Source organism: Erpetoichthys calabaricus, chromosome 2, assembly GCF_900747795.2.
Source record: "Erpetoichthys calabaricus chromosome 2, fErpCal1.3, whole genome shotgun sequence".
NCBI lineage: Eukaryota > Metazoa > Chordata > Cladistia > Polypteriformes > Polypteridae > Erpetoichthys > Erpetoichthys calabaricus.
Genome location: NC_041395.2, coordinates 317,504,394 through 318,019,913, shown reverse-complemented (window position 1 = coordinate 318,019,913; position 515,520 = coordinate 317,504,394). Strand labels below are relative to the sequence as shown.

The 515,520-nt window shown below is 39.9% G+C and overlaps 3 protein-coding genes across 7 annotated transcripts; 1 reads left to right on the top strand and 2 right to left on the bottom strand.

Moving 5' to 3' along the window:
• Window positions 1-32,300: 32,300 nt before the first annotated feature.
• On the bottom strand, window positions 32,301-33,236 carry LOC114645631 (transcription factor atoh7-like). Its single transcript, XM_028793459.2, has one exon. It carries the CDS (start codon window positions 33,054-33,056, stop codon window positions 32,676-32,678), a length of 381 nt encoding a protein of 126 aa, XP_028649292.1. The 5' UTR covers window positions 33,057-33,236; the 3' UTR covers window positions 32,301-32,675.
• Window positions 33,237-103,937: 70,701 nt separating this feature from the next.
• Window positions 103,938-104,760, top strand: LOC114645630 (transcription factor ATOH7-like). Its single transcript, XM_028793458.2, has one exon. The coding sequence runs from the start codon at window positions 104,019-104,021 to the stop codon at window positions 104,472-104,474; it is 456 nt and encodes a 151-aa protein (XP_028649291.1). The 5' UTR covers window positions 103,938-104,018; the 3' UTR covers window positions 104,475-104,760.
• Window positions 104,761-118,674: 13,914 nt separating this feature from the next.
• mypn (myopalladin) lies at window positions 118,675-482,842 on the bottom strand. 5 transcript variants are annotated; one of them, XM_051923393.1, is made up of 23 exons: window positions 482,670-482,842; window positions 475,368-475,449; window positions 471,355-472,275; window positions 340,022-340,197; window positions 330,577-330,628; window positions 325,962-326,091; window positions 315,816-315,887; window positions 312,194-312,335; window positions 296,433-296,456; window positions 295,378-295,494; window positions 291,395-291,713; window positions 197,601-198,194; window positions 189,495-189,639; window positions 177,629-177,730; window positions 165,750-165,800; window positions 158,347-158,568; window positions 151,619-151,768; window positions 150,248-150,330; window positions 137,094-137,223; window positions 133,623-133,830; window positions 130,212-130,377; window positions 123,679-123,812; window positions 118,675-122,390 (listed from the first exon to the last, which is right to left on the bottom strand). In XM_051923393.1, exons 3-23 carry the CDS (start codon window positions 472,272-472,274, stop codon window positions 122,215-122,217), a joined length of 4,113 nt encoding a protein of 1,370 aa, XP_051779353.1. In that variant the 5' UTR covers window position 472,275; window positions 475,368-475,449; window positions 482,670-482,842; the 3' UTR covers window positions 118,675-122,214. The 5 variants fall into 5 exon arrangements, with proteins under 5 accessions (XP_051779353.1, XP_051779356.1, XP_051779354.1 ...); XM_051923396.1 differs by lacking the exon at window positions 165,750-165,800; XM_051923394.1 differs by lacking the exon at window positions 475,368-475,449.
• Between the last annotated feature and the right edge of the window lie 32,678 nt (window positions 482,843-515,520).

Here is a 515,520-nt window from a genome sequence, read left to right as displayed (position 1 = left end):
ATATAAAAATAAACTGAAAGTGAAGAAAAACAATGCAGGCTGAAATCTTTTTGTCACTCACTAGTGCATCTCTGCAGACTAGGCTTTATAGTACCTAGCGCCTTTAATGTAGAATACCCTGCAATAGCATCTCTGGAGTGCACAAGCTCTTTAGTGTACAGGCAGGTTATTTAATTTTCATGCAGAGAAGAGTGGGACTGGAAACTACACGCTGTCACTTGTGATAAGACAGCCACCAGGCACAGACAGACAGACACCGAATGTCCCAAAACACACACTATTTATTTATAAAATGTTCTGCACACAACACAGTGCTCTAATCCGCCCAAACTCAGTCCCTTCTTTCTCCACTCTTCTTCTTCTACTACTGCCTTTACTCCTCCACACACAAGCTTCGTCTTCCTCCTCACGACTCTGGCTTCCGAGCGGACAAAGGCGGCCTCTTTTATAAGCACCCGGATGTTTTCCAGGTGCTCCTTGGCGATCTTCCGGCGGCACTTCCTGGTGTGGCAGATGTGCCGCATGTGTACCCGGAAGCAGTGGCGTAGCTAGGGGTGGGCGGAGGGGGCGGTCCGCCCCGGGTGGCACATTTTTGGGGGCGGCATTATTGGCCAAAAGGCTCAGAACACTTCACGTGTAAGCAGCAGGGTTCGGAAAAATATCACTCATGAATGAAAAAAGTCAAATTCTCTGATTTTCATCCACAAATGCGTCAAAAATCATTTTCAGACGGTCCTTCTGTGACGGCATCAGACACGGCAGTTGATATTTATGAGGCAATAACAAAAATAAACAGAAACATTATACCAATAATAATTTCTAGGAAGATAAACAATTAATTCACAATGTACAATTTCGTTTCGTTAACAATCCGAATGCGTTCTTGCTCATCCCCACCTATTGCTTGTACACTACACTGGTTCTGGTTTTCGCAGCGTAATTATATTACGCTTTATAAATACATTGAAATTAACCACATATTGTTTATTAGTTTAATATATCTGATTGTAATTAACCTGTAACAATATAATGGTCCACAGAATGATCAGACTATTCCAAATACCATAACTGCTTTAGCGTTGTTACTCTCACTGCACCTTCTTCTTCTTCTTCTTCTTTCAGCTGCTCCCGTTAGGGGTTGCCATAGCGGATCATCTTTTTCCATATTACTCTCACTGCACCACTCGGAGTATTTATATCACTGTATCTGAGTATGAATCACAGCTGTACAGCAGCTGATCGGAAAGAGAATTATCAGTATACAGCATCAAGCACATGCTGCCTCAGCCATGCTGTCTATTTGAACTGCTCTCACATGGCAAACGCTTCAGAGCCTTTCCTGTACTGACTTCGCAGTTCAGAAACAGTTTCATCCCAAGAACTCTAAACGCACTCAATCAGTCCATCAAGTGCTCCTTGTAGAACTGTTTGTACTTATAAGTACAATTACCTCACTGTAAACTTGCACTACAGTTATAATATTGCACAATCTTCTGTGATGTGGACAAAGAGATATCTAGAAATGTCCACCCTTACTATGTGTGTCTCATTAATAGTGAGGAGGTGGGAGTGTCTCTGCTGCTTTCTCCCAAAGTCCACATCCTTGATTTAAGGACCCCGAAGCTTTGCGGTATGAACAGTGGTCACTGAGTGTCCCAATCTCATTGTTTTAACATATCTATAGCATATAGCTGAATTAAAACTAAAGTGACACTTTATTAACATTTTTCCATTTCTGGATTTCAGGCAGCTCACTCTTTTGTGCTTGGCTGTGTAATTGAGACTTCAAAGGAGATGCTCACTGGTACGTATGTTTCTTGCCTTACAATCAGTGCTGCTAGGATAATAATAATTCAGGTATTTTTACTTCAATAAAGTAAGTTTTGCATTAGGTTAGTCACCACTTTAAAAAGTATTCAGTATTCCTGTAATGCAAGATACATTTAATGCATGTCACACACATGCACTCTTAGGAGGAAGCTGAATGGGTCAAATGAAGGTAATTCCATGCCAGGCCAGGGGGTGGCAGGGTGCATTAAACCTTCCTCTGTTATTTCTGCAGACCAAATACGGGAAATTCTACCTGATTCAATCTTGACGACGCCAATTCCTGTTCTGTCGCTCAAGAGTGACGTCACTTCCAGTTCCGGCCCTCAAGAGTGATGTCACTTCCGTTTCTGGCCCTCAAGAGCAACATCACTTCCAGTTCCAAAATTAATGACATCACTTAATGCAAAGTCCTTTAAAGTCACCATCTTTGACTTAACAGTTCAGTTCAATATGGTGCACATCAGTGCCAATTTTCATACCGTTTTGCAGCCAGGGACAATATACGGGTGGCTGCCCCAAACCTTTTGGTGTGTCTCGATGGCTGGTTCTTTCACACACGTTACCGCCAACCCTGCTGCTGAGATTGTGCTGCTGACCTTAGCACTGTACGCTCAACTCCCAAATCTGAAATACTAAGATGGATTAATTCAACCAGGAAAAGCAATAATGCAATCACCTGAGCATTTGCTTCAGGAAATTTATTTTGTGGATGCTGAAAGTGTGTGCAAAGCTAAGCAGGTGAACAGAGTGCAATGGACATGTGCAGACTACAAAATCCTTAAAATGTTGGGACCTACATGGCCAAAGAGCTGGTTACTTGTGTAGAAATCTACGCACGTTAACGAGGTTTCTCTGAGACCCCTAATCCAGTTTCTCTAACTGGAACAACAGTTTACATGGTATTTAAAAAACTGTGTTTCTGTGAATAACCAGCACATGTAAACACACTCAGTGTGCATTTTATTTTTGACATTGTATCACCTGCAGAGACATGGACCATACTTTTGTAGTTATTTAACACTTCCAATGCCCAGCGAATTCTGCCAGGTAGTGATTCTAAATGCTTATTTGTGTGCATATGCATGTGGTAGTCCCCTCTTGTGGGCTGGCATGCAGCCTGGTGTGAGAGTAGAGCCCTAAGTTCCACCAGTGACAATTGTTGCTGATGCTATGATACAATATTTATCTAGTTTTTGTACTAACAGCATAGAAAAATTTGATCAAGTTTAGTAAAAACTTCATCAGACAAGGTTACACCCCGAAAACAACAGACATTCAAATAAGAAGAGCTACTGCCATACCCAGAGACAACCTTCTGGAATATAAAAACAAAGACAACAAGGATCGCATCCCCCTTGTTGTCACCTACAACCCACATCTTGAAACACTTCGAAAAATTATAAAAGAACTTCAGCCAATACTAAACAATGACCAAACACTGAAAAATGTATTTCCTGAACCTCCCCTCCTGGCATACAGACAACCACCAAACCTTCAACAATTAATTGTCCGAGGCTCCCTAAGTGAACCAACAGAAAATGGCACATCTCCATGCCTACAGAAAAGATGCAAAACATGTGCCCACATCTATGATACAGACCGTATAGTTATACCACACTGCCGACTTGAACATCACATCAAGGGATCATTTTCCTGCAGATCATCTAATGTAGTCTACCTAATTCTCTACATGAAATGTCCTGACACTGCACTCTATGTGGGAGAAACTGGACAAACACTTTGCCAGAGAATGAATTTACACAGGTTCCACATTAAACATGGCAACACAGATGTTCCTGTGGCGGCCCACTTCAACAGCCAAGGACACTGTGAGAAGGACTTTAAAGTCACAGTGCTTATGGGCAACTTTAAAACACAGAAAGAGAGAAAAGAATGGGAAGTTAAACTCATGCTAAAATTTAATACTTTACAACATGGATTGAATAAAGACAAGAGTTTTATGGCCAGATATGAGGATTGTTTACATCTCTCAGAATGACAGACAACCTGTCTACAGACCCACATTGTTTTGAAAAACTCATTACAAACTTCAAAAGACTTTGTTGGACAGTTATCTTATCCAGAGATCTTGACAATACATTGTTCTTTTCTCTCTTGTTAAATTAACCCTCTGCGGTGGGTTGGCACCCTGCCCGGGATTGTTTCCTGCCTTGTGCCCTGTGTTGGCTGGGATTGGCTCCAGCAGACCCCCGTGACCCTGTGTTCGGATTCAGCGGGTTGGAAAATGGATGGATGGATGGATAAATTAACCCTAGCCTGAATGAATCTATTAATTTTTTACATTTAAAATTTCTCATTTAAATATTTACCAATGTTGTTTCTTGTCCTAGAGTGTGTATATAAACATAGGAAACTTCAGTTTCTGTATTACATTTTGCCTGAAGAAGGGGCCTGAGTTGCCTCGAAAGCTTGCATATTGTAATCTTTTTAGTTAGCCAATTAAAGGTGTCATTTTGCTTGGCTTTTCTGTAAAAACCAGAGAAAATTCTAGAGGGTTGACAAACTTTCTATCACCGCTGTGTGCCCTTTAACCCAAATCTAGATGAAGTAGGTCATACCTGACTAAATAATTGTGTAATTATCACTTATATTTGCCATAAATAGCTATGACATAATAAGAGGGACCGTGGAGACAGTAAGCAATGAAACTCTAGTGTACAAGGTTAGCCTAGAAGTGGGAGTGAGTGAGTTTGGATACGAGCTTCAGCACGAATAGGTGGGCTTTGACTTGACTTTAGACACCCATGTCTACCTGTAATTTGAAAGAGTCAGTCTGTCCAGTTAGAGCTGGCTGCGGTGCAGGAGTAACTCTTACACAGGCTTAGGGTAGCCGGCGAGATACAAACACAGGAACAGCTTCCTAGGCTGCTGTGTGACTCTGAGTGACTGGCTGCAGTTCAAAATTAATATCCGTGCAATTCTCCACAGTCACTAGTGCTGCACGTCTCAAAGGATGGAAGTGGCAAAGCAGGTTGCCGAGGAGGTGATAGAGCTGAACGTGGTGAGGGTTACTGAGCTATTTTAACAACCCTTGGTCAGACCCCACAGGTCTTGTCAGGGAAAATGAATTAAATGCAAGGGTATATTATAGATGTACATTTATTATATTATCAAGGGGTAGCCATTTTAACAACCTCTTGGCCATCCCCTGAAGCTCTTGTCAGGAAAAAGAATTAAATACAAGGGTATAATATAAATTTACATTTACATTATTATCAAGGGATAGTCTTAAGAGAGTATCTATATTAAAATTAATGAGAAGCTTAATAGAATATTTTGATTTTGTTTAAAAGTGTGTGTGTGAAGGTTGGAACAATGCTTAGTGCTGCAGCCTCACAGCTCTAAAGTATTGGACTCAAATGTCAGCACAGTCCTGCCTGTTTATGTTTCGCACATTTTTCAATTTTCTGCCTGAGTTATTCTCCAGTCCCCCTGTTTTGTTGTAGTGGGGTCCTAGGGGGATTTTGGACTCTTTGCTGTGTAGCTCTGAGCCTAATTCCCTAAATCTCTAGCCCTTGTAGGTTTGCTCTTATCAGACTGGTCACTGTCAGGATTGACAGCTACTGTAGTTCAATAGCTCCCCCTTTCTTTTACATTTAAACACTTAGATGGAGAACCAGAACAGGGAGGAGAAAAAAAAGGACTTGCAATTTAATGATTAAGTTAGAGGTTTCACTTGTTTCCAAAATATTAGCAGAGTAAAATGATTGCAAACTAATACTACTTTGTCGTAGTATGTTGATTAGTTTCGGGTCTCTTGGATGGAATGTTAGAAATAGACAGCATGCTGTCTGCATAGGGCATCATCGAGAGACACCATATCCCTGTGTACCTCAACTTTATCCATTTCTAATGATCCTTGACATGCCTTTTGCACCAGAGGTGGTGTAGTAGTGATGAGCGAACTCCATGATGTTTTTTTTTACCTCTAGTTAGGAGAAATCACAGAAATATTTGTGAATATCGCCAAGCTTGTTGAAATGCATTGAAGTCAATGGGGAAGGACTAACAAAATTAGATATGATTGGATTATAATTGTGTGATCATCTTTAAAGTGTCCCTGAGGGCTAGGGAAACATTGTCATAGCAAAAGCAATTCTAACGGGAAACTGTTAACGTTTTAATATGAATGGCATATTAAGATCTTCTTTGGTGTCTAATGTTATCCTTGGAAGATGTACTTCATTTGCTTTCTTCTTTTTATTGCCCACCCGGAAGTGCTCCAGGTGTTTGATCACCTGTTTCTGATTGCACTTCCGGGCAGGGCTGTATAGTTGTCCAGGCCGCCTCAGGGACCTATGCAGCACCCCCTGGCAACCACCCCAGATCCCAACAGGGCTGTGGAGAACTCCATCTCCCATGGAGCCCTGCGGAAAACTGAGGCACCAATGTCAGCCATGGAGGCTGCCACCAAGCATCCTGGGGGAGGTATTGAGACGCTCATGGTTGCTCCCCCGGAATATATGTAGAAGGGGCGCCACAGATGCCACATTCCTTTTGTTTCTGCCACATGTAATGTTGAGGAATTAGTGCATACAAATAGATAGATAGATAGATAGATAGATAGATAGATAGATAGATAGATAGATAGATAGATAGATAGATAGATAGATAGATAGATAGATAGATAGATAGATAGATAGATAGATAGATAGATAGATAGATAGATAGATAGATAGATAGATAGATAGATAGATAGATAGATAGATAGATAGATAGATAGATAGATAGATAGATACTTTATTAATCCTAAGGGGAAATTCACATACTCCAGCAGCAGCATACTGATAAAGAACAATATTAAATTAAAGAGTGATAACAATGCAGGTATAACAGACAGACAATATCTTTGTATAATGTAAACGTTTACTCCCCAGGGGTGGAACTGAAAAGTCACATAGTATGGGGGAGGAAAGATCTCATCAGTCTGTCAGTGGAGCAGGACGGTGACAGCAGTCTGTCGCTGAAGCTGCTCCTCTGTCTGGAGATGATACTGTTTAGTAGATGCAGTAGATTCTCCATGATTGACAGTAAAAAGCAATATGCTTTTGCATTTACATCAGTTTTATTATGTTCAAAATAAGTCAGTAATTTTGTATTTCGGCAGCACGGTGGCGCAGTGGGTAGCGCTGCTGCCTCGCAGTTGAGAGATCTGGGGACCTGGGTTCGCTTCCCGGGTCCTCCCCGTGTGGAGTTTGCATGTTCTCCCCGTGTCTGCGTGGGTTTTCTCCGGGCGCTCCGGTTTCCTCCTACAGTCCAAAGACATGCAGGTTAGGTGGATTGGCGATTCTAAATTGGCCCTAGTGTGTGCTTGGTGTGTTTGTGTGTGTCCTGCGGTGGGTTGGCACCCTGCCCAGGATTGGTTCCTGCCTTGTGCCCTGTGTTGGCTGGGATTGGCTCCAGCAGACCCCCGTGACCCTGTGTTCGGATTCAGCGGGTTGGAAAATGGATGGATGGATGGAATTTGTATTTCTGGTATTCACTACCTGTAAAGCTTCTGCTTCTTCACCTTTTTTAAATTGTTTCATATTCTGACCTGGTAAATGAATAGGTAATTATTCAACAGAATGACTTCGAGCGTGCATTGGCAATTCCATTAAATGCCACGTGCTTTCCATTGCACTGACGTACCGAGTATCTAAATATGCTTGAACTTCATCCTGAGACTGTTCTTTGGATAACGTTACACGTACTCTATCATGCCCTTTATGAATGTACTTGTAGATGAACTTAATACTCATAACCGATGCACAATACTCGACATTAATATGACAATTGAATCGTTTGAGCAAATACGTGTTATACGGTACAATCATTGAATTATTGATCACCACAATTTTACCATCTTTCTTTCCATGATAAGTGTGTTGTTCGTGACATTTATCTCTACGGCGATAATCAGGAAAGCCAGCCTTAGTCATATCTGTTGAATTAACGAAAGCTTTAGGAAATTTCTTTAAACACAACATACTGAATCTTTTAAATGAGGTCCGTGAGACATGTGTTTAATGACTTTGTACCATAATTCAGGATAGCTTTCTATGTTTGGAATTTCAGCACAGACAAACAGATCTACATCATCTGCAGTTAATAATTTATTTTTCAAAGTAACCAATAAATGCATGTGAGGCAAACTCCGTTTTTGTTATTCAATCATTCAACCGTTTCGAGTTCTTTCAATAAAACGAAGACCTTCAGATAAAACAATCTACTTACTAAAGTCGGAATATCCAGAGTCGATGTGGCCGGTGGCATTGTTCTCAAGTGTCGGTGAATTTCTGGCCCCGGTGGATTGCAAGTCATTATAATAAATACATCTGGCCTACCGATAGTTCGGGATATTGCCATTGCATCATGATATAACTGTTGCAATGATCTTGGACTACCTTGATATTACTGCTTTTCCTACAATTGAATTTGTCTGAACTATTGATATTTGAATTTTGAACATGATCAATGAGACATTTTCATATGTTCTGTTCTAAGTTTTGTTTGATTCGATTTAATAAAGAAGAGATGGTTAGCTTCGACTTTTAGATACGCATTAATAATGTAATGTTGCGATAGACGTTGAGATGATGGTTGAGAGTAGGATGTGAGTTGAAAAAATGTCATGGCGTACTAAACAGGACTTGAGAAGATCTTCCAAAACGTCTTGTCTCATTGGAGGATTTTTTTTTATAATAGAGAGATACATACATATATTTATGTAGATATATATTGTGAGGGCGGCATGGTGGCACAGTGGTAGCGCTGCTGCCTCACAGTAAGGAGACCTGGGTTCACTTTTTGGGTCCTCTCTGCGTGGAGTTTGCATGTTCTCCCCGTGTCTGCGTGGGTTTCCTCCGGGTGCTCCGGTTTCCTCCCACAGTCCAAAGTCATGCAGGTTAGGTGCATTGGTGATTCTAAATTGTCCCTAGTGTGTGCTTGATGTGTGGGTGTGTGTGTGTGTGTGTGTGTGTGTGTGTGTGTGTGTGTGCACCCTGTGTGGGGTTTGTTTCCTGCCTTGCGCCCTGTGTTGGATGGGATTGGCTCCAGCAGACTCCCGTGACCCTGTAGTTAGGATATAGCAGTTTGGATAAAGGATGGATGGATGGATATATATTGTGGCAGATAGCTGGGACTCCTGCCCAGCCAGCACGCCTAGAGGATAGAAGGTCTGGGAGAGAGACAGTACCTCCCCCAGGACATGAGAGGACAGCCCCCCTAGTTTGCAGTGGGGCCACGGGATTGGAGCTTAGACTGGAGCTTAGATTCTGGAGCCATAGACTGCAGCACTTCCACCACACCAGGAAGTGCTGGTGTAACAGGAACCAGGTACACCCAGAGTTCTTCCAGGAAGTGTTGAGCACCTGGAGCACATCCAGATACAACATATAAGGGGCCGCCTCACTCCATTCAGTAAGCCGGAGTCGGGAGGCAGAGGACAGAGCTTGTGAGTGAAGGAAAAGAGAAGAAAAGTAAAGAAAGGACTGAGTAATTGTGACTGTTTGGGGGCTCTGTGCTGTGTGCTAAGAGGGAAATAAAAACAGCGTGTGTTTTGGACTTCTGTGTGTCCTGGTGTCTGTCTGTGGTCCGGGCTGATCTTCACAATATATATTGTGAGAAGCAGCCCAGACACAGACAGACGGATATCGTATTTTCACCCAACACACGTTTATTATACATATTTACAAGGTTCAGTGCACAAACCCAGTGCCTCCTGCACCAATCCCCCAAAGTCTAGGCCTCTCTTTCCAGTGCCTCTTTCCTTCAGGCCGCCTCCACTCCTCTCCAACACAACTCTTGTCCACTTCCACCCGACTCCAGCCATCGTCTGCAGGGACGCGGCCCCTTCCCCTGTGTGGCGGAAGTGCCGGTTGTGCTCCCAGAAGCCCTCCGGGTGTCCCCAGTTTTCTTCCCCCCAGCACTTCCGGGTGTGGCAGAAGTGCTGAGGTCCAGGGCTCTCCAGGCCCTGGGGCGCCCCCTGGCGGTGACCACGGGCCCTTACAGGGTTGAGCTTCCCAGCTCTGTACCCGTGGTCCCAAAAGGAACCAGGGCGGTCGCCCCATCGTGATCTGGAGGAGGCATGAGCTCTCCTCCTGTCTTCCTGGGCGTCCCGGCTGGGTGCCACCCCCAGCTGCATGCCACAATATATATGCATTTTTGTTTTCACAATAAACTTTGTTGGGCACCTTTCCATCCTGAAATCCATTCCAAGGCACTTTAAAGGCATAACACAGTTGTTTTCATATTTTTACTAAGTGAGCTCTGGCGAGTGAAATGACTCTTGTAATAACACAGGCAGTCATTGAACTTACAGCCCTGTGGTCACTAGGGGGCCACGCAGCCTGCTTTATCTATCATCATCTGCATTAAATATCAAATAATTTTTAAATTATAAAAATATCAGTAATGATTTATAATTAGAATATATTATATCTGATAGAAGTAGTTATTTTCTCTGTATATTTATTAATTTAATAAAAATATGAAAGTGTAGGTTAACAAGGAGTCTAACAGAAGTCCTAAGAATTTTCCTGTTCTAACCTTAGCTTGAATGTTTCAATTCAATCTCACTAATTGCCCTTCCATCTCTCATTAAATCATAATTCCAAATATAGCATTCTCAAACCATCTAAATGCAATTCAGAGGTAGCAGAGCTCTGAAATAAAGCATCACAGACAAAGAAATCTGTGCCACTGAAATAAAAAAGTGAAACTGTGGTGAAGAAGATGTCCAAAATATTGCTGCGCATACTGTACAGTAAAGATATGTTCACAGAAGTGTCACAAAATGGTTTCTAAAACATTACATATTTTCAAGCTTGTTTAACCCACTTTAGTGTTGGGGAAGCAGAAGCCTATTTAGGCAGCATAAAGTGTGAGGAAGGAAACAGACCTGGAAGGGTGGCAGTCCATCAAAAGGTTAGCTCCTCCATACATTTGCATTAAATGGGACCAATCTGGAGATTTCCGTTTACCTAACTTGCACATCCTTATGGAGGTGGAATGGAACCTGAGGCACATGGGAGTAAAACTCATGAAGACACGGAGAGAACATGCAAACTCTGCATAGATCAGCGGTTCTCAAACTGTGGGGCTCGCCCCCTCAGCTGTACAAGGGGAGCGTCGAATAAATGAACAAGACATCAAAATTAATTTTTTACTTTTTTATTTCAAATTTATATTTGCAAGCATATAATCACAACGAATGCATTATAACTAAAATTAAAATAAAACATTTCTAAGGCATAGATCTAATGACTAATATGTGCCTGCTTTAAAGTTCGAGACGTATCGGTATCTATCGCGAACATTCGGGTAACAGTAGATCAGGTGATAATGCGGCGCGACTGCACCACATTGGCAGCGTAGCCAATATTGCCAAATTAAGTTAAATAATTTACTGCGTATTGGGTAATTTTCATGATACAACTAACGGCGGTATAATATGTCGGACGAAAATAAATTCGTCTCGCGCAGATTGACTTCATCGGTGTCCTTGCTTCCGAGATTTTTAAAAATTAAAACATATTTTATTTTTCTTTACATAAAAAATAATTAAATAAGAATAAATAATTTATTCTTTGTTTTGGGGATTAGAATTACTGTCAAAAACCACACAGGGCATTTTAACAGTTATTAAAGCACTTAAAAAAAAAATAAATTGCAAATATTTCATCAAAGTTAGCCGAACACATGCAAATCTTATGGAAGTAAAAATGATAGGATAGCGCGACACCGCACGAGTACCTTTGTTAGTTGTATCATGGGTTACTCTCATCTATCTTATATTATGTAGGGGGCGCAGAATTATTCCAGGTAGAAAAGCGCCTGGGGGGGTTGGAGGGCCTTTGCTAGGAACCGCTGGCAAAGATAATATGCAGGTGTGGGGCTGAAACCCAGAATGCAGGTTATATGAACTACTGTGCTAGCCATGCAGTCTAACTACAAATAGTATATGGGGAAAAATGAAATGCAAACATACAACAGCACATAATGTCGAAACATAACAGAAGCCGTTGTGCAATATATATATATATATATATATATATATATATATATATATATATATATATATATATATATATATATATATATATTGTAGCATCTCGGTCCAGGAGGAAAGTGACTATTGGGTCGAGTGGGTGAAGATGGGGAACGGCACGGAGGACTGACATCAGGGGTAGGATGGACAGAAAAAGGGAAGAAAAGGGGTGGGACCCTGAACAGAGGGGCGGGGAATGCAGGCAGGGATTTTCTGGATGGTTCGAGAGCGAGCTCAGAGGAGCGGAAGGTGGGCTGCGCACGTGGAATCAGCGGTTTTGTTTTTCATAACAATGAGAGATTCATAGACAATTGTAAATAGTTCAAGTTCAAAGTTGTTCATTTTGCTTTTACAATCGTGTATTTTTTTTTATTTTTTTATGGTTCCAGTAAATTAGTTTTGGGATCTCTACTGTGTCCTTTTGCTTTTCTTCCTTTTTGAACCTGACACTTAGAGGTCGCTACAGTTTACACGCCTATACGCGGGGAGGTTTAAGGTCCAAATTCTCTTAGGGCAGACACAATCTGAAAAGAATCATTTACTGTGTGAATTGTGACGACGCATCGAGACCAAGGAAGACCAAATGCCAGCACAGACACTGACAGCAGAAAGAAAATGGTAAAGACTTACTGTACAAAGGGGCAAATAAAAAAAAAATAAAGAGCAGAATAACAAAACATCTTCAGTTGCCACTCTAACGTGAGCATTCTACACTAAAATAATGCTTTTTTTATCTTGGATTTAAATGTTGCAAATTCCAGTCCGGTTTGTGTTTTCTGCACAGGCAGGCAGGCAGTGTGGTGTAGTGGTTAAAGCTTTAGACCTCAAAGCCTGAGGTGGTGGCTGCCACAGTGTGACCATGAGCAGGTCTCTTCAGCTCCCTGTGCTCTAATTAGAGAAACAAAAGAAATGTGACTTATTATGTCTCAGGTGTTGAAAGTTGCCTTGGATGAAGGGGTCAGTCAAGTGATAATAATTCTTTAAAGCTTTGTCTGGGACTCTCTCTGGGTGTTCCTCTTTCCTGTCCGGAGCCAGAAGATCTGAGCATTTGGTTTACTGTTGACTCCAAATTATATTAGCCGGTTATCCTTCCTTAGAAGGCTGACGTCCTTCAACATCTGCAATAAGATGCTGCAGATGTTTTATCAGATGGTTGTGGCGAGTGCCCTCTTCTACACAGTGGTGTGCTGGGGAGGCAGCATTAAGAAGAAGGACGCCTCACGCCTGGACAAACTGGTGAGGAAGGCAGGCTCTATTGTTGGCATGGAGCTGGACAGCTTGACATCTGTGGCAGAGCGACGGGCGCTGAGCAGGCTCCTATCAATTATAGAGAATCCACTGCATCCACTAAACAGTGTCATCTCCAGACAGAGGAGCAGCTTCAGCGACAGACTGCTGTCAATGTCCTGCTCCACTGACAGACTAAGGAGATCGCTCCTCCCCACACTATGCGACTCTTCAATTCCACCCAGGGGGGTAAACGTTAACATTATACAAAGTTATTGTCTGTTTTTACCTGCATTTTTATTACTCTTTAATATTGTTTTTTTGTATCAGTATGCTGCTGCTGGAGTATGTGAATTTCCCCTTGGGATTAATAAAGTATCTATCTATCTATCTATCTATCTATCTATCTATCTATCTATCTATCTATCTATCTATCTATCTATCTATCTATCTATCTATCTATCTATCTATCTATCTATCTATCTATCTATCTATCTAAATTGTCAATCTTTCATTGTTTTTCACTTTGATGGAGGGATGATCAAAGGGAGTTACTGCAAGGTGGTTTATGTTGCTGCCTCATAGTGTAGCCTCAGTATCTGTGTACAGTTGGGATTGGGTCCGCATGGGTTTAATCTGTTTAAATTCATTAGATACCTTGATGTTTGCAGGTTAATGCAACCCACAGCCCATTTCAAGTATATTGCTGTTGAATTATTTCACAATCTAAATTGTCACCTTTTATCCCATTGTTTTGTGTTCTAGTTTATGTTTAAATTGCACCGTGATGATTCAAACTGCCAAAGGTACTATACGAAATAATCCTGTAAAAAACTGTGCCATAACTCCCATAGAATCAAATTCTGAGAAGTGGAGCGCAGGCAGCTTAGGGTCACTTTCAAGTCCAACTCCCTAAGCACTAGGCTACAACTGTGAGCCATCTTTTGAAAAGTGATAAATTAGAGGGACGCAGCTCATTACCAGGCTTTGTTTATGCTAAAAAAATCATTTAGCAGCTAAGGCAAATTGGACCTTGAAGTTTAACTCATTAATTAGCCGCGCTTCAACCACCAAATAAACACGTTTCCAACATGCAGGCATTGTGATGCTTACTTCATCTGTTACTTCTTCTCTCTTCCTTATTTATTGCTTTGTTCACTCTGTTGCAATTCCTTTGTAAAATAATGCAAAAAAGAGATGGATCTTAATTCTAAATGTTAAAATTGAACATACACAATGCTGATCAGTGCAAAAAGTATACTAATAATTACAGTATATAACCAAACAAACAAGCAGTCATAGTGGAGAGAAGGTAAATACACTTCAATGACAAACATTTCCAGGTCTTTGTTTTAATTTCCAGATAAAGTGTTTTAGGTAAATTGAAGGAGTCTGTCTCATTATAGCAGCTCATTCAGGGGGGCTCTGCCCTCAGCAAGGAGAAGATACAGTCATATGAAAAAGTTTGGGAACTCCTCTTAATTCTTTGGATTTTTGTTTATCGTTGGCTGAGCTTTCAAAGTAGCAACTTCCTTTTAATATATGACATACCTTATGGAAACAGTAGTATTTCAGCAGTGACATTAAGTTTATTGGATTAACAGAAAATATGCAATATGCATCATAACAAAATTAGACAGGTGCATAAATTTGGGCACCCCAACAGAAATATTACATCAATACTTAGTTGAGCCTCCTTTTACAAATATAACAGCCTCTAGACGCCTCCTATAGCCTTTGATGAGTGTCTGGATTCTGGATAGAGGTATTTTTGACAATTTTTCCATATAAAATCTATCCAGTTCAGTTATATTTGATGGCTGCCGAGTATGGACAGCCTGCTTCAAATCATCTCATAGATTTCCGATGATATTCAAGTCAGGGGACTGTGACGGCCATTCCAGAACATTGTACTTCTCCCTCTGCATGAATGCCTTTGTAGATTTCGAACTGTGTTTTGGGTCATTGTCTTGTTGGAATATCCAACCCCAGTGTAACTGCAACTTTGTGACTGATTCTTGAACATTATCCTGAAGAATTTGTTGATATTGGGTTGAATTCATCCGACCCTCAACTTTAACAAGGTCCCCAGTCCCTGAACTAGCCACACAGCCCCACAGCATGATGGAACCTTACACCAAATTTGACAGTAGGTAGCAGGTGTTTTTCTTGGTTCTTCTTCCGCCTTGCAAAGCGCTTTTTGTTATGACCAAATAACTCAATTTTTGTCTCAACAGTCCAAAGCACTTTGTTCCAAAATGAATCTGGCTTGTTAATATGAGCATTTGCATACAACAAGCGACTCTGTTTGTGGCGTGAGTGCAGAAAGGGCTTCTTTCTCATCACCCTGCCATACAGATGTTCTTTGTGCAAATTTGTAGAACAATGTACAGATGCACCATCTGCAGAAAGATGTTCTTACAGGTCTTTGAAGGTGATCTGTAGGTTGTCTATAACCATTCTCACAATCCTGCGCATATGCCACTCCTGTATTTTTCTTGGCCTGCCAGACCTGCTGGGTTTAACAGCAACTGTGCCTGTGGCCTTCCATTTCCTGATTCCATTCCTTACAGTTGAAACTGACAGTTTAAACCTCTGAGATAGCTTTTTGTAGCCTTCCCCTAAACCATGAGACTGAACAATCTTTGTTTTCAGATGTTTTGAGAGTTGCTTTGATGATCCGATGCTGTCACTCTTCAGAGGAGAGTCAAAGGGAAGCACAACTTGCAATTGACCACCTTAAATACCTTTTGTCATGATTGGACACACCTGTCTATGAAGTTCAAGGCTTAACGAGCTAATCCAACCAATTTGGTGTTGCAAGTAATCAGCATTGAGCAGTGACAGGCATTCAAATCAGCACAATTACAGTTTTTCACATTTGATTTACAGTAATCCCTTGCTATATCGTGCTTCAACTTTCGCGGCTTCACTCTATCACGGATTTTATATGTAAGCACATCTAAATATATTACATGGATTTTTCACTGGTTCACGGATTTCTGCGGACAATGGGTCTTTTTATTTCTGGTACATGTTTCCTCAGTTGGTTTTCCCAGTTGATTTCATACAAGGGACGCTATTGGCGGATGGCTTAGAAGCTACCCAATCAGAGCACATGGTTAAGTTCCTGTGTGTTGATTGGCTCAGCGGGGAGCGCCGAATTCGATTCCGCTTTGCGTTAACCAGGAAGTCTCGTCTCACTCATTCAGCATCAATGTGTTTCGCTGTGTAAAGAGTTAACTTTGTGCTCTTTTGTGTTTATCTTTGTGCATAGTCAAGCCCTTCGTTATGGCTCCAAAAAGATCTGCTCCTGCTATTGCTTCAGGGGCCGTGCCGAAGAGCCAACGGAAGTTGCTAACGATTGTCAAAAAGGTAAAAGTTTTGGATATGTTGATGGAAGGGAACAGCTATGCCGCTGTAGGATGCCATTACGGCATCAATGAGTCCACGGTTCTTTTTATTTAAAAAGGAGGAAAAGAATATAAGATCTACGGCCGCAGTGTCCTTTAACCAGGGTGCGAAATGAGTAGTAAGTGGACATAATAAGGCGGTAGTCCGGATGGAATCTGCTTTAGGGATTTAGATTGAAGACTGCCGGAAGAAGAACAATGGCAGTGCTACACAGTCGCCTTAAGAGACTCCTTTAGAAGAGTTGTAATGCTCTCCTTTGTTGTGCAATAAAATTAAACTCATCATTATCGGACAAGTCGTCATGTCACTGTTGGTGAGTAACCATAATTAATTTTCTACATACAGTACTTAGTACATGTACGTATGTTTAGTGTCACTGTACACACATTTTACTGTATACAATTTTTCTTGCATTGTACGTATTTATTGCTGGTGGCCTGTCTGTCGTAATAGCTGTAACATAACATGCAACATATGTGATATCGGAGACGCTCGATATCTTTAAAATAACATTTAGGTTTTACTGTATATAAACAGTGTGTTTACATACATAATTTCAACAAATCTTACCTAATATCTAAGAGAATACAAAGGGTTTATGCTGTATAACTGTGCGGGAAATGTTTATAAGAGTGTGGGAGAGTTTATAAGGGCTTAAAATATATAATAATAACCATGTTTTTTACTTTGCGGATTTTCACCTTTCGTGGGGGGTTCTGGAACGCAACCCCCGCGATCGAGGAGGGATCACTGAAATTTCATACAACTAAATACTGCTTCACTAAAAATCTTTGTTCGGAAAATGCCCCAGTACTCAGATGTTCCTAGGAAATGAAATACATACCACTGTTATCTTTTTTGTTGAAAGTCGAGTAAATTATTATACAGGCTGAGAGGGGTTCCCAAACTTTTTCATATGACTGTAACTACTGGAAAGGCTAAGAGATGCTTCAGATGCTTCAAAACATTTTTAGAGTATGTGAAGAAGGCAACCATAAAGTAGAAGAAGAGCCTTTGTGTTTCAGGGCTCACCGTTTCTTCAGACTGAGCAGTGAGGTGCTGCATTTGTCAAAGAACCATGTACAAACAGAAAACAACAAAATAAATTACACAATAAATAATGATGATTTGACCTGAAGTACTGAGTAATTAGTTATAACAAAGTAAATTTTTACAATTTATCACATTCATATCTTTCTTGTAGAAAAGAGAAAATGGATCACTGGAAATATCATGGACAATCATGGATTGTTTAAACACCTATAGTTATAACACCTAATATACATATATTGTGACGGATACCCAGGTGCCAGCAAGCCCAAACCCCAACATGAACACACAAGCACATGCCCGGGATCAAGTAAAGGTAGATTTATTAATCAAATCACCTCAAATATGTCACACAAACACAAAACACAGGTTTTCTCTCCACAATACTTTCTTCTCACCGCACTGCCTTCCTCCACTCAAGTGTTGCTCCACTACCTTCCAGCTCCGACTCGCCTGGATAAGGGAGTACAGTCCCTCTTATTACAGGAGTACTTCCGGTGCCAGGGCAATTGCCCAATTTTAAGCAGTTCCGGGTCTCATGGAAGTCCATTATAACAGGGAGCTTGTCTCCCTGCAATGCTCTCTCATGGCCCCCAGTGACTCCAGCAGGTCTGCTCTGCCAAACTACATCTCCCAGCATGCCTTGCTGGTTTCCTAGGGGGCACTGATATCCGGGGCTGCTGCCATAAAGCGTGCTAGGGGAACTAAAAGCTTCCAGCGACATCTCTCTTTGCTAGTGAGCTGTCCATCCATCCTTTTCGGTCCTCCCATCTGGGTAAGGAACCATCCCATCTCCTGGCCAGGATGTCCGTCCAGCCCATGTCGCATCTACATAATATACTCTTAACCATTTTATATATATATATATTGCAAAGTTTTACTGTCAAATAATGCAAAGAGTACGCGACACATATTTCGCCCTAATTCTGGGCTCATCAGGTGTACACACTCACTGCACCCCCGCTCGGGGAATCGAATCTCAGACGTCAGCGCTAGAAGCGAAGCAGCTGAAGATCCACAAAAGGAGAAAATGAATCACGTATCATAAAGTAGTTTTTATTCCTGAGCATATATATATATATATATATATATATATATATATATATATATATATATATATATATATATATATATATATGCTAGCGGTGTAAGCCCACCCTGTAAAAAGCCCGGGCCCCTAGAAACCATGGATTCTGTCACATCAATCAATCAATCAATCGCATCGGTAGTGCATTAGTGGCTAAGTGTGGTTCTCATCCCTTGGTGGTTTCGTTTTGCCGATGTGCTTACCTCCGTTGTCTATCAGCAGCTAAACAAGTTTCTCTCTCCTCTGAGGTTTTGTTTTGCTGATGTGCTCTCCTCCATTGTCTATTAGCGGCTAAGCAAGTTTCTCTCTCCTCTGAGGTTTTGTTTTGCTGATATGCTCTCTTCCATTGTCTATTAGCGGCTAAGCGAGTTTCTCTCTCCTCTGAGGTTTTGTTTTGCCCATGTGCTCGCCTCCATTGTCTAGCAGCGGCTAAGCGAGTTTCTCTCTCCTCTGAGGTTTTGTTTTGCCGATGTGCTCGCCTCCATTGTCTATCAGCGGCTAAGCGAGTTTCTCTCTCCTCTGAGGTTTTGTTTTGCCGATGTGCTCTCCTCCATTGTCTATTAGCGGCTAAGCAAGTTTCTCTCTCCTCTGAGGTTTTGTTTTGCCGATATGCTCTCTTCCATTGTCTATTAGCGGCTAAGCGAGTTTCTCTCTCCTCTGAGGTTTTGTTTTGCCCATGTGCTCGCCTCCATTGTCTAGCAGCGGCTAAGCGAGTTTCTCTCTCCTCTGAGGTTTTGTTTTGCCCATGTGCTCACCTCGCTTGTGTATTAGCGGCTAAGCAAGTTTCTCTTTTCTCGGTGATTTCACTTTGGCTACAGAGTCGCTTTCTTTGAGCTTCGTGCTGTAGCCTCACACCTCTGGGCTGGACAGACAGACACACACACTTCCACGTGTAGATGTTTACATATAAGATATATATATATGACACAGTATCTGTCAAATAATACAAAGAGTAAATGACACGTGTTTCGCCCTTATTGGGGATCGTCAGGTGTACACGCTTTTGCATCCCCTTATAGGGATCGAACCTTGGACAGGGTTTGAATTCAGAGCCACTGGGTTTCAGCCCAACACTTTAGCCACTACACCCCACTGCCTACAAATAATATAAAAAAAAAAAACAAAACTAAACATTACATACAGAAACAGACTCAGTTAGTTACAGAGTACTTCTGATACACACAATGAACCAATAGCTCTATAATTGAAACCCATTATCTTATGGAATGTCTCAGGTGAAGTCAGGTAACACAGCTAGTAGTCTGTGATAGTAAAGAAAAATTAAATAAAGAAAAGGATTTAGGGCCACATGTTCTAGGCGTGTACCAAACTAACAACATTTTGTACAAAAATCTTTGCATGCCTATCAGACAGCCTTATCTTGCTCAACTGGAAGAATCCCACTCCACCCCTCTTAAGTCAGTGGGTAACCGATGTTCTATACTACTTGAAATTGGAAAAAATCTAATTCTGTTCAAAACTTTGTTTAAAATTTGACAGAATTTAATCAAAAACATTTTAGAATAAGCTTCCATTTCAGGGACAAGGATACCCTTCTTTTCTTGCTCCTTTCACAGAGTAACTTCAGTTGCTGGCTCTTCTCTCTTTCTGTTTGGGGGGGGGGGGCAAATTTTGCTTTGATTTGTTAAATTTGACTTGACTGAATGGGATGTTATCTGTTTCTAATTAAAATTAATTAACATAAAAAAGAGAGAAAAAAATGTATATCAGGTGGTACACAAAAGACAACAGGCAAGCTAAAGGCCACATTATTTTATAATGTTTGGGCGTAGATGTTCTTTAACTAAGAGGCCATATTTGTGGATGTAATTCTTTGGTAATCAATTTGAAAGACACTACATAGATGTACTGTATATATTTTTCAGTTTGTTTTATTTTTTTTACATTTCTCTAGGTTCACTAGCAAGTTGGAGTTTGTTGTGATGGCAGTAGGGGCTACCTTCGGTGGGATGCCACTTCCTCCACGTTCACACAGTCACTGTGAGAAAACCAAACTCAGCAGGATCAAGACAACCACAAAAAAACCTGCATGGACACAGAGAGAACATGCTAACTCAACAAAAACAGGGAGCAGCCCGGGAGTCGACCCCAGATCTCAGGAGCTATAAAGCAGCAGCACCAGCCAAAGTTGCCCCTAGGATACTGGTATTTGAATTTTCAGAAACAATTTAGAAATGCAACAAATTGGAGTGTGCTATATACCTTGTCTAGAAAGTAGCCCTTGAGTCAGATGGTCAGAATGTTACCCTTAAGCTCCAGTTCAAAATCCTGAAGTCAAATGAAGTGAAGCCATCAAAATCCACCAAAGAGAGACTGAGCAGACAGGCAAACTTGGCCTTACTTGAGGAGTTGCTGTCTTCTCGTCTATGGAGCACTCACTCTCTCACTCTCTCCTGCACCAGACTGCTGTTGTCACCATTTATTACAATTGTTCTTTTGTTTGTCCTTGTCCCTATTTAGTTTTTTCACATTTGTTCAGTTATTTGTTTCCAGTGTCACAATGCTGCCATTTTGGAACAGGATTTACCATATTAATGTGCCTGTGATGTCATGGGAATTTGGTCACACGGTCATGGTCTATCTTTAGAAGAATGAGTTACATGCTTAGAAAGTGTTGGCACATTTTTTCCAAAGAAAGAAAAGATGCTGGCACAGGAAGGTTAGTTTATTAAGCATTTTCTTTTCAATATATTTTACTTTTGATTTTGATTCAATTTTGTCTTGACTTTAAGCTGTTTTTGATTTGGTGACCCCATATTAGGCTTTTAGCAATGGTTCTCTCCTGACTTTTAGTTTTCTTTGTCCTTGACTATTTAAAGAATACTCGGGTCTCATTAACTCTTTTTACAACTAATTAATTTTGCACCTTCTTTTCTAGAGAGGCCCTTTCTTGTCACCAGCCTCTGCTGGATGTCTTGCACTTTCTTTATGAGCCCATTTATACTTTCTTATTCCATAGTCATTTCAAACAGTCCCTCAGCTTTCACCGTAAAAGACTTAGTGGTGGCACTTTCTAACAGTGTGTGTCTGAACCTAAAGCATTTTTAAAAGTCAGGAGGACTTTTTGTATCCATATTGAAGGCTGCAGCTGGACAGGGATTAAACATTTTCAGGTATTCAGCAAACTATATGGCAGGTAGTGGTGTAGTAGTTAAGGCTTTGGGCTTCAGATCCAGAGGTTGTGGGTTTGAATCCTTACCTCTGACACTATGTGTCCCTGAGCAGGTCACTTCACCCATCTGTTGTCCAACTGGAAAAAAGAAATGTATTTGATTGTATCTCAAATGTTCTAAGCTAAATAAATGTAATGTAAATCTTATGTCGTTTTATAGTGGACACTCTGTGAAGGCCTGTTGCAGGTATGGTACAGGAAAAAGTGCTTCCATAGCTGGGCTGGCATTTCTCCTTTAAGCACAACAGTGACCTGAAGCATACAATGAAGACAACCCTGGAGTGGTTTTGGGACAAGACTCTGAACATCCTTGAGAGGCCCAGCTAAAACTCAGACTTAAACCCCATAGAACATCTGTGGAGAGACCTGAAGTTGGCAGTTTACAGACGATTCTCATCCGGTCTAATGGAGCTTAAGAGGATTGGCTAGGAAGAATGGAATAAACTGCTCATATCTAGGTGTGCAAAGCTTGTAGGCAAGCATTGCAGATGTAATTGCTGTCAAAAGGGCTTCAACATAGCATTGAGTTAAGGGTTTTAATCCCTAAATAAATTAAACATTTCTGCTTTTGATTTTTAATAAATCTGCAAACCTTTCTTAAAACATATTTTCACTTTGTCATTACGAGCTATGAAGTGTAGATTTATAGGCAAAAATAGCAAATCTACAAAACAACAACATGTGCAGAAAATGAAGAGGTTTGAATACTTTCTGAATCCACAGTAAGCCCTGCCGTGTTCAATGACCGTCATGTTCAATCAGGGGGGTGGTGATGGAGACAGAATGTAAAATATTTAGTTTTGCAGTCTTACATTTTGCCCACTGGATAGACACACACTTTTAAGATATGGCAGCATATCTGATGCTGCCTAGGCTTCTTATGAATATGGGTCAGTCCATTATAGAGGTTTCATAAAAAGAGAAGTACATGGCATAGTAATGGCTGTAAATCACAATTATATACTGTAGTGTCTTATCTATCTATCTATTGTAATAAAAACACAGACCAGCCATCATAAAAAGGTTTGGGGCAGCCACCCATATAATATCCCTGGCTGCAAAACAGTCCAAAACAGAACTGATTTTCTTGGTGGTAAGATGGCGGCTTTAAAGGCCCACACAGGAAGTGACATCATCGAGGGGCCCGGACCCAGAAGTGACGTCATCGTTGGGCCCAGAAGTGACATTCCCTCGATGACGTCACTTCTGGGAGGATTTCTTGGGAACGGTCTGCAGGGAACTGAGAAAGACAGTTAGTGCATCCCACCACCCCCTGGTCAGATATCTATCTATCTATCTATCTATCTATCTATCTATCTATCTATCTATCTATCTATCTATCTATCTATCTATCTATCTATCTATCTATCTATCTATCTATCTATCTATTATACAGTATAGTGCCTTACCTATCTATCTATCTATCTATCTATCTATCTATCTATCTATCTATCTATCTATCTATCTATCTATCTATCTATCTATCTATCTATCTATCTATCTATCTATCTATTATACAGTATGGTGCCTTATCTATCTATCTATCTATCTATCTATCTATCTATCTATCTATCTATCTATCTATCTATCTAAAAGCTCACCAGTTTTTTGTTTTTTTTCACATGGACTGAAAGGAATCTTACAATTCTACAGTATTAGCATATTTAACTAATGTGTAAATGAAAACTAACAAAAGTGTTACAGTCCTCTGTAGACCTGTTCGTTTTTCGCTTTGCTTGACCTCCTGTCTTTCTTGCGGCTCTCAGCAGCCTGCCTCATTTTGCATATGTTTGCATGTTTAATTAACGCGCCTTCTGTAAGTGTCTGCAATTAGCACTGTGATGATTAATAAAAAAAACCTTTAAGGTTCTGTTTTAGCTGGCAAAACTGCACAATAAGGTATAATTAATGCATCATTAATAAATCATAGCTGATTAACTAAGCATCAAGCCCCCAATACATTAATTTTCAGCCACCTGAGCTTTAGTGATTTTTTTTTCTTCTGAATTGAAAACTAAAAAACGGAGCAGAAGAACACAGCGGCTGCCATGCATTTGAATTTTGGGACTGAGTTTGGCTGGATGCAATGTATCCATGAACAATGCAAATAAAGGCAAATAAAGGATGCTAAATAGTAAGACTGGACTGTATTTCTGTTGAAGGCTCTTGTAGGGTGTCATCACATGTATTAAGTCATCTGACCCATTCAGTTACTTCTGCTCTTTTTAAACTCCATGACACTTTATTCAAAGCTAATTTTGTCAGCCCCCTCCAATCTACCTGTCTGTTGTGATGTAAAGGGAGTTACATGAAAAGCTGTCTGAACTACTAAGAGCTCAATGGCTGTGGTTATTGTAAAAGGCGCTATGTAAAATAAAAGTTGATCAACAGCTTTTTTGATTCTTTTATTGAAATGTTCATAATGAAAGGCAACTTTGTTTTGTAAATAAGTTCCACATTAGAGGTGATCAAAATTAAAATTTGGTGAAATCTGTATGCACTTTGTAGCATTGCTATCTTTTAAAGTTATCATTTAAGAAGTAAACAGAAATGGCCCACTTCTCATCATCGAGGGTTTTTTTTAAGGTCAATCAACTTTTAGTCACCTTTCGTGATTTGGGTTAGGGATGGTGACCTTATTCTAACACCTGGTCATAGGGGCAAGCAATTTTCTTTTTGATTAACAATAAAAATATACACATCACAAATATTACCACATTCTGTTGTTTAGCCCTTCTTAGCAGTTCTTACTAGTAAAACAAATTAAACAACTCAAAATTGCTGTGCTGTCAATATGAATGTGCCTTCCTTCACTAATGGGCCTTTTTTGCTATTAGGTGGCTTCATTCTTTCATGTTTCTTTGTCTTATTAATTGACTTTTTCATTTTCTCAAAAGCATTTCAGAGTTTTTAGAGTCCTGGGAGTATTTTTATTTTTTGAAATTTAATTTACAACATTTGTGTTTGCCTGTTGTTTTATCGCCATTTTGTGACACGAGTCAGTAGCTGAAGATGTGGTCACACAGGTCACAACCTCAATCCCAAATACAAAGAGGGGTTAAAAGATACTGCGGTGGGTTGGCACCCTGCCCAGGATTGTTTCCTGCCTTGTGCCCTGTGTTGGCTGGGATTGGCTCCAGCAGACCCCCGTGACCCTGTGTTCGGATTCAGCGGGTTGGAAAATGGATGGATGGATGGTTAAAAGATAATTTTTTTTAGTTTTACATATATGTATATTGTGGACAACAGGGGGCGTACAGCTCCCTAAATCCCGGACACAACAGACACAGAGGCCAAGAGATGCACACAACACACCTTTATTCAATGGTGGGAAATGCTTTTGACAGTACAGTATAGCACCAAGCACCAATACACTGGTCCTTGTCTCTCTTTTTTCTCTTCTTCTCCTCCACTCCTCTTCGCAAGCTCGTTCACCTCTTCCCAACTCTGGCCCTTTGAGTTGTTGCAGCTGACCCCTTTTAGAGAGCACCCAGAAGTGCTCCAGATGTTCCACGATCTCCTTCCGGAGGGCTCAGCTATTCTTCATGTGCCCTCTGGGGGTGACCACGGGCCTCAGCAAGGGTTGAGCTTCCATTCTCCAAACCCATGACATTGTAGCAAGCCAGGGGAGCTGCCCTCTGTTGTCCCAGGGGAGGTATCACTCCGTCCAAGCTCTCTCCCCCGCTCCTTCCGTCCGGCTGCCCGTTACAATATATATATATATATATATATATATATATATATATATATATATATATATATATATATATATATATATATATCACGGCATTCGTAGTCTGTGTCACAATCTGATTGTATGGGTGGTTACCTACCAGGTAATGCTTGTGGTTGGCCAGCAATCTGCTAACATCCGCCACGGTGCCCTCCGTTTGTGAGGAGCAGATCATAGAATGGTTGAAATAGTTTACTGTCAAATAAATGCAAAGAGTACACGACACGTGTTTCTCCCTCATTCTGGGCTCATCAGGTGTACACACTCCACTGCACTCCCTCTCGGGAATCGAACCTCGGACGTCAGTGCCAGAGGCGATGCCCCTAACGTTGCGCCACGGCGTGTGGTTCGTTTATTTGACAGCATGTAGATCGGGGTAATTACATTCACGGCATTCGTAGTCTGTGTCACAATCTACATGCTGTCAAATAAATGAACCACACGACGTTAGGGGCATTACCTCTGGAGCTGACGTCCGAGGTTCGATTCCCGAGAGGGAGTGCAGTGGAGTGTGTACACCTGATGAGCCCAGAATGAGGGCGAAACACGTGTCGTGTACTCTTTGCATTTATTTGACAGTAAACTATTTCAACCATATATATATATATATATATAGTGGAGATTCAGCCTTGAACACAGACATACAGACACCAGATATCCAAAAACAGTGTATACAGCACCTCACAATGCCCTTCTTGATGAATACTCAGTCTCTTTCTTTTTCTTTCTTCTTCTTCTTCTTCTTCTTCTTCTTCTTCTTCTTCTTTCTCTCGCACCCTCACTCTTCCTCTCACAAGCTCTGTCTTCTTCCTCCCAACTCCGGCTCATCTATTGGAGTGAGGCGTCCCCTTTTATAGTGCCCTGGATGTCCTCCATGATGATCTTCCGGCAGCACTTCCTGGTGTGGAGGAAGTGCCCCCCTTGCACATGGAACCACTCCTGGTGTACTTAGTTTCTGTTCTGGCAGTGCTTCCTGTTGTGGCAGAAGTGCTGCAATCCAATGCTCTGTAGCCATCTTCTAGGCGCCCTCTTGGCGGTGGCTACAGGCTGCAACAGGGTTGAGCTTCCAAGGTCTGCTCCCATGGCCCCCATGTGAACCAGGGTGGCTGCTCTTTCATGGCCCAGGGGTGGTATTGTCTCTCTCCCAGTCCTTCCCGGCGTCCCAGCTGGGTAGGGTCCCCAGCCATCTGCCACTATATATGCAATTTTTTCAAAAAACGTCTTGCTTCCTGAAAAAGTTTTTGCTGATTGTGACAGGTACCTACTGGGTATGCACACATATAGTTTTGGTTTTACTGCATCACGTAGGAACTCTGAGAAATAGACATTTATATGTTTACTGACAATAATGTATTTAGTCATGTTTATGTTTCGCATAAGCTATTAAATTCAACAGAATTAAAAGTGTTTTGCTCCTGATTTTCTTTTGTATTCAATGTCTGGTGCATCACGTTGCAGTGTCCAACAGTAGTCAGCAAGCATTGACGAATTCCAGTTGCCCTGGTATTGTTTCTCCATTGTAGCAATGTCCTGATGAAACCTTTCACCGTGTTCTTCATTGACAGCACCGAGATTTGTGGGGAAGAAATCCAATTGTGAATGGAGGAAATGAACCTTGAGTGACATGTGGCACTTCATTGTCTTGTATGCTTTGAGAAATTTGTCTACCAGCTGATTGTAGTTTGGGGCTCTGTAATTGCCCAGAAAATTGTCAACAACATCTTTGAAGGCTTTCCAGGCAATTTTTTCCGGCCCAACTAACAGATGTTCAAACCGCTTGTCACTCATAACATGTCTGATCTGGGGGCTAACAAAAATGCCCCCTTTGATCTTGGCGTCAGTTATTCTTGGGAACATCAGTCTTAAATAACGAAAACTTTCGCCTTCCTTGTTCAGTGCTTTCACGAAATTCTTCATGAGTCCCAGTTTTATGTAAAGAGAAGGAAAAAATATCTTTGCCGGGTCGACAAGCGATTGCATGTGCCACATTTTTCTGTCCTGGAACTAACTTTTTACGGAGTGGCCAGTTCTGTCAAGAATAGTGTGACTCTTTGGCACGGCTGTCCCATTCACAGATGAAACAACAGCACTTTGTAGAGACGAGCTGCAGTCCTAGTAACAGCAGCATAAACTGGTCACTAATTTAGAAGATGGTTAGAATGAAAACCTGCAGCCACTGCAGCCCACCAGGACCGGAGGTGGACACCCCTTCTTTAGATTAAAGCATCTGCTAAGCAAATAAATGTCAATGTAGGTTTTAATTATGATAAAAATCTTCTGGTGATTCATTTCAGCCAGGGTTAATGTCCAATACTCATCCTGCAATTCCAAATTGGATTAGGCCGGCTTTCATAATGGAGAGATCAGGGCTTGAAATTCAGTGTGGGATTTCTAGAATTATTAATTTTATTTGAAAATCTAGGACAGTTTTACCTAATGAAACAAAAAAATGTTTCTAGTCTTTCAAGACATACATAGAAAAAAGAAATTAAATTATTAGGTGAGTTAAATAAAGAATAAAATATCCATGCATGCTCTTAAGAGTGGTATTAGGTGACCTGCCAGATCTGAGTTGCAACTCTGCTAACTGCAGTTGAATGAGAAAATTAGAAATGATAGTGAGATGAAGCTCTTGGTGATAAAAAGACACACAAACACACACACACAATCAGAGTCCCACCAAGGAAACTGAGTCTTTGCCAATGTAATGAATGTATCCACCATTCAGGGTTGGCAGGTCCCTAAAAAAAGTATAGCCTAAGAACAGCTTAAAAATAATGAATTTGCCCCCAAAAAATAGCCCAATGCCTGAAGTAGACAAAATGACACAGAGAGCAGGGCACAGTGTCAGAGTGAGAGGATTAGTCTGAGGATGAGATGGGGGTCCCCTCAGAGAGATATTTTAGAATAATAGATTAGATATACGGTAGATGTAGATATTATAGCAGTAAAGGATATATACAAGTGTGAATAGCAGGGAGGGGAGGGCCAGATGGATGAAGTACATGGTTAAGATACAGTGAAGATGGGAAGTTGAAAAATAGCCCAAAATACTGCATTGTTTTTTTTAAAAATTAGCCCAATAAAGTAACCCTTTTAAATATCTCATTTTTTCCCACAGGTGACAATCTAAAAAATAGCCCAACTGGGTAACAAAATGATGGATATGGTAACACTGCTTTGTGCCCATTCATTCATTTTTTTGTCACGCTCTTAGCCACAGAGAGTCAGTGCCTATCCTGGCTGCAGAGCACACTATGCAAGAACCAACTTTGGTGGTGCAGCACTCCATCTTAGGGCCCACTAACATGCACACATGCACACTAACATGCAGGCAATTTGGAAATGCTGACTAATGGGACACACACACACACACACGCACACGCACACACAAACACACACACACACACACACAATGATGAGTTATGTAAACTTTAACCGACAGCACAGATCTGCTAAAACATGTTGGTGTGAGCATATAATCTGTTAAAATGTTCAGGTGTCAACTTGGAACACATTTGTTCGGACTGGCATTTGGGTAGCGCTGTCATCTGTGGGTGTTTTTTGTATCATCATTGCTCTGTATTTTTGTTTTAATATTTAATTTTACCAAGAGTGGTATTTGTGGGTGGCAAGTGGGGCAACCGGCCCAGGCCCCACGCCTAAGGGAGCCCCGCCTTTGAGGTTAATTTCACACTTCCTGTCGAAACACTGAAATTCACATTTTATTTGTAGGCCAAAAACATGTCAGAATATTATTGCACAAAAACATGGTAACCGGCTGACATGACATCAACGTGAGTTATGACTATGACATCCTGCATATCGAGAGGCAATTTTGGTACTTTTTTTGGTAGAAGAGGCCCTGCTAATTTCCACATGACACTGCATTGCATTTCACACAGTCGTGGTATTGTCATGAATTATGAATTGTACTTTTTAAATAGATTATATCGTTATGTTTTGATAAAGTATGCATGTTATCTTGCAAAATATTTAGCTGAATACTGTAATGAGAAAATCCGTTGTATGTTAACATTATTTTTTATTAAACTTGCACGCAAGTTTAGACAATCCACACATACCGGTAACAGCGTTTGACGTAACCGGCCCCACGTGGAGTTGGTCAGCCCTAGGCTCCGCACACCCCTAAGGCTGCCTCTGCATTTTATTCTATGTTTTATTGTTCAGTGTTTTGTGACTTTTATCAGTGATAGGTGCATTATAAAAACATTTTCACTTACTTACTTAAAAAACATACCTCATTGCTAAGAATGAATAAGCTAACACGACATATGTGGAGCTTGTTGAGTTTGTGAGGCCAACGGAGTGTCCATCAGTAGAAATGAAATGTGACGAAAGCAATGAAAGCAAAAATGGGCAAATATTTTAACACTTGGGCAGGCAGTGTGATGAAGTGTTTAAGGTTTTGGACTTCAGACCCTGAGGTTGTGGGTTCAAATCCTGGTACTGACACTATGTGACCCTGAGCAAGTCACTTGACCTGCCTGTGCTCCAATTGGAAAACCAAAAAAAAAAGAAATGTAACCAATTGTATCATAAATGTTGTTAGTCACCCTGGAGAAAAGTCTCAGCCATATAAGTAAACTAGCTGTCCCTCGCGGCTCCACCATTTGTAATTCTGGCCAAGTGGATGGTAGGCACACTCCAACGTCAAACATTGGCATTATATCTGATCGTGTTCAGCTCTAACGGGAGAGCGTCCCCAGCATGGGTAGAAAAGCGCGTGGCCATGATATCTCAAGCAATCAGCAGCAACCCTCTAAAACACACGTAGCTCTGATCTCTCTCTCTCTCAAAAATGTTAAACGTTACTTGTTAACAATCTGTAGATGATAATGTCTGCTTAACAAACATGTATCACTAGCTAAGTGGAGGTACACTCGAATACGTGGCGAGAGGTAGAGCAACTCAAACGGAGGCTGGCATGTGAGTGAGGAGGGCCCCGCCCAGCTCCCTACTCCTGAGGTCCCACTTCCCCCTCAACTTCAGCCTGCTGCATGTCTTTCGGATTCGAGCAAATAAATTGGTAGCGCAAGCGATCTATGATACTTGAGAATGTGGGAGAAGTCACAAAATCAACCGGAATGTTCAATCGAATTATAGAAAAAAAACAATCTAAATCCGTTAAGTAGTTCTCTCGTTTGCTAACTAAGCAGAGTTAAGGTTATGCCCTGAGGCTGGTGCGTGAGTGAGGAGGTAATCCCATATCACACTGCATGTTTCTCGGATTCGCGCAAATAAATCGGTACCACAAGCGGACTATAGTACTTAGCACGATGAGTGAAGTCATAAAATTAACCAGAATGTTCAAGCAAATTATAGAAAAAACCTGATCTAAATCCGTTAAGTAGTTCTCTCGTGAAAAGTGGACAGACAGACAGACGTTGGATTAAACAATATATATATATATATATATATATATATATATGTAAGTGTCGCCTTGTGTCTTTGGAGCGAGGTAAGCCACTAGTGCCATTCGTGGTGCCGATTCTTCATGAGCTAAGGTCTAAGTGATAGTAAACTAATCAGTTGTGTGTAATGCTACATAAAAAAAAACCTGGACTATTTAACACGTAGCAGGGAACAACGTAAGATTGAAAGGAGAGATCAGGAAAATTAAATTATCACAAGTTTTTAAAATCTAAATAAACTTTCAGGGCGGCACGGTGGCGCAGTGGTAGCGCTGCTGCCTCGCAGTTAGGAGACCCGGGTTCGCTTCCCGGGTCCACCCTGCGTGGAGTTTGCATGTTCTCCCCGTGTCTGCGTGGGTTTCCTCTGGGCGCTCCGGTTTCCTCCCACTGTCCAAAGACATGCAGGTTAGGTGGATTGGTGATTCTAAAATTGGCCCTAGTGTGTGCTTGGTGTGTGGGTGTGTTTGTGTGTGTCCTGCGGTGGGTTGGCACCCTGCCCGGGATTGGTTCCCTGCCTTGTGCCCTGTGTTGGCTGGGATTGGCTCCAGCAGACCCCCGTGACCCTGTGTTCGGATTCAGCGGGTTGGAAAATGGATGGATGGATGGATAAACTTTCAACAAATGTTACTATTCAGCAGTTGCTATGAACAGAATAATGTTTACTGCATATACTGAAGCAGACATAATCCTGTCGACAGCAAATGTCCCGAATCTGTCAAATTGAGGACATGACATGGATTCAGCATATCCAAGCTCAAGTCAAAAACGCAAGGCAGTATCTCTACCATCTGAGGCAGCTGCAGAAATTTTAATTCCTAATCCTAACCCCAGGTTTTTCCAAGAGCATTAATAAGTTTTGCTCAGATTCCTGCAGTCCAACAATTACCGCCATTAGTTAGAGAGAATTTACACCGAGTTAATGATTTGACTGTACAACTTCCTAATGCTTTGACAAACCCAACTTTGATTTGGCCAAGAAACCCAAAACATCTAACCCTACAATCAGCAAAAGATTTAGTGCATTGGTGGCTCTCTAGTTTTTAATGTACCCTTCCCCATTCCACATTCCTTAACTTAACCCCACTGTTTTAATAACGTCTTTCCCTTCCCTAACCCTTATCTTAACCTTTGTAACTGTGTCCTTATCCTAATTTTTTAATATACCCCCAGTGGTTCCTAAACTTTTTCTGTTCACGGCGCACTTAATATTTCAAGATTTTTCCTCAGAATGAGGATAGAAAGCCATCATCCCAGATCATCATATTATCACAACATTTTTATTAAATTCAAAAAACAGAACAATGACAGGGAACACGTTAATAGTTGAAAATAAATACTGACTGCAGTCTTAACAGCTAAGAATGCCCACATTACATAGAGTTCCCCAAGACTGTTTTGTATACAGTTTCTGAGCCTTGTACAAGTAACAAAGATCTGCAAAAACAGCATGCATATTCATCCCCCAGATAAAGTCGGCACGTTTGAATCATGTAATAAAAACATTGTATCAAAGAATGTTAGGATTATCATGTCCAAAATTCAGATTGTCTGTCTCTTTTTAGTCATTTAGTTAGTATAGCACCTCTCCCATTGTAGTGCACTGTCCATAATTTGTAATTGGAGTTTCCCGTGGACTCACCACAACTCATTAAAGTTCAGTAGCTCTCTGCACTGTATGAGAACTCCTCTAGATCAGCTGAGGAGTCACACGCTAGAAAGGCGTAGCCCTCCGACTGCACACACCAGTCCCGCTGCGATGTGCTGTAGTGCTCGGCCTCACTCAGAATGCTGCTCAGGGCCATGATGTAGCTCAGGGCCATCTGTAGGGTCTCGTACTTGGACAACTTCTTGTCCTGGCCCCATTGAGGCACTACTCTGCGCAGGCAGTCAAACGCCGTGTTCAGGCCTTGCATTCGTTTTCTTTCCCGGGCATTGGCCGCCATCCTCCTTCGGGTTACCCTCTCCATGGTTTCTGGAATGGACTGGCTCTTAGACTCACTTTCAGATCCTGTGCTGGAATCGGTAAAGGATTTCATCTTCTAAGATGGACAGGAGTATTCCAGGATATACAGCAGGAGCTATGAAAGAAAATTAATAACATGAAGAATGCCTCATTGATTATGTCTGGTGAGCATGTGTGTAATAATTTACATGAATCTGGTATCTATTGTATGTTAGTCAGGATGTATCATACACACAAAACAACATATTTGTAAATTACATATTATAAAACTGTGTTTATGGGCATAAATAAATCGAGCTGTCCCAGGCTTTGGGAGTCCCTGTACCGGAGAAAATCCCCCAACTGCACAATCCACAATTTTACTTCACACATATAAAAACACATTCAAAAATGAAAATATAAACATGTCTAAATATTTTAATATTTAAATATTGTAATAAAGTGACATACAAAACTTTTATTTTTTTCTCACAATGAAATCTGTGTTCCATCCTCCAAGCCCTCTGCCCACTTCTTAACTCTTTTCTCGTCCTTTATGCTTACAAAAACACACGCACACACACCTGCACACAAACACACACCCAAACACACACACATGCACACGCACACACAAACATGCACACACAAACACACACACACATACAGATACTGTTTATGTATACAAATGAGTTGCTCATTTCACTCTACAATAAACTTGCTCATCAACCATTCACAAGTGGATATTAGAATATCTACTATATATATATATATATATATATATAAAATCGTAAGCCTAAAAGTGCAACGGTGACATTTTTATGTCACGTTTTTTGTCACGCTTTAAATCGGGCTTATTTTAAAACCTACATATATGTGTTCGGTATCATTCTTTTCAGAATTTATCAGGCTTTAATGTGACGTTGTTAGATTTTCAGATTCTTATTCTGTTTTTAAATTATAAACTAAAAAATATCAATAACTCACTTCCCTTGAGATGGGACTTTGTGCCAAAAGATTTAACCACACCCGGGGCCGGAAATAAAAGACAAAGAGTAGGACAGCTGTTGTACAGGCTTTTAAATGTTCGAAGTGCCGCACGAGATGCAGATCACACGGCACAGCAGCAGCAGCAAGCCAGCAGCTGATCGAGCAAAGAGGAGGTAAAAAAAAAAACAATTTGTTTCCCATTGTATCACCGTTTAAGAGAGGGTTTTGGAGCAGTGATCGTGTCTCCTTGGGGTGTGTTCAGCCCCCTCTTCACAATGCGAGTGTCAGAAACGTGAAGTAGCTGGCAAGCGAAGCGAGCAGGGGGGAACCCCCTAGTTGAGAATATAATATTATAGAATATACAGTAGAGAATAGAATTGGAATATCAGCTTTGGTGTTAAACTCCACCAAAGTATAACTGAGAACATACCTGAGCATGCGAAAGGCGCTATATAAATAAAATGTATTATTATTATTATTATTATTAACATGTTAAAAACAGTGAATGGATGTCAGGTTATATCCCAGACTCAAGCTTTTCATTGGCGCAAGGGGCCATCTTTGACCTGAAATTGCCATAAATTGGATCCTCCACCATGACAAATTACCCACTGACTGTTCATTGTCCTTTATGGTATTTCTGGCCTCCAAACCCATTCACAAGATCTGTCACCTTGTGACATTTGTCCTCTTCCATAATTTAAAGAGTCTCCTGAAAAGAACCAATTTTCAGCGTACTGAAAGCCTTCACAGAAGAATAATTCCAAGAAGGCTTCCAGCTTGGAGGGAGCGGTGGATTTGGTGTGCTGCTCCTGAAAGGAGTTATTTTGATGGTGACACATTTAATGTATAATGAGTGTTTCAATAAAATCATCTTTAAAAATATTTTTAATGTATTTCATAACAGATCTCATGGATCTTTATATACAGTATATGTGAGAACATTTGTAGACAGCAAGTGTGGTGTGGTGGTGAAGACAGTGGGCTGTCAACAACAAGGTTATCAGTTCAATTCCCACCTCTGGCTGTCTGTGTGACTCTGAATGAGTCACTTAATCTGGTTGTGCTCCTAAAGAATATTTACAGAAATGTGTCCTGATCTTATAGGTCACCTTTGACTAAAGTGTTAACAAGAAATATGTCAGGATGAGAAGCTTTGGCAGATGGATGGATGTACAATTTTCATTAGTGTGGTGTAGTGGTCAAGACTTGCCCTTTGTTCTCTTAGAGTGATCTTTATAGGAGGTCCATCTCAGTAGCTGCAGTCCTGAATTTTCTCCTTTTGTAGACAATCTTTCTTACCATGGATTGATGAAGACCCAGGTATGTCTTTACAAATGCTTTTGTAGCCTTTTCCAGTTTGTGACAGTTGTTTGGATAAAGACAGTTCACACTAACCAGTTTTTCTTGAGGGGAACAGATTTGTCATTCACCAGGCTTTGTGTGTCTTTACTTAAAGGCTGAGGTACCTGAGTGACCCCCACTTCCAATGTCATCTGCTTCATTGAAACCCCTTTCTCCAGTTAGCTTTTATGAGAAGTCACTAACATAAAGGGTTGCGTACTTTGTCCAACGGGGGCTGTGACTGATGGCTCAGTGATATAATGATTAAGGTTTTAGACTGCAAGCCCTAAGGTTGTGGGTTCAAATCCTGATACTGTGTGACCGTGAGCATGTCACTTCACCTGCCTGTGCTCCACTTGGAAAAACAAAAGAAATTAAATCAATTTTATCTTGAATGTTGTAAGTCACCTTGGATAAATGTGTATAATAAAAATATATTTGTGTGTACATACAGAGACACCTACTGTATATGTGCAGTATAGAACAGAAGCTAGCAGACAGTATATTATTTGTCCAAAGGGGAAAATTTGGCATTTTAAAGAAACTGAATAAATACATTAAATAATAAACAAATGAAACAAACAAATACACACCAATAAAACTAAAAAGAAAGAAAAAATCTGATTTGACTAAAGATTAAAGGAGCAGTCACAGTTAAAATGAGCCATAATACAGGCATGTTGGAGTGTTTCCTGAAACACTTCTGCTGAATAACATTTGGCTAAAAGTCCCTAATACTAGTGTGTTATAAAAAGAATACATACAGTACATACATTCACATACACAACATTATCTAATGATATTTAGAATGTTCATAATATACATATGTGGTGGCATGGTGGTGAAGTGTTAGCCTTGCTGCCTCTTAATAAGGAGACTGGAGTTCACATCCTGAGTCCTCCATGCGTTGAGTTTGCATGTTCTCTGTAGCCACATGGGTTTCTACCTGGAGTTCTGGTTTCCTCCTGCAGTCCAAAGACGTGCAGGTGAGGTGGATTGGTGTTGTTACATTGGCTCTAGTGTCTGTTTATTATGTGTTCCCCCTACGATAGACTGGTGCACAGTGCTGGTGTTATTCCTACCTTGAGCCCAGTGATTGCTGGGATAGGCTCCAGCTGCCCTGCAACCCTGCCCTGGATAAGCAGAATAAGAAAATTTTATAAAATAAGCCTGTGTATCTGCATGTGCTCTACATGGGTGTACTGTATATATCCTCTTTAATATGTGTGTAAAATATAAAATGTGAATGCATGCGTGTGAATGTAATATTTATATATATTTTTTCTAATGAAGAAAAAATATGTAAGTTTGTTTTTAATGAACATAGTATAAATACACCTGTGTGTATATTCATGTATACACACGTAAATACAGTATCTGTTTGTGTATGTATATATACGTATTTCTGAGTACAGCCACACAGTCACCCCTACTCACTTACTGTAGATAGATAGATAGATAGATAGATAGATAGATAGATAGATAGATAGATAGATAAGGCACTATATAATAGATAGATAGATAGATAGATAGATAGATAGATAGATAGATAGATAGATAGATAGATAGATAGATAGATAGATAGATAGATCAAAATAAAAGGCAATAAGATAGATAGATAGATAGATAGATAGATAGATAGATAGATAGATAGATAGATAGATAGATAGATAGATAGATAGATAGATAGATAGATAGATAGATAGATAGATAGATAGATAGATAGATAGATAGATAGATAGATAGATAGATAGATAGATAGATAGATAGATAGATAGATAGATAGATAGATCAAAATAAAAGGCAATATGATAGATAGATAGATAGATAGATAGATAGATAGATAGATAGATAGATAGATAGATAGATAGATCAAAATAAAAGGCAATAAGATAGATAGATAGATAGATAGATAGATAGATAGATAGATAGATAGATAGATAGATAGATAGATAGATAGATAGATAGATAGATAGATAGATAGATAGATCAAAATAAAAGGAAATATGATAGATAGATAGATAGATAGATAGATAGATAGATAGATAGATAGATAGATAGATAGATAGATAGATAGATAGATAGATAGATCAAAATAAAAGGAAATAAAATAGATAGATAGATAGATAGATAGATAGATAGATAGATAGATAGATAGATAGATAGATAGATAGATAAACTTTGTAGTAATGTACAGTATATACAATATACTGTATACTGTAATACTGTAATGTACTTGGCACCAATGTACTGTATATGTTTTGAGTTTTTTTCCAATGTATAATCTGTGAGTGTAAATTTGAATAATATTTACACCATTCAAATTCATATTGATTTTAATAAAAAAATAATTAATGATAATAATAATAATGACATTTTTATGGTACTTTTCTGACTACTCAAAGTGCTCTACATAGACAGTGTGGAGCCCCATCAGCCACCAGCATATACCACATGCCACATACCTACTTATGTGCCTAACTTAGGCTGACATATACATGCAAGCTTGAAATTTGTAATAACTGTGTTAATATATGGAAGCATTCCCACTCACACCTGAACATATGCCTTTATTAAAATACTAAAATAGATGCAAATTTCCACATACAAACAAACAATTGAAACTGAAAATGTCTTAATAAATTAGATTCCTTGTTGTTATTTACACTCCAAGCGTTATTGCAATTATTGATCTCGTGGGATTCTTTCTAAACTCTTTATAGATGTGTGGAGTTACGCAGGTAACGCCATATAATTAATGCAATACATTATATCCTTGTGTGTGTGCAGCACTCGATGTTATAAAACAAACCCAAAAAGCATTGTTATACAGTTAGAAGCACTATAATTAGAAAGTTATATTTAGCCTGACTGTAAGGAACATGAAAAGAGTTAAGATGCGATCTCTCACTCGAGGCATTTGAGCAGATTCCTCATCTCCCTTTGATTTTTCGCTGATGGATGCTCCTGTTATAAACGTCTCCCATGGAGCTCCGACTGCCAGCTTAGACCTTTTCCAGCCGGCTGGGCTTTGCAGGTCCTGCTTTGTCTTTTTTCACATATCAATTGGACACGACTCTCTGTGGCACATCAAGCATCTTTCAATGACAGTAAGTGGCCGGAGTGAGGGGTTTTAATTTGACCTCTTTGCTGTTTAATAAACAATGGCTTAAAGTAAGTCATTTTCTATAAAAAGTATATTTTAGGATTTGGCAAACTATAAAAAGGATACTTAAAAATAAAATAAAATCATACTTACCAGTGATTTGACGAGAATGTCCAGCTTTCTTTTGATATTCAGTTTTAGAGCACGCGTTGAAAGCCACTTCTGAAAAACACAAGTTTTAGGAAAATGTCCATAGGTTTAGTCAAAATGTTCTTTTCAAAGTTCCAAATGCCCTTAGGTGATCCAGTATGAAATGTTATTTATTCATAGATAATTCAGTATTTTACTCCATGGAGTCAATTAAAAGTCCAAATGTCACATGCAGCTCTTCTTTTCTTTTTCTCTTTGCGTCTGATGTCTGCCTCCAGTCTTCCTTCAGTAGCTGGCAGCCACCAACTACTTTGTCTCCCTTTCCCTGCAGGAGGCATTTAGAGCTGGGAAGACGCAGGGCTGAACAGGTGGCAGCAGGTGGGACGGCTTCCCCTCCGCCTCAGCCCAAGCGAGCTCACTCGGAGGCATATGCACACACACAAAACACGTCTGAGTGAAATCAATTTGCCAGCTCACACAAGCCCCTAGGCCAAGCCAGGCATTTCCAGTAAGTGGAACGCGGCACCATCTGGAGTCGTATTTGGGCTGAGGAGGAGACCCCCTCATTCCTCCATCATTGCTATCAGCAATTCCATGAACGGAGTGAAGGGGATTAATAGGAAATGTTGGAGTGGGACTTGTCTTGTGCAGCGGTATGTGACACTCACGACTCTGAGCCGTGATTAAGTGACCTGCCAGGCAGTGTGTGACATCATTGTCAGTGTTCACCGGTGGCTTTTGCCCTCCATGACTGTCCATTTTAATCTCCATTTTAATTGTCCACCTATTTTTTTGGTATTTGTGAATTTTAAATACATTTGAATGCCATACCATTACTAGGTGGTGCTACTTTATATACATTTGTGTGTTCAATACTAGACACTTGACATACTAAAATATACAGAATAACAATACTTAAAATTAAATATATACTTAAACGAAGAAGGAAGGAGAAAATATGCCACATTTTGCCAAACTAGTAAATAAACAATGCATTCCCATTGTCTCCAGAAATAAAAAGTAAGTGCTGGGGGATATTAGGACAGTCAGTCATTTTCCAACCCGCTATGTCCTAACACAGGGTCATGGGGGTCTGCTGGAGCCAATCCCAGCCAACATGTGCGCAAGACAGGAACAAACCCTGGTCAGGGCGCCAGCCTACACACACTAGGGACAATTTAGTGTCACCAATGCACCAAACCTGCACGTCTTTGGACTGTGGAAGGAAACTGGAGCACCCGGAGGAAACCCACACAGACACGGGGAGAACATGCAAACTCCACGCAGGGAGGACCCGGGAAGTGAACCCAGGTCTCCTAACAGCGAGGCAGAAGCGTTACCACTGCACCACCCATAATAGGACAGTAATACTTTAAAACAAATGCTTAATTAAATTTATTTAAAGAGTTGAGCAACCTAGGGTTCTTCTATTTTTTTTAAGAAAAGCAGAAGAACCAGAAAAAAGCATTCTAATTCATGGGACACAGTCAACAGAGCTTTATTTCACAAAAATACAAATAAAAAATACTAATAAAATAATAAGCTACCACAAACTAAGAAAGAATATTATATTACAAAAGCTGATTAGACCGTGAAATGGTTCAAACAAAGACATAAATAACGACACCATCAGGACTGCTCCATAGGACCAAATGTTAAAAGGCCTAAAGGAGTCAATGAAGTGTCACAAATTAATAAATCTTAATGGAGAATAATGTAGACTTCTGTCTCTGGTTGAACTTTAGGACTTCACACACCCATTTAGGTCAAGAGCTCCCTCCGTCCACCGTTTCCTCTGTGTTAACTGAGCACGCTGGGACAGTAAAGGTCACCAGTGGCACCGCGGAGACTAAATAGGCCAATGAAGACAAATCAGTTAGTTCATCTCCACGCCTTTCTAAGATTTGTTCACCAGAGGTTTAGTGACTTGCAACTCTTGTAGCAGTGGCACCACAAACTGAATAATTACCGCCCGGCACTATTAAATAAGCAGTAATTAGGGATGTAATACACGGTTTGCTTAACATGCAATTGGGGCACAGAATAAATTGGTTATTTGTCTGCCTTCTGCTCCCAGGAGAGACTCCAAGACAGCTCAGAATCATCTCGGTAACTGGCGCTTATTAGCTACTGTCACACGTGCTTGCCGCTAGCCAACGGTTCTTGTACACAGCAATGCCTCCTGGTATTGCAAAGTAACAAAAAGTGACCTTTTAGAAGCAAGGCAGGTAAAGAACAGGGAAACATTGCATTTATCAGAAAAAATATTTATTTTTCATGGTAAGCATTGCAGCATGTAATAGGAAACATTTCTATAGTTTAGAGAAGAAGTAGGCAAAATGACTCAATCGGTGTCATTCAATAATTCAAGCTAGAATCTGAACCCCTGACTTTTTATAGTCACTTTTATTCCTGCATACCGTGGGGGCATATAGTAAATAAGACAAGATGATCCCAGTAAGGTATACCTGTTTGATGCTGATTTTGTTGGTTGGGCTTATGCTTTTTGATCATACCTCTTTACAAAAATGTTTTGTTAGCTTCATTACAGTGCTAAGATGTAAAGTGACCACCAGGTCGTCACCAGCTTCTTTAGCAATTTATTTATCTATGAGAAAAGCCTGAATGTTGGGAAGCATTATACGCTTCCAATTGAGAATGAAGCAGTCATTGCAAATAGAGACTTCATGGTTTAACAGTACTCCCCTAAATAAGATAGCAACATATTTGTAACCTCTCTTATGTACAGCACTTTACATACTGTATAATATACACAGACATGTAAGAGGTATTGTTAATATACGTGCAGTCATTTTATCATAGCTTATGTCACTCTGGCTGTATGACACTTTGCTTTAGTATGAAAGCCCTGACTGTCTATAGCAGATTGGCCATATTGCCCACAAGGTTTATTATAATTCCTCAGCTGCTTAATCTTCTACAGGAATACACCACAGAAGAGAGTCAGGGAAACAGAAGAGGACATAGACTCCATGCATAATGTCTCACTGTGACTGTGATGGCCAAGTCAGAACTTTTATTTCTTTTTAATTTTCTTGCTTTATTGTCATTCTGGTGTGTGTGCATATTTATTTATTTACTTACTTACCTATCTATGTGTATATTTATTTATTTAAAGAGCTTTTTTAAAAAGCCAAATTTACCCCGGGAACAAATAAAATTCTGTCTAACATGAGTCACAAGCTGCATCATACCCTTGGGTGCATATTAGTCAGTTTTAGATGAGATATCCCAGCTGAAGACTCACTACTTCAGTTTAGCATACCCTGACTAGAGCTGCTGATTAACTGTACAGACTACATCTCTGTTGTTAGTCATTAGCACTAAAACATAAGTAATATGATAGTTAGAATTTGTAACTAACCCTCACCTATTCTGTTTCTCTTCTCGTTACTCAAATGTGGCATTTGGTGTCACGGTCCTCAAGTCAAGTTGATTTGCCTGCCTAAGGTAAAGTCATCCCTGATGGAGGATTGCAGGAATCGTCAGGTAGTGGGGTCCTTTCATCAGATTAGCTGTCCCAGTGCTGACTCAGCTGTGGAATGCTAATTGGGGGAGGCAGCTTGATGGCCGAGGTCTCCAGGACTCTAAACAAATCCAAATCGTATCATGTGATATCATCTACTGTTGAATTCTGCTCTGTACTTGTAAGATTTCTATTGTATTCTGTTGAGGGTTACTTGTGTTCTGTTCTGTGTATTGTGTTGTATTGACCCCCTTCTCTTTTGACACCCACTGCATGCACAACCTACCTGAAAAGGGGTCTCTCTTTGAACTGCCTTTCTCAAGGTTTCTTCCATCTTTTCGCTACAAGGGTTTTTTAGGGGGTTTTCTCTTGTCTTCTTAGGGAGTCGAGGCTGGGGGGCTGTCAAGAGGCAGGGCCTGTTAAAGCCCATTGCGGCACTTCCTGTGTGATTTTGGGCTTTACAAAAATAAATTGTATTGTATTGTATTGTATATGTTTGATCAGTGAGCACATTTTAGTGGAATGTTTGGTGCATATTAGAGTGTCTTCTATGAATGGTTGAACTCCATTCCTTCCGTGAATTTTTAATTGAGAGATTCCCTTCCCATCATTCTCTAAGAACATCAAGTGGCAAGTTCCTTTAAGATTTATTGATATATTCTGGAGATTCTGTCTGAATATTCATTTACAGTAGCAAGTATCTCCTGGGACAGATACAGGTGGAAGATGAGTGACACTGAGTAGGTTGCTTTTATAAAATTCCTAATTTCTATACAAAAGAAAAAGTGTGCCACTGGAAGATAATAATAATAATAATTCATTACATTTATATAGCGCTTTTCTCAGTACTCAAAGCACTATCCACACAGGGAGGAACTGGGAAGCACACCCACAATCTTCCACAGTTTCCTTACTGCAAAGCAGCAGCACTACCACTGCACCACCTGTGAGGATTAAATATGGAGCTTAATTAGTTAATTGCAGAAAATTAAACCCAGTGATTTAATGAGACAATATTTAAACACACAAAGAAACTGATTATGGATGACGATGACAAGTGTTAGGGCAAAGGATGACGCCTACAGCATGTCCTTTCATTCAAACATTGACTTCTTCCATTGTAATTTAATATTGGGCCAGTAGAAAGATTAACATTATAAGAGCTACAGATCTTCCATGCCTCACCTCTGGCTTCTAGATGGAAATAACCTTATTTTTCTCAAGAGTGAAATTTAGCTCAAAAAGTATTATAGCATAGAATAACAACATCGCCCTCCCAACCCCCTTAAGTATGCACAAAGAAGTACCAAAATAAGAAAACTTTTAACTTGGCTAAAGATGAAAGAGCAGTCCCAAACCCAGTGAGGCATTATATAAACATATTGCTGTTGTTATGAAAGGAGCCCCCGTAGTGTTTCTTGAAACACTTCTGCTGAATGATTCATTGGCAGAATGTTCTCAGTGTTGGTGTGACAGAGAGAGGATGTGTAGCATTGTTCATAATGGCACTCAGTTCGGCTTTAATTCTCTCCTTTACTACAATCTCCAGGGAGTCCAGAGTGCGTTCTATAATTGAATCTGCCCTTTAAATTAGCTTGTTGATTCGGTGGGCTTCTTAACAGCCCAGCACACCACAGCGTATAAAATCACACACCGGCCATCACCGAGTTGTAGAAGATGTGAAGGATGTCACTTTCCACATGAAAGGAACGCAGTCTCCTAAGGAAAAAGAGTTTCCTCTGCCCTTTAAGTGAGATTAACCCTGTCACAAGAATGGATAGGAGACATAAAAAGGTTTGAAGCAGCCACTCGTATATTATGCCCTGGCTGAAAAAGGGTTGGGTTTTGTGGAGTTGTGTCTGATTCAAAGTCCAAAACAGAATTGATGAAATGTGGCAAAGATGATGGCTTTAAAGGGCTGGACAGGAAGTGACATCATAATGGGTGCCAGAACTGGAAGTGACATCATCATGGGGTGATAGAACTGGAAGTGACATCATCACAGGCGCCAGAACCGGAAGTGATTTCATCAGATGCGCTGGAAACCTGTGGAATTTCCAGTGAATGGCTTGCAGATGATTGAGAGAAAAGTCAGTGCACCTCACCACCCCCTGGTCAGACATGGAATTGTCACTATTCAAGCCCTTTAGCTGGCTCCCATGTGACACCCCTTTTAGTCTGTTCTCATTGGGTGTAACTAATGAAATTTATTTACTGATACAGTAAATTCATACCTACATACCAACTTGAATTGATACCAGTGCCCACAGAGTTCCCAAAGTCACAGAGCATTTGGTAGGCAAGTGAGTTGACTCATGTCCTCTTTTAGGGTTTCTGCAATTATTATTAGATATTTAGGAACAGAGGAAGAGTGTAAAAAAGAGAAGATGTTGCTATGAAACAGAAGGTTCTGTGCATCAGTGGCTGTACTACTTACAACTGCCTAGAATGTCCAACTAAAAGCAAGTGTCCTAGGAATGGGCCTGCTCTGTGACTAACCATTTTGGTCAATCATATGATATTATAGTCCAGCATATCAAATCTCTGTGTTAGCCATCGCCTGTGATGTGTTGTTTCAGGTTCTGACTCTAAACCTCTTGGTGTGGTTCTGGATCCTCCATCATTGGATAGAAGGGCTAAAAGTGAAGGGGACCTCAACACCTCAGTTCTGTTTGGGCAGCAGCAAGTTTGTGATTGGAATGATTAAGAGTGACTAATGAAGTAAATGGATATGAAAGACCATATAAAACACAGAATGGCACTGTGTATAAATTATGGATAAAGTTCTAATATTTTATTGATTTTTCTATGACATCATGTACGTAACAGATGAACACATATAGAAGGTACCTATACTATATACAACAGGGGAGGTCTGTTTAAATGTGCATTCATGTCACTGGATTGTTTGTGTCCTTTCTTTTATGACATGTACTTCGATTTTCCAATGAAAAGTTCAAAACATTTCATCACCAAGTAATCCCCAAAAAGCAACAAGCATGCTATGGATTCATCAGGACAAACTTGGCTACACAAAGAAATCTGCTTGCTGGGTCCCAAAACTGGTATTGATGGATGATAAATGGGCCCTTGTCGATTTCACCAAACGATTCCCCAGGGAATTTCACTGATGAATTCAGGTCACTGGCGACAAAGCTTTGTTTTACAAAATGGACACAAAAACCTAGCAACAAACTATGGCTTGGACCAGAAATGGATGGGTGCCACCAGTGAAAGCTCAGCGGTTCAAATTACACATCAAGGTGACACATCTGCGATTTTCTTCTCCATGAATGGAATTGTGTCAGCCATCCAATTCAATGAAGGACAGACTGACTTCCAAGCTCTACGTGGAGAAGCGCCTATAAGACGTTTTTGAAAGTCTCCATAGAGGTGGCTGCAGTCACTCACTGAAGATGATCAAGTCTGTCTTGTTCCAGCTCAAAAATGCACCAGCACACCGAGTCATCAACACCTCCCACTTAAGTGGTGCCTCTGGAATAAATCTAATTGAGCCCCCATCTGAGGATTTTGCCTCTTGTAATTTTTGGCTTTTTCCCAAAACTTAGGCTCATGAGGGAGAAAACTTTCCAAGATTGAGCAGAAGTCATTAGTGCTGTTCAAAATGAAAACTTGAAAAATAAGATTTTGAGGACAGTTTCAAAAGGTGGATGTGCTGCTTGAAGAAGTGCATCGGAATTGTTAGCAATTATGCTGAGTAGTGTTCAAATAATCATTTAAGTGAATAAAAATTCAGCCTATACTCCAACAAAAAGAAGAAAATACCAAATTATAGGAACGATGTTGCACTAAAAAGATGACGAAACCACCTCAGCCTGCTGTGGTTCTTCTATTGTCACTTACCCTAGCAGTCCTGTTGTGCTCTTCTCTGTTCCTGATCAGGAAGAAGTCACCACCTTTCTGGCTCATTTCTCTATTTATAGCAGGGCGAGCAGGAGGGGTGGGACTCATTAGTGACATCGGTTGTGTGAGCTCTCATTGGGTGTCTTCTCTGAGCTATGGAGTAAGATGAGGATACTGATGAAGACAGTTCCCCCTCTTGTTTCAGAGTGGTATTGCTTACTTTGAGCTGGTCAGGAGACACTGGGCACATATAGATACAGATAAATCTATAAATATCTACAGTATATCAGTATATTGTGAATGCTATGTTGGATGGAATGGTGTCTTGAGCAGGGCGGAGGTAGTTTCCTTTCCAGAGCAGGACTCCTTAATGGTTGGACAGAAGGTTTATGTTCCCTGGAGTTATGTTCTCCCCTCATGTACACAATGGTAGAATCCCACTGCTGGTACTCTCATATGGATACCTGCAGGGCAAGCTGAGAATTGTAGTCAGATGGAACAACCCTGTTGGGGATCTTAGATAGCACCTCTTTGAAGGGCTTCCATCCTATCCAGAAGTGCTGTGTGACTGGAAGTACTTCAGGGTCCGCTAGAAAAGAAGCCGAGTGATGGGAGGAGAGTTGATGAGACTACATGGGAGGTGTGAAGGAGGCAAGAGGATTTTATATTATACTGTTGTGGAAAGGATTAGATGGTATTATAAAATGAAAAAATGTTTTCTTCTGTTCGAACCCAGGACTGTACTGTATAGTCATGTCCAGGGATTGGGGGTTTACATCTTCTGCTGGTCACAATATATACAGTGCATCCGGAAAGTATTCACAGCACATCACTTTTTCCACATTTTGTTATGTTACAGCCTTATTCCAAAATGGATTAAATTCATTTTTTTCCTCAGAATTCTACACACAACACCCCATAATGACAACATGAAAAAAGTTTACTTGAGGTTTGCTGTGAAGCTCGAAATTGAGCTCAGGTGCATCCTATTTCCCCTGATCATCCTTGAGATGTTTCTGCAGTTTAATTGGAGTCCACCTGTGGTAAATTCAGTTGACTGGACATGATTTGGAAAGGCACACACCTGTCTATATAAGGTCCCACAACTGACAGTTCATGTCAAAGCACAAACCAAGCATGAAGTCAAAGGAATTGTCTGTAGACCTCCGAGACAGGATTGTCTCAAGGCACATATCTGAAGAAGGTTAAAGAAAAATTTATGCTGCTTTGAAGGTCCCAATGAGCACAGTGGCCTCCATCATCCGTAAGTGGAAGAAGTTCAAAACCGCCAGGACTCTTCCTAGAGCTGGCTGGCCATCTAAACTGAGCGATCAGGGCAGAAGGGCCTTAGTCAGGGAGGTGACCAAGAACCCGATGGTCACTCTGTCAGAGCTCCAGAGGTCCTCTGTGGAGAGAGGAGAACCTTCCAGAAGGACAACCATCTCTGCAGCAATCCACCAATCAGGCCTGTATGGTAGAGTGGCCAGACAGAAGCCACTCTTTAGTAAAAGGCACATGGCAGCCCTCCTGGATTTTGCCAAAAGGCACCTGAAGGACTCTCAGACCATGAGAAAGAAAATTCTCTGGTCTGATGAGATGAAGATTGAACTCTTTAGTGTGAATGCCAGGCGTCACGTTTGGAGGAAACCAGACACCATCCCTACAGTGAAGCATGGTGGTGGCAGCATCATGCTGTGGGAATGTTTTTCAGTGGCAGGGACTGGGAGACTAGTCAGGATAAAGGGAAAGATGACTGCAGCAATGTACAGAGACATCCTGGATGAAAACCTGCTCCAGAGCGCTCTTGACCTCAGACTGGGGCGACGGTTCATCTTTCAGCAGGACAACGACCCTAAGCACACAGCCAAGATATCAAAGGAGTGGCTTCAGGACAACTCTGTGAATGTCCTTGAGTGGCCCAGCCAGAGCCCAGACTTGAATCCGATTGAACATCTCTGGAGAGATCTTAAAATGGCTGTGCACCGATGCTTCCCATCCAACCTGATGGAGCTTGAGAGGTGCTGCAAAGAGGAATGGGAGAAACTGGCCAAGGATAGGTGTGCCAAGCTTGTGGCATCATATTCAAAAAGACTTGAGGCTGTAATTGCTGCCAAAGGTGCATTGACAGAGTATTGAGCAAAGGCTGTGAATACTTATGTACATGGGATTTCTCAGTTTTTTTATTTTTAATAAAATTGCAAAAACCTCAAGTAAACTTATTTCACGTTGTCATTATGAGGTGTTGTGTGCAGAATTCTGAGGTGAAAAATGAATTTAATCCATTTTGGAATAAGGCTGTAACATAACAAAATGTGGAAAAAGTGATGTGCTGTGAATACTTTCTGGATGCACTGTATATATATATATATATATATATATATATATATATATATATATATATATATATATATATATATATATATGTACTGTATTGTCAGTCACGTGACAGTTTGAGTAAGTGTGCTTATCTGCCAGACCGAGGGTTGACACAGTCAGATAACACTTTCTCTCTTTCCTCCTCCACAGACATCAGAAGGAAGTCCCGCCTGACAACCCCACTTCTTGTCCCGACTCTGATGACCTCACTTCCTTCCTCAAACCTTTATAAACAGCATTTTGTATCATGTTATACACTTCTGTATTGAGCTTGGTCTGAGAATGCATTTTTTTTCTTCAAATTATTCACATATTTTTGTTTATATGCGTGGCTACCTAAAAACTTTTTTGTTGTTCTTATATTAACTAGCTGTGCTACCCATCTAAGCCAGGTTTAAATCTAAGTAGTCAATGTACAGTAGTCCAAAATGTTAATGTTTGTGGGGCACAGTCTATTGGAATGTATTTTGTAATGTATAGAGTAATCAAATGCATTTGTCATTTTAACAGGTGGCATTCACAAAGATTTGTCTAATAAACTGTATTTCTGAAATTGTGATGTGCCATCTGTTGGAATGACAGAGACCTAGCATGGAGACACACATACACCTATTCTTTAATTGAGGTGGACACACACACACACATATATATATTGAGAAACAGCTGAAGGACTAGAACAAAAGTAATTCCACAGCAGACCAGAGGGTGGCAGAGTGCACTAATTTTTTTCTCCCTTTCCTGCAGACTGTTCAAGGGAAATTCCGCCTGACCTCGATAACGTCACTTCCCGTTCCGGGCCCGATGACGTCACTCAAAGTCTCGAACCCATGGATGAAGACCCTTCTAGTTCCGGCCCTTTTGATGATGTCACATCTGGGTCCGAGCCTATGGAGGAGGACCCTTCTGGTTCCGCCCTAGATGACCTCATTTCCTGTTCTGGCCTTTAAAGCCGCCATCTTACCTCCATACCATCAGTTCTGTGCTGAACTCAAATCTATGCACATTAGTGACATAACTTATACCCTGTTGCAGCCAGGGAACAATATATGGGTGGCTGCCCCAAACCTTTTGTCGACTTCTGTGTCTACTTATTGTGAGAATATATATATATATATATATATATATACGGTATATATTGTATGTACATACACTCATATATACTGTACATACATACATTCACCTACATATACATACATACCTAACACTCTTGTCACTAAATATTAAATATACAGTACATATCGACACTTTGGATTTGTTGAAGTGTTTCTCAACAAACCTGCCCTTTCATTTTCTAATTTTACGCCTGATCTACAATAAACATGTTTTTAAACCTGAATCATATGGTGTTGTTCTTGGATGCTTTTTTGACAGCCCACCTTCCCTGTGCATCTTTGAGCTTATCTTTGCCATGAAGAGCCCTGTGGCATTCAGTATACATTCACACAATTGTGAAAACTCACATGCATGTCTGGCATGTGTATATTATATGTAGCCTTTAATGTGTATTTTTCATACATTCTGTCAATAATTAACAAGGGCATGATTTTTCTTTCTTTCAACTGTTGAAAATTATTTATTTTATAAGGTCATCTCCCAAAAAGTGGTCAGCTGGTGACAGCCTTATCATTTTGTCTCTGTTGTGTCTAAACACTGAGCTGCAGGTCATTAGTTCACATTAAAGGGCAATCTTCTTGTGCAACAAAGCATGTGATTCCTTCCACCTTTCGTGACCCATCAACTGCAGACTGACTCAGTTTGCCAGATGCTCTCTGCTGTATTGACATGGAAGAGTCAATCTGCCCGTCCCAAAGCAGGATGCACTGGTTCTTCCCCCGTTCTTGTTTATGGCGTTAGGCTTGCTGAGTCCACTTCCCCCTCATTTACCCTGAGCCATCCCAGCTTCCTAGAGTCGCATTATCCATATGTCACAGGGGCCTGTTTGGCGTCAGAGTGCCAGTCGGACCAGCAAGACCTCCAGACAGTTCACAACTAATTAGGTAACGGGAGTCTACATGCTAGACAAAATGAAAACAAGTGGAAATCGAATGCTTCATTTGGTCTCAGTGGTTGGAAATGGCACCCGATGGGCACTCATGCATACGCTGCTGCATGGTGTGTCATAATGATTTGCAAGGCCGAAATCCCCTGCTCACTCAGAAGTCCCCAGAGTGACACATTCCCTTTCATAAAATCATTTTATCCCATTTAATAATCTCTGTCATAATCCAAGTTATTAAAACATGATAAAGTACTTTCAAGTCAATCAAATGTGATTTTAACAAAGAGGCACCTTTATAGGTCTTCTTTTTTATGAACTTGCAGGCTTCGTTCACATACCAATCATTTGCTGTTGCACCATGAAAAAGATAACTGAAAAATTCTGAAAGCCACCATGATTTTTATTACTTTTCAGCAGAATGCCACCAACAACAACACAGGATGCCAGACAAGGACCATTTGTTTGATTGGACGTCAGAGCATCTCAGGGCACTTTCACTTCCACACTTCCATTCACTCAGCTTAGAAGTGCCAGCAGTAAAAAAGGTGGAAACTCAAAATGAAGTACCTTAGGAAGGGTTTAAACCAGCTGAGCAATGCATAGGCAATGTGCCTTAGAATTAACTGGCATTTATAATTCTGTATAAGAACGTTTCATGCTTTGTTGATTCTTCTGGAAAAGGCTGTCTCAGATGCTGCTCCAAGATTTTACATAAATCTTTTGTGGCCAGCAGGGGTTGCTCTTACAGACCTTGAAGCCAAAAAACACTAAATAGACCATAAAATTTAAAGAAAAGAAAAGGGCTTATTATTACAAACAGGTAATAATACAGAACAGTAAAGAGTCATGGAGGTAGAGATACAAAAATAAGAATAAATCTATCATGTCTTCATGTGTCTACTGCTTCCAACATTCCTCTTTCCTTGGACTGTCTTCCTCCAGTGAGCTGAACTCTTATCAGCTCTCCTCCCAACTCAAAATTCAATTGGCATATGATGGGAAGACCCTCTCTGACTGGACACTAATCCTTTTATTGAGGTAGACATATATATATGTATATATATATTTATATATGGACGTGAAGGACCGTGATACGGTTTGCATATTTTAAGCTGGAGATCCACAAAGGGAGAAAATGAATCACATATCATAAAGTAGTTTTTATTCCTGAGCTTTCAGCTCCTGCCAGGAGCCGTCACCAGAGGATAATGATTAGACATACAAGAACCAAAGGCAATATATAGCAAAATAAGGCTGGGGTGGGGGGTGCAGGTTGAGTGTTGGATGGGGGGGGGATTGGATGTGGGGGGGCAGGGTTATTGGTCATAAAGTTTTATTTATTATGAGGGTGTTCTTCTTAAGTTTGCATATGCTGGGTTTATGTCCAAATGTCTGTTAATGGCGTTTTCATTTCATAGCCAAGATTCAGCCAATATATTTATATTCTAGCCGTCCCCCGTGACTCCACCTGCGTATTATTGAAACAGGACAGTGAGGAGGGCCCGGCCCAGCTCCCTACTCCTGACGTCGTGCTTCCCCTCCCCTCGGCCTGCAGCCACTGACTCGGATTAGTGTGGATATATCGCTCCTGTAAGTAAACTATGATTCTTAGCGTGATGAGAGCAGTTGAAAAATCAACTGGAATGTTGAAGCAAATTCTAGAAAAAAACCCGATCTAAATCTGTTAAGTAGTTCTCTCGTTCGCTAGCTAAGCAGATGTAAGATACAGTATGCCCAGAGGCTGGTGCGTGAGTGAGTGAGGAGGTCACCGCCACCCTCCCCTCGGTCTTCCTCATGTCTCTCAGATTCACGCAAATAAATCAGTACCGCAAGCAAACTATGATACATAGCGCAATGAGAGAAGTTGCAAAATCAACCGGAATGTTCAAGCAAATTATAGATAAAAGCCCGATCTAAATCCGGAATGTTCAAGCAATGTCCCAATATACATATATATATATATATATATATATATATATATATATATATATATATATACATATATTGTATATATCGTATATACTGGTGGATAAGTTGGGACTTGATTTTACCATATAATTTCTGGTATTTTATAATGTAAGTTGTATAAGTGGAATGCCGAAAACTCATGCTATTGGTCCAAGAGATTATGATATGCTAACACCTACCTGAGAGAGGAACCATGGAGCACACGGCCTTTTTTTTCTATGTATTGTGCCTACGTGACCACACGGTGATACGTGAACTATTCCAAAGCGTTTCCACTGTTTTGTGTTTTTTTGTATCTCACAATCTCATACACCTTTTTCGTAAGAGCATCCCTTATCTATGATGGAGCGTTCAATGAGAAGAAAACATGAAGCTGGTTGTAAATTAAACGTCATCAAAGTAGCAAAAGAAATTGGTAACCGCGCTGCTGCAACAAAATTCAAAGTGTCTGAGAAACTGATGCAAGATTGGAAGAGGCAAGAAGATGTAAAAAAAAATGTACATTTTTAATAAAACATAAGTCGGGTCTGATTTTATGATTGATTTTTCAGGTTTCAAGACCCGACTTATACGTGAGTATATACAGCACATATATACTGTAGATGCATACTGTACATACATACATTCAGCTACATATATAGATGTTGTGCATGCTTCTGGGGTAAGCTCAGCTACCACGTCCAGGATCAGGAAAGATTGAGAGAAGTCCTGGGCTCATCTTGACAGAACTCAGCCTACCAGTCCCTCATGTCCCTGTATTCTGGGATCCCAGCCTTCTAGTAAAGTGCTAGGCAACCACCGGGACATTTGTCTATCACCCTAAGCAACAGAAAGACTCATATTAGTTAGAAAAGATCTTGCTGCTGCCAACTATTGATATGGAGGACTTCAGAAATGTTTTCCACCATCTACCAGTGTCCTGGATTTACATTTCTGTCCTAGGAGACACTTCTGAAACTCCAATGACAATATAGAAGCATAATATCCCTTGGCAATGATGGCCTATTGTCACCAGCAATGACAGTATTGCCAGTGGTGTGCTTGTGACCTGGGCACCTTACCGACTGACTCCTGTCCTTCGCTACAGCAGTGTCATGAAACCCTTGTTGGTACCTTCTGTATATATGGCAATCCCTGCCAGACCCCTTTTGCAGCTGGTTTGCCTTCATATCAGTTTATTGAGAAAGCTCCAAACCTGGTAGACCTTATTTATGTTCTATCACGTTCATGCACCTGCTTTCATCATTTACCTCTGTGGTCCTAGGCTTTGGCCCATATCTACATGTCTGCAGGCTTTTTCAAATGTAAGATGTGTGAAACTCCTAACAGAACCACCACAGCACATTTACACATTTCAGGACTACCCGGTAAGTGCTGGGAGCTGTGAAAGGTGAAGAACATATCTATGACCACGCTCCTCATGTATTGCTGGTAAGCAGCAATGGCTGATTGCCGTGTTTACTCCATGTCTTTAGTTTTTTACGCAGTGTACTTGACCTCAGAGATGCTTTGCAGACTTATAATGAGAAACTGTTAAAGGAAGAGCCTCTGTGTTTGCAGATAAAAAACAACCTCTGTGAAGATGACAGAACATGACTCTGTTTTTGGATAATTGTCCTCAATGATTCCATCTTTGGTGTGAATGTAAGCATGGACCCAGCCATTGTTTCAGGATTTACATTGCATCTTCCTCTGGGATATTATCAGTCCAAGTCTCCTCGGTTCTATGATCCAAACCTTGGAGTTTAACAGTAAATCCTGTATTTCTTAAAGGCACGACACTCGTTCATCATGGCTCTTCATAATTGCTCTTGGTAGTCACTTTGGGAAGTGGAATTACCCAGAAAACAATAAGAGTCTAAGAATGAAAGGTAATGATCCCAGTTTGGAGGTCGCTGGAGGCCATTTTTTTATTCTTCATCAAGCTCCAAAGTTTCTAAACTAAAGAAACTGATGTATTAAGTTGAAAAGAAAAAACAAAACAAGCAGATTACTTATGTATTTGTCAATTGTGATGGAAGGCAAATATGGGTGGGTGTCCCAGCCAGGATGAAGCATTGTTCTTTAATTGGACAAAAGGCCAGCCTGAGGATGTCAAAAGAAACATGATGAAGACCATCTTGTTTCATGAAGAAGATAGGCAGAAGATGTCAATGTGACAGTAGGTACACTGGAGAGGTTGGACCCAGGAACAATACCCGGTTGTGAGGACAGTATAATGGACAGATGGGGTGAACAACCTGACAGGACCAAGGGTTCCCCTGACACAACTGGAGGCACCCTTTTTGGACAGTTGTACCTGCATAGATACCCTACCCGCAAAGTACGCTGTATGTTGCAGTCCTCAAGAACAGCCTTGTTGGGTTCAGTGGAATCTGCTAGATTCCTCACCCCTGCTTTTTGGGACTTCAGTTTGACCAGAAAGTACCTTAGCTATGCCCTAGTGACAGAAAACCTGAGGCCCAGGATAAAAGAAGCCACTCAACCTCATCCAGGCAAGTCAGAGTTGGGTGTCAGTGGACAAAGGTCACCTAGGAGGTGTAAAGGAGGAGAAAAGAAAGAGAAAAAGTGAAGAGAATTGTGTTTATTGCACTATTAGAACCTTTGTGGAAGGTAGTTGTAAAAATAAACCATTTTATTTAAACAGGACTTGTGTCTGTGAGGTTGTGTCTGGGGTTGAACGCTCTCTGGTGCCCTCTAGTGTTCACATAGTCTAATTTTTACCAAAGTAGTTCCTGTTTGCAGTTCCACTACTTGTCAGTACATTACAAGTCACTGTACTTATTTCAAATTCTTAACAAATAACTGACTTGTGAAACCAACTAGGGTGTGAATGCAGATTTAAAAAGGTTGTGGTGTAAGTGGCAGAGATTGATTAATGAAAGTTTCAAATATGACAAATATGTAAGTCTAAAAGTTGTTACTCAAAACATTAGATCGCTAGTAACAGTTCAAAATGCATCAATAAAATGAAGCCAACATAAAAGTCAAAAAGCTTTCACTATGTATAACTTAAGTATTATTCACAAGTTAATGAATGTGACATTTTTTTCTGATATGCTATACAATTTTAATTAATCAAGTTAAGTAAGTAAGTTCATTGGTGCCATAGTCAACACAACGCATACTAAACAGAGTGTGGCAGCACCCATGAAAAACTAACTTGCAAAATAGCAATGTAATAATGTAATCAAATAAGCAGCCTACCAATAAGTTGCTAACTTTAGTCTTTTCAGGCTCACAAAACATATGATCATGAAGAAGATCACAGAAAAACTACTTATTAACAGTGCCCTCCTAAGAACTTAATTTGTATTTCAAGTACAATACAATACAATATAATTTATTTTTTGTAAAGCCCAAAATCACACAAAAAGTGCCACAATGGGCTTTAACAGGCCCTGCCTCTTGACAGCCCCCCAGCCTTGACTCTCTAAGAAGACAAAGTAAAACTCCCAAAAAAACCCTTGTAGGGAAAAATGGAAGAAACCTTGGGAAAGGCAGTTCAAAGAGAGACCCCTTTCCAGGTAGGTTGGGCATGCAGTGGGTGTCAAAAAGAAGGGGGTCAATACAATACAATACACAGAACAGAACAAATCCTCAATACAGTATAAAAATCTAAATTTTACAAGTACGGAGCAGAATTTAACAGTAGATGATATCACATAATATGATTTGGATTTGTTTAGAGTCCTGGAGACCTCAGCCACCAAGCTGCCTCCCCCATTTGGCCATTCCACAGCTGAAACAGCGCTGGGCCAGCCAATCCGATGAAAGGACCCCTCTTTCCCAGGATTCCTGCGATCCTTCATCAGGGATGACAAACAACTTGGCAGGTGGGCAGTGGCACCAAGTGCCACATTTGAGTACCAAGAAGAGAAACAGAATAGGCGAGGGTTAGTAACAAATTCTAACTATCATGTTACTTATGTTTTAGTGCTAATGACTAACAACAGAGATGTAGTCTGTACAGTTAATCAGCAGCTCTAGTCAGGGTGTGCTAAACTGAAGTAGTGAGTCTTCAGCCAGGATTTAAAAGCTGAGACCAAAGGGAGTAGCAGGCAGACCATTCCACAGTTTAGGGGCCCTGTAACTAAAAGCTCGACCTCCCACTGTTATTTTATTAATCCTTGGAATTATAAGCAGACCGGCATTTTGAGATCTTAATGTGCCCTCTGGTTTGTAAGTCATGAAAAGTTCAGACAAGTAAGCCGGACATTAGCCAATTAAGGCTTTATATGTTAAAAGGAGGATTTTGAAATCTGCCCACAGAGCAGAAACATGAGGAGAACAGCCCTGCTAACAAGAGAAATTATCTGAAGTTGTGGAGGTAGAAGTAGGTGACAATGTTAGTGAAAGTGCTCTCTCTTGCTTTGGGGTGGTACTACATACCTCAAGAGAGCCTGGAAGGCAACCTGTAAATGTGCATGCATGTGTGTGTGCATGGGAGACAGTTTATGGGCTAAAATATTGTTGTTCCTCAGTCCGACCTGGGGTCGACACTGTCATCTGACCTTTTTCTCCTCCTGCTCCTCTGCAGACCACCTGAAGACCAAGCCCTCAACTACATCACCTCTGATCCACCCACTTGATGACATAACTTCCAGCACCCTCTGATGATTCAGAACATATCAACAGACAACATCACTTCCTATTCTGGATTCCCTGATCCCACCTATTCCTGTTTCGGCCATGTTTATAGACCAGACTCAGCCTGTTAGCTCAGTCCTGTTTTGGGCTCCTATCTGTTAAGACGTGTTTCTTTTATCCATATGCCATATTGTCTACTGCCTCTATAACCATCCATCCATCCATTGTCTCCCGCTTATCTGAGGTCGGGTCGCGGGGGCAGCAGCTTGAGCAGAGATGCCCAGACTTCCCTCTCCCCGGCCACTTCTTCTAGCTCTTCCGGGAGAATCCCAAGGCGTTCCCAGGCCAGTCAAGAGACATAGTCCCTCCAGCGTGTCCTGGGTCTTCTCCGGGGCCTCCTCCCGGTTAGACGTGCCCAGAACACCTCACCAGGGAGGCGTCCAGGAGGCATCCTGATCAGATGCCCGAGCCACCTCATCTGACTCCTCTCGATGCGGAGGAGCAGCGGCTCTACTCTGAGCCCCTCCCGGATGACTGAGCTTCTCACCCTATCTTTAAGGGAAAGCCCAGACACCCTGCGGAGGAAACTCATTTCAGCCGCTTGTATTCGCGATCTCGTTCTTTCGGTCACTACCCATAGCTCATGACCATAGGTGAGGGTAGGAACATAGATCGACTGGTAAATTGAGAGCTTCGCCTTGCGGCTCAGCTCCTTTCTTACCACGACAGACGAATGCAGAGCCCGCATTACTGCGGATGACGCACCGATCCGCCTGTCGATCTCACGCTCCATTCTTCCCTCACTTGTGAACAAGACCCTGAGATACTTGAACTCCTCCACTTGGGGCAGGATCTCGCTACCAACCCTGAGAGGGCACTCCACCCTTTTCCGGCTGAGGACCATGGTCTCGGATTTGGAGGTGCTGATTCTCATCCCAGCCGCTTCACACTCAGCTGCGAACCGATCCAGAGAGAGCTGGAGATCACGGCTTGATGAAGCAAACAGGACAACATCATCTGCAAAAAGCAGTGACCCAATCCTGTGCCCACCAAACCGGACCCCCTCAACGCCCTGGCTGCGCCTAGAAATTCTGTCCATAAAAGTTATGAACAGAATCGGTGACAAAGGGCAGCCCTGGCGGAGTCCAACTCTCACTGGAAACGGGTTTGACTTACTGCCGGCAATGCGGACCAAGCTCTGGCACCGATCGTACAGGGACCGAACAGCCCTTATCAGGGGGGGCCGGTACCCCATACTCTCGGAGTACCCCCACAGGATTCCCCGAGGGACACGGTCGAATGCCTTTTCCAAGTCCACAAAACACATGTAGACTGGTTGGGCAAACTCCCATGCACCCTCCAGGACCCTGCTAAGGGTACAGAGCTGGTCCACTGTTCCGCGACCAGGACGAAAACCACACTGTTCCTCCTGAATCTGAGGCTCGACTATCCGACGGACCCTCCTCTCCAGGACCCCTGAATAGACTTTTCCAGGGAGGCTGAGGAGTGTGATCCCTCTGTAGTTGGAACACACCCTCCGATCCCCCTTCTTAAAGAGGGGGACCACCACCCCGGTCTGCCAATCCAGAGGCACTGTCCCTGATGTCCATGCGATGTTGCAGAGGCATGTCAACCAAGACAGTCCTACAACATCCAGAGCCTTGAGGAACTCCGGGCGTATCTCATCCACCCCCGGGGCCCTGCCACCAAGGAGTTTTTTGACCACCTCGGTGACCTCAGTCCCAGAGATGGGGGAGCCCACCCCTGAGTCCCCAGGCTCTGCTTCCTCATTGGAAGGCATGTTAATGGGATTGAGGAGGTCTTCAAAGTACTCCCCCCCACCGACCCACAACGTCCCGAGTCGAGGTCAGCAGCGCACCATCCCCACCATATACAGTGTTGACACTGCACTGCTTCCCCTTCCTGAGACGCCGGATGGTGGACCAGAATCTCCTCGAAGCCGTCCGAAAGTCGTTCTCCATGGCCTCCCCAAACTCCTCCCACGCCCGAGTTTTTGCCTCAGCAACCACCAAAGCCGCATTCCGCTTGGCCTGCCGGTACCTATCAGCTGCTTCCAGGGTCCCACAGGACAAAAGGGTCCTGTAGGACTCCTTCTTCAGCTTGACGGCATCCTTCACCGCCGGTGTCCACCAACGGGTTCGGGGATTGCCACCACGACAGGCACCGACCACCTTACGGCCACAGCTCCGGTCAGCTGCCTCAACAATAGAGGCACGGAACATGGCCCATTCGGACTCAATGTCCCCCACCTCCCTCGGGATGTGGTCGAAGTTCTGCCGGAGGTGGGAGTTGAAGCTACTTCTGACAGGGGGCTCTGCCAGACGTTCCCAGCAGACCCTCACAACACGTTTGGGCCTACCACGCCTGACCGGCATCCTCCCCCACCATCGAAGCCAACTCACCACCAGGTGGTGATCAGTTGACAGCTCCGCCCCTCTCTTCACCCGAGTGTCCAAGACATGTGGCCGCAAGTCCGACGACACGACCACAAAGTCGATCATCGAACTCAGGCCTAGGGTGTCCTGGTGCCCAGTGCACATATGAACACCCCTATGCTTGAACATGGCGTTCGTTATGGACAATCCGTGACGAGCACAAAAGTCCAATAACAAAACACCGCTCGGGTTCAGATCGGGGGGGCCATTCCTCCCAATCACGCCCTTCCAGGTCTCACTGTCATTGCCCACGTGAGCATTGAAGTCTCCCAGTAGAACGAGGGAGTCCCCAGAAGGTATGCCCTCTAGCACCCCCTCCAGGGACTCCAAAAAGGGTGGGTACTCCGAACTGCTGTTCGGTGCATACGCACAAGCAACAGTTAGGACCCGTCCCCCCACCTGAAGGCGAAGGGAGGCTACCCTCTCGTCAACTGGGGTAAACCCCAATGTACAGGCTCCAAGTCGGGGGGTAATAAGTATACCCACACCCACTCGGCGCCTCTCACCGGGGGCAACTCCAGAGTGGTACAGAGTCCAGCCCCTCTCAAGGAGATTGGTTCCAGAGTCCAAGCTGTGCGTCAAGGTGAGTCTGACTATATCTAGCCGGAACCTCTCAACTTCGTGCACTAGCTCAGGCTCCTTCCCCTTCAGAGAGGTGACATTCCACGTCCCAAGAGCCAGCTTCTGTAGCCGAGGATCGGACCGCCAAGGTCCCTGCCTTCGGCCACCACCCAACTCACACTGCACCCGACCTCCTTGGCCCCTCCCATAGGTGGTGAGCCCATGGGAAGGGGGACCCACGTTGCCTCTTCGGGCTGTGCCCGGCCGAGCCCCATGGGTGCAGGCCCGGCCACCAGGCGCTCGCCATCAAGCCCCACCTCCAGGCCTGCCTCCAGAGTGGTGACCCCTCCTTTAACCGCCACCTTATCGTGGTGGAGGGGTTTGCGTGTCCCAATGATCCTAGGAGCTCTATTGTCTGGGGCTTTATGCCCCTGGTAGGGCCACCCAAGGCAAACTGGTCCTAGGTGAGGGATGAGACAAAGAGCGGTTAAACAAACCTCCTATGAAGAAAAACAATTTTGGATGGCGTTTTCCCTTGCCTCTATAACCACCTTTGGTTTAATAAACACTGCAATCTATGATGAACATATTCCCAGGTAGCATACGCTCCTTTGGTGGATTCAGAAGTGCTGGTGATGGATGCTTTGAAATGATCTTTTAACTGGAGATAAAGAAGATAAAAGCTACAGTGTTCCTATTGTGAAGTCAGCAGCAACAACAACAACAACAACAACATGGTATTTTTATAGCACATATTCATACATGAAAATAGCTCAAAGTTCTGGTTAAATGGAGTTAAAAATAAAGATAAAGGCACAAGAATAGAACTTTAAAGAGCATAACACTTGTGGTAAAAGGCGTTATATATGCGCCCGACCCAGCACAGACTGACAACGGAGGCATGCTAAAATCAAAAAAATGCTTTTTATTTTCTTCAGCTGAGGTCCACATCGTCCCCATGTCCCTCAGCCCTAACACAGTCCCAAAAATAAAGTAAAGCACCACACAAAGTAAAGCACACTCTTCTTCTTCCACCACTCCTCCCAGGCAACCTTATCCTCCTTCTCCAAACTCTGGCCCCGAGTGGTGGCTGCTGGCTCCTTTTATTAGGCACCCGGAAGTGCTCCAGGCGCTTGATTGCCGAGTCCCGGCTGCAGTTCCGGGTGTGGTGAAAATACTGCCCACAAGGGCCCAGCAGTTCCCGCTGCAGCACCCCACCCCTGGAAGCGCCTGTGGAACCCAACAGGGCTGCACCAAACTCCAACTCCCATGAAGCCCTGCGGGAGTCCGAGTCACCGCTGCAACCCAGGGAGGCTGCCATCTACTGTCCAGGGGGAGGTATTGGGTCTCCCATGCTTGCTCCCCTGGAACATATGCTGAAGGGGTGTCCGCCCTGGCCGTCCGCCACACACTAAAGAAAGAATATTTGAAATTAAATCTTAATATCAGTGCTGGTGATTGAACCAGCAGGTTTTCAAGCTTGACGTCCAGTGCCTCAGCAGGTTTCCTCACGCCACCTACCGCTCTCGCATGATATATTTAGAAAACAGTCCTGTTAGCCATTTAACAAGGATCCATGAACTGGAAGGCCTCTCACTGCATCATCATGTCACTCTGTCATTTGAAATTTAATAAAGCCTCCTGCAATTGCTCAGTGAGACAGCAATACTCTCCACTGTGGCATCCCACAAAATATTTATCTAGTGTATATAGTGTATATGTATTGTACTGTATTTATTTATTGCATGGATAGTCACAAAGAAGGACACAGAGTTTAATCATTTTATTTGGACTGGATTCATTTTCCCACACATGCATTTATGTATGTAATGAAATGAGCGAAGTACATTTAGAATTCACATTCACAAACTTCACTTTGTCCTTAATTTGCAGTAACACATCCCATTGTGAGACAATGACTAAGGTTAAGAAAAACACCAAAAGATTTTCCAAAAACCCACACTCAGCTAGACGAAAGAAACGCTTGCACTCTTATCGTCCGCACTTTTTACTGCCATTTTATGCGGGATCCATAAACAACTCAAAACAAATGTTCAGATGAGAAAAATGACCATTGCTCAGGTGGCCGAGATATAAAATAGCGATTCACTGTGAAATTAATCAGGTATGATTTGTGAATGATTAATGGCTTATACCTGATGGTGCAGTTTTGCTGGCTAAATGGGACTTTAAATGGGTTATTTTATTAATCATCAGTGTGCTAATTGCAGACAGGCGGTTTTGCTAATTAAACATGCAAACATATGCAAAAGAAGCGAAGGCTGCTGAGAAATGCAAGAAAAGGACAACGAGTCAACATAAACAAAACAATGGCATTGTGATGAGAGGGACTTCTTAGGATAAGATCTGCTGGTGCCTTTCTTTAAGGTTTAGGAATTATTTTTTCTCATCCGATCAAGCTCTTTCAAGTTTATTATTATAAAAAATCATCAAGCTGTGTAATAATTCAATGGTGTTAATTTTAGGAATTTTCTAATTAGTTTTGCTAAATATGGAAAACTGTCTTTGATTTGTTACTACAGTGAATGCTGGGAGGCTGAGAGTGATGAGACATGTTTGAATCTTGGTGGGTACTCTTGTGGTCATCCTGGTAAAGCTCTTGAATGCCATCTGTCCACCTAATTGCTGCCTAGCTGCTCTTGATTGTGAAGGAAGGACATGGAAGTCGGTAGATTTTTCCACATTTAAATATTCCTATTCGGAGTGAAGTAGCTTGTTTGTAGCTTTGATGACGTCCAAAATTAAGCTAAAGTTGTCCTGGCATTTAAAAAACAACGTACAGACACTCTAATACCTGTTTTCATTAGATGTCAATATTTGGTAAAAATCTAATTTTTCACTTGTGTGCTATCATGAGGGCCCTTTTGAATCAGTAATGTCATCCTACTCCTTGTTTTAATTCTCTGATTTGGTTTATTGCCCTTTTTCATGCGACTTCTGCTTTTAATGTCCTTGGTGGTGTTTAAAGGAAGGTGTCATTATGTTCTAAACCTACATCTTGCTGATTCCTTCTTCAAAACATCTAATTGTGTACCACAGCTCCTGCTTGTGTTGTCCCGACTATAATTCTCAATTCAAATTGTTGTTCTTTGTTTCAAATGAATTGACTTTACCTAAACTGATCTTCAGTGCGTTTACACACACACACATAAACGGGATAAGGTGAGCAACCTGGTAAAGGTAGAAATTACAAGTTCAAGTACGCTCTGGAGTTCTCCTTTGGCAAAATGCTGCAATATCTTTAAATTGTGCAAAAAAAGAGTTCAATGTCATCATTGGCTACCGTGAATTCAAAAACAAGCATGGAGCGATATGTAATAATTTTATTGTGTTTTATAAACATTGTCACACACGTGCGAGTAGGAGACAGCTGAAGGGCTTAAGTAATGGTATTACCACAGGGTGCACTAGCTATCTTTCTCAGTTCCCTGCAGACCTTTTCTGAGAAATCCTGCCAGGTTCCGGTACCTCAGAAGATGTCACTTCTGGGTCCGGCCCCTTCGATGACATCACTTTCCGGTCCAGATGATGTCACTTCCGGGTCCCGCCCCTTCGATGATGACACTTCCAGTCCAGACGACATCACATCTGGGTCTGTCCCCTTTGATGACATCACTTCCTATATGGGCCTTTAAAGCCGCCATCTTACCACGAAGGAATCACTTCTGTTTTGTACTCAATATTGTGAACATCTGTCAATCTCAAAACCTTTTGCAGCCAGGGATATTATACGGGTGGCTGCCCCATACCTTTTTATGATGTCTGGTCTGTGTTTTTATCACAACATGTTTAGTCTTACCTGTGCGCTGAAGTAAATAACGTTCACCATCATTTTACACCCTTGACCTGAACCTCAAAAAGAAGTGCAGTATGAGCAATGGCCTCTGCGTCACCCGCTCACACTATTTTAACATATCTATTGCAGATAGCTGGATTAAAACTAAACCGACACTTCATTAATATGTTTCTTTTTCCAGATTGCATGCAGTACACTTTACACTGCTTGGATGTGTGACTGAGCCCTGCAAAGGATTGGCATACCGGTACGTGTACATCTTGCTTAACACCCAATGCTGCTGAGATAATAACAACAACAGTACTTTTTAAATTGATTTTAATTAAAAGCAATAACAATCCATAAAATCAAATCAAACTTGACAAAACCAAAATTCAACCCCCAGACAAAAGAACAAGAGGAGAGCCAGCCACCAAAGCAAATCTTTGAAAGTAGCAAGGAAGGAAAAGTATCGTTTTCCCCAATGCAGAAAAAAATGTTTTTATAAATTGTACAGATACTATGTGAGTCTTCAAGACTAATCGGTATTTCTTCAGGAAGAGAAATAGGTAGGAGATGAGGAAAACTGGGCAAGTTTAACAAAGTTTCAAGCTTGAAAGTAGTGAAAAAATTGTGTTGATGAGAAGTTAAATTTGAAGCTTAATTGCTTACAGGATGCAAAAACATTATGTATGTACAAGTCTCTAAATGTTTTATTCCCAGACATTTTCCAAACATTAAACACTGATTATGTTTGAGAGGATGTAAAAAATTGGTTGTCATGTAGAGGTGCAACAGACAAGAGATAACAGATAAGCACTGTCTTAAAGTGCTTCCGACATTGGTTCTATATTCTGAGTGCATGAAGAGCAATTGGATTATTAGTGTATTGACAATAGTTTGTATTAACTGGAGCACAGAGGATGGAATATAAAGAAGTGCTGCAAGATTTTAATTCTATTGCAGAGTAGGCTTATGTATGTTCAACAATTTGTATCGATGTCCAGGTCTTTATGGCTTGACTATTTGCCGCCCAGTAATAAAATTGATAGTTAGGTAGTGCCATGCCACCTTCCGCTGTTTTTCAATCAAGAGAAAGAATAATGCGATCACCTGAACATTTACCTCAGGAAATTTACCTTGTGGATGCTTCTGCCTAAGGCTGCTGGATGCGTGTGTGACATTAACACAAGCACACACTAACAGAGTGAAACAGACATACGCAAACTACAAAATCCTCAAATGCAACCTGGTTAAGGGTTTACATGGCCAAATAACTGAGTTATTCATGGAGAAAGCTATATGTGTTAAGCTGGTTTCTCAAAGACCAATAACCTGGTTTTTCTATTCAGAGATAAGGTTTACATGGCATTTTAGAAACCATGTTTCTGTGAATAACCGGGTTATTAAAGTGCATGAAAACACACTGAATGTCCATATCTTGCTCTTTAATAGGCCAGCCTAGCTGTGTTTAATGAACTTCCGCTCCTTGTTACTTACTGTGGATTTTAGAAAATATTCAGACCCCTTCACTTTCTGCATACTTTATTGTGATGTAGATTTAATTTTAAATGGATACATTTGGCATTTCTGTTTATCAATCTACTTTCAATAACCCATAATGACAGAGTGAAAGCTTGTTTTCAGAAAGGCTTGCAAATTTATTAAAATGAGCAGGATAAATGTATTCTTACGCATCACAGTGTCAGGCTTGTACTAACTAACTGGGCCCTGATCAACTCGGTGTGACCTTCTGTGGAAGAAAATTATGAATACAGACACCCCCCAGTGGAATGCCCCAATTTAAGCAATAAAACACAGGCAGGAGAAAGCGTCAATCGTTACTCTTTATCTAAATCTCCGAAGAGGCAAAAAGCATCATATCAGTGTTTTTGCAAAGAAAAAAGTGTCCTCTGCTCTATATTTATACAATCCATTGATTAGGTCACTATTCTTTAAAAGGAATTCATTACAAATTCAGAAACCTTTTAACATGATTGGTTACATCTAGTTGCTAGCAGGACATGGCAGATGTTGATACCTTAGATGACCACAATTTGATTGATAGTCCTGTTTGTTTAGGATGTACGTGACTTTTTGAATGTATATTTTTCATTCTTATTTTTATTTTAGGAGATGTGTGAACTTCGCCCCATACATCTTGTTTTTTCAAAAAGTAAAGAACAACGGCTTCATCAATTTAATGATCCAGCTTGGCACAAAAAACAGTAAATTTAGTACTATAGAAGAAAGATTATGCCATAAATATAACATTTTCTCTTAAGGAGTTATATAAAGTAACAAGAAATACATTTATCATAGTGAATAATAAAATAACAGCGTCAGCTTTTAAGCATAAGCTCAGAAGTATATGAGACTCAGACACATGCCAGGTGCACACATAGAGCAGGGTTCAAATTTAACTCTTACACTTCACGCCCCCAATATGACCCTCATGCCCCCAACGTGTCATGTATGCAGAGGCGGGTAGTAACGAGTTACATTTACTCCGTTACATACTTCTAAGAGTAGTTTTACTGCACCATACTTATTACTTTTACTTGAGTACATTTGTGAAGAAGAAACGCTACTCTTACTCCGCTACATTAGGCAACACTCAACTCGTTACTTTTTTCCATTATGTACGCTATATTTTTGCCAGAGGGAAGTCACCAGTGGATCTACTGCATGACTGTTTCACCAATCAGACATAGCAACAATAATCACATGACTACGTTTCACCAATCAGACTTAGCCATGCAATCACGTGACCACACTCAAACTTCCAGCGTCTGCAGCCTGTGATATCACTGGTATTCTCATAAGTATCTCCCTTTAAGTTTTAGCAAAGTCACACAGTAGGTTTAGAATTTCCAGGTAGTGTCTTGACATTTTTTTGCAGTTTTAAAGTATTTGCATTGTGTGCTCAGTAATATATGGTGAAATGTATGGACGGTAGTAATAAAATGCTTTACTCGGATTACAAAAATGTAGTCCTTGCTACTGCATAATGTTATTAGTTGCTCGAATGTATACTGCTGTGCTCCAATGAGATCAAACTCAGTCTAGAAATAAAGGCAGGCAGAATGGCCTAGTGGTTAACTCTTTGGACCTGAAGTTGAGCTCAAATCCCACTGCTCACACTATGTGACCATGAGAAATTCACTTAATCTGCCTCTGCTGCAATTTGAAAAACAAAAGAAATGTAACATCATATAATAATAATACATAATAATAAGTAAAAAATATAACCCACCCACAGGGGATGCACAAACCAGTGTGTTTCTTTGTGCTGGTCCCAAGCCCGGATAAATGCATAGGGTTATGTCAGGAAGGGCATCCTGTGTAAAATTTTGCCAAATCAATATGCGGACAACAATACAAATTTCCATTCTGGATCGGTCGAGCCACGGGTTAACAACAACTGCCACCAGTACTGTTAGTCAACAGGGTGCTGAGGGAAATTGGGCTACTGTTGGCCGAAGAAGAAGAGGGGGGAGATGTGTCCAGAGGCAGGAGGAGAGGAGGAAGGTAAAGAGAGTGGAACTGAGGGTAGAAACTTTGAATGTTGGCACTATGACTGGTAAAGAGAGAGAGTTAGCAGATATGATGGAGAGAAGGAAGGTTGATATATTGTGCATGCAAGAGACTAAATGGAAGGGGAGTAACGGCAATTGGATCAGAGGTGGATTCAAATTGTTCTATCATGATGTGAATAGGAGGAGAAATAGCGTAGGGGTTATTCTGAAGGAACAGAATGAGTGTTCAAGAGGAATCAAGAGTGTTCTGGAGGTGAAAAGAGTGTCAGACAGAGTAATGATTATGAAACTGGAAATTGGAGGTGTGATGATGAATGTAGTTAGCACATATGCACCGCATGTTGGGTGTGCAATGGGTAAGAAAGAAGATTTTTGGAGTGAGTTGGATGAAGTGATGAACAGTGTACCCAAGGGACAGAAAGTGGTGACTGGAGCGGATTTCAATGTATATGTTGGTAAAGGCAACAGAGGAGACAAGAAGGTGATGAGTATGTATGGTGTTCAAAGAGAGGAATGATGAAGGTCAGAGGATAGTAGATTTTGCCAAAAGGATGGACATGACTGTGGTGAATACATATTTTAAGAAGTGGGAGGAACATAGGGTGACATACGAGAGTGGAGGAAGATGCACACAGGTAGATTACATCCTATGCAGAAGAGTCAATCTGAAGGAGATTGAAGACTGCAAAGTGGGAAAGCAGGGGAAAGTGTAGTTAAGCAGCATAGGATGGTGGTCTGTAGGATGACGTTGGAGATCAAGAAGAGGAAGAGAGTGAGGGCAGAGCCAAGGATCAAATGGTGGAAGTTGAAAAAGGAAGACTGCAAGGTTGAGTTTAGGGAGAAGGTGAGACGGGCACTGGGTGGCAGTGAGGAGTTACCAGACAGCTGGGCAAATGCAGCAGATGTAGTAAGGGTGGCAGCAAGAAGGGTGCTTGGTGTGACATCTGGACAGAGGAAGGAGGAAAAGGAAACCTGGTGGTGGAATGGAGAAGTACAAGAGAGTATACAGAGGAAGAGGATGACAAAGAAGAAGTGGGATAGTCAGAAAGATGCAGAAAGTAGACAAGAGTACAAGGAGATAAGGCGCAAGGTGAAGAGAGAGGTGGGGAAAGCTAAAGAAAAAGCGTATGATGAATTGTATGAGAGGCTGGACACTAAGGAGGGAGAAAAGAACCTGTACCGATTGGCTAGACAGAGGGACCAGGCTGGGAAAGATGTGCAGCAGGTTAGGGTAATAAAGGATAAAGATGGAAACATACTCACAAGCGAGGAGAGTGTGTTGAACAGATGGAAAGAGTACTTTGAGAGGCTTATAAATGAAGAGAATGAGAGAGAGAGAGGTTGGATGATGTGGAGATAGTGAATCAGGAAGTGCAACAGATTAGCAAGGAGAAAGTAAGGACAGCTATGAAGAGGATGAAGAATGGAAAAGCCATTGGTCCAGAAGACATACCTGTGGAAGCATGGAGGTGTTTAGGAAAGATGGCAGTGGAGTTTTTAACCAGATTGTTTAATGGAATCTTGGAAAGTGAGTAGATGCCTGAGGAGTGGAGAAGAAGTGTACTGGTGCCGATATTTAAGAATAAGGGGGATGTGCAGGACTGTAGTAACTACAGGGGGATAATATTGATGAGCCACATCAGGATGTTATGGGAAAGAGCAGTGGAAGCTATGTTAAGAAGTGAGGTGATGATTAGTGAGCAGCAGTATGGTTTCATGCCAAGAAAGAGCACCACAGATGCAATGTTTGCTCTGAGGATGTTGATGGAGAAGTTTAGAGAAGCCCAGAAGGAGTTGCATTGCGTCTTTGTGGACCTGGAGAAAGCAAATGACAAGGTGCCGCGAGAGGAGCTGTGGTATTGTATGAGGAAGTCATGAACTATGATGTTTGCTGATGACATTGTGATCTGTAGCGAGAGTACAGGTTAAGGAGACCCTGAAGAGGTGGAGATATGCTCTAGTGAGGAGAGGAATAAAGGTCAGTAGGAGCAAGACAGAATACATGTGTGTGAATGAGAGGGAGGTCAGTGGAATGGTGAGGATGCAGGGAGTAGAGTTGGCGAAGGTGGATGAGTTTAAATACTTGGGATCAACAATACAGAGTAATGGGGATTGTAGAAAAGAAGTGAAAAGGAGAGTGCAGGCAGGGTGGAATGGGTAGAGAAGAGTGTCAGGAGTGATTTGTGACAGACGAATATCAGCAAGAGTGAAAGGGAAGGTCTACAGGATGGTAGTGAGACCAGCTATGTTATAAGGATTGGAAGCGGTGGCACTGACCAGAAAGCAAGAGACCGAGCTGGAGGTAGCAGAGTTAAAGATGCTAAGATTTGCATTGGGTGTGACGAGGATGGACAGGATTAGAAATGAAGACATTAGAGGGTCAGCTCAGGTTGGACGGTTGGGAGACAAAGTCAGAGAGGCGAAATTGCGTTGGTTTGGACATGTGCAGTGGAGAGATGCTGGGTATATTGGGAGAAGGATGCTAAGGATAGAGCTGCCAGGGAAGAGAAAAAGAGGAAGGCCTAAGTGAAGGTTTATGGATGTGGTGAGAGAGGACATGCAGGTGATGGGTGTAACAGAACAAGATGCAGAGGACAGGAAGATATGGAAGAAGATGATGCGCTGTGGCGACCCCTAATGGGAGCAGCTGAAAGAAGAAGAAGATTAAGTAAAAAATATAAAGCATTGAAAGAGATTCAAACAAGATTTGAAAGAGATTTCACAAAATGTGACATGCTTTTCAAAGCAAACTCAATTTTATCTCATGCCTCCTTTTTATCTAAAGCTATTTTTTCTAAGGAATTTTAGGAGAAACATCTGTGACAAAGTTGATTCTTAAATGAAACATAAATGGGAATCTCTTTTAAGTCCATCTTAGATCAACCTTTAAGCAGTATAATTTTCCTATGGGGGACTATCACATTATGCCAATGCTGATGCATGGAGTCAAACTAAGTCAGAAAATAAACTTGGGGGGCCAGGAAAAGCTCCATCTAAAATGAAACATGTGGAGTCACCTTGAAATAGATGTCATGCTCTAGATGTCATGGCCGGCCTGTACACTGGTACTGTGAATGCTATGCAGCGTGGAGACAGAATCCCTACATTTTTTCCCAGTCAGGAGTGTGTTTTTGCTCCTGCTCTGTTCAATGCTTGCATGGACTGGGTGTTGGGTAGGGTTGTGGGGTCCAGTGGCTGTGGGGCATCTTTTGGTGAAGAGAGATTCACTGATCTTGACTTTGCAGATGATGCTGTGATCTTTGCAGAGTCAATCAGGGTGCTCGAAAGACTGAGCGAGGAGTCTGAGTGTCTGGGCTTGTGAGTGTCCTGGATAAAAACCAAGATGCAGGCCTTTAATGACCTCTTGGGCACAGCCATCAGCAGTGGGTCTGTCTGCGGAGAGAGTGTTTCTTACCTTGGCAGCAACATTCATGTTTCTGATGACTTTTCCTATGTAGTCAGTAGATGAATTGGGAGAGCATAGGAGGTCATGGGGTTGCATGAAAGGGGTGTGTAGCACTCCCGATATCTATGAAAAAGGATGAAGGTCCAAGTCTTTAGAGTTCTGGTGCTTCCTGTTTTTCTGTATGGTTACGAGACATGGATAATATGCACTGATCTGAGATCACTTTGGAGTATCCTTGAGTACCACCGGATTGACTTTGTGACATTACCTGCATTGTGGGGGAGTGTCAGTTAGGGCAGTATGGCCATGTGGCATGAGTCCTCAAGGGAGATCCTGCTCACAGGATCCTCGTGGTTGAGGACCCAAGCAGCAGGACTATGCCAAGGAGATGCCCACGTAATACCTGGCTGCGGCAGATAGATGGTCATTTCCGGAGTGTGAGACTGGACTACATGTCTGCTTGGGTAATGCCAACAGGGATTCTGAGCTGTTTCATTGTGTGTTGGGTGCTACATCACGGTGTACTAGTACATGCTCACCGACATGACCTGACCTCAGCTGTTGAACACTGTAGTTAAAGAACTTTACTCTGGAGCAACTCTCTCTTGACCATGATGGCTATTACAATATAACATGGTGGAGCTACTAAAGCATAAAAAGTCAATTTCCTGGGCTTTCTTCATTATACTATAGTCATGGAGATATAATCTGACATAGGTGTCCTGACCATGGTTGTCTTCTTATCACAGTACCATGCTCTCTTGGAAGGTCTGTTCATGATCACACAATTCCAATATCCCTTATAAAACTAAATAAGATGAACCCAAATCACTCTTTCTAAGTAACTGGAACTCTATAAGGAAAATGAGCATGCATGTTTCAAGGATCCATCTGCAGCCCTTGGAGTCAGTAGTGTTGCTGCAAAAGTTCAACAGCAGCTGGCTTTCTTTCACCCTACATTCTGCTGAATGCATCAGATTATAGAATAGAAAGCTTGCATTGTAGCCATGCTGGGCCATGATGCTTATTTTTAGTTTTTGCCTTTTGCTTTAAAGTAACAACTCTTGAGGGGAAATACAGATTTGGATAATGCTGACAGAAGCCAGTCAGGGCTGTAACAGCCAGCTTTACGGCCTACTCTTAGTAAAACAGAGAAAGCAAAACATGATTTTCCAGTTCTGGCCATCTGTCATGAAGGGGAGCCCAGATGGCAAGGAGTTGTTAGGAGAAAGGCCACCCCGATGATGACGAAGAGCAGAGGAATGATCCACCGAAGACATCAAGTAATGAGAGGCAACCTTACAAGCTAAAGGAAAGGCCCTTTATACCATATGCCACTGTAAGAAGACAAGAGCCCCTAGAGGCCAATGTGTAGAGTGTCCTGGAAGAAAAACCTATAAGGATACAAAACTGGGAGAGGTATAGGGCTGACGGTACTGTTCAGTCACTAGAGGTTAGGTTTTAAGTTAGTGGCGCCTGATGTCTGACCAGAAAGAGCAAGAGGGAAAGTTGCACCCTGAAGCAAAACATTCACTCCTGGCACCTCCTGGGCTGCCTTTCAACTCTTTATTTTCTGGTAGATCTACAATTCTTTGTGTTACATGGCAAGCTAAAGCTAGCTAAAGAAGTGGGGCTGTGGTGTCTGGTTTGGTGTAATTCGACATATTCATCGTGACAGAAAGGTGAGGCAAATGGGATATTTATATGTATTATTTAGTAGAGGAAGAACAAGGAAATTTTTTAAACAGATAAAATTTTGTTCGAACCCATAAAATAATGTTACTGAGCAATGAGTTAACTTGGGCTGCCCATGCCTTTTTGTTATTAACAGATAGCACAGTGGTGAGCCTTCTTTATTAGCCATGTTGATACCGATGTGTCCACTATGACTCCCAGGCCCTACTCTTAAGGCGTATCTCCAAGTTTCAGGCCTCCTATTGTACTGTAGTTTCAAACCAAACATTTCTACTTCCTACATGTTATACTTTACATTTACTTACATTCAATTTCATTTGCCACAAATCTGCCCAAGACTGAGGCCTGTATGCTGACCAAGTATTCAATGGATTCAAGATTATCTGCTAACCACCTGGTTTGCTATCATCTACAAATATAACCAGCCTGTATTCCTACCCAGATTTTTAATACATTAAAAACAGCAACAACCCCAGCACTGACCCCTGAATGACATGACTTTTAACATCATAACATATATGACATTATCCAAGTCACTGAGTGCTATGAAATCATGCATCTCTGATGATGCTGCAGTTGCTGACATATTCTTTACAATTGCTGGAAAACTTCAACAGTGGGGCAGGTGTGCATAGTGCCACAGAAGAATCTTAAAATAATGAAAAGGAGAACAACTGATTAATGAATGGAAATGCTAACCATCGCATATTTGTGCGGGTTTTCCCTACAATTTTCCAGCTAGACTGCCAAAAAAGACATGCAGTTTGGTTAATTAATGATTTAAAGGTGCCCAGAATGAGCGATTGTGTGTCTTTAGAACATTAGAACAGTCTAGATGAGAACAGGCTCTTCATTCCAGCAAAGCTCATATCTGCTTAATTCTTCCAAAAATAACACCAAGTCAAGTTTTGAAAGTCCCTCAAGTCCTTCTCGCTACATGCTGCTTGGTAACTTATTCCATGTGTCTAGAGTTCTCTTTTAAAAAAATAAAAGTCATTCAGTAACCTGCTATATCCTAACTACAGGGTCATGGGGGTCTGCTGGAGTCAATCCCAGCCAACACAGGGTGCAAGGCAGGAACAAACCCCGAGCAGGGCGCCAGCCCACACACCAAACACAATTTAGGATCGCCAATGCACCTAACCTGCATGTCTTTAGGAGTAAACCAGAACACCCTGAGGAAACCCATGCAGACATGGGGAGAACATGCAAACTCCACACAGGGAGGACGCGGGAAGCGAACCCAGGTCTCCTTACTGTGAGGCAGCAGCACTACCACTGCACCACCCAAAAAAATAACATCTTCCTAATATTTGTATCTCTTGATGTATGTTCTTGATGAAATTCATTTTGAAATAACAGTCTCCATCCATCCCTTCATAATTTTAAACACTTCAATCATGTCATCTCTTAATCTTCTTTTGCTTAAACTGAAAAGGCTCATCTATTTTAATCTTACCCTCATAATTCATCCCCTTTAGCCCCGGAATCAGCCTAGTCACTCTTCTTTGGACTTTTTCTAGCACTGCTATGTCCTTTTTGTAGGTCTCTCATTTAGGGTTAGTCACTGCCCTGTGCCCAGTGCTGCCTGAATAGGCTCCAGCCCATCAGAAACTATAGGCACATTAAACAGGTGGATATTTAAAGCAAACACGTCTCCAGATTAAATATACCTGCACACACACCTTGTCCACATACCTCATATTCATATCTGTGTACTCTTGGGCTATTATGCACTGATGTGTTTGATACATGCTTTAATAAAGGCTCATTAAAACTGTCCCAAATACATAGAAGCGTCTCTAACGTCTTAATAAATCTGTAGTTGTGATAAATAAATCTCGTTATTCTCAAATAGCAATTGCAATGTCAAGCAAAGAGGGCAGCATGTGTTCAGCTCAGACTATTGTTTAAAGTTAGAAGGGCACGTTAATGGCTATTCATCAGAGATGTCTGGATCTAATGTCTGCATTTGGAGCAGGCGAAGCGTGAAAAACATCTCTTCATTGACAGGCCCCTATCATGCCGTGCTCTAATCTCCCAACTCTCAGGGAAGGCCTCCAAACAGTTTAACATACACACCAAGAAATGGTTGATGACGCGTCCTCTTTGTGAGTGGCAGAGTGCTGGGACTGAAGTTGTGCTTTTAGCTAACTGAAGTCATAAAAGGCACTGGGAGATTTGATGTTGGATTAACAAGCAAGAGATGGCAGCAGCTGTGATTGTCATGGGCAATAGCGAAGAGATGGCATCATCGTCATGGCAAACTTGAGCAGAAGTAATATCTGACAAATAGCCAGCAAAAGGCACACTCCATCATAAAATAAAGGAAATAATTGACAGGGGCTTCTGCAGCTTCACAAAGCTAACCCATTCTTGAAAACCCCTTCTCATGATGACACAAACATAAATTTAGTGCAACATTGCTTAAGTGTTTCTTGACATCACAATGTTAACCCTCTTTCTAGATAGATGAAACCAAATATGAGATAACTGAACTGAATTCAGCTTTCCTTCACTAAGTACATTGAAAAGGTCTCTTAAATTTGGTTTCTCCGTTCAGGTTTCCCATTCTAATGACCTTTTTATCTTTCTTGTGCTTTTCTAATTCTTTCGCTGCATCTTTTTGGTCAAAGATGCTCAAGATAATACAAGATGACTCCTGAGCAGAAGACGTGACAACCCAGCATTGACTTTGAGAATGACTGACACGGTGATTGTGCTTCTCCACCTCAAACATCTATCCACTCCACAGGCTGCGGCGAGGTACACTTGGAAAGATGGCGAGAATGATTAGGATTTGCTTTAGCGGTGTACATTAGGAAACTGTTCCAGACTTGGTCTTTGTAATCCAAAATATTCAGCTTTATTGTGAATAAGAAGATTAAAAAGGTTATTAAAAGGCTTTCTTTGTATACCCAAATTTTTGTTCCTCCTTTGGCTTAGTTTTCATTCTGCCTTTGACAACAGTACATTGCATTCTGAAATAGCCAGAGTTTCACCTCTGTCTCAATTGCTTTCTTTTTATGTATGTTTAAGACATTGTTTTGTACATTTTTTAGATTTAAAAGAGTGTGATCCAGCTTTAGGGGTATCTCACTCCTCAGCCTCCTTGGCCAGGGTTCTGTAAAGGAGGATCTGTCTTTTTGTCAAGTCTCGGATTTAGGAGGAACAAAGCTAATATATCCCAGGGACAGAATGTTGGACCATCTTTATACCCTCTCAAAGATTCTGGAGTATGTCCAATCAGTCTACTTGTGTTTTATAGACTTGGAAAAGGCATATGACTGCGTCCCTTGGGGTATCTTGTTGGGGGGTGCTTTTAGGAGTATGGGATACTGGGCCAGCTGTTGCAGACTATTTGGTCCCTATATAATAGGAGTGAAAGCTTTGGTTTCATTGATCACAGTAAGTTAGACTCATTCCCAGTGGGTGTGAGACTTGGCCAGGGTTGCCCTTTGTCATCAATTCTGTTCATAATTTTAAGGGAACGGAATTTCTAGGCACAGCCAGGGAGAGGAGGGCATCCAGGACGGTGACCTTAAGATTGCAACTCTGCTGTCATGGATAATGTGGTCCTCCTGGCTTCATCAGGCTGTGACTTTACACAAGCACTGGGGTAGTTTGCAGCCAAGTGTGAAGTGGCCGAGATGAGGATCAGCACCTCTGAGTCTGAGGTCATGGTTCTCTGCCAGAAAAGGGTGGAGTGTCCTCTTCTGGTAGGAGTTTACGTATTTTGGGATCTTGTTCATAAGTGGAAAAAGGGAATGTGATATCAACACACAACAGGTGGATTGGAGTAGTGCCCATAGTCATGCGGATGTTAATAATAATAATAATAATACATTTTGTTTATATAGCGCCTTTCCCATGCTCAAGGCACTTACAGAATATAAGAAAGAACAGCAGGGTATACAGTATATAGCATTGTACAAAACAGATAAATAAATAAAGAAGATTATGACAGTGAATTCAGAGAAAAAACAACAGATATCATAATTGATGGTCTCTCACACACACACAGGTTACATGAGCATCTTGACAGAGAAGTAAACTGAGAGAAGGGTAATAAAGTCAAGTAGAGCTAAAAGCCTTCCTGAACAGATGAGTTTTGAGTTGTTTTTTAAAACAATTCATGGAGTCAGCTGACCTGATTAATTTCCGTAGGTCATTCCAGAGTCTGGGCGCTATACAGTTGAAGGCCCTGTCACCCATGGAGTGTAGATTAGTGAGGGGTACAACAAGATTGCCAGAATCAGAGGACCTTAGTGGGCGGGCAGGCACATAGTGATGGAGAAGGTCACTGATGTAGTTTGGCGAGAGGTTATTTAAGGCTTTGTAGGTTATTAGTAGGATTTTATATTCGATTCTGTAGGACACAGGGAGCCAGTGGAGACGGAGCAGGATGGGTGTGATGTGCTCGCTGCTGCTGGTTCGAGTAAGGACTCTTGCAGCTGAGTTTTGAATAAGCTGGAGCTGTGATAGAAGATTAGAAGGGGCACCTGCCAGTAGGGAAATACAATAATCGATGCGGGATGTTATAAAAGCATGGACAAGTTTCTCAGCATTAGAGAAGGAGAGGAAGGAGCGAACACGGGATATGTTACGGAGGTGAAAGTAAGAAAGTTTCTTGATGTGATTTATGTGGGCGGAATAAGAGAGGGAGGAATCAAAAATGACACCAAGATTTTTTACAGTAGAGGCAGGTCTGATGAGATCACCGCCAAGATAGACTGGGAAGGAGCTCATTTTATTAAGTTGCATTTTAGTCCCAATTTGCAGGAGTTCTGTTTTATGTTGTACCGGTCAGTCATGGTGAAGAGTCTGGTAAAGCTCTCAATTTACTAGTTGATCTGCGCTCCTACCCTTACCTATGCTCATTAGCTATGGGTAGTAACTAAAAGAACTAGATCATGGATACAAGTGGCAGAAATTAGTTTCCTTCGCAGGATGTCTGGGCTCAGCCTTAGAGATAGGGTGAGAAGCACAGACATTTGGGAGAAGCTTAAAATAGAGCCCTGCGGTGGGCTGGTGCCCTGCCCGGGATTTGTTTCTGCCTTGCACCCTGTGCTGGCTGGGATTGGCTCCAGCAGACCCCGTGACCCTGTGTTAGGAAACAGCAGGTTGGACAATAACTGACTGACTGACTTAAAGTAGAGCCACTGTTTCTCCGCATTAAAAGAAGCCAGTTGAGGTGGTTCGGGCAGCTGAGTAGGATGCTTCCTTGAAGCCTCCCTGGGGAGGTGTTTTGGGCATTATTCAACCAGAAGGAGACATCAGGTCAGACCCAGAACATGCTGAAAAGATGGGAATGCATCTGTATCCCCCAGGAGGAGTTGTAGGAGGCTGCAGGGAAGAGGAAATCTTTGCTTAGACTGTATCCTCTCATCCTGGACCCAGATTTTATTAATTAATGAGCAAATGTTTGTATTACATTAATTGTGTATTTCTTAGTTTTGTGTAGTATGTATGTTGTCTTCTTTATGGAAGTGGAGTGCTGTGGGGGGTCCACTGCCATTGCAGCTACGATACAAATAGTTGCATGGATAAGCTGGTGAAAGCTTCAGCCTGGCATGCAAGCATCAGTATGTTTACTATCCATCCATCCATTTTCCAACCCACTGAATCCGAACACAGGGTCACGAGGGGTCTGCTGGAGCCAATCCCAGCCAACACAGGGCACAAGGCAGGAACCAATCCCGGGCAGGGTGCCAACCCACCGCAGGACACACACAAACACACCAAACACACTAAAGCCAATTTAGAATCGTCAATCCACCTCACCTGCATGACTTTGGACTGTGGGAGGAAACCAGAGCACCCGGAGGAAACCCACGCAGGGAGGACCCGGGAAGCGAACCCAGGTCCCCAGGTCTCCCAACTGCGAGGCAGCAGCGCTACCCACTGCGCCACCGTGCCGCCCTATGTTTACTACTTATGTTCAAATTACCTTCTGCATTTCAGATAACATTTTTGGATTTCACTTTTGTAAGTTCTTTTCTGATTTTTCTTTTATGTTTGGACTTTAGAATCTGTTTTGTTTTTTGATTTCAAAATTATAAACTGGTTTTAATTGTTTTCAGGTTTGTATTTAGGCTTTCCTTTTTGATAACTTTTTTCTTCTCCTTTGTTCTTGTCTTTTTAATATATGTTAAATATATAATATAATATAAAGCTACATTGTTTTGTTGTAGAGGGCCAGGTGTTTTTTATGGAGCCCCCGAGGGGACATTGTGTAATTTTTTTTTCTGAGGATTTTTCTGGTGTGCACCAGATAGTTTCAAGTGAGCACCAGATAGTAATAAGTGCTCACCAGATATTTTCAGCTGCACAGTAACTGAAAAGGGGATCCATACCTATATATAATTTCTGATGCATATTAGTTCTGTTTTATAGTTGCACTTAGGAAATATGGAAATTGGAGACTTTATAGAAGTATACTTTCAGCTTGATCTTAAACACAAAGACATAGCATTTGTTCTTACAGTTTGTCATGGATACATTATCACTGAAAGGCATTTAAAACATATATTGAACTCTAAAGGCCTATTTCGTCATAAGGTAGGAAATGCAGGAAATTATTGTGTTTATACAACAACATTTGCAAAGCTCAGGTCAGCTTCATGGCTACCGATGGATGCACACAACATGTCAAAAAAATGGTTTGCATGTGAAGAAGAAAGATTTTTGTCTGATATTGAAGGCGCTAGATGTGTTTTTCCTAAGTGCAACTATAAAACAGAACTAATATGCATCAGAAATTATGTATAGGTAGCCCCTTTTCAGTTACTGTGCGGTTCTGGTGCGCACTTGTTACTATCTGGTATGCACCAGAAAAATCCCTGGCAAAAACAAAATACACAATGTCACCTCAGGGGCTCCGTAGTTTTTTAAACTTCTCTTTTTCATTTTTCAGCCTTGGCTTCATTTTGGACTGTGCAGGCCGTGAAGCCTGTTTCTTGAGTCTGGGGCCCTGGTGAATTTGTGTCTAAGCCTATTTTACATACTGAAGCCTTTTTTGAGTTTCATGAGCCAGGCAGCTCATAATACTTTTGGGCCCTAAAACCCTCTAAACTCTACCTCTAGTTCTGAACATTTGTTGCTACTTTGACTTTACTGATTATAACTTCTTTGTACATCACTCAATATTGACGTTGCATATATTAAAGTAATGGGAAGACTGACATTTCTCTTTCAGAATTTTTACATTTGGAGTTACATTTGTGAGTTACAGCACAATAACTAATAAAGCTAAATGATGTTTTTATCAAAAATACAGTTTTAAAAATGTATTTTTGTTGTTTTAAGTGTGTCACACACATGCGATTAGGAGACAACTAAAGGGCCTGAATAATAGTAATTCTATGCCTAACCAGGGGGTAGTGAGGTGCACTAACTAGATAGATAGATAGATAGATAGATAGATAGATAGATAGATAGATAGATAGATAGATAGATAGATAGATAGATAGATAGATAGATAGATAGATAGATAGATAGATAGATAGATAGATAGATAGATAGATAGATAGATAGATAGATAGATAGATAGATAGATAGATAGATAGATAGATAGATAGATAGATAGATAGATAGATAGATAGATACTTTATTAATCCCAAGAGGAAATTCACATACTCCAGCAGCAGCATACTGATACAAAAAAACAATATTAAATTAAACAGTGATAACAATACTGATAACAATGCAGGTATACAGACAGACAATAACTTTGTATAATTTTAACGTTTACCCCCTCGGGTGGAATTGAAGAGTCGCATAGTGTGGGGGAGGAGCGATCTCCTCAGTCTGTCAGTGGGGCAGGACGGTGACAGCAGTCTGTCGCTGAAGCTGCTCCTCTGTCTGGAGATGACACTGTTTAGTGGATGCAGTGGATTCTCTGTGCCTACAATAGAGCCTGCCTTCCTCACCAGTTTGTTCAGGCGTGAGGCGTCCCTCTTCTTTATGCTGCTTCCCCAGCACACCACCGCGTAGAAGAGGGCGCTCACCACAACCGTCTGATAGTCAAGTCAAGTCAAGTCAACTTTATTTATAAAGCACTTTACATACAACAGCCGCTGACCAAAGTGCTGAACATAGGCTAAAATAAATTTTAAACAAAAACAAAATAATAAATAAGTAAAATAAAATACAATAAATGAAACTAATTAAAACATAGTAAACACAACTAAACAGAGTTAAAACAGAGTAAAATCAACTGCTCACACAGGATCAAACGCCAAACCAAAGAGGTAAGTCTTAAGAGCAGACTTAAAAATGGGCAGTGAGGAGGCCTGTCTAATGTGGATCGGCAGTGAATTCCAGAGCCTTGGAGTCACAACGGAAAAAGCCGTATCCCCCCTGAGCTTTCGCTGAGTCCTAGGCACATCCAGAAGCAGCTGACCAGCTGATCTGAGTGAGCGGGAAGGAGAGTGCATATGCAGCAGCTCAGCGAGGTAGGGCGGAGCAAGACCATTTAAGGACTTAAAAACAAATAAAAGAATCTTAAAATGAACTCTAAACTGAACAGGCAGCCAGTGCAGTGAGGATAACACAGGTGTAATGTGCTCATTTTTTCGCGTGCCAGTTAAAAGGCGTGCAGCAGCATTTTGCACCAGCTGGAGCCGAGACAGGGTGGACTGGCTAACACCAACATACAACGAATTACAACAGTCCAACCGGTTTGTAATGATGGCGTGGATTACTGTTGTAAATTGATCTTTGGAAAGAATGTTTTTTATCTTCGCCAAACGTCTCAGCTGAAAAAAATAAGATTTCACCACCGCGCTGATAGAACATCTGCAGCATCTTATTTCAGATGTTGAAGGACGCCAGCCTTCTAAGGAAGTATAGTCGGCTCTGTCCTTTCTTACACAGAGCATCAGTATTGGCAGTCCAGTCCAATTTATCATCCAGCTGCACTCCCAGGTATTTATAGGTCTGCATCCTCTGCACACAGTCATCTCTAATGATCACGGGGTCCATGAGGGGCCTGGTCCTCCTAAAATCCACCACCAGCTCCTTGGTTTTGCTGGTGTTCAGTTGTAGGTGGTTTGAGTCGCACCATTTAACAAAGTCCTTGATTAAGATTTAATCTTAAAATTAACTGTCTCTCTCAATCCCTTAAAGATCATTCTCGTGAAATCCCGCCCAGTTCCACCACCACTGATGACGTCACTTCCAGTTCTGGTGTTGCCAATAACATCACTTCTGGTCCCGGTGGTGCCAATGATGTCACTTCCAGTTCTGGCTCTGATGACATCACTTCCTTTGCTTGTACTTAAAAGCTGCCATTTTAAGGCAGCAATTCGGTTCTGTTTTGGACTCATACCTGTGAACATTTCTGTTCCAATTTACCAATTTTGAAGCCAGGAAACATTATACGGGCGGCTGCTCCAAACCTTTGCGATGACTCTTTGTCATTCTTGTGACAAGTGTTAAAATACAAGCAAGACAAAAGTAATGCAGAATTTCTTAGCAAAATTTTAAAAAGGTTATAAAAAGTTAAAAACTAATATAGTGTAGTAGTACTAATGTATAGTGTAATATATTAAAGCAATATATACTAATAGTATAGTATAACAATATAGTAATAGTAATAGATAGTGTAATGCTTTGAAGTAATAATAAAAGAATTCTTTTCTTCCAGATTTATCAATTTCAAAAGATTAACCATACCATCAATATTTATATGTTTAAGTGAAGGACAGGTATTGTTTTTTCAAAATATATACATCTACTTAGTGATTGACATGGTATACAAAGACTCCAACACAGAAAGTTGCAAAGTCTCTACCCAAACCAAAAATGCAGTTTGCAAAATTAAATCAAACATTTGACAAGATTTGTAATTTCCCTTACCAGGGAATATCTAGAAAAACAGCGAAAATGAGAAATATTATTTTTGAGAAAAAGAAAAAATGCACATACATTTGTATGCAAAGATGAATACGTGAAAGAAACTTGTTGAACACCAGAATTATTTATTACGTTTGGGGACCTAACCTAGACTCAGCATGTAACTGTAAGTTGTTTTGGTGGTTTGTTTATCTATTTGACCTTCACTAACATGGTGAAGTACCGTGAGATAAGTGGTGACGTCTGTTTGACAGATTTTCTCACAGACTTACACAGGGTTACCTGACGAAGTCATAAAATACATAGAATGTCCAGATATATACATTTATAATTGAAAACTTTAAGGAGGTCTCATTTATATTACAGGTGATCTAATCACTCCTGAGTAACGTGTAAGTAAGGGTTCTTTGGATAGCTGACAGACTATGGATTTCGGTTATCCTCCTGGAAAAAAACGTTCCCATCACTTTGATATGAAAACACATTGTAGAACTGAAAAGAAGCCCTGGCTGATATCCATGTATTGACTACATGATCTATCAAGCAATTGTTGTAACTTACAGGTGTTTGAAAGCTAAACCTTTACCTTTTGTGTTGTGTAAAAGAATCCACTGAAAAGGAAAGTGTCTACTAAAAGAATTTTGATCTTAGTTGTCAAGCTCAAACTAACCCCAACTCAAAGTGACAAAAAGGTGATGTGGTTAAACCCAAAAAGAAACCGCTGAACATATCAAACAGTCAAAATGGCTCAAAGCAGCAAAATTGATCACAGTTATCAAAATCAAACCGCACCCAGACTCCCCACCACTGGCGATCAATTCTCACTGCTACACGGGTGAGTCTGTCACCTATAACAAGAGATCAGCTTGCACCAGAGTAACATGTGAGGGCTATTTTCAAAAGGCCGGGGATTTCAGAAATCTGACAGAATAACAACATGTTCCTAAGTTTAGGCAGTTTGTCTTCAGGAACCTGTTGGCCCATGGGCCAGTTGTGGGCCGTGGCTACTTTCATGTGTTGCGTTCCCACCTCAAAACTTAATGAAAAATTTGCAACTTGCAAAGAAAAGTAATGTGGTGCAAAGTGCAGCCCCATTGGGAGTTCAGGACTTCACAAGCGAGCTCTCCTGCTTGTTGCTTTGACATGATCGCAACTTCACAGGGGGAGATTATTGCTTCAATGTGGTGAGACAGCTATGAAAAATGATGCAATGAGAAGTACGGCATCACAGATAACGCTCCAAAGTCCAAGCTACTAACAGTTTTGTAAGATGCTGCCAATACTTGTGGTCAACAAATCACATAACTACACAATTTGGGGCGGAGTGGTGGTTCTGAGGCTAAGGATCTGTGCTGGTATCCCGAAGGTTGCTGGTTCGAATCTCTGTCACTGCCAAAAGAGATCCTACTCTGCTGGGCCCTTGAGCAAGACCCTTAACCTGTAATTGCTCCAGGGGCGCTGTACAATGGCTGACCCTGCGCTCTGACCCCAGGGGTATGCAAAAACTAAGAAATTCCTAATACAAGAAATTGTATAAGGTGAAAAAAAGAACAAAAAAAAATTCACCTCCCAAATCCTCCCATGAAAATTCCTGGTTAAATGAAAAATGCTGTTGCTGTGTGAAATTGTGTATGTAAGTTGATAAATATTTTGTATGTCTTTATTTGTGAGTCAGACAAAGCAAGTGTAGTGTTAGTGTTTCAGGATTTCATTAATGAGAACAGCAATGTTTTCATGTCTAACTAAATAACCAACCCCTAGTCTTTAGGACAGACTCAGGATGTGGAATTTTATTGCAGGTTGGGGGGGGGAAGTGCCTCAAACCGGTTTGGGAAGTGATTCTCTATAGGACAGGAAGCCCCCCTAGTTGGAAAGCTTCAGCTTATCAAATGATCTTGGGGTGCAGGTATGAAAGCATCAGACCAGCTTGGTAAGAGTGACTGTGTTTGGACTTGCAAGAACCTATAAGCAAGCAACTTATGGATGAGTTGTACCAGAATTGTGTTGGTTGTTTGGGATTGGTTTTAAATCAGAGGCCATTCTGTACCACAACACCCTATTGGTGTAAGGATTTGGACAGAGAATGTATAAATTTGGTCACTTTATCCCTCCCTCTCTCTCACACACACACCATGGCCATGAAGGAGCACAACTCAGCAGCACAACAATGAAGAGCACAGCCCAGCAGCCATATTGACACAGGCATGTGGCCTGTCCTGAAGAATACTGACTAAAAATGATGACCTACGTAGAGATATTTAAGTCTGTGTGCCACCTCAAACTAGACATCAGCATTTATCAGGTTGTATGACTGTCAATATTCTCATGTACTTTGCTTATTGTTGCAATTTTATGAATATTATCAATAATACATCATTTAAAGTTGTAACTTAACTCTTGCATGTCTTCTACTCTATGTAATTGCCTGCGGATATAGATGTAGAAGAGTAGGTGGGGAGACATTATAAAATACAATTATAATACCTTAGAAACAGTGGTAAGTCTATGAGATTTGAGGCATTCTGATAAAGTCTGCACAATAAAGAATACAAAAAGGGTAAGTAGAGTAATATAGAACTCTACCAAGACAAAACAGAGTAGGAGCAAAAGATAGGACCTAGAATTACAAATGATACTTGTAATATCATGTAATACTCTGATTTCTGTGCTGGGAATGCTACAAGAGATCCTGAAAAAAAGTTCCTGCAGTGGGAAGGCATTCCCTGATGTGAAGCCAGCTACTACACATGTGAATTTCCCCTTGGGATTAATAAACTAGGGGGCGGCACGGTGGCGCAGTGGGTAGCGCTGCTGCCTCGCAGTTGGGAGACCTGGGGACCCGGGTTCGCTTCCCGGGTCCTCCCTGCGTGGAGTTTGCATGTTCTCCCCGTGTCTGCGTGGGTTTCCTCCGGGCGCTCTGGTTTCCTCCCACAGTCCAAAGACATGCTGGTTAGGTGGATTGGCGATCCTAAATTGGCCCTAGTGTGTGCTTGGTGTGTGGGTGTGTTTGTGTGTGTCCTGCAGTGGGTTGGCACCCTGCCCGGGATGGGTTCCTGCCTTGTGCCCTGTGTTGGCTGGGATTGGCTCCAGCAGACCCCTGTGACCCTGTGTTCGGATTCAGTGGGTTGGAAAATGGATGGATGGATGGATGGATTAATAAAGTATCTATCTATCTATCTATCTATCTATCTATCTATCTATCTATCTATCTATCTATCTATCTAATCAAAGGAAGAACAGACGAGCAAAGATCTGCTTGTGCTCACAATCCAAGTACCTATCAAGTAATCACAGAGTACATCCGTTTGAAATCTTGCCTTTTTTACTGCATAAATATTTGCCCTGTGAAGCAAAGACAATCTTAGTTATCAAGTCTGCCCTACCGAACCCCATTAAATGTTGGTCTCAACCTGTGCTGCAACCGTGTTGGCAGACTGTGAAGATTCATGGGAAAGCATGAGGTACATAATTTTTTACTGGAAATTATTGAAGTTCAATTGTAATCATAAGTAAGTATATTGTATATATTGTATATTTTAAAAATTGGACTTATTGTCAAGTAGTGCACATGATACCAAATGAATAGGGTTGAGCTTAGATAGGTAATACAAATAAATGTAACCACTGTAAAATAATTGAAAAATGGCTGTCCATTCATTTTCTAAATGCACTGTAGCATCCAGCAGCATGGCAATGGGAGCTGACGTCTGTAGCACTGCATGCCACACCACTATCAATCCAAGATAGGGGGTCTCTCTCCCATACTTACAGCATGGTAGCTCAGATTTGCCAGTAAACATAACTGTGTCATGGACATTACTAAGAACCTCCTGCCACAAGCCAAATTATGACAAGTAGTCAGTACCCACTAGAAGGTCGACTTAGTGAATTAGTAATTTAGGAAGCTGGAGAGCAAAAAGACATAATCAGGTGTCAAACATGCAAGCAAATGGTGTTTCCCACAGGTGTTGGGTTGCCTAACATTACAGGAAAGGATTTGTATGTAATACCACCACTAACCTATTTTCCATTTGCTTTAAATGGAGGAGGACCTTCCACAGGACTAGTGACATCATTTTCACCCGTGACGATGATCGCTCCACTCCCGTTCTGCTTTTCCCCCGCTACATTTTCCATCTGACCCCTGAAGCCAATGTCACTTTGGACCCAGCCCCTCTGAGGAGAACTAACAACGTTATGCTCATGTGTAATACTTTTTCTTCTACTGTATTTTGTTCACCCTCTAACAATAGGCATTAAACACCCACTGATGTGCCAGCCCTTCTTTTTGTCTCCTTTTATTCTGGTTAACAAAGTGCAGTTCTAAGATTTTTTAAAACAATTATCAAAACATTTAGGAGCATGCAAAAATAATAGAAGAGCTTAGTAGAGAAGAAGGAATTGGCTCTGTGATCTAATAAGAAATTAGTGAGTGGAGTCTGTTCATATAGTCCACTCTGGTCCTGGAGGGCCACAGTGGCTGTAGGTTTTCCTAATAACCAACTTCTTAATTAGTGCATAGCTGCTGCTAATTAAATTCTTTTGCCTTAATTTTAATTGACTTGACTCAGAACCCTGAATTGTTTCTTTTTTCATTAATTAGCAGCTAAATAAAAATGAGACACAAAATGAGCCAACACATGACCAGCAAACCTGTGCCAAACACACAATATCTGAAAATGAAGTAAGACTGATCTGCTCAGGTCACCAAAACATCTTGACGGTGTTCTTAGAAAAAAAAGATAATCCACAGTTTTGGAAATGTCTGCTGTGGCAGAATGAGAACACCAATAAGCCACAGAATTAAATAATAAGTTTAATTAATAACACGAATCATCTTCTAATTAAGAAGTTAGTTGGAGTCTGATGCCCCAATTGCTTGTTTCACGTCTCATTTCTATTTGGTTGCCATTTAATGAAGAAAAGAATAAATTCAGGACTGAATCTTTAAAAAACAGGGCTATGAAATGAAGGGAAAAGGAGTTCATTAGCAGTGAAAACTGGTCACTGATTAGGTAAAGCGTTAGAATGAAAACCTGCAGCCACTGCGGCCCTCCAGGACTGGAGTTGGACAACCCTGATGTAGCCCATGATAAGCATGCAAACCACTAGAGGTAATCTGCTGTAATAGTTGTTGTCAGGAAACAGCAAATGATATTTTTCAATAGCAAACAATATGTACAATAACAATCAAGTTAAGGAAAAAATCCTAAACGGAAAGGCCCACACCAAACGTATGAGCCACCCATCTCTAATGACAGTATCCATAATGACAAATGGGACTGCTTTGTCTTTTTTTTGTTTGAATGTTACTATGGGAACATAGACTTAGAGTCACACAGTGAGCTGGAGACTGGCCGTGAAGCTGATACATGATGGCAGGGGTGACAAGAGGCAGCCTACAGCATACTGACTGCCTGTTTGGTCTTTCAATTGGATTTCAGGGTTTCTGAATGGCCAAGCGTCAAGAGGAGGAGGACAGACAAAGTGTTTGAAAGGTCATTCTGAAGAAATGCAGCTTTATTGTGACCTTTTGGTACTCTTCAGCTTGTCTGTATTCAGATGGAGAGTGTGAGGAAAAGGGCAAACGAAGCGGGCATGATGAGCTTCCCGACATTTATAACAGTCACATATTGCCTATTCCTGCTCAGCTTGTAAAAGACCTCAAGAAGGCCTCATCAGCTCTCTGCAAATCCACAGATCACACTTTGTATAATAACCATCGTGGCCCATGGGAGATATCAGTGGTGACATACTTTGCATTATATAGAAGAAGGGCTTGGGTGTTTGGCCCCATGATCAGATTGGCTAATGAATCTCGTTACTGCACAATGGATGTAGTAATGGATGCACCTTGGGAATGATCAGATCTCCCCGCCATTCCTCACTTTGACCAATACGCAGAATTACATCTTCACCTGTAAACTGACTATCACTAAAATTTATTCTTGCTGTTTTCAACACCATGTTTGAATTTTGTTATTTCTTCAGGAGTAAAAGCCTAAATGTTTAACGGTATTGCAGCTCCATTAGGGGTGTTTGTGCTTCTACAACTGCCCCCCATTTACAGACTGTGGGTAAAGATAGTGAGATGACTTAAAGAAGAACCCAGTGGCCTAATAGTCACTCATGACAGCTGTTGCTAAAATGATTTGTAGTCTGTCTCCATCAAAATTCCCCAGAGTACAAACCAGACAGATACATTATTTATTTGGAGTAGTGATTGGATGGGAAAGCCAGGGTGTCCAGATCACTAATTAATACCCCATAGTGGGCCGAGGAAACGAAGAGCAGACAAGCTTTAATAAGACAGGGCCATCCTGCGTTTTCATTCACAGCTTATGAGATACGAGGGATCAGCGAGCTTGGTGAGCCGTCAGTCGTGGGTGTTTGTGGAAAACGTTTGTAAATGCAAGTTTTAGGCCTAAATTAGCAAGCAGTGTAGGAAAAGCAAATTTGATCTGATGGTTCCTAGATTTTATGACAAAGAGTAGGGTGTTACGCTTGTTGTGTATGATTTTTTGTTTTAGCTACACTATATTGTATTTATAATAGCATTCACCATGCTGGAATTATAAATACAAATACATACAAGAATCAAATGAATTGATTTAAATACCCTGAATCCTTGACTGAAACATCAAATAACATTTGGTTAATTTCTCACTTACTCATTCATTAATCTGTTCACTCACATATTTGTTTGTCCTCCCCCAACTAACTCATTCATTCATTCATTCAATCATTTATTCAAAATATTGGTTTAATATAAGTCACGTATTGAAATAATAGTGTACATTTAGATTTCAATATACAGTAGATTAAATGTATCTGTCCCCAAAGGAATAGTTGGATGTTTACAGAATCTCTTTAAATGACACCAGAAAGACTAAAAAGGAAAAAATTAAAAATAATAAAAACTTCTGACTTTGCTGTGAGGTGCTATTGTTGTTGGTATAAAAGAGCCCCCCCCCCCCCAGTGTTTCCTGACACACTTCTGAATGATTTGATGTGTTAGTGTGTCAGAGACAGGAGAGGATGGGAGCAGGCGCTGATAGCACATTGCTGCACCCACCACACAGCGAACCACCTGGTTTGGGACCCAAGTGCAGTGGGTGACACCTCAGCACCACACTGGAACAGTGCAAGGTGTTTTACATCTTGGAAGACTTAGCAACAGAAATGATCATCCTCAACGTTAGTGACAAACAAGGAAACAAACATCTATCAGCATGTTCCATTCATGGACAGTACAAGCTGTACTTGCTCTCCTCAGATATTAATGACTTTGAAGACAGAAGCTCTTATGTGTGTTTATGGTTTAGGGTTGTTGTTTATTTTTATTATAAGTTTGCACATATATTTTTGATCTTCTGTAAAATTTTAATTTCCCCTTGGTGAGAAATAGAGTATCTATCTATCTATCTATCTATCTATCTATCTATCTATCTATCTATCTATCTATCTATCTATCTATCTATCTATCTATCTATCTACAGTGCATCCGGAAAGTATTCACAGCGCATCACTTTTTCCACATTTTGTTATGTTACAGCCTTATTCCAAAATGGATTAAATTCATTTTTTTCCTCAGAATTCTACACACAACACCCCATAATGACAACGTGAAAAAAGTTTACTTGAAGTTTTTGCAAATTTATTAAAACTAAAATAATTGAGAAAGCACATGTACATAAGTATTCACAGCCTTTGCCATGAAGCTCAAAATTGAGCTCAGGTGCATCCTGTTTCCCCTGATCATCCTTGAGATGTTTCTGCAGCTTAACTGGAGTCCACCTGTGGTAAATTCAGTTGACTGGACATGATTTGGAAAGGCACACACCTGTCTATATAAGGTCCCACAGTTGACAGTTCATGTCAGCGCACAAACCAAGTATGAAGTCAAAGGAATTGTCTGTAGACCTCCGAGACAGGATTGCCTCAAGGCACAAATCTGGGGAATGTTACAGAAAAATTTCTGTTGCTTTGAAGGTCCCAATGAGCACAGTGGCCTCCATCAGTAAGTGAAAGAAGTTCGAAACCACCAGGACTCATCCTAGAGCTGGCCGGCCATCTAAAGTGAGCGATCGGGGGAAAACCCGATGGTCACTCTGTCAGAGCTCCAGACGTCCTCTGTGGAGAGAGGAGAACCTTCCAGAAGGACAACCATCTCTGCAACAATCCACAATCAGGCCTGTATGGTAGAGTGGCCAGACGGAAGCCACTCCTTAGTAAAAGGCACATGGCAGCCCGCCTGGAGTTTGCCAAAAGGCACCTGAAGGACTCTCAGACCATGAGAAAGAACATTCTCTGGTCTGATGAGACAAAGATTGAACTCTTTGGTGTGAATGCCAGGCGTCACATTTGGAGGAAACCAGGCACCGCTCATCACCAGGCCAATACCATCCCTACAGTGAAGCATGGTGGTGGCAGCATCATGCCGTGGGGATGTTTTTCAGCGGCAGGGACTGGGAGACTAGTCAGGATAAAGGGAAAGATGACTGCAGCAATGTACAGAGACATCCTGGATGAAAACCTGCTCCAGAGCACTCTTGACCTCAGACTGGGGCGACGGTTCATCTTTCAGCAGGACAACGACCCTAAGCACACAGCCAAGATATCAAAGGAGTGGCTTCAGGACAACTCTGTGAATGTCCTTGAGTGGTCCAGCCAGAGCCCAGACTTGAATCCAATTGAACATCTCTGGAGAGATCTTAAAATGGCTGTGCACCGACACTTCCCATCCAACCTGATGGAGCTTGAGAGGTGCTGCAAAGAGCAATGGACGAAACTGGCCAAGGATAGGTGTGCCAAGCTTGTGGCATCATATTCAACAAGACTTGAGGCTGTAATTGCTGCCAAAGGTGTATCGACAAAGTATTGAGCAAAGGCTGTGAATACTTATGTACATGGGATTTCTCAGTTTTTTTATTTTTAATAAATTTGCAAAAACCTGAAATAAACTTTTTTCACGTTGTCATTATGGGGTGTTGTGTGTAGAATTCTGAGGAAAAAAAATGAATTTAATCCATTTTGGAATAAGGCTGTAACATAACAAAATGTGGAAAAAGTGATGTGCTGTTAATACTTTCCGGATGCACTGTATGTATCTCAGGGGTCTCCAACATCAGTCCTGGAAAGCTACTGTGGCTGCAGGTTTTTATTCTAACTCTTTTCTTAATTAGTGACCAGTTTTTGTTGCTAATTAATTATTGGCTTTTCTTGAGACCCTGACTGCTGAATTGATTCTTTTTTCCTTAAACGGCACCTAACATAATTTGATGTGAAGTAAGCCAACAGATAACCAACTAAGTTGGAGCCTCAAACTACAACCAAACTTCACTTCATTCAGTTTCTTAATTTGAAGCCCATTCTCATTGCTAATTAAACCTGTTATTTCATTCCATGACGTTCATTCTGCCATGGCAGACATTTCCAAAACTGTCGATTTTCTTTTTTAAGAGCGCTGTCAAAATGTTTTTTGGACCTGAGCAGATCAACATTACTGAGGCCTTCACCTTTCTTTATTTTCAGTTATTGCGTGATGGACACAGGTTGTTGTTTATGTGTTGGTTCATTTTGTGTCTTAATATTGTTTGGTTGCTAATTAAGGAAAAAATAAATAGTTAAGGGGCCTGAGTCTTAAGTTGTGCATCAATTAAAATTAAGGCAAAGTGTCAATTAGAGGAAAAATCTGGTCACTAATTAAAGAAAGGGTTAAAATGAAAACCTGCAGCCACAGTAGCTCTCCAGGAGTGGAGTTGGAGACCCCTGATCTATCTAGTCCAGTGGTTCTCAATCTGTGGGGCGGGCCCCACTAGGGGGGCGCGAAGTAACAAAAAGGGGGGCGCGAACATGTGAAAAAAAGAAAACAAGAATCAAAACTATGAAAAATAAATCTATTGAAACCAAAACAAATTAACTTAAACTACATTCTGATACTAGAAAAATAAATATAGAGTTAGATAAATGTCAATAAAAGTTAAGTAGGTTTAATAAAATATGCATCTATGATATATCATTAATTAAAAAAGAACAAATTTGTATTAGTGGGCTCCTTTCAAAAAAACATTAGGGGGGGGGTGCGATTAAAACCGTTATGAAAACTCGGGTCACAAATACTTAAAGGCTGAGAAACGCTGATCTAGTCCATGGTGCTGACCTTTATTTTCTTGACCTGATTGCATTAGAACATTAGAAAATTGTAACGAGAATAGGTCATTCAACCCAACAAGCTTGTCCATGCTATTCACCCAGATTGTTCAAGATGGTTACTTTAAAATGAGTTCAACAAGAACAAGCGGAGACAGTTGGAAGCTTGTTAAAGGCCAATTTTGTACAAATGTTAGAAAGAGTTTCTTCCTACAGAGAACCACAGATATATAGAATAACTTAGTAATTAATCCAGTGTGGTAAAGAGTACGACTGTTGGTACCTTCATATTTTAATGTGATGTTAATTTTAGACAAGCTAAATGAACAGGATGGAGAATCCCACAACTTCTGGATTCTAATGTCCCTTTGAATCAGCCTCATTGTCAGCGTAAGCTAAAGTAGTAACTCCCTTATCTTTAGGCACAAGGACAGGCTGTAAACAGAGCACTTCTTGGTGATGTCAGCTGGACTCTCTCTCTCACCAAGCCCTCACTTTACTGCGTACCTCCAAACTGACACCACACTCCATCCTCAACACAGTGAAAAGGCTGCTGACTATGTCAATTGTTCTGTCGTGGGCTTACATACACATTCACAAAACCTGGGCCCTCTCACTTTGTAGTTTTGCATTGTGGTAACTGCCAGTGGCCAGCCGCAAATCCTTAACCTCTAAGTTCTAATGGTCCTCAACAGACATGAACCTAGACACTGGCGAAAGTCACAGCTAACCTTGTCTTGTCCCTTGTCTTGTCGCTTTTCAGATGCACATGTCACGGTTCCCCTTGTATTCTCTTAACAGTTATAGATATGTAGCCAAACCCTTGTAATGTCCTGACACTCTTGCTACCTCTCTCCAGCAAACAGACAATCTTAGCTGCTAAACTTCTCCCATCTGCTGGGGGCTTCCTTACATGGGCTCTCATCATTCCCTCTTTCTGTCGAGACAATAGACCCATCTGGTAATTGCAGTGCTCCTAACACACAAGGTTGCAAGGCCCCCTGAAAAGAACTTTAAAGAAGCTGTGAAAAATATGTGGACCATCTGTTAAGCCAGCTATAGTAAGTGTAGTAATTAGCTGGACCCACCAAATCTGTGGAATCCATCCACTACAAACATCTATACACAGGTAATGCTTTTCGAAGACTGATAGAATAAATTTGTGTTGTGTTCATGTACATATTAGGTATACAAATGTGGAACATTTAGCAGTAATCTAACACAGAATAGTGTGTGCACAATGCTACCAGCTTCTTGTGAAATGGCTTGAAGTGGTGCTCTGCTATTATTCCAAGTAGAGAGCTGGGAAACTAGGGTCCTGTTAATTCATTCCATAAGGTCACTGCCATGAGGGTGTAATAGAGTGGTGTGAAGCTTGTGGATTCAGAGGAGCTGACATTCCTCCTTCATTGCCTTTCATTCAAAGTTCAAACTCTTCTTTGTTCCAAAATGGCAGAACATCTCCTGGGTAAGTATCTTAGTTCTATCTGGCCCAGGCCTTGGGTCATTTAGTAAATTAATCCATGGTTGCAAAGTCATAATAATTTCCAGCATCTTCCATTGGAAGTGTACTCAAGATTTCCACAGCCTCCTAGTGGCTTCTGGCTGCAGGGATTATAGAAGAACATGCGCTTGAGGAGTGGGGTGGTTGCAAGCATCACAGTTGTTTCAGCAATGGACAAACAACTCAATTTCCTGTCTTTAGATTGCCCAGTGAAACAGTTATCTCAGTCGCCACAGTGTTTTCATAGCTCCATAGTTGTCAACCACCTAGTAGTCTGTGCATTTCATAATGGACTTAGTGACAGAGATGCTGAGACACCATCCTGAAGCTAGCTTTACCATCTCTGATAGAGCACATTGTCCCTTAGCTCCAGACTATCCCAAAGTGAAAGTGTGTCCTTCGCCTGCAGTGGGCATCACCCACTTGCCATTCATCTTTGGACTGCCACCAGGTATGATCCCCTGACAGACAGTGTTGAGAAGTGATTAAGAAGGCTAACAAAATGTCAGGTTACATGGCACCCTGATGTGTAGAGTACAAGTCCAAGGAGGTTCTGTTCAACCTTTATAACACACTGGTGAGGCCTCATCTGGAGTATTGTGTGCAGTTTTGGTCTCCCGACTACAAAAATACCATAGCAGTGCTTGAAAAGTACCAGAGAAAAGCAACTAGACTGAGTCCAGGGCTACAGGGGATGAATTATGAGGAAAGATTAAAAGAGCTGAGTCTTTACAGTTTAAGCAAAAGAAGATTAACTTGAGACACGACTGAAGTTTTCAAATTATGAAGTGAATTTTTACAGTGGATCGAGACTATTATTTCAAAATGAATTCATCAAGAACACAGTCACACTTGTTCAGGGTAAATTTCACACAAACATTATGAAGTTTATCTTCACACAGAGAACCACAGACACATGGAATTACCGACCAAGTTATGTGTAGTAGACAGTAGCACATTAGGGACTTTCAAAACTTGTCTTGATGTTATTTTAGAAGAAATCAGTGGATAGGACTGGCACGAGCTTTGTTGGTCTGAATGGACTGTTCTCGTCTACATTGTTCTAAAATTCTAAATATGCTAGAATTTTGCACTCAGTGATACAAGACCAGATGTTACCTGGCCACAGTGCAGTGGCTGCATTTTTAAAGAAGACAGGGACTGAGGGAGAGGGCATTAGAACTCATTAGGTGATATGCTGAATGATGAAGATGTACCACTGAAGGTCTTCTACCTACCTTGTCTTCTGTCTCTAAACCAGCATGACATTGAGTAGCCATATCACAAGACATGGTCCATCCACAGAGTGATCTTATAATTATAGTGGTAGGGCTGGAAGTGCAGCAGACTGGAGACCATCACCAGGAGGTCCCTACATGAGATGCAGTAATTAAACTCTGGTGTACTCAAGCAATGGCTATATTAGCTGACCACTCTTCCATCTCTCCCTCCATTTGGTGGAGGAACTCTCTGATGGCCTGGTTGCTACAAGTAGTGTGGGCATCCTGGACAAACTGCCTCTTAGGATCTGAGCGTGAAAAGAGAGGTGCCACTTACAGGGTCTCTTTCAACTGGTAGATTACACTTTGGTGTCTATGGTCTTTCTCATTTGGTCAGAACATGTAGAGATGTTGCTCTGCACATACATGAACCACTGACAGTAAGACGCCAAACCCAGGAAAATTGTGAAGCTTCTGTAGATTACTGGGTTGTGGCCAGACACGTAGGGAGGAAATCTCCTCAGGATCTTTTGTTACTCCTGTTTTACTAACCACATAACCCAAAAACTCTCTGCAGCAGGTGGCTAGTTTGCTTAAGTCCAGCAGCTCAGATGGCTGTGAACACTTTCTTCAGGACTTCAAGGGCTCTTTTAAGATCGGGGATGTACATGCAGTCCTCATAGTGGTTTGGTGTAATGTCATCCAATACTCACTGTGTGAGGGTTTGAAGGTGGCAGGATAATTGCACATTCCAAAAGGTATAACCTTGAAATGCCACACACACTCTACTCGATGGGAAAGACAGACTTCTCATTTGCGTTATTAGTAAAAGAAACTGGCTAGCAGCTGCTTGGAGTTGGATCAGATGAAGCAGCTCTCATTGTACAGAACATCATCAGTTCGAGGCACTGGCTAGTATAATTTTGGCTTCATGACACCATTCTGTAGTAGATGTTCAAGCGGTAACTCTGTTTCTTTTTTTATTCCTCGACTAGCACTACTCAAATTGCTCGCAATCTTGAAAAGGGTTCAATCATGCATGTCCCTGGTGTTTGCCAGACTTGTTCCTTTCACTTTTTGACATTTAGTGAGTGGCAGGCAGTTTGGATGCAAGTGAATTGGGCCATCACTGCGAATGTTAATGTGTTGTTGGACTGGTTTAAATTTACTGCAGTCCTCTTTACAAGCACTAAATATGTCTAAATTCTCCTCTGAGTGTCCTACCCTTGCACCATGTTCCAACTGACTTGTCACTCACTGTATTTCTGCTTTGTTACTGGGAGGTGATGGTAATGTACTGTATGTCTATCATACAGGAGAGGAATTAGGGCATGATTACCTTTCCATGGCCAACGGAGCAGGCAGGAATTAATTTCTGTGTGATTCTATCCATAATCTCCTAGCTGGATATATTCCCAGGCCAGTATTAGAAGAGCTATTGGATTATTGCTGGGCAGAGTTATGTTTGTTGCTCTTGAACACGTCTAACTTTATCCCAAATTAAGCATCTGCAACAGTTTCAAATCGCACTAATACAGTAATTCGGTGAAAAATGGAATGCCTTTCTTTTTGTGCATAACAAATGGCTTGCAGTGATCAAGCTAAAAGAAGTTAATTGCACTTGAAATTGCCCTGCCTGGGTACGCATTGACAGTGTGTTAATTGGACAAAGCCCGTCTTGGTCTGCATTTGACATCTGCCACTGCTGAGCAGAGCAAAGCTCAATAACCATTCATTGTTTTCATAATTTTTACTCCTCATTGCTTTAAGAGTGGCTAATACACTGCTAAAATTGATTAACATAACTGCCAATAAAGGAACATAAAAAAACCCAAAACAATAAGAATTAGAAAATATTAATTAAAAATGTCCCAAAAACAGAACAGAGTAAGAGAAATGTGTTATATCTCATAGCATCCACAAGTACTCTATAGAATGGAGACTTCACTCTACTTGACTTTTATTTCATTTTCTACCACTGCAGGCAAAACCTTAAAATTTAAAAGAATATACAGATTAGTTTTTTTTTGCTAATCTTTTTTAGCTAAATTTAATGCCACAGATTATATAAGATAACAGAAATATAAAGTAATTGAATACATTTGGATAGCCATAGACTTCATTCAGTTAATGCTGTTTGGTAAGCTGATTTTATGCTAATTAAAGTACTGTATATGCTTGTGATGTAATGTTTTTTTAAAATGGATTTTTGTCCTCCAGCATTTAATTGTCAGATACGTTTTGCGCAGACTCAAAAAAGAACATAAGTGCACTCACCCGCTCTGATACGAGCATTTCTGCTTGTTCATTTAAATAAATAAATTCAGCAACAAATGGTGACGTTCATCTTCTGTCAGTAAGCAGCACTTTTCACGTTTTTCATAATGTTATTGTATGATCTGTGATGAACTGGAGTACAATACAATACAATACAATTTATTTTTGCATAGCCCAAAATCACACAAGAAGTGCCGCAATGGGCTTTAATAGGCCTTGCCCTTTGGCAGCCCCCAGCCTTGACTCTCTAAGACAGGGGTGCCCAGCTCCAGTCCTGGAGGGCTGCAGTGCCTGCAGGTTTTCATTGTAACCCTTTTCTTAATTAATGACCTGTTTTTGCTGCTAATTACCTTTTTTAAATGAATTTTAATTGGCTTGTTTTTTTAAGATTTGTTCCTCTGAATTTCTTCATCGTTCCTCTGAATTGCTTCATTTCTTTCCTTAAATGGCACCCAAACAGAAATAAATGTGAAGTGAGTGAGCCAGCAGAAGACCAACTAAGTCAGGGCCTCAAACTCCAACCAATTTCACTCCAACCAGTTGCTTAATGAGGCGCTGAGTCTTGTCATAAATTAAACCCGTTCTTTAATTCCATGGCTTGTTGCTGCTCTCATTGTGCAATAGTAGATATTTCTGAAATTATGGATTTTCTCTTTTCTAGGAGCAGATCAGAATTCCTGAGACCTTCACCTTTCTTTATTTTCAGATATTGTATGATGGTCACAGTTTGCTGTTCCTGTTTTGGCTCATTTTGTATCTCATTATTGTTTGGCTGCTAATCAAGGATAAAGAAACAATAGAGAGGTCTGAGTCTTCAAGATCAAGTCAAATAAAATTAATTCAAAAGAAGTTAATTAGCAGCAAAATAAGTCACTAATTAAGAAAAGGGTTAGAATGAAAACCTGCAGCCACTGCAGCCCTCTAGGACTGGAGTTGGGTACCCCTGCTCTAAGAAGACAAGGAAAAACTCCCAAAAAAACCTAGTAGGGAAAAAAATGGAAGAAACTTTGGGAAAGGCAGTTCAAAGAGAGACCCCTTTCCATGTAGGTTGGACGTGCAGTGGGTGTCAAAGAGAAGGTGGTCAAAACAATACAATACACAGAACAGAACACAAGTAATCCTCAATACAGTATAACAGTACAATAAAAATATTACAAGTACAGAGCAGAAATTAACAGTAGATGACATCACATAATAGAATTTGGATTTGTTCAGAGTCCTGGGGTCCTCAGCCATCAAGCTGCCTCCCCCATTTGGCCATTTCTCAGCTGGGATAGCACTGGGCCAGCCAATCTGATGAAAGGACCCCTCTACCCGATGATTCCTGTGATCATCCATCAGGGATGACTTTACCTTAGGCAGGCAAAACCACTTGGCAGATGGGCAGTGGCACCAAGTGCCACATTTGAGTACCAAGAAAATAAACAGTACTGTCCAGAGATTGTTCCTTGCTTACTGGGATGGCCTCCAGCTGTCCTGTGAAGTTGCTCAGTTTAAATGGGCTTGGATAATGGATGGATGGGTGATATTGTATGACATTCATCAAATTAGCCTTATTAGCCAACAGTAGGGATGGGAATCGAAAACCGGTTCCCACTGTTTCAATTCCTTGGAATTGTTTGCCATTTTTGCAAACGATTCCCCTATCGATTCCAGTCGCCTCGAATGACGTCACCACGTTGCGTAGCGTCATTTACCCTGCAGGAAACATGGGGCGCCTAAGCGGCACAAATGCTCAAAAGTTTGGTTAAACTTTACGAGAAAGGATGACAACAGGGCAACTTGCAATACTTGCAAAGTAGGTATTTCATCAAAGGGAGGAAACACTACGAATATGCAAAAGCTTTTGCTCACAAAACACGCGATAACCTTAAATGAATGTCGTGTTTTTGATCCGCTCCGGACTAGTGAATCTCAACCCAGCAGCAGCGGTAACGTTTGCACGTCCTCTCCCGTTAATACGGCAGGTAACTAATCAACTAACATTGCATATTATGTTAGCGCGATTTGCCTTATTGCAAAATCTGCTATTACTGTGCATTGCATTTAGATGACCATGACGAGAGAGACAGACAGAGTCTGGCTGTCTCAGATGCTGGCAGTTCTCGCTGCAGTCTACCGGTAGCTTCTCCTTTCACAGAGGCGGGGAAAAGTAAAATGACACAGGCCAGGATAGACGAATGTCACTGAGCAGTGACTAAGTTTGTGGTAAAAGGCTTGCACCCATTTGCCACAGTAGATGCCCCCGATTTTCGGGGTGTGTTTAATTGTAGGCTAAGTCAGGGAATGCCAAAGTTGCATGTTCTCCTCTTACCAGATGTTTCATCCGTTTCCATTTCTGAGCTGAAACATGTGTTGAAGGCAGCCGTCACTGCAGATGGATGGACAAGTTTTAGTCAAGATCATTACCTCACAGTAACGCTGCATTATGTCAGGAATGGCCAGGCTCAAGAAAAAGTCCTCAAAACCAAACCAGTGTACCAGGCACAGACAGGGACAGCTGTAGCAGAGGAGATTGATGAGATCTTGGAGGAGTATGGTATCAAAAACAAGGTTGTGGCAGCCACTGTTGATAATGCGGCCAACATGGATGTAGCTGTCAAAATAGTTGATGCTTGCAGAATTGCACTGTGCACAGTTCCATTGGACTTGAGTTGATTGTATTTGTTGCTGGCTGATGTAGTTTTATTTTTGAGTGCTCAGCTCATATATACTTTTAAAAAGGAGAGTGTAAATGTTACTGGACATTCTTGTGTAATTGCCACAGAATAATTTATGTTATACTTTGTTATTGCTATAGAAGAATATTTATTTTATTATTATTTTACATTTACAAATTTTTTTCTGGGGACCCTGTGGCACCCCATCGAGGAGCCGTAAGCTGTGAATCTCTTAAGATCTCACTGTTGGGTTTGTAAGGTTATCTTGTTCAAAGATAAGATATAAAACAAAGTTCTAAGCTAAGAGACCTGTGTGTTCTCCTTTTTTAAAAATAAGAATCGATAGGAGAATCGATAAAGAATCGAATTGTTAAACAGAATCGAAAATGGAATCAGAATCGTGAAAATCTTATCAATTCCCATCCCTAGCCAACAGATGCATTTTATGTTATGAATTACAGTGGAAGGGGTGGATATAAACATTTAAAATAAAAATCAACCCAATTTCACATTTCTGACAGCTAATAACCTGCTGCCTGATGGAGCCGGTGCTGTATAAATGCTTTCCAGGTATGGCAAGTTTAGCTGCAATCTCGGTTCTTTTTTTCTTTTTTCTGTTCTGTCATGGTACGTAAAACATCAGACAGATGAGTTTGTCTTCTGTTTCTGAGGTTCAAAGCAGCCATATTCCAAATTTCTAGTTGCTGCATTCTATGCATGAACATTCATGGGTTGTCAGCACACAGAACCTCACCCCTTACATATGAAAACAAAATTAAAATCTGTTTGATTTTGTCAGGAGAGTCATGGACTCCTCGGATTGAGGCACTCCAGATATCAGACTACACAGCTGATGGTTGCAGAAGCACACCGCGACTGCACCCAACTTTCTATGATTATGTAAAATGAAATGAAAATAATTGGAAATGTTGTATAATGTGACATGGTCCTTAGTAGTGACATTCCACACGGCAAAGCAGAACCAGCATCATGACCTGAGTTAACATTCGCACTGCTTGATCCCAGATTACATGTGTCTATGGCTCCTGAAGAAAAACTTTATGATTCTCAGTTAGACAAAGCAGATACAAATAATGGAAGAATGGTTTGAAATAGCAAAGTCAGAGTATACCCTATTTATACACTCCCTGCTTAATTAATCCATTTAAAGATTGTGGTGTTATAATAATACTGTATTTAAATGATTAATTAACTTACACATATTATTATTAAGTCTGTTTAATCCTATTCAACTAGACTGAATATTAAAAAAAGTGGATGAAAGTTCTGTCATTTATCATCGTCGCCACCAGTCTGATGATCACTTTCTGGGTTTACACAGGCTGGTGAGTTGCTCCACTGGCCTATGAAATGATACCGCTTTACTCTTGTAATATGCTGCCACCTCCGATCACATCTGATTTCGTCTCTTTCAAGGCCAGTCAGCCTGTTTCAATAGGAAAATAAATTATTTAAAAATGAATAAACAAAATAATAAATAGGTCATGTCCAAGGTTGGTTTCTGCCTCGTTCAGATTTGATAATGGACAGGTGGATAAGTGTGTGCTGTGAATATTTAAAAAGTTGGGACTCAAAGACAAATAAAAAGAGTTCAATAGTAAAAGAATGAAACAGTAAGAAAAAAATTATTAAAAGTATGAGTTAAATAATGAAATAATAAGAGTTAAATCCCTAAATAGTAAGAGTTAAAAATCCTTTGACTTAAATTATTAAATAGTAAAAGTTAAATAATGAACAAGAGAGAGATAAATAGTTAATAGTGTTAAAAATCATAAGAATTAAATAACTAAACAGTAAGAACTGAATACTTAATAGTAAGACTTAAATCATTAAATAATAAGAGTTAAAATCATATGACTTAAATAACTAAACTGTAAAATGTAAACATAGTTAATAGTAAGAGGTAAAATAATAAGACTTAAATAACTAAAACTAAAAATAATAAGAGTTAAACAATAATATAGTAACAGTGAAATAATGAAATAGTAACAAGTAAACAGTTAATAGCAAAGAGTTAAAATCATTAAATAGCAAGATTTAAATAATGAAATAGTAAGAGTTATAAAATAATAAGAATTAAATAATAAAATAGTGAGTGTTAAATACTAAAGTTAAATAGTAGACTTAAAAACATGTGATTTAAACAATTAGTAAGAGTTAAACAGTCAGAGGTGGCGCAGTGGGTAGCGCTGCTGCCTCGCAGTTGGGAGACCTGGGGACCTGGGTTTGCTTCCCGGGTCCTCCCTGCGTGGAGTTTGCATGTTCTCCCCGTGTCTGCGTGGGTTTCCTCCGGGCGCTCCGGTTTCCTCCCACAGTCCAAAGACATGCAGGTTAGGTGGATTGGCGATTCTAAATTGGCCCTAGTGTGTGCTTGGTGTGTGGGTGTGTTTGTGTGTGTCTTGCGGTGGGTTGGCACCCTGCCTGGGATTGGTTCCTGCCTTGTGCCCTGTGTTGGCTGGGATTGGCTCCAGCAGACCCCCGTGACCCTGTGTTCGGATTCAGCGGGTTGGATAATGGATGGATGGATGGATAAACAGTCAGAGTTAAAAACATTTGAGTTAAATAGTTAAGCAGTAAGTGTTAAATTCTGTCATGCATGTGCGACCGGGGCTGGACTGAGGCATGTGGTACCACAGTGGGCGCTGTTATTAATGGTATCTTCACACAACCCAGAGAAGATGCCCAACCTGGATTGTGGCATCCTGAACAAGCCCCGCCCCTTCTGGTTGGGATGCCATAAAAGGAAGGTGGCTTCTTAATTGCGACTCAGATTCAAGTCCAAAAAGTGATCCCGTGCGAGAAGATGACAGTATCAAAGAACTCCATATTGGCTAATTTTGTATCAGCATCTCTTTTACTGTGCCCAGTGCACCCTTTTTGTTTCTTTTGATGTAATTTAATAGAGATTACCTGGTTGGTACCCTAACGATTCTGGCAGTTCTCAACTGGTTCCATACCGCCAGTAACAACTGTAAAACAGTATGAGTTAAACAGTAATGTTACATAATTTAACAGTTATTAGTAATTCTGTTATACTTCCTATGCATTATAAAAACAAAACAAATGTCTGTGGACACTTTAGAAAGACAAATCTAAAGGTGATATACAGTATCACATCTCAATATGCAGATAGATATGAAAGAGGCTAAATTAAAAAGAGATAAGGAACTATATGATAGATAAGCAGACTAGAAAGGTCCATGTAATTGTTAATGAACTGTTTTTGGTTTCTGTCCAGTATATTTATCCTGTAGACAATGCAGGTGCTGCTGTTTCACTCCTTATCAACGTCACTAACACTCTACAGCTCCACTATTTTGCTAGTACCATTTAAATGTTTTAGCCAGTTTGTACTTTCCACACGTGCACCACATTTCATTTTTCTACAAATTACTTTTAGACTTTGTTGCTTTCCCTAAAGAGTGCAGAGCAGAGCTTCAGATTACTGGGCTCTCGCATTGGCCTTTGCTGTTCCCAGCCATGATGCCATTCTAAATTGTAATATTTTGCTACAGAAAAGGATTATACCGCCCGAACCATAGTGAGAAATCAAGGTAGAGACAAGTGTTATGGGAACAGGACGGACGCGCCATTCACAGTGTGGAGGATTTTTCGCAGGATTATCTGTCTGACGACTAAGTGGGACTGCGCACTGGTCCAGATGGCAGGTTGTCAGAGTCAGGGCTTTGTGGTTGTGAGTGCAGTTCTGGCCAAACGAAGACTGTGCAATGTGCCCAGATTGTGATGCTGCTGAGAGGAGGAGGAGGAGGAGGAGGCTAGGGAAGCATCCCCACCTGCTGCCACCTGTTCAACTCCAACTCCTTGTCTATAAAAGAGCGACAGTGCACTGTGGCAGCAGCAGAGGAGCAGATGCTCTCAGGGCCTGATGTATTCTTCTCGAGTGGAGAAGCTAGTGAAATTGTAACTAGAGTGTCAAAATAAATATATATATATTTTTTTATAAAACAAGAAGATCAGAACATCTCCTTAGAAACCAAAAAGGAGGGCTTTTCTAGGTACCTGTGTGTGACAATTTTAAGATGAAGACCTGTAAATCAAATATCACTGATTCTGTGTCGGGTCCAGCTTCTTCATTTGGACTGGGATCCCCTAAGGTGGAGAACACTGCCAAGAGGAGACTGGCTGCAAACGCCCGTGAGAGGAGGAGAATGCAAGGTCTAAATGTTGCCTTCGACCGTTTGCGCCGAGTGGTCCCTCAGTGGGGACAAGACAAGAAGCTATCCAAGTATGAGACCTTGCAGATGGCTCTCAGCTACATCGGCGCACTGAACCGGATCTTGACAGACGCGGAAAAGTATGGAAGTTCACATACAGACTGGCTTAACGTGCATGTGGAGCACTTCCAGCCAGAGGACTTTTACTACACAGGCCAAGAAAATCCACAAGAAGATGATGACTACAATCAGGCAATCTTCTCATATACACAAGAGAACCTACACATGTTTAATGAGCTCGCCAGCCATGTTGGATCCTGAGAAGATCATAGAAAGAAAGAAAGAAAGAAAGAAAGAAAGAAAGAAAGAAAGAAAGAAAGAAAGAAAGAAAGAAAGAAAGAAAGAAAGACTAACTAGAGTTGATGTGGAACTGGACTTGTTTGTACTGTAGGGGACACCTCATGTTTACAAGAATCAGCAGTTCGGGTTTAATAAGAAATATCCGAACCTGAGGCATCCACCATGAACTTTAGCAGATTTCATTACGCATATGCCTTGCACATCATATTTTAATCAACCAATTCCTGAACAAGTCTAGCAGGTTTTGCAGAAATGTCACTAATTCTTCATTTCTGTTTCTAGGTATGTATATAATTCAGATTATATGTTTAGAATATCTAACATATGTGTGTAGCAGGCACTAAATGAAAGGGTGGCAGAAATAAAAGATGCTACAGCAACGTAGGAAATGTTTTCCTCTGTTAGCATGTTACTAGTCTTTTAATTTCTTTTTAATTAACGGGTTATACATAATGTGGTAATTAACCATTGTTAGCAAAAATATCAATCCATCTATCCATTTTCTCCATCTGTCTATCCACTTCAGAGTTTTAGAGCAGCAGTGTTGCATTTAACCTTGAACAGGGAGGTGGTGGCACCTCACCTGGGGTGCTCACCAGCCCGAATGCCAACATTCATTCACAACAGGGCAAAATGATTAGTCGAACCTATAAGCATCAGTTTGTGGTAGGAAACAGAGGCACATGGAGCTGTAGAGATGGGCAGAGCACTCAGAGACCAGGACATAAAGTAAAAAAGCCATGTTGACAGTCATGCCATTCAATTTACAGATATAAACTCATACGTTCTGTGTTTGTAAATAACGCTTATTTCACTTTACGCCTGTTATATTTTTTAATTTTATTTCTTCTGGCAGTTGTCTCGTTTGCCTTGAGTGTGCTGCGGCTTGTTCCAGTTGCCAGAGTAACCTTTCCTGTCAAGATGTAGGGCTTGTCCCCTACGTGTAATTGCAGCTTTGGGTTTAAATAGCTGTCCCCTTTGTCGTGTCTTTATCTGAGTTGTGCGTAAAAAAAAAATACCATTGCTAAACCTATTTAGAATATCTCTTGAATTGATCTCTTCATGTGCTGGTTTTCATTTTGCCTTTCTGACCTCAATTTGCAGCTTGCTCTATGGTTTGCTGTTGTGGCACTTATCGATCTCCTGGTTTTGGCCCTTTTCAGTTTCATATCATTCTCTTGGTTTGTGTTTTAAAAATCTCGTTGGTTTGGTTGATATGGAGAACAAATGACATATCAGAAATTTACAATAGAGGCTGTCAAAGGCAACTTTAATGTCATATTAACTAGGCTGACCAGACATCCCATTTTTATGCGTTGCACCTACTTTCATTATTGAAATATAACAAAATGCTCTGTTTTTAACAGGCTTATTAATACACATCTAACAACAGGCACAAAACTGTTAGATTTCATAGATGTCTAAATTACTTGCTGACCCATACTTGATCACTTCATTAATAAGTTGCGCCTTGTTTTGCAATTATGATAATCAGCTCAGCTTATCTTTACCATATACAAATATACATGGAGATGAAATGACAAAGCTCAGGGCTCACAGTGAGCAATTAGAGCACATAAGACAAGGGCGGCACGAACAGGCAAAACCAAGTAACATACATACAAACATACTGCTTAAAAAAGGCAATATGGCAATACAATTAACTGCCACAATTACATAAAAACCCACTGAATGAAAGTTCCACCGATCAATGTGGTGACTGATCTGATCTGCATACACTTTAAAGACATGGCATGACCTGAACTGATGATTGTAAATTGTCATAGTATGACTGCCACCCAACCTTACGCTGGGACAACATGCTTGAAGAGCGCAGGTCTGGAAAATGGATGGACAGACTTTACTCATACAAACTGTAGCCATCTCTCCATGCCCTGCTCGTAGTGAGGTGGCGCAATGCCAGTCTCATCCCATCTCTTCTGTTTTATAATCAGTATTTGAGTTATACATCAAGGATGATCAACTCGATGCCATGACATCAGTGCATCCTTCAGTGACTTGATTAACTTGAACTTTATAAGTTTGCAGATTTTATAGGTTTGATTTTAAAACTGTCAGACTGTGCTTATTTTTTCTTTTTACTGTGTAAATGACACTTTATTTGAAACAGAATGTTGTCAACCAAAATGTGTTTATGACTGTCTAATGTATCTATTGGCTAAGTTTATTAAATGCATTTTAAACAATCAGGTTTGAATGGGTGTCAAGGAGTTGAAATTATTAAACAGTAAGAACTGCGTTTCACATACAATTAACAGGTGTGAAAACGACCACATTTATCTTGTTTAAATATGTCCAAAATAGGAAAGACCTCACCTGCGAGTGCAGCAATCTAATTCCAGCATCACTAGATAGATAGATAGATAGATAGATAGATAGATAGATAGATAGATAGATAGATAGATAGATAGATAGATAGATAGATAGATAGATAGATAGATAGATAGATAGATAATGAACTAAAATAATAGATAGATAGATAGATAGATAGATAGATAGATAGATAGATAGATAGATAGATAGATAGATAGATAGATAGATAGATAATGAACTAAAATAATAGATAGATAGATAGATAGATAGATAGATAGATAGATAGATAGATAGATAGATAGATAGATAGATAGATAGATAGATAATGAACTAAAATAATAGATAGATAGATAGATAGATAGATAGATAGATAGATAGATAGATAGATAGATAGATAGATAGATAGATAGATAGATAGATAATGAACTAAAATAATAGATAGATAGATAGATAGATAGATAGATAGATAGATAGATAATGAACTAAAATGATAGATAGATAGATAGATAGATAGATAGATAGATAGATAGATAGATAGATAGATAGATAGATAGATAGATAGATAGATAGATAGATAGATAGATAATCACATAAATCGGGAGGAGGAGGAAAAGAGAAATTTCGAGTAAACAACTTATAGACATCAAGATTGTTAACTGGAAGAGAAGAGCAGATGAATGGAAAGTTTGTTGGGAATTTACATTTGATGCATTTGACCAAACAGTATACAGTAGAACAAATCAGCTCTTGTAACACAAGGGAGACATTGACAGTAATTAAAAGGACAAGAATTGATTGAGACAAAGAAGGCATTTAAGTTGACAGATCAATTTTGTGGTTTTTGCATATGTGGTCTGCCACACAAATTGCATTTCAATTTTTAAAGAGGAAAAAGTAGAACATTTGACAAACTCAAACCTACAACAGAGAGCTCCAGGGAAAAGGAATTCTGCCCTGCTTTGTTGGTTGCAATGTAAGTGTAGGTCCCAGCGTCACTCTGCATCAGTGGGTCAATGAGGAGAGAGTGGACACCATTTTCCCTTACTAGCATTTTGTGGTTGTTGTCCGTGTAAATGGGTGTGCCATTCAGAAGCCACATCAGATCAGGATTTGGCAATCCACTCACCTGGAAAGAACGAAAAGGAAAAGTGATAAGAGTGACAATGCCTAATTACACCATTATAAAAGTAGTGAAGTGAAGTACAGTACAGACTGGGTGTTTATCCCTATCAGGTGTTTGTTTCCTATGGTTGTTCAACTATGGATTTACACTCAGTAAGTCAAACAGCTGGAGGAAGTAAAGAAGATCACCCCTGAAATAAGGGTGGTAGGGATAGATAGATAGATAGATAGATAGATAGATAGATAGATAGATAGATAGATAGATAGATAGATAGATAGATAGATAGATAGATAGATAGATAGATAGATAGATAGATAGATAGATAGATAGATAGATAGATAGATAGATAGATAGATAGATAGATAGATAGTGAATTTCTTTGCTCTGATAGGGTTTCCTTTCCAGTGCAAAAAGAACTAAGTAGATGCATCCATTTATGAAAGTGTTTGTATCCTGAAGCGAATGAGTGCCTTATGATCTCGCTTGTCAATAATAAATCAGCAATTCCTTTTGGTTTTAAGTACTTCAAAAACGCTGCTGTCTAATTTTGTACCCAGTACTGAATGGAAATCTCTCTCCAGCTCTTCCACTGCTGTATTCACTCACTTTTGATCATGGGTGCCCGCATAGTAGGGGCAAGGTGGTGGGCACACCCAAGTCGGAAAACCAAGTGATTTTTTTTTCTTTTTTTCAATATTGCTGTCTTGGCTTTAATGGAGTTGAAATGAAACTACTGTAGCAAAAGCATTAATTAAATTGAGCTTGCAGCTTTTATTTTTGCTTTAGGTACTTAACTGTACACCAATCCTTTCGATTTGAAATCCTTTAAGTAGCATTGGCTGCCACTAGCTCGTCGTCAACTGTGAGTTGCCATTTATAAAAGTTAAGGGGCGTGCGCTCTGGACACCTTGGGGGACTCCCACCCCGGTCGTCGAACTGATAGTAAGTGGACGCTGTAACCAGTCGGTTTTGAAAGTGCGCGTGCTCCTTATAGTCTGCGGTACACACACAAAGGGGCGGGGTTTTGGATAGTATTGGACGGGCGCGCACCGGGCACCTAGGGGGACCAATCACAGGTTGTCAAAGTCCAATTGTACCAACTACCCAGTATGGATAACGAAAGGTGACGTCTTTCCACCCCATCCAGTGCTTCAAATGGGCTATGACCGGCACTGATCTCTATCCACTTCGAAACCTTCATATTATGAATCTGCACCAAATAATAAAAAATTAGGAAAAAGTGTGCGCCGGCTAAAATTTTGTTATGTTATACAGCCTTATTCCAAAATGGATTAAATTCATTTTTTTCCTCAGAATTCTATACACAACACCCCATAATGACAACGTGAAAAAAGTTTACTTGAGGTTTTTGCAAATTTATTAAAAATAAAAAAACTGAGAAATCCCATGTACATAAGTATTCACAGCCTTTGCTCAATACTTTGTCGATGCACCTTTGGCATCAATTACAGCCTCAAGTCTTTTTGAATATGATGCCACAAGCTTGGCACACCTATCCTTGGCCAGTTTCGCCCATTCCTCTTTGCAGCACCTCTCAAGCGCCATCAGGTTGGATGGGAAGCGTCGGTGCACAGCCATTTTAAGATCTCTCCAGAGATGTTCAATCGGATTCAAGTCTGGGCTCTGGCTGGGCCACTCAAGGACATTCACATAGTTGTCCTGATGCCACTCCTTTGATATCTTGGCTGTGTGCTTAGGGTCGTTGTCCTGCTGAAAGATGAACCGTCGCCCCAGTCTGAGGTCAAGAGCGCTCTGGAGCAGGTTTTCATCCAGGATGTCTCTGTACATTGCTGCAGTCATCTTTCCCTTTATCCTGACTAGTCTCCCAGTTCCTGCCACTGAAAAACATCACCACAGCATGATGCTGCCACCACCATGCTTCACTGTAGGGATGGTATTAGCCTGGTGATGAGCGGTGCCTGGTTTCCTCCAAACGTGACGCCTGGCATTCACACCAAAGAGTTCAATCTTTGTCTCATCAGACCAAAGAATTTTCTTTCTCATAATCTGAGAGTCCTTCAGGTGCCTTTTGGCAAACTCCAGGCGGGCTGCCATGTGCCTTTTACTAAGGAGTGGCTTCCGTCTGGCCACTCTACCATACAGGCCTGATTGGTGGATTGCTACAGAGATGGTTGTCCTTCTGGAAGGTTCTTCTCTCTCCACAGAGGACCTCTGGAAGTTTGACAGAGTGACCATCGGGTTCTTGGTCACCTCCCTGACTAAGGCCCTTCTCCCCCGATCGCTCAGTTTAGATGGCTGGCCAGCTCTAGGAAGAGTCCTGGTGGTTTCGAACTTCTTCTACTTATGGATGATGGAGGCCACTGTGCTCATTGGGACCTTCAAAGCAGCAGAAATTTTTCTGTAACCTTCCCCAGATTTGTGCCTCGAGACAATCCTGTCTCGGAGGTCTACAGACAATTCCTTTGACTTCATGCTTGGTTTGTGCTCTGACATGAACTGTCAACTGTGGGACCTTATATAGACAGGTGTGTGCCTTTCCAAATCATGTCCAATCAACTGAATTTACCACAGGTGGACTCCTATTAAGCTGCAGAAACATCTCAAAGATGATCAGGGGAAACAGGATGTACCTGAGCTCAATTTTGAGCTTCATGGCAAAGGCTGTGAATACTTATGTACATGTGCTTTCTCAGTTTTTTTATTTTTAATAAATTTGCAAAAACCTCAAGTAAACTTGTCATTATGGGGTGTTGTGTGTAGAATTCTGAGGGAAAAAATGAATTTAATCCATTTTGGAATAAGGCTGTAACATAACAAAATGTGCAAAAAGTGATGCACTGTGAATACTTTCCGGATGCACTGTATGTGCAATTTGTATTTCTTCATATCATATTATTAACAAATGGCACATTCAGCCTATGTTTAGGATGGAAAATAAAAATGAAAGATTTGCATAAGAAAAGTTTGTGTATTTTGAGAAAGAATGAATAATGTAGAATAAATGAAAAATATTTTTAAAAGTTATCTGCACATTCCCACATGCTGTTAGGGTGGTTTGAAAATGAAATACAAAATGAGCTTTTTGTATTTGAGAGGTCTGCTGTTCAAACCCTGATATACAGTGATCCCTCGCTATATCGCGCTTCGCCTTTCGCAGCTTCACTCCATCGCGGATTTTATATGTACGCATATTTAAATATATATCGCGGATTTTTTGCTGGTTCGCGGATTTCTGCGGACAATGGGTCTTTTAATTTCTGGTACATGCTTCCTCAGTTGGTTTGCCCAGTTGATTTCATACAAGGGACGCTATTGGCAGATGGCTGAGAAGCTACCCAACTTACTTTTCTCTGTCTCTCTTGCGCTGACTTTCTCTGATCCTGACGTAGGGGGTGTGAGCAGGGGGGCTGTTCGCACACCTAGACGATACGGACGCTCGTCTAAAAATGCTGAAAGATTATCTTCACGTTGCTGTCTTTTGTGCAGCTGCTTCCTGACATGCTGCACGGTGCTTCGCATACTTAAAAGCTCGAAGGGCACGTATTGATTTTTGACTGAAAAACAAACTCTCTCTCTCTGTCTCTCTCTCTCTCTCTCTTTGTCTGCTCCTGACGGAGGGGGTGTGAGCTGCTGCCTTCAACAGCTTTGTGCCGCGGTGCTTCGCATACTTAAAAGCCAAACAGCCCTATTGATTTGTTTGCTAGAGATTGTTTTCTCTATCTATGTGACATTCTGTGCTCCTGACACGCACTCGTTTGAAGAGGAAGATATGTTTGCATTCTTTTAATTGTGAGATGGAACTGTCATCTCTGTCTTGTCATGGAGCACAGTTTAAACTTTTGAAAAAGAGACAAATGTGTGTTTGAATAACGTTCCTGTCTCTCTACAACCTCCTGTGTTTCTGCGCAAATCTGTGACCCAAGCATGACAATATAAAAACAACCCTATAAACATATGGTTTCTACTTCGCGGATTTTCTTATTTCGCGGGTGGCTCTAGAACGCAACCCCCGCGATGGAGGAGGGATTACTGTAGTTATTTTTCTGTTTAGTGCTTTTTCGGAAAGCCTACACAGTGGAACCTCGGTTTGCGAGCATAATTCGTTCCGGATATGTGCTTGTAATCCAAAGCACTCGCATATCAAAGCAAATTTCCCCTTAAGAAATAATGGAAACTCAGATACAGTAGAGTCTCGCTTATCCGACATAAACGGGCCGGCCGAACGTCGGATAAGCGAAAATGTCGGATAATGGGAGGTGTTAAGAAAAAGCCTATTAAATGTCAAACTATGTTATAATTTTACACATTATGAACCTAATATAGTGGAACCTCGGTTCACGAACGTCTCTGAACATGTACAAATCGGGTTATGACCAAAAAGTTCGTCAAACATTTGCATCTGTGCACGACCACACTCTCGGTATAGGAACAAGCCAGTTTCCCTTTCGGTTTGTGCGCGCCGATGATTTCCGCACGTGTTCAGTCTCTCCCTGTGCATTAACTGTGCAGCAAGAGAGAGAGAGAGAGCGGGAGAGAGAGACACAGACAGACACGTGTGCGTTAGTAAGAGACACACACAAGCGCGTGAGAGAGACACACACGAGAGAGACACATGCACAAACGTGCAAGAGAGTGACACACGCACACATGCGCGAGAGAAAGAGAGACACAGGTGCGCACACACACGCGTGAGAGAGACACAGGCACACACATGAGCGAGCGAGACAGACACAGGCACGTGCGCACACACGCGAGCGAGAGAGAGACACACACGCACACATGCCAGAGAGGGCTGGCCACATAATCCACTGTAACATGTTTTACAACAAAACAACAGAAAAATTTAACTGAAAAAATGAACTTGGCAACAAAATATAGACTACGCTCACACTCGCAACTTGCAGTTCTTGTTGCCGATTGATGCATTTTTTTGGGGTTTTTTTTGCGGTGGGACGTCAGATAATACAGAATGTTGGATAAGCGAAGGTCAAATAAGCGAGACTCTACTTTTAATTTGTTTCACAACCCACAAATATTTATATAAAAATGATTAATACAAAATCTTCTCTCTAACTAACGGAATCACTGCTATCTATTAACTCACTGGAATCTTTTTCTTTTTTTGTGACTTTAACAAGGAAACCTATCCAATGACAGTTGCTTTTGCCTGAAGAGTCACTACACTTGGACACAAAATAAAAAAAATGCTTTATGCACTGTAAGGTTTCTAAACTCTTTATGATTTCCCCCAAACAGGATAACATGCGAGCGTCCCAAAGCAAGGAACCGCAGGCTCCCAGAGCTGTAGCAGTTCGCTGTAAAAGAGAATCGGAAAAGATTGCGGTCAAGCTATAAGCACCTGCCGTCAATAGGTGATGCAAGGAACATTATAAATGCAAGAGTACAGTATTACTTAGCCACTAACCTGGTCACGACCCTGCCTGATTGCTGTGTCTCTGTATAAGTGAGCGTGCTGTTCCTATTTCACACTGAATGAAGCTGGTTCTGCTAAAGTACTGAGACCCAGCCTCATGTTTTGGGGTGCAAGACAGGGACTCGCACGTGGTCACCATGCTGTAGTAAACAGTATAAGCGCATACGGATGTTGACTATATGAGTGAGGCATGCCGACTGAGAATGAGTATGGGAGACGATTACCCACAATCCCCACGTGATGCTCGGTGGACAAAGTGTACACGTACTATTCATATTGCAAGACTTCGCTCGTTTATCAAGTTAAAGTTTATTAAAAATTTTAGCTCGTCTTGCAAAACACTTGCAAACCAAGTTACTCGCAATCCAAGGTTTCACTGTATAGTTATATGAATAAGAAAAAAGATCAAAAGTCCGTGTTGGTTACAAATATGTGTTTCTGCGACCTAAACATAGCTAAGCCAAAAACTCAGATTACATTTTGGTCAATTTCGAGGAGCTGCTCTGACCATGCAGGTTCATCTGGAGCAAATGCTTTAATTTCATCACATACAGTACTATACCAATTAATGTACCAGCGTGCAAAGTCTGAGCCTACTCGGTGGTTTAGTTCTTGAGCTAAGGACTTGTGAAATTTGATGAAAAAATGAGGCCAGATAAAATCGACAACCTCTTCCCCTCTGTAAACTGGCTTTATCTTGGGAAGTACTGATCTTACATCAAATCAGTTTTACTGGGTGTCTGCTAGGACTAACATGGGCACACCCTGTAATTATTACACAAGTTTGAGTTCAAAGTGCGTCAGCCATTGGTTCATTTGACATGGAATGACCCTGACGTGATTCTGTGATTCATCAATAATCTGAAAAACATTGTTATATTTGCATTAAAATTGTTTTCTTTTTCCCAATCTGATGCCCATGTTAATTTTATGTACTCCAGGCTAATAAGTTTTTTTTGTTTTATTTTTTACACATTCTTGTATTTCTACCTAGAAGCTTACAGCAGTATCACTTAAAAGATGAAAGGTATCACATAAAAATTTCAACAGCTATAATTGCACTTATTTCAAAGCTCTTTAGCATGATTTAGTACAGCTTCATTGAGAAGCCCTAATATACAGTAGCTGGTTTTGGTTTACCAATCTGTTTTTTAAGAAGTAGGTTCAGTTTGAGCAAACATCACCATACATGTTGTAAATATTCAAGACAACCTAGTTTGTAAACACATTTGTTTTTTGCTTTTTGTGTTGCTTGTTTATGAGTTGCTGAGATTGTAATGGTCTTGCTGCATATCAGTCGCACAACGTATACCTAAAAAGGTGATCTATAAGCAATCATGGCAAAAACAAACTTTTTTTTCTTTTTCTTGGAATAAATAGAACTTTATTCACAGAAGAACAGTCCAACATTTTCTTATGGTTGATACAGTTGAAAATAACACAGCGAAAATTCATCCTAGCTTGTGTGTACTGAAAATAAAGTACTGTATACACACGTTACAATGTAGCATAAATTGGCAGAAAGCATATCTGAAAAATGTTTTAATATACATCCTATATGAAGCCTGAATTAAAGAAGACATTGTTCTTGAATGAAAGTTTTAACATTCTTACACTCGTCATTCTGTGCATTACCTGGTTTAGATCACAGCAGCCATATTTGCCAACAACTGAGTTTTTAAAATCCTGTTAAGAAGAAACTGACCTGCACAGGTGACCTCTTTTCATCAGCCATGTCATTGTGAGGCTTTGCATGTTGGAACGTTACTTTCACCCAACATCCTGTGACTGACTTATTGAAGCATGGTTGAATAACCAGAACTATGAGCTCCGTATTCTTATTGCATAAAATAGATTTTCCATCTAAATTTTATACTACTACAGCAAAAAAGTATCATAATTACAGAATATTTTTGTATTCATAATTTTTTGTAATATTCTGTTTATTCTTATATAGAAAACAGACTCAGAGTGCATACACAAACTTACAAATATAAAATACTAATATGTTAATTCACATATAAATCCATTTAAACATAAACTTCAATTCAGTTATGCAGATTACCCAACCTTTTTGTAAAGAAGGGATCAATATGTATGAGTTGCTTGTATGAAAAGTGACAGAAACCTTCTGACCTACAAGAACAATCCTTCATTTCAGCTGGCAAAATTGGAGGAAGCAGGCTGTGGGAGTGAGACCAGATTATGGAGCAGCTTAGAGAGGAATCCATTACCCATTGAAACTTCTTGGTTGGAGAGACAAGTTGGCAAAGGGGTGGCTGCTTCTGGTCAGTATGTGAAGAAAAGGTGGAAGATGGATTGCTTAAAATACAACGTTCATGGAGAATTTGGTTGGATTGTTTGTTGGTTTGTCTATTTTAATAAATGTCTCTCCTGCACTGTGCCTACTGGAGCTTGTTTCAAACTAATAACGACAATCATTGAAATCATGGAGAGCACATTTTTATGATGTAACCAGATCTGTTTTTCTTTTCTTTGTTTCAGTTCTTGATTCTCTGTTAATTTCATCATTGTGTCTAGCCTCACTGTTTGATCTGTGCAGAGAACCTCAGGGTCTTAGAAGTGTAGATCATAAACCCATGTGGATGCATCTATACATGTTCAGGTATAGTAGACTAACTAAGGTTATTCAGATGAAAACCACATAATGATGGCAAGACAAATACTTGTGGTCAAAAAAATCTGGAGATCAGTGTCAGAATTCTCATCTACATACATCTACAGAATTGATTTGACAATACATCTTTAAGACATAAGCTTGCCTAAATAGAGCTTAGTGGCAGGGAGTTAAAGGGTTTAGTAAGAAGTCTTGTTAGAGAAACAGGCAAACATCTAAGCACAGTGTAGTGACTGCACAAAGCAAGTCACTTTGACTAGTGAGGCAATCAGAAAATGGATCTTAAAAAAATTTCCAGCTAAGGTAATGGTAAGAGAAGATTTAGTAACACAGTCCATGATGTGAGATGAGAATCCCAAGTACAGAATCAGAGTGAGAATGTCAGAAACCAAAAAATGTTCATCGAGCCAAAGTCGCGGAGCACAAAAAAGTTAAAAACCAGAGATTCTTTTAAATGCTCAAGCAAAAACAGTAGTCATTTAGGTAGTATCCGCAAACTTGGACAATGAACGCTCCATGCTGATGAGTCGGCATGTTGATGATGTCACTCAGTGTGACTTATGGGAGATTGTCACTTAGTAATCCGTGAATGTATCTCTAACTACGGATTGTCAATGGTTTTCAACATGAGCACCACTGCGGTAGAACTTAGTTTTAAACACCATTAAATATGTGTCAGATTCCAAAAAACAATGTGATAACAAAATGCCTTGACCACTAAAACCTCCCAAAGCAAAGTTTCATTTATTTTTGGGCTGTAACAAAATTAAAAGTAAACTCCAGACCATGACACACAGGGAATCACCATGTTATTATTCCAGCAGAAGAACCAAGATAACAACTGAAACTTGTGGTCAAAACTAAAGGAGAGTCAAAGGCAAACAAACCAATAATAATACTTTGAATTAGTCTTAAGTTTTTCGACGGGTCTTTACTATGGTTTGATTAAAAGACAGGATGACTTCCTTAGTGCATAGTTGTTAAAAAATATGGCTACACTTGTCATGAATCAAAGAAAATGACATCACAATCATGTCATCAAAGTAACGATAAAATGTAATAACAAAACAAATAACAGTGATGAAAAAAGTAAGTAAAGTACAGTTCCTGACAAACAGGTCTATATGATTTGATTAATTAGCTGATAAGACGGCAAATTATTTGCATAAATGTTAAAAACAAAGAGTAAATGCACTGAAACCTAATAATGCTGAACATTTAAATAGCTAGGCACTTGTAGTTTCCAATCTAGGATTCCATCTATCACTATCAGGAGGCAAACACACCAAAGAACATTTTGTGAATCTTTTTTCAAATTTCCTGTACTTTTGTAATATTTTTAAATCTCTTACAATGTCTGCCAGATACTTGACAAGAGCTTTCTCTACCATTTTATCCTGCAGTTATTGTCTGCCTGAAATTAATGAATCGTGTGGATAAAGCTGGAGGGTGCAAAGTCCTTTCAGTGCTCACATAAATATGGTATTGCATAGGGCCAGCTATAAATCTCGGTAAAGAGCTAGACATAGTGGTACATCTTTCTAAGATGGGACACTGATAGTGGACAGGGCAGGTGCTTACACCTGAATATTAAAGAATGTTTTGGCACAAGGTGCAATGTCTTAGTCTGCACTGAACACCACTGCACCATACTTGTTACTCAAGCAGTAAATCCAGACTGCCAGTGATATTTTGTCGCTAATTAATAAAATGCAGTTTGGCTTAAACTCACTCCTTTGATCTTACAGACAGGTAAAATAATAAAAAAAATTGAATTTTTAAAACCTATGGTTGGTACTTAGTATTTAATTAGCCAAGCTTAGACTAAACTGCTTAAGCTGAACCGACTCAAGAACAGAAAAATACCAAGCCTAACACTAAAGAAACTTTCCTTAAATCCTGCGACAAAACAACCATAAGAAAAACAAAGAAAGTTTTTCTACTTTGGTTTCAAAAACTTGCAGTGGGTCTTATACTTTTAAATAAAACCTGTTTCACCAGCAGAGTGTCTCCTTCATTATACAAATAAGCTCTGTTTGTCACCCATTTTTATATAAAATGGTATGATGTCATTCATTAACAGGTATTTGCAAAGCAATAATACTTGTGCTGTGCTGACACTGACATCATAAATATGCAATACCATAAACTCCAAAAAGTTAACAAAACAGAGGGACCAAACATCTCCGGATTCAAAACATCAGTTAGGTTAGATTTGTAATTTTTATGGCCAAGGAGTTCAGACCCCATGGGGAGGGTAATTGGCAGAGTGTTTTGTTTGGCAGTTAAATGCAGGAGGCCAAAACTGTCCAACAACAATGGAAATTTGAGGAACTGTCATGAGCCATCAGTTACATTTATCCATCCATCCCTCCATTTTCCAACCCGCTGAATCCGAACACAGGGTCACGGGGGTCCGCTGGAGCCAATCCCAGCCAACACAGGGCACAAGGCAGGAAACAATCCTGGGCAGGGTGCCAACCCACCACAGCAGTTACATTTATCTATCCACAAACCATCATTTACGTCCTTAAACACCTCAGGCACAAACTAGTCAGTGATACTAAGATAATTGTGCAATGTTTTGCATAATATGTTGTATTAAATTAGTAACCACAAGGGTAAAATGAAGATCAAGATAGACCTAAAATATTCACGTACCATTTTTTATTAGGATGGTGGGGAAAATCAAACTTTCCTTTATGACTTTGTCATAAAGCAATCTTATAATGGAAAAGAAGAAATCTCCACTTTTCATGTCCATAGATGTTTATGACCCACATAGTGTATCATGTGAACAAAACATTGAAGACGCCAGCCTTGGTTCTCCCTCTTTGAATAAGTGGCTGCCTGAACTGTGCTGTATTCTACATATCAAGTGCTTTTGTGTTATGCAATGAAGGAGGTGGGATGCAGGTGCAGTTAACATTTGTTTTCTAAATTCTTACCTTTCCCTTATTTCTCATTTTAATGTACACCTTTGTTTTCAGTTGAACAGTGAACTGTACTAAAACCTAAGTAGCTAAATTTTAAATTGAAAAAGTGTTTGTCTGGAGGTTAATGTTTTAAACAGCGATAAGCTAAGTACACACTGTTGATCACTTCTAAGCATGTCCAACTTAATTCCTTTACCTTTGGTAAGGTTACCATTTAAAAAAATTGAAACAACCATTACATTCTGAAAAAAAGCAGACAGACAAACAGGCACATCCAGCCCAATATACTTCAATATTAATCATCTTCATTATTATGACATTCTTTTAGTGGTAGGCATTTGGTTATTCTATTGAAGGTGTTATAACTGATATTCTTTTTGAGCACTGGAAGACTTTTCTCTATGCGCCATTAAACAAACAACACCAAGAAATGGCAGTCACAGGTATATGGTGACATCTATGGCAGGAATAACAGATTACTTATTTTTAAATGATCTATTTTTTATGAACTAAAGAGTATTACAATTTTAAGGGGTGGTCGTCTTTTTCTTCTTTTATCACATTTTTATAACAAAGGGTTAGCGTTCTTGATAAATGGCACCATATAAAACAATGAGTGATTGACTGACATCACTCACTCCACTGTAAACCAGTCACTGGAAGAGGGAATTGAAGAGAAAAGGAGAGACATCAGTTTTTAACACCCACTAGCCAAAGCATTGCTGCTGTAAAAATGATATTTACTGTACACTCCAAAAAAATTTACTTCATTATCACATTCATGGTACTAAAAGGCAGGCAAGTATTTTAACACCTGCAGTGGGGTGCCTGTCACATCTGAATAATTAAAATAAGTCTTAATCCTAAAAAAGTGCACCAGTATAAATCTGCAAGCTGTTAAAATACTCCACATGGTGGCCTTCTCTGTTTTGTTATTCATTGAAAGCACTGTAAAAGATCTAAGGCCACAAATGGCAAAACTAAATGAAAGTGATCTTCAGTAAAAAAAAATGTCATTCATCACAGGGACTTTGCACAAACCCTGAACATGATGCTGTAGCCAGCAGAGTGGTAGGATAAATCCAACAATTCTCAAATAAATATAACAAACCATTCAGACAAAGTATTGTTGGATTGCAACTCTCCACATTCATAATATTCTCTCAGACACCTTGTATATATATTTCATTTTTGAATAAACACACTTTGAATTATACAGTATATGGGATACCTAATATGAAAATTAACTATCAAAAATAAAATTATTTCAGAGGTTATAATCGTGCTTGTCTGCTCTTATTATTTCATGTGTTTGTAACTTCTTTGTTATAGGTGAGAATGAAGGAAAACTGTATTGTCTTCATCAGGTTCAAAAAGTCAGATAGGTGGTATCCATGTTGTCTAATGTTTTTCACACATATGTACATGTAATAAATGCTGTTCATATAGTCTGCTTATTTGAGTTAATACTGTAGATAGTGTATTTGTATGTTTATAATGGAGGTCATTGGGTTACCTGATCTTTACGATTCTTTGCATAGTATTCAGCATGTATTGCCTAACGGTGCCACTCATACACATTAATGAATGACCGAGCACACTAGTCATCCCACGTTAACATTAGTAACATGTTGTTGATTTGTAGGTTTGTATTTTGTGTGTCCTTCATCAATAATAAAGCTGTGGATGGCAAATATATGGAATATCTAATTAAAAAAGCTGTCAGTGTAAACTTTGTATATACTGATTGCTACAATCAAGTATATGTCTTATGTTTACATATGTGGTTTCAATGCGCACATAAAATAAAGATACACAAAGTTACCTGGAACAGCAACCCTTCATACTGCAACTTGAGAGCTGTCCTCTTTATATGTACATGTAATATGGTGTAAAAGTAAGTATTTTTGTGTATATTTAAACATTTAGATTGCCTATTCCATTTTTCATGTAACATTTGTTCATGTGCCAATGCAATGCAGTAGTACACAATACTGAGTGAACAAGTGCACCCAGCACTCTACATCTGTCCTCTTGTTTGGACTTATAATCGGTGACTTGTTAGTGATTTGTAAACTTGTGTTTTATGTATAAAAATTATGACTGCCATGTCTGCCAAAAACACAGTGTATTAAAGGAAATGTGGTATTGTTATAATGCACGGCATATACTGAGGTGCTATGTTCACAAATGCTGACCACACAGAAATGAAGATAGGAATAAGTTCCAAAAATGGCCACCATATACAATGTGTGTCAATGACTGTATATATATATATTATATATATATATATATTTATATATATATGTATATTTATGAAGGTGTCTATAAAAACGGTGTGTGTATGTTGTGTATGAATATGCTTATACTGGCAGTCAATTAATTAATTGTCACAATTCTGTAGGCAGCATGATTATAGCATTCAGATCTGCTCTGTCATGTACCAGTGTAGTGGGATGGCACATATTACTAAGTAAACAAGTGGATGTACCACTGTATGTCTGCCCCATTTAACTTTCAAATTCAAGTTGGTAAATTGTCTATTATTGGAATCACTGCATTTTATATGTGCTGTATGGTTAATGTAGACATGTTGGCAGAAAAAAACCCAATTTGAAACAATATGGTAAGAGTAATGGTATGTTATGTTAAGAGTGCTGTTTGTATACCAGTAAAGTTATGTATACTAATGTGTTATTTACACATACCAACTCAACACAAAGAATTTAAGAACTGTCTATAAATTTGCTGTGTGTGTACGCATACACTACTTTAGCCCTCTTTCTATGTATGAATTTAAAATACCTGTCAAACCAACCGTCTGATAAGATGCAATGCGAGTGAATTATTGGCTAAAGCTTTTTTAACACAATTGCTGCTTGTACTTACATGAAAATGAAATACAAACATTTTGGGGGAACAACCCCTACCAAACCAGTATTCGCCATTGATGTTTGGGATATCAAGTACCACAAGACGTGTTTTGACATATTGTGTCTACCAGTTATGATCCAGCATTTTGAAGGCGATACTAAACTGTTCATTTCAGTTGCAGCATGGTACTAGAGGAAAGTAAAAGGTTTCACAAACAGAAGGAAAGCTTCAAGCTCTAGCTGTTTTAGTGTTGATTGCATGTGACTGAGCAAATGCTCTGAGAACTGGCTCTTGGCAAACCACAGTCTCCAAGTTCATTTGTTTTCCCTCCACAATCTCTCTTTCCCATGCCATGTTCAGAGAGCTTAGAATGGATATCTTCACAGCTCTTCACTCTCGACAGTCCCTTCTGCTGAAGGGGAGAATGGTGAAGGGCTGCTGTCTGTTGAAGGGAAGGCAGACAAAATGTCCAGCCCCTGACCGGTGAGGGCAGCATAGCGGCTACCCGATGACCGAACCTTCTTCATTGGCTGGGGAATCTGCTGATGCCACTGGGCTGTGGAAAACAAAGAAAAAAGTCAAATGTTTACCTTAAGATAAATTGTAATGGCACACTGGAAGTCAACTCTTTATGCATCACTGTAAACTTGTGCTCCAAGTGGTGTTGCTAGCAGGAAAGAGGCTGAGGCAAGATACAAAGGCAGAGAATTTTATTACTTCAGTTCAGCTTTAGCAGAAATGATAGTGAAAATGAAGAATAATGAAGCAGCTACAGAGTTAGTCTAAGGCAACATGAGACACAAGGATATGTGCAAAGTGGCAAATGTATCTTAGCTGTTTTGCTTAAAACTGAAAAATATTAGACACCCAGGAACACATTAGGATTACTCTGTTGTTGTTTTTTTTATAATTTCTGACTTATTGTTGTTTGTGTTGCTAATAATGTTTAATCATTATTTTGTGATGTCATAAAATTACCATTTTGTTTGGATGTTTTTTTTCTGTTGTACGTTAAATGGGAGTTGTCATATTGTTTATGGCATTGACTCCTGATTACTAGCCATATGGTTCCCAGAATTTTGACGTTATCACTCCACTCCTATCAAAGGGGGTGGTGTGCACGTTCACTCAGATCCAAACGTTATAATAAACAGAGATACTTGTGTATTTCCTTAGTGCTTTGTTAATAGAGTGAAAAATAATTAAAAAAAAGATGTAGTGGGCACTTTGTGCACCATGAACAAATGTCTCTGACACTAGTAGGAAAAGAAGGATCGTCTGTCTGAAAAGGTGACATACCACCCAAACAACACTTTCCAGATTTCAACTTTGTTAATAAGACAATTTCCCAAAAAAGCTAAATTTCAGCATCTGACATGTTTTTTTTTTTTGCACTGGCATGACTTTCAGTACGAACTGAAAATTGTCAAACTGTGGGATCTGTTTAACTGGTTGTAAGGGTCAGTGTTGAATTTTAACATGCAGTGTATTCAGCTTTGAAGAGTTCCCAGGGAATTTAACAAAAATAGTAGCAATAATGTTTATTTTTTAAAGTATTACCAGTATCTTTTTTTTCTTGTAATTTCATATCGTTAGCTTCATGCTATTTTTCTCCATGCTTTTGAAGCCGCATTAATGAGTAAATACATATAGCATTTTCATTAATTGTCCAAATTTATCAGTACATTTTGTTAATATTTAAGGTGTCACAATTAGTATAAAACCATAAATTAATAAAAATAATGCTGTAAAAGGGAAATGAACAGTGTAGAAATGTAAGCATAGGTAAGCAGTTAGACAAGAACAGGCATTTAAAAGAAATCCCTAATCTGTCAGTTTCTTACCATATATATCTAGCCTGGCTGTGCAGGATACTATCCCTGCTTCATTTTTAGCTGATACTGTATACCAACCAGCATCCTCTTTTCTGGTTGGCTGAATCAGCAGACAAACATATCCTGTGGCATCCTGGTGCATGCTGGGATTAAAACATAAATTTGCAGTATTAGAAAATCTGCACACTAGGCAGAGACACTAAAATACATACAAAAACTCCCAGTTTAAAACACAACACAGGACACGCAATAATGCATATTACATCTGTTGTTTACCTTTACAATTTATAACAAAATTCAATCTTTAGGCAATCAAAAATATTTTATAATAATTGACAAACATTAAAGAATTTAAAGAAAATAAGGTGCTTAGCACATTAGAACACTCTAATCGAGAACAGGTCATTTAGCCCAACAAAGCTTATCAGCACTATCCACCTAATTCTTCCAAACTAACCATGAGTCGAGTTTTGAAAGTCCCTAAAGTTCTACTATCTACTACATAACCTGGTAACTCTTTCCATATGTCTGTGATTGTCTGCGTGAACAGAATCTTTCTAATATTTGTTTTAAACGTACCCTTAACAAGCTTCTAACTGTATCCCCGTGCTTTGTTAAATTCATTTTAAAGTCACAGTCTAGATCAACTGGAATAATTTCCTTCACAATTTTAAACACTTCAATAATTCCTCCTCTTAATCTCTTTTAGCTGAAGCTGAAAAGGCTCAGATCTTTAATTCTTTTCACATAACTCATCTTGTGTAGCTCTGGAATTGGCCTAGTTGCTATTTTGTGCACTTTTTCTAGCACTTCTATGTCTTTTTGTATCCTGGACACCAAAAAATGCACACAGTACTCCAGGAGTCTCATGTATAACGCCGCGCGTAGAACTCACACTATAACATGGCGTAAGCACAAAAGCGGGATTGTGCGTATGCACAGAAAAATCCAGATGCAGGAATCTGTACATACGCAAACTTTCACGTTCTTCCACTACATAAATCCCAATCAGCGTGAAAAGTAACGTACGTGCACGCGCCTTCTGTCCCGCCCCAACTCCTCCCAGAATTACGCCTCTTTGAATATGCAAATCAATATAAATAGCCTTCTGTGAAAAGACAATGGGAAAAGCACAGGGGGAAATATAAGAATTTCAGCGAATACCAAGTGGAGGCAAAGGAAAAACGTACTATTTGTTGGTTTAAACAGTGGTATAATCAACAAAAGGAAGTTGATCGAGTGACAGAGTGTCGGAGAAACTCGAAGGCTCAAGTTCACAAAGTCGTACAGTGCCCAAAATAAAAAAGAAATCACATATCAAAGTCGCCGTGAAAAGGCGAGTCATAGCCCACCGTCTGAGTGTCATATGAAAGCTTATTAGGGTACAGACAAAAAAAATAGGCACACAGTGGGAAAAAAGCACGAAATGTCAACTTTAATCTTGAAATTTCCACTTTAATCACGTAGTTTATTTTGCCATTAAAGTAAAACATCATAAACTTCACCTTAAAATCATTTAATTTACTAGTTTCTCAAATCCCATTGTAACTAAAGTGGCACATTAAATGCTTTGTTCTGTATTTGATCTTCTATGTGTTCTACATGTGTGAATCACTACCTGCTTCTTAAACGGGCTTTCTCTTTCTCCAACAGGACACATAATCCATTACATTCGTGATATTACAGCTCTCTGAATAATTAAAATGCTGAGATGTATACGTGATATCTTTTTCATGATGATAGGAAGCATGTTATTAAACATGGGGACACGGTGGCGCAGTGCTTGTTCATGTCTCACACAAGAGGCTTGCGGTGCCATGCGCGACCTTCGATGAAATAATTTACTACAGAAGTACTGTCTCTTTCAAACGTACTAACCTCCAATTCCTGTCCTTATTTTTCTTTCTCCAAAAACCAAATCGCCACACAATCAGCTATATAGACGTGAAGCCATCTGTAAGCTTAAAACGCTGATTCTTCAAAACTTTTAAGGAACATTGAAATATCTTCGTAGTACATGTTTAATTATTATATCTGTCTATCTTTCCAGTGTCGCGTCAGCACCAGCAAGAATACAGTGCAATGCAGGAACAATCCCTGAACTAGCTAGCGCTGCGGCACCGTGTCCTCACATGTTTAATTATTAATAATACAGATTATTTAAATGAAGTTAAAGTTTTATCTGTATAATATAATCAACATATTTTGCTGCATTTCATCTTAAAAATGATATCGTCATCATATGTAAATACGCACTTTATAAAGTGGCGCAGGTTGTGCAATATTATAACTTTAGTGCAAGTTTACAGTGAGGTAATTGTACTTATAAGTAAACAGTTCTACAAGGAGCACTTGATGGACTGATTGAGTGCGTTTATAGTTCTTGGGATGAAACCTTTTCTAAACTGCGAAGTCCGTACTGGGAAGTCTCTAAAGCGTTTTGCCGTGGCTCAGGCAGCATCTGCTTCATGCTGTCTACCGATATTTCTCTTTCCGATCAGCTGCTGCTGTGATTCCTCACTCAGATACAGTGATATAAATACTCCGAGTGGTACAGTGAGAGTAATATGGAAAAAGATGATCTGCTGTAGCAACCCTTAATGGGAGCAGCTGACAGAAGAAGCAGATGCAGTGAGAGTAACAACGCTAAAGCAGTTATGGTATTTGGAATACTATGGCTATATTGTTTGCTACAGGTTAATTACAATCAGATGCATTACACTAATAAACAATATGCAGTTAGTTTCAGTGTATTTATAAAGCCGCGTCAGGAATGTGGAGCTAAGAAAGAAAGGGTGACCACACAGGAACAATAGCACTGCTTTGACGCTGGGTGCCACCAGTCTGCAAAACCGAGCGGAGAAATTGCGTACGCCAAGGTATGAGTTACCGTGGAAATGTGTATGGCTTTACGCCAAGTTTAGGTTTTATACATCGCAATTTGAGCGTGGAAATGGGAGTACGCAACATTTCTGTGCGTACGCACCGTTTATACATGAGGCCCCAGATGAGGTATAACCAGTGTGTTATATAACTTAAGCATAACCCCCTTGGACTTGCAATCTATATATTGTGCTGTTTAACCTTACATTCTTTTAGCCCTCTTAATGGCTTCTGAATTTCAAATCACATGTGTTGTACCATTGTCCCTCACCATGTGGGGTTGGCATTTTAGCAGAGATTCTGTCCATCCCCAGGTGCAGAGTTCAGACTGGCCCCCAGTTCTCTAAAAAAAGTGCCTAACTTGTAGCATAAATTGTACAACTCCTTAGAATCATTCTGAATGTTAAAAATGAAAATGTGTGACAGCTTCTGTCAAACTAACATTGATCAGAGCTTGGACTAACTCAGCCAGTTCTCTCTTTTTCCTTTTTATTGTTGATAATATAAAAAAAAATAACATAACAATCTGAAGTGTGTTTCGGAGAGCTGGAGCCAATCAAACAGAACTTACTGCAAGTCAGGAAATGGCCATAGATGGGGTTCCAGTACATCGCAGAGCCACACAGACTCATATTGGGACAATTTGGAATCACCAATTAATAGGATGTAGTGAGGAAACAAAGACAGACATGGGAAGAAGGTACAAAGTCCACAAAGACAAGGACCAGGCATGTGTCTTGAATCCAGGAACCTTGATCACTAAGGCAGCAGTGCTACCCACTGGCCCACGTTGCCACCATTGTTAAAAAATGGTCTGGTAAAATCATACCAAAGCAATTAAATATTCACATGAATGACTTAATGATATTCACTTTGCATGTTTTTATGAATCCAGGAGGAGCACAAAACACTTGAGTGAAGATGCTTCATCTGCATAAAATAAAGTATTATTTTTGTTATTACCATCCATCCATTATCCAACCCGCTATATCCTAACTACAGGGTCACGGGGGCCTGCTGGAGCCAATCCCAGCCAACACAGAGCGCAAGGCAGGAAACAAACCCCAGGCAGGGTGCCAGCCCACCGCAGGACACACAGGCACACACACCAAGTACAATTTAGGATCGCCAATGCACTTAACTTGCATGTCTTTGGACTGAGGGAGGAAACCCACGCAGACACGGGGAGAACATGCAAACTCCACGCAGGGAGGAACCAGGAAGTGAACCCAGGTGTCCTAACTGCAAGGCAGCTGTGCTACCACTGCGCCACCGTGTTGTTATTACCAGTAAAGAAAATATACCAGTTTTAAGCCACCTATTTAATAGTCCATCCATCCATTTTCCAACCTGCTGAATCCAAACACAGGGTCACGGGGGTCTGCTGGAGCCAATCCCAGCCAACACAGGGCACAAGGCAGGAACCAATCCAGGGCAGGGTGCCAACCCACCGCAGGACACACACAAACACACCCACACACCAAACACACACTAGGGCCAATTTAGAATCGCCAATCCACCTAATCTGCATGTCTTTGGACTGTGGGAGGAAACCGGAGCGCCCGGAGGAAACCCACACAGACACGGGGAGAACATGCAAACTCCACACAGGGAGGACCCGGGAAGCGAACCCAGGTCCCCAGATATTCCAACTCCAAGGCAGCAGTGCTACCCACTGCGCCACCGTGCCACCCCTATTTAATAGTCACATTTTAAAACTTGAGACAATGCACTATAGTTTGCAACACGTCAAATTAGTTAAATAAAATGAAGTGGCTTCCACACATTTTTCTAGAGCCATAACCTCAGTTCTGGGGATGCCATGTGACAGTATTTGCTCAGTATCTGCTGATGGTTGAACTCACTTAAATTAGATAGTATCTCTTTTAACTCTCTGGCTGCAAACTCAGAAATCGTCAGTAATGTAGGATTTACTTTTCTCTGAATGAAAGAAATTTATTTCATGCCGTCACAGCTTTTAGAACACAGAAGTTGATTTAAACTTTACAAGCTGTCTTTCCACTTAAGACCATGAACCATGTTTTTCAATTACTTGTTAATTTCCAAAGATCTAAAAATACCAAACTGGATCAGCTAACCAAGCTCCATTTGCACCTGTATGTGTTTAAATAAATAAACAGGCAGAGAGAGAACTATAACAGAGATAAAAGTAGAGGATTTGCACCATACATACTGGTGTAAAAATAATCTTGTTGATAATCTCAGAAAAAGTAAAGTTTAAGTTGATAACAACAGACCCAGTAATTAATTCAGTTTAATAACATGTTCCTTTAAGAGCAAAAATGTTCTAATTAAGGAAGTGGCCAGAATAAAAGCCTGTAGCCAAAGAACAATGATTAGGCATTAATAATAATAATACATTGTATTTATATAGTACCTTTCCCAAATTTAAAACACTTCACAGAAATTCAGAAAGAATGGGAGAAATAAAAAGTGACACCATGATTCCTAGCAGAAAAGAAGGTCTGTTGATATCATCACCAACAGTGATTGAAAAGGATCTAATTTTCCTGAGCTTTAGTGCCAATTAGCAGTTTTATTGTAGTTTAGTTTTACAGAGTTATATTCCACCCAGGCTTTAATTTCACAGAGACAAGTTGTGAGCTGTGCAAACTCTGAAATATATCTGTATATCATCTGCATTAAAGTCATAACCCAAACCAAAGCCATGAATAATAAGGCAAAAGAGAAGCATGTATATATAGAGCAGCAGAGGGCCAAGGACAGAGCCATATGGAGTTCCATGTGCGACTAACGCTCAGCTGTACCTGCTGTGGCTGAGACTAACCAAATGCTTGCCTATTAGATAGGACTTTAACCATGGGGGAGCGGTGCTGGAGATATCCAGCATGTTCTCCATTCTTGGCAGTAGAATATCCTGCTTTAAGAACATCACTACTTTGGAAGCTGTGAGTCTCATTATGGATAGTGGTTCATATGCATTTTTTTAGGTGGATGTCACCAAAAATGCTTTAAACTTTATGGACACAGTAACACAATACAGTATAAGGCCTGGCCAACTGGTATTAATGGGAGTTCAAATGATCTACATAGGTAAATTCAAAACTCATTAATTAGCAGTTACTGTGTTGACTTGTGATTTTTTATATACAGTGCATTTTTAGCATGAGGAAAATGTTCACATTAAAGCTTACATTATGTGAACTGAGGGAAATGTGTAACTAGTTAACTTACATAATTGAAATGGGATTATAAATAAATGCATGCTAATAACAGTTTTTTTAGATCTTAGTGTAACGATTATTAATGAATAAATAGCCATTCACAAAAGCACAGCCAAATCCTGTTCTCCTTTTCTTTAACAAGGCAGTCAGACAATTTTTTGGCACTACTAACATCTGAAGAGAGAACCTTCAAAATTAGTATTTTAAATGATGAGGGACCATGAGTTTTAAAATAAAAATAATGGCAGCATTATTGTTTTAATATTACTCATACTTATGTATTACAATTCATAACTTCAATGTAGCTCAAAGTGAATAACAAAAATTGCAAAGCCATCTACGTTTAGACACATATAAAGGATTGCTCATACTTTAACCCGACAGTTCCAGAACTTTGACATCATCATATGCTCCAGAGGTATTTTGATTCTGCCTCCTCTGAAATCTCCTTACCTCATTCTCTCCTTGACTACTGGGATGGTGTCATTGTCTTTCTTCCAGAAGATCAGAGGAGGTGGCATACCCACCACTCGGCACTCTAGCCTCACCGGAGTCCCTTCAGGTATCCCTGTGTTTTGCAGCTTTTCCAGAAAAACTGGGGCCTTTTTAACCTCTTTTGCTGTTTCAGCAGAGAAGACATTTTAGGTCAATATCATGTTTTACAGAAGAATATCACTACTGTTTTTTCAATCATGTACAGTGCATCCGGAAAGTATTCATAGCACATCACTTTTTCCACATTTTGTTATGTTACAGCCTTATTCCAAAATGGATTAAATTCATTTTTTTCCTCAGAATTCTACACACAACACCCCATAATGACAATGTGAAAAAAGTTTACTTGAGATTTCTGCAAATTTATTAAAAATAAAAAAACTGAGAAATCCCATGTACATAAGTATTCACAGCCTTTGCCATGAAGCTCAAAATTGAGCTCGGGTGCATCCTGTTTCCCCTGATCATCCTTGAGATGTTTCTGCAGCTTCATTGGAGTCCAACTGTGGTAAATTCAGTTGACTGGACATGATTTGGAAAGGCACACACCTGTCTATATAAGGTCCCACAGCTGACAGTTCATGTCAGAGCACAAACCAAGCATGAAGTCAAAGGAATTGTCTGTAGACCTCTGAGACAGGATTGTCTCGAGGCACAAATCTGGGGAAGGTTACACAAAAATTTCTGCTGCTTTGAAGGTCCCAATGAGCACAATGGCCTCCATCATCCGTAAGTGGAAGAAGTTTGAAACCACCAGGACTCTTCCTAGAGCTGGCCGGCCATCTAAACTGAGCGATCGGGGGAGAAGGGCCTTAGTCAGGGAGGTGACCAAGAACCCGATGGTCACTCTGTCAGAGCTCCAGAGGTCCTCTGTGGACAGAGGAGAACCTTCCAGAAGGACAACCATCTCTGCAGAAATCCACCAATCAGGCCTGTATGGTAGAGTGGCCAGACGGAAGCCACTCCTTAGTAAAAGGCACATGGCAGCCCGCCTGGAGTTTGACAAAAGGCACCTGAAGGACTCTCAGACCATGAGAATGAAAATTCTCTGGTCTGATGAGACAAAGATTGAACTCTTTGGTGTGAATGCCAGGCGTCACGTTTGGAGGAAACCAGGCACCGCTCATCACCAGGCCAATACCATCCCTACAGTGAAGCATGGTGGTTGCAGCATCATGCTGTGGGGATGTTTTTCAGCGGCAGGGACTGGGAGACTAGTCAGGATAAAGTGAAAGATGACTGCAGCAATGTACCGAGACATCCTGGATGAAAACCTGCTCCAGAGCGCTCTTGACCTCAGACTGGGGCGACGGTTCATCTTTCAGCAGGACAACGACCCTAAGCACACAGCCAAAATATCAAAGGAGTGGCTTCAGGACAACTCTGTGAATGTCCTTGAGTGGCCCAGCCAGAGCCCAGACTTGAATCTGATTGAACATCTCTGGAGAGATCTTAAAATGGCTGTGCACCGACGCTTCCCATCCAACCTGATGGAGCTTGAGAGGTGCTGCAAAGAGGAATGGGCGAAACTGGCCAAGGATAGGTGTGCCAAGCTTGTGGCATCATATTCAAAAAGACTTGAGGTTGTAATTGCTGCCAAAGGTGCATCGACAAAGTATTGAGCAAAGGCTGTGAATACTTATGTACATGGGATTTCTCAGTTTTTTTATTTTTAGTAAATTTGCAAAAACTTCAAGTAAACTTTTTTCACATTGTCATTATGGGGTGTTGTGTGTAGAATTCTGAGGAAAAAAACGAATTTAATCCATTTTGGAATAAGGCTGCACCATAACAAAATGTGGAAAAAGTGATGCGCTGTGAATACTTTCTGGATGCACTGTATTTGCCCAGAAAGCTTGTGTTGTTCATTAAGACACAAAAGCTAATGAATAGACCTTAAAAATATTTGCAATTCAAAAAGGTAAATATTCTGATTTCAGAAACATATCTTCTGCATGTCTGAGGTATGTTGATAACAACAAAATTAAGATGGAAGAAATTTTGTTTTGCAGATTCATGTTACTATGAGTGTATTAAGCGTCTGCACACTTTATTGTGTTGTAGATGTATTTTGAAATGGATATATTTACTATTTTTGCCCATCAATCTACACATAGTTACCCATAATGACAGAGTAAAAACATATTTTCAGGAAGATTTCCAACTTTGTTTTATATGCAGAAACTGAAGGGGTCTGAATACTTTCTGAATCTACTGTACATATTTGTTTTGCTAATAAGAGTAAACGTCATACAGCATGTAGAGATTTCATGTTGGTCTAAACAAACAAAGGTATATCTCAATTGTGAAAAATAGTTGTGAAAAATCTGCAACACACATTAACATCCATCCATTTTCCAACCCGCTGAATCTGAACACAGGGTCACGGGGGTCTGCTGGAGCCAATCCCAGCCAACACAGGGCACAAGGCAGGAACCAATCCACCGCAGAACACACATTAACAATATATTAATTATTTTTTCTGTGAAAAATAGCCTTATTATCATTTGTTATTTCACTATAGGTTGCACTTTGCTCCATATTAGCATTTTAAAATGGGTTTGGGTTATATCAATAAATGGTATTACGTCAAAATTTCTATAAACGGTGCAAAAACAAATACTGATACTAATCCTCAGTGTATGAATGATCAATCACAACAGAACTATATTTATGAAAACCTCCACTCCAACTGGTATCAAAGACCAGGCTCCACAAACACTTCATTTAATTAGAGAATTCAGCTGCTGCATCTTTGGAAGCCAATGATCAGTCTCTGTCATTGCATGTAGGATACTGAATGCAGCCAAACTGAATTGTTATTATTTATGTTGTGGCCTATGATTTTTTGACCAACCATCTCCACCCTAAACAGCGTGTTTATGACAAGCTGGCAGGAATGGTTACATATATTATGTGTTTGCTAGCTTTACTCAGACCAACTAAAGAATGACAAACCACAAATACATCAACTAAACTAATATAGGTTAGTTCTTTAGTGTAGTGGGATTGTATCTTACAGGTTATATATACACAATCACATATCTCAGGAGGAGGAGGAAAAGAGAAATTTCGAGAAAACAACTTATAGACATCAAGATTGTTAACTGGAAGAGAAGAGCAGATGAATGGAAAGTTTGTTGGGAATTTACATTTGATGCATTTGACCAAACAGTATACAGTAGAACAAATCAGCTCTTGTAACACAGGGGAGATATTGACAGTAATTAAAAGGACAAGAATTGAGTGAGACAAAGAAGGCACTTAAGTTGACAGATCAGTTTTGTGCTTTTTGCATATGTGGTCTGCCACACAAATTGCATTTCAGTTTTTAAAGAGGAAAAAGTAGAACATTTGACAAACTCATACCTACAACAGAGAGCTCCAGGGAAAAGGAATTCTGCCCTGCTTTGTTGGTTGCAATGCAAGTGTAGGTCCCAGCATCACTCTGCATCAGTGGGTCAATGAGGAGAGAGTGGACACCATTTTCCCTTACTAGCATTTTGTGGTTGTTGTCCGTGTAAATGGGTGTGCCATTCAGAAGCCACATCAGATCAGGATTTGGCAATCCACTCACCTGGAAAGAACAAAAAGGAAAAGTGATAAGAATAACAATGCCTAATTACACCATTATAAAAGTAGTGATGTGAAGTACAGTACAGACTGGGTGTTTATCCCTGTCAGGTGTTTGTTTCCTATGGTTGTTCAACTATGGATTTACACTCAGTAAATGAAACAGCTGGAGGAAGTAAAGAAGATTACCCCTGAACTAAGAGTGGTAGGGATAGATAGATAGATAGATAGATAGATAGATAGATAGATAGATAGATAGATAGATAGATAGATAGATAGATAGATAGATAGATAGATAGATAGATAGATAGATAGATAGATAGATAGATAGATAGATAGATAGATAGATAGATAGATAGATAGATAGATAGATAGAAACTGGGTTACAGCAGCAGACAAAAAGACACACATATACTTAGAACAAGACATAATAATCTTGGGTATTCTAACAAGGTAAGAAATGCACATATAACATTATTCATCTATAAGTATATTAACAAAATATAAATTAGGTATTTACTAAGTGTAAAGTGATTAGAATTGAACATATGTACAGTATAAATTACAATTTTATAATACAGGATGACAGTCATTGGCACAGTATATTGACCATAGTTTCATTGTTTGTTAAGATGTCTGCGAGACCAGCTCAGTACCTTTCAGCAAACAGGTCACAAGACCTCATTGGCTATGGAGTAGCTCATTATAGATCCTGATAGTTGAGGGTATGTATGTCCTCACATAGCGTTCCTTGGAGAAACACAGTTGTCTCAGTCTGTTAATAAATGTGCTCCTCGGTTTAGCCAAATCATTGTATAGCTTCCTAGGTAACCTCTATTTTAACATTCTCTCCAGTGAATTCAACCTGACTCTGAAGATTGAACTAGCTCATTTGATCAGTACAGTGGGCTGCCAGTAAGTTAATTCACAATAAATGACTTATCAAGGAGTCAGTTTTAAGAACGACCAACACTTGGCAGACCATAAGCACCACAGAATTTAGGCCAGGCAATAATTCAGAGAGTGTGCTGCTAGAAGGAAGTACTGTTTTGGAGGTACCACTAGAGTACAGTAGCTGTTGACCAGTAGGAGAACTGTGTAATGGCAAAAGGCTGAGGGGAATGGCATATGGCATGTGAACCATCACTAGATGGTACTGCTCAGTATTTTTAAATGCTTTGTTGGAGCAGCTGTGGGCCAAAACTGTATAGCATTGCATTTTTTGGTGGAATGTTGTAAATACTATTTTAAAGGAGCTATGATTTTTATTGTTTAATGTATTACAGCATAACTTGTCATGTTACTGGAACCCAAAGAGTGGGTTTTAGATCAGAAGGAGAAGTAGGTACTACCCAATTAGGGGAGACAGAAGGACCGGGACACCATTAAGTAGCTTATCTGGAGATATGCTGTTGTGACGTTCAGCATTTTTCCATACAAGTCCTCCTAACTGACATGTTAACATTATCACAATGTCAGAGATTTTTAGATTTATGGCAAAGGATAATCTACTGTAGCCAAACTCTATACAATGAAAAATTAGATGAAACATCACATGCAAGGACTATTATGTAAATTTCAAAAACAAACTAGAGGTGAAACCAAAATTTTTCTTAACATTTTCTTTCCCTTATATGACTGTTTAATCCATGCAGCCCTTTTTTTTTTATAAAACTGTGTGCCTGGCAATGATGTAGCATCATAAAGACTCAAGGCTTTAAAATGGCAGTGTCCATGAAAGCAAATATACGAAGTGGGAGCACCTTGGAAATATCAAAACAAAAGATGATGGTGCCTATGAACAAATAAACACAGAAAATGCAAATGAAATGACATCATCGAAATACTGGTAAAATAATAAATAAATAAAAAGTAACATTAATTGTGCAATCCTGGCATGTGTTAGCTAGAGGTGAGATTTTGGTGTCAAGTGGGTCTCAGGCCAGATAACAGTAGTCTTCTGTATTTTGTTAGCATTGTATATTTATCAGTGCTCTGAAGATGGGTGCTAAAGATGCACTACACAAAGGCCACAAAGGAGCTGTGTCCCCTAAGACAGGGGTCCCCAACTCCGGTCCTGAAGGACCACAGTGGCTGCAGGTTTACATTCTAACCCTTTTCTTAATTGGTGACTTATTTTTGCTGCTAATTAACTTCATTTCAATTAATTTTAATTGACTTGCTGTTAAAGACTGAGACCCTTTAATTGTTTCAGTTTCCTTAATTAGCAGCCAAACAATAACAAGACAAAAAATGAGCCAAAGCAGGACCAGCAAATTGTGTCCATCATACAATATCTAAAAAATAAAGAAAGATGAAGGTCTCAGGAATGCTGATCTGCTCAGGTCCCCGAAACATTTTAACAGTACTCTTAGAAAAGAGAAAATCAACAATTTCAGAAATGTATGCCATTGCACAATGAGAGCAGCAAAAGCCATGGAATTAAGAACGGGTTTAATAAACAACAAGAGTCGGCGCCCCAATTAAGCAACTCGTTGGGGTGAAATTGGTTGGAGTTCGAGTCTCTGATTTAGTTGGTTTTCTGTTGGCTCACTCACTTCACATTTCATTTCTGTTTGGGTTGCATTTAAGGGAGGAAATTAAACAATGCAGAGGAATGATGAAGAAATTCAAATTAGCAAAGGCTGGCAGCAGAGGAAGTCCTCTTCATGTATCAGGGTTGCAAAGATGCCAGCACAGTGCTATTAAGTGATGGACCTAACAACTCCAGGTGCCTCCCAGAAGTGAACCAGGCCACTTCCTGTAAGAGTTAAAGTAAATGAGCTAAGAGTTAGGAGGGAGAGGACAAAAATACTTTTGCAAAGCAAAGAGAATGGCCAAAATGTTGGAAGCATGAGACATATTAGTGAGACAGACCTAGAGGAGTGGAATTTTAGAGATAAAGGAGAAAAAAAATTGTCCAATTATTTGTTAAGAAATTTAGCCTCAATTTAGTCAGCTAGGGATTTAGCTAATTTGTTTATAGATATAGTCTCACCTTCCATACCTTGTTATTATTTAAAATAACCCAATTGTTTAATATCTGTTATTGCTTGTTAAGATTAAGTTTATGTGGTGGATTATCTTGAATGGTAAGTACTGTATGTTGGTAATTCTGTTATTTATTCTTGTTTATTTTTGTTCTCTATTCTTGCACATAATTTGATCTGGAGATTAAATTTTTTTCTGTTGTGCATTGCAGAGTGTGGTGAATGATAAATAAAGTCCTTGAACTTGAAGAATGAAATGAAATTCCTAATAAATCACCTTGCAGTCAAGTCGGCAAAGTCGGCCTTCGTGGGCTACTAGGTCTCCTGGAGCTTGAAGAAAGTGAGGTCTAAAGAATCGCTCCTGGATCGGCTCTCCTTCATCCCCTTCCTGTGATCGTGATCGGACCCTGCAATTAACAGCAGATAATGCTGGTTTTAAAACCAGAATGTCACATTTACACCATTGCATGTGCCAAAATTTCAAGTACATGTTTATCTTCTAAACCAAAACATGCAGCTCCTACAGAGTATCATTATAATTCAATTTCATCTTAAAGTGAGTGTTGAAGAATTTTTCAACCACATACTATTCAACATAACATAACAAACCAATTCCTCTTCATGTATTGCATCCAAAATTAACATAAAGTAAAGATTTGACCTTTCTGGTATACTCTTAAATTCACAGTCTAATTTTTGAAGAAACAAATAACCATTTGTAAAAAAAAAAATACTATCTTTAACCAACTTCCTCTGATGCCCTCTGTGTTCTATTTAAACAACTAGATTAAAAATATTGGAGGTCAATCTATTTAGTTTCCGTATGAGGCCTTTCTGGGAATCTGTAGGCTTGGGGACTTGTATGATGCTTCTTTGCTTAATTTTTTCCATTTTTCCTCACAGTTTCTTATTTTTTCTGCAGCTGAAATCTTTCTTCATGATGTGTGAAATGTGTTTTTCAACTCTATTAACTTTACTGCTTCTTCTGCCTGTTCTGTTAAGCCTGTTTTTTGTTATGTGTGTCTTTCTTTATGATGTGGGCAAGGTGCCTATCCCTATAATGGAGAAATGGGTTTTGATCCTTTCCTCATCCTCATCTGACAGGGTATAGTATAGTATAGTATAGTATAGTATAGTATAGTATAGTATAGTATAGTATAGTATAGTATTGTGAATTTCCCATTGGGATTAATAAAGTATCTATCTATCTATCTATCTATCTATCTATCTATCTATCTATCTATCTATCTATCTATCTATCTATCTATCTATCTATAGAGTAATTGTTACATAGTTTACCCTTTTCTTATCATGTTACCTTTCTTATATCCTTTAACAATTGGGCACCTAAGTATTCATTTCAAATTTAATAAAAATTACCTTTTAAATGTTCCCAACACTTTATTAAAGACAAATCACCTCCTCTGGTTTTGCCTGAAAATTCAATGAGGTCCATACACAGAACAGAAAACCACCTACCATACCTGGACCGCAGTTAATTGTGCAGCAGTGGTCTTTAAACAGTACTCCAGTACAGAAGTGTTTATTTCTCAAGATCTTATAGCCAGAATCTTAGACCCATCTTATAACTGCTTGACGCATCAACTCCAGATCTGTTCTTCTTTGTGCTTTTGATCTTTTAACTTAATTCTGTACATTGTCATATAGTCAATTAGCATCCCCAGGTCCTTTTAAAATATTTACTTTCTAGATCTAAAGCTTTGTATTTTTTCATTTCTGCTTGTACAGTAAGATATGATGCTCCATGCCCAAAGCCATGGGCACCATCCATTGTCAGGGGCATTGGAAATTCATCAACAAGGTTGGACTAATGCATGGGAACACAGCAAAATGTTTATGGTGCAAAGTGCGTTTTTATTCACAAGAAAAAGGAAAACAGTGTCCAAAAGTGCAGTACAGAAAACAAAGTCTTTACTAAATAATTGTCCTTAAAATCAGTGCAGTGAAGAGAAAACCAACACATAAACTTCAATAAATAGGTAAAACCAGGAATTATTGACAGAACATGAATGAGTTTTTTCCCATCTTGTCCCCAGCACTTCTCTTTCACTCTGTCCCCACTACTCACCCTCCAGGTCTGTTCAGTAGGCAGAGACCTCAACGAACCTGGTTCTCATTCTGGCTCCCATCCTGGCCACCTCTGTCGGTACTCACTGAGACCCAAAGATACCAGCTCCCTTTTCCAGAGATTATTCACTATCCTTGATCAATCCAGCACCTTTCAGGTTTGATTCACCCTTGAGTGATACTACCTTCACTCCATCATGGGGTATCTCTGACCAGTTCATCAGCCTTCTCACACATTTTACAGTACGATTCTGCTCTTTAATTTCTCTCATTTTCTCTTCTTGCTTTTTCTCTCTTCACTGCTAAAGAGGTATTGCTGCCCCAATCGCACTCATGTACCCAAGTAATGAACTGGACAATTCCCTCATTAGGCACTCTGTGGCCACACATCTTTCCTTACTCATGCTCAACTATACTTCAGTGTCTGAGTTGTGCCATTTTTAAAAGCCTGCACCAACCCTAAATCGCTACAGACCTCTGAAACACTGTACAGTCCTAGGAGACTGCTGTTTATTCCACAGGACTGGGTGCATGGCAGGAACCAGTTGTGACAATTTAGAATGAAGGATTTACCTAACACACACATTGCCATCAGAAGACAATACATGACAAATACAGAGTAATTCTATTGGGCAGGGCCCTAGTTATGATGTATTACTGTCTTAATAATGAAGTAATGCAAATCTAAATAAAGATCACAGTATTCTTGGATAAATGTACGAATAAGAGAGGCGTGGCGCTCTTCTGTCGAGACTGGTTTCATCTGTCAGGCTATGTGAATTTAAAAAATATATGAATATGGGGAAGCAGTAATCCGTATGCAATTCACAAGCAGCCACTCCATGATGAAAAGGTTGATGTGTGGCGCACGATATCTCAGTTGCACATAATAGGCCCCATTTTTTTTACCACCACCATCAATACTGATGTGTACCTGAATATTTCTGACTTATTTGTGAGTGACCTGGATGACCGTTAGATCAGTGAAGGTTATTTCCAGCAAGATAGGCCAACCTGTAACATGTCAGCTCGTAACATGGCACAAATTGAATTGTTTTTTGGCAATTGGGTCATTTCAGAGGTTACTATGGCCACCACGTTGCCAGACCTGTCACCTCTGAATTTCTTCCTTTGGGGAGTGGTGACAGGAAAAGAGTGCAAGAACAAGCCTTGTACAATGTATCAATTATAGTGAAACACTGAACAGGAAATTGCTGCCATCAGCCCTACAATGCTTGCAGATACCTTTGCCAATATGGAGCAGCGTGTCAATCTGTGCTTACAAGAAGAAGGCAACCATTTCCAACATCGAATGTGATTGGATTGTATACATAGCCATCAAGGTATGCACTGTATTTATTTCATTATTACATGAGTAGCACATCATAACCCATTAGAATCTCCCTGTAGTACTGAAATGTTAAGAATATTTAAAGGATTACTTTAATACTTGAACAATAATGTTTAAATACTTAATCATATACTCAAAGTTGTCATGGGATAAAAGGCCAATTCCCCCTGGTATAGCCTTTTTGCTGATGACATTGTGTTGTGAGGCACCAGAAAAGAGGAAGTGTAGAGGAAGTTGGAAGATTGAAGAAGGGCTTTGGAAGATAGAGGGATGAATAAAAATAGGAAGGAGATGGAATATACGAGGTTTAATCAGGATTCAAAAGATAGTCCGCAGGAAGAGCTACTGAAAAGAATGGATAAATTTAAATATCTAGGATCAGTGATAGCCTTAGATGGAAACTTGGATGCAGAGCTAACCAATCAAAAGCACTGTGAATGCAACAACTGGAGGAAGGTATCAGAAGTATTGTGTTATCAAAGAATGAAGGCAAAGGTTAAAGGTGGTGTTTTTATGATGGAGGTAAGACCAGCAATGAGCTGAGACATGGCTAGTAAACTGAGCGCAGGAGAAGAAGTTGGAAGTGGTAGAAATGAAAATAGGAATGTTGACGTGGATGTTCAGTTATAATGAAGGTCAGAATAAGATATGAGACAATCAGAGGTACAGAAAAAGTGGGGGAGATAGCTAAGATAGCACAAGAAAGTAGTTTCAAGTGGTATGGATGGACACGTGATGAGGAGAGATAAGGAATATGTTGGCAAAAGAGTGATGGGAATGGAAGTACAAGGGAAGAGAAAACAAGGGAGGCCAAAGTAGAGGTAGATGGATAAAATAAAAGAAGATCTGAAGGAAGAGATCTTGACTGGCTAGGAGGAGCCGGACCGAGCCATTTGGAGGAGGTTGATCAAACACACCAACCCCACGTAGAAGTTGGGAAAGAAGAAGAAAAAGGTAGGAATACTTAAAGTATCACTCAGTTTGTTCTGTACCATAACTATAACATTTTACCTTCATTAAAGTGAATTAAGTAACAACCCCAATTGCAAGTGTACTGTGTAATTTGCCTATTTCTATAACTGAAACTGATTAATAAAGTGACGTGCTAGTTGTCACCCTAGAACTTGGCAATGTGTACTGAACCAGTGCCTTTATAATTTTGCATTCAAAGACGCTCTACAGATACAGTATAGTTGACTCCGTACTTCTACAGTATGGCAAATGAAGTGACTGCCTCAGTCACAAAGGGAGTTAGACACCAAGACTTTGATTTTATATAGTACTTTCCATAATTAAGCTAATAACAAAGTACTATGTGGCTATAGTCAAATTTCTAGAATATGGTAGCTTTGGATTACAAAAGAAAGGTGCCAGTATTTTTAAAGCACAATTGAGCTATTTGTGTTTATCTACTGTATAGTAGTCAGTCAGCAGTGGCAGGACCTTTAAGAGTGAGCTAGTGGTATATATTACCTTTCACAGTGAACCCCATTACAAAGATGGAACGGTATGGTAACTCACTCGAAGTCACACAGAGCCAGTGTCAGAGACTGTACAGGCATGTATGTGCTTTATAGTGTAACGCCTCAACCACTGGGATGGCACTATCTGCCATTTTAAAGTTTGTTTCATGTTTGTACTTTTATTATGTTGTAATTAATTTTACTTTGTAAGCCAAATTCTGCTCTTTATGATAAAGTCTAATTGATTTTCAATGCAATGAAACATAACAAGTTACCTTTTATTAAAAGACAATCAAGTCCATCTGTTACATTTATTGCTCCTCCACATTGCTGGAACCCCAGTACGATTACCAGCTGAACCAACTTCTGTGTGGAGTTTGAATGTCAGTGTGCCGTACCGTGGATTCATGCGCTATGCAAGGATTTCCTTTCTTCCCCCGTCTGGGAGAGGAACTATATAATATGGTTTTTAAAATGGATTGATATATAATTTTGGCATGTGCTGGAGTAACCTATTATTATTATGACTTGATATTAGGCCGATGCCTCTTTTCAAGGTCACTTACACCATTTGAGACACAATTGGTTACATTTCTTTTGCTTTTCAGAGAACAAGTAAGTTGCTCATAGTAGCAGGATATGCACCCAAAGTCTTAACCACTATGCCATACTACCTTAAGTTTGAATGCAACTTGTGTGTGTGTGTGTTTGTGCAGAAAGGTGTGTGTGTTTGTGCAGAAAGCTGCCAGCAGGGGCTACCAGAGGATAGCACAGCCTGAATTGATTTTTCAGATACGTTGTTTCAACATAAGAACTGAGTGATTCATCATTTCTGTTGCAGTGGGTTCTTATTTGTTTTTCTTCACTGTGCCTAATGGAATCCTGAGCTTTGGAAGAATTGGGAGGAGGAGGATTAAATGTGGCAAATGCCATTCCTTAAATAGAGATCTACCACAGCACTCGGCCTCATTTAGGATAAATCCTTTTCCTTCTTGTACATGAGCCGTCTTTCTCTGGTTTCTGAGCGACATCAGTAATAACAACACCCAAGTAAATCTTCCCAATCAATCAGCTGTTGACATCATAAAGAAAGCCTTGTGCTACATTTAGATCTCTGTTACTGAGTGGTATGAAAATAACTTGGCATTTAAGCAGCAGTGTGTAAACATGTGGTCTGCTGTCCCTAGTTCACAACGGCCCCTAAACTACCTGCAAAAAAAGAAAAGTTCATAAAGTTTTATTGTTTGGGAATGGGCTAGAAGGCTTATGCTTTAGTTTATTTTTAGGTCAAATCTTTCTTTTAATGCCCTCTTTAAGTAAACATCAAGAATTTACTTTCTTGTACTTTCAAAACCAACAAACTGTCATACTGAGTTGGTAACAGAAAAAAAACTGATGTGATCATATTTAGCCAAACTGAATACTACAATGATTTACATTCTGCCAAATATTCTTCAAATATGAGCTTGTCACACTTCACTTAAGTGAAACTGCAGCAGCAGCAATGTTATTCATAATAACAATTATGATGTCTTCTATACTCAAGGCCAAGTCGTTCACCTTGTAAACCTGTGAATGACTTTTGGCAATTTTATTTTGTTAAACATCTTACTGAATAAATCTTTCATAGACTATAGTGTCTTTCATTGATAACATTATTAAAATGCACTTTAAAAATAACAAGAATAAAACCTAAAGCAGAACAAATCAGAAAACTTATAATGTGTGATCTTTCAAATATTGAACAAACCTTGCATTTAGGTGATTTCCAGTCCAGCTTTTCCTAAAATTTCTACATTGAATTTTATTCAAATTGACTCTACTGAATCTAAAGGACTGTTAATGACTTTATGTGTTCTATCTTGTGGAAAATTGAAATTTGAAGGTATTTTGATCAGAAAATGAGAGTCTGAATGAAGTTAAAATGAGCAGTGATCAGAAGCCAGCAAAACAAAAAGGTGCACCAAAGTCAAATCAGTAAGTTGGACAAAACTCCCAATCAGCGCACTGTGTTCTGTATCGATGTCTGTGGTACAAGCCACAGCCCAGTCCCTAAAGTCATTCTCCAGTGATGCCAAAGCAGATGAACATTGTACCTTTATATTTACCTGTCATTTTATTTATTTAAATTATTTTGCGATCTTCATATCTAAAATTACTTAGTATTTTATTTGTGTTTGTTTTGTAAAAAAACAAAAAGAGTGAAAGGCACTATATAAAGTAGAAATTGATTAACTGTTTTTTTACAGAAAACCTTCCCAAAGGTATACAGCTGGGTCCATAAATATTTGGACAGAGACAACTTTTTCTAATTTTGGTTCTGTACATTACCACAATGAATTTTAAATGAAACAACTCCGATGCAGTTGAAGTGCAGACTTTCAGCTTTAATTCAGTGGGGTGAACAAAATGATTGCATAAAATGTGAGGCATCTAAAGCATTTTTTGAACACAATCCCTTCATTTCAGGGGCTCAAAAGTAATTGGACAAATTAAATAACTGGAAATAAAATGTTCATTTCTAATACTTGGTTGAAAACCCTTTGCTGGCAATGACAGCCTGAAGTCTTGAACTCATGGACATCACCAGATGCTGGGTTTCCTCCTTTTTAATGCTCTGCCAGGCCTTTACTGCAGCGACTTTCAGTTGCTGTTTGTTTGTGGGCCTTTCTGTCTGAAGTTTAGTCTTCAACAAGTGAAATGCATGCTCAATTGGGTTAAGATCAGGTGACTGACTTGGCCATTCAAGAATTTTCCACTTCTTTACTTTAATAAATTCCTGGGTTGCTTTGGCTGTATAATAATAATAATTCTTTGCACTGTATGTTTTGGGTCATTGTCCATTCGTATCATGAAACACCGCCCAATCAATTTGACTGCATTTAGCTGGATTTGAGCAGACAGTATGTCTCTGAACACCTCAGAATTCATTCGGTTGCTTCTGTCCTGTGTCACATCATCAATAAACACTAGTGTCCCAGTGCCACTGGCAGCCATGCACACCCAAGCCATCATCACTCTGCCTCCACCGTGTTTTACAGATGATGTGGTATGCTTTGGATAATGAGCTGTTCCACACGTTCTCCATACTTTTTTCTTGCCATCATTCTGGTAGAGGTTGATCTTGGTTTCATCTGTCCAAAGAATGTTTTTCCAGAACTGTGCTGGCTTTTTTAGATGTTCTTTAGCAAAGTCCAATCCAGCCTTTCTATTCTTGAGGCTTATGAGTGGCTTGCACCTTGCAGTGCACCCCTCTGTATTTACTTTCATGCAGTCTTCTCTTTATGGTAGACTTGGATATCGATACGCCTACCCCCTGGAGCGTGTTGTTCACTTGGCTGGCTGTTGTGAAGGGGTTTCTTTTCACCATGGAAATGATTCTGCAATCATCCACCACTGTTGTATTCCGTGGACGTCCAGGTCTTTTTGCGTTGCTGAGTTCACCAGTGCTTGCTTTCTTTCTCAGGATGTACCAAACTGTAGATTTTGCCACTCGTAATATTGTAGCAATTTCTCGGATGGGTTTTTTCTGTTTTCACAGCTTAAGGATGGCTTCTTTCACCTGCATGGAGAGCTCCTTTGACCGCATGTTGTCTGTTCACAGCAAAATCTTCCACATGCAAGCACCACACCTCAAATCAACTCCAGGCCTTTTATCTGCTTAATTGATAATGACATAACGACGGACTTGCCCACACCTGCCCATGAAATAGTCTTTGAGTCAATTGTCCAATTACTTTTGAGCCCCTGAAATGAAGGGATTATGTTAAAAAAATGCTTTAGTTGCCTCACATTTTTATGCAATCGTTTTGTTCACCCCACTGAATTAAAGCTGAAAGTCTGCACTTCAACTGCATCTGAGTTGTTTCATTTAAAATTCATTGTGGTAATGTACAGAACCAAAATTAGAAAAAGGTTGTCTCTGTCCAAATATTTATAGACCTAACTGTATGTGTATGTACTGTATGTGGTGCAGTGCTTGGGCTTAAATGTCCAGAAGGCTGGTGTTTATAAGAACCTGTGGAACATGGGCAAGTAACTGTAACGTTTAACTTGACAAATAGAGGTGTGCTAGTGCAATAGTTAGCTACAGTTAGAAGGTTAGGTGTTACCTGAGTTTGAATTTCCTGTCGGTGTGGAGTTCACACACTTGCCCGCTCTGTGTTTGTGTGGATTCTTCTCACGGTTCTGTACGTTTTCATCCCAAATACTAAACACATGTGTGTTGAATTAATTCGGAAGTTTAAATTGGCCCAATGTGGGAATGTGTGCAGTGGCGGTTCATCCAGTTTTGGGTACAAATTACAGATAGCATGATAAAAATAACTAGGGGGAGCTATCCAATGTAGCAAAGCAATCAGTCATTAAATTATTAAAATAAATGTATAAAAAAGAAACAATAGTACAGGCATTCTATAATTTATTAATGAAATACTGTATTTAAAATATTTTTTGCCAATTATAACAACATGCAGTAGTGCTTTCACATTGTAGCCCTAACCACATTACTATGTTATTATCAAAAAATGCATACATTTGTCTTTTTTCATTTTTTGTCCATATTAACCCATCGTTTTCAACCTCTAAAGACTTTTAAAAATGCTGTACAGAGCTGTATACGTAAACCGAGTGTTCCAAAAACATTATTCTAATCGTGCTCTGACTGGTTTGTGTTTATTTTGTTGCCCTTCACTGATTGGATCCTGCTGATTACAAAGGCTCATTCCCTGACTGGTCACCATTCACGGAAGAAAATCATGGCAGATTGCAAGTGTGCCATACCGTACCATCTTCATATGGCGGGCATTAAAGAGTTGCTTTCTTTGTTGGGTTGCTTACTTGTATGCGTCTAAATTGCGTTTTGTAAAGTCTGAATACTGCAGACATGCTTAAAATGCAAATTACTTACTGGTCACTACAGTTTTGCGATAAATCCAGTGGCGGGTGAATTACTGTTGTAGTGAAAAATCAGATTGTAAATAAATGGGTTGATAGCCTCTAATCAGCATTCATTACATAAACTTAATCTGTCTAATCAGTAAAGAGGAGCACATTCTGCAGCAAAATCAATAACAAGGTGCTTAAGAAAGTGTATGAGTGTAGAATGCATCTGAGCTCACAATATGACAGGACAGAGAGAAACAAGAAAGCACAGTGCAGTAAAGCAACGATATAGATGCACACATTTTCATTTATTTATTGAGTTACTTTTACAAATGTTCTTTGGTACAAGATGCGCTCCGATTGCTGTGGATTCCTTATAATCAATCATTTCATGAATGAACATATAGCTAAACACATTTTTTAAGTGTTGTTTTAACATTTGCAGTGTTTTTATTTAAAGACAAGATGAACGTTGTCAGTTCTGAAGACTGTTACTTTAAAATGTAATCAGTGCATTAACATGACACGCCAGCAATTTCCGGCTGTTTAAAGAGTTTATTTTTCTGTGAATGCGCTAGTAGAGCTATGTGCATGCTGATAGTTTTGAAAGCACATAAAGCACAAGGGAATGTGATTTTAACAGGGATCTGAAATTTTCACTGCACAATCCCTTCAAGGAGTTTACCACCGATGTGTGCATGCCCAGTGTAGGTGAAGGTCACCATCATATGCGTTTTTGGGTGTTTTAAGTATAAACAGGGATACTTCTGAAAGCGATAAGAAAACGCTGGTGTAGAGGGAGTTTGTTTTAGTTTAAAAACGCCATTTGTAAATGAAAACGTGGTAGTGTGAACGTAGCCTTAGTAGAACGTATAGTTTAAAGAAGGTGCATTTCAAGTGGTCCACTTTCATTTACTGTATTGCTTATCACACTGTATGTAAATCCACAAAGAAGGCTCCATTGTTCATTGTCAACCATTAAAAGTACACCATCTAATGTACGCCACGCAGATGTGGACTTATCCCTTGGAAGTTGCTATTAAGACAGTTATAGCAAAATCCTTTTCTTTTTTTCCCAAACTGTAACATTTTTGTAAAGACTGTACTTCCTTTTCACCCGTTGTGTCTCTGTCTTGACCCTCTTCGTCTTTGTACATGCAGTTTTCACACAGGTGTCCGTGCAGATATGTATGTGAGAAAGGATAGAGTTTACTTGTGGTGCAAGTGCAACTTGGAAAAGTGATCATAGTTATGTTATGTTTTTATTTAATTGCCTCCCACTGTGTTTATTTAATTGGAGAACTTTCAACTAATTTCCTAAACTGTTTCTGAGCTCAGTTTTCAGCAAGAGAATGTGACAGTCATGCTTTTAATTTAAAAATCCACCCATTTTATTCTATCAAGGCAAAACATTTAAATAAAAGGCTACTGTTATTGCTAATTTTATCCAGTTGTAGTGTGACTTCAAAAATTTAAATGTTTTATTCATGATTTTAAAGAGAGATATCAAGTGATCGATCGTTCACTCAGCTGTGAGTGCTAACCAGTAACCCCACACATTTTATTGTGTGAGCACAAAAACTTCAAGTTGTGCCAATTTTTCCCAAGTGATACAAACTTGTGTGCACTAAATTGACTGTATGTAAAATTCTATACCTGAAATAATTTATTTTCTAACATTATATATTCCATAGCTGCTAAAAAATGTATTAACTAACTGGAATAACTAAGAAAGATATCAAACAGTTGCATTTAGTTCAAAATTCAGCAGCAACAATTATAACCAGAAAAAGAACATTTGAGCACATCTCACCAGTTTTATTGTTACATAGGTTACTGTGTCCTTTAGAATTGACTTTAAAATAGTATTAATGGTATAGAAAGCTTTAATAGTCTCGCTCTCTCCTATATCTTGTAGTGCCTGTTCCCCTTCATTTCAAGCCGTAACCTTAGATCTTCTAATGGTGGTCTGCTTATTATTCCAAGAGCTGAGCATAAAAGAAGTGGTGATGCAGCCTTTTGCTGTTATGCACCAAAAATCTAAAATACTTTATCAATACCAACCTGTAATATAAATCATAAAAAAACTCCTAAAAACGCATTTTTTTAATTTGGCATTTTCATAGCTACATTTTAGTTGTACTCCTAGTTGACTATATATGTATAGCATTATCATTTTCCTCAATGAATTTGCAATCATTATTATTGTATACTTTTCTGTTTTTTATGTAGTGGTGTTTTGCACCACAACTACTTGATGAAAAGGAGTTGTGCAGCTTCCTGTGATGTTTGAATGAAAACAGATACCCCAACTACTCACAAAACCCACTGCATTGAATCCTCTAAGACAAAGCCAAATAAAATAAGGAAGGACGTGAGGCCATTTATGTTAGTTAGAATGCCCAGAGAGAGCTGAGTGGTCTTTTGGCCTTGGAACCCCTTCAGATTTTGTTTCTTTCTACAACTTCTTGCTTCTGGAGATTGCTTTTATTCTTTGTGTTCTCCCTGGCCATCTTACTTTATCATCAAACTTATCTTACAGAGACTTGTATATCGATTCTATATATCCATCCAGCCATTATCCAACCCGCTATATCCTAACTACAGGGTCATGGGGGTCTGCTGGAGCCAATCCCAGCCAACACAGGGTGCAAGGCAGGAAACAAACCCCGGGCAGAGCGCCAGCCCACCGCAGGATTCTATATACAAGGATGTTAATTCTCTATTAATTACATGTCTATGTTAACTGTGCATTGACATATTTTTAGTATGTTATTTAGCATTCTTATAATATTTAATTTATTTTTTCTTTTCTTGTAACATTTTCTTTGAGCTGCATCCTACTTATGACAATGTGTTATAGAAACAAATCTACTTTAATAAAATGACAAGTGTCTCTGTTGTCTGTCCATTTGCTGTGTTGCTGTCATTCCAATAGATAGCGCATAACAAACATTTCTAATAATAAAATGCATTACATTTGTCATTGCAACAGATGACACTTCACAAACATTTGTAGTAATGCATTTTATTTTTTTTTTTATTGTTATTTGCATCTAATGATGTATATGCACTGTTATTCCTGCTGCATTTCTGTGAAGAGATTTGAGCATGGGAAAGGAGCTCTATAAATAAAATGTATTATTATTATTATTATTTGGGTAGGACTGAGATGCAGTCTTCAGTTGTGCGGATGACATCAACTTTAAGGCATTTTGTAAAAGGTCAGGAATTACAAGAAGGTGAGGAAAAATAAATAAATAAAAGCTAAAAAAAGAGGACTATTCAGAAGATGGCCTACCATGTAGCTGAGATATTTCACAACCTTGCAATGTGCAATAAATCAGTGCATGGATAAAATATTATAAGCAAGTTCACACTTGGTATACCAAGATAGGATTAAACCCTAATGCTCAAAGTCAACATCCTGCTGTGGACTCAGCAAACACTGTCTGTCACAGAGTATCTATGTTGTGCTCATTGTACCAGGCTTGCATGTTGAAATTCTGTTATAGTACACATTTTTTATTTATCACTGATAGCAACAAGAGGTGAATTATTTGGTAAAAACTGACATTCTTACATTAAGCAGACTAAGTAAAGTCGATATTCTTTGAAGTCAAGTGCAGTAGCACTAAAACTTACCTTTGCGAATGAATAGTTGGAGTTAGCCTGCGTCGTATTGGTCCAGTCTGTACAAGCAAATGCCCAGAGCAGCTGATTCTGCCCTGTAAGCACAAAACAAAATGATACATGAGATGTATACATGGGGCATGGTGTCCTTTTAATGCCATGCAACATTTCTGATCTATACTCGCATGCCTTTCCTGGAATGGTAACAAATCTGTTATGTACTGTTGGCGTGAATGGTAGTTTAAGAAAGGCTGTTATTGAACATGGAAGTAAGAACTTCACTGTACGTTTTGCATGTGACAATCCTCCGTTTCCCTCCTCCAGCTAATCTTACAAGCAATGCAGTGGCTAAGTGGTTTCACTACCAATCTTGGCTCTTGATGTGATATGGAAATATTGATTAACCTACATGAACACTGCTGCTAAAATATGCATATCATAATTTAAACATCAATGATCTATCAGTTACCATGAAAGGTGCTACATAAAAATAAGACTGACAGCCTGAGTGGAGATTTAATCCTTCAATAGTTTGTAGATATTTGTGATTAAAAATAAAAGTTTTTTTTTTTTTTTGTTACCTTAAGATAGAGAAATGGGAGTTTGCAAATAGCCCGACAGTATTACGTGAAAGAAAACAGACACGTCTCCATGTTTGTAGAAATTAATAAAAAGATACTGGCTCCAAATAACTAATATGCCATACAAGCAAAATTAGCTTTTCTTAAATTCTGGAGTTAAGAAAATTAAGAATTATACGTATTTGGGTTCTCCTTCTTCAGGGAGCATTCCCCATACAGGTTACCCCAGTGGGCACCCAGGATGCCGAAAGTAACTGCCTAGCCAGTCGAGCCAAAGAAGAAGTCCACCAGCTCGAAGGACTAATTAGGCTTCTGACTAATGTTAAAATGTTAAATGATCCAACACTTTATTAATAAACCATTGGTGAAAATTCTAACTAAATTACTACAACCAAATATCTCCAGCTTGACTTCATCTTTTGGCTTTCAGTTTTAGAGGATAAAGAATATGGATGAATGTGCAAGTTTGAAGAAGAAAACTGCAGCACATTTGTAGGATAACTGACACTTTGAAGGCAGATCTCCAACAAAATAAATGGAGAAAATGAAGGCGGTAATCTCTGCTTTTCTCATCTTATTGTTTTTCTTTCATTAGTTTGCATTTCTGTATTTATTAGCAGAATTGTAATACTTTTTAAATAAATCTTTAACATAAATATGTTTTTAAATTTGTTTTCCAAAAGCAATGAATATATAATAATGTTGAAAAAGAAATGTGTAAGCCCTTTCCCTTTAAAAGCATGAGTGACTGTAGACCTGCAACAGCTATATAAGGACACTGACAAAAATATCCAGGAGGCACCTGTGGGTTTGCTGCCATGATAGTGTAGTTGCCGTCATCATCGTTTGTCGTTGCTTCAATGACCAGGCAGCAGGTGCCGTCTCCTTCCCTCTTCATTTTGTAATGCTCGTTTTTCTTGGAGATTTGTTTTCCATCTTTGAACCAGTACACCTGTGGAAGGCATGCAGACTGAACTTAAAGTACTTATCTGTTACACTTGACTTTTCTGCATTTTAATGTGCTTTGGACTAAAGCTTTAAATCTTCTGTAAACCTTACAATTGTAGCACAAAGATTTAAAAATTGACTTCTAAATCAAAATTATACAGTATGACTGTTTTTATATTTTTACAACAGGAGTCTTAAGTAAGTAAAAATGTATTTATAAAGTACCTATCTTAAACAAAAGTCACCATCCACAGAACAATAAAATAGAGAATAAAATGAAATATCAAAACAACATAAAATACAAGGACAATATAAAAGTCACCCACAGTCTGCAAAGCTACCCTAATGCCTGTCAGAACAAATGTGCCTTAAGTTAACACTTGAACAGATCTCAGTGTCAGTGGAAGACTGTGCCATAACCTTGGAGCAATGGACTGGAATACACAGGCCCCAAGTGTCTTAAGGCAGGTACGAGGAACCAGAAGGAGATCTGACTGAGCAGATCTCAGAGTGCGGCTTGTGCTGTAATGTTGAAGAAGGTTTGTGATATATTTGGGACCTTGACCAAATATAAAACCTAAATTACATAGGTATGCATGCGAAGAAGCAGAGATGACAGAAAGTTCTTGAGTGACTGCTGGGTGCAGATCTGGGGGCAGGGATGTGGGGGAATTAAAACCTCAGAAAACCTCTCGTGTAAAAACCTCTCAAGTAGTTGGCTAGTAGCCATGTATTAACATCCTTCAGACAGTCAACTAAAGAAGACAACTTGTGTAGTCGTTTTGGCTTAAAAGAACAATAAAAGCATAACAGTATGGGTTTCATTCAGAGTTACATCAAGTCAGTCACATGGAATGAACCAAAAAGTATAAATATATGTAACAGAAAATAAAATAAAAATAACATTGTAAAACACAATTAATTCAGTTTTGGGTGCTGGAGCTTATCTTGGCAGCACAGGGTACAGTAATAAAACCGAGAAGGTGTTAAATAAAAGAATCAATGAAAGTAAGGATGAGAAAATCCAAAACTGAAATGGGATATATGTCAGCTATCTACAGGAGCTTTTTTACAATATGTCACTCAGTTGTGAGGAGCATGAGGAGATGTGGGTAGCAAAAGGCACAAATTAGTCCACCACACATAACACTGAGGCAGAAGTGCTCAGGCCATCATACTAAAAGTCATCCTTCTGCCCAAATGTACTGCTGTGGTATGTGACAGAAGTGCAACGATGAAACACATGGTAAAATATCAAGAGCATGCAAACTCCACACAGAACACACTCCTTGTGATACTCTAAAAACAGAGCCTGGTCTCAAATAGCAATGTATTTAAAGTGGGCGACACTATTTTGGCTGCGTGTTCTTTTAACATGAATGAAATACTGCATGTCCTGTTGGGCGAAGTGTATGTTATACTATCTCATTACGATCATAGCAAATTAAAGGTTTGTATCTGCAGACTTGTCACTAGCGAGAAATTGCACAGGACCCCGTCCCTCTCCATTTCACATCCTCATACACAGAGAGGCTGTCTGCAAACCCAGGACCTCATAATCACACAGCACTTGAGTACACAATTGAGAAAAAGGGAACTCCTTGCCACTCAAGTGAACAAGTGAGCTTCTGACTTCCAAATTGCAAGTGTGAAGGTGTCAATTACGCAGCAGACTCGGGCTCTTTCTCTCACTCGCTCTTGTTTAAGAATCACTGCCCCACAATACAAGGCTCCTTCTTTTTCTCTCTTCTAAAGGAGTTTTCTTTACAGGTATTCAAGCATTCATGTTTCTTCATCCACTTGCAATGTGTGAATGTTTTATGTATGAGCTGACTGTAAACTGTAAAACCGTAGGTATTAATCAGAGTATGAAAATACTTACCTAACCGACTACAAGAATGAGGAGTTGGTGGCTTGATGATATTACAAGACGTACTGTGAGGGTGCCTTCAAATGGGAGCCACTGTGTGTTATACCAAATGGAAAGTGCAGGATGTGACCCCTTATCGGCTAAAGTGTTGAAATGTGATCCATAAAAGCTGTTGATTGCCACACCTGAGAGACTAAAACCCCTTGAGCAAACACCTTCAAGATTTGCATATGAGAAATACGAGGACAGCCCTACTGCATCAATAAAATTATTGGCATGGATTTTATTATGGAAATGCTCTATATTAGATTATAAGGACCCTAGATATTACTCACTGTGTGATGACAAGAGAGATATGTCACTAATGAGGACATTTATTGTAGAATTATTTCTAGACATTTAAGATAAATAGCAACAAAAAGCCTTGTTGTAACATCTATTTAGAATTTAGCCTAAATCAGCATGGTTTATTGTGTCATTTTTTTCCTGTTTGTACACGGTTATTTCATAATTTGTAGAACCACATTGCTAGGCCCTGAAGAAGTGACAGTTGGCCTGAAAACATGCAGCCTGTTATACTTTGTGGTTGCCTTCTTCACTGAATGGTCTTTGAGTGGCCATCCCCTATGGTCTTTGAGTGGCCATCCCCTACTTGCCCAGGATTAAGTACCTCTTTCATGAGATGGACTTATTCTATTTACTGATAGTTCCCTTCTTGGAAATTAAAGACAAGGAACCGTTTGTAAATTAAGTATATTGTACTGTTCTCTAATATGACAGTTTATTTGTTGGTTTATATTTACATTTGCTCAGCAGATGCTTTTATCCAAAGTGACTTACAAAGGAGGTAAACAATCAAGTAACATTAGGCTAGGACCTGTTTGTTCAGCAAGTGTATATAATGGTTGCACTGCATAGATTTTGTATTTTGCTTTGATAATTTAGCATTAAGCTCATTTAATTATCTCTTTGCATCTTAGCATATAGTAGGAAACAAAGTAGATCAACTTGGATGAACTCTAAGCATCACAATGATAAATACTGTACTTGTAAGCAGTGATCTGATATGTTTGTTAGAAACAGATACATTTCTTATGCAGGACTAAAAGCAGTGCTAATTAATAATCACAGACATATTTGTTGGTACTCCTCCATGAAAAAAGAAGAACCCATGATTGTCTTTGAAATAACTTAAAACTTGCAAAAGTATTTGGCACCTATTATCGTTTATTCCATATTTAACAAAAATGTGATTTTTGATTCAACGGAATATTTCATATTATAACAGAAAGGAAAATTGCATGGACAAAAATAGTGGAACCCTTATCTTATTATTTTGTTACTTAACCTTTAGAGGCAATCACTGCAAACAAGTGATTCCTGGAGCTCCCCATGAGACTTCTGCAAATGTCCACAAGTAGTTTGACCCACTCTTCCTGAGCAAACTGCTCCATCTTTGTCAGGTTTGGGGGGGTCTTCTCCAGACTGCATGTTTCAGTTTTTTTCTTAGATGTTTGATGGGAAAGGACACATCAGAATAGGCCAATGTTTTATTCTTAGCCATTTTCGGTGCTTTTAGCTTTGTGTTTTGGCTAATTACCCTGTTGGAGGATCCATGACCTGCAACTGAGACACAGCTTTCTGACACTGGGCAGTACGTATCACTCCAGAATGTCTTGATAACCTTAAGATTTCATTGTTCCCTGAACAGACTCAAGACACTCCCAGCCAGACGAAGCAAACTAGCCTCAAAACATAACAAACATCCTTCATGTTTCATAGCAGGTATGGTGTTCTTTTCTTTGACAGCTTAATTTTTTGACTGTAGACATAGAGTTGATGTGACTTGCCAAAAGCTCCCATTTTGATTCATCTGTCCAATGGACATTCTGTCAGAAGCATTGTGGCTTGTCAGTATGCATTTTAGCAAATTCCAGTCTTGTCTCTTTATGTGAAGTCCTCCTTTCATTGATCCCACTGTCACTCAAAAAGTGATGGATGGTGCACTCATACATTAATGGATTTTGACCTTGGAGTTCAACTTGTATGTCTTTGGAAGTTGTCCTTGGCTTTTTGTCTGCCATTCTCAATATCATTCTGTCCTTTCTGAGGTTGATTTTACTCATGTGGTCTCATCCAGGGAGGTTGGCTACAGTCTCATGGACATTAAATGTTTTAATAATATTTGTAACTTTTATCATAGGAACATCAAGATGCTTGGAGATGTTCTTCTAGCATTTGCCTTTCACATGCTTGTCTATCATTTTATCTGTCTATCTGATCTCCTCGACTCTCTCTTTTGCTTTCTCTGGTTCATGTTCAGTGTCGGACACAAATGGCAGATTGACGGCTTTTCTACTTTTAAATAGTTTGAATGACTGATTGGACGACTGGAGACATGTGTGATACTAATGAAAGAAACATCAAGTTTGAAAAATCCTTCTTATCCATTTATTTACGATCTTTTCTAGGGGTACCAACATATGTGCAAAAGCCATTTTGGAATATCTGGAGAAGGAGCAACACTTGATCTGTTTTCACACTTGCTTTGCTTTACTCTATGACATATCAAAGGCAGGCAGGTATACGTGGGGCAATCACTTCCATTTTATCACTTTTCAGGGGGCATATAGCACTTTTTCAATGAGCTGTAAAGGTACCTACACATCTGTCCACATTAAAGAGGGCACAGAGGGCGAGGTTCATGCTACATAATTTGCCATGGTACGGAATGACTTTCTATCCTTGCTGGATCTTAAAGTAAAGTGGCTTAACTCTTTCCAAATATTTCCTGTAGTAAGACGTCAAGCAAAATGACACCTTTTATTGACTAACTAAAAAGATCGTAATATGCAAGCTTTTGAAGCAACTCAGGCCCCTTCTTCAGGCAAGATGTAAGTATAATTAAGCAATAAAAGGTGTCATTTTGCTTGACTTAATACTACATCCATAATGGCCAACATGGTACAACACCCTAGTACTACAAAGTTTTCCTTTAACATTATGAGGACAGAAGTGCAATCTGTGGCCATTTCTGTTACCACATATGGACTGGTATTTAGAAAAGCACTTTTTCACATGAAGGTCATAACAATCTGTGATAAACTACTTGTGGAAAAGGGCTGTTCTTAATATGAGGGAAAATCACAAAGTAAAGCCAATTTGAAAATGATATGGTAACCACAATGGATAGAAGCTGATCCAATACAACATGTTTGCGATGTCTTATGGGTAGTTCAAACATGCACAGCACAACATTCTGCAGTTAGTCTTGTTGAAGCCAAGCTCAAATGAATACGAATGATCTGCTGTGCTGTAATGAGATTTTTTTGGGCAGGGTGTGTTGAACCTGAAATTGACCAAAGGATGTTAGCTTTATAAATCAGTAAGCTGTTTGGGTACCATCTTGCCCAATCTTTGTGATCATCATGCATTATGGCATGTGCACATTCATAGCTGATATCTAAATGTTCAGCAACAGTGGACAAGGTAATCCATCGGTCCTCTCTGATGAAGGCTTTCACCATATTGATGTGGGCTTATGTGCACAGTGTTGACAGTCGGCCAGATCAAGCTTTGTTGGTTATACTTGTTCTTCCCACTTTAAAACTTTCTGTTCATTCGTAAACTTTTCATTAAGTCATGCCGTTTTGACTTCTGTAATGAGCCAACATCCTTTGGTGAATTTCAGCAGGTTTTACTTCATCTGCCCAAAGAAATCTCACTCTGGCACAATGTTCAGCAATGGTGCGATCCCACAGCAGTTGGCTTCAACTAAATTAATGGCTGAGCACTGCACTGTGGTTGTTTTGAACTACTTCTAAGCCATTGGAAACATGTTATATATCGTCAGCTTCTATCCGTTGTGCGTACTGTGTAATTTTCAAATTGCATTTGTTTTTTGATTCACCCTTGTAAATAACCATGTGAGATACCATTTCAAATAAATTAAACAGTCAAATGTTCTTTATAAAATGAGCCGTAAAGGTCTGGCCCTCATGATTTTGGTTAATTTCCTGTTGATATAAAACAAACTAATATTGCATCTTTTTGCTATCATTTTGCCATCTTCAGCATCTCGTAGATATTGTTTGCCAAACATACAAAGTTTATTACGCTGTCTACACAATGCATAATATAACTACACATTTAAAAGAATCTCATCTTTTACTGGTCTGAAGCTCCTCATGTTAGAAAGTGTCAAACATTAAATATTAATTTAGCTGCTTATTCATTTAGATAATCATTAATAAACTACTGGCCGTGGATTATGCACATGCTTAGCACATTAATACTACCTCTTTAAGAAAGAATATTCTGCCAAATGACAGTATTATACAGTCGCTGTGATAAATAAAAAAACAACTGTTATAAAACTTAAAACATAAAACACTTCCTTCAGAACTGCCATGCTCTGAGGGGAGTTTTAAATCCAAGGAAGAGAATACAACTGTAAAATGTCTAGGTGCCATATAAAAGGCATATAAAGTATTCAGATTTTGTACATATGCAGCATGCATATTATTAACACATTTTATAAACTCACTTCTTCTATTTCCTGGGCCTTGAGGAGACAGCCTGTCCTTATATAAAACATCTACTCCAGGGATACCAGACTCCCTCTAGTGGACCCTAGTGGCCTTGCTCCTCTGAGCCATTAATTGTTCTTAAAAAGCTGAGTCTCCAGAACATAAACAGATAAAATTTATTACCTTCGGGACAGGAATTCCCACCACTTTACAGGTGAATGTAACAGCAGTTCCTTCAACCACTCGGAAATGCTTCAGCTTTTTGTCAAATATTGGGGCAATGCACTTCCCAGTAGGGATTTCATCATGCTGAATTTCATCATCTGATTCTTCCACAGGAGTGCGCTCAAGACGAAACTCAATTTCACTCATCAGTCTTTGCTCAAAATTGGAAACTTTGTATTCCTATAAGAGAATACATAAACAAAAGAGTATTTTCTCAAATTTCTAAAATATAGATACATATATATACTGTATATACAGTACCTAGTAAGTATATTATGAAAAATATGTGTACATATATAACAAAGTATACATACACACACCTAAACAGACATAAGTACAGTATATAAACTGAAACAAAAAAAGATGACCTAAGACCAGGACTACTAAGAAGCACATGCAGTAGCTGAATACATACTGTACATTACATACAAACTGATCTCCCTTTTCTGACTTTTGTTTCTCCCGGTCTTTTTATTTTTTTTCACGTGGCCTGTCACGTTCTGTTGTGTGATACAACAAATGTCATCTTATTTTTTCAATAGGCTCCTTCGTTTTAAGGGTCCACTGCATTGACACAACAGTTTGCTGTCATGGGACACTGTCCTAGAAGTCGGTGCAATACTGTTTAAGTGGGATTTAGGAATAGCTTCTTTGATCGAGTTTGCTGGTACTCTAAAAGAAATTTTCAGAGAGCAATTCCTTTAGATTAAATGGTTTTATGACTTATAAATAGCCTGTTACTTTAACACGAGCCTTGAACATGATTCTAAATGTGATGCCAGCTTTGTCCAGGAGGACAGGCAGGCATGCTGGCTAGGATGATATAGGATTTCTTGCCCGACTAGGAGGCCAAAATGGAAGGATGGCCAGATTGTGGACACTAATATAATTCCCATTCTGGCTGGGATGCTGGAAGGAAGAAAGGACTGGTGAGATATGGAAGCCAGGAGCAGTTCATCTCACAAATGAATAGGTGGTAGTGTTCCTTACAAGTAGTCCCAGTTTGGACACCCACAGGGCTTCATGGGAATTGGAGTCCAGAACGGCAGTCCTTGGGTGACGGTAGAGGGCACAGCCATAGGAGGACCTCCCTGGTTTCTGTATGACCCAGAAGTGCTTCCAACAAGCCTTCACATGCCACCTGAAATACTACCGGGTCCAGCTTAAAAGGTGCCTGCCTCCATAACTCAGAGAGTCAGAGTCGGGAGGCTCTGGGTGAAACTCATTGGAGGAGAGGACAGAGAAAAGAGATGGAGGGCGAAAGAGTCTGTATATTGGCTGTATTAACTTATATTTGAGCTGTATGGATTACTTGAACCCAGAATGGTGTTGGGTCTCGTAGGTATGGGGTTTGGGAGCTCAGTGGTGCCCCTTGCTGGTGACAATATGTATCAACTACATGAGCAAGGCAGACAGACTGCAGAGGACCAAAATGTTCTTTAACCAGGGGTTGGAGTTATTTCAGGGCTAGCCTGTCAGAGGTGTTCATACTGTATGAAGTGAGAGCAACTGGTCTAAAGTCCCTAAGAGCACTGGAGTGCCCCTTCTTTGGCACTGAGACCACAGTAGATGTTTACCACAGCAGATTAACTTTTTGCAAACTCGGGGAAAAGGGAAAACAGGTGCTGAAAGACCCCACAGAGCTGGCTGGCACATGTTTTCGTCAACCTGGGGCTGATTCCATCGGGCCCTGCAGTTTTGTTTATGTAGAGTTTCCCCAGGTCTCTCCTCACCTGCTTAGCATAGATAGACAGACAGATTGGGTAGTGAGTGGTGTGTGGAGACCACAAGTGTAGTGTTATCAGAAGCGAGGTCCCTGGGGTTGCGGTACACAGGTTGTAATAGATGGAGGTGACAGCAGGGAGCCCGAAACCTCCTTAGTTTGCATAGAATGGCTGGCAATGCTGGGGAAAGGCTGGTCCTACAAGTGTGCGTCAAACCAGGTTCAGTTCATTTGCCCTGCCACTGTTCTCTTCTTCCAAAGATATTATGGCCTGCTTGTAGTCAGTGACCTTTTTCATCTTGTTCCATACCTCTTTTAAGCTGTTCTGTTGTAACTTGCACTCTAGCTTGTCCCAGTAATTAACTTTCCCCTGCAGAAGTTGCTTCATCAATTCTTACTGCACCAGCTTCATCCTCTCCTTATCACAAGACTTGAAGGCCCATTTTATTCAGTAGAACCCTTCAAGTGCTTTCTAATCCATGGTTTGTTGTTCAGAAAACAGCACACTGTCTTTGTGGGAACTGTGTTATCTACACAAAACTTAATGTAGTCTGTGATGCTGTGGCAGAGTCCCTCAATTTCACCGCCATGTGACTTTTATTCCAGTCAGTGTCCTCAAATCTATCCTGCAAAGCCTCCTCTGCCTCCTAGTGATGACTGGCAGCCTCTGGACAATGAATTTGCATGTAGTTACAAGTTGAGGTTCTATTTTCACACAACTGGCTAAGATGGTTCCTTTCTAAGCTTCATGTGGATTCACATTGTAGGAAGTGAACAGCTTATGACCAGGGCTGGCTCTAGGCCATGGCATCAGTCTAAGGGCACCATGACTTGAGGGGTGGCAATGGTCATCCAAGAATCCAACCCCCAATGACATGTAACAACAGTGTGTTGTGCTTATCATTCATATATGAATGCGTGCTGTCACAGGCAGCTGGGGGTGGAACCCAGCCGGGATGCCTGGAAGGACCGGAGGAGGGATTACGCCTCCTCCAGACCGTGAGGGGGTGACCGCCATGGTGGCTTTAGGGACCATGGGAACTGAGCTTGGAAGCTCAACCCTATAGGGGCCTGTGGTTACCACCAGGGGGCTCCCCGATGCCTGAGGAGCCCTGTCCCTCAGCACTTCCGCCACACCCGGAAGTGCTGGGGGGAAGTAGACCAGGGACAGCCGGAGTGCTTCCGGGTGCGCAGCCGGTACTTCTGCCACACTGGGGAGTACCGGCGGAAGCTAATTGGGAGGCACCTGGAGCACGTTCGGGTGGGAATAAAAGGGGCTGCCTCCCTACATTCAATGGCTGGAGTTGGGAGTGCAGAGGACAAAGTCTTGGAGGAGAAGAGTGAAGGCGGACCTGAGAGAGAGGCACTATTGTGTGAGGGCCTGGACTTTTGGGGAGTTTTAGGGGTTGTGTGTCCGGGCTGGTTTCCACAGTGCTCATCCTCAAGGTGTTCCAGGGTGAATTTCTTTGCTTTCACACACATACACCAATCAGCCACAACATTAAAACCACCTGCCTAATATTGTGTATGGTTCCCCTCGTGCCACCAAAATAGTTCTTCATCAAGTCATGGACTCCACAAAGCTTTTGAAAGTGTCTTTTGGTATCTGGTACCTAGACATTAGTAGCAGATTCTTTAAGTCCTATAAGATGTGATGTGGGGTCTCCAAGGGCAGACTTGTTTTTCCAGCACATTTCACAAATGCTCGATTTGACTGAGATTTGGGGAATTTGAAGGCTAAGTCAACACCTTGAACTCTGAAGTTTTTTCAGTGTGGCAAGGTGCATTATTTTGCTGAAATAGGCCGCTGCCATCAGGGAATACCGTTGCTATGAAGCGATGTATGTGGTCTGCAGCAATCTTTAGGTAGGTATTACATAGCAAAGTAACATCCATATGAATGCCAGTATCCAATGCTTCCTGGCACAACATTGCCCAGAGCATCAAACTGCCTATTCTAGCTTATCTTCTTCTCATAGTGCATCCTGCTGTCATCTCTACCCCATGTAAACAATGCCATTCACTTGATTTAAAGGAAAAGGTGATTCTTCAGATCAGGCCACCTTCTTCCAATGCTCCATGGTCCAGTTCATGTTCCCATTGTAGGCACTTTAAGTAGGGCAGGGATCAGCATGCACACTCTGACTGGTCTTCAGTTGTGCAGCCCCAAGCGCAGCAAGCTGCTATGCACTGTGTGTCCTGACTTCTTTCTCTCATGGCTACCATGAAGTTTTTCAGCAATTTGTGCTACAGTGGTGTTTCTGTGGGATCAGACCAGACAGTTTAGGCTTCGCTACCCACACGCATCCATGAGTCTTGGGCATTCATGACCCTGTCACTGGTTCAATAGTTGTCCTTCCTTGGATCACTTTTAGTAGGTACTAGCCACTGCATACCAGGAACACATCATAAGATCTGCCATTTTGGAGATGCTCTGACCCAGTCATCTAGCCATCACGATTTGGCCCTTGTCAAAGTCGCTTTGATCCTTATGCTTGCCCATTTTTCCTGCATCCAATGCATCACCTTCAAGAACTGACTGTTCACTTTCTGTCTAATTTATCCTACACACCTTGACAGGTGGCGGCATGGTAGCGCAGTGGGTAGCGCTGCTGCCTTGCAGTTAGGAGACCCGGGTTCACTTCCCGGGTCCTCCCTGCGTGGAGTTTACATGTTCTCCCCGTGTCTGCGTGGGTTTCCTCTGGGTGCTCCGGTTTCCTCCCGCAGTCCAAAGACATGCAGGTTAGGTGGATTGGCGATTCTAAATTGTCCCTAGTGTGTGCTTGGTGTGTTTGTGTGTGTCCTGCGGTGGGTTGGCACCCTGCCCAAGATTAGTTCCTGCCCTGTGTTGGCTGGGATTGGCTCCAGCAAATCCCCGTGACCCTGTGTTCGGATTCAGCGGGTTAGATAATGGATGGATGGATGGATCTTGACAGGTGCCACTGTAATGAGATAAATCAATGTTACTTGCTTCACATGTAAATGATTTTAATATTGTGGCTGCTCGTTGTAAGATCATAAGATTGCATTCTGATCTCAAAGGAGGGAAAGGGTGGAACATCCACCCACCACTGCTTAGGGGCCTCATGTACCAGCCATGGTTAAGAGGGGACTGTACTTTGTGTGGGGAAAGAATCCAAGGTCAGTGGGGATGGTTAACAACAGGAATGTTGACTGTGCAAAACCTGTCAACATATGCATTCATTTTTTATTCAAACTAGACAAGCTTGAACTTACAGTCATGCTTAGTCTTAATTTCTAGCAAAAAATAGTGTAAACATTTTCTGTCTTGGTTTTAGCTGCAAGCTGAAGATTGTGATATTATTATTACAGGCACAAGCTTTTCACTCTTGAAGTTTATTTTTGTGCATTATTTTCTTCTGGTAGGATTCAGTTTGGAGTGAGAAGTTAAAGGAGAAGGACAAAAGATCTTCTGTCTGTAGTTTCCTGTCTGACTGAGATGCAGCACTTGAAGATATCATGAGATAATAAACCAGCCGGCCAGCAATGTGACGTAAAACTTGGACACACGTAGTGTGGTAAACGGTGGGACTCTATGGACATTTAAAGTTCGACTTGATGTTATTTTGTAGAAATTCGGTGGACAGAATTGGCAAGCTTTGTTGGGCTAAATGGCCTGTTCTCGTCAAAATGTTTCTAATGCCCTAATTAATACAGATCTCAAAATAAATGCTTCTACAAAATGAGGTGGTTAACAACAGTGGCCCTGAGGACTGGATGTCCTACACTCATCATTAAACCTCTCAGTAAACAAGGAATATTTTAAAATAAGTAGAAAGCCTTCAGAACAGTCTTTAAAGTCCAAACCACTGCCTAAAATGGCTAATGAAAAAGATGGATAACTCCTGTCAAGACAGTTGTCCATTGGAATTTGCTGGAATGTGTGTAATTCTGGCCATGCAGGACATTAGGTGAACAAATGAAGGGGGAAAAGCTAACAATGTAGCATATCTTAACATAATACTTAGGTGCAGAAAACAAAAAAGAAGAAGTTTCCATATTTAAAAAACAACAAAATAGATAAAGAACTGAAGCTACTGCAATTAACATGTAACATCATGTGCATGTTTTTATCCTTAGCCACTCATCTATTATCAATCATTATCTGCTAACCAACTGGTAATGCAGCATGTATTTAAATAATCTTTTAACACTTTTCAAATGAAGTACAGCAAATCTTGTGTTTCTCTTGTTTTCTTCGTAGCTTGTGCTTGCTCGCACTTGTCCATGACAGTTTCCCTTAGCCCATGCTCTACAGGTTGTTATGTTTTTCAGGTACTATACAAGCTGCTCCCATTTATCATTAGATTTTATTTGTCTGTGTTTGTCACCAGTTGTGACTCAGCTGTCTATCTCGTTCTTATTTACACTTATTTACCAAAAGCTCAGCTCAGGACTTATGTGGAGTTGTTGCAGAGAGACGATTATGTCTATAGAGGAGACTGGCATCACTCAAAGCTTTATTTAATTACATGGTAAGAGTCTGTAATGGATTTGTAGTTTGAGATTCTAACTTTTTACCAGTAAGGACAGAGAATCTCTATTAATATTGTCGGATGAACTTGGACTAATGACGTGGATGCTTTGATTCAGAATGGCAGATGTGAATGTTTTAGAAATGTGCTTTTTTGAAAAGTGTTCATAACCACCATGCAAATTCACTGATGGTATATTTATACTTGTCTTGTCTGTTGGAGAAGAAGGGCTTACGGTTTCTGAATTAACTTCGAGCATGGTGTTTACCTTGGGTCATTTTTGATACTGTTTAGCATCGGGTTTTATAACAAGATTTTATAATGACAAGACAGAAAATTAGATATGTGACTTTTAGCAAAAGCGTGATGAATGAAAGGTGGATAGTGGATGTTTTTCACTATGCTGTATACTCTGTCTAAAAGGAAGTAATCTAAACATACTTGGGCAGTCACAATTTTCTAATGTCAATCTTTGATTTAACTTCATTTCTCTTTTTCATACTAAATGTCCTAAATATGAACTAATTATCAGTGCACTGTATACATTGCATGACATGCTTCAGTTTAACCTTGGCTCCAGAAAATGTGCAGTAATATTAAAAAGATTACTTCTAGATGGCATGATAATTGATTGATACTTTGAGTCAAATCTATGCCAATTCAATTTCCTAAACAGGGTATTGAATAAATATTATTATTGTGATAAATTAGCAATTAATCATTGTCAATTAATTCAAAAATGAGATATCATTATTTTTGATGGTTAAACTGTCATGACATCTAGATACAATCCACATTGTACTTAAATCGGAAATACAATGCTTGAGCAAACTGGTACCATTTAGAATGAATCTTTTACTGCATAATGCAGGCATTATAATATAACATGGAGCCTGGCATGCAAATTCACATACTGAAGTGCAAGAGAATACACTTTAAAATATAAACAATTACATACATAGAAACATGACAACATATTTTTAAAAAGGAAGAGTGAGACACAAAAGAACACTGCTTCCAAATGTCCATCATGCAGATATCTCAAAAGCTTCCCTCGTGCTACATTCAAAAATAAAAAAAAGAAGTCAGGAAATGAAGAGGAGAACAAACATAGAAAACAAAATATAAGGTTAAGACTTAACCTGTTGTTTACCAAGAGTGTTGCGGGTTGACTCTATCATATATTTAAAGTCCTGCAAAGAAAGGTTTACAATGATAAAGAATGTAAGGGGTCTTTAATCTAGAGAGCTATCTATATGTTATATAGTGCTTTCCATATCTATTTATTATCTAATGGCTTCCCTATAGTATCTTAATACTTACTTATCTCATTTTTTTCTTTTTTTGATTTTATTGTAATCATTCCATACAAATAGTCAATTTTTACAAAAAATAGAACTGAAAACAAATCAACCCCCACCCCTGAGAAAGAGAGCATGGCCAACGGAGTAAAACTTAAATCTAGTAAAAATAAATAAATTGATGAGGATAAATAATAATAGGTGGATAAAGATAAATGGAGAAGAAAAAGAAATGGGAAGAGAATCTACTTCCTTAGTGCTATAAATGCTTATTCTAAAATATCGTTGATTAGATCCTGCCAGGTTTTGAAAAAGTTCTGCACAGATCCTCTAACTGAGAATTTGATTTTTTCCAGTTTCAAATAGTATATAACATCAGTTACCGACTGACATACAATACGAGAGTTAGGATTCTTCCAGTTTAGCAAAATAAGTCTACGTGCCAATAATGTAGTGAAGGTGATCACAGTTTGTTTGTCCTTCTCCACTTTAAGCCCATCTGGGAGTCCACCAAACACAACTGTTAGTGGATTAGGAGGGATTGTGACACCAAGGCTGTCTGAAAGGCACTTCAAAATTTTTGTCCAGAATGATGTTAATTTGGTGCAGGCCCAAAACATGTGACCCAGTGAGGCTGGAGCTTGATTGCAGCGTTCGCAGGTTGGATCTTGCCCTGGAAACATTTTGGACAGTTTTAAGCGAGACAGATGTGCTCGATATATAATTTTGAGTTGAATAATTATATGCTTTGCACATATGGAGCTCGAGTGGATTCTCTGCATTGCTACCTTCCACTCCTTTTCTGATATGTTGAGTGAGAGATCCTTTTCCCATTGTCCTCTTGGATCTTTGAAAGGGAGAGACTGTAAAATAATTTTATATATTGCAGAAATGCTGTCTGAGTCCTCGAAACTGAGCAATATTTTTTCCAGCATAGAAGAAGATGGGAGATGAGGAAAATCGGGCAGGTTCTGATTAACAAAGTTTCTAATTTGAAGATAGTGAAAGAAATGTGTAGCTGGAAAGTTAAATTTGGAATGTAATTGTTTGTAGGATGCAAAGATGTTGTCTATGTAAAGATCTCTAAGCAATTTAATCCGAAATGTTTTCCAGATATTAAAAAGTGCATATGTTTGCAAGGGTTGAAAAAGGTGGTTCTCATGCAGAGGTGCCACAGATAAAATATTCTCCATCTTAAAATGCTTTCTACATTGGTTCCATATTCTGAGTGAGTGAAGCACAATTGGGTTATTAGTATATTGCCGATAACTTGCATTTATTATTTCATCTTTTTTGTGTCCAGGTTTTTATAGATTGTATGTTTGCTGCCCAGTAATAAAACTGAAAGTTAGGTAGAGCCATGCCACCTTCTGTCTTAGGTCTTTGTAGAGTCACTCTTTGGATACGTGGATGTTTTAGGTTCCAAATAAATGAGGTTATGGTTGAATCTAATTGCTTAAAAAATGATTTACTGATGTATATTGGAATGTTTTGAAATAAAAATAGAAGCTTAGGAAGGATATTCATCTTAACAACGTTAATTCTTCCAGCTAGAGTGAGATGGAGGGTTGACTATCTGTACAAGTCTTGCTTAATTTTTTCCATAAAGGCGGTGAAATTTTGTTGATAAAGAGATTTATGTTTACTTGTGATATTTACCCCTAGGTATTTAAACTGCTCTGCGATGATAAAAGGGAAGGTGTTCAATCTAATATTGTGTGCTTGAGAATTCACTGGAAAGAGCACAGTTTTATTTAAATTAATTCTGAGACCAGAGATCTTTGGAAATTCTGTAAGTGCTGTTAGGACTGCAGGCACAGTATTTTGTGGGTCTGATATATACAGTACCATATCATCTGCATATAGAGAAAATTTCTGTTCAAGTCCTTCTCTGATAATCCCCTTTATCTGTGCTTACTTATCTCATATATTGATTATTTAACCTACTGTATTTGGCATAAAATGCCGTATATATATTAAACTGTATGTTATGTCATAACTGTCGTATCTATCTCTATATTTATACTGTATAGTCCTACTTATCTCAATATTCAGTTCACACTGAGGCTTATCTATCTATCTATCTATCTATCTATCTATCTATCTATCTATCTATCTATCTATCTATCTATCTATCTATCTATCTATCTATCTATCTATCAATAGTGTTTAAATAATATAGCATCTTTTATATCTGCTTAAATATTTAAAAAAAATTCTTTTCTTTCTGTATCTCTCACTCCATCTCTCATTATACATGCTCATCCATCTTTGATATAAAGTCAATTTATCTCAAACCTGTCTATCTTTTTGATGTCTTTCCTATCTTTCCCATTACATTAGTCATGTTTTTCTATCTATCCATCACATAATGCCTTTTTCTGTCTATGTCAATATTTATTTCATATCTGTGTAACACTTTTCATACCAATTGATCCATTTGTCTTTGTGTTGCTTTAATCTTAAATTGCTATATTCATATTTATTTTATACTTGAACTTGCACTTCTTTTGTCCCACTATATATACATCTAACACACACAATCCAATATATATAGAAATGTAATTTGCCCCAGTAGTAATCCTATAAAAACTTCACATTTGGTTCTCAGGCACTACATACTAACATTATAACAAAGCTAATCTTACAGACTTACTCGGGCTTGGTGTTCCAGGAACTCCACACCACTTATTACAGTTAGTGTTTGTGAAACCTTCAGAGATTGATTTGTAGATTCTCTGCTTGCATACATCCAGGATACACTTGAGACCCTTTGACACCAGGCTTCTCATCATGCCAGTGTTGCTTGGTGAAGTCTTAGTTTTTTTGATCTTTCCCCATGAGTTATGAGGAAAGGTGAAACAATCTGAGCCTTTTCCGTTTAAGCAAAAGGAGATTAAGAGGAGACATGACTAAAGTGTTTAAAATTATGAAGGGAATTAGACCAGTCATTTGAGACTGTGACTTTAAAATGTGTTCATCAAGAACACGAGGACACAGTTTGTTAAAGGTAAATTTCGCACAAACATTAAGAGACTTTTCTGTACACAGAGAATCATGGACACTTGAAATAAGCTACTAAGTAGTGAGGTAGACAGTAGGACTTTAGGGACCATCAAAACTAGACTTGATGTTATTTTGGAAGAATTAAGTGGATGGAACTGGAGAGCTTTGTTGGGCTGAATGGCCTGTTCTTGTCTAAATCTTTCTAATATTCTAATTTGTATGGCATTTCCTAACTGACATATTCTTATAGAACTTTCTCTGTCCAACATCCTAGATCCCTGTATTTATTGGACTTTACAATGATAAAAAAAATGTACCAGGTTCTGTTGTTTTTGCAGTAATACCTATCCCCCGCATGTGGCAAGGCCTTATCTTATATGCTGACTTGCCATTTCTCATGTTATGCATATCTGATGCATTGGTTGATGCCTTTCAAAAGACAATTAGATTGTAAAACAAAGGTTACTGATAAAACAAATGCACTGTTGTCAAGGGTATTTTATCAATTGAATGCTAAAATGTAACTGCATACAATAAAATCTTTCATATATTGTATGTTCTCATATTGAATGTTCTTGGCGGTCACATTTGTCAAGCTGATCCGATCTTGAACACAGTTTGAATTGCTATAGCTTTTGTTTCCAATTAAAATGTGCATTTTTGGAATGTGTTGCACACATAAATATTTTGGCAAAACTGCCGTCCAAAGAAAAAATAATGCTTGGACTGCAAGTTAAAAGCAAAATACAAAGAGCAGTTCTTTAAATGTAAGCCAAGGCAACCACAGGGAAGGGGTTGCAAGGAAATGTATAAGGAAACAGTTTGACTATTTGACTAGACTCTGTAGGAAGCTACCTGGGCTTTCTGCCTGCCACCTCCCAGTGTCTCCATCAACAGGTGTGAATGAGCTCTTCTGTTTCATGACTAGGCTAAATTTGGGCACTTGTGGACATCTGGATTGTGGGGTGGGTGTTTCAGCACACAAAACAGATGACTAAAAATGTCTTTTAGTATGTGTATGCTGCATGTGTTCTTTTTAATTTAGAAATAATGGCATTTTTATAAAAAGAGAAGGAATTGATGCTCTAAAAAGGATGCACTTCTAAAAACAGGCAAAGCAGAAGGCATAATGTCTTCCAACCCCCTTTTTTTAGTTATGAAATATCATCACACAATACCAAAGACCATCACAGCGGATAATGTTTAGTAGCACTGCCTCACTGCTCCAGAGACCTGGGCTCAAAGCTCAACTGCTTAGTGCATGGCTGGGTAATCTGTATTTGCCATACAAAAGATTTACATTTAGTAATTTAAGTGAGTTTGCCCTGGGATAGGCTGCCATCCTGTTCAGACTTGATTCCTGCCATGTACCCACTTCTACTAGTATACATGTTGGCTCCCACAACCCTGTAATGTTTAAAGTATGTTTAGGAATTAAAAGGATGAAGTGTCACAACTAATGGTGATGCGGCATACACCCAAGTATTACTTCAGTTTATTTAAATTGGGAAAAAAAACAATCTAGTTTAGGTACTGCAAAAATGCATCTATTACGCATCAAGTCTTATGTAGCAAGACACTAACAAAGGATTCTTTTCATTTTAATTATATTTAAAATCAGTAAATAGGATCTTCATCTCTTTGCACTGTGGCACATTAAGAGCCTCTGATATGCTGGTAAAATAACATATTGATATGAAGGATTCCCAGGTCTTATTAGGTCTTTTCTTCTTCTTCTTTTGGCTGCTCCCGTTAGGGGTTGCCACAGCAGATCATCTTGTTCTATATCTTCCTGTCCTCTTCATCTTGCTCTGTCATGCCCATCACCTGCATGTCCTCTCTCACCACATCCATAAATCTCCCGTTATGCCTTCATCTTTTCCTCTTATCTGGCAGATCTATCCTTAACATCCTTCTCCCAATATACCCAACATCTCTCCTCTGCACATGTCCAATTCAACGCAATCTTGCCTCTCTAACTTTGTCTCCATACTGTCCAACCTGAGGTGACCCTCTAATGTACTCATTTCTAATTCTGATCACACCCAATACAAGTCTTAACATCTTTAACTGTGCTACATCCTGCTCTGTCTCCTGTCTTTTTGTTGGTACCATTGTCTGCAACCCATATAATATAGCTGGTCTCACTACCATCTTGTCACTTTTTCTGGTACCCATTTGTCACAAATCACTCCTAACACTCTTCTCCACCCACTCCACCCTGCCTGCACTCTTTTCTTCACCTCTCTTCCACAATCCCCATTACTCTGTACTGTTGTATTTAAACTCATCTATCCTCGCCAAATCTACTCCCTGCATCCTCAACATTACTGTGACTTCCCTCTCATTCACACACTTTTATTCTATCTTGGTCCTACTGACCTTCAATCCTCTCCTCTCTAGGGCATATCTCCACCTCTCCAGGGTCTCCTCGATCTGCTCCCTACTCTCGTGACAGATCACAATGTCATCAGCAAACATCATAGTCCACGGGGACTCCTGTCTAATCTCATCTGTCAACCTGTCCATCAACATTGCAATTAAGAAAGGGCTCAGAGCTGATCCCTGATGTAATCTCACATCCATCACTCCTACTGCAGTCCTCACCACTGTCATACTTCACTTATACATATCCTGTACAATTCTTACATACTTCTCTGCCACTCCCGATTTCCACATACAATACCACAATTCCTGTCATATGCTTTCTCCAGGTCCAACAAGACACAATGCAGCTCCTACTGGTCTTCTCTATACTTCTCCATCAACACTCTCAGAGCAAATATAGCATCAGTGATGCTCTTTCCTGGCATGAGACCATAGTGTTGCTCACTAATCACCACCTCCCTTCTTAACTTAGCTTCCACTACTCTTTCCCAGAACTTCATACTGTGGCTCATCAATTTTATCGCTCTGTACTTATGACAGTTCTGCACATCCCCCTTATTCTCCATGTCTTATTACTGAAGTATGCAATATCAAGTGAAATATGTCTCACTTAAACAGCTACTTTTAACTCCAAAGTGAAGTTATTTTATTAGTCCACATTGCACAGATGAATAAACAATTTACTGATGCTTTGTGTTATTACCACCAAAACAAGCCTTTGCCAAGGTCTTGTTACCAGTATATGAGTAATAGATGTATTTCTGCAGTACCAAAATTAAAAGGTTACTGGAAAAAGTAACATTTTTATTTGAAATGCATAACATTAAAGGCACCATCTGGCATCCACCCAATGGCCACTTCAGGTCATGGCAGCATCATCTGTTTGCCATTTTCTCTTGGATGAGTATTAGAAAAAAGATGTCTAACTGTTTTGTGAGGAAACATACAACACAGCAAGCAGTTGTTAGGAGGGACATTGTAAGAAAAGAAGAACAGTGGGGGAGCTGCAATAATCTCTTTTCCCTGGCCTTAGAAAGATTTCAGATCATCTTGAGTGTGAAATGTAGTGTGCCCTGTGCAACTTGGCCGCTTTCAGTAACAAATTGTTAGGAACACTGAGGCATATTAAAAACAAAATTATAAAGCAAATAAAAACATTCCTCCCAGTGGAGGTCTGAGTGCCAAAAAAATATGAGAGTGCAAGTTGGTCTTGGCATGTTAGAAGACAGCCATAAAATATAAAAGGCTTATTATACCGGACTGGCTAGATTAAAACAAAAAAGAAGAAGAAATCACAAGAGACACCAGGAACGTGTGGTTACAACATTATCATGTTGTCTTATACAATTCCAGCATTTTTGTAGATTTTTACTCATATATAGCCCAAAAGGAAACTTCCAAGTCCATCACATGTGCCCCTATATACTGTACATGTGGACATTCTTGTGAGGGATGAGTTACCAGAAGGGTGTCCAAAGAATGTAAGGAACTGCAACTCCTTGAGGTTAGTTAACTGGATGTTCTAGTAGAGTGAATCACACAAACCCCAAATCTAGGAATTCTTCCATTACAAGTGGGTGCACAGCAGATTTGGGCTACCAGATGTCTAACAGGGAATGTGGCAATGCAGGTCACAGAAGTAATATCAGAGGCATTTTGAGAAGTTTAGTGTAAATGTAAAGTGCAAAGATAGCTGGCCTTTTTTCTAAGTACTTGGGGCTTCTAACAGTTGTGAGGGACAGCCGAGGCCCTCACCTGGCCAGGACACCTCCGTAGTGCACAGGGTATTATCTCTTCCGGAATGTTAGATGGCAGCCCCACTGGGGTGCCTTGGATTCCAACATCATGGGACTTGGAATTCTTGGATTCAGCCCTATTGGGTGCTGTGAGTACTCCAGGGGGTGCTACAGAAACTTGGGAGCCCTTCTTCATGGGGCTTCTGCCTCACCCAGAGGTGCTTTCGGAACACATGTACGGGAGAATAGGAGCCCGCTGCCATTGCTCTAGGAAGTGGAGGACGAGGCTTGCCATAGGAGGTGTGGAGGAGAAGGAGAGAGGAAGAGAGAAAGAAAGAGAGACGTCTGAAGACAAAGGGCCTTTTATATTGAGCTTGGTGGTGTTTTGTAGTATGCTGTGCAGGAGGAAACTTGGGAAATGTTTCCCACACCTGAATAAAAGACTTGTGTATTTCAGGGACTTCTGCCTGTGTATGTCTGTGTAGCGTTTGGGGAGCTGGTGCACCCTCTGGTGGCCACACAGTCAAGTATTAGAAGCATAGGAAAAATTGGTGGATCCTGTATACAATGTAAATCAAAGAGTTAAGATTGAATACATTAGGCTTACTGGCAGTTTCTTAATATCAGCATACTGTACATGAGCAGCATGTTTTTAAGCAAATAAATTATATTAAAATAAAACTTAAAAGTATTTCCTTATCAACAAATTTCATCTGGTTTATATTTGTTAGAGCTCACTGGTAGACTCCTTAGCGTTATGTTTCCCGTCAGAAAAATAAGAAATGCTATTATGCAAGAAGAAATGCTATTATGTGTAACAGAAGTATGTAAATACTAAAACATGAACATAAATCTGTACTGATGCAGACTTTGTGAAACGCCCACCAATGCACAGCAGAAGGTCACAATCAGGACAACAGAAGCGTATTAGTTTGCATACTTTCCTTATAATACTTTTATGTTTTGCACATGAGAAGGTAGAATGTCAGTGCCCAATCTGCACAATTGATGTAACGCACAGCGCAAGGCATAGTGATTTCCACATTTCCTCTGGCATGAACATTGACAGTTGCTGCATTGTGTGTTAAAACCTTTCTTGTCCTTCTACGCGATTGCAACCATTTTGCCTTTTTCGCCACAAAGCTACATGGAGCTTCACATGACCAAATTCACCAGGGGGTTTGGTCATACAGTGTTATATGCATCAGTTTCACTATTCATGTCAATGTCTGATGACCAATACACATCATCATCACATTTAATTCAACTAATGGTTCAGCTTCAGTTTGTTCTAATATTGGCTTCACAGCTTCTAGTTTATATACTATTGTGTTTTGAAGACTCCACCCACTCATGAATATCGATAAGTTAACTCAGAACAGCAAAATGCATAGAAATATTCCTGTTTTTTTCAGCATTATTTTATTAACAGGATGGAAGCAAAATACTGTCCCAAGAGTTATTTGAGCTTTACACTGTAATGCAGACCATTAAACGTCACCCCTAGCCTAACTTAAGACGTACCATATTTATACTCATGGTTAAGGGTAAATAAGATGGGTGCTGTAATAACGTGTACCCCAACAACACACAGATAACAAAAAAGTAATGGCAGTGCATTTCTTATATGACCCAAAGTAATAACCAAAAAAAACAAAAATATTATCTTATATCCTGTAACATACCCAGCCACTGTGGATAAGACCAATGTAAGTGTAAGGGAGAAAAACTCTTTGTTTTCTAAGTCATTGTGACTACTTAAAGTAAAGTAATAGAAACAGAAATGGTTATTCAAATCAGAATCCAACTATCAAAGATAAGGTTAATACAAATAAACAGTGGAAATATCATTGCACACAGGAAGTTCTTTTGGTGTATAAAGGTACAATCATACAGGCAAACAACACTTCCACACATGGACGAGGCTGAAGTAAGTGAAATAATCTTCATCCGCACTACTCAGTGTCATCTCAGGGATAGGTATAGGTCAAAGATGAGAGAAGGAACCCAGATTGCTTTCAACAAAGTTTCTAGTTTGTATAAAGAGTAAAACGTGCATCTCTGGAAGATTACATTTGGAAGGTAATAGTGTAAAATATACAAATACATTATATATAGAGACCTCTAAATGTCATAATCCTTAGCCTTTTCCATTGACTGATTACTGCATAGTATAAAGAAGGCTGAAATGGCTGATTATTAGGTATGGGGCAACAGACAGAAACGTCTCTACCTTAAAATGTGTTTGTTTCCTTATGTTTAACAAATTTTGAATCACTGGGTTGTTAGTGAAATGATAGTTATTATTGGTTTATAGATTATTACTGTTACGTGTACAGAAAATAGTAAAAAAATCCATCCATCCATCCATTTTCCAACCCACTGAATCCGAACACAGGGTCACGGGGGTCTGCTGGAGCCAATCCCAGCCAACAAAGGGCACAAGGCAGGAAACAATCCTGGGCAGGGTGCCAACCCACCGCAGGACACACACAAACACACCCACACACCAAGCACACACTAGGGCCAATTTAGAATCGCCAATCCACCTAACCCGCATGTCTTTGGAATGTGGGAGGAAACCGGAGCGCCCGGAGGAAACCCACGCAGACACGGGGAGAACATGCAAACTCCACGCAGGGAGGACCCGGGAATCGAACCCAGGTCCAACAGATCTCCCAACTGCGAGGCAGCAGCGCTACTCACTGCGCCACCGTGCCGCCCTAGTAAAAAAATGAAAATTGAAATTAAATGTAATTCTTAGCTGTTTTCCATTATTTAAATACCAAGATATCACACTCAGTATGAAGTATTTCAGTAAACAAGTGATGAAGTTTCAGTTTGTGTCTGTCTTTGGCATCAGGAACCCTTGAGTAACAAGGACATAAACAGGGAGTCCTTCCTGCCAATGCTTACTTAAATTCCAGACTTGTGTTGCTTTGTTTTGGTCCCTTAGTGCCCTCTGTTGACTACGCACAGATTTGCTATTAGCCTTGCCATCACATGGTGTTATTAAAGTGATTCATTGATGAGGTAAAAACATTTTGCAATACTGCTGCACAAGAACTGCATTTTTGTGTGCAGTGTAAACATGTTGTGCATTCTATAACATGCTTACATGAAAGAAAAATTGGCAACAGTGTTTCTTCAGCAGAGTGCCATGCCAAACAGTTAAATGTATAGAGAAATGAACCAGAAGGGAGTCGGTTGCTCATCATGCTTTGGTCTGAACTGCTAAACACATATAAGGACAGAAAGCCGAAAGTGCACTGTGATAATCCTCTAACTGCACTGATATAATCGCCACAGAGGGGAATACAGAGACAATCAAAGGAAATAAATAAACTGACAGACTGGATTGAACAATTGCTCACTGTACTCAAAAGAAGTTTCTTTACAATTTGGTTGCATGAGGTTTTGATAACCTTCATGGACACGTACACAGTTTCTGAACTGCTCATCTATACAATGAGACTGAACACTTGTGTGCTCTGTAATGTATTTAACTCTTTAATTGGAGCAAACCAATCCTGACGAAAGATAATGCAATACTTAAAAAATTACATTCATACAGCACTTTTCTCACTTCTCAAAGTACTTTACATAAACAGAGAAGAACCATGCCAATCACCGCCAATGTGTAGCACCTATCTGGATGATGCAACAACAGCCAGTATTACGCCAGTACACTCACCACACATTAGCTCTTAGGTGATGAAGGGGTGACAGAGATAGCTAATTACAGACAGGGGATGATTAGGGGTGCAGAATGGATAAGGCCATAATGGGCAATTTAGCCAAGTCATCAAAATAAACACTATACTTTTCAAAAGATGTTCAGGAGTCTTTAATGAGTGCAGACAGTCAAGATCCCCATATTTACAGCACAGTTCCCTGTCACTGCAGTGGGGCATTGGGATCCACACACAGGCAACAAGGTAAGCGCCCCCTGCTGGCCTCGCCAACATCTCTCCCAGCAGCAACCCAAGCTTTTTTCCTAGATGGTCTATCATCCAGGTACTGGCCAGGCCCAAACATGCTTAGCTTCAGGTGGATAGACAGCTAATAGATAGGCATGTGCTACCAACTGTGTTTAAATCAAAACTAAAAGGCTAATAAGGCGATAAAAGTTCTCAAGAAAATTCTTTGCAAATGTTAAATAAAATTTTATAATAGAGAGATTTGAAAATCTATGGGATTATATTTTTAATTAACAATGGATTCTTATGTTTACAGCTCCCCTAATATTTGAAAAACAGTAGTGATGTCTCCAATTTGCCATCGTTTTGTAGGACCACACATTTTTCTTCACTTCTGTTTCATGAAGACTACTAATCCTAGTTGGCAGAATGGAATAATAGAAAATGGAACAAGCACAGGTACTCCTATAACACATAAAGCATAACAAATAAAGATGTACCCTAAAGTATGTTTTGTGAATCAATTTATAATAAAGTACTGCCAATTTAATATTATTAGTAGTATTAATTATGAATAGTTATTATTATCATAATCATACTTTGTTTTATTAGAATGAACATCTTATTTTAAAAAAAAAAAACAATTGTGGAAAATGAAGTTGTACCATACCTGTGAAGGAGGACTTTCTTGCACCTCTTCAAAGTTGAAAACCGTTGGTGAGTTATTTGGTCCAAGCAGTCTGCGGGCCATTTTTTCCTCATAAGTGAATCTCTAATAATGGAAAAGGCACAAGAGAATTTGTTACTTCTTAAACAGAAAATAGAGGTTGAGAGCATGCACTAATTTTACAGTGTGCTGTCACACAAACTAAACCATCCATATTGGGACCCAAGTACAGCCATGCAACAGGTGACACCTCAGCACCCAGGCCCGGTCTTAGGTATTATGGGGCCCTAGGCGAAAGGGGGGTCCAGGGGCCCCCTGGAAGCTCTGTGAAATGCGTGAAAATTAGACCAAGGAGTCGATCCGGGGCCCCCTGGACGCCGGGGCCCTAGGCGGTCGCCTACTTCGCCTATGCCTAAGGCCGGGCCTGATTGGGACAAATAATGCTGTAGTATATTTAAGTATATATGACAATTGCTCACTCGGACAATTTGTTTTGGGGGCCCCCAAGAAGGCGGGGGCCCTAAGCTATAGCTTGTGTAGCTTATACGTAAATCCTGCACTGTCAGCACCACATGGAATAGTCTTTGAGTTTTGTTTTATGGTGGCTGGAGTGCCAATTCTGCCACCAACCCCCACATTTTCCCTGTAAATTAGAGGACCTCCTTGCTTGGCTGGATGCAGATTAACGTCATACCCGGGATGAAGCAATTGTAGGTTAAGGGTCTTGCTCAAGGGCTCAATGGAGTAGAGTCACTTCTGGTGGATTTGAACCAGCAAGCTTCTGATTGCCAGCACAGATCCCTAGCCTCAGAGCCAATACTCAGTCCAAACAGAAAATAACACACCTGAACTTGCAAAGCACAGTTTATGGCCATTACACTTCTTTGTATTTGTCCAGTGCAGTTCTAGTTGGCCACTTGTTGCTGAGACCATAATGCCAAGCTGTTTGGTTGGTGTCAGCCAATTGCTGGTGCAGAAGATTAGTGTTATAAAACTGGAAACCTGTGCCCTTCACTTGGCATGTGTTATCGTATGCTAGAGAGGAAGACTAGATCGAAGAATGTAAATATTCATAGTCAGACATGCTAGATGTGTGATTGTGGAAGTGCTTGTGACTACGTCTTGTAAAGGACTGGTATTATGTGCTGGGCTGGTTCCTTCCCAATAATGCAAGGCCAATAACAAGTCTAATCCAACCTTTGGAGATCACGTTAGTAAAGTTTGTCTGTGCAGATGGACCTGGCTACATGCTGAGTCAATGTTTCAAGGCCGATTCACACTTGAGTGTTGTAAATTTTCAGTCATCTTTTGTGCATTTTAATGTTGTTTCAAATTTTTTACAGGGAAAATATAATTGGCCCTAGTGTGTGCTTGGTGTGTGGGTGTGTTTGTGTGTGTCCTGCAGTGGGTTGGCACCCTGCCCAGGATTGGTTCCTGCCTTGTGCCCTGTGTTGGCTGAGATTGGCTCCAGCAGACCCCTGTGACCCTGTGTTCGGATTCAGCGGGTTGGAAAATGGATGGATGGATGGAAATATAATTGACCTAATTTCCATTTTGTAGGTTGTGAAGTGTGGTCGGGTTGTGAAGTGATTATTTTGTTTTCAGAATGTCTTCTAATGTGATCTGGTGGCGCAGCCGTCAGTGTTCACCCAGTGGCTCTGATTTGGGATGGAATGCATTTTCTTAATTGAGAAGTATCACTGACATATTAAGTATTCAGTTTTATAACAGTTAATAATACTCAGTTCAATAATACTGATCAATCCAGAAATACATGGGTATATGCAAATCCCAAGTTTAGGTGTCCTAAACTATAACTTGAAGAAAACTAAATGTATACCTATAACTTTTGTTGAATTCTTCACACTTGATTGCATGCTACATACCTTAATCTGTCTCTCAATAGCTGTCACTAGCAGACTGGTGCACATGTGTGCAGGAGTTTATAAATTGCTCACTGTTAAAATACTTAGGTGTGAATAGTGTCCTTGAAAGTAATGGTAAATAATGTTTCAAGCAGTTTAGAAGCGTTCTGGTCTAGCGCTAGAGCAAAAAAAGTGAATGTGCCCTTAGTGGATGGGTGAAGTCTAACCTCTACTTCTCATGTTCTCACTAGCAGGGAGCTTTGCCCCAACTCCATAAGTGGTTCTTTATCTAAAAGGCTAGCCTCGCTGTTGAACTCTCCTGCTACCCTCCGACATTCTAAAGGAATATTGCAGGCATTCTCGAGTCCATTATGATTTCACTATTGCTGTTGCACTTATTGAACTTCCAGCCGTGGCACACTCTAATATTTCTAGGTAGACAATTCTCTGTGGCCCTGAGAGTTGTAATCTGGCATATGTACAAAGGCACTCTGAGTTATCTCCCTTTACATATGTTGCCTCATCTTCTGCAGTTTCTTTGTCATCATTAATCATAGTAATTCCACACCAGGTAGAAAAGTTAAGCAGTAAATGTTATGTTATATAAGGCAGCATGATTAAAAAAGTACATTATTACCTACCTTAAACAATAAATTACCCAAAAACTATTACATAATATAGAGACACATCTTTAATTATTACTTGCTTAAACCATCTCCTGAATTTCGTCAGTAATATCTATGTGAACAGCTGTTTCATCAGAAATCCCTCCCGTTGTATTCCATTTGTAACCACACACCCCCTCAAATTAATTTTATCTTACAAACGCTAACTTATCTTGAAAATACCTGAGTGAATTGTCAAATTAAAATAAAGTCCAGTTAAAGAACACTTAAACTTGACAGGCTTGAGCAAATAACTCTTTAAAATAAAGGTCAGGTGGTCCTGCAGTAGGTTATATGCTAGAAACAAAGACTGTGGGGTGAGTTCTTAGTGGAGACCACTTAAGTACAGGGACAGCAGGCGGTCTCCATAAATATGGCAAGCCACCTGCAAATCAGAGGAGGTGGCACTCCAGTCTTCTGCGCCACTGTGGCACTTGTGAATTTCACTTTACCCTCCACATGGGACAACAGCTTCAATTTAATTCAGTATTCAGCATGATAGCAATTATTTTGCAAATTACTTTGTACTATTGCTTACTATAAAAGACACTATATAATAATATATGTTTATATTGTAAAGCTTTGAAAGGTTGTGTACATTTCTAAAGCACAATCTGTTCATTTTTCAAACCTGCTTATAGGAGCAGGTAGTTGTGAGATCTGGCAGCATCATTTTCAAAGCAGGAATTAACATTTGATGTGTTTGAGGCTCTGATTGGAGGTCTCGAGAGACTGAGCGAAGAGTCGGACTGTCTGGGCTTGCGAGTGGCCTGGATTAAAACCAAGATTCAAGCCTTTAATGACTTCCTGGGCACAGCCAACAGCAGTGTGTCCTTCTGCGGATGTCGAGAGGTTTACTTACCTTGGCAGTGTCATTCATGTTTCTGGTGACTCTTCCTATGAACTCTGAAGACAGATTGGGAGAGCTTGTGGGGCATGAGGTTGCTGGAAAGGGTGTGTGGCACTCCTGATATTAATGAAAACGGACGATAGTCCAAGTCTTTAGAGTCCTGCTGCTTCCTGTTTTGTTATATGGTTGTGAGCCATGGATTCAGTGATCTTAGACAAAGACTGAACACCTTTGGTACTGTGTCTCTTCAGAGAATCCTTGGGTACGGCTGGTTTGACTTTGTGTCCAATGAGCGGTTGTTCATGGATTCCTGAAAGAGGCACATTACCTGCATTGTGAGGGAGCATCGGTTATGGCACGACGGCCACGTGGCACAATTCCCCAAGGGTGAGCCGGCTTGCAGGATCCTTATTGTTGAGGACCCAAGTGGCTGGACCAGGCCAAGGGGATGCCCATGTAACACCTGGCTGTGGCAGATAAAGGAACATTTCCAGAGGGTGGGACTGGACCCAGGATCCTAGCCAGGATCCCAAGCTGTTTCGTTATGTGGAGGGTGCAGCAACGTGCTGTACCAGTGCATGCTTCCCAACCTGACCTGACCTACCTGGTTGCCAGTCCACTTCAGGGTAACTCACTGACATTTTACATGTTGTTCACATCAGACCAGTTTAGAGGACACACAAGAAAATCCAGACATACATAAATGTAAGTGTTATTGGAATGCCATGAAAAACAGCCTCTTGTCTCTTTCCCTTTGGTAAGGACCAGATTCCACTTGTGTTGTCTAGCTAAATCTCCCTATGGGCTATAAATGTAATGTGATCTATAAGTAACATCATAAAAAATATGAATATAAGAAAGACAGCATTATTGGTTAAGATGCTTATTGCATTTATCTCATACTAGGAGGATAAAACTTTTAAAAAATCCCAGTTTTTAACCTAAACCATTACCGAGACGATGTTTTAGGTGTGCCATGATGTAAAATACTAAACATTTTTTAAATTGTTTTACCAAATTGTTTTAAATTTGTTTTCACCAAAAATATTGGAATTAAATTGGCATATTCTGTTTTTATTTTAACTTGGGAAAATGAGTTTATGCTCACTGTTTCACTTACTCAAGATGATCTCTGTCTTTCTAAGAACTGTGACCTTTATTTTTTTAAAATACAATGTGTGCTGATTTTTGTAAATCTTTCAGTAAAATTTCAAAGTCAGGATATGAGCCTTGAGCACTGGTGCAACATAAGTACTGTATTTAAGGTACTGCGATGATGGATATGTGTCTCTCAAGGCCCATACCAGATGTTACTAAAATGTGGCAAGAGTGGAAGGCCTCAAAAGCACACATTGCATCTTGGTTGTTTATCACAGCACTCTAGTTTTGTGCATTATGTGGCTGTGATTTACTTTAAGTAGAAGGTTCTGTAAAGCTGACTCTTAAAATGAGGGTTAAAACCTAGTCAGCTGCATGTGACATATATTATAAGAGGGAATAAAGTTTAAACTAATTTTTCTTAAAAGCAGAAAACATAAATGGTGCGGGCACAATGCAAATAGAACCAAACAGCATCACCAAGACCTTATGATTAAATAACACCTATGCCAATGCAGTTGCCCTCCAGGTCAAAGAAAGCACAGGACTTATCTCTTCTGGCCCTGGGCAGGACGTGATAAGTGATAGTCTGTAGGTAATGCTAACAATACCAACACTGTCTAGCCCTCAATCTATAATAATGAGCCATTTATGCACAATCTGTATGTTATAAAGCATCATACCTGTATTTCAGTTATAGAGTAAAATGGCTCATTTCTGGTATATCTCAAAATGTATTTTATAAAGGACCTTTCCTCTCTGTTTCATCGCTGTCTTTATATACTACCTACCTATATGATAAGGCATGGCAGTACTTGGGTTAGTATGACCAATATCTACATGTAGGCTACTCAATCACTGATGTTGGGTTTTGTTTGGATTCTACATTTGTCCTCCCATATCCCAGACATATACAGGTTATGGTCAATGGCTGCTCTGTATTGGACTATATATGAATAACTGGGTGTACAACCAACTGTGCTCTTTGATAAACTGATGTTCTGTCATGTTTGGCTACCTGCCTTGCACTCTGTACTGCTGGAACAATCTCTCACTCCTCGATCCTGAACTGGGTTTATGAAGTTAATGGTGCAATAAATCTACCAATCTATTGAAGAACATCTTACCTTTCTTTCTCAAGAACATCATTACTATATAGTTATATTTTATAGAATGTTTTCTTATCTCTCTATATATAAAAGAAAATCATGGAATGGAAAGCAAATGCAAGGCTACGATACGTGATCTTCTCGGAAGACATTTTAAAGACCAGCGAGATCAAAGACACGCCCTACTTACAATCTATCAAATAGGACAATAGGCAGCAAAACATTCAGTCTTGTGAAGGACTTGAGCACACACAGATCCAGGGCTCTCAGCGCATATAAAGCGTATAAGGACAGTACGTTATAAATTAAATGTCGACATCTAAACGAAGAAGAAAGCAGCGCGGAGAAAAGAGACTCAAATGCGTTGGACAGAAAAAAGAGCAAAGAAGAATAATCGAGGTGCAAATTCAGAAAATAAGGAAAGTAATTATCAGTCCGGAACAAGTGGAATTGAAAAAAAAGCACGTCCAATCCGGCTCAGAATTAAAAGACAATGAGTAAAAGACAAAGTACAACTTCATAAAGACGTTGGCACTAAACACATGCAGAGCAGGTTAGAGACTATGAAACCAGTGAAATTAGAAAGGCTAAAAGAAAAAAAACAAAAAAAAACTGCGCTATACACATGTGGAGAAAATTAAAGAATATGAAAATATAAAAAAAAAAAAAGTAAAGATTGCAGTGGTGCAAACAAACAAACTGCCTCATTTAACTATGCACCAGTCTAACTTTGGTTTTGCACAATAATTACTACACTATTGCACCTTAACACTTACTGTAATTCTACTTTATTCACATAATTGTACTTATTTATTATGTTCTACTATACTGTTACCTTTCAATCTATGACTTTTTGTTAATCTAACTGATATTCTTCTAACTTTGCACAGTTTTTGATAAGCGGATCAGGATGCATTTCACTGCGTGTTGTCCTGTGTAACTATGCATGTGACAAATAAAGAATCTTGAGAATTTCAAAAACGGAGTTTACCGCACATGCATTTATTGGTTACTTTGTTCATGTATATATATTTATCTGTCTGCTTATTTAAAAAGCTATATTTACCCCAGGAGTCAAAAACATTCTGTCTAGCCCTTGTACAAAAACCTAGACAAAAGCTGGGGTATCACCTTGGTAACCCCATGTACTTTTGGAACTGTGAGAGGAAAATATCACGACTTTACAGACAGGAGTCCAATGCAGACAGAACTCTACTTACTTTTTTACTTTGTAAAAAAAAATTATTAACTGCTGATGATGAAGATCGTTTTGTCTGTGCTGAAATTCCAAACAGAGAAACCTATCCTGACCTCATTAAAAAGATTCAGCATCTTGGGACTCGCAAGATTACAAATATTGTTTTTACAGAAGTTCTGAAATAAAAGTGAAACTAATGAAATAGCAACAATTCAAAGAAAAGAAAATGTTAAAAGTGTGTATCCGGAAAACCAAACATGGGGGTTGGTGAGCGAAGCGAGCAGGGGGTGAAGCCCCCTAGTGTGTATATAGCAGCATATGGTCTTCTGGACAAAAAACGACTCAAAGACTCCCTAGCAGTTTTACTATATTGGTGAACTTTCAGTGGTGTCAGCTAAATGGGCTGGGACAGGTCGTATCTTGTCCGAGACGGACATGTAGTCGAGTGCAGCTGTGGTGCAAATTGAGCAGCACAGGCTGGAACCTGTCTCATGCAACTGTATGGTAGCCCATTGTGTGAACATATAATGTGTATGTACCACAAAGATGAGTTTGTCTGTTAGGGCTGAATGAGCGGTGAGGTTAAAGCAAGAGGCGAAAAAATTTAAAAGTGCATGCATGCACCATCTCACCAAGGGCAAGTCACATTTTTACATGTCCCATTGAAAACACACAAACTCCCATGGCTGTGTTTGAGCATGAGGAGTGCAGACACACACAAACATACATCTTTCATAGTGACAACTGAAAAAAATGAAAAGTGCATGCATGCGTCATCTAGTGGCTGTGGTTGAGCGTGAACAGAGTGGACTGCCGACACACACACAGGTCTTTCATTTATATATGTCTACTATATTGTGGCACATGGCTGGGGGTGGTACCCAGCCGGGACGCCCAGAAGGACAGAAGGAGGGCTCATGCCTCCTCCGGACCGCCAGGGGGCATCCTTATGCCTGGAGGACTTGGGACCCTGGCACTTCCGCCACACCAGGAAGTGCTGGGGGGAAGAAGAAAATGAGACATCCGGAGTGTTTCCGGAAAGACAGCCGGCACTTCTGCTACACAGGGGCGTGTCAGGGGAAGATTGCCGGGAACCACCTGGAGCACATCTGGGTGATTATAAAAGGGGCCGCCTCCCTTCATTGAAGGCTGGAGTCGGGTGGAAGAGGACAAGGTCGGAGACTGAGTGAGAGAGGAGAAAAGGAGGCGGCCTGAAGGCTTACCGTGGACAGAGGCCTGGACTATTGGGGTGACTGTTGTGGAGGCACTGGATTGTGTGCATATTTGGACATTGTACTTAGGGTGAATAAACGTGTGTTGGGACATTAAAATGATGTCTGTCTGTCTGTGTCCGGGCTATTTCCCACAATATGCTTGGTACTTTTCATTTATGTCTATAATATAATGCCTTTTCTATCTATCTATCTATCTATCTATCTATCTATCTATCTATCTATCTATCTATCTATCTATCTATCTATCTATCTATCTATCTATCTATCTATCTATCTATCAGTGTCTTTCCTTTTTATTTTTTTATCCATCCATCAATCATATAATGCCTTTCATATCATTTCAAGATTAATTTCATATAACACATCTTCAAGTAATTTCATGTGTTTTCCTGGCAGTACCTTCTTTTGCTGCATAATCCCTGTTTCACACAAGAAAGGAACAAACTAAATCTGCCTTCAGTTCAGTTTTCTGTCAATCTTGATTACAAGATGTGAACATATTACCCAAATTATTCAATACTACTTTTTTATTTAAAAAACTGTATTGTAACATAATGCAACATCTAGCTTAAAATGTCAAAACTAAAGCTGTAGTAAAGGCGCTGTTGGTTTCAATAATACTTTTTCTGTTTTGCTTTGTCTTTCACAGGAATCAGCCCTTTTAAAGGAATGTACACCTGCACAGAAGATAATATTTTTTTCATTTGTCGGTGTCAGGTAGGAGCGCTTGATCCAAGCTTTGTACAAGAAATTGTTTTAACTTGGACTTGTACATTTTTGTGGTTCTTTTGAAGTACAACTGTGTTTGAAATAGATATACAGAGAGTCAAAGAGTTTCAAAAGAGAATGTGTGTCTACACGCAGGGTTTTGCCAGCAGTTTGTATCTGAATTCAGGATTCCAAGATAAACCCATATAAACCTGATGCTCTGAGCCTCAGACATGGTTTACAATAAATCTAACATTTTGCATTCCACCCTGAAAGCCAGCCTTTCTGTCAGCATGCCATACTGCATTCAGTAGGGCTAAAGCTAATACAGCTGTGGATAACCAGCACACACACACAAAATAAAAGGGAGAGGAGTTATGTGAGCCATCTTTAATTTTGTTCTAGTTGGACTTCAAATAGCAGATGATAACGATCAAAGCTGGGTGGGCCCAGTGACCACCACCAACTTTGATGCGGATCTCTAAATTCTTTAGTGTAAAAGCATTTATCTGTGTAGGAATACCAGCTATTGCAAAAGTGGGATTTATAACAGCAATGTATTTAAATTCAAGTTGAAATGTTAGCATTTAATTTAACACAATGCAGGATTTAACACAATGTTATCCTTCTCCAGGAAAAGTATCCATTCAAAAGGTAATAAAATGTCAGGCTATACTGTTACCTCAGAATCAATAATATAACTACTCAAACTCTGCAGAATGCTAATGAGGGCACAGATGAAGTGTTCTGAACAATTTGGATGGGTCTCCACAAAAAAGAAACAGAGGCACTTGAAGTGTATGGAGAAAAGGATGTGTGCAAATCCTTTAGGTTATCCTTGGACCTCACTATCACATGCTAAGAAAGGAACAACAGGCTACATGGGGACTTGTTACAGTTTTGTAATAACCAGAGTCACTAACAAAGTACGTTAAGCAGACATGAATCTCTAAGCTATGGAAAAAGTAGTGGCTTATACAAAAAAACACCCTTTTTATTAAGTATAAGTGGACAAGCTGACCAGGTGAGATCCTGGGATAGCTCACTGAATAGCCTCCTTTCATTTATAATCTTTGACTTTGACATACATGTTGTGGATATCAGGTGCTCCTGTCGTTATCTCAGTTGCCGGACAGTTCCTAGAACCAGGTTTTGATTCACAGTTCTGTCTATGCAGAGCTGGATTTAGCTCACAGTAATTTGGTTTCTGCCAGTACGTTAAAGACAAACACGTCAAGCTGATTGGCAATTTACAATCAACAAAAACCTGAGTGGTTGTGGTTGTTTGAAGTGAGTTTGACCTGAAAAAGGAATCCCATTCAGAAGTTAGCTCCTGCTTTGCACACACATTAGGCTCTGAGCCCCAACAACACTGTAGTGGAGTTAGCAGATTCACAAATTGATGGATGGATATTATAGATACAGGCAATAAATGCGTGACCCTGAACAGAATTTAGTGTTGTGTTATAGGAAGAAAAAATATGAGAGATGCATACAGAATGCAGTAGATATTAACTAGAGTAATAGAAAAAGACTTGGCAGTCCTTGTATTTTAGTTTACTTAAAATTACTAGTTATGTACATTACACAAGAGAAGGTTAGGATTGTTTCAAAGAACTATGAACACAAGTCAAGTCAGTGTCTGTTCACTGCAGCCTTTTAGTTTGTATAATATAGTGAAGAGCGTGGTGTTGTGACTAAGGCACAGGACTTAGTTCAAGTTCAAGTTGACATTTATTCTCAAATGTACATAGTACTTACCTGTGACACTCTGTGACTCTGACTAATGCTGGACATACATGGTGCAATTTTTAGAAATTGCAATCAAGTGATTACTCAAACTACGTGCTACAGCAACTAGTGGTATATGTGCTCAAACTGGACAAACACGTTTGGTCGAATTGAAATGCCACAATTTAGATGCTCAGACTATATGTGTACATTGCCCCAATGAAGAGTCTAGTATCTATTCGAAAAACATGATGGCCACAGGCTTCTCAAAATGTTAACAAAGAAAAGAGCTGTGTTCCTGATTCTTACCACACTGTGTTCTGAAAGCACAAAGAAAAGAAAAAGGTCTAACTAGGTACACATATGGTTGAGGTACGGACAACACGGTCTGTCTATTTTTCAGAATTAGAGGTACATAGTTGAAAGTAATTTGCCATGTTGTGTGTTGTAGCCACCAGGGGGCACACCAGCTTCCCAAACCTGACACAGACAGACCCAGGCACAAGTCTCTGCAATACAAAAGGCTTTATTTAGTTGGAAACGCTTCTTTCCCGTTTCCCACAAGCACCGAGCACAGTAAATTAAACAGCACATTGCACTTTTGTTCTCTCCTTCTCTTTCTCTCTCTGTCTTTCTGTATCCACTCCTCCTTTGCCAAGCGTTGTTCCTCTTCCTCTTGACTCGGCTCTCCAAGTAGTCTTTTATGTGATTCCTGGAAGTACTTCCGGCGTCCTGACGGCTTGACCCAGAAGCACTTCTCGTAAGTAGGGCTCCCCAGTTCCTGCAGCACCCCCTAGCGGCACCCACTGCACCCAACACCGAACTGCAATTCCCATGAAGACCTGTGGGAGACTGTGGTGCTGCTGCAACCCAGGGGGACTGCCATCTATTGCTCCAGGAGAGATAATGCCCTGTGAATGTTCTCTCCCCAGGTCCCACGGCCATTCACCACACTGTTTATTTTGGATTCTTCCAGTAAAGGCTTCTTAAGATGGTTTTGTCATTGGCCATTTACAGGAATGTGTCTTTTCCATATATCTTCTACACTGAGCTTTGTGGAAGTAGGTATAAATAATATTTTAGCAAAAAATGCACACATTTTACAAGTTTTCAGCTTAATGGACATGTGAATTTTGCAACACATTAGACACGTGAGTTGGATGAAATTTTTTAAATTGTTTGCAGTTGGACAGGCTCGATCACCATTACATTTCGTTACATCATAAACTGTTTTCTCTCTATTTGCATAAAAACATGGAATAATACATTTTTCTCTGCCACAACTATAAACTACTTGGGTAAGTAATAAATTAAAAAAATATATATCCTTTTTGGGTGGAATATTCCTTTAAAACAACATTGAATAAATAACAATGAAGTATGGAAGGTAGAAAGAAGCTGAACACCTACATGCTGTCCATTATGTGCTGGTTCTTCTTTAAATCTCAGCTTCTTCTCCAAGTCATGAAGGACTGCATCTTTCGAGTCACGGATCTCATCATCGGTTGTAGATCTAGAAGGCTTTAGATTTTTCTTCATTAGCAATTGGGAGGAGCTGTCAAAGGAAAGAAAAAGTAAGTTTGTGCATAAATATCCTTCAGGAAGTAGATGCATTTAAAAACATCTATCTATCCAGTCATTCTGTCTATTTATTAAACTTAGTTAATGCAATTCAGGGTCGTGGAGAGCTGGAGCTTACCCAAAAACATCAGACACAAGGCAGCAACTAGAGTTACACTCATTCACATTTACATTCAAACACATAATCATTCATAATGGGCCTGTTTGTATTCTCCAGTCAATCTAAATTGTTCTTTTTGGGATATGGGAGGAAAATGGTGCATCCAGAAGAAAATCCATATGCACAGTAGGTGCATGTACAAATGTCCCTCAGAGAGTAACCAGAATGGAAATCAAGCCAAAGTGTCATTGAATACACAGAATTCTTTAAACCTGTGTTCTCAATTAAAACATCTCAAAAAGTCAGAGCATATGACAATGGCAGTGGGTTGAAGCTAGGATCACATTGTGGCATATTGACACATATCCATTTATGACAAAACACAAGTGCATTGTGTGGCACATTGACACATATCCATTCATGACAGGTATATTTAAAATCGTCAGTGTAATCTGTACATCTGGAGAACATGCAAATTCCATGCAGAATATAACTGGCCTAAGGTTTGAAGCTGCAATGTTAATTACTGTGTCCACAACACAGTTACTACAAGTTTTTTGCAGGGGTTTAATTTACAAAGTTAATTTTAATCTTGAAAGGATGCATCCGATGTACAATTTAAATTTAATAACACAATGCTTTGCACAGATTTATAAAAAAAAGTATTATGGATAATCAAATTTCATTACTCATCTGAGATATTAATTAACAAAAGTATATTAAAGGCTGGACTGAGTAAACAATTCCATTAAGCACCAGGCCTGCCAGGTAATAACCATTTTAAAGTCACTTATATGTCAGATAGAGTGGGATTTACATTTATTTTTAATCTGTTAATAGCATTGTTCAAAGTAACATTGGATGGGATAAGGTTAGGGTTAAGATAAACTCACTGTGATTTCCTACTGTGCATTGCTTAACTTATTTTGCTCAACTGGGAGAATTGGAACCCTCCATAACTTAATGTGAAAGCAACATCTTACAGTACAGTTTACTATCGTCAGTCATTATCCAACCCGCTATATCCTAACACAAGGTCACAGGGGTCTGCTGGAGCCAATCCCAGCCAGCACAGGGCACAAGGCAGGAACAAACCCTGGGCAGGGCACCAGCCCACCGCAGGACACACACACACACACACGCACACACACACACACACAGCACAATTTAGGATCGCCAATGCACCTAACCTGCATGTCTTTGTACTGTAGGAGGAAACTGGAGCACCCGGAGGAAACCCACGCAGACACAGAGAGAACATGCAAACTCCATGCAGGGAGGACCCGGGAAGCGAACCCAGGTCTCCTTACTGCGAGGCAGCAGCACTACCACTGCGCCACCGTGCCGCCCAGTTTACTATCATAATACTGTAAAAAGCAAATGTTCTTAATGAGGAACAGTGCAAAGGTTTCTAAGAATTTCCTAAATGTTTATTGATGTTGTAACAAAATAAGCTTGTGTCTCTATTTTATTTTATTTTTGATATTGTAAAATATAAACTACAGTATTTTATAATGGATATTTATTCACTTACAGTAGTGTAGCTCTCCAAACAAGGTGAAATTAAGGGTTTAGGTGTTCATTTTGGCTTAATGTATCTTCATACCTTTTTGGAAGTACTGTATTGATTGTATTTTTAATATTGTAAAATGATTTTTAACATAACATAAAAGAAATTGCCTACATCTTAGCCAAACAAACAAAGTTGCAGCATCTTGCCTGATTAAACTATCAAGCTGCCCTGAAAGCTTGCATATTGTAATCTGATCAGCTAGTCAATAAAAGGTGTAATTTGTCTTGACGTCTCATTACATCCATAATGGCTAGCATGGTACAACACTACTACTATTACTGCAATAAAAAGTTAGAAATTGTACACATATGGCATAACATTCAGATGTATTCGAGGGCTGTTTAGGCACTGTAGCTGTCAATGGACAGCAAATAGGTTCTATTACATTCTCACTCCATTTTAGGGTTGCAGGGGGCCTGCAGCAACCCAAAGGGACAGGACAAAAGGCTGAAAACAGGCATAGCCAGGACTCTAGTCCACTGAGGAAGCACTGTCATTCATATACACACCCATATTTATATATGGTGACAATTTTCATGTGCCAATTAACATAACCTAAATAAATAAATAAAAAAGTTTTGTAATTAATTCCTTCTGTGCTTGAGCATGTCTGTAATATAATTATTTTCTTAAAGCTATTCAGTTATCACAAATGTTTGGGAATAACAGATGTGAAATTTTATTACGATAAATGAACATTATAAACTATCAGGTGAATGTGGCACTCTGATGGTAAATTATAGGGTGATTTTTAAAATCCCAAACCAGGACACTCGTGTAACATGTATGCCCATGTATTAAGCTCATCCTCATAATGCATCGTCATCAGAAGGGGATCAGGGCACAAGAAAAAAAGACACTTTCACAAATGAACACATAGGATTTCACAAAGTGCTTGAAGTATAAACAAAAAAATACCAGCACTATGTTTTTGTTTGTTTTTTTGTCCCTCATTGCAATGCTGTTTAAATACAACACAGTTGTTAATCAAGCAAGATTCCCTCTTGGAGTTTGATATACGCTGTTGTAAATATATTGTTAAAATGTTTGTTTTGGTGAAGTAATGTTTGTGGCACTGAAAAATTTTATTAGATGGGCAGCCTGTTAAAACCAATACATTTTGATATTCTTCATTTATTTATCGGGATGCATAGCCTGAAATTGGGACTGTCCCTGTCAGCGGGACATCTATTCACCCTAGTAAATTAAAGTGTCAGTGAAATAGCCACACCACAGGGTAATTCTTTCATATTTGGATATCTTTTCGTTTTCTTTGTTTGAATTTTATACTTTTACTGTTAGGAAGATCATTGAATTTACAGTAGTGTTCAACCTTTTAGACAAGTGGATCATTTTTAGTTAGTGAATGTCTTTGTGGGCCGGCAGAGTGGTTCCCCAGGGAGTATCATGTAGCTCGATTGATTAACAGTCAGTTCAAGAGTGGGGGTCCCCATGGGGTTTTTGAGTGACTTCATCAATTAACAATAGATAGATAAGCAAGTTGCTCCTGGGTTTACTAGTAGTGGAGATCCACAAACCAGCAACAATTCTTAGCCAGCTTTTTGTACACCAGCAGTAGGCACAACAGCATTAATATATTTGCCATGCCTTCCTTTTTCATGGACTGGCACAAAATTTCTATGGGCCAGTGTTGGTCCATGGGAAACACTCATTTAAAGCTTTGGGAGGAGGGAAATGATGGTGCACTGGTTCTCTTCTGCCACTGGGAAGACTTCATAAAGTAGAAACAACTTGCTGATGGAATGGTTTCTGTGCAAACCCAGCTGGACTTGCAGATGTTGTATTGACTGCCTGCCCAGATGCCTGTGCAAGCAGGCAGTAACAGTGAGTAACTTTCATCCCACACATATAGTCTGCTGGTATTTCTTTTAACTTGTACTGGGGATCTGTTTGCCATCACTAGTGGCTCTCGAAATGAAAAATAGGAAAGTATGCAAAATATACAAGTTTAGACATTATACAAGCACAAGCTTATTCACCACTGGTTGTAAAAAGGTAATTTTAGATCTTATCATATGATTGTCCTTATAATTTGCTTTTGTAGCACTTACGTTGCCCTAATGCCAGGGTTGGATATTCACGCGGAGTAAAAATCAAAGACACATGTAAGTAATGTGCACGAGAAGGCCTGTCACAGTCTAGACTGAAATAAGGTGTTCATTAACATTATATAAAATGTTAATGTCTCTTTAACGTTCACACTTTTTTGGCTACTGTTTTATCATGGAAGGGTTTTGATATGACCCTTTCCTAAACCATTTCATATTTTTTCTCATGCCCAGATTCTTTTTGAAGTAGACCCATGCATATGTCCTCCACCCCAACTATTGTTCTCTTATCTTTGCACTCACCTGGCCTGGAAGGAGGGACAGCCCAGCATTTGCAATGCACTTGCACCTGGAACTACGGATCCAAACTAAACCCAGGACTGTCTGCTACTGTGCTTTATTTCTCCTATTAGAGGATGTCTCCTCTTTATTCATTTATACTCCAGAGAGCAGGGTAGAGTAAATACTAAATGCAAGCAAGGGGAGCAGGTAATAAACTTTTATTCAGTCATTATAGATTTTACATTCTTAATGTGCCAAAAAATGGAAACAAAATAAATGGGTGTGATGAATCAAGTAATACAGCCTGGAATATTTCAGGAGCTGCAATGCATGATGTAGTACAAGTTTATTTTAAACTGATGAATTTTTAAAGTTTGTCAGGGACAAGGTGACCGTCCCTCGTTCCTCTCAGACCAATGTCATTTTGACAGACCATATCAGTACGTGTCCACAAAGTGAACATACATGAAGATAACCAGTGGTGTGAGAGTTTCACTTTTATGCATTTGGAAAGTCAAACTTTAACCTTTCATATTGCTAGAATGCCCTTTTTACACTGGTGAATTTATTTTTTGCTAATTTAGTCTTCTGTCTCTGCTAACACTTCCTCTTTGTATGTTTAGACAAGCTGCTTTCAAATCAAAGGAAGTGTGCTTACAATTAAACAATACCACTATAATAACAAAGCAATTGTCTAAAATTCTTTTAACAATTTAAAGATTATGAAATACTCACTTAAACTACCTAGCGTTGCCCTGGCTCCTTATATCTAGAATATCATCATTTGTAGAAATGGGAAAAAGAAACAATAACATATTCATTTGGTGACATTTAATTTACACATTCATAAAGTGTATCATATTGTTCTCCTATACTAAGTATATATATGTACTATTGCAATATGGCTAATTAATTAATCTAATGCTGTGTGATATACAATATTTTTTGTGACCAGAGCATAAATATGTAAATGTTTTGGCGTGCCCACTCTGAAGGAAGCAACATATGGGAAAGGGGGACTGTGGGAAAGCATGGACCTTCTAAGTTAATGCCTACTTCCCTGAGTGACTGCCCTTGAGCCTTATTTATAGTCATAGCAAATAAATGTCTCATTTCATTTTACAGTTACTTAAAATCAAAAGGCATGCCAGTGGATATCACAGGAATGCATGGAATGAACACATCTTCTCATTTAGCACTGCCAACTAAAACTGTCACTTCTAACAAAAAATAAGTAATGACTCTGATACAGTACCAACTTTTTTAATGTGGAAAAATTCTGGTCTACCTTATTGGGTCCGCTATTTTGAATTTTGAAAAAAAAGTCAGATTCATAATCTGCGACCCTCAGGAAAATCCCCAGGTACCAGTTTAGGTTGAAATCAGTTAATAAAGAAACAGTAACTACATTTTTCATGTGTCAAGGGAATGAAATCTGGGGGAAGGGGTGGGGTGTCTAGATTTAGTGGTAGACTTTCTTGTCCATATGGTCCTAGAGATAACTATGCAAAATCTGGTCCAGATTGGTCAAAGGCTTTAGGACTGTATAGGAGACAGACAGACAGACAGACAGACAGACAGACAGACAGACAGACAGACAGACAGACAGACAGACAGACAGACAGACAGATAGATAGATAGATAGATAGATAGATAGATAGATAGATAGATAGATAGATAGATAGATAGATATTTATTTGTCCCCTTAAGAAAATTTGGCTTTTTACATAAATAGGTAGATATGCAGGTAAATGAGTACATTAATAAATATATGCACACACTTTGATCTAAACACATGCCAGAATGACTATAAAGCAGAAAACTTCCTATTTGGCTTTGACAATCGCAGTGATGCATAATGCAGACGTATTGCTGTTGGTATAAAGGAGGCTCAGTAGTGTCACTTGATACACTTTTGCAGAATAACTTGTTGGCTGAAAGTCCTCAGGGTTGAGGTATCAAAGAGAAAATGTGCGGCATTGTTCATAATAGCACTCGGTTTTAATTCTCTCATTTGCTGTGACCTCCAGGTGGTCTAGAGTGTGCCCCATAACTAAGCCTGCCCTTTTTAACTAGCTTGTTGATTCAGTGGGCCTCTCCTGAAGTGATGTCACCAGCTCATTACACTGCAGCTTAGAAAATCACACTGGACATCACAGTGTTAACACGAATTTAACATGCATTTACTTATTTTGTTGAGGCCTTTATCCAAGGCAACTTACAACATTTATGATACATTTGGTTACATTTCTTTTGGTGACTTGGTCAGGTGACTTGCTTATGGTTACACGGTTTCAGTAGCGAGGTTTAAAGCAGGTGTAGAAGATGTGAAGCATGTCACTTCCCACATTAAAGGAATACAGTCTCCTAATGAAAAAGAACATGCTCTGCCTTTTTTTACACAGTTCCTCTGTGTTCTGAGATCAGCCCAACCTGTCATTAGTGGAAGTACTTGTAGAAATGGAAAACCTATACATCCACTCCCTGAACAGTGACCGGACATAGAGGCTCTTTGGTGCAGCGAAATAACCAATAACGAGTTTGTTGCTTTTGCTAATGTTAAGATGCAGACAATTCTCTTTGCACCAAGAAGAAAAGTTCTTCACCTGACTCCTCTCTTTTTGTCTTATCCCCCTTATCAATACACGGCATAAGTGCAGAATCGTCTCAGAATTTCCGCCGGTGACATGGCTTGGTGTTATATTTGTAGTCAGAGGTGTACAGAGTGAAGAGAAAAGGAGACAGGACTGTTCCTTGTGGTGCACCAGTGCTGCTCTCACAGTCCATGAGCCTCACAAACTGTGGTCTGCCTGACAGAGAGTACATTATCAGGACATCATATTCTCATCCACCTGCACATCTCTGAGTTTACTACATAAGAGAAATGTGTGGATGGTATTGAATGTAGTACATAGATAATATAATAAAATTACCTCTGCAGCTACCAATACTCACTTTACTAAATGGCTGCAACAATAAAGAATTTACATTTTTCCATAAATTCAAACTTTTACTGATAAATGAAATGACAAGTGGCACAGTGGCTCAGTATTTAGTGCTGCCTCACAGATTTAGAACTCTATGTTTCAGTCTCACACCTGGCAGTTGTCTGTTTGGTGTCTGAAAAATCTTTCCATGGTTTTTGGGTTTTTCTACCAGTATTCTAGATTTTTCTCCCACATCTCTGAGATGATAGCCTACAAGTAAATTTACCCACCATGAATTCAAAGTATGTGTATGCGTGTGTGTGCGTGTGTGTGTGTGTGTGTGTGAATGGGCTAATACAACAGACTGGCTCCCCATCCAGGGCCATTTTCGGCATTGTACCAAGTGCTGATCCTGAACTGGACTAGGCATCTTTGGGAATGTTGTTGTTGAATCATTAGTAAAATTATGTAGTATGGATATTTTCATTTCTATTTTACATGAATTTACCTAAATTTTAAGTCAAATAATGAGAAAGGCTTACCCTCTAACTTAAATAATTGGCATATTATATCCCAGCTTTCATATGAACCTTCCCCTTGTATCTTACACTATAACATATGACACAAGTAGCCAAAATGAGCACCGCTATCTAATACTTTTGGGGATGCAACTTGTGAGGTCCTACAAGTAAAATCTTGATTAAATTTACCATTCCCGTGGGTGTTTGTAGACGTGCCTGGTGTGAAACTCTTATGCTTTTTGTCATCTTTATACTATTTATTTGCTCCATGAAGAAATTAAACTAAATAAAATCCGAAACTGAACCTTATAGAAGTTGATATTGTTTGGTTCAAAAAATCACTATATAAACTGTAGTTTTCTGTTACCGTGTTGGAAACTGTAATGCATCTCACCATCTTCGCCATCATTTTCATGACATTAAATCCACTTGAAAAAAATAAAAAAGGAACAAAACAACTTACACAGCAGGAGCACTCCGGGGAAGCCCCATGGCGTTCGTTGGTGGGGATGTTGGAAGAGATGGCAGAACAGAACTGAGAAAGGCCACAGGATCCTGGATAGGGCTTGGTGTTGAGCTGCTGAGAGTGGGAGAGGCCGCCTGCAAGGGGGACTGAGGTCGTATAGTGAAAGGAGAGAACACCGATGGAGCGGGCGGCGGGGAGCTGACAAATCTGGTGGGACTGGTGGGAGACTGCAGCACCCTGGGCTGGGAGAATCCCGAGTAGGGGGATCCTATGTAGCAGGTTTCACTCCTTGAAGTCTGAGACACTGGGGGTGTGAAATTTGGTGACAGGACTGGGGATTCAGTCGAGGGCAGATTGGTAACTGGTGTGGCACTTTGGGCAGCAATAAACTGCTTTGGCCTTGCATAGTTGAAGGTCTGTGGGAGGCCACTGCTGGGGGGTGAGGTGGGAGGCTGCTGAAAGGTGGCAGGGCCAGAGTTAACTGGCCCTACACTCATGGTGAATGAAGGGTTCATCTGTGAGTGTGTCCCACTCTCTTGTTGTTGCTCAAGCAACACCTGGTTGTGAAGAAGCTGGAGTTGTACAGGATCACTGAAAAAGAGAAATAAAAAGAAAAAAAATATTAAAAATTTCAGTCAATGAAGTTAGGCCAGCAGCAGTGATGATCAATAAAGTATCCGTCCAACCATTGAGTGCTTAGTTTAATTTTAGTCTTCCCTTAATACTAGAATTAACAGAGCCTACGAAAAAACTCGTAGATCTGGCCCACCTTAAATCCATTCGCACGTCTCCCTCAGGGTCTTTTGTCCTGTAAATGTGCCGAATTAAGACAAGCAGCAAGCAGCCTGCTATTCCATCCCCCACCGCTGCAGACCGTGCACAAACTTCTCCCAGCTCATGCCTTGATTGATTACCTGGGAGTGAAGTCCTGGAGTTTTAGAGTGGAAATAATAGATCGTTATTTGGAACACATGCATTTCATGTGTGTTCCGTTTCTGTAATAATCTGTGTAAACACATTGTTAAAACAGAAACGTTTGTCATATTTTAGTAGTAAATGACAAAATGTTGGCATACACTATATAATGTGTGAAGCCTGACATCCAAAGATCAAATAAACACTTTCACAAAAGGTTCAAGGATGATACAACTGCTTCCGTGGCGTAGCAGTAAGATTTGCTGACTTGTAATCTAGAGTCCCCGGTTCGATCCCGTCTGCCTCTTGTATTTGCCGTTTTCAGTAGTGCGCTGCTTTTATTGTTAATATTATACAGTACACACATACATTTGGTTTGCATCTGTAAGAGACGGTGTACATTTATAGGACTTGTGAAAGTTACCGTTTTTTTTTCACTTTTATTCTCTCAGTCACGATCGCGATACATACTTCCGCCCCAGGGATCTGACGCTGTTAGTTCTTATTAGAAACTGGGAGTAACTATAGATGTGAGTGGTGTTTTGAGGCAATGGAACTGGACATTCTCTGATCTGGAGGGATAAAAGCTGACACACAAACGCTGGTGAATCTGCCTTCTTCGTATCTCACCGTCACTTGATTTTTTTTTATTCACTTTTATTGAGTGTTCCTGCTCACGCTGAATTAGTATGCACCTTATGGTCTATGATGTCAAAAAAAAAAAAAACAACAGAGACATAGGTATATATGATATTTGAAATTATTCATTTTATGACCTGTATAGTACATTTCGGAAAACATTGTGGCATGGATGCAACATTATTTATATTATTCATATTCATTCGCATAACACTGTGTGTTTTTTTCCCAATCTTGCCAGTTCCAACATGTTGCTGTTTCTTTTGTACTCCAGGACATGCAGAGGCAACAATAGTACAAAGAGGTCAGTTCTGCACTATATACAATCATCACATTCAAATGTTAACAGTTCAAACACACGCAAGGACCCATCCTTCCTACATTTATGACATGTATACCTGTTGCAATGGGCACACTTCTCTCTATGCTGTGGTTCCTATTACATTAAAAGGGCACCTGACACTGACTCAGTTTACTTTCCTGGGGAAAGCAGCTGTCTTGGAACAGAAGCTTGTTGATGTTGCATCCTCCTTTTCTTTTTCCATCGCCTTTTCTACTAAGATGCAACGACGAAGTTCCTCTACAAAGTGAGCCATGAACACTCTTCTTTTCTCAGTGGCCTCCGTGCATGCCTTGCACAGTACATGTGCGTTGATCACTGCCAGGTCAAGCATGTTATAACACAAGCAACTGGCCACCTGCGTGTTCCTGCATGCACTGAATAAGCTCACGCCTTCTGGTGCATGATGTTAACGCAGCATGGAGAAAAAAAGAAAGAGAGAAATACTGTATATGGGACATTGGGTATAAATTTATTGTACTTGTAAAAATTAGCTTTTTTCAGTTTTATTCTCTGAATCACAATCACGCTGTACCCCCCCACCCCCACCCCTCCTGATCTGACTAACAGCACAAGCATAAATTCACACCCGATCTGACGCTGTTCGTTTTCAAATAATATTGCATTAGTGCGATGATGTTTTCTGATTGGTACTATTCAGTTCATAAAATGATTTCTTCAAAATGTCACATATATTGTCTCTCTTTCAGGTGTGCAATAGAAACCACAGTATAGAGAGAAGTGTGCGCATTGCAACAGGTACACATGTAAATGTAGGAAGGACGGGTCCTTGTGTGTGTTTGAACTGTTAACATTTGAATGTGATGATTGCGTATAGCGCTGAACTGACGCGGTGTTATGCGAGTGAATATCAATAATATGAATAATGTTTCATCCGTGCCACAATGTTTTCAGCAAATCGTACCACTACGTCATGGAAGCAGTTGTATCATCCTTGAACCTTTTGTGAAAGTGTTTATTTGATCTTTGGACTTCAGGCTTCACACATTATATAGTTTATGCCAACATTTTGTCATTTACTACTAAAATATGACAAACGTTTCTGTTTTAACAATGTGTTTTCACAGATTATTACAGAAATGGAACACACATGAAATGCATGTGCTCCAAATAATGATCTATTATTTCCACTCTAAAACTCCAGAACTTCACTCCCAGGTAATCAATCAAGGCATGACAGAAGTTTGTGCACGGTCTACAGCGGTAGGGGATGGAATAGCAGGCTGCTTGCTGCTTGTCTTAATCGGCACATTTACAGGACAAAAGACGCTGAGGGAGAGGTGCGAAAGGATTTAAGGTGGGCCGGATCTACAAGTTTTTTCGTAGACGCTGGTAATTCTAGTGTTAAAGGCCTCAGGCACATGGCAGGGTCAGGTAAAAGCCCTGAAAAAAAACACTATCCACACACATCCACAGTTATTGGAACAGAGTCTATAGAGAGTTACCATTCCCACCTATCTGTGTGTCTTTGGGATACAGAAAGAGATTGGAGCACTAAATTAAATCAAGTCAAGTTTATTCTCAGTGTATTCAGTATAATGAAATTCTGACTTAGACATTTTCCCAGAACAGCTGACAAAATACATATATAGGTATATGAAATACCTATGAGGGGACCCTGTAGTTAGGATTCAGCAGGTTGGAAAATGGATGGATGGATACCTGTGAGGACAAACATGCAGCTCGTCGCCATATCTGGCACCATGAGTCATTAAGGAAAAAACTTGTTAGATAGATAGATAGATAGATAGATAGATAGATAGATACTTTATTAATCCCAATGGGAAATTCACATTCTTCAGCAGCAGCATACTGATACAATAAATAATATTAAATTAAAGAATGATAATAATACAGGTGAAAAAAACAGACAATAACTAAGTATAATGTTAAATATTAACGTTTACCCCCCCTGGTGGAATTAAAGAGTCGCATAGTTTGGGGGAGGAACGATCTCCTCAATCTGTCTGTGGAGCAGGACAGTGACAGCAGTCTGTCGCTGAAGCTGCTCTTCTGTCTGGAGATGACATTATTTAATGGATGCAGTGGATTCTCCATAATTGATAGGAGCCTGCTGAGCGCCCTTCGCTCTGCCACAGATGTTAAACTGTCCAGCTCCATGCCAACAATAGAGCCTGCCTTCCTCACCAGTTTGTCCAGGCGTGAGGCGTCTTTCCTCTTAATGCTGCCTCCCCAGCACACCACTGCGTAGAAGAGGGCGCTCGCCACAACTGTTTGATAGAACATCTGCAGCATCTTATTGCAGATGTTGAAGGAAGCCAGCCTTCTAAGGAAGTATAACCGGCTTTGTCCTTTCTTGCACAGCGCATCAGTATTGGCAGTCCAGTCTAATTTATCATCCAGCTGCACTCCCAGATATTTATAGGTCTGCACCATCTGCACACAGTCACCTTTGATGATCACTGGGTCTATGAGGGGTCTGGGCCTCCTAAAATCCACCACCAGCTCCTTGGTTTTGCTGGTGTTCAGGTGTAGGTGGTTTGAGTCGGACCATTTAACAAAGTCATTGATTAGGTCCCTATACTCCTCCTCCAGCCCATTCCTGATACAGCCCACGATAGCAGTGTCATCAGCGAACTTTTGCACATGGCAGGACTCCGAGTTGTATTGGAAGTCCGATGTATATAGGCTGAACAGGACCGGAGAAAGTACAGTCCCTTGTGGCGCTCCTGTGTTGCTGACCACAATGTCAGACGTGCAGTTCCCAAGACGCACATACTGAGGTCTGTCTTTAAGATAGTCCACGATCCATGCCACTAGGTATGAATCTAATCCCATCTCTGTCAGCTTGTCCCTAAGGAGCAGAGGTTGGATTGTGTTGAAGGCGCTAGAGAAGTCTAGAAACATAATTCTTACAGCACCACTGCCTCTGTCCAAGTGAGAGAGGGATCGGTGTAGCATATAGATGATGGCATCTTCCGCTCCCACCTTCTCCTGATATGCAAACTGCAGAGGGTCAAGGGCGTGTTGAACCTGTGGCCTAAGGTGGTGAAGCAGCAGCCTCTCCATGGTCTTCATCACATGTGATGTCAGAGCAACAGGCCGAAAGTCATTCAGCTCACTAGGACGTGATACCTTTGGGACTGGGGTGATACAAGATGTTTTCCAAAGCCTCGGGACTCTCCCCCGTTCCAGGCTCAGGTTGAAGATGCGCTGTAGAGGACCCCCCAGCTCCGACGCACAGACCTTCAGCAGTCGTGGCGATACTCCATCTGGACCCGCTGCTTTGCTGGCACGAAGTCTCCTCAGCTCTCTGCTCACTTGCGCTGTTGTAATTATGGGTGGGGATGTTTTTCCTATGCTGGTATCAGCAGAAGGATGTGTGGAGGGTGCAGTACTCCGAGGTGAGAGTGAGAGTGGGTTAGGGTGGTCAAACCTGTTAAAAAAGTTGTTCATTTGGTTTGCTCTCTTCACGTCTCTCTCAATGGTGGTACCCCGCTTCGAGCTGCAGCCAGTGATGATCTTCATCCCATCCCACACTTCCTTCATGCTGTTATTCTGCAACTTCTGCTCCAGCTTTCTCCTGTACTGCTCCTTCGCCGCCCTGAGTTGGACTCGGAGTTCCTTCTGCACGCGCTTGAGCTCATGCTGATCACCGTCTTTAAAAGCCCTTTTCTTCTGATTCAAAAGGCCCTTGATGTCACTTGTAATCCATGGCTTGTTGTTAGCATAGCAGCGTACTGTTCTTACTGGAACTACAATGTCCATACAGAAGTTGATGTAGTCAGTAGTGCAGTCAACAACTTCCTCAATGTTCTCATTATGAGATCCCTGCAGGATATCCCAGTCTGTAGTTCCAAAAAGTTCTCTCAGAGTATTCTCAGCCTCCAGGGTCCACTTCCTGAATGATCGTGTGGTTGTAGGTAGGACTCTAACTTTTGGTTTATAGTGAGGCTGAAGCTGAACCAGGTTATGATCTCCTTTCCCAAGCGCAGGCAGCGGGGTGGCGCTGTATGCGTCTTTAACGTTTGCATATATATAAAAGAGGTTTATTAGAAAAAGCAGCCCCCACCTGAAGCCTGTCATTATAATCTTAGAGTTTAGTTTAAAGTTGCATAACATGTACGTTCTTCTCAAGCTCTGCTTGATTCAGTCTAAGTGGTATTGAATCAAATGCAATCCTTCAATTTTGTAGTGCCTTGTCACGTATGCTTTTTCTGTCTCTTGATTCTTCCATGAAGCTCCATTGACCTAAACTTCAAGTCCATATTCTTACACATTACACCCTGAAACTGCCAGCTCAATCTGTAACATTTCATCTTCTGAAAAGGAACAGGGATTGTTCACTGTGAAAGGTGCTACATGAAAGCTATTGTGACTCTCAACAAAAGGTCCAAAATAAAAGATTCATGGATGACTTGATATGTTTAGTGTTATATATACAATCTGTATCCAAAGCACATATTATTACTTCTGCCAGTATAGTCATGTTTGTAGATGGGTAGAAGATTTGTCTTTTACAGCATTGACTATGAAAGTTACAATATGTAGGAAGGGTAAATGACTTACAATGAAAAGTGCAATATAACACAAGGATCAACTGTTCTGTTATTTATATTCTGACTACGTTGTCAATTAAACATTTACATAACTCATGCATATACATACGTTCTCCAATCCACTTGGGGCCAGGTAGCAAGCACTGGCAACAAAGTAGGAATGAGCCAAGGACTGGGCACCAGTTCAATACAGGGATCGCATACCCACACCCAATTTAGAATCACCAGTTAACTTCCCCTGCATGTGTTTGGGGATGTGGGAGGAAAACCCTCAAGGACATGGGTAGAACATGCAAACTCCACACTGACAACAATTAGTCATGGAATTCAAACACAGGATACTGATGAGGTGACTGCATTAACCACTGTGTCACCACGGATGGATTATTTCACAGTGCGTTCTTTTAGCATACAATAAAAGTCTGCATGCAAAAGAAGATTTTGTAGATGGACACACTTTGCAGTGATGCTGTACATTTACTTTATTTTCCAACTGACCCTGATTTACTTTCTAACAATCTTTTCCATCAATCTACATCTGCATTCTTTCAGATTTCATAGCGTTAATTGATTTCCTGTAATTTAGTATGATAGTGAATGACCTTCAAATTGCTTTGCATTCCTGCGCGCTTTCCTTCTTGTGATTCTTTGTGAACACTATATAAAATCTAAGACTGATTGATCGATTGATATATAAGGAGGAAGAAGAATGCCTGAGTATGGAAGGTGCTATATAAAATTAAGATATACTGTGGTTTCAATTATGATTTTATTGCAACATGTGATAAAGAAGATGGCCTGCACTGTCATGTAAGACTGGCTGATATATGAAAGGAAAATGAATGGCTCACTATGAAATCTTCTATATAAAATTGAGATAGACTGCTTATTAAAGTAGTGTGAAATAAAGCTCTGTACAAAATGTACTATAAAAAGATAGCCTGTTCTGTCATGTCCATGACCTGGCAATCAACTAGATTAATACTCTTTGTAATGCAATGTACTGTTGCCCTTAACGTACATCCCTGTTTCATGTCTTTAAGCTAGTTGATGTTGTTTACTTACATAGAAAGCTGCAAGTGTTTCTTTTTTTCAGAGCACCCAAAACAGTGAGTGTTTTAAGGCCACTTTTAGTTTGGCGACAGAGCAACATGTTATAAATGTCAATAAATATAGATAGATAGATAGATAGATAGATAGATAGATAGATAGATAGATAGATAGATAGATAGATAGATAGATAGATAGATAGATAGATAGATAGATAGACTGTACTGTATTGGTCCACAAAGGGAAATTCACTTTGCTGTAACAGACTTAGAAAACATTAAAAATAACACAGTGCCAAAAAGCACTTACTTTGGTGCAAGAGCCAGACACACAGTGTACAGTAATGATATAAAAAGCTATTTTGTACCTATGCCAATGTGCCTGTCAAAACTGGGTAAGGCAAAGATTGGCATTACTGTATGAAATAGTGCTCACAATGAAAGGTATTAAATAAGATAAAGATGGATTGCCTTGTAAAGCACTTTATTATATACTCCTGACTAATAAATTATATATTTAAAATGAAGCTGGATTTGTCTGTGCTAGTACACAAAATGAATGCTGCTTTTTAAAGTGAAGGCTAGATGCCTTGTAAAACCTTTCTTGATGAAATAAAACAAAGATGAATTGCTTTATAAAACACTTTATGAATTGCTTTATAAAACACTGAAACTACATAAAGTAAAGATGGATTGCTTGGTAAACTGATTTGTTAAAACACTACATAAAAATGTACAAACATTAGATGCAGCTAGACTTTAAACTCATTAAGAGACCACTGAGCTGTTTTTTAAAGCCACATCTGCTTAAACATATTTTAAAGACCCTGAAATGACACGGTACATCTGTTGTTCGTTTAACCAGGATTGATTACTCAGTCATTTTCACATTTAGAGCTAACTCAAACACTAAATAACCACATCAATTAGCTTTACCCCTGCCATCCAAGTCATTTACCAAATGAAGTAGCAGTTGCTAAACTTACCCCAGTATTCCAAAAATGTAACAGGCTACATCTTTCAATTTCTAAAGGCATTTGTCAATCAGTCTGTACAGGACTCTGCATTTTGTAAATGGGATTTATTAAGGAGAAGTATATTGTTTTCAGAAAATGTGAAAGAATTGACTTTCCACATGGCTAATTAACCTAAAACACAAATGTTTGGGGAAATTAGATGAAAACCCTAGTGCCTGTAAGAACAGTCACCCAGATTTGAGGAGAACATGTAATCTGAAACACAAAGTGATAAGGAAGTGATAGGAGGGCATGGGATGTCTGGGGCAGCAGTGCTAATCACTCCATCATCGTGCTGCCCCTCATATATGTTGTGTAACTCAAATTACCTCTATTTTTTGGGGTTCTTATTTTTATGTGAACATCATAACAATGCACTTTACTTTTTTCTTATTTCATATTGTGCCAGCTGGTAGTTGAAGTCACTCAGCACATCAATGGTAGGGATTGAATTGATAGATAGATAGATAGATAGATAGATAGATAGATAGATAGATAGATAGATAGATAGATAGATAGATAGATAGATAGATAGATAGATAGATAGATAGATAGATAGATAGATAGATAGATAGATAGATAGATAGATAGATAATCTACTCCATTGATCTAATAGCATCCCAGAAAATAAAAACATGGGGCTCTTCTCCCTAATGTGTCTATTTTTGAGCTGATGTTAATTTTTTTTAATTTACATTTTTTTTACATTTTTAACAAACTCATTACATCTACACTTTGCATGAAATAACACAACTTCTTGGGCGCATTCTAAAATCTGCACTATTTAAGCAGGGTCACATTTTTTCTAGCTATTCAGACATTCCACTTTAAAATTCTTACTGACTGCATCTGTGATTGCGCTATATACACATCAAATTTTTTATTTTTTCTTTGTACTGTAACATGAGTTGTTTAAAAGTTGATTTGTGTAAACCATTAAAAACATTAGAATTTTAAATGCTGATGGACTGATTAGTGCAGTGACCTTTATATTACTGTATATTATAAGATGAATCACTTATCTTCATGTTTTGGACCAGGGTGAATCACTGAGTGGCCATTTTGTTGTGAGTTCAGCCCATTCAGTGCACTACATAGATTAAGTGGATTAGAGACATGGAGAATGGAAATCCTGCCTTCATGCCATAATCCCAATTGTTACAACAATAATAAACTCATCCCTTGACACTGGCTCTGTGCTGCTCACTTTTAAAATCGCTTCTGTAACCCCAATGTTAAAAAAGTCTGGTCTTGATGCTGACAATCTTAACAATTTCCGGCCTATTTCCCACTTACCTTTCCTGTCAAAAGTTCTCGAGTGTGTTGTAGCTTCTCAACTCACCAATTACCTAACCTCTAATAATTTGATGGAACCCTTTCAGTCTGGCTTCAGGGCGTGGCACAGCTGTGAAACTGCTCTGCTATGGGTAACCAATGATTTGCTTATGGCAGCAGACTCTGGACAAACCAGCATATTAATTCTATTAGACCTCAGTGCAGCATTTGACACTGTCAGACATGACATCCTACTGTCCAGAATGGAGAACATGCTGGGTATCTCTGGCACTGCCCTCCAGTGGTTCAAGTCCTATCTGACTGATAGGCAAGAGTTTGTTAGTCTTGGCAACAGCAGATCCAGCTCAGCGCCAGTCACACAAGGAGTCCCTCAAGGCTCTGTCCTCGGTCCTCTGCTTTTCTGTGTTTATATGCTTCCCCTTGGCCATATTATCCGTAGCTATGGATTGGGTTATCATTTTTATGCAGATGATGCTCAACTCTATTTCAATGTTAAAAGTGGAACTTCATCAGAGCTTTCTCAGCTCACAACCTGCCTTAGTGAAATTAAAACCTGGATGGAGCAGAACTCTTTAAAATTAAATTGCAATAAAACTGAACTCCTGCAAATTGGGACTAAAATGCAACTTAATAAAATGAGCTCCTTCCCAGTCTATCTTGGCAGTGATCTTATCAGACCTGCCTCTACTGTAAAAAATCTTGGTGTCATTTTTGATTCCTCCCTCTCTTATTCCGCCCACATAAATCACATTAAGAAACTTTCTTACTTTCACCTCCGTAACATATCCCGTGTTCGCTCCTTCCTCTCCTTCTCTAATGCTGAGAAACTTGTCCATGCTTTTATCACATCCCGCATCGATTACTGTTATTCCCTACTGGCAGGTGCCCCTTCTAATCTTATATCACAGCTCCAGCTTATTCAAAACTCAGCTGCAAGAGTCCTTACACAGACCAGTAGCAGCGAGCACATCACACCCATCCTGCTCCGTCTCCACTGGCTCCCTGTGTCTTACAGAATCGAATATATAATCCTACTAATAACTTACAAAGCCTTAAATAACCTCGCGCCAAACTACATCAGTGACCTTCTCCATCACTATGTGCCTGCCCGCCCACTAAGGTCCTCTGATTCTGGCAATCTTGTTGTGCCCCTCACTAATCTACACTCCATGGGTGACAGGGCCTTCAGCTGTATAGCGCCCAGACTCTGTAATGACCTACCGAAATTAATCAGGTCAGCTGACTCCATGAATTCTTTTAAAAAACAACTCAAGACTCATCTGTTCAGGAAGGCTTTTAGCTCTACTTGACTTTATTACCTTTCTCTCAGTTTACTTCTCTGTCAAGATGCTAATGTAACCTGTATGTGTGTGTGCGAGACCATCAATTATGTGGTCTGTTTCTTTTTTTTCAGAATTCACTGTCGTAATCTTCTTTATTTATTTGTCTGGTTTGTACAATGCTATATACTGTATACGCTGCCGTTCTTTATTATATTCTGTAAGTGCCTTGAGCATGGGAAAGGCGCTATATAAATAAAATGTATTATTATTATTATTATTAAAGGAAGTAAGAAAAAGGTAAGATGGCACATAACAATAACTACAAAAATGTGAAATCCAGCAACGTAATTTAAATAAATTAGAATTAAAAGTAAAGCTTAATGAAAAAAATAGTAGCCTTACTATTTTTTAAAAGCTCAAAAGAAATAAGGAAAATAAGCACTAAGACAGCAACAGCATCTTTTATTACTATGGTCTCAATGAGAAATGGTAAACACCATTTTTTTCCTTCATTATATTACCTCACTAATGCTGCTGAGTTTAAATTGACTTTATTTTTCTTTTTCAGTGTTTCTAAACATCAGTGAGTCTTCCTGATTTTGTATCAGTAGAAAGGCTCCTCAGTTTGCTGGAGCTGACATTTTACAGACACAGTAGTTAAGAGTGTGCCCTCTAGTGGCTATAAACACTACACTGTAATGCTCTACAAATGACATGCTGTATGACCCTCATGGAGATGTCAGTATTGCCTGTGGTCACCTTGTTGAAAGTCAGAAGGCAGTTCTCTGTATGGTCTTAATAAATTACCTTGGGAAGACGTTTAGTTTTAAAATGTGCTCTATAAAATATAAAAGTTGCTGGTTCAGTCAATCAGTCCTGACTTGTTTATATCCATCCATTATCCAACCCGCTATATCCTAAGTATAGAGTCACGGGGGTCTGCTGGAGCCAATCCCAGCCAATACAGGGCGCAAGGCAGAAAACAAACCCCGGGCAGGGCGCCAGCCCACCGCAGGGTACACACACCCACACACCAAGCACACACTAGGGACAATTTAGGATCGCCAATTCACCTAACCAGCATGTGTTTGGACTGCGGGAGGAACCCAGAGCACCTGGAGGAAACTGACTTTTTATATGAGTCTTGTAAGTCTTTTCAATTTTTCAGGACTTAAAGACCAAGGAATAATAAACCTCCAGAATTCCTGACACCACCTCAAGCCACTGCTTATCCACAGAATTTCAAACAGTTACAAAACCCAGTGAAAAAAATTAGGCAGACATTTTTCATTTTGTCCCATGGACACACAGCACTATATTGTATTCTTGTGCACTTTAGAAACCACACTGTAAAGCTTCCTACTTATAAAAGATGATTAAGTAAAATTAAGACTGACTGATTTCTGTAGCATTTAAATGTGTTCTTTTGCAAAAAGAATTCCCTACTTTGTGAAGCAATTTATAAGGGTGTTAAGTGTGAATGAAACTATACTACCTTAGAATTTTAACTGACTATAATAACCATTATATACAGGTAAATAACTTTAGTGTTGAGTAATAATGGCCATCCTCATTATGCTCTTCATAAACACTTTTCTGAATGTGTATTTTGGCCTTAGGCATGACCATTCACAGCATGATTCAAGAGGAAAAATATAACAGACGGGAACAATTTTCTGCCCTTTTTTTACCTCAAGAACCCGAAAAGGAAATACACAAATGAAATCCAAAAAAAATAAAAACAAAAACAAAAAATGCACACAAACACAAACAAACAGCCTGATTTAAATCCAAGGCTAGTAATTGTGATACAATAAATCCAACTATTTTCTAAACTCAGGAAGAGGCATGTGGAAAATGAAGAACATTACATATCGGTTAACCTCTCAGAAAGGTAAACTGCATGTGGTAAAGAAAGGAAATAAAATGCTGTAAGGAGTGTCTGTCAGGTATAAACTATCAGCATCGTAGCAGGAAGTGTGCTACCTAGTGGATGACGTCAGCAAAACCAAAGGAGCTGGTGGCTAACTTCATAACAATGAGACTCTCTGTCTGGTCACCATTCAAGGTGTGGATGTGGAGGTGGAAGTTCTGTTATAAATGCTTCGGGGACCACACCAATGGCAGGCTGGACTGGTCTCATAACATAGGAGAACTACAGAAGAAAGAACAGAGCAGATTCTTCTGTCTTAAGAGACTGTGCTACTTTAATGTGGGTAGTGCCATCCTTTCAACCAACAAATTATTCAGCAGAAATATGTCAAGAAACACTACTGGAGCTCCTTCATACTTACAACAGTACATCTGTATAGTGCCACACTGAGACTGGAACTGCCAAATCAGACATTTTCTTTCTTACTTTATAGTCATTCTAGTGTGGTTTGTTATTTGTCACATTATAGATAGATAGATAGATAGATAGATAGATAGATAGATAGATAGATAGATAGATAGATAGATAGATAGATAGATAGATAGATAGATAGATAGATAGATAGATAGATAGATAGATAGATAGATAGATAGATAGATAGATAGATAGATAGATAGATACTTTATTAATCCCAAGGGGAAATTCACATCACATTATAATAATATTACTTATTATTTGAACTTCTGTAAAAAGTCATACTTCCCAAATAAAGTTTCTATCTATCTATCTATCTATCTATCTATCTATCTATCTATCTATCTATCTATCTATCTATCTATCTATCTATCTATCTATCTATCTATCTATCTATCTATCTATCTATGGCCATCATATATAAGCTACAAGATTATCATTCCACACCATCTCACATAAGTCACTTAAACTGGCTGTGGTCCAACTGTAAAATTAATTTTAAAAATGTAATTTTGTTCTATGCCTGCAAAGCTCTTTGAAGTGGTGTTTAATACAGAAAAGCACTATATACGAGAGTGAGTCAAGCTAAAGTTAGAAAATGGGATTTATTAGAAAATGGAACAAACCTTAACAAAACTGATGTCATTTCTCAATGGAGTCTCCACCCTTCTCAATGCACTTGCGCCACCTGCCTGGAAGTGCCCGGTTTCCAGCAGAATAAAAGGTTTTGTCTTGTCCTCGCAACCACTCGTGCACCCGAGTTATTGTCAAACATTACATGTTGAGGGGGTACTACAGTCACTAGTGCATTTTCTAATAAATCCCATTTTCTAACTTTAGCTTGACTCTCCCTCGTAAAAAGGTCTGCTATTAATAAAATTGTTTGCTTGTTAAATATTTCTGTTGACACTTTGTGGATCCAATGTGATTCATTTAAATGTAAGACTTATTAAGTGCCTTAGAAATGGGTAAATCATGGAAAGATGTTACAGATTCGTTCAACATTCGCTTCACTGACTTAGATTATCCTGCCATTGTTTCAGCTTTCAGAATATGAAAACAAATTTATATTGGAGAAATGTATATTAACTATGCATTAAAGTATTTGCTGCTTTTGATAGAAAATATTAAATAAGTAATTTTAATGAAAATTATTGTTATTTTAAATATCATATCTTAAACCCATTTCATGCAGTTCAAGGTTGTTGGGGGCAGCAGCAGCTGCAAGCCTATCTTGGCAGCACAGGGCACAAACCTTAAAGATGATGCCACACACATGTACTGTACATAGTATACAATTCATAACTGACAATCTAACCTGCACATCTTTGAGAATGTGGGAGGAAAACCTGAGTACAACGAGAAAAAGCCTTGCAGACATGGAGAGAATGTGCAAATGCCACAGGAATGTCATCCAAGCATAGGACTCAAACCCAAGACACTACCCCACATGCCTTGAAACTTCATTTCTACATCCATATCATTGCAGAGAAAAAAAGTTAGGCTAGTTTTTAAATTTTAAAGGTAATCAGATTTGAAAAGGAGACTTCCAGTTTAAAAAAAGGATTTCCTGCACACACGACAAAGAGGATAATAAATACATAGATCCAATAAATAAATACATATTCCAATGATATTTTCAGTTCTTGTCTTCAGTTTTCTATTCTGTAGCTTTCAAAGCAGTGATGGAGCAGCTGCAAGCAGGGACACAATAGGCAAAGCCTAAATAATTCAGTGTTTTTTTTTCTGATGGGTGCAGCTATTTTAAAATGCCATTTCAAACTCCTGGCCTGCTTCATGACAGCCGTCACTTGCTTTGAACAGGCTTTAGAGAATGGCATCTGGCCATTTTGGATTTTTTTTCATATCCACACTTTAAAACTGCATAGAGCAACAAATAATGTATTTAAGGCGTTGTAGGATTTTAACAAGTTATGTAGAGTTTTGCTTAACAACTTTGTATGTTGGAATTTGCTAAACAGTGTCTGAAGTAAGTTTTTCAATTCTTTCCTTTATTTTTCAGTCTCACTCATGCCTATATTTGGAGCATTGAGTACATGGCAACTATCTACAACAACAGGTCAATTTTAAGCCTGCATGCCTATAAGGTATGGAAAGAAGCAGAGGTACCAAGTTTAAAGAACTGTGGATCATAAACTTACAGTGGAAGATTTACTATATCTTCCAAAATACTTAAACAAGGCTGAAAGCAGAATCAAAGGCTAGGGACTAAGAGTCACACATACAGACCATAAGCTTGGGATGACGCTTCGTGGTTGAAACGTACCTCTGTAGTTTCATGAATCAAAGCAGGCTGTATCACAGAGAAGGTAACAGCACATCCCATTCAACTCACCTAACATACAATTCCACAGTCACCCTCATTGTCCATAAAGTGTCCTGAGTTTTCTTCCAAAATATATCACAGCCTGTTACTCGTCACCCTATTGTGTCTTGTGTTAAAGTAACACCTAACATCCACTTTATTTATTCCTTTTCAAAGGGCTTGTCACTCGTGTTTTGGAGGATCACCTTCCAGGCTTATCAGAGGGATGTAATACCACTCCAGGACAAGGGGGAGTGCTGTTGCTAAAGGTATTGTCTCTTTTCACATTTAAAGCATAGAGAAGTGCCCAATGACGGCAACTGACCCCACCCCTTCTGGTTAGAGTCCTAGAAAAGACAAGCATCCCCAGAAGGAGGTGCCTCATTTTTAACTGTGCTTGCTGCAGGACGGAGCTCCTCCAAGACAGACCCACTCCACTGAGCCATATTGAATTAAAAACCTGACCCAAGGCAATGACTCCCTATTATTTGTGTTCTTTTGCATTATCGTGCACCTGTTTCTTCTGCTATTTGTCAGCATCAGCTTAAATGGGGCGACCCCCAACAATTCTTTGGATTCCCTAATTCACAGGATGTGATCTAAAGTGACTTCTAGTCATTGGGAATGGTCAGGCTTGCTGACTGACGTTGTCGATCTTGTCAACTAAAATGACAAAAAATTGCTAAGCACATCACATTTAGTGCCTTAATAACACCCTTCCAGCACAGTCATGCTTGCCCATTTTTGTATTAGCCATTAATATGCTGCCTGATGGAGCTGGTGCTGTACAAAGGGTCTTTTTTCATTTCTGCCATGGAACGTGAAACATAAGACATAAGACAGGTGAATTTCGCTTCTGTTTGTGAGGTCCACAACATCTGCATTCCTCATTGCCGCATTATACAAGTACCATTAACGGTGCACTGCAGTGAATACACTTGACTTGAGCATTCATAGTTTTCATCCTCTTTCTTTCTCTGTACGTTTAGCATTCGTTTGCTCAGCGGTTGATGCGCTTGCTGCTTCCTGAGCAACCCTAGCGGCCTACTTCTTCTCTTCTTTCGCCAGTATCTTTTCACGTTAAAACTGATTAAGTCAGTGTTTGTGTTGCAATTACTTAGTACAATTTCTTCAATTTTTCACTTAAGCTGGCACTTAAGTCTTCAATCTGCCTCAAGAATGATTTAAAATATGAAGAGATAGGGAAAGTGACGGTGAAGGTGGTAGGGATGAGAATGGAGCCCGTACACATGTGCCGCATGGCCACCCTGCTGGCTGCTGCCGAGTGTTGATCCTACAGTAAAATAAAATAAAAATAAAACGAGGAATAACCTTGGAGCTCAATCATCATCCCGAAAGTGGATAGTAGAAGTCACGTAGCATATGTGTACCACATTTCAGGTCAATAGATCAAACAGTTTACGAGCCACAGGTGATTTAAAATCCTGGACAGACAAACGGACAGCCACGATAGCGTATTATATATAAAGAATCATTAGTTGTTAGTTCTCATGGCCACAGAGCCACTACTATGACTAAAGACAAAATCAAGCCTGTTTAAGGGGAGACCAGTTAGACTTAGTTACTGGGTATGTCACATTAAGCAATTGTGGACACAGACTGCCACCCACTCACTAAGATTATGTGAATTAAGGCTATGACTGAAAACTGTTCAAAGAGATGTGACATGGTATGGTCACATGGCCTTGAGCCCCTCCTGATCTCTATATGTTCCTTAATTTCTCTTCATGACTCTGCACTCATCATGCAGTCTGGGATTCTCTGCACTATTTCCCTAGAATTGTCAGCATCTCATTCTTATAGTATGGACAACCAAAGTGGACACAGCTTAAGCACAACATCTCTTGACTTGTTCTCTAAGCCCAATAGCCTAACACTATTGGTAATGGCCAATTATTACACCACAAGTCTCTCTAACATTTTCTAGACTGTGGCAATACATCTAATAGTGTTATTTCTAAATGTGTAAAACTATTTACATTAAAGTTCATCTGTCCAAATCTGAATTCTGGGCTGCCTCTGATAAAAGTTTCTGAGGATGGATCAAGAGATGACAAGTAACTAGTAAACTGGCAAAGGGTTAAAACCAAAAAAACCAAGCCAGTCTTTCATCTGAGTCTATATGAGTCAAAAACACAATAAGCCTTAGTCCACTGCCAGAAAACTAAGCACTTGCGAGAAAGGTTTTGAGAATAACCGCAATCTTGGACACTGATGTACTTGCAGCTTCTGTTTATATATTAGAACACCTAAGACTTCATGTGGTGCAACTTCTGGACCCATGTCTTCTAGCAATCATTGTCATGCCATAGCAACTATGTTACAAAATGTTGGCATTCACAAGAAAACAAATCGGCATCATGGTAATTTCATGCAAATGATGAAATTAATTACCAAGCGACTGGACGGACACATGGATACACTGATATTCATGCAGACACTTGTCTTTTTATTAAGATGGATGAGCTCATTTCTGTCCGTCCATCAGTTGCTCTCTTTTGGAAGTATTCCATGTTAACATTTGTAGTGTACCATTGATTTGGAATGTATTTTTTAATGCATGTAGTAATTAAATGAACTGCATTTTTCATTCCAACAGATGATGCATCACAAACATTAGCACTGATTTTATGAATCCCATATCAAATGGCATACAACCAGTAGCAACCAGACAGATACACACATGCACACGTAGACCCATGCCCTTTGATTAAAGTGGATGGGTGATGCAGCCGTGCTGTGGTTTGAGCTGCTGTTTCACAGCCCAGTGTTCCAATGCTGACAAAGTCAGTGTCCATTTACAGGTTCTCCCCATGCCTGTGTGTTTTTCTTCAGGGACTCCTGTTTCCATTCGCATTCCAAAGACTAATTGGCAACTCCAAATTCACCAGTGCAGGTGTACCCTGCGATGGACTACGGTTCCATTGGGCTCCTACCATCTTTGTGTTACTGGGATAGGCTTAGACTCCCTGAGGTCTTACATTGAAGTAAAAGGATTTTAAAAATGAATTGATGGGTCAAAAACTATTTGGCTTGCTGCCTACATAATAATAATAATAATAATAATAATACATTTTATTTATACATAATATCACCCACACACTCAATGAATTGAACCATTCTTATTGGAACCTTTCATTGTTCCCAGTGATGAATTTTGGGATTGGGTCAAGGTATAAGGTCCACCCATCTAACCAGCCACCATTATTTTGATTCAGTTCAGTTATGATTCTAAACTGCTTCAATTGTTTGTTGAAGATTCTGCAGCCTATTCTATCAGCGGTGGGTCCAAGTCAGGAAACAGCCCTAGCTGGAGCACGTGATGGGTAAAGATGCTATATAAAATAAAAAAAATGAATTGTTCTCCTACCTTTAACTTATTACACACAAATAACCATTAGATATTTTATATGTGGCCTTTGATGGCTTTGTGAAGACCTCTACAGCAATGCTAACTCTGCAAGGCACTATATAATGCTAGCACATATTACTTTGCTATATCTTGCAAACTTACTGCATGCATTTTCTGCAATTGTCACTTTTCCCAGCCACTAAGGTCATATTAGAAGATGAGATTCACTGACATAGCCGTTGAGCTTGTTGTGAAAAGTTACTTCTGTATATTTTCTGAAAAATATTTTCTTCTGTGATTTCTGTTAAAGGTATCAACAGAACATCTTTTTAAAAAGTTTGTGCTGTAGTCTTTAATTTGCCTTTGTATGTGCTAAGTAAATGCCAGTACGGAAACAAAAACAGTAGCATAGCCGTGCATAGGGTGGTACAGCTGTATCACAACCCAAGAGATCGAGGTTCAAACCCAGTCCTGCTCTTTCTCTGCACATTCTTTCTGTTCCTAATGCCTTGTTCTGTTTCACAAATGGACTGGGAGTCTAAAGTATATGGCTGCACATTCAATTCTTAAATTTGAGCCACTGTGTAAGCCTAAGCAACTGACTTACTGTAACCTGCAAGTACTCCAGCTATACACAAATACAGGCTGTATTGGTCAGATAGTGTTGGTTATGGTAAGATGCTGTATAAAATAAAATTGGCTGTTTGAACGACTATTACTATTATGTCTAGTTCCACTCCATATTAGCTAAACTGGTGACTCTAAACATCCTATGTGTGATCGTGTCTCATGCTGTTTACTTTATGGGTACCTTATGCCTTTTGCTCCACACAAGCCAGAAATACCCAGTAGGGTGAGTTTAAGAAAAAGATGGGCAGATCAAGTATAGGAAATAAAAAATTCACTGTAGAAAAGAACTGATTCAGCATTCTTGAATGCATAGGAACTGTACATTTTTCCAAGGCTGTATGATCCATTTTGGGTGCAGTTTTGACTTTTCACAGAACTGCAAAGGCTTTGTTTTTGAACACAGACTGTACAAGGTCAGCCTTACTGACTGCGAATTCTGCAGTGCAGCATATTTTGGTCTTATTTGGTAAAATGCACAAACTGCTTGGCATGATCCTCTAAACTGCTTGAAGAAAAAAAGCTGGCCAAGAGATGAAAGCGTCACTACATTGTCTGCACAAAGACATACATCTGCTGGCTCGGCAAGTGACAATGGGAGTAGCGACAATGCACAGCGTGTGCACAAAACACACACACAAGCTAGTTTGAGAGGTGATTATTTAAAAAGGACAGCAATAAAATCACTGAAGTGACTGAGCTACAGCATGTGTGCATGAATGATTCTTAAGTGTGCTTTATCACCCCTTGTTTACATCCCAAGGACTACTTTACACACTGTGATGTGAGATCCATAACTGCTTCTCAATAAAAGGAAATTTCAACATAGCAGAAGTAGAAAGTCGTGCTCAAAAATCACTGCATACAATAAAACGCTCTCAAGTGAGCCATCGGGAGAGGAATGTGTCTGTTAAAGGTCGGATTGCCATGTATGTGTGCCGGTCACAGATACAGTGAATCTTTCAGCCAGTTTTCATTTAATATAGTGACTTCTACTCTCTACTCAAAGACGTCAGACAAGTGGGCTCAGGTTGATCTTTAACACCTTAGGAAAGTGAATAATGAGATCACTTATTTATTATTGTATACAGCAATTTTCACACACATACCACACTTTTATGCAGATGAAGGGTAAAACTATCCATTTTCATTTATATGGAATCCTTCACTCTCTGGGCAGAGTTCAGAAAGGTTAGTAAAATACAAATGAACGCAGCAGGACTTCTCATCCATAAAAGACAAGATCAAGGCCTTTAATGACCTCTTAGGCACAGCCATCAGCAGTGTGTCTGTCTGCAGAGAGTGTCAGTCACGTTGAGAAGTTTACTGACCTCAGCAGTGACATTCATGTGTCTGGTGACTCCTTCTATGAAGTCAGTAGATGGTTTGGGAGAGCATGGGGGGTCATGAGGTCGCTGGAAAGGGGTGTGTGGCACTCCCGATATCTGTGCAAAAGGATGAAGGTCCAAATCTTTAGAGTCCTGGTACTTGCTGTTTTGCTATATGGTTGCGAGACATGGACCCTTATCCAGCGACCTGAGATGAAGACTGGACTCCCTTGGTACTGTGTCTATCCAGAATATCCTTGGGTATCGCTGGTTTGACTTTGTGTCAACATGTGGTTGCTCATGGAGTCCCAAATGAGGCACATTACCAGCATTGTGAGGGAGCGTCAGTTAAGACACTATGGCCATGAGGCACGATTCCCCAAGGGTGATCTAGCTGACCGAATACTCCAGACCAGGACCAGGCCAAGGGGACGCCCACATAACACCTGGCTGCTGCAGATAGATGGTCATCTCCGGATGGTGAGATTGGACCACGTGTCTGACTGGGGGGTTGCCAACCGAGATCCTGAGCTGTTTCATCATGTGTTGGGTGCGGCAACGTGCTGTACCAGTGCGTGCTCCCCAACCTGACCTGACCTGAAGACAATTACTTACTTTATATAGTGCCTTACATCCCATGTGAGAATTCAAAGTTGTCTATCAACATTTATTTTATGTAGTGTTTTTCAATCCATTCTAAAGTTCAAAGAAGTGATTGGTCAATATTAATTTTATATAGTGCCTGTCACCCATAGATCAGTGCTCAATGCATTCATCCATGATCCTTTTACATAGCTGCCTGAAGCCAATTAGTCAATGATTATTTTATATAGCTTGGTTCATGTTCAAGCCAAATTTCAATGATATCAGTTAACTTCATTTTGCACTGCATCTCTTGTCCGCAAGTCAATCAATTATCATCTTATATAGTGGTCTTCAACCATTAGCCAGCATACAATGTATTCACACAGACTCATTTTACATAGTGAGTTTAGTCACTAAAAAATTATTCCACCTTCATTTGATGTAGCACCTACTAACCAACACACCAGAGTTCAAAAATATCCATCCAGCCATCCATTTTCCAACCCGCTGAATCCGAACACAGGGTCACGGGGGTCTGCTGGAGCCAATCCCAGCCAACACAGGGCACAAGGCAGGGAACCAATCCTGGGCAGGGTGCCAACCCACCGCAGGACACACACAAACACACCCACTCACCAAACATACACTAGGGCCAATTTAGAATCGCCAATCCACCTAACCTGCATGTCTTTGGACTGTGGGAGGAAACCGGAGCGCCCGGAGGAAACCCACGCAGACACAGGGAGAACATGCAAACTCCACGCAGGGAGGACCCGGGAAGCAAACCCAGGTCTCCTAACTGCGAGGCAGCAGCGCTACCACTGCGCCACCGTGCCGCCCGTTCAAAAATATCAGCTACTTTATTTTACATTGCTTGTTATGTCAAAGTGCCAATATCAATAGATCTCCATATTACACTTTTCACCCATAAGCCTGAAAGCACAGAATTCAGTCACCTTCCTTTATTTGGGAAAATTTCACATAAAAGCCTGCCAGCCAGCGTTTATTTTATATAGCAATTTTCAACTAACAATTCAGAGATTAAAGGGGGCATTAGGTCAGTCTTCATTTTTCAAGTGCCTTTCACCTATAAACAAGAGTTCAAAGAATCAAACCAATTTCATTTTATACATCTAATTTACTTCATAGGCCAATTAGTCGACCTTCATTTTACTTGGCAACTTTTAATCATAAGCGAGAGTTCACACAGCATCTTTAATCACACACTTTATTTTTCATTCAAATATCAAGAGTTTAAAGCAGTCAGTCACTCAATAAATTTTCCCCTTGAATAGCATCTGTCACTCAGAAGCTAGAGTTCAACGTAGTCAAGGAGTCATCTTCATTTTATACTGTACCCTGTACAAAAAAGTCAAAGTTCAAAACTTTCAACCAGAATTTGTTTAGTATAGTACACTTCAGACCCAAGTCATCCATCCATCCATCCATCCATTTTCCAACCCGCTGAATCCGAACACAGGGTCACGGGGGTCTGCTGGAGCCAATCCCAGCCAACACAGGGCGCAAGGCAGGAACCAATCCCTGGGCAGGGTGCCAACCCACTGCAGCCAAGTCATCCATCTGATTATAATGGAGATCCACATTAATAACAGGTTGGATGGTCTCGGTAAACAGAGAAATTATATAAGAAAGGGCACAGCAGGTTCTTTTTCCTTAAGAGACTGCATTCTTTTAATGTGGGTCCTGACATCCTTCACATCTTCTATAACACTGTAATGGTCAGTGTGATTTTCTATGCTGTGGCGTGCTGGGCTGGTAACATAACTTCTAGAGAGACCCACCGAATCAACAGGCTTATTAAAAGGGCAGGCTTAGTTACAGTATAGGACACACTCTAGACCCCCTGAAAGTAGTAGAGCGCCATTATGACCAATGCTGCATGTCCTCTCTCTGACACACAAACACTGTGGACTTTCAGCCGACAAGTCGTCTATCTATCTATCTATCTATCTATCTATCTATCTATCTATCTATCTATCTATCTATCTATCTATCTATCTATCTATCTATCTATCTATCTATCTATCTATCTATCTATCTATCATCAGTTTTGCGTAATTTATTTTAATTTTATATATAACGTCTTGGTCACTGTATTGCACTACATGCTGCCAAAATAGACACTGGTGAGCCACAGATCTGAACTGGAGTAAGTGTGTTCAGGCAGTCTTTAATCTATATCTATGTATATATAAAAAATCCAATGTCTATCTGTATGTCCACTTTTCACAAGAGAACTACTTAACTGAGTTAGATTGGGCTTTTTTCTATAATTTGCTTAAACATTCCGGTTGATTTTGTGACTTCTCTCATCACACTAAGTATCATAGTTCACTTGCGGTACCAATTTATTTGCCTAAGCTAAGGGGAGGGGAGCAGTGCCCTCCTCACTCATGCGCCAGCCTCTGTTCGAGTCGCTCTACATCTCACCACGTTTTGGAGTGTAACTTGCCTCTGCTTAGCTAGCTACACCTGTTTATTCACCAGACATTATTATCTACAGATTGTTAAAGAGTAACACTTGACGTTTTTGAGAGAGAGATCAGAGTTACGTGTGTTTTAGAGGGTAGCTCCTCATTGGCAGAGATATCAAGGCCACGTGCTCTTCTCCCCATGCTGGGGACGCTCTCCTGTCAGAGCTGAACGCGATCAGATACAGTGCCAACATTTGACATGGGAGCATACCTACCTTCCGCTTGGCCAGAATTATTATTTTTTTTTTTTATTGATTTTTAAAGTTTGTGGGGGACAGCTAGTCCATAATAAAGAGATATTTTATTCATTATTGTCTATAGTTTATCACATTTCCGTGTTTTTCTGATCAGTTTTTATTGATTTAGTAAAAGTATTTAAACATCTTTCCCCAATTTAAATAAAGAGCCAAGAGACTGTCAGTTGAAAGCAAATTGTTGACAGGCAGTTGAAAACAAAGGACCTGGGCACAGATGCAGAATGATAATCCCAGAACACTGAGAAGAAATGTTCCCGGGGCATTGACAGTGCAATGATGACAAAAAAGGACCACTGGATGTGTGTTAAGATGTGAAAATAAACTGGAAAATTTGCACAGATTTTCTAAAAATGATATGAGCTTTAGATGGAATATGCACTGCCAGAGGCTACTTTATTAGGTACAACTACTTGTTAAGACACATAGCCTGCTCCTTCAAGCAGTCAGTCATATGACTGCATTCAATATATACTGTATATACAATGTGTGTATATATACACTGATCAGCCACAACATTAAACCCACTGAAATGTGAAATGAACAACATTGGTTATCTCATTACAGTGGTGTTTTTCAAGGGCTGAGATATATTAGGTAGCAAGTGAAAGAAGGTAAAATGGGCCATCGTAAGGATCTGAGTGACTCTGACAAGGGCCAAATTGTGATGGCTAGATGACTGGGTCACAGCATCTCCAAAATGGAAGGTCTTGTGGGGTGTTCCCAGTATGCAGTGGTTAGTATCTACTAAAAGTAGTCCAAGGAAGGACAATTAGTGAACCAGTGACACAGTCATAGGCGTCCAAAGCTCATGGATGCATGTGGGGAGTGTAGGCTAGTCAGTCTGGTCCAATCCCACAGAACAGCTACTGTAGCTCAAATTACTGAAAAAACATAATGCTGGCCATGAAAGAAATGTGCCACAACACAAAGTGGATTGCAGCTGGCTGTGTATGGGGCTGCGTAGCTGCAGACCGATCAGTGTGCCCCTACAGACTCCTGTCCTCCTCCAAAAGCAACTGCAATGGGCACACAAATGTTAGAACTGGATGATGGAGTAATGGAAGAAGGTGGTTTGGTCTGATGAATCACATGTCCTTTTAGATCAAGTGGATGCCCGGGTGCGTGTGTGTCATTTACCTGGGGAAGAGAAGGCAGCTGCATGTAAAATGGGAAGAAGGCAAGCAAGCAGAGGCAGTGTAATGCCCTGGGAAATGCCCTCCTGGGAAACCTTCGGTCCTAACACTCATGTGAATGTTTTTTTGACACCCACCACCTTGTAGACCATACACACCCCTTCATGGCAATGGTATTTCTTTCGGTAATGGCTTATTTCAACAGGATAATGTGCCCTGCCATACTGCAAACATTGTTAAGGAATGGTTTGAGGAACATAACAAAGAGTTCAAGGTTTTGACTTGGCCTCCAAATTCCCTAGATCTCAGTCCGATCAAGTATCATGTAATGTGCTGGAAAAACAAGTCTGATCCATGGAGGGCCCACCTTACAGGACATAAAGGATCTGCTGCTAATGTCTTGGCAGTAGATACCATAGGACACCTTCAGAGGTCTTGTGGAGTCCAAACCTTGACAAGTCTAAGCAACATATATTATGTAGATGCCATAGCAGATGGACAGTTGTCCCGACTGGGATGGAGTGCAATGCCTTACCTTTCTGGGAGGCCATAATGGATGCATCACATGGAAGGAGATGCAGCCCAGCCTGGATGGCTACTAGTTCTAATTTCAATTGAGAAGAAGAAATAATGGATGGATTGGGGAAGTCTTGATATCGGGGACAATTCATCCATTAGCACGAGAGGTGTCAGTGCTTCTCTTGCTTGGCCTGGTTTGGAAACCCGCAGGGATACCTGGGACTTGTACTTCGGATGGGAGGCACTGTCAGGTTCCTTGGGTGCCTCCAGCGAGACACTGCTTAGAGAGTACCTCCCTGTTGTCTCAAGCTTTCGTGTGACTTGGAAGTATTTCTGCAGTGTAATAATGTGGCACCAGAAGTACTCTCACCTCTCTGTGGGAGTCAGGGTCGAGAGAGGAGATGGAAGACACTTGCCTGGGAGGAGTACAGGAGAAATAGGAAGTAAGGAGTCTATTGTTGTGCTGTTCTGTACTGTGCTCAGTAAAAGAGTTATATTAAGGCTTACTACAGTATTGTGTTAACTTGGAACTGTGTGTGTGGGTAGTTGTGCCAGGGGTTTGGGGATCTGATAAGCCCCCTGGTGGGCACTATTTATATACACGTATATACTGTATATATATGTAGATCTGATGAGCTCCAAATAGGGTGAAACAGGTGTCGTGTACTCTTTGTATTATTTTACTGGTACTATATAACATGTTTATGATCTGCTTCTTGCAACTAAGAGGACTGGCGGACCAACTATAAAAGCATTACATGGTAGGTAATCACCCAAATATCAGATTGTGATCAGACCTACACATGAAATATTTAATCTACACCTCGTCAGATAAGCGTACCAGCTACAGTGGCACAACATCTGAGGTTTGATCCCTGCAAGGGGAAGTAAAAAATGTGTACACCTGATGAGCCCCAAATAAGGCGAAACACGTGTCATGTACTCTTTGCATTCTTTGACAGGTATTATATAACACACACATATATATACAGTATATACAGTATAGGTGGGCAAAAGTAGGTTCACAATTGTGAGTATGTGATGGTGGCAATTTGAGCACTTACAAGATTGTACCTAAGTGCACTGTGCTGTTGTATTGTAATAATCATAACCTGCATGTCTTTTTTCATATGAACAACTGTAAACCTAATTTTGCCCACCTCTGTATATATATATATATATATATATATATATATATATATATATATATATACTAGGGGGTTGCCCCCTTCATGCTTTGCTCACCAACCCTCCTGGCCTGCGCTATGCGGCAGCCACTTCACGTCTCTGCTGCTCACATTGTAAAGAGGGGGGCTGAACGCACCCCAAGGAGACGCGGTCACTCCTCTAAAAACCCCTCATAAACAGTGATACAATGGGAAACAAATATTTTTTTTTTACCTCCTCTTTGCTCAATCAGCTGCTGGCTTGCTGCTGCTGCCGTGTCATATGATCTGCATCTTGCACAGTGTTTCAAACATTTAAAAGCCTGTACAGCAGCTGTCCTACTCTTTGTCTTTTATTTCCGGCCCCAGGCCTGGTTAAATCTTTTGGTACAAAGTCACATCTCGCGGGACGTGAGTTCTTGATATTTTTTAGTTTATAATTTAAAAATGGAATAAGAATCTGAAAATCTAACAACATCACATTAAAGTTTGATAAATCCTGAAAAGAATGATATCAAACATTTATATGTAGGTTTTAAAATAAGCCCAAATTAAATCGTAACAAATAACATGATATAAAATCATTGCACAAAATTGTTGCACTTTCTGGCTATCACTGCTTGAAGTGACTGATTTTTAATTTATTATCCTTCTATGATTGCAAAGTAGCATTGTCAGCAGCCATTCCTTTAGTGTTCTGATGGTCACATCCCTTAGCTTATCCTTAATTATTCACTTTTAAATGCTAATTGGTTATTAGAGAACAATTTTTATTTACATTAGCAATGCTAACACGTGTTATTCTGTTCAATTAATCAAGAAAATTGTTTACACTTTGGTTGCAAGTTCTGGCATACCTAAAGTTCAGCTCTGGGTATAAAATGACTAAAATGAAGCAGCTTTCTCAAGAGACTATTTGAGCCCCCCTCAACTGTCATCTTCCCCTTCCTTAATAATAATAATAATAATAGGAATACATTTTATTTATATACATACTGCCTTTCCCATGCTCTTCAATTTTACTGCTTTCTCTGGTGGTACCTGAATCTGCTGGGATGGACTTCCCAATGAGCCTCTTTTGGAATAAGCAGGTTTGTAAATTGAATAAACTAGATGGATAGTAAATTAGAAATCAAAGAGAATGTCACTAGTGTTCAAATTGCCACAAAGAAAACAAACTTTAGAACACTTTGTAGACATGCCACAGTTCTCCTTGACCCTAACAAGAATGGCACAGTTTATCAAAAAAGGTCAGCAAGAGCCTAATAAGCTTCAAAGAATGCTGTGTGAACAAGTTTTCAAAAGTTTATGTGGAAAGAGGCTATCAAATAATTTTTATAGCCCCAGTTTAGCTGTTGACTAGAGCCTGGAGAAATATAGTGAAAATTCCCTTCTGACAAAATTCAGAGCTTTATTTAACATAAAAGAAGAAGGGGCAATGAGGATTGACAAAGAGGGACAAACAAAATTCAACACATCCTTCATGCCCTCTTTTTTCTGAACCATCGTCATTCAGTACAGGGGGCCAGAGAGCTGGAACTAACTGATACAGCAAAGGGTGGAAGGCATGAGCCACCTCTACACTTGATGCCAGTCCGTTTAGTGCTCACACACAGTTACTACTAAACCCCGAACCAGGGAGATTTGCTAAATAACCTAACCACATGTCTGTAGTGTATGGATGGAAATTCAGACAAACAAGAAGTGGGTATGAAAACTCCACACAGAACACAGACAAGTTCAGAATATAACATAAGACAACAGAAAAATAAACTGAAAAGGAAGAGAGAAAACAGAAATATTTTACTAAGGGATTATCACACTTTCGAAATGAGTGTAATCTGTCATGTACATACTTTTTTATTTATTACTTTTACACTGACACCAAATAATCCATGCATTTCAATTTCAGACAAGCCAGTGACTATTATGCTGCAACCCTCAACAAGCAAAGTATTATAAAAATAGAGGATGCATTACTAATAAAACAGTGAAGAGCACAAACCCTTAATCTTTAGTTATACCTAGTAAACCATTAACATTTCTTTTAACAAAAACCTACTGTTGCTTCCAGCCATGTAACATACCAAGGAATTAGACGTATGGGAACTGCTGTCATCCTTCATAAAGAGCTAAATTGAGTCAGCTACTGGAATTCTCCAGAAAGCACTTGAAACAATCTTAAAACATTATAAATCTCTTAGTAGGTATCAGTCTATCATTGTTACATTTGTCATATGACAATACCACTTAAAACAATACATTAAATAACACACTGTAGGTTAGATACAAAGCAGGTGAAGATGACAACATTTCTAAAGATAGGAAATACCTACCCGGCTACCTGTTTTCCAGACATATTTTTCCAGTACAGAGCCATTTGAAGCTGGAGATTTGTTATCTTAACAAATCTAACAGTGAAATAAAATATTAATGAAATATTACAATGTAAATGTTAAGAAGGAAGTAAATGAACTTTATTGCTACATAATCTTTCCCAGCATTAATCTTTATACATTCCACAGTGATAAGAGATGGCTCTGATGCAGCAGAGTAAATACCCAGTTACTGTATTATTTTGTAGACATTTACAAACACTTGCATATTGTGATAACTCTCTAAAGAAGTCACTCTTAAAATGAAAAATATTTCTATTATCCCAATGACATACCTTATATGAACTTGTACATAGGCTCACTGTCATATGGCCGTTTCAAGCATCTATTGTTCTCTTGCTGCCCTTCTTCCAGTTTATAATTCACCCAACTGGACACACTTAATCTTAGCTCATATTACGGACGATCATAATGCCAATTAAGATCATTCAAAAGTGCCTCACAGCTGGCATCCAAAATTTTTGAAAGGTTTCTGTTCATGACTGTAATACAGCGGCTATCCGGTGGAAAATCTAAGATCCAGAGGATTCTCTGACATGACGTCTAATTATAGCAGGTTTACTCGTATCTGAGGTTGTTAAAGGATAATTTATACGGTAGATTTCTGTACATATTTTAGTTATACATATCACTTTAGATAGATAGATAGATAGATAGATAGATAGATAGATAGATAGATAGATAGATAGATAGATAGATAGATAGATAGATAGATAGATAGATAGATAGATAGATAGATAGATAGAATGTGAGTAAACAAATAACTATACCAAAGTATTTAGAGAATTATTTTCTTGAAATTGAAAAATCCCAGCACTTCAGCACAAAGCTACAGAAAGATTGCTGATACACAAACACACATACTGTATATATATCCACATATACCCTGTCTATATATTCACTATACATATATAAAGAGTGTAGCTTTTGTCAAAAGGAATATATTTATGTGAGACAATGAAGGGGGGCAGAGACATGAGAGAACTGAATGATGTGACACATAAAAAGAAAGAGGGAGACAGAGAATGAAGGAGGAACCTCCAAGACCAACTCAATTTGCCAGATCAGATAGATAAGAAAGGCACTATATATCAGATATACAAAGAGATAATAAAAATACTACGAGACAGCTATAGTAGATAGTATTTTGAGGCGGAGTAGGTAAATCCATCTCTATCTGTATGTAACTTTTACATAAGGCGTATTTAACAAAGATACTGTACACAACTCTGTGCTGCATATCTGACAATGTTGTGAATGTCTGCATGAGGTACAGAACATAATCAGACAGAAAACGTCCGAAGTTACCCCTTGTTCTCCCTGCCTGGTGCTACAGTTAAAAAAATCTGTGTCATTATTATCAAAATATGATGTTATTATGTAACCAGAGAAATCTAGACTAATATACTTTGTTTCAGGCTTATGTATAACAAACTCCCTAATAATTCACGGTGGCACTGAGCTAGTTATTGGACACAGACATATCTACAGAACATTTAAGATATATTTTATATTGATTTTTTTTCTTCACAGTTGAGATTTGATTGATGTTTTTTTCTTCACAATTGGGATTCTTCAAACATCTCCCTCCACAAAGACTACAACGTGCACATGACAATAATCTTGAAATGAAACTTCAGCCTGGATGAGAATTAAACACACTCCTCTTGAACACTGTGCCATAAGTGCTAACACCTGTGCCATCCATGTTTGTCTTAAACATATTTAAAATTCGGTGGATTATTAAAGTTTTGGTGACAGAAAATGTCCACATTTTCAAACACTCTCGCTGTAATGCAGTTGTTTCAATTTCTATGTAGTATAGATTAATTACATAGATCAGTTTTTACTAATAATTGTTTAACCATAAAACGTAGACAATTCCTTAATATTGTTCTCTCTGCCTACTTTTGCCCTTTAATAATTTGTTACAGAATAGTTCGTGCACTGTGACAGAAAATGTGTTGGCATGCTGCAAACGCCAATAATGAGAGATAGAATAGTTGGCATGTTAAATTATGTTCCTACATTAGTAATCTTGATGTCTGTTTAAATAGTATGGATATACTGAGCAATCTTCTGTACAGTTATTTATTCAGAATATAGACACTGCTTTAAAATGGTCATCACTTTTATGCCTTATCTTCTTCTTTACAATCTGTTACGTGACAGTTCCTAAAGTGCACATACTATCTCGCCATTAATTTCGTCCGATGTTAAAGGAGAACTTACGTTAGTAAAGTGGATCATAAAGACCGCAGAAGCGAAGTGCGCCGAATTCCCTCCGATCCATGCAGCACAGTGCCACCGACGAGAACCAAGCGAGGCGCTACGCTTCCTCCGTTTTCTCCGAGACTGGCTTGTGCGGCGCTCGACTACACCGAGGTATGGAGTGCTTTTCAAATTAAGAGCTTACTATCTACAATGAGAACCCCCACTCCAGAATAATAGCACTAATGATTTGAAACGAGAGGCACTGCCGCAGTAGCAGTCTAACTTCTCAGCTACTGAATCTCGTGGTAACCTGTCTGTTATATAAAGAATGTATACAACTATGCATAGTAATTACAGTGTCAGAATGCACGCCTTTTTCATAATCTGAAATTGTAGCTCGTCTAGCGGCCCTGCTTTACCCTAGGAGGCTGACACTTCTGTCCATTCTAAAAGATTATTCGGACTTGACGTGTTAAAGCCAGCGATTGTCAGCTATTTAGATCTGAACCAAAGCGGACTGAATGCTTTTTAAAGTCACTTAATTAGCGTTTAACTAGAGTTTTCACCTGTCATGTAAGCCATTGAGAATATTAAAATCAAAAAGCTAGAGACTGTAAAAAGCAATGTGCCCCTAAAGGTGAAATAAATACATCACCAGAACTGGAAAATACTCAGAATGTAAGTCTTCATGTAAAGTACTGATTATATACACAAACTCTTAAGAAGTATTTTTCAGACGTCAATGCAAACTGGCTGAATTCCTAAGGACAAGCAGCTGGCCAAGATTGTGTCATTACATAAAAAGGAGCCTGCGCTGACCTTGGTAACCATATTGAACTATACTTTGAACTAGTAGTGACTTTCAGTATATCCTGGCCTGATGAAATAAAAACATTATAAAAGGCAGCAGGCATCTTAGTGGACAGTCAGATTGTCTGTCATCCACAAAACCTCATCTTTAGTCTGCATCACTGTAAGCCTGACTTCCAGGACAACGAAAACACCAATTGTTTTTCTAATATCCCTTGCTGGTTGTCACTTCTCCACACGTGTGTACATACGTAGTTCTAATCTGGGCAGCGTGGGTTGGACCCTTCTCCTGTAAAACGCCAGGCAGTTCCTTAGCAGCCAAGTGAACCTCCTCACCTGCAACCCCCAAGTTCAGCAGAATCGCAACAGAAGAACCAAAGACTGAAACTTATATGAAAATGTAGTATGCAGTACAAAGGATAGATAGATAGATAGATAGATAGATAGATAGATAGATAGATAGATAGATAGATAGATAGATAGATAGATAGATAGATAGATAGATAGATAGATAGATAGATAGATAGATAGATAGATAGATAGATAGATAGATAGATAGATAGATAGATAGATAGATAGAACGAACAACTCTTCACACCAAGAATTGGAATAAGGGATTGAGTAGTGAAGCTGAGAAGAGCTACTTGGAGAGCCTTGTGCTCAGTGCTAGTTTGGAAACATTAGGCGAATGAGAACTGATGAGCTATACTGGGGTTGAAAAGCCTCCTGGCCAGAAACAGCATGCCGGCTCCGTGGGATGATTCTGAGTCAGTAATATAAAAACCCATGGGTCTCTGTGAGCTGCTAAGAGTTAATGAGAACTGCTCATTTTACCTCCAAAACTAAAAAGCCTGTGTTATGGTTAGGGCTCTGCTCTGTTTATATATGTTTAGAGCGATGCCTTGGCCACCAGGACGAGAAACCAATTTGCAGATCTATTGGCAACCACCTCTGCTTATATTTAAATGCCGGCACTGTAAACCGTCCCCAGTTACCTGTTTACGTTAACATTCTTTTTCCTTTTTCACTGCAGCAAAGCAATATTTCCATAACAGATGGTATGCTTGCATTCTGCTTTGACTCCGACACACAATAGAAAAACACGGCTAAAATGCAAGTCAAAAGGTTTGAAAATTTAAAAATATACTCTGCATGCTGAAATAAAGAACAAGTCAGTTACTGTGTGTTTACATAATCGAGACTCCCTTTTAAAATGAAGGGACTGATTAATCACTAAATCAGTCAATCTTCATTTCAGAGAGCACTGCTAAGGGTAAGCACTTTCAAAATGTACTTAAGAACTTGATCAGACAGGTACCTTCCAAATTGAGCTTTTTACAAAGCAGTCAATATTATCAGTTAATCTATTTTATATCGCACCTTTCGTAAGCAGTAACATAACATCTTCATTTAATAAATGTGTACCATTTAATATCTGTCATTGTGACAATTATCATAATTTCATTATTGATACTGCTGTTTAATTAAAATGTCCAAAATAGTCTTGGAATAGTGCAAACCCCCTTAAAGAGGACCTTATTAGAAAGCGTATTACACAACACTGTCACCTATTGAATCAGTCATATGAAGTGTCATTTACAGTGAAAACTGTGACAGGGCAAATAAAAAAGTGATTAACAAAATCACTTAATTAGTTAGTTTACTCAGAATCAGTCACAGTTTGCTCTTTGACAGGGTACATTTCAAAATAAATAGTATACTCCTTAAATCAATCTATAATAGACCCTGAACAGAATATGGCAGTTTAGATGCAGGATGAATAGATGTATGGAAATAATCAGTCTGTTTAATAGAGCAGCATGTGTAGTGTGAGGCATTTTATACCAATTACCAATTTTATGTACTTGGTTTGAATTATAAAAGTGCTATTTAAACTGAGAGCAGGACAGGATCTATCTATCTATCTATCTATCTATCTATCTATCTATCTATCTATCTATCTATCTATCTATCTATCTATCTATCTATCTATCTATCTATCTATCTATCTATCTATCACTAAAATGCTCCTTCTCTAATCCTGACAAAACACTTTATGACACAATCATTGACTTCCTCATTATTCTCACAATGTCTCATGAAATTAAGCCATATGCAACCTTCAAATGTGAAAATTGTGTATTAGGTGAGTAATCATTTAAATGATGTGGACGGTAAAAAAAAGCATAAATAAAAGTATGGAGTAAGAAAGGTATTAAAAACTGCATACAAACAAACTTTTATTACCTGCAAGGCAGAAGCTTCAAAGTTTAAGAGTAAACAATGATTACTACTCTCCTGAGAATTGATATGAAAGAAATTGATATTGTAATAGTTTATTTTTTATAATGTTTATATTTTTTTTGCTGTATGGATGTTGTGTGATGATGATGATGATGATGATGATGATGATGATGATGATGATGATGATGATGATGATGATGATGATTGTATCATCCCTCCATTTTATGTATTGTTTGGTACGAGGACCACATGCACTGCTAATGGGTCAGGTGGTTTTGGCAGCCAAATGCCCTGTTATTGTGCTTTGTTTACAATGGAAAGACCTTTTGTTAGCTAGAATGAAGTGTCCCCTCTGACAATTATTTTTGGATGATTTCTGACTTTTGGTTTTGACCAAGTTTTGTTTAGATTTCAAGTCCTCTGGTTCTTGATGCTGATTTCATTGGCACTAGTAAATGGATTTGTGATCTGCCCAGATGACCATGGTGCCCCAAAATAAGACCTCCACTTGTATTGAGTTGTATAATTATTTTGATACTAGTCATTTAGCCCGTTACAATAACGGGCGCTAGAACAGTAGTGCATAAACATTAGTAGGAACAGTCTATATTAAATGGCAAGAGACGTTGACCTCATTCTTTTTGTTGGTTGTATTTTTCTTTCTTTCAGCCTTTCTTTTGTTGATGTTTACTTGCTGAGCTGACCGTTCTTCATGGGCTGCCGCCGTGTATTGTGTGTCTAATGTTATGTGACAGTAATACTGTCTTGTATGGCTCTGTTCAATAAGGGCGCGCACAAAAAGGCGAGCCTCAAAAGGGCGACCGCAATCGCCTTTTTGTGCGCGCCCTTATTGAAGGATACCGTCTTGTACGTCCGCTGGCTTGTACGTCCGTAATATACCTTTAATCTCCTCTGAAAGTAATACTGGCTTGTATGTGGCTGTAATATGCGTCACTGTATTGTGTACCTTTAATTTCCTCTCGCAGTAATACTGGTTTGTATTTCCATAAAACGCCTCTAACTTTCTCTGACAGTAATATCGCGAGTCGCACCGTGCCCCGCGCATGCGCACTTCATCAGAAGACACCCACACATGGACACCTGGACGCACATAGGGATTTTATATATATAGATAAATTTGATCATGTTTTGATAAATTTTGACATAAGTCTTCATAATGAAAAGACCAGTTGCAAAAAAGTAAATGCAAGAATTAATAAAATGTAAGTAACATGGCATCTGATTACTGTCAGAGAGATTCAAGATGGTTTCTGTATTTGCCCCGAGTGCAATAAGCTATCCTGGTACATGTTCAAGTAAGCACAGGTCTTGACTCCGGAGTTCTTGGTCAATCCATTATCTTTCTTTCACTCTCTGAAATTCAAATGTAACAGAAATCTATGCACATCCAACCAAAAACAGAACATCTTGAGATGCCCATTTTTAAATGAGGTAGACAGTGTAATTACAGGCATGCACATTTAACTAATACACATCTTACATTTAGCATTTGAAATTCTTGGCCTTTGTCATGTTCAGAAGGCAAACTGAATGATGCGGAAATGTTAACATTTATGTAATATGCTACAGGTAAGATACATAGCGCTCACTTAACACCTCTAGGATGTTTCTCCTGTCACATGAAGTCTTTAATTTGACAGCAATATTTCTTCTAAATTAGAAGGTTAAATGACATTTAAACCAAGGCAGATCCATTCTAAGTACAACCCTTTACGTCAGATACAGGATGCCAATGCCAAGGAATGTAACAACAATATTTTAACATACACGCTATCAGCACTGAATTTCAAATGTACCGTATCCTGCAAAACGAATACACTCACAACAGCCTGATAACAATCCCAGTCACGTCAGAAATGTCTGTTTCATGTTTAAAATAGTTACTTAATTATAAAATGCGCAGGCCTAACCCAACATTATACATACCTTCCACTGTAAAACTATCACAATAGTTACAAGTACTGCAGGACTTTCCAGTAGCCTTAATATAACAATAAGATGTACGGTAGTTTTCTGTTATAATTAAGTATACGTACAAAAATCACCATGAGAAGGTGCTATAAAATTATACATTATTGATTGTAAACAAGAAGCCTTTAAATTAAAGTTCAGCAATCAAGTATTTGCTTTTTTACATTTATTGACTCTTATATTTTTCTGTTGCCTGAGTTGCCTCGAAAGCTTGCATATTGTAATCTTTTTAGTTAGCCAATAAAAGGTGTCATTTCGTTTGACTTCTCACTACTGTTGTCAAATCCTAATTCTCATTTAAGGGAACTGGAATGAAAAAATGCCAAACTTACACATATTTATTTTATTTCATTAGCCTCCCAAATTTAATGTCATCACTATGGTGGATCATAAAGAGGGTCAGTCCCGCTTAGAGACTTTCCATCGATAACTGGAAAATGATCTTGGGTGAAGGATTTCATCTGAGGGGGCAAAATGTGGGAAAGTAGATTCCCGTTAGATCTGGGCTAGTGGCGTGAAGGACACAAATCACTGTGGCCCACAAGCATAGGTTCAGCCTAAGAACCCATTTGGGTTAGAGATGGATGGGTGATTCTCAAGGCCTAAAAACAAAAGTTAACAAATGAACTTTTCGGAGTTCAGTTAACGAGTTTAGAACTCTACAAGAACCACATCATTGAGAAATTCTGGACAGTTGACCTGTGCAAAGTCATAAATCCTCAAGAGTATGTTCTTCCTAGGGCAATAGTTTAAGTAAGGTCTCTACCATACATGTATCATGACCCCCCTACCTGCTCCGTTATGTCATGAAATGCTCTCTCAATTGTGAACCACTAGGGCACATTGCAGCACATAAACCTCAGACACAATAGCACAGAAACAGTTCCAGATGCCAATGAAGAGATTTATTGCCACAAATGCCTTCTACCCACTCTTCTTCTCTAACAATATGACTCTTCCCTTCCCTACTCTTCCCAGGTGCGCTTCGTACATCTACTGTCCTGACTCTGACTCCCTGGATGAAGCAGAGCAGCTTCCTTTATACTGGACCTGGGAGTACTTCCAGTGTTATCACATTGCATTCATGGAGCACTTCCAGGTTGGGCAGAACCCCCCCTGTGACAGGCTGCCCACCAAAATTACTACTCCCATGCAACTCTGAACGAGGTGCACTCCAGAAGGTTGTCACCACCGAGTGTACTCAGGAAGCACATGGACCTGGGAATGCAGTCTCCCCCTTACCATTTATTATAATGGCCTCCCAACCGGTAATGGTACCACTAAACAATCTGGTCGGGATGTGGGTCCACCAACATCCTTCCATTAAAAAGGCCTCCCCATCAGGAAAGGAACCATCCATCACGGATGCCAGTCTATTACAGAGTATCATTTAGTGTAATAAATTGGTATATGTGATAAAGAATTGCTGTTATTTGTGGTTGGTCGTGGGGGATAAATGGCTAATTGTAGTTCGTATTTTTTTAAATATGAAATGTTTGAAAGAACCCTCACCCCACATGGAAATTTAAAATTGATGGTATGTTGAAATCCACCAGCGTGCACACAAGCAGCTGAAGCAATGGCAAATTCCTGACAGCACGTGCAGCTCTGCTGGAGTTTTAATAACTTGCATTGCTGTCAGGAGCAGCTATTTGACGTATAAAGGAGGATAATCTACAACCGAAAATGAGGTAAATTCTGAAGAGCAATCCTAATCCGTTGATGAGATCACATAGAATGTTTCTCTGGTATAAAACAGAACATTTTGAAAATTTGGTTTTTAAATGGAAGTTTTTGAAATTTTAAGAATGTTTGTAGCACAGTTTATTCAAGATATCTCACCAAAAATCCTTAAAGATTCAGCGTACCAAATTATATTGAAATTAGACCAGTGGGAGTCAAGGCATTTCAAGTGGATGGAAAGACAGATGAACAACTGGATGGACAGGCGGATGGGTGGACAGACAGGCAGACAAACATGAAACAGTAGTAGGTGCTTTGGTATTTTATGTAAACACATCTGCATAAAAGATTGCAGAGTTGCCATAATAATAGTCCTAAAAATGGATGTCTTTTTAACAATAAAAATTAACCCCTCTCTCAGTATATGCTAAAAAAAAGATTCAATTAACAGAAAAGATGGACAGAATCACTGTAACAGTAATATGGAACTGTAAGATCAATTTTCTTTATTACTTATTTTTATCTGTATTGTTGGGACTTTATACAGAACACAGTATACTGTATATTAGATACTGTAGAAGTTAGATTATTGTATTTGATATTATACTCATATAATATTCTTTTGTCTGATTTTGTTTTGAGTTTAAATAAATAAGGTACACAGATTTTGTCTGGCCTCAGAGGTTGGGGATGACAACATAGGGGTCTCATTGAAGGGTAAAGCAGGCTTACAGACATAAAGTACAGGACAGCAGGGGCTTCAGGCTTACAATGGGAAACCAAAGCCGTTAAAGCCCAAGCACCAGGTGTTACGTCCAGACGTCTGAGTTAATGTTATTATAACTAAAATGTCCAAAAAAGCTTCTTGTAAAAATAATTAAAAAAATAAATAAATTAAACCTAAACTGAAATTTTAAGCCACATACTCAAAATCAGATTAAAAATTGTTTCTGTGTTGTTAAATAAAACAATTACCTGCACCCTCCTGGTGACCAATAAGTCCTCTGAGGTGTGCATATGTGGGCACACAAAACATATTTAAGTTTCAGTACACAATCTTTCCATCCTTCAGGTAATTAATAAAACTTGTCATTAAAGCCTGTTGGTGAATACTTTAAAAATTCGGACGTGAACATCAGTGGGCTTTGTGCCCCGAACTATTGTATAACATTTCAGGAATTATTTTACTGCTCTGATGCTGTTCTTTCTAATCATACTGTAGGTCATTACGATAGCAATTGACGTGAAGAATTCATAATTAATTGCAGAATGATGGTACTTGAGGGTTCCTCTAGAGTGCCTCTTTCTCTTGAACGATTTGGCTCAAAAACGAATCAGCCCATCGTCATCTCATAACAGGCTTCAGTTTCGAGTTTGGTATTTTTCCATCCTGCCGTTTTAGCTCCGTCCTCAAGAAACTGTGACACACACCCATCATTGAGATATCGATGTTTTATCGAGGACCCTAAAATGTCGAGATCTGTTGAAAACCAGAAATAGAAATTTTGGATGAATCTAAAGCTTTCATTTCTCCCTCATAGACGATAGGTTATGGTGGGGTATGGGGCAAAGCGAAAACTGACATTAAAATGACCCCTGTCAGTTTTTCTTATGCCCATTCATTGCTACAGTTATTCAAGCACAGTTGACAGCTTTTCACTTTGAATTAACTGGTTTATGAAAGATGGTGAAGCAAAGCTTGGGGTTCAGTGACCAAATATTTCAACAAATAATCCAGAAGAAGGCCCCAATGTCTGATCTGAGTTCAAGCCATCGAATCAAAGAAAAGCCCAAGAAATACCAGTTTCGGACAAATTAGGCCACCATGAAGTTAAAATAATTTGTAACACTTAGAATATTCTGAAAAATCATACTGAGTTTCTTTGCAATGATACACAAAGTTGCAATGATACACACATGGTTTGAAGACAGAATAGCAGGAGTGTGTAAAATGTGAACGCAGGCGTGCAAAGCCTGTAAAATTATGTGAACCGTGCAGTTCTCTGGATTATGACATAGCGATCAACTCGATCTTTAATGTGGAGATGCCCCCAATCTGGCTCTGTTCACTATAAACCTAAACATTTTCTTTTCCTTGCTCTCTGTTGTTAGCTTATTTAAAGGTGGCAATAATAGGCGATACAGAATTTTAATTTCATTCTCAGTTTCTCATATTTTTTTTGAGCCCTGAGTTTTTCGCATCAGGCTTGAGATTTTTACCTTGCACCTCATGCTGTCAGATTAGGCATTAGTGGATTGGACAAATTTAGTCACGAATGAATGGATGGGTGGAAAACATTATTTGTTAAAAATGAAATATGTTTCTGGCTGGTAGTCGTTTTTTCAAGTCTGGAATGTGGCTCTGCTTTTAGACTCTGCTGAAAATACAGAACTGGGATTTGTAGCAGTTTTAATCAAGTTTGAATGATTTTTGATAATTTAGTTGTATCTAATACTACATCTTTTGAGACAGGTGCAAGTTTAAGTTGTCAGCACAATTTTTTTTAAACTTTCATTAATCAGTAACATTTGGTATGTCTGTTCAGTTTGATGAATGAATAAATTGTATGTGTCTGAATAGTTTAAACAAGCATATCACTGTAATAAATGCAGTATGTTCTGTAATGCATAAGAATTTCATATGTTTGGTATACGAATAGACAGTTATATTACGTAATAGTCAACAGTACGTAATGGGTAGGATAGCTGCAATTTTTTGCTCGTGAAGAAAATCATTTGCTCATACTAAACCAGTCTTTGGAGAGAACTTTGCTGTTGACTGTCTCTCCTTTTTCACTAAATGGCTATGTGGTGTATTGAACATGATGACTGTGTTTAGACAGAACATGAACATGGACACAGCAGTAAAATAGTGTCAGCCTCAAGCACAAAGACACAATACAGTCCCATGTTCAAATGAATGGATGATTTATTGCACAATACCTCAATGTGCAGCACAAAGCACATGTTATCTCTCCACAATCACTTCTCCTCTCTCCACCAAACTGCCTTCCTCCAGTTGAGTGTTGCTCGTCTTCCTCCCAGCTCTGACTTGCCTGGACAAGGGAGTGCAGTCCCTTTTATTGAATACCCAGAAGTACTTCCATTGCCAGGGCTTTTGCCCGTTTGAAGTACTTCTGGATCATATGGACGTTCCCAATCACAGACAGTGGAACTCCCTGCAAAGCCCTCTTGCAGCACCCACAGACCTCAGCAGGAGTATGTTACCGGACTACATTTCCCAGCATGCCTTACTGGTTTTCAAATGGGCACTGATTTCCAGGGCCACTCCCATCTAGTGTCCTGGGGAAATAAACATTCGCCAGAGACAGTCCTTCCCTGTCATCCTTTTCTATACCAGCCAGAGAAGGTGTCACACATATGTCTAGTTGGGACACCTGTCCATTTGCTTGGGGCTTCCCACCCGGGTAAGGAATCGTCTTCTTCCAATGGGCTGTCCATCTATCCATTTAGGCAGTCTTTCAGGTCTGGTACCTTTCTGTCCCTTGGCTGGGATGCCTGTCTGCCTACTACGAGCCTCCTGTCCAGGTAAAGAACCATCCCTTTCCTGGTCGGGATGCCCATCCAAACTGTATGGTAATTACATTAATAACAATCACACACTTTACAATATATTTTAATTTGTGACAGAAAAGTTATGCATAAAACCAGAAGTAAAACATTAGTATAACTGTGATGAGAACAGGCCATTCAGCCTAACTATCTCACCCCTCCTAATCACCTAGATTCTAAAAAAAAACATGAGATCTCAAGATTTAAAAATCCCTAAAGTTCTGCTCTCTACTATACTTCTTGATCATTTATTCTATTTGTCTATAAGGATTTTCCCACCACAGGAACTTTTTCAGGAACCAGGGACATTTTAGAAACTCAGACGCTTTTGTATCAATTCCCACTGCAGGAACTTTCGCCATTTGTAGTTGCTGTTTGGTAGTTTGACTCCACAAGGTAGGACATTGCACTATATTTAACAAGGCACTTGGACAGTGAGAGCCTTAGTTTGTCTTCTTGTAGTTAATGCTGGATATCACAGAAGGATAACAGCAGGTGGAAACGTAATTACTGTATACCCACCTCAATATGTCAGAAGACTGGTGACATGGCAAGTGCCAGGAATGAATGACCCTCTATGAAGAGAGAGGATAAGGCAACAGAGGATCGGTTCTGGCTCTGGTAGAATGCTTTCTGACCAATACAAGCAGCACCTGACCCCTGACCAAGAGAGATGGGATCATATCAAACTTCATCCTACAGGATAATCACTCAACAATCCTGCAATGCAACCACATGGCCCCTCTAATGCTCTCACCTAATTAGGTGCATTGGAGACCTGGTCCGTTAAGGTCAGCTGAAGTCTCGAGGGTGAATGATATCAGAAGCCACTAGAGAGCGTTCTAGCCTGATGTCCCAGTAGCAAAAGTCAGCTGAAGTGGTTTTAAGGCTGGTCTAAAGAGATCTCACCAGGGTCCCCTTTAGTTTCAACTTTATACAATTGGCAATAATGGCACAAAGAGGAAAATGGATAGAAAAAAAACTACTTTAAATGGTGAGAAAGTAGGAATGTTCTTCTACTCAATAGATGCCAGATTGGGAGTTTCAGAGTAGAAGCAGGGTTATGTTTCTAATCTGTTTAATTTTGTTCTTTGTGTTCTGTCTTTTGTCTTTGCTTCAATAAAGTCAACATTTTTGATATGCTTGGCCTCTGGCTAAATGCTGGGGGTCATCACAAATACTCTCTTTCTTTGTATTGGACAGAATGGCAATACAGTGGTGAGTCCTGCTGTCTCACAGCTCAAGTGGCTTAGGTTCAGTTCAAGGGACATATAAAGGTAAAATACGTCAGTAATTGAACCCAGTTTTCTCATCAAGAAGTACCTCTTGGAGTCTTTTCTGTCTGCTGCTATCAGGCAATTTCGTCCCAACATCCCAGGTTAAATGTTGATGCTTTTAAAGTTCATTTTGCAATTTTTATACAATTTGCCTTTTTATTGATTGATTGATTGATTGACTGGTTCATTGATTGATTGTGTTATGTGTCCTGTTTTTATGTATCTCCTGCTGTTTGCATCAAAATTTCCCTTTTGGATTAATAAAGTGTATGTAATCTAATCTAACCTAATCTAATTACAAATGAATTTAGACTATAACACCAGTCAGTCACAATCTGTACATAAACTGCATCAACATGCAAACTCCAAACTGTAAGAGAGCCAGAACTCAAACCCAGGCACTTGCATGGGTGTAGCAGCATCTCCAACAAGTGTGTCTGTGTGCTTCCCTACATATCTATTATTGGAAATGTTTACTGTCAAAGAAAAAGAATGAGAAGGGAATCTCAGCCTTATTCTACAAACAAGTCAGCATTCATTCCTACCCAGTGGCTACTTTAAAAATGCACGAATGGAAACAACAGGCAGGGCTTTCTCTCATGTGAGTTTGTACCACTTCTATTTTTAGGTCACTGCTCATCTTCATGTGTGCATAGAAACAGTAAATAGATAGACAGATAGACATATATGTAAGGCACTATATGATAGATAGATAGATAGATAGATAGATAGATAGATAGATAGATAGATAGATAGATAGATAGATAGATAGATAGATAGATAGATAGATAGATAGATAGATAGATAGATAGATATGTAAGGCACTATATGATAGATAGATAGATAGATAGATAGATAGATAGATAGATAGATAGATAGATAGATAGATAGATAGATAGATAGATAGATAGATAGATAGATAGATAGATAGATAGATATGTAAGGCACTATATGATAGATAGATAGATAGATAGATAGATAGATAGATAGATAGATAGATAGATAGATAGATAGATAGATAGATAGATAGATATGTAAGGCACTATATGATAGATAGATAGATAGATAGATAGATAGATAGATAGATAGATAGATAGATATGTAAGGCACTACATGATAGATAGATAGATAGATAGATAGATAGATAGATAGATAGATAGATAGATAGATAGATAGATAGATAGATAGATATGTAAGGCACTACATGATAGATAGATAGATAGATAGATAGATAGATAGATAGATAGATAGATAGATAGATAGATAGATAGATAGATAGATAGATATGTAAGGAACTATATGATAGATAGATAGATAGATAGATAGATAGATAGATAGATAGATAGATAGATAGATAGATAGATAGATAGATAGATAGATATGTAAGGCACTATATGATAGATAGATAGATAGATAGATAGATAGATAGATAGATAGATAGATAGATAGATAGATAGATAGATAGATAGATAGATATGTAAGGCACTATATGATAGATAGATAGATAGATAGATAGATAGATAGATAGATAGATAGATAGATAGATAGATAGATAGATAGATAGATAGATATGTAAGGCACTATATGATAGATAGATAGATAGATAGATAGATAGATAGATAGATAGATAGATAGATAGATAGATAGATAGATAGATAGATAGATAGATAGATAGATAGATAGATATGTAAGGCACTACATGATAGATAGATAGATAGATAGATAGATAGATAGATAGATAGATAGATAGATAGATAGATAGATAGATAGATAGATAGATAGATATGTAAGGCACTACATGATAGATAGATAGATAGATAGATAGATAGATAGATAGATAGATAGATAGATAGATAGATAGATAGATAGATAGATAGATAGATATGTAAGGCACTATATGATAGATAGATAGATAGATAGATAGATAGATAGATAGATAGATAGATAGATAGATAGATAGATAGATAGATAGATAGATAGATAGATAGATAGATAGATAGATATGAAGGGCACTATATGATAGATAGATAGATAGATAGATAGATAGATAGATAGATAGATAGATAGATAGATAGATAGATAGATAGATAGATAGATAGATAGATAGATAGATAGATAGATATGAAGGGCACTATATGATAGATAGATAGATAGATAGATAGATAGATAGATAGATAGATAGATAGATAGATAGATAGATAGATAGATAGATAGATAGATAGATAGATAGATAGATAGATATGTAAGGCACTACATGATAGATAGATAGATAGATAGATAGATAGATAGATAGATAGATAGATAGATAGATAGATAGATAGATAGATAGATAGATAGATAGATAGATTATTCATCCCTTCAGAGAAATTCAGACATCCAATTGCTCAAACATATCAGTAAAAATTGTTAAAAATGATTATAAAAGCAAGGTAAACAAGCATAAATAATTAAATAGCAAAAACTACAAATGGGTCAATTGTTTCAATGTCGGATGGTAAAGTGGTAACCAGGTCATGAATCAGTAGTATTGCCAACAGCAATATAAAATCTCACAGCAATAGGAAGAAATGATTCTCTAAAGCATTCTGTTCTACAGCACAGTGAGGGAAGGTGACAGCTATATTTACTTCTCTGACCCACCACAATGTTGTGGAGAGTGTGATTGCTGTTGTCAAGGATGGCCTGTACCTTCTTCCAAATATATCTTTTCACCACAATTTCCAGTGAATCCATAGTCCTGCCCAGCACCAAGCCAGAGTTCTTCACCAGCTTGTCCTGCCTATTTGTGTTCTCATGTCATACTGCCTCCCCAACAAATGGCAGCAAAGAAAAGGAAATTGATAACAACTGTCTGATAGAACAAAGACAGCATTTCACTGCGTACACTGAATGATCTGAGTCTTCTGAGGACAAACAGCCTGCTCTGCCCCTTCTCATAGAGGACATCCGTGTTCACAGACCGGTCCAGTCTGTCATCAAGTTGGACACCGAAATTTCGTAAGTCTGCACCACCTCAATGCCCTTCCCTTGGATATTAACAGGCTGAAAGGGGAATTTAGACCTGAGGAAATCCACAATCATCTCCTTGGTCTTCACTGTGTTCAGAACCAGGCAGTTCTTATTGCTCCAGTCACTAAAAGCTCCAATCAGATCCCTATATTCACCTTCCTGCCCATTCCTTATACACACTACAATAGTCATATCATCAGAGTACTTCTGAATGTGGCAAAAGTCCAACTTATATTTAAAATCTGTTGTGTTTAATCAATTATTTGCTCAAGATCCATTGATTCCATCACTAAAACAAAAATTACATTTTAAATGAAAGCCGCTATCCAATTAGGAGAAGAAACTGGTGGCCCAGAATTGTTCATCAAGCCAGCAGTAAAAGCTTTGATGCGAGTTTAGCAAATCAGCAAAAGGCACAGATTGAACTGAATGACTTCACCTGCAACAATACTTCAGAAACAATCACAGTGTGCATGTCAAACACAGTGGTAAGTTGTAGAGAACTTGTAATGTGAATTAAGTATGCCCATGCATACAGATGAAGTTACTTACAGTAGCAGAGGAAAATAGCTGATAACCTATCTGGAGTGAGAAAGTAACTGATTCCATTAGTAAAACATCAGTGGAATGAAAGTCGACATCCAACTAGGAGAAGAAACTAATGGACCAAAGGCGTTGAATGCAAGTTTAACAAACCAGTGAATGGCACAGAAGGAACTGATAACAACTAGACAAAGATGAAGTCAACACTAAATGTAAATTGAATTTGTTCTTTGCCAGCCAAGGGCACGTTTATAGAATGTGTTGTGTGCCCTGCAAAATGTACACGTTAAGTGCTCCAGGCGGCACTACAGATAGCTTCATGTAGCAAAAATACATAGTTAACTTAGAGTAAATGTGTGTTTAGGAACTGAGACAGCCCCTTAAGTGACAAGGGTGAAATAAATTTAGATGGAAAATAATTGATCGGTCAATTTGATTTTTATGTTTATGTGTTGTGTTTTAGTTTACTTGACATTTGGTTGTGTTGTGCAAATAACCAAGTCTGTTAGAATTGCACTGCATCTCCGCCTGACTCTTCCTATCCCTCAGTGCGTTTACATGTGCACACATAATTGGGTTGAGGTGAATAATCCTGTTTCTCAATAATCCGTCTTTACATGTGCAAATACTCTTCTAGAGTTCTCCTTTGGCAAAACTCATTAAACTGCACAAAAAAGAATGAAACGTCATCATTGGCCACCGTGAATCTGAAAACAGGCATGACCCTTGTGATAATTTTCTAGTGTTTTATAAATATGCTTATTCAAATTGACACTTTATTTATAGGTTTCTGTTACCAGAATGCACATAACACTGTTGTTTCTGTTTTGGCTGTGCAATTGAGCCCTGCAAAGGACACGGTAAGTGTGCTTCCTGCGTCGCACCTAGTGCCGCTGCGATAATAATAACACCGGTATTTGTACTTCAGTAAGATAAGTATTGTGGTGGGTTACTCATTACTTTAAAAATTAATTGGACTACTTTACGCAGGTTACTTTTAATGTGTTCCCCTACTGCTCGTGAAGATTGTGTGGTTTAGTTTAGAACTGTACACTCAGTTTATCACATAAATTAAGCAGTTTCTGAAATACTGAGAGAGATTATTTCAGCCAGGAGATGGAATAATGCAATCACCCAAACATTTCTCGCCTCTACCTATGGCTGCTGAAAGGGTGCATGAAACAAATACATGCACAGGCTGACAGAGTGCAAAAGACATGCATAGACTACAACATCTTTAAATGTAACCTAGTGAAGAGTTTAACATGGCCACATAATCAGATTATTCCCAGAGAAATCTATTTCTGTTAATCACGTTTTTTAGAGGCCATTAACCCGATTTCTCTAATCAGGGGTTCACATGGCATTTTAGAAATCAGGTTTCTTTCAGTAATTGTAAAGACGCTAACTGTTGCCCCTGGTGAGTGAAGTTTTTTTTTTTTAATCTTTATAGCTGATTAAATTTTACTTGTGATCTACTACTGGGAGAGGCTTTCAGCCCTAGCTCTAATTTCAACAGAGCACAGAGTTCGAAGGTGTTTGGGCCTGGGAGACACAATGGCTGCCTTAGCTGTTGCCAAGTCCTTTACAAACCATTTTTTAATTTTCTATTATGTGCGCTTTTAATTTATTCTTTTAAATATTATGATGTGCAATTTGTATTTATCTTTAATTACCATGTGTACATTACATTTATTCAGTTTTTTAGTTACTATTTTACTTATTTAGAATTTTAAATTTGACTTTAGGCATAATTATTTATTATGTTTATTTAGTCAGTTTCACATAAAAATAAAATAAACTAATTTCCGTTTATTAAATTCTGCCTGTTGATCTTGTTAATTTAGATATTTCACTACAATAATGGTGATGTATTTTACCAAGTTGGAGGGTCATATGGAGTTTTTTTGCCGGGGTCCCCAGAGTCCCTAGAATCGGGGAATGAGTTCATTATGGAACATGCTTCATAAAGGAGTGATTTGTTATTTTTAAATAATGCTATTTGCTCTCTAAGACCGTCCTTATTTTATTTGATGGACTAACACTGGTGCTGTGCAGTTCAAGACACTCTGGAGTGTTAGCTCAACATGCCAGCTGTAGCCATCTTGTTTCCTGGAGTTTCAGTGACAATCGAGCTGTAAGAAAGCTGCAGTAAAGCAACTGAAGTAACTCTCCATGGAAATTCTTATCTGAGCTGTCAAGGTTTTATAGGAGTGTAAGATGCCCCACGAATTAGAGGAAACCGTTTAGCCCATCAAGTACATCTTGCTGTAGTTTGTGGCAGTTTCCCACAGTCCTTTAAATAACTCGACTGTACTTTAAACTATTCATTGTTAGTTCATTTTTCAGAATGAGGAGCCATACCCATTTCTCAGTCTTCAAAATGTTCTGTCCTACTGACACTGAGAAGCCTGCCCCTGCAGCAGACATTTGTCCTAGATGAGGAGCTGAAGAGTTATTTTACATGATATAACATTCTCAAATCTGCTGAATCCAAGTCAAGTTTGCAGCGATAATGTTTTTCTTGGACAGGCTTCCAGTCTACCGCAGGGCTGATACAGACACTCTCACCCACATTCACATGGTCAATTTAGAGTCAGAAATTTACCTAACCTACAGAAGAAATGAGGTAAACCCCATAGAATCAGGAGTAAAACCCATGTAGACACAATGAGAATGTACAAACTCCATGTGGAACACAAGTAGGTAATTTCATGTCATTTTTAATTTGCTTAATCCAGACCAGGGTCTCAATGAGGACTGGACCCTATCCCAGCTAGCATAGGGCACAAGGCAGGAACAAACCCTGGACAGGGCATCAGTCCATCACAAGACAAACAGACACTAGAGACAATTTAGCATCGGCGATACACCTCACATGCATGTCCTTGGACAGGAAACCAGAGAACCCAGAGGAAACCCACACAGGCACGTGGTAAACATGCAAACTCCACGCTGGGAGGACATAAAACGGGAACCCTGGTCTCCTTGCTGCTATGCACCACCATGCAGGTGAAAGCAAGTAGGTGCAAGAATACATTTTATGGATCAGTGAGGCAGCACACCTTACCTCTATGCCACCATACCACCTGAATAATTACAGATGTTAGGGGATTGTCCTGCCTTGTGCCCTGTGCTTGCTGGTATAGGATCCAGTACCCCAGCAACCCTGCTCAGGATTATGCAAGCTTAAAAATATGGTATGGTATGGTGTGATAATAAAAAAATGCAGGCATTTAACATTCTATGACTTTTTATTTCCTTGATTAGTACTGCGTATTTGCATAATATTTGTTTTACGTTAACAATCAAACTGGAAAGATGTTTTACAATACATTTTTCATAAGTTGGTTCATTCAGTCATTAAGATAACAGTGCATGAACTCCAACTACCCTAATCAGACAGAGAGAGAATGTAACCGAAATACACAAATACATGTAAACTTTGTAGCTGAAACAGGTAATTTAGAGTCTAACAAGTAACCGGTTTTAAATAAATTGAATAAATGATGATAAAATAGCCTATTTCTGGTTAAAGTTAACATGTGCCTCATGAAGACTCCTCTTTTACTTCATTTGTCAATATGAATTTCCATCCATCCATCCATTTTCCAACCCCCTGAATCCGAACACAGGGTCACGGGGGTCTGCTGGAGCCAATCCCAACCAACACAGGGCACAAGGCAGGAACCAATCCTGGGCAGGGTGCCAACCCACCGCAGGACACACACAAACACCAAGCACACACTAGGGCCAATTTAGAATCGCCAATCCACCTAACCTGCATGTCTTTGGACTGTGGGAGGAAACCGGAGCGCCTGGAGGAAACCCACGCAGACACGGGGAGAACATGCAAACTCCACGCAGGGAGGACCCGGGAAGCGAACCCAGTTCCCCAGATCTCCCAACTGCGAGGCAGCAGCGCTACCCACTGCGCCACCGTGCCACCCCAATATGAATTTCCAAAATAAAATCAAATTACTTCATAATTACGTATGTGAACTATTTTAATAAACATTAATTTCAAAAGAGTTTAAATTAAACAGATAAAAATGATACACTAAATTGAAGAGTTGGTTTGTAACAAGAAGTCAGTGCCAGACAAACTACACTCCACCAGATGAACTAATAGACAAATGGAATAGATCAATGGAATAGATAAACTAATAGACCAGAGGAACAGATCAACAGACTCAACAGAAGAGATCAATGGAATCAATGGAACACAGCACCTAAAAAACCAATGAAACAGATTAACAGAATCAATGGAATAGATAAACAGAATCAACTGAACAGATCAATGGAATAAATGGAAATATATCAACTAATAGACCAACACAATACATCAATGGAATCAACAGAATATATCAATTAATAGAGCAATGGATTAGATCAACAGAATCAATGAAGCAGATCAACGGAATCGATGAAATATATCAACTAATAGAATAACAGAATATATCAATGGAATCAACAGAATATATCAACTTATAGACCAACAGAATAGATCAATGGAATCAATGGAATATATCACCCGAAAGACCAACAGAATCAATGGAATATATCAACAGAATCTACAGAACATATCAACTAATAGACTAACAGAATAGATTGTCAAGCTTGGGTCACAAAGTTGCAAAGGAGAGTTCAACAGGTTTTCCAAGGACTAGAAACTTTATTGCTGTTCTGGCAAATACAAACACAAGTCTCTTTCAGAGATGATCCGGCCTCACAAGGAACAGCTGTCAAACTTGACACATTGGCCCCAACTCCTGTTCAAAAGAACACAGTCAAGGGGGTACAGCGGCTCGGAAGCAGCAGCCGGAGCAGAGCGAGTCTGGGGAAAGAGAGACAGGAGAGTGAGACCTTAGGATGGCTGAGGCTCAGTCTTATAAATGTTTGAAGGCCCGCACAAGGAGGACGTCATGCGGCAAGCCAGGAGCTGATCCCGCAAAGATGAGCTATAAGAGTGTTTGTTTCCCATTGAAAAACTGTTTAAGAGGGGGTTTCTGAAGGGCGGTCGTCTACCCCTGCAGAAGCGGTCACAAGATCAACAGTATCAACTAAATATATCAACCAACAGACCAATGGAATAGATCAACAGAATATATCAATGGAAACAAGAGAACAAATCAACTAACTGGTCCACGGTAGACAAACTTGACTTAACCAAAGAACAGCACAAAAATACAAGCAGACAATAAAGGCATCAGTGCTTTGAAAACCACAGTGCTTGCTATAGTTGTAATGTAAATGTAAACGGTAACTCACAGCTTGTACCATTCCCTCCTTATGTGTTCAGTAAATTTGGTTTAGGATGGTGTGACGTGGCATCCACAGTGAACAAACTTGGCACTTTCATCTCTGCTTGGCACCTCCTTTGCAGCTAAGCCTAGTAGTGCAAGGCCTGTTCCTATCACTTTGCTATTCTATCTTTTCCAAACTTGCCTATAACAAAAGTTGCAGGAGTGATTTAATGCGTTTTCTAATATACATATTGTCATTTTTTAAAAAATGATGCTGTCATTTAATTATCACTATACTATATACACTAACAACTTTGCACACATGACCACCTAATGTAACACTGAGGTACTACCAGCCATGAAAAAAAATGGAGGCAAAGCACATAATTATGGTCAATCAGAAAAAAATCCTGTTGAATTCTTTGCTACATTATATGTATATGTATATTTTCTATACAGATTTTTAACTTTGTTTTTTAAATGCAAAAGAGTACTGGTAATTTTTCTCATTACAAATCATTACTAAATGAGCAAAGTAATCTAACAGGGTGGGCACAGCCTACTGAGGCCTACCCAAAATTACTGGTCTGGTTGAAATATTAACGTGAAATGAGCTGTACCAAAATATATATATATATATATTTTCTAAGATTGTTGGCTGATGTCAATGTCTTTTAAAATTAATACATAAAACAGCAGCAGCCCTGCCACTGACTTGTTTGAGAACTCCAAAGTTGAAACATGTTCTGATAATGAATACACAAATATGTTTAACTTCTTATGTGGTTCACCAAAGAAAAAGTTTTTGACATTGGCCGGGTCTCAATAAAGTAACCACAGGCTTGCAAACTGCTTCCCGGACTAATATATGGAAGGTCTCCCTCGGGGCATCTCAAGATTTATTTGCCTATATCCTTTGAAAATTTAATTGTCACCATCAGCTGGTTGACCAGGCACTGGAGCTATGCCAGCAAAATTAGGCAGGAATGGCTGGGAAAGATCTACTTTCAGCTCAGATATTCTATTCTTAAAGTATTTTTCTCATTTAAGTTGAGCTTCATCCAAAAATGTTGTGACTCAGCCAAGTGAAACTGTTTGCCACTGACAAAGCAGAACAAGAAGTGACATGATATAATTACATTTAATGGTAGACTTGAGATGGCTGAAAAATGAGACAAATGTACAGCTTGTTATTGTATTGTAAATTTGAGAAATAATCCCCTCTAATAAGATAGAAAAGTGTTGTTTTCCAAAGAATAAGGCTGGCAATTTACCAAGGAGCAGAAATGTAAACTATTTTGTCAGCAAAGCAGTTACAGGTGACAAAGTGTGTAGCACTTTCTTGTAACTGCATGGACCTCAGTTCAACTCCTAATGATTCGCTTTTGTGTTAAATTTGTGTCTGTTATAGGGTAAGATCTCAAACTGTGGCGAAGCTTTACAAATGCTTACTGATTCTTTTATTTTCCAACCCAAAACTATTCATATAAAAATGATTAATGCAAAATATAAAGTAAAAATACATAAAACAAATTAACTTGCACTTTACCTTTGAAAAGAATCATGGCTGGTATGAGTGAGTTTCTAAACTGTTGTGGGATTGCACCCAACGGGATGACATGATGAAGAGCGTCCCAAAGCAATCGCAGTCTCCCAGTGCTGTAGCAGTTCTCTGTAAAAGCGAATCCGAAAAGATCACGGACATGCTATAAGCGCCTGCCGTCAGGCCCGGTCTTAGGTATTATGTGGCCCTAGGCGAAAGGGGGGTCCAGGGGCCCCCTGGAAGCTCTGTGAAATGCATAAAAATTAGACCAAGGAGTCGATCCGGGGCCCCCCGGACGCCGGGGCCTTAGGCGGTCGCCTACTTCGCCTATGCCTAAGGCCGGGCCTGATTGGGACAAATAATGCTGTAGTATATTTAAGTATATATGACAATTGCTCACTCTGACAATTTGTTTTGGGGGCCCCCAAGAAGGCGGGGGCCCTAAGCTATAGCTTGTGTAGCTTATACGTAAATCCTGTACTGATTATAAATGTGCAGTGCCCTGCCTGACTGCTGTGTCTGTGTATAAATAACCGCACTGTTGCTGTTTCAAGCTGAATAAAGCTTGTGTTGCTAAAGTACTGAGACTCAGCTTCGTGTTTTAGGGTGCAAGACGGGGACTCGCACGTCACAGCACACACAAGCGCGCGCGCGAGCACACACACACACACACACACACACACGAGCGCGCGCACACACAGTCACAATGCTAATGCTGTAGTAAACACTATACGCTCATACGGATGTTGACTTTATGAGTGAGGCACGCTGACTCAGACGGAGAATAGGAGACGATTGACCACAATCCCGCAGTGAGAGAGAGAGAGAAGAACCATCAGCTCAGTTGTGATCACATGACGCTCAGCAGACAAACTACTCGTACTACAAGACATCGCTCGTTTATCAAGTGAAAATTTATTAAAAATTTTTGCTCGTCTTGCAAAACACTCGTAAACCAAGTTACTCGCAAACCGAGGTTCCACTGTATTCTCAATTGTAATTGAAGTATGTAATTTTTCACCCTTCCTCTGAAACAGGTTTATAGAGGGTAATATCTATATGAAAGGATCAAAAGTAACATCATATTCATAATCACTGACCTTGAAATATGCTAAAACGATACCCCACATGCTTATGTTTGAAATTTTTCATTTTCAAACTTCTGGAATTGGATCTTAGAGGGTTTGACCGGCAGTAAAGAATCAAATATCAAAAGTATAATCATATTTATGATCAACTCCCTCAAAAAAGCATCAAATGACACCCCACTTGCATATATTACCAATCCCTATTTCTTCACATTTTGCTAAAAGGTGTTACTTTGACTCCTCATACCCCTTTATCTGCCCCTCTAGGGTTGGTGGATGTGGCATATACAGCTTCTAGTTCTTTTATTGGTTTACTCTTTATCATAAGTGTGCACAAAGTATGTTAAAGAAATGACCTAAAAATAGAGTCTTATGGGCCAAGAGTCGTCGGTTAGGAATAGGGGGCATTCCCAAAAAGCTTGATGTCTTACATAACTAGAAATCAAGGCAAGTCAAGTGGTATATCATCTGTGGAGATTCTTTCATACCAATGAGTCAGGAGGTGGTGGATATTAAGAACAAGGAGTTTATAAGTATTTCTTATAAACACAAGGGTGTTGTACTGTGTTAGCCATTATGAATGTAGTGAAATGTCAAGCAAAATGACACCTTTTATTGGCTAACTAAAAAGATTACAATATGCAAGCTTTCGAGGCAACTCAGGCCCCTTCTTCAGGCAAGATGTAATCATTGTTTACATCTAGTCTGAAGAAGGGGCCTGAGTTGCCTCGAAAGCTTTCATATTATAATCTTTTTAGTTAGCCAATAAAAGGTGTCATTTTGCTTGACATTTCATTATAAACAAAATAAATTGTATTACAAAAATGTTTAATCCTGACAATTGTCAACAAGTTGAACCTCAAAATGAAATCTTGCCTTTCTTTAAAAAACACAGAAAAAAATTCTCGAAAATGAAAATCCAGGACCTGAACTATAACTAACCTTGTACAGCCCCATTTTCTGCACCTTACAATTTCAAATATATTGAGAGATTTTTCATGGTAACAATGGCATAAATTTCAAGGTAAGATCATTGTACTCACTAATCACGGCACATGAGAGTAGAGATGTGTTGCTTGTTAGTACCTGCAAGTAAGATTTTTAAATGCACTCTGCAAATGAGGCAGTAATGACCCTGTAAAAGTATACACCATAAATATACACATACACATATGATATCAGACAGTACATGCATTAAGCAGCTTTGAGAATGTTACGTTATTTATACAGCATATTATGGCACAAAAGGTATGTGGCCAGAACCCAGAGACGAGGTTTTTGGCCAGTCTCTGCATACGAATTTCAGCCTAGTCTCCGATTCTGCCATGTGTGCATGTATTAGGCATTTCTGTTTGGTTGTTTACTTGGTAACCATGGAAACTAAGGATTCTATACAGTAAAATGCTGCCAGATGAGCGAGTGGCTGCTGATGAAGGGAGTTAGAGGTTGGCGGAGGTTAAGGGTTGGAGCAGTAGGAGGTTCAGCTTCTGTTTGCCATCAATACATCATTGACAGGAAATGTGAAGGTCCTAACATCTAGAAACGAAAGTACTGGGCGAGAATAAGCACAAATCTCATTTTATAAAGCTTCAACTTTGTACAGATATGTAATCATCACTCTGAACGCTTCAAGATCTCACAGGATGTAAATTTCACTCTGAAGACTGCAAGTTTTCCAGGAGGACCTTACCAGCTTTTAACATTTGATATGAAAAACAGAGCAGCTTGCATAACTCACCAGTTTAACCCATAACAATCCGATCATCCTTCTCAGCATCATAAACAGAATATCTATTAATACAGAAAGTGCACATATGGATCCCAGTTAACCGTAAATAGTTTGCTCCAGAGGCCATGGATTACAGAACATAATTCCTGTGCAGACAGATTTGGCTTTCAAAAACAAAGTATATTACATAGCATATAGGCAAAAAAAATTCTTTAATGCTTAGGTTTTACTATAGTTTCTTGATTGTGTATAAAAGTATTTTCTGTATTTATTTATTCAGGATCTAAAGTGTGACCCAAACACTTATAAAGCATTTAGAGTAGGTTATTTACTAACTGCATTCCTCTTGTGTTTATTTCCCTTTGATCATTTCCTCAGAATACTTTACAAATACTCTATAATGCACATCAATTGTTGCAATTTTATTTTATGTAGTGCTTTGCACAGTGATTAGTTTAGAAAACTCCTTTTAGTGGAAAAGTACTGTAGAATAAGCCTAAGCTGTGTTTATTAAGCATTATTCACTGAAAACATCACAGTACAGATCAACATAATGTAAACGATCAATCTTTATTATTTAAAGTGTCATTCACTGTATATACTACAATAAGACAAATGATGGCAGCTTGTAATGCAGTTGATTAACATTTCTGTATAATGTGTGTTATTATGAACTCCTTTTTGCAGCATACAATAGCAGAGCCTAAAGCAGTTGATTAGCCTGCATTTTGTTTAATGTCTTTCACTACCAATACCCTAAAAAACTCCTTAAGCGTATTTGTATCTATGTAACATCTCTCATTGTGAAGACCTTCCTTTAACACAATACGATATGCACAACTGATAAGCATTTTTTGTATAGAGCTATTCATGTGAGCGCTTTTGTAAAGTACATGACAACATAGAGGTATTGCAATTAATCACTCCTTAATCTATATAAAGGTTTCCATACTGTACACCTTCAAAAATAAATTTACATTAAATTTTTTTTTTGATATAGGGCTTTTCGTAACATTTTCTTCATGGGGTTTTAGGAAATAATGACTGCCCTAAGAGTGGCTCAGTTGTAGCACTGCTACCTTGCAACAAGAAGGCCAGGGTTCGGCCCCAGGTGCTCCCTACAAGAAGTTTACTTGTTCTTCTTGTGTCTGCCTGGGATTCCTCGAGGTGCTCCTGTTTCCTCCCACAGCCCAAAGAAAAGACGGTTAGGAGGACTGGCGATTATCACTTGACAAGTGTGTTCAGCCTGTGATGGCCTGGGGCCCTGTCATGGGATTGTTCCTGCATTGTGCCCTATGCTTACTAGACTAGGCTTCAGCTTCCCTGCAATTCTGCACAGGGTTAGGTAGGTTTAGAAAATGAATGGATGACTCTCTTAACAATAACATGATATTAATAGCTGGCATTTTTGTAGTAAACAGGTTAAGTAACCTAGCATTGGTATAAGATGCTGTAATACCAGGGGTTCAAGCTAAGAACCATTTTCAGCCTGTTATTGCAAGGGAATGACCTTATAAATGCTGCAGTCAAGATAATATTTTTAAATGAATAGTATGTCTTTTTTTCAGTTGATGAAATTCATATATACAGTATTTTAGTAGGCAGTATTTTCTAATTTTATAATGATATTGTCAATACAAGAGATTCATGACCTGTTTGATAATCTACCTTCCAACACTGTAATAATTGACCCATTTTGTACTTTTTACTGTTTATTTATTTATGTATATTCTCCTTGTTTTTATAATAATTTTTTACAATTTCTACTGATGTGTTTGAGCTACTGGATGCTTGAATTTCACTAAGTGGATGAATAAAGTATCTATCTATCTATCTATCTATCTATCTATCTATCTATCTATCTATCTATCTATCTATCTATCTATCTATCTATTGCATATTTATAATTCTGTTAATGATTTTTGTAACCTTGATATTCGTGTCATAAGAGTTAAATAACAATGCATTTCACTGCATATTGTACTGTATGTATAATTTGTATGTGACAAATAAAATATGATTTGATTTGACTTAATATTATTGTAACACCACATCAAAACTCTGCTTTTCCATGAAATATCCTTATAGTCATTAATTTCTGTGATTTTGGTGCAACATCTTCTTCTTCTCCTAGGACAGTTGGAGCTGACCTTGTGAGTAGGTGAGCAGCTCAAAATCCGTCACTATTTAAAACATATGCTATATTAATGTTGGTTAATGTTGCTGCCTCATAGCTCCAGTCTTTGGGTCACACTCTGTGGCTTGTTCAGTTCTTTCTTTGCTTGTGTGGGTTTTTCCTTCAGAAATTCCTTTAACCGGTGACTCTTGACTGGGTATGAATGAACACAAGTGTGTGTATGTGTGTCTTGTAGCAGACTCTGCCCTGTCTAGTGATTGTTTTACATTCTATCTGATGGTGTCAAAGTTATTGTTTAGTTTCCTATATTACAATGAGTAGGTTTGGAAATGTAATGAAAGAATCAACAAATTCAATTAGGTAGCCAGTCTTGATCACAGTGTCTAGTTTGTTTGCTTGAAATTCCTCCATGAATTATTTAATGATCTTTATTAAGGCCTTAACTTTGGTTTCTGCACTCTTACAGTATTGCTGTTTAAGGCCATAACACCCTGTATTTGTTCTACACCTTCAACTTGTACCATCTGTAAAGTTATCTGTTATTTTGAATGTGGACCTGAAGGACTGACTGCATGTTACAGGATGAAATGTCTATTGTGGGATATATGAAAAAAGTAAACTGCACATGTGACAGGCTATCATATTGTTCTGAGTCTTATTAGTCGAATAAAGGAGTAAAACATATAACATGGTGTCAGACTGGAAGTCTTCTGCTCATCAGAACTTGTGCTGGTGATTTAAAATTATCTAAAGGTTGTGGCCACTATTGTGGCCTGCTGTCCAAACCCCGACACAGACAGACGTGGACACAAGTTCAGCACATACACTTTTATTTTTCCACGTGGGAAACGCTTTCCTTCGTTTCTCACCTTCTCAGCACAATTCTTAGCACAAACCCAGTACACAAAGCACACTTGTCTTCTTCTTTTCCTTCTCTCTCTTGCTCACTCGTCTTCTCCTCTGTCCATCTCCACTCCTCCTGGCAAGCTTCGTCGTCCACCTTCCGACTCTGGTTCTCCAAGTAGTGGCAGATGGCTTCCTTTATAAGGCACCCAGAAAATCTCCAGGAGCTTGATGACCTTCTTCCGGCAGCTCTTCCAGGTGTAGCTGAAATGCTGCAACCAAGGGCTCAGCAATCCACCAGGCTCCCTCTTGGCACTTGCCATGGGCTCCAGCACGGTTGAGCTTCCATGCTGCAAGTCGTGGCACCGCTGCAAGTGAGGGTATGGGTTGCCCTCTAGCATTCTTAAGGAGATAATGCCCTGGATAAGCTCTTTTCTCATGTCCTTTCAGTATAGAGGTGTCCCGGCCAGGCAAGGGCCTCAGCTGTATGCCACAAGATGTACTTCACTACTCTAGCAGATTGATATAAGGATCATTCTTACCAGCATTTGCTTCATCTAGCAGGGATTTGGTGATCTGGCAAGGCTGTGGCTCTGTGGACAATGATGACTTATATTGTCACGTACTAAAAATCCCACGTTTGTGCAAAGATTCTGAACTCTTCTGAGCTGCACTCTGACCCACTGTCTGCTGCCATCTACTGATAAACAACTACAACCAGAAGTAATTAATCAGATATTTGTTGAGGCACAATGCACTCAGAAACAACACGGACAGAAAGAACGCTATGACAAGTTGACAGAGCTGTTACCATCACTAAATGAAGGTGACTTTGTTAGAGTTCAAGAACAGGGAAAATGTGGAAATCAGCAATCGTCATCCAGCCAGATGATACAAATATGTCCTACCATATCCGACCAAGCTCACCATGGAAACTGTCGACATGTCCGTTCGACTAAGGAAAAGCTGAACACGTTGCAAGATGTAGACTACCCTTGTTATGACGATGACAAGAGCAAAGCAAACCTTTACCACCACAGCCTTCACTTGTGAAGCATGCACCCCAGTTACAAAATGTGCACAATGACATACCGTCATTATACCACACAAGATCAGGACATGCTGTTTAAACATAGAAATATCTTTCATTTATGAAAGTAAAACATGTAGGTGGATCGCTGCCCCATGTTTAAGAACAGCAATGATAAATCTGTCATATACATTTCTTTGAGAAGAGATACAGCCATCTGTTAATTTTAAAGTGGGATTGATGGGGGTGACTATGTTACAGGACAGAATACATATTATGGAATATATGAAGGAAGTAAACTGCACATGTAACGGTCTATCCTGTTGTTCTGAGTCTTATTAATAGAATAAAGAGCAGCACATACAATACAACCCATTCAAAATGTTACACTAAACACATTACTGACATCTGTAACATCTGCTAACAAAACCTGCTGTCACAGCAGGGCGTATGCTCCGAGGGTCTGTGTCGGAGGAGTCGTACACACCTGGCACACATTTAAATGGACAGCAGCCATGACTCTACAATTATGGTAATTGCTCTTTGTCAAATGAAAAAAAAAATTAATTCTTTCAGAAGACAAATGGGAAAACCCTGAAGGTTGTAAGAACATTTTAAAGGGATGTTGTAGATTTCCAATCAGACATCTAAGAATATATTGAAATATACTGAAAAAAAATTGCTTGTGGTACTAAATTTGACACAAGTAGGCATAATGTTATTTTTAATGTTGTTAACTATATAATAATTTCAAACACAAATAATTTTATAAATCAAGTCATACCAATGTAAATGTGGATATCATTTCTTGGTGCTGTTCTATCTAGTTTCAATGTAGTTTTGTTTGGTTACAAACAAATCCAAATCATATTATGTGATATCATTTACTGTTAAATTCCGTGCTCCGTACTTGTAATACTTTTATTTTTATACTATATTGAGGATTGGTTCTGTTCTGTTTATTGTATTGTATTGACCCCCTTTTTTTGACACCCACTGCATTCCCAACCTACCTGGAAAGGGGTCTCTCTTTGAACTGCCTTTCCCAAGGTTCCTTCCATTTTTTTCCCTAAAAGTGTTTTTTTGGGAGTTTTTCCTTGTCTTCTTAGAGAGTCAAGGCTGGGGGGCTGTCAAGAGGCAGTGCCTGTTAAATTGCGGCATTTCTTGTGTGATTTTGGGCTATACAAAAATAAATTGTATAAAATGTATCAAATTACGAATGGTTGCTGAGTGGAAATAAACTGACTGCCTACATTTTGCTGGTTTTCACAGAGGCTTCAAGTCTCTGAATCCACAAGTCCGTCCATCCACATTTACATTATACTATAAAAGAGAATGGGCAGGAGAGCAAGCTAGGTGGGCCGAAGACCCACCAGGGCCACAGCTGCCAATAGAACAAGCAACAAGACACCTCAGCTGAATCCCTTCACTTCTGAATGATTCTCCTCGACTGTGAATCTCCTTATCTTAATTCAGACAATGAGCACCACAACCCTATGAAGAAAACCCTTTTGAGCGCTTGTGCCTGTGATCTCCTCTTTCAGTCACTGGCTGTGTATAAAGATTGCAATGTACAAGACTAAGTTTTGCTTTACCAACACCATCCAATATAAAGCACACTGAGGGAACATCGATGTAATGGGGAGCATTTCTACACTATTTTTTTAAAATAGCCTTTTTTGCCCCCAGCATATTTCAATATGTAATTAAGTAATTAAAAACGAAAAAACATAACTGGCCATAGTCCAGAATCGACACCAACTACCATTCTTTCCCATTTAATCTTGAAAAGTAGGGCAGATGTGACACCACTCTGTCACTTGGTGCCCTTACCCACAGCATGACAATTTAGATTCTCCCATCAACCACATGTACACATCATTTCTGGAAAAAAAAAGAAGAAACCTCGAGGAGAATGTGCAAATTTCATACTTTATATGAAAGTATGTGGGCTGGGATTTGAACCCAGGAGGCTAGAGCTATGTGGCAGCTGCACTAATTACTTGTAAAAGATCATCATGAGATCAGTTAACTGGTGGATGGATGCATTTTGTAGCCATTCATTATTGGGAAACATGAAAAATTGAAAGGCCCTATCAAATTCTAGACACCTCTTGGTCGGCATTTCAACTCAAGATCTTCATGATCACACTTTCACCATGACTATAATAGAGCTAACGTGACACAAACCCTTAAATAGAAAAAAAAATCTGTACATTTACATTGTAGACGGCAACATGCGATGATGAGTCTTCAACAGATGGAGCACAGCTGGTGTCCTGGCTGGGCAGTGAGGTTCCCTAGTGGCTTAAACATTGGCCTGTAAAGTGTGACTCTTCTTATTCCAGAATAGTAACTCCCTGTGTAACTCCGAACAAGTTAGTAAAGTCTTAGTGATTCAGTTCTTCAAATATGGAAACCTCTGTAATTTATAAGGCCGTGAATCTGGAAACATTTATGTAAAATTTGCAAATGGTAAAATTCTGAATCGGCACTGTGGTTAGTACTGCTGAGTGTGAATCCTACACCTGGTCATTTTTGTGTTGAGTTTGTGCATTCTATCAATGTCTGTGTATGCTATTCTCTGGCTACTATGTTTTTTTCCTCAACAACATAGATATGTGTGTTAGATTGATTGGTGATTCCAGATCAGCTCCATATCAGTGTGACTGTGGACAGGTGTCCTCTCCAGGGTTAGTTCCTACCTTGTACTTAGTTCTGCTAGGATAGGCACCATTCCTGTGAAGAGGATTAAGCAGGTTTCAAAATGTTACATATGTTAACATAAAGGCTGGCTATAAAAGGCAAGCTTCTGTACTCTGAACACCACCAGTCAATCTGTTTTGTTCTTTATATAAACCATTTAAGAGTTCCACCCTCCTGTGTGCCATTATGTCTTAAATTGAGCTCAGCTTTAATCCAATCAAAATAAAAAACAAACTAAATAAATACGGTGGCACAGTGGTAGCACTGCAGTCTTGCAGTCTTGCAGTAAGGAGATCAAGGTTCGTCTCCTGGGTCCTCCCTGCATGAAGTTTGCATGTTCTGTCTGTGTCTGTGTGGGTTTCCTCTGAGTACTCTGCTTTCTTCACACAGTCCAAAGACACGGAGGTTAGGTAAACTGGCAATCCTAAATTGGCCCTCATGTGTGGTTGGGTGTGTATAAGTGTATTTGCCCTGTGATGGATTAGCAGCCTGTCCAGGGTTTGTTCCTGCCTTGCTCCTTATGCTAGCTGGGATAGGCTCCAGCAGACCATCACGACCATGTTCAGGACTAAGTGGGTTAGAAAATGACTGACTGAAATAAACAAAAATCCAAATCAAACACTTAAAATGTCATTAATGAAAACTGTTCCATGATTAAGTATGATTCTGCAAAATTTATCCTTAACAAGTTTCCAATTGTGCCCCCGTGTTCTTGATGAACTCATTTTAAAATAACAGTCTCGATCCACTGGACTAATTCCCTTCATAATTTTAAACACTTCAATCGTGTCACCTCTTAATCTTCTTTTGCTTAAACTGTAAAGGCTCAGCTCTTTTAATCTTTCCTACTCATACACCTCCCCAATATATTGGTGCCCCTCCAGTTCAGATGTAACCCATCACGGTGGAACAGGTCCCATCTGTTCCAAAAGGAATCCCAATGCCCCATAAACCTACACCTTTCTACCCTGCACCAAAATTTGAGCCACGCGTTACGCCATCTGATCTCCTCATTCTGAGCTGTACTGCCGCGTAGCACATGCTGAATTTCAGAGAAAACTACCTTGTCAGTTCTGCACCTCAGTCTGGCACCTGTCTATCTATCTATCTATCTATCTATCTATCTATCTATCTATCTATCTATCTATCTATCTATCTATCTATCTATCTATCTATCTATCTATCTATCTATCTATCTATCTATCTATCTATCTATCTATCTATCTATCTATCTATCATATAGTGCCCTTCATATCTATCTATCTATCTATCTATCTATCTATCTATCTATCTATCTATCTATCTATCTATCTATCTATCTATCTATCTATCTATCTATCTATAAGAAGTTGTGAGTGATGCATTATTAACAAGTTAAAAAAATATTCTTGCAGATTTTTTATGCTAGGTGATGAAAGCTTTAATGTATCGATAACCTACACTATGAACATAACAGAAGAGATGCACACTGATGCAGGAGTAGTTAGAGTTACTGCCTCAACAATCCAGCACCTTGAATTGGATTCACGTGCCTGGTCTCTGGATACTTTGGCCTTCCTCTCAGATATATTGGTGTTAGGATAAGTGGTGATGCTAAACTGACCCCATTGTGAGTGTGATGGGCACATCAGCAGACGCTGCAATGGAGACTCTCCTGGTCCAGATTGGATTAACTCATGCTCCGTAATTATGAAATGGATTGAGTGAATCTGAGAATGTTATGTTACCCAACAGGTATGTGTTGGATATTTTCTATTTACTGTATTATAATTTATTCATTCATTTTGCATAACCACTTCTTTAATTTCAAATTTGCAGTATATAGTTATATACAGACTTACTCCCAGGGTATATGTTCCTAAACTGCAGCCCATCTACTCCATTGCTGTCTGTCCTGTGCATTAATGAACTGAACTTTTTTTAAATACAGGAAGTCTTTTGCATTGAATTCAATTTATTTATAAATCAGGATGCCTTTCTATTTCAATAAACACTTGACCATTCTCAATTGTAATTCTTTTCCCTGTTCTGGTAGATATATTACTGTTAATATATGTACAACCTGCACTGAATTTGATTGTAAATCTTTCCAGTGTACTGCCCCTAATGACTGGAACGAATTACTAAGACCCCTTAAGCCTTCCAACCATAAATCATTCCTATGTGAGAGTGGCTTCCTGCATAGGATTAGGTCTTGCATTTCACCTGGGATACCCCTTAGCCCCCCATTTCCCTGAACTGGGAAGAGTTGATTTGGATGAAAAATAAATGGATGAATGAATGAATGGACTGCATTTTTTTGTCTTATTACAGCAACTTTATCACTTGTTAACCTGAAATGTATTGCATTGTTTTTTTTACATAATATTCTGAAGCTCATTACTTTTGTTCAATGTTTGAGCCTCTTCAGGCTGCTTTGAGACAAGGTGGGAACCATCCATGGACATGGTGTCAATCCATGGCAGTCCTTCACTTACACACTGAGTCCCACATGGGACCAGTATATACAGTAGTTTCCTATTATATGTATACACACATCTGTATGGTTGTGTTCATAAAAATTAGTTATGAACGCTTTGAAATCACTTTTGTCTGACACCTTCTGACTCTTCGGTATGAAAAAACTCCCACATATGATATATTGTTTGACTGACCTTAATGTCTAGTTACAGGAGATCCCCAGTCCCTCTAGTCCTGAAAAATACTCATTTTGACCATATATTATGCAGGAAATTATGGAAGAAGATGATCCGCTGTGGAAACCCCTAACGGGAGCAGCCAACAGAAGAAGAAGAAGATATTGTGCAGGAAAGTACGCCCTTATGATAAAGAATAAACTATTAGGTATCTCCAGAAAAAGTAATTAAAAGCATGTGAAGCTGTGCGTGCCACGTCTACCAACCCCAGGGGTTCAGTGAGAGATTAAAGTTGCTCCTTTTCACAAAACTTTGTTAAAATGGGGGTTGGTAATATAAGCCTGTGCCATGTTATTTTATGCTGTTTCAATAATTGTGATTTTTCATTCTTTACCGGTAATCCTTCGCATTCCAATTTTCAATCCCAGAAGGTTAAAAATGACCATTTTCAAGGTCAGCAATTATGTATATTATCTTATTTTTGAGTTTTGATCCTTTACTAAAGATCTAGCCCTCTATGGACCTCTCACAGAGGGTGAAAAATGACAAACGTCTATAATAATTCAGAATATTTACACTTTAAATGTTTAAATTTAAATACACATTTTAATATTTCAAATGTTTGATACAACTATTCTTGTTTAATGTGAACTTCTATTTCATGAAGTAAATCATTACATTTTTATGAACACCTGTGAATTAGGGGTGTCCATAATTCAGACTTTTTTATATTTTTATGTCTATTTTGGTAATGTCATGTGATCAAAAGTTTGTCATTTTTTTTGGGTGCCACCATTTAGTGTTTCTAGTTTTAAAGGGTAACACCAGGTTTTGTATCTGGTCACTATGATGCCAAATGGTTTTAGGCATGTGATGCATGTGCCACCTGACTTAATTTCTGCCATGATATAAAAGATAACTGTGCACATTAAACAGCGTCTGCTCTCTGTTATACAAATGAAGGAAACAATTAATCCCTCTGCAAACAAAATTAGCTTTACACCAGGAGATGGAGTGAAGGTAATTGTTACTGGTGAACCTCTGTAATTTTAGTCAGTCAGTCAGTCATTGTCCAACCCTCTATATCCTAACACAGGGTCGTGGGGGTCTGCTGGAGCCAATCCCAGCCAACACAGGGTGCAAGGCACAGGAACAAATCCCGGGTAGGGTGCCAGCCCACACACACCAAGCACTAGGGACAATTTAGAATTGCCAATGCACCTAACTTGCATGTCTTTGGACTGTGGGAGGAAACCAGAGGACCTGGAGGAAACCCACACAGACATGGGGAGAACATGCAAACTCCACGCAGGGAGGACCGGGAAGCAAACCCAGGTCTCCTTACTGTGAGGCAGCAGCGCTACCACTGCGCCACTGTGCCACCTGTTCTGTAATTTTAGTTCCATCCAAATTGCTCACATCAGTAGCTGCTTACAGAGTACACATTCATGTCTCAGTAAAGATAACATTTAAATTGAAACAAACATTTTAATATTTCAAATATTTGACAGAACTATTCTTGTTTTTTATGTGCTTCTACCTGATAAAGTGAAATTTTAAATACTGTATCTTATGAACAACCTGAATTAACACTACTTTAGACTTTTGTTATTTTTATTGTACTGTTTGTTGTGTCCTCTGACCTTTTTTCCAAACAAGACCTCAAAGTTCTTAATCACATCCAGCTACTTCCTGTTCATTTGCAAAGGTCAAGCCACTCTTTGTTCAGGAGAACTCCACCACCATTCTGAAGCTACTGAGCATCACCCAAATCATGAAACACTCAGCTATAACTTGGCCTAGACTGTTCTGTGCTGGTCCGCTGAGGAAAAGGGGGCCATATCCAAAAAAAAAAAACACAAATAATTCCATGATAGAAACTAACCTAAATATTCTTCGAGCCTTGACTGTGACTGGACAAACTATTAGTGAAGGTCAAAATAAAGAGCTGATCAGAAACACTACTATATACTGTATTAGGTCACAGTAGTAACCTGTCCTGGGTTGGATCAATGCTGACCTTAAATTGAAACAAGTAGGTGAAGGAAATAAATAGACATATTATTATTTAATATATTTATTTGCACAATTAAAAAAAATGTATGTTCTGTCTTTACTTACTCACCTAGGAGGTGGTGGTTCTCAAGGGTTTTTATGCCAAAAACATACGCAGCAGACCTTTTAGGTAACAAAAATAACTTTTATTTCTTTCAGACCTCAGAGATGCTTACTCTTCCATTTTCTTATTTCTACCCCACAATAAGCACCCAGGATGTATTGTATGTAAAAAAAAACAAAGTTCCCATCTTACTTTTCAGACCAATCACAAAATGACCATTTGCATTCTGGGGTTCTGTGCTCAGACACCACAACGTATATTGCTTTTTTATTTATTTAATTACTAGCATGGATAAAACATTCCTCTACTTTCCAAGAAGGCAGTCATGGATACCAGGTGAGAATGCAGACTATGTCTTTATTTGCACAGATTTATGCACAAAAATGTTCAAGTTCATGGAGTAAGCAATTAATTAAACAATTCATCTGCTTTAATTCTTTTTATGATTACTTCACCACATCTAATACATCGCGTCATCTGACTTTTAATATGCAGAATGTTATTATTTCCTCCAATCAACTAATGCCACCAGTAATTTTGGGCTCATGTTGTTTCTCCCATTATTCTGAACATCACTTCATGAAGAGGTGAGTTTTGCAGATTGTCCTATTAATCTTAGCACCACTTCATAGGAGGGGTATATGGGATTTCCCATCAGTTTATCTCCGCTTTCTAGAGGGGTGTTCTTTTCTCATTTACCACATTCTAACCTTGGAAAATCACATCGGTAGCTTCTCCAAGATAAAACAGAGACCTCTTCCACTTTCAGCTTTAAGATACATTTAGTTAACACTTCACATTCAGTCCTTTTCCTTTATGTTTAAGAATTCATTCTGCTATGGCTTCATATGTCTATATATATATATACTTGTAATAAATTATGAAAGGTAAGGTTATTACTAGTATAAGATGTAATGATCTGTCTTTCTCATTTTTATTTTCATAACACATTTTTTGTCAGATCTCTTTTTACTATTTACTAATATTTGTTGCCATTATTTTATTTTACGTAATATGGATTAGCACAATGATACATTTTCAAAAAAGTTTAACCAGAGTTACTATTTAATGCATGTCTGCAATCATTATTTAAATGAAATATTAATATTACTTTTGGGGTTCGTGGGTAAAGCTGCTGTCTCGTAGTGCTTGTGCCCCAGTTCTGTTCCTTACCACCGGTGTTCACTCTGTGTGCCACTTTCATGTCCTCCCTTTATTTACTTGGGCTTATACTTCTCAGTAGTAGAGACTTTCTCATACATTTACTGAATGTTCATACTTGTTAAGGCTGCTCATGCAAGACAATGCCAAGTTCTGTTTCAAGTAAATTATATTAAAAAGGGAAAGAAATCCCCTAGAGTTTACCCTAGAGCAATATAATGTTGTGCATTAGTTTGTGGTATCTTGTTCAACTTAAGTTTATTACTGTTATAAATCATGGCTTGAATAATACTGTAATCATTTCTTTGAATGTCAATGAAGATGTACTAAAGAGTACAGTGGGTGGTAGAGCCATGGGAGTGACAACACATTTCTCTACACATTTCAGCATAGAAAGCTTTTTAATTCTGAGATTCCTTTCATTGATTTGTTTTAGTTAAGCTAACCTAATTTGATGAAGAAATTGATTTTCTTTTTAGTTATTGTCTTAACTGTACCCCATAACACTCAGAAATTATCTTCAAGTAGACTGAATATCAAGGTGCCACCAAGATTTGGAGGGCATCCAGTTGGAGAACCAAAGGGCTACATTTGTGGTGTTTGCAGATGATGTTGTTGTACTCTTGGTCTCATCAGATTGATCTCTGACCTGACTGGAGCAGTTCACAGCTGAAGACAATGAAGCTCGAATGAAAATCAGCACCTCTAAATCTGAGGTTAGGCATCTCTGTGAGAGAAGAGTGGCTTGTTCACTGTAAATAAAGGGATTGCAGCTGCCCCACATCTGGCAGCATTCAAGGACAGCACAGGAGACAACAGCATAGCTTTGGTTTCACGTGGTGGATGGTAATCATTTACTGTAAAAAGATTAAGTGTTCTTTATAGATTTGGAAGTGTCAAATGGTTTTCAGGTCCTTGTGGAGCTGGACAGCACTCTAAAGATTCTGAGATGGTAGGCAGGGCCACCTCAAAACCAATTCCCAAAAAGAGAGAGGTACTGATGATTTGGGTCTCAATCATTAGGTCGGATTGAAGCACAGATTTGCTCCAGAGACAGAGAGTCTTGCTTGGCATGTGTGGGAGACCTCCCTGAAAGGGTGGATAGGATTTTGGCCAGAGTGGTGGGGAGGTCCAGTTGTCATTGTCCATAAGAGTAGTCTGTCAGTTCTGCCATACACAATTAAAGAGATAGATAGATAGATAGATAGATAGATAGATAGATAGATAGATAGATAGATAGATTATTCACCCACTCAGGGAAATTCAAGCATCCAGTAGCTCAAATACATCAGTAAAAATTGTAAAAAATTATTATAAAAGCAAGGAGAATAAACATAAATAAATAAACAGTAAAAAGTACAAATGGGTCAATTGTTACAGCGTTGGCAACTAGGTCATGAATCAGTTGTATTGACAACAACATTATAAAATTAGAAAATGATGCCTACTAAAATACTGCATATATGAAAAAAAGACATACTATTGATTTAAAAATATTCTCTTGACTGCAGCATTAAGCTCATTCCCTTGCAATAACAGAAACAAATCTGTTTTGGAAAAGTGAGATCAAAGATTGAGTCATCCCTAAAAGAAAGTCTTATCTTTGTTTTATTTAACAGTGATGAATAATAGCTGGTATTTAAACTGAGTAATTAGAGTATGTATTTAGAGATGGTAATTTTAGATAATGAGTGATTGTTTCCACTCCTGCTTTGGGTGTGCTGTGTTTCACATGCACTGTTGCGCTTTTTTTATTTTATACACACCAGGAGAAGAAGAAGAAGAAGCTAACTGTGACTTTTTAGGATTGCTTTATATAACAAATTTGTGTGCTTTAAGATTTTAAGAAGTTTAAAGTTAATGGCTGCTCCAAATTATCACTGTTTACAATATAATAAGCACGTCTCTAACTGTAGACATTTCTATGGTAATCAGTGGTATTAGGCATGTATAGTAAGGCAGCTCAGGATACAGAAGTGCAATATCACTTACAGAGAGGTTAGCACAGCAGCCTCAGGGCTCTGGGTTCAAATTCCATTCTTGGTTACTATCTGTGTGGAGTTGGCATGTTCTCCCTATCTCCCCATGAGTTTTCCTCTAAGCTCCCTAATTTATTCCCACAACCCAAAACAGGTTAGGTTCATTGGTTAGTCTAAGTTGTGCCAGTAAAAGGAAATGCTGATGGAATCGTTTCTACCTCAATGTGACCCAGTGTTGAAGTAAATGGATTTACAGATGAATAGTAGTGTTTAGCTGTTCTCATTTGTAATATGTCATAACATTCACAAACCAGATAAATCCAGTTCAGGTTTTCAAGGGGCAGGAGTCTATTCTGGGAGTTCTGGGATCAAGTCTGTTTAACCCTTAAAGCAAACTTGTAATGGAATTTTTTTAGTGTTCAGCTTCAGCTTCAGAATTTTAGTCTGTTTGATTTGATTGTGTGTATTGGGGTAATGACAGCATACCGTTTTCTGATTGTTCATGTATCACATGTGCAAGTTTGATGTATGAACATGTATGTTATCCAATGATCTTACAAGAGAAACTCAAAGAAACATAACAAGATATACACGACTTGAACAGCAAGATCTCAGATAAGAACTTTTCTTTTGTATTATCAGTTTTTCTCTTTATCTGGGTGCACACTGTTTTGCTTTGGAATTTTACTTTTAAAACGAAGACACTTGAACTATGCAATTATTTGCATACATATTGACAAGTCACACTCATTGCCTGAACCCCGTTAGAAAGCAGAAGCTGCAGACATTTTGGCAGCCAGGTGAATGTAGCTACAGGGCCCATTCACACATACATTCATATCACTTTGGACCACCATATAGTATAACCTAAACAGCACTTCTCTTGGTATCCATCCATCCATCCATCCATCCATTATCCAACCTGCTATATCCTAACCACAGGGTCACGGGGGTCTGCTGAAGCCAATCCCAGTCAAGGCAGGAAACAAACCCGGGCAGGGTGCCAGCCCACCGCAGGGCACCTACACACCAAGGACAATTTAGGATCGCCAATGCACCTAACCTGCTTGTCTTTGGACTGTGGGAGGAAACCGGAGTACCGGAGGAAACCCACACAGACACGAAGGAGAACATGCAAACCCCACGCAGCGAGGACCCGGGAAGTGAACCCAGGTCTCCTACAGGAACTGTGAGGCAGCAGCGCTACCCACTGCACCACCATGCTGCATCTTCTTTGGGTATACAGGGGAAAAACAGGAGTACCAGGAGGAAGACCCACAAGACATCGTGAGAATACACAAACTCCACAAGGACAATTTGTGAGTTGGCCGCACTAACCACTGTGCCACCATGTCACCCTTGTGGTATGGTGGCTGGCTATCTAAGACCGAGCTGCATATTAAAGGCTGGTCAAACTCTGTTTATAATAAAAAAAAGACTTTGATTGACAAGTCATTTTGAAAGTTCAAATGTATTTTTATTGAGAATTAGAGTATGTTTAGGTTTTGGCCTATCATGTCAACTTTGAGTTTGATTTGCCATTTGCTAAATTCAGATCTTTAAGTCAGGACAATTTTATTCATAAAGCACATTTAAAACAACAGTTGAGACCAAAGTGCTGTGCAGCTTCCATAAATACACAACTACATATATACTGTAGATGAAGTAAATACTCCAAAAACTGATTAAATAAATAGTATAAATAGTAGTATAAAAAAATATAAATTTTGAAAAGCTAAGGCAAAAAGATAGGCTTTTAGGCAAGATTTAAAAGTGAACAAAGTTGGTGCTGACCTAATATATACGTAAAGGATGAATGTTCCAAAGCTTAGGGGTAGCTACTGTAAAAGCATGATCATCTGTACGCTTAAGTCTAGAACTCAGCACAACCAGTAACTTCTGGTCAGAGGACTTCAGGGATCGTGAAGTAAAGTAAGGGTGTAAGAGGTCATTAGGATTAAAGGGGGCTAAACCATTCAGGGCCTTAAAAACAAACAATAAAATGTCAAACTCCTTTAGCAAGCAGGAAGTCAGTGAAGAGACGTTACGACTGGTGTGATGTGATTCTGTGTTTCATGTGCCTGTTAGAAGCCTGGCTGCAGCTTTCTGGACTATCTGAAGACAAGCGAGGGATGGCTGATTAACTCCAGTATATAAGGAGTTGCAATAATCAAGCCGAGAAGAGATAAACCCATGATTTAGTGCTTCAAAATCATCAACAGCTGATAGAAACAGGCTTTAACAATGAAGTTTGTTTAGAAAATTTAATGGTATTATCAAAAATCACACCAAGATATTTTAGGAAGGGTTTACAGTGTGTTGTCAAACAGCCAAGATTACTTGGAGGAGCCCAATTCAATTCAGAAGGTCCAAAACAAACAATGTCTTTTTTTTTTTTTGTCATTTAAACTAAATGACTTTGTGACATGGGGCGGCACGGTGGCGCAGTGGTAGCGCTGCTGCCTCGCTGTTAGGAGACCTGGGTTCGCTTCCCGGGTCCTCCCTGCATGGAGTTTGCTTGTTCTCCCCATGTCTGCATGGGTTTCCTCCCACAGTCTAAAGACATGCAGGTTAGGTGCATTGGCGATCCTAAATTGTCCTTGGTGTGTGAGTGCCCTGCGGTGGGCTGGCACCCCGCCCGGGTTTGTTTCCTGCCTTGACTGGGATTGGCTCCAGCAGACCCCCGTGACTCTGTAGTTAGGATATAGCAGGTTGGATAATGGATGGACTTTGTGACATATGTATTTGAATGTCTTCCAGACGTTACAATTAAAGTCAAAGAGAATTTGATTTGATGTTTTTCAGTGGAAGATATAACTGCGTATCATCTGCATAACAAGGAAAAGAAATATGTTTTTTTAAAAAACGGATCCTAAGGGCAACATGTACAGTGAAACAAGAATAGGCCTCAGTATAGATCCTTGTGGGACCCCACAGGTGACAGGGTCAGAAGAAGAGGGGAGAGATGGCCCAGGCTGACTGAAAAGCTTCTCCCTGTGAGGCATGACCTGAACAAATCCAAATCAGTTCCTTGAATACCCACGGACTGCTCAAGATGGAGAATGAGGATACCATAGTCAACTATATCAAATGCTGTAGTCAGATCTAAAAGCAACAGGAGAGCAGTATCCCCAGAGTCACTTATTAGTAAGAGATTGATTAAAACCCTTCAGTGTTCAGACCCTCGTATTGCCTGACTACTCTTTTTTTAGTTTGCCCATAAATCTCTGCCATTCAGATTTCATGTTTGTCTCAATTATTTATTTGAGATTGAGCAGACTTGACAGTAAAGTGATGGGTTTTCATTATAATGTAGCCCCGCGCTGGAGTAAATAGTAAAGACTTACAGATGGAGATTTGCACTGTCTGTTATAAAATTAGCTGTTTAGTGTATTAAGAGACATTAAAAATAAAAGAAAATTACTTGGATTTAAGATTTGAACTAGCCAGAGAATGAGATTTATTTAACATCACTATCCTACATTCTGGCAAGTGTTTGAAAAAACATTTCTAGATAAACTAGTTATTTACAGTTTTGAAAATTTTCTGAAAATTGAGGGGATAGGCTAATCTGCCTCTAGTCATCTAGGTGGGTTGAGAAAATGAATGGGTGATGTAATTGATTTAATTTGTTCCCATAGAAATCATCATTTCCATCAATTACCAACACTCCACTTATTGCCATTGAAGTAGTTTCTTCTGCCGTATTTGAGAATGAATGATAGCACACACTACCATCCATGTGGAGTATAATATAACTTACACACATATACAAGTATGACAGCTCTGACCGCCACTTTCCAAAATAGTTCAATCCCCCAAGGTGGATGTGTTATAAATAGTGAACTGCCTAACTGTCATCCCTTAACTAAGGGGGTGACAAACATCAGATTGTTTCTGAAATGCTGTGCATACTTTTAAATGCTTCAAAGTTTTAGAACATGCCTTCTTGGAAAAGCAAAAGGGTTTTTGTTACCATCATTGTCCATCACATTTGTCTCTGTATATCCATCCATCCATTAATTATTCCACCCGCTATATCCTAACTACAGGGTCACGGGGATCTGCTGGAGCCAATCCCAGCCAACACAGGGTGCAAGGCAGGAAACAAAACCCCGGGCAGGGTGCCAGCCCACCACAGTGTCTCTGTATATGATACCCCTAAATCCAGTGAGCCGATTTTGATTATTGTTTTGGCACATACTGCACATAAATTAAGGTGTTCGCTGTTCAGTTCTTAAACTGGTGTGATACATGTGATGCAAAAAGCCAATCAAAGCAAACAAACAAACACATACAGGTCATCTCCATAACCCCACCAACCAATGAAGATATGTAATAGGTCAACCTTTTTTTATTTTTAAAGTATACACTTTGTTGGTTGAAGCACTGCATACAGTAGAGATGCATAGTGCACAGTGATACAGTGGTAGCGCTGCTGCCTCACAGTATGGAGACCAAGGCCCGTATCCCGGGTCCTCCCTGAGTGGGGTTTGTACGTTCTCCCCATGTCTGAGTGGGTTTCCTCCGGGTGCTCCAGTTTTTTCCGACTGTCCAAAGACATGTAAGTGAATTGGCGATTATAAATTGACCCTAGTGTGTGTGTGTGTTCACCCTGTGATGGACTGGCACTCTGTCAAGGGTTTGTTCCTGCCCTATGCTAGCTGGGATAGGCTCCAGAACTCCCCTTGCCCTGGGACCCTGGTCTGGATTCTGCAGGTTAGAAAAATGGCAGCTGAAAGACATGGAGAGGCAGCAGTGTCATCTAAAGTGCCACCTTGTATTGCCAATGCTGGGTCCTTAGCCAGTACGCCGAAATGCCTATAGATACTGCATATGTGTTTCTGTAAGTCTTTTGTCTATGGGTTATGTAAAAATAAAACTTAATTATAAAGTAAAATTTTATAAAAAAAATATATAAGATGAGGTTAGCTTTTAAAATTTCAACTGTGTACTGTTCTTAAATATACATAAATGGCACAGTGATTACTAGTGCATGATAAGCAGCAATTTGGAACTTGACTGGCAATACACATCAGGGTCCAGCACCAATAGCGGGTCTTGTATATTACAACAAGATATCTATCTATCTAAATATCTTTGTAAAATATGTCTTTCCTATGTATCTGTCTACCACTCCCTTGCAGCACTACATGTGCCAGTTTTTACATCAGGTTATAATCAGCGCTGTATATCTATCATCTCATATTACATTTAATGTATGGGGTCTGGACAGGCACCCTGTCCCAGGATTGGGATAGGCTCCAGCTTCTGCCCAAGAACATGCTTGGGATAAAGCGGGTTTGTAAGATGGATGGATGAATGTGTGGTGGTCTATTTACAGTCTGTGTTGCATTCGTTTCCTTTTGGTGGTGTTGGGATACTGTTGGCATTCACTTTTCTGTGGGAAATATGCAAGTAGTAATTTCATTTTATAATGGACATGTGGCGAAAACCTTGAATTTGAGCTTTAATATCAAAGTTACAGTGAGCCTTTCAGTCTTTCAATGCTATCTGTACTGCTGCGTGGCACAGGCCGAACTTCAGAGAAGACTACCTTGTCAGTTCTGCACCACAGTCTGGCACCTATCTATCTATCTATCTATCTATCTATCTATCTATCTATCTATCTATCTATCTATCTATCTATCTATCTATCTATCTATCTATCTATCTATCTATCTATCTATCTATCTATCTATCTATCTATCTAAGTGCCATGGAGGATGGAGGGTGATTCTTTGTCCAGCCGAGAGTCTGTAATGGGAGAACAACATAGATTGAGGCACAACCCAGCTGCGATACCTTTTGATCCTCATCCCCAAGGGGATAAAAGAATAATGGATGGACTAGGTGAACTTCGGTAACAGGAGCATTTCATTCCACCACACATAAGGTGGCAGTGGTACTCACAGCTGATCCCAGTTAAGATATCCACAGGGTTGCATGGGACTTGGATTGCAGAAGCGCAATCCTGTTAGCGTCATTGGGTGCCACCAGAGAGCACTGCCAGGGGAGGACAGCCCTGATTTCCATCTAACTTGGAAGTGCCTGCCACTTCACCTCATGGAGTCAGAGTTAGGAGGCAGTGGGCAAAAACACACCAGTAGAAGCAAAGAATTTTTTTTGGCTGTGCTTCACTTGGAAAGTAATCTTTTTATTTTAACCCAGAGTAGGGTTGGGTGACATTGTGTCAGAGATTCGGGGCTCAGTGGTGCCCCCCTCTGGTTACATTATCTTTCTAAATTATCTATTATTACACCACCATGTTTATGGCATATGGTGTCAATCCAGTCTATCTACCTTTCTGTACATCTATCATCACAGTGTGTACCACTACTATATAAATTAATCAGGAACATAATATAAAGATTCAAATGGTAACATAATTGAATAAAGAACATAAGCACAGTGCTGTAGTTGCTCAGCAGTGTTAAAGAAGCCATTGTAACAGTGCAGACAACAGACTAGTAGTATCCCTATCTGGCAAGGCGCACTTAAACACATTTGGTCTGGCCCATTAGTGCCATAAATCTTGATAAACCTTTTTCTCTTTTATTTTATCCATAGAGGTTTTTCTATTCTAATTTTGCGACCACAGTTTCCAGGATGGCTACAACATGACGCAATATAGTAGAACAGGCTAACCTTTGTTTTAACTCCTGCACATGTCTACGATCTGCTCATTGCTTTTGGGAATTCTCTGAGGCGTGATGATTAGGAAGCTCTCAGTTAACCTTAATATTTCATGGTGCATCTAACAGCAGGCATCATCATAACAACTTGATTTGGAAAGCAAGATAACTAAGTAGATTAAAATATAATATAAATGCAACATGTACTGAGACTATTGGAAGAACATGCAGACATCCTGGCATCAGGCTCTAAATAAACACTGGAACACAACAGGAAAAAATTAAAAAGACATTAAAACAGTGAAAAGACATCAATAAAAACATAGAAGGGTGAGGTTTCTACTAATATATAGTATGTTATGACTCCAGAAGTCAATTAATTATCAAATTTGCTTAACAGCATACTGTTGCAGCAAAAAGGAAGGAAGATGTTCTACTGTTGAAACAATTAAATGCAAAAATACTAATGTAAAATACAACAGAGAAGAAAAGTGGGCCCTTCAGTAATAATTTGGAAATTATGAGTCCGCTAAATTGAATGTAAATTGCTGAAATGAAAATAATACAATAAATGTCATATTTAAAAGTATAAAATATGCATAGAATATCAGAAATGTAAAAAAAAGAATGTGGGTATGGCTTCAAAGCTGAATATTAGGTCTCCTTAAGATTTCACTAAGATTCAGAGACGATAGCAGCACACACTAGTAAGGCCAAAGGGTTCTACTCGAAACATCAGAGAAAATATGTACAGTATACTGCATAACAAGGACATTAAAAACAAACTAGGACTCTAGAACTGTGAAACACCCATCCTTTTCATTAAACCACTGTGTCGTCTCTAAGATGACCTAAAATGTGAAACAGAAAAGAAACACAAATTCAATCATCACCATACCATTAGATTAGATATACTGAAGCAACAAATAAATTACGGTATTTGACAGAGTGGAGAGACACACAGGTGACTGCAGGCGTGATGAAGTCTCAATAAGAGTCGATTGACTCTAACAGTTTATAAGATGGTAGGTGAGATCTCCTTTAGTTCGACTTATTTCTATATATATAAAATCCAATGTCTGTATGTCTGGCCGCTATTCACGAGAGAACTACTTGACAGATTTAGATCGGGTTTTTTTCTCTAATTTGCTTGAACATTCCGGTTGATTTTGTGAGTTCTCTCATCGCGCTGAGTATCATAGTTCACTTGTGGTAACGATTTATTTGTGCAAATCTGAGAGAGACGCAGCAGACCAAGTAGAGGGGGACAGGGCCCTCGTCATCCATGCTCCAGCCTCAGGGTGTACCTTATCTCCATTTAGCTAGTGAACGAGAGAACTACTTAACGGATTTAGATCAGGTTTTTTGCTATAATTTTCTTGAACATTCCCGTTGATTTTGCGACTTCTGTCATCAAGCTAAGAATCATAGTTCACTTGCAGGATCGCAATATTTGTGCTAATCCAAGACAGAGGCTGTGGCCCGAGGGGAGGGGGAAGCGTGATGTCAGGAGTAGGGAGCCAGGCAGGGCCCTCCTCACTCACGCGCCAGCCTCCGGTCAAGTCGGTCTTCCTCTTTGTTTTGGAGCGTATCTTGCCTCCGTTTAACTAGCAATACCTGTTTGTTTATTGATTTTTAAAGTTTGTCCTGTTTCACTACTATGCAGGCAGAGACGCTGGGGATGGCCACTTTTTAAATAAAAAGGAGATGAGTGTCTAGCCTATTTAAAAACTGTGCTGACTATAACTTTTGGCTTTAATATTGTTAATTGAGGTCACAGACTTTTTATTTTCTTTCACAGTTTTAAAATCTAACCTCTGTAAGTATGGTTTGAGCTATGATCTTCAAAGTTGTGAGTTATATATTGCCACGCGTGTGCACATGGGAGACAGCTTAAAGGCTTGGGTGATGGTTATTCTCCACCAAGACAGGAGATGGCACTTATATACAAGCCATGGATTACAAGTGACATCAAGGACCTTTTGAACCAGAAGAAAAGGGCTTTTAAAGGCGGTGATCAGCATGCGCTCAAGCGTGTGCAGAAGGAACTCCGAGTCCAGTTCAGGGTGCAAAGGAGCAGTTCAGGAGAAAGCTGGAGCAGAAGTTGCAGAATAACAGCATGAAAGAAGTGTGGGATGGGATGAAGATCATCACTGGCTGCAGCTCGAAGCGTGGTGCCACCATCGAGAGAGACGTGGAGAGAGCAAACCAGATGAACAACTTCTTTAACAGGTTTGACCATCCTAATCCACTCTCACCTTGGAGTACTGCATCCTCCACTCATCCTTCTGCTGATACCAGCAAAGGAGAGAGTTCTATCTACAGTGCATCCGGAAAGTATTAACAGCGCATCACTTTTTCCACATTGTTATGTTACAGCCTTATTCCAAAATGGATTAAATTCATTTTTTTCCTCAGAATTCTACACACAACACCCCATAATGACAATGTGAAAAAAGTTTACTTGAGGTTTTTGCAAATTTATTAAAAATAAAAAAACTGAGAAATCACATGTACATAAGTATTCACAGCCTTTGCTCAATACTTTGTCGATGCACCTTTGGCAGCAATTACAGCCTCAAGTCTTTTTGAATATGATGCCACAAGCTTGGCACACCTATCCTTGGCCAGTTTCGCCCATTCCTCTTTGCAGCACCTCTCAAGCTCCATCAGGTTGGATGGGAAGCGTCGGTGCACAGCCATTTTGAGATCTCTCCAAAGATGTTCAATCGGATTCAAGTCTGGGATCTGGCTGGGCCACTCAAGGACATTCACAGAGTTGTCCTGAAGCCACTCCTTTGATATCTTGGCTGTGTGCTTAGGGTCGTTGTCCTGCTGAAAGATGAACCGTCACCCCAGTCTGAGGTCAAGAGCGCTCTGGAACAGGTTTTCATCCAGGATGTCTCTGTACATTGCTGCAGTCATCTTTCCCTTTATCCTGACTAGTCTCCCAGTCCCTGCCGCTTAAAAACATCCCCACAGCATGATGCTGCCACCACCGTGCTTCACTGTAGGGATGGTATTGGCCTGGTGATGAGCGGTGCCTGGTTTCCTCCAAATGTGATGCCTGGCATTCACGCCAAAGAGTTCAATCTTTGTCTCATCAGACCAGAGAATTTTCTTTCTCATGGTCTGAGAGTCCTTCAGGTGCCTTTTGGCAAACTCCAGGCGGGCTGCCATGTGCCTTTTTACTAAGGAGTGGCTTCCGTCTGGCCACTCTACCATACACGCCTGATTGGTGGATTGCTGCAGAGATGGTTGTCCTTCTGGAAGGTTCTCCTCTCTCCGCAGAGGACCTGTGGAGCTCTGACAGAGTGACCATCGGGTTCTTGGTCACCTCCCTGACTAAGGGCCTTCTCCCCCGATCGCTCAGTTTAGATGGCCGGCCAGCTCTAGGAAGAGTCCTGGTGGTTTCAAACTTCTTCCACTTATGGATGATGGAGGCCACTGTGCTCATTGGGACCTTCAAAGCAGCAGAAATTTTTCTGTAACCTTCTCCAGATTTGTGCCTCGAGATAATCCTGTCTCGGAGGTCTACAGACAATTCCTTTGACTTCATGCTTGGTTTGTGCTCTGACATGAACTGTCAACTGTGGGACCTTATATAGACAGGTGTGTGCCTTTCCAAATCATGTCCAATCAACTGAATTTACCACAGGTGGACTCCAATGAAGCTGCAGAAACATCTCAAGGATGATCAGGGGAAACAGGATGCACCTGAGCTCAGTTTTGAGCTTCATGGCAAAGGCTGTGAATACTTATGTACACATGCTTTCTCAGTTTTTTTATTTTTAATAAATTTGCAAAAATCTCAAGTACTGTAAACTTTTTTCACGTTGTCATTATGGGGTGTTATGTGTAGAATTCTGAGGAAAAAAATGAATTTAATCCATTTTGGAATAAGGCTGTAACATAACAAAATGTGGAAAAAGTGATGCACTGTGAATACTTTCCGGATGCACTCTATCTATCTATCTATCTATCTATCTATCTATCTATCTATCTATCTATCTATCTATCTATCTATCTATCTATCTATCTATCTATCTATCTATCTATCTATGCATATACTCATTCATGTTTTGCTTATTGTCATTTTTTATTACACCTTGAAGTTAACTTCACCCATTAATGTTTAATTGTATACCTTTAGGTTTAGCACTAGCAGCTTAATTTAGAGGTTGTGCCCTCTCTCATTTGGCCTTGTGTGAAACAGGAGATCCACTCGTAATCCACTCTATCTATCTATCTATCTATCTATCTATCTATCTATCTATCTATCTATCTATCTATCTATCTATCTATCTATCTATCTATCTATCTATCTATCTACTAATGGCCTCCCTTTTTCTCCCTCTGCAGAAAGGTGGATTAACAGCTTTTCATGTCTGACAACACTTCTGGGGTCTGTCCACCTGGACCTGCTTCTTCCTTCCAGAATGCCTGAAAACTGGAAGAACCACCATCTTGGGCAGTTAACCCGAATTGAATGGAAGACTCATTTTGCATCTTACTCGTGTTTTCTGTAAAATCATTTCTTCAGTTATATGGGGTTGACCGTAAAGTTTACTAGAACTCTTGCATTCTCTAGCTTTCACATTTCAGTGTAATCCTCTGAATATTATGAAGAAAGAAATTGAAGTACTGGGTCATTGAAGATATGTGTTTGATGAATGAAAGTGAGGAGTCCAGATTCACGCCAAGATTCCTGACAATGACTGATGGTGAAATGGTGACATCTTCTAGGGTGATGTTTAGAGACAAATCTGAGGAAGGAGAATCAGAGGGCAAATACAAGATATCTGACTTTGAAAGGTTAAGTTTAAGGTAATGATCATTCATCCTCAATGAGACAGCAGAGAGACAACTAGAGATCTGGGCTGAAATCTGTGGAGAAGCCATGAGAAGAAATGACATTGCCTGAGGAATGAATGTACAGAGAAAAGAGAAGTGGACCTAGTACTTATCTTTGAGGCACACCTGTAGAAAGTTTCTGTGGAGAAGAGCTGATGAAGGGTCAAGAAGGATAAGGACAGAGGAGAGAGAAACAGCCCAAGCAGATCTACAGTAAGAGTATTAGTGACTGAAAGCAGTGCAGTCTTGGAAGAGTGACCCTTGCAGAATCCAGACTGAAGTGAATGTAGTAGATTGTTGTCAGAGAGAAATGAAGAGAGTTGTTTATGGGCTATGCATTCTAGGATCTTGGACACGAATGGCTGATGGGAGGTATGATGGTAGTTCTCAATGGCAGGTTGGTTGAGAGAGAGTTTATTTAGAACAGGATCATGTGAGATGTCTTGAACTAAGTGTCCCCATCTGTCCCCAGATACCAGAGGACAGTGCTGCATTGAAAAGAGAAGTAATGTAGGGGATCAAGGAAGGAAAGATGGACTGTAGAAGGTGAGAGGAATGGGGTCCAGAGAACAGGGGGTGGGTATGTGGTTACAGAGCAAGTGAGAAATATCTGAGTCATTTACATTAAAGAAGGAGGAAAGAGAAAAAGAACACAGAGAAGAGTCACCAGATATTGTTGGGGTCTTAAACTATTTTTGGATATTTGTGACATTGGAAGAGAAGAAGGAAGCAAAATCATTAGGAATATTCTAATAAATCGCTTTAGTCAATGGGTGGATCTCTCCGTCAGTGTCTTAAATTGGTGTCAGTCCTATTTAACAGTTAGAAAATTCTTTGTTAGTTGTGATTGTACTTAAGAGGTTCATGATATTGTATATGGTGTACCACAAGGATCCATTCTGGGTCTGCTGCTTCTTTTAATCGACATGCTTCCATTAGGCCTGATTTATCAAAACACAAAGTGAACTACCAGAGCTGTGCAGATGACATGTAGATTTGTGTATCTATAATGCCTGATGACCCTGATGCTCTTGGTTCTGTGATCCAATGTCTTACTAGCATTCCTGAATGGATGAGTAGCAACATTCTCAAACTAAATAAAGAAAAAGCAGAAATCTTAGTGTTGGCAGAAATGGAAACAATGAGGGTGTTAGAAATATACTTGATCCCTTAAAATTAAAAGTCAAGGCAGAGGTAAAGCATTTACAGTGGAACCTTGGTTTGTGAGTAACTTGGTTTACGAGTGTTTTGCAAGACGAGCAAAAATTTTTAATAAATTTTCACTTGATAAACGAGCGAGGTCTTGCAGTACGAGTAGTTTGTCTGCTGAGCGTCATGTGATCACAACTGAGCTGATGGTTCTTCTCTCTCTCTCGCTGCGGAATTGTGGGCAATCGTCTCCTATTCTCCTTCTGAGTCGGCGTGCCTCACTCATATAGTCAACATCCGTATGAGCGTATAGTGTTTACTACAGCATTAGCATTGTGACTGTGTGCGCGTGTGTGTGTATGTATGCTCATGCGCGCTCGTGTGTGTGTATGTGTGCTCGCGCGCTTGTGTGTGTGTGCTCACATGTGCGTGTGTGTTGTGACTTGCGAGTCCCCGTCTTACACCCTAAAACACGAAGCTGAGTCTCAGTACTTTAGCAACACAAGCTTTATTCAGCTTGAAACAGCAACAGTGCGGTTATTTATACACAGACACAGCAGTCAGGCAGGGCACTGCACATTTATAATGCTCCTTGTATCACCCATTGACGGCAGGCGCTTATAGCATGTCCGTGATCGTTTCGGATTCGCTTTTACAGAGAACTGCTACAGCGCTGGGAGACTGCGATTGCTTTGGGACGCTCTTCAGCATGTCATCCCGTTGGGTGCAACCCCACAACAGTTTAGAAACTCACTCATACCAGTCATGATTCTTTTCAAAGGTAAAGTGCAAGTTAATTTGTTTTATGTATTTTTACTTTATATTTTGCATTAATCATTTTTATATGAATAGTTTTGGGTTGTGGAACAAATCATCTGAGTTTCCATTATTTCTTATGGGGAAATTCATTTTGATATCCGAGTGCTTTGGACTACGAGCACGTTTCCGGAACGAATTATGCTCGCAAACCGAGGTTCCACTGTACATGTAATCATGGACTCTGACCTAAACTTTAGCCCATTAATCAGATTACTGCTAGCATTGCCTAAATTATTTTTTCCCATATTTAAACAACATCCACTTCCCTAGAATGATGAATTGAAAGTTTTACAATTTAATTAAAAATAAAACACAAATGAAATGTTACATTGGCATATGTATTCAGATCCTTTGGTATGACACTTGAAATTTGGCTCAGGTGCGTCCCATTCTATTGATCATGATTGAGATGTTTGTGTGCCCTTTATGAAGTCCATCTGTAGTCAATTCAGGAAAGGAACACCACTGTCTATATTAGGTCCCACAACTGGCAATGTGTGTCAGAGCAAAAACTAAGCCATGAGGTTTAAGACAGATCTGGGGAAAACCACAAAAAACAATCTGAAGCATTGAAAGCTGCCAAGAACATTGGGGTCCCCATAACTCTTAAATGGAGTAAGTCTGAAACAACTACACCTCTTCCCACAGTTGACAGCCCAAGTAAACTGAGCAATCAGGGGAGAGAGACTTTGGTAAGAGAGGTGACCGAGAAGTCATTGGTCATTTTAACTGAGCTTCTTAGAACCTGTGTGGAGACAGGAGAAACTTCCACATGATCAACCACCAATGCAAGACTCTTCCAATCTGGGCTTTATGGCATAGCGGCTAGATGGCACAAGTAAGTCTTTTTGGTGTTTGCAAAACAAGGTTCTTTGGTCTAATGAAATCAATGATTGACCTGTGTGGCATCAATTGTAAGCGTCACATCTGGGGGAAACCCATGCAGCAATACAATACAATACAATTTATTTTTGTATAGCCCAAAATCACACAAGAAGTGCCGCAATGGGCTTTAACAGGCCCTGCCTCTTGACAGACCCCCAGCCTTGACACTCTAAGAAGACAAGGAAAAACTCCCAAAAATTGAAAGATTGTAGGGAAAACTGGAAGAAACCTTGGGAAAGGCAGTTCAAAGAGAGACCCCTTACCAGGGAGGTTGAGTGTGCAGTGGGTGTCAAAAAGAAGAAGGCCAATACAATACAATATACAGAACAGAACAAATCCTCAATAAAGTATAAAAATAAAAATTTTACAAGTACGGACCAGAATTTAACAGTAGATGATATCACATAATATGATTTGGATTTGTGTAGACCACTCATCACATGTGCAATGCCATTCCAATAGTAAAGCTTGGTGGTGGAAGCTTCATGTTGTGGAGTTGTTTTTCAGTGGCAGGGACTAGCAGACTAGCCAGGGTTGGGGTTAAAGATGAACAGAGCAAAGTACAGAGATACTGTACTGTATCCTTAGTGAAAACCTGGCCCAAAGTCATCTGGACCTCAGATTGGACCCAAAGGTTCACCTTCCAACAGGACAACGACTCCAAATACAAAGCAAAGAAAACTCAGGAGTGGCTTAAAGTCAACTGTGTGAATGTCCTTGAGTGGCTCAGCTAGAACACAGACTTGTACCCAAATGAACATCTCTGAAGAGACATGAAAATAGCTGTCCAATGACCGTCTCCATCTAACCTGACAGGGCTTGAAAGGATCTGTAAGAAAGAATTGCAGAAAATCCCAAAATCCACATATGCAAAGCTTGCTGCTTCATACCTAACCAGGCTGTAACTGCTGCCATAGGTCCTTCAACAAAGTACTGAGTTAAGGGTCCAAATACTTGTGTCAATGTGATATTTGTGTGAATGTGTTTATATTTTATAAATTTGCAAAAATTTCTAAAATTCTGTTTTAGTTTTACCATTCTGGAGTACAAAGTGTTGCTTGAAGAGGGAAAAAATTATTTAAAAGATTTTAGCTTAAGGATGCAACATAACAAAATGTGCAAAGAGTGAAAGGGTATGAATACTTTCCGAAGGCACTGTATGCTGTTTATTACTCAATCTTTTTTTGCATGAGTTTTGTTTAACAATCCCAAGACATGCTGTTACGGTAATTTGTGATTTTCAACTGGCATTGTGCATGTACAATAGTGATTTCACCCTGCAATGAACTGGCGCCCACTACAGGGCTGCTTCTGTCATTGTTAATGGAATAAGCTCCTCTATCCTCCATGACTTTCAAAAAAAAGGTAAGGATGGAACAGCGAATATGACTACTGTATATTGTATTTGAAAGCCACTTGATTCAATTTTAAGATTCTTTAACCTACAAATAAAATAAATGAAAAACCAACACTATTTCGAGACAAATTGACCTCATAATCTAAACTGAGAAAAAAGGTTAATAGCATATCTCTCTTATCTTCTAGGGGTTTAGCAAGCAGCTGCTAGCAGCAATGTTGGTTTTGGAACCACATTAAATAAAATGGACTTTTTTCCGTTGATGCAGCGGTGAACTGAATAGAATGTATGAGCTAATGCATGGCACTTTCATTAATGCGATGCTTTGAATAATAAACATCCAGGCATTTACCTCCGGACTGTATTTCACACAGGATAATTTATGTTATGAATACGATGATAAATGATCAGGTACAAAAATTACACCTTAAATGTCTTGGCATTAAGAAACATAAAAGGAGAAGAGTAAGGTGGAGAAAGTTTATTGTGCAATAAGCCACAGGCAAACTTTAACAGCAAGAAGCTGACTCTGTTACATTCCGGTATGCTATTGTTCATATCAGCACAGGTGAGCCACTGCTTTTGAAGTTTTTAAGTCTTACTTTTATTTTAATTTATTTTAAACTAATTTCTTTTCTTGACATGAATGTTATGTTAATTGATTATTCTAAATCTCCATTATGTGTGTGGAGCTGAGTGCACAAGTGAATGACTGGCCAACAGATATGCATGTTAATCAGGATTTTAAATTGATTCGGAGAAAATTATGTACATAATTGAATATGATTATACCTTGTGATGGACCTCTTCCAAGACTAGTTCCTGCTTGGACAGGCTCTGTGCCATCACAACTCTAATTAGTTTTATTAACGGGTGTTCAGAAAGTGACACTATTCACTGTACAGAGGAGGAGTGCATGATGGGGGATTAGTTATTGCCTGTGTCTAATAACTTGAGGAATCTGCATTCATTTTCCAGCCTGTCTATCTGGAATTTGTTAGTCGAGTGTATTCTGTATTACTCCTGGTCTTCTTTCCAGAATTTGTTTTTCTATATGGAATTTTCTTATAGTCTTTAATGGACTGGCCATATTGGTTCCTTCCTTGAATCCAGTGCTGTTCAGCTAGACTCTAATGCCTGTGACACTACAGTGGACTAAACTGGTAGGATAATGGAGAAATCAATTAATTACCGTAATATTTCTAATAATAATTTCTACAGTGAGCACCACTGCAAAGTGCCTTTTAAATAACTACAAATAGTAGGACACACTTGGAAACTATTGTCTATAACTGTGGAAATTGTAAAGATTTTTTAGTATTAAGCAAGTACCACATTTACATTTACCCTTCATTTATTGTCCTCCAAAATTTGTTGCCTTGTTTATTCATACATTTTGGGATTTATTATTTGTAACAATAACTAGCTATGACAATTTTCTAGTAGTAGGTGACTTCAACTTTCATGTAAATAATTGTTGGGATCCCAGAACTACAGAATTTATGGATCTCTTAAATTCTCAGACAATATGTACCCCAATCAACACATACGGACGTCACATGTTTGAACGACTTATTTTGAGGGGGCTTAACTTTGATGTGGCTCGTATCCTGGATATCACCATGTTAGATCCTTACTGTTTTTTATTTAGCACAGCAAAAAAAACTATTAGGGTTAAAGAAAAGAGCCCTTTTTGAATGGACGTTATTGAAATATATTACAACCAGAAATGTAAATTGACAAAGATTGACAATTGTGAAAATGCGGGCTGTGGAGAACATAGTAGTCCTGGAAAAACCTGTTGAAAAATCAGCAATAGCTGCAGTGTTCTTTATTTCATGGTGGTGACAAAGGGTTGGTTGAAGGTGATGGGCTCTTATTATAAAATGCAACAATTTCATAGATGGTCTCTAATCACTAATCTAGTGGGTTTTCTTTTTTTTGGTATTAGGTGGTAGCGCTCTGTGTAGCCTCCTGGTTAAAGCATGTTGAAGACACCTATAATGCTGGGAAAAATGAAGAAATGTACAAAAGGCAATTTGATTACTGTTGTAATCAGTAATTATTAATATATTTACAGTATGTTTGATAAAATGCCAGAAGGGGACTGGGCAGTATTTTAGCCTTTGCTTTCTCCAGTATTCTTGACAACTAGAACGTGTCACATTCATGTGCTTGGGAGACAGCTTAAGGGCTCTGATGATGGTAGTTACCTGCCAGACCAGAGGCTGGCGCTGTTTGCTAATGTCTCATCTCTTCCTCGTTCTCCACCTCTGATGTCACTTCTGGAAGCCTTATGAGCAGCAGTTTGGCTGCCTTGGAGTCAGTTCTACTCTGAACTCCAGTCTGAAGAGTCTTTTCTTTCTTTATTTTTGCTTCTTATTATATGGGGTCACCTTGAGGTGCCTCAACTCTTTCACATTGCCGAGTCTCCTTTTAAAAGTATTTGCTTTCTTATCCTCCCTGGTGATCTGATTGTATCATTTTTTCATTAAGCTGAACTTTTACTTTTAATTTTTACAGTCTTATATATACAGTGCTCAGCATAAATGAGTACACCCCACTACATTTGTCAGAAAACCTTTAGTTTCCTTTCAGTATCAACATTGTCTATGAGATACTGTACTACAAAATACTCCCACAAATGTGGGCCATTGATTGCAAACAAGATTTGTTAATTTGCACACACAGAAAAGTGATTATCCTAACAAATTCATTCAAGCCCATGAGTACACACCAATTATAGTCTTAGGAGAAAAACCACACTTAAGACTACAAAAGTCCAATTAACAGGCATTCAACCACAGGTGAGCCTAATGATTCATTTAAGAGGTGTCCAGCAGACAGGTGACTATAAAAGGGCATTACTTAACAAAGAAAAGCCCTTCCCATTTCATGCTATCAGCAATGGCTCCACATGGAAGAGAAATGTCAAAAAATCTGAGAAAGGAAATCATTACTTTACACAAAAAAGGTGAGGGCTACAAGAAGATCAGCAAAGCTTTACATATCAGTCAAAATACTGTAGCAAAAGTGATCCAAAAATTTAAGAAAGATGGAAGTGCAACCATCTTACAGAGACGTCCAGGCTGTCCACGGAAGTTAACATCTTGACAGGAGCGTCTTCTGATGAGAAGGATTGAAGAAAATCGCCATGCAAGGTCACTGCAGTTAGCTAAAGCAGTAGAAAGCCAAACTGGAGTGACCGTTTCCCGTGACACAATACGGTCCACACTGCAGAGGAATGGCATGCATGGGTATCGTCCACGAAGGAAGCCTCTCCTAAAGCCCATGCACAAAAAAGCACACCTAGAATTTGCTAAGGCCCATGTTGAAAAAGATGAAGACTACTGGGACTCTATACTCTGGAGTGATGAGACAAAGATCACTGTTTACTGGAACTAATGGTTTCAAAACTGTATGGGGTCGTAAAGGTGAGGATTTCAAAGAAAAATGCATGGTGCCTACAGTGAAACATGGTGGTGGCAGTGTCCTTATGTGGGGCTGCATGAGTGCTGCTGGTGTTGGGGAGCTGCATTTCATTGATGGTATCATGAACTCAACAATGTACTGCTCTATACTGAAGGAGAAGATGCTGCCATCACTCCGTGCACTTGGTCATCGTGCACTTTTCTAACACGACAATGATCCAAACAAAACACACATCTAAAGCTACTGTTGCATTTCTGAAGAAGAACAGGGTGAAGGTGATTGAATGGCCAAGTATGTCTCCTGATCTGAACCCAATCGAACACCTGTGGGGAATTCTGAAGCGACAAGTTGAGCATCACTCTCCATCCAGCATCCAGGCTCTAAAAGAGGTTATTCTTGAAGAATGGAAAAAGACAGACGTTGCAATATGTCGCCAACTTGTTCATTCCATGCCTAGAAGACTTGGTGCTGTCCTTAAGAATCACGGTGGTCATTCAAAATACTAGATGTAGTAGTTTTTGTTGCGGGGTGTATTCATTTTTGCTTCAACCAATTTGAGTGAAACTGAAGATTTTGTGATCTAAGTTATATTATTAACCTTAATTTCATGTTATGGAGTTTAACAAGTGTTCAATAAAACTCAGCCTTGTGAAAATTTTGGACATTGTTCTTTTGTTCATTGAGCTACTGATTAAATTCGTACTTTTTAAAGGGGGTGTACTCATTTATGCTGAGCACTGTAAATAATTACTCTTTAACCCTCTTGACTTATCTATTATTATTATTATTATAATATGAAGAAGAATATTGATTCCATCAAGTGTCACGCACGTGCGCTTGGGGAGCCGCAGAACGACTCAGGGAGTAGCGGAAAACCCGGAAGCCATAAGGGATTGGCGGGCAACTAACCATTCTCTCCTTATTTCCCCTAGAAAGAAGGAAACGCCGACACCCTGAGCAAGCTCCCGTTCATCCTTCCCCTCCTATCTGAAGACATCATGATTACTGGATCCACCTGCAACTCATTACCCACACTCCCTCTGCTTATTCCGGCCCTCCCTATAAAGGTTCCCCCATCACACCAGCATGTGTTCAGTGATAGTCGAATGTACTTTCTGGACTGTTGTAACTATTTTTTGCATACTGTACAGTATACGGGGCCGGAAAACCCCAAACCTTTCTGTGCTGTATTCTCTTTATTTTACACAAGACAAAAGTTTGACCAGTGGCCCTCTGCTGCATTGAATGTTGGCCGGCCACAGCACAACAAAAACAGGCACACCATATGATGGAAATGAAGATGTCTCAGACTCACAAGGTTGGATCATGCCATGAACGTGGACATTAGGAGAAGAATGGAAGTGGCGCAGATCACCAAGATGATGCAAGAGGCTTGATTGAGGTGGTATGGACATGTCCTGTGTAGTGAAGGAGAGACAGTGGCCAAGATCACCCTTTGACTGAGCCCAGATAGCAAACAACCATGTGGAATACCCAAAAAGCAATGGCTCAACGGAATCAAGGAGGGCATGCAACAGATTGATGTTGACCCGGAAGACACCCTATATCGGAAGAAGTGGAGGAAGGCATCGAAAGCAGCAGATCCTGCATTAGTGCTAGGAAAGAAGATTAGCTGTGGTGTCCCCTAAATGGGAGCAGCCAAAAAAAGAAGATCATTATTGTTATTAAACATTTTCAGCTATTTTTATGTATGTAAATGCTCAGTATAAATAAAAGTGGCTGTTGTAGTATAATCACCCACATATATTTTTATAGTTGGAGCACAAGCTTATTAAATTACTGCTTGTAGCCTTTGTCATTTGTTGGTGTACCCTGGAGTGCTTGTTATGCTGGAATGGACACTTCTTCCAGAAGCTTAACAGATTTCCAAGTTTATTATAAATTTGTATTTTTGGAGTCAGGGAGTTTTGTTCTTTTTGCATTATTGGAAATCTGAAGTCAGATAAAATAATTCTTCTTCTTCTTCTTCTTCTTTCAGCAGCTCCCATTAGGGGTTGCCACAGCCGATCATCTTCTTCCATATCTTTCAATCTTGGAAATACAGTTTCCCTGGTTCTCTAAAACCTTGTGTTAGATTCAGATGATTTGAAAATAAGGCGCTAAAAAACTAAAATTTATGATCAAAATTGCTGAGAAATTAAGATCATAAAATGGACGGGAACAGCAAAATGGGAGTTGTTTGCTGGTTAACCCACAGTGGACTTCTCTAAGAGGGTTTCATACGTTACCTCTCCAGTATAGTTTTTCCAGAGCTGGAATCCAAAGAATTATAGTTTTTAGTAGATCAACAGCATTTATCATATGAGCCCATAAACATTTAATATGCTCATAACGTACATTAACCACACATCCCAAGAAGTAAACTCAAGTAATTTAAAGTGGCAAAGCAGCAGAAAATTCCACTGAGACGGGAGGTGCTGAGTACTTCATTTAGTTCCTAATTTCTGTTACCATTAGCCCCTCTATGAAGCCCAGCATTCTAAAGTGATGTTGTTCAATTCGGTTAGCGACTCTGAATGTCCTCCTTTTCAATAAACCGCCGTTTGGTGTCTTTATGTTTTTATTATGTGTAAATACAGTGCATTATTTCATTAGGATATATATTATTCTCTTACCCTGAATTGGACAAAGTGGGTTTGAGAATGTTTTATGATATGTTTTGCATTAAGCACAATGTAAACACTGAATAAATGAAAGATTACAATAATGCTTGGACAGGTGAGGCAATCTCCACAATGAAAGGTGCCATATAAAATAAAATACTGTTCTTAATGACAGTTTCTACTATTAGAACTGCTACACCATATATATTTTATATGGTGACTTTCTACTATTATATCCCACCATGGTGCTGTATAAGTGCAGAGCTTTAGTACTCTTATAATTGGAGCACACTTGATTTTTTGAGGGTTATAATGTGAGTTGAAACCAAAAAGGGAATGAAAATCCTTGTGTTATAAAACACCTTGCAGCCATATCTTCTTGAAGCACAGCTAAGGCTAAGGCAAAATATGGATAAAATTGACAAAAGCTGCAGAAAGGCTCTGTGTTTTCTTCTTTTCCAGACTCACCTATTCATTGTCAATGACATAATCCCCATAGTGTTTAGCTGGCTGAATTTAGAGCACAGCCACAGACTACCCATAAAACCGTTTACTTGCCCTTCATTTAAGATACATGTTTGCACTAAACAGTGAAAGAAAAGCCACTTGCTAATTATGACAAATCTTGCCTGGACATAATATTATGTTATCTTAGATAAACAGGTCATCCTAGATACTTGAAAAGGAGTGATAATTGAATCAACACCCAGATTTCAATGAGCAAGTGGAAGACACCCCACCGGGGTTTTTCTTCATGCATGTCAATATTTGTGAGTCAGAAAGCCCTCTTAAGTTTTTGTTCTACCACATCCCATGCAACTTATTAGACTTACTGGTACTCACAGTTTGGGCTTTGCAAGAACTGGCGGGGGCTCTTTCCCAGATAGCTGTCCATTTGCATTTCTCAAGTCTGACTTTTGCTGCTTGAGGAAAATAATTCCTTCCTCAGACGAATCTTCACTCTCCTTGTCGTCTTCTGGTAGTTTAAAATGCACGCGAAGGCCAGCTTTGGAGCTAGAGCGGGGCTCATTGTGGTTCACCAGTTTGGTTTTCAAACAGCCAGGGGGGTCAGTTGTTGCTGCTCGGGATGTTTTCTGATGAGATGATTCCACCATTAGGCTAGTGTGAGTCACCTGGAAGGTGGAACTATTATTCTGATTGCCTGTGAGATAAAAAAAAACACAATGGTTACTTGCAAGTGGCTGGACTGGGTAATCTTATTCCCATCCATCCATTTTCCAACCCGCTGAATCCGAACACAGGGTCACGGGGGTCTGCTGGAGTCAATCCCAGCCAACACAGGGCACAAGGCAGGAACCAATCCAGGGCAGGGTGCCAACCCACCGCAGGACACACACAAACACACCCACCAAGCACACACTAGGGCCAATTTAGAATCGCCAATCCACCTAACCAGCATGTCTTTGGACTGTGGGAGGAAACCGGAGCACCCGGAGGAAACCCACGCAGACACGGGGAGAACATGCAAACTCCACACAGGGAGGACCCGGGAAGCGAACCCAGGTCCCCAGAGCACCCAACTGTGAGGCAGCAGCACTACCCACTGCACCACCGTGCCTAATCATATTCCCCTCTCAGCTTAATCCTTGTTTGTTTCTTGACAGTGAATTAAAGAGTGCAACGGTTTAAGTGATTCTTTTGACAAGGCAGATGCTCATTTATGTATCACAAAAAATTAAGTCCTGGACTCTTATGACAATGACCAAGGACCTTTCCCATTAAAATGAATGAGATGGACTATGCTAACAGCCATTCATATTAATCAATGTTGAGTAAAAAAGGTCATAAACTTATAATCAGAATTACAGTTTTGACAGATTGAAAAATACTTCTTGGCTTCCAAATCATTATGACAGGTGTGACGGACGGCTGTGGTCCCGATATACCAGCAGGACTGGGGGAGCAGATGTGCACAGGATTGCTATGGCTCCACAGATTCTTGCAAGATTTCATGGGAGTAAGAGTTCGGGACAACCCTGTTGAGTTCCATGGGGAGCCGCCAAGGGGAGCTGCAGAGCCCTACATTGGGCTTCCACCACACCTGGGAGTGCTACCAGACCTGGCTAATAAGCCACCTAGGGTACCCCCAGGAGCAGCATAAAAGAAGCCACCTCACTTCACTTGGGGAGCCAGAGTCGGGAGGAGGAGAACGAAGCTTGCCAGAGAAGGAGTGGAGGCGGAACGAGGAAGAGGAAAGGAAAAAGGAAGGACTGTGTTGCATTGTGCTTTGGAGCTTGGGAACTGTGCTACTGTGGGGAGCGAAAGAAAAGCACTTTCCCACTACAATAAAGGTGTGCTGTGTGGCAAGACTTGTGTCTGTGTCGGGGTCTGGGTGGCTGGAGCACCCTCTGGTGGCCACACAGGCAACATGAATGCTAAACCTGCACTCAAGTTGTGCCACTTATAATGTTTACTCTTTATTTTCTGACTCCTGACAATGCAGGGTGAGGTTAAAGATTAGATTGGTAGAATCATTAAGGTTTTTACAGTCGGATGCCCTTTCTAACACTATTTCACTCTGGCACCAGGTTGGGCTGGTTTGTCCCTATGGTGACTAGATTAATAATATTAATAATAATAATGTAAAAAATGTCATGAGACAATCACATTGTCAGTGCTTGTGAAACACTGGCTAATCCATCCTATCTATGGCACCAAAACAATTTGGTAAAATATGTCCACTGGATTCTAGATAAGAATAACAAGGTCCAAGTGCCATGGCAATGGTGGAGATGGAGTTTGGAGTAGCATAAAACCCTGGAAATACTACATCTAAGATTCTCTGAGAGCTCCCTGTTCAAACAGATGTCACATTCAATGTCAACCAATCAGACACCATTTATATGAATCTATCAACCAATAAAATTTTTTTAATAGATATCTCGGTGCCATCGGACCATAACATCAGTCCAAACAAAGGGAAAAAATTAGAACACTACCATCAGCTCTGAAACAAGATTTGAAAGGATTTGGAAAACAGACGCAGAATTAGTCCCTGTCATCATAGGTGCTGCTGGGGTTATCACTAAATCCACCAAATGATATCCTGAAAAAGATCTCGCCCAATATCAACATCTCTATTCTACAAAAACAAGCGGTGAAATGCATGCCATCCATACTCAGCTGAGTCCTTGGCACGGTTAGCAGTAATTAATACCCGACATTTTTCTTTGAGATGACCCTGACTGGGCACCCTAACCCTAACTGGACCTAAATTTTGCAATTTACGCATACCCAAGACTTTCAACTATTCCCTCTCTCAAGAGGTCCCTTGAGATAGAGCATAGTTTTCATACAAGCTGAAATACTGCGACATCCAAAGAAATATAATAATAATAATAATAATAATAATAATAATAATAATAATAGTGTATTGAAGAAATATGCAACCTTTCTCATGCTTACAGTCCTTCTTTTCAGAAGGCTCTACTTAAGACAATTCACATTGCATTATAGTCCGGTATTCAAGGTTTTGAACATCCCTTTATTTTCCTTCATCCATATACCAGTTTTTCAAATCTGCTCGATCCAATTAAAGTTCACTGAGGCCAGAGCTGATCCCAATAGCATTGAGTACCAGGCATGATAAAACTCAGAATAAAGCATCATCAGTCATGCTTTCATTTTCAAGACTGCTGATCTGATCCACTCGGGTGAGGCTCTCAGTCCACCACAGGGCCCACTCTCTCATCACTGAGCCATGTTTACAACTGCTATAGTCAACCTACTCGGTACATGTTTGGAATCTGTTGGCAGTCGCACTTACTATTGCATCACACTGCTGCCCACTTTTTAATCTGAATTTGTTAAAATTGTAAAGAAACTGTTCCCAAAGAGTTTTCTTAATATCGCACCTTTCTTGATATGCAATATAATTAATTTATTGCATTTCAAACTGGGCAAGCCGCATGGACGTGCTCAAGTTGTGCATTGTAGTTAGTTCAAAGCTGGCTTAGGTGATCTGTTGACTTGGAGATGTGCAGGTTAATTGGAGGAACAAAACTTGGCCAGTGTCAGTGTGTGTGGGTGTTAATGTTAGTTTGAATGTGCTCAGATGTTTAATTTTCTTTCCAAGTTTGCTAGCATTACTTTTTGCTGCCCTTCCATCCATTGACAACTTGCTCTAAGCAATGTAATCATATGGCATATACATCCACTCATATACTGAACCAAAGCCACAGCCTGTTCCATCAGTATATGATGCAAGACGCTAACCAATTCAGTCCAGCACCGGATACACTCGTTCACATCCAGCTCAGGTTCACTCACCAGTTATCCCAATATATTCAATTTGTAGAAGGATATAAGACTGTGGGGAAGCTCACTGGATAAAGGAATCACATTCACACCATGCATTGACAGTGACCAGAGCGGCCTCAAAGTTAAGAGTGAAGACTCGGTGCTCACCATAGTGCTGCTTCATTTGGCACACAATATAATAGAATACATTCATTTACTGTTATATTACTTTATCTCCACACACAAACTGAACCATTCTGTCTTGAGGGTGCTATACAAAAATTAATTGTGCCCACAGCCTTGGAGTTTGCTACATCAGAAGCAATGACTCATAGCTGAAATAAAAAGCTTAATTAAGGCATTAAAGGCTTTGTGAAATTTTTCACATGAATGCCATAACACGTGCAATATACAATCACAATTAGTATTTTTCACATACTAAAAACTGATGGTCCCGATGTTTAGTCTGAAATATCTGCAGACTGCCTTCCTGATTTCAATTTGATTCAAAATGCGGATATTAGATATGAACTTTATATGCTCCAAGTGCTAAAGCATTTTCTTACCTTTTACATTTAAGGAGGCAATACTTGAAACTGTGCCATATTTGTTGCTTGCAGTGCACGTGAATGTCCCAGAGTCTTCTGGAAATACTTCTGCAATGACTAAGGTGCAAATCTCTTCTGAAAGTGCAAAAAAAGAAAAACAAATCAAAGCCCTGAGAGAATATTGGTGGTGAAGCTGATTTATTTACTATCATTGTGTGAAAGAGAAGACACAATTGCAGAGCTAATTACAGTAAAACGTTTTAACTTGAGATTAACCTTCATATCCAAGCATGGACATGAGGGTTATAAATCCAGGAGCTGGTAGAAAAAATACTCTTTAAAGATAGCAGCAAGAAAATGAGGGGATTCACATCACTGTGACTCTTTCACCTCTTCATTTGACTCCTTCCTGCTGTGTGGTTGCTTTTAAGTACTCTGTTATTTTCCTTTCTTTTGGTTGAAAGTAAATGTAGCAAAGCAGTTACATTGGTCACCTAAGTACAAGGCTTTGGTGCATTACTAGCCTCTGAGGGGCACGTGTGACCCACCAGCCCATTCATTCTAAGGATATGTCTGCAGCTCATGTGTATGTAAACCAGTCTGGGCAGGTGTTTACAAAGGAAGGCGCTTTATGAAGCAAAGACACTTTCAGTATTAAACTAAAAAACTTAAGGTAAGTTGTGTTCATCATGAAAGGTCTTGTTTAAAACAAGATATCATCAACTACTGTACATTACAGGGTGATTAATGGAGCCAATTATCTTTGACAGTGACACAAGTTTGAGTAATTTAATGCAAGATGAAGGTACTGGGATATATGGGACAAACGTTACAAAAAATAGTTACAGAAAAGACAGACAGATAGATAGATAGATAGATAGATAGATAGATAGATAGATAGATAGATAGATAGATAGATAGATAGATAGATAGATAGATAGATAGATAGATAGATAGATAGATAGATAGATAGATAGATAGATAGATAGATAGATAGATAGATAGATAGATAGATAGATAGATAGATAGATAGATAGATAGATAGATAGATAGATAAGATTGTTTCTGTTTACCTTGTTCAGCCAAGGTCCTGGGCTCTGAAAAAGATAAAATATATAGATAAGAAACTCTGACATTGTATTACACAAATCAAACATTTCTGTTTGTTCACTTATTGCCTCCACCCCAAACTGTCTATATGCCAATATTAAAAAAAAAACATATATGGGAAAGTTGTGTTATACATAGTATGTGCATTCTAAAGTGCCTTCTTATAGTGTATACTATAGAAGAGCAATTCTAAAAAGAATTTTTTTTTCTAATGTTAATATGTATAGAACCAGTGTTATACTTCTGTATAGTTACATACATTGCTATTATAGAACAAAGGATTTCTTTTAGCCTTACTTAAAGATGGTGTGGATTTAGTCATGTGGTAGGCTGTACACTGTGCGTTTCTAACCTTCCTAGGATGATTTATTACTTCTTAGCTGTCTTTTTTTATCTATGTATATATAAGCTTAGGAATCTGTTTTGTCTACTAAGAATGGCTCTGGTAGAACAGAGAGTTCACTTGTTCACTTGCTATTCTCCAATATATATACTGAATAAGAATATACTATATATATATATATATAGTTCGATTCCCGAGAGGGAGTGCAGTGGAGTGTGTACACCTGATGAGCCCAAAATGAGGGCGAAACACGTGTTGTGTACTCTTTGCATTTATTTGACAGTAAACTATTTCAACCATTCTATGATCTGCTCCTCACAAACTGAGGGCACCGTGGCGGATGTTAGCAGATTGCTGGCCAACCACAAGCGGTAACCACCCATACAATCAGATTGTGACACAGACTTCGAATGCCGTGAATATATATATATATATACAGTGCATCCAGAAAGTATTCACAGCGCATCACTTTTTCCACATTTTGTTATGTTACAGCCTTATTCCAAAATGGATTAAATTCATTTTTTTCCTCAGAATTCTACACACAACACCCCATAATGACAACGTGAAAAAAGTTTACTTGAGATTTTTGCAAAATTTATTAAAAATAAAAAAATTGAGAAAGCACATGTACATAAGTATTCACAGCCTTTGTCATGAAGCTCGAAATTGAGCTCAGGTACATCCTGTTTCCCCTGATCATCCTTGAGATGTTTCTGCAGCGTAATTGGAGTCCACCTGTGGTAAATTCAGTTGGTTGGACAGGATTTGGAAAGGCACACAGCTGTCTATATAAGGTCCCACAGTTGACAGTTCATGTCAGAGCACAAACCAAGCATGAAGTCAAAGAAATTGTCTGTAGACCTCCAAGACAGGATTGTCTCGAGGCACAAATCTGGGGAAGGTTACAGAAAAATTTCTGCTGCTTTGAAGGTCCCAATGAGCACAGTGGCCTCCATCATCTGTAAGTGCAAGAAGTTCAAAACCACCAGGACTCTTCCTAGAGCTGGCCAGCCATCTAAACTGAGCGATCGGAGGAGAAGGGCCTTAGTCAGGGAGGTGACCAAGAACCCGATGGTCACTCTGTCAGAGCTCCAGAGGTTCTCTGTGGAGAGAGGAGAACCTTCCAGAAGGACAACCATCTCTGCAGCAATCCACCAATCAGGCCTGTATGGTAGAGTGGCTAGACGGAAGCCACTCCTTAGTAAAAGGCACATGGCAGCCCGCCTGGAGTTTGCCAAAAGGCACCTGAAGGACTCTCAGACAATGAGAAAGAAAACTCTCTGGTCTGATGAACTCTTTGGTGTGAATGCCAGGAGTCATGTTTGGAGGAAACCAGGCACCGCTCATCACCAGGCCAATACCATCCCTATAGTGAAGCATGGTGGTGGCAGCATCATGCTGTGGGGATGTTTTTCAGCGGCAGGAACTGGGAGAGTAGTCAGGATAAAGGGAAAGATGACTGCAGCAATGTACAGAGACATCCTGGATGAAAACCTGCTCCAGAGTGCTCTTGACCTCAGACTGGGGCGACGGTTCATCTTTCAGCAGGACAACGACCCTAAGCACACAGCCAAGATATCAAAGGAGTGGCTTCAGGACAACTCTGTGAATGTCCTTGAGTGGCCCAGCCAGAGCCCAGACTTGAATCCGATTGAACATCTCTGGAGAGATCTTAAAATGGCTGTGCACCAACGCCTCCCATCCAACCTGATGGAGCTTGAAAGGTGCTGCAAAGAGGAATGGGCGAAACTGGCCAAGGATAGGTGTGCCAAGCTTGTGGCATCATATTCAAAAAGACTTGAGGCTGTAATTGCTGCCAAAGGTGCATCGACAAAGTATTGAGCAAAGGCTGTGAATACTTATGTACATGGGATTTCTCAGTTTTTTTATTTTTAATAAATTTGCAAAAACCTCAAACTTTTTTCATGTTGTCATTATGGGGTGTTGTGTGCAGAATTCTGAGGAAAAAATGAATTTAATCCATTTTGGAATAAGGCTGTAACATAACAAAATGTGGAAAAAGTGATGCGCTGTGAATACTTTCTGGATGCACTGTATATATATATGTATATTGTGGTGGATGGCCAGCTTCATATTCCGGCCCTCACCCCCAAGCCGCCAGGAGGAGCTCTCCTGACAGCATGGACGGGCCCCGAATTCCAGCAGGGCCTCATGGACTATGTAGTTTTTACACACAGCCCTGCTGGATACCTTGGAGACCACTGGGAGTTGCTGTAGGGAGGCCCGTGGACTCATACATGCCCTATAACACGGAAGTGCGTCATAATCCAGTGACGGGAAGAAATGACGTGCTTCCGGGGTGAAGATAAGGACTGTTTACCCTGACCCGGAAGGAATAAGGACTTGTGGACTGTTGGGCAGGAACACCTCCGGGTCAGGGAGTATAAAGGACTCTGGGAAAGCCCAGTACACTGAGCTGAGCTGGGAGGAAGGGTGGCGAAATGTCTGGGAGTGTGGAGGATTGATTATTGTATTTTTTATTGATTAGTTTATGAGTATTGCGGAGTGGAGGGTGCTTTGTGCACGTTATTGTCTAAATAAAAATAATATTTGGACTTTTACCTGGTGTCTGGAGTCGAGTCAGAGGGTTCAAGAGGTGGATCGATACCTCTACTGCTACAATATATATATATATATATATATATATATATATATATATATATATATATATATATATATATGTCTTTATATATAATATGCTACCATAGCTGTCTGTTTGTCTGTCCAGGGTTTTAAATCATCTGTAGCTCGCACACCGTTTGACCTATTGACCTGAAATTTGGTACACATATACTATGTGATGTCTACTATCCACTTTCAGGGTGATGATTGACCTCCAAGGTTATTCCTCTTTTTATTTTTATTTTATTGTAGAATAAACTCTCGACAGTGACCAGCAGGGCGTACGTGTACCGCTCTCATCCCTACCACCTTCACCGTCTCTTCCCCTACCTCTTCATATCTTAAATCATTCTTGAGGCAGATTGAAGACTTAAGTGCCAGCTTAAGTGAAAAATGAAGGAAAACATACTAAGCAATTGCAACACAAACACTGACTTAATCAGCTTTAACGTGAAAAGATGCCGACAAAAGAAGAGAAGCAGCGGTCCACTAGGGTAGAGAAAAGAAGATCTGCTCAGGAAGCAGCAAGTACATCAACCTCTGAACAAACAAATGCTAAACGTACAGAGAAAGAGGATGAAAACTAGGAATGCTCAAGTCAAGTGTATTCCGTGCAGTGCACTGTTACTGGTATATATATATATATATATATATATATATATATATATATATATATATATATATATATATATATATATATATATATAGTGGAAGTTCAGCCCTCGAACACAGAAGGACAGACACCAGATGTCCAAAAACACACACATTTATTATTCTTCTGTAATGTACAACACCACACAATGCTCAAACCAGACAAGTACTCAGTCCCTTCTTTTTTTATCTCTCTCCTTCTCTTTCTGGCGCCCTCACTCTTCCACCCGACTCCTGCTCCCGGAGTGGTGACTGCTGGCTCCTTTTTTAACGCCCTCGGAGATGCTTCAGATGCTCATTCGCCTACTTCCGGTAGCACTTCTGGGTGTGGTGGAAAAAAACCCACCCAAGAGGGCTCAGCAACTGTTGCTGCACCCTCTGGCGGCACCCCCAGATTCCAACAGGGCTGTGGATAACTCCAACTTCCATGAAGCCCTGCGGGAATCTGAGGCACCACTGCAACCCATGGAGTCTGCCATCTACTATTCTGCCCATGCTTGCTTCCCCGGTCCTCTCTGTGAAGAGGCATCCTGGCTGCACAAGGACCCCAGCCATCTGTGACACTATATATATATATAATGAATATAGTACTCTTCAGTGGGCGGCTGTACATAATATGCTATGTTATTAACATTTTATTCTTGAACCACCATAAACCAATTTAGGGTCACCACCACTCCTGGCAGGATTGGGCTCAAGGCAGAATGTAACCCCAGACAGGGTGCTAGATCCTAACAAGGCCCATTCACATACACACCCATAGTCTTATGAGACCAGTTACTGATTAACCAAACCACGTGTGTTTGAGCATTTGAAGGATAATCATAGGACTTGAGGAAAGGCCATGGAGATACAAGAAGAACATGCAGACTCCACACAGACAATGACAGGACACCAGATATGAACTGAGTGCCATTGTAGTGCCCACAGAATTGATAATTGTTTTTTTGTACATTTTAGAACTTATTGCACACACACACACATACTTTAGGTAAAGAAGCAGAGGTTAACTTTGCATGAAAAACAGGAGATCAGCTTGTGCAGGTTAAAATCATTTACATTTTTTCTTGTGTAACTCATTTTTCTGACTGTAGGCTCACAGAGCTGCACAATTTTTTTTTGTCAAAAAAGGTAACAGGAAAGTATTTTTGCTTATATTTGGCAGATGCCCTTACTCAGACCGGCACTCAAGATAAGGATACATTATTCTAGTTTACATATCCTTCTTTATTTACAACATGAAGTTAAGTGGCATTCTTAGAGTTAAGCATTAATACTGCATTGTGAATTGAACAAACACTCTATGTAACCGTGGAAAATTTACACATACTGTAGTGTATATACGGTAAGTACATATTCAAACTGCATCATTCTGCATTAATATACTAAGGCAAAGGCAAAGGTTGGCTGAATTTATTAAACATGCAAAGAATTTAGCAAATTAGAACATTGCATTGCCACAAGTTTGACATTCAGTAAAATAATACTAACACTTCTAATTAGAACAAAAATCTATGCGTGTAAGTATTCAAATACATGTCAATACACAGATTTCTAAACTTTGTCTTTACAGTTCCAAAGAGAGGAATGCAAGAAAAATCAATCCAGTAAATAAAGCAAATTTTAGGTGTGCAGTAAAATAAAACTTTAAGTAGACATGGATTAGGCTTCAATAAGTGCTATCCTCACTATTACCACCAGAGGGCCACACATCATTAAAATGCAAGAATTAGACATAACGTAAAATTGTCTGACAGAGCCGCGTAATCCAATTCAGGGTCACAGGGCTGAAATCTATCCTGGCAACACGCTGAAAATGCCTCAAGAATGTGTTAAGCAGTCTGTTTATTAGTGTTTAGTCCATGGTGCCTCCATTAATCTAGTGTTCTAAGAGAATGTGCTTCTACATTGAAGAGTGATTCAGCCTGCTTAATGACATTTAATTTTTTAAAATCATCAAAATAGAGATTTCATTTTATTCGACATCTTTTAAGATGTTACTCATCACATTATCTGTACCAGCAACACCTTGATCTGTATGTCAAAACATATTTTAAACGATAAGTGCATTTTTCAAGTTTACTGTATTTCTTCACAACCATGCTATACTGTATATAATTTGCAAAAATGAAATTGCATTCTAAAGTGAAGCATATTTAATAACATTTTTAAAAATAACTAGCCCACAGTTGCATTTTATAATGGAGGTTAGGGGTGCCAGGGTCCCACTGTGAAAAACAAACCTCTAAACTTTCTGAATGCATCCATTTTCCAAGCTGAAATTGTTATTGGGTATTGTTCTGCATCTGGAAATCTATATATATAAAATTCTTTTCGCGTTTGAAACGGAAATTACATATGACCACTTGATATGGAAATTACCTATGACCACAGAACATATTATAATACAGGAACTAGCCAGGTGCGTTCTGACAGAGAAGTTTTATTTATTTGTCCACATGACTGTCGCTGAAACTGCCACATTGTAACTTTTTTTTAGTTGGCAGCACTTGATAGTAGAAGAGATGAGGAAAACAGCTTTGCATCTTTCTACTTTCTAACTGCGCCGAGCTGTAAACAATGTGAAGACGAGACGAGACCGCCTTCAGCTGCGAGGGGTTGTGAGAACAAAGTGGACGCTGGGAGGCGCGGAATGTCGGGCTGCTCCGCCAAGTCGAGAGCTTCGCAGTTTCGGGCATCGCCCTCTCTTCTCGCACTGTTTGTGACACTTCAAGTCCCCTGTCGGCTCCTGGGAGAGTGGAAATATTTGCAAATGAGTGTAATCGGCGCCATCGAAGCAGGACTCTGTTTGTAAATTGCCCTGCACAACTACTTACTGTCCCTTAAGGTAAGTTCGGGTCACTAAAACCCCATAACATTCAAGCTTGCTTTTGTGATTAATTATTTTTAATAAGTAAATCACAGGCATGTAGTGCAAGGTTGTCAGGCAAAAATTTGGACGATCACATAGAAAATGTAATTTCTATACCACAGCGGTCGTGTAGCGCCTTTCACAAGGGATTTGCTACTTACCTGTTGTGTTATAGCGCCTTTAAAATGTAGTTTACCTGAAACCACTCCAATAGTGCAAAATGTATCTTTACTTCTTAAATGTTAATGCTTTACTGTTTAATAACTTACAGACTACATTTTATTTTTTTCCCTTGCACTCAGTGAGCGAAGCCACTGGGTAATCAACTAGATATCCATCCATCCATCCATTTTCCAACCCGCTGAATCCGAACACAGGGTCACGGGGGTCTGCTGGAGCCAATCCCAGCCAACACAGGGCACAAGGCAGGGAACCAATCCTGGGCAGGGCGCCAACCCACCGCAGCTAGATATACATATATTGCAAAATAGTATAATCATGACATTTTAAGAAGACAAAATAAAGCAAAAAACAAAACATTGTTGTGAGATTCAGTCATTTTAAGAGGAGGCTGGCTATGTACTTCACTTGACATTACCCTTTCAGGTTCAGTAGAATGGATTTTTCCGTGTGAAGCCTGTAAACCATAAGAACTGATTTAGACCCTGTAGGTTAAGTAGAATGTCAGAATGTCCAATGGGGCCTGGACGGTGTTTTGGCATTGGAACCCCTGCAGATTTTGGTTTGTTCTCCAGCCTATCGTGAGTTGTTTTCTGTTTATTCTGTTCTTCTGGCCATCCGACCTTACCATTTTCTTTGGTACATACTGTATAATATTATTGCCTAATCTTGTTTATGTTTTATATATTAACTTCCTTTTTATTTCATCCGGTAAAGCACTTTGAGCTACATTGTTTGTATGACAATGTGCCATAGAAATAAAAGTTAAATGTTGTTGCTGTTGGATTCACCTCAGAAGTCACCACCAAGTGCCATTATTGACGTTGAATGATGATACCCAGATGTGAACTGCTGTCTCTTTTCTGTAGACAACTAGACAGTAACAACTGCAAAAGTCACACTAACAATCGCTTACACTGTTTCACTATACAAAAGCATATTTTGTTATTTCATAAAGATATTGCCTGCTGCCGTTTGAGTGGTAATGAATGAGTGTGCTTCGGTAAGACAGAATATTGAGCACAAGTTGCAGGAACTAAACAGTCCATCTATCCATTTGTCTTCCTAAACCACCAATCCAGGGCAGACTCACAGGAAAGCTGGAGCATATCCCAGCAAGCACTGGGCACAAGGCAGGAACAATCCATGGACATGTGCCTCTCTATCTCAGGGTGAACACACACGCACACACACACACACACACACACACACTAGGGCTAATCTAACCAGGTTTAACCAGGGTGAAGTCTAATAAGTTCAGTACAGATGTTTTAGCATAAGCAGAACGGTAACACGGAGCTGTCATTCCTGCTTCACAGGACCTGGTTCTGCAGGGAGTTTGCATGTGCCCTCCGTGTATTTACGGATTGATTGGTATCAGTGAGTGGCAGTGAGTCCTTAGTTATTTTATTACCAAGTCCTCAGCAGGAGAAAATAATCATTCATTAAGAAATACAACAACTGGTGTGTGGCACTTCAATCTGCTTTATCGCACACTTTCATGCTTTTTTCATTTTCTGAGTAATTTTTTTTTGGTGCACACACAGCACATAATGGAAAGTGAGGTGTGCAGGTGGCTTGGCTCTTTCAAAAGTTTAAGGCTATTCTGTTCTCGTCTTTGGTGTTTGAACCAGAAACTAAACAGCAGCCAAACTCTACTTCACAAAAGATTAATAGAGTCAGGAGATAGCGCCTTGCTCCAATTTTAATTCGATTTTATGAAGTTAAAGTGAAACTGAAAAGAAGCAAATTACATTACCAATTTAACTAAACAATATAACTTCGCTGTATACTTATCCAATTAACTTGTTGTTGAAACATAACAAACACTGTGGCTCAGCAACATGCAAGTGAAACACCATAGCAATGGAGGGCAAGGTTTTGTTTTCACTAAAAACATTGTCTATTGGTGGTGCAGTGGTAGAGTTCATACAGAGTGGCAGTGCGGAGAAAAGGGCAAACAGGAGTTTCATTGTACTTTGTACAAATAACAATAAATCTGAACCAAAATGATTCCACTGGATTCTATTTTTAATAAAAGCCTTTGTTCTGCCTTGCAGAATAGCTCTTTGTTGTTCAAACGAATATTAATATAACCTTATGAATATTCATGTAAATAGTTGTAAGGAAGCGGAAATAGAATTACAGGAAGTCAGAAGTTAGACAGCATGTTTCACGATTAGTCAGTGTTAGTCCCATCGAAGCAAAGCCTGTAAGTATTATTTTAAGTTTAAGGCACGGTGGCGCAGTGGGTAGCGCTGCTGCCTTGCAGTAAGGAGACCTGGGTTCACTTCCCGGGTCCTCCCTGTGTGAAGTTTGCATGTTCTCCCCGTGTCTGTGTAGGTTTCCTCCGGGTGCTCCGATTTCCTCCCACAGTCCAAAGACATGCAGGTTTGGTGCATTGGTGATCCTAAATTGTCCCTAGTGTGTGTGTGTGTGCCCTGCAGTGGGCTGGCGCCCTGCCCGGGGATTTGTTCCTGCCTTGTTCCCTATGTTGGCTGGGATTGGCTCCAGCAGACCCCTGTGTTAGGATATAGCAAGATGGATAATGACTGACTGACAATTAAGGGAGCTTGTCACCCATGATGTCCCCACACTTCCCTAAAAAATGTCAATTGTACACTCCTGGGCTTACAGAATGTTATGTTATTTTAGGTGAGCAAACTAAGTTGTGTTCTGTAGAAGGGTCTAGAGTGGTCAGGTCATGGGATCATGTTAAAGAGGAGGACTGCACCCTGCGGTAGCCATACTCATACACTCATAAACTCCCCTAAGCCCAAAGAAATCTCAGCAGTGCAGCGTGTTGTTCAACAATGGAGCAATCCCACAGCGGAGTGTACAAGTTCATTTGACCTCGGCTTCAACTAGACTAATGGCAGAGCTCTGCGCTGTGCGTCTTGAACTACCCATGAGCCGACACAAACATGTTGTATTGTGTAAGCTTCTATCCAATTGGTTACCACGTAATTTTCCAATAGCCTTTACTTTTTAATTTGCCCTCATAATAAATTAAAATGTGTTTGTCTAATGTAACATGAAAGATAAATTCTTCAAATGAGAAATTAAACAAAGTCACAGTATAGTATTACAAATTGATACAGACTTGGGAAAAAAATGTGGCGGTGTAGTGATATCACTGCTGTCTTACAATTTGGAGACCCGGGTTTGTGTCCCAGGTGTTTTCTGCACAGAGTTTACGTGTCTGTGTGGGCTCCACCTTGTACCCTGTGCTTACCGTGATAAGCTCCTCTACTCATGTGGGTTTGCAAAATGGATGGATAGAGATGATAAGGGGCATTCTGTAATATTTTTACAATTTTTGGAAGTAGTGTTACATGATTAAACCCTCTTTTTATCCAAAATAAATATGTAGAATTATAAATGGGTTCTGTAGATATAAATGTATTCTTGAAATGTTTACAGAGATGCACTATAAATTTACATTAATAGACTGATAATTTTACAAAAGACCTGTATTCTTTTAGGACTTCAATACTGATTTGAAATAATTAAAACTTTTTAATATGTGAAAAACATATTTTTAACAGACGTTTACTTTGAGAATCCTACCACCTTCCAACATCTGGTGGATAAAGTGCCACAGCCCCACACATCCTATAGCGTCGCCTACCTGGATAACCTGTTCATCTTTTCCAACACATGGAAGGATGTACAGCACGTTCAAGCAGTCCTTCTCATACTTTGTGATGCTGCAGATAAACCCTAAAAATGTTATTTTGGACTAACATAAGCTAAATATTTAAGCTACATCATTGAGGGGAGGGACTGTCTGACAACTGTAGCAGTAGAGGCTTTTATCGACCTCTTGAACCCTCAGGTACCACGCCAAACACCAGTCCAAGACTCTTTATTTTTATAATAATACAGTGCACAAAGCACCCTCCACTCCACACTACTCATATAATCAATAAACACTCTACAAATACCAATCCTCATCTCCCAGACACTTCGCCACCCTTCCTCCCAGCTCAGCTCAATGTCTGGGCTTTCCCCACGTCCTTTTATACCCCCTGACCCGGAAGTGGTTCCTGTCCAATCATCCACAAGTCCTCATTACTTCCGGGTCAGAGTGAAAACCCTTCTCTTCAACCTGGAAGCACGTCGTTTCTCCTGTTCATGTGACCAGGACGTACTTCCAGGTTATAGGGCACATAACCGTCTGTCAGCCTCCCTACAGCGACTCCCGGTGGCCCCCATGGTATCCAGTAGGGCTGTGCATACAAACTACAAGGTCCATGAGGCCCTGCTGGAATTCGGCAGACCTCCATGCTGTCGGGAGAGCTCCACCTGGCGGCCTGGGGGTGAGGGCCGGAATATTTAGCCAGCCATCCATCACACCACATTGTTCTAAAGTCTCTGCTATCTTGCATTGATCCCAGCCGAAAAACAAGCAGCATGTTCAGGCTTTCTTGGAGTTACATAGTAGGGTAGTACTGCCAATCTGTGCCCCATTTCTCGGAAGGAGCCCTCCCCTTGATTAATCTAAAGAGAAAGTGTGCGCCTAATAAGGTGGTGTGGGATGACAAAACGGAAACTGCATTTTGTGACCTTAAGCAGGCCCTCACTTCAGCACCTATGTTGATGGCTCCTGACTTTTCTCTCCCCCTTTCATCCTCCAGGCCGATACTTCGGACACAGGTCTTAGTGCTGTGCTTAGCCAAAGTGTTGATGATGTTGAACACCCCATAATGTACCTGAGCCAGAAACTATTCAACTGGGAAGACCAGATATGCAGAAGTAGAACAGGAAGTCCTGGTGATTAAATGAGCCATGAAACACCTAAAGTGCTACTTTCTTGGCTGTGAGTTTACTCTGGTGATGGACCATGAACCATTATAGTGGAAGGCCCTACACAAAGAGTCGAATCCGCATATCTTGAGATGGTTCTTAGACCTTCAGCCCTATAACATCACCAGGGATTTCTCCAAGCCAACGCAGATGCTCTTTCTTGGGTGTATGACCTGTCAGTTCGGGTCTGGGCTAAGGTGGGTGAAGAGGCCATGTCACGTACAGTCCATGCACTTGAAAGACAACTGGAAGGCTTATCTAATGGTAATTTCACCCCAAGCCAAGGGCTGCCACTGTTGCCTGATACTTCTTTCTCTTCTACAGACTAGATGACTGGTATTCCCAGTGATATCACTTCCAGGTCATGGTTTGCTGATCCATGCCTTCTAGTCTGACTTCCACTTAAGGGCTTGACATCATGTTTGATACAGTCTGTATTTTGACTCCTGTCTGAAAAGATGTCCCAACACGTTATCTTTATCTTGTCTTATCTTACAACGTACATTTTTTAAATCTGTTTATCTAAGTTTCACAAGGGGCTGAAGCCTTTCACAGTCAAGGCCTTGTGCACACTCACACTCACTCATAGAGGGACAGTTGTCTGTGGGATGTAAGAGGAAGCTACAGTAGTCAGTGAAAACAGAGACAGAATCTGAACTTGGATGATAAAGAATTTATAATTGAAATTTTTGCATTAATTCTTAATATAAGATATCATAAGATTATAATGGCAGGTAATTTTAATTCAGTATTAAACGCTGATTTAGACAAACCACTAACAGCTGTGATTGTATTGTTTAAAACTGTGGCAATAATCTCACATTTATATAAAATATCATAACCTTTTGAAGCTGTGGTGATATCTCTACCCATATGGTATTGTGGCAACATCACCATATGTGATGGCATTCCTTTTTTAAAGTACATCATAGGTATTGTGATGGGTGGCCATGGTCATTACCTGGCCGGGACGGAAACAGAATGGAAAGACCAGGGGAGAGAACATCGGTGAGGCAGTACCTCCCCTGGGATGCTAGAGGGAAGCCCTCCTGGGCAGCTGTGGCAGAAAACCTAATGTAAAAGTTTCTTGTGGCCAACCCTGATACACAGCGCAGCGGCACACACATAAAAAGGCACTGAAATGCACCGAAGCATGGAGAAGTGCTGTGACACGCCACCCCGTTCGTGATGGGATGAAGAAGAGCCAGAGTCAGGAGGAAGAGGATGAAGTTTGCCAGAGGGGGAGTCGAGGCGGAACAAGGAAGAGAGAAGAAAGAAAGGGTGCTGTACCATATTGTGCTTGGGAACTCTGATACTGTGGGAAATTAAACAAAAGCGTTTCCCACAGCGAAATAAACATGTCTTGTGTGCTGAACTTAGCCTCTGTGTCTGTTGTGTCCGGGGTTTGGGGAGCTGTACACCCCCTGGTGTCCACACTATTCATGAATTGACATTTGTTTCTGAAAACAATGTTTTGTCTTCTCTTAAGTCTTGTAAATATGATGCAATCATGATCTTAGACCATTTCCCTCCTATTTTGAAAATTAAAACACTATGCTCTACTGGAATCACTATAAGAAAAATCTGGATGAGATATTGGGACATCTTAGTTATTAGTTAAACAAATGGGTTTGATGGGTTGAATGTTTTTCTCTCATTTGTCAAATTTCTTATTTTTGTATGTATCATATGTGATTAACTACATTAATTTGAGCAGATTAAGACTTCTTTACATTAATTTCATTCATAGCTGATATTTTCATAGAGACTAACACCACTCCCGTAAAATCTGCAGGAGCACTTTGGGATCGATAGTCAGTGCTTACTTTTACATGCAGATTATTTCAAGTGACTCATAAAAATAAACTGCAAATAGAAAGACTTCAGAACTAATTACCGACATTTCTAAGACTTATAAAGCTCACCTCAGGATATGAGATACAAAAATGGTTGTTTCTAGAAATAGAATTAAAATTTTTGAATACAAGGGGAACGTAGCACTTTTTCTGTGTAAGCACTATACAGGTCTGCTAGAATGATTTTATTGTTTTCGTGGTGGGAGCAGTAAATGTGACTATATGACTCAACTTGGGACACACTGTGGTTGAGAATGAACCAATATCCTGGTGGATTACAGTCCAACACCTGTAATTAATTTAAACTTTCTAGAAATCAGCTTGTCTGAAATTGTACAACAGGATGAACTTTAATTTGTACCCTGGATTACGGAAACACCTAAGTAATTTGCCTTTCATACCAAAACATGTATTTAAGCATCAAACAAGTGAGTGGCGAATGTGATAATTATCTGTAATTAAATTAAACAGTAAATTGGAAGCACATGTGAACAACCCCTCTGGAAAACTATTGTCAGTTTTCACATGCTTAAAAATGATGGCATCTTGCAGCAAAAAATGTTTTTGAGTTTCAGCCTGCAACTGCAAACTGGGTGACAAAGTCACAGGGGGAATCAGACAGGATTTTGCGATATTAACTAAAACAATGTATTTACTATAGAAATAATACAGCTCACTTGAGCATTATTTTTTGATATATTAACACACTTAGTCTAATGGTCATATGACCGTTGTCACATATATGTGTCTGAGGGACACCTCAACGATTAATCCCAGGTTTGTAATACCCTGCCGGGGCGAGAGGGGGTGCTGCTGCTAGCAGACTTGTCTCTTACTTCTTCTTCAGCCCAGAGAAAACTGAGGGGAACCAACCACACCCCTTTCGGCAGGACTGGTATCAAAAGGAGACGCCCCCAAATCTTGGCGATTCTATTGGTCCTGAACCTTTGAGGAGGATGGAATTCCCCAGACCTTTCGACAGTATTTATCATTGTCACCATTGAGGTGATTTTTGAACATTTCAGTGCCTGTTTGCTTTGTACACTACAAGAATAAAGGGGGTCACCCAGTTGGTACCCCAACACTTCGCAAGGGCTAAGAATCTTTCTTCCACCCGTTCACAACGTATACCAGAACAATGTGATGGGCACGTTCAATATTGTCAGCAGTAGTGAACAAATGCCAGTACTTAGGAATGAAACTTTATTGATTTGTACTATGGCAACAAAGAGAACAAACACATTTATTATTTTTTTAACTGAAAACAGATTCATGATTTACTCTTATATTTGAAAAATTTGAACATCTGTAGCCATGTATTACTTGTAAATGTGCTCTGCATTATTTGCTACATCTGAACCTTTATTTTAACAAACAAATGATGCATTGTCAGTGTTTGCTTGGAGACGTACTCTTTACCTACTATATCACCCAGATGAGTCTGTGGCACAGCAGATATACCTGGACTGAGATGGACAATGTGATTCCATGTCAATTTGACATATCCTAGACACAGCTCAGGGGGCAATAAAATAACATTTTAGAAGGGCGTCAAGCTGTGACCAAAATTGTGAGTTGCAGAGGCAGTGGTTCGAGTGTGAAGGTGCAAGAATGTGAATTTCCCCTTGGGATTAATAAAGTATCTATCTATCTATCTATCTATCTATCTATCTATCTATCTATCTATCTATCTATCTATCTATCTATCTATCTATCTATCTATCTATCTATCTATCTAAGAACACCTGGGACCTCTAGAGGGCACTATAAGCATATTAACTAAAGGCTTCTAGTGAACATCCAGGACTCCAAAAGTGATTCCTTCAGGATTCTGGGAAGCAGTTTATGGCTGGGGCTTACATGCTCCTTCAGGTCATAGGGCCATTAAACTTAGGGTTGTGGGGTGAGACAGGACAAGAGTTGACCTGCATTTTTTTTTTCATGGCAACATGAAGTCACAGAGATGATGTTGTGCTCCAATAGTTGCAATCATCATGTTGGCACAGCAGTCAGCACTGCAGCATTGCAAATTCAACACCCACTCCCCATGTCCTCCCCATGTCTGTGCAGGTTTTCCTCATTGTACCCTGATTTCACCCCATATGCCAAAGACGTGTGTTGACAGTTCTAACGTTTTCCCCATTGTGAATGAAAGTAGGTGTGTTTATGAATGGGCACAGCACTGGACTGGCACTCTTTACAAGGTTTGTTCCCGTTTCACATTCAACAGTGCCAAGATAGCCTCAGGCCCCTGGCACCCAGAACTGAGAATGTATAATGTTCATTTAGGTAGACAGTGAAAAGCAGCAGTCCAGGTCTATCACCAGGAACAGGGCCGAGAAACATGAAATGGTGAGCTTTACTTACTTTTTTGTAAAATTCTAAAATCAGGAGAATCTTCAATTAATGTTCCTTCTCTGTACCACTCCACTTTAGGAGATGGAGCTCCTTTCACTCGGCATTCAAGTACTACCAGCTGTCCTTCGTATGCCATCAAATCCTGAAGCATCTATTGGTCAATAAAGCCACAGTCAGTAAAGTATAACCTTTAACAAAATTAAAGTGTTTTACTTCATGGGTTTAAGAAATGAATTCATGTTTAAATTCAGAAACTGGTCAGTCAATCTTTATCTTTCATACCATCATGCAGCAGGCATCATAACAAATAAGCAAGACTATAATACAGCATCAGAGAGGAACCTATGCTTACAAGATAATCAGAAAGTTTAATTTCAAAGAAAAAAATTAAGTTAATGCAATAAAAAGGAAGCTCCTTTAAATTTTGTACAAGAGAGCAACAAATGACTTTTTTCCTCTTTTTTTGCCTTTAGTTGCTCACTAAAAAGTTCACAAAGTGAAACTCAGAAGGCAATGAGAGGACAAACATGTGAAATGAAAGACGCTTATTGTATAACAAAGTCTTTTCTCATAGAAATAATGTTAGGAATGTTCCATGTATTTCACGTAGCAGGTCAATATAGAACAGATAAAGCATTCTGACGAACATTGGTCCACAATGGTGCAGCAGACAGCAGTGACAGAAGCTTAGCATGAACAACATACTCTCTGGGCATCTTTTATGAAAAATAAGGCAATGAGTACAAGACGTTCTTTATGTAAGATCTCTCCTGGACCCAACACTTTCTGCCCAACATGTAGAACTGCTCTCTTGACTAGAGGGTTTCTTCACTTGCCCTCACGCTCTGTAATCGTGCCACATTTCACGATTCCTTGCAAATTCAAATGGCTTAACTCTCGGTTCTCATAGCTTCAGTCCCATGTCTGTCAATTAATAAACCTGCCAATGTGGTGCACAATCACTAACCTCTACTTCAGTGATCTCAAACTCTGGTCCTGGGGGGCCGCAGTGGCTGCAGATTTTCATTCTAACCCTTTTCTTAATTGGTGACCAGTTTTTGCTATTAATCAACTCCTTTTCCTTTCATTTTAAATGACTTGTTTTTTAAGATTTGCTCCCCTGAATTTCTTTATCACTCCTCTGAATTACTTCATTTCTTTCCTTAAACAGCACCCAAACAGAAATGAAATGTGAAGTGAGTGAGCCAACAGAAGAACAACTAAGTCGGGGCCTCAAACTCCAACCAATTTCACTCCAGCCAGTTGCTTAATGAGGCGCCGATTCTTGTCGTTAATTAAACCCGTTCTTTAATTCCATGGCTTGTTGCTGCTCTCATTGTGTAATAGTAGACATTTCTGTAATTGTTGATTTTCTCTTTTCTAAGAGCGCTGATAAAATGTTTTGTGGATCTGAGCATTCCTGAGACCTTCATTTTTCTTTATTTTCAGATATTGTATGATGGACACCAGTTGTTTTCGCTCATTTTGTATCTCATTATTGTTTGACTGCTAATTAAGGAACAAGAAACAATTGAGGGATCTGAGTCTTCAAGAACAATTCGATTAAAATTAATTCAAAACACGTTAATAAGCAGCAAAAACAGGTCACTAATTAAGAAAAGGGTTAGAATGAAAACCTGCAGCCACTGCGGCCCTCCAGGACTGGAGTTTGAGACCACCGCCCTACTTCATTAAGGAGTCCTCAATGGTAGTCACTCTTGGTCCTGTGTTCTAATTAAAATTCTGTTAAAATGATGCTTCTTATTTCTCTCCTTCATTGGTGTTAAATTGTCCCCATCATTCGAACCACACTTTAAGATAAACGATACATTTGTTGGATGCGCTGGAACACATCATCAGTGATGTAACCTGAGGGTCATTGGGTGTTTCGGGTCTTTCAACATCAGACTCCCTCTCCCTGGCGACTCCACCGAGGTTGATCAGACCCCAGCTTGTGTCCCAGAAGCATTCACCCACGGATCCATTCTCTTGGTCCAAAGTCCAAAGCCACCTAGCGGCTTTCTCTGAGGCTTCAGTTGCCAGTCTAATGGCTCTTCTCTTCACTTTCCCAGTTATGCCCAGAACTGTAAATGCTTTGCACAGTGAACGCCCTGCAAAACCCCAGCAGCCAACCTCCTTAGGTTCACACCACGTATGCCAGCCGCTCCTTCGACGTACATCTACAAGCTCTTGATACTGGGCATGCTTTCTCCCGCTGGGCTTATCCATATGCTCTTCTCTTGGCACTGTCAACTCTAGCATAATCAGTTGCTTGGTGAAATTTTAAATGACAACCACTCCTGGCCACAGCCATGTTGATGTTATCAAGGCTGGGAATGTTAGCATAAAAGAGGCTTTTTAATGCTGTTAGTGAAACATCTTGATTCATTAGGTCCTCACTTTACAGATGTTTATGGGTTCATAAGTACTCGTCATCTTTGTGGGAGTTGCTCTAGTCGTGATTCTTGCCTACTGTCTATGCTCTTTATTCTCAGCATTCATTTCCAGGCTGACTGTTCTCCTCTTTATCCATAACATTAAAAAAGTGAAATATGCTTAAGCCTTGCCTAAAATAATATTTTCTGATTTTTTTGATTGTACAATGCAGTGCTCAGTTCACTTTAGTAAACTGTCAAGGCTTATTAATTTCAGCATTATTTCAAAATCTAAAATAATACAGTAATCCCTCCTCCATCGCGGGGGTTGCGTTCCAGAGCCACCCGCGAAATAAGAAAATCCGCGAAGTAGAAACCATATGTTTATATGGTTATTTTTATATTGTCATGCTTGGGTCACAGATTTGCGCAGAAACACAGGAGGTTGTAGAGAGACAGGAACGTTATTCAAACACTGCAAACAAACATTTGTCTCTTTTTCAAAAGTTTAAACTGTGCTCCATGACAAGACAGAGATGACAGTTCTGTCTCACAATTAAAAGAATGCAAACATATCTTCCTCTTCAAAGGAGTGCGCGTCAGGAGAGAGAGAACAAAGCAAGCAGTCAAAAAAAAAATCAATAGGGCTGTTTGGCTTTTAAGTATGCGAAGCACCGCTGGTACAAAGCTGTTGAAGGCGGCAGCTCACACCCCCTCCGTCAGGAGCAGGAAGAGAGAGAGAGACAGAGAAAAACAAAGTCAAAACTCAATACGTGCCCTTTGAGCTTTTAAGTATGCGAAGCACCGTGCAGCATGTCCTTCAGGAAGCAGCTGCACACAGAAGGTAGCAACATCCCTATCGTCTAGGTGTGCGAACAGCCCCCCTGCTCACACCCCCCTACGTCAGTGCAAGAGAGAGAGAGAGAGAGAGAGAGAGAGAAAGTAAGTTGGGTTGCTTCTCAGCCATCTGCCAATAGCGTCCCTTGTATGAAATCAACTGGGCAAACCAACTGAGGAAGCATATACCAGAAATTAAAAGACCCATTGTCCGCAGAAACCCGCGAAGCAGCGAAAAATCCACGATATATATTTAAATATGCTTACATATAAAATCCGCGATGGAGTGAAGCCGCGAAAGGCGAAGCGCAATATAGCGAGGGATCACTGTAGATTGCTTTTGCTAACAGTTTTGAGAAAATACTAAATATAAAACGTGTTGCATACATACTGACCAGAAAAGACTGATAGCAACGTACCTTTGTGAACACTGGAGCAGCCATTAACGGTCTTCCATCTAACCCCTTTGGATAGTTGCTGGGGCTTTGGCACTGTAAATAGATGAAAAAGTCTTAGTAATAAATGTTTCAATTAAGATTTCAATTTCAGATTTCAGGTTATATTATGATATAAAGTGAAGTTAGAGTTTGTGTATAGACAGTTTTTCTTCAGGGGGTGCTCCCTCCATTGTGCATAACCACTGAACTCCAGACACACAGACTGAGGTTGACGTTCCTAACACAGTATGGAGGAAACAACCTTCTAAACCAGCTGAGCCAAAGGAGAGACACTTAGACTCAAGTGACTAATCGGGCTTTCATTTCAAAGATATGTCCTGCTCACAGTGAGTCATTGCTTCTGAGCTCTGCTACATATGCAAAGCTAAAAATACAACTTCCATGTAAATAAGAGTGACTTCTTAGAGTGGGTGACCAGAAGGAGGTGCCAAGGAGTTTATTAATAACTAACCATGCTACCTGTTAAAGACAGTTAATGGAATCTTTTAAAAATGTTTGCTATTTCTTGCCCTACTTGTACCTTCAGCACCTTTCCTCTCTGTCTGAACCTCTCTTGACCAGCACTCTGTCTCCTCAGTGCATTCCTGTAAAGCTTGACTCTGTCATTATTTTCGAGGTTCATTTATCACCTGTTATCTGGTTTTATAGTTCCCACCTTTGAAAGCCGACTCTCTCAGCGTGCCTCTTATGACATTTCTCCCCCTTGTGTATCTAACACTTGCAATTCCTCTTTGGATCACGTCACCAACACACAACTGACCAATCAGACTGCACTGATGGACTGGACATGCACACAGAACTTAGCGCTTAATTGTGAAGTAGATAGAAATGTTACCTTGATCTGAACTTGCACTATTTGGCTATCTGTGACATCAGGCTGGTTAAATAAAATTTGGCTATAAAGTTTGACTTCTGTTCTTCAACAGCACAAACACAAGGATGGTTTGAGTAGAAGTGAACAATCTGATGAGTTTAATTTTATACTCTACATGGAATGAATGCATCAAGAGTTTTTTCAACATGTTCCTCCTATTCCATGAGTGATCTACAGTTTGGAGAATGACACAAGTATTGGTTTTCACAAACTTTGCTGCTTCAGTGTTTTTAGATCTTTTTGCCAGATGTTTCTATGGTATACTGAAGGATAATTACAAGAATTGCATAAGTTTCAAAGACTTTTATTGACAATTACATTAAGTTTATGCAAAGAGTCAATATTTGCAGTGGTGGCCCTTCTTTCTTTTTCAAGACCTCTGCAATTCACCCTGGCAGGCTGTCAGTGAATTTCTGGGCCAAATCCTGACTGATGGCAGCCCATTCTTACAGAATCTGTGCTTAGAGTTTGTCAGAATGTGTGGGTTTTTGTTTGTCCATCCGACTCTTGAGGACTGACCACATGTTCTCAATGAAATTCGATGTTTTGTTCCCCGAGCCAATTAGTCATCACTTTTGCCTTAAAGCCAAGTGCTCCATCATGCTGAAAAACTGATTGTTTGTCATCAAACTGTTCTTGGATGGTTTGGAGCAGTTGCTCTTGGAGGATATTTTGGTACCATTCTGACAAAAAGATCTAAAAACACTGAAGCAGCAAACTTAGTGAAAACCAATACTTGTCTCATTCTCAAAACTTTTGGCCACGGCTGTAGTTTTGGATCTCATAAGGAAATATGGTATCTATCTCCTGTTTGATTATGTTGGTGGGACTACAGGTTGTGGATCCTGCACTGGTAAAGCCCGTTGTCACATACACCACACAGCAAAACAGCTCAGGATCCAAGTTGGCAACCCCCAAGTCAGACACGTGGTCCAGTCCGACCCTCTGGAAATGACCATCTATCTGTCGCAGCCAGGTGTTACGTGGGCATCCCCTTGGCCTGGTCCAGCCACTCAGATCCTCAACAATAAGGACTCTGTAAGCCGGATCACCCTCGGGGAATCACACCACATGGCCGTAGTACCATAATTGACACTCCCTCAAATGCAGGTAATGTGCCATCATTCAGGACTCCGTGAGCAACCACGCATTTGACATAAAGTCAAACCAGGAGTAATTCTCCAAAGAGACACAGTACTGAACAATATAACTACTTCTATCTATCTATCTATCTATCTATCTATCTATCTATCTATCTATCTATCTATCTATCTATCTATCTATCTATCTATCTATCTATCTATCTATCTATCTATCTGTCTGTCTGTCTATCTATCTATCTATCTATCTATCTATCTATCTATCTATCTATCTATCTATCCATCTATCCATCCACTTCCTTCCTGTTTTCGCTGTGCATGCTCGGTGTTTGCTCTGGTGCGAGTGGCTGTGGTGGACTCTGAGTGCGGTGAGTGTTTTTTTCCTAATCTTTATCTCTCTTTTTCATTCCTTTTTCCATTATTCTGTCATGCTTTTGAACTATTATTGAAAGGTTTTGAGCGTTGTTTGTACTGAGTGGCGTTTTGGCCACTGCAGCCGGTATGGCTCCGAATTTAGAGACCTTGAGCCGCCGCCACCGGATAAAACTTCTGTAGGAGGAGTTTGTCCCGTTGGAGATGGCAGTCTTAGCAGTCGGTCAGGTCGGCTTCCAGAATGAGCAGCTTGATTGTTTTATTCTTAAGTTCAGTAGATCTGGTCTCAATAGTGGTGGAAAGAGGTGTAGTTATTGATGGATCTTTTGTTCAGGTAACTCCCTTGGGCACCCCAGCATGCAAAGTAATTATTTCAAATGTACTGCTGTTTATAAAGAATGAAACTATTGAAAAAGAGCTGGAGCGCCATGGCAGACTTGTTTCTAAAATTCGTTTTATTCCATTGGGGTGTAAATCCCCAGCATGTGGATGTGGAAGAGGAGGACGGAAATATTAATATTGAGAAAGACGGCAAGTTTAGATGCCCAGGGCGGAAAAGACATGGAATAGAAGATGGTGGTACAATAAAAAAGCGGATGAACATGAGTCGGGGATCGGGCGTAGACCTAGAGGGCGGAGATGCTACTGATCCTCTGTTTAATGCTAAGGGGGCTTTTGTAGTTCTCGCAGAGACAGTTGATGACGGTTCTGCCGTGGTGAGCGCAAGGGAGGAGGGTGATGGAGAAATGTCAGACTGTTCAACCATTTCGGACTCCCGGGATTTAAGTGACAGGGGCAGTTACAGCGCCCAGAGCGTTAAACAGTTTTTACAGGCGACGGAGGGCAGAAGAAGGGTGAATGTGGCAGATTTTTTTCCCGATGTGAATCTTTTTATATCGTCAGTGGGTAGTTTGAGAAAAGACCCGACCATGGCCAAAATGTTTAACATCAAAGAGCTAGTGAGATCAAAGAATATCACGAAACGATTGAGGAAACAGGCTAAAAAATTAAAAGTGTAATGGATAACATTTTTAGGAATTTTCCGCCGTTGTATCTGTGGTGGTCACTTGGTTTGGTGCTAAGTTGCTGTTTACATTTAATCAGTATGGCGAACTTGAAATTGGGAAGTTTAAATATTAACGGTGGGAGGAATCCAAGTAAGAGGCTGACGCTCTTTGAGTTTCTAACCCAGAAAAATCTGACAGTCACCTTTTTACAGGAAACCCACATAGACGAGATGAACCAGTGGGAGTGGAGCAGGGACTGGAAGGGGGACTGCTTCTTTAGTGATGGGACACATGTCAGTGCAGGGGTGGCGGTCTTGTTTTGCAGCGGTTTTCGAACAGAGGATCATAATATGCATGCGGTAGTGAAAGGGAGGCTACTGAAAGTAAAAACAAAAGTAAATGGCTGTTGGTTCACTTTTCTTAATGTATATGCTCCAAATGATGGAAATGAAAAACTTGATTTTTATAAAGTATTGGCAGATGTTTAAAGTCAGTATGACCCTGAGGAAGTGGTGATATTGGGTGGGGATTTTAATTGTACCCTTGACCCTCAGAGGGACAGAAATAACAGCCTGGAGCCACACCCCCAATCTGCACGGGAATGGGGAAGGATAGTGGGAGAGATGGGGCTGGTGGATGTGTGGAGGAGTAAACATGGAGGTAGCAGCAGGCAGTACACATGGGGAAAGATAACTAGTGAGATCCTTTCAATGGCGAGGCTCGATAGATTTTACACCTCTAAGCACTTATTGGGTCTATTTAAGGAATGCTCCATTGTCCCCACTGGTTTCGCAGACCATAGCCTAGTGGTCTGTATAGTTCTATCAAGCACCTACAGGCCCTGCAGCGCATACTGGCATTTTAATGTATTCTTACTACAGGATCAGCGATTTAAAGACATTTTTTAATTATATTTGGAGAAGTTGAAGGGGTTCGAGGAAGGAGTTCACCAGCTTACAGCAGTGGTGGGAAATTGGGAAGAACCACATTCGATCATTGTGTCAGCAATATACCAGAAATATCACACAGTTGATACAGTCAGAAATGACACAACTGGAAGGCAGAATATCTCAGATTGAACAGCTATTAGGGAATGGCTCAGATGAAACACTTACAGAGAGTCTCAAAGCAACAAAGAGGGGGCTCTCACATTTAATAGATACAAAAGCTCAGGGGCCTCTAGTAAGGGCTCAGTTCCAGCAGTTAACTCAAATGGATGCACCGACACAATATTTTTTTTGGTCTGGAAACAAAGAATTCTCAAAGTAAAATTCTGCACTGTGTGAGTAAAGCTAATGGTGAAAAGACACAGGACTTGGGTGAGATAAGAACAGAGGTCTGAGTGTTTTACGAAAATCTGTTTTCTGCTGAAGGATGTGGTAGTGATGAAGACTTAAAGTCCCTTTTAGAGGACTTACCACAGCTTCCTGTAACAGATGCCACCGAGCTGAACAAAGAGCTCAATATGGCAGACATCTCAGCAGCAGTGAACAAACTTCATAATGGAAAAGTCCCTGGGATTGATGGCATTCCAACTGAATTTTATAAAGAATTTTGGGATGTCATTGGCCAGGATTTGTTAGAAGTGTTCAAACACAGTGTTAAATCAGGTGTGCTACCTCAGAGCTGTAGAAGGGCAGTGATCACGCTTCTGCCTAAAAAAGGTGACTTGTGCCATATTAAGAACTGGAGGCCTGTGTCTTTACTTTACGCAGATTATAAAATCCTGTCAAAAGCCTTGGCTAACAGAATGCGCACAGTGTTAGTGAAAATGGTGCATCCTGACCAGAGCTATTACATCCCTGATAGATCCATTTTTAATAACATTTTTTTAATCAGAGATATTATTGCTGCAGCAAAACTGTTCAATTTTAGAACAGGATTTATTTCAATTGACCAAGAAAAAGCCTTTGATACAGTCAGACACTCATATCTATGGAACACTCTCAAGGCCTTTGGATTTGGGGAACAATTTATAAAGTACATTCGGCTGTTGTATTGTGACATTTCTGGTATAGTTAAGGTCAATGGTGGTTTATGTGCGCCTTTCAGCGTCCAAAGAGGAGTCCGACAAGGCTGTTCATTATCAGGGATGCTGTACGCCCTCGCCTTAGTGCCATTCTTAGTGAACCTGAGAAAAGTGCTGACTGGTCTCTCCATTCCTCACTGTACTGGGAATCCTGTAAAGGTCACGGCCTGCGCAGATGACATTGTTGTTTTTATCACAAATCAAGAAGACTTTGATAATCTCACTGATTGCCAAAGGAAATATGAACTGATTTCCAATGCTAAAATAAGCTGGAGTAAAAGCAGTGCTTTGTTAGTTGGAGACTGGGCTGGATATAAGACACTGAGTTTACAAGGAGAGATGCAATGGAGCACAGGAGGTATTCTCTACCTGGGAGTACATCTAGGAGATGATCACTATGTCCAGAAGAACTGGGATGGACTCTTGGAGAAAGTGGTAGCTCAGTTGGCCAGATGGAAATGGATACTATCCCAAATGTCGTACAGAGGTCGGATGTTAGTAATTAACAATCTGGTGACTTCGAGTGTGTGGCACTGGTGTATCTGTCTGGAGCCTCCACCGCAGATAATTCGAAAGATTCAAGAGAATGTTGTTAAGTTTTTTTGGGATGGTCTTCACTGGTTGAGGAGGGGAGTATTATACTTGCTACTTGATGAAGGTGGACAAGGAATTATGGACATTGAAAGCAGAATTATTGCCTTCAGACAGTGCAAAAACTGTTATACTCCACAACGCCCAAGCCCTGCTCTTTTTTAACCATGTGGGACAAATGGGATTGGGGAAAAGCCTAATATGGTGCCATCTTGAGAAACCTGAGACCCTACAAGTACCAGACTTTTACAGGAGTCTTTTTAAAGCTTGGCAATTTTTATCAATTCAAAGAGACTGTGATGACCTCTCATTGTTTTGGATTCTAGGAGAGCCCATTGTATTTAATCCAAATATCTGCACCACAATAGGACAGTCTGCAAGTTTTATTCATAGTCTACATAGAAATAACATTACACAATTAAAACATTTAATCAACTGGGATGATTTTAATTGGAAAAGTGCAGAAACAGTAGCAGCAGAGACAGAAGTGCACTCAGTGCGGCTTGTGGGGAATTTCCAAACACAAGTTAAAGCATCTCTAGGAAGTGAAGTAAGGACACTCCTGCAGACCACCTTTAAAGACCAGCTGAAGCCACCAGTAGGAGATTGGGACAATAGTGACACCAACAGATTACTTTCGATAAAAGATCTGAGAGACTTGCCCTTACACACCATCAAAGGAAACTAGCTCTACAGGATCTGCGTAAAAGTAAAGAATCAGGATCAACTGAAAGCACTGAAGGCCAACACACCCTGAAGAAATACTGCCAGACTGGAGAGCGCTATATAGACCACCATTGACCAATAGGGCAGGAGATTTACAGTGGAGGATATTGCATGGTATAGTTGCTGTGAACTCCTTTCTATCAATTATTTGTCCAGGGGTTTCAGATACCTGCCCTTTCTGAGGGTTGAGGGAGACTGTATTTCACTGTTTAATGTTTTGTGAAAGATTGTTTTTTTTTTAAATGGCAAAGCAGCTGATTGAGGGTCTGGGGGTCATTATAATAGGATGGTGTTTGTGTTTGGGGTAAAGAGCTCAAAAAAAAAAACAAATACAAATATTAACCTGGTTTACTTTATTTTAGGACAAGTAAAACTGGGAATATGGAAAACCTGGAAAAATAAGGTTAAGGGAGCAGGCAGCAGAGACCCTACAGCATTATTTAAAATGACTTGTAAAAGTAGAATAGAAGTGGATCTGAATTTTTATAAATCTACTAGAAATCTTTCACAGTTTAAGGGTAAGTGGTGTGTAAATAATGTATTGTGTAATTATGACAATGATGAACTTTACTTTGTATTCTAATTCTAATTTTATTATTAATAGAATATGTATGAGCAGAAATATATAGAGTTTTATAATAAATGAGTGGAATTGTGGGAATGGAAGGGATGAATGAAGGGGCAAGGGTTTGGGTTGGTATTTATGAAAAGAAGAAGGGATGGACTGGGGGCATTTAGAAGTTCAAAATGTGATTTTATTTTTTTTTCTGTGGTTAGATTTTGTGTTTTTAATGAATTTCATACTGAATTTAAGAAAGTTGTTTTAAAAAAATAGCAATAATATAGTGTCATTTGTTATCTATCTATCTATCTACAGCTAGGTCCATAAATATTTGGACAGAGACAACTTTTTTCTAATTTTGGTTCTGTACATTACCACAATGAATTTTAAATGAAACAACTCAGATGCAGTTGACGTGCAGACTTTCAGCTTTAATTCAGTGGGGTGAACAAAACAATTGCATAAAAATGTGAGGCAACTAAAGCATTTTTTTAACACAATCCCTTCATTTCAGGGGCACAAAAGTAATTGGACAATTGACTCAAAGACTATTTCATGGGCAGGTGCGGGCAAGTCCGTCGTTATGTCATTATCAATTAAGTAGATAATAGGCCTGGAGTTGATTTGAGGTGTGGTGCTTGCATGTGGAAGATTTTGCTGTGAACAGACAACATGCGGTCAAAGGAGCGCTCCATGCAGGTGAAAGAAGCCATCCTTAAGTTACGAAAACAGAAAAATCCCATCCGAGAAATTGCTACAATATTACGAGTGGCAAAATCTACAGTTTGGTACATCCTGAGAAGGAAAGCAAGCACTGGTGAACTCAGCAACGCAAAAAGACCTGGACGTCCACGGAAGACAACAGTCGTGGATAATCGCAGAATCATTTCCATGGTGAAGAGAAACCCCTTCACAACAGCCAACCAAGTGAACAACACTCTCCAGGGGGTAAGCGTATTGATATCCAAGTCTACCATAAAGAGAAGACTGCATGAAAGTAAATACAAAGGGTGCACTGCAAGGTGCAAGCCACTCATAAGCCTCAAGAATAGAAAGGCTAGATTGGACTTTGCTAAAGAACATCTAAAAAAGCCAGCACAGTTCTGGAAAAACATTCTTTGGACAGATGAAACCAAGATCAACCTCTACCAGAATGATGGCAAGAAAAAAGTATGGAGAAGGCGTGGAATAGCTCATTATCCAAAGCATACCACATCATCTGTAAAACACGGTAGAGGCAGTGTGATGGCTTGGGCATGCATGGCTGCCAGTGGCACTGGGACACTAGTGTTTATTGATGATGTGACACAGGACAGAAGCAGCCGAATGAATTCTGAGGTGTTCAGAGACATACTGTCTGCTCAAATCCAGCTAAATGCAGTCAAATTGATTGGGTGGCGTTTCATGATACAGATGGACAATGACCCAAAACATACAGCCAAAGCAACCCAGGAGTTTATTAAAGCAAAGAAGTGGAAAATTCTTGAATGGCCAAGTCAGTCACCTGATCTTAACCCAATTGAGCATGCATTTCACTTGTTGAAGGCTGAACTTCAGACAGAAAGGCCCACAAACAAACGGCAACTGAAAGCCGCTGCAGTAAAGGCCATTAAAAAGGAGGAAACCCAGCATTTGGTGATGTCCATGAGTTCAAGACTTCAGGCTGTCATTGCCAGCAAAGGGTTTTCAACCAAGTATTAGAAATGAACATTTTATTTCCAGTTCTTTAATTTGTCCAATTACTTTTGAGCCCCTGAAATGAAGGGATTGTGTTAAAAAAATGCTTTAGTTGCCTCACATTTTTATGCAATCGTTTTGTTCACCCCACTGAATTAAAGCTGAAAGTCTGCACTGCAGCTGCATCTGAGTTGTTTCATTTAAAATTCATTGTGGTAATGTACAGAACCAAAATTAGAAAAAAGTTGTCTCTGTCCAAATATTTATGGACCTAACTGTATCTATCTATCTATCTATCTATCTATCTATCTATCTATCTATCTATCTATCTATCTATCTATCTATGTTCACATCTGCTGAACAGATTCACACCTGATTCTCTTGATCACTGCTAGCCTCACGTGTGATCTAGACCCTAAGGTAATTCTATTTATAGAGTTTTACCAGTTGCAAGTACAAATCATGGAACTTATATCTTGTGATGCTTTTGAAAAGATAGGCTGGCTTTTACCAATAAAAACAATCTTTCAGTATTTAAATCACTCACATTAAGTTGAGTGCCATGTATATTTACGTCATTCACATGGTAGCTTTCCTGGGTACTTTAACATTGATAGGAAAAATAATTAAAGTATATTGAAACACATTTCCGCATTAACATGATTCAAGACATAATGCGTCTCAGTAATGTTGAGGTTTGGATTTCTAAGTCATTTCTGAAATTAGATATAATTAAAACAGGGTGTCTAGCACAACTCAAAAGTATTAGAGCATCCCGACTATACCAAGCCCATTCTGTCAGTAATCTAAGAATCCTTTGCTTTTGTTATAATTTACTGTCTTGCCAGCAATGAAAACTTCATAACCAGAGTGCTTTTCTACCTCTCTATCCCAAAAGTTGAAATAGCTATCAAGAGTTAGCATATGATTGTCAGTCTCTTTTCTATCTACACAAATGTAACTGATTAGAATTGATTCTGTTACAGGTAGGTAGTTGATAAAGTAATCTTCAGAAGCATTCAATAAGAAAACAAGGATCTGGCCAAGAAAAGTCATGTGTCTGTAGCATGTTTGACACCAGGTTATGTAATGATCTGTCTCTCGCTACCCTTCAGAGATTTACACTGACATTCACTACATGGTACATCCATTCATGAAGGGACTTTCACCTTCTCTGCTGGCAGCTGAGTCACAGGCTGAGTTCTGGCCGCTCGGACAGTGCTAGTCTCTTGATAAGTAGCTTCCGATCCAGATGTAGTGCTGGTGATAGTTGTAGATACTGAAGTTTTCTTCTGAATTCTTCTCATTTAATTGAATAAAATATAAGAAAGGGAGTGTTACAGAAGTATCAGACATGATATGCATTTACTTTAAAAGCTTCAATCTCATACAAAATGAACTCACTTCAAGCTGCATCTTACAAACTTCTACAGTCTGGAAAGATGTTAAGGAAACTACAAACATCCCATGCTGTTTTTAGAAGAATGAATTGTAGTGGCTGAAGGATTTCATAACAAATGAGTGCTCAATAAGACAAACATAAAAACACTCTAAGTAGCACCTTTCCAAGTCAAATATTTTTGCCTCACCAGAGATACAAGTAGGCATCCAAAAAGGTTAATTGATTCACACTGAGCCATAAAGTGTGGACAGGGATTTAATCTGAAAATGTGTGGCTTCCAATCCACACTAAATCTCTATTTTACTGCAGTTCTTACTTTTAGTATTAGGCATTTGGGGGTAATCTGGAACACTTGCTCTTGGCGTGACTTTGGCCTATTAAAGTTTTACTACACTCGCTATACTATCTGTACAGCAGTGTGGTCAAGTGCCTATGGCGCTGGACTGCATACCATAAGATTACTGGCTTGATTCTCTTCCACTAACCTGCCTTTTCTTCCTTTACAAAAAAATGGAAAAGGCTGCTCAATTTTGGACTAAAGCAGACACTAAGAAACTGAATGTGGATGAGATATGCCTCAAGTATTTTTGACATTGAAAGAGTGATTGATTGAAAAATTGATTGTGTTATTGTTTTCTGCAAAAAGAAATATGTAACAAGTTAGTCAGTGCATGCATGACGTAACATTCAGGTGCATTCAGCAACTAAGTTAACGGATACAAACGTTTTTGGATCATCCAAGAGTCAGTTATTACAATTTTGCTTATTAAACAGTTTTGCAACAATGAGTCATATTCAAAAGTAAAAGTGATGTGTTAGCAGACTCCATTAAATATGTCATTTTTAACAGCACTTTAAAATGGAGTTAAAAGCGGAGCACAAATAGGCTTACAGTGGCTCAATGGCATTCAAACACAGCAGATTCAAAGTGAAGTTATATGAAAATGGCATTCATTGACGTGTGTTTGTGTTGGATGGTCTGCAGCTAACTGATCTTCAAATTTCTTTTTTGAAATAAATAACCAATAGAATGGGAATCCAAAATGAAAAGTAATAATAATTCTTTGCATTTATATAACACTTTTCTCACTACTCAAAGTGCTCAGCAATTGCAGGTTAAGGGCCTTGCTCAAGGGCCCAACAGAGCAGAGTCCCTATTGGCATTTACAGGATTCGAACCGGCAACCTTCCGATTGCCAGTGCAGATCCCTAGCCTCAGAGCCACCACTCCGCAAAAAAAAAAAGTAGCAAAAATTATTATCATAATTACCCTATACTCTTAAAAATACTGGTTTTTAACAGCACTTCATAGTTCTTTACTGGGCTGTGTGGTTCTTTGTAGAACTATTGCTTGACAAAGCACCATTTCATTCTGGTGTTAATTGCATATGAAGCTGGTTCTTTGTGCTTTGAAAAACTTCTTAATATGTAGACAAAACATAAAATATGGTATGGTAGATTTAGAAGACAGAAAGATATGGAAGAAGATGATCTGCTGTGGCAACTCCTAACGGGAGCAGCCGAAAGAAGAAGAAGGTTACTTAGTAGGATATTAACAGATTAAAAAAATCTGAATTTAGCCTGTGTTATTGTATGCAGCGAGAGTCCTTTTCAGGTCATGACCTATTGAAATTTCACAATTCTGTTACCATCTATTCACTGTTTTCTGCTGTATGGTTATCTGCCTGTTACCTGGAACCTTCATGCGGGTGGGTCTTTTGGGAACCAAAAATGATTCTCCTATGGCATCACTCTGAAGAACCGCTGTGACACTTACTGTATATTTTTAAGAGTGTAGGCCATCAAATAAAACAATGGGTGAGTGCCAACCATCAGGAGAAATTGGTGGCAGGTATCACTTGGACATGGGGACTAGTAGATAATGCTAATCATATCCAGCAATTTGTACCTAATTCAAATTGCCAAATTACAAATGAAAACCAATGTGTAGTGGCAGTCAGATATGAATCTCTAATGGCCACTGAATATGTGGCTCAATAAATGCAGTGCAAGAGTCCAATACTATCCAGCCAAAGAAACCAGAACCTCGTGCTAATCACTCATAGGAAGCAATGCCTATTACTAAACCTACATAGGAACTTGCAGAAAAGGCTAAGGAGACCTAGGAACCAGTGAGACAAGAACGTGAAATAAGTTCTCCATCTAGCTATTGATTTTTCTTAAAACACGGTAATTTGTTAAAAAATATGTAAATAAATAAAAAGTTGGAAAGAACTGATTTATTGTATAATGGGTAGATGATCAGGGGCTGGATGTGATTGTTTGTGTAAATCTGGGACTGAAAGATGAGGACTGGGTGCCAAAGATCTGGGGCTTAAGTGATTGGAGTCTCCCACCTCCTGATGCCACTGTCCATTTTTAAACCTGCCGTATATTTTTATCAGTTAGGGCAGCTTCACCTTTCCCATATTAGTAATTAGTTCAAACACCATTTAGCTGCAGGTTGATAACATCGGTTCTTTACAATAATAATCTGCAGATAATATTGTTCAGTCAGTTCAGTTGTATAAATGCTTACATAATTGCTTTCCCCTCCATTTATTTCCAGAGAAGTGACTTTTTTTTGGAGTTTATTAGTTAAAGCACCAGGAGAGGGCGCTGCTGTGTGAGCTGTTCATGCATGTGCACGCTCTTGTATTGGGCATTCGAGCAACTGTCAGATGAGTCAAAGAGAAAAATATACAAAAAATACAAATTCAAGCAACGACTCTCAAGTTAAAGTTGAGAATGTAAATAAATTCCTAGTTGAATTTGTACAGAGCATTTCTCTGATTTTTAAGATGGTTGTGTTTTCAAATAGACAATGCTTTTCAAAGGGAAATTTTGAAATTTTAAAACTTTGTACAGCACGATGTGTTTGAGCTTTCTAAACAAAAATTGAACAGTCTTTACAAATTTCTTTGAAGAATAAGTGTTGCAACATTTCAGGAACATTTATCCACAAGGGGCAGAGATGTTTCATGTGGACAGACAGATAGACATGACTGTCGCGATAGGTGCACTGCACATTGTATATGAAGGCACCTTAAGAAATGACTGTGTGATGGACTGAGTGACATGTGCATTGTAGTCAGGTGACTAAGGAGCCGAATTATGAACTACCTTCATTGTGAACATTGTTGGTTCTTAAATATTTCATTTAATCTTCCAGTGTAAAAAGTTTACAAATATTGTTTTCCAGTACAACAAGTAAATTTGTAAATCAATTGTAAATGATATTCACTACAAAAGGGTGTTACATACAATAAATTTTTTTAATTTTGTAGTGTTCAGCACTTGCTTTATGAAGAGTCTAGTTGGAAAGGCACTTATAATAATAAATATCTCAATGATTGAATAGCTTCTGTCACACACGAGCGAAAGGGAGGCAGTCAATGGGCTTAATTGAGGGTAAGACACGGAGTCAGGGGTTGACGAAGTCTTTTCTCTCTCCTCTGCAGATCATCTAAAGGGAAGACCTACTAAAACCCTACCAACTTCCTCATCCCCCTCCAGACCATGCCCTCCTGCTGACCTCACTTCAGCCAGTTCCCTCTCGGGCCCACCTCTTCCTGCCCACCGCCTATAAAGACTAGACATATCAACATTTTCTATCAGTTCCATTTTGGACACAGTCTTTTAAGACTACTCGTTTGTTATAATATACGGGGTAGATCTCCAAACCTTCTCTGCTTTTTGGCTCTCTTATTTACATTGCGTAATATGAGGTGCAATATGGAGTATCAGCTAATGCCATGACCTTCACACTCATACTTATTATCATAAAATAATGCTTCAAGGGTAGTCAAAAATGTTTAACAAGCAAAGCAAAGGTGGCCAAAATTTTGATTTCAAAGTTGCTGAAAGGCAACAGTCAAGTTAGAAATAAAATTTCAAAATTGCACACATTGCTCATAATGAAAATCTTTAAACTTTGCTTTCCTCCAGAATCACGGTGCTCCAGTCATTGGCCCATCATTGTGACGTAATGCTGTTAACTTCTTGTTTCACAGGAATGTCAGGCATGGTGGCACACATGACGAAAAATGTCCTGCCACAAGCTGGACAGTACGTTCACACTCAGGTCATGGTGACTCCTCTATGTATTTATATTCTTTGAATTTGTTCCAACATTATAAATTTGCCACAATCACCTAGTAAATTGCACTCTTTCGGTTGAGCCACCTGCTGATTAGTCTGATCATGTCTGTGCCCCTATGTAAAATCTGAACATATGAAGCCCCCTACATTTTACTTACTGTACATTTGGGTGTCATTTTTGACAATAATTTATAGAATGTGTTTTACTCCAGAAATCAAGCTTTTAAAACATGCACAAAGACATGTAAGCATGTATTTTTTCTTATAAGGCTCACTCTTACTGTGGCATGTTGTCGATGTTTTGCTCTCCTTCAGATTCTGATGATGAGGCACCTAGGAGCAAAAAAATGCACACTTTAGACAAAACACTTTCCCCTAATCAGTCAAACTGCAAGACAGGAGATTCTCCTAGTGTTTGAAATGCTTTGTCACTTTTGTCCTTTGGAGTCAGACTGAAGAGACACAGAAATAAATACAAAGGAAGAGTTGAAGAATTGTAGTTATCCATCCATTTTTCAGGCCTATATAAAGTAATGGGGAGCCATAGCCTATCCCCAGCAGCATTCATAAATAAGTCAAGAATCAGACATGGACTGGGCACCAATCCATCAAAGCACTCTAGAATCATACATCAACTACCAGTGTACCTGAAGAAAACCTGCTGTAGAGGGTGTGGCCATTCATGTGAGCTTGTCAGGATTAAGCAAATGGTGTCATGGGAGAGGTGTCTGTTAACCAGAGAGCTCATTTACAGTATTTGTATGTTTCATCCCTTCTTTGGAAGAAATCGATCCATATAAAGATCTAAGATTCCCTGCCAGCTTCTCCTACCTGTTTATCAGTTCTACGTTACCCATTTTTAAAAGAGGCTCCTAGAGATATGCAGTGTCCAGGGGCCTCATGTATAAAAGGTGCGTATGCACAAAAATGTTGTGTAAGCCCGTTTCCAAGCTCAAATCGCGACGTATAAAACCTAAACTTGGTGTAGAGCCACGCACATTTTCACGGTAGGTCCAACCCTGGCGTACGCAAGTTCTCTGCTCGGTTTTGCAAACTGGCAGCACCCAGCGTCAAAGCAGTGCTTTTGTTCCAGTGTGGTTTCCCTTTCTTTTTTACATCCACAATGCCGGCTTTATCAAATACACTGAAATTAACCGTATATTGTTCATTAGTTTAAGGCATCTGATTGTAATTAACCTGTAACAATATAATGGTCCACAGAATTGTCAAACTATTCTAAATACCATATCTGCTTTAGCGTTGTTACTCTCACTGCACCTTCTTCTTCTACTTTTTGCTCCCATTAGGGGTTGCCATAGTAGATCATCTTTTTCCATGTTACTCTCACTGCACCACTCAGAGCAGCTGATCAGAAAGAGAATTACCGGTATACAGAATCAAGCACATGCTGCTTCTGCCATTCACTACTTGAACTGCTCTCAAATGACAAACGCTTCAGAGCCTTTTCTGTACGGACCTCGCAGTTCAGAAACAGTTTAATCAAAAGAACTATAAACGCACTCAATCAGTCCATCAAGTGCTCCTTGTAGAACTGTTTGTACTTATAAGTACAATCACCTCACTGTAAACTTGCGATACAATTATAATATTGCACAACCTGCACCACTTTATAAAGCGCGTATTTACATATGAAGACGATATAATTTTTAAGATGAAATGCAGCAAAATATGTTGATTACATTATACAGATAAAATGTTAACATCATTTAAATAATCTATATTGTTAATAATTAAACATGTGAGGACACGGTGCTGCAGCGCTAGCGAGGAGCTGGCGGTTCAGGGATTGTTCCTGCCTAACGCTGTATTCTTGCTGGGGCTGGTGCGACATTTTAAGGATAGATGGATAGAATAATTAACCACATACTACGAAGATATTTCAATGTTCCTTAAAAGTTTTGAAGAATCAGAGTTCTAAGCTTACAGATGGCTTAACGTCTATTAAAGAGCTGATTGTGTGGCGATTGGTTACTTGGAGAAAGAAAAGGAAGGACAGGAATTGGAGGTTAGTACATTTGAAAGAGACAGTACTGCTGCAATAAAGTATTTAATCGAAGGTCACGCACAGCACATTTTGCGGGAGGCAGGAACAATCTCTGGACAGGGCACCAGCTCGTCGCTATCACTGTGCCACCGTGTTCCCATGTTTAATAACATGCTTTAAGTCCTATTATCATGAAAATGACATCAAGTATACATCTCAGTATTGTAATTATTCAGAGAGCTGTAATATCACGAATGTAATGGATTCTGTGTCTTGTCGGAGGAAGAGAAAGTCTGTTTAAGAAGCACGTAGTGATTCACACACATAGAGCACATAGAAGAACAAATACAAAACAAAGCATTTATCATGCTACTAAAGTTACGATGGTATTTGAGAAACTAGTAAATTAAACGATTTAAAAATGAAGTTTATGATGCTCTACTTTAATGACAAAATAAACTACGTGATGTGGGGAACAGCCCAGACACAGACAGGTAGACATGATGGTTTCACCACACACACGTTTATTTACAATATTTGGTGCTGCAGCACTGGGTATGTGCACTGTAATCACCCCTTAAGTCCTTGGCCACACAACACAATGCCTTCAGTCTCTGGTTCACCTCCACTACTCTCCTCTGAGCTCCGTTCTTCTTCCACCCGACTCTTGCCAATGACTGGAGGGAGGCGGCCCCTTTTATACACCCCAGATGGACTCCAGGTGCATCCTGAGGAGCTTCTGTAGCCACACCCCTGTGTGGCGGAAGCTCTGGCGGTGTATCTGGAAGTCCTCCGGGTGTCCCCAATCCTCTTCCCCCCAGCACTTCCTGGTGTGGCGGAAGTGCTGAGGTCAGGGCTCCCAAGGCATCGGGGCGCCCCCTGGTGGTGACCATGGGCCCCTACAGGGTAGAGCTTCCAAGCTCTGTACCCGTGGCCCCCAAAGCAACCAGGGAGGACGCCCCCTCGTGTTCTGGAGGAGGCACAAGCCCTCCTCCGGTCCTCCTGGGCATCCCGGCCGGGCATGAACCCCAGCTGGGTACCACAGTAATTAAAGTGGAAATTTCAAGATTAAAGTTGACATTTCGAGCATTTTTCCCACTGTGTGCCTATTTTTTTTTTGTCTGTACCCTAATAAGTTTCATATGACACTCAGATGGTGGGCTACAACTCACCTTTTCACGGCGACTTTGATATCTGACAACTTCTTTTTTATTTCGGGCACTGTGCGACTTTGTTAGCTTGAGCTTTTGCGTTTCTCCATACTCTGTCACTCGATCAACTTCCTTTTGTTGATTATATCACTGTTTAAACCAACAAATAGTACGTTTTTCCTTGCCTCCACTTGGTATTTGCTGAAATTTTTCTATTTTCCCCCGTACTTTTGTCATTGTCTTTTCACAGAAGGCTGAGCTTAAGGGCTATTTATATTGATTTGCATATTCAAAGAGGTGTAATTCTGGGAGGAGTTGGGGCGGGACAGCAGGTGCGTGCACTTGCGTTACTTTTCACGCTGACCGGAATTTATGTAGCGGAAGAACGAGGAAGTTGGCGAACACACAGATTTACGCATCTGGATCTTTTTGTGTGTACAAACATTTTGGCTTTTGTCCGTATGCCATGTTATAGTGTGAATTCTATGCACGCCGTCATACATGAGGCCCCAAGGGTGCAAAAAGACTCCATTACTTACTAAGTATGTGTTTTGGCAGATGTTGGCAGCATCTTGCACACACTTTACAGAAATTATTAATCATTAGAATCTTTACAACAATCATTAATCAGAAACCTTGATAACCTTCAAGAATAATCTGGATGAGATTCTGGGACAATTTAGCTATTAGCTTAACAAACGGGCTTGATGGACTGAATGGTCTCCTCCAGTCAACTTTCTTATGTGCTTATTAGTTAATCAGTATCTCTAGGAGCCTCTTTTAACTCTTTTGGGGTGTTAACACATGGGGTTGAGGCGGATGTTGACATTAATCGACATCCAGAGGTAGAGGGCAGTAATGAGCTGTAAATGTCGACAAAACCCCACGTTATGTTATAGGCTCTGTTTGCTAGCAGTGTGCCAAGTGCAGTCTGTGTGATCAGGCGCCTGTTGCTGCGTATGGTGACTGGCACCTGAAACTGTGGCACCAGTGTCACACGTACCACATGCCACTGGCTGCTTCAAAAGCTGCCGTATCTCACAGGACTAACAGGTATGTGAATTCAAGGAGTGGAAAGGCTCATGGAACATAAAACACTGCAACATTTGTCATTCATAAAAATTTTATGTTGATTTATATGTGAAACCATCGCTTTGTCTGCTTTTCAGAAAACTCAGCTTTCTGGAAAAAAAAAAATATTCAGCCTTGGGCCAAAACAAACAAAAAAAAAAAGTAATAATAATAAATAACCCTGAAAGAGTTAAAGATGGGTAATGTGGCACTGATGAACAAGTAGCAGGAGCTGGCAGGGAATCATAGATCTTTATCTGGGTCAATAGTTTCCCCATTCTTGCCACATTCTACAGGGGCACCGTCAAGAACATTCTGACCAGCTTCATCACTGTCTGATTAGGGAACTGCAGTGTCTCTGACGGTAAAGTCCTATAATGGATAATGCACACTGCAGAAAAGATTGCTGGGTCCTCTCTGCCTTCCATTGAAGACATCTTTATAAAATGTTGTATCCACAAACCTTACAGAATTAAGGAAGTTCACTCCCACTCCTCCCAACATCCCAAGGTGTAGCATCCAAACCAGTTCTGCCAGGTACTACAACAGCTTCTACCCCTTGGATGTCCAGACTCTGAACTCTGTGTTGCCCCCCTGTCCTCAGGAATATATCTCAGGTCATTGAAGATGTGAGGCATTCCCATGTCTATAATTGGCAGGCATTGTCTACCCTGTGACAACAATGACAATTGACGGGGTTTAAATATGAATAAGTTGCTTTTTTATCTATTATCTATAGTTGTTTATACTATTGTAAAAATATATTTATATAGAGTGGCGACTGGTTACTAAGATGGTAAAGTGTAACCAACAGCAGAGAAGGTGAGCAAAGGGAGAGGGAAAGGACTTAAAACAGGATACACTTTAAACAGACGCACATTGATGAAAGAAGGCAGAAATCCCATTGTAATCATTTGTCCAGAAGTATTGTAAATTTCGGAGGGCACTCAATGAGCTGATGACACCATGGAGCCCTGATGGCAGATACTGAACCTCTGATCATTATAGTATGGAGTAGACAACCTGAAGGGTAGTGCGCCATTGATGTAAACCAATAACTTTATGACATGTCCTGTGACACTAGATGAAACATTGGAACTCTGGGTAGATTAAACTGTGGATGACCACCTCCTGCTAAAGATGACTGAGGCTCTTTGAAAGACTCTGTACAGAATAAACACCTAAAGGCAACCAACTCCGGTAAAAAAAACAACCCATCCAAATGCTACAAAGGGACAACCATTCTAAACACGTTAAGGTGGTGTTTCAAAGGAGAGTTTTCTGGATATCAGGCTTGAAAATGTACATTTCGAGGACTGGCACTAGCTTTATTCTGCAGAGCTGCTTAATGGCCCTAGAGGGTCCTAGTGAAGGAAGCTTATAAATTCATTATCAACTATGAAATGCGGGCTGTATGTTAGGTTCTCATGTTTACTGAGAATTGATTAAATACAATTTTTTTTATTAATTTTGAGCCCTTTTTGTCATTTTCTGTTCTAATTCTAACATAACATAACAAGTCACTCAAATTGACTTCAGGCAATATCAGATCACTAGAAACCATCCTGACAGCATCAAGCACATGGCAGGAAGCAACCCAGAATGGTGTGCCAGTCCATCAACAGGTTGATTTACACGTATTCCCACATTTAAATTAGCAAAAAATGTTTCGACATGAAAAAAATTAAAGGTTTAAGTTTGCAGTTTGTTATGCCCCCTTATGACCTATTTTTTATTAATGTCATTTACTGTGTATATTTGTAAGGTTTTCCTGTATGTATTGGGAAGAATGTCCTCAACCAAGAAGAAGTGAGGGAGATGGCATACACTGGGTTTCTTTTCCAGGCAACCAGATGTCAGCTCTCCTGGGTTGCGTCAGTGCCACAGACTCCAACAGGGCATTGTGGGATTTAAAGTTGTTTGACTCAACCCTGTTGAGTCCCATGGGTGCCACCAGGGGGTGCTGCGGGGACTAACAAGCCCTATTTCATGGGGTCTCGCCTTACCCAGAAGTGCTTCCAGGCCAAGCCTTTGCAACACCGGGAGTACTTCCGGGGATTACTTAAAATGGGCTGCCTATCACTGCTCAGGGAAAGATAGTCGGGAGGAAGGAAGACAAAGCTTGCCAGGAGGAGCGGAGGAGGCAGAGAGGTGCTGAAGACAGAGAGAAGAAGAGACAAAGACTTGCTGTGGGTTGACTGTATTGTGTTTGTGCTACAGTGTTTGTACTTGTGGCTATGGTGGGAAACACTTACAGAGGAAGTGTTTCCCACAATAAAAACTCTTTATTCATTTTATACTAAGCCTGTCTGTGTCGGGTTTGAGGAACTGCAGGCCACATTATATATTCTCCACAACCCTGAAATAAGACAAGAAGCTTAGAAAATAAATATGTTATCATGTGTGCAATCATAACACAGGCTTTACAGGGAAGTTGTGTTTTGCCCTTTATAACCAGAAACTCAGGGACACAGAAGAACAACAGCCTGTCTGTGCTTCACCTCTCCCAGTCTCCAGGACATATAAACCCTTTACACACCAATATGGCACTGCTATTGTGGATGCCTGCTAAAGACTTATCTGCTTACTGCGACAGCATTGCATACCTGATGAACTTTTATTTTCCCTTTGATCTGCCAACTTTGCTTTAAAAGGAATAAACAGGGCTTTCTTTCTGGGACTCCCACCTTTTTCATATCTCGGTTTGTTGTTTTTTTCTCAACAGTATATATGTATGTGTTTGTTTATAGTGGTATCACCAGAGCTTTTGTTTCAAATCCTGGCCTCATCACTACCTCCATGGACTGCAGGTTTTATTGGTTGTCGATTGCACGCTGGCCAGATGTCTTCTCTGCACTGGACTGATGTTCATTGCAGGGCTGGTCCCTGTCTTACATCTGATCCTGCCAAGATAAGCTTCACTTTGATACAGTGATGGAATAGGTGGGATCACAAACTGAATGAATTTACATATGCATACATTTTTAACTGCCCTAATCAAAATCAGGTTTGTGGGAGATGGGAGTCTATCCTAGTAGCACTGAGTGCCAGGCAGAGAATAGGGCAGCGTTCCAGTCTGACACAGGGCACACTTGCAAACCCACTCACACTGGGGTCAATTTATAGTTGTCAATTAGCCTAATTTGCATACATTTATTTATACTAAAGTGTTATTTTATTTTTAATTAATAATATACCAGGGGGGGGGCGGCACGGTGGCGCAGTGAGTAGCGCTGCTGCCTCGCAGTTGGGAGATCTGGGGACCTGGGTTCGATTCCCGGGTCCTCCCTGCGTGGAGTTTGCATGTTCTCCCCGTGTCTGCGTGGGTTTCCTCCGGGCGCTCCGGTTTCCTCCCACAGTCCAAAGACATGCAGGTTAGGTGGATTGGCGATTCTAAATTGTCCCTAGTGTGTGCTTGGTGTGTGGCTGTGTTTGTGTGTGTCCTGTGGTGGGTTGGCACCCTGCCCAGGATTGTTTCCTGCCTTGTGCCCTGTGTTGGCTGGGATTGGCTCCAGCAGACCCCCGTGACCCTGTGTTCGGATTCAGCGGGTTGGAAAATGGATGGATGGAATATACCAGGGGGGGCTTTGCCCCCTGCTCACTTCGCTCGCCAAGGAGACGCGATCACTTTTCCAAAACACCCTCTTAAACGGTGATACAATGGGAAACAAATACAGTTTTTTTTAACCTCCTCTTTGCTTGATCAGCTGCTGGATTGCAGCTGCTGCCGTGTCGCATTATCTGCATCTCGCACGCCGCACTTCTGTCATATCACCCATGTCCATATATTCGATCTCTCTTCGCTTTTACCTTTTCATCAATATCGCATTGCATTTTGATTCCGTGTTTGAAATTGCATCGTGACAATGCAACATATAACTGCCTGTGAGTGAATATCGTTTCTTTCTCTCTACAAGCAATGTTTCTAGACAATAGCATTCACACACATGAGAAATGATTTCTCTAACGGGATTTCACTTTCACCAAACAACAAACCTTTTCATTCTCGCAGATACACCTCTTCATTGGGCAGAAACACTACCTTTTTCTCCCTGATGGCAAAATGAATTAGACAACCTACAAGTCTCCAACTTAAAGTTTAAATCTGAACAATATATTTGATCTCTTTTCGCTGTTCCGTTATTTCACTGAGTAATAATTTCCGTTTGCACTAATGCGATTTTTACTATCCTTTTTTTGAGACTTTCGAATTTTCGTACTTCCATTATCTCAAGCCTGCTCTGCATGTGTATCGTACCAACATTTTTGAATTCTTTACGACGTTCTACTTTGTCATGTACTCTTTGTTTTATTTTCGGTCCCAGGCGTGGTTAAATCTCTTGGCCTAAAAACTCGTCTTGCAGGACGTGAAAGTGTCTCTCTGAGAAAATCACATCTCGTCTCCTTCCAGCCTTCCAAGATTTTTTTTATAATAGAGAGATTTTATAAGTAAATTTACCAATCACAATATGTTAGTGTCACTGTTGTCACATGCGTTCACATGCATAGGGGACAGCGAAAGGACTCTTGCAATGGTAATTCCCTGTTGCTCCAGGGGTTGGCACTGTGTAATAATGTCTCTTCTTTCCTCCCTCTGCAGATCAGAAGCTTGATAGCTTTACCACCACCAGTGTCATGTCTAGTGTCCATCCACCATGAACTTGCTGACTTGACTTCTGCTGAAAGTCCACAAAGCAAGAAGATCCACCGTCTTAGATCAGTTCTGTTATGAACTTGTGTCTGTGAAGATGTTTCCATGATTGCTGTGTGTTTTCATTACTTTAAACCACCGAATTATATGGGGTTACTAAAGTGGTACCCCAAATCTTTATCATGGTCTTGTCTGTTCTCTTACACTGTGTATAAGCAGTTCTGAGTAAATTACATTTCTATTATTAAAATATCATTAAAGAAACAGTAGATTTTGAAATATTTTCTCTGGCATTGCACGTTGTTGCATGCTGGGAGTCTGAACCCACCCAAGCTTCTGTTGTGTTTCTTGAAATGTTTTGAACAACCTGTTTATTCTGCAATTACAACTGCTGCTACCACCAGTTAAGCATCTGCTGGAGTGAGCAGATTTAAATTTAGATTTTCATCTTGGCCTCTTGCAGCCTTTGGCAATTTTGTTTAGTTGCATTATAGAGCATATTGCTCCCACCCCCACTCTCCACTCCCCCCATACTTTCTGTATTGCATTATGACACAAACCCTGGAAGATAATAAAGAATTTCACAGAAATTTCAGTTCTCTTGTGGGTTCCTACCAATATGCTCTGACGGCACTCTATCATACAGCAACACTCAAAACATAAGCAGGGCCAGTCATGATGAAAACAAGATTAATAAGCTGGGGATCTAGGGACATCTCAAAGAGCCCAGGAGAAAAGAAAAGAAAGAAAGAAAGAAAGAAAGAAAGAAAGAAAGAAAGAAAGAAAGAAAGAAAGAAAGAAAGAAAGAAAGAAAGAAAGAAAGAAAGAAAGAAAGAAAGAAAGGTCACCTTCAATGTAAATCTCAGCAGAGGTGGAGTCAGTCCCGTAGAAATTAGAAGCAAAGCAAGAGTAGCGTCCAGTGTCCTCCTCAAATGCCTCAGTGATGATCAGGGAATGCAGCTCCCCAACATTGAGAATCTGAATATCTGGGCTGTTCTCCAACTCCTTCCCCTCACAGAACCATCTGCATGACAAAAGCACATTTCATGAGGCAGACAGATTAATAACAAAAACCAGATGGCTTTGGAGCAAGATTCCTTGGGGCAGGATATGATAAGTTACCACAGGGGAACATGCAGTTCTTGTACAGCACAAGCGTTATGGTTATCAACTATGTCCCTTGGGAGGAGGTACTAGATGTAAATCTTTGGCAGATACTTGAGCTCTTTAGGTCAAAGAAAAAATGAGGTCAAGAATGCTACCTTGTTTCCATTGCTTGTTACATATCCTTCTCATTTGGGACCACAAAGAAGAACTCACCAAACACTCTGTGCTTCAACTGTGTGCAGGACCCCCACAGTGAAAACTGAGCAAACATACCAAAGCAAACCCTAACTTGTCATCCCAATTTGAAACTGTCCACAAAAACTGGTGGCTAGATGGCCTAATGATTAAGGTGTTGGACTGCCATCTGGTGTTCAGTCATCGGCACCGACTCCGAGTGAGCATAACATAATCTGGTATTACTTTACAGAAAAAATACAAAAGCATTTGCTACATTTTAATTTATAAATTATTAAAAGTAGTAGTATCAGTTAAACAGTTTGAGAAATGACCCTCTATCTGCCGGAGCCAGGTGTTACGTGGGTGGCCCCTTGGCCTGGTCCAGCCACTTGAGTCCCCAACAATGAGGATCATGCGAGCCGGATCACCCTCTTGGAAACGCGCCACATAGCTGTAGTGCCATAACTGATGCTCCCTCACAATGTGACTCCATGAGAAACCGCTCACTCGATACAAAGTCAGACCAACGGTACCCAAGGATTCTCTGAAGAGACACAGTACCAAAGGAGTCCAGTCTTCATCTCAGGTCACTGGATAGCGTCCATGTCTCACAACCATATAGCAAGGCAGGAAGCACCAGAACTTTAAACACTTGGACCTTCGTCCTTTTGCATAGATCTCGGGAGTGCCACACACCCCTTTTCAGTGACCTTATGACCCCCCATGCTCTCTCAATCCATGTACTGACTTCATAGGCAGAGTCACCATTTTCTGAACATCCTTCCTTTTATAGAGTCAGAGAGAATTAAAGCCAGTAATGGCAGCAATGTGTTATGTCAAAAGAATGAAGTAAAGCAAGAAAGAATGTCAAGTATGATAGGTTAAAAGATGAAACATTAAAATAAACGATAAGGGTCAAAACCGGAGAATCAGTCCCATCTTTCGACAAAACCAGAAAGCAAAAGAACAATAATCGTTAGATAAAACACAGGCAATGAATCATAAGCCTTGTATTAAACAATCTGAAACAATTAGAAAATTGGTTAGAGGGTCAGCTCTTGGATGCAGTTTGACTGGAGCTCATGGCTACTGCATATATCAGTCAGATTAATGGTGTCACCTGACACGATCACAACTCCGGCAACCACATAGTGCTTAGCAGCCACAAGAACACAAAATGGTGGTGCCAGCAATGAAAACAACATGGTAAAATAACAACTTCCTAAACAGATAATTGATAAATTAACAATCTTCCCATAAACAATATTAATAAAGTTACACATTCACAACACAATAAGTGCAAGGCAGGAACCATCTCTGAATGGCATATCAGTCCATTCTAGAGTACAATCACACTCATTCACATATCGCCAATTTATATTTTCTATCAGTCTAACAGCATTTCTTTGAACTTTAGGAAAACTGAGCATTGTTTGAAAACTCGGGCTCTTTATAATAGAAAGAGTTAATGAGCATAACGTCAGACTTTGAATATTCCATTTTACTGAGATTATGAAATGTCCCTTTTTTATGTACTTACAGTATATTTGAAAAGATCCCATCTACTACATTGGAGAAACCGAGTGTCATTAGACTACTGCTGCTTTAGCTCGTCCCCTGTCTGCCTTTCAGATTATACAAATATCACAGAGAGGTGCTCTTTCTCCATGGCAGAACCTTTCTAATGGAAAAAGCAAGTGTCGTGTTTTTGAAAGTCCATTCATGATTTTTTTTGAATGAGAGATATTTCAGAAACAGAAGTTCATGAATTGCAGATTGCTGAGGGTAAGCATCTTGCAAAATATTAACAACAGTTCTGCATGGAGTGTAAAATCAATCTTTTTGAAACAAAACCAAATGACAAATGAGATGAAGGTTTCTTTTTATAGTTATCATCAGCAGAAATGACTAGAATTAAGAACATGTGGTCGTATACCCAAACAGTTCTCAAAGTGTATGTTGATAGCATTTAATGAAGTCACTTTCCGTAGGCATTTGTTCATACACTCACACACTGATGTCAAGACATGGCACACTCAAATGCCTTTATCAGCTCTGGACATATGGAGGGGAAACATATCACAAGCTTTGAAATTTTACATGACGTAATAGCATGATCAAACCTCACAGCTGTCAGGATAACACAAATAACTTACCATTGTTGTTTTTATTTACTTGTTCATTATTCCAATGTGTTTAATGACATTCCTTCATTGTGATTTTATGTTTCAGGAATTCATGGGCACTGCCATTTTGTGTGTTCAGTTACTATTGTACTACATGGTTGCTAGGAAAATGATAAGCATATCACATGCATCTTGATGTTACAGCAGCCATGCTGAGTAAGATGGCCGCATACATTTAGAAGTACTCTAAATACAAACTTTATTTTTCAGTTGTATCTGTTTTTTTAATATAGTTTTGTTTTTAATGACTTTGAATTTGATTCACAAACTCTTAACTTATATGATAACTTGTATGATTGCCATATTCCCACAGGGTTAGCAGCTGAGGTGGGATGCATCCAATAAAAAGCAGTGTAGTGAGTGGGCACCTGTTTTGGTGATTGGCACAGGTGTTGCCTAATCATGTGCTCTGTTAGTGCCGAGAAAATAAGTCACTTTGCTTAAAGCAGCTGTGCATGTGCAGATCAGGCTGTACACGTGGGGCACTATAAAGCAGCTATTATTAACATACTGTAGTACATGGCAGTTGACTTCCTTCCATTTCCTCCCTTAAATACAGAGAGCTCCTCTCAGACCTTGGTTTGCCCAATAGATGTCCTGAATAGAATGTTGAGATCATTCTCTCCACAAAGCTCTTCCTGCATCATAACCTTTCCTTCACTCAAGTAGCAATCCGCTTGCCTCCCAAATGACAACCTGCAGCAACACCACCTTGACACAGAGCGCTCCCGCACCCTCCGAACAACGCTGTTTATATTTTAAAACTCCTAACACACCTGTCATGACAAGCAAACCGATGGCATAATGGTCTATGACATGCAGAATATCACATCTGTTTGCTGGTGAAATGTTGACAAGAGATGCGGCATTAAACCTGCTTGTGCTGGCTCTGTTCAGCATACATCCTTGTCCTATGCAACAGATTTTTTATTAGAGTTTCACTCATTCAGCTTGCCTGGCCCACATTTACCAAACACTTTACTGCCTACAAGTAGTGTTCCTCTGAAGACCGGACGGTGTGAACAGTTATAGATATTCTATGGGATATTGTAAGTTGATGTTTTCATCTTCCGCACCGTCACCACCAACTGTTTCAGCATAGTCTATTGATACGCATTTAACCGATTTGCCGTGTAACCGATTGACAATTTTCATGTTAATTTTCAATGTTTTTTCATAATAGAGAGATTAAAAATAACTGAAAATCTCTCTTTATATAATACAAAGTTGATTCACTCACTTAATCACTCAGCAACAAAAACACAACTTTCTATTTAGCTAAATTGCTGAAATCTGACAGGGTGGTACATCTGGGGCAGTAGGTATCTGCTAAGAAACTACATTTCAATATGTCGATATATCATATACAATATTGCCTCTGATCATATGAACATGCACAAAAACCCAAAGGGAACACCCCCCAGACTCCCTGCTCCATTCTACAAATGTATATATTTGTAAAGCCACATGTGACAATCACAGAAGGGGTTAAGACCCTAATACCTACAAATCCTAGAAACATCCTGGAATGACAGCATCAGTTTATCCTTGACTGGTTGGCCACAGGCTACTCCAGTGTAACATACATTTGCACCAGTGGACTTTGTAAAGGGGTGGCACGGTGGCGCAGTGTGTAGCGCTGCTGCCTCGCAGTTGGGAGATCTGGGGACCTGGGTTCGCTTCCCGGGTCCTCCCTGCATGGAGTTTGCATGTTCTCCCCATGTCTGCGTGGGTTTCCTCCGGGCGCTCCGGTTTCCTCCCACAGTCCAAAGACATGCAGGTTAGGTGGTTTGGCGATTCTAAATTGGCCCTAGTGTGTGCTTGGTGTGTGGGTGTGCTTGTGTGTGTCCTGCGGTGGGTTGGCACCCTGCCCTGGATTGGTTACTGCCTTGTGCCTTGTGTTGGCTGAGATTGGCTCCAGCAGACCCCCGTGACCCTGTGTTCGGATTCAGCGGGTTGGAAAATGGATGGATGGATGGACTTTGTAAAGGGATCCCCATCTCCCAAACTCTGAAACTGATCACATTTACATGTGCGTCTGCTTACTTTGAATGTGGATGCCTTACTCCCCTGCTCTCTGAAATTCTGTGCATCGGTGCTTGAGATGGGCTGTTCTCCGTTTTTTTGCTTTTGATTACACTCTTAGATGCATACTGGCTGTTTTTTTTAGTGTACCAGTTCTCATCATGGTTATTTATCCCGCTCTGTCTACCTCCAACCCCTGGACACGAGATTCCCCCATCCATCCCCCTTATCCCCTGCTAACTGATTGTGGCACTTAAATTTCATGATACCCCAGTTCCAGTCTTAGACTGTGGAGCTTGAATTTCTAATGGGGAAGCCACAGAAATGATGTTGCAGTGCTTGAAGCTACTGCGGTCTTTGCCCTTCATGTTAATACGACAGCGTAACACATAAGGTATCAACGCTTATAGATTGCCACTTCAAGCACTGCTTTGCATGCCCATTTGCATCTGCTGACTTTAAAGGGAGTCCACATACAAATAATGAAAAACATGAAAAGAAATACTGTGCTTGAGTTAACAGCGCAAAGAAATGAAAATCACAATAGCGATAATGATATTTGCTCTAATTTTACATAACTCCTACCGATTACCCATTTGAATTGTAAAGAATACAGTTTCCTGTAAAATCCATTCAATGACCATCAAAAAAAGCCAAATACAACAAGAAAAGCAGGAATTGATCTAAGACAGGAATGTTTTACTCATGGACAATTGTGTGCAGCATGTTCAAGGGTAAGCCACTCCAGTGACCTAATAATATTACTATTTCTTACTAATTAGTTGGTTGATACATTTATCCAAGGTGGCTTAAAACATCTGAGATGTAATTGGTTGCATTTCTTTTGTTTTTGAAGCTGAATCACAGGCAGGTGAAGTGACTTGTTCATGGTCACACAGTGTCAATAGCAAGATTTGAACCTAAAACATCAGAGTCTGAGGTCCTGAGTGGCCAAAGCCGTAACCTCTACACTATACTGCCTGCTAATACAGTTAGCCCCTGGTAAAATGAAAAACAAATACTGAATACATTAAATTATTTAGTTAGTTATATACTACTTCTGATGCACCTGATTAACAGACAGAACTATAACTGGGATCATTGTCTTATGGAATTTCCCCAGCAATGCCAGGTAGCACAGCTATTTAAATATAAATGTATAATTATTTAAATGCATACTTTTTTATTTAAAACCAATAAAAAACTTGCTGTGCAGCTGTTCATGACAGCCACCATGATCAAAGCACCACAAGTTGGTGAATACCAGAACAAAATGGCTTTGGTAAAACTGCAAACAATAACATGAAATCATAAATCTCTCTCTATATAAAATCCAACACCTGTCTGTCTGTCTGTATATCTGTCTTCTTTTCAGAGGACTAATTAACTGATTTAGATTGGGTTTTCTTCTATAATTTGTTTGAACATTCCGGTTGATTTTGCGACTTCTCTTATCGCGCTAAGTATCATAGTTCGCTTGCAGGAGTGATATAACCACGCTAATCCGAGAGAGAGTAGAAAGCATGACGTCAGGAGTAGGGAGCCAGGCGGGGCCCTCCTCACTCACGCACCAGAATCCATTTGAGTCGGTCTTCATCTCGCCACCTGTTGGAGCGTTCTTTGCCTCTGCTTAGCTAGAGATTTTTAAAGTTTGTCCTGTTTCACTGCTGCGGGGGACAGCTAGTAAATAATAAATATCCCTGAGAATCTATGACAACAGTAAGCCTTAGAACTTATTTTAATTGTTTTAATGCTTTGTTGTACTTATGATTTTTACCTAGGTTACACAGTACCTTGTTGACTGGAATTTGAAAAACAATAGTGCTTATGTGATTGTTGTTGTTTTATATACTGTAGATATAAAGTATTACAGTATATGGAATATTTTAATAAAACATAAGAAATCTGGCAATGAAATCTTGGGATATAATTAGTATTTTAATTTAACTACCTCCAAAAGTGGGCAAAAATAGTTTACAGGACAAAAGGGATTTGAAGGTGAATAGAAAAACAGAGTGTGTGTGTGCGTGTGTGTGTTTGTGTCTGTACAAGTCAATCACTTGGCCTAAGCATCATTAAGAGCTGTGGCAAAGACAAGGACAGCAGCATCAAGTGGAGTCATCAATATGGAAGGTTATTATCACATTGCAAGTGATCACTCTTAATGTTATATAAAGCCTTTTACAGTAGACAGATCCTAATTACAATACATAATACACACTTACCTTAAGTGGCTAGCCTGTACTCATCAAATAAGTAAGAGCTGCCATTTCCAAGTTCAAAACAATCGATAAAGATTCCTTTTTATACAGTTCCTTTCACTGAATATCCCTCTTTCAGTATATATATATATAGTCACACGTGTACATTGGAGGAATTATCTTCCAGGCTGGTTGAGGGTATATACTGTACTTCCTCTCCGGGACACGAGGGAGTTCTGTTGCCAACAGCACCATCTCTTTTCTCACCCACAGAGCCAAGAACATGCCTCATAAGGACAACTGAGTCCACCCCTACTGGTCAGAGTCCTATAAAAGACAACTATCCCTGGAAAAAGGCGTCTCACTTAGACCGGAGCTGACCACAGGAAAGAGGCCCACTCTCCTGAGCAATCAGAGTTGTTCTGAGGTAGCCCTTGCCTATTGTTTTCAGTTGCTTTGAGCTGTCATGCTCCTGTTTTCTTTTGTGTTTAGAAGAGTGTATTAAACAGGGCGACCTAGCTGACACTCCAACAGTTGTTGGGCTTTCCAGTGTCTTCTCTTGACCATAATATGCATGCACAGTGACTCTTGGAGCAATCTGAATTTTGCATCATTATATTTCAGTGTTGCCCACCCTAATCACACACAATACATCCATTTTTGGAATTTTTTATATCCTGTAATGTATTGTAAGTAATAGATTAAATGAGGCAAACAAGCTGGCTTCCCTGTGTTTTCCCTTGACCACAATATGTACAATGCACAGGAATGCTCAACCAGATTCTTGGAGCTATCTAAATTTTGTAGTATTACAGTTCAACATTGACCACCTTAATCACCCACAAATACATCTGTTTGTGGAACCCGTTTTTATACTGTAAAGCATTGTAAGGAACAAATCAGTGTCCCAAATGTGAATACTCACTCAAACAGCTGCACTCTCCTTCATGCCAAGTCAAACTAAACTCTAAATTAAGCTGACAAGAGCACGGGAAGAAAGTGCAAACTACAGACAGTAAACAGACTACAAACTAATCCCAAGAAAGTCAGCTGCAATGGTCTCTGTGCTATCATGTTGCCCTGAGTAAAAGTATCTTCTAAATACATATGCAAATTAAAATGGAAAATAAACTAAACTAACAGCATTTCATCATTAAACACAAGGAAAGGAAAAACCTAATGAAGAAGAATCCTTGTGTTAGGAAGACATGGGGCCACATATATAAATGGTGCGTACGCACTAAAATGTTGCTTACACCCATTTCCTTGCTCACTTCGAGATGTATAAAAACTTGGCCTAAAACCACATATATTTTCACAGCAATCACATACCATGCGTACACACTTTTTTGCTCAGTTTTGCAAACGGGTGCCACCCAGCGTCAAAGCAGTGCTACTGTTTCTGCATCATTTTCCTTTCTTTGTTAAATTCACATCCATGACACAGGCCTTATTAAATACATCGAAATTAATTGCATATCGGTTACAAATTTAAGGCACTTAAATATAACATAACGGTGCACATAATAGCCAAACTATTCCAGATACCACTGCTGCTTTAGTGTTGTTATTCTCAGTGCAGAGTATTTTAACCTGTTTATTTTATTTGTGTGTTGATATCATAGCTGCACAGATTGTGTCGAGAGTGCAGAGGATTACAACTGGAGGACATTTATAGTACAAACTGTCTCGGGAAAACCAGCAGCATCTACATGGATTCCATTAAGTCTATTTCAACTTCTCCCATCCAACAGATGCTTCAGAGCGGACCTTTCCTGCACGGACCTTGAGGCTCAGAAATAGTTTCATCCCAAAATCTGTAACCGCACTCAATCAGTCCATCAAGTGCTCCCGGTAGAACTGTTCGTACTGTAAACTTGCACTATGCCCCTCCTTTAACCGTCACCTTATCGTGGTGGAGGGGTTTGCGTGTCCCAATGATCCTAGGAGCTCTGTTGTCCGGGGCTTTATGCCCCTGGTAGGGCCACCCAAGGCAAACTGGTCCTAGGTGAGGGATGAGACAAAGAGCGGTTAAACAAACCTCCTATGAAGAAAAACCATTTTGGACGGCGTTTTCCCTTGCCCGGACGCGGGTCACCGGGGCCCCACTCTGGAGCCAGGCCTGGAGGTGGGGCTCGATGGCGAGCGCCTGGTGGCCGGGCCTGCACCCATGGGGCTCGGCCGGGCACAGCCCGAAGAGGCAATGTGGGTCCCCCTTCCCATGGGCTCACCACCTATGGGAGGGGCCAAGGAGGTCGGGTGCAGTGTGAGTTGGGTGGTGGCCGAAGGCGGGGACCTTGGCGGTCCGATCCTCGGCTACAGAAGCTGGCTCTTGGGACGTGGAATGTCACCTCTCTGAAGGGGAAGGAGCCTGAGCTAGTGCGCGAAGTTGAGAGGTTCCGGCTAGATATAGTCGGACTCACCTCGACGCACAGCTTGGACTCTGGAACCAATCTCCTTGAGAGGGGCTGGACTCTCTACCACTCTGGAGTTGCCCCCGGTGAGAGGCGCCGAGCAGGTGTGGGTATACTTATTGCCCCCCAACTTGGAGCCTGTACATTGGGGTTTACCCCGGTGGACGAGAGGGTAGCCTCCCTTCGCCTTCGGGTGGGGGGACGGGTCCTAACTGTTGTTTGTGCGTATGCACCGAACAGCAGTTCGGAGTACCCACCCTTTTTGGAGTCCCTGGAGGGGGTGCTAGAGGGCATACCTTCTGGGGACTCCCTCGTTCTGCTGGGAGACTTCAATGCTCACGTGGGCAATGACAGTGAGACCTGGAAGGGCGTGATTGGGAGGAATGGCCCCCCTGATCTGAACCCGAGCGGTGTTTTGTTATTGGACTTCTGTGCTCGTCACGGATTGTCCATAACGAACACCATGTTCAAGCATAGGGGTGTTCATATGTGCACTTGGCACCAGGACACCCTAGGCCTCAGTTCGATGATCGACTTTGTGGTCGTGTCGTCGGACTTGCGGCCACATGTCTTGGACACTCGGGTGAAGAGAGGGGCGGAGCTGTCAACTGATCACCACCTGGTGGTGAGTTGGCTTCGATGGTGGGGGAGGATGCCAGTCAGGCGTGGTAGGCCCAAACGTGTTGTGAGGGTCTGCTGGGAACGTCTGGCAGAGCCCCCTGTCAGAAGTAGCTTCAACTCCCACCTCCGGCAGAACTTCGACCACATCCCGAGGGAGGTGGGGGACATTGAGTCCGAATGGGCCATGTTCCGTGCCTCTATTGTTGAGGCAGCTGACCGGAGCTGTGGCCGTAAGGTGGTCGGTGCCTGTCGTGGCGGCAATCCCCGAACCCGCTGGTGGACACCGGCGGTGAAGGATGCCGTCAAGCTGAAGAAGGAGTCCTACGGGACCCTTTTGTCCTGTGGGACCCCGGAGGCAGCTGATAGGTACCGGCAGGCCAAGCGGAATGCGGCTTTGGTGGTTGCTGAGGCAAAAACTCGGGCGTGGGAGGAGTTTGGGGAGGCCGTGGAGAATGACTTTCGGACGGCTTCGAGGAGATTCTGGTCCACCATCCGGCGTCTCAGGAAGGGGAAGCAGTGCAGTGTCAACACTGTATATGGTGGGGATGGTGCGCTGCTGACCTCGACTCGGGACGTTGTGGGTCGGTGGGGGGAATACTTCGAAGACCTCCTCAATCCCATTAACATGCCTTCCAATGAGGAAGCAGAGCCTGGGGACTCAGAGGTGGGCTCCCCCATTTCTGGGACTGAGGTCACCGAGGTGGTCAAAAAACTCCTTGGTGGCAGGGCCCCGGGGGTGGATGAGATACGCCCGGAGTTCCTCAAGGCGCTGGATGTTGTAGGACTGTCTTGGCTGACACGCCTCTGCAACATCGCATGGACATCAGGGACAGTGCCTCTGGATTGGCAGACCGGGGTGGTGGTCCCCCTCTTTAAGAAGGGGGATCGGAGGGTGTGTTCCAACTACAGAGGGATCACACTCCTCAGCCTCCCTGGAAAAGTCTATTCAGGGGTCCTGGAGAGGAGGGTCCGTCGGATAGTCGAGCCTCGGATTCAGGAGGAACAGTGTGGTTTTCGTCCTGGTCGCGGAACAGTGGACCAGCTCTATACCCTTAGCAGGGTCCTGGAGGGTGCATGGGAGTTTGCCCAACCAGTCTACATGTGTTTTGTGGACTTAGAAAAGGCATTCGACCGTGTCCCTCGGGGAATCCTGTGGGGGGTACTCCAAGAGTATGGGGTACCGGCCCCCCTGATAAGGGCTGTTCAGTCCCTGTACGATCAGTGCCAGAGTTTGGTCCGCATTGCCGGCAGTAAGTCGAACCCGTTTCCAGTGAGAGTTGGACTCCGCCAGGGCTGCCCTTTGTCACCGATTCTGTTCATAACTTTTATGGACAGAATTTCTAGGCGCAGCCAGGGTGTTGAGGGGGTCCGGTTTGGTGGGCTCAGGATTGGGTCACTGCTTTTTGCAGATGATGTTGTCCTGTTTGCTTCATCAGGCCGTGATCTTCAGCTCTCTCTGGATCGGTTCGCAGCCGAGTGTGAAACGGCTGGGATGAGAATCAGCACCTCCAAATCCGAGACCATGGTCCTCAACCGGAAAAGGGTGGAGTGCCCTCTCAGGGTTGGTAGCGAGATCCTGCCCCAAGTGGAGGAGTTCAAGTATCTCGGGGTCTTGTTCACGAGTGAGGGAAGAATGGAGCGTGAGATCGACAGGCGGATCGGTGCGGCATCCGCAGTAATGCGGGCGCTGCATCGGTCTGTCGTGGTGAAAAAGGAGCTGAGCCGCAAGGCGAAGCTCTCAATTTACCAGTCGATCTATGTTCCTACCCTCACCTATGGTCATGAGCTATGGGTAGTGACCGAAAGAACGAGATCGCGAATACAAGCGGCTGAAATGAGTTTCCTCCGCAGGGTGTCTGGGCTTTCCCTTAAAGATAGGGTGAGAAGCTCAGTCATCCGGGAGGGGCTCAGAGTAGAGCCGCTGCTCCTCCGCATCGAGAGGAGTCAGATGAGGTGGCTCGGGCATCTGATCAGGATGCCTCCTGGACGCCTCCCTGGTGAGGTGTTCTGGGCACGTCTAACCAGGAGGAGGCCCCGGGGAAGACCCAGGACACGCTGGAGGGACTATGTCTCTCGACTGGCCTGGGAACGCCTTGGGATTCTCCCGGAAGAGCTAGAAGAAGTGGCCGGGGAGAGGGAAGTCTGGGCATCTCTGCTCAAGCTGCTGCCCCCGCGACCCGACCTCGGATAAGCGGGAGACAATGGATGGATGGATGGACTTGCACTATGACAGTAATATTGCACAACTTGAGCCACTTTATGAACCATTTGCACTATCTGCACTATATGTACATGTATATTGTATTTAGGGTTTCATATTGTATATTTTCATTTTTTATCATATTATTATTATTATTATTTATTTTATAGGAAAATATGTTTATGGAGGAGTTGCATATTGAATCTCATTGTACCATGCATTGACAATAAAGGAATTCAATTCAATAGAAGAGAGCGTATTTACAAATGATAATGACTGGCTTCTATGTCGATTTATATTTAAAAGAGCTATCCTCTTGGAGCTGTGTGCTGTCAGTATACTAGGATGCATACTTGATATCATTTTTTTGATGAAATACATTAAAATATGTATATTACATTTTACAGATAAATTGTTAACTTCATTTAAATAATGTATACTGTTATTAGTTAAACATGTGGGGGCATGGTGGTGCAGCGGTACTGATGAGCTGGCGACCCATCCAGGGACTATTCCTGCCTTCCGCTCTATGCTTGCTGGGACTGGCATGACCCTGTATGGATGGATGGATGGAATAATTAAACATATACTGAAGATTTCCCCATGTTCCTTAAAGGTTCTGAAGAATCTGCATTCTAAGGTGGCAGCTAGTTTTACATTTATTACAGAGCTCATTGTGTGGCAATTAGTTATGTGGAGAAAGAAAATGGAAGGACAGGAATTGGGGGTTGGTATGTATGGCAGACACAGTACTGCTGCAATAAATTCTTCCATTATCCCTCATTGTGCATCGCTAGCAATGCGCCACCATGGCCCCACATGTTTAACACATCCTTTAATGCATTTCATCATGAAAACAATATCAAGTATACATCTTAGTATTCTAAAACATTCACAGAGCAATAAAATCATGAATGCAATGTATCCTATGTGGCAATCACATTTCTTGTCGGAGTAAGAGAAAGCCCGTTTATGAAGCAGCGTACTGATTAACGACTGGGTTGGGAACACTTAGAAAATGAAGCATTTAACATGCTACTTAAGTTACGATGGGATTTGAGAAACTCTAGTAAATTAAACAACATTTTAAGTTGAAGTTTATGGCGTTCTACTTTAATGACAAAATCAACTACGAGATTAAAGTGGACATAGACATTTTTCTTCAGTGTGTCCCTATTTTTCTTTTCTTTTCTGTGGCCCTAATATGCTCCCGTATGACACTCAGACACTCGCATTTTCACATCGACTTTGACATTTGTCCACTTCTTTTTATTTTGCACACTGTGCAACTTTCTGAACTTGAACTTTCGAGTGCCTTTTAATCAATTTCATTTTGTTGCTGATACCACTGCCTAAGCCACCAAACTATGTTTTTTCTTGCCTCCACTTCACTGAGTTGGACTTCTTTTTTACTCGTGCTTTTACCGTTGTCTTTTATCAACAACCTGAACAGCTCGGGCAATTAGTATTAATTTGCAGATTCAAATACGCATAATTGTGAAAGGAGTCAGGGTGGGGCTGTAGGCGCGTGCATGTGAGTTAAAGTTCACAATGATTAGGATTTATAAAGGGGAAGTGCGTGGAACTTTGGTTACAGACAGTTTAATGCATCTACATTTTTTTATGCATATGCATATTTCTGTTTTTGTCCGTATGCCATGTTTTAGTGTATATTCTACACACAAGGTTATACATGAGGCCCAAGGACTGAAAAAAATAAAGGAGAGAAAGGGTAATTTCCTGAAAAGAGACATAGAATAAGCATTCTGGTCACCCTAAATCTGTAGATTGTAAAGAATGTTAATAGTGGCTAAGGCACTGAACTGAAAGTGCCAGGTTGCCGGTCCAGTTCTTGCCTTACAGTGTGACTCTGAGCAAGTGACTTAACCCGCCTGTACAAAAGAATTGAAAAAAATAAATCTATAAACATTTTCTAAGTGTTAGATAAAGGTATCAGCCAGTTATAGGATAAAAACAAATGACTCATTGACTGTGAATCATCTAAAGGCCAAATGAGCAACATAAATGGTGTGGATGCTATTGTACATGATGTTATGATGTTGGCACTGCTAACAAAAACAGGGATCTCATCAGCCACGGTTAAACTGTCATTCCATTATTAGTACATTTGTATTTGTATTAATCTAATGACAAATATGGGATTAGCAAATTTAGTGTATACCAGCACAGATATATAAGTATGCATATATAACCCCTGAAATATAATATTAGCATGCCTCAGTGTGGAGCTATACAAAAATGCAGTTTGAAAAGGAGGTACACTGCAGTTTAGAAAGTGTGCAAGGCCTTCTTATTTTCATCATCGAGAAACCACTCAAGTTTACATCACTGGCAGCCTTGCTGCCAATAGTTTCCATCAACAGAATTTCTTTCATTCCTTCCCACGTCATTGGATTAAGCAATGGCATCAGCACCCTGCACACAGCAAAAAAAAAGATAATCTCATAAGTCAAAGGCCAGGGCCATTTAATGGGGGGTTGAGAGGAGAAACAAACATACCAGAAACAAGTCATATTCACGTCTTTAGGAAGAATCTAAGATGGATCCAAAGTAAGCAGCATTATTAGATGGATGAGCAGGTTAAGTGCAGGGGACAGCTGAAAACATGAGTAGCATGTAATATTGGTATGTTTGTTCAGATTAATTCAAGAGATGAGCAGACTTGGGAGTGCCTGAGGAAAGTTGGAAAGTAAGTGAAGTTAGTAGGACAGCCAGGCACAACTCTTATCTCCGGCCTCACATGTTGCTTAATTGTGTCCCTTGTGATGGGCAACCTTGGCCATTACCCGACCGGGACACCAGCAGGATGGAAGGACCAGGGAAGAGAGCATCTCTGAGGCACTACCTCCCCTGAGCCACTAGAGGGCAGCCCTCCTGGGTGGCTGTGACACCACGGATTCCTGCAGTTGGAGTCTGGTACAGCCCTGTTGGGTTCAGTGTGGGCTGCCAGGGGGAGCTGTGTTGCCCTTCAGTGGATTTCCACCACACCTGGGAGTCATTCCAGGTAATACTAATGAGGCACCCAGAGCACTCCCAGGAACAGAATAAAAAGAGCCACCTCACTCCATTTGAAGAGCCAGAGTCGGAAGGTGGAGGACAAACCTTGCTGGGAGTGGAGTGGAGGCAGCAGAGAAAAAGAAAGAAGAAGAAGAGGACAAAGAAAGAAAGGACTGACTGTGCTGTGCTTTGTTGTTATGTGCTGTGGGAGCAAAGAAACAGTGCTCTACCACTGAAATAAAGTGTGCCGTGTGCTGGAACTCGTGTCTCTGCCTGTCTATGTCAGGTTAGGGTTGCTGTATGTGCCCCGGTGGTCCACACCCTGTCCATTTTATTACATTTCTTTGTAATGCTGACTATGCTACTGTCATATAATAGGTAGACTGGTTTAATCAAAAATGAAGTGAGCTGTTCAGATCACCTTCTTTATGGTCAGCTGTCCATCTACGAGAACGGCTATGTGATGTTGTGGTAAGGAAACCAAGCCTTGAGGGCAAATGGTGATATCAGTATCCCACTATGTGCCCCTAGTGATATCAGACATGGTTTACATTCACTGTTTCAACCATTCTTTTATTATCTGATCTCACATATTCCAATGAAGAGATAAGGAGGTGAAGCCAACCCTTGAAGTACTGGGAACAAAGCAGAAACCAATACAAAACGGGACACTAGTTTGTGTCATGACACACTCACAGTCATTAACATTGTCCAGTTTTGAGTGACCAATGATCCTAAATCTATACAACTTATCGTTATTAACTGTATTTTAATAGAAAAGCTCTGTACTTCTTTCTCATTTTCAACTAGCTTCTAACAGGCACACGAAAAGAGAATCACATCTCACCTGTTATAGCTTCTCTCCACTGGCTTCCTGTTCACGACAGGACTGAGTTTCAAATTTTATCGTTTGTTTTTTAAGTATCTGAATGATTTAACCCCCTCTTACCTTACTGATGTCTTACACCTTTACTCTCCCTCGTGATACGTAAATTTCAGGTGGTGCTGAGTTCCAGACTTAGTCTTAGAGGGAGCCGTGCCTTTGCAGTAGCTGCCCATAAGCTTTGGTCTTTTAGTCTTCCTTATTTATAGGAGGTCAGCACCAACTTTGGTCACTTTTAAATCAAGTCTGAAAAAAACCTAGCTTTTTAAACTCGCATGAGAGTACCGGTACTGTTTGTAATGTATTTATATATTGTGGTGTATTACTCTTATGTAACAAAACCTTAAAAAACATAACATAACACTTGTTGTGAAGACCAAAAGTGGAGCATGTTGATCGAACATGAAAGTAACAATTTTACTGTACTCTATACATGTAACAATACAGTTACTTATACTATATGTAGGGGCAAGTGTGGACAAAAGAGCAAAAATGATAATACTTTGATTAGAGATGCAAAATAAAACTCTGTCCTTGCGACTGTAAATGTCAATTTAAGGATAAAGTTGGAATTTTAATCAGGGATTGTTACAATGGGCTTACTGTGTTCCACATGCATATTATTAGATAGATAGATAGATAGATAGATAGATAGATAGATAGATAGATAGATAGATAGATAGATAGATAGATAGATAGATAGATAGATTACACCTAAAATGCACTTTAATATAGAAATATTACTAAAGTGAAGCAGATTTCCTTTATTGGTTTATAGCAGGGATTTTCACTCACAGTCCTGGAGGGCTGCAGTGGTTTCTTGCAATTAGAACCACTCTACTTGCTGCTAAAGCAATATGTTTTTGGGCCTAAATTTAGTTAACTAATTTGTTATGATTCAGAACCCTTAATAACACTGGTCTACAAAAAAATATTTTTTGTTTGCTCCTGGAAACTTCAGAGCAGCTCTTTATTAAGTTTTTTACACTTATTTCATATACATATGTATGAAATCGGAATTAAGCTAGCACGTCAGGTTTTTGAGATACACATCATTGACGTTTTGACACTTTTGAATATCAATATAATATCTGGAGTTTGGACTATGTCCCACCAAAGATGTTTTGATGTGTTTATTCTGAAAACAAATCAGAAGACGATACCAGAGACACATTACAGCATATTTATGTCAATTTACCTCAATATAAAAGTGAGGTCAGTGTGTCCAAAAATGTTGGAGGCACTCGCTTTTGCGCTTGTACTGCACATCCGTCTCTCTTTGCAAGAACCAACAGTAGTCGCCCATCAAACTCGGAGTGAATTTTCCCCGATATCAGTTTTCCATCACCTTTATATCTTGATGAAATCTTTCCCTGTGCTCATCTCTGACATCGCTCAGATTTGGTGGAAAAACATCGAGATGAGAATGTAAAAAATGCATCTTTACTGACATTCTGGTTCCTGTAAGCTAATGTACTTTCAGCAGGTTCTCCACAAGCTCAGCATTATTCTCTGCTCTGTGACTGCCAAGTAAATTCTGGACAATCCGCATGAATGCTTCCCATGCTGCTGATTCAGTGGGCTTCAGTTTCCTTTTGAACTCATCGTCAAGCATCAGTTCACGGATTTCAGAAACAACAAAAACACCTTCCTTAATTTTGGCTTCACTTTTCTCGAGACCAAACTTATTTCTTAAACGCTGTAAAGCTTCGCCGTTTCTGTCCATTGTCTTGACAAAATTTTCAAAGTAATGGTGAATCTAACGAACAAAATGTCCTGAAATGCAATGTTATGTTTAACAGTAAAACCTCGACCTACTGCACCGTCATGTCTGAGTTGTGTCATTATGCTTTAGAGTCATATAAGACCTGGTAATCAGTAACAAATATTTTTTCTGCTAATTAAAAATAATTTTTAAATAAAATTAATAATGACAAGGTAAACAGCTCACAGCTGTTAGTAACATGTGGCGAATTCTTTTATCTTAATGGCATCCCTAGTGGAATTACTGGGATTTATCAAAATGGTTATCCACTTTTACTGTCCAGTCACCCTAGTTGTCCAAGAGCTGGAACATCATAACTAAAAAACAGGACGTGCTGGACGAAAACAGTTTTCAGATTTGGAGTCAGCAAGTGAAACCTGTTAAAGTACAGGTGAAAGACTCCCAGTAGCAAAATGCTTGTTGACCAGTGTAATGAGATGTAAATGATAAAGGAGCCACCAGCTCTCCAGATAAATTGGTCCATTTACAGTGGTAAATGTGCATAATGAAGTATCTATGGTAATAAAATGCTTAGAAATAAACAAGTGAAAGAAGGAGTGGATCATAAAGTGCAGATCAGTTCTGGTCCACAAAAACGCAAGGATAATGTTCACAGTAAAGGAAAGAAAGTCGACAATGTAATTAAAATTTGTCTTGGATGAATGAAAGCAGGGCAGCACGGTGGTGCAGTGGTAGCACTGCTACATTGTAGTAAGGAGACCTGGGTTCGCTTCCTGGGTCCTCCCTGCGTGGAGTTTGCATGTTCTCCCCGTGTCTGCATGGGTTTCCTCCGGGTGCTCCGGTTTCCTCCCACAGTCCAAAGACATGCAGGTTAGGTGCATTGGCGATTCTAAATTGTCCCTAGTGTGTGCTTGGTGTGTGGGTGTGTGGGGGGGGGGGGAGCCCTGCCCGGGATTTGTTCCTGCCTTGCGCCCTGCGCTGGCTTGGATTGGATCCCTTGTGACCCTGTGTTAGGATATAGCAGGTTGGAGGATGGATGGATGGATGGATGGATGGATGGATGGATGGATGGATGGATGGATGGATGGATGGATGGATGGAAGCACTAACAAGCAATTAGGAAACAAGTTGGAGTGAAAACCTGCACTCACTGCAGCCCTTCAGGACCATGAGTGAAGAATCCTGGTTCATTGGGTCATTATCATCATTTGTACTGTTTAGGGGGGTAAAACAGGAACACAGTCTGAGGAGAGCAGGAGGCAATTACAAAAAGTACTAGAAATTAGTAACAAAAACAAAAAAACTAGACAAGTTCTGAGTAGCCAAAGGTTAAAGTAAAAACAAAAACTGCGAGAGAAACCAAATTTCACAACCTAAACGGAAAAGTCTTTCTCAAAGTTTAGACAAGGATTGTACAAGGGTCTTGCTCTTATAGAGAGGGCCACCGTGATATCACATGTGATGCATGGCTCCATAGCAAACAAAAACTAAAATGGTGGCATGATGAAGTCATCAACATAAGAAGGAGAAAAAAATAACAAATAGTAAATCATTTTTAAATTAACGCATTATAATGGGCAAGTGCTGCAAAGAATATTATCAATGGTGTACAAAGTATTATTTTGTCAGCTGATCTATGTTTAGGCGGCACGGTGGCGCAGTGGTAGCTCTGCTGCCTCGCAGTTAGGAGACCCGGGTTCACTTCCCGGGTCCTCCCTGTGTGGAGTTTGCATGTTCTCCCCGTGTCTGCGTGGGTTTCCTCCGGGCGCTCCGGTTTCCTCCCACATTCCAAAGACATGCAGGTTAGGTGGATTGGTGATTCTAAATTGGCCGTAGTGTGTGCTTGGTGTGTGTGTGTGTGTGTGTGTGTGTCCTGCGGTGGGTTGGCACCCTGCCCGGGATTAGTTCCCTGCCTTGTGCCCTGTGTTGGCCTCGACTGGCTCCAGCAGACCCCCGTGACCCTGTGTTCGGATTCAGCAGGTTGGAAAATGGATGGATGGATGGATTTATGTTTATAATATACAGTATATCAAAAATGTGTGATACACCTCAAAAAATGTCTATGGCCTCTGCAGAACTGTTATGGACTGGGGTAGATGCTCTGTGTCACACACGGCAGTCGATGGGCTTGACTAAATTTACCAATTTGCCGGACCAGGTGTTGGCGATACACATGAACACATTTTCACCTTCCTCTGCAGACCCACAGAAGGAAATCCCATCTGACCTCACTTCTGGCTCCAACCCTCAAAGCACACCCCTTCCTGCCTACTCTCTGTAAATCCGCCATACTGTCTGCAATTGTTCGTTCAGTTGTGGACTCAGTCTGTTAAGATAACTCAGAGTATACGCAACATTTACCCTTTTTTTCAAGCATTGGGCTGGAAGCCCCAAACCATTTTTCTTGGTTTTGCTGTCTTTCTTACATCCTGGTTTGATTCAGGTGCAGTAAAAAACAATACATAAAAATTCATTCTGAGTGATCTCATTAATCTTGTAGAAAAGCATTTTTGTACTGATGGTATTAAAATTGCTCAGGCCTACAGTAGCCAAATGGTCAAATAAAAGCTGAAGAGCTGAAATCTGAATACCAAGGGATTTCAGTTCCCTGATTCCAACCCACTTGAGGTTTTAAAAAGTTTAAAATCCTACTTTGAGTACAATCATTTCTTATATCACGGACTTCCACAGTGTCTCTTCCCGAGTTTCCATTGCTGGGTCTACCAAATCTGGATCTGTCCTATACATGCCTGTCAAAACAAATGGCTCCTCATTAGAGTCAACCCTTCATTTTGCCAGATATGTGCCAGAGAAGTGGTAGATTATGAATGGTGCTACAAGGATATGGCATTTAGTGTCCTTTGCTGAGTGCAGTTTGGTCCGTACATTTGTAGAACAGGAGCTTTTTGTGAATTTTTGGTGGGTTTAAAATTAAGTGGGTAAAGGACTTAATTACTTTACGTTTCATTCGTTATTTTCATAGGTAGAGTTTAAAGTAACGCTAAGGCTTGGAGCATAACTAATTTGAGGACCTGAGGGTCATGCTTCTAAACTTTGCAAATGCTGTTATCTTTCTTGACCTCATCTGACTCCTCTCTGGCACATTCAAGAGTTTAGGAGAAGAAATAAAATTTCTCCTGGAAAAAAAGTATCTTGCACTCTTTGGATGGCTTTCCAAAGTGGAGGAGTTCAAAGAGCCTGCTATCTTGTTCTTGAGTGAGGGCAGGAACAATTATAAGAAGATCAACAGATTAGAATATGGACATGGTTTGGGATGAAAAAACATACTAAAATGGAAGTACAGTCATCATTATAATGATAAAATGAAATAACTACCAGAAAGAACAAAATATTTATGTAAAATTAATCACAGCAGTAAAGAAATAAGTATCATGATAGGAACGTGGGAGGAAATCAGAACACCTGAAGAAAATCAGCAAAAACATATAAACTAGCGCTGGTAACCAAACATCCATCCATCCATCCATCCATTTTCCAACCCGCTGAATCCGAACACAGGGTCACGGGGGTCTGCTGGAGCCAATCCCAGCCAACACAGGGCACAAGGCAGGGAACCAATCCCGGGCAGGGTGCCAACCCACAGCAGGACACACACAAACACACCTACACACCAAGCACACACTAGGGCCAATTAAGAATCGCCAATCCACCTAACCTGCATGTCTTTGGACTGTGGGAGGAAACCGGAGCACCCGGAGGAAACCCACGCAGACATGGGGAGAACATGCAAACTCCACACAGGGAGGACCCAGGAAGTGAACCCAGATCCACAGATCTCCCAACTGCGAGGCAGCAGCGCTACCCACTGCGCCACCATGCCGCCCTAACCAAACATCCTCCATATCAAAATTCATTACTAATTGATTGAAATAGGACAAAGTTATAATAATTAGAGCAGGTCAATCAATTAGGAACATAGGTGGCTGTCTAAGGCACCATCATCTAAGGAGTTCCATTTATGAAAGTTAATGGGCATGCGCTCCAGGCAGCAAGGAGAACCCCACTCCCTTAAGGGTTGTTGAAGTATGACAATAATGTCCACAGTATGTACACAAAAGAGCGGACACCGGAGGGAGAATGGGTTGTTGGACTCTGATGATACTAAAGTAAAAGTGTGCACGTTCTGAACACCAAGAGGTGTATGTTCCTTATAATCCTCTGGATATACACAAAAGGTCACTGTCTGTGATATTGAGGGGGTGTGTGGGGGGAGATTCCCTTTCCAGGATTCACAGATCATCAAATTCTAATAATACTGACTGCCTGCTAAAGACTATGAGGGGTAACATCCTTCAACCCCACCTAGGACTCCAAATGGCCTCCGACTGGCACTGATAATAGTTTATGGAAATTGCTTGCATCCAAGAAAGGAATTGTTATCTTTATCAGTGAAAAGACACAAATATAAAAAATAAGATGGACAGAAGACTTAACCACTCATTCAGTGTTCATTCTAGGACTGTATATTTGTTTGTCAGTTGCAATGCCTGGTGAAACGCTTCATTGGTTTACCCTAAGCACCTTTTCTTGATAATGGTAGACTTTTGCAAAGTCCCATTGAGAAAGTGTTTAATCGGTGCTTGAACCTGGATATTAACTGTGTCTAGGATCCCTGGAAATCCGAGCTGTGGTGTGTTTCTTAGTACTTCTCTACTGCTTGATGTTTTTGACCTCATGTTTGCTGATTTTGAAATATGTTTTTTTTTTTACATTTTACACATTCGGTTAACACCTTTACCCAAGGTGACTTACAACATTTATGATACAATTGGTTACATTTCTTTTGGTTTTCCAATTAGAGTGCATACAGGTGAGGGGACCTGCTCAGGGCCACACAATGTCAGTAGCAGGATTTGAACCCACAAGCTCAGGATTTGAAGTCCAAAGCCTTAACCACTACACCACACTGCCTGCCTAAGACCTTTTTTTTAACACTGCAGTGTTAGGTCCTACTTCTTCATGTACCAACTTCTGCCTACTGCAGCCATTTTCTTATTTTTGAGAGTTATCCATCACCTGTTCCCCATAATGAACCTTTCTTTAAATGTTAGAATTAGTTTTGTAAGCCCCTTTTTCATATTTTCTCCTAATTACATTCAATTATTTTTTTATAAAGATTTTTCTACAAGGTTTAATGATCTAGGAGCATATTTGAAAGTCCGATAAGCTGATTTGTGTTTTCTGTTCCATAAAAACTTTATCGTGGCCGAGAGTGCTAACAAGTAAGAATTTCACTGTACCCTGTACATATGACAATGCTACTATTTCTTCTACTACTGTCTGCTATGTAAAAAAACATGACGTCTGTGTGTCCACTGGGCGGCATGGTGGCGTAGTGGTAGCGCTGCTGCCTCGCTATTAGGAGACCTGGGTTTGCTTCCCGGGTCCTCCCGGCATGGAGTTTGCATGTTCTCCCCATGTCTGCGTGGGTTTCCTCCGGGCGCTCCGGTTTCCTCCCACAGTCCAAAGACATGCAGGTTAGGTGCATTGGCGATTCTAAATTGTCCCTAGTGTGTGCTTGGTGTGTGTGTGTGTGTGCCCTGCGGTGGGCAGGCACCCGTGACCCTGTAGTTAGGATATAACGGGTTGGATAATGGATAGATGGATGTCCAGTTTCTCGGGGCAATCTGATTGGTCTGTTTGCCTTTGGTGTGATTGGTCATTTTGGCTTTTGGTGACATGATGATAGAGGAAGTGCGAGAGAGCCGCCTTCGAAGATGGAAAGAATAAAGCTGGACAGTACATGAGAAAGGCACCTTGAAAATAATGTCAGAGTTTGAGAAGGATGCTTTATGAGAACACATTTGAGAGGGAGAGTGCTGTTGTAGAGACATTTAGACCCATGTGAAAACTAAGGAAAGACGCTGAAAGGACATGTAGGGCAAGAGTTGGTAAATATTTTTAAATTATTCTATTACCTGTCTTTGACAGGTAGTGTGGCTGGTTTCTCATAAAAGCACATCACTACTGATTTGAGATTTCTTTTAGTGTCCATGGTTCAACCCAAAGATGTTTGTTGAATGGACTGAAGCGTACGACATTGTAATAAGGTAGCTTTGCACTGTAGGAAGATTTAAATAATACTTAACAAGAAATGAAAAAATTATTAGGCCTGAAATTTCCAGAGAAGTACTTTAGTTCATCTTCTAAGATACAACTTCTATATGCACTAGAATGTATCATTGGTGAAGGTCCTGGGGTCTTCAGGTTTTTCGGGTCTATCAACATGCATGCACCCTCACCCAGGTGACCCAGCCAGGGTTGATCACGTGCTGCCTCACATCCTAACAACAGCCTCCCAAGGATCACTTCTTGATCGATAGCCACCTAGTGGCTTTCTCCATGGCTTCAGTCACTTTTCTTGTAGCCCTCCTCCTTGCAGTTCCCATTATCCCCAGTCGAGATAAAACCCTGCAAAGCAAATGCCTTATGATGCTCTAAGAACCCACCTTGACTGGCTTACAGACAGTCCACCAAACACTAATCCAGGACTTCTCCTCGGGCCCCTGGACTTTCTTTCTTGCATTCATCCCAGGGCACTATCAACTGTGAAATGATGCCCATGTCTGGCCAGAGTGATGTGGTGTGTAAATTTTAGCTGCTTGCCCAGATCTATTCTGCATCTTTGCAAAAAAACCCACCCAATTTAGGGTACAAATTTATCCTGGCAGAACTGAGAGCAAGGCAGGTATCAACCCTGGACAGGGTGCCACAACAATCACAGGGGCTATCTGAAGCACTACCTAAACTCATTCCAGGCCGATCTGGGAACACCAGTTAACCAAACCTGCACATCCTTTATAGCAGGAGGAAAAGTGGAATACATGGAGGAAAAACGCACATACTGCAGACAAGGGAAGAATTCCATAAAGTAAACGAGCAGACACTTGGGAATTAAACTCAGGAATTTGAATCTGTGAGGCTGCAGCACTTACAACTCTGTGGAAAGCACATCTGTTCTTTTAAAATTTGTCAAAGTTCAAATGTTTGCGTTTGCGATCTGACAGAGCAAGAGCAGACACCAGAAGCAACACTGCCCAAGACCACCACCGAGAACTGCTTGTAAAGACTTCCAAATCCTTCATTAATCTTTTTAATTGACAGAATTTAAGGTGCTACTAAAATAACAAATAAATTTTACCGAACCTAATAAGAAATCTGTTTGTCTGCATCAAATAAAAAAGTCAAATTCAAAGTAATAAATGAATAATTACCACAAGTAATTAAAACACTGAAGGTTTTCCGAATGGTTCCAGCCTCCCTGAAGCTTTCCTTATTGTGTCAGTTGTCCACCCAGTCCTCTCAGACACTGAGCAGCTCCTTCTCCCTGTGCTTTGTATGGCTCTTCAGCCTCTCAGTGACGATCACAAGACAGCACTTGGGAGAGATTCCTATTCTGGTGTTGTAAGCAGCTCAAAACTTGAATCAGCCCTGACCTATGTACACAATGACAAAATGATATTTGTGTGTGGCTTTATTTTTTAAAATGTGTCTTAATCCAATTAAGGTGTAAAGTATATTTGTCCCTTACATCAAAGACAATTTACTATAGCAATGGATTTGGTCAAATTTAACAAACATTGAAAACTGGAACCTAATTTGGCAGTAAACTGTGCAATATAGGATATTAGTGGCAGGCCACATTTCAGTACAGCCAGATGGGAGACACTTATAAACACCACTTGACTGGGCTGCATATATTTGGAATGGTGGAGGAAATCGGAGTCCCTAGAGGATACCAAGAAAGCCCCTTAACCTTTGGGCCAAATGCAATGAGGAGGCAACACTATCTGCTGCATTGCCATGCTATACACAATAAAAACAAATCAAACAAATGGTTGCTAAGTGATTAATAATGAAGGACCAGAATGCATGTTATAAAAGTGGCTGGGCATTCCATTAACTGGTACATGATAGCTTTTTGCTGTAAAAATTTCAAACTGCCTGGAAACGGTTATCAGTCATGAAGGTCTGTAGCAAAACACTGACATTTTTTTAAACAGCAATGATCAACACCATCCCAAGACATTTCATAAATCCTAAGCTTAAATATAATTAGAACATGCCTAATTAAGGTGATAGGTGCATCCACCAAGAAGAAGGATCAAACCAGCAGTCTTGAGGTTTGAAGTCCAAAGCCTCAACCGAAGCACCTGAAATTCAATTCCTGGAAGCCCACAGTGAAGATTTTTATTCCGGCCACATTCTTCACAACTAGACGATTATTGCTCCTAATCAATGGGGCATACATTGATGCATGGATTTTAATATACTTGGTTTTTAAGATTCCTCAGCCTATGTCACAGTTTTGTTTTTCCTTAAGAAGCTGCCAGTTTTCAATAATTTCTGTTCTGCTGCAGGTCAAAAAACATTTGGATAACATTCTCAGAAAAGAAACACCTAATGCCTCAGATTGCCAAACATACAGTGCATCCGGACAGTATTAACAGCGCATCACTTTTTCCACATTTTGTTATGTTACAGCCTTATTCCAAAATGGATTAAATTCATTTTTTTCCTCAGAATTCTACACACAACACCCCATAATGACAACGTGAAAAAAGTTTACCTGAGATTTTTGCAAATTTATTAAAAATAAAAAAACTGATAAATCCCATGTACATAAGTATTCACAGCCTTTGCTCAATACTTTGTCGATGCACCTTTGGCAGCAATTACAGCCTCAAGTCTTTTTGAGTATGATGCCACAAGCTTGGCACACCTATCCTTGGCCAGTTTCGCCCATTCCTCTTTGCAGCACCTCTCAAGCTCCATCAGGTTGGATGGGAAGTGTCGGTGCACAGCCATTTTAAGATCTCTCCAGAGATGTTCAATTGGATTCAACTCTGGGCTCTGTCTGGGCCACTCAAGGACATTCACAGAGTTGTCCTGAAGCCACTCCTTTGATATCTTGGCTGTGTGCTTAGGGTCGTTGTCCTGCTGAAAGATGAACCGTCGCCCCAGTCTGAAGTCAAGAGTGCTCTGGAGCAGATTTTCATCCAGGATGTCTCTGTACATTGCTGCAGTCATCTTTCCCTTTATCCTGACTAGTCTCCCAGTTCCTGCCGCTGAAAAACATCCCCACAGCATGATACTGCCACCACCATGCTTCACTGTAGGGATGGTGCCAGGTTTCCTCCAAATGTGACGCCTGGCATTCACACCAAAGAGCTCTATCTTTGTCTCATCACACCAGAGAATTTTCTTTCTCATGGTCTGAGAGTCCTTCAGGTGCCTTTTGGCAAACTCCAGGTGGGCTGCCATGTGCCTTTTACTAAAGAGTGGCTTCCGTCTGGCCACTCAACCATACAGGCCTGATTGGTGGATTGCTGCAGAGATGGTTGTCCTTCTGGAAGGTTCTCCTCTCTCCACAGAGGACCTCTGGAATTCTGACAGAGTGACCATCGGGTTCTTGGTCACCTCCCTGACTAAGGCCCTTCTCCCCCGATCGCTCAGTTTAGATGGCTGGCCAGCTCTAGGAAGAGTCCTGGTGGTTTCGAACTTCTTCCACGTACGGATGATGGAGGTAACTGTGCTCATTGGGACCTTCAAAGCAGCAGAAATGTTTCTGTAACCTTCCCCAGATTTGTGCCTCGAGACAATCCTGTCTCGGAGGTCTACAGACAATTCCTTTGACTTCATGCTTGGTTTGTGCTCTGACATGAACTGTCAATTGTGGGACCTTATATAGACAGGTGTGTGCCTTTCCAAATCATGTCCAATCAACTGAATTTACCACAGGTGGACTCCAATTAAGCTACAGAAACATCTCAAGGATGATCAGGGGAAACAGGATGCACCTGAGCTCAATTCTGAGCTTCATGGCAAAGGCTGTGAATACTTATGTACATGTGCTTTCTCAATTTTTTTATTTTTAATAAATTTGCAAAAACCTCAAGTAAACTTTTTTCATGTTGTCATTATGGGGTGTTGTGTGTAGAATTCTGAGGAAAAAAAATGAATTTAATCCATTTTGGAATAAGGCTGTAACATAACAAAATGTGGAAAATGTGATGCGCTGTGAATACTTTCCGGATGCACTGTAAACCAGATGCTGCAGTGGTTATTACTATTAACATATTTACAACATTTGAGATATAATTGGTTTTATTTCTTTTCTTTTACCAATTGGAGCACAAGCAGGTGAAGTGACTTGCTCAAGCAGAGTCAGTGGCAGGATTTGAACTCACCACCTAAACATTTGAATTTTAAAGCCTTAACCACTACACCACACTGCTTTCCCCACTTACAGCTCAAGCAACATCTGCGTGCTTCATTTTCATTAAGTTGCTTGTTAAAATTTCCCACCCTTAATTGCATCTTTTAATCTAAAACAAGCTTCATTCTCTATTTTTCATTGCTTATTGTTTTCTAAACCGGCTGCCAATTGACAATAACATGTAAATGACAAAGACAACAACAATAACAACATTTAGCACATTTTCATACAAATGATGTAGCTCAATGTGCTTTACATAATGAAGAAAGATAAAAAAGACAAAATAAAATTAGGGAACACTAATTAACATAAGGTCTGATGGCCAGGGAGGACAGAAAAAACAAATAAAAAATCCAGATGGCTGGAGAATAAAATAAAATGTGCAGGGGTTCTGAGACCACGAGACCACCCAGCCCCCTCCAGGCATTCTACCTAACAGAAATGACCCCACAATCAGTCCTCATGTTATTCAGGGTTCACATGGAAGAACTTGATGATGATGGTCACGCCAGTAGTTCACTATTTAACTTGGTCCCATTTATACCTGAGAGTATTTTGTCATGAAGTATAAACCTTAATAAACAGACAAGTGTCTGTGTACCTGTGTGCCTGTCTGGCTGCTAGGGGTTAGAGAAAAAATGTAAAAATGGGCAAAACATATAGAAGAAGGGTTTACAAAATTAAAAGTGCTAATAAAATATTAAATATTGTTCTAAAAATAAGAAAATTGGTCTTATCAGCATATTCTATTCTCTGACGTTATAAACTGACAACGACAGTGTGAATCCGACTTCCTTGTACTTGCTAATGATTGATAGCTTCATGTAATGGGCAATGGATGAGTGAAAATTTCTTGTCCATCCACTGGTCATCTTAATTAGGCATGTTCTAATTATATTTAAGCATAGGATTTATGAAATGTCTTGGGATGGTGTTGATCACTGCTGTTTAAAAAAATGTCAGTGTTTTGCTACAGACCTTCATGACTGATAACCTTTTCCAGGCAGTTTGAAATTTTTACAGCAAAAAGCTATCATGTACCACACGTCCTGGGAGTGTGAGTGAACAGGAGGCAATGTGTCCTTTAAGGTTTTGTATTTTGAATGTGCTGTATCACTATGACATCTGAGTCTGGCGTTGTGCTCAACCATGGAGAGGAGTGAGATTGAATGGACCGTTTCACTGAGAAAGATCAAGCAGGCAACATAACTTCCATGCCAACTTTGATAATACTCATCACCATTCACTTTGACAGCCACCTTTCTTGACAAGGATAAGGATAAAACTTTTTTTTAAGAAATTTGTCATATTCTAATTAAAATCACCTTTAAATTTACCTCAAAGACAGGTAATAGAATGCATAGTTTGCCATCTATCACCCTACGTGTATCTTGAGCCCCTTTCCTCGGTATTCATGTGTGTTTGAACATCTCTTCAACACGTTCCTGTAAAGCCTGCTTCTCAGACTCTGTCATTATTTTCAAGGTGTCTTTCTTGAATCCTGTTCAGTTGTATATTTTGTGTCTTTGAAGGCGACTCTGTCAACGCCCGCCATTACTTCTCCTCATGTGTCTCACACTAACACTTCCTCTTTTACTGCTTAACCAAAGCCAAACTGACCAGTCAGATAGCTGTGATGGATGGTACATAAAGACTTTAGTGTTTTATTATATGGTATACTAGGGGGCCAAGCTCCCCTGGTGCCTTTGGCGCCCAATCCCCAGTTACGGCCATAATATTTGTAAAATCTCTAAATGTACAAAAGAAATATTATTATTTATTAGAGTCAAAATCACAAAATTCTATAAGTATGTAAAAGAAAAAGTCATCATTATTTATCCATCCATCCATCCATTTTCCAACCCGCTGAATCCGAACACAGGGTTACGGGGGTCAGCTGGAGCCAATCCCAGCCAACACAGGGCACAAGGCAGGAACCAATCCCGGGCAGGGTGCCAACCCACCGCAAGACACACACAAACACACCCACACACCAAGCACACACTAGGGCCAATTCAGAATCGCCAATCCACCTAACCTGCATGTCTTTGGACTGTGGGAGGAAATCGGAGCGCCCGGGGGAAACCCACGCAGACACGGGGAGAACATGCAAACTCCACGCAGGGAGGACCCGGGAAGTGAACCCAGGTCTCCTAACTGCGAGGCAGCAGCGCTACCCACTGCGCCACCCAGTAAAAATCATGAAATGAGAATAAAATATTTACTTTCTTATCGATTGGAGTATTCCCATTAAACTGAGGTCCACTATTCTCGATGAGTATTTACAAGAGACTAAATAAACGATCCATTCGTTTTAACTGACATTCTTATAGATAAAAAAAAAACTTTTTTTTAAAAAATGATTCATTTAATAACAGGAAAAATCACATGAAAACTAAAGTGGTATGCAATGGGTCATCGTAACTTGACCTTCAGCTAACTAAATCACATAAATACAACCATTAGTGTTATGAATAGATCTTTTTTTTTTAATAGTTTGTTCCTCTGAAAGAAAGTTTACTCGATCAAAAATAAAACCACGACTTTCTTGATATTAAAAACCAAGACTTTCTTGATATTTTAGTTTATAATTTAAAAACGGAATAAGAATCTGAAAATCTAACAACATTTCATTAACGTTCGATAAATTCTGAAAATAATTATACTAAACATATATATGTAGGTTTTAAAATAAGCCCAAAAAACATCACATAAAATTGTTGCACAAAATCGTTGCACTTTTAGGCTTAGGATTTTATATAGAGAGAGTAGATATATTTATATATCTTCTTCTATAATACACTACCATGGCTGTTCGTTTGTCTGTCCAGAATTTTAAATCACCTGTAGCTCACAAACCGTTTCACATATTGACTTGAAATTTAGTACACAATATATATTGTAGAATCAACCGTGTGGCGCATGCGTATGTGTGCCGTTCTCATTCCCTACCACCTTCGCTAATCATTCTTGAGGCAGATTGAAGACTTAAGTGCCAGATTAAGTGAACAATTAAAGAAAACGTACTAAGTAATTGCAACACAAAAACTAACTTAATCAGTTTTAACGCGAAAAAATGCAGACGAAAGAAGAGAAGCAGCGGGCCGCTAGGGTGGAGTAAAGAAGAGCTGCTCAGGAAGCAGCAAGCACATCAACCTCTGAGCAAACAAATGCTAAACATACAGAGAAAGAGGATGAATACTGTGAATGCTTAAGTCAAGTGTATTCACTGCACGTTATCGTGAAGTGCGCCATTACTGGTATATATACAGTATACTCTGCACAAAGCAGGAGGTCCAGTCCAAAATCAGAAAAAAAGATTAGGGTTGGGTGAGGGTTATCTGATTCAAGTCAAGTAAACCAGGTGACAAAAATCTGCAATCCAATTGGCTCTCCAGTGGAGCTACTGAATCGCGGAGCTGCGGAGGTCGGCAGCTGGACCCATCTCAGTAATTCACTGTTATTAAAGTGACAAATGAAGGAAAACATTACTTGATAGATGTTGGAAAAAATATGAAAAGGAACTTCCAGGTTTATGACAGGTTGTATAATCATTGTCAGATTGATTGATTAAGAGTTGGGAACCGTGACTTGATTTTTAGCCCACTGTAATACCCTCAGGAACTATACATTGCATTACATGTGCTTAAAGGAGTGAGAAATGCTTTGGAAAGAAGTGATATTTTGGACTCGTAGTGACCTTGGGGAACAATAGCTCTATAATTCAGTGATATCTTTCACTGTGAAGCTGGTAAGGTTAGCCTCATTGATGTTAATGTCCATTTTTCTTGCACTCTGTCTCCCACCTGTACATCATCATTTTCTTTGATGAACATTTTAATTTCAAACTGTGGATGATTACAGTTTACAGCTAGCTCTGATTTGCTTTAAAAGTAAGTGATTATGTTGATTTTACAGCCAAATTAAATGGCAACAAAAGAAATGATTTTCTTGATATCAGTAACGAACAAACTATCTCCTTTGTGGCTCGTGCTACAATGCTACTTAAAGGTGGTAAGTCTATGCATTCAGCGTTTGGCATTGCAGACATTTAACCAGACAACAATATGTTGGAACATCATTTAAAAGTTACTGGATAATATTAACTGAGATGGAAAAACGTGGATATATAATTTGTTGTGGGCTTACAGTTTCTTTGTATCAAGTGTACTCTGAGAAACTGGGACTCAAAATGCGATATTCAAAATAAGGGAGTAGAACCCATGAATGCTTCTATATTGTATCACCATTATTAGCCAATCATCAAAGGCATTAAAATTTGTGCTCCACAGGCAGCCATTGTCGCTTTAATCTGACAATCTTAATTGTCACTTCGGGGAGAGCAGACGGCTATGGCTTCCTGGATTTGCTATCTGTTTGGGCAGCTCAAGAAAAAGTTTAGCCTTCATTTCTCATCTTTGTTAAATGTTAAGAAACTTGACTGCTTAGGCACTTATTGTCACACAGCATGCATGTGAAGGAGTTGTCTGGTTTATTTCTCCATTCACAATGACATAGTTGAGTCCTGTGAAGTGATGAAATCCCAAATGCTGGGAACTCATGTTCCACTTTGAGTCTTTGAGTGCAGATGAAGAGTAGAAGAAGAAGAATACAGTACATTTATATGGAGTTTTTCTCACTATTCAAAGCACTTTCTATAGAGAGTGAGGAGCCACTTCAGCCACCGCCAATGTGCAGCATCCACCTGGATGATGCGACGGCAGCCATTTTATGACAGTACGCTCACCACACATAAGCTTTCAGGTGGTGAAGGAGTGAGTGATAGTTAGACAGTTATGGGCTAGGTTATGATTAGGGGTCCAGAATGACCAGGCCATGGTGTGCAATTTAGCCTGGACGTTGGGAACCCCGCTCCTCCTTACAAAGGATGCCTTGGGATATTTTATGACCACAGAGAGTCAGGAACTCAGTTTTATGTATCACCCAAGGGATGGTGCCATTTTACAGAATGGTTTCCCCATCAATGCACTGGGGCATTGGGATCCACACACCGACCGCAGAGTAAGTGCCCCCTGCTGGCCTCATCAATTCACCAAATTTGGCTGAGCTTCAGGTGGATTACGTGTTCTGAAGTGCATGTGGTGCAGCTGCATAAATTGCAGTCATACTGTACCACATGCAGTTGATAATGAGTTGGTGCTGCCATGTCTGTCTTCAAACTGATTTTTCTAAAATCAGATCAGACAGCTAATAGTTTGTAAACAATCATTCCAACAGGCTTTTCAAATATGATGTATTTAAGTATTCTACATAGAATGTGTCAAAAATGATGCTGCATTCACACGCTCTCAGACAGACATTAAAGTTGTCAAGTCAGAAATACCACGTGATTGCTCAACAGACTCGGAATTACAGCTCAGACAATTCAGACAAAACAAAGTTGTTACGTAATGCTTTCCTTTCACTATAGTCTATTGTAGTGTCTTGATTTTTAGTGAAGAATTAAGAATTAAGTGGGTAGCACAGGCGAGCATTGTTAGGCTGAATGGCCTGTTCATGTCTAAATTGTTCTAATGTTCTAATGTTCAAACATGCCGTTTTTTGGTCAAAATGCATTTGGAGTGAAGCAATACTTATGAAGTACATTTATTTTGCTTGTTATTTCCACAAAAAAAATCTTTAATTGCTTTTTTGGCAGACCGATTAAGAAACCAACAGCGATCTCGCATTTTTCCAAGTAGTCTGACCAGAAGGCCACATGAACGTACTGAAGGAGGAAGGTGAAATGTTACAACTTGGAGCTCAGAATAGTCTGAGAGCACGTGAACACAGCTGCACCACCACAAGTCCTGAGTTCAATTAATAATTTATTTTAACAAATACTTTCAGGTAGGTTAATTTTAAGCATAATCCCGTGTTCTTCCTCTTCCTTCCTCTCCTTCTTCCTCTCCTTCCACTCCTTTAGGTTTGCTTTGTCCAATGCCTCCCAACTCTGTCTGTCAGAATGGATGTGAGGTGACTCCTTTTATACATGATCCAGGAGTACTTCTGGTTTCAGGTGGAAGCTCCCTAAAAATAGGGAAAGCTTCTTTCAGTACCGTCTTATGGTGGTACCCATGGACCCTGCAGGTATCTAAATTTGTTGCTTACCAGAGAAGCATTTCCAACTCCCATGTTTTGAAATAAACTGTCCCAGTCCATCCATCTACGCCCCAGCTACCACAACTGGGTTAGGAATCATTACCCATCATGGCTGTGTTGCTTCTTCCATTACACTGTCCATCCATTATGGCCTCCTGATCGGGTAAGACAACATTCTCCAACCAGGTCACCATTCACAATATATACAGAGAACACTGTGCTGCCTGTAACATCGTTCAGCATGAGCGGTTTGGTGGTGGGTCAGTGATAGTCTGGGGAGGCACAGGGACCTCTACAGGCCTGACAACGGCACCTTGACTGCCATTAGGTATCAGGATTAAATCCTTGGACCCACTGTCAAACCCTATGATGGTGCTGTGGGTCCTGGGTTCCTCCTGATGCATGACAATGCCCAGCCTCATGTGGCGAGAGTATGCAGGCAGTTCCTAGAGGATGAAAGAATTGACACCACTGACTGGCCCCCACGCTCGCCTGACCTCAATCCAATAGAACACCTCTGGGTGTGACATTATGTTTCAGTTCATCTGACACCTCCAGGTTGCAACTCAGACTGTCCCAGGAGCTCAGTGATGCCCTGGTCCAGATCTAGGAGGAGATCCCCCAGGACACCATCCGTTGTCTCATTAGAAGCATGCCCCCCCGACGTTGTCAGGCATGCATACAAGCAAGTGGGGGCTATACAAACCACTGAGTACAATTTTGAGTTGCTGCAATGACATTTCGGTAAAATGGACTAGCCTGCCTGCCACATCATTTGATTTTCAGGGTGTCTTTGAATTCAGCCCTCTGTAGGTTAATAATTTAAATTTCCATCAAACAATGTGGCTACCTTTCATTCCTAACACATTACCATATCAGTCCATATCAGTAGAGATATCCAGCAAGGTTTGTTTTTCCCATTGAGATCTGATGTGTTTTCAAAGTGTTCCTCTGATTTTTTTAGCAGTTTATATTTATACATTTAGTTTCTTTGCAAATTCACTTTTTCCTTGTACATCTTGTAGAGCCTGCGGTGGGTTGGCACCCTGCCCAGGATTGTTTCCTGCCTTGTGCCCTGTGTTGGCTGGGATTGGCTCCAGCAGACCCCCGTGAGCCTGTGTTTGGATTCAGCGGGTTGGAAAATGGATGGATGGATGGATCTTTTAGAGCATTTTGAGCTACACATATTGTATAAAAATGTGCTATATACCGCATTACCACAATGAAATGCTTGCAGAATAATGACATTCCGTCTGTTTGAGGATGACAATATACAGTAAATCCAAAGGTGTTAGACAGACAAGTAAAGACAGTAATCCAATAGACCATAAGTCGAGGGTCAGGCCATTGTGGCTAAAGCATAGCGTTGCTTGAAGGCATTTCTCACACATAATAGATTGTTGTCAGTCATTAGGGTTGCATTAAATGTAGTACTTTAAACTAAATTAAATCTTGAGTGGCATAGATTGAACAGGTATATGAAAATCTGTTGTCAAGGTTCCATTTCCATCTTGTTTCAGGTTATCTAAAGTTGTATTTGTTACTAAAGCAATTTCTCTAGATTCCATTATCAGTGGTATGAGTTTATAGTAGTATCTCTGTGGTAGGTAAAGGATGAGGGGTAGGAAACTCAGTCTTGTTGCTTCTATTAAATCATTCAAAGCCTAGGTTAACTTATAAAAAGTTCTTTAAGAAGCTGGTCATAGTGCTAGGAATTAATATCTTATAAGTGGCCCCAGAAAGCATTAGATGAGGTTTTGTTAAATTAATGTGCCATGAGTTCAATGGGAATTACATTTTTCCTGGGAAGAATAAATTTTACTAGATTAGATTAGCTAACCTTTATTGATCCCAGGGGAAAATTCAGATACATAGAGCAGCAGAAACATAAAAAACAAAAATAGATAGATAGATAGATAGATAGATAGATAGATAGATAGATAGATAGATAGATAGATAGATAGATAGATAGATAGATAGATAGATAGATAGATAGATAGATAGATAGATAGATAGATAGATAGATACTTTATTAATCCCAAGGGGAAATTCACATTACAGACTCACAGGAAAAATAATACAACCAATCAATCAATCAATCAATCAATCAATCAAAAAGCAAATAAAGAAAAATAGATAAATAAATAAATAAATCAATCAATAAATGAATGTATATTGTGTGGATATTTCAAAATTAACTTAATAATTACATTGGGAGGAAACATTGAATAGCCTGATACAAGTGGGCAGAAAAGAACCCCCAGAGGAGCTTCTTAGCACACCATGAAGGAAAGAGCCTGCGGCCTCCTGGAGGGGATGGAAGGGATTCTGCATGATGGCATGCAATTTTGCCTCCATCCTCTTTTACACAACAGCTTCCAGTCTGTCCTGGGTTTGTCCTGTGATGATGCAGGCTTTTCTGAAATGTTTGTTCAGGCACTGTGCTTCGTTTTGAGCTCAGGTTGCTTCCCCAAGAGACCACAGCCTAGAACGCCACACTGGCTACTATGGACTGGTAGAACATTTCCAGTAGTTTGCTGCACAAATCACAAGACCTAAGTCTCCTTATCAATTCTAGTCTGCTCTGGTCCTTCTTGTGCAGCACCACTGTGTTGTCAGACCAGTCCAGTTTACTATTCATATGGACATCCAGGTACTTGTAGCTCTGCACCACTTCCACTTCCTCCCCCTGGATGGTGACTGGTTTTACAGGCCCCTTGGCACACCAAAAGTCCACCAGCAGCTCTTTGTCGTGTTGATGTTGAGTTGCAATTTGTTGTCCCTGAAAAAAAATGAAGTCCTCCACAACTTTTCTCTACTCTGACTCATCTCCATTATTAATGCAGCCAATGATGAACAAGTCATCTGATATTTTCTGTAGATGGCAATGTTTATTTTAACAAGGAGAACATAATGGCATGCTTTATATTTGCCAAGGAGGCTGTGTTAAGTTTATTATTTAACATTGTTATTTATATTTTACAGTGACACCATCTTGTGGCTCAGTTACTAGAGGTGCTAGCCTGAAAATTGCAAATACCCTCATCATTCCATGACAGTATAAAAGATCTCAGTTGTGAAGGAAACATGGCCCAACCTTGTAGATAATTTAAAGAAAAAGCCTTGGGAGTGTTCCTGTATGTATTCCGATTTAGAGATCTGTGTGTCTTACTACTTTGATTTGTCTTCTCCATTTGGTTTTGGTTGAAGTCTTCTTCCCTGTTTGCTGTAGTGGGCATTCACTTTACTCCTGCTTCCTTGTCCTCTCTTTCTTTCTAGGCACCTTGTAGTGTCATAAAACAAATTATTAAACCAACCTTACATCTATCCATTTGTATGTTAATTAGTATCCCACGTATCAGTACAACTTGGATAATCAAAAGACGGATATCAGAAGAGTTATAATACTTTTCTGTACAGTGTCACAGCACAATATCAATGAACAAAAATCCTACCAGCCAAATTAATACTTGAACATACCATCAAAAGCAACAATCATAATTGATTATCACAAAACTAGCACTTTACTGCCAAATAAATCTCTGACCATCACAAAACAGTTAGTCACAGCCTTGTGAGAGAATCGCTACAGAAAACAAATACAATATCCAGCTAGTAAGTCTCAAGTGCTATTATCTCAAATAAATTGAAAGAATCGGTACAATGCAGAGATGGAGGAAAAGATCTGAAATACCAGGAAACTCAAACCAAAGTCAAAGAAACAAATATGGAAGAGGCCTAAGTCTAAAGTCTTCTTGGAAGTGGCTTTAAGCTCCAACTAATGGTAAGAAAAATGCCAAATGGCAATACAGATAGAGGCAAAAAGTCTGGATAGTGAAAAAAAGAACAGGGAATTAAATGGCAAAATGAGAAACCAAATGACATAGACTAGAATCAAGACATAGTTCCTATCAATAATTGTTCATCCTTAGCCATCACTAACACCAAATATCAACAAGTTTTCTTTCTTTTTAATGCCTCCTATACATTAGTAAAGTCTTTGCTGCACCACCATCTTAAATTGGTAAAATAAAATGATCAAACCTGTAACGGTGGTGTTTGATCACATGACTAGCAATGGGTATCACTGGCATATACAACATGGTCGTGCCCACTTGTAAGGAACAAAAGATACAAGAGGTTGCAAGAAAAAACAAATGACAACATGACAGAAAGGTGACGTCCCTGTCAAAACAGTTTTTAAAGGATACAAAAATAATCCATAAAGACACAGAAAGTGCAAAAATGGGACACAAGGGACTTAAAACTGAAATTACTGAATAGCAGGAGGAGTGAGCTATGAAGTCTGTTTCTTGCATTCTGATTTCAGCTTCTGGTTCACATTGCATGCTGGTTCAAATATTTGGTGATTTTTCTGGTAAGCATTGGTGTCTTGGCCTAATTTTCTTTGCAATGTGTTCTTTTCACCACAGATTGTAGTATCCATATGATTCTGCGTTTCGGTATCCAATTCTACTGACATAATGCTCTAATTCCCATTTCTGAGACTGAGGTGGGACACTGGTTCCTGGGTCTCTTCAGCTTTTCTGCTAATTCCTATGTATGTGTAGTAATAGGCATTGGTTCCTATGTGTGATTAGCACAAGCTTATGGTTTCTTTGTCTGGATAGTATTGAGCCACATATTCAATATCCATTAGAGTTCCATATCTGACAGGCACTAGATATTGGTTTTCAATTGTAATTTTCATTAAGTACAAATTCCTGGTTGTGATTAGCATTTTCTACTAAGTACCATGTCTAATTAATACCACCTGATGGTGGGCACTCAGTATTTGTTTTATTTGATCGCCTACACTCTTGATAGAGAGGTTCTTCAGATTGATGCTATAGGGAACAATTTTGGTTCCAAAAAGACCCATCCATGGGAAGGTTCCAAGAAGAACTTTGATTTATTTAGATCTGTAACAGGCTCCATAGCATAAATAACGATGAATAGATGGTAACAGATTTATGAAATACCAATGGCTCATGATTTTAGGACATCCAGTAACCCTAAGTTCAGATATTTTTACTATATCAGAGTCCTGCAGTCTACAATAAATGAAAGATTTCATTGTTTTCTTCATATTAGGAAGTTTTTCAAAGCACACCGAACTGACTTCATATGCAAAGAGCCCTTCCCAGAATGAAATGGTGCTTAGTCAATAGTTTTACAAGGAACCACACAACCCAGTAAAGAACCATATAGTACCATTAAAGAATGATTATTTTTAACAGTGTACATACACTGTTTAGTTCACATTGGTTTCCATATCTGATTAGCATTAGGCACTGGCTCCTGGTCCAGCTAACATTTTCAGTTAGTTTTCTTGGCTAGTTAACACAGGCACTGATTTTATTACATTTGGTTGATACTTCCATGTCTGTCATTTTGAACAGGTTCATGTCTGCTTTAACTAACTCCTCTGACACCCACTTGGCAAAAGGTTTTATAATTTGGGTAGCACTATAAACTATTCAAAACATTTAACTGGCAATACACAGTGGTTTCCATGCCTGCTTAGCACTGCATACTGGGATCAGGATCAAGTTGGCATTTCGTACTAACCCCCCTGTTAACACTAGATATTGATTGCTATATCCAGTTGGTTCTTTGCTTTAATTTCTCTATTTATTTGGCAATATGACCTGTTTATAAGTTGCCTTCAATGTCTTCTTGGTACTGGTTAATTAACACATGATAGATAGATAGATAGATAGATAGATAGATAGATAGATAGATAGATAGATAGATAGATAGATAGATAGATAGATAGATAGATAGATAGATAGATAGATAGATACATACATACATACATACATACATACATACATACATACATACATACATACAGTATTTTATTTGTCCAAAGGGGAAAATTTAGTTTTTTTTATACTAGACACTAATATCTATATATGATTGGCATTAGTATTTCATTTTCTTATATGATTGGCAAAATATACTGCTCAAAAATATTTGGCAGGAACAACACATTAGTTAAAAGGTTTGCCTGGCAGCACTTGCTTATTGTATCTGACGTTACGGAGGGCACTCATGGACAATCATCCTAGCCTGGGTAGGCTAAAGTTCCTTAACTGGATTGGTGGCCAACCCTTCAGAAGCAAGAAAAAGAAGGCAAGGATGATCCTGCCAACTGCACAACCCAGCATGATCTGCGGGAGTCCATATGTAAATCTTAGCCCCGAAATGCTGCCATCTAGCGTATTGGGGCAGCAAAATGGTCCCCAAGCAGGTTAACTCTCCCATTTCCTCCATTAAATTGGCCTGCCAGCCAGATGAGGAACCTGAACCTGTCCTAACTGGGTGGCCCACATGCCCACTTCCGCTTTGCTTGTCTCCTGGCCAAGGTAGGATGATTCTTAACTCCTCTTTCTTGCTACGGAAGGGATGTCCTCTCATCCAGGTGTGGAACCTTACCCCATTTTAGCCAGGATGCCGGCCCACATGCTTCATCCATTACATTTATTAGGTTTTCATCCATTTAGAGTTAGCGCTAGGCACTAACATATACAGTAATCCCTCGCTATATCGTGCTTTGACTTTCGTGGCTTCACTCTATCGCAGATTTTATATGTAAGCATATTTAAATATATATCGCAGATTTTTCGCTGGTTCGTGGGTTTCAGTGGACAATGGGTCTTTAAATTTCTGGTACATGCTTCCTTAGTTGGTTTGCCCAGTTGATTTCATACAAGGGACGCTATTGGCAGATGGCTGGGAAGCTACCCAACCAGAGTGCTTATTACGTATTAAATAAAACTCCTCAAATATATTGTGAGTACGGGGGCTGTTCGCACCCCTAGAGGATACGGCCTCTCCTCAAACAACGCTGAAAGACTACCTTCACATTGCTCCCTTCCTTGCTGGGCTTACTTGTGGCTGCTTTGTCAAGCGATATGCTTCTTACACGGTGCTTCACATACTTAAAAGCCCAAACAGCCCTATTGATTTTTGATTGTTCGTTTGTCTCTCTCTATCTCTCTGACATTCTCTGCTCCTGACGCGCACTCCTTTGAAAAGGAAGATATGTTTGCATTCTTTTAATTGTGAGACGGAACTGTCATCTCTTTCTTGTCATGGAGCACAGTTTAAACTTTTGAAAAAGAGACAAATGTTTGTTTGCAGTGTTTGAATAAAATTCCTGTCTCTCTACAACCTCCTGTGGTTCTGTGCAAATCTGTGACCCAAGCGTGACAATATAAAAATAACCATATAAACATATGGTTTCTACTTCGTGGATTTTCACCTTTCGCGGGGGTGTTCTGGAACACAACCCCCACAATCGAGGAGGGATCACTGTATATTCACTTGACATTAGCTCCTCATTCAATTTTCATTACATTGAAAATGTGCACTTTTCATAAAAATATCAGGTTAGAACTGCACATTAGTTTCCATTCCTGTCTGGCAATGTTTTCTGCCTCCTGCAAGTTCCCCTGTACTGTTAACATTGGGCACTGATTCCTGTATCTGTTGGCACTGGACCGTACCTTCGTTGCTTTAACTGATTGGCAGTACATACTGTTCACATGTCTGCTTAGCACTACATATCCCTCCTTGACATAGCATATTTTTCCCTGGATCTAGTAATTTTATTTTTTACAAGGTTTGGGTAACACTATTCACCATTTTCCATGCATGATAAACATTTGCCATCGGTCCTAATGTTTAATTTATTATAGTTACTACATCAAGAATCTCTCAGTGTCCCAGGGTAGCTCTGGTTTGATTCCCTGGTGTGAAATTTGAGTGTTCTTTCCATGTTAATGAGGATTGTCTATGGAGACTCCGATGTGCCATTTTCACTTCAGCATTCTTACTATGTGACACTACTGATTGCTTTCCAATCTGAAAGATTTTCTCAGTAATATTATAATGTATACTTCACGTCAAGGCAGAATTTCACTCAATAGAGAAATACAATGAACTGAATAACTTCCACAAAACACCTCAAAACTAATAAGTGTTCCTAACAGATCAAGTGTCCAATCAAATAATTACAACTACTCTGCAGCAACAAACTTTTAGACTCATGTTTGTTTTGGGTAGCAGGGCCCTGATATGGGTTGCCTACCCCTTCAGTGAGGAGGGGTTTCCTGCGGTTTTCCTGAATTTACCTCCCTGTTAACTAAGAAGAGGCTGAACACAATTCCCTGTGTGAGAAGCTAAAAATAAAAGTGAAACTTTTTTTGAACCATTACAGTAATGCCAAAGGACAGTGGAAAACAGTATAATTCAGGCAAGCTCTGGCTCAATATTTTAGAGATTAAGGCTTGATTACCTTTCCAATAAGTATGTCCTAACTACAATTACCCATGACTTGACATATTCCAGCTCATTAAACACTCATATTATGCATGTCTGATAGTTGCTGTACAACTGCCACATCACATTCTCATACTGATCATTGTGATCACAGAATGCTGGCACTTCACCCTAATAACAAGCATTACTCAAACACCGGGGGTGAAGCGCTCCTGTGACAGCAAACAGACAAATGTAAGATCTGCTAAAGCCAGACTGCTCATATTTTACACATCATAAGATTAAATATCAATACTGTTCACGGGCAACAAGAAAACACGCTACATGTCATTAACAGCTTACTATGCAGAGCAAAATGAAACATGAGCAAAGTTTACATGAAAGGAAATGCACTTACCACACTCATCGTATGGTCACTCCCCTCCTTCTCTCACTGAATTGAGTTTCATTTTAAAATCCACTGTGTCTCAGTTTGCCTTCAGATCCACACTTGCACTTAAAGCTTGTCTCACGACACAATTATTTTTTATTTGTTTATTTAAATTTGCAGCTGATCTCGGAGTCTGTTCTTTGCCTTGCTGAGATTCAGTGGGGGGCGGAACGTATTTCAAGGTTTCCCAAGCTTACCCATTATGACCTTTCCTAGCAACTACTGTTCTTGTCCATCATTTACAGCCAGCGTCACGTCTATATTTCAAGAGATGATCCTTTACATGAGAAAATAGCCATTCACATCACAGAGGGTATAGGAAGAGACTTATTGCAGCATTCTGAACGTAACATTTTAACACACAGGCACAAAAATACAAATGTATCGACCTTTAAATATAGCTACTGTATAACCGGTAATATATAATGCCATAATATTAGACAAATAATACATGTATTTATAACAGGGTATTTTTATTTCATTTAAAAAGTTGTATGTACAGTAATCCTATCTATTAATGTATGTGTATAAATCAACATACAAATGGTTTGAATCACATGCAATGTACTGTATAATATTACAGTACTCATAAAAATTTAATTGTAGCATGAATTTATAGTAAATAAAAGTTTTAATGATAGAATTAATATATCAAGCACGATAGATAGATAGATAGATAGATAGATAGATAGATAGATAGATAGATAGATAGATAGATAGATAGATAGATAGATAGATACGCACATGTGCACCTAACGAAGGCTATAAAGCTAAATTATGTCTTTAAACTTCTTTCCATTTCAAAGTAGAAATAACGTTTAAATTATTTCCAAATATAAATATTTATATAATACTGTATATATATATATATATATATATATATATATATATATATATATATATATATATATATATATATATATATACAGTATATAAATATATATATTTATACATATAAAGTATACAAATGATACAAATGTGGAGTTTGCTTGTTCTCCCCGTGTCTGCGTGGGTTTCCTCCGGGTACTCCGGTTTCTTCCCACAGTCCAAAGACATGCAGGTTAGGTGCATTGGCGATCCTAAATTTTCCCTAGTGTGTGCTTGATGTGCTTGGTGTGTGTGTGTGTGTGTGTACCCTGCCGTGGGCTGGCGCCATACCCAGGGTTTGTTTCCTGCCTTGCACCCTGTGTTGGCTGGGGTTGGCTCCAGCAGACCCCCGTTACCCTGTAGTTAGGATATAGCAGGTTGGATAATGGATGGATGAAAGTATACAAATATATTGTAATAGATGGACCAGTGTTCCAACCTGGATGGACTCCCTTTCCTTACTTAGCCAGGATGCCGACATAATGAATGGTACAGAAGAGAGGAGCAACAACAGTGGCATCCCATCAGCCATGAATGGGAATTACATGTCCAGCTGGGATGCCAAAGAACCAAATGGATGGAACATCCTGAAATGGGATAAGTAATGGAATCTTTCCCAGTCAGGAGACCACATATATTGTACAACGGGAGACTGCTTCTCACACACATGCAGGTTGTTCCCCCATACACTGGGTGGCAGCATTTCTTATGGTGAACCCCTGTCAGGTTGCACACAGGGCAGCATGGGGACTTGTAGTCCAATAAAACTTCCCTTTTGGGTTCCATGGAGGCAGACAGGGAGGGATTTGTCAGGAAGTGAAGCTTGGGTTCAGCCTGACCCTGAAGTGGTTTCCTGAGACAAGCAGTTGGCACCGGAAGTACTGTACTTCTAGGTTGGGGCTTAAAAGGACACCGTCCACTTCAGAATTGGAAGGGAGAGATGGATATCACTTGGGAGGAGTTGAAGTGAGAAAGAGAAAAAAGGATTGTGCTGTGTGAAAAGAAGCATGTCAGAGATACACTGCTGAATATATAGTTGTTTGAACCCAGGAACTTGTGTCTGTTGAGTTGTGCCTGTTTGGAATGGGGCTTGGTGGCACCCCTTGGTGGTCAATATATATATTTATATCACACTAACGCACATATGTATAAATGAGAGCATGGTGGTGCAGTGTTTACCACTGCTGCTTCTTTGACTCAGCATACTATGATCAAATTTTCAGTCCAGACCTTGTCTCTATGGCATCTGCACAATCATCCCTTTTCTGCTTAGATTTTCTCTGGGTATCCTATCTTTCCTCCCACACTCCCAAATACATACCAATTAGGTTGGTTTGCCATTCTGTATGTAAAATGTACCCTGTGTTGGACTGACACATTGTCCAGAACCGTTCCCACCTTTTGTCTACTGGGATAAGCCTTGGAGACTCAAGATCGCAGAAAAGGATTAATTGGTTTGCTTAGTGGCTAAAGCATTTCTTGAAAAACACCACAAAATTAAGTACTGGCTTGACACGGGCAATATGGAAATCAATGACAGAAGTGTTCTTTGGTTAGTATGGGCTCTACAGAATGAGCAGGAACCAAATGGCTTTTGAAATTTTAACAATGGTTTCATGAACCTAAAACATAATGGAAATAAATCTTGATCCTGGTGGAAGTGAATAAAGAGTCATAATTAACCTCATGCACAATTGCCCTACAGATACAGAAGGAAGCCTGCATATTTGCACAGTCATGAGAAGGACAACGATGTTAACCACTGCAACATCGTCATGCTTAACAAAACTCTTTTTATGTGCATGTTGCATTCTAGGATATATATATATATATATATATATATATATATATATATATATATATATATATACATACACCTTAATAATACGTGTCTGTGTGTATGTCTATCCGTCTCTGTCCAATTTCTATATGTACATCATTCCAACAGATGGCGCATGACAAACATTAACACTGTTTTAGTAATCACATACCAAAAGGCATATAACAGAAACAAATGCACTACATTTGTCATTACAGCAGATTTCTTACTTCTAATGTTTGTGATGCCCCTTCTGTTGGAATGACAAATGCAATGCATTTAATTACCTCATGCGATATAAAATATATTCCAATAGATGGACCACTGCAAACATTAACTGGGAGGACTATGTTGATAACTTAGATTTCAGCTCATCTTAGATGGGTAGCATAGCTAATATACAGTATATACAGGACATATATATATGTAAATGTATGTATATATATATATATATATATATATATATGTAAATATAAAAATAAATATAAATACACACTTCAATTTATAAATATCTATCCACAAATTTTTAAACCCGTTTAAGCAGGGCCATGGGTAAGCTAGAGCCTAGCAAGCATTGGGCAAAGGCAGAAACAATCCCTGGGCAGTCCATTGCAGGTTAACCACACACACACACACACACACACACGCACACACACACACAGAAACACACACTAGGGTCAATTTAGCAATGTCAGATTATCCAACCTTCATGTTTTTGGACTGTGAAAGGAAACTGGAGCACCCAGAGGAAATCATAAGGAGAACATGCAAACTCCATGCAGGGAGTACATGGGACAGGAACCCCAGTCTCCTTGGAGCGAGGCAACAGCACTACCATTTCACCACCTTGCTACCTTAATACTTGAATATAATACTTTATAATTTATATATCTGGAGGAAGAAAAACATGTGAAAGTTGATACTTCACTCAGAATAAATCACAAATACAATTTATTTATTGAGCTGCCAGCTAGTGTGTTCATTTACTGAGAGTACAAACCAAGAACTGGACTAGGGAGGTTCAAAAAATGCCTGAATGGAGTTTACATTACAGCACTCTGGTTTCCTCCTACAATAGCACACTGCTTTGATATAAGAGGCTGTATGTACTGCGTGTGTGTGTGTGTGTGTGTGAGGGTGCGTGTGTGTGTGTGTGCTCAGTAATAAACACGTCCCACCCAAAGATGATTTTTTTTCTTGTGATTCATTTTGCCAAGATAGACTCCATTTCCCAACAATGCTTTAATGGAGTAAAGCAGGCTGATAAAATGGATGGATACAAACTAACATATGACCATAATACTCATCAAGGCCTTAAGTGGTCTTCACATATTTTAAACATAAAACTGTTTGTCTTTTATGGTCATGTTATGGTTGTGTATAAATGTAGGTGAAAATATGCTACTACCTTTCATACAAAAATCAAAGTTGCCATTTTACCTCTTGTAGAAGAAACTAAGAAAAATAAGCCCATTGATATATTAGATGCACATACAATCGAGCTGAGTTCACTGATCTTTTATAGAAAGTCACTGACACTGCCAGCTTGCCAATTACACTGCAAATGTTGCAGCTGTTGTGGCCTTCACGTCCCTCGTCAGCTAGTTTTTCTTTGACAGTGTGCATATCAGATAAGGAAGCAGAATAGCGACCACCTCAAAGCTCAAAAGCTCACTGGAGTAATCTTGTCCAGGGTCACTTGAATGCGACCCTCATCTTATAGACATTTACCCTGGCCATATACTTTAGTTCAATCTAACAATACTGAATATTATACTATATGTCTTTTATTTTCCTCAGTTTTCAAAAATACAAAATGACTGATTTGTGTCTCTGGCTACAGTTTCATTTTGGATGGATGAATGAACTTTATGAATATTGCCCTGATGCTCCACTTTTGTCGCTCAGTATATGGTCCATTTTTGTATGTTTTAGTTGCTAGACATAATCACACAGCTGATGTTACTCATTGTGGGTGCTGTCAAGCACTTGAATTGCCTGTGATTACTGGCATCTAACTGACTGGCATCTTCATATATTTTAGATCAGTCATTCTCACGATTCATATATATATATATATATATATATATATATAATGAAATGGTCACTTGTGTTGCCTGTCTTTTACAACTTCAGGTCATTTCAAGAATTCTTTGACAGCTCTATTTTAACTTTGTGGGCAGGATAGGGAAAGGTTACGAGTGGATCTCCTGTTTCACACAAGGCCAAATGAGAGTGTGCACAACCTCTAAATTAAGCTGCTAGTGCTAAACCTAATGGGTTTATTAATGAGTGAAGTTAACTTCAAGGCGTAATAAAAAATGACAATAAGCAAAAGATGAATGAGTATATGCATAGATAGATAGATAGATAGATAGATAGATAGATAGATAGATAGATAGATAGATAGATAGATAGATAGATAGATAGATAGATAGATAGATAGATAGATAGATAGATAAGGCACTATATGATAGATAGATAGATAGATAGATAGATAGATAGATAGATAGATAGATAGATAGATAGATAGATAGATAGATAGATAGATAGATAGATAGATAGATAGATAGATAGATAGATAGATTAAGCTTCTGATGATTGCCTGTGATTTGTTATGGAGATTTTTATTCATTCTAATATTATTTCTGAACCAACTGCAATTACAAAAAGATCAGCTCCAAGGTGGAAGGCATTCATAGTAAACATTTCTCGGCAGTGTCTGAACTGCTGATGTCCATGCTGATCTGTTTTTATCCATTCATTTACTAAATCCACTTAATCTAATTTTAAGGCTGCCAATGCCTGTCCCTGAGAGTGAAGGCAGGTAACAACTGCAGCAGTACATGATGGGGCACACATACTCACACACTCGCTTATGTTCAGGGATACCAGTTAACATATGTTTTGTGTCTTTGGCCTTTATGAGAAAAAGTTGAACACATTGTAAAGCCCAAAGAGCAAATGCGCAAACTCCATTTTTGGCACTGAGCAGCAGCCTGTTAGTAAAATCCCCTCTCTAGGTGCTGTGATGGTGGAACACCAACCACACCACTAGTCAATTTCATAAGGAACCTGACCTGACAGAACTCTCTTGTAATTAATTCTGCTAGTTCTTTTTGTCCTGCATAAGCATTAAATATCATAACAGCATGGTGCCTCATTGTTATTAGGGAATCTAGAGATTAGGTGAGATTACAATGGGTCCAACAAAACTGTAGTGTAGCTATACAAGAACAAAATACATGCCAAACATGCTGATGTAAAAATTCTAATCCCAAGTGCATGGCCTGAATATCTAGCATTAAAACAAAAGAACAAGAATATAAAAATAGAATTCTCAGTATCTGCACAAATAGAAATGATCTTATGCAGAAAGAAGGTACTGTAAGTCAAAAGAAAGATCCGTTCTCCATTCAAACCATTTTCTAAAAGTCTTAAACACATTTGATGCTGTAATTCTGAGTGTAAAAGTATAAATAAAATGCCTTATGATCATGTAACAGGATCAAGTAAAGCCAGAATTTATCCAAGCAACAAGAAATCAGGATGTTAAGCATGCTCATAACCAGCAAGGCAATTTAAAGTTACAATTTAATTTAATATTCCCATCACTGATTTTAAATGGAGAGCCTGGAAAAAAAAACTTCAGAGACATAAAGATCATACAAACTGCAGTGTCCACACCGGATGCGAACATGTGTGTGCTGCCAAATGCTGTATATTATAAAATGTGTGAACAAGTATGGTGCCAACTTCATGCAAAGACTTGGCAAAAAAGTCCAGAAAAGAGTGACTAGATAGATAGATAGATAGATAGATAGATAGATAGATAGATAGATAGATAGATAGATAGATAGATAGATAGATAGATAGATAGATAGATAGATAGATAGATAGATAGATAGATAGATAGAAATATATAATAGGTCAATAGATATTTATATAGAGAGTGTAATTGCAGTTTGGCTGAGCTGGCATCCTTTCGGGGTTGGGAATGACAAAAAAAAAGCGTATTTATCCCTAAACTGTGTTTAGTGGAATTGTGTCTGGTGTTCAGGGCTCAGTGGCGACACCTTGTGGTCACAACTGGTGTACTCGGTAGGATTTCTTGGCCATCTGGTTGACAGAGACTTGCAAAATAAATATTGCTTGTGACTGAACATTCAGAATAACTAATCATTAACCCTAACAGGGCAAAAGACATTTTACAAATGGATAAAAAAATCAGTCCAGAAAGTTAGAGAGTCAGGAGGCAGAAAGTGACAGCCCATAATGGAGATGTGAAAGTAGATGGAAGAGGAAAAGGTGGCTTTATTAACCACACATACAGTGTTGGACTGTTAAAGAAAGCATGTGGGTAGTAAAGCTTTAATGTATCCCTAAACTGTGTTTGGTGGAGTTGTGTCTGGTGTTCAGGGCTCCGTGGTGCCCCCTTGTGGTTACAATAGATAGATAGATAGATAGATAGATAGATAGATAGATAGATAGATAGATAGATAGATAGATAGATAGATAGATAGATAGATAGATAGATAGATATCAAACAAGGGTTAACAGTAGACCAAAAAGAAGTGAGGGAATTAAAGGTGGTGAAAGGTGGCATAGTGGTGCAACGGTAGACATGCAAGTTAAGTGGATTTGGTAGACTAAGCTGGCCCTGATGGATGTGTATGTGTTTGTATGTGTGTTCACCCTCCTGATGTCCTGTCCAGCATTTTTTCCTGCTTTGTGCCGGATGCTTGCTGTGATAGATTCCAGTGACCCAGCTCCAATGGGTATAAAAAATGGTTGGATGTGGCCCATTGGTAGCACTACTGCCTCACTGTAAGCAGATCATGGGTTTGTGTCCTGGGTCCTCATGTGTGGTAGCACTTTGAGTACTGAGAAAACCGCTATATAAATGTCCATCCATCCTTCCATTTTCCAACCTGCTGAATCCAAACACAGGGATACAGGGCTCTGCTGAAGCCAATCCCAGCCAACACAGGGCGCAAGGCAGGAACCAATCCCGGGCAGGGCGCCAGCCCACCGCAGGCTATATAAATGTAATAAGTTATTATTATTAGGGGTGGATAGCATGGTGAATGCCAGCTATGATTTTAAGAAGAGTTCTTCAACATGGGTGCACAAACAGATGCTGGTTAAGGGTGAATTTTGCATTAATATTATAAAGTATTTCTTTACTTAACATGGAATAAATCACAAAGTAGTGTAGTAGATACAAATTATGTTTTTGAAAGAGCTTATGAATATTGGTTGATGAACTAGACTGGGTTGAACGGCCTGTTCTTGGAAAAATCACTCATGTTTTTGTTGAAAGCACAAGTCCTGGCTTGAGTTATCAAGTGATCTACTTTCATCACCTTGTATTATTACATGCTGTTGTAATTTTGCTTGCTGGTAATTTCATTGTGAAAACACAGGTATAAAATAAAGAGCACCAATTAAAATGGTGAGTATTACAAAGAGCAGACAGTATCTTTTGTATCTTTTCATTTCAACTTTAATAACATCAAACTGTTTTTACACAATGGGTTTGCTATGCACATACAGTGCATCTGGAAAGTATTCACAGCGCATCACTTTTTCCACCTTTTGTTATGTTACAGCCTTATTCCAAAATGGATTAAATTCATTTTTTCCCCCTCAGAATTCTACACACAACACCCCATAATGACAACGTGAAAAACGTTTACTTGAGGTTTTTGCAAATTTATTAAAAATAAAAAAACTGAGAAATCCCATGTACATAAGTATTCACAGCCTTTGCTCAATACTTTGTCGATGCACCTTTGGCAGCAATTACAGCCTCAAGTCTTTTAAAATATGATGCCACAAGCTTGGCACACCTATCCTTGGCCAGTTTCGCCCATTCCTCTTTGCAGCACCTCTCAAGCTCCATCAGATTAGATGGGAAGCATCAGTGCACAGCCATTTTAAGATCTCTCCAGAGATGTTCAATCGGATTCAAGTCTGGGCTCTGGCTGGGCCACTCAAGGACATTCACAGAGTTGTCCTGAAGCTACTCCTTTGATATCTTGGTTGTGTGCTTAGGGTCGTTGTCCTGCTGAAAGATGAACCGAGCGCTCTGGAGCAGGTTTTCATCCAGGATGTCTCTGTACATTGCTGCAGTCATCTTTCCCTTTATCCTGACTAGTCTCCCAGTCCCTGCTGCTGAAAAACATCCCCACAGCATGATGCTGCCACCACCATGCTTCACTGTAGGGATGGTGCCAGGTTTCCTCCAAACGTGACGCCTGGCATTCACACCAAAGAGTTCAATCTTTGTCTCATCAGACCAGAGAATTTTCTTTCTCATGGTCTGAGAGTCCTTCAGGTGCCTTTTGGCAAACTCCAGGCGGGCTGCCATGTGCCTTTTACTAAGGAATGGCTTCCGTCTGGCCACTCTACCATACAGGCCTGATTGGTGGATTGCTGCAGAGATGGTTGTCCTTCTGGAAGGTTCTCCTCTCTCCACAGAGGACATCTGGAGCTCTGACAGAGTGACCATCGGGTTCTTGGTCACCTCCCTGACTAAGGCCTTTCTCCCCCGATCGCTCAGTTTAGATGGCCGGCCAGCTCTAGGAAGAGTCCTGGTGGTTTCGAACTTCTTCCATTTATGGATGATGGAGGCCACTGTGCTCATTGGGACCTTCAAAGCAGCAGAAATTTTTCTGTAACCTTCCCCAGATCTGTGCCTCGAGACAATCCTGTCTCTGGGGTCTACAGACAATTCCTTTGACTTCATGCTTGGTTTGTGCTCTGACATGAACTGTCAACTGTGGGACCTTATATAGACAGGTGTGTTCCTTTCCAAATCATGTCCAACCAACTGAATTTACCACAGGTGGACTCCAATTAAGCTGCAGAAACATCTCAAGGATGATCAGGGGAAACAGGATGCACCTGAGCTCAATTTTGAGCTTCATGGCAAAGGCTGTGAATACTTATGTACATGTGCTTTCTCAATTTATTTATTTTTAATAAATTTGCAAAAATCTCAAGTAAACTTTTTTCACGTTGTCATTATGGGGTGTTGTGTGTAGAATTCTGAGGAAAAAAATGAATTTAATCCATTTTGGAATAAGGCTGTAACATAACAAAATGTGGAAAAAGTGATGCGCTGTGAATACTTTCCGGATGCACTGTATGCTTAAGTAAAATGTAGATATATACTGTAATTTTTTTTATATATTAATTAGATCTTGTCAACCTTAATGTAAAAATATTTTAATTAGAAAACCTTTTTTCTATTAAGAGTGAAGGTTTCTTTTGCGCTTTAGTGGTTACATTTTGCTTAACATCACCTGGTTGATTTTGTATTTGGCAGACTTACAGTACATGTATTAGAAGTTAACACAGCATTAAATAATGCTAATAATGCAGGTAAATGTAGTACATCTTTGTTTTCATTGATTAATCTGCGGAAAGCACATAGAGTTGCAGGTAAATGTATGATAAGTACTATATAAATAAAGTTATTACTATTATTATTTTTATCCCTACAGTAGGGTCTGGCCTTTGGGAGCCCCCAAGGAGTTTACAGTGGGTTGCTTTCTCTGTGGGTGGTGCTGTCAGACCACAGACTGTGAGAAAGTGGTAGTAATTGAGTAAACAAATGAGAAAGATGGAGAGAGAGAGAAAGAAAGAGAGACAGAGGGAGAGGGACGGAGAAAGAGACATGACGTGATCAGCTCACACAGCATCCTCAGTGCACCTCTGTAGTTGATTGAGAGGCACAGATGACAGGGAATTCTTAACAAAGCAGAAAATGGGAGGTGGGATAAAAATAAGATAAAAAAATTAAATCACTCTATCAAGGGACACCAACATGGAGGAAAAGTAACCATTTAGGAGTGAAGGGCTTCTGTGGGGTCAGAGCGTTGAAGTGGTCAGCTCAATGGCCTGGCTACTGCAACTACATGCAAAGCTGTGCAAGAGAAGAAAGGTAATCAGAACACTCAGATTAAAGGAAATTTTCCTGAAGAATTTGCTGATATTGGGTTGAATTTATCCGACCCTCAACTTTAACAAGGGCCCCAGTTCCTGAACTAGCCACACAGCCCCACAGCATGATGGAACCTCCACCAAATTTGACAGTAGGTAGCAGGTGTTTTTCTTGGAATGCAGTGTTCTTCTTTCGCCATGCAAAGCGCTTTTTGTTATCACCAAATAACTCAATTTTTGTCTCATCAGTCCAAAGCACTTTGTTCCAAAATGAATCTGACTTGTCTAAATGAGCATTTACATACAACATGCGACTCTGTTTGTGGTGTGAGTGCAGAAAGGGCTTCTTTCTCATCACCCAGCCATACAGATGTTCTTTGTGCAAATTGCGCTGAATTGTAGAACGATGTACAGATACACCATCTGCAGCAAGATGTTCTTGCAGGTCTTTGGAGGTGATCTGTAGGTTGTCTCTAACCATTCTCACAATCCTGCACATATGCCGCTCATGTATTTTTTTTGGCCTGCCAGACCTGCTGGTTTTAACAGTTACTGTGCCTGTGGCCTTCCATTTCCTGATTCCATTCCTTACAGTTGAAACTGACAGTTTAAACCTCTGAGATGGCTTTTTGTAGCCTTTCCCTAAACCATGAGACTCAACAATCTTTGTTTTCAGATCTTTTGAGAGTTGCTTTGAGGATCCCACGCTGTCACTCTTCAGAGGAGAGTCAAAGGGAAGCACAACTTCCAACTGACCACCTTAAATACCTTTATATCTCATGATTGGACACACCTGTCTATGAAGTTCAAGGCTTAACGAGCTCATCCAACCAATTTGGTGTTGCAAGTAATCAGCATTGAGCAGTGACATGCATTCAAATCAGCAAAATTACAAGGGGACCCACATTTTTGCACAGCTTGTTATTCACATTTGATTTAATTTCATATAAATAAATACTGCTTCACTAAAAATTTTTGTTCGGAAAACACCCCAATACTCAGATGTTCCTAGGAAATGAAAGACATACCACTGTTATCTTTTTTGTTGAAAGTAGAGTCAATTATTATGCAGGCAGAGAGGGGTTCCCAAACTTTTTCATATGTATCTACAGCACTAGGGCAGCACGATGGCGCAGTGGGTAGCGCTGCTGCCTCTCAGTTAACCCAGTTAACTCCCTGCGTGAAGTTTGCATGTTCTCCCCGTGTCTGCGTGGGTTTCCTCCGGGTACTCCAGTTTCCTCCCACAGTCCAAAGACATGCAGGTTAGGTGGATTAGCGATTCTAAATTGTCCCTAGTGTGTGCTTGGTGTGTGTGTGTGTGTGTGTGTGTGTGTGTGTGTGTGTGTGTGTGTGTGTGTGTGTGCACCCTGCGGTTGGCTGGCACCCTGCCTGGGGTTTGTTTCCTGCCTTGCGCTCAGTGTTGACTGGGATTGGCTCCAGTAGACCCCCGTGACCCTGTGTTAGGATATTGTGGGTTGAAAAATGACTGACTGACTGAGTAAATGTATTGTCATTTACATATTGTACAACTGGTGAATTATCTGCACAGTTTGCATGTTCACACCAGCCTCTGCGAAGGGTCTTCTTCCCACATTGCAAAAATATGCATTTTTGGGGAATTTCTAATTATAAATTACATATATTGTGAGATGGCATATTGGAGTGCCGTATGTGTGAGCTGGCCCTGCATTGAACTAGCGCCCCTCAAGTGTTGGTTCTGGTCTTGACACTCATGCAGTTAGGATAGGCACTGAGAGGATGATAGCTGCTTTTAGCATGCTATGCTGTGTTACTCTGAAGTTTTGCCCGCAGACATACACCTGAAGTTGTGGTTAACTTGGAACTCCACATTCCCACTTCCTTTAATGATATCACCAAGCCTGTTTCAGCTATTACTCCATTAGCTTCTTTTTTGAAACTAATTTGCACTTCAGGGCAAACAGACGGGTGAAAAATGCTTGTGATTCATTCTGTTGAACTCAGTCTGTTTTCTTAAATGTGTGCTGCTCCTATAATCGGTGTCCCTCTGTGTTTATTACCCTGCTAATGTTAGGTTTTTAAAGGGTGGAGTTGCAAGCTGCGATTTCTGCAGTCAATCCTTTTAAGATGGAGACACCTATTGGTCAATTTGAAAATTCTCTTTCAGACCTCAGTACTAGGGTGTTGTACCGTGTTAGCCATTATGGATGTAGTGAGAAGTCAAGTAAAATGACGTCTTTTGTTGGTTAACTAGAAAGATTACAATATGCAAGCTTTCGAGGCCCCTTCATCAGGCAAGATGTAGCCAATAAAAGGTGTCATTTTGCTTGACTTCTCATTACTTTCAGACCTCAAGAAGGGAGCTTCACACAAAGGCAGAAATTCTGATGATAGGGGATGATTCAAATGTTCACTTCAGTCAAATTCCACTTACATCATAACACTTCAATATGTTCCCATCATGTTGAGTTTAACAGCAGAATAAAGGAAGGAGTATTATAAAGACAAGTGGGGAGAAGTGACGATAAAAGCAGTGCTTAGAAGACAACTTTCGTACAGCAAGGATATACACGCATAAAATGCAAATTTATAGATAACATTTGAACTTTTAAATAAAATAAATCAAAAAAGTAAAGGCCATAGATTGCCTCCAACAAAAGTAAATTAGCGTCAGACACTCACCTACACCCACACGGTGATTCAGAATTCATGATGCTGATAATGGTGGGAATTAAAGCATCTTAAACCTATTAATCTTTAACAATCTAAGCACTGAGACGGCGAACAACATCTATAGACTTAATATATAAAAGCTTTGCTTCACAAAAAACTAAAAGGCTATTCAAAGATTCAAGGATTTTTAAGTACGTGTACGTGATTAAGCTCTTTATATCATAAAAGCAAACATAATGCAAAATACTTTCAATGAGAATAATTATAAAAATAAAGAAAGGTACAAAACCAGAACAAAACATGAATTGCATGAAAGTAAATTTAACCATTTCAAATTCCTAAATAGAATTTACAACTCCAATGAAAAAGCCTTAAGCCTTGTGTAAACGATTAAGGCATAGGGACACCACAAACAACCTGCAGGGGGCGCTACCATCATAAAGCTGGTCACAAATATGTTGTGGAGGAAAGGTGATGGGAATGTGCAAGGGCTTGTGTTCCCACCAGGGTCCCTGGAAGTAGTTGTCTTCCATGAGGTCCTCCTTCCCTTGGGCAAATGACTTTGGAGTTGGGAACTAAATAGAGACAAAGGATCAGAAAACAAAAGGGAGGAATGGAGGATGGAAGGCCAGAGTGGTGGAGAACATTTTTTGAAGGAAGGTATGCAGGGAGAAGTAACTGTACTTGTGGGAATTTACTTCTGTGCAGATAATGCCTTGGAGGCGTGTCTGATATTTCATAGATAGATAGATAGATAGATAGATAGATAGATAGATAGATAGATAGATAGATAGATAGATAGATAGATAGATAGATAGATAGATAGATAGATAGATACTTTATTAATCCTAAGGGGAAATTCACATCTCCACGTTGTAAAAGTAAGAGTGTCCAGGGAACGAATCCACATAAAAGAAAGTTATAGGAGTGATCAATAAAAAATAATAAAAAAGATAAAAATAAAAGGTAGCAAAATAAAGTCGTACACGGAGCTGCTGAAAAGGCTGCCACTCTCGGCGGCGCCTGAGTCTTCTCTCATTGTTTGTAATTTTTCCACCCTCTGTTGTTATTAAATCCCATCTTCCTTTTACTTTTATTTTTCCTGTGTCTGTGTTAGGGTTGACAGTGGGCTTATAAATGCCCCTTATAGTTCACACTTGATTTAGCCACATCTAAAGACAGCTGTTGTCTAATCCTGAACGGTAGTAAGTACCAAAGTATAGGAGCAAAAAAGCTTCGACCAAGAGCTCCAAAACTTTAAAATGCGTATGTTGGAACAAAAAGAAACAGGTCATCAGTGGCACAAAGAGCTCTATTCATCACAAGGCACTTTATCAAGACAGAGAAATATGAAGGTGTAGTAATGCTTTAAACGTTAAAAGTACAGTACATGCTGATACAGCACATTGCCACGACCACCACATGACAAACCAACTCAGCATCCCAGATTAGGACAAGAGTGTAGCCATGCAACGGGTGACACCTCAGCACCACACTGGTTCAGATGGAATGGAACCAGTGTGAGGTTTTTTAATGGTGGCTGGAGTGCCAATTCTGCCACCAACCCCCAGGTTTTTCCCTGCAGATTGGAGGGCCTACATGTAGGGCTGGATGCAGATTAATGTCATACCCAGGACGGAGAAATTACAGGTTAAGGGCCTTGCTCAAGGGCCCAACGAAGCAGAGTTACTTTTGGTGTTTATGGGACGATTGCCAGTGCAAATCCGTAGCCTCAGAGCCACCACTCTGCTATATTAAAGATATCATTTTAAACAAATATACTGTTTAATGAGCTGGTACAAATAACACAAAACCAGAGAGGAACTTGATTGCAACATTGTACATGTTGTGACCAGTAGGGGGCACCACGGAGCACCAAACCAATCACAATCACACCCGATACAATCACAGGTTCAAATATTGTCCCTTTTATTTATAAGGTTAACTTGACAAACAGATAAGCACTATCAAAGTATGACAAAACACAGAAGTACTATTCCTCCTCTCTCCTTCCACTCCTCCAAAGAGTTGTTCTCTGCGTCCCGACTCTGACTCCTTAGGTATATCAGTGTGGCTCATTCCAAGCCGAACCCAGGAGTACTTCTGTTGCCAAGGTGTAGCCCATTGGCAGCACTTCTGGCTCAAGCGGAAGTCTGCAAGAGTTGGGACCATGAACCCCCATAGCATCCTCAGGTGACACCCACAGAACCAAACAGGGCTGCTGTACGGCATTACAGTTGGTGTCTGTAATGGTGCTGAAGCCCAGAGATGCTGTCATTTACTTAATTGGAGGAGCAGATAGTCCAAGCCAATTGTCTTACCCTGTTCCTCTCCTCCCTGCCTGGTAAGGATCTTTAGTCCATCCCAGCCAGGACACCAGTGAAACCAGTTCCACATGGGCATCTTTTGCCTTTCCTCTTGCATCTGTGATGGGTTGGCCTCCAATCCAGTTAAAGGACTTTGCCTCCTCCTGAACAGAACACGTGTCCACGCACAGTGTCCTTTACACTATCATAAAATGAGAAGATTAGACATGAATTCTGTTGGATCCAGCAGTAGCCGGATTAAGAAAGGAACAAACCTGTGTGATGTTACTTAAATGTGTGCATCTAGATTGCAGGAGGAGAATGAGCATCACAGATGAGACAGTGAAAAATTACATTACCTGGACGGGAGGCTAGCACAACGATGAAAGCAAATTGGCCAGCGGATTGGAAAAATAACTTTGTGCCCAGACGACCAGAAATAATGGACGGACCAGTGGAAGCTGAGATTCGGGAGCGGTTCCATCCCCCATATGCCAAGTGACATTGGTCCTCATATGGTAACCCAGCTGGGAGACCCGCCGGAGTGCTTGGGAAGTGCAGCCCTTTTAGGGTGCTTGGGTCTCTTTAGAGGGCGCTGTCAGAGGAGGACCTTCCTACTTTCTTTAAGGTCCGGAAGTGCTTCCCGAAAGAAATGGAGTGGCACCAGAAGCATTTCCAAGTCCGACATGAAAGGAGTCTGCTTCCTCAGTTCCAGGAGTCGGAGCCGGAAGTGCAGACAGGCAACACTCACTTGGAATAGTAGCAGTGTGGAGAGAAATAGGAAGAGAAAAAGAAAGAAGAAGAGGCAGCTTGTATATTTTGTAGATTTTTGTAATAAAAAAACCCCATTTATTTGTACCCGGGACTGTTTTGTATGTTCATGTTTGGGATTTGGGACTCTGTGGTGCCGCCTGGAATTCACAAGATTTACAGGTGGCTTTTATCCATCCATTTTCCAAACCGCTGAATCCAAATACAGGGTCACGGGGGTCTGCTGGAGCCAATCCCAGCCAACACAGGGCACAAGGCAGGAAACAATCCTGGGCAGGGTGCCAACCCACCGCAGAGGTGGCTTTTACTTGTGCATTAAAACTGCCTTTAAAATCAAACAAAACACCCAGAATACTGTATGCTCAATGGAACTAATGCCGAGCTTATTATTTGCAGAACTGAACTGATAGAACCAGTAGCGTAGCGTGGGTGTCAGCCGCCCGGGGCGGAGGAAAATTCCGCTGTCCCCTTATTTAGGTATGGTTCAAATTTTTACAAGATATTATTATTATTTATTGTGAAATTTTGCTTCCCCCTAAAAGTGCCGCCCGGGATGGGCCGCCCCTGCCACCCCCACTACGCTATGCCACTGGATAGAACATTTTCTTACTGGATAGATTGTACATACTGTATTTTATCCACATCTAGATCCACAAAACTAGAGTTCACCTAAGACGGAAGCTTGGTTAAAAAAATAAATAAATTCTCAAAATGGAGGTATGGAATCATCTTGATGAAGGTTTTGATTGTTGTACCTGTTAACCCTGAGCACGTCGCCACTCTCTGGTGTCGTGGTTAATGATTATGACAGCCGTCAAATGAACATTTATAAGAGTTTACCCTTTCTCTGTTTCCATTTGCTGTCACTGTGCTTTCCTTGATGGTGACATGAGATCATGTAGATTTTATTTTTCCCTTTCTTTGTTACTTATTCTTTAACCAGTAACGGGCGCCCTGCACTATAACATGCAATGAATACACTTGACTTGAGCGTTTATAGTTTTCATCCTCTTTCTCTGTACGTTTAACATTTGTTTGCTCAGAGGTTGATGCGCTTGCTGCTTCCTGAGCTCTTCTTTTTTTCTTTTTTCCTAGCGGACCACTTCTTCGCTTCTTTTGTCGGCATCTTATCGCATTAAAACTGATTAAGTCAGTGTCAGTCAGTCATCATCCAACCCGCTATATCCTAACACAGGGTCACGGGGGTCTGCTGTAGCCAATCCCAGCCAGCACAGGGCACAAGACAGGAACAAACCCCGGGCAGGGCGCCAGCCCACCGCAGAGCCCACACACCAAGGACAATTTTGGATCGCCAATGCACCTAACCTGCATGTCTTTGGACTGTGGGAGGAAACACACGCAGACACGGGGAGAACATGCAAACTCCATGCGGGGGGGACCCAGAAAGCGAACCCAGGTCTCCTTACTGCGAGGCAGCGCTACCACTGCACCACCATGCCACCCCTTAAGTCAGTGTTTGCATTGCAATTACTTAGTATGTTTTCCTTAATTTTTCACTTAAGCTGTCACTTAAGTCTTCAATCTGCCTCAAGAATGATTTAAGATATGAAGAGGTAGGGGAAGTGACAGCAAAGGTGGTAGGGATGAGAACGACGCCCGTACGCATGCGCTGCACGGCCTCTCTGCTGCCCACTGCCGAGAGTTGATTCTACAATAAAATAAAATAAAAAGAGGCATAACCTTGGAAGTTAATCATCACCCCGAAAGTGGATAGTAGATGTCACGTAGCATATGTGTACCAAATTTCAGGTCAATCGTTCAAACGGTTTGCGAGTTACAGGTGATTCAAAATCCTGGACAGACAAACAGACAGCCATGGTAGCGTATTATATAGAAAGAAGATATTTTTACCTAATCTTATTTGTTTTTTTCTTTTCATGTTACTTTCTCCCCGTGACCCTGTGTTCGGATTCAGCGGGTTGGAAAATGGATGGATGGATGGATGTTACTTTCTCTTTGAAATCTTGTAAAGCACTTTGAGCTACATATATGCGCTATATAAATAAATGTTGTTATTGTGTGGACAGAAAATACATTTTCATTTCCACTCATGTTAAGTGTGGCTATCACTAATGGATTCTTTATTTGCTGAGTGCTAAATTGGCCTCAGAATGCCATCAGCATAAATACAAAATTGTAAGCCTGCTTTAAGCATACAGACATATTACCTAAAGGAAGTCAATATCTGATAAACAAAACGGGGCCTAAAATAAAGCATTGCGGGAACACCAGAACAGGGAACAACAGTAGCAGAGTTAAACTATTTACAGCAATGAACTCAACACAGTTTGACAGATACAGTATGCATTAAACTGTTTCAAAACAATACCTGACATCTATAACAACGTAACAGAATACAAAAATAGTTGGTATAAAATGCTGCTAAGAGATCCAGAATCAGAATTCAACAGCAAATTTAGATCTCAGTGCTGTGAGCTTCTAGGAAACTGGACTTGAACTGCTCAAAAATCATTAGTTGACAAGTGATACTGTAATTAGTTTGAAATATTTTTCTTTAAACGTTTAGAGGGGAATGAAAGATGAGAGGCAAGGCAGCAATTCATTACATGACAAAAAAATTGTCTAACCTCTTAACCTTCATCCTGAGGAGACGTCCTTCTGACAGGCATAGCCGACCCTTTAACTGGGCTTAGGCCCCATCACAGGCTTCCAGCAGGGCTCCACGCCAAGCCTCGCTCCTCTGATTCCACTGACACCCCTCGGCTTAACTGAGGAGAGCCTCCTGGAGCGGTCAGTCACTCCTGCACGCAATGATCAGTCCCCTCTAGTGTGGCAGCCACACACTCCTCTCAGGGGACTCTTCCCTGCTGCCTGCCTCCATTCCTCCTTACACCAGCTCTTCTACCAGTCCTGTCTTTTTTCGAACATCCCTGTAACCTCTGACTTTTTCCCTTTTTCTTTCTTTCTCATTTTTCAACTCCTGATTTCACCGTGGACGCTCCATTTATAGAATCAATGCTATAGGACACGGGTGTCGAACTCCAGTCCTGGTGGGCTGCAGTGGCTACAGGTTTTCATTCTGACCATCTTCTTCATTGGTGACCAGTTTTTGCTGCTAATTAACTTCTTTTGCCTTAGTTATAATTAACTTGTCTAAGACCCCTTAGTTGTTTCTTTTTCTTTAATTAGCAGCCAAACAATAATTAGACACAAAACAAGCCGCCACATGACCAGTTCACCTTCGCCCATCACACAATATTTGAAAATAAAGAAAGGTGAAGGTCACTAAAACATCTTGATGGTGTTCTTAGAAAAAAACGAAAGATCAACAGTTTTGTAAATGTCTGCTGTGGCAGAATGAGAGCAGCAACAAGCCATGGAATTAAATAACGAGTTTAATTAACACAGAGAATTGGCTTCTCATTAAGAAACTGGTTGGAGTGAAGTTAGTTGGAGTTTGAAATCCCAGTTTAGCTGGTCAGCTCATTTCTGTTTGGCTGCCATTTAATGAAGAAACGAATCAATTCAGAGAACTGAATCCTTAAAAACAGGGCTATTAAAATGAATGGAAAAAGGAGTGAATTAGCAGTGGAAACTGGTCACTGATTAGAAAAAGAGTCAGAATGAAAACCTGCATCCACTGCGGCCCTCCAGGCCTGGAGTTCGACACCCCTGCTATAGGAGGTGCTGTCCTCCACCTGCTCAGAGGTATGAATGAAGCACTTGACCAAACCACTCGCATTTGCACATTAATGAGCGATCAGCCAAGCACCCCAGTCATCCCCGGAGTGGCGCATGCACGTTCACACATGCCGACTCCCGAATATTTATTTAAAACTGTACTTCTCCATGGACCACTCTTATTGCAGACATTATCAAGGTCTTTAAAATTCTCAAAGGGACTGATACATTCTTCCAATTAAACATTGAATCAGAAATTCAAGGACATCGGTGAAAGATAACGTGAAGTACAATTAAGCCTGAAGGCAGACAGAAAGTGTCATGGGAATCTGGAACATGACTCGGTTATGACTTTTATGCATGTGGTGGCACAGCTCCAAGATGGGATAGGAAGGTGACAGCATGATCTGGCTATAGAAATGAGGCCCACCAGTAAGAGTGATGGGCAGGGTGTGAACATAAACCAATGAGCAAAGAGAGAAGACCACTCAGAAATGGTTGAGAGAAAAGGAGGGTGTGGTGAAATGGAACCAGGACTGTGGTAGCATGTCACATGAGAGAGTGGACAAGAAAGTGTTTCGGTTTTGTCCACAATGTAATAATGGCACTTCCAGTGAGAACTAACAGCAGCCAGCACAGCTCAGTAAAGGACTTTCCCTCACCCAGAACAGTAGGGAAGGCAGTACATGCTGTAGTTCAGTTGTGTCCCGCACCATCCTTGTCTTTCTTGTTTTGAATCTGCCGCCCTAATAAACTGTTCGTTTGTTTGTTTATCTTCATCCTCTGACTCATGTGTCTTTCTTTCCTTTACCCGTAAAGAAATCACTAGAATACTACTGAGTCATGTAGTTGAAATAAACACCTTGACAACTTTTTAAAGAGCATCTCAGTAAGATATTGGGACAACTTTGTTGTTAGCTAACCAAGCAAAATTTATGGACTGAACAGTTTTCTCCCAGCTATCAAATCTCTTACGTTCTCAATCATTTCCACACAGGGAGATCATGCAAACTCCACCCTGACAGTGACTAGGCCAAGATATAAACTTACGTCCTTAATACGTGAAGATGCTGTGCTAACTGCTTTCCACTGAGTAATCGTATTATTCTGTTTTATTTTATCTTATACTGATTACCTGTAGACTTGAATCCCAACCAGGTCACCCAAGGTGCTGACCCAAGGTAAATAGTCAGCCTGAGCTCTGTTTGAAAGAGAAGACTATATTGTATTGCTAAAGTGTACTTTTAGGTAGTGTTCATCATGAAAGAAATTATGTAAAAATAAAGAATGAAAGAGTTAGCCCAGCTGAGATAGACAGCTGCCATTTTCATTAGCATGTTAAAATGAGTTTGGTTTCAAAGTGCTGAGGGAAGCAATAACTGAGGAACATTTAAAGGGGCTCTGCCACCAAATCACAGAGACTTCAAACAAATGCAAAATGACCGTGAATCCTGGTGAAAGGGGTTTCAAAATAAATATGATAAAGATATCATCCAATCCGTGCTAGTGCACTCGTGCTGACTGATGGGAATTGTAGTTCCCACATTAGGCACTTGTTTTAGGGTTGCTCCCCCATTAAAGCCCCCCACTTTGATACACCAAAGAGCCTACTTTGGACAAGATAGATAGATAGATAGATAGATAGATAGATAGATAGATAGATAGATAGATAGATAGATAGATAGATAGATAGATAGATAGATAGATAGATAGATAGATAGATAGATAGAACTGTTGCCTGGCCAGGACGCCCTTGTATCATAAGGACCAGAGGAAAGACTGTGTTCTGGGCATTACCTGCCTCGGGACACTAGACGGCAGCTGCCCTGGCTTGCTGTACAGCCACGGGTTGAGAGTTTGGAGGCTTCACCCTCCTGGTGCTCGTGGCCACGGCCGGAGGGTGGTTGGATTTGGTTGGAGCCCTGTGTTACAGCACTTCTGCCACACCCGGAAGTGCTGTCAGATGCTGGTCAAAGAGCACTGGAGCACTTCCAGGTGCCTTATAAAAGGGGTCAGCAGCCACTACTCCGGAGACCAGAGTCAGGTGGAAGAGGACGAAACTTGTGGAGTGGCGATGCGTAAATGCAGAAGGAAGAAAAGAACCTGAGGTTCTGTAATGAAGAGCTGTACTCTAACGGTGGGAAGAAGGGGGAAGCTGTTCCCACATCAAAATGAAAATAAAAGTGTGTTGCATCTGCACTTGTTTCTGTGCCTGTTGGTGTCAGGTAGGGTGGCTGGTACGCCCCCTGGTGGTCCACAATTGCAGGTTCAAAACACCTTTATTTCCTCTGGTCATTCCACTACAGGGGCGTCCTGGCCGGGCAAGGAGCTCTGGCCATCCGTCAAAATAGATAGATAGATAGATAGATAGATAGATAGATAGATAGATAGATAGATAGATAGATAGATAGATAGATAGATAGATAGATAGATAGATAGATAGATAGATAGATAGATAGATAGATAGATAGATAGATAGATAGATAGATAGACTACTTTTCCTAATCTGCACACGGCAGTTGAATGGACATTCATGAGATTTTGTATATAAGTTGCTATCTGTCAAAATGAAATATAGGCTATTTGGTGTATCAGTGAGTGGTGACCCTAAAAGCAGTGCCAATGTAGGGACTACAACACCCATCAGGTGGCACGAGTGCACTGGCGCTGACAGGAGGAAGTCGTTATCAAAGTGCTCAAAGATTTGTATTGGCAAAACAGGGTGCTCATTTCAAACTAAAGCTACTATAGAGAATTTAAATTTATGGATCAATCAATCTCGGTCATTAGCTCTGGAATTATTAAAAGCACATATTTTCATTTTTAGAGTAGCTTAATAGCCACCAATTATTTGTCAGCATAAAGGCTGCTGTTTTTTTACTTACAAGCGCCCTGTTTTTCTTTTTTTACTTGCTAAGCTTAAAACTTCAGCAAGGTAATGAAAAGTCAAGGACACTCTGAGAGAGCTGAACAGGCCATTGTCTTAGAAATACAGCTGCTGAGATTTTATCTTTGAGAGGCCTAAACAGGCCATTATTTTAGAAAATATATAGAGAGTTAAAATCTATGTATTGGTGTTTTCTTATGAATGCAATGCTTTTTAATCAAGTTAAAGTAAATCAATGTTGTATTAGCTATCTTTAGGTAATCTAAGAGTTGATTATTAAAAACTTGTGCCTGTTTTTTTATTTATGGAAAACTGCCCGTGCTTATCAGCTCAATGCCACGTGCCTTTACCTCTAGCAGCTTGGCCCCTGCCTGCCTGTCTGCTTAATCGGACAGCAGCATGAGGTGATGACAAGCCAAGAAAAGTGTGTTCTATAAGAAAACTAAGCCCCCCTGCTTTAGAAATGCAGCTGCCTAAAACCGCAGCCTTGAGGGGAGCTTGTACAACAACTAATTATTCATTTCTGCGGCCTGGTATTTCATGTTTGGGTCCTCCTGATTGTAACTTAATGGTGGGTACTGATTGATAAACAAGTCTCAGACATCTGAACAGGGTAAGGAGTGATGTTGGCAAGTTTTGGTCAGATTGTGGACACTAGTTGAAGGATATTAGTGGGTGTGGACATTAGGTAATGGTGAGAAGAGCTAGAAGGAAGACAGTATATACCATAGATGATAAGAAACGTAATATAAACTGATGCACTTACTAGTTTAAGCACTTGCTCTGTGGTCAAGTCTCTTTGTTAAATTTCTGTGTAATAAAGATTTTTTTCAGCATTCCCATGTGGATTCTGAGACTGCTTTCTTTAAAGAGAGAGAAAACCTTTCTCCATGACATTACTGTGTTTTCTTTCCAATCAATTTGGATAACAATTTCATTACCTTGTTGGATTACATCTTTTGCCTAAGTGTATAGAATGTCTTTTTGTCTAATAGTAGGGTGTGTTTAGCCATGTTAAATTTCCAAACATTTTTCCCCATTAAGTAGTTTGATGAGTTATTGAGTTATTCACAATTATGGAGTCCAGTCATAAACAAAGGAATTTTATATTCTCAACTCCTGAGAGCAGAGAAATTGATAGAGATGTAGTATCGATGATGGATAATAAACTTCAGTGAGCAATGATAAAAGGGTCACATTTTATTAGGATCATTTTTTTATAAAATAAAGACAAAATGACTGGATATAAAACCTCCTCATGTTCCAATGATCCTAGGAGCTCTGTTGTCTGGGGCCTTATGCCCCTGGTAGGGCCACCCAAGGCAAACTGGTCCTAGGTGAGGGATGAGACAAAGTGCAGTTCAGCAGACCTTCTATGATGAATAAAAAATTTGGATGGCGTTTTCCCTCACCTGGACGTGGGTCTCCGGGACCCCCCTCAGGAGCCAGGCCTGGAGGTGGGGCCCGATGGCGAGCGCCTGGTGGCCGGGCCTGCACCCATGGGGCTCGGCCAGGCACAGCCCGAAGAGGCAACATGGGTCCCCCTTCCCATGGGCTCACCACCTATGGGAGGGGTCAAGGAGGTCGGGTGCAGTGTGAGTTGGGTGGTGGCCGAAGGCGGGGACCTTGGCGGTCTGATCCTCGGTTACAGAAGCTGGCTCTTGGGACGTGGAATGTCACCTCTCTGAAGGGGAAGGAGCCTGAGCTAGTGCGTGAGATCGATAGGTTCCAGCTAGATATAGTCGGGTTCACCTCGACGCACAGCTTGGACTCTGGAACCAATCTCCTTGAGAGGGGCTGGACTCTCTACCACTCTGGAGTTGCCCCCGGTGAGAGGCGCCGAGTGGGTGTGAGCATACTTATTGCCCCCCAACTTGGAGCCTGTACATTTGGGTTTACACCAGTTGATGAGAGGGTAGCTTCCCTCCACCTTCGGGTGAGGGCACAGGTCCTAACTGTTGTTTGTGCGTATGCACCAAACAGCAGTTTGGAGTACCTACCCTTTTTGGAGTCTCTGGAGGGGGTGCTAGACGGCATACCTTCTGGGGACTCCCTCGTACTGCTGGGAGACTTCAATGCTCACGTGGGCAATGACAGTGAGACCTGGAAGGGCGTGATTGGTAGGAATGGCCCCCATTGTGGTGTTTTGTTATTGGACTTCTGTGCTCGTCACGGATTGTTCATAACGAACACCATGTTCAAGCATAGGGGTGTTCATATGTGCACTTGGCACCAGGACACCCTTTGTGGTCATGTCGTCGGACTTGCGGCCGCATGTCTTGGACACTCGGGTGAAGAGAGGGGCGGAGCTGTCAGCTGATCATCACCTGGTGGTGAGTTGGCTTCGATGGTGGGGGAGGATGCCGGTCAAGCCTGGTAGGTCCAAATGTGTTGTGAGGGTCTGCTGGGAACGTCTGGCAGAGTCCCCTGTCAGAAGTAGCTTCAACTCCCACCTCCGGCAGAACTTCGACCATGTCCCGAGGGAGGTGAGGGATATTGAGTCCGAATGGGCCATGTTCCATGCCTCTATTGTTGAGGCGGCTGACCGGAGCTGTGGCCGTAAGGTGGTCGGTGCCTGTCGTGGCGACAATCCCCGAACCCGTTGGTGGACACCGGCGGTGAGGGATGCCATCAAGCTGAAGAAGGTGTCCTACCAGTCCCTTTTGTCCTGTGGGACTCTGGAGGCAGCTAATAAGTACTGGCAGGCCAAGCGGAATGCGGCTTTGGTGGTTGCTGAGGCAAAAACTCAGGCATGGGAGGAGTTTGGGGAGGCCATGGAGAACGACTTTCGGACGGCTTTGAGGAGATTCTGGTCTACCGTCCGGAGTCTCAGGAAGGGGAAGCAGTGCAGTATCAACACTGTTTATGGTGGAGATGGTGCGCTGCTAACCTCGACTCGGGACTTTGTGGGTCGGTGGGGGGAGTACTTCGAAGACCTCCTCTATCCCAATAACATGCCTTCCAATGAGGAAGCAGAGCCTGGGGACTCGGAGGTGGGCTCTCCCATCTCTGGAACTGAGGTCACCGAAGTGGTCAAAAAACTCCTTGGTGGCAGGGCCCCGGGGGTGGATGAGATACGCCTGGAGTTCCTCAAGGCTCTGGATGTTGTAGGACTGTCTTGGTTGACACGTCTCTGCAACATCGCATGGACATTGGGGACAGTGCCACTGGATTGGCAGACCAGGGTGGTGGTCCCCCTCTTTAAGAAGGGGGACTGGAGGGTGTGTTCCAACTACAGAGGGATCACACTCCTCAGCCTCCCTGGAAAAGTCTGTTCGGGGGTTCTGGAGAGGAGGGTCTGTCGGATAGTCGAACCTCGGATTCAGGAGGAATAGTGTGGTTTTCGTCCTGGTCGCAGAACAGTGGACCAGCTCTACACCTTTGGCAGGGTCCTGGAGGGTGCATGGGAGTTTGCCCAACCAGTCTACATGTGTTTTGTGGACTTGGAAAAGGCGTTTGACCATGTCCCTCAGGGAATCCAGTGGGGGTTGCTCTGGGAGTATGGGGTACCGGACCCCCTGATAAGGGCTGCTCGGTCCCTGTACAACCGGTGTCAGCGCTTGGTCCGCATTGCCGGCAGTAAGTCGAACCTGTTTCCAGTGAGAGATGGACTCCGCCAGGGCTGCCCTTTGTCACCGATTCTCTTCATAACTTTTATGGACAGAATTTCTAGGCGCAGCCAGGGTGTTGAGGGGGTCCGGTTTGGTGGACTCAGGATTGGGCCACTGCTTTTTGCAGATGATGTTGTCCTGTTTGCTTCATCAGGCCGTGATCTTCAGCTCTCTCTGGATCGGTTTGCAGCTGAGTGTAAAGCGACTGGGATGGGATTGAGCACCTCCAAATCTGAGACCATGGTTCTCAGCCGGAAAAGGGTGGAGTGCCCTCTCAGGGTGGGAGGCGAGATCCTGCCTCAAGTGGAGGAGTTCAAGTATCTCTGGGCCTTGTTCACGAGTGAGGCTCTGCATCGGTCTGTTGTGGTGAAAAAAGAGCTGAGCCATAAGGCAAAGCTCTCAGTTTACCAGCCGATCTATGTTCCTACCCTCACCTATGGTCATGAGCTATGGGTAGTGACCGAAAGAACGAGATCGTGAATACAAGCAGCTGAAATGAGTTTCCTCCGCAGGGTGTCTGGGCTCTCCCTTAAAGATAGGGTGAGAAGCTCAATCATCCGGGAGGGGCTCAGAGTAGAGCCGCTGCTCCTCCACATCGAGAGGAGTCAGATGAGGTGGCTCGGGCATCTGATCAGGATGCCCCCTGGACACCTCCCTGGTGAGGTGTTCCGGGCACGTCCAACTGGGAGGAGGCCCCGGGGAAGACCCAGGACACACTGGAGGGACTATGTCTCCCCCCTGGCCTGGGAACGCCTTGGGATTCTCCCAGAAGAGCTAGAAGAAGTGGCCGGGGAGAGGGAAGTCTGGGCATCTCTGCTCAAGCTGCTGCCCCCGTGACCCGACCTCAGATAAGCAGAAGAGGATGGATGGATGGATGGATGACAGGATATAAACAATAAACAAACATACAATACAAAAGAACCCAAACCTCCCTCTAACACCATCTCCTATAAGGCCTGAGCCAAGGGGTAAAAAACAAAAAAAAAAAAAAACTGTCAGAAAAACAAAGTCAAGGAGTTACAAACCAAAATTTACACCATTATGCAGTGGCACATTACATCTCAGATGCTGGTTACAGGGAGAAGGATAAAGTCTGTGTAGAATTCTGAACTGGTTGTGCTGGTAGTTTGGGTTTCTACAACAAAACCTCACATTGGAGAAAAAAGGGTCCCATGAGAGGGGTGAAGAGAAAGGAGAAAGGTCTCTGGACCAAAGAGAAGTCAAGGGCAGAGGTTTATAAGATGCTTTGTAAAGTAAAGAGTAGAGGGTAGAGACAGGATCAAATTTGAAAAAACAAAACTTAAATATTTGCTTTCTTACAGCAATCCTTTATACAAATATACCCAGGCAATCCTGGGCACTTCAGCTAGTAGAATATAAAACTTACAAACATGCCAGATAGACAGATGTTTTGAAGGGTGCCATACAAAAGGGACATCTTGAAACTATGTGAAATACATCAAGAGGAAATGTGGTATTCAACACAGATATGAAGTATTCTGTTTAAGAGCTGTATAACAGACAAAAATGATATAAAATGTGCTCTTTTAAATAGACAAGAGTGTACAAAACATATAAATAGATTTAAAAAGTGCTGTATAAAATAGGCAGATATACTGTATGTAAAATATGTCAAAAAAGTAAGTAAAAATTAAAGCAACTGATTTTTAATTTTATTTGTTGCTTAACTTACTTAGAGAATATAAATTGTCCTCCCAATCCATCACAGTGCATATGAAAATTTCATTTTTACTTCACATATTCTGTGTTGGTGGGCGGCACGGTGGCGCAGTGGTAGCGCTGCTGCCACGCTGTTGGGTGACCTGGGTTCGCTTCCGGGGTCTTCCCTGCGTGGAGTTTGCATGTTCTCCCCGTGTCTGCATGGGTTTCCTCCGGGCACTCCGGTTTCCTCCCACAGTCCAAAGACATGCAGGTTAGGTGGATTGGCGATTCTACATTGGCCCTAGTGTGTGCTTGGTGTGTGGGTGTGTTTGTGTGTGTCCTGCGGTGGGTTGGCACCCTGCCCGGGATTGGTTCCTGCCTTGTGCCCTGTGTTGGCTGGGATTGACTCCAGCAGACCCCCGTGACCCTGTGTTCAGATTCAGCAGGTTGGAAAATGGATGGATGGATGGATATTCTGTGTTCATATCACGGGGCCTCCCTGAACAGAGTTTGCATGTTCTCCCCTAACCCTAACCCTAACCTTGAGTAGATTTCCTTTTGGCACTCCGGTTTCCTCCCACAGACCAAAGACAGGCATGTTAGGTGGACTGGCGACATTAAATTGGCCTTAGAGGGTGTGCGGTTTGTGCATGTGTGAGAGTGTATGAGTGTGGACTGGTGCCCTGTCCAGGGAATTGTTTCTGTCTTTTGTCTTATGCTTGATGGGATAGGCTTCAGCCCCCATGACCCTGATCAACATTAGGCAGGCTTAACTCTTTGAGGGCTGAATATTTTTTTCCAAAAAACTCAGTTTTCCGAAAAGCACACCAAGCAATGGTCTCACACATAAATCAACATAAAACATCTGTTGCTTCGTGCTGTGGCTGCTGTTACCACAAGTTTGGCATCTCTGGAGGCAGTGGCTGTGGGGGCACCTCGATGGCCAGCAGGAATGCACGTTGGCCGGCTGCCTTTGCACAGGTGGGCAGAGGTGGCAGTCGCAGTGTGACACAATTGATGGTTTGTACCTTTTGTCATCATAAGTTTAGGGTCACCCAGGCGAGCGCTTCGTGGGCATATCAGCTACACAAACGTGTTCAACAACATCATCATCTGGGGACTGATCAGCTATGCTGGTGCCTCACTTTCATATTCGATGTCCATCTCCTGATCACTTGCATCAAATTCTAAGTGCAACAAGTCAGAGTCCGATTCAGCGATAATATGTAAAACGTCCATGGCGTATTTAGTCTCTTGCCAGATGTCGATGCCATTATAGAGGTTCTTCGCTACTCACGCAGGGAATCGAGTTCAAATCAACAAAGCTACTTAACTTTCCTTCTAGCAAAGAGAGTCAAACTTAAATGTAAGGGTGAGTTTTGTTGCAGTTTACAGCTGATTAGCGTGCTCTACCCCTGAATTTCGACAAAAGTCGACATCAGCCCTGAAAGAGTTAAAATTGGCATGGTATGTTCTGTATAAATCCAAAAGGTTTGTTGGGAAACACCTCTAATATTCAAAGGTGTGCAGATCGCAATGAAAGAAGAAGCATAATAGCTCTCCTGTTTGTAAATGATCACAAAATGCTGCATTTAAATTTTGAGAAACAGTGATGTAGAAAGAGTCTCAATCAAGAGTTGAATGCTGTATATTATATATTTTTATAAATGATATATTCTGCTGTTCTTGGTGTTTAGTACTCTTTCATTTAAGAATGTGATAAACAGCACCTCCATTATAGCACGTATCTAACGTGACAACAATGATGCCATCTAAAATATAAAGTCGAATGTGTGTGTGTGTGTTTGTGTAGTTGTCCTGTGTTGCAGATCCACACTGTTGAACCTGTATCTCCAGCAAATTTTGCACAGATTGCTTGTTATTTGTACAGAGGAACACCACAGACTATGTTTTGTTCTGAAATTTATTTGGTGACCACACTCTGGAAGCAGCAGTTGGTGACCGCAATCTGGGCAGCACCACTTGACGCTCTCAACCAGTGCCTGTGCTGGGCACCCCTGTGAATAAACCTATAAATCCATATAACAGGACACTTTCAATCAATTAAAATCTTCTAAACTTCCAAATATAAGCATCGAAATAGTCCATAAATCATATATTTTTGCATATAATATATTGGTTAACACATTGGTGTGCATTAACAATCAGTCTGTATGCATATAACATTGTACAATATTAGTTTATACACATGAAGTATACTGGATTATGTGTGTATATTATTTGTTGTGTGTGTGTACCTGACTGATTTTTTGCACACATCAAACAGACTTTTTAAATGTCTTGTACCGGTTTTATGTGTATACTGCAATATATTGGTTTTACATGTGTATTGTATTGGTTAATGAGATGATCTTGAGCATTAATGGGCAGGGAAAACAAATCAGCTCTCTGGCTAATAGAGGCCCTAGTGGACATGAATGAGGAAATGGGTGCCAGTATGTGAACAGGTTTAGCACTTCAGTCTCAGTACTTCAGAAAATGACTGGGTTAAAGCAAACTCTGAACATCCACTCAATTTTTAACCTGCTCATCTAGTTCAGAGATGCAGGGATTGTGGAGGGGAGCAGCCTGGACCGAACACCAGTCCACTTCAGGGCACTCGCTCCCAAGGGGCCACATAATCCAACACTGCTTCCTCACACCTGCAGAGTCCTGAGGTCTAATTCCAACTTGCACACTGTCTTTGAGTGGTGTTCACATTTTCTCCGTGTGTGCATGCAATCAAATCAAATCAAAATCTTTATTGTCATTGTAGTAATGAGACATTGTACAATGAAATTTAGGTGCAATTTTCCAATGCAAAAATAAAATAAAAAATAAAAACAAAACACAATTACTCAAGTTAAAACTAAAATTATCTATTCATACATACGTCATATTGCACTTGTCCCATAGCCAATGTTGACTTAGGGCTGTATTGTAAACATGAAGGTGCACTTGGTCAGACTGACCACTCAGCATTCAGCATGGTGATGGCTGATGGATAGAAACTGTTTCTCAGTCTATTTGTCTTAGTCTTTATGGATCTGATGTGTCTGCCTGAAGGCAGGCGTTCAAACAATGCATGTCCAGGGTGTGATGGTTCCTGAAGAATTTTGTTGACGTTCCTGAGACAACAGGAACTATATAGTTCTTCTAGTGAGGGGAGAGGACAGCCGACTATCTGCTGGGCAACCATAATGACCCTGTGGAGGTCTTTCCTCTGTGCTACTGTGCAGCTGGAGAACCACACACAGAGACAGTAGGCCAGGATGCTCTCTACCGTGCAGCGGTAAAAGGACACCAACAGTTTCTCAGGGATAGATAGATAGATAGATAGATAGATAGATAGATAGATAGATAGATAGATAGATAGATAGATAGATAGATAGATAGATAGATAGATAGATAGATAGATAGATAGATAGATAGATAGATAGATAGATAGATAGATAGATACTTTATTAATTCCAAGGGGGGAAATTCATGTTTCAAATTCATGGATGTTGTTCTTCCTGAGAACCCTCAGGAAGTAGAGTCTCTTTTGGGCCTTCTTCACTACTTCGGTAGTGTGTGTTCCCCAGGTCAAGTCCTCCCTAATGGTGACGCCCAAGAAGCGGAAGTCTGAGACCCTCTCCACACAGTCCCCGTTGATGATGAGTGGCTGGATGCTGTCTGCCTTCTTCCTGAAGTCCACGATGAGCTCCTTGGTCTTGGCTATATTTAGGAGCAAGTTGTTATTCCTACACCATGTTGTCAGCCGCAGTTGATATCCTCCCACATACCAAAGACATCCATGTTTGATTAATCAGTGCCTCTAAACTGGCACTGTGAGAGTGACAGTAGGTGGGTATGTGAATGTATCCTGCAATAGACTGGCACCCCATGCAGGTAACGGGTTCTTACCTTCCGCTCAACAATACTGGGACATACTCTGAATCCTGGTTCAGTTGCCAAATTCTAATGCAGTTTGAGCATATTTATTAAAATGCCCATAAGGTGGGATGGGAACAGTTCCTGGTTACCTCCTGGTTAAAGGCAGACAATATGGTGCAGTGGTTACGGCTTTGGACCTCAAACATTGAGGATGTTGTTTCAAATCCCACCGCTGACACTGTGTGAGCCTGAGAAAGTCACTTTACCTATCTGTGATACAATTAAAAAAAGAAATGTAACAAATCGTATCACAAATGTTGTAAGTTTGGGTGAAAGCATTGGCCAAATAAATAAATGTAAATCCATTTGCTTTTATAGTCAACAGAATGAGATACTAGAAATTAAACAGGTTCCAGGGAACATTCTTCTCCACACCCATGCCACATTTATTATTTGAGAAAATTCACCAGGATCCTTAGTGATTAGACAGAATGGAAGTTGATTTAATGTCTTATCTCAAAGATTGCTTCTACTGTACCTCAGGGTATATTATGTGGGGTCTAGTGAAAAATAAAATGCTCCCCTACTGACCCACCAGCACCACTTACAACAGGCTACAACATTTTATAGTTCCAATTAGCTAAAGACTGGGTGTGCAGTGAAAAGTGTCTTAACCCCCCTCCCCCTCACCACCCCACCACCCATCAACATGCCGAGTCAGGTTGTGCACTTCTCCCAGCTGGATGTAATGCTGAATGCAAGGAAATGTAATATTCTGCAACATAAGCGAGGTGGGAAACGAGGCTTTGACAACTCTGGCAATGGTTCATCAGTCACACAGTTTCACCCAAGGCAACTGGAGAAAGCAGAACTTTAATCCCGAGCAAGATTATGAGCATGTGTGCAATAAAAGTGTCAGTAAACTCTAAAGCATCACATGTCTGCCTTCTAAACATGACACTGACTGAGAAAAACAAACCTTCTGCAGGAGCATCAGCAACTGCAAAGTAAGTCATGATGGCATCAATATATGTCAATGTTTGAATAACGAGCACCATCATGAGGCATTTTAAAAAAAACTTTGCTTACTATAGCATCTCTCATAGTATCTATAAGTACCTTCCAAACGAGTCAGCCTAGACTGGTATCTCAAACAGCTCTTGTGTAGCACTCATGATTTTCTACATATTTCTTATGAATACATTTGTTAGTAAATACTATCACAAGGCACTATAATTATAACTTCACATACACAAAGACTAGATAAAAAACTGGAAATCAGAGTTGTTTTGTTTTAATTTAGAAAAAAAGGCCAATTTTGGTGTGTCCCTGAATCAACTCCAGGCCTTTTATCTGCTTAATTGATAATGACATAATGACGGACTTGCCCACACCTGCCCATGAAATAGCCTTTGAGTCAATTGTCCAATTACTTTTGAGCCCCTGAAATGAAGGGATTGTGTTCAAAAAATGCTTTAGTTGCCTGACATTTTTATGCAATCGTTTTGTTCACCCCACTGAATTAAAGCTGAAAGTCTGCACTTTAACTGCATCTGAGTTGTTTCATTTAAAATTCATTGTGGTAATGTACAGAACCAAAATTAGAAAAAAGTTGTCTCTGTCCAAATATTTATGGACTTAACTGTACATTAATATAAATTAATACAACAATTAAACCAATAATGCATTGAAGGTGGAAAATGTAAATACTAAAACAGTGGAGTAGTTCCATTTTACAGTGATTGCAATGAGTCTCTGAGATGTTGCACTTTTGTCCTACTGGTGAGAGTGAAAGACCTAAGATTAAAAGCACTTTGATGTAGTAAACAGTTTTGAAACAAAAATGTAGTTCTCTAATAGTGCTCTGGTACAAGTTTTTCAGTAGTCTTAATAGAACTACAATGCCTTCCAAGAGGCAACAGAGTAAGACAGTGGTGTAATTGAATTTTTTCGATAGGTCAATAATTCTTACAATAAGAGAAATTTTTCTTGCTAAGATTTCATTTTTTGCAGCGTAGGACTTTCCTAAAGGACTTGACACTGAGCTTTGAAAAACTCTTTCTGTTTAGGTTGTGTACCATGTTTCATTTCAGTTAATTCTTTTTAGAACACTTCCTCCACCAAGACTGGAACACTGTGTACGCAGTGTGACACTAGGAGTTGCTGTTGCCCCATGAAACCCACAGACAACACGTCCAAAAACCAGGTAAAAGTCCCAGTAATATTTTTAATTATTATAATAATGTGCACAAAGCACCTCCACCTCCACAATACTAAATACAAAAATCAATAATCACAATAATAATACAATAAATCCTCCTCTCCACCCAGCAGCTCTGTCACACTTCCTGCCAACTCCGGCTCTCTCGCTGGGTTTCCCACAGTCCTTCAAATTGTCCTTGACCCAGAAGTGCTCCTGTCCTTCAGTCCACGTGATTCCATAGCACTTCCGGGTCAGATAAAGAGTTATATTTTTCTTCACCCCGGAAGTACTTCAGTTCTTCCATCGCCATGACTTGGGAGTACTTCCAGGCTATAAGGGAAATAAAAATCCCCTTGTCTTCCTGCAGTGTCCCACGGTGGCCCCCAGGGTCCCCAACAGGGCTGTGAAACTGAACTCCATCTCCCATGGTGTCCTGTGGGAATCCTGGGCACTTCTAAGCTGCAGGGGAGACGCCATCTAGCAGCCTGGATGTGTCGGCTGGGATGACTTGCCAGCTGTCCATCACAGCAGTCAGGTCCATGAGTATTTGGACAGTGACACAGTTTTCATAATTTTGGCTCTGTATGCCACCACAACGGATTTGAAACAAAGCAATCAAGATGTGATTGAAATGTAGACTTTCAGCTTTAATTCAAGGGGTTTAACTAAGATATTGTTTGAGCTGTTTAGAAAAGACAGACATTTTTATATATGGTCCCCCTATTTTCAGGGGCTCAAAAGTTTAGACAAACTTAACATAATCATAAATCTAATGATCATTTTCAATACAGTGATCCCTCGCTATATCGCGCTTCGCCTTTCGCGGCTTCACTCTATCGCGGATTTTATATGTAAGCATATTTAAATATATATCGCGGATTTTTTGCTGGTTCGCGGATTTCTGAAGACAATGGGTCTTTTAATTTCTGGTACATGCTTCCTCAGTTGGTTTGCCCAGTTGATTTCATACAAGGGACGCTATTGGCAGATGGCTGAGAAGCTACCCAGCTTACTTTTCTTTCTCTCTCTCTTGCGCTGACTATCTGTGATCCTGACGTAGGGGCTGTTCGCACACCTAGACGATACAGACGCTCGTCTAAAAATGCTGAAAGATTATCTTCACGTTGCTACCTTCTGTGTGCAGCTTTTAAGTATGCTGCACGGTGCTTGCATACTTAAAAGCTCAAAGGGCACGTATTGATTTTTGACTTTGTTTTTCTCTGTCTCTCTCTCTCTCTCTCTGCTCCTGATTGAGGGGGTGTGAGCTGCCGCCTTCAACAGCTTTGTACCGGCGGTGCTTCGCATACTTAAGCCAAACAGCACTATTGATTTGTTTGCTTTCCTCTCTGTTTCCTTTGAAGAGGAAGATATGTTTGCATTCTTTTAATTGTGAGACAGAACTGTCATCTCTGTCTTGTCATGGAGCACAGTTTAAACTTTTGAAAAAGAGACAAATGTTTGTTTGCAGTGTTTGAATAACGTTCCTGTCTCTCTACAACCTCCTGTGTTTCTGCGCAAATCTGTGACCCAAGCATGACAATATAAAAATAACCATATAAACATATGGTTTCTACTTCGCGGATTTTCTTATTTCGCGGATGGCTCTGGAACGCAACCCCCGCGATGGAGGAGGGATTACTGTATTTGGTTGAAAATCCTTTACAGTCAATGACTGCCTGAAGTCTGAACCCATGGCGATCTCCAAGTGCTTTGTTTTCACCCTACTGTTGCTTTGCCAGCCCTTTACTTCAGCTGTCTTCTGGTGCTGCTTGTTTTTTGGACTTTCTGCCATCAGTTTTGTCTTCAGCAAGTGAAATGCATGTTCATTTGGGTTGAGGTTAGTTGACTGACTTGGCCATTGAAGAATATTCCCCTTCTTTTCCATAAAAAGCACTTGGTTTGCTGTCACAGCATGTTTGGCTCATTGTTCATCTGTACTGTAAGGCGTCAACGTATCTGTTTTGCAGCATTTGTCTGAATCTGAGCACACAGTATAGCCGCCATGTACACTTCAGAGATTATCCTGCTACTTCTGTCTGCAGTCATATCATCAATAAACACCAGTGACCCACTTCCATTGACAGACACTCATGCCCATGCCATAACAGTGCCTCCACCATGTTTTACATGAGCATTTTCATCTCTTCTCCATAGTTTTCTTTGTCCAAAATAAAATTCTTCCAGAATTGGACAGATTTTTTAAAAATGTTTTCTGACAAAGTCTAATCTGTCCTTCTTAAGATTGAGGTTTACCAGTGGTTTGCACCTTTTGTAAACCTTCTGTCTTTACTTACATAATGTCTTCCTTTGCTTTTAGACTTTGGCAATGATAGGCCTGCCTCCTGTGGAGTGTTCTTGGTTTGCCTAAATGTTGTGAGGAGGTTCTTCTTACAAGGACAGAATTCTGTGATCATCCAGCACAGTTGTCTTCTGTGGTTTTCCGGACCTTTAGGTGTTGCTGAGCTCACCAGTGTGTTCCATCTTTTTAAGAATGTACCAAATGGTTGATTTAACCAGTACCAGTGTTTCTGCTCTCTCTTTAAAGGGTTTGTTTTGTTTTTCTCTGCCTAATGATGGCATGTTTTTACTTGCATGGACAGATCTATGGATATCATAATGACAGTTCACAGTGACAGCTTCCAAATGTAAATTCTGGAACTTCTACCTGCTAAATAGTTAATGACATAATGAGGGACCTGCTCCAACCTAGCTATGGAACAGCTTGTCAGTCCATATACTTCTTGAGCCCCTGGAAATGAGAGAGCTATGTAGAAAAATGGCCATCATTCCTAAAAAGCTCATACAATACTTTTGGCAAACCCCTTAAATTAAAGCCTACACTTCAGTCACATCCTGCGGTGGGTTGGCACCCTGCCCAGGATTGTTTCCTGCCTTGTGCCCTGTGTTGGCTGGGATTGGCTCCAGCAGACCCCCGTGACCCTGTGTTCGGATTCAGCGGGTTGGAAAATGGATGGATGGATGGATGGATGGACTTCAGTCACATAATGATTTCTTTATTTCAAATCCATTGTGGTGGTGTACAGCAAAAAATGATCAAAAATTGTGTCACTGTCATAATACTTATGGACCTGATCACAGTTTACAAATACAATAAGCATATTTCATAAACATAGAAACAACATGCAATAATAATTCATTTTCTCAGACTGCTTACTGCAATACAGAAACACAGGAAGCTGGTCTGGGAACACTGCAGGTTTTTGTTCCAGCCCAACTGCTTCATCAGAATTATTGCTGATAAAGCATTTATTGCTCAAATTACATTTTTCTGCTTTAGTTTAGTTGTCTCACTTGTTACGATTTAGAATCTTTATTTGCTTATTTTAGTCTTAAACAGATGCACTCACTGTTTTTAATTGCTCCTTATTAGCAGTAAGATGCTTCATCTAGCTTGTTTCCATTTATACATGGGCACGGTGGTGCAGTGGTAGTGCTGCTGTCTCACAGTTAGGAGACCCAGGTTCGCTTCCTGAGTCCTCCCTGCGTGGAGAGTGCTTTGAGTAGTAAGAAAAGCACTATATAAATGTAAAGAATTATTATTACTTGTGTGTATTCATCATGTACTTTTTGGTTTAGTAAAACACTGAAGAGATAGTGAAGGACTGAAAATTATTCATCCATTTTCAGCTTCAAATCATTTGGATGATAAAACAACTCTATGATATAAGACCATATATGATATAGGACCAGGCCCCTCATGGACCCCGTGATCATCAGAGGTGACTGTGTGCAGAGGCTGCAAACCTATAAACACCTGGGAGTGCAGCTGGATGATAAATTAGACTGGACTGCGAATACTGATGCTCTGTGTAAGAAAGGACAAAGCTGACTATACTTCCTTAGAAGGCTGGCATCCTTCAACATCTGCAATAAGATGCTGCAGATGTTCTATCAGACGGTTGTGGCGAGCGCCCTCTTCTACGCAGTGGTGTGCTGGGGAAGCAGCATAAAGAAGAGGGATGCCTCACGCCTGGACAAACTGGTGAGGAAGGCAGGCTCTATTGTTAGCATGGAGCTGGACAGTTTGACATCCGTGGCAGAGCGACGGGCACTGAGCAGGCTCCTGTCAATCTTGGAGAATCCACTGCATCCATTGAACAGGATCATCTCCAGACAGAGGAGCAGCTTCAGCGACAGACTGCTGTCAATGTCCTGCTCCACTGACAGACTGAGGAGATCGTTCCTCCCCCAAACTATGCGACTCTTCAATTCCACCCAGTGGTAAATGTTAACATTATACAAAGTTATTGTCTGTCTGTATACCTGCATTGTAATCACTCTTTAATATTGTTCTTTATCAGTATGCTGCTGCTGGAGTATGTGAATTTCCCCTTTGGATTAATAAAGTATCTATCTATCTATCTATCTATCTATCTATCTATCTATCTATCTATCTATCTATCTATCTATCTATCTATCTATCTATCTAAGATGACTTGACATGGCAGAGTTAAAACACCATTATGTGTGACCACTAGGGGGCGCTGCAGCACCTCAAACCCCAGACATAATCACCATGACACAAGTTCCAGTATAATAAAAGGGTTTATTTGCACAAAATACCTTACAAAAGGCTTTGCAAATCACAATAGTACTTGTTTTCTTCACCTTCAACTCCTCCAGGTAAGCTTCGTTCTCTTCCATCCAACTCCTGCCTGGATGAGGTCGAGTGGCTTCTTTAATCTTGAACTCTTCAGAACTTCCAGTGCTAGGCCATACCCCATTGGAAGTACTTCTGTGTCAAACAGAAGCCCCACAAAGTAGGGATCATTAAACCTGGCAGCTTCCCTGGGCAGTGCCCAAAGAACCCAACAGGGCTGCTCCACAGGACTACAGGTTCTAGCATGCCCTGCAGGTGCCCGTGTGAGAATTCTGACCCAGGGATGCTGCCATCTAGTGTATAGGGGAGCAAGACAAGTTATCTCTCCTGTATTTCTGTCAGACTGGCCTCCTGGTTGGGTGTTATTCTTCAGCCCAACCCTGCTGGGACAACAGTATTTCTACTCCTGCGCTGGCATCTTCTGCCACCCATCTGGCTAAGGCAGGGAACTCCCAGACATTCTTTTTCCCCATCTGCCACTTGGGCTTTCCAGCCAGGTAAGAGAGCTTTGCCCATCCTGGCAGGAATCCCAGTCCCTGCATGCCATCCACTACACAAGCCATGAAATTAAATAAGATCTGCTTGGCAAGGATTCTTTTTCAATTAAGCAGCTGGGTTGGAACAAAAACCTGCAACCACTGTAGCCATCCAGGACCAACTTTACTCACCCTTGCTGTAGACTATCACAGCAACACTGGGAGCAAGACAGAAATGAACCCAGATGGGGAGCCATTCAGTACTATCTATCTATCTATCTATCTATCTATCTATCTATCTATCTATCTATCTATCTATCTATCTATCTACTGGGTACAGTTTTATTGCCACCAACCAACCAAATCTGTATTGCTTTCTGATATGGGAGAGACCCAAAGTATGCAGGGGAGAACTTGTCATCTCTATAGAGATAATGCAGAGGCTGGCGTATGTATTTTGTTGAGAAGCCTAGTTATCAAGGGGTGTGTAAGCAGAAAAGGATGACCTCAGGACAGGAACAGGGTTCAACAAGACCCTATTAAGGCAAAGAATGTGTATGCTGCATGTCTGAAGGTATAGCAAGCATGGGCACCAGCATGAGGTAGAGAGTGATAGAGTAAAGACCTGGACTGAAATACAGTAGGTTGTGCTTCTCCAGGACATGGGACAGCAGGTGATCCAACTCCTATGGAGGCCTGAGCCTCTTTTAAATGAGACAGCGAGTGACAAGGAGGCAAAAACTTCTGGCCACAAGAAGGCACACAGAGACATGCTGTCCCTATTACAGAGTGGGCAGTCTGGCCGTTTAAAGGTGGTGTAAGGTACAGGTATACAGATGTTACAAAGACCCCCAGAGGGCACTGAAGCATGATGGCTAAAGGAATTTATAGACCCACTGCTGTTCACTGTTCTGAGAAATAACTGCAGGTATGGCTAGAGCTGGGAGGTATACTGGTTCATACCGAAAACCGTTTTTTATTTTTATTATGATATGGATTTTTCTTATACTGCAACACTGGTTTAAATTGTCTAAACAACGTTCGGAACGTGGCGCAGCGGGAAACTGTTTAAGGGGGGACCTTTTTCATTGCTAGACCGCTAAACACGCATGCAACGGAGTACATGCATTAGTGGAGGTATAGAGTGGTGAAAATGGACAGAGAACATTTTGAAAGTGAAGCTGTAACAGACGATAAAGTTGAACATGATGACACAGAAGAACTTTTGCCAAAAAAAGGAGCCGTGTCTGTGGTCTGAAGATACTTTGGTTTTAAAAGGTCGGATGTAGACCAAACAACTATTTACTGCAAATGCTGTCGAGCTAAAGTTGTCTCTGGAGGCGGCAACATGAGCAATTTGCTGCACCACCTTAGCCGCAAACATGCTTTGGAGTACCAGTGCTTTGGACACAGGCTTCACACAGCCATAGGTAACTAATAGTTATTAAAATAATAAACTATTTTAAGTAATGGTAGTAAAAACATACCATAGTAATAAGAACTGTACAATGAATGTGTGTATAATCAGTTTTATGTTATCTCTATTATCAATCAGTACAGGTAGTCCCCCTACTTACGATGGTTCAACTTAGATTTTTCGAAGTTACAATGTCAAAAGCGAGGCGATAATTTATATAAAATTGTGTAAAATATGCGTTTTCAAGTTGGCATGGCAAGTGAATGTTTCTGTGGGCCGAGCAATCCGAATGATACAGTACGATACGTTATCGGAAGCTCCCACCTTGTGAGATGCCTCAGTCTCGCTAGCGCTCGATAGAGATCAATGATTTTGTTGTTACAGTGCTTTTCGATACACTTTTGCTAGAAGGAAAGTCAGCTTTGTTGATTTGACCTCGATTCCCTGCGTATGCATGAGTAGCAAAGAGCAAACAGCTTCTAAAATGGCATGTGGAGAGATTCCAAAGTGAATGCTCAAAGCAAAATAATCCGTTTATGACTTTTTTTGTATTATCGCTGAATCGGACTCTGACTTGTCGGACTCTGATTTTGATGTAAGTGATCTGGAGATGGAGATCGAAAATAAAAGTGAGGTACCAGCATCAGCTGATTGTGGTGCTGAACATGTTCCTGTAGCTGATGCACCCATGGCAGCGTTTGACTGGGAAGACAGGCACATACGATGACACAAGGTACAAACCATATTGCATCTCACTGCAACTGCCAATACCGCGCACCTGTCTCATAAAGACAGCCAGTCCACAGTTCATTCTTGCTGGCCTAGCTTGAAGCAAGGTCCGTATTAATGCAATTTGCCTTAATGATGGTTTAGTTGGTAAAGATGTCATCACCAAGTTGCACTTGTTTTATTTTATTTTTATTTGGTGAATACTGTGTAATGTACCTGGGCTTTTTACATGTTCCGTGCAATACAACTTTTGACAAGCACCTCTGGATATTATACTAAGTCTAAATGCCATTTTGGATGGTTGAAAATATGTTGTCAAAATTATAGTTTAAGTTGTTTGCAAAATTTGTTCAATAAAAAGGTTTTGACTGCAACTGTCATGTAATGTGAATCCTTCTCTTCATTAGTGCCACCCCCTTGAAAACTATCACTTTATGGGGCCATGCAAACCTGTATTAATACTTGTACAATGTACAATTCTCATGACAGTGGAATAGGTTATTCTTAGCCAGTCTACTGCAGTAATTGCAGTGGAAAATGTGGTTAACATCCACTCATGCATGGGGAAAAAAATACCGTCAAATACCATGAAACTGGTATAATTTTGAAAAACACCATGAACAAGAATTTTGGTCATACCGCCAAGCCCTAGGTATGGCCAAAAGTGACCCAGAAGGGGTTTAAAAATTATGCAGTAACACCAACGGATAGGAGCTGACACAATACAACATATTCATGATAGCTTATGGGTAGTTCAAATATATACAGTGCAGCAGTCTGCCATTATTCCAGTTGAAGTCAAGGTCAAATGAACATAGATACTCACAGTGCGGGATTGCACTATTGTTGAACAGTTCTCACAAGCTTGGCATGCATTGAGTGAGATCACATTGAGCACAAATTAGTTTTAACTGGAAACCTTTTTTAACGACTACCTGTCCAAAATTCTGAAAAATAAACTTCCATTTCCTGAGTTGTTTTGATTTATGCATTTTTCCGTTTTTTTTTTCTGATAAAAAGACATGTCTGCTGTCAAGCCAAAAAATTCTGTGATTACATTTAACAGACAGATGAGAGTCCCAAAGCACGAAAGTCCCTATAATTGCTCAAAATACCCATTAAGGGGAAACAGTCAACCTCTGCTCCTTAGGGACAAGCTGACAGACTTGGGAGTAGATTCATACCTGGTGGCATGGATCGTGGACTATCTTACAAACAGACCTCAGTATGTGCGTCTCAGGAATTGCAGATCTGACATTGTGGTCAGCAACACAGGAGCGCCGCAGAGGACTGTACTTTCTCCGGTCCTGTTCAGCCTATATACATCGGACTTCCAATATAACTCGGAGTCCTGCCACGTGCAAAAGTTTGCTGACGACACTGCTATCGTGGGCTGCATCAGGAGTGGGCAGGAGGAGGAGTATAGAAACCTCATCAAGGACTTTGTTAAATGGTGCGACTTAAACCACCTACAACTGAACACCAGCAAAACCAAGGAACTGGTGGTGGATTTTAGGAGACCCAGGCCCCTCATGGACCCCGTGATCATCAGAGGTGACTGTGTGCAGAGGGTGCAGACCTATAAATACCTGGGAGTGCAGCTGGATGATAAATTGGACTGGACTGCCAATACTGATTCTCTGTGCAAGAAAGGACAGAGCCGCCTGTACTTCCTTAGAAGACTGGCATCCTTCAACATCTGCAGTAAGATGCTGCAGATGTTCTATCAGATGGTTGTGGCGAGTGCCCTCTTCTACGCAGTGGTGTGCTGGGGAGGCAGCATTAAGAAGAAGGATGCCTCACGCCTGGACAAACTGGTGAGGAAGGCAGGCTCTATTGTTGGCATAGAGCTGGACGGTTTGACATCCGTAGCAGAGCAACGGGCACTCAGCAGGCTCCTATCAATTATGGAGAATCCACTACATCCATTAAACAGTGTCATCTCCAGACAGAGGAGCAGTTTCAGCGACAGACTGCTCTAACTGTCCTGCTCCACTGACAGACTGAGAAGATCATTCCTCCCCCAAACTATGCGACTCTTCAATTCCACCAGAGGGGGTAAACGTTGAACATTATTCAAGTTATTGTCTGTTTTTTACCTGCATTTTTTATTACTCTTTAATTTAATATTTTTTGCTGCTGGAGTATGTGAATTTCCCCCTGGGATTAATAAAGTATCTATCTATCTATCTATCTATCTATCTATCTATCTATCTATCTATCTATCTATCTATCTATCTATCTATCTATCTATCTATCTATCTATCACAGCTAGTCTCACCAAAAACGGTATTGAAGAATTGTTATAAAATAAAGATTTATTTGAACAAAGCTCTGTTCAACAAAAATAAGCTCTGAGGAGCACAAAGGTCTTCAAAATTGGTAATCCCAATAGCAAAAAAAAATACAACACAAAATCCATGAATGTTCAAAATACAAAGCACAGCCGTCAAAAATCTAATCACAAGAAAACCAATTGAGAAGTCTCACCACCACCATGAGCACATTCACAATGAACCACCAGGGATGGTGGGATTTCATCAGCCTTTATAGGGATAAGGGCAGTCCCCTGTGTGATGGGCAGATGGACCCACTTCTTGGGAGACCACCCATAACACACATGAAATGCAACAGAATACACATGGACATAAAGAAACTAAATAATCAATACTGTTAAAATAGAATATTAACAAAATAAACTTAACAGCATTTGAACCCCAGCCCAGTGTTATGCAGAGGTCCAAATTCTGTTGGAGTTTATGTTTCACTGTTATTTTGATCATTTTGAATGATTATTTTTCTTATTTTTATGTTATTCCTGTGATTTTGTTTATTTTTGGTTAATTATGTACTGTCTCTTTCAGTTTACATTTGTTCTGTGTGGTTTGTGGATGATACCCAAAGAGGAACGGTCACCTTGATGTCATAGCTGGTGGGAAACAGCAGTCGAGGTTTTCATTTTTCATTGGAGTTTGTGAGTATTTACGTTTTTGTATTGAATGTCTGGTTATTTTTTGATCTCTTGCTTTTGTCTTATGGATTTTGATTTAGGACTGTGAATTAGTTGCTGTGGATTGTCTTTTTAGGCATATCCTTTTGCTTTTGCTCGTTGGAGAATTTTGCTTATATTTTTCCAATCTGTTAATAAATCCTTCTTTTTATGAAGATCATTTGATACCCTTTTGTTCACAAATTGAGGTTTACGGTTACCCTTCTACATGTGGTGCTTTTTGATATGTTTTTGTGATTTTACGTTTCTTTTGAAGGCTATAACCCCTTTAGGCCTGCAAAGCCTGAGGCAGGCCAGTAGAGGTGAGATTAAACCCCAGTCAGGTGAAGCCTTTTCCAGGCAGGCAAATGAGGCCTGGTCTGGCTGGTAAAGCCTTAAGTCATGACTTTTGGAATTCTAACACCCCTTTGCACCCTGTTGGTGTCTCCAAATCAAAACAGCCAGTGAGGGAACCCTAGCTGAAACATGACACTCATTTAATATGTCTGTATCCTGTCAACAGAAGTGGAAAGGTAGCATTCTGCTAGCATTGCACAGTCTGTCAGAGCCTCTGCCAGTGGGAGACAACCATGACACCTGTCAGGGGCCCTGAGCAGTGGGAGGCTCTCTTGCGCAAGGCTAAAGCTGCAGTAAATGAAATGGAAATCCCTGCAGTGTTCAAATCAGCTCCACGTCACAAAAGACCAAGATGTCATATTGAGCCCGACGAATCTGACACAGAAGCAGATGATCAGAAATCCTAAGATCCAGCAGTAAAATTCAGAAGAGGCACATTTCACGTTATGATGGATTTCTTAATTTCAGAATTGTCCGGGCGTTTTGAAAGCCTAAACAACATATGTCACCATTTTTGTCCAATTTTACAACTTTAGGAGCATGAACACGGAGGAGAAAATAGCCCATGGGTGCCAAACTCCAGGCATGGAGGGCCGCAGTGGGTGCAGGTTTTCATTCTAACCCTTTTATTAATTAGTGATCTGCTTTTGCTGCTAATTAACTTCTTTTGAATTAATTTTAATTGACTTGGTTTTTAAGAAATGTTTCCCTGAATTTCTTCATCGTTCCTCTGAATTGCTTCATTTCTTTCCTTAAATGGCACCCTAACAGAAATAAATGTGAAGTGAGTGAGCCAACAGAAGACCAACTAAGTCAGGGCCTCAAACTCCAACCAATTTCACTCCAAACAGTTGCTTAATGAGGCTCTGAGTCTTGTCGTTAATTAAACCCGTTCTTTAATTCCATGGCTTGTTGCGGCTCTCATTGTGCAATAGCTGACATTTCTGAAATTGTGGATTTTCTCTTTTCTAAGAGCAGACCAGCATTCCTGAGATCTTCACCTTTCTTTATTTTCAGATATTGTATGATGGTCACAGTTTGTTGGTCCTGTTTTGGCTCATTTTGTATCTCATTATTTGTGGCTGCTAATTAAGGAAAAAGAAACAATTGAGGGGTCTGAGTCTTCAAGAGCAAGTCAAATAAAATGAATTCAAAAGAAGTTAATAAGCAGCAAAAACAGGTCACTAAATAAGAAAAGGGTTAGAATGAAAACATGCAGCCACTGCGTCCCTCCAGGACTGGAGTTTGGCACCCCTCTCTTAGCCGCTTGTGCAAATTTAGATGCAAAATATTCAAAGGATCTGTCACATCATTTGAAAGATGAGGTGATTCATGTCAAGAACGTGTATGACGCAAATGTTAAGGTCCGAAGGGGGGCACGGTGATGGTTGATGTCATATCATAAGATACACATACAGAAATAAAAATGTTGCAAAAAGATACATTGACTCTGTTAGTAATATTAATTCAGAGCTACCAGACCCTCCACACATCATGAGACACAACATGCGATACAATATTTTATAAATTTAATGACAGTTACGCGAAATATATAGGAGGAGTATAGGGACCTAATCAATGACTTTGTTAAATGGTGCAACTCAAACCACCTACACCTGAACACCAGCAAAACCAAGGAGCTGGTGGTGGATTTTAGGAGGTCCAGACCCCTCATGGACCCCGTGATCATCAGAGGTGACTGTGTGCAGATGTGAATTTCCCCTTGGGATTAATAAAGTATCTATCTATCTATCTATCTATCTATCTATCTATCTATCTATCTATCTATCTATCTATCTATCTATCTATCTATCTAAATTTCAATGTAATTGACGCTAAGCTTGACTGTAGCATAGGAACGTCACTCGATCAGCTTGGGGAGGCAAAATTATCATAGCGCAGAGCCAGGGGGCCGAGGTACTCAGCCATAATTGTCAGGGGCCCAAGATTTTCTGGCGACAGGGCTGAGTCTGTTATGGTAAAGTCAAAGTAGTTGTCCTGGCACACAATTATTTAGGGTTTGTTTCCTGTCCTGAATAAATAATTTTTATATTATGTTAATAATTATGTATTTGGTTTTAGTTTATTTGTTATATTTTTTGTAATTTTATTATTTTCTTTGGTTTTGTGTTTTTATGTAGTGTTGTTTATGTCCTGCCACATAATTATGGGTTCCAGGTCAAGCACTACTCACTGTAATACAAAGCTTTAGAATGTTTCAACAACTTTGACATAGTTTGCCATTTTGGTTTGTTTTGATCCTTTCTCTTTTTTTTTTTTTGCTCTTTCTTGGTTTCTCTGGATTTTGGCCTTGCATTTTGTATTAATGTACTGTTTTTTTATTCTGATTTGGGTTTTTGCTCCTTGTTGTTACTATCTTGTTTTATCTTGTTCTATTGCTTACTAATTATTTGAATGGTAATGCTCCACAACCCCTGCACTCTCCAAAATCCTTTACATATACATTCACATCAGCGGATTTTAAAGGGGACCCAAATTGCTTATGAATCCTTCAGACCATAGTACTGGTAGTTATTTTGGGGGTTAAACAACCCCAAAAGTAAAAAAAAACATTCAGTTCATTGCATGGGCTGCCTAAATGTGTAGCCTGTCAATGTAACTGCTGCTTGTTACAAGTTAAAGAAAATGCCATTCAGTGTTAGAACTTTATTAACTGCATATGGCTACAGTAAAATGATACAAGCTTGATCATACAACTGATGAAAAATATGAAAAGAAATTATGTAAACAAGTGAAAATTATAAAAATCTAATAATGATAATATATACTCAGAGGTTAGGAGCACGCACTGATATAGCACATTGCCACACCACCACATGACAAACCAACTCAGGGCCCCAGATTATGACCTGAGTGCAGCCATGCAAAGGGTGACACCTCAACACCACACTAGTTCAGATGGAATGGAACCAGTGTGAGGTTTTTATGGTGGCTGGAGTGCCAATTCTGCCACCAACCCACATGCAGGGCTGGATGCAGATTAACGTCATACCCAGGACGGAGCAATTGCAGGTTAAGGGCCTTGCTCAAGGGCCCAACAAAGTAGAGTTACTTTTGCCGATTGCCAGCATAGATCCCTAGCCTCAGGGCCACCACTCCACCTTATATATACAGATTCAAATTCATCATCCTGATTACTCACTTCAATTCAAAAGAATGCACTTTTCTACAAAATTGTGTTTTGCAGTGGCCATTAACAAAAGCCAGTTCATTAGGGAAAGCAGGGATTGATCTAATGCAGGAATGTTTTACACATGGACAACTGTGTGTAGTATGTTCAACCTGACCTAATAATATTATTACTTATTTGGCTGATGCCTTCACTTAAAACATTACAGATACAGTTGGTTAAATTTAATTTGTTTTTGCAGTTGAAGCACAGCCACGTGAAGTGATTTGTGGTCATATAGGGTCAGTACTAGGATTTGAACCCATAACCTCAGGGTTTGAAGTCCTAGGTCTAAAGCTTTAAAAACTACACCACACTGCCTGCAAATAATTAGTACTTGGTAAAAATATATCTGAAACATCTGATTAACTGATGACAAGGAAGACCTCCACTGCTAATGACAGAAGAATCCTCTCTATGATAAAGAATAAGTCCCAAGTGCCTGTCTCGCAGATCAGAAACAGACTTCAGGAGGCAGATGTGGATGTGTCAGAGAGGACTATCTGCGGGAGACTTCATGAACAGAAACACTGAGGTCACATTGCAAACCACTAGTTAGCCACAAAAAAACAGATTATAGTTTGTGAAAACAGTACTTGAAAGAGCCTGCAGAATTCTAGAAAAGGATCTCATGGACAGATGAGACAAAGATGAAAGTATATCAGAGTGATGACAAGAACAAAGTGTGGAGACAAAAAGAAACTGCACAAAATCCAAACCAGACCACCTCTTCTGTTAATCATGTTGCTGGGAGTGTTATGGCTTTGACATGTATGGCTGCCACAGGTACTGGCACACTTACTTCACTGATTATATAAATGCTGATGACAGTCGCATAATAAGTTCTAAGGTGTATAGAAATATCTCATCTGCTTATCACCACTATTTTACCGCCACCATTGTTTGTGTCTTTGTTTTAATGGAGATATGCTCTAGAGAGGAGAGGAATGAAGGTCAGTAGGAACAAGACAGAATACATGTGTGTAAATGAGAGGGAGGTCAGTGGAATGGAGAGGATGCAAGGAGTAGAGTTGGTGAAGGTGGATGAGTTTAAATACTTGGGATCAACAGTACAGAGTAATGGGGACAGGACTGATTAGGCTGCACTGTACCATATAAGCAAAGATGAACTGTAACAATCTGTTATTTAGATAAGTAAAACAAAAACACATTATAAAAAAAAATAACCAATCAAAATTCTTGGTAAATAGCTCAGTCTCACCAACAGCTTTCATTCCATGTCCTTTGAAGCTCACAGTGAACAATCTGAAGCACTTGCATAGTCTTTTATATCATGCATGAGAAAAGGCCTTCTGCTTCCTCTGAGCTAACACACGATGACTTTAAAGCCCACATAGTGAGGATTATCACAGTATTAGCCATGTGCTTCTCTCCGCATATTGATTTGGCAAAATTTTACACCGGATGACCTTCCTGACATAACCCTTCCCATTTATCCAGGCTTGGGACCAGCACAGAGAAACACACTGGTTTGTGCATCCCCAATGGCTTGGTACAGGAGAGTATACAGAGGATGAGGATGGCATAGAAGAAGTGGGATAGTCAGAGAGATGCAGAAAGTAGACAAGAGTACGAGGAGATAATGCACAAGGGGAATAAAATTGATGAGCCACAGCATGAAGTTGTGGGAAAGAGTAGTGGAAGCTAGGTTAAGAAGTGAAGTGATGATTAATGAGCAGCAGTATGGTTTCATGCCAAGAAAGAGCACCACAGATGCAATGTTTGCTCTGATGGTGTTGATGGAGAAGTATAGAGAAGGCCAGAAGCATCTGCATTGCGTCTATGTGGACCTGGAGAAAGCATATGACAGGGTGCTTCAAGAGGAGTTATGAAATTGTATAAGGAAGTGGCAGAGAAGTACGTAAGAGTTGTACAGGATATGTACAAGGGAAGTGGGACTGTGGTGAGATCTGTGGTAGGAGTGATGGACGCATTCAAGGTGGAGGTGGAATTACATCAGGGATCGGCTCTGAGCCCTTTCTAATTTGCAATGGTGATGGACAGGTTGACAGACGATATTAGACAGGAGTCTCCGAGAACTATGATGTTTGCTGATGACATTGTGATCTGTAGCGAGAGTACAGAGCAGGTTGAGGAGACCCTGGAGAGGTAGAGATATGCTCTAGAGAGGAGAGGAATGAAGTTCAGTAGGAACAAGACAGAATACATGTGTGTAAATGAGAGGGAGGTCAGTAGAATGGTGAGGATGCAAGGAGTAGAGTTGGTAAAGGTGGATGAGTTTAAATACTTGGGACAGTACAGAGTAATAGGGATTGTGGAAGAGAGGTGAAAAAGAGAGTGCAGGCAGGGTGGAATGGGTGGAGAAGAGTGTCAGGAGTGATTTGTGACAGACGGGTATCAGCAAGAGTGAAAGGGAAGGTCTACAGGATGGTAGTGAGACCAGCTATGTTATATGGGTTGGAGACGGTGGCACTGACTAGAAAGCAGGAGACAGAGCTGGGGGTAGCAGTGTTACAGATGCTAAGATTTGCATTGGGTGTGACGAGGATGGACAGGATTAGAAATGAGGACATTAGAGGGTCAACTCAAGTTGGATGGTTGGGGGACAAAGTCAGAGAGGTGAAATTGCGTTGGTTTGGACATGTGCAGAGGAGAGATGCTGGGTATATTGGGAGAAGGATGCTAATAATAGAGCTGCCAGGCAAGAGAAAAAGAGGAAAGCCAAAGAGAAGGTTTATGGATGTGGTGAGAGAGGACATGTAGGTGATGGGTGTAACAGAACAAGATACAGAGGACAGAAAGATATGGAAGAAGAAGATTCACTGTGGCAACCCCTATCGGGAGCAGCCGAATGAAGAAGAAGAGCTATGTGCTTCCCTCAGTCGATGATGTTTCTATGGAATTACATTTACATAAATATTTACTGGATATTTTTTTATACAATCACACACTATATGATAAAGCAGTTGTTTTAATCAAGCACTTGTTTTACGATGTGATTCTGTACCTTGTACGACATTGTTATTTTTAAAGTATGTTGTAAAGTAAAAAGCTGAGGGTTATATTATTTATAGTTTTTATTCCAATGCCTTTGTTTTGAACATATATAATTGCACTTTGTCAACCACTTTATTTAAAAATTCCAAATTTAGTATAAAATATTTTAGAGCAAAGCTTTTGGAAGCTAACAATCAACTGAACAGCTTTTAAGTCTTTAAAGCACAATAGCCACAGCTGTTCCCAAAAATAAACAGAGTAGCAGTTGACAAGCTTCTTAAGAAAAGAAGGAATGCTCTGGTCAGATTTTATGATCTCCTCATGTAGGCAGCAGTGGCCACCCAAGTCCTCTGGCTGTGGACTAAAGAAGAGTGTGCTGACGCATTCCTGGAGACAGGGCACAGCTGATCTTATTAAGGAAACTCAATCTCTTCAGTGTTACAGTGGCTCACATAGAAGAAATTCAGAACCCTAACTAATAAAGTCATAACTGCTACATTTCCTTTCTTTTCATTTAAACTACACTGATGTCAATATGCATCAGCGGGAACAAAAACAGTGTCAAAAAGATCTGTATATCAAATCAACAAACTCTGGCCTATCTGTATACAGTATATGGTTGCTTTTCTTTGAATGTACTTCAATTAACTTGTGTATTCACTGAATAAATGAAATGCATTTTAACAGAATTACAAGAGAGGTGCAATGACATTGTCACCAACACATTCAACAAAGACAAGAAGAATCTCCAGGACTAATAAAACAGTTCTTTAGCCCAGCAAATTAAGTTGCTTGTATTTTACATTAGAACAATCTTGACTAGAACAGACCATTCAGCCCAACAAAGCTCACCAGTCCTATCCACTTAATTCCTCCAAAATAACATTTACTCTAGTGTCTACCTCAATTTGTGGTAACTTATTCCATGTGTCTATGGTTCTCTGTGTAAAAAAAAAAACTTCCTAATGTTTATGCGAAATTTCATCTTAACTTTCCCTGTGTTCTTGCTGCACTCATGTTAAATAACAGTCTTAATCCACAGGACTACTTCCCTTCAAAATTTTAAAATATTCAATCGTATCTCCTCATAATCTCCTTTTGCTTAAACTGAACAGACTCAGCTCTTTTAATATGTCTTCAAAATTCATCACCTGTAGCCCTGGAAACAGCCTAGGCGCTCTTCCCTGGACTTTTTCCAGCTCTGCTATGTCCTTTTTGTAGCCTGGAGACCAAAACTGCACTCAGTTCTCCAGATGAGGCCACACCAGTGTGTTATAAAGCTTGAGCAGAACCTCCTTGGACTTGTACCATACATATCAGGCACTATATAACGTGATATTCTGTTAGCCTTCTTAATGGCTTCTGAACACTGACTGGCAGTTGATAGTGTCAAGTCCACTACTACTCCCAAATCCTTCTCATAAGGTGTATTTCCAACTTTTAGACTTCCGATTGTGTATTCAAACCTAACATTTTTGCTTACTATGTGTAATACTTTACTTTTACTTACATTAAACTTCATCTACCACAAATCTGTCCAGGCCTGTATGCTGCTAAAGTCCTTCTGTAATGATTTAACGGATTCCAGATTACCTTCCAATCCACCTATCTTGGTATAATTTTCAAGTGTAACTAGCAAGCTATATTCCTATCCAAATCATTTATGTATATATATATATATATTGAATTCTCCTTTATTCCTAATGGGCAGCAGTAAAATCTGAGGCTTGAATATGAGAGGTGGATGGTCTTCAACAAACATTCTATAAGCATGAGTCAATATATAAATAAGAACACAGAACTTTATTTCCACACTATCACTCTGCAAAAGAAAGAGCATGTCCACCTCACCACAATGATCACAGGCATGGAGAGGCCATTTTTACCAAGTGTGTTGCCCAGAGACACTTCAGGGGTCAGGTATTCCTGTAAAAAAGCCTGCTTTTCTGCACTCTGAGTCCTGATACAACTGTAAAATGGCAGGCATCACGTCACAGTACACATCACTTTACTCATGAAAGAGTTTTTCATGTCTTATGCTGTCACGTTTTACAATTACAAATGTAGGTTTTTTTTCTGTTTTAAGTTGCTTTACCACTAGGTCTTTGCTTTGGAGGATCCAGGTTTCAAACACATTCCTATGAGTCTTTCATAGAGGCTGTGCATTGATGTAAAATATAAAGTTGCTGTTATCCCAAGAAAAGAATGCACATGATGCAAGCACCTCTGATGTAAAATCATAAAAAAGGCAACAAAAAGAACAACAAAAAATTTTATAAAATCAAAAATAATCTGAAATATCAAAAATGAACTAAAAAAATCAAGATGTTCTCAAAAGAGATTCTGAGAAAAATAAGAGAAATAACAGTAATAATGAAGGAAAACAAATAGGAACACTTTTCAATGAGATCTAGCCAGGTGAAAAAGTGAAGGCACAATAAATTGTAGTTCTGTTTAGAAAATTAAGCGTTTTTTTAATAAACTCAAAACCATTGTTATTTTCTTAAAATTGAATTCCATGTGGTTTATTGAGGTTATGACAACAAAATACCAGTTTAACTAATGAAATAGCAAAAAAGCAGAAACATCTCAATCTGTCAACCATGGAATTCATAATTGCGTATACTGTATCTTACATCTTTAGAATCTTGTAACCTGTCTCATTGTCAGTGTACCTTGATGATGGGTCAAGCATACTCTGTGAAGCCTCAGTAATCCTGGATCAAGCTATACTAAATCTGTAAGGAAAAATACCTGAGCTGAGTATACAAGTCTTTGTATCACTATATGATAATTGGGGAATCGTATCACATGACCATAGTGTTGTAACTGAAGCTCCATCACAAAGCAGGTAATGTGCATCATTTGGGACTCCATGAGAAACAGCTCGTTCAACACAAAGTCAAACCAGTGGTACCCAAGAATCGACAAAGTTGGCCCAAAGCACCTTATAAAGAGCTGGATCTGGAAGGACATCGACAGTAATGCTTTGCTTCTCCTCTGCTCTGTTATAAGAGCAGGGTCATACCATCCTGATCTGTCTAAAGCTAGAAGAGCAAATGAACAGAAAGTGCACACAAAGGGGAAGGTGCAATGGCAGCAACACCACCAAAGAATGAGCATGTAACATTGTGGTTATGGCTGCAGATCCTTATATACTGCACCCCTTGTTATGTCGCAGCTTCGAAATAAATACAATGTACTTACATTAAAATAATGCTTCAATATGAATTAAAAAGAATTAAGTGAATAAAACAGTGACAGACATGTGACTTCAAGTGATTTTCTAATGATCATGATCATCATTGTTTTCTTTCTGCTTTTGTTGAAGAGGAAGACAATAGCAACATGCTAGGCAGGCTTTATTAGCCCACACTTATCCCAGTAACATCCTCCAACACTTCCACAAGAAAAGCAAGACCCTCCAAAGCCAGTCAAGAGATATAATTCCACTAGTATGTCCTGGGTGTCATGAACTAGGAGTCCCAAAGCACGTAAGCTTCAGAAATACTTCCAAAAAAGCCCACTGGGGGGGATTTACCTTGAAACTCTAGTCTAGCTGCGGTGGGTTGGCACCCTGCCCGGGATTGGTTCCTGCCTTGTGCCCTGTGTTGGCTGGGATTGGCTCCAGCAGACCCCCGTGACCCTGTGTTCGGATTCAGCGGGTTGGACAATGGATGGATGGATGGTTGGACTCTAGTCTAGAAATGAGGGTAAACAACCGATATTAATTGAATAAAAAAAGCTTATTTTCATAAAAAATGCTCTGTCACATTTTGAAGCTCTGAAGAGCTCAAAAGAAATAAAGGAGATGCCAGCAAGGTGATCCATGATGAACAAAGTCCCAACGCAGATGTAAAAGAATTGCCAGAAAAGGAGCAGAAGGTCCAATATTCCAGGATCCAGTAAACCCAAGAAAAATAAACACAAGTAAACTCCCTAGCATATTTACAATGAACTGCAGAAGATCCTCCAATTTATAGGTGGATGGCAGTTTCTGCCCATCTCTTGGGGGACCACTCACAACATTCATTGAACATCACTGAGGCACAGAAAGAGAAGTATAATCAACAGTAAATAAAAAATAATACATACAAAAGAATCAAATATGAAGAAAAATCACATAAAACTTGAATTTGAAACCCAGCCAGTTACTCTGGCTGAAATATAACACTGGGTCGGCCCTTTAGTCTCCACCTTGTGGGTCATGCCTTGTACACTCCCCATCGGAGGAGCCCAGGGACATAATATATATAAAGCCTTAATTCTGCCCCAGGATCCTTTTTGTATTGAGGAGACCCTCGAATAGAAAATGAATCCAGTATTTTTGTATAGGGACCCTGTTTCATCAATATGTACTGTTTTGGAGATCTCTTCCTTTTGGTCACCACTCAGAATTTGTGACCACGAGTGAGGACAGGTGGCGCAGTGGGTAGCGCTGCTGCCTCTCAGTTAGGAGACCTGGGTTCGTTTCCCGGGTCATCCCTGCGTGGAGTTTGCTTGTTCTCCCCGTGTCTGCGTGGGTTTCCTCTGGGAACTCCGGTTTCCTCCCACAGTCCAAAGACATGAAGGTTAGGTGCATTGGCGATTCTAAATTGTCCCTAGTGTGTGCTTGGTGTGTGTGTGTGTGTGCACCCTGCGGTGAGTGGGTGTGTGTGTGTGCACCCTGTAGGGTTTGTTTCCTGCCTTGTGCCCTGTGTTGGTTGGGATTGACTCCAGCAGACCCCTGTGACCCTGTAATTAGGATATAGCAGGTTGGATAATGGATGGATGTTTTTATATATATATATATATATATATATATATATATATATATATATATATATATATATATATATACCGTCTTTTTCCGAAAATAAGACACTGTCTTACTTTCTTTTTTGGTCCAAAATACGCACTAGGGCTTATTTTCGGGGGAGGACAAAAATAAAAGTATATTTATATATTTTTATTTAATATTTATTTATTTTACACAGAATACAGAAATTAAAATTTATTCAATTACAGTCATGTCATCTTCTTCTGGAACATCGTCATAAATCAAGATTTACACCCCTGGAGTCTTCCACAATTCCCTTTTTGTACTCGACGGAATAGCTCTTTCGTTTTGTACTCATTTTAACTGCGGTTAAAAATTATTCACTTTATAAAAAATAAAATTACGTATGAGGAAATAATCAGACTTACAAGACTGAAATGAACAAACATTGTATCTGCACTGTCGCTCAATGTAGACTGCTGCCTTAACGAACAATTATTTATAGTGTGCGCCAACGACGCGTTCCGTCGCATTCCGCATATGCATGCCCCCCTCCACCCCCTCCCCACCTCATTCGACCATACTCTGCGATACGCGCGACGCAGTACAACACAGCAGAGCAGAGCGGACACAATATTTATGTATTCATGCTGCCTTATGTTGTATTTTTAAGATAAATTCCAAGAATTAATTTGAAACGAACTGTAGAGGTAAACAATGAATTTCTCGGAATATTTTATTTCAAACATTTCTCTGAAATACGAGTATTAGGGAAGCTAAACATACTTAATAAATCAACAGCATTTTTTAACGAATTCTTTTTTTCACATTATTTTAACTAGGGCTTATTTTCGGGGGAGGGCTTATATTACAAAAAGTTCCGAAAATCTCGATAGGGCTTATTTTCGGGGGATGTCTTATTTTCAGAAAAAGACGGTATATATATATATATATATATATATGGTTGAAATAGTTTACTGTCAAATAATGCAAAGAGTACGCGACACGTGTTTCGCCCTAATTCTGGGCTCATCAGGCGTACACACTCACTGCACTCCCTCTCGGGAATCGAACCTCGGACGTCAGCGCTAGAGGCGAAGCCCCTAACGTTGCGCCACGGCATGTGGTTCGTTTATTTGACAGCATGTAGATCGGGGTAATTACATTCTGCCATGAATATATATATATATATATATTTATAATATATATATATATATATATATATATATATATATATATATATATATATATATATATATATATGTATGTATATATATATTGTGGCTGGGAGCAGTACCCAGCCGGGACGCTTGGAAGGACCAGAAGAGGGTACCCAGATGACTATGAAGCCCTGGATGTCAGCACTTCCACCACATCCTGAGGTGCTGGCGGAAGGAAAACTAGGGACACCCGGAGTTCTTCCGGGAGCTTGTGCGGCATTTCCGTCACACCAGGAAGTGCTGCAGGGAGCTCATCAGGAGGCACCTGGAGCACGTCCGGGTGGACTTAAAAGGGGCCACCTCCCTCCATTCGTTAGCTGCAGTCGGGAGGAAGAAGACAGAGCTTGGCGGAGAGGAGTGGAGGTGGTGAAGACTTAAAGAAGTGGGTGATTGGTGCAAGGGCACTGTGTGCTGTGAACATTATTTATAATAAATGTGTGCTTTATGCAACTATCGGTGTGTGCCTGTCTGTGTCCGGGACTGGACTTCCACTATATATACTGTATATATACTGTATATACTGTATAATATACTTTGTTAATCCCCCTGGGGAAATCGTCTTTTCACATGACCTTTGGAGGGTCAGGCATTGTTCAGCACTTCCGGAGCAATTTTCAGGTTAAAGGCCCAGTGAAGGAGGATCCCTTCTGGCAGTAGCAGGATTTGAACTAGCAACCTTCCAGATACCAGAGCAGATTTTTAGCCATCACTCTGTCACAAATGGTAGTCAAAAATGCATTGGTTTTAAAAATTAAGACAAAATCAAAAACTTGGTATTGATAACACTGCTTTCCAAAGTGTCCAAACTACAATGTGAATTAGGTTGATTTCCTCTATTGCATAGTTTCTTAAACTATGGGCCATGGGCTGCTGCCATTTGGGTCATGCAGGGTTGTGACTCACCGTTGTATTCATGGGAAAGGGATGCATATGGTTTGCACAGTGTCTTGCAATGGGTCGCCTTGAGCAATTTAAGCAATTGACATGGCTCTGCTATGACTGTCTATGGCAATTCTACAAGGGGAAATTGCCTTTCCCTGGGTCAATGATTATCAAGCACTGGGTGTCAAAGACACTATGAAGGGCAAGATTGTGTCGTGAGAAAAAAAGTTTAAGAAACACTGCTCTAAAGTAACAGTGAAATCTAGTCTGGGGATACAACAGACTGATTGGGAAACTTGGAATAAATGAACAAATGATGGATTTGAAACTCATACCTTTTAATAACCCATTAGTTGAAATCTGGCTAAATGTCCATTAGATTACCCTTCTTAAATTGCACAAAAATTTTAAAAAATGCACATATATTCTTTAGTTTTTATGTGGCACCTTTCACTTTGAGTGCCTTCTTGAAGTATTACACATAAACAGCATATTGCAACGTATATTTATTTTGTAGGAGGCAGACAGAGGACTGGTATGTAATCCTATCCTTGACAATATAATAAGCCTTTCTCAATAAAAACGTAGCTTTTATCACATGTTTTAACAAGCAGATTAAACTGATTAGTGCTGCACAGACATGATTTTAATTAAGTGGTCTTCAAGGTTGTCACTGTAATGATGCAAAACATCACTGTGCCATTAAAAACTTCAAAAGATTTGAAAATATATATATATATATTGCACCTATCTATCTTCAAACTTGTGAGATTAATTTATAAGTAGGATCCCAGAAGTTTTGGGTGCAAGGGACGAACTAACTCTGAAATGCGCACCAGTCTATTACAAGGCATATTCCATTACACGCCCAAAATCATTCAGAACCGCCAATGTCTTTGGGAAAGAAAAACTGGAGTGCAAAATGAAACACACGCACAGACGCTGAGAGAACATGCAAACTGCACACTGTCAATGGCTGGACTAGGATTAAAACCCAAACTCCTGGAGCTGTGAGGTAGCAGTACATAGCACTGCCCCATTTATTTTAATTCTAATGACTTTACTCTAATTTAGCAACCTCCAGAGAAGACGGCCAAATTCACTTCCACAGATTCACAAATTTACAATACTAAAAAACAAAAATATTGTTAAAAGAAAAATACAGAGAGAGAGAAATGCACAGTCTTCACAGTAATATAATCACAGGCAGGCATGTAAATGCTGTAAATTAAAAAAAAAAAACTTACACCCTTCTCAGGCCTTCACTACGCTAGAGTCCCGTGTCCTGATCTTTGCAAAACAGAGATACCATTCTCTTTAGTTTTGACCCTTATCCCAAAACTCTCTCCTTTACACTCTTCTTGTTCTAAAGAGATCTGTGTCACCTGCCAGATGAGCACGCTGAAAATGTGTGTACACAACTTTCCGCACACAAATCGGATTCATAAAAGAAATATTGACAAGGTAATGTCCATATATTTAAATAACTCTGACCTATCCATAAGCAGCATTTTAGAGACAATGGGAAATAATGACACCCTTGATTACATGCAGCCTAACTAGATAATAAAATTTCATATCACTGAGATGTTATTATAATAGGCATTGATGTGACAAACATATTAAAGCTCAAAAGTGATGAATATGATGTTGTCACTCTTGCATGTTGGAGGATCTCCTCACAGGCTCAATCGAGGTATGTGATAACCCGCCGGGGTAGGAGTGTGGCGAGCATTTTCTTTTCCTTTTCTCCCCAGAGCACCAAGAAGCTGGGCAGTGAGGGCATTTAGCCCTGCCCCTTCTGTGTGATATAAGTGATATAAGAAGACTGGCCCACAGGAAGGGGGCATTTTTGCAATCAGAACGACCCGCTGCAGTAATTGATCTTCTATTCTGCTATACACTTTTGTTGTGTTGCCCATGAGGTTGTTTGTACTGATGCCAAGAAGCATGATTTTATGTTGGACTGCTTTCATTAAACAGGATAACCAGGTTGGTGTCCCAGCTTTTCATTCTGTTCATGACCTGTCATTTCTACACCTGGTCACAGATGTATTGACTGTTTCAGTTCCATTTATAGAGGGCCAATGCTGCATATTTGCAATGAAGCTTTTTTTGTTTTTTCATCAGTTTATATCAGCAACCTATTGCCACTTCTAAGAAACCAAAGCCCTGCGTATAGAAAGCTATAAATACCGTGCCCTATAGCCTATTCACTGCCGAATAGTTTTACACATTATGGCTTGTTTGGTGCTGCTTGAAAACGATGCAAATAGCCATATATGAAAGAAATCAGCTTTTATGGGCCAGCAGGAATATTTTGTGCCTGTGATGATGACTGGCTTATAAGCCAATTTAGGCTCCCAAAAGCCATGTGGTTTTCCTAGTGCAATTAGGGCAATTGACAACACTCATATCAATAAGGGCATAATTTGTTAACAATGAGCAGTGAGATTCCATTAACACACAATCCATCTGCAATGCTAACATGAGACTGGCAAACATTTTCGCCCAGTGGCCTGGGTCATCACATGATTAATTTATTTTGAGGTAAAGCAGCATTGGCAGATTTCTTGCTCATGGTATTGTACATTATACAATACTTGTTGGTAAGGTTACTGGTTGAACTTGAAGTTTATCGTATGTCTATATTATTCCTTGCAACAGTAATCATGTCATTACATGTGAGAGTAGCTACCCACTCAAAAGCTGGTGCCTTAGGCCTTTCTCTGACCCTGTGCTTCAATGACGTGTAGATCACACCATAGGACTCCTGTAATGCAAATGGCAGTGTCTGGAAGTGTCAGGTGGAAGGCTGCTGTGCCAGTCAATGAAGGTGTGCAGCACAGCAGTTAGATAGATGGGGTTAAGGACCTGTTTAGGTAGGCTGCACATTTTTTTCTTTCAGGTTGTTAAGCATATTATATTTATTCTCCATGTTATTATTACCCCTGTTATCTATTTGCTAAATAAAACTCTTATTTTTGACATCTTGGCCTACTTAGGATTTATTCTTTATCTGATGATGCTTCGGAAGCATCCCCTCTTGTCCACAGCAATATTAATGTTTTGTAACAGACCATCTGGTGTTTCAGTTTCAAATCTGAATTAAACAGTTGGCAAAGGCTCCCACAACCCAGCAAGATAGGGTTTAATTAAATCAAACGACACAACAGAAGGGGTTGTTATAAGTAGAAATACTCAAAGTTTGAGATAAGCTAAGGAACAAACAAAACATATTGCTGAACATACGCATGCTTTCTGATGTAACAGGTAGGGTGTCTCATCAAGTTCTCCATCTGAAAGAGCACTCCAAGATTGCACCCATTCTCATGTTTTCTTTATCACTATTGTCAGACATTCATTAAGTTTACAGATTGAATATATCAGAAGTATAAAAAAGTGAAATCCCTTTGAATAGCTTATTATGGGCTAGTCATAAAGAATTATTACTCTTTAATTTAATTTGTTCTTTATCAGTATGCTGCTGCTGGAGTATGTGAATTTCCCCTTGGGATTAATAAAGTATCTATCTATCTATCTATCTATCTATCTATCTATCTATCTATCTATCTATCTATCTATCTATCTATCTATCTATCTATCTATCTATCTATCTATCTATCTATCTATCTAGCGCATTACTAAAGCAAGGTAAAGAAAGCCAACCCAGATGTATTCATTATATCTGATTTTGGCTTAGATTTACAGAATAAGAAAACATCCATCTAGCCAACCATTTATAAACTCACTTAACTCACTTTAATGTATCAGTGACTGGAGCCTATTCCAGCACCATCAGGCATAAGGTAGGAACAGGCCCAGGATGGGTGGCCAGTCTCAAACTCTGAGAATAATACAGTCAAAATTCAGACACATTAGAGTGGTTGGGAGATATTTTCTAATGCTGAAAAATATTTATCATTAGTACCATAAGTAGCTACAGTATCTCACTACATACTAGAACTCTAAAGCAGGGGTCCCCAACCACCAGTCCGCGACCCACTACCGGGCCACAGCCGTCTGACAGCCGGGGCGCGAGAGAACTGCCAGCAACGGTGACTCACTCAGACTTTTCAGAACGCTTGGCGGGCGGGGCTTTGCAGTGGCACAGAGAGAGGAGAGAGACCGAGGTGAGAGAGTATTACAACAAAGTATTTTTATGGTCCAGACAGTTTCCCCATATGACATGAGTCCATAGAAGTCTCGTTACTACGAAGTACATTCAGCAGATGCTTTCATTACAACGAAGTGACCTTGAAATGCTTGAATGAATCATCCACAGAGCAGCAGTTAAATCTGTGGTCACAGCTCAGTTGTACACATTTACACAACGATCCCCAAACAGAAACATTGTAAAAAAAAGTCTCTTTCTTCAAACTTTCCTCGTACTGTTTTTTTTTTTTTTTTGCCGTTTTTGTTGTCTGTGGTTTTCATTGATTCCTTTTGCTTATTGCTTGTCAACTTTTGAAAAACATCCACTGGAATTTAACTCATTGTCACCCTCCTATAGAAACGGCAGACACGAATAAAACGATAGCAGTGTTAATGTTTGTGATGTGCAATCTGTTGGAATGGCAAATGTAAAGCATATGTCTTTGTTATATGCAAAAAAAGAAGAAAAATCTCGGGTTGCAAACGTATGCAAACTGCTTAATAACTTAATAATAATAGAAATGTTATGTAAATTGTGTATAAAACTGCACCCCCCCTCCCCCCCGACCGGTCCGTGGAAAAATTTGCATCTAATAAAGTGGTCCTTGCTGTCAAAAAGGTTGGGGACCACTGCTCTGAAGGACTTGTCACTATTAACTTCCAGACAGTGTTCAGAAGCCATTAAGAAGGCCAACAGCGCATTTCGGTTATATAGCATGCTTTGTAGAGTACAGGTTCAAGGGGGTTATGCTCAAGCTTTATAATATATTGGTGAGGCCTCACCTGGATTACTGTGTGTAGTATTAGTCTTCGGCTACAGAAAAGACATAGAAGCATGAGAAAAAGTCCAGAGAAGATTGACTAAGCTGTTTTTAGTGCAACAAGGGATGACGAAAGATTAAGAGAGCTGAGTTTTTTTTATTTTAAGAGGAAAGAAAATTAAGGGGAAACATGATTGAAGTGTTAAAAATTATGAAAGGAATTAGTACAGTGGAGTGAGACTGTTACATTAAAATGAGTTCAGTAAGAATACAGGGACCCAATTGGAAAATTGTAAAGAGTAAATTTCACAGAAACATTACGCCGTTTTCCTTCATACAGAGAGCCACAGGCATGTGGAATAAGCTACCAAGTAGTGTGGTAGACAGTAAGACTTTAGGAACCTTAAGAATTTGACCTGATGTCATTTTGGAGGAATTATGTTGATAAGACTGGTGAGCTTTGTTGGGCTGAATGCCCTGTCCTCGTCTATATCTTTCCAATGTTCTAATGTTCTAATAGGTCAGTGTGGCATAGTGTTGTAATGATAAGCACTGCTGCTTCACAGCTCCAGAGCAATTGGTTTAAATTGTTGTGAGTTCACTGCTATGTGAAGATATTTTTCTATGTATACATGTCTTCCTCCCATGTCTGAAACACTTGTGTGTTAGGCTAATTGCTGACTTTAGACTGGCATGGTGTGTAAACATAAGTGTTCAAAGGAATATTCCACCCAAAAACTATATATTTTTTTAAATGTTACTTACCCCATGTGGTTTGTAATGATGGCTGAGAAAATCCCATGCTTTCATTTAGAACAGAGCTAACAAAGCTTATGGTTTAATACAGTAAAATGAAAAGTAGCCCACAACACGGAAGCGCTTTCACATGGGGTCGTGCTTTTGACCTGAAGACAGGACTCTTGACCAATGTATTAGGGCAGAGGCCTGTATTAATAACCTGACTCATATTAAAATAATCAAGTTAGAAAATGTATGCAGGGTGTAACATTCAGGTGCACGCTGGGAACTAATTAACTGTTTTGAAAGTTGGAGCATATTTATTTTTGCTCATTACCTAACCAAAGACATATATTAACAATGAATCATATTTAAAAATAACAGTGATAACAGAACATACTTGCATGTATTAGTAGAGGACATAAAATACATGTTTTTACAGCATTTTACAATATTATGTCCTAAAAAAACTGGGCTGAAAAGGCTTGTGATGGCTAAAGTAGTTTTTAAAGGCCCAAAATTCGATGTTTTAAATAAAAATTGTACCAATTCATGTGCTATTGTTAGTTCATGGTGGTGAAGGGTTTATGACTAATTTTAGTTCATATTTCTTAAACATCATAATTAAAAAAAATTATTCAATGGTGAGTTAAAATCTGTGCTGATCTCCACAATACTACTCTGCTGTTGTTTAACTTATATTAGAAACCTCTTTTGCCATCAGAAACAGCTGTCAGACAAGTAAAAGAGGAAAATATATGAGCTGAAATGACCACTCTGAAGGTAAATATGAAAAAGTAAATAATTCAGTAATTCAGGTTCCACAGAATGCTTCTTTGTTTGAAGAAGATGAAGTGTTTATTGTTCTTGAAGATGATTTCTAAAATTAGAAATGATTTTTAAAGTGGGATTTTTCACATTTTAAAAGTTTGTACAGTTTGTAAAATACTGTATCTGGGACTTTTGTTATATGTAATCTTTGAAGAACAGGTGTACTAAATTTCAACTAAATCAGTTGACTAGGAATTGAGTTGTTTCATGCAGATATACAAACATTACTTCAGCAACAGTTTGCTTCTCATTTTATGCAACTATGAAATAGCCCATAAATATAGTTGAATTATAAAATGTTGCTTGCTAAATATTTGTTCACTTGGAAATACAGCTGATTTGGTTAATGACATTCCTTGAAAAAGTTGATAGTATTTCTTAAGTTAAGGTCACAAAGCAAGTTTGTCCATCTTTCATAAATTAAGAAATTGTAGTTGAGGAGGTGGCCTTTGAGGATGGGATTAACACAAGCAGGTTATTTTGCATCCTAAAGTATCTAAAATTGAATCAAGAACAATTTTAGAATTCAATTTCAGCCTTCCAGGCCATTACTAATTATTCATGACTAAGTTTAGCAACCTATTATCTGACCTTGCTATTAATTATAATTATTCATTATTCTTAGGTGATTTTATTTGATTACTTTCATAGATAGAGAAAATGACAAAAATGTGACAAACATGTTGCATTTAGTAGGGTTTTGCCAAATATTTAAAGGTCCAACTCACTCTCACAATCAGTTGACACAAGACTACAATGTGACAGATTAAATGCATAAAAAGCTATTTGTGTGTCCTGCTCTGACTCCCATTCCAAGTTCCAGACTAACAGATGAAAACAGAATTAATATCCACAAACAGTTTTCAAATGAGAAACATGAACTGCCATGAACATTCTTTAATTTACAGAAAAGTCTTTATGAACATCTTTAAAGCTTAAATAAATGATGTAAGACTCACAATTTCAAAGTCACCGCATATCCTTAGTCCTGCAATGTCAAACCCTATCTCTCCTTCACATACTGTCTTGAGTAATTTCAACCAAACAACAGAACAGAACATAATAACTCTAAATTCTAAATTTACATCTTCTACCTTTTCATTGAACCAATGCAAGCACGGCTACTGGAAAAACATGTTCACCATTCTGTCAGAGCCATTTCTCAACATTATGAACAGATGTCTACTGAATGGCACCATTTGTGATATACTGTACATGTAATAATAAAGACCCTATAAAACTTTTTATCATTTTTATCATGAGACAACTGTTGCAATAAATCTCATATAGAACCATCCATCCATCCATTTTCTAACCCACTGAATCCGAACACAGGGTCACGGGGGTCTGCTGGAGCCAATCCCAGCCAACACAGGGCACAAGGCAGGAAACAATCCCGGGCAGGGTGCCAACCCACCGCAGGACACACACACACACACACCAAGCACACACTAGGGCCAATTTAGAATCGCCAATCCACCTAACCTGCATGTCTTTGGACTGTGGGAGGAAACCGGAGCCCCCGGAGGAAACCCACGCAGACACAGGGAGAACATGCAAACTCCACGCAGGGTGGACCTGGGAAGCGACCCCGGGTCTCCTAACTGCGAGGCAGCAGCGCTACCACTGCGCCACCTTGCTGCCCTCATATAGAACCAAATATGCTTAATAATTATAGTTGAATTTCAAATTGATAAAGTGCTTGAAAAAGCAGCAGCCTTACTTTGTATGTTGTCAATGAAATTTTAATATTTTCAAATGAAAGAAATGTTAAAGTTTTAAAGTTTTTTTTCTTTTTTTCTTTTTTTTGTTCTCAGGCATTGTGCTTGTATACTTTATGTGATACACATAAAATCGATTTCAGCATTCACAATAAAGTGATGACAATACCGTTACTTTCTTTGGTTAGATATTTTATACCTCAAGAATCAGTACTGGGACCGCTAATGTTTTCAGTTTACATTGTACAATAGGAAGATGTTGTTAGCAAACAGAATATCTACAGTATGTAGATGATACTTAGCTACTACATGTTATCTCCATCCATCCATTTTCCAACCCGCTGAATCCGAACACAGGGTCACGGGGGTCTGCTGGAGCCAATCCCAGCCAACACAGGGCACAAGGCAGGAACCAATCCTGGGCAGGGTGCCAACCCACCGCAGGACACACACAAACACACCCACACACCAAGCACACACTAGGGCCATATTAGAATCGCCAATCCACCTAACCTGCATGTCTTTGGACTGTGGGAGGAAACCGGAGCGCCCGGAGGAAACCCACGCAGACACGGGGAGAACATGCAAACTCCACGCAGGGAGGACCCGGGGATCGAACCCAGGTCCCCAGATCTCCCAACTGCGAGGCAGCAGCGCTACCCACTGCGCCACCGTGCCGCCCTACATGTTATCTTCACTGCAATAACATTTTCATATTGTTTCCTTAATTGTGTCAAAATATAACCACTTGCCGCTGAATTAAAAAAAACAGATTTTAATAGTTGGTGGGAATGGCACACTTTTTAACTCAGTATGTCTAAGTATTAGTATTACTAATTTGGCATACTACTTAGGCATTATCTTTGACACCTGTCTATCTTTAACCACACAATACAAATCTGGATAAAATCTGCTCCCTCAAGTTAAAAATATAAGGAAATTAAGATGTTAGTATACACGATACAGAGTAGATACTGTTATTCATGCATTCCGTTCTAATGGAACAGACTATTGACAGGATTCTTAAATTACTCTACTTGTAGCTTTCACTTAATTCAAAATGCTGCTGCATGAATCATTATTAAAACAAGGAAATACAACCACACTCTGTTCTTAAGTTTATTCGCTTGCTTCCAGTTTGTCTTACTTCAAAACCTTTGTTCTTCTTACACATAATGCTTTAAATGGTCTAGGCTCCTTTTATTTAACTGATCAGTTTATCAATGCATACACGCCTGAGCAGATGTCACAACCTAATGATGTTTCCAAATGACTGTTCCAAAGATAATAAAACCACAGTGGGAGATCGAGAATTTAACTACAGGGCCTCACAACTGTGGAATCATCTGTGTAATTATGCAAGAGGTGTCCCATCAGTTTCAGAATTTAAATTGAGCATGAAGACTCATTACTTCACTCTAGCACAACCTGATTAGAGCTGCTGATTAGGCTGTTTGTAACACAACTCTCTTTGTTAGTGATTTGCACAAACATTCAAGCATGACTATTAATGTGAACTACCACTGACCTTCCTCTCTTCTGTTTCCCTTCATGATATAAGCTGTGGCACATTCTAAAAATTGTATTTTTGTATATCAACAGTCTACTTACACTTACTAAAACTTCACCTTTTGTTGATTTTTTTAAATTTAATTTTATTGATTTTATTGTAATTACATCATTCCATACAAATAGATCAATTTTTACAAAAAAATAGGATTGAAAACAATTCAACCCCCACCCCTGAGAAAGAGAGCATGGCCAATGGACTAAAACTTAAAAACAGTAAAAATAAATAAATTGAAGAGTTTAATAGGCAGATACAGATAAATGGAGAAGAAAAAGAAATGGGGAGAGAATCTACTTCCTCAGTGCTTTAAGAGCTTATTCTAAAATATTATTGATTAGATCCTGCCAGGTTTTGAAAAAGTTCTGCACAGATCCTCTAAGTGAGAATTAGATTTTTTCCAATTTCAAATAATATAAAACATCAGTTACCCACTGACTTAAAAGAGGAGAGTTAAGATTCTTCCAGTTTAGCAAAATAAGTCTGCATGCCAATAGCGTTGCGTTTTGTTGATTTAATGCACAAAGTCAAGATGAATCATGTCAGCACTTTTCCACAGTGAATCTACAATATTTAAGTGTAAAAAAGTGTCTCAGTTATATGTTGATACTGTATGAAATGCTCAATAAATGTAACATAACTTTCTATTCATCATCTTTACAAGCTAATTGTCACACATAGTTCCCTTCTCTACAGCTCCTTCATTCTCTGGCATACTAAATAGCTCTTCCTTGTTCACTGGTGCTCAGAGTCCTCCACCTCTGTAGTAATGAAAGTTACTCCCATAATGAAGCAGTTGTAGACAGGGATATTATGGACAATGCCCTAAACCATACTAGGAGGAGAGCTTGCAACATTCAGCGGCATAGAGTGGTAACAGAATTGACACTTATATCCCGCTTTTGTCCTTCTTCCTGTGCTAGCACTTTATCTTTTCCAAAGGACATTAGACAAAATTTCTCATTTTTATAGACGGATACTTCCAAAAGAGGATTTTTTTCCTAATCTAGCCTGGTCCCTATCTGTTGACAACATAACGTCTTGTCTGCAGCTAACATCACAAAATAGAGCCTCCTTCCCCACCAGGCAGCAACAATACAATTATGTTTGGCCCCACTGAAAACTTTAATATTAAACAACGGGCCTTCTAGCAATATTTACTGCTGTCACACATGATTGACTCCTGTCTGAAAAGACATACTCGCATGTGTGTTGTTTTTTCTTTTTGATTTAAGATTTTTCAATCATAAAGGAATCACTTAGGTGCCCCAAACCTTTATGATCTCTTTGGTTTTGATCTCACAGTGGCATTGTCAGAAGGGTTCTGCTGAACATGATAGAGTGGGTTGTGAGAGGTCACCCGAACATCATCAGACAGACACCAGCACTTTAGAAAACACACAGGTTTATTTAAGCACAGTTCCGCACACAACACAGTGCTCCCGCACCAAACACCCCTATCCATGGGCTTCTCCAATGTCTGTAGGCCGCCTTCCCTCCTCCTGTCCCTGGAGCTTCGTCCTGCTCCAGCTCCCGACTCTAGCTTCCAGACTGTAGGAAGGCGGCCCCCTTTATAGTCACCAAGGCGTGCTCCAGGTGCTCTCTAATGCTCTTCCAGCGGCACTTCCTGGTGTGGTGGAAGTGCTGCATGAGCACCCGGAAGCACTCCGGGTGTCCCTGGAAGGTTCTTCCTCCACCTGCCCAGGTGTGGCAGAAGTGCAGGTTTCCTGGGCTCCATGACACTCGGGGTGCCCACTGGCAGCAGCCACGGGCCCCAGTGGGTTTGAGCCTCCTGGCTCCATCCCCGTGGTCGCCTTCTTATCCAGGGCGGTTGCCCCCTCGTGGCCTGGGGGACGTACAAGCTGCCTCCCAGTCCTTCCAGGCTTCCCGGCCGGGTTTGGCTCCCAGCCAACTACTACTGTGACACCCTCACAATGGAGGTCCATGCTTTGTAAGTTCAGGTAGAGGGCAGAGGACCCAGCTCACAAAGGCAGAGGCACGAAACCAAGCTTGGGTGGAGCTTCAACGTGAATGGGCATTTGGACTATCCTGGTTATTAATGCTGCTTCACGAAAATGATGATATTGAGACTTACCACTGGATTTTCAGACAAACAGCATTGAGACACCACTGGGAGCCATTCATTGAGACATTCCTGAGGAGTGGTGATCAGTTGGCCAATTATGACCTCAAAAAATCAACCCTCAGGGGCCAGCATGCTCCAAAGGGTAAGACCTATGGAGAAAGTTAGGGCACTAGTAAAAACGAGAGGCTAATGACTCTAAGAAAATTTTGGGGATCGTTGGCGGCAACTACCTGGTGAATGTCTTCCCAAAAAACACTTGTTCTGCAGCTCCATGAGACCCTCAAGCAAAACCGGACAGCTTTGCAAAGTGAACACTTAGAAGAGCCCAATGATTACCCAAAACCTTGAATGGGAGGTGTTGTTAAATCAGAGCCTACCCAACACAACATGGATCCGGTGACCTAACCCAAACAGAAATTACTGCCTCCCCTATTCTGTTAAAATTGTGGCGAGATCAGACACATACAGTAATTCCCAACTGCACTCATCAATTCCAGGAGTAACATTTCTGTGCTACATGCTTCCACAACAGCAGAGGTCCAGAAAGACCAGTCTAACCTGTATCCATGAGAAAACTAATTGGTACAGGTCAGTCTGTTGAGTGATTACTTTGTCGGGGGAAACCCGCACATTTGGGGTAGCTGTCTTATAGTCCACCTTTCCCCCATTATACTCAGGCAGGACTGTTCACAAAGTAATGTCAGAAAATCATAATCCACACCAGATAATACTTTGGACCTGGCAATAGATGAGGAAACCCCATCTCAAATTGTCTCCACTCCATGTCACATGCCGACTCAAGAGATGAATCATGTGGCCACCCAATACAAAGTGAGTGACGTCATATTGGGTTGTGCTCATGCTTCCACAGAGGCAGCAGACAAGACGTCATGGATGGAAACTCCATTCTAATCGATCCACTCTCAACCTTACATTGTCATTTTCAGCAGATAGATAGATGCCTGTCTCTTTTAAATAAGAGCAATGGAACAGTGGTTCCTTTTAGTTTACCAGCTACTCCTTCATCTAGCAGCAGTCTGTGATTGATTCCCATTTGTGAAAATATACTTGCACTTATTTTTTGTGTTTTCTTTTTGATTTAAGATCTTTCAGTTATACAGGGATCACTTTGGTGCCCCAAACCTTCATGATCTTCTTGGCTTTGTTCTTACACTGCACTTTCTGTGCAAAACGTCCAGCCATCTATAGTATGTGGGTGAAATAGAGATATGGTTAGCAAATTGTTTCATGGAGCATGTTTGAGCCTTTAACATTAAAAAGTTTAAATATGGGCTTAGGTAGAACATTTCCTATTCCTTGACCATAGCCACACTGATCTTTCTGTCTAAGTGTTTGTGTTTTTTTCAGAAGGCATCTTTTAAAGGGAAACAGAAGAAGGTCATTCACAGACTTGGTTCACACATTTCTCCAGGATTAAATGACCAACTAAATGTTTAATCTTTTCTTTCATCTTTCCTAGTGGATGCTTTCACGCCTACTCTTGTCTTTCATTCTTTCCATCTGTCCCGTTTCTGTTACTCCTTCTCCTCCTATATACTGTATGTAAACCACAGCTAAAACACTGTGTGTCTAAATTCTTTTCTTTTTTTTCCAGAATGGAAACAACTATTGGCTTTTAATTAAAAAGTAGATGTACATCCTTGGAAATTAAAGGAGAAGTACATGGGAGACTGAAAATAGGAATCACAACCTTACAAAAAGAGTTATTGGAACACAGTATCAAGTAATGTAGGGGACACAGAAGCATTGATGGCTTTTCAAAATTTCTGGATGAGATTTTGAGATAAATTATAATTTTCATACTTTATTTAAAACAGTATGATAGGTTTATATCTCTCCTTTGGTTAGTAAAGCTTAATTAATCGTTCATACACATAAAACTCAGCTGTAAATGAAGAACACATCTTGATGAATACACCATTAGAGAAGCTTCTTGGTTGCCTTGACCATGTCAGTAGAATTCAGCTATCTCCCACACTGTTCTTTGGGGGTCTCAAGCACAATTCATCATGCTTTTACTTTAATTCTCAGATACTGTCAACTTTTCCTATCCTCTACTCAGACTACCATTAGCATTAAGACAGAAGCCTACTGTAAACCTTTGACTCTTACGTCTGTGCTCAATTTAAAGTTCACTTTGTCATTAGTAGAATATGACTAAAGTTTGACCTTACTCTTCCACCTCTTACACAGAATCCTATGCTATGCCTTGCTAAACTCATAAATATTTGCACCCAACACTAGATTGAGGATCAAATTGCAATCAAAGTGAAATCAGAGGCTAGTTACACTCTGGGCTGGGCAGGTTGCCATGAGCTGCACTGAGGTCTTGAAACACGAAACTTGTGTTTGTGAGTTAGAAAGATGAACTACCAGTGACAGGAGTCAGCCTTTGTTACTGTGGTAGACAGCAACATTTGGAACACTTAAGGCAGATTCTAACCAAATTCAATAAAAAAATACTCATTGGCATAAAATATTCTGTTAAATAAATCTGCAGATATGCACCATGAAAAGGATCCCGTATTTTTTAATGTGACTAAATTTAACTCAGAATTTGGTAAAAAATAAAGCTTAATAGCAAATGATCACATCGTATCACATTGTGAATTTCCCCTTGGGATTAATAAAGTATCTATCTATCTATCTATCTATCTATCTATCTATCTATCTATCTATCTATCTATCTATCTATCTATCTATCTATCTATCTATCTATCTATCTATATTATGTATTAAATTTCGGTACCACTTAAAACATGTAAACAAACAACCTGACAGCTTTAGGGTGTAAACTAAAAACTAAAAATCACAAAATGATTAACTTTGGCAGGAAAATAATTAAAGCTGACCAAAAAGTATACTTACTTAGAATGCAAACAGCAAGCCTTCCTTCCTAGAACATGACCATTCTGCCCTACAATGGACGCTGTATTAGTATGGCCACTGGCATAATTAGAGATCCATCTCAACCCAGTCGTAGTCTCTCTGTTTGTTTGCTGCCTGGAAGAAGGTTCTGCAACCTTAAAGCTAGAACAATGAGGCTTACAATGGCTTTTTTCACTAGAATATACGACTATTAAACTCCTTGGCCATTCTAAATTTTATACTATGTTTGCGTAATAGTCTGATTGCCCCTTTCTCTGGATTGCATTTATAATACATTACATTTAGTATATGGCATTTATAGTTATTTTGTTTTTCCCCCATCTACTGTTTATTATTGTCCTGTTATATAATATTTAATTTGTTCAAAGTTAACTGGGTATTTTTAACTGTATTTGTCTTATGTACTTGAATGTTGTGCTTTTTACTTTGATTTTCTCATTTTATACATTAGAAATACAGTATATAAATGAAAGACCTGTGTGTGTGCGTGTAATGTGTGTGTGTGTGTGTGTGTGTGCGTGTGTGTGTGTGTGTGTGTGTGTGTGTGTGTGTGTATAGAGCATTCCGCTCTGTTCACGCTCAACCACAGCCACTAGTTGGTGCACACATGCACTTTTACATTTTTTCAATGATTGCATGCACCTCAGTTCTCACTACAAAAGACTTGTGTGTGTGTGTTTGTGTGTGTGTGTGTGTGTGTGTGTGTGTGTGTGTGTGTGTGTGTGTGTGTATGGAGTAATCCGCTCTGCTCATGCTCAACCACAGTCATGGGAGTTGGTGTGAATTCACACAAGCATATGTTTGCATGAGACTCGACTACACATCTGTCTTGGACAAGATACAACCTCTCCCAGCCCACTTAGCTGACGGCTCTGCAAGCTCAGTAATATAGTAAAACTGCTAGGGAGTCTTTGGGTTGTTTTATGTTCTGAAGTCCACATACAGCTAGTTTTGTATATTTCTCAGATTTGAATTTTAATCCCCCCTAACTAAAGCACAATTCTTTGTGTATATGTCTGTGTGTCCATCCAGTTGCTATGTGTCTCATATCTACCATTTGGTATGAGAGTCATAAAAGCAGTGGTAATGTTTGTAATGTACCATCTCTTGGAAAGAAAAATGCAATGCATTTTAGCACTACTTACATTACAGCAGTGGTTCTCAATCTGCGGGGTGGGGCGGGGGTCGGGGGCCCCCCCAGGGGGGCACAAAGTAACAAAAAGGGGGGCGCAAAATGTGAAAAAAAGAAAACAAGAATCAAAAATATGAAAAATACATCTATTAAAACCAAAACAAATTAACTTAAACTACATTCTGATACTAGAAAAATAAATATAGAGTTAGATAAATGTCGATAAAAGTTAAGTAGGTATAATAAAATATGCATCTATGATATATCATTAATTAAAAAAGAACAAATTTGTATTAGTGGGCTCCTTTCAAAAAAACATTAGGTGGGGACGATTAAAACTGTTATGAAAACTCGGGTCACAAATACTTAAAGGCTGAGAAACGCTGTATTACAGAATACATTCCATTATATGATACACTGCAACATTAATGCTGAGCACGTCCACAAAAGAGTAACTGCCAGACGGATAGAAATCAGCTCATCCACATTAATAAAAGGACAAGTGTCTGTGTGTGTCTCTGTTAACTGGTTGCTAGGGTTAGGAAGAAAAATGTTAAAATAAGCAAAACATGTAAAAGAAGAAAAAAAATACAATAAAAATACTAAATAAATGTCTAAAAATTTTTTAAAAATTGGTCTTATAAGCCTATTCTATTGTTCAACGTTTAATGCCCGACAACAGCAGTGTAGTAGTAACTTCCTTGCACCTGCTCGGGCACATTTGTGAGGTTTATAGCTGTAGTGCTATGACTAATAACTTCACATTGTGGCCAAAGAATGAATGAAAGTAATAATAAAGTGAAGTGCATGTCAGGAAACAAAAGCCCCATCAAAACTAGGCTAGTGTTAGGCCAATGTGATGGTGGCCACCTCTGCATTTTCCCTACAAAATACATTGACTATAAGAGAGCTCACCTAGAGGTAGCAACAAAAACTGGCAGCAGCATATTATTATACCAGACCAAATGAGGTCTACATTGTGTGGCAGACGGCTGGGTGCCACCCCCAGCCGGGACGCCCAGGAAGACAGGAGGAGGGTTTATGCCTCCTCCAGAACACGAGAGGGCGACCGCCCTGGTTCCATTAGGGGCCACGGGTGCAGGGCTTGGAAGCACCACCCTGTAGGGGCTCGTGGTTTCTGCCAGGGGACGCCCCCATGTCTGAAGAACCCAGAACCCCAACACTTCCGCCACACCAGGAAGTGCCGGGGGGAAGAAGACTGGGAACACCCGGAGGGCTTCCGGGAACACAGCCGGCACTTCTGCCACACAGGGGAGTGTCTAGGGAGTGTCGGGGATCACATGGAGCCCATCCGGGTACTTATAAAAGGGGCCGCCTCCCTGCAAAGGAGGACTGGAGTCGGGTGAGGAGTGGACAAGGTTTTGGAGGCAGGAGAGAGGAGGCGGCCTGAGAGCAGGCAGAGAGAGTGAGAGCCTGGACTTTGGGGGAGAGTGGTGCTGGAGGCACTGGGTTTGTGCACTTTATTGGACTTATTATTATGAACAATAAACGTGTGGTGGACTTGAATATGGTGTCCGTCTGTCTGTGTCCGGGCAGCTTATCACAATTGATTCCTTAGATTTCAACCCAACTTATAAAAGTAGAACATCTAGTACTTCTATATTGCACTATGACCAAAGGTGAGCAAAATTTTATTTCACTATATAAACCTGTATATCATAGAGCTAAGATAAAAATAAAGATATTTTGATTTGAGTTTGGCGACAATTTTTCACAGAGTAAAGGCCCAGTTTCAACCAAGTGTACATATTGTTCCCTGTTGCCTACTAATGTAGCAGCCATACCACACACACTTCAGAACAGATCATCCAAAGGAAGCCAAGCAGGTTTGGGCCCGGCCAGTACTTGGATGGGAGACCATGTCATAAAAGCTTGGGTTGCTGCTGGAAGAGGTGTTTGTGAGGCCAGCTGCAAGTACTTAACCTGTGGTCTGAATGTGGATCCCAGTGCCCCAGTGAAGTGACGGGAACACTGTGCCATAAAAATGGCACCGTGCTACGGAAGACACGCAAAACCATGGTCCTGACTCTCTGTGGTCATTAAAGATCCCTGGACATCCTTTGTAAAGAGTAGAGTGTATCCTGATGTCCTGGCTAAGCTGTCCACTATGGCCTGGTCATTCTGGCCCCCTAATTATCCCCTGACTCTAATTGGCTCCCACTGTCACTCCTTCACCACCTAATAGCTAATGTGTGGTGAGCATACTGGCTCAAAAATGGCTGGTGTCACATCATCATGTGTGTTGCACATTAGTGGTGGTGGAAGTGGCTCCCCATTCACTGTGCAAAGTGCTCTGAGTACCTTGAAAAGTGCTATATAAATGTAATGAATTATTATTATTATTATTATTAATAATAATAATAATAATAAAAGACAATGAGAATAAATGCAAAAATGCAGAATCTCTCCATGCTAAAATGAAAATAATCCTTTAATTAGGCTTGTGATTTTTCTTTTTTTAATTTGTCAATACAGAAATAGCACATTTTACTCTCCTAAATAATAATAAATGTGTATTAATGTCACAGCCTGTTGCATTGCTAGCTTTTTTGTTTCATTTACTTAATTTGCTGCATAAAATTATGTTTCTTTAACTTTTTCTATCCATCCCAGTTAATTTTTAACCAGTTCAAGGAATAAGAACTAGAATCTATACTGTATTTGGCACAAAAGCAGAAAACAATCCTAGGCACATTTCCTCATCCAGTTATCAGGTATTTTCTCATCTCTTTTAAACAAAACTGTTCACTGTCAAAAAGACAAAATAGTTCCTTCATGGTCCTTTGACTTTATTAACTTAGTTTGCAGGCCATTGCAGGCTATCAAGTTTCACAAGCTTGTTTTACTATCTAACAGCTATGTTTTCTTAATGTCTGATCAGGGTGTTTTTTAAAGTCAGCAGGATATAGCTTCAGCTACATTTATTAGTAGTTGCCTTTATTAATTTTGTATGTCTGGATTAAGTTATTGGAAGCTGTATATATCTGGTTACCTATATATGTTGGCTACATGAATATTAGATGTCTACTGTATACACAAGGGCAGATTGCCTTCAGGTTCCCCTCTCATTCTCTCAACAAGAAAAACAGTTGTAAGATTTCATCAATAGCATCTTCTATGTCAGTGGCCATTATTGATCATTTCTTGGTAAACCGCAGTAGAATCAATATGCTGAAACGGGTGCCAGTATTCTCTATAGGTGTGCATCATCACATACATTACATATACAATACCATCCATCCATCCATTTTCCAACCCACTGAATCCAAACACAGGGTCACGGGGGTCTGCTGGAGCCAATCCCAACCAACACAGTGCACAAGGCAGGAACCAATCCCGGGCAGGGTGCCAACCCACCACAACATATACAATACTCAGTATAAATTACCAAAAATTCCTCCAAAGTGTAAAATAGCTAGGTGGCGCAGTGGTAGTGCTGCTGCTCTGCAGTAAGGAGACTGTGGAAGATTGTGGGTTCGCTTCCCGGTTCCTCCCTGTGTGGATAGCGCTTTGAGTACTGAGAAAAGCGCTATATAAATGTAATGAATTATTATTATTATTATAAACTCAACTTTTACTTAATAATTTACTAATCAATATCTTTATTCTTATTTACACAATAAGAAACCAGCGAAAGAATACCAATGCAGGCTTTATTAATAATCATTTCTTCCACACAATTGTAAGGCGGCTGTTATAAGATGTCTTTTCTAATAAATTAAATGAAGGTATACAGTATATTTTAATATGTTTTTATTTACCTTGCAGCCAGAGAGTGGCAACATGTTGCAAGATGGTTGGGCATGCAAGTACTCAATACATGTGACAATACTACTACTATCGCTACACAAACATTTATCATAGATATTTTCTAATTTGTGATGATCTGAGAGGACTAAATAGGTAAAATTCACTCTATTCATGTTAGTGTCCCACTACTGAAAATTTGTGACACATTGGAGCCTCCACAGAAAACAAGATGCACATCATAAGCAGCATGGAGGCAACTGGAATTTTAAGAAAAAGGAGTTCTGCCAAGAAAAGCGAACTCTGCTTAAGTGGTCTTTTAAAGTCTGGAAGGTGTTCTTCCCTGCTAGCCTGAATAATATGTAGAGCAGTGCTGTCCTGCATCCTCAGTGGTATTGAGCCAAGGACATATGTCACTCTCTCCTCTCTGGCTTTGGTGGTATGTATAACTAGGAGATTAAGGAACAGTCATAAAACCACATCCATCCTCTCCTTAAATCAAAGAAAGCATAAAAAAACAACACACAAAGTCCTTTAAAAATGGCATAAAGACCCGACATGCCCTGTAACAAAAATACTATGTAGTACAAGCAGTGAGATGTTAAACTTTCTACTAGATTCTGAAAAGGTGATCAGCACCTTGTATAACATCCCCACCCCTAATCAAATTTAAACCTAGAAATACTCAGAGGCTTAGTGACAACTCTGTCTTATTGCTTGTTGCTCAGAACGTGCATGCATCATGGCGGCCACAAGTTCCCAGCATTCTTTTGACGAGTCTTTTGAACACATTGTCAGAAATTAATCCAACGCATGCTTGAGTTGCTGTACTAGCAAAATTATGGATGGGGTGTGTGTTCAAGATTTGGTACATGACGTCAGCATCGTTATTCACTATTAACATGTGGGGCAAGCTGTAATGCAGCTCCAACAGGAGAAATCTGCGTGCTTCACTATTTAATGAATGGTTAGATGAAGTGAAGCAAATCATCAAACTTAAATGCTGACATGTGAATGTTTTCATGGTGCTTTTCTTTATCCATTTCTCACATAGGCAATACCAGTATCGCATATTCCCTATCGTAATGACGCAATACATTTAAAAGACTCTCATACCAAGTTATGTGTCACTGTTGCTGTCTTTTTTTTTTGTGCTTTTGCAACAGCATCAGAATGCAAAAAATGTTTATTTTTTACATCTTTCTTCCTTCAACTCACAACACAGCAAACCTGAATGTTCTATTCTGATCATGATAATTTCTCGCACTGCCGCCTGGTGAAATACACCAGATTTACATAAAGTATGCACGCAAATATAGTCAGTACACTGCTTGCATAGTAGTAACGTCTTCAAGCTCATGCATCTCATAGTGTTAAATATATCCCCAGCCTAAAAGGACACATGATTGTATTGTTTAAAATTATAAAGGGAATTAGTTCAGTGGATTGAGACTGTTTTTTTTAAATGTGTTCATCAAGAAACATGGGTACACCATTGGAAACTTGTTAAGGGTAAATTTTACACAAACATTAAGAAGTTTTTTGTTCACACAGAGAGACACAGACACATGGAATAAGTTACCAAGTAGTGTGGTAGAGTCCTGTGGTGGGTTGACACCCTACCCGGGATTGGTTCCTGCCTTGTGCCCTGTGTTGGCTGGGACTGGCTCCAGCAGACCCCCATGACCCTGTGTTCAGATTCAGCGGGTTGGGAAATGGATGGATGGATGGATAGTGTGGTAGAAAGTAGGTCTTTAGGGAGTTTCAAAACTCAGCTTGATGTTATTTTGGGAGAATTAAGTGGATAGGACTGGCAAGCTTTGTTAGACTGAAAGGCCTATTTTTGAATAGATTGTTCTACTGTTATAAATAAATAATAGTAATTTTGGTGGTGTATTACTTTAGAGGATAAGTTCAGTATTTTTCAATATAAATTGTTTTTGTTTGCAATCATGGTATATATTAGTTTGCCACATGAAACAGTGTTCTATACTGTAACAGTTTTTAAAAATTAAAAAAATACATAGCCTGTTCCTACATTTTAAATGGAAGTCATGGGGCATGGGTCCAAATGATGGAAGTCATGGGGCATGGGTCCAAATGTAAAAAGAAAAGTCATTCACCATTACTGTATGCTTCAGTTTTTCAAGCCAAGAGTATTATCAAGTACTAATCTGCATCTTGAACTTACATACATATCATAAAAGAGTATCCATGTTGTTTTAGGAAGACTATATATATATATAGGCGGCACGGTGGTGCAGTGGATAGCGCTGCTGCCTCGCAATTGGGACACCTGAGGACGTGGGTTCGCTTCCCAGGTCCTCCCTGCGTGGAGTTTGCATGTTCTCCCCGTGTCTGCGTGGGTTTCCTCCGGGCGCTCCGGTTTCCTCCCACAGTCCAAAGACATGCTGGTTAGGTGGATTGACGATTCTAAATTGGCCCTAGTGTGTGCTTTGTGTGTGGATGTGTTTGTGTGTGTCCTGCGGTGGGTTGGCACCCTGCCCAGGATTGTTTACTGCCTTGTGCCCTGTGTTAGCTGGGATTGGCTCCAGCAGACCCCCGTGACCCTGTGTTTGGATTCAGCGGGTTGGAAAATGGATGGATGGATGGATATAGCCTGGAAGTGAGAGGTGGAATCGGGGTTAGGGCTCCACCTCCTAGGAAACAGAAAACTTGCTTAACCGCTAATAACACAAGAGAGGCCAGCACATCAGCAAAACGAAACCTCCTAGGAGAGAGATGTCCAGAGTGTTTCCTTTCAATTAACTGACATCTCTACATTTAATTTTTTTTTGTGAAGATTTGAATAGTTTCTAGGACCCCAGGCTCCTTATAGCACAGGCTTACACAGCAAGTATATATATATACACTCACACACACTGCATAAATATGCTTACATTATTATTATATTACATTATTATATATTATATATATATATATATATATCCATCCATCCATCCATTTTCCAACCCGCTGAATCCGAACACAGGGTCACGGGGGTCTGCTGGAGCCAATCCCAGCCAACACAGGGCACAAGGCAGGGAACCAATCCCAGGCAGGGTGCCAACCCACCGCAGGACACACACAAACACACCCACACACCAAGCACACACTAGGGCCAATTTAGAATCGCCAATCCACCTAACCTGCATGTCTTTGGATTGTGGGAGGAAACCGGAGTGCCCGGAGGAAACCCACGCAGACACGGGGAGAACATGCAAACTCCACGCAGGGAGGACCCGGGAATCGAACCCAGGTCCCCAGGTCTCCCAACTGCATATATATATATATATATATATATATATATATATATATATATATATATATATATATATATATATATATATATATATATATATATATATATATATATTAGATTGGCCATGCACTTCAATTCACGGTTCACAGCAACCTTCACCTCCTCTACAGCAATCTTTCAGCCCCTAGGTCATGCTTTCCTCTAGCATATCCATTTCACCTCCGTACTGTTATAATTGACATTATTGAATATTGCTGCCCAAAGGTGAATTCCTGTCTCTGTTCTGTAGACAGCTAAACAGTGATCACTGAAAAAATATCACAATTACAATCACTCACAGTCTTTCACTATGTGTGATGAAGAAAATCACAGACAAATCTGAAAAAACTGTCATTGCTCTAGTTATTTCAGTCCTGGACAACAGAAATATGAGCTTGAATAAAAATCTACCAAGGTGAAGCATTGAAAGTCACTAATTGCTTTTACTTACTCAAAAAGGTTGTCCTAAACTGCTACCTTATTACCACATCCTCTGCAAAATCACTACAACATGCACTATAAAATTTGAAAGTTCGGTTGTGGAACTTCAGTCTGTTCCATTGTAATTTAGTCCTTTTGCATAATCTGCCTTTTAATTTCACCAATATTTTTTTTACTATGTGTGCGCACTGCATGACACAAAAAGTATTTAATGCTGAGTGTTGGTTGGCATTGTGAACTTAGTATCAACAAGCTGGTGATCTTAACTTTTCGAAAATGTAAGGCTTTGACAAATAGGCAATGTAGTGTAATCAATTCCAGCAGTTATTGCCATGTGTACTGTCATGGACACCAAGCATGGGCTGGCATCCCAGCCTGGATGATTCAAGATTCCTTACCCTGGTCGGTAGGCCAGTATAATGGAGGGACAGGGGGAAGCAAGCTGTATGAACTATTTGCTCTCCTGACACAATAGATGACAGCCTTCCTGGGCTACGATACCTGCAGTGAAGGCTGGCAGTCTCATGGGATAGCCCTGCTGGGGTTCTTGGGTGCTGCCAGAGGAAGCTACAGAGGACAGCTGCCTATACTTTGAGGGGATTCTGTCTGACCTGGAAGTGCTTCTACACCACACTATTTTAACCCAGAACTGTGTCTGTGTGACTTTTGTCTGATGTTTGGAGCTCGATGGCACCCTGATTTAGTCACAACATGAAGAGAACCCTTAAGTGCATGCCGTGAATCTTGCAATATACTGTAGGCTACATAAAATCAAACAACACAGAATGTAATAAGTGGAAAGTAGCACCTGCCATAATCACCCCACCCCGTAGTTCATGATTTCAATTTAGTAGACATATAGTATATAAAATCAATGGAAACAGATTACAATTTTTTCAAATACCTTGTACTAATCAGTACACAGCCTGTGCCAGTATTCACATGGAGAAAACAGACAATAGTTTAGAATGGAAGGTGGAAGCTGTGCGTGAAGAGTACAATGCTGGAAGGCAGCATGCTCATTGCAGACCCAACACTGTATAAAAATGCACTAATAAATAGTCTGTTTTCTTTTTTTGAAGCTGACATGCATCAGAGATTACACCAAGGTAGTAGCCAGAAGAACTGAAGCAACATGGAAGTGACTGAATAAGAGGTGCCATTTAGGAAAAAATTAGCATGCATGTGAGGCCAGGGATGGCCCACATTTTTAATGACATAACTGTACATTTACAATAGCTTGACAGTAAATGTGTCACTCAAATGATTAAAAGGCATACTGACTGCTCTGATGCTTGTTACAAGCCATGATTGAAAATAACAATTAATGAAACAGAACTACATAGACTAAAAGATTCAAGTCTTTAAAATTATGAAGGGAATCAGTCCAGTGGATCAAGACTGTTATTTTAAAATTAATTCATCAAGAACATTCGGACACATTGGAAACTTGTTAAGGGTAAATTTTGCACAAACACTGGGAAGTTTTTCTTCGCACAGAGAATCACAGACACATGGAGTAAGTTATCAAGTAGTATGGTAGACAGTAGGAGTTGAGGGACACTAAAACTCTTCTGTTTCAGGAGAATGAAGTGGATAAGAATGATGGGCTTTGTTGGAATGAATGACCTATTCTCATCTAGTGTTCTAAAGGAGGTCAGCTCAAAGCTACTGTGAACGTCCAATTGGTGATGCAACTGTAACAACTCCATCTGTGATGGCCAATCTGAGCAGACAAGTGAACAGGAAACATATCCTTACCTCAAGTAAATAGCACCAGGAATCACATTTTCTTAGATCAAAAGCGTTTGCTAAAACAAACTGGACGCATTTGGTAAGTTTTAAGGCTTTTGTTTTTAAATTTGGACCCCTGCCCTTTTGACTTCCATTATACAACATAAAAAGAGGCAACATATTTTTAAAAATTTCTGTAAAAATGCTTCACTTTACAAAGCAGGATCATGTGGCAAATGAATGAATACCACGATTGTGAAGAAATAACTTTGACTTAAAAATTACTGAACTTACCCTTCAATCTCATCCTTCTACCTGTGTTTCTTAGTCTATGCCAGATTTAAAAAGCAAGCCTAAGCATGACTTTGCTTTGTTTTTCTGTAATAAACCGTCTTCTCTTATTGAATTGTCCTTATTGGCTTAATTTAGTGTCTGCCTAAGCGTGTCTCCTCCAGTTTACACTGGAAAACAAATTCATTTTGTATTCACAAATGATAGCCTTCAGTAAGCAGACCCTGGAAGAGGTATAGAAATGTAAAGTACTTCTATTGAAACAGCTGCTGTTATTTCTCTCTAAAAACCAGTGAGTAGCCAGTGAGTAAGTTATAAATATGTGCTGTCTCTACTAATTTCTGGACAAATACGTTTTTTTACAATGTATTAAATTCACAAAAATATTCAAAGCAGAATGAAAAATATGGGTGAGCAATTGAAAAAAAATTAGATAATAAAAATAATAATAATAATAATCATAATATATTTTATTTATATAGTGCCTTTACCATGCACAAGGCACTTATTTAAACAGCAATGTAGATGTAACATTGGGTGCAAATATTTCTGCATAGAACATTAAACAGATAAATGCAGGAAATACAAGGCATTAAACTGAACAAAAGACAATAAACCAGAGTAAAATACTAAAACAATACTAAAAGAAAAGCCTGAACAAATGATATCATTTGAGATATAACACACACACACAAATTATCCTGAGCATCTGGGCAGAGAAGTGAACAGAAGGATGGGGCAGAATGTCAGGTTATGTTAGATGTCTTCCTGAACAGATGAGTTTTAAATTGTTTTATAGATGAATGAATGTAGTCAGCTGATCTAATTAATTTAGGGAGGACATTCTAAAGTCTGGGCACTATACAGCTGAAGACCCTTCACCCACAGAGTGCAGGTTAGCATGGGGCACAATAAGATTGACAGAATCAGAGGACCTTAGTGGGTAAACAGGAGCAGAGTGACAGAGAAGGCTGCAGGACCTGACAACATACCTGGTCGTGTGCTCAAAGAATATGCCAGTCAACTGGCTGGTGTCCTCACAGATATCTTCAACACATCTCTGAGCCAGTCGTCAGTCCCAGCATGCTTCAAGTCGACCACCATCATATCATTGCCGAAGAAGTCATCAGTGACATGCCTGAATGACTACCGGCCAGTTGCCCTCACACCAATCATAATGAAGTGCTTCGAAAGGTTAGTCATGTCACACATAAAGACTAATCTCCCTGCCTCCCTTGACCTTCTTTAGTTTGCATACCCCTCCAACAGGTCAACTGAGGATGCCATATGCTCTGCCTTTCACTTCTCCCTGACACATCTGGATAAAAAAGACACATATGTCAGGATGCTATTCATAGACTTTAGCTCTGCCTTCAACACAATCATCCCTCCAAAGACTGGTTGTAAAACTGAGCAGGTTGGGCCTGAACACCACCCTCTGCAATTGGATCCTGGACTTCTTGACAGAGAGGTCCCAGTCAGTTTGGATGGGCTGCAACACTTTCAGCATCATTACACTGAGCACTGGAGAGCGCCGCAGGGCTGTGTGCTTAGTCCACTGTTGTTCACCCTGCTGACTCACGACTGCACAGCCACGCACAACACCAACCACATCATCAAGTTTGCGGATGATACAACGGTGCTGGGACTGATAAGCAGGGATGATGAAACAGCATACAGAGATGAGCTGGAACGGCTGTCTGAATGATGTGAAGACAACAATCTATCTCTCAATGTTGACAAGACAAAAGAGATAATCGTGGACTTCAGAAAATCACATCCTGCCAACATCCCACTCAGCATCAACGGTTTAGATGTGGAGACTGTTAGGAGTACCAAGTTCCTCGGTGTGCAAATAACTGAGGAACTTACGTGGATACATAACACCTCATCACTAATCAAGAAAGCCCAGCAGAGACTACACTTCCTGAGGCGGCTGAAGCGAGCAAGTCTTCATTGCAACCCTTCTTTTCAAAGTCTTGTCTTGCAACCCTTCCATCCTCACCATGTTCTACAGAGCCACCATTGAGAGTGTTCTGATCAGCTGCATCACTGTCTGGTATGGCAACTGCAATATATCCGACCACAAGTGCATGCAAAGGATAGTGAAGACAGCAGAGAACATTATTGGGGTGCCTCTCCCTTTACTACAGGACATATTTCACAAACGGAGTGTCCGCAAGGCCTGCAGCATTGTGCAGGACCCCTTACACCCTTCACATGGACTTTTCACACTTCTGCCATCCAAGAGAAGATATTGCAGCAGCAGAACCAGATCTGCCAGGCTGCAGGAGAGTTTTTACCCTCAAGCTGTTAGACTCCTTAACACCATGTTGCCTCCTGGGATCTTCCACACTGCCTCAACCACCTCGAAAAACAGAACGTTTGTACATGTGAGCAACTTTTCTGCAAAGACGAGTGTGCATGTAGAAAACAACTGAAAATCTCATACTGACCTTTAAGTAGGCCTATTTTGACACTCTTGATATCCTTCTGCAGTGAAACATTCTGACCTGTCATTGTTTACATGTCTTAAACAACTATTATCATACACTGATAATTTCTGTATTATCTATATCTATTATTCATTTATTATATATCTTACACATCAATATTGCTGCTACTTCTTTGTCTTGTCTTTGCACAATGTCTTGTCTTGTTTGTGTTTTAATTTTAAACTTAAATTTTAATTCTATTTTTAATTTATTATTTGCACGTCATGTTGTTATACTGTGGACCCTGAGCTTCTCAATTTCGTCTATCTGTATACTTGTATATGGTTGAGATGACAATAAAGTTCACTTTGAGAAGGTCACTGTTGTAGTCTGGTGCAAGGCCATTTAAAGTTTTGAAGGTTAATAACAATTTTATATTCAATTCTGTAAGACACAGGGTGAAGCAGAATGGGACGCTACTGCTACGCAAGTGATGCACACATACTTTACGTAAATCTGAAAGATTCCACCAGTTGGCAATGCGAGACATCATCACGGTGACAAAACAACATTCGGCTTCACTGTGATTTGAATTGCCTGAAACCTTCATTAAATTCCCAGGAACACTTACCACAATATCTCTGAAAAGGATGGATGTTTAATGATTACATCCATCAATCCAGGGATGCAGCCATTCCAGCAAGCATTGGCACGAGCCAGAAACAATCCCTGGACTGGACATCAGCTCATCGCAAGGTGAATCATTTTAACTTCACCAAATCTCCAAACAAGCAAACTCCAAGGAGGGAACACCAGGGACGTGACTCCCTGTAAGGCAGCAGCACCACCGTGCCACCCCCACATGTGTAATTATTAACTGTAATAATTATTTAAATGAAGTTAATGATTTTTCTGTAAAATGTAGCATACATGCTTTAACACATTTCATCATGAAAGTGATATCAAGTATAAATCTAAGGATTCTAAATGAGCAGAAAGCTGGAATATAATAAATGTAATGTGTTCTGTGTGGCAGTCGCTGCCTGCGGCTCTTCTCAGTGCAGGAAGCCCCAAAAGCACATAGCGGTTAACAACTGGATAGATAGATAGATAGATAGATAGATAGATAGATAGATAGATAGATAGATAGATAGATAGATAGATAGATAGATAGATAGATAGATAGATAGATAGATAGATAGATAGATAGATAGATAGATAGATAGATAGATAGATAGATAGATAGATAGATAGATAGATAGATAGATAGATAGATAGATAGATAGATACTTTATTAATCCCAAGGGGAAATTCACAATTCAGCTTTAAGATGACATTTACGACATTCTACTTTAATGATAAAATAAACTATTAGTCTAAAGTTGAATTTTCCACTTTAATTACGAAATAGACTTTCTTCTTCACTATGTCCCTAATTTGTTTTTCTGCTGTGGCTCAAATATATTCTAATGTGATTCTATTCTAATTGCAAAGGTGCAAAAAAATAAAATAAAAAAAAGCCACCATGGTATGTGAGACCTTTAAAATGTATCGCATCATTACAATGGGGAATATGTGAGACTTGTATTGCCTATGCAAGAAATAGATGAAGAAAAGCACCACAAATATATTTGTATGACAGCATTTAAATTTGATGATTTGCTTTATTAAAGAAGATAATCATAATACGTATTATATAATTTGTATATACTTTTCAAACAGTCAGTCCTATAAAACAAATAAACCTTGAGTGAGTGATTGTGAGAACAATTAAGCTTGTTGCAGCATTGCACATGCCATCACAAAGTTCATAATGATTGGTTTATTCATAAAAATGTCGGCATGTCTTCCTTAAAGTTGACACAACACTTTGTGCTTGATCCAACAGTTTTACAGCTTTGATCACACATTATCATAGGACGCAGGTCTCATACAAATTGCAGAGTCACATTTCCCAGAATATCAACTCTGGTTTTAGTCAACATATCCTGCTGTGAGAATATTTTACTAATACATTCAAGTAATTGGATTAAGACAATAAACAAAGAAGCTGGTGAAGACATTAACAGATGAAGACAAAACTGAAAATATGAACCAAGTGAAAGTCAAAAAGGTATTACAAAGATTCAAGATTCAAGGCTGAGGGACAAATGAAACATTAAAATTGAAGCTAAAAATGTACCAACACGAGAAGAAAATGGTTGATTAAGTGGCAAAAATAAAAACATGAACCAACAAAAAAAAGTTGATAGGGTATGAAAAAGATTCACAATCAAAGAATATGGTAAAGGTCAAAAGAAGCAAAAGAAATGTATTCTTAAATATTATAACAATAAACAACAGCTGAATAATTGTTGTATGGAAGCAGCAGCCATAGTCGGCAATAGGGGGCCATGACAAAGACTAGTTCTGTGTAGACTAAATACATAATACAAGGTATCATAAAGCATATTCAGAGCTTCAAAATTGTTGGGGGCAGCAACATTACTATGAATTTACAATGTCACTTAAAGACCACCTATATTATGACCAGCAAACAATTTTCAAAAGATGCTTCAAAATCAAAATACAAAAGAACAATGAGAACCAACTGCAGTATAGCATGGAAGTTCAACATCTAAAGCACACATTTGTCATCCTACAGTACCCTTCTATGTCAGAAAGAGTAACTGTGCTGTCATCTGGCAATTGCCTGCTATGGGGCAATAGCATTAAACTAGTAAATGATCCATTTTTCCATTGCCATTATGAGCAAATTGTTATAGCGAAAAAAGGCAAACACACAAAATGATGTTTAAGCCTTACCGTACTTCAGGGGTTGGGACTCCTGTAACAATGCAATCCAGCTGAACCTTACTACCTTCTGGTACCTCTCTGCTTTTTAGCTTTTGAATAAACCCGGGAGGAACTCCTAGTGGCTGCTCACTGTAATAAGTGTCCGATGCACTTTCCTCAGTGGATTCTTCCAAAGGCTCTATTTCAGTAACTTCTTCTGTGTTCTCATCTACTTCCTCGGGCAGCATTTCAGGCTCATCTTCATCTGGTGTCACTTCTTCAATTAGTTGGCTTGCTATAGGGGCAGCAGGTCTCTCTCTCTCATCGATGGTGTATGAATAAGAGGAGCTTTCTGGCTGAGCTTTACTTTGGTATCTGCTCCTGTGAGCTTTACATGACCGGGGCCTGATCCTTTTTGAACTGTTGGCTTTGAAAAGAGAAGAAAGTTCTTCAATAAAATCAGCAGCCTTATTTAGAAACTCCTTTTTAGACTGTGATTCAGATCCATAGGGGCTGTTCCTGGTTGTCTTTCTTGGATCCTCCAGAGAATCTCTGGAGCTTTTGTAAACATTCTCTTGTCGGAAACTGGAGTATGTTTGTTTCTCTATTATCACAGGAGCTGTCTTTTGGCTTCCTAAGTCAACCAATGGGGTCTTACCCTGTTCCTTTTCTCCTAATTTTAACTCCTTGGGGCATTGAGCAATAGCCTCCCGTGCGAGATTCACACTTTTATCTAGTTCCTCCTGGCTTAAAAAGGCTGAGAGATCGGTGAAGTCATCCTGGGTCACCAGGTCTTCAGAATTTCCTGATTTATTTTCATAGGAGTGCTGCAAATTGCTTTCTGATCGGCTCACTTCACTGTGCCTTTGATGGATTCTGGATTCTGCCAAATAACTCTCTCTCAAAAGCTGAGATATTGATGTGGACGCCTCTAAACTATTGTCTTGCATTCTGGAAGAAGAAGAAAAAACACAACACAGGGACTTTAGCTTTTGCTACCATGTAATGTACATAATGACAAATCTGCAGCTTTAGGGATCAGGTTCGGTTTATATGTCAAAAATTAGACTTCCTTTAACAGAATATCAGCATATTTAATTCCTTTTAACAGCCACTACACATACAGTTAGGTGATAAAGTATCCATCCATTTTATAATAATAGAATCTTTACATATTTTGGACACTGAATATTATCATATTGTCATTCAAACCATTTCAGATTAAGGGAATCTCAAAAAAAAGCAAATAACACCAAGTTTCAATATTTTTCAAATTATTTCAGAAAAAAACACATTCAACATCCAATCTACCAGCATGTAAAAGGTGTCACACCATTCTACAGCACAGGTAAAATAATTTTTTTGGGCTGGTAGCATTGTTCTTAGGTGGTTTACTTCATATTTAGCAATGGTTTCCAGTGAGTGCAGACATCTGAAGACTGTACTTACTTGTCCTTTCAGGAGCTAGACATGTTGACCCCACGGTTCAGTCCTGGGACATGTATTGCCACAAAAACATATACAGTAACTTATAAACCAAGTTTGCTTTTTATCCTAATGACACTTTGCTGTATTTATCGATTGAACCACATGAAATTTCTCCATTTAAAAAACTAATAAACATAATCTATTGTGACAAAACAGTGTATGACAGATGATTATTTGTCTTTAAATTCAGGAGAAAAACACTTATAGTAGTAGCTGAACATTATGGTAATAAATACTGCTTGAACTTTAGCTTGGCTAAAATATCAATGTTATCTTTGCTACTAATTTTAATCATTAGTCTTCAAATTGCCATACTTCTGAAGTGTTTAAAAATTAAGGTGGTTTCATAATATGTACAACATTGAAAAGCTGGTGTAGTTTGTTCATTTATTACTAAACATATTTGACTGTTGTTTGCTCACTACTCTATAGTAAAATCAAATCACAGCACTACAGATCATAACCAGCAATAAGATGTATGACTGTACATCTCCTGTTCCCAATTCACTATGCTGAGTTCCAGAAAATTTTCAGACTTATTTTAAAATGGGGTGCTTGGCTGAATGTGCATTCACATGCAAGTGCGAACTGGTTGGTCAAGTGCTTTATTCATGGCTAAAAGCAGGTGGAGAAGAGCATCTGTACCCAATCTGTGCTATAATGGGAGACTGCACAGTGAAATCAATTGGTTGAGACAAAAGAAGACAATCGGAAGGATAGCCAGAGAGGTGAACGGTCAGGAGAATACCAGACGGCAGCAGCAGGAATGCGGGAGCGAGGAGACAGAGTAACTGGGCTCTGCGAGTGTAACAAAGTGAACTGCGCTTAATGGGGTGTCCCTGTTGAACAGTGTAGGAGCTGAGAAGTAGAACGAATCTCCCAGGGATCCAGGTAGCAACACGTTGGCGTATGGGATGATGGAGGTCTGACTGTGCGTGTCCTGGAGGATGCAGGCAGAACGGGACTCAGGGTAGTTGGTCATAGCTGTTGATGTCTTTGCCAGTTGAAAGACCTGCTAGGTAGGGTGAGCTGGGGAGATGATGAGTTAAGGACATGCTGGGCTGGCTGAGGAAGAACCTGATGCTGGTATGGTTTTATCTCGATTTGCATGACTGTTTTATCTGGATTTAAAATTGTTGTTTTTTTCCTCCACAAGTTACACTGGATTTTAATGGATTTTTTTATTTATTGATGCACAGCACTTTTTGAACATTGTTTGTTGTAAATAAAAGCACTGAAGCACTTACACTGTGTTTGTCCTCGTTTGCCCAGCTCATCTTGGTTTACAACTAGTGAATGTTCCAGGTCTAAGACCATGGAGACAACCCGGACCGTCACACTAGGATAAATAAAATTCCTGAAGTTGGAAGAACCTTTAGATAAAGGTTACCCAAACTCTATAATTATTTGTCTCTCAATATTATGGAATTCCTATCAGCCTCTATATTTCAGGTTAAAAACTCATTTTAGCACAGCTTACTCTCGTGTTTGAACTGCTGCTCGTATTGCTTTTTGATACTTACAGGAATAATTGTGTTCATAAGAATTACTTATTAATCCTTTGAAGTCAATTCAGATTTTTTTTTGTGAAGAACCCCCTGACTCACCAGTACAAGAAAACCTCTACATACAGTATAATATACTGTTTGACTGTTTGAGCTTAATGTCTAGCTATGCAAGACGTTGAACATTTAATGGTTTTTGGGCCTTTAGATCTGAAAAACAATACACTGTAGGTAATTTTTAGACCATATTTTGTGCAGGAAATTATGCCCTTATGCCCATTTAGTCATTCTGGTGTGTGTTCAGACCATAGTGTATTTATTTATTTATCTTTCATCTACCTGTTTATATATTTATTTTATTTAAAGAACTTCTGTAAAAAGCCAAATTTCCCCTGGGGATAAATAAACATTTATCTATTTATCTACCTAAATTGAAGCAAATATTTTAATATTGTAAATATTTGACACAGTTATTCTTATTTATTATGCACTATTAGCTCATGAAATTATGTGTTTCCTATGCTCCTTCCATTCTCAATCTCCTTGGAGTAGATGAGCCATCATCAGTTATGGGTCCATTGGTAAATCTTCTTGTATTCTGATAGAGTAATTTTCTGTTGTATGCACGGCAGAGCGTCTATAGTGGCCCTGGATGTGTTGCGTGTTGGTCAGATATGCAAATATGTATTTCACTGTATTTAATTGGACTGAATGACCTTGGATGATTGGAATTTTGGGCTAGAATTTTGATACTTTAGAAAGCTGCATATATCAGATTATACAATTGCAGAGTGGTTTATTGTATTCAGCATTATGTTATGTATTTTTAATGCAATTTTCTGGTTTAATTAAACATCGTTTTATTTCTAATAATTTATAACATATTGGACTATAAGTGGAAGTGTATAGTGTAAGAATAAATCAGTTGAATGAATGGATGAACCAATGAAATTAATGAATGCATGAATGCATGAATGAATGAATGAATGAATGAAAGAGTTGAACTGAATTCATTTGAAACATATTGAATGAAAGTAGTAGAAACCATACCTTAACAAGCACCTGACCAAATCCTGATGTTACAGACAGAAAGAGAGTGAGAGTTTTATAGCTGTTACGTGTTGAGTTCTATCTGGAGAAAGACAGACAGGTGAACATCACAGCAATATCAAACCTAACTAATAATATGAAAGACTTTTTAGTCATATTTACATTGTTAACAATGAGTTCCCATTAATCATTAATTGATGATCACATTGTGAATACTGATATGGCTTTTCAGGGGGCACTGGAGGTATAGGTACTGAAGAGCAGTGAAACGTGAATGTGCTACAGTGATATGCTGTCAGTTAATCAAAACCTCGTCAATAGGCACAACCTAGTGCAAAAGGTATTAATAGAAATGTAATGTGTTAAAATAGTTAAAGTCCCTCTATCACCACTAAAATTATCAAAATATTAACACCTTCCAACAAAATGATTTTCCTTAAGATTTACAGGGCTATTATTAGGAGAATTAGCTACTTAGTTTTCATCAATAACTTATAGGGTTTTAGACAGCATCTTAATTGCAAATGTCATTGCTTAACGTGTTACATTACCAACATCAGATAATATTCTTATATTGCATTTCATGTTTAACAATGGCTCAAAATACTCTACATAAAGAGCACAATACAAGACAATTAATGAGAATCAATTTAAATGTTGTCCTTAACAGGGAACACCACTGCAATATTCATTACATCAACTACCTAAAATATTCAATCTCCATTTTACAGTATATACCCCCTTTGAACATAAAGAACAGCATAAATCACTTTTATGAGGAGAAAAATACTACTTACTTAATAACAATATGGTAGATAGTACTTCAAAGAATATGACATTACTGCTAATATTTAACCAATTTTTAACTCATGTAGTGCAATTTAGGGTAAATACCATCTCAAGATTCAACGGTACAAGGCTTTTATTCAGATAATATTAGATTAGATTAGATTAGATTAGATTAGATTAGATTAGATTAGATTAGATTAGATAAAATAAACTTCATTAAACCCATGGCAAAATTCAGATGCTTACAGCAGCAAAAAACCATAAAAAACAAGGATACAGACTCGCAGGACAGCTAATATAGCCAATCAGTCAATCAATAAATAAATAAAAATAAACTTAACAAGTATATCTTGAGGAAGCATTGAATTGCCTGATAGCACTGGACAGAAAAAATTCCCAGAGGCACTTCTATAGTTTGTTTACACAAGAAAGCATGAGATTTGCCTTCTTAGTTTCATCCAATAACAGACAGAAATGAAATAAAACAAACAAACAGAGGCAAGACAGGTTAAAACTTGTATACTTGCCCACAGTTTTTGAGACTCATGGACTGTGTTTCTGATACAGATGTGAGCAACATTGCAGCAGTACAACAAACAGTCCTGTCTCCTTTTCTCTTTATTCTGCACACCTCAGACTACAAATATAACAGCAGGTTATCTCACTTGCAGAAATTCTGCATTTATGCGGTGTAAGAGGGATAAGAGCGGAGTCAGGTGCAGAAGTTTTTGTCTTAGTGCAAAGAGAATTGTCTGCACCATAACATCAGCAAAACCAAGAGACTGGTAATTGACTTTCATCACACCAAAGAGACACTGTGTTTGGTCAGTATCCAAGGAGTGGGTGAAGAGGTGATGTACTCCTACAAGTACTTGGGGGTCCACATCAATGACAGGTTGGGCTTGTCTCGGAACACAGAGGAACTATATAAGAAATGGTAGAGCAAGCTCTATTTTCTTTGTGTCCCTTTACTGTGGGTAGTAACATCCTTCACATCTTCTATAACTTTATGATGGCCAGTGTGATTTTCTACCCTGTGGTGTGCTGAGCTGATAACACCACTCCAAGAGAGGCCCATTGAATCTACAAATTAATTAAAAGGGCAAGCTCAGTTATGGGACACACTCTGAACCCCCTGGAGGTGATGGAGGAGGAGAGAATTAAAACAAAACTGAGTGCCCTCGATGAACAATGCTGCACATCCTCTCTCTGACAGACTAACACCAAGGACTTTCAGCGAACGAATCATTCAACAGAAGTTTGTCAAGAAACACTATGGGGGCTTCTATATACCAACAGCAATATGTCTGCATAATGCGTCACTGGGACTGGGACTGCCAAGTCAGAAGTTTTCTTTCTTTTTCCTATGCGTCCTCCACCACCATAACCTATCATCTGTTGTGGAGGAACAAAAAGTTTACAATACGGTAATCAAAAATTTTGTTCTCGGCTTTCAACAGATCTCGATGTTTTAGGGCCCCCTGATATCGAAAATATCGATATCTTGATGATGGGTGTGTGTCTGGCTGTGTGTGTGTCTATGTGTCACAGTTTCTTGAGGATGGTCCAGAGCTAACATGGCTGGATGGAAAAATAACAAACTCAGAACTTAAGCCTGTTATGAGATGACGATATACTGTTCAGCTTTTGAGCCAAATCATGCAAGAGAAAGAGACACTCTAGGGGAAGCCTCAAATACTGTAATTCTGCAATGAATTATGAATTCTTCTTGCCAATTGCTATTGTAATGACCTAATTTATGATCAGAAAGATCAGCATCAGAGCGGTAAATAATTACTGAAATGTGATAGAATAGTCTGGGTAACTTGGTTCCTAGGGTACAAAACCTACTGACACTCACGTCCGAATTTTTAAATTTATCTCCCTTTTTAGTCATTCTGGAGTATGTGCAGACCATAGTGTGTGTATATATATTTTTTTATCTATATATTTTATGTGTTTCTTCATTTTTATAAAAAAGGGACAGATCTGGACAATTAAAGCAGCAGGAATTTGTGACTTTTGAAATTTGAATGAGTTTGTCTCATCCGTTACTCTTTAATAAGTTTTTTTTTTTTTACCACCTAATGATCCTTAAATCCAAATATAAATAGCAGCTGTTACAAACTTAACAGAATGATTCTCTGACAGATCAAATTTTAAAAGTTATGTTGTTACAAAAGCAGCCTTAAAGAGTTTGTTTAAATGATAATTAAAACTTATTGGAATTCATAAATTCAACAGTACATAAATATTGTATGAATTTTTATTTTTAGTATTGATTTTAAGCAGCGTTTTCCAATTACAGCTAAGTAAAGGGAAGAGAATAAAATTATAATGTGCACATGGTAAAGATAAATCTTGATGATATCATTCAATATAATCTCTATGTTGAAATTCTCTGGTGATAATAAACCCCAACAACAAAACACTGGGATAATCCCCTTGTCCACTGCTCATTAAATTCAAGTCTTGCATTGTTTGTTGCTATTCATGAATGCCAATTCTATTTTTAATTGAAATGATAACTGTTGTCACGCATGCTTGTCAGAAGATCACCTTCCTTCCTTCCTTTATCTAAGGGTAAGCAATATCGCACCAGGGTGAGAGTGGGTGCTGTTGCTAAACAATGTCATCTCTTCTTACATCTGTAGTGGCAAGAAAATGGCCAGTGTGGGCAACTGACTCCCGCACCCCTATTAAAGCCCAGGTGCCCCAGTGAGAGTCGCTTCAATCTGCACCCAAACTGCAAAGAGGACACAGTTCCCAGACAAGACAGAACTACCAATCTGACACATACTGAAAGCTGAGAAGGCTGTCTTTTATTTCTGTTGTATACTCTATTTTTGTACCATTGAACACCTGTTTTCTTTAATAATAATTAATTTAGGATTAAAAGGGTTGACCTGGCTGGCACCCTGACACTTTCTTCAAGTCCTCACGTGTCCTTTGTCACACATGCACGTCTATGAATCACCATCCAAATTCTTCCCAGATATGTGATACCACCCCGGTCTGAGGGGGGACGCTGCTACTAACTGTCTTGTCATTTTCTTCCTCCACAGTCTCGAAAAATCACACCATGAGGGCAACTGATCCTGCCCCTTCTAGTCCTGGAGCTTCAAAATGAAGGCCACCTGGGAGTAGGCATCATTTATTGCAAAGATGATGTGACCGAAGGAGCTCCGAGTAAGGTAATTAGAAGCCACTGCATTATGTGGTGATTGACTTTTCTGTCATTTTTCTTACACCATTAAGCATAAGGGGAGAACCATGTTGGCACCCCAAAATATTCCTATGTTATCAACCTTCCTTCACTCAGATGATCAACCCTTTCACCAGTCCACACTGGGCAACTACTTGATTAATTTACCATTATTTTAAATTTGTTGTTACTATTATTATTTACAGCATATATTTTATAGTGTAAAAGAGCACAATATTGTCCACTTTAATAATTGAGTTACTTTTAATTAAAAGGCCGATGGAGGGGATTTATTTTTTGCCACGGCAAAGAATAGATATTGAGTATTGTGAAATTTCATGAGTTTTGGTATCAAATACATAGATTCTGGTATTGTGACATCATAAACAGCACAATACAAGTCAGCCCTATGTTTATCTTAGGAACTTTCTCTCATGGTTACACCATGGAAAAACATTTTATAGAGACAGCATAATACATGTCAACCATTTGTCATAATAAATGTCAGCTAAATTCAGAATATTGCCATAGTATTTATTGCCATCCACTCATTTCTGGATACTATATTTTCCCTACGGAGTCATGTTCACTGCCTTTCATGCAGAATTAATTAATAGTTCCTGATCAGACTAATATGTATGTATTCTGAATGTGAAAAGGAACCAATGTACAAAGAGAAACATTCAGACACTGGAGGAACGTACAAAATTTACATAGATGGGGACCAGGCCAGGACTGCAGCAACACTAACACTGCACAGATGTTTTATTCCTATGACATTAACATCATGGGCAAATTGATCTTTATCCAACATAGTGCTTTTGATGCTAAGTATCATTTTTGAAATGCTTAGTACATGGTATATGTCTATTAGCATTTATCCTATACAGTGTTTCTATGCAGATTAAGGTCTAAAAACCTTAATCAAGACAACAATACAGCTTGATTAACCTTTATTCATCATATACAATACCTCTCAATGATAAAAATGATGTTATGTAAAAAGTGCAAAATAAGGCAAGCTGTGTTTTTTCCTGTATATGGCTTTACATTATGAAAGCTATCTCAAATATTTTCATTAACAGTGCCATCCTTCCATCTTCTAACCCATCCATCCACTTCACAGTTGGGTGCATACTGCACCAGGATGCACCCTTGACAGAGCATCAGTTTATCACACAGTGCAAACACATACACACACCCTAATTTCTACTGGGTCAATTTTAGAGTTACCAAAGAACGAAGCAATCATGTCTTTGGAAGAAAGTCTACAGTGCCCAAAAGGATAACCCTCACAGGTACAGTTGGGCAAACTTCACAGAGAAATGTTCAGACAAGGATATGGGCACATAGAAGCAACGCTGTCTTTCTGCTCTTTAAAGTATTATTTAAAACAATCAATAATTAAAATACAGTGACCATTTTTCTAAATTAAAATCATTCATTTTTGAAAAAAATATGTAATCATCTTTAATGACAGCAAATAAACTGTTATGTGGGTTCAGCCCTTCAGTCTTTGAAGGAGGACCTACCTTGTGCCACATGTCTAAATAGTAGGCTGCATGTATAGGTGTGATGGTTTGAGGAATATGTTCTTGGGATAGATAGATAGATAGATAGATAGATAGATAGATAGATAGATAGATAGATAGATAGATAGATAGATAGATAGATAGATAGATAGATAGATAGATAGATAGATAGATAGATAGATAGATAGATAGATAGATATTAGTTATTAGTCCCCAGGGGGAAATTGGCTTTTTACAGAAGCTATTTAAATAAATAAATAAATAAACAGATAAATAAATAAATACACACTATGGTCTGAACAAATACTAGAATGACTTAAAAGGAAGAAAATTTTAAAAAGAAAGAAAAGAAAACTTCTGACTTGGCAGAATAATTTGTTGTCTGAAAGTCCTCAATGTTAGTGTGTGACAGAGAGGATGTGCAGCATGGTTCATAACGGCACTCAGTTTTACTTTATTTCTTTCTGTTGCCTTGACTACTATCTCAGTGAACTTTACAAAGATTGACCTACAAATGTTAAACCAAGAATGTCTTCTGCATCATTTTAATGATAATACCACATGATAATACCACATCAAAATATGTGATATTATAAGTGTATGCCAAAAATATTTATCTATATACTACCTCTCATGCTAAATGTAATTTTAAAACATTTCTTATGTAGAGTGCACTGTACATTTATATAGTGCCTTTCATAACGAACAACATCATATTCATGGTTAAAGCACTTTATATAAACAATACAGCCTGATAAACATTTATGTTACATATTATATTTTATGGTAAACACATTCAAAGCTATTTATGTGAAGCAATAGATTTCAATATACAAAAGGTTAATGTTATATAGTGTCTTTTAAAGTGATTACATTTTTTGAGTACTGCACAGTGTAAATTTATCACATATCTATATGTTTTTGACCTGCTTATCCATTTCAAGGTTGTGAAGAACCAGTTCCTATCCTGAAGGCAATGTACTCAGTGCCATCATATTCATCTGTTCAATTGTGTTTGTTTTGCACTTTTTCTTTTACAATCCATAAATTAATTTGCTTAAGACCATATCTGAAAGCCAGAATGGCATATTGCAAACATGTGTCACTGACACTCAGCTCCGAGGTTAGGAAAGCCGGTATCAACCTTCCAAGATACCACCCTTTTGCAGCTGCTGTGTGCATTAATCCTAAACACACAGGCTAAGCCCCCCACCCCCCACCACCCAACTGCCACAGGCCCCAAAGCCCACACTCCCCTCTCCAAACTTCAGTCTAATTATAGAGCAGAGTGTCACATTACGTGACAAATTTGAAAAATAAGATTTTATCCACATGTCTTACACAGGCACAACCATTCTCTTGTTTATCCAGGTCATGTAAAGATGAACAGTAGTGGCATTTTTCTGGGCCTCGTGGACATAATTAACACCAAGCAGCTACAGTCTTGTCACAGGTCAAGTGTCTGGAAGAGACACCTTGCAGGGTATTTGGTGGGCACTGCTTCAGCCAGCAGGCGGAAATACAGCTGCTTCTATCCTCATTCCCTGCTATGCTCTAAATAAACAGTGCACAAATGTTTTTGTTCACAGTGACGGCTGAGTTAACTGGAATAAATATATATTGGAATGTCTGCTTCTTAAAAAAGCATGATTACAAAAGATAAAGGTGATGGAATGAGGAAGATAAATAAATAAAGTAAAAGACAGGCTATACCAAAATATGCCGGCTAAGCACACACTCTACAAACAGCCAAAAGGCAACAAGATAGGACATTACCTTCTGGTTATTAACCCAAAATTTGCTGTGCAGATCTTACAATCCTCCAATTAGGCTGGCAGTTTTGAAAATGAGGAGAATCCCCACAGGCTCTGGGAAGCAGCAGGAAGCAAGCTGCCGGCAGGACGGTACAGAACGGTGGCAGAAAGAGACCAGGGGCAAACCTGTCACCCGTCAGAGTAGTAGCATTTGTCAGCTCACAGGATCCCAGGTTTATTTTTGGGTGGTATGAACCATGTGTTCAGGAAGCATTCCACCTGATTGGGTGGAAGAGGTTTCAGCCAAAATATTCTTTTACCAGAAGAGCACCTAGGCTAGTCTATCAAACCCCTCCTAAACAAGCACCTATAGGGTTTCTCCAAAGAAGTATGCAGAGGAATCATTTCCTGATTCATGCAGTAGAAAGGGAATTGAGAAAGGGGTGGTAGGAAGGAAGTCCTGCTTGGGATCATCCTTTGCATTTGCAGGTAAAACTATTTATATTGTCTGTTTAGGAAGGGTGGGACCAAATTATTTCTCATAACATAATATACTCAAGTTCATTTAATCCAATTCAGGGTTCTTTGGGGCCGCAGCCTTTTTTAACAGCATTGAGCATAATATAGGAACCAACTCTGGATGGGAAGCCAGTCCACAGGAGAATCGACTCACATTGAGATTCACAATAAGACATGGCCAATCTGGGATTATCAATCAACCCAACTTGAACTCTTTGGAATGTCAGAGGAAAATAAACTTACCGAAGTAAACACTCATTGGGCCATGGATGACATCCAGCATTCACTCAGACAAATAGCAGATCAGAGATTTTAACCTGTGATGGAGGATTTGTGAGGCAGGAGCAGCTCTAATTACCACTAGCATTATTTTATTAAATACAAAAAAAAATGATGGTAAATGTTAATTAACGTATACAAGAAAGTTGTTATTCAGACCTTCTGTTTCTGCAGAAGGACCCAACTAGCTCCATGTCTAAATTGTAAACTGAAATTTTGATGTGGTGGTTTGGATAAAGCATCTTGGGCAAGGGAAAGGCACTATATAAATAAATTCATTATTATTATTATTATTATTGTTATTATTGCATCTTCTTGGTATCTTCTTGGAAGATGTTAAAGTCTGAACGTCACAAAATTCCTGCTGACCTTGGTCGCGTGTTAACTGTCATCTGATATTTCTGTGAGCAGGATAATGCACCATGACAAAAAGAAATAAAAACATTCAGTGACTTAGCATAAGGGCACATGCTCCTTAGGAACAGATTTTTGACAGCACAGTTTATTTGCAACACTCCTGAATCTGTTAAATCTCTTACTCTTGTAATCAGAGCAGAGATATTACAGCAACATCTTAAGTCAGCAAAGAACAAACGCTGCTAAAGGAAGGGTGTGCTTAACTTACTGTCTTAATGCTTTTGAGAATAGAAATAAAAGCTTTTCCTGAAAGATAGATTTGAAATGTGCACAGGGAAATGAGGTTCTCATGACAAACATAACAGTGGTCAGAAAAGAGGCCAAGTACAAAACCAGAAGGGCTAACAAACATTAATCAAATAACAATATGTAAACCAAAGTACATTGCAAAAGACTCTGACTACCCACAAAATATTTCTCTAAAATAAGTAAGAGAAACAGAAAGATTTTTCCTTCAATAATATGTCCATTCATACATATAAATAACAATAATAATAATTCCTTACATTTATATAGCGCTTTTCTCACTACTCAAAGTGAGTGGGGAGCCACTTCCATCACCACTAAGGTGTAGCATCCACCTACATGATGTGACAGCAGCCATATTTTGTGTCAGTGTGCTCACCACACATGAGCATTCAAATGGTGAAGTGGTGAGAGAGACAGCCAGAATGAGTAGGCCATGGAGGACAACTTAGCTTGGATATGGGGATACACTCTAATGCCCAGGGATCTTTAATGACCACAGAAGGTCAGGACCTTGGTTTTATGTCTCATCCAAAGGATGGCACCATTTTTACAGCAAATTGTCCCTGTCACTGCAGTGGGGCATTGGAACCCCCATTCAGACCACAGGGAAAGCGCCACCTGCTGGAGTCACCAATACCTCATCCAGCAGCAAGGCCAAGTCAATTTACAAAATGGTAGCCACAAATATATGAAACATAATATAAAAATACAAAATAAATACAAAATTGACAAAATCTGCTATATAGTAACACACTAAGATCTGTGTGGCCAGTCCCTCAGAAAAATCTGATCGGTCAGTTTGGCATTGGTGATGCAACAAAGAGGAAGTGAAAAACATGAGAGGGAAGAGAAAGAGAAAGGGGAAGATCATAAAAAGACTCTCTAGTTAGTAACAATGGAAATGTGTCTGTCACCGAGTTTCCTTTCTGGCTCTTCACCGGTGCTTAGGTGGCTTGGGTGTGAAAAGAAGGCAAGAAACTAATACCATCACACATTTACTTAATACTGATCACAATTAATAGACTAATGATTAAGACAACACCAAATCCAAAGTTCAATAAAGCAGAAGAACAAACCAGAGAAGTCTTTAAATCAAAACAAATAATTCTAAAAGGAGTTCTAGTCCAAGAAGAAAGTAACTAACTCAATGCCTCAGCAAAATGTTAAGCTTTGAGTGCCCCTTTAATTTACAGGAACACTTCAGGACAGAACAGGAAATGAAGGCCCATCTCCAAGAGCTTACTTGGAGCTGAGTTGTTTCGTGTGCAAACACAGACACATAAACAGACAGACATGGCAAACAAAGTAGGTGATTTTTACATTATATGCAAACCCACCTAAAAAGAAAGCAAATATTAATATGATTTATTTTTTTAAAATGGGTCAGACAGATGCCCTGCATATTCCTAACAAAAACACAAGATTAAAAAACAAAAGCAGACAAAATTAACACAAACTACAAAAGCATTTAAATTCACAATAAATCAATTAGAGTTTTAATTTTAAAAAGCCTTTCACAGAGTACTAGGTGCTTTACGAAATGAGGAAGATTGTAATAAAAGGCAACACAAGTTACCGTGCTAGATATAATTATTTTTATTTTTTTTTTTAGATTTTTATTTTATTAATTTTCATTGTAATCATTCCATACAAATAGATCAATTTATAACCCAACAAAATTGAAGACAAATCAAACCCCACCCCTGAGAAGGAGAGCTTAGCTAAAGGAAAATTGCTTAGGGCTTTTTAATAAGGCAACATTAAACAAAAGAAAGGGAGAAGTAAATATATATGTAAATAAGAGATGGAGAAGGGAATTAAATGCGGTAACAGTTATTTCTCTTGTTCTAAAATAATATTGATTAATCCTGCCAGGTTTTGAAAAAATTTTGTACAGATCCTCTAACTGAGAATTTGATTTTTTCCAATTTCAAATAATATAAAACATCGGTTTCCCACTGACTTATCAAAGGAGAATTAGAATTCTTCCAATTTAACAAAATAAGTCTGAATAATTATAACTGTAATCACTGAGGAAGAATGAAGAATTAATAGTTAAATAAGTAGTTTAAATATCAGCTTGTACAAAATGGATACTTTCAAAAGGTACTTATACGAGGAAAGCAAAATTACAATAAAAAAATAAAAACGTGGATTACACTATGCAATAAAGTGAACAGAAAATCAATCAAAAAGAATCCATCAATAAATTAAACTCTGTTGTAATGGAACCTGTGACTGTGTAAGCGGTGATCTTGAGGCATGCCCAGAGTAAAGCCAAGAAAAAATAAAACACAAAATAAAACAAATAAAACACAATACTGAATATAAAGTAATCAGAGGAAACCAGGGACAATTCCTAACCCCAAACATATTAATTTCTTCAGCTAACATATATTGATCTTTGGGTTTCTCTTTCTTGTCCACTTGCCTCACTTAGAAACATCAGACGTACTCCCTGTCTCACCTCTGTATCTCTCTCTCTCTCTTTCCTCCTTCAGGTATTTCCTTCTGTCATTAGTCAAGTGTTTCTTTCAGCTTACCATCCAACTCCATATGCACCTAATCTTTTATAGTGAGTAAGTTATAAAGCCCTTCCAAGAGACAGTTTTGGGTCAAAAAAGGAACCCCTGTCTCATAAATGTAATAAGAGCTCCAGCCTATAGCTCCCTCTGCTGGTCCCTGGTGACTGTGTATACTTGTGCTGTTCAAGGCTCTTAAATACAGTAACTGTATGTCCTAAGTAAACACCTAGGGTGCCCCATTCTACAGTACATTACAGCTTGTAATCAGTACCACTATCTTGGAATGCATTCTCCTATGGGGGCCATGGTGTATTTCTTCATGCTTTATTTTTCATATTTAATGAATAACCAGGAATCCTCCACCTGTAACTGGGTCTCCTGTCCTCTAATAGCTAGTATATGTTTTGTTTAGCGCTTTGAGCACGGGAAAGGCATTATATAAATATATATTTTTTTATTGTTACTATTATTATTATTATTATTTTGTCTGACATTTTACTCCTTTACTTGGATTGCATGGATATAAGGAGTTAGGAACTTCAATATGCTGAGTTTAGAATAGACCACCAATTATTTATGGGGAAATGCAACCCGGCATGTCCTGTCTGTGCCCACAGTTCCCACATTCTTTTCTGTAGTACTATACAAAGCATGTAATATTTTAATGTAAAAAAATAAGGTAACACAGATATTACATAATTTAATTGTGACATGAACTCACAGAAAACCAATAACATGCCCATCTATCTATCCATATCAAGTAAAGAAAGGGAACAGTTGCATCATCTAGAAGCACTATACACAAAGCAGGAACAAATCCTGAAAGAGATGCCAGGTCACTGCAGGGTAGACACAATCATAATCAGCCAGTTTGGACAAAACAATTTGACTAGCTTGCACATAGCTGGGATGTGTGTTGAATGGAATTAGAGAGAATGTAAATTCACTACACATTTAGGAAGAGAAGAGGCAAATGGGTCCAGGTCACTGAAGTTGGGAAGGACTAGCACTAACTAGCACTAACCTCTAACCAATCAGCTTTTTTTATTTTAAAACTAGGAAATGACAGGGCACTGTGTTTAGGTCAGGCCTGGATTGTAACTTCCAGTAAAGGAAAGGATGATTGTATTAATATGAATATAAAAAATAAAAGATAACTGACGTAAAATTAGTAATGCACAAAAATGTGCTTGCCTATGCATATCAATAATAAAACAAGCAAGTAGGAGTTATATGCACTGTACATAATTACAATAAGTTAGCAGTAACAGAAAGCTGGCTACATTAGAGGGATGGCGATAAGTAATAACATAAGATATGGTTATATATTGTTAAGGAAAGACAGGCAAAATCAAAAAGGTGGGAGAGCTGGCATTTATATAAAAGAGAATTTGAATGGCTGTCTGCTTCAAATGGTGATGAACCAACTCTTAGTGAAGATATCTGGATTCAATTAGAATACATCAGGGATTGAAGCCTGGTATTGGGAGTGTGTTACAAAACCTTTTACAGACAAGTTTAAATGGAGTTATGATTGAGTTTTTGGACCAACTAGTGACTATTTGTTAGCACAGGATGTTAATTTATCTAGAAATGAAAGTAAGAGAAAATGAATTGCGCAAGTATCACTCTGTAAACAAAGAGAGAACAAATATGTACTCAATATTTACATTACACTTAAGCAATGTCATAGCTGCATTATCATCACATAATAATGATTCAATATTTTCAGATGCTATAATTTATCGGTAAAGTTCCAGACCTGCAACAATTTTATCTTCAGAATTCAACAGCAACTTTAATTCTTTATTGGGTTTTTTTTTTTTTCAAAAAGGCCACGTTTAAGAAATTTCCATTACAATTAGTCACAGACCTTCCACACCCAACAAGTAACAACAGAATATTAATCAATAAAATTTTTACATCAAATGAGTCGGAATCTGCTGTCTATGAAATCTTTCTTTTCAATATACTTTGTTAATTTCTGAGGGGAAATTGTCTTTTCACATGACTTTTTGGTATCAGAGCACAAGGTCAGCCCATTGTACAGTGCAATTGGTGCAATTTTCAGGTTAAGAGCTTTGCTCAAGGGTCCAACGGAGTAGGATTCCTCCATCCATCCATCCATCCATCCATCCATTTTCCAACCCGCTGAATCCGAACACAGGGTCACGGGGATCTGCTGGAGCCAATCCCAGCCAACACAGGGCACAAGGCAGGAAACAATCCTGGGCAGGGTGCCAACCCACCGCAGGAGTAGGATTCCTATTGGCAGTAATTGCATTTTTCCAGAATCCTTAGCCACAGAGCCACCACTCTTGTCTAATCGGGCTGTGTTTGTAATGACATGATATTTTATATTGTTAAAAAGCATGGATTCAATATAGTCTAATTCAAAATAACTGGAAAAGAGCTACATTTAAGACATTTTAAGACCCTTGTTCAATTTAAACATCTGTAAAAAGTAGTTGGTACTGGTATAAATCCCTTTTTTCTCCTACAGATCTATATTAGTTATAAATCATATCTGTGCTTATTCATGGGTATTGTATGTCCTTTTAAAAGGCATCATGGATAATAGACATCAGTAATAAAACAAATCTCTGGAATCCCACCCAGGGTTTGGTTTTGATCTTGCACCTGATGTTGCTGAGACAGGATCCAGTCCCCACTCCACTGGATGAATCTAGTTTAGTAATGGCATTAAATATGCAGGCTACACAACAAATCTGCTTAAGAGTACCAAGCATCCAGACAATAATATTGTTAAATCTGATTAACTCTTCAGCCATATTCCAAGTTCAAATACAGAACCACACATCTTACAATTAAGTAAAACCTTCACTTCAATACAGAAATTCACCTGTAATTTAAATTACTGTAGCCACATTGGATCTCCATGACTAGGTCTGTTTAGCTCAGATCCTGGAAGTGCAGAAACTAGTAAATAAGCAGTTACTGTAGTAAAACCATAAATGTTACAAACCACACTGTGGTATAGATGTACTGAACTTATAGTCGCTATGGCTCTTCAGGACTGGAACTGAATACTCCAAGTCAAGAAGCAGTGTCTGAGAGGATATGTATATGTTTGAAAAGAGGATAATGAATTACATCATTTATTCAGTATACCATCCTTGAGCCCACATGCAGTTAGACACCTTTTTTCATGTAAATCAATTTCCCACATAAACTCAAAATCACGTACTTACCATTTGATTTTGTTCACAGAAGTTCGCTTTCCCTCCAGGATGGTAAAGGTCACATCATTTATTGCTCTTTACAATCAAGTAAGATTGCTAAATTTAGGATGCTTCATCATTCTGTGAAAAGAACATTGCAAGAGTGCCAAAGTCGACACTACGACGCCCTTTGGTGCTGCTATTTTTGCTCTGTTACTCATCGCACCCCATTCTCAAATGACTAGTGAGGTGGACGTACACAATAAGGATGGTGATTACACACTAATGACAGATGATCAAAGTTAAGTTGCAGCTGGTTAACAAAATAAGCCATTTAAGCAATAATTAATATTTATAATATATAAAGCACCACTCATAAAATACATATTTGCAATTATATAGTATCTCAAAATACACTTACTAGCAATCTTGAAGATTCACTTGGACTTTGTTCAGCTGCCATAACTCTGCTATATGTGTTTAACAGTCTACTGAAATTTGTTCATTTTTTATATCTGCAATCATCCATCCATCCATTATCCAACACGCTATATCCTAACTACAGGGTCATGGGGGTCTGCTGGAGCCAATCCCAGCTAACACAGGGCGCAAGGCAGGAAACAAACCCCAGGCAGGGCGCCAGCCCACCACAGGGCGCACACACACACACACACACACACACACACACCAAGCACACACTAGGGACAATTTAGAATCGCCAATGCACCTAACCTGCAATCAATTAAACCAAAATCCAGAAGTGAATTAATTTCATATGAAAAAAAAAAACAAAGAAATGAATGAAATGAAAAAATGCACAAAGTTAAAAGATCAGATAAAAACAAAATTACCATAAAAACAAATTTATTTTGACTCAGTATATTATATTTTATTCAGGTTTGAATATGTGGAATAATAAAGTCCTAACCACTGTTGACAGGAAATTTTAGATAGATAGATAATAATGACCAACACCCATAACTGAGCCTAACTTCTTAATCAGCTTGGCGGAGTGGTGGCTCTGAGGCTAAGGATCTGTGTTGGTATCCAGAAGGTTGCCAGTTTGAATCCCCGTCACTCCCAAAAGAGATCCTACTCTGCTGGGCCCCTGAGCAAGGCCCTTAACCTGTAATTGCTCCAGGGGCGCTGTACAATGGCTGCCCCTGCGCTCTGACCCCAAGGGGTATGCGAAAACTAACAAATTCCTAATACAAGAAATTGTATAAGGCGAAATAAAGATAAAAAAAAATGCTTGTTGATATTACTAAGAAACCGAAAGATGAAACAGCTAGAAATGACATATATATTTGGTAGTAAAAATTGCTTTCTGGTCTGAATATTGACTGTAAGAGTGAAAACACAAATACAATTGTCTGAACTAATATTCACATGCAGGGTTTCTGGGCTCATTCTCTGTAAAAGGGTGAGGAATAAAGCATCATGCAAAGGACTTTAGAGTTCAGCCACTACTTCTCCACCTCAAAAGGAACCACTTAAGGAGGTTCATGAACATTATGATGCCCTCTTTGAGCAACCCATGGGGACTGAACTAGAAAATCCCGGGGCAGACAGAAGGATTATGACTTAACTGGCATGGCAGCTTCTGGAAATTCAACAAGAGGAGCTGGAAAATAGAGTGGACAGGTTTGTCTAGTCTGCCATGTTGCCATAATGACCCTCATGTGAAATCCTTCCCACAATTTTCTAAATCCACTCACTTGCATTTACAATTTTTCAATGGACACTGAAAGTAAAAGAAAAAAGAAAGATGGTGCTGAGAGAGCAAACATAAGTGAAAAAACAGAACTTGAGGAAGATGCAGTGTAATATATGAAAATATCAGCTCTATTTAGAAAAGGTGAGAAAAGTTGTCATTCGTTAACTTTACAATACTACATTGGTTCATTACTAGGCGATGCCAAAATAGGTACTGTATCTAACTACAGTACCAAATTAATTATCCCTACATTCTGTCATATTGCCTCAAATGCAAAGACGTGTTTTTCTTTGATTTTCCCTTCTGCTCCACAGTTTAAAACTAGAAATCAAACAATTCAGACATAATTAAAGTTGTTAAAATTAAATTAAAATTGTGAATTTCCCCTTGGGATTAATAATGTATCTATCTATCTACCTATCCAACAATCTATCTATCTATCTATCTATCTATCTATCTATCTATCTATCTATCTATCTATCTATCTACCTACCCATCTACCTATCTATCTATCTAAAGTGCAAATTGCAGGCTTTCATTTAAGGGTATTTGCATACATTTCGGTAACACCATGCAGAAATTACACCACTTTTTACGACCGCATTTCGGGGCACCATAATGTTTGGGACAATTGGCATCATCGGTATTTGTGATTACTCTGGTGAGTTTCATTGCTTCATTAGTTCAGGCATAAGATACCTTAGTTTGCATCTACCCTTTGGAGTCTGCAGTTGCCATTGTCCAACATGAGGACAAGAGTTGTGCCAAGAGTTGAATGTCAAAGGAGCCATTATGAGGCTCAAGAAAAAGAAAAAAAACCAATAGAGGCATCAGCAAACCCTTATGATGACCTAAATCAACTGTCTGGAATATCATTAAGAAGAAAGAACACACTGGTGAGCTTAGTAATCGCAATGGGACTGCTAAGCCAAGAAAGACCTCCACTGCTGATGACAGAAGAGTCCTCGCTCTAGTAAAGAAAAATGCTCCAAACACCTGTCAGAGAGATCAGAAACAGTCTTGAGACGGCAGATGTGCGTGTGTCAGAGACGACTATCAGCAGAAGTCTTCATGAATAGAAATACTGAGGCCATACTGCAAGATGCAAACCACTGGTTAACCACAAGGAAGGCCAGATTAGTTTGCAAAAAAGCACTTAAAAAAGCAAGCAGAATTTTGGAAAAAGATCTTGTGGACAAACAAGACACAGATGAACCTATATGAGAGTGATGGTGAGAGCAAAGTGTGGAGACAAGAAGAAACTGGTCAAGATCCAAAGCAGACCACATCATCAGTTAAACATGGTGGTGGGGGTGCTATGGGTTGGGCATGTATGGCTGCCACAGGTGCTGGCACACTTCTTCTTCTTCTTTCGGCTGCTCCCGTTAGGGGTTGCCACAGTGGATCATCTTCTTCCATATCTTTCTGTCCTCTGCATCTTGCTCTGTTACACCCATTACCTGCATGTCCTCTCTCACCACATCCATAAACCTTTGCTTAGGCCTTCCTCTTTTTCTCTTCCCTGGCAGCTCTATCCTTAGCATCCTTCTCCCAATATACCCAGCATCTCTCCTCTGCACATGTCCAAACCAACGCAATCTCACCTCTCTGACTTTGTCTCCCAACCATCCAACTTGAGCTGGCCCTCTAATGTCCTCATTTCTAATCCTGTCCATCCTCGTCACACCCAGTGCAAATCTTAGCAACTTTAACTCTGCCACCTCCAGCTCTGTCTCCTGCTTTCTGGTCAGTGCCATCGTCTCCAACCCATATAACATAGCTGGTCTCACTACCGTCCTGTAGACCTTCCTTTTCACTCTTGCTGATACCCGTCTGTTACAAATCACTCCTGACACTCTTCTCCACCCTTTCCACCCTGCCTGCACTCTCTTTTTCACCTCTCTTTCACAATCCCCATTACTCTGTACTGTTGATCCCAAGTATTTAAACTCATCCACCTTCGCCAACTCTACTGCCTGCATCCTCACCATTCCACTGACCTCCCTCTCATTTACACACATGAATTATGTCTTGTTCGTACTGACCTTCATTCCTCTCTTCTCTTGAGCATATCTCCACCTCTCCAGGGTCTCCTCAACCTGCTCCCTCCTATCGCTACAGATCACAAACATCATAGTCCACGGGGACTCCTGTCTAATCTCGTCTGTCAACCTGTCCATCACCATTGCAAATAAGAAAAACATATCTTCTGAAATAATAGAATTGCTGACAGCAGTCACACAATGAAGCACTCATCTGCTCAAGTTCCAGTAAATGCATCCAAATTCATTAGATGGTGCTTCATCCTACAGCAAGATAATGATCCCAAACATACTGCAAAGGAAAAAGGAGTTTTCAAAGCTAAAAAATGGAAAATTCTTGAATGGCCAAGACAGTCACACAGATTCAATCCAATTGAGCAGGCCTTCCATATGCTGAAGAGAAAAAATAAGGGGCCAAGCCCCCAAAACAAGCAGGAGCTAAAGATGGCTATATTAAAGGCTTGGCAGAGAATCAATAGAGAAGATCCTCAGCAGCAGCTGGTGATGTCTATAAACCACAGACTCCAACCTGTCATTGCATGCAATGGATATGCGACAAAATACTAAATATGACTGCTTTAATAGACCTGTCATTGCTGTGGCCCAAGCATTACAGTGCCCTGGGGACCATGTAGAGAAAGCGTCATTAATACATGGTTTGATTGAAATGTATGCAAATATCCGTATTTTAAGGTCTGCAATATGCACTTTAATCAATTCTGAATTGTTTGATATGAAATTTTAAACTATGCTGAAGAGGATTATATCAAGGAAAAAGGAGTATTTGTTACAAATATGAAGGAGGGCACTGTACGATGCAACTATTAAGTCAAGTCCAGTGATGCCAATGAGGCAGGAGCAGGATATAACAAAGAAATGACAGCAACAGATTCCTGCAACATTGTGGTGCTGTGGTGTGATGATAGAATAGAGGTTGGCAGGTATTTTTCAGTATTACAGATAGCTATATGACCTGTGTGAATTTTTATCATGACAAGCAAGATATGAAGAAATCATCTATAGAAGGATATGCCATAATATACTATAGCTATGTAGGCATCATTTATTTTGTATTGTAAAGTTATAATTAGCCATGGTACATAGCAGTACAAATTGCATAGTAGAAGCCTATTAATTACTTAATTTATTTGTTATTAAAGATGAGACTGGCCCTGTGAGAAGAGAGGAAGTTAGTTCAACTATAGGATCCATGCCAGAGACAATTTAGGCTTGTACGTCTGGGTACATGACAGAGGCAAAAACAGCTGAGGAAGATAAAGAAAGAGATATTCAGGCAGATGAAAGGAATGTAGAAGAGGCTTCTACAAGCTTTGATTACTTTGTACAACTCCAGTCTGAAGGTCTTAAACTGTCTTTTCTGCTATCACCTCAAACAATCTCCGAGACAGAGTGTGTTGCTGATGTGGTAAAAGTGATTGGAAAGTCTGGCCTTAGCTAAGAAGGCTGAATCTACCTGTAGTCTACAAGAAAATACACTTGACCGTGGCAACTTTCCAGCTTCCAGATGAGTGCATTGGAAAGAGCAAGAGACAGCTGATTTAGGAGTTGTATGTCTCTTTTCTTTTGTTGGCAGTTACCATGATAGCCTAGTAATATGCCCCTGTGCCAGACTGGGGTTGGTCTGGACTACATCAATTCACCCCCAGGCGGAAAGACAGCACCACTCTGCCCCTGACTGTGTTTGTGCTTATTTCATCCTGTTTTTTAAAAATGATATTTGAAGGTTTGTATCAGTTATCATTAATTAAAAAATGATTAATTAAGGCCATATGTCATCTCATTAATTTCCAAAATGTAAATTTCAGATAAGTATAATTAATTCTTTTTCTATGCTAGAATATTCCTAATGATGATTTAATTATGAGTTCAAGTTACAATTAATAAAGTTATAATCTTCTTATATAATACGCTACCGTGGCTGTCCATTTGTCTGTCCAGGATTTTAAATCACCTGTAGCTTGAAAACCGTTTCAGCTATTGGCCTGAAATTTAGTACACATATGCTACATGATGTCTACTATCCGCTTTCGGGGGGTGATGATTGACCTCCAAGGTTATTCCTCTTTTTATTTTTATTTTATTTTACTGTAGAATCAACTCTTGGCAGCGGCCAGCAGGGTGTTGCTTGCGTACAGGTGCCGTTCTCATCCCTACCACCGTCGCCATCACTTCCCCCACTTCTTCAAATCTTAAATCATTCTTGAGGCAGATTGAAGACTTAAGTGCCAGTTTAAGTGAAAAATTAAAGAAAACGTACTAAGTAATTGCAACACAAACACTGACTTAATCAGTTTTAATGTGAAAAGATGCCGACGACAGAAGAGAAGAAGCGGACCACTAGGGTGGAGAAAAGAAGAGCTGCTCAGGAAGCAGCAAATGCATCAACCTCTGAGCAAACGAATGCTAAACGTACAGAGAAAGAGGATGAAAACTAGGAATGCTCAAGTCAAGTCATGTACGTTATCATGCAGTGCGCGGTTACTGGTATAAATATAATATGTGTTGGATTATGGGTTCCGACTTTGATAAGAAGTATATTTGTATGATTTTTCAAAGTGCTGCTGTAAGCAAAAAAAAAAAACAAACATAAAATTCTACTAGGCAGCCTGTGTTAGACTTAAAGAATGCTTTACATCTGCTTCTTACCAGTTCATGCAGGAGGTACAATATATTTCTTTATCATCAGCCTTGAAACAGTTTTGTCACAAAGGTCTCCAGAGATATCCTCCCATGTGCCTTTTTCCTGTAGGAAATCATCTGCTGCAAAGAACAATTATAGTGTTGGCTGGTTACTAACTACAAAATATTTAAAGGAATTAAAACACTAAATAGAACGACTGAATCATCCTTGCATAATCATTTCTAGACACAAAAAATAAAAACAGCTAAAAGGCTGTCCTCCAGGTAGGCTGGATAAGCAGAAACTCTTTACAGATGTATTGAAAGCAAAAATTTTTAAAGCTAACAAGAACCAAAATTATCTGAAAAGATGTAATTTAGTGCTCATAGTCCACTCCACTTAAGAAACAATTGAAATAATGAGTTAGGCACTTGGAGAGTTCATGATGGGCAATCACTCAAAAGTTCATAATATAGAGAAATAAAAACATTTTTGTTAGTTTTTTCCAAGTACTGTATTACTTTGCCATTAGTGGTAATTAACATGCATTATTGGAGACGAAGTGTGAAAACTGACATAAAGCCAAGAAATTATATATGAAATGTTGTTCTTACAGCACAATACAGTCCATCTAAGAACATCAGTTATTGCTAAGCAGGCAGTACTGCTTGAAGGCTCAGATTGTGCAACATAAATCACACAGTTACCTGGTCAATCCTCACTTCTGACTTACTGTGTGACACTGAAATGTTGCTAAACTTGCTTATGTTTCAATTCTAAAACATATATGATGTCATACATGTGAACCAGAGGGTCACCTAAGATACCATTTCAGGATGAGAGGGGGTGCTGTTACTAACAGTCTTGTCTCCTTTTTCCGTCACAGTGCTGAGGAGCCTCCCCTTGAGGGCAATGAAGCCAAAAAAGCTCCGCTCTGGAAGGTGGCATCTCATTTGGACCTGAGAGCTCCACAGTCAGGAGCGACTCCAGACCTGTAATTACCTGAAAACACCAATAGAGGACGATAAGAAGCTATTGCTTGTGCTGTTTGCTTGTGCCATTGTGTGTCTGCAAAGTTCTTTTTTGTTTTGTTTGAAATTAAAGGGGTTTGCCTGGTTGGCACCCCAACTATTCTGGGACTTGCTCTGCCTTCTTATTCACCCCCCTGCAATGAAACAATTGTAATATATATTTCAACCTATAAAGTGTCTTCAGACTTTCTTCTCTAAATAAATGTGCTTCATAAAATACATTTTGTTTGTTCATCTCCAGTTTTTAAATGTTGTTGGACTCATTTAGCCATTAACTTTGTGTCTGCTTATGCTTTACGGTCATCAAATGCTCATGTTAATATAATGCTAGTTGTTTAAAATTCTGCAAAGCTGCATGTTTTATTTAATTAAATAGATAAATAAGCACAAAGGAGCTGGTGGATATTTTCACTGAAAGATTTTGAACTTTTAGAAATTTTTAGTATCTGTAGTTTGTCAGGAGTTAGTTTGAGTCTCATTTTCATAAGGATTTTTTTTTGCAAAGCAGTAATGTGTATCACCTTGGTCAGACTGAAAAGCAAAATCAGTTTATGCTGTAATTTTTAGATTTGCACTGTGTTATTTTTTCAGTAGGAATGGAGGATTTCTATAATGCCCTGAAATTTTTAATCAACAGAAAGTCTCCTCTAGATATGATTATAGATTCACCATACAATTTTCTAAACCTACTTAAATCTGCGCAGGGTCACAGGGAGCTGGATCCTATCCCAGCAAGCACTGGGCACATCCCTGGTTCAGGCACTTGTTAATTGCAGGGTGCACACACACACATACCATACACACATGTGTACATGCACACAGACACACTATGGGAAATCCACCTTAATCTGCATGTATTTGTTTTGTTGGAGGAAACCAGAGCCCTGACATTTGTGGAGCATGCAGTGTTTCCCTTGCCCACAGTAGACACTTCTACATTTGTGTCCTTCTACCTTATAATGTAATGCCTCATCTAGTACTTTACATTTCTACTTTGAATTGAATTTGCGCTTTCCTTATGATGATGTGCTGTGTAAAAGGACTGTTATATTAAATATTGACCACTCATATGGAACCACAAGACATGACACGTGTGTTTCATTGCCTGAACCTAAATCTAATGAAAATAATTAGCATGTCCCATTTCTTATTATTTAAAATTATTGTTAATTGATAGATGATATTGTGATGCAGCAGCTAATGATTCTTCCTCTCAGTCCTTGGTCTCAAAGGCAGATTTCTGGCCTTTTCTCACACTATTTCAATGAGATGCCATCTACAGCTAAAACACATGGTATTAAGCAGAATGACCAGTTGTGGATGTTTACATAAGTGTGAGCTGAAATATGAAAGCTAGTGGTACCGCATGCTTTGCCTCCAACTCTCCATCACTCCGGGGACCTAGGATTGAGCTCCTTATAGCCTGAATGAAAAAGGTATGGATTTAAAAGAGATGGATGATTAATGAATTTCTCCAAGGACATGCAGGTTAGGTGCATTGCCGATTCTAAATTGTCCCTAGTGTGTGTTTGGTGAGTGGGTGTGTGTGTGTGTGCGCGCCCTGCCCGGGGTTTGTTTCCTGCCTTGTGCCCTGTGTTGGCTGGGATTGGCTCCAGCAGACCCCCGTGACCCTGTAGTTAGGATATAGCTGGTTGGATAATAGATGGATGGTTAATTCATTGAGCCATTTTTCCATTATTACCTGTACTGGATTGCTTTGAAACACAGAGAGACATGAGCAAAATGATTGTAAGTCTATTGTTAGTGCACCACCTAGTGGTACATTATGTTTACTTCAATATCATTAATATCATCAGAGCATTCTTTTATTTTATGTAGATAGATAGATAGATAGATAGATAGATAGATAGATAGATAGATAGATAGATAGATAGATAGATAGATTATAATATAATCTGCTTTCAGAATTAGAAAAAAAAAATACCAGTAGTCTGCGGTGGGTTGGCACCCTGCCCGCGATTGGTTCCCTGCCTTGTGCCCTGTGTTGGCTGGGATTGGCTCCAGCCAACCCCCGTGACCCTGTGTTCGGATTCAGTGGGTTGGAAAATGGATGGATGGATGAAATACCAGTAGTATTTTAAACAAAAGTTTAATACTCACAGCCATAATACAGAGCATACATCTATATGTTTTAAGTAAACATTTCTATTACACAGTCAGGGGCTTTCCTGGATGCATTATTATAAAAGTAAGAAACTATATTTTGGATGAAAATCAGTGACAGATAAATACATATTAAGGGAAGAAGAAGAAGATTCCGAAGGGCAGCATGGTGGCGAAGTGGTGGCGCTGCTGCCTCGCAGTAAGGAGACCTGGGTTCGCTTGTGCATGTTCTCCCTGTGTCTTCGTGGGTTTCCTCCGGGTGCTCCAGTTTCCTCCCACAGTCCAAAGACACGCAGTTAGGTGCGTTGGCAATCCTAAATTGTCCCTAATGTGTGTTTGGTGTGCGGGCGGGTGTGTGTGTGTGTGTGTGCGTGCCCTGCGGTGGGCTGGCGCCATGTCCTGGGTTTGTTCCTGCTTTGCACCCTGGCTGAGATTGGCTCCAGCAGCCCCCCATGACCCTATGTTAGGATATAGTGGGTTGGACAATGACTGACTAACTGAGAAGATTCTGATGTCAGTAATCTGAAAAACACCTGGGATTTCAGCTACATTATAAATATACTAGTATGATTTACTACTTTGTTTTGAAAAGGCTGTCTAAAACTTCTCTTTGGTTTCACTACATCTTTGTAATTTATTTCGGTTTATTTTTTCGGAATACAGTGTGTGTCAGTAAAAATCTAATTAATAAGAAATCCATAAAAATTGTAACAGGTAAACAGTGGAACAATGTAAGCGAATAGTAGTTACTTCACTTCACTTCAGGTAAAGAGAATAATGGTGCAAAGCAGCATGTTCATTGTATTTATTCTGAAACTAGAAGCTGTAGGCATCAGAGGTAACCTACAAATCTGGATCTCTACTTAGTTAACCGACAGGAGACAAAGAGTACAGATAAGAGGAGAATGCTTCACATGGAGCAAAGTCATCAGTGAAGTCTTTCAAGGGTCTGTCCAAGAACCATTACTTTTTTTATATTAATGACATTGATTCTGGTGTAGTTAGTAAATTTGTCAAATTCACAGCTGGCACTAAAATTGTGGGAAGGCAGACACTGAGGATGCAGCAAGTAGAATTCAAAAACACCAGGACCAGCTTCAGAATTGGGAGAACAATAAGGAAATGCAGTTTAATGTAGAAAGGTGCAAAGTGCTATACATGGGCAAAAGAAATATCAATTATAAATACAAGATAGATAGATAGATAGATAGATAGATAGATAGATAGATAGATAGATAGATAGATAGATAGATAGATACTTTATTAATCCCAATGGGAAATTCACATTCTTCAGCAGCAGCATACTGATACAATAAATAATATTAAATTAAAGAATGATAATAATACAGGTGAAAAAAACAGACAATAACTATGTATAATGTTAAATATTAACGTTTACCCCCCCTGGTGGAATTAAAGAGTCGCATAGTTTGGGGGAGTAACGATCTCCTCAATCTGTCTGTGGAGCAGGACAGTGACAGCAGTCTGTCGCTGAAGCTGCTCTTCTGTCTGGAGATGACATTATTTAGTGGATGCAGTGGATTCTCATAATTGATAGGAGCCTGCTGAGCGCCCTTCGCTCTGCCACAGATGTTAAACTGTCCACTAACCTACAGGAAGCAATCTCTGAAAACAATTTTGGGGTATATGTTGACACAACATTTTCATTGACTAAGCACTGTGCACAATTAATTAAAAAATTAGGCATAGCAGCATTTGAAACTGTGCAGAGGAGAGCAACCAAGTGTATCCCAGGACTTAAGGACATGTCCTAATCTGACAGACTCAGAGAATTACACCTGTTTAGTCTTGAGCAGTGGAGACAGTGTGGTGATATTTTCCAGGTGTTTAAAATCCTCAAAGGAATTGATAAAGTAGATCCAGCAACATTCCTTCAGCTTAAAGGTGAATCACGTACTTGAGGACATCAGTGAAAATTAAGGAAAAGTATGTATAAAACTGAAGCCATGAAGCACTTCTTTATGAAAAGATTTGTGAGATTTTGGAACAAACAACTGAGACATGGAATTGAAGCAGAAATCTGACAACCTTCAAGAAAATCTAGATGAGATATTGTAATAGCGGGCGGCACGGTGGCGCAGTGGGTAGCGCTGCTGCCTCGCAGTTGGGAAACCTGGGGACCTGGGTTCGATTCCTGGGTCCTCCCTGCGTGGAGTTTGCATGTTCTCCCCGTGTCTGCGTGGGTTTCCTCCGGGCGCTCCGGTTTCCTCCCGCAGTCCAAAGACATGCAGGTTAGGTGGATTGGCGATTCTAAATTGGCCCTAGTGTGTGCTTGGTGTGTGGGTGTGTTTGTGTGTGTCCTGCGGTGGGTTGGCACCCTGCCCAGGATTGGTTCCCTGCCTTGTGCCCTGTGTTGGCTGGGATTGGCTCCAGCAGACCCCCGTGACCCTGTGTTCGGATTCAGCGGGTTGGATAATGGATGGATGGATGGATATTGTAATAGCTTGGCTATTGGCTAAACAAATGGGCTTGATGAACTGATGAATGGTCTCCTCCTGCTTGTCAGATTGCTTATATTTGTATTAAGGTGCTTTGTGAACCCTGACAATTACTGTGTGTACTACAGTCCAAGCTGTGTTGAAGGTGTTAAAGTACTGGCCACCAAGAAGTTCTTGACTCAGAGGAATATCCATCTTATATAATACACTCTGAGAATTGTCTAAGCTTTATAATTTACTCAGTCCATAAAAATATGACATTACAAACGCAGTTTCTTTCATATCACAAAATGACACTTGGATTTTCTGTTTGTGGAGGAAAGCTGAGGTGTAGATTTATATGTGTATGATCTGTGTAACAATTTTGGCAAAACCATTGTCACAAAGAATCACACAAGACATCATAAAGGTTTGGAGCAGCCTCCCGTATAATATATCCTGGCTGCAAATGTAGTAAATTTTCAAAGAGTTGTTCACAAGGCTGAGTTCAAAACAGAACTGATTACAAGAGACTGTGGGATACACATATCAAATCAATAATAACTACAATAATCAATCCTCCACTCCCAGACGCGTTGTAACCCTTACTCCCGACTCAGCTCGTCCATCTAGGATCTCTCCCAGTCTTTTATAGTCCTCGACCCGGAAGTGCTTCTGAATCCTCAGTCCATGTGACTTCCTAGCACTTCCTGGTCAGATCAAAACTCTTCTTTCTCATCCCGGAAATAAGTCATTTCCTCTGTCGCTGTGACTAAGACGTACTTCTGGGTTATAGGTAAAATAGAAGTCTCTGGGCCTCCCTGCAGCGTCCCCTGGCGGCACCGACGTTATCCAGCAGAGCTGTACAGGAAAACTCCAATGTCCATATGGTGGCCTGGGAGTATTGGCTGGGATGAATGGCCTGCCATATCCCACAAGACAAAGAATGAGGCTTTAAAGGCCCGTATAGGAAGTGACGTCATCAAAGGGTCTGGAATCGGAAGTGATGTTGGCTGGACCAGAAGTGATGTCATCAAAGGTCAACCTCCCCCAGGGAACTGAGAAAGACAGCCAGCACACTCCGCCGCCCCCTGGTCGGATGTTTTATTACAATTACTCAGGCCCTTTAGCTGCCTCCTACTTGCACGTGTGTGACACCATACATTTGTATGGTTGATATTAGTGTTGCATACATGATTTTAAAAACAAGCCAAACTGATTCTTAAGTCAAATGTTGCGAATAAAGCTGTATATGCCAAAAATTTGTAAGATGCTATGTGCTGCTATATCTGACTTCTGTTCATCGTGCCCAAGTGACTCCACAATGACTCTTGATAGGCACCTTTAAATATTCCACAGAAATACAGCAAATGAGCAAATGTTCTCTTGAGTGAGGACAAGCTCTTAGTCATTATGGCAACTATTGCCTGTTTGTATCAGCAGATTGGTCATTGAGTTCAGTTATGGCTAACTAATATGAAAATGAAACAATTTTAGAAATTAGGCATTTCATCTTTACATGATCTTTAGTGTGGCTTGTCTTTTTACCGACGACTCCAAATGACCACATTGTGTGAGATATAAAACTATCTCGTAAGACTGTTTCTTTTATATGCTTATGATTCATGTGCATCTGGTATGGTGTGGTAATGAATTTAGATAATATAACAACATTCTTAAAACTACCTTTATGTAATTCAGGGCCATGGTGTTGTATAGAACATATTTGTCATTAATTAAATGTCAATCTTTTTTCAGTTTATATGTGTGGGTAGCTTCCTAAATGCTTAAGTTACAAACTCACTTTAGTAGATTTTCTAAGTGGTTGGTTACATTCTATTTTTTGAGCATTTTTGTTCCTTTTAGAGCATTTAAACTAGCAATATCACTGATAAGCCAAAGAACAAGAATGAGGAGGGGCAAATGTTCAGTCTCGCAGCTGAGTCTTATCTATACCTGCCAGAATAAAAGGATGATGAATTGCAACAGATGGAGAAAGAGGAAGGTGGAACTGAAGAAAATAAGCAAAGGACATTTACTGCTATTAGCTGCTGTGAGACCCTGGATGACAGTTGAACAGTGATGTACATGGTGAAAAATCTCAAATACTGCCCCCTGAAGAACAATACAAATTAGAATTTCACTGTACTCTGTGCACTTGACAATAATGATCCTATACACCTAAAGCTGCACTGTTGGAAGGGGAATTACTACTACTGTCACTGGAAAATCTAGATATATCCGACACATATCCCTTGATATATGTTACTAATGGGGGTGAGTGTTAAATTAAGTCTTTATCATCCATTCAGTTGTGGAGACCTATTTCATTTTACAAAATTAATTCTAAAAAACAATCAGTGTAGTTTTCATTAAAGAAATGATTATTGAGCTTGCTTGGCTGCATTGTGATTATCTTGCTTACTATTAGAAACAGCCTTAGTCTAGCAAACATGAGATTTCAAAGGTCTAAAAACTAGTCATAGATTAAAAAGAACACAGCACATGCCTGAATTACAGTCAGTGAACACAGCCAGATAATAAAACTACAGTAAATGGCCAATCAGAGGCTAGGAGAAGCTTTAAGTCTCAGCATAGCATACACAGTGGGTTCAAATGTGTTGATTTTGTGTTAAGAAAGGGTTAACCACAAGTTCTTTGGTTATTTTACCTTTTTTTTCCTTTAAAATATATCCCTTTTGGTAGAACATAACTTGGGTGGCGCAGTGGTAGTGCTGCTGCCTCGCAGTTAGGAGACCCGGGTTCGCTTCCCGGGTCCTCCCTGTGTGGAGTTTGCATGTTCTCCCTGTGTCTGCGTGGGTTTCCTCCGGGTGCTCCGGTTTCCTCCCACAGTCCAAAGAGATGCAGGTTAGGTGGATTGGCGATTCTAAATTGGCCCTAGTGTGTGCTTGGTGTGTTTGTGTGTGTCCTGCGGTAGGTTGGCACCCTGCCCGGGATTGGTTCCTGCCTTGTGCCCTGTGTTGGCTGGGATTGGCTGCAGCGTGATCCTGTGTTCAGATTCATCGGGCTGGCAAATGGATGGATAGAACATAATTTAGTTGGTGTTATCTAAAAATAAATTGATTAATAAATACATGCACGTGTTCCTTTGTCACAGAAGAAGCATGCTTTTTCAAGTTTATGATTCCCATATTTACAGGAGATGTGTAATGAAAAGATAAAAATAATTTGTTGGTGTGTGCATGAGAGAGGATGTGTAGCAGTGTTCATAATGGCATAATGGGTTCAGAGTGTGTCCCATAACTGAGCCTGCCCATTTTATTAGTTTGTAGATTTGGAGGTGATGTTACCAGCCCAGCACACCACATGTAGAAAATCACACTGGCCATCACAGAGTTACAGAATACATGAAGGATGTCACTACCCACAGTAAAAAATGCATTTTCTTAAGGAAAAAGAGGCTTCTCTACCTTCTCTTATATAATCCTTCTGTGTTCTAAGACCAGTCCATCCTGTCAGAGATGTGGACCCCCAAGTACTTGCAGGAGTGCACCATCTACATCCACTCCTTGAATAGTGACCAGACATACAGGCTCTGTGGTGCAGTGAAAGTCAATAACAAGTTTCTTGGTTTTCTTTTGATTTTATGTTTCAAATATTCTTTCTGCACCAAAAAACAAAGTTCTCAACCCGACTTCTAAACTCTGTCTCATCCCCTTTAACAATACACCCAAGAGTTTTCCTTGTGGGTTTACTGTACAGAGAAGACCCTCATGTATATTCTTTTATTGTTGTGTGTATAATAGTTCTTTTTATACTGTATTTTGTTATACAATTCAGTTTTACACTATTTCATTATATAATGTATCTTTTATTTGCTTGAGACTTTAACATTTTTAAATGTTATGGTAACCAGTTAAAGCTAGATACTTGAAACATCAGGGGAACTCACATGCTAGTTCAGTTTTAAAACAGTATTGAAAAACAGAACTTATTGTTCATTTGCAAGAGACCTATTTCAGGAGTGCCCACACTTTTTCGGCTTGCGAGCTACTTTGAAAATGACAAGGTCAAAATGATCTTCCTACATTAAAAATGCTTTATATATATATATATATATATATATATATATATATATATATATATATTGTGGACGCTAGATAGATAGATAGATAGATAGATAGATAGATAGATAGATAGATAGATAGATAGATAGATAGATAGATAGATAGATAGATAGATAGATAGATAGATTATTAAACCCAAGGGGAAATTCACAAATGTCACTGGTTGTCACTGTCGCCGCACTGAACCCACCAGACAGACGTCCAAGGCACATGTTTAAAGCACCAAGAAGATTTTTTAATATTAATTCTTCAATAAAGTGCATAAAGCACAGCACACTCCACAATTCTCCAAATTATAATAACAATAAACAATACTCCTCCAACTCCCAGCAGCTCCGTCACACTCCCACCCAACTCCGGCTTTATCTGTTGGGGTTTCCCACAATCCTTTTAAAGTCTCTGACCCGGAAGTATTCCGTCTCCGGGTCAAACGCCTTCTTCAGGTGTCCCAGAAGTACTGCAGGTTTCCGTCCTCGTGACTCCTAAGTACTTCCGGGTTAACGTCACCGTAATAGTCCTCGGGTTCTTGATGAGCACCCCCAGGGCTGAAAAAATGGACTCCGTGTCCCATGCTTCCCTGCGGGAGTCCGGGGAACCATTTCCATCCAGGGGAGCTGCCATCTAGCGTCCTGGGGGATGTAGTGCCCTAAAAAGGCTCTTTGTTTCAATTCAATACATTTATGGTCACTACAGTATTTGGATTTAATAATCTTCATGTGGGAAAAGGCTGACTCGCATAAATAAGTAGAACTGAATAATGCAGGCAAGGAGGTAGCACATTTCCTCATGTTTGGGTACTTTCCCTCTGTGAGTAAGTTCCAAAACTGTCCAAGAGCACCAGAGTTCAGCTGAATGTCATCCTGTAGTGTTAAAATCTTATCCTCCACTGTAGAGGAGTTTTAGGTGAAACAGTGTTGCAATGTTTGATGCGGGTGAATCACCCTCAACATCTTCCCTAAATGGATAGCACTTAAATGTAGTGATTGGCTCAAGTAAAGCTGACTCAAAAAACCGTCTGACAATTTTCAATCTGCTCTGTGTAGTGTATGCTGTCAAGTTGTGCACACGCCTTCCATTGCACCTCCAGTTCTGATGCGAGGTTTTGGATGTTCCCCAAATCAAAAAAAAAAAGCTTTGAGGACAGATGTTGCACTTTTCGTTTGAAAGCATTAACTGAGCTAATCATATTGACCATGGTTTTGTCTTTTCCTTGAAGCTGTAAATTAAGCTCATTCAACATATTGGTCAGATTGGTAAAAAGATGCCAAGTCTAGCAGCCATTGATCGTTATTAAGTTGCTTGTATTGTGCATGTTTAATGACAAGGAGAAACTCCTCTTTCTTCCGGCCAGGGGTCTTGAAATCTCAGCAGGAATTTCTCCTTAGCCATCTACCTCAACAAAGGCCTTTTTATCATTTCTCCATCTTGGAAGGACTTCTTATGCTTAATGATCAAGTGACTAACCCAGAACGATGCTTCGGTGTGTCTGCCTTTGCTTTTGAATTCAGCAGAGTGAAAAATGATGGCTGTCCGATTAACTGCGATTTTAGTTCCCTCTCCTTTCTCTTTCTCAGATCGCTTTTCGAAAGGAAGTCAGTTTCGTAGTTTTTATGAACTGTTCAAAAGTGCCTTTCCACATTTTTCTTCTTTGGAATAACAATGATAGATTGACAGATCAGACAAACGCACTTCGATTGTGACAGTGTGAGAAAAAAAAAATCCTCTTCCAATTCCACATCCAGCCCCCCCACGCCAATTTTTTTTTTCATATCCCTTCTTTAGTCGATATAAATTGGAAGGCTAACTAGATCACTTAGATAGCCGGAGTTTTGCAGTAGCTTGCGCATTTGATCGTGCGTGTGGGATGACCAGTGTGTTAGAAGAAAAGAGATCTCAGACTGGCCGCCCGGTATGTCAATCAAGTGGCAAATGCAATAGGGAAGATATATGATAGACTAACATGTAAAAAAAAATCTTTTGAATGCAACGTGATCTACCTGCACTACCTTTCCGATCTACTGGTCGATCGCGATCAATGTATTGGGCACCCCTGACCTATTTGGTTGATATACACTTGAAACTGCAGCAATGTGTATTTGAACACATCTTCTTTACTTCAGTTATCTCTAACGCCGGTAGTGTGGCTATCAGGAAGAGGATACACTTAAATTATTAAGCTGCATAGAAGATAAAGGAATGAGTTATCTGGCCAATTAAGTACCATTAAAAAACAAAACAAGATGGCATTAAAAAGGAAAGACATTGCTGTCATGATTCTACACTATCCAACTGGCCATCCTTCTAATTTCCTTACTTGAACTTTATCAAACCTACCAGAACAGAACAGAAAGGAGGGGATTATAATTGTCAATAATATCCTCTAATGGATAGGTTTCCCTTGGATACACTGAATCAGTTTGGCTCTGTGTAATAAAAACATTATACTGACATGTGAATACCCCATCTAGATAAAAAGAAATTAATGAATGTATTTATTTCTTACAGAACAGACTCCCATAAAATATTATTTACAGCCTACTCAAGTCCTTCTATTTATAGCTTTCAGTTACTTCAAAATCTTGCTTGAACAATCTTAGCTAGCTCCATGAAGTATGACTTTAATACTCGTGTTTGTAAGTCTGTATACTGTCTTTCATTTATTGTAAATTCAGGGCTGATCTTCCCTTTTGTCATATGGCTTGGGAACTCTTTACTTAAAGAACAAGTAAGATATTTTTGAAGTCAAAGTTATTTTTTCACAATCATGACTTACATTCATTTGCCCTAGTTTTATGTCTAAAGAAATCACTACTTTTTCCTGAAGCAAGGATATATTTTCCTTTATCTGTACTCAGCAACTAGCGTGGGTGGAGTTTTTATGTAAGTAACAGCCAGACTAAAACTGAAGCACTGGAGTTGGATTCCATACATGCAATAAAACATTGGCCTACAGCTTTTGTGTATGTTACAGCCTTACAGCTAAAATCTTTAAAAATGTGCATACCTGGGATGTCTATAGATTTATCAACCATTTCACAGTGATGCAGATACCTTGAAGCTGCTGTATTCCTTATATCACTTAGGTCAGATGTAAGTTGCACATCTTTGGAGTGTAGGTGACAAACCAGATAACTCAGAGGAAAACACACATGGACACTCTGGAACAAGCAAATTTCACACAGTCACCTTTACGCAATGAGTTTCATGTGGCTGTCACACAGTATTGCTGTGGCTACAGTTAATACCTCATAAAGTCAACATCCTAGGTCTAAAAAATGTTCCCTGTAATTGTCTAATATAGTCTAATAGGCTAATATGATGGAGCGCTTTAACATGGCATTTTAGTGTAACCCTGATATTCTGTATATGCACTGAATTATCATTTTTATCATGGCTCTGCAATCTGTACTATCCCCTACTTTCTCTGCTGTTCTATTCCTGGTTTTCTGTGGTGGTGATCCGCCCCCCCACCATCACCTGAACAAGGAACCATGCAGTCCCTACAGGTATCCACATTACCATCATCATCTAATTCTTCCACGTGAAGCCTGAAAACCCTGAGGGCTGATTTAGATCACTTATGTTAGGTAGAATGCCGGAGGGTTACTTCAGGAAGGGCATCTGGTGTCAAATGTTGCCAGATCAATATGCGGACAATGATACAAATATCCATACCGGTGCAGGCAGGGTGGAATGGGTGAAGAAGAGTGTCAGGAGTGATTTGTGACAGACAGATATCAGCAAGAGTGAAAGGGAAGATCTACAGGGCGGTAGTGAGACCAGTTATGTTATATGGGTTGGAGACGGTGGCACTGACCAGAAAGCAGGAGATAGAGCTGGAGGTGGCAGAGTTAAAGATGCTAAGACTTGCACTGGGTGTGACAAGGATGGATAGGATTAGAAATGAGGACATTAGAGGGTCAGCTCAAGTCAGAGAGGTGCAGAGGAGAGATGCTGGGTATATTGGGAAAAGGATGTTAAGGATAGAGCTGCCAGGCAAGAGGAAAAGAGGAAGGCCTAAGAGAAGGTTTATGAATGTGGTGAGAGAGGACATGCAGGTGATGGATGTAACAGAGCAAGATGCAGAAGACAGGAAGATATGGAAGAACATGATCCGCTGTTGCTACCCCTAACAGGAGCACCCAAAAGAAGAAGAAGTAAGAAAATGTTAGGTAGAATACCCAGTTGGGGCTGGGCAGTCTTGTGGCCTCGGAACCCCTGCAGATTTTGCTTTTTTTTTTTCTCTAGACCTCTGGAGTTTTTTTTGTTATGTTTTTTCTGTCCTCCCAGCCATCAGACACTACTTTATTCTTTGTTATTTACAGTAGTATTGCCTAATCTTATTTTTATATTTTTTATAAACTTTTCTTTCTTTATCTTGTAAAGCACTTTGAGCTACATCATTTTTATGAAATGTATGTTGTTGTTGTCTCTATGGAGTTGGTAAGCACTCCTTTTATTTTATTTGGATTTTGTTTCTGGTTCTCAAAAGATATGAGCGCTTAGCTAACCAGTGATTCCAAATTGGCCCTATGTAGGCATGTTTGCAAGAGTAGGCTCCGCACTCACCTCATCCCTCAAACCAGAAATGTATTAGGTGCATTTGACATTGATATATGTCATTAATTTTTGGACTAATTGGAAAACATTCTTAGTTTCAAGAATGATAATTCAAACCTACCTTAATAAAAGGATGTATCTGCGTGTCTGTCTGTGTGTCTGTCCGGTTGCTATATCTCTGCCATTCCAACATACTATGCATCACAACTTTTGCAAATCCCATACGAAATGGCATACAACAAAAACATATGCATTGCCTGGTGCACTGCAAACATTATTGCTGAGGTCTGTGTTGATGACTTAGATTTCAACCTGTATTAGACAGCACTGATAGTGAATTTATATTATCATTTAGTCACATTATATATTTTAAAGAAAATGTGTCTAAAACAGAATTGATCATTTGGTCTCACCCACGGTGGCGCAGTGGGTAGCGCTGCTGCCTCGCAGTTGGGACATCTGGGGACCTGGGTTCGATTCCCGGGTCCCCCCTGTGTGGAGTTTGCATGTTCTCCCCGTGTCTGCGTGGGTTTCCTCCGGGCGCTCCGGTTTCCTCCCACAGTCCAAAGACATGCAGGTTAGGTGGATTGGCGATTCTAATTTGGCCCTAGTGTGTGCTTGGTGTTTGTGTGTGTCCTGCGGTGGGTTGGCACCCTGCCCGGGATTGGTTCGTGCCCTGTGTTGGCTGGGATTGGCTCCAGCAGACCCCCGTGACCCTGTGTTCGGATTCAGCGGGTTGGAAAATGGATGGATGGTCTCACCCAGAGAGAAAGGATTAATCTTGACATAGATTATTATTTAAGTGGCATAGGTTATTGTTATTATTTGTGTACTTAAATCAATTTCCACAAGCTGACTTTGAATACATGTTTCAATATTTAGCTCAAGAAAAACAAAAAGTTATTACTAAAGAAACACGCTGGGGAATGGGTAGGCTTCCACCAGCTCCATTTTGTAAAAACGGGCAAAATGTATTGACTCAGTATAACTTCATTAATTGGTTTCTTCATTAATTTTGTTACTTTCATTTTCATTTAAATTACATACTTAACTCACAAGAGGAGTAGAGTCACCGAAAACAATCTTCCTACACCGAGTCTTTCTCAAAATGCAGAAATCTTAAAAAGTTCTAATCTGACTCGTAGTTTAGAATAAGGAAAGTACCAGAAGCTTTTATAGGATAAATTTCTATGTTATTTATTTATAGTATTGTAAATCATGACACTTTGACTCATCATGTAAATATGTACACTGAATAAGGATGCTAAAAAATGCAAACAATAGATATGCATTAGGGTACTGGGACTGCGATCCCATGGGAATGAAGTTGTGGATATGGGACTTGGAAGTGGAAAAGGACAAGCAAGCGGTGATTGCGTTCACTACACTTTTGGCACGCAGACTTATTCTGTTAAATTGGAAGAATTCTAATTCTCCTCTGATAAGTCAGTGGGAAACCGATGTTTTATATTATTTGAAATTGGAAAAAATCAAATTCTCAGTTAGAGGATCTGTACAAAATATTTTCAAAACCTGGCAGGATCTGATCAATATTATTGTAGAATAAGAGAAATAACTATAACCACATTTAATTCCCTTATCCATCTCTTATTTACATATATTTTTATTTCTCCCTTTCTTTTGCTTATTGTTGTCTTATTAAAAAGCCCTAAGCAATTCTCCTTTAGCTAAGCTCTCCTTCTCAGGGGTGGGGTTTGATTTGTCTTCAATTTGTTTGGTTATAAATTGATCTATTTGTATGGAATGATTACAATAAAAATTAATTTAAAAAAAAATATATATATATATATTGTAACAAGGCACTACATAGGCGCCTGACCCGACACAGACTGACAACGGAGGCACGTGAAAAATAACAAAAAAAATTATTTTCTTCATCTATGGGTTACGCCTTCTTCATACCCACAGACACAATACAGTCCCAGAAGCATGCAAAACAAAATTCAAAGCACCAAGAAAACATCAAATCTTCCTTCGCCACCGCTCCTCCCGACTCTGGCTCCCAGAGTGGTGTCTGCCGGCTTCTTTTATAGCCCACCCAGAAGTGCCTCAGGTGATAATTGACCTAATTAAGGCTGCGCTTCTAGGTGTGGCTGTGTTACAGCCCACACGGGCTCAGGAAGTTGTGCAGCTCCCCCTGGCGGTGACCATGGAGCCCAACAGGGATGAGCTCCGGTGTTCCACAATTATGGCCCCGATGCAACCCAGGGGGCTGCCACCAAGTGTTCCGGGGGACATAGTGTGCATCCCATGGCTGCTCCCCCAGATCGAGTGTCAAAGGGGCATCCCAGCCGGGGAATGTATGGGGAAGTGAATGTGCAATTTAAACAGATTGTTATTTTTATGGAAATTGTTACATATGTATAATAGAACTATTTTACATTACAGCGAGTAATTAACCATAGTAAAAAATAGTAAAACATAATGAATTGAAAGAAAATTATGTTTCATGTTGTGTTAGAGGTATTTGTTGCGTTGTACGTTTTCATTCTGTTTGGCTTTGAAATTAACTCGCAAATACTTTTTAAACTTACAATTTTACTGTAAAACTTCAGCAACAATGTTTGGAATTAACTTTTCATCAATATCGCATTGAATTTTGATTCCGTGTTTGGAATGGACACATCGTGACAACGCAATGTATAACTGCCCAAGAGTGAATATCATTTCTTTCTCTCTAATAAAAAAAAACGACTTTTTCGAATGTTTGTCCCTGTGATTTATTAATAAGAAAAGCTATTGTAAAGGGAATCTGTAAACGTTTTAATACGAATGGCATATCAAGATCTCCTTTGGTGTCTAACCGCAGAAGATGTACTACATTACCTTTCTTGTCGCCTGTTAAAATTTCACGTCAGAATTGTTCGACCAATTTTGAATACAACTAATCTTGTCCTATTGCATAGCCCATCACTCATATATAAATTACACAATAACATTATGATACATCCTTCTTTCAACAGTAATTCGGCCGGTGGAAGACCAGACTGTGTTAACGGTTGTAGATATTCTATGGGATATTGTAAGTTGATGTTTTCATCTTCCGCAACATTACCACCAACTGTTTCAACATTCCAAATACCACTGACTCAGTCATCAAGAAATCTCCGGAACCATGAGGACATGGAATGTAGGTTACCCTTGGCCCATATGTCCTCGCCAAGAAATGGTTTTAAAAATTTCGTGGTCTAAACACAAAATATTGTATAGTTTTTTAGGCCCATTCACTCCATTTCTTTCTAAAATAAATTTATTTAAAGTAAATTAAAAATATTTTCATTTTTCTGAAGAGTACAAGTTTTGTTTTGATATTTTCAAGTTTCCACAAAGCATTTATAATTTGCCATTTATTTATCTTATTAATATAATTTAGTTAGGTTATTCCGAGGTATATTAAAGCAATTTTTTTTGAGGTTTTTGATTTTCATACTTTTTTATTATATTCTTTTTTATACTTTCTTCATGAATTTTTCTATTAAGTTTATACCTCTTTAAATAAACCCGTAAAACTATGACAGAGGAAGAAAGGATTTATATTGACGAAGTAATGTTCTCTCACTGCCTGATGAGCGGTGATGGCGCGTGCCTGTTCTCCTCGCTGGCCGGTATACCTTGTCTTTATATATAAAACTGTACGGTGACTGACTGACTAATAGATCAATGCACAGCCAAAACCGCTGGAGCTAGAAATGTGAAATTTGAACAGTAGATACCTTATCTTACCTAGATAGAAACACGAATAAGGTGCCACATTTATTGTTAAACAGTTTTGATGCTCTATTTTCTGTACTCCCTGTATTCATCATTACTACTTTGTGTTTGTTCCACTTAATAAATGCATTATTTAGTATATTTAAGCATACTTAGTTTCATTTTGGGTCAGAGGAACATCACTAGATCACTCCTTCATAGTGATTATTTATCTTTTCCTTTAAAAATATTTTTACATGTTATACAACAGTCTCAAACCCATTTAATCGAATTCAGGGTTAAGGATGGCCAGAGGCAGTCCTGGCTAAACTGGACTGAAAGCAGTGGCCAGCCAATGCACATGGAGGCCAACTTAAAATTGCCAGGTAATTTAACCTCAACATTTTATGAACCAGAGCCCCCAGAAGAAATCCCATACAGGTACAGAGAGAGCATGCAAACTGCTCATGGGTAACATTCACACACAGGAATCAAAGCCAGGATGCTGGGATAATAAGGTGACAAGTTAAAAACATTCAACTTGTGCTTTTATATGAGCAAATTAAAATGTAAAAATGATTGTTCGTGATTAATAATAGCATACTCTGTGTTTGAATAGTTTTTTTAGTTATTATGATAGGACTTATGTAAACGACATATAGAGTAGGCACACACATTTAATACATACTGTAATATTTTGTTTTTAACATTCATAGGTACTACAACTAACTCAAGGAGCTGCACTGTGGGAGAAACAGGTTGCTGAATCTATAAAGAAACATGAAGATAAGGAAAGAAAATTTCGAGACCAGTACAGCATATATGAACCAGCTAGATCGGAAGGAAACTTACATCATAAAAGCCTAATTACAGCTCAGGTAGGGCTTTCAATCTCTATTATTGGACATGCTTTTGTTACTTTCAGTATAGGGCAATTATTTAAACATGTAACATCTTAAAACAACAATATTTATTTCTATAGCACATTTTCATATGATAGCCGTAGCTCAAAGTTAGTTACAAGATGTCAAAGAAGTTGTTACATACAAAGAAAAACAGATTAAAACTAGGTAAGAAAAACAATGCAAAAATAGTATATAAAAATAAATAATGCACACGTTCATAAACTAGATATTGTGGCCAGCAGGGAGCACTCCATCTCCCCAAACACCCAACACATACAGGTTCAGAGACAAGTCAGAGCAAACAAGAGGATTTTATTATTGTGTTTAATAGGAAACTCTCAAGTAAGTGTTTCACACCTCGGTCACAAGCACAAGTACAGTACAGCACAGCAACCCTTTGTTTTCCTCTGTAATTCTGTCTTTCTTCTTCTCTCTTCCTTTGTTG

Bases quoted from the DNA above. Each gene is read 5' to 3' on its own strand.
- LOC114645631 (XM_028793459.2), bottom strand. From the start codon at position 33,056: ATGAAATCCTTTACCGATTCCAGCACAGGATCTGAAAGTGAGTCTAAG.
- LOC114645630 (XM_028793458.2), top strand. From the start codon at position 104,019: ATGAAGACCTGTAAATCAAATATCACTGATTCTGTGTCGGGTCCAGCT.
- mypn (XM_051923393.1), bottom strand. From the start codon at position 472,274: ATGCAAGACAATAGTTTAGAGGCGTCCACATCAATATCTCAGCTTTTG. The intron at 296,457-312,193 runs GTAAGTAAAGCT...TATCTTTTTCAG, and splicing joins TTTTAGAATTTTACAAAAAA to AGCCCAGGACCTTGGCTGAA. The intron at 165,801-177,628 runs GTATGGTACAAC...CTTTCTTTGCAG, and splicing joins AAGAAAGTCCTCCTTCACAG to GACTTTAAATATATGATAGA.